Here is a 576,716-nt window from a genome sequence, read left to right as displayed (position 1 = left end):
CTGCTGTGCCTTTGTCCTTGCCCCAGGACTGTGGCTCCCCCTAGCGCCCCGTGAGCGCTTTTTTGTCCTAGCGCTGGGAGCGCTGTGCTCCTCAGCCTGGTGGACCCCTTTGCGAGGGAATCCCCTGGAGAGGGATTCCCCCATGACTCCTGCCCCACTTATTTAATTATTTTTTAGCAGGAGCCTACTCCGCTTTATGGGGGTCGCGTGGTCACCCCGATGTGGTCATTTGTTAGAGGGAGCCTACCCCTCGTGTGGCCCCCGAGAAAAGGAATCATCGCCGCATCCCGAGTTGTGAGCTGTAAACCGTTGCCGGGCCACTGCCTACCGCGACCCGGAAGTTGTGGAGGTGGGTGGGGCCTGGTGACCCCTTTGTTCTAGCAGGAGCCTACTCTGCTTCAGGCCCCGATATTTGGAGTGAGCCTACCCCTCATTGGTGCACTCTTGCCCCCTTATTTGCAAAACTCACCGAGGGTGCCCACCTGACTGTGGGCGGGGCCGGGAAGACGCTGTTTCCATTTCCCCCTTCCTGGGGGAAGCCATACCATGCTGCCAGGAGGACTGAAGGGAGCGCTGGGCTCCCCGAGGAAAAGGGAAGCCCCGTGCCAGAGAAAGCTGCAGCCGCCGCCTGCGAGGCTCTTGGGAGAGAGAGCCCCGCTCACTGCTTTGAGGACATCCGCCGGGGCTTCTATGATGAGCCGTGGACCGGAGAAACTGCCCAGATCGCCGTGACCGGAGGAGGCACGGCCGCAGCGGGACTCCGGTAAGGTGGGGGGCTCCATGTGATGTGTGCCCTTCGAGGTCTAAAGCCTTTCTGCATCCTTGAGCCGCCACGTCTGTCAGGGGCCAGCTCCAACGATGGGGCTGTAATCGTGCTAGCAAGCCCTGCGAAGGGCTAGTGAGGGCACCGTGCCTTTCCCCAAGCGGCCCCGACCTGCAGGGGGCCGCTCCAACGTGCCCAGATTGCCTAAAAGGTCCCGTGGGGACCCGTTAACATTCACAGAGCCAGCCCGCTCCAACGTGGGGGTGCCATTGTCCTCAGAGCCAGAGGGCTCCACCATTGGGGCCTTTATTTAGTTTAGGAGCCTGAGTGCTCCAGAAGGCCCAGGTATAGTTTTAAGAGCCTAGAGGGCTCCAAAAGTGCGCAATGGGTATTTCTGAAGCCGGTGGGCTCCAGCAAGTTGGCGCAGTTTTGCCAAAGGGCCAGTGAGGGCCCAGGGTCGCAGTTATGAGTCACAACTGCCCAGCAATTAGTGGGCCGCTGCACCATTTTAGGAGGGACATGTTCTGGACTTAGGAGTGAGTCGCACTCCTTCATCCCTACCCTGGCCTTCCCCAGCTGCGCAGCACTTAGTGCCAGCTGCAGGGTTTAGGCCCCCTGTTCTGTCCCTGAGCTGCCCAGCACTTCATGGGCAGCTGCTACGTTTAGGTCTTGGCGCAGTGGCGCAACCTGGACCATGGACTTTTGATGTAAGTTCTTTGTTAATGTGATTTATGCAAAGTGTTCTTTGCTGCACCTCTGAATGTGTTGTAGATGCATCATGTGCCTTGTTCCTTACACCTCTGAATGTGTGTTTATGCATCATGTGTTTCTCTTACACCTCTGAATGTTTTTAGGCATCATGTGCTCTCCTGTGCTGCACCTCTGAATGTGTTTTTATGCGTCATGTGCCTTGTCCTTACACCGCTGAATGTAGGTTCTGCATCATGTGTTTTCCTCCCCTACACCGCTGAATGTATAGTGATGCATCATGTGTAATGTGCCTATGCCCCTACTTGTATTGAGATACTTAGGTGGTTGTTCTTGCTAGTACAGGTGGTGCTAGTGAGGTCCTAGTTCCCTGCGTGACCTGTTCCTAAAGTGGTTAGGATTGCGTAGGTGGTACTTAACCTTTACCAGTAGTTACTGGTTGTGTGCTTTATGTTCTATTTTGTGCTACAGTGATTATTACTCTATGTTCTAAGTTCTAGGCCTACAAGTATTGTATTCTAAGTTCTGAAAGTGCTGACTCCTGACAGTGGTCCATGTGACCCTGTCTTGTACATATCCCTTGTAAATTCTGCCCGTGCCTGTTGGTACATTGTAAAGTGTGTGTTTTATCTAATGTGTTTTGGTGTAATACAAAGGCTATTTTTATATATAATCTTGTGTGGAGTTTCCTTTGTGGTGGGCTTTGGGTGTTGTTGCTGGGGTGCGTGCGCAAATACTTAACTCATATCGCCTCCAAGTTTAGCCTTGCTGCTCGCGCCACGTTACCTAGAGGGTGAGCAGGGGTTATCATGGCATGTAACTCCCTTGCCCTGACTTGGGAGTGGTGGTCTCTGACTGACTTTGGCACAAGCCCTGGCCAGCCAGGGATCCCATTTCTAACACACTATCTCTTCTTAGTGGCATCAGGAGTACAAAGAAGGACTAGACTTGAGTCTCTACTGTCTCTAACATTACGCAGTTATGCTCTCAAATGAGCAAAAAGTTGCAAACAAGTAAGCATAGTAGCAACGCAAATTATCAGGCGAGCAACTGCAATGACAGAAGCTATTTAAACATTAATTTACCTGCAATGTAATCGAATCAGCAACATTCGTACTCTAAAATAGATTAGCAATATAACACAGAGCAGAAGAAACCATAGTAGTTATTAAATAGCTACTCACCAAGGCCAGGGATCTCCACTGCTAGCAGGTGGAGCAGGTCCTGCTCCCGGTCGAGGATGTCCAACCACCGGTGCGTCGCTTGCTGGTAGGTGCGCGGGCCCTCGACTCCCTCCGCATGGCCGGGCACACCTTAGCCCACAGCTGGCGATGCTCCCGGAGGCCATACCCTGACACAACATGCCCCCTGCTGCCACGGTCTTGGGGAGGTGGTGCTGCACATAAAAGATCAGTGCAGCCACTTCCACTGGGCTGAAAATCTCTCTGGCTGTCACATTCTCCCCTCTTGAGCGCCCGCAAAGGAGCCGGCTACGGGGTACAGGACCCTTCCCCTTCAGATCTTTGCCGGCTCCCTTTGCTATGGTCCTGGACAGTAAAGTAAAATAAAAAAAGGTAACAAAAAGGGAAAAAGTAAAGAAATCAGATGCCTTTCCATGGGGTCAATGCCGCCACGGAAAGGCAGGGGGTCTTCACTTCGGGGGCCCCCTGCGGGCCCTCGAAGTGAAGGCGAGGTGGGGGGTGCACACGGGGGGTACCTGTGGTACCCCCCAGCATTTGCATACACAAAGTGGCAGGCACTGCGCGGTGCCTGCCGCTTTGTGTATGCAAATACATACATGCATTTTTAGAATTGTGGTGGGCGGTGCTGAGAGCACCACCCGCCACAATGTTAAAAATGCAGGATGCACCTGCCACTGTGGTGGGCGCATCCTAATACCCCCCACGGGACCCCCGCCCTTATGGCGGACGGTCCCAATCCCCGAGAGGATGGCGGGCGGGCAAAGTCCACCCGCCATCGTAATGAGGGCCTAAGTCTCTAAATAAAAATGTAATAAATGGAGAATTAGGCTGGTCTTGTTGTCCTTTAGTTAACTTTTACTAGCAGATCCATTGACAAATAGTGGTGGTGTGTTTAAATGTTTCTTAAATCAAACCTTGTTAATAGAAGTAAAACTGCAGATGTATATGATGCATAAAATTTAGTACTGATTTAGACACTTCGCTATAATCCAGCAGCTCTCCTTTGGTCTTCACCGAATCCTTACAGCAGGGTAAATGTGTATATGACTGACTCGCAGTGTTACGGGCCCCACTGATGAGTAATGTATGAGTAGCTCTCTGGGATACGGTGATGGTTTTACAGAGAATTTCTGGAGCTGCGCTGCATCAGTTAATTATGAGGTAGCAGAGCATAGGTTGCTATAGGTTAACTAGGATATATAATGTATAGTGTATAGGGTAAACTATATGGAATTTTGATGTACAGAATTTATGACTAACATCTGTTGAGTTTGTATTGTGTTATATGTAGTCTGGAAGATGCTTCCGGAAAGTGTGGGAAGCTGGTCACTCTGTCTGCAGGCAGAGGAAGTGTGGCATGTAAGTCGCACATCAAATAGTCTTTTTCAAAGTGGTGACATCGTCGTATGTTACAAGTTTAGGGACCTTTACATGTAAAAGTGGTAAATGTGTAGCATAGGCAACCTGTAAAATCTTGGGCTTGAGTACAGGGATCATTGCATATTCTGTCTTAAAACTTAACCCTGAGAGAGTAATAGAGTTTAACCTACGCTTGAAAGAATGGTAAGGTAGAGGGAAGTGCTATTTTATTGGCAAAACTAAAATTCTGTGGTAGAGAAGAGGTAAGCGCTGTCTACTGGAAATACAGAATACTTGTGTGATTGAGGAAACTATCACTTTGGTTTTATCGAAAGAGGCAAATGGAGTTGTTTTATGTGGTTACTAACTGATTTTAGTTGTATAGAAGTGTAAATACAGTGTGCCAATAAATTTTGTTAAGGAGGGGTCAGTCGAAGCTGCAGAAGCTGGAGCAGGGCTGAGGTTAAAGGTGTCGCGCTGGGATTGGTCCACGTGACCAAGACAGAGTAAGGGCTGTTTGGCGCATCTGTTAAAGCAGCGAAATAATTGGTTGAGCACAAACGAAACATACCTTGTCTAATTGGTGTGTTAGTGTGAACCGCGCTGTGATAGGCTGGTGTAACGAAGCAGTTTTCGCAAGAGTGTGCAATTGTTTTGAAAGTCAGGTAATTAACAGAAAAATTGAGTTTTATTATGGAATAGAGAAAGAAAAATCTACATGGTTCCAAAAATTGAAAAATGTGTTTAAAAAGGATAAGACCAATTGAGACAAGAGAGGGAAAATAGCTACCTCCGCCTAAAACGCCTGCATCATCCATGATGACAAAATACAGGTATCATACATGTATATGGTTATAAAATTGGGCTAGATATACCAGAAATGATGGTGCATTAGCTTTTCCAGAGTATGGTCTTTTAGTCTTGCAGGACTAAGAAATTTGAGAGTGTTGGACTTGGCCCTTTCCCCCCCGAAATTGTTCGCCGTTCACCCCCTAATTTAGGATGTCTCCCCCATGGTAAAGGTTACTGTATAGGACATGTGTGGTGTGAGAGGCCATGTTAATGTGTAATGTCATGCAATAGTGTGTGCACTGATTTAACCCCCATTGTAAACACGCACCCCAATGAAATGCTGTATCTGAAATGGCTGCCATGGCTGTGCGTTGTGCCACCTGATTGCAGTAGGTTAGCGGTCTAGATGATAGATATCCAGCCACCCCAGCATTTGGAGGGAAAGCCTGGCACCCAGGGTGCTCTATTCCTCCCCTTGAGCCACTTTAAACCAGTTCGCCAGAGAATTCGAGAATCTGCTGGCACTGTCTGGGAGGTGGGGTGAGGAGGGTATAAATAAGGGGGATGTGCCACCTTGTGCAGAGACAGGGCTGGGACAGGAATGTGAGGGGACCTGCTGCCAGGGGATACCGCCACTTGGGCCTGTGTGCTGGACCCTGCACCCATCCATCACCCCTCCACTGTCCCCAGGACTAGTGGAAGCCCCACTTCAGGAGCTCAGGCTGCTGTTCAGGAGGAGGGCCACGCTGCAGTGGGGATGATAAAAGCCTATCGTCCTGTTTTGATGACACCCCCACTGACTGTTGACCTGTCCCTGTAGTTCCGGCTGCTCTGTCCCCCGGGCCCTTGAAGAGGGAGGGCCCTCCTAGGTCCCTGAAGTGCCGGGACCCTGCGCCACACAAGCGCAGTGCCCAGAAGCGCCTAGAAGGGAATGAGCACCTTGGACCCGTCCCCAGGAGGTGGGGAGTGTTACCCTGGGGCTTGCTGCTGGGACTGTCTGCCCACCTTTCGCTGTGTGCCTGGAAGTGTTGGGCCTAGAGGAAGCGGTGTGTGCCAAAGCGCTATGATCTGGGAAGCGCTGTGCTGTTAAGGAACTGAATGCCTGGCCTGAAGGAACTGTGCCTGCGAAGCGCTGCCTGGCCCTGGATGAGTGCTGCCTCCTAAGCGCTGGGTGTGTTGAAGCGCTAATATTTCCCAGAGCGCCGTGCCCGGGACTGGCTTGCTGCCCTTTGAAGCGCTGCCTGATTGACTCACCACCGCAGCCCCGGTTCTTGCTGTGTGCCTTGGAACGCTGATTACTGCTGCTGTTCCCGAGGCCTCTGAGGTGCCCCGGGCCCTATCGCTACCGCCGTGGCCCCGGCGCTGGACTGGAGGGCTTCCACGCTGCTGGCGTCATCCTCGCGGCGGTCCCTGGTGTCAGGAGAGGTCCGCCGCCGTGCTGCAGTGGGCCGCTCTAGGCCCTGGAAGCCGTAACCACTCTCACGTGACGGGTGCGCCCGGCCACGTCATCGGCAGCGCCCCTGCCCTCGCTGCCCGGCCAGTGGAGAGAGAGGCTGACACACCCCTGCAGGGGTGGCCACGGGCACACCTCCTCTCCATCGCCCCTGATTGGTCCCCTGGCTCGGGAAGGCCGTAAGAGGCCCGGGACCCGTCCTGCTGCCAGAAAAGGGGGCTCTGTGGAGATCGTGAGCCCCCATCATCCCCAAGCACTGGAGCCCGCCGTCACCGACGCAAGTGGCCGCAGAAGGCCCAGAAACTTACGGTAAAGCCCTCAGGGGGAGGGCCACAGACTCGAGCGGGAGCAGGCCTCCTAGGAGCGAGAAGGAGGCCCCAGAAACCACCTGACTGTGATTGGGTCCAGTGGCCCCCCACTGTATTGAGACGACCTGAAGGAGTGCTAGGGGGAGGCTGAGAGCCCCTCTAACCCGGGCCAGAACACTATTTAGGCCCCTGGTGACTGCTAGTGAGTCAAGTTGACCCCTGACTAGGGGAATAGTTAATGCTGATGTGATACTGCTTTACTGGCCTCGCTTAGGCCCAGTCAGAGGTTAGGCCACAGAGGGTATTGTGGTACCTGTTATGGAGATCTGTTTACTAAAATATTGATTGAGTTCTACCTTAATGAATTCCTTGCCTGTGCTCTTGTGAAAAGGGAGTTACATGTGCTTATATTGAAATGTGCCTGGGGGTTGTGCTTAGGAAAGAGCCTCTGGGTCCATGAAAACCTGTGCAATGCCCCTGGGGTCCCTGTTGATGGTTTCCTGCCTAATGTTGACGCTTAAGGTTAATGCTGGGTGCTTAATGTTCCTGTTTGCAGGAGGTGCTAATACAAGTCAGGCTGGGTTTATGCCTAATGTTTTATTTTACGCTTACAGCCTACTACTAAGGTGATACCAAGGATTAATGCCTGTGTTTGCCCTGCAATACTGACCTTGTGTTACATGCCAATTGATAATGTTCTTTTTATTTCAGCTGGACACTAATGGACTTACTTACCTTTTTCTTACTTTTCCCATTTTCCTTGTAAATATTCCCCCAGGTATCCATTGCCCTGGCGCCAGTTGGCGCCCCATGGTGATTACTGTGCCGTACTGTGATTTCCCTTTGCAGGTTGGACCTAATACTAACTATATTCTTTTTCCAACCAGAACTGGCTTTGTGTCTCTTTTGTGATGTGCCTGGTGTGTCGTCTGTGGGTACTGTGTGGATGCTTCACACATGTCCTCAGGAGTTTGGCCTGCCCGCTCTGCTCCATGCTACCCCCGTAGAATTGGTAACCCCATTTCTAACAGAGAGACAAAATGATGAAGCTTGAACCAAGACCTAGACCGACTCAATTTGAAGCATTTGCTGAGTGGAAAGACGAGATGCATGATTTGGAGCTAGAGAGGTATGAGGATTATATAGGACCAAATAATAGATTTTGTGGATTTTGGAGAGAAACTCTTGAGAATAGAATGCTGAGATGGAGAAATGCTAATATGTGTGATGGGATGTATCCGGTTAGAATGGTTGATGAAGGGATGGGACGAAAGTGCATGGAGAAGAGAAATAATGTAGAGATAGAAAAGAAAGGTTATGAGGATTGTGAATCAGAGGATTCAGTGCTGGAGGAGATATTAAATAGAAGACCACTACCATATCAACCAAGTTCTATAAGTACATCCCCAAATGCTCCACCAATGGAGGATAGGTTTGCAGAAACCCCAAAGGGATTTTCACATTTCAAAGGTCTTCCAGAAAGAGTAGAGATGAGATTTGATTCTAATGCCTCATTAATAGAAACCAACTTACTGGTACACCTAAGCAAAGCGGTGAAACTAGGGGAAATGTGGTTAGAGTAGCGAGGCAAACTGAAGAACAACCAAATACTTCTGAATACATACGTTCAAAAAAATGAGTTAACTAAAAAGATACCAGAACTCACTAAAAATATAGAAGCTGTAACTGTTCCGGTAACAACAGGTCCTGTAATCCCAGTGTTTCAAAATCAGAAAATAAAAGAACCGTCTTTTAAAATTCCTTTGAATCAGAGTTTGCAAAAAGTGAGAGAAAAAGTGTATCCAGATTTGTCAGAAGTTAGGCGTACTAGCCATATGACACCGCCTGATTTAACTTTCAATCAAAGTTTTCTGTACAAGTTTCCAACTGGTGCCGAATCTGATTTTGTGACTCCTGAGAAAAGTATAGAGAAAATTGATTTGTCACAAACCCTAGCAGGACTAACAGAACAGGAATTAAGTGATTGGATTAAAACTTTGAAAGTAAAAGAAAACGAACCAAAAGTATTAGATATGGCTAGACTGAAAATCGACATGGAAGAATTGATAATTGGAACAATTGGAACGGATAGATTAAAAACATACCAAGATGATGAATTAATGTTTATGTGTAAAAGCATTAATTGGAAAACCAAAAATATGCATGATCGATTTGAAGGATTGGCAAGTGAGTTGGATGTAAATTTTACAAAGTACAAAGCGTTACAGAAACCCTACAGAGTACATTTTACAGAAAAGGACATTGAAAACATGAATACCGCAGGAAGAATAACTCGCATAAGAGAATTGATTGTATTGCTGGGAAAATGGGGAGACATTGACAAGTGGAAAGTGATATGGGCAAAGAAAAGAGAAGAAAGTAATGATAAATCAACATTAGCATTCCCAGTAAGAGAAAAGGAACCCGTAGTAAATGAATTACCTATGAGAGAAATACCAGGAGGAGGATATGTACATGTTACTTGGTCTAGACAGGATATATGATCATTTACGAATGATTGCCCCAGATTAGGAGAAAAACCAGTAGAGTGGTAGCGACAGATGGATCGATTTGTGAAAGTTTCAAAGGTATTATGGGAGGATTTAGATGGATTGCTTGACATAGTAGTACCAGCAGATCTATGGTCTGAATGCAAAATTACTGTAAATTGGCCTAAAACTGAATAGCCACGAGATAAAGTAACAGGTGCTCCTGGACCTGAAGTAATGTGAAAATATGAACAAGTAATAGTATTCCTGAAAAATAAAATCCCACCAAAAGAGACAGATTGGGTAAAGATTGACAGAACATTACAAGAACCAAAGAATCAGTACATGCATTTTATGAGAGACGGTTATTAGTGTTTAAACAGTACAGTGGATATGTGGAGTTAAATGAAAAAGATATGAGTCAATTTGTATACCGCTTTGTGTTTTGATTAAGACCTGTAATAGGGGCCATGATCAAGCATAATCTGATGGGATGGCAATCCTGTTCCGTCGATGAAGTCTTGAGACATGCAAAAATACTGTGGTGATGAAATTGAAGTAAATCAAAGCGTAAAGAGAAAGCAATGTGGGCACAAGTAAAAGTTGCTGAACATCAAGTAGCTTAATTAGAAAATAAAAATGCAGAAGGGAATCAGAGCGGAATGAAGGGAAATCTCAATAAAACAAACTAAAGAAGAAATATCCGTGTCATAATTGCGGCAGGATAGGGCATTGGAGGAAAGAGTGTAAGTATCCACCAAAGGTTAATCCCGAAACTACATCATTGAATTCGCAGGTGCAGAATGAGGTAATTCAATAGCGATCGCCACAGAAGCAGATAGTTACTCAACACAGATTCAGCGGAGGAGAATAGGTAATAAGAAATCCAAGAGTGAGTGTGAGTCCGCAGTATTGGTTGAAGGGAGACAGGAGTGAGTTGGATGACAGTTTCTGGCGGTGCCTGAGAGAGGGAGAAGAGTGTGTACTTGGCGCTACTCTAGAGGTAGATCAATCTGGCCCTTTTGTGAATGGAAAGGTGAATGATGTAAATATGACTTTCCTAGTGGACACAGGTGCTACCCGTTCTACTGTCAGATCAGTAGAGGTGCAGAATCTTCCTCTCTCTGGAGAACACATCCAAGTTTTAGGTATAGCAAACAGGCAGATCAAAACATCCCTAACAAAACCAGTTGAAGTAGACATTGGAAATTTCAAAGTCATGCACCAGTTTGTGGTGTGTGACAGTAGTCCTGTTAACCTTCTTAGTAGGGACATTCTGTGCAAAATTAACTGTGCAATTTACTGTTCACCAGATGGCATTGAGCTTCAAATACAAAAGATAAACGTAGGGAGGGTCAAATAGGGCTCTATTTAACGACCAAGACCACTCATGCCCTGAGAATGACTGTCAACAAACGAAAAAGTGGCCTGGTCAGGAAACTGTAAGTGTGCCGCAACTGAACTATAGCCCCAAGACCATTAGTAACACTAGATGTGATGACCCAGGTCTGATAAGAAAATTCCCATCAGCCCACCCATTTGGTGGAATGTCGTCATGTGGGAGATGTCACCAATCCAGATCTCAAACAGTGCACCTAGTCATGGTGCAGAGATGGATTGACATGGTGTGAATACAGACCACTGGGCTTCACTGGTGATGCTAATGGGGTGCAGTGCAAAAAATTAAAGTGAAAAACGTGAAAGTAAAATTGACTCCAAGGGCCAAAATTAATTTTAATCCGTATGGCGCTCGGGTCAAGATTAAAATTGCCAAAATAGTTTGAAATAATAACTATATGTGGGCAAAGTGAGTGAAGGTCGACATGTTTCAGCTGTATTGACTGTTGGTCTTAGCTTTCTTCAGGACCATTAGGAAACTGCGACTGCAAATCAAAAATAATGATGCACGCTAATGTACATTGGATAAGTCCTACCAGTTCCTCTGAGCCCAGATGAATACTGTAGGAGGTCCAGAACTTTATGTATCTCCTAAGGAAGAGACATAAGCGTGAATCAAAAACCATGTAGTGTACAACAGAATTAGGAAAACAAGAACAAGTTGCTAAGCACACGAACAGAGCGATGGAGACAGTCTCTCCCCGCTAATTATACTACTATATATTAATCTGTGTATAAAATCACGCATATGGGGATAGATGTGATAACTTACCCAGCATTATGTGGGAGTACGCCTCACCTCACCCGGAACCCACTCGGGAAAAAGGGAGGCCCCGCTCTAGTTAAGGAGGGAAATGGAAAAGAAAGAACCTCTGAAAAATAGCAAAGGGACTAAAAACAATAATTGCTATCATTTCCAAAACTTTTCTTAACAAAACCTAGCTTTAAACAGAAAAAAGACTCAACCAAGTATTAGGCAAATGGCTGAAGACTCTGCAAGAATTAATTAACCAAAGTTTGAGGGCAGAGCCACTCCTTAGGGGACTCTGGCTAGCGCTGAGATGACTTGAAAAGGCACTAGCACTACCAGCAACCAAGTATTAGGCGAATGGCTGAAGACTCTGCAAGCATTAGTTAACCAAAGTTTTAGGGCAGAGCCACTCCTTAGGGGACTCTAGCTAGCGCTGAGATGACTTAAAGAAGGAACTAGCACTATAGGAACAACAGAGAGTGGTGTGCTGCCCTACCTGTCCGTCGGTACCTCGATGCCGGCGTCCGAGAAGGAACGGAGGTACCGACACACAGCGCGCATGTCTATTTATACCCAGGTTAATTGGGTAATGGGCTGCAGCTGTGTCCGATATTCATCAAAAAAGCTTCGTTGAAGGGATGCCCGCCCTATTGTGCGCATGCGCTAGGCATCCCGGCAAGACTGCGCATGAGTAGGCTGTAAGCGTAAGTTGTAGCGCGCATGCGTTCAGTATCCCGGCTGGGATGCGCATGCGTGGACATCGAGTTTGTTTACATCGATCTGCGCATGCGCTAGAGTATACTACGCATGCGCCGATATTGGATCACATCCGATGCCGATCTCATTGCTAGTGTAAGTTGCGTACCACCATAATGATAAAGGAGCACTGCTGGCGTCATAGAAACACACAGCTGCATCAAGGGCATAAAAATGTGGTCAATTCTAAGGGCATGCGCTGAAAGGTGTGAAAAAAAGCAGCGTATGTGCTAATATTCGATCCCTATTGCCAATATAGGAAAAAGTAAATATTGTGTGCAGATTGAGCCAGAGTTGAGGCAACAATAAATATACTCCTAATGACTACAGGTAGTGACCGTAATTAGACTATATATGCTGAAATAAGCAAATATAAGTGTGGAGTACTGCATCAAGCGCAGAATGACTTGATTAGTCAGAGATGAAGTATCTTGGATGACCACAAGGATGATAACAAAATGAGTTAATGTAGTAAACAGATGACAAGAACTCAGGACTTGTTGATTACAGCGATGTCCATGGTATGTCATCATTTAAACCTTGAATGTGACTTTTCAGAAGAAAAATCCATTTCTGCTCCTTCATGAACAGAAATTTGGCCACGTCACTGATGTGAGACGGAATAAATGGCCGTTTTAGAATGACCCATTTCATTTCATCAGCAGTGTGTCCTTGATCTAGAAAGTGGTTTGTTAATTTGGTGGCCTGTTTGCGACACCTAATGGTGCTTTTATGCTCCCCTATTCTTGTTTTGATCTTGCGGGTGGTATAGCCAACATATCTAAGGGAACAAGGACACGTTATCATATAGATGACATTGTCGGTGTTACAATTAGTATGCTTTTTGAGCAACCATGTCCTCCCTGTCCCTATGTCGACTGTAGTGGTTTTCTCAGTCTGGGGGCAGACACTACATGACCCACAAGGGTAATGACCAGAAACCGGAGGAAGGTTCCATAGGGTTGTTGAGCTGTCAGTCCTGGTAGTCCTGGGTCTTGTATGGACAAGAGTGTCTCGAAGACTAGGTGCCCTTTTAAATGAAAACAATGGTAATGGAAGGTTTGCATCAGTACTGTTCAAAATCGTCCAGTGTTTGCGAACCAATTTCTGGACAGAGTTAGACATTGTACTGAATGTACTAACAAATGTCAGGCGCTCAATTGGTGGTTTGGATCGGCGTTTTTCAATTAGTGCCTCGCGGTTGTTATTCGAGGCACGCTTCCATGCTTTGTTCACAAGATGCTTAGGGTAATAGTGTTCCTCTAAGTGAGTGGCTAGTGTGGTTGCATGCTTATTGAATAGTTCTCTGGATGAACAATTTCTCCTGACCCGGAGGAACTGGCCCACCGGAAGGTTCTCCCTCAGGGAACGTGGGTGATGACTGTTAAATGACAGGAGTGAGTTTCTTGCCATGGGTTTGGTAAATAACTCACTACGGAGACTCCCATCCTCGGGAAAGATAGATAGATCAAGGAAGGGGAGTCTAACATGACTGTACTCAAGTGTGAATTTCAGATGAGGATTGCATCCATTGAGCCAAGTATGGAAAGCCTGTACTTCAGGGATAGAGCCTCGCCACACTACCAGGACGTCATCTATATACCTCTTCCATAGCACCAGGTGGTCAGAAAATGGGTTGCTATGGTTGAGGATATGAGTCTGTTCCATTTGGTGTACATAAAGATTTGCCAGGCTCGGGGCAAAGACACTCCCCATGGAGGTACCGGAGATCTGTAGAAACAGCTGTTCTTCAAATTTGAAATAGTTTTGCTTCATTGCCAGTTCTGCAAGAGATAGAATAAAATTAACTGGGGTTATGCTGTCAAGATCTTCCATTGACAGAAGACCTCTGATTGTATCCAACGTATCCTGTTGTGGAATACAGGTGTAGAGTGATTCTACATCAAAACTGACCATTAGGTCAGTATCCACGTGGGTGGGCTGATGGGAATTTTCTTATCAGACCTGGGTCATCACTTCTAGTGTTACTAATGGTCTTGGGGCTATAGTTCAGTTGCGGCACACTTACAGTTTCCTGACCAGGCCACTTTTTCGTTTGTTGACATTGAGCTTCAAATCCCAGATGAAGATAGCCTGTATAAAATGACCATGTCACTGATAGAATCAGAGAAGAATAGTATGTTTCTTGTGTTTGATCGTGAAAAGATTCCTGATGAATTGAAAGAGGTAGTCAAAGAACAAGAGTGGGCTTTCACAGGAGAAGAAATTGGATTATTGAAAAATGTGGCTCCTGTGAAAGTTTCTTTAAAAGAAGGAGTAAGTTACCCAAACATTCCTCAGTACAAAATGACAGCTGAAATAATTGAAGGAATAACCCCCGTTATAAATAAAATGATTGAACAAGAAATTTTGAGAAAAATAGAAAGTAGTCCTTGTAATTCGCCTATAATGGGTCTGAAAAAGCCAAATGGAACATTTAGAATAGTGCACGATTTGAAAAAAGGTTAATAACATTGTTTTTCCATGTTGTCCAATTGTGCCAAATCCAGAAGTAATTCTATATCAGATTCCACATGATGCAGAATGGTATATAGTCATTGACTTATGTAATGCGTTCTTTACTGTTCCATTACATCCTGAGGGCCAGCCAATATTTGCTTTTCGGTTTGGAGACCGTATTTGGCATGGTACCGATTTCCTCAGGAGTATACTGAGAGTCCATCTATCTTCAATCAATTGCTAACGAAATCATTAGAGAGTTTGAGCATGCCTGGAGAATCAGTTATTGTTCAATACATTGATGACCTGTTAGTGGCATCCAAAACAAAAGATGCATGTGTTTCAGACACAGTTGCATTGCTAAATCATTTGGCAGAAGAAGGACATAAGGTGTCCCCATCAAAATTACAGTTTTGTCAGAAAGAAGTACAATATTTAGGTCATTGGATTGCTTAAGGAATTAGACATGTCACCATAGAAAGAATTAAAATGATACAAGGAATGCAACCTCCAAAAACTCAGAGACAAGTGAGAATGTTTCTAGGAATGGTAGGATACTGTCGACAATGGATTAGTGGATTCTCACTAATAGCCAAGCCTTTACAGAGGTTGATAAAAGCAGAAGTAAAAGATCCCATAGTGCTGAATAAAGCTGAAATTGAAAATTTTGAGCATCTAAAAACCAGTCTATGTGAAGCACATGCATTCGGAATGCCTGACTATGAAAAAGAGTTTGAACTGTATTGCAGTGAGAGAGAAGGATGTGCATTGTGAGTTCTAATTCAAAGACATGGAAAACTAAGAAAGCCATTTGCATATTTCTCAGCTGTTTTAGATCCAGTTGCAAAGGCATTGCCTGGATGTTTGAAAGCAGTAGCTGCGACAAGTGTGAGTCTGGAACAAAGTGAAGGTATAGTGATGAGATTTCATTTGAGAGTATATGTACCTCATTCAGTGGAGATTCTCCTCACTGGGACAAAAACACAGTACCTCACCAATAACAGAATGACAAAATATGAGAAAATAATCCTAGATGCAGATAATGTAACAATTTCATGATGTGTGAAAGTGAATCCATCGACACTGCTACCTGATGTTATGGATCTGGAAGTTAGAAATTAAGTTGATCACAAATGTTTGGATGTTCTTGAATACTGTACCAAACCAAGGCCTGACATCAAGGATGAACCATTGCCTGAATCTGATTATGTAATGTTTGTTGATGGTTCATGCTTAAGAACAGATGAGGGTATTCTGAGTGCTGCATACGCTGTATATACAGTGGCAGATGTCCTAGAATCATCTTGTCGGAAAGGAATCCATTCTGCTCAAATAGCAGAGTTCATTGCTTTGATTCAAGCATGTGAACTGGGAAAAGAGATAAGGGTTACCATAGTGACTGACAGTCAGTATGGATTTGGGGTTGTCCATGATTATGGTCAACTGTGGTCCCAAAGAGGTTATATGACTTCTGCAGGATCCCCCATTAGAAATGCTGAATTTGTGAGAATGTTGATTTATGCAATTTAGTTACATGATAAAATTGCTGTTGTGAAATGTGCAGCTCACAAGAAGGGAGATGATTATGTCACTAGAGGCAGTAGGTATGTAGATTCAATTGCAAAAGATTGTGCTAAAAACATTGCATCTATAAATCGGGACAGACAAACTGAACAGGTTTAAAGTCCTTTCATGCTAACCACAGTAGTTGAGACATGGCAAGAAGTCAGACAAAGGCAGGCAGAAGCTAGTGAGGAAGAGAAGGACAACTGGTTAAAAGCAGGATGTAGGCAGAGAGAAGAGGATGAAATGTGGGTTTATAAAGATGAAAGACCAGTAATGCCTGATAACATGATTTCAAATATGGCCCGAATGTACCATGGTCAAGCTCACATTGGAAGGGACTCAATGATAAGGATGTTCAGACAGACATGGTATAATCCTAAGTTTAGGATGATTGCTGAAAGCCTGTGTCGGAGATGTCTTGTTTGTCAGCAATTGAATCCAAGAAGAAAAACAGTTGTGAGTTTGGGAACCATAGGACGGAAGGAATGTCCATTTACCCGAATGCAATTAGATGTCATAGAACTGCCACCCTGTAACAGACTTTGATATGAACTTGTGATTATTTGTCTGTTTTCACAATGGGTGGAGGCTTTTCCAACGAGGAGGAACAATGGAGTAACTGTTGCAAAACCATTGTTGTGTGAGATAATACCACGCTACGGTTTCCCAGTAACTATTGAGACAGATCATGGAACACATTTTCACAATGAATTAATGCAGATGATTGGTGAAGCACTGGACATTCGTCAGAAATCACACTGTGCTTACAGACCAGAGGCTTCTGGGGTAGTTGCACAAGTAAATGGAACGATACAAAACAGAATTGCAAAAATGTGTTTGGCCACTGGACTGAAATTACCTGATGCTTTGCCACTTGTTCTGATGGCCTTGAGGAGCATACCTGATAAAAAGAGAGTATTAGGTCTGCATGAGATTTTGATGGGAAGTGATGAGACAAGCATTTGTGCCATTTGATAAACTGATGTCTATTAATGATGATATCATACTGGATTTAGGCACAAATTTGTCTGGCGTGGTAACTTCTGAGTTCCATCAGGTGGGAACTGAGGCAAACACGAAAGAAAAACATCCAGCTCATGATCTAGTCCCTGGAGATGGGGTTTGAATAAAAGTTCACAGGAGAAGAAAGTGTTTAGTGCCTCGCTGGCAGAAGCCCAGACAAATTATTCTGCTTAGCACGACTGCAGTGAAACGTGCTGGTTTAAAAAGATGGGTACATGCCAGTCACACCATCCGTGTGCCTGAGCCTGAAAATCCACAAGACAAGAGTGAAAGCACAACTGACTCAGACTCTGAAGGTGAACCAGCAAAAGATCCAGATACTGAAGCTCGACCTGTTCGTCGACATCTGGAGATATCAGATACTAGTGCTGCATCTGAAGGAGAAAGTGAAACTGTTGAAATACCACATTTTGAAGATCGACCTGTAAGTCGGGATTTGGTAGAAACTGATACCAGTAAGGACACTGAGCTAAGCAAAAATAAAACTGGTAATCAAGAGAATACTGAAGGACAGTCTGAAAGCTATGAAAGCTGGAACCGAAATTTTAAAACTATGAAAAGGAAATAACTCACTATGAGGATGAGCTTCCAAGTACCAGCTATGGAGAAGTTCCTAACAGAGTGAAAGTACTGACCAAAGAAAAAACAAGTTCAGAAAAGAATAAGACATCATAAAGTTCACCATAAATAAAACTAAAGAGAGATTTAAGACTGAGACTGAAGACAGTGATGGTGAAACTTAATTAAGGAGAAGTTCAAGAAAAAGAGCTTGGAGAGTGGAACGAAATACTATTGAACCTGAAACAAAAAGAGTTCGAAAAGGAGATATTGGCCTAAAGGAACTGATGGACTGAAATTTAAATTGGTTAATAAAACAAAAGTACCATAAGATTAAGTAAACAAAATAACCAGTCAAAAGGAGTTGTTGGGAAAGAAAATAGAGATTATGCAAAGGCCAAAAAGAGTGAAGAGACCAAATCAAAAATATAAGTCACCTGATTAGACCTATATGATATTGCCTCCAATTGGTAAAGTAAATAGGAGCCAAGAAAATTTGAGTTGCCAAGGTGAAGAAAAAGAAAGTGAGTTAACTGTAAATCTATAGAAAGCAAATACATATTTGAAAATTTTTGGGAAACTGTGAAAAAGAAAAGCATATAAGAAAGCAAGATTTGAAATCTTGATGGAAAAGAACATTGTAAGTGTAAAATAAAGGCAGAAGGAGAGACAATATAAGGGTGGAAAGATTGTGAAAATCACAGTAAAAAAACAATGCCTACTAATGAAGTAACCCAATCAAAGTGTTCTATTTTTAGAAAATGGTGTAGAATGTGGTTATTATATACTGGGTTATTTATGTTGGTATGGTTGTTTCTAGCTATTATTATTCCTTTTAGACCAGACTTTGAAAAAATGAAAGCAAATGAGAGTATGAAAGAAAAGAATAATGATTTGAAAAATTGAAAATTGCATGTGTATAGGCCTGAAATTCATCACGATAACTCAATTAGTGACTTCTCACAAAATACGTTTTCAAGATTATTATATAAGTATATAAGGGCCATGGATGCCGGTGACTGTTATGTCTGTGTGAAATTGCCAGCATCTGTGTCAGAGGGTGTGACTTATCACCACCTTCCATTACCTTATGGAGTTACATGTAGTGTATTTCCAAGTTTATTTTATAGAATAGGGAAGTTAGAGTATTATTATTCAGATTCTGATGATGTATTTGCAAAATTGAAAATTGTAGCTGAATTGAATCAAATTAAGCCTGCCAAACTTTTGGGAGAATATTTTCTAGAAACACAAGAATTGACACATGATTATGCATTTAAACATAATTTGAATTGTAATAGGAGAAATGAAGAAAAAGTATTTTAAATATGGTAGAGGAAAGAAGATTACAATACAAGAGGAAAGAAAAAATGAAACAAACTAAATCTACAATGGGGACTCTTGAGGACGATAATATTGAGGGACATAATGTGAATGTGGCCATAAATATAGATACACCATTATTAGGGAAATTATTTATTCAGAGAGATAACACTGTGTATGACAATTATTTTGTGGGAGCGAGTCAATGTGAAGCTACCTATATCATAAAAGAGGGTTGGGGATTTAAAGGTGGTAATGACCCAGTTTTTCCTGGTATCTTTTTTCTGTGTGGGAACAAAGCATATCATAAATTACCAGACCACTGGTATGGGTCCTGTTACATAGGCCTGGTCTTTCCAAATTTATTTTCATGTAGATAGAGGTACTAATGGAATTCATGAAATAGGTAAACCTTTAAGTCGTAGAAGAAGAGAAAGTGTGGTAGAAATAATAGGTGATGTTTATGGAGCACTGACACCAGCAGTGGGTATATCCTTTATTGCAAACAGAATTCGGAATTTGTCAACGATAGTAGATCGTTTATCAACAGACACAGCTGGAGGATTTTTAATGATAAACACTGAAATGGTTGCTATGAGAAGTATGTTGATGCAAAATCGATTTGCTCTAGACATAATTTTGGCAAAGGAAGGAGGAGTTTGTGGAATTTTAAAGGTGCAACATTGTTGTACCTACAATCCAGACAAAAGTCAAAACATTGAGAGATATATTACAAATCTTACGGAGTTGCATAAGGAAGTTGAACCACTGGAGGTTAATGGTGTTCTTGAGAAATTAAGTTAAAGTTTTTCAGCAGTTTAAAATTGGTTTTATGAAATAGGTAGTCCTATTATAGCGAAAGTGCTAATTCCAGTGAGAATAATAATAATAGTGATTTTAATTTTAAGATTAAGTTGTCAATTTAGAAAAGAAGGAATGTCAAAAGATCTATAAAGAAAGTGATTGAAGAAAAACAAGACAGAGAACGGGAAAAAGGGTGATATTGAGATGGAAGAGTTCAAGGAAAAACTTTATAAAGATAGAAAGAAGGTAGAAGAAACTAGAGTGCAACTCATACTAATTAAAATAATTTGAAACATGTTGAGATGAAAATGTACAAAATGTTTGGAGTTATTTGGTGATAAATAACCAAAGGAGGGAGTTGATGGAGCGAGGTTAGAAGCCAAAAATGTTTTGTATACCCCTCGTGAAGTCGCTTCTCCATAACAGTAACATGAATTAATCTGTGGTTTTGAAATTACCCAACATAGAATAGAATGCACATACACAAACATACGTGGGGTACTAATTTGCATGTATTGCAAACCATAATCTACTAATTGTGTAATGTTGTCATGTTTAATCTGTGCGCATTTGTTATAATCTAATCAAAAACTGCATGAATGTGCTTTTTGTGTGTCTTATTGTGGCATAAATGATGAAGAATGGTGAGTAAAATATGCTTATTTTTGCTTAAAATGCTAGTTAATAACTAATTGGGATATCTTAGAATGGGGGGAGGTGAACAGAAGGGCTTTATTTCTAAAATAAAAGTTTATTTGCGTTTGTTTCTGTAATAGTTACCAATTGCGGCCTATGTGGCACACCAAAATGGAAGCTGACTGCGACTCCGAGTTTGGGATGATGTGCGCTTGTGTGACAGAACTCGAGGAGAGCGCGAGCAGCCTGTGCCTGTGCAGAATGGGTCAAGGACAGTGTGGCCTGGCTATTAGAATGAATGCCAACTTTTTTGAATGTCAGCATTGTGAACGTTGGAATCGGGCGTTGACTATCAAATTAAAGGACACAAGTGGAAGAGGAATGCTATGAACAATATAAACCTTATTTTCTAAATTATAACGATGACTCTACGGAAATTGAACAATAAGGTGATGAGGTTATGCTCATCCATCCCTCAAATCGACCAATCCGGACAGTCTATTACCCCAAAGTTACAACTTTTAGATAGATACATTAAGTGAAAAAGGGTATAAAAGAGGACGTTTGGAAGTATGAAAAAAGCTTGCTTTTTATTTTATCTTTGCACCCCGACATGCTGCTGGACTGCGAAACCTTTTTCTATGGCGCAAGGACTTTGAAATTTTTCTGAACTTTAACTTTTGAATGGGTGCGGAGTCCTATGGGAGGTAAACATCGAGAGAGATAGAGAGGTTTTCTTTGGGACTATTCTGTCCTTATGCTGATGTCCGTGTTCTGAAATCTTGGTAATATAACTTTTTGGTTATTTTCCAAACTAATATGCTACTAAATAGAAATGTTTTGAATTATAAAAACTTTTCTTTACTAGGTTATTGATGTTCAATTGATGTAAATTAAGGTTAATGAAATAGAGGTCATGCTAGGAGATCCCCGGGAGGATGGGGGGCGGGCAAAGTCCGCCCGCCATCCTAATGAGGGCCTAAGTCTCTAAATAAAAATTAAATAAATGGAGATTTAAGCTGGTCTTGTTGTTCCTTAGTTAACTTTTACAAGCAGATCCATTGACAAATAATGGTGGTGTGTTTAAATGTTTCTTAAATCAAACCAGGGAAATAGAAGTAAAACTGCAAATGTATATAAAGGATAAAATGTAATACTGATTTCTGCAAACCTCTATAATCCAGCAGCTCTCCTTTGGTCTTCACCGAATCCTTAGAGCAGGGTAAATGTGTGTATGAGTGACTCGCAGTGTTATGGGCCCCACTGATGAGTAATGTATGAGTAGCTCTCTGGGAGAAGGTGATGTTTTTACAGAGAATTTCTGGAGCCGCGCTGCATCAACAATAAACAAAAATAAAAATGTTGAATTCCTAGTTTCTAGGTTTGTTGGATCCTCTCCCACTCTTCCTCTCCTGCCCAAATACCAACAAGCAAATATTTAACCTATGACACCTTGAACTGCAATACTACGAGCTCCACCAGTAAAGGAATATTTAGATTTTGGCATTTGAAAAAAGAAGTATCAAAGATTTATGTTTTTAGGCCACGCTCCATTCAACTGAAATATGCAAGGTAAATGGATTTCCAAAAGCAATTCTCTTGGACCTTTTAGTATGCTCTGTTTATTATACCTGACTTTTCCGAAAATGTGCAAAACAGAAAAGCATTTTCTTCACATATCAAAGAAACTAAATTCTATTGCAAAAGAAAGCTTTTATTCATACAAAGTAAACAAACCCACATTACATTCATAAATGCTTCCTGACAGCATTGTTTAGTGTACTTGCTCATTGAAATAAGCCATCTTTATTAAACAAAATACTCTTTGATGCATCACCTTCGTTGCACTCGGCATTTTAAAACATTATAAAGAAAAACATAAAAACTAAAGAATGTGAAATCATGGGCACCAAAATAAAAGCATTTACATTCAAGGTGTTTGAAAAAATATATAAATGTTCCCAATGTTACGTTTGAATAGACGCTGGCTACAGCCTATACTGAGACATATGGATAAGGTTATTTTTGTAAAAACAGGTAATTAAGGCAGACAACTAAGTTGTGTTGCTAGCCTCCAATATTGTTCCAAAAGGATCCAGACTCACCAACTGAGATTTGACCTTCTTTAATTAGCTAACTGAGGGCCCATTTTAAAGTATGGCAGTCTGTATATTTGTTTTCTTCCACGGTGTGTGGTCATTTCCTTTTTTAGAGACCACCAAGATTTTCCTGGTGGTATGTAACAGGAATATAAATAATCAGACCTCTGCTCTAAAAAGGGCGGGTGGTGTGATGCTGTTACTCTGATAGTCTCTACTCCATTAGCCCAGCTTTAAATGAGCTTTCCGATGGCAGAGCCAGCAGGGCTACCGCCATTGCAAGAAAGACTGTCATTCCTACTCATACTAGAGGCTGGCTGAGGGATTGGTGTATGTTTGTGACAGAGTAGCCTATCTGCCAAAGTCTAAATAGGTGCATGTTTATTTGTGTGCTGTACTAAATAGTGAAACATTGCATCAACTATTCTTTTCCTCAAGTCCCAGACACATGAAGCGGAGTTGAAATGTGGCACCTCAAACTCATGTAACAAGAGTTTTTTTCCTAACTATGGTATTCTTAGTTAGGAAAACAGGTGATGAATTTCCTTAGGATCACTTTCATTCATATCGTTTCACAGAAGAACCCTAAAATATTCTTTGGGTAGGCTTCACGTTTTGTCAGTATTATTTCGTTCACATAAACACACAATCTTATTTGTCTTAGACCTTCGTTTTACAACAAGGAATGTTTAAATCAAGCTAGTTGCAAGAAACACTACCTCTGTTTATGTTCACTGCATTATGTTTTCTTTCGTCACCAAATGTTGTGGTCACTTATTGCCAGTTGCATTTCTCTCTGAACTGTTCTAGTGGCTGCCATTCTGAGATATGTCCGCCTTCTGACAAAGGCTTCCAGCTGCAGGTTTTGTTTCCATAGAAATTCCTTTACCTTTCTGGGAGGAATCATTAATAGGAGCCTTTCGAGAACTCCTCCTTTGTTGGCTAATCAAGTCTCACATGTTGACCACCAGAGTTAGGTAGATAATTAACTTCTTTTCCATTTCAGTTCACTTTGGAGGTCATGACTTTATTTAGTCTTCCACCTGAGCCACGACTCACACATCAAGCCAAGTTTCCCAGGTCCATGCATGTTGTGATGTTCTATTTCCCTTAGACTTCTAGGACTTGTATTCTTGTTTTATATTAGAATAAACAGACTACAAGTCTGAGAATTAAAAATAAATCTGGAACGTAGCAGCATATAATGTATAGTCCTGGGAAACTCTGTAGAGTTGCACCATATTTCTGAGAATGCAGCACACCCATGTAGCCCAAGCAATAATCACTTTTGATATATAGAAGAAATAACCTGTCTACCAAGTTCCAACTGTCTTGTATCTCCTACATCCAAACTGCAATGACAGATTGCAGTAGAGATAGCTGACCCTGTATGAGGTCCTTTGGTTGTCAAATAGGAGGGTTCCTTGTCCCCCTGCTCAAGATATAGACATACTTCTCATGAATAAAACGCCAGTGCTACTTGTCAGATCCTCCTTGAGTATGTACATGTCACACCAAATAACTTGCAAATTCACTCATCTCAGGTAGATTTAGAGGGTGCGAACCATTGCCGATCATGTCAACTATTTATCAATAAATAGTTGCCATTCCTATACAGAATGAAGCTATTTGCCCTCTAAGGATGAAGGCCCTGCTAAAATTCTGAGGCAGAGACTCCTCCTTCTTGTAAAAGTTTGAAAGGACTTTGAAGCCACCTCAGTGCTAAATCCTTGCCCATGTCTGAAGATACTCTGAATCAGGGTTCTTCAAAGGCGTTCCTGGAGGGCCAAATCCATGCCAGATTTTTAAGATATTTACATCTATCGAAATGGGGATATGCTAAAAATCTGGCATGGATTCGGCCTTCCAGGATGGACATTGGAGTCCCCTGCTCTGGGCAAAGAAAAGGAGAAGCTGTAAAAAGAGACTCTCTAAAGTCCAAGGCACTAGGCTGAAGCAGGGGCTACATGAAAACAGTGTTTCACCTTAATGACTCAAAGGGAAAATCCCAACATGAGCCAGTAATAACTGGATCCACTGCCCTTTGGCTTGGTTTGCACTTTTTAAATACCAAATACATACTTAAATAACTGAAAATCGAATGGTAAGGGTGATAGTGGGCATCCCTGTTTTGTCCCTCTTTGTAACGGGAATTGGTTAGACAAGGAGACCCCTGCCCTCGCTCTGGTGTGTAGGTCAGTGTACAAAAGTCTTGTCCACTTATGGGACTTGGGTTTGAAGTTCAGTTTGCAGAATAGGCAAAACAGGTAATCCCACCTTAGAGAATCAAATGTCTTATGGAAGTCTACCAGAAAATATGCATGGGCCCCTGGTAACCTATCCGCTAGCACCAGTGTGTTGCACAGGTGTTGAATAATATGCCACATGGGCCTGTGAGGCATAAAACCACATCTACATTGGAGCTGAGACAGGGCATCCCCCATTTCTTCACAAGTAATACCTTTGTCTAGTACGGCCAATTCTAGATCTGTCGGGTGCATGTGGGCAAGTCCTTCACAAAATTACAGAGGGCCTCGGGGTCCACATTAAGTGGCGGGGGGTACTTTCTGTGTAGTATGAGGTGAAGCTCCATGCCATTGTAACATCACCTGTGCTTTTAATGCCCCTGTCAGTTATGTTTGTATTGGGTGTGCGGTGTGCCATATTGCTACAGAGCCAGTGCAGTGTCTTGCTGATTTTATCCCCCCATTGATATATACAGCTCTGCATGGCTGGCCTCAGAGCCCGAACTTCATCCATGAGCAGCTGACGGAATACCATTTGTTGGTGCAAGGTGTCACATGGAATAAAGGGAAAACTGGATATTATGTGAGTGAGGATATGGAAGGCGAGCATCCAAGTCTGTCATTTCCTGTCTGCACCTCCTGCACATTCCCGAAATACGGCCAAGAATTTTCCCTCTAACCATGGATTTCAATGCTTCCCAGAGGACCTCCGGGGATGCAAAAGTGTCTTTATTTCTGTATAGATAATGTTCTAAGCCTGAACGGATATAGGCTTTGGTTGCGGTGTCCTGCTGCCACCAACCGTTATGACACCTGCCCAACCGGGTGTGACATGGGCATAGTTGCTGGTGGATTTTCCATGGGGGAGTGGTCGTGGAGACCCCAGGCATGTATTTAAGTGTTTTTAACCAGAAAGGATTCTGGGGCAAGTAGGAAAAAACTTTGTGGTCCCTGGAGTAGAAGGTATAACGTCAGTCCAGTGGGTGTAGGGCTCTCCAAGTATGTTCTAATCTCATTGCCTTGCATCATCACGTGGGAATTGCCTCTGTTCAGCGCTGCCCACTTTAGAGGTCCTGCCTAACCCCCACTTCGCCACACCATTGAAATGCCCTCCAAGTTTCCAGTGTCCCATTGTGAACTGTAGCACTATAGACCCCTGTATTTAAGGACATTGTTTGTAGGTGGTGGGGGGCTTAGACACTGGCTAATGCAATAGGTTGTAGAGGAAACTGGATATCACTGTGTATCAGTCGAGATTGTATTACCATGTTTTGTCAACTATCAATGGAAGACTGCGGTGTAGCATGATGGTCATCCCTCGTGACCTTCTGGCAAAACCTGAGTAAAAACACCTTGGTGTAGCCCAAGCTGGCAAGAACAGGGCACCTAGTACCAGCTCAGTGTGTTTCCTGTAGGAGGAGTGTGTCAGCAGTGTATCTTTTAGTCACTTTCAACTCTGTGCCTCTTTTGACCCAGGTCTAGGATACCATTAACTGTCCACGTCAAGAGATAGACTGTGCCATGTATGTCAGTGTTAGCATCTTCGGCATTGGGCCAAGCCTGTACAATGGTAGTGTTCTAATGGGACAGGTGTTCTGGGCTCAGGTTCAGTCAGGACTGTGCATAGTAGCGTCTGGTGATGATGCATATAAACCAAGATTGCAGAACAGTACCAGGTGCCTTCCTTCTCCATTCCTCAGAAACATGAAGGACCTGTCATGGAATAAACTAGGAATTGCTGTCAACTGGCTGACCAACCCCAAATCCATTCCTCTTCAAAATCCCCTAAAATAATCCTTGTAATGCAATATACAAGAGAAGATAAAAGAGGAGTCCAAGTGGTCAATGATTCACTGCTCCACTTGTTTAAAAAGGTAGTGAATTGAGATTAGGTCCAAGCCTAGAGGAGTGTTGGGGGTACATGACCTCTGTCGCTGTTTCAGAGGGTGACACACTTCGATTAGTCAGATCTGAGTCTAAAGACCTCAAACGGCTGGATCTTGGATCATCTGCTAGATCAGTGGTGGAGTGACACTGCTGCATTCATCAGGACCGATGCTGCAGCTGCCACCAGTCCTGGCTCATCCCTGGGTAGTTGCGACAAGTGGGCAAGGAAGGTACATGTTGTTGAAGGTGCAATCTATCCTCAAAGAATGCAGATGCCTCTTCTGGTGTGTCAAAAAAGAAGGTTTTATTCAGAAGGGTGACCTTCAGTCATGCAGGGAAATGCAGCATGTTTTGAATTTATGGCGATCTCAACATCTGTCTGTCTTTTTTGTTGACTTGAGTGCGTATTTGGGAAAGACCATCACCCGAGAGGAATCACATGTCAAAGTCTGCAGTCACCAAGAGGCCTTAAATATTGTGTCACGATTTGCATAGATGAAGATGTGGGCATTTATGGGACGAGGGAGAGCCCAGTGCAGAGGTCTCTGAGCAAGGATCTATGTACTCTCTCCACTGCAAAACAGAGAGACATTTCTTCTTTCGCAATCCAAGTGGTCATTAATTGGATAGGAGATGTCCCTTCCGCCCCCTCCATGACGCCAATGATTCTAATGTTTCTGCTGTGGGAGCGACCTTCTATATCCTCTGCTTGCAACTCGAAATGATGCACCAATTACTGTAATCCAGTAATTATGGCCTGTAAAGTATGGAGTGTGTTGTCTGTCTCGTAGGTGCATTCCCCAGTCTCTGTAACCCTTGCTGCTGTGTTATGCAAATCCTGCCTCAACAAGACACATTGACCTTTAGTTCTCCAATTTTCTTTTCCAGTGAGGATCTCAATTCCTGGATTGCCTGAAAAATGGGGGCCGAATGGTCAGGAAGGGGCAACGCAGCAGCTGATGAGGAGCCCTTGTATGGGGCCTCCCATTGGTAGTCTGTATTTGTCTATATGACCCTGTGAAATCTGGGCTTCAGGCTGCCCATATTTTCCCATGGTATTATCTGTGGGGCTCCCAAACCTCAGGAGCATGGAAGAGAGCTGAACTAAAGAAGGCGCCAATGTTCACCACTCCTTGTACTTCCGGTGTGCCCAGTACCAGGGACTCACAAGATTGCCATTCAATTGGGAGACAGATGGCCCTAGTCTAGTGCTAACCATCAGGTTGTAGTTGAGGAGGGGCCTCCTGCTTTTACACCAGTAGCCAAGAGTAAGTATGTTAGGAGGGGGCCTGGTGAAAGGCCCACTCTGTGTCACCAGATTGTCCTGTAGCCCAGGGCCAGGACCCTCATGGAACTATCTGTTGTGCTCAACCTCTGAGAAAGGAATCCAGATTTCCAAAATATGTGGGACCCCTGTCTATGTCTGTTCCTCTTGAATAGAGCCACCTCCCCAGGGCTCTACATTCAATGAATACGGAGGGCCATGCGTACTCACCTGCAGCCCTGGGGACTTCCACCTTCCCCGGGCTTTTCTTTAATTGAATGCAGGGTGCTGCATGGACCGCACAGCCCCAGGGACTGCCAACTTCCATGGGCACTCTAAAATATGGATGAGGGCCCCGGTAACCACCACCTTCCCAGGGCTAAATCCAAGAAAGGAGGAAGGCCAGGCAGCCCCCCTCCTAGAGCCACACATGACCCTGAGGATCGCTAACCCCCAGGGCTGGATCCTGCTATGTCCGGGGATGCCTACCCCTAGGTCATAAACATTTGCTGTGGCTTGGTGGGTGCTTTAACTGCTTCTGTCAAGCCACAGAAAACACTCTGTTTTTGGCAAACGAGAATAGTGAAAATAGTCTTACTGAAAGTGGAACATTCTTTTGTTTCTCTGCCTGCTGTCATGTGAGCAGGGAATCAGATAAATTGCTTAATGCTTTCACACACAAGGGACCATTGTTTAAAAGCTCCCTGTGTTTTAGAAGACTGCTGGCTCCCACAGAAGGCTAGAGGTGGCAGGAATAGGAATGTGGGGCCTTGAGGCTCTCCTCGTAGTCCCAGTGCAGACTGTGTGCCCTGGGTGGAACCAGGGCACCCAGAAACATATGACTGGGGGCTGGTGACTAGGGTCCCCAGGGCCAAAATCAGCCTGGTGATGGGGCTGTGCGGTCTCCCTCCCCTATTAAATGGAGCCCTGGCACAGAGGGAAGGGGTCCTCCGGACAGGAATCGGCCCTGGAGAGGGGGAATGCAGCCACCTTCCCCAGTAAAAAATATATATAATAGGCCAAGCTCTGGGACAGGGGGTCCCTGGGGCTTAAATTGGCCCGGTTGGAGGGGGGGGGCGTGTGGCCCCCTCACCCATTTGCCCAAAATACATAGCATCTCTCACATGCCTACTCACAGCTATACACAAGCACTCACAGGCCCACTCAAAGACCCACACAGGCATTCACACAATAAATACAGGTACTCACAGGTACTCACAGACTCACACAAAGAGACCTATGCATGCAGTTATAAACCCACTCAAGCACTGACACACCCAGTAACAGACTGGGTCAGATAACCCACCCACTCACAGACTTACTCAGACATCATTCAGCTGAAATTCATGTGAGGCATGGAGTAGGATGTTTGTGGGAGGTTGGTCGAAGGGCTATGCGTGGCACAAGGTTAGGGGCATGACGGGGGCTGGCCACAGGGCCTGTTCACAGGCCAACTTCATGCTGTGTTAAAAAAATAGAAATTCACTGAAAAAAAACAAAGGTTACAGTGACATTACAGTTAGGAAATAAAAACCCTTAGAAATTCACTGAAAAAAACAAAGGTTACAGTGACGTTATATAGCTACCTGAGCTAAATATAACTTACGCCCCAGCAATGCACCGATTACGACCTCACATATTACATCACTCATGACATGATCAGTGACATCACTCATGACATCTCAAATGACATCACTGATGACATCATCCAGAGAGGAAAATAATTACTTAAATGTTTCTGAGACTTAAAGATATATAGTAAGCCACTGGATAAGTTAAATTAATATTCCTTCTAAACTAGTAATGCGTGATACTGTTTCTAACATATGTCATCTTAGTGGTTGTGACATTATCAGTGTGGAAGTGGGTGTCTGAGTGCTTTATGTGTGTGAGTGGATGTTTAGATGAATAAGGGTATGTGGGAGTAGCTGTATGAGAATGACTGGATGAGTGACTTGCTGCCTAAGGGGCTTTATGAGTAGTGGTGTGTGTGAGTGGCTGTTTTGGTGAAAGAGTGGACTGGCTGTATGAGTGGCTCTATGGGTGGGTGAGTGGGTGTGTAGTGGTTTTATGGGTAAGTTAAGGGTTGTTTGAATGAATGTATGGGTAAGCAAGTATATGTTAGTGGCTGGTTTGTACCGTAAGTGTCTGTGGGACTGGCTGTACAGGTGAGTGAGTGGGTGTGTGACTACTTGTATGGATGTTTGAATGGGTATGTAAGTGGATACCTGGATTAGTGAATGGATGGGTGAGTAGCCGTGTGGGTGAGTGAGTGGCTATGTGAGTGGCTATATTAGTGAGTGAGTGGCTCTGAGGGGTTTTATGTGTGAGTGAATGCTAGTGTGAGTGGGTGAATGAGTGGGTATGTGGGTGGCTGTATGGGTGAGTGAGTGGGCGTGCATGTGGATGTATGGGTGGGTGATTTTACTGTGTTACTGGATGTATGAGTGATTGAGTGCATGTGTGTGAATGGTTAAATGGGTTTTGAATGGGTATGGGAGTGGGTATGTGAGTGGCTATATGAGGGGTTGTATGGGGGTGTGAGCTGGTGTTTGAGTGGGTCTGTGGATGATGTCATCAGTGGTGGTAATTATAGTTAGTTCATTATAGTTAGGATTGCTTTTCCATAGGCAAAGTGTTTTCTGTATTGCCAATAACTTTGGCACCGTTTGCCGAATCTGCATGAACGTTTCCAAAAAGGTTCTACTTGTTGACTAGTCTGTGCATCAACAGTTTTGGGGTGAGCTGTTAAGCTGGGGCTGAGAAAGAAGGAGACCCCAAACACAAAATCCCTATGCATTTCTGTTAGAACTGGCTATTTCTGGTAGGCTTAGGCTGACGCCAAAGCCAGGCAGAAACCACCATTCTGCTCACCCCCTTGGTAGCTTGGCACAAGCAGTAAGGCTAAACTCGGAGGCAATGTGTAAAGCATTTGCGCCAGCGCACAACAGCAACAACATACTAGGCACACCACAAAAGGAACTTCACACAAGGTTATTATAAAAATAACTTGTGTATTGTCAAAACATATCAGATAGAATCACACATGTACATTTTGCCAACCTGGCACGGGCAATATTCACAAGGGATTATTCACAAGACAGGGCCACATGGGCCACTGTCATAATCAGCACTTTTTAGAAAAAAGAATGTAGGATATAAATTAGAATAAAAGAATATAAAATCACTGTAGCACAAAGTAACAGTTATAAATCACATCCAGTAACTACTGGGAACAGGTAAGTACACACTACGCAACCATTAACACCTTAGGAGCATGTCACGCAGGGGACCAGGACCTCACTAGGACCACCTGTACTAAAAAGAACAACCACCTAAGTATCACACAGCCTTTAGGGGTCTAGGAAAGAACACATTACCCATGATGCATAAATATACATTTAGAGGAGTAGTAAAGAGAAACACATGATGCATAGCCCTACACATTCAGCGGTGTTAAGAACAGAGCACATGATGCAATAAAATACATTCAGAGGTGCAGCGCAAGAAGACACATGATGACTAAACATTCAGAGGTGCAGCGCAGGGAAAGAAAGACACATGATGACTAAAAACATTCAGAGGTGCCAGAACAACACAATAGCGCAAAAACACACAGTAGGCAGTTACCATCCTAGACATAGCAGATAACCACATTGCGCACAAACTCACATAAGCCACCACCTGTGGCAGTCCCTAGGCCAACTGGCCTTTTTGGGGCTCAGACGCCCGGTGTCCAAATGTCAGGGCGCGCTGCCTAGCAGCGCCAGTCAGGGTGCGCCACTGGCGCAATACCTAAACGTTGCAGGTGCCCACTACTTGCTGGGCACCTGAGGACAATCACAAAACTTAAACGGTGCAGCTGCCCACTAATTGCTGGGCAGCTGAGAGTCCAAACTGCGGCAGGGTCCTCACTGCCCCCTAGGCGCAAACTGCGCCACGCTGGAGCCACACAGGCTCTACCACCAGCTACTGTGGCGAAACGTTGGAGCCACACAGGCTCTTAAACTATCTATGGCCGTTGGAGCCCTCAGGCTCTGCAAACAATGGCCCCTCGAGCCTTCTCATGGCTCTGGACAACGTTGGGGCGACCTGCTGCCAACTGGGGCCGCCCTTGAAGCCCTCATGGCTTCATATTGCCAATTAGCGCGTGCTCGCGCTACTGGGGGGGGCGAACACCGACAATGTGTCCCGGCGCCCCTCCCTTCTCTTCTGCCCGGCCCAGCCCAGACTCACCGGCAGCCCATCGCGGGCGGGGCGACGGCAGGTCTCTGTTCCTGGGGGTAGCAGCGCAGCGCTGCCCTCGACTCCCTCAAGCAGCGCGGGGCTCTCCTCTTCCACCGGAGCCACGCTTGCACTTTCAGCCGCTCTTCTCGCTCCCAGCAATTCCGGTCTCCCTCAGTGAGGTCAGCTCACTCCTTCCCGGGCCTTGCGGTGATCACACGGCACTTCGGAGATTCCCTCGGCGAGGACGGGGTCGAACGGCTGACTCGGCTTCCGGCTCCTCGCTGGGGTGGCTTCAGGCAACACTCCTCGGCGGCTTCAGTGTTGCGGGCCCTGTGTCGAGCCTCCAGCAGCACCCGGGAGTCAGCCAATGGCAGTGCGGCTCCCGGGACAGGCCTTCCATGATGCTCCTCTCTTCGACCAATCACAGCGCGGCAACCAGGATGACGCCGCAGCGCATGGGCCAATCCCATTGCGGCGTTAGCAAGGGGGCACGGCTCCTTCAGCCAATGGGAGCGCAGCGGCTCCGATCTTCGCCGCTGCAGCTCCTGAACACCGAGGCAATTTACAGAGGGTGTTTCTGACCCCGGGCCGCGTCGGTGATTTGGCGGCAAGAGACCTTTGGGGCCGTAGATCACGGCAGAACATTCCTTTTACCAGCAGAGCGACAGGGGGGAATCCTAGTCACAGGAAAACATCACGGTCTCTCCTCACCCCCTGAATCTGCGCCGATGAGCACAGCGATCACTCCACACAGCTGGCAGTTAGGAAACACACGTTTGGACAATCCACCACCCTATCTCCTCAGCAGTTCTTGGCAAAGCTTTAGGAATAAAAGAGGGAGCAGCCTAGCCCCCAGCAGGAAAATCCTCCCGCATCCAGGGAAAAGTCCATCAGGCGTCCAGGGGCTGGGCAGGGCCCAGGGATTCCCCTAAGCACCAGCAGCAGCATGCCCCTTGCAGATTCAAGTTAGAAACAAGAACAAATTGGAAGGGGACACAGCCCCTTCTTATACAGAGAAAAGTCTTTGAAGTCTTTTGAAGTCCTTTGAAGCCTTTGTGTAGGCAGTGTGAGAACCAGCTAGAACTGGTTATAGGGAAGTCCTGTCAGTATCAGGGACAGAGGTGACAGTCGCCCAGCAGGGAGTGGAGCCAGCATTGTAGTGAGGCAGGCACAGCCCTTCACTATCAGGTGCCATCTCCTCCCACTTCCCTGGCAGCAGATGCTGCCTTTCATCCATGGGCTGACTCAGACAACCTCCTGGGCTCTCCAGCCCCTGTCACCCTCAAACCAGACAGTCAATCCACAAGCAGGCCCAGGCACTCCTGGACCAGGCTCACCAGCCAATCACCCTCCAGCAACAAATTACACAAATATGCCAACCTCTAAAAGTGGCACTTCTAGACTAGACACAGTCATGCCGCATATATCATTTCGCAGCATTCAATCTCACGAGTTCGTACATATCAAACTCGACCCTGCACTGCCCACACATTAGGAACTACCATGGGCATACATATTCCCCATTCATTCCTATGGGAGGGCAGGTCACTCACCACACATACACAGAGAGCTCAAGCACTTTACACTGTACCACAGTGAAAAAGTGTGCAGAGGCCTAAAATCACCACCACCAGGTTCCATAAACAGGCTAGGAAAAAGCAAAAAGTCTAGGGGTGAACCTGCCTAAAAGGCCGGGTCCAACAATTTCCCATTGACTTGTTTAGGCAGAATTATATCAAATTTTTCCGGAAGCTAGATCTTGATCTACAGATTGTGCTTTTTGTGGTTAGGTGTAAATCTATTCAAAGTCTTAAGGGTAAAAAATATGTTTGTATAATTTGGTAGTTGGGCTTGCGAGAGTCCTGTGGGCATCCCGCAAGTTTGGAAAATAAAAATGGAGCCCTGTGATTGGTCAAGTGGCCCGTTTTCCCCATGAGCTTTCATGTTCTCAGGGAAGCTAGAGGAGCCTGCAAGTCTCACAAGTACTCTGATTGACTGGCAGTTGGAATGTTAGATATGAAATTGACCACATTACTGTTTACTGTGAAAAATTGAAGGTATTTTGGAAATGAGCTATATAAGGAGGCATAAAAAAGTTATGCTGTCCCGGGAGGTGTTTAAAGGCATAACTACTGTGAAGAGTATAAATGTATATTATTTTTAACTAAGTTTTACAATCTAGCAGAACTCTAGCAGGATCATGAATAGTTAAAAGGAGTAGATGAGTTCTCAATATACTCTATTATTCAGAATGCATATTGTGGTCCTTGTTTTTGAGAGAAACTGTGTAAGAAATACGTACTGTGATTATTAGAAGGTTAATCACTTTTTTTTAAAGATGTTATGAGCTCCTGACATTCTTGCAGGATCATGAAAAATAGAAAGGGGTAGGTGATCTTTGAATAGACTGTAGTATGCACACATGCTATAGCAGGACAGACTATTACTGGAGATGGTGTTTATCAGTTATTTTCACACCGAATAGTTTAGTAAGAGTTGTTAGTACAGTCTCTTTACACACTCTACTATGCACACCTATTATCGGAGAGAAAGGTGTTAGCAGGCCAGAAAGTCCCTCTCCATTCACTATTACAAACCTGTCATCATCATCATTGACTTTATTCAGTCGTTAAGACCATCAAAGTGCATATGCGTACAAAAGTATGGTAAATAAAACAAAATTTACATGATAAAATTGTAATCCAGAGTAGATGATGTTATTCATACAACAACAAGCTTAATAAAACCCGAGCCATTAAGGAATATAAACAAATTAAAAGAACTGGCTTCCAAGGTATTAAAACCATACAAGCGAAAAATATATAGAAAATACAAAATGTGCACACCTGTCATCTGAGAGAGAGCTGTCAGTGGAGAAGCTGGTCCCTCTGAACACACCATACTATGCACACCCATCATCTGGCAGAGTGGTCTGAAAAGACTGGCTTGTCATTCTACACACACAACCGTGCACGCCCATCCTCTGAGACAGAGGTCTGAAAGGAAAGGCCAGCCTACCCACACACCCTACTATGCACGCCCATCATTCAAGAGAGTGGTCTCAGCTAAGACGTCAGTCTCCCTCCTCACACCCTACAATGCACATTTGTCATCTGAGAAAGAGGTCTAAAATGAGAGGTTAGTCCCTCCCCATACTCTACTGTGCAGATCCGTCATATGAGAGAAAGGTCTGACAGGAGAGGCCAGTTCCTCCCCATGCACTACTACACACATCTGCCATTTGAGAGAGAGGGGTGAAAGGCCATGCCTGTTATATTCCACACACTACTGTGCACACTGCTAATCTGAGACAGAGCTCTGAAAGGAAAGGCCAGTGAATCCAGAAACCCTACTATGCACACCCATCATCTGCTAGAGAGATTTCAGCAGAGAAGCAGGTCTCTCTCCAGATAGCATACCACACACCCATCATCTAAGAAAGATGTCTGGAAGGAGAGTGCTGTCCTTCTCCACTCACTACTATATACACCCGACATCTCAGAGAGAGGTCTGAGAGGAAAGAGCAATCCCTCCCCACTCAGTATTAGGCACACCCGCCCATCATCTGAGACAGAGGTCTCAATAGAGGGTTTATTCAATTCACACATCCTACTACACATGCCTGTGATACAAGAGGGAGGTCTGAAGCAAGAGGCCAGTCCCTCCCCACTGACTACTACGCACACCTGTTATCTGAGAGGGAGGTCTGAAAGGAGAGGCCAATCCCATGATACACCCTAGTATGTACACCTGGTATTCAAGAGAGGGGCCGTAGGAGAGAGACCAGTCGCTCCACATGCCTTACTATGCATAGGTGTTATTTGAGAAAGGAGTTTAAAAGCAGAAGGTAGTCCCTCTTCATACTCCAGTGTGTACAACTATTATCCAACTGTCATGAAATGCATTCATCTACGCTTGCATGTACATGCAAGCGTAGTTTTCCCACTCAAAAAACCCACCCCTGTCCCGTGCAACCAGCACGCCAATGTGAATGTTAATGTATACTTGTAAAGTGTTCAAGGGTATGTGATGTTGAAGTGCTTAAAGGTACAGTGTTTCGACCTTTTCATTGTGTCATGAATATTTGCATTTACCAAGAGTTGTTGGAGTATTTATAATTCTGTTGCCGATTCTAAAAAATACTTGTTTTAAGCTTTAGGAATGCTTCGCATGATCTAGCTTGCCTGGGAGCATGCCTGGGAGTGAGAGCGGGGAGAGAGGACAGCTCGGGGCAAAGTCGGGTTTTCATCTTCAACGCGCACGCTGAAAAAAGGTGCGCGCTGAAGAAAAACGGCACGCAGCATTTTGGCGCATGATGCGTCAACGTTCTCTGGGTGTGGCTGGGTGTGGCCTTCCTATAAATAGCCACACCCAATGTAGATCGGCGCTTTGCCTTCTGCCATCGCCCATCAAGGATCCACGCGCCTGCAGACGTTTGAAGACGACGATCAACACAGCAACGCTGAAGGTCATCTTTCTTCTGCAGTCATCTGAAAAAGAAGGAAAGACAATGATAAGCTAAGTTACTGGCTTTTCTCTTTTATTTGTTTTATTCTGGCGCCCAACGCAAGCAAGACATCGGTCTACCATAGACTTAAGACTTACCTGAACATTGTTAAGAATTTAAAGACTGTAGGAAACCTCGCAGAAAGAGCGTATTTACAAGAACTGTTGGAAAAGACTTTTAAAGACTTTGAGAAGTATCAGAGTTAAACTAATGTCATTATTGTTTGCAAAACTTGTTTTTATGTCATATTGTTCATAATAGGAAGTGAAGGAGAAGAACAACTTGGTGATCATTCAGAGTAAGTGAGAGGTGAAGTTTGGAAGGCTCAGTGTAATGCAAATATTATAGAAAAGAAACTCATACTCCCTTTTCACACATTTTCCTTTTAGAGAACTTTCACTGGTTAAAGTTACCTATTCCACTATCAAGATACCTCGCCAAGACTTCACCCTACACGACGACAACACGGACGCGACGCTACTTACTTATCGGTCGCAGGTAGGCTTTCTTTCAAGAACAGTGACAAATCTTTAGAAGCACACTAGGGGGGGAATTCATTAGAAATACAGGAGATAGTTTTTACAGAGGTTTTCTTATTGCTTCGCAGGTCGACAATCAAGGAACCAGGTAGCGTCCACGATCCGGCCTACCTCCCTGATTTCTATTTAATTACCTCAGTGTAATTTAACAATCACTAGGTGTTGCCTAGAATTTGGGGAAGTTGGTCCATAACGTCTCTGCGAAAACCCTCATCAAGCAACCTACAGGTAAGGGTGCTTGTAACCTTGTCACCAACAGGGTTTTTTGGTGGAGAGGATAGTGCTTCTCATATACTACTATTTGTCTGCAATTGAGTTGAGATCCCGCAAGAATAGAGTGCGAGCTTCAAGGTGTGAGGCTTGCCACACGAGGCTCATGCAGTCATGCCAGACAAACGCAAGACCTGCATGGAAAATTGCTGAGCCTGTCATGTGGTGGTTTAAGGTCCTGCGATCCTCTTGAAAGATTCACATGAAAAATGACTGTGCTTTCTATGACGTGTTTTACAATCCTGTGAGAGTCTTGCAAGATCTCTTTGGAGATACAAAAAAAGGGGAGAGGCTTAACCTATACTTACCATTATTATTACATGGTTGAAGAAAGGCTGTGATGTGATTTTGTGAGGAAACTGATGGCTCAGTTAGTCCTTGGTGCTTTGGATGAGAAGCAAGTTTGCTTGAGTTGTGCTCAGCAGAAGAAATAGCTCAGTTAGTCATTGGTGCTTTGGATGTGAAGCACGTTTGTTTGAGTTGTGCTCAGCAGAAGTAAATTTATATAGAGCTGAGAGAGACACGTGTCATCATCTGTGTAAAGAAAAAACTTCAAGTTCAGGTATTTATTAATACATTGTATAAACTTTGTTGTGAAATGTGCGTAAGCGTAGTAATGTTGGCAAACTTATTCTACACAATGTTGACAGAGTGAACAGCTGTTTGGGGAAGTGTAGATTTGTTAATATAGCTTTTGAAAGGTACACATAAATTATGCAAAGAGATGTGAGCAAGGGTTGCAGATTGTGTTGCAAATTAAAGTGTTCCAACTGTATGTACTTGTAAGTAAAGGAGCCAGTGTTTCTCATATTATAAAACAAAGAAATGTGATAATACAAGCCCTAGTGTTTTATGAACCTCACTGTGCATATACTTTAACCCTATGAGATTTTTGTTAAACACTCCTCATTTATGCAAAAGTCAACAGCAATTAACTACTACTCCTACTCCTCCTGGATTTGTATTTATCAGTCACAATTGTCGCTCACTGCCCAAACATAAACGCAACATTTTTGAAATGCTTACTGATGAGGCGCCGGATGCGCTATTCATCACTGAATCCTGGCTCCACGATAGCTCTGGCCCTGACATCGCCGAAGCGTTGCCTATTGATTATGCCATTGTCCGAAATGACCGTCCTAAAAGGACTGGAGGTGGTGTGGCGATCATTTTTAATAAAAAATACCAATGCCACTCAGACCCTATCACTTTGAGCGGATGTGATGCTCTTCACTTCAAGCTCACTCTAAATCCCAATAACACTCTTACTGGGCTTCTAATGTACTGTCCCCCTGGCACTGTAAATTCTTGGTATACCCAATTTTTGGATTATATTGCATCAGTGCTCGTTTCTTCCAGTAACTTCTTTGTCATTGGTGACTTAAACTTACATTTGGACAATCCCAATGATAAATCAGCAGGAAACTGCATTACTTATCTTGCCGCTATGAACTTAATCTTACATAACAAGGGTCCCACCCACAAAGGCGGGCATCTTTTAGATCCTATTTTTTCAAACTCTTCGCTAATAACAAGCTCTCCTGCTTTACCTGTTTCTTGGTCTGATCATTATCCAGTTAAATTTACTGTAGCTACAAACAAAATACAGACCATACCTAATTCCTCTCTCAATCTTAAGAAGAGAGTCTGGAAAAATTTGGACATTGCAGCTCTTAATAAAAAACTGTTCGATCTCTTGCCTAAATACCTACCTAACTTAGACAATATGAATGCAGCTGCTAACTCGGTGAACTCCTGGCTCTCCGATGCTATAAATACCTGCCTCCCTCTTACAAATAAGAAAAATATTGTCCATAAATCTCCCGCCCCTTGGTACAACGAAACCCTCCGTCTACATAAAGCCCAATGTAAGAGACTTGAACATACCTGGAGGAAGGACTATTCAACTGCTGCTGGGCTTACGTACAAAGTTGAATTGAAACTTTACCACAAGGCTTGTGCTCACACTAGAGCCACTTATGTTAATAACCTGATTACAGAAGCCATGAATAAATCTAATGTCTTATTTAAAGTAGTAAAAGACCTTGCTGGCTCACGGACAGTTGCTATACCCCCTCCTCTTTCCAGCAAGAAATGTGACGAACTCGCCCAGTACTTCACATCCAAAATTGACAAAATCTACAAAGACATAATAACCCTTGAGGAATCTAATGCCAGTCCTTGCTTATCCCCCACCACTTCTTGCCCTCCCTTGGCTTCTTTGAAGACTTGGCCTGACCTCGTACCTGCCACCCTTTTGGAAATTTTAAACAATATTAAATCTGGCTCACCCATGGACCCCCTACCCATTTCGGTTCTACGTAATCTTGAGTCTCCCCAACTCAATGTGATCTGTTCCTTACTTAATGCTTCTCTTGACTCAGCCACGGTCCCCCACAGCTGGAAGCATGCAATGGTTACCCCGCTCCTTAAGAAACCAACTGCAGATCCTAATGTTGCCGCCAATTTCCGGCCCATTTCATTGTTGCCGGCTTTCTCAAAAATTTTAGAAAGGCACATTCATTTACATCTTTCACGTTTTGTCTCTTCTAACAATCTCCTTCACCCCTCCCAATCTGGCTTTCGTCAAGGCTTCTCCACTGAAACCACTCTCTTAGGAGTAACTGAGAACATTCGCCTACTACTAGATCAAGGTGAAACGGCTGCACTGATATTGCTCGATCTCAGTGCAGCCTTCGATACTGTCTCTCACAGTATCCTTCTCAGTAGCCTTGCCTCCTTTGGCATTTGTGACAAAGCCTTGCACTGGTTCTCGTCTTTTCTCACTGATAGGACTTTTCAAATCTTTTCTAATACCTCCACTTCCAACACCTATCATTCCCCTCATGGTGTTCCCCAGGGTTCTATCCTTAGTCCTCTCCTCTTCAATCTCTATGTCGTTCCGCTAGCACATGTCGCACATCACTCTGGTCTCAATCTCTTTACTTATGCCGATGACTCTCAGATTGTGTTTTCTTTATCCCAAGCCGATCCTTCTTCACCTTCTTCTCTGCAATCTGGTCTCAGTGACATTTCCCGCTGGATGAGCCGTAATTTTCTTAAGCTCAACAGCGACAAGACGGACGTGCTCGTCTTTGGTAACAAGCCTGACCTTTGGAGTCCGAGACACTGGCCGTCAACCATGGGCGACCTACCCATTCCATCGGAACGAGCAAGAAACCTAGGGGTTCTTATCGATAGGGATCTATCGATGAAAGACCAGGTCAATAAAGTTACAGCCACCTGCTTCACTATCCTAAGATGGCTGAGAAAAATCTTCTGGATTCTGCCATCCGACACCCAAAGATCTGTCGTGACGGCCCTGGTGACCTCTAGATTAGACTACAGTAACGTGCTCTATCTGGGGGCTACCAGAGCGGTCATGCGCCGTCTCCAACTAGTCCAGAATGCCGCTGCTCGGCTTCTGTGTGGATGCCGGAAATATGATCCAATTACGGAACGCATCAAGCAACTCCACTGGCTTAATCTTGACAACCGGGTAAAATTTAAGGCACTATGCTTCATGCATAAGATTAAAATTGAAGCCGCTCCCACTTATCTTCAAGCACTCGTCAAACCTTATATACCCGCACGCTCTCTTCGCTCTTCTTCCCAACACCTGTTCTGCGTGCCTAAGTTCAGGCTTTCAAGAGTAGGTGGCCGTTCCTTTGCTGTACTGGGACCCAAAGTCTGGAATTCTCTTCCCCTGGACCTACGAATGGAGCAGTGCCATCTCCGCTTCCGAAAAGCCTTAAAGACCTGGGGGTAGATGTATCAAGAAATCGTTTTGCACTTCTCTAATAGCGATTGGTAAGGAATCGCTATTAGAGAAGTGCAAAATGGTATGTATGTAGGAATTCTCTATTTTTTAGCGATTCCTTAACATTCCTTAATTGCGATTAGCAAATTGCTAATCGCAATTAAGGAATAATTTTCCCATTCATTTCTATGGGCCAGGAGGCCCATAGGAATGAATGTGCAGTAATTCTCAAATTGCGAATTCGCATTTTGCTATTCGCAATTTGAGAATTATTTCAAGGGTGCAGGGGTGTCTTATGGACACCCTGCTGCACCCCTGAAACTTACATGTGTGTGCATATGGCACACATACATGCCCTATGGGCATGTATGTGTGCCACATGCCACCTTCAAAATAGTGTTATTTTGTTGTTTTAAAGGATTTCGCAAATTAACATGAACCTGAAGTTCATGTTAATTTGCGAGTCCTTAACCTAAATTCGCTAAAAAAAAAAGCTTCATACATGGCATTTAAGGAATCGCACATTTGCGATTCCTTAAATGCTGATGCAAAATAAGGAATCGCAATTTATTGCGATTCCTTATTTTGCTAATCACACATACATCTCAAAAAATGCAAAATGTCCGTTTGCGATTCCTTAAGGCCGAAATTCGCAGAATTTCGGCCTTAAGGAATCGCAAAAGGCTTGATACATCTAGGCCCTGGTTTTTTGCCCAATAATTTTTTCTTCAGGATCAATTATGCTGTTCACTGTCAATTAGCGCCGGGAAACCCTCACGGGTAGCTGTCGCGCTCTATAAGATTAATAATAAATAAAAATAAATAAATGAGATGTTTGAGTGGTGATATTGCTATTTCCAGAGTGGAACACTATGCTCAGTGTTAACAAAAGTGTCTCAAAAGGAATGGGTTATTTTCTAAACTTTTATGAAAACACGTTTGATGGCATGTTATAGTTTATTTGTTAGAACAAAATGCACTGGATGAGGGTGTGGACTTTATCTCAAGAAAGAAATAGCAAGTTAGTGGTACTCTAGATATAAGTATGTGATTGTGGGTGAAAGATGTAGAAAATATTAAAGATTATAGTGAAGAATGATTGTTATGATTTATGACTAGTATGTAACTTTTAAATTTGCGGGTTATTTTCTCTTTTTGTTGGAGGAAAATGAAAAACAGAAGCTGTGAACAAGAAATCTACCATGTGTGAAAATATACGGTGGAGAAAAAGAAGTCTTTTGAAAAAAACAGGAAATAAGTACTCTGTGGAAAGTGAGGAAAAACTGCTACCCTGAGAAGTGATAATGTTTGTATTGCATAGTGGACCATTTGTAATCTTGCACAAGCTTGTGCTGTGTAGGTCTCCGTGTCTCTAAGGAATATATTATCTGCTACATAAGCAGCAAAAAGAGCTTTGTTAAGATAAGCAGGATTATTGTCTTGTTCAGCAGTAAGTACTGGAGCAGGCACAGTGCATCCAGGTTGAAAACATGTGGAAGCATATGAAGAGTTCCGTAGTTCAGCAGTACAAGCTAATTCTGCAAGAGCTAGACTTTATTAACTCCTTTTAAAAAAGTATACGCATGAGGAACTTCACTGAGATTATCTTTGCTAGCTGGCTTAAAACAAAAACTAGCATACCTAAGAAATTTTTCCAGGCTGAGGTGGTGCAGTTACACCAGGCTGCTAATCACAATCTGCTGAAGACAATATTAATTAGTACGGTTTGTTGTTTTGTATGTTTTTTCATTGTTGATGTAGTTTGTTAATGTAGTTGTAGCTTTGTAATGTGGTAAATTGTTTTTTCAAAAGAAAAGTGTAAAGTTACTACTGATTTGTTGACAAACTGGCAATTCTATCTTCAGGGAGGGCTGAAGTGCTGCTGCAAGTATATATATATATATATTCACTGAAAAAACCATAGGTTTCACACCAGTTATAGTTAGCTGGAAATTTTACTGATATAACACCATTGAAATTCCCACGTTATAGTTAGTCGGACTCACTATAACTTGCGCGTGCAATGCACTGCTGATGACATCACATATTACATCACTCATGACATGGTCATGACATGGTTTTTTCAGTGAATTTAATAGGTTTTTTAAATGCTATTTCCTAACTATAACTGGTGTGAAATCTATGGTTTTTTCAGTGAATTTCATAGGTTTTTTAAATGCTAATTCCTTTCTATATCGAGTTTCTAACCATTTTTTTTTTTTACAATTTGCTGTTTTTTTGTAAGTATTCATTTTTTTTATATAATTTTTTTTTTTTGCGCTCTGGGTGCGCGCTCAGGGAAGCTTTCAGCTAAGCTCTCCGGTAAGCTCTCCTGAAAGCGCACCCAGAGCGCTACTGTCGTTCGTGAAAAAAAATATGAATGAAAAGTTAATAATAATGCAAAACATTTCGTACCATACAAATAAAATCAGTTTTTTTTTATAAGGAAAATGATTATGCATTTCTGTAAAAGTTTGATGACGTCACTTCGGCGCACAACGTAAGTGCCCTCGGAAGCGCCTACGTTCGCGCCGCGTAAAAGCACCCAGAAGCGCCTTCGATCGCGCCACGTTTGCGCCCCGGAAGCGCCTACGATCGCGCTGCGTAAACGCACCCGGAAGTGCTCCGGAGCGCGCAGCGTAAACGCGTCGGGTCAGGTGACCCTAAAATAACACTTTTCATTGGTTGCTAACAGTTTTTTTTACAATGAATGAGATCCCCACCCATTTCCTTCACTTCTTCTTTCACTTTTGTGACTGAAAGACCTGTTTTTTGCACCTGGATCTTTTGTGATTTACCATGGCTGCCAGAGAATCCAGCAGTGAGGATGAACCTGAGTTCATCAATGAAGAGCCTCCTACCCCAAAGGTGAAGGAACATTTCATATGGAAATTTTTTAAGATTCCAGCTGACCAGAAGAAGGTGAATGCACCAAAAGTGGAGTGCAGGATCTGCAAACAGGTCCTGTCACGGGGTGACCCCAAAAAAAAGTACTCTTTTGGGAACTTTACGATGATCCGACATGTGGAGAGGAGGCACCCCCAGAATTTTGCCCAGGAAAGTGTCAGGGCTCTGGCACAAGAGGTTCCCAGAGATGGGCCCTCTACATCAACCGGAGGAGCAACTTCTTCTGGGAGAGGGCAATCGCAGGAGCAGGTGCCAAACATACAACCTGCTTTTAACCATGGGGTCGTCAGATGCAGATACTGCAATCAACTCCTCACCTATGGGGAGCAAAGTGTCCAGCTCATGGTTCGAGCATTGGAGAACCATCGCTGCCCTTCCCACCCCTAATTTTTTTTGTTTTCTTTTTGCTCCTGTTGAGCAGTTTCCATTCCCTGTTTTTGTTCCTGTTCAGTTAAAAGAAGAAAACCAAAAGTTCTTTTCAGAACTACCTCCAATTCTCATCAAAGAGCTATATTCTTAAAAAAATGAAGAGTAAGTGAAATATAGTGCATTGATAATTGAAAGGAGAATGAGTAAGAAAGAACAGAAAGGTATGAGAGGAAAAAAGAAGTGAAGTAGGAGGAATGAAAGAAGGTGAGTGTTAGAAAAGAAAGTTATGAGAAGAAGAGTGAATTTGGGGAATGTTGATATTCAATGAAAATGTTGAAAAAGAACAGGAGTGTTGAAGGATAAGAAAAGATGCATTGCTGGAGTTGAAGGTAGAAGGCTTCATTTATGAAGCCATGCGTCACTTTAACGCCACCAAAGCATCACTTTTTGTGACACAACATTCAAATAAAAAATGCACATTATTTATTCATATTTACAAAGTGGCGTTTCTTGGTAAATACATCACTTTGTAAACCCCTTTTCCACATTATTCCTACCTCAGGTGTAATGTATGCAAAAGGGACGTATTGACGCAAGAAAGGGTCGTAGAGGTGACACAGTGAATAAACTGGAGGCCTCATTTCTGAAAAGTGACGCATCGCTACGTGAAAACAGCGATGCGTCACTTTTCTGGACGCACTCCTTATGACATTCCAGATATGTCATATTTAATATATGACTAATCAATTCGCAAGGAGTTACAGATATGTCAGTATTTCTGACGTATCTGTAAACACAAAAGTAACGCATTGCTGGAGTGCGTCACAAAAGTGACGCAACTCCAGTAATGTGTCCTTTAACATGGAAAAAGCACCATGTGAAAGGTCTGCTGTGAAGCAGGCGCAAGATTTGGACGCAATAGCATCCTAAAAGTGACGCACTGAAATCTCAAAGATTTCACTGCGTCGCTATTACAAAGCTTTTTGCGGGGGAACACCCCCTCTGCATGCATTATACCTGACGCAGATATAATGTGGCGCAGGATTTTAAAAAGTGACCCATCTACCTAGATGCGTCACTTTTTAAATATAGCGCAACGAGGTGCATTTTTTTACACCACTGGTACAATGCGTCACTTTTCTGTGCGCACTCCTTATGACATTCCAGATATGTCATATTTAATGTATGAGGAATCATGTCGCAAGGAGTTACAGATATGTCAGTATTTCTGACGTATCTGTAAACACTAAAGTAACGCATTGCTGGAGTGCGTCACAAAAGTGACGCAACTCCAGTAATGTGTCCTTTCACATGGAAAAAGCACCATGTGAAAGGTCTGCTGTGAAGCAGGCGCAAGATTTTGACGCAACAGCATCCTAAAAGTGACGCACTGAAATCTCAAAGATTTCACTGCGTCGCTATTACAAAGCTTTTTGCGGGGGAACACCCCCTCTGCATGCATTATACCTGACGCAGATATAATGTGGCGCTTGATTTTAAAAAGTGACCCATCTACCTAGATACGTCACTTTTTAAATATAGCGCAACGAGGCGCATTTTTTTACACCACTGGTGCGATGCGTCACTTTTCTGTGCGCACTCCTTATGACATTCCAAGTAACGCATTGCTGGAGTGCGTCACAAAAGTGACGCAACTCCAGTAATGTGTCCTTTCACATGGAAAAAGCACCATGTGAAAGGTCTGCTGTGAAGCAGGCGCAAGATTTTGACGCAACAGCATCCTAAAAGTGACGCAGTGAAATCTCAAAGATTTCACTGCGTCGTTATTACCAAGCTTTTTGCGGGGGAACAGCCCCTCTGAATGCATTATACCTGACGCTATTTTTAAAAAGTGACGCATCTAGGTACATGGGTCACTTTTTAAAACTCTGCGCCACATTATATCTGCGTCAGGTATAATGTATGCAGAGGGGGCAATCCCCCGCAAAAAGCTTGGTAATAACGACGTACTGAAATCTATGAGATTTCCCTGCGTCACTTTTAGGATGCTGTTGCGTCAAAATCTTGCGCCTGCCTCGCGTCACTTTCATGTTTACAGATATGTCAGAAATACTGACGTATCTGTAACTCCTTGCAACATGATTCGTCATACATTAAATATGACACATCTGGAATGTCATAAGGAGTGCGCACAGAAAAGTGACGCATCGCACCAGCAGTGTAAAAAAATGTGCCTCGTTGCACTATATTTAAAAAGTGAAGCATCTAGATAGATGCGTCACTTTTTAAATATAGCGTAACAATGCGCATTTTTTTACACCGCTGGTGCGTCACAAAAATTGACGCACAAGCGGCGCAAAACTGGCAGCGCAAGGCCTTCATAAATATGGTCCTGGATTTTCCCCGTGCTTCGCTTCCCGGTGCGCATACCATGCGCTTCCCCCGCGCAAAACGAAAAAAAAAATAAAAAATGTAATGCCCCGCAGGACCCTATTTTAGCCCCCACATCAAACCTAGAGGGTCAGAGGGGGTCTACTCTTCCCCCATATGGTCATTTGCCCCTTTTTTTTTCAAACCCCTTGTGTCTCGATTTTACCGAGACACAAGATGGCGGCCGCTCCAGACTGTTTAGAATGTTTACAGACACCCAAGAGCCAATCAGCTTTCTGCGCACAAGTCGCGTGTCGCGCCAGGAGCGCACTCCGGTGCGCGCACCGGAGAGCGCCTATAGATATATATATTTTTTTTAACCTAAATTACTCAAAATCCACTGCAGCACACATCTTGAGACATAGCAAAGGCACATCGGGCTACCAGTCCCTACAATTTTGCCAAGTTTGGTGGAAATCCATTCAGCCGTTCGGGCTAAAAGTGAAATCGACCGCCCTATGGAAATTAACATGGGGAAAACGCGTTTTGGGACCCCCCTTTTATCTCGGCCCCCGCTTGACGTATCCCCCCCAAACTTTCAAGGAAGGACCGGAGCTCGACGAGGCCATTTTCAGGAAATTTTCAGGCAGATTCGTCAACCGGTGCCAAAGTTATTCCAAATAGAATTTTGAGATTTAACATTGAAAAAAATCCTAACTATAACTACCTACTGGCGACCGCCAGTAGGTAATATATATATATATATATATATATATATATATATATATATATATATATATATATATATATATATATATATATATATATATATATATATATATATATATATATATATATATATATATATATATATATATATATATATATATATATATATATATATATATATATATATATATATATATATATATATATATATATATATATATATATATATATATATATATATATATATATATATATATATATATATATGCCACGAACTTCGCCGAGAAGAAAACACCGGTAAGGAGAGAGTGTGCGCTACTGTACGGCGGCTTGCATCTTGCAGTGATCGCCAAAAACAGCTGTGAGTGCGCATCACGCGCAATTATTACTAAGAGGAAGCGGCATGTCGGCAGACGCACTTAAAGCGAGGGAACAGGCAGCGCTTAATGCGTTTGATGACTCCCCGGCCGGGGGGTCAGCGGAACCATCCAGCTCAAGTGCACCAGCAGTCGAAGTTGTTAGCGTTCGTGAACATTTTAAAAAACTGGAGAAGTTGATGAAAAGGGAACTCTCCAAGTGGTGGGAGCACCGTTCACTGAGTCGCTACCTGGAAGTGAATAGAATATCCCGTGGCCTGCGGGTTATGTTGGCCCCAAGCTATGAGGATCCAGATCCGGAAATGCTCCGTGAATGGGCTGATTGCAACTTAGAATCATCACGCAAATTAGTCCAAATACTGGTCCGCTACGCGGAGAGTGACCGGTTAAAAACACAGGCAAAGATTGAGGAGCTTAACCTGGTCATTGAAGCAGCCAGTATTGACTGTCCTAATGAATGCAACAAACTCAGGGGTGACATGATGGCAAGGATTCAGAAGGAAGAAGAATCCATCAGCAAAAGGAAAGCCTGGAAATTCCAACGCGACAAGGCTGATTATGCTGAAGGTCGCATTTTCACCTTTGCGAAAAAGTATGATGCCATCAAAGCCTCACGGGGCCAAAAAATTGCAACTATCACGGATCAATCAAACAAGGCTCAGGGAACAGCACTGCAAGATGACTCATCGGAGTCCAACCTGAGTTCAAGCGTGAACAGCGACTCAGACTCCAACTCTGCTCAATCAGGAAGGCAATTGGGGTTTACAAAGCTCACGCCAGCAGAGGAGTTGGACTGTGTGAGGAAAGACTGGCGAGGGACTCTACGCCCGAGAACGCAGTCGCGCTCAGGAACAAAAAACTCAACGCAAAACGCTACCAACGTCGCAAGGCCAGATCCAGAGCAAGAGCCAAATCAGCAGAAGAGGAAGAAAAAAAGTGCAAAAAGATGGAACAGGAAGTGAACTTATTATCCGGAGCGAAGGACGTTGCCCCCTCCATTGTCAACTTGACTGACATGGTCCTGTCCGATTCTGAGATTAATATCCTGTCTAAAGGTCTTACATTTTGTCCTCCTTGCGATCTGAATTATGCGGACACAAGAATTGATCTTTATAGATTTGTCCGCAAAATAAAGCTACAGAAACATTTTGCTGGAGGAAAAACCCGCAGCAGCGTCACAAGGGTTGAAGCTGGAGAAGATGGATTGCAGGCCCGTGATTTGCCAGGCTTGGAAGCCCTTGAGTCTCTCAGATCGGAGCAGTCATCTTCACAAGCTACATCTGGAGGTGAGCCGAGTAGGGTGGGGGGACTCACGTCCTTTAAACTGCGCTCAACGTACACACCTGTTATGATCTATGATAATCTTGACATTTTTCACGATGCAGTGGTCAAAGACATTAAGTCACTACACTCCAAAGTGCTCAACTCTAAACGGAAAAGATTTTCACAAAATGATCAGTACATGCGTCTTATCCAAAAAATTCAGGCCAATGAAAATGTCATTGTCAGACAGGCTGACAAGGGAGGGAATATAGTTTTGTGGCCACGAAAACTATATCTTGAAGAAGCTCTCTCCCAATTGAATGATCTGAACTGTTATAGACATAGCGACATTTCATTGGTCAAAAAAGCTCAGGAAGACTTCCATTCCTTGCTCATGGGGTGGAGATCTTTTGGCCTACTGAGCATGGATGAGCTGAAATATCTTAAGAATAACCATCCAGTCATGCCAGTCCTATACCTGATCCCTAAGATCCACAAAAATCCAAACAAGCCCCCGGGAAGACCAATAATTGCAGCATGTGGGGGCTTGTTAGAGAAGACAACTATATATGTGGACTCTTTCTTGCAGGAATTTGTTCAGGAGTTACCATCGTATGTGCAAGATTCCAATGATTTTGCAAGAAAGATACAGGATATAGAATGGGGTATGGATCTGTGGCTCATCACACTAGACGTCACGTCTTTATATACGAGCATTAATCATCAGGACGGACTCAGAGCCATCGAATTCTACCTAGGACTGAGACTTATTATCATGGCTGACCACAACCGCATGTTACTGTCAATGATTTCATTTTGTTTACACCATAATTTTTTCATGTTCAACAATAGATATTACCAGCAGGTCAGGGGTGTGGCTATGGGGGCCTGTTTCTCTCCCAGTTACGCCTGTCTTCACATGGGCTACTGGGAGAGGCAGGTTCTCCATGGCACGCACGCTGACATTTCCAGACAATCTATTGTTAGGTGGTATCGTTATATAGACGATGTGTTCCTAGTCTGGAAGGGCACTCGCCAGGAGGCTGAACACTTTGTTGACCTCATCAACAAGAATGATTACAATCTGCACTTTACCTCTAACATCAGCAGGGATCAGGTGCACTTTCTAGACATGACAGTCACACCAGGAGCAACAAGTCTAGAAACGAGGCTATACCGCAAGGAGACGGCAGGAAACACGATCCTCCATGCCAGTAGCCATCATCCTGCTCACCTTATACGCAGCATTCCATATGGTGAAATGCTGCGTATAAGAAGATTAAGCAGCACAGAAGCCCAGTGCCAACTGGCTCAGCAAGCCAGTAGGTCCAGATTCTTGGCTAGGGGGTATCAGGCTGCAATAGTGGACAAAGCCATAGCCAAAGCTAATGCTATCCCACGCAGCCAGGCCCTTGAGCCTAAGGTCCACAAAAAGTCCACCACCACTAATGATCAACCAGTCAGATTGATTTGGGCCTTTAACAGGCAACAGGCCGCGCTGGGGAAAATAATTTCCAAACATTGGAATCTAGTGAAATGTGACCCAGTGATAGGGGATAGAATACCCAGTACCCCATCCATCACATACAGGAGAGCGTATTCTATGCAGAATGCCCTAGTTAAATCCAGCCCAGAAGTCCTGACCAGCAAAAATTGGTTAGGGAAAAGTAGGGGCTTTAGGAAGTGTTCATCCTGCAAGGCTTGCCAGCATGGATTGAATAAAACAGAGTATGCTATCCCATTCACTTCTGAGGCACGTAAGATAAAACAACAACTTACATGCAAGAGTGAATATGTGGTGTATGTGCTGGAGTGTCCGTGTGCCCTCCGTTATGTTGGTAGCACCAAATTGCAGGTGCACAAGAGGATACTCCAGCACATTAGGGCCATCAATACTAGTGATCCATCATACCCGGTGGCCCGTCACTTCAAGGAACACCATAACAATGACAGCTCCCTGTTGCGCTATTACGCGATCGACTGTGTTGGTCCCCTTAGGAGAGGAGGAGATAGGGACGGGGCCCTGAGAAAACTGGAAACCAGGTATATACTGGAAATGGACTGTCGAGCTCCGGGGGGATTGAATTCCACCGAAGATTTTTACACGTGTTTATGATAATTCTATACTGCCGTGTACTGTCATTAGCTTCCCCTGTTGAGCAGTCTGTTGCTTCTGAATAGATAATAGTGGTATTCTTGACTGTCTTCTAATTGAGATTAGTGTCGTCAACACTGTACAGATCAGAGGGTTGGATGGTTCTAAAGTGGGGTGCAGCCTAGGCTTAGGCTGCACTAAGATGTACTAAGAGCTTCTTTCACTTTTATAAGAACTAATCAGCATGCTCTACTGAGAAAGAGTAGGAGAAAACAATGTCACAGAGTCACTAAAAATCCTGAAAATTTTCACATAAAAAAGTGCACATGTTTATCCTCTTGTTACTCACTATTCACTAAGGTACATCCGGTTCTAGGTATTGGTCTGTTCAGGCTATTTATGAGCATAGGGGATGGTAGCGTGGCAGAGGCTGCGATGGTTTCCCCTCTCTTTTCTCCGGGGGGGGGTCAACATCTCCTCTGCCCGTGATCTTTCCAGCTCAGTGTATGTGTAAACGAATCTGTGCATTTATAATGGGATGCTGCGATCTGGGTATTAGAGCGAAAACATTTACGCTATAATATTATTCTCGCGTACTATAGATCTCATCTCGAGTGAACGGTGTTGTGCTCATCTGTATGTATATTTTTTACAATGCACTGTACAGTCATGGTTTTAACATATATATTTATATATTTATGATATAAGATTCATTAATTTATATATATTGTTTTGTATATACTAACTTATTAATTAGGTGTTGTACATGACTTGTTGTACAGAGTATATAGTGTATATAGTATATATGTGTTAAGTATGATCTTCATGAAGCACATTGCATTTTGCACATCGTTTTTAATTTGCACAATTGGATTTATCCAGTGATCTTTGTTTACACTGTCTATATATATGAAATAGCATTTGCACTTTATTGATACAGTATCCACCGTTACAACATGACGTCAATCCAGGGATTATCCCGTGAGGTGTTTAAAATTCACAGTCTGTTGTCTGTATCTATTAGTAGGTGCATCATGTGACTACAAACCTACCAATTGGAATGTATTTCCACTTAGCACTAGCACTTTAAAAATTGCCTTTTCCCAGCGTGCGTCATGTGATCAAGGCCTCTGTGTAGGCCGAAACGTCATGCTGTGTGCCGCTTCCTCGAAGGTACAATAAAGAAAAGATTGCTCACTGCACCTGAGGTCTCCTTCCTTCTTCCTGCGCAGCGGTCTCCAGCATTTGGGCTCCGGGCGAGAGGTAGCTGAGGATTGTTTTATATATATATATATATATATATATATATATATATATATATATATATATATATATATATATATATATATATATATATATATATATATATATATATATATATATATATATATATATATATATATATATATATATATATATATATATATATATATATATATATATATATATATATTATATATATATATATATATATATATATTATATATATATATATATATATATATATATATATATATATATATATATATATATATATATATATATATATATATATATATATATATATATATATATATATATATATATATATATATATATATATATATATATATATATATATATATATATATATATATATATATATATATATATATATATATTATATATATATATATATATATATTATATATATATATATATATATATATATATATATATATATATATAAGTTTTGTACAGTTACAAAAAAACTACATTCAGTTGACCCAAAACGGATTTTACATTTGACCATGCTTTTAAGATGGAAAACTAACAGATTTAAAAGAGAATATCACCCTTCTTTTGTTTGTTCAGCTCATTGTTCCCAATGACTCATCATGATTACTTCCCAATAACTAAATTGATTAAAATCTGCAATCAATTATGGAAAATAAACAGTTTGTATATACCACGTTAAAATCATGTACAAAAATATATATATATATACAATTTATATGTTCCGTGCAAATCCGCTATGTAATGTGCAAATTTCGCAAAAAGGGAAAACATCATTGGCTGAATGGGAACGCATGGTTTGGGTCGGGTTTTCAAAATTGTGCCCCAGTGGGCATTCACAGCTACATGTAACCACTGCATCCACACTGCTCTAGCAAGGGTACAAAAGCTGGCGCACTCTAAGAGAATATCAAAAACGTAATTGTGATAAATAAAAACCCTATAACCTAGTGATTAAAATTGTCGTTACTCCCTTCACCATAAGTTGAAGTTAAAAACAGGAGGCAGACTATTAACATGTTCGACTCTGATACACTATTGCCCCTCAAGAGATCTGCAGTTACTGACAATGTTTGGTCCAACCGGTTTAAATAATTAGATCCCTAATAAAGACAAGAATGTAAGTCTTCCGTTTGATTTAGACCGTTGGGGGCCTTAGAATTGAGTTCTAGAATATATCGTGTTTCCAAAACTCTCAATCGGGCCTCCCTATCGCCACCTCTGCGAAGTGGCGGGACCATGTCAATGGCATAATACTGCAAGCATCCTATATCCCCACCATGGCACATATTTACATGTCTGTCGACAGGGTATGCCTCGTCCTTGTTGTTCACTGCCCTGAGGTGCTGGAGAATGCGCTTGTGCACCTGCAGCTTCGTGCTGCCCACGTAGCGCAGGCCACAAGCACATTCCAACACATAGACCACGAAGTCTGATTTGCAGGTGATTTTCTTTTTAATCGTGATCACCTCGTTATTAAAGGCCGTCATGTAGGTAGTCCTGTTCTTTCCTATCCTGCATGCCTTGCAGACTGCACATTTTAGAAAGCCCTTGCTCTTGCCTAGCCAGTTGTCATCGGCTACTTCCGGGCTGCTCTTCACTATCATGTCGCTCATGGACCTAGCTCTGCTGTAAGTTATAGCTGGCCTATTGGCAAGGGTCCCACCAATAACCGGATCTCCCTTAACCACTTGCCAATTTTTGCGAATGATGTTAAATATTTCTTTGTGCTGTCTGCTATATGCTGTTATTAGTCTAGGTTGACCAGACTCCTTCTCTGCGGTCAGTGTAGGCCCAACATCTGTTGTTAGACTATGCCCTGATGTTAAGTTGGCACGTCTCATGGCACCCTCCACCATCTCTAATGAGTAGCCTCTTTCAATAAATCTCTTCCTGCTGGCTTTCTGTGATCTCTCACAACTCTCATTTGTGCTGCAGATCCTTTTGATCCTCAGCATCTCCCCGTAGGGGATGCTTCGAATCAAGTGCGCTGGGTGGTGGCTGGTGGCGTGCAACACCGTATTTCCTGCCGTTACCTTGCGATGTAGGTCAGTCACTATCCTGCCACTGCCAATGCTCACCTCCACATCTAAAAAGGTAACCTTCGCCTTGCTAATTTGACCAGTGAAATGTAGGTTCAAATCATTTCCATTGATGTTAGTTATGAACCTATTTGCCTGTTCCTCTGACCCCTTCCAAATGACGAATAGGTCATCAATGAATATATATATATATATATATATATATATATATATATATATATATATATATATATATATATATATATATATATATATATATATATATATATACATATATATTAGTAATGGAGAAATTAGTTATTTGCATACCCAAGTGTGGTGGCTTCTCATGCAGTAGTGAGGTCTCACTAGGAAGATCAGCCCTTGTGCTCACTGTATAATACAGGCCGCTCCTACAAGAGAGAGGTGCTGACACAGAGTCCATTGGATCTCATATTCAACTACATGCTGCTATCAGCTGGTGGAGATGTGATAGTGGAGAGGGCAGTGCTTTTGTACATGTTACTATATATGCTTGTAACTCTGGAGAGAAGTTTCACTTTAAAAGTCTGTCCCTGTGCACACCCTACTATGCCTAATTATCTCCATGCGGAGAGGCCTGAGGGAGAGATGAGTATGTCCCCACTTTCAACTATACCAATCGACCAAGACACAGTTTTGAGCAGAGAGGATACCCCAAAAATATACCCTACTACCTATAGCCTACTTTGCACATATTTTACTCTGGGGAGATGTCTCAGCTGACAAAGCAGTGTGTTTACACATTGTAATCTCCATACTAGTTATGCAAGACAAACTTTGCAGCATAGAGGTAATTTAATTTCCAAACCTACTTGTACATTTGTTCATCACTGGGATGAGTTGTGACCAGAGAGGTAAGCTTGTTTTCACAGTCTAATTTGCACACCCATCATCCAAGACACAGGCCACAGGCGAGAGCTCAGCACTAGGAAGACTTATCATGCAACAGAGAAGTGTCAGCAAACAGGGCACTTCCTCCCACAGTCCACTATGCATACCTGTCAGTGTGGGACGAGGAATAGCAGAGATATTTTTTCTCAAAACCTACTACAGACACCTCTTACCTTGGTAAGATATGTTAGTGGACAAGTCACTCCTTTCCCAGACACCACTGCATATCCCTGTTGGTCTAAGGAGAGGTGTCAGCATAGAGGCTACTGCTTATCAAATCCTTGCTGCATATCCATGTTGTTCTGGAAGTAGGTGTTAGTGGAGAGGAGAAGGTTTCCCTACACACTATTGTATTTGTTTCTCATCCTGGGCAGAACTGTGTTTGGAAAGGTAAATCAATTTGCACCTCCTGATATATATGGTTATTTTCCTGGGAGAGGTCTAAGTGGAGAGGCCAGTACTTGTTTTACTCACTATGGAATGCTAAGATCTTACATGTGCCACATGTACCTTCCCCAACCTACTATGCATTATGTTGAGCCTGGGGAAAGGTGTGAGTGGAGATTAAGTGTATCTTTATACCCTACTCTACACGCAGGTTACCTTCATGCATGATCTCACTGGAGAGGCCAATCTCTACCCATAGTCTACTATATATAGTTATTAGGCTGTGGAGAGGTGTCGGTGAGACCCCAGTGTCTCTTTACACCCTACTGTGCACTGTTGTTAAACCGTAAAAATGTCTCATTTGAGAGTCTACTCTTTCCCCACAACCTAATAATGGAGTCTATAAAGCATAAGTACTGTAGTAAAGGAAAGTGTCATGTTTTTTATGTTTTCTAATAACAATAAATGGACTTAACATAATTAAATGAGTATCAATGTGTGCTATGTACCAATGTTCTGCTCATGCGGATAAAACAAGTGTTTTTTTCATAAATCTAACTGATTTCTTTTTCCCCACATAATATAATGCAGTGGTTCCCAAACTGAGGTCTGCGGACACCAAGAGGTCCGGACACATTCCCAGGGGGTCCACATGCTGCAGTTTTAAAAGCACTGCAAAGTTCCTCGTATAATCCGCTGTTTTTGGGCAGGAATACAAGTGTCAGGATACCTATGGTGATTAATGTACCTGCTGGAGAGAGATAGGGGTTTTGCCCAGTGGCAGCTTTGACTCATCTAAGGAAGCGCAGATGGTGAATAGGCCTGCTGCAAGGAATGCCTACCATGCATTTTTTTTAAAAACAATATTTTGTTTTGCGCATAGCTCAGTGGGTTCCTGCTTTTACTACAGAGATCTTTTGTTTTTGTGCAGTTCACAAGTTCCAATCGTAATCTAGCACGGATGTATGATAGTAAAACTCAATCATTTTGATCGCGGTACTTTACATCGCGGATTTCACACAACACAAGTTGTTACAACGACTTGAGTTGGAGGGCGCGGATTGAGGATTATTATAATTTTCTTTTCTAACACCAGTCCACGTAACAGTGGATTAGAAAATTACAATATTCCTTAACCAACAGCGCCATCCAATGCAAGTCGTAGTAACGACTTGCGTTTTAATGGCAGCGTGGTAAAAGTCGTGCGGTGTAAACACCGCGTTGTAAACGACGTTTCCCATCTAGCACAGTGAGCTATGATCTGCCCTCAAAGAGCTGTATGCAAACTGCATGGTCCAAATTAGTAAGTTATACTTTCACCCAGTCTTTCATTCTCCAGATGCTGCTAAAAAGGTTTATTTGGGTAGAAAGAAATTCTTATTATTAAAGTAAAGGCAGACCCCTGTGTTATGGTTTGAATCCTGAATTTGTGCTTCTCCAGACCAAGCACTCTTACAAAATGCCTACCAGTATGAATAACATGTGAATCCTACACCTTGTAGTCTCCTTTGCCTCATTTAACATTTTCTATTCACTGATTTACACATGTATGATTCATTACCTCTGTATGTGTGTGATGTAAAGTGCTTTGACACCCTACAGTGGTATGAGAGGTGCTATTATTAAATGCATGTGACCGTGGGGCTATGGAGAGATGAGGGGCACTGTTGAAGGGTAGTAGGGAGGGAATCATTGAAGATTGTCAATCACTGAAGATTGACAAAATATTTTTGTAGCCTGGTGCATAGTAAGGTCGTTATTTACTATGTTTTAAAAGCTAATACATTCCAATATATAATATCAAATGTGTTGTAAAATGCACCATTTTTCCCCACATTTTCTTGTGGGAAGAGCCCCCCAAAGCCCCCTTTGTAATGGTCAGGTTCACTCGATGCACTTGGTGTGCACTGTACAGGGACTGGTCTTACAACATTTGCCAGAGCAGCTTTAGGTTGCAAGTCCAACCTTAGCAGGAGCATCGTTTAGTGAAATAAAACCAAACAATGAAAAGTTAGACGTGAGATGCAGCACTAACCTTCTCATTAGGATCTTTCGATTTTTGCAAATATTTCTAATATAAAAATACAAAAATCTTTAGTAATTTAAAAGTCTAGACTTTGTTTGATGTGCACACATGTGTGTTTACTTTTTTTAAATTACAGTTTTAATGTTTTACATTTAAATCATACAAATTGCTTGGAGGTCCCTGGCTTCCAGTAGTGACTCAATGGGGGTCCTAAGAAGTTAAACGTTTGGGAACCACTGATATAATGGAATGGGTGTTTTCCTTTTTAGCTGGAGTTATGCTGTGATCTTTTTAAACTGTCATAGATGCTCTGTTGTTTTATTAATTTATTATTTAAAATGGAGGTATGCTAGTGCTAATGACTCCCATGTTATGTATTTTATGCGTTTTTTATGTAGACTTTTGTGATTTTTGTAATAAATAGAATAAAGTTTTACTATTACTACTATACAGGAATGCATTTCATTAAACTAAACACACTGTTACTATTCTGGAGAATATAAATTATACATACTACATCAGGATATATCTAATGTAAATGCAAAGTTGATTACAAAATGTACAATCTCACGAGAGGCTCACAAGAGTAATCTACGAAGGACAGAATGCAAGGAATTGCATCTCTGGCTCTCGCAAGAGTCTTGCAAGAGCTTTGGAAACTAAAAAAAAAGAAACATAGTACATATAACATAGCTGAAGAAAAAATAGGGTAGCTCTAAAATGAGTTCTTTTTGCTAACAGTTTTCAACAACTATACATTTTTGGGATGTTTTCAAACATTTTTAACATTTAGTTTTATATTTTACGATTTTTTAAAAGGTAAGACAAAAACATACAAATTGAAGTGTTAAACGAACACCAACGGCATCTCCTTAAAATCAAAAAGGAGAAAAACTTAGAAGAAACTGTTGAAAGAAAAAAACCTACCACCTACGGGGATAGTTGTGCTCTTAGACAAGCTTCCCCTGGGCATGCCTGCTTGTCTCTGATGAAAAAATGATCTGCTTACACAAGCAGTAAAATAGTACTTGTCTGCTGGTGCACTTAGAGCCTACACAGGCACAGTATCTCCTGAATCAAAGGACGTGGAAGCCCCTTTAGAGATGTCTAGCTCTGCTGCACAAACCTACTCTGCTACTGCAACCCTTTGCAGATTTATTGACCTCAGATGTCTCCACATCCCTGTGGTACTCCTGACATATTAGTTTTTTCTGCTTACCGGGTGAACTCTTTGCTGCAAAGTTTACAGGTAATGTACTTCGCAGAACATTTCCTGGCTCCTTTTTTCATTTCAAAGAATTCCCAGTCCAATGACATCTTGGGTGGCTGACATGGCTTTGCTGGTGTGGAAGCCCCTAGCTGTTCATCTAAATTTGATAAAGGCATCTTTTTAAGAAAGGCCAACAGGAAAAGAGACAAGTCAAATATGTCTACTCTTACCAAAATCTAATAGTGAAATAAAGCAAAAAGGATGGATTTTTTTCTTCGAAATAAAGACATCCATATGAACCAAAACCATTCCTTTATTAGGGTGTGGTTCCTCTGTTGGACCTCTTGCTAGATACCAGTGAGTGTCTCTTGTGATCTTAAAAATAATATTACTTTATCAATTCATAGAGCAATTCTTAGTCAAGTTTTTCAATCTGATCAACATCTCTAATGTCTTAATTTGTTCAAAATTATAAGAAAACACTGTTATTGACTTACTTGCAAATCTACGATCTCAAGGATCAATCACGAGAGCCAGACAGGAAGTACAACCCATTCCCCCTTGATATACATTGCAGGCCCTGGGCACTATTTCATTTTTTTTAAATACTTCAATCTTGCGGGTGTCTCTTGGCATAATTTTTTTTCTAACTTTGGCCCCAGGAGGAGTCCCTCTAAGAGTCCCCCACAATGGCTAGGTGTTCAGGATATCCTTACCCTGCTCTTTATATGTATTTTTAATAAGACATTCAGGATAGGTGCCTAAGTCACCGAATACTGTAATGGCATCCTGCAACATTTGTGCTCATGTTGCAGGCAGCTAGTCAGAGCGATTGAGACCAGGGGAGCTTTATTCCTGTGAAAGTGAGTTGGCCCAAGGGGAAAAAACACAAGGCTAATCAGAATGCTCTATTTTTTAAACTGGGTTCATGAGAGCCTCTCAAACCCAACTGTCCAGATATACAAATATTGTTCAATCTTAATATCTCTAATGAACAGATTTACACAATACCACACAAACACACTTTTGGAACAAATATTTAGCTTCCTGTCAAATTTGGTGTAATTATGTTCAGCAGGTTTTGCAGAAGCACTGGTACAAAACTCCATAGAAAGTACATTGTGATTTTGCATTGTGGGACCCCCATTTTTTGGCCCTGCTTAATGGATCACCACAAAACTTTCCATGTACAAACTAAGTAAAAAAGAGCACCCTTTTTGATAGTTTTGTGAAGATTCATCAAACAGCACCAAACGTATTAGCAAATCCCCCTCAGTTTGGACCAAGCCGTAATCAAATTAGTCTTCACCCTTCTCCAATGGGAACAGTCCAGCCTGAACTACCAGGTCAGGTCATCCCTGAACCAGAAAACACACAACCAAGGGCTGGTGTAGCCCTCATCAGCCAGGTATAGCTTGGTCCTAGTGGTACAGTATGCATGGGACCCCTGTACGGGCATACCCAGCCCTGCTCCAATAGGAATAGTTCAGCCCAAACTGCCAGACCAGGTATTCTCTGAACTAAAAACAAAAGCAATGTACGACCAGTTCTGCCCATATTAGAATCAGCAGCCATGTATAGGCTGGCCCTAGCAGCACAGCGTGAATGGATGAGATTAACTCAATCAATCAGTCATTTGTAAAGTGCACTACATACCCGGGAGGGTCTCAAGACGCTGGGGGCGCTACTGAACGAACAGCCAGGTCATGAGCATCCTCCTGAAGGTCAGCAGGTCTTGGGTCTGTCGTAGGCTCAGTGGAAGGGTGTTTCATGTCTTGGCAGCGAGGTGGGAGAAGGATCTCCCACCGGTGGTTGTTCTTTGGATGCGTGGGAGGGTGGCTAGTGAGAGGTCCGCAGAGCGTAGCTGTCGGTTGGGGATGTAGAAGGAGAGCCGTCTGTTGAGGTAGGCTGGGCCGGTCTTGTGGAGTGCCTTGTGTGCGTGGATGAGGAGTTTTAAGGTTGTCCTCTTGCTGACGGGGAGCCAGTGCAGGTCCCTCAGGTGGAGGCTTATGTGGCCGTGGTGTGCCAAGTCGAGAATCAGTCGTGCCGAGGTGTTTTGGATGCGTTGTAGTCGTTTGATGAGCTTGATCAGGGCTCCCGCGTAGAGAGCATTTCCATAGCCGAGTCTGCTGCTGACGAGGGCCTGGGTGATTGTCTTTCTTGTGTCTGTCCGGATCCATCTGTAGATCTTGCGGAGCATGTAGAGGGTGTTGAAGCAGGAGGAGGAGACGGCGTTGACCTGTTTGGTCATTGAGAGCGTTGAGTGGAGGATGATTCCCAGGTTGTGTGCATGGTTGGTGGGCGTCCTGCCTGCTTCAGTGCCGTCGGCCACCAGGAGTCGTCCCAGGCTGAAGGGTTGGTGCCAAGGATGAGGACCTCCGTCTTGTCCGAGTTCAGCTTTAGAAGGCTGGTCTTCATCCAGTCAGCAACTGCCTTCATTCCTTCATGGAAGTTGGCTTTGGTGGTGGGGTCCTTGGTGAGGGAGAGGATCAGTTGAGTGTCATCGGCATAGGAGAATATGTTGAGGTCATGCTGTCGGACGACGTGTGCGAGCGGGGTTATGTAAATGTTGAACAGTGTCGGGCTGAGGGAGGATCCTTGGGGTACACCGCAGATGATCTCAGAGGCTTTGGACCAGAATGAGGGGAGGCGGATGCTCTGGGTTCTGCCGGAGAGGAAGGAGGTGGTCCATTCTAGAGCCTTGTCTCGGATCCCTGCGGCATGGAGGCGTGCGCATAGTGTGCGGTGGCAGACGGTGTCGAAGGCGGCAGAGAGGTCTAGAAAGATGAGTGCTGTGGTCTTGCCTTTGTCAAGCAGGGTCCTGATGTCGTTGGTGGCGGCGATATGGGCAGTCTTGGTTCTGTGGTTGCTGAGGAATCCTGACTGAGAAGGATCCAGGATTTTGTTTTCTTCTTTGTTAGCTGTCTGTTAACGATTTTATCAATGACCTGTCACGATGTCAATGGCCACATAAAAGGAACCACTAACCTCTGAGAGATGTCAGCAGGAACGATGGATAGAAGTAATCCCCCTTCTTCTCCAGGACGCATAACACACAGAGTGAAGTAAACACCGCTATGTATCTATGCCCCCCAGGGAAAAGGGAAGTGGATAAAATAATACACTTTGCCAAAGAGAGACTTCTCCTGTTGATGGGTTCTGTTGTCATTAGCATGGACCCTCACAGAATGCTAAGAGTCGTCTAACCCCAGGGGTTACTGCAGGTAGGAAATGACAAGAAGTCGATGGTTAGGACACCATTAAGCAAACACTGGTAGGATAAATAGACAATCATTCATTACATACTAACATTTTGGCAGTTTCATGAATGCAGGAAAATAACTCTCTTTATAGCTGACTCAGAATTAGAAGCAATCTTGCTCCTTAGTTTTCCCAAATCCAGTCAGGGAACCATGTCATCTATTAAGTGCAATCAGCGCGATTGTAAATAAGCAAAATCAGCAAGGTAAAACAAAGAAGGCAAAATCAGCAAGGTAAGGCAATGAATAAAGCAAAATCAGCAAGTAAAACAAAGAAGGCAAAATCAGCAAGGTAAGGCAACAAAGAAAGCAAAATCAGCAAGGGAACTCAGGAAAAGCAAAATCAGCAAGGTAAGCCACAAGGTAAAGAACACGTTCTATCGTGTTTGCTGAGCTCCGAGAAGTTCAAGGAAACCTTGCAAAGCGCACCGGGACTATTATTCCCAAGAAGAGTATCCGGTCTAAGTATAAAGTATAATGCAAAATAATACAGCCCCAAAAGACTCACGTGGCGGAGAACTGCAAACGCGTTCCTGCGTGGTTCTCACATGTCACGGAGTCTCGGAACCACCCGCCTTACAGCATTGCGGGTATGGTGATATAAACAAGGTGAGGTCTTCAAAACCTCTCAATGCGGCTCTTTGAACGCCGCCAGGGAAGTAGTTGCAGGGACGGAGAATCCTGCAGCGCGTCAGCGCGTTTCTCCGATCCCCGCCGAGGAAATACCTGGTAAAGTAGTTGGGAGTATACACAATGGCTTCTGCTTACAATAGCTCCAGGAATCCCGATTGACAAGCCCTGTTCCGTGGCCTCGGAAGGGCTTTGTAGGCATGGGACTTCCGGGTATTCGCCCACGAAGCCTCTGGGAAATGTAGTCCCACTTACGCCAGGCTCCCTCTGGTGGATGTTTGTGGCTATGACCCCGCTTTGATGTTATAAAGCAGGCTTTCTTTCCCCTGCCTTTCCAGGAACACATCGTGAGCGCTACATGACCTTTGCCGGGAAGGGGAGTAGAGAGATGGTCCGGAAGTTCTTGAGGTCTCTTGAGTCTGCCTTGGGTTTTTCAAGTAGGGCGTTGATCTCGGCGTGTTTACAGCTCTCTGGGAAGGTGGTGGTCTCGAGGGAGAGATTGATGCGCAGGTGGGGTGCGATGGAGCTGGTTGCTTTGTTGACGACGTAGTGAGGGAAGGGATCTGACGGGGAGCCGGAGTGGTTTGTGCTCATGATCTTGATGGTGTCATTGGTGCTCACGCTGGCCCAGGCTAGCAGGGGGTCGTGGTTGATGGTGTGCGGAGGGTCTGTTGTGTTGCTGTCTTTTGGGGCTGTTTGGGTGTTGAATCTGTAGTGTATGTCTGCTATCTTGCGGTAGCGAGGGAATCGCACAGGGCTTGGTGTTGGAGCTGGGGTTGGAGAGTTCCTTCATGATGTTGAAGAGCTCCTCGCTATTGTGTGCATTGTTGTCGAGGCTGTCTTTGAATGAGGTTCACTTGGCAGCCCTGATGAGGTGGTGGTGGTTGCGGATGGCGTCCTTGTGTGCTGCGCAGTTGTCCGGAGTTAGTTTGCTGTGCCATTTCTTCTCTAGTTTCCAGCAGGCTTGCTTGCAGGCTAGGAGTTCTGGGGTGAACCCGCTGGCCTTCTTGCTGGTGTCTCTGTGGGGGCGCTGTCCTTGATCCAGCGTTTGAGGCTGTGGTCTGCGTTGTCGGTGTTGGAGGGTTCGGTGGATGGGCTGAGGGCGAGGTTTGCATGGAGTTGGCCTTCGGTGATTTTGCTCCAGCAGTGGCGGGGGATCTGTTGCGTGCGGTGGTGTGTGGTGGGTTTCTGGAAGGTGAAATGGATGCAGCGGTTGTCGGTCTAGAGGAGTTCGGGGGTGTGGCTGACGAAGACATGCGGGCTTGAGGAGAAGACGAGGTTGTCCAGTTTCATGCCCAAGCGGGAGTCAACAGCTCCCAGAATTGGTTTATACTGGACTATGCACAGGGACACTAGATGTTCCCCTTATGCAGACTTTCAGGTGCTGGCAAGTGCACCCACCCAGCCCTAATACACTAAATCCTGTCTGAGAGGTGGTCACACCTCCCTGTGACAGGTTGCCTATTGTTCTGCCTTCCCCTGAATGAGCTTGGCTCAGCAGCAGGAGGGTAGAAATGTGTGTGTGGTCAGCAGCAACCTTTTTTGTGCTGCCAGGGCTTAGAAGGCTGGTATCGGTAACACCAGGGACCCAATGAAGCTCACTTCTGAGGGGTGGAATCATACCTCTCATACCAGTTACCGGTATGGGTGTATGATTCCACAATGTTTGACACCAAACACAATAGGGTTTGTTCCAGCCGTTTTAGAGTTGGTCATCACACGGTCGCATATTGCCACTCTATATGCCGTATATGGCTGCTTCACTATCTACCCAGTAAAATGGAATCCGTAGGGTGCCAGTGTGTCCGGCTCATGCAGTGGCACCCTCTCATTTAGAAATAAGCACCTTGCCTTCAGGATTGTTAAAGCCTGCTATAGGGGTTGTTTATAGTTTTTAATTGTAGTGACCCTTATATATAGTAAACCTATATCTTAAGTAAGTGGTGCATGCACCAACTTAAAAAGGCTGCAACAGCAGGCCTGTAGTTCCATTTTGCATGGCCTCTCATGGGTGGCATAATACAAGCTTCAGCCTATGGGAGGCCTCTGGGGTACATATGCCCTGGGTACATGGGTACCATAAACTAGGGACTGACAAGAGTACCTCAGTATCCAATCTGGAGTGTACCTAAGTACTTAACATAACAGTTTAGTGAAAAAGCAGATAGACTGGGGTCCCGATTAGCAGGATCCCAGTCAGACTAGTCAAAAACAGTATCACATTTAGCAAAAAGTGGAGGTAACCATAAGAAGCAGCTCCTACTTTCCTACAGGCCCTCATCATGACGGTGGTCAGATGAGTGTCCAACCACCATCGTATCGGGATGGAGACCGCCCGACATGTAATCAGTGGGTCCACCCACCTTATCATGATCCAACCACCTTGAACATGTCTTTTTTCAATTGCGGCTTGTGATGCGGCCCAGAAAAGGGGCTCAACATAAGATGCAAGTGTAAATGGCAGGTTTTTAAACATCCATGCACTGGTGCATGGATATTTGGGGGGCACCATATGTGCCCCCCTTGGCCGCTTAGCTGAGGCCCACGGGCACCCTGCTAAGGGCCCCCAAAGTCCCTTTCTGTCTGCCTTTACATATGTAAATGTAAATGTACATGTACATGGTGTAAGTGTACATGGTGGTTGGACCGCCATGTAAAGGCAGGGGGAAAAGTGACATGTTAATCCCTATGGCGGTGCCTTCACAGGCACCCCCGCCCCCTCATTGTATGGATTATGGTCGGACCGATGCTCCAACGGCTCCTGAAGCCTGTTGGAGGCATCAGTTGGTCCCCCCAACCACTGCAATCTGGCCAACAGCATCATAATGAGGCTGTCAGTACGCTGTCCTGACTGCTGGGCGGACCACCACCCATGGCCTGTCGCTGGCAGTCTTCTCGACAACCTCATTGGTCCTTTTGTCTCTTTTTCAGGGCTAAAAACACTCTAGTGGAGCCTTCAAGCTGTATACAAAAAGGAGTCCTCTCAAAGATATACACCTTTGCCCTGTGATCCAGCTGACATGCCTGAGGTCTTGGAAATCCAAAGATATTCTAGGTCCCATCTTTTTGAACTTCCAGGAGCAGCACCACTTGGTCACTGTTAAGACCCCTATGATGTCAAGATAGAGACCAGGACTCACTGCAGCAGAAGCCATCAGCAAGGTTTAGTCCAAGTCTGGCCAACTGGTCACTCCAAGAAAAGGTTGCTTGCAGCATGTTGTGTCCTGGTATCCTCATAGGAGATTAGCCAACTGAACTTTGGATTTCAGGTCTCAGTCCTGCTGGCAAGTAGGAGCATGCCTAGCCATTCAGGACACCACAAAGGTCACAGACAAAAGGTCAGATCCACTTCTCTTCTTCCACAGGTCCACATCTGATCTGATGAGCTGAGAGTGAGCTGCCAGTTTTGTAGAAGTCACTTGCCAGTGGGTCGGGGGGCTCCGTAACAGTTCAAAATTAATTAGCAACACATCCTGTTTGTCTTACATTGTACTGTTCTGAGTAAAACCCACCATGCAGCAAACTGTTGCCCTAGGAGGTTACTTGTGTCCCAGCCAGGGTGTGTTTAGGGAACTCAACAGTCTGCTTCTGCTCAACATTACCAAACTGGTTCTGAGAACAATTCTCCCTCCCACTGCGCTGGTGCCACGTTGGCTATATATGGCCAAGGAAACAAAGGCTTCTCGTCCTCAGGTCTGCATTTATACTAAGCTTTCAATGGACAGGCCTCATTCTGGTCCATTTTAAGTTAATTGAAATTCCTGTGGCCTTTACAAATGCCGTTCAGGAGCCGAGATGAATCGTATACCCCACCCAAGTCTTCAAGACGAAAGGCCTACCCCATTATTTCTGCTCTAGGAAGGGTTCCTCCAACCCATTAAAGTGAAATCACTGACAAAGGGCAGCAGATGAAAGGCTAAACCTATTTAGACTTCTGGGACTTCAGACAGGCAAACCTTTTAAAGGTTATTTTTCCCATATATGTATCAAAAATCCAGCTTCACCATGGAAATGGATTTTAATAAACATAAAAAATTGTGATTTGATAATTTCTGTAGCTTATCATAAACCAGAGCTATCAAAAAGAGTATTTTAATTGTACTTTAGCTTTCCTAATAGATTCAACTAATGCCATATTCAGTGATAAAAGCTTTTGTGGGCTGGTCACGGTAGCTACATTCCATCATTAAATTCTTGCATGTTCTGCATTTAAATACTAGGCACTCTTCTTTGTGGATTATAAGGTCTACTTAGGGGTGACTTATTTGGCATTTTAAAGTTGGGTTTTTTGTGTCAAAAAGGTTATTTTGACAGATTTGATTGCAGGTTTAAAAGTTGCAGCTGTCCGGTCACACATGTAGGCCCGAGGCCATGTTTTTCACTGTCAACATAGCGAGTGGCACAACCTCTGCTGTAGTCCACAGGTGATGTTTAACTTCCTATGCCATTGCCATCTTTCTTTTCCTGGCCCATATTCCATGGATTTACTGAAAGTTAGATTTTCGAATTGGAATTATCCAATTTGACCATTTTTGGAGGGTCGGAGCACATACACTGTGGACTGGATAGCAGTACCTGAGTGCAGAGTTGGAAAACAGAAATACTAGCCAGCAAAAAAATGAGTGTAATAATGAAATAAAAAATGGGATTTGCGTCAACTGTGATTACTGGATTACAATTTAAATGTGAAACATATGCATGGATGAGAAAATGTAATGGTAGATTATTTGTCCAGGAATGGGGCTCTGAAGAAAGCTGGAGGAATATGTGAGATAAATGGTGAATGAAGTGGCCCGATTTGGGTCACCCGAGTCACTCACCACCACCTCTCAGTCTTCCATAATAAACGAAGAGTAGGTCAGACAGTAGCGAATACAAATCAATTTCTGTTTATTCAGGTACACTCAGAGAGGAGCCCAGTCTACTCAGTCACGAGGAGTGCTGCAGAGGGACTGACATCATCAATCATAAAGATACATTATGTACATTTCAGAACCAATGACATGCCCATAATGGAATTTTCCAAGCAGATGCAGCAAAACAGTGAAATACAAAAAATACGTTTCGATTCTGAGGCTGGGCACACACTATCTGCTACTCAAGGTCGATCTGCGCGTGCCTGCCACTAGACAAGTGGGAGAAGGCCTCCATCTAGAAGGAAAGGTATGTGCTAATAAGAACAGTGTATTCATTAGCAAAGCCAAACCTGGCCTTAGAGAAACATAACCTAACAGAGCCTTTTCTCTGAAATAGTGGAGCATAAGTTTTGATTATAACACAAAATGGCGCTGTGAATGCTAACATACATGGAACAATGCGCAAACATGAATTTTTCTATTCTAAAAGACCCTACTTTTAGCATGAGCTAAACATTCTCATATCCTTTGTGGGTATATGAGGGCGGGGGTCGGGTGTCTAACAATTCTTCCCCAAAAGCATCAGTTTCCTCCTGAGCCAAATACGATTTATCAACATGCAAGAGAAATCTCCTATCCTCACATTCAACTCCCTTTTCCTGTTTTTCTCTATCATATGCTACAGCTTTCTGAGTCAGTGTCTGCAACTTCCCTTTCCGTGCATCTTTCTCCATCTTCAATCTTCTCTGCCTAGCTGCTTTCTGCCACATTCTGAGAGAATCAAACATAGACTGTATACTTTATCTATTGAACAACTGTTCCTGTAAATACCCTATCTTTTGTTCATCGAAAGTGCCCATTAACGGTCACTGCAACTCAGCATTGTCCCTTGTATATTTGTACCATAATGTACTAAACATAATAGGGACAAGACCATGCTTCGCATACATATCAAAATTAGGAGTGCCTTCGGGAGGCGCCGGCTGAGCTTTTTCCAATCGAGCATCTGCAGAACAGCAGCAACAGCACAACAAAAACAGTTTACTGATCCCAGGCATTCTCAAAAGAAAACAAGTTCACTATTTATGCCTGGCAAAGCATTGCAAATGCTTTTATCCCAAAGACGGTCCTCAGACCGTACCAAATGCATACCAAAATGGTACCATATCCACAACGAAGCAAAATAAACTCACCTGATATATGCAGGTCAAGCTAAGTAATTCTCCACTGCCGACCCTTTAGACCAAATGGTCAGATCCAAGGGTTTTGCCATGAAGGACTCCAGTCGGTATGACCTCTGGGGAAGGCACCGTTCAGCAGGGCTGAAGGGGCAGCTGCGAGCAATTAATGCCCCTCATACAGGGATCCCTGAACCATCAGTCTGACCCGACGATGGCCTTGACCTCCCCCCATCCGTGGAAGTGGATGGGTCACTCACCCAAAGGAGTCTCTGTTCAGGCGCTAACTGAAGGAAGTGGCTCAATTTAGGTCACCCGGATCACTCACAACCACCTCTCAGCCTTCCATACTAAATGAAGAGTCAGTCAAACAGTAGAGAATACAAACCAATATCTGTTTATTCAAGTACACTCAGAGTGGAGCCCAGTCTGCCCAGTCTCTTGAAGTGCTACAGAGGGCCTGACAGCAGCAAGCATAAAGATACATTATGTACATTTCAGAACCATTGAAGACACGCCCATAATGGGATTTTCCAAGCAGATGCAGCAAAACAGTGAAATACAAAAAATAAGTTTTGATTCTGAGGCCGGCCACACACTATCTGCGACTCAAGGTCGATCTGCCTGTGCCCGCCATGAGACAAGTGGGAGAAGGCCTCTATCTAGAAGGAAAGGCATGCGTTAATAAGAACAGTGTGTTTTGTTCATTAGCTAAGCAAAACCTGACCTTGGAGAAACATAACCTAATAGAGGCCTTTTCTCAGAAATAGCGCTTAAGTTTCGATTATAACACGAAATAGAACTGGGAATGCTACCATGCATAGAACAATGTGCAAAAGTGAATTTTTCTATTCTAACAATGCTGTTAAGGAATATGAAGTGTTTGAAAGTTTAGTGGGATGAACAGTTTCAAAAGAACAGTTGCAGAGTTGAAGAGTAAAATTATCAGAGTAGTCAAGAGTCATGTTATTGTTGATGGTAAATATGAAGACTAACTAAAAATGATCTGGTTAAGATCTGTGATGTGTGTGTGGGTATTTTCGGTTTCGGTGTATGCATCTGTGTTTGTTTCTCTTTGTGTATGAGAGATGTACTGCAGGCAGTTGTACGCATGTTTGTGAGTTTGTGCTGTTTCCCATAGTAAGGCTGGGATGAAGCACAGAATGTGGAATGTTAATTGAAGCTCTTTGGGAATGTACTGGGGAAACGCTTTGCTTGATTTTCTACTCCAGTGTGGGTGTTTCATCAAAGTTTAAGCCTTACTAACTTTGAATGCATTTGCCATTATACCTTGAGCTTGGAACAATAGGATCATCTTCAAATTAAGCTCAGTTTTTCATGGCCATTGTCAAAAGAATGTGAAAAAGTACATCTAGTCACAAACCCCACATTTATGTTTCCATATGAATACTCACACAGCTCTTACAATAGTCCGAATAGGGAGACCACTGACAAACTCCTACCAATAACCAGGTGATAATATACATACAACCTGTAATAACCACAAACTCTTTTACCCATGCTAGGCAACATCAGAAACACGTCTTTAGAAAAGCTTGTGTTCAATGGAATCAATTAAAAGAATGTTTCATGGTCCAAATGCTGCTACACGCCGCCTTGGTGCTCCTCTGCTCCCGCGGTCTCAATGCTTCTCTGCTCCCATCCCCACCCATTCAAAACACTGCTCTCACATGAGAGCAGCGTCATGATCAGCCTGAGAGTGCTGAAATGCTGCTAAGTTAGGGCCTGGGAGCCTGCTCTGGTTCTCCACCCGGCTGTGCGACACAGTCAGGTGAAGAAATGCTAAGTGCGTATGATGGTTTGGTCGGCCAAACTGTCATGCACACTTAAAGTGCACCTACCGCTTCTACTCTCTAGTTGATGATGCTGGGCTACAGACGATGGCCACACCCTGCCCTCGAGAAGGTGGAATGAATATTTTTAAAAAATGTTAATAAAATTGTTTTATTATCATTTTATTTTCAATCCGATGCCTTTCGGCAGTGGGGTGACGCTACGCCACCTTAGCGAAGGAGCCGTCCCTGGTCCAAAGTAGTTCACAAAACTGCAGTTATAATATGGAAAGATGGTCCATGTGTTGAAGCTCAACCAAATATTCTACAACACAGTAAAACACATTCCTTTCAGACCCCATTTTTGACACTCAGACCAGTTCATGAGTCAACACTTTTCAAGAGGAGTTTAGCAAAAACAGCACTAAATATATCTCAGCACCTCTAGGAAATGTTTTAAAATTTAGTTATAAGATTCGGTACAACTAATAAAAAATATTCTGAGCATTATCTATTCCCAGGCCAACAGTGTACATTAGAAATATCATGAATAAATATAGATTTTTTAATAGAATTAGAAACATTTCGTAGCATAAATTAAAATTAGTCATCATAAAACAAATGAGTAATACTGCAATAAGGATACAATATGTATTAAGTGAAACAAAGATCATGAGAGATCATCACTTTCCACAAGGCTCCTCTCCTGGTGCCAAGCACCTGATCCCCAGTCAACAGCCTAAGTAAAAAAAAAACAATATTAGCAAGGCCTGGTGCTAAGATTAACATTTATTTTTATTTTTAATTGCACGATATCATAAAAATAAAAAGAAGTAAACAAATAAAATATGTTGCTAAAAGGCAAGCAATAAAAAATAATTTAGACCAAATGAATGGATACCTACTGCAAATTATTTTCAAACAACAATAATATCCTTCCTTGTAGTCTTGGAAAATGTTTAGAAACCCGTTTTAGTTTTAATGTACAGTAAAAGGATTTATAATTCTTATTAGTGAAAACAAAATGTACTATTAAATTTAAATAATTGCTTTCCGAAGGCATTGTTCAAACAAAGTAAAGTAAAGAAAATAAGACAAAGAATGGAAGGATAAAAAGCATTGTCAAATTAAAGTATTGGCTTACCAGCCCAAGCACTGAAGTGCACGTCTTGTTAGGTGGGTAACGCATTTGATTAAGAAGTCCTCGGATGCTTGATTCCGTCCTGGGAAGGACATGGCTTTTGTAGTTCGGACTGGACTGTTCCCATGGGGCACAGGGTCAGAGCTGATTTGCATATCGCCATTGTCTAACCCAGGGTGGTGTGGAGTGCAAAAAAACGATGGATTTGGGCCCAGATCTTTGGACTGGGTTGAGTGTGTGACATTGATCCACATTCGGTCCATCACCTGTTGTGTTTGCATATTCCGCCCTATGTGCGCTGGGGATGCCCAGACGTGGGTCCCAGGCACTCCACACCACTGGAGTCAAGCTAGCCGGGCTGATGAGAGGTGTTACCTCGAAACCGGTCCGGTCCTCGGATGCTTGATTCCGTTCTGGGAAGGACATGGCTTTTGTAGTTCGGACTGGACTGTTCCCATGGGGCACAGGGTCAGAGCTGATTTGCATATCGCCATTGTCTAACCCAGGGTGGTGTGGAGTGCAAAAAAACGATGGATTTGGGCCCAGATCTTTGGACTGGGTTGAGTGTGTGACATTGATCCACATTCGGTCCATCACCTGTTGTGTTTGCATATCACATTGACTAACAGCAGGTTTACTCATTTCCTCATGCTGCATGCTTTGGTGTCTAAAGCAAAATGTGAACAACAGTTGAACAGACCTATGGACTACGAGAGATTACCCGCCCCTATATATGTGTATATGTACATGCATTATTCATGTCCGTAAACAAAAGGAGAAGAACCACTAATGAGAAGAAGACACATGTAACAACAAAAGCCTGAAAGCTAACATTGAGGGGGAAAAGCTGATATTGTCTAAAAACATTATTGGTACTCTTCCGTCTATCATTTGTTTGTGTAGCACAACTGGAGCTGGCACCATCACCAGCCATATTTACACACTGTAGTTTTCCTAACACAATTTACCCTTTTCACCCAACACTTTAATTTCTGTACATTTTGAGTACTTACAGTTAGATAATATCTAACTAAAAATGAGACTGCCGTTCTCCTCCCTTTATCTGCCAAACTCAGACAAAACAGCTCCCTTTCCATGGATCGGTCCTTCCTCCTTCATCTTCGTCAGTTTGGTTCTTCAAGTCACAGTGAAAATGGCATGATTAAGTTTCTTCTATTTTACAATACTCTACATTGACATGTTCTCCTAAGCTAGCTGTAGTTTCAGAATTTAGAAAATCTATTCCCGCTAGGGCCTAGACAGGGGTTCTTTACCTTTTATATTGTACAATTTTACCTCCCACTGTACTTTCGTTAATTTAATCTTTGAAAGCAAAATTGTATACTTGACATCATTAATATCTTTTACTTAACAATTTCAATGATAAATGTGTTTTTGTTTCATAGTTCTGTGTTTTAAATTGTGGAATGCACTTGTGGGTCATGATAGCATTCTATATTTAGGTTGTCATTTTTGTTTATTATACAAAAGCTCAGCTATTTAACAATCCTCTAGACCATCAGTCCAAAATCACCCAGAGCCGAACCACAAGATGGAATATGGATTACGTTTTAGCTCCATTTTCATTGCACTACTTCCTTGTTTAAAAAGATTTATCTTTCAACCAGACATTGAAAAATCCAATGTGTTGGGTGTTGGTCTTTGTCTATTGTAAGACAAGTAGGATCAAAGTGGAAAGACACCCTCCAAATACAAAATCTTATACTTAGACTAACTTTAAAACTGTTCCCACATTTGTGTGTGCTATACAGTACAATACACATGAGATGTTAGAAAAGTTAAGAGAAATGAAAAGATTTCCCCTTTTTTAACACCTGCCTCCAGGACGTGTTATTGTTTGTAGCTAAACACTGTTTACCATTGTTAGCAGACAGAGATTTGCTTCCAAACCCACTGATGGGAGCATATGAATGCCCATACACCCCACATGGAAAACCATCTTCTACATGCAAAGTAATGCAAAGCAGTGCAAAGTGCAATTGTCAACTCTCCAGTAAATATCTTATTAAGGCTTTACACTGGATTGTTTCCCTTTTGTGACTAATCACTGATGCACACCTTGAACAATCTGCCCGTAGGTCTTGGTGGAGCTTACAATCCATTATGGAGTAATACACAACTTTCCACCTTTAGGAAGTTACAAAGTCTGTAGAGTTTGCATTCAGGTAAGTTTCCCAGATGAACAATTGTGGGCAATGCTCTGTTTTAAAGTAGGCATAGGTGTTCTTTTTCAATGGCAACTTGTTTCTCTAGTGGATTTATTTCAACTTACAGTTATTTTGAAACTCTCCCAACTGTGTGAAGAAAATTAACTGGTTGTAGTTTTAAAATAATCTTCACAAAGGGAGCATAGGAAAAGGTGAACAACTTTCCCCCAAACTAGTTGCCAGGAATATTTTTCTAATGGGAGTATGGACCCGGTAATGACAACATGAAGTCAAATGGTCATCTATAGAAAGAAGAACGTTGGCTTTATCGAGGTTTCAGCAGTCTTAAGGGGTCTTAATAAATACCTGTTTTCAGAAAGGGTAATAAAGTATTGAGTCTGGCCGCATTATGGTGATGTAGCGGAAATTTCATTTTACTTGTAGGGGTGCATTATAATCACATGTTTGGGGCGCACCTGCATTTAATCCTTAGTTGTATTAACATGAAATGCTAGAATTATGAAATGTGTTGTGCTTAAGGTCATCAAAAAGGAACATGGAGAATTAACTTAGCAAGGGAATGTAACTAGTAGAAACTATTAACGTGAAGAACTCATGTTGTGAACTGACAATTATTCATGTAGTAAATGTGGCTATTAGTTGTGTCATTTTAAATGTAGGTATATGCATTAATTTAATGCACCTTATTTCCTATGCAATCCATAAAAGTTTCTGTGATGTTTTGTTATGTAAACTGAACTCTGAAGACCTGAAACGCTGTTCCCGGAAACTCTTGCTTTAGAATTAACAGCTGAATTTCATGTCTGCTGTAGAATTTGTTCTTTCTCAGGTTTATGTTGCAGTTGAAAGAAGTGTTCTTGTTAGCTAGAATAATGTCTTTGTTTAGCTAGTCAGACGAGGAGAAAAAAAGTTACAATCATTTTGCTTGAGTCGATAAAGGAACGTTGTTGTGCTTCACACAGGAGAAGGTCTGGGAACCGTGGGCAAAGTGTTGTGAGAGAAGGAAATTGTTGTCTCATGGAAAATTACCTTTAGGATCGTACCCAGAGCAGATGGTATGACCCAATACAGATCGTGGAAAAGATACCTGCAACAATGTGCTATTGGGAGTAGGGAAAGTGCCTGCTTCTTCTTCAGCCTTTGGAGAGGAACATCTTCCAGCAAGCTGTCTTGGTAACTTAATGCTATATGACCTATTGATGGTGGAGAGAACTTAAGTAGGGATGTCACTTTAGTTTTGGTGTAGAGATAGACTAAGGCTTTTATTAATTTCCCTTGATGAAGGGAAACTTGGACTCATGCTTTTGATCCTCTGCATCCTGTTCCTTGAACTAATTGTTTTGTTAATGTTACATCATCTAAATTGTATACGCAGATTTGGGTTTATGCTAATTCCAACATAGTTCTATACCCTTATATTGGAGTCTCTTTATATTAAGTTATTTATGGCTTTGTAATAAATCAAACTAACCTTACGTAGTTGTCTGTGGTTACTATGTGTCCGAAGAGTTTCCTGTTAAATTGACTGGCCACAATAATGAGTTATCTCCCCTCTATGCTTACACACTGCTGAATAGAAGCATTGGATTGTGTTTCTAGAACAATTCCAGAATTTATGGGCCAGACCCTTTCAATGCGATGGGCTGCTAACATAGTTTGAACAATTAAAAAGTACATGTACAGACTGTCTACCATTACGATGGCGTCCTCAGTGACATTGTTGAACCTGTGCAGTAAAACACAGATGAATCCTTACACAGAACTCATCTACTTGCAACATGGGAATTAGGGTATAGAAGATGAATTCCTGTCTTTCGGAATACCTTGAATCATAGTACCCATTCATGCTTAATTCAGATTCAATACCATACCCTCAGACCACATCTCAATGTGTGAAGTTTTCCATCAATGGCTCACAACCTTCAAAAACACAATGTTGAGGATAATGCTGAAGCATCACCCTGCTCTTAAAGTGCTGGTTTAAGAAAAAAAAACACTGACAATAGAAACTGACCAAAAAAGTAAACTGGATCAGTGCAGGAACAGGTCGAATATCTGGAACCGAAAGAAGAGAATCCTGCTGGTACAAGTGAGATGCCAGAAAAACCTTTGAATACCAATAATTGCCTGAAAATATAAGGAAGTCAAAAGTCTAGGAATATGCAATAAGGATATGAATTAGATGAAACCATTAGGCACTTACAAAAAAGAGCAATGATCATGTGAGTAGGGCTTTCTCTTTTATCTTTGTTTTTCAGTAATGTGTAAAGGGTGTCTCAATTCCAAAGAAAAGTCTCAAACAAAACCTCAACAATGCTGTATAGCAAGAAAAATAGTGATCCTGTCTTGTTTTTCATATCTCTGGTGGTAGGCCACAGGGAGCCAGGAATCACATCTACTAGGTGCCTTTTGAAGACAACCATCCCATTACATCATGAATGGCCAGGCCAAGGGGACACAAAAACCTATGGAGACAAGGCGAGAGACTGAGAGGCAGAGAGAGAAAGTGCAAGGTATGTGAACAAACAGGAAGAGAAGAGAAACTTTGGGAGCGAGGCTCTGAGAAACACCAGGAGGGATGGAAAAAGAGAGGGACAGAGAGAGGCGCAGCGAGTGCTGGTGAAAGAGAACAACAAGGATATAATGACAAGGAGAGACAGAAAGTTTAGGAGGAAATGAAAGACAGAGAGACCAAGCATGGACTGCCAAAGCAGGGAAAGATTATATGTTTGGAAGATACAGCAGGAGAGACACATAATTCAGATAGATACAAATATAAAAAGACAAAGAAAAGAAGAGACAGAGAAGGGCAGTGAGTGAGACAAAGGGTGAGGCAAAGAAGGACTACTGGACAGAGATAAATGTAAGAAGTGACAGAGAATGGTGGTGAGGGAGCAAGAGACAAGGCAGAGAGACAAATATGAGAAAGTCCTAAAAGTCAGAAAGACGGGGAGAGGTGTACAACAACGAACAACCAGAGAAAGGGAGGGCAAGAGTAAGAAACACAGAGACAGCGAATGAAAGTGAGAGAGATACAAACAGTTAGAGAAAGTCAGGAGAGGGAGAAAAGGACTGTGGACGACGGAAGAGAAATTCATTGACAGAGAAACAGAGATAGAAAGTGAGACATTGTCCATGGGGCTCTAGAGAGCGCAGAGCAAGATGGCCACACCTTAGTTCGGCTCTGCGGGCTAGACAGCATAACCCTTCAATTATCCTGTACATCTACCACTTCAGAACGGATACACTACAGAGGTAATACTTTGCAGCAAAGACAAGCTGCGCTAAGACCAGATTGTCCCTGGAAAGCAATGCAGCGAAGTGCCCTGAGAGCTCTCAGTGGGCTGTGCCTAGTGGAGGTGGAGGTGAAACTCCGAAACTGGTCCTAGGATGCTTGTTTCCAGTCCAGGGAGGACCTGACCTGGCAGTTCAGGCTGGACTGTTCCCATTGGGCTCAGAGGCAAGACTGATTGCAGATGACTGGGTTAAAACTGGACTGGCATGGGAAGCAAAACAACAATGGATTTAGGCCCAGATCTCTGAACTGGGCTGAATGTATGACATTGTTCTGCATTCTGTCTATCAATTGTTCTTTTTGCATTTGTTAACTCGAGTGGGACAGGTTTGCCCAGACGTGGGTCCCCTGCTCTCCATGCCACTGGAGTAAAGCTATCTTGGCTGATGAGGGGTGAAAGCCCAAAAACGGTCGAGGAGAACTGGTATTCCCCCTTTTGAGATCAACTCTGTTAAGTGCACCATAGTAGCTTGGTGGACTCTGAGAGTGTGGGCTTGTACAATTCCAATGCATGCCCCAGCCCTACCTCTTGTACACTGCCCAGACATCTAAGTTACGCAGGAGCTGAGGCTCTGGCAATGCAGGTGATTGCCGGCCTGTACACTGTGGTCGATATGTTTTCAGGTGGAACGTTCATTACATTGCAGGATCTTCCCTCTAATGAACCACAGACCCCTCTCCTGGTCTTTCTCTATCTGTGCCTGCGGAAGGCTGTACAGAGCTATATCCGTCATTTCCCCTTGAACCCCCACTCTTGGGTCACTGGAGACTTTGCCCCACCATGTGGGCATCTCATCACCAAATTATATAATGCAGCCTGAAGAGAGAAACACATTACTTCAAATCAGACTCTAGATAAATGGAATATAATACTTGACACACCCTTGTCGGTACACCAATGGAGTTTCCGCTGCATGCTCATAGGAATGCTAACTCTGAATTGTAATTTACGTATAATACATTTCAAGTTCTTGCAGCAAATATACTATAATTTATTTTATACGATTTTATATAGCGCAAACATTACCCGAAGGTGTCAGAGCGCTTTACTAAAGAACCAGTTGTGTTACATAAGGAATTTGAATGACATGAGTTACATAAAAGATAGAGAGGTTTAGGGAGGATGCACAGCTGTTCAGTTCAAGTTATTGAAATGATCCAACCACAGACGTCCACAATAGAAATTTACAATGGAACCAAACCATGCCACAACTGTGGACACTGCAACAACATCATCAGAGGAAATAAAATTAATCACCCGATGAAAGGTCATGAAATCAAACTAAGAGTTAATGCTACGTGTGATTCGACAAATGTTATTTATGCTCTCAAATGCCCGTGTGGCAAACTATACATCGGGAAGACGGAACGCCGCATCAAAACAAGAATCACAGAACACAAATCGAATATACGCCTAAAGAATGTGAAATCCACAGTTGCGATACACTTTATGGAATCCAAACACAGTATTGCTCAACTGAAATTCCTGATTCTAGAAAACATCAAAAGAATAGAAGGCAGAGACAACACGAAATACCTACTTCAAAGAGAGAATTCATGGATTTATAGACTGTGTACCCCAAAACCTTTTGGACTCAATGAAAGGATTGAATTTTCATGCTATTTATAAAGTATAAAATGTAAATTTGCTTCAGTGCTTCACCTTGGTACCCCTGTGTATTCTTATACTGCATAGAGACACACCATACACTCTAGCTCAGCCGTGACTTAGCTCACCTCACTCACCGCCGCCTAACCCTGTTGTTTTTTCACCTCACCACTGTTCGAGACCGTCAGAAGTAGATTTTTTTTATCTTTTATAAACATGATTAACAACACACAACTATTTAATTTTCTAATCCATACATTACTATCACCACATATTTCGATAAACTGAGTTGAATATTCCATACGACCAGTCGACTTATAGTCTTTTTACAGTTTCAATACACCATGTGACCGCAATCACGTTTGAAAACACAACCTTAACGGTCACAACGTTACAACGAGTAACGATAGAACAACACAGAAGCCGTGCCCGTGGCTGTTCCAAACCCTCGTTCTCTGAATAACAGGTTAGTCTTTACAACATAAATCTTGCCCTGCCATAACACATCGCACCATTGTGTCGAACTCTCTAAACTTATTTGGGGAACTTTCTTCTAAAGTTCAATTCAACAGTAGAACCCACTAAAGTGAAAGACAGGCATGTAAGTTACCATTCATTTTTTCTCAAATGATAATACAGATCTTCGAACTTTGTTGATATGATGTTGAAATGTACCAACAGTGTATGCCTTAATGCCTATTGCAGTATCAAGTTACACACATATGTTTTCTTTTTACAGTGTTATTCCCTGATGAAGGGCTCAATATGCAGCCCGAAATGCATTGGATGTTATGTACTCTAATGATGCCTCATTGATGAAAAAATGCGAAACCGTATGACATTGAATATGCTTTAACCAATATTCATTGAAAAAACGAACATTGTCAAATAAATGAAGTCATAAACTGAACTAACTGTGTGGAATCCTCTCTCTACAAGAGGAGTAAATAGTGTTCCCAAGGGGATGGTCCCAGTGACCCACTGGAATCACATTTCTCACTGTTACATAAGAGATACACACAGAAAAAAAAATGTACAAGGTGAAAAGTCACTCAAGGAAGAGATATAAACACAATATACAACAACAGCAATTTATTTGTTTTTTTACAACCATAAAATATAACACTTTTTAAAATTTGCTACAATATATGTTAAAAAACTATTTCACGATAAAATACATCATTAAGTCTTGATATATACAAAAGAAGAAAATTGTTCTACTCATTAAATAACCGTATTCACGATAAAGTGCATCATTATGTTCCAGCTCGGTATTAACCATATTCCCAGATTCAATGTCTGCTTTTTTTTAAGAGTGAGTCAATCATGGTTAAAAACTTTACCCCTCTACAGATTAAAATATTTGATGACCCCCCGCCCAGCAGGTAATAGTCTGCCTGCAGGTACTTATATTGAGCTCTTTTAAGATGGTTTTTAAAAGCATTTTTATCGCTTTGAATACTGCAGGACAGACACACATCACATGGCAAAGGGACTCCTTGTGATATCCACATAGTCTGCAAGTTGCATTATCATATTTCCCTTTCCAACTTGTTTGCAAATCCTTAGTTTCGTATACTTCAAACCGATACAGCATATACTTCTTTTTCAGAGACAATCTGAAGTGAGCTGCTAGATATGCTTACAGTTTTAATTTTTCATATGAATTTATCACTGTCCAGGAGTGTCGCCTTTTTACCATTGTATTTTTGTCTTCTAGGAATGATAATTGTTTTGCGGAGCCGTTGCACACTCTGTTGAACGCCACCCTCTCCATCTTGCTGTCCCATGCCTCTTGCATGTCCAGTTCTACCAGAGCTATTCTTAGGCATTCACCCCAAGAACAATGGGATTTTTGATCAAACTGGGCCCTTATTACTGTCTAGCATTGATTGTTCAGGGTGCCGGGTTCCGAAGAGCGAAGTTTCCAACATAATTTCACAAAAACAGATTGCCTCTGGAAGTTCTGATTTTGAAGTCCAAATTCCAGGCGAATCTGTGCGGGTGACGCTGCTCTTGGGAGATGAAAAACAGCTTTATACACTTTTGTATGTAAATCGTTTAAGATTCCGGACTTCCTACCATGCCATATTTCTTGTCCGTAAACCAATGCTGGAAGTCATTATGCTGCCATTGTTTTTAAAAGATGACTGTAATATGGGCAACTAAATTTTATTTGGAGCTGTTTATATGCAAAAATTAAAGTTTGTGCTTTTGCTCCTATTGCACTTTTTTCATCCTTAAAGGATATACATTGCCCTAAATTGATACCCAAATACTTATAGCTACCAACTTCCTCTATTTCTTTACCATTGGTGAACCACTTAAATTTTCTTTTGGGCCTACTAAACGCACGACCTTTGTTTTTTCCTGTTTATCTCCAGCCCCAGTTGATCAAATTAATTAGTCAAGTGGTTGATGACTCTTTGCAAGCCAATAGGGGTTTGGCTTCAGACCACTATGTCATCTGCGTATTGCAGGTACTGTATGTGGTCCTCTGCCAATTTCGGGGATGGCCATTTACTTTTGACAAATGGTTGTCTAGGTCTGCAAGGTACAAGTTAAAAAGGCTCGGGGCCAAGACACATCCCTGTTTCAGGCCGTTTATTATATTGATCTTAGATGATGCTATGCTACCATCTCCGAACTTCACCCGGGCCCAGGTTTCGCTATGGAGGGATATTATCAAGTTAATTAGTTGTTGTGGTACCCCCATCCTTTCAATTTTGTCCATAGTCGTTCACGTGAAACTCTGTCAAAAGCCGATTTTAAATCTATATAGCATACAAATAGAGCTGATTTCTTTAAAATTGCTTTTTTTCTGTGAGAAGTGCAATTGCTGCAAGGTTTGTGCTTGTACCCATTCCTTGCCTAAAACCAGTTTGATATTTGGGAATTATACCTTTCTCCTCCATCCAGTCCTGTAGATGTAATAATAGACAGGAGGCATAGAGTTTTGCTCATTGCGATTACCGTTTTTATATATAGGAAGAAATATGCTCCGTCTCCAGGAAATAAAATATACGTTCTTTAAAATATTTACGATTTAAAAAAAAGTAGTCCCTTGGAAGTAGCGCCGGCCGCGACGTGCGTGCTGACATCAGGACCGCGGGGAGGAGCAGCTTACAGGAGTGCAAGGAGGAGCGGCATACAGGCGGGGAGGAGCGGTGAGGAGCGGCGGACAGGTGGTGAGGAGCGGCGGACAGGCGGGGAGGAGCGGCGGACAGGGTCGGGCGGGGGCCCTGAAGCCTGAGACAACGCAGGGGCGGACGGAGGCCCAGAATCCTGATTGCTCCCGGACAACGTCGGGACGGGCTGCTAGTGAGTTATATAAAGCGATGTCTCTACCAGCAAATGGGAGACACTAATTGTAAAAGCATTGGCAAAGCCAATTGGTCTCACCTACGTGAAATTTATTGGCTTTGCTAATCATTTTTAGCTGCGTTGCAAATAGTTGAAAGTAATTTAGAAAAACTGTATGGCACAGCCACTGTTTTCCATGTTATAGCATTTTTTCCCCCGCTATGCTTCACTGAAGCTAGCACTGCTATATAATATGGCTAATAAACATTGCCAAAGACAATAAATCTCGCATAGGCAAGACCTATTGGCTTTGTCAAAGCTTGGTGTGGAATGTCAAATGGTAAGTTATGAGTATTGGTATAGTGTTGACAACGGCTGATGTACTAATGTTATAGATTGGGGAATGCCCTTGCCAAGGTGTTAGTGTGTCCAGATTTAGAAGCAATTTGGAATGTAGAAAAACTGTGAAAATTTTCCATATAAATGTGCTGCATGGAAAATAAGCTGTAGGTAGAAAAGTCCCACAGTTTACAACTTTTAGTACAGTAATGCTTTATTCTATGTGTTACTTTGTGTGCAATGGTTATAAAACAACCAAAAAAGCAGTCCTGGTTGCTTGTTTATCAGTAAAATATAGCAATAGTCATTTTTCAGTGGGTTTCCTAGACCTTTTGGCTCCTGAGCCACAGCCCCATCCAAATCATGAACCTAATTGCCTCCAAGGTTACTGCACTTGTGGAGAAGTGTGGCTCACTGGTTAGAGGAGGCAGACCTGGAAGCAGAGGTCAGCCTGGGACCAGGGTTCAATTCCCGGCTCGGCGGGGTCTAGAGTCCTAAAAATGTCCATGGACTCGACAATTCTCGCTCCAGTGCCTACTCGATTCACGGGTTCCGACTCTGGGTAATAGCTTGCTTAATCTCCACAATGGCCCCTCGCAGCGGGATGCCTGGCTTTGACCTTGCGGATACCCTGCCGGGGTTATCTCACAGGGGAATACCAGGACGGGTTCCCTAAGCAAGCGCTTAGAAACCGATTGGTGATTTGCACTATATAAATTCCTGCACATTTACATTTACATTTACTTGTGACTGCTTGATTAATCTATACTACTATTATAAAGAGAGAACTGTGTCCTTTGAGCCAGGTAAACTCGAAAAGTACACCACCAATCGCAACACCCAATACAGCGTTGGAAAGGGGGGGTCCTGTAGATGGACATAGGCTATAAAAAATATAAAAATAAACGTTATTTAAAAAATAACCAATAAAAAAAGTAGTCCCTAAAAAGTAGTGCCGGCCGTGTGCCCTAACAACGTGGACGTGCGTGCTGACATCATCTAGCGCGGGGAGGGGCGGTGGGCAGCAGCGGGGAAGTCGGGCTGAGATACAAGAAGCGCGGGGAGGAGCGGAACGTGTGCGGCTCAGAGAAGTGATGGGAGGAGGCGGACCAAGGAGCGGTGAAGTCGGGCTGATGGGAGGAGGCGGAACGAGGAGCGGTGAAGTCGGGCTGATGTGAGGAGGCGGAACGAGGAGCGGTGAAGTCGGGCTGAGGTAGGTGAAGCGCGGGACCGCTGAGAGGAGGCAGAACGTGTGCGGCTGAGTGAAGCGCGGGGAGCAGTGGAAATGTCGTGGCAGGCGGGGGCCGGGGCGTGAGTGCACGCAAGGCAGAACGTGTGCAGCTGAGTGAAGCGCGGGGAGGAGTGGAAATGTCGTGGCGGGAGTGCACGCAAGCCTGAAATGCTGCCCCAGTCTCCTTCTGCCCCAGGCAACGCTGGGGCAGGCTGCTAGTATTATTATATAGCAATAATCAGTGTTCAGTGGGTTTCGTTGACTTTTGGCACCTGCTGCACTTTTCAAATCATGACTCTAATGCCTACTAGTTGGTTGCACTTGTGACTGTTTGTTTGGTAATAACATATAGTAATAATGTTCCAAGAGCTTTTGGCCCCTGTGCCACTGCACCTGCAGCACCATTCAAATCATGGCTCTAGTACCTGCAAGACACTTGTACTTGTGACTGCTTGCGTAAAGTATAGCAATATTTATTGTTAAGTGGGTTTCATAGAGCTTTTGGCACCTGTACCACTGCACCTGTTGCACCCTTCAGATCATGGCCATAGTGTCAGAAAGGGAATTTCACTCCTGTTTGCTTGTTTAATAGTAAAATATAGCAATAACCAGTGTTCAGTGTGTTTCCTGCAATGTTTGGCCCCAGTGCCACTGCATGTGCTGCACCATTAAAATCATGACATTAACGTCTGCAAGGTTACTGCAATTGTGACTGCTGATTTATTTTCAAAATTTAGCAATAATGGATGTTTACTGGATTTCCTAGAACTTTTGGCCCCTGTGCCACTGCACAGCCTGCACCTTTAAATCACGACCCCAGTGCCTGCAAGGTATTTTCCCTTGTGGCTGCTTGTTTAGCAGTGAAATATAGCAATAATCAGTATTTGTTGGGTTTCCTAGACATATTTGTGCCTGTGCCACTGCACCTGCTGCGTCATTCAAATCATGACAAGGCCTTATCGCTAAGCGGAACTCCGTGAAGTAACAAGAAAACTCTGCCAAGCTACGCAGAGTTCCGCAAGCAGCAGAGTGCATTATTTTACACCTTTCGCCCTGAATCTTAGCACCGGCTGTTTGTCCCACGCTGTAAAGTCAGAGCGAACAGCATCATGCACAGCGTAAGAGGGCCTGCTTCTTTCTGCCACCCAAGTAAAAGTTCTACTTGAGGAGCAGCTCCACAACGCGAATGAAACGTTCCACAACGCGAGCGGTAGTGACCATCCGTGACCGCCTGCATTGAGATATCTCAGTGGGAAGCAGTTTCGTGCTGGATTTTCCTCACTCGTCAAGTTACATTTGGCGAACACGAACAAGGAAAAAACTCCGCTCCGTGGGAAATCATGAACCTAGTGCCTGCAAGGACAAATGAGGAAATCATTTATATCCAGTGATATGTGTTCCAAAAAAAGGCTCCTTTGTAGGCGGAATACACAATTATTGTGTAGCTACAAATAAATACAAAAGCTTTAACAAAAGGTGCCTTTAAACTTATCCAACTCTCCAAGACGTATTGCCACTGATGTCATAAATAAAGCATAAGCTTTACACATCAAAGTGAAAACCATGCATTCTTAAATTGTGTTACAATATGACTGTCTCTTTCCTATGAAAAGATCTTATCCTGTGCTTGACAGTGAATGGGCCATCAGCAGTGTAATTTGCGGAAGGTCACCATATTTTACACTGACACTGAGACTGAAATGTAGTTTTGAACTGTGTTCCTGAAAAGGTAGTTTCACAAATTAAATGGACTCACCAAAGTAGAAGAATTTTTCAAAAGAAAGTGCAAATGTTTTCTGCAGCTGAAGAAAGAGAAAACTTTTGAAATGGGTATGTATTTAATAAAACGTTTTTTAAAAAAGGCTACAAGCAGGCTTCATGGAGAAAATATGCTGCATTTCTCTTTAAACGATTTCGTAGAGGAATACTGTAAATATGGCTTTAGCATGGGGATGTACGAACTCAAGCTGAACAGACTGAAGCAAATAAAGCCAATAAATGAAAAGGCAGAAAATGTGAATTACAAACCACAAAGCCAGTGCAAGAAACTGGCGGAATGCATTCCCAGGTCAAATTTCTGAAAGTCCCCAATATGTCTTTCGCATAGCCAGACAGCAGCGACCTAAAGACCACAGGGAGGCATGCTGGTGGTGTATTGCCTTAGCTGCCAAGATGTTCAATTATGTGGGATAATTCTATGCTTTCAGTGTGTATATTAGTGACATACAGTGTCAAATGAGTGACACTTTTTCACAAGTAAGTCAAAGCAATGACTGCTATTGTAGTCTCTCTCTCTGAGTTTTATTATTACTGTAACAAGACATATCACCCAACAATGAACATACGCCTTAAACAAGCCAGACATATTGTTGTTGATAAAGCTTGTTAACAGTTTCGGATCAAAGTGCATCAACAAAAAATATATTGTGAATAATTTAAACAGAAAATGTTCCAATTCTGTTATCCCCTCCAACACAGATTCCACTGCAGTTTTTTTTTTACTATTAGCCGCTTACTCCAATTTTCTCCTCACATCTCTCAGAAATCCTTCCTCTGTTTATACCATGGCATCTCTTTCCTTTTCACTGTTATTTTGTTCACTATATCTTTCTGCTGGCAATTCTTGGACAGCTGTGTACCCTCTTCACACTCCTTCACATGCATTTACTCATGCAATGGTAATTGCAAATTGCACACGTGACCACCGCTGTAGAAAGGCTCAGGACTGGGTGAGCATGTCATCTAAACAACTTTATGACTCACCCACAGGCACTGTAAGAAACACACACTGATTTCCACCTCAACTCCAAAGTTCTCAATTGTGCCCCTTCATCTACATCCAACTCTGCTCACAGTTTGTGAACTATGCAAGAGTTGCATGTCGTGTAGTAAAAAACTACAGAAATTACAACTATGGTAAAAAAGGTGTTTTCGTAGAGATTGCAAGATGAAGAAAAACGGGACTGTGATGGACTCGTGGATTAACCCTCATGCACTCTCTCCAGCCCCCCCCCCCCCCCCCCCCCCCACGCCCAACACCCAAGCATGGCCCCTGGTAACAGTCTAGCAGTGGGCCCCAATTAAATTAAGGTTGCAATGAAAACAAACAATTAGGAAAAAACAGTATTTGGAGGGGGTGGGGGGGGGGGTGTCAGCATAAATATAGGAAGGTCCGGACGTGCTGGAGAGTAGACAGCAATACTTTTAGGATATCAGTTAATATATATTGTTTAAATGTATTTTATTCTGTTTAATTTGTCTTGAAAAAAACCTCATTCATGTTTGTCAAAGCTCATACTTGTAAAATGATATAGCATGTACTAAATGGGAATAATACAATCCCTGTTGAAGTGTTAGAAACTAAATGCACATCAAATGGTAATTGTTGTAGCCTAGCGACGAGCTAGTGGCCCTGTGACAGCCAAGCAGGCAAGTTACTGCTGAGAAAGCAGGTGACAGACGACTAGCCTGTGGAGTGCACCAACCGTCTACGGCCACAAACTGAAACACATGGCCATATTTAGGCCTGTCAGAAGGAATGTCGCTGATCTATGTCCAGCAGCTAAAGGCCAGTGATGAATGAATGCCATCACCCGCCATAATAGGTTTCCTGACTCTACGAAACTCCGAAATAGCCTGGGCCAGATTAATGGCAGCATTCGAAAAGCTGTCATGGGGGTCTTTCTTCCACGGCTCTCACGGAGCGTCCGAAAAAAGAGTTTACCTGAAAAGATTAGGAAAAATGCAATGCACGCACAATGCCGGTTTTGCAAATGGCTGCCATTTGTCCCTATCAAGATAGCAACAAACATGGTGTTTAGCTGCTGCGACATTACCACGTAGAGTTGTGTTTTTCACTTAACCTTGAATGCATTTGAGTGATTACAAATATGTAAGCTCGTAGCTTTATAATAAAGATGTTTTGAGTCTATGGCGTCACGTGGAAGAAGTCAAAGTAGATATGTCAGAGCAAGGGCTCTGTATAGGTTTTGAAAGGTCGACTACAACGTGTTTTGTTCTTGTTCCTCTATCGCTAAAGGACTCTTGCTTCTCACCACCAGCCATGTTGCAACCCTGCTGACGTCATCCTATTTCTCTTCTCTCACTTTCGGTCTCCCTTGTCTAGTGCAGGAAGTGGTCACCATCTTTGGCGAGGGAAAGTGTCCAGTCTGTGGAATTCCAGTGGGGTCTTCGGGCTGGTCAAGAGTTTGGCTGGGGCTATCAGTCTACTGGATCAGCAGTGACCTTTGCCTCCATCCTCAACAGAGGAATACCTGCCATCCTCAGAGACCATGCGCCAGTGCCACAGAGCCACTCTAACTAAACTGGTCCCTATGGGGCTAGCGTAGCCCTTGACTAACACTAACACTAACACGGCAATCATATTATTTTAGGGAAAGTGGAAAAAGACTCTCAAATGAGTTCGTTTCAGTTCTGCGATTTAGTGCATTTATTTATACATATCTTATTTATAAATATATTGATCAATTCACACAGTATGATATAATCTTTATACAAGGTGCTCCTAAAGTGTGACAGTGCAGTGAGAGTGATATATAGTGATTGAAAAGTGTATTCCAAATATGCACAACATATATACATGTGACTGATAGGGACAATAGATTGTTTTGAAGTCCACACCCATGAACCAAGTGTTGACATCCACATCAAGATTCTTAAAAACACGGGGGCATATTATCAAGGGGGTTTATCTCCGCTTTTTTGGCTTTAAAAGCCAAGAAAGCAGAGATAACATTATTTCCCTATTGCCTAGCTGTCGCTAACACCAGTTAGCGACAGCTAGTAGGAGATAGCGACCATCTTGGGCCCCACTTTGCATGTCAGTGATATTTATCACTAATAACATGCAAAGTGGGCGTGCCAAGATGTTAGCGACTGGAAACAGTCGCTAACATCGCTATCTCCTATTACCAACTTATGGAGATATTCGCGCTAAGCGAGAATATCTCCAAAAGCTAACACCTGCCCAGAGCAGTTCTTAGCCATGTTATCCAATGGGAGGTGGATAACATGGCTAAGAGCATTAGCTCGGTAATGCATGAATATCGCTGACTTTTCAGCAATATTCATGCATTGCAGCCGATTTTTATCGCATTTGCGATAAACCTTGATAATACCAAGGTTTATCAGCGATAAAAATCGCCGCAGCTCAGCGGTAGATTTTTGTCTCTAACCAAGCAATAGCGATAATTATCGCTATTGCTTGGTAATATACCCCACAGTCCACATACGTTATTTGTCGACATTTCGAACCCTCATCCTAGCCATTTAGGGCGGGGTCATCATCAAGAAGAGAATTATCTAAAACGGAGACATCAAAGTACTAGGCATCAGTTCCTTTAATCAAATAATTTTCAGACAGTTTGTCCTGGACCAACTTCAAAATAGATACTTAGCATGCTCTAAATTTCTTTGGACATTGGAAGTCCCATATATGTAGAAGTGTCACACAGTTTCTATGGACTTTGTAGGCAATGTCTGCTTCTTTCTTCTTCTGTATTCTACACTTTAGGCATCAAATGCATCACTATTTGTATACAAAATGCAGTGGCTCAATGAACATCTGAATTTGGGGATGTGGTAGAAGATAAATACATCCTATTTTGGGCAAACATGTGTGCAACTCCGGAGGCTATCAATACAGAGATCTATAAGTGGTCACCCAGGCCACCAGTAGACTATTGAGGCAGTTCTGGTATTTATTTAAAATTGCACTACCGCAAAGAGGGAAACCTTTTAGGAAAAAGCTTGAGCAATCTACAGGACTGGAGAAAGACCTGAGAAATAGGGGACATCTGCTGCACAGAGTGGAGTGATAAATCAGGGATGCTCTATACACAACGTGAGATTTATCTATTGCCAGATGCCTGGGATTTAACTTTCTGGCCTCCGTTCTGAGACAGTATTTAAGTCTTTTCAGTGCTCCACTAAAGTGATCGGAGGCGTTAAGGCCTACTATGTTGACTAAAATTGTGAAATCTGGGCATCAGCAAAATATAGAACATAATTGAATGTTACTGCCACCCGATGAGTCAAAGCAGGAGTCTGTTTTTGAAAAATTAAAACAAATTGCCACCACTGCATGGGCGTTTTTTCCTACGATATGAGGGGTCATTGTTCTTTTTTACTGTGCCTCACTGCCAAGAACAGTTGGCAATTATGGACAGTTAATAAAAGACATACAAGTGCCCATTCTAAACAGGGAAAATGGTTGGATGGCTTAGCTTTGATAGTTCCTACTCCATCAGACGGTCAGAGGAAGGTTTAGGCTGATAGAGTAAACTCTATTCTATCGACATAAATCTAATGGTCCACCCACCTCTAAATAGGGTGAGGGGATCAAGAGTTTTGCAGTTGCAAAAGAGTACCCTCTCTGCCAAACTCTAAATGGTATGGTGTAGTGAATCTATATAGTCACCCCACACTCAGCCCACGAGATTCTAAGAGAGATGTTTCCTTTTATTCCTTGGAATTTAGAAACTAGTGGTCACTGCCCTCATCCTCTCCAAATTGGGCTACTGCAACACTCTGTATATTAATTTGAAGAAGCTGCTACTCACTAAGTTAGAGATTCTGAAGAACAATGCAGCAGGATTGCTGGCAGGCATTCTAAAGCCTCAATCTGCCTCCCAGACCTTAGTCCAACTCCACTGGCTACCGGTGCTTAAGCGCATAGAGGCATATTTGCAAGCCCTTTGCGCCGCCGGTACGCTGCCTTTTATGCAGTGTGCTCTTCCATATTTACAAGGACACATAAAGCCACCCTGCATGGCTTTTCATGTCCTTGTAAATACTGCCCCTTTTCACGCAGCACTTTGTGTGATGCAGTTGCGGCTGTTGAGGTTTGTGAGTGATGAGGCTGGGCTGGTGGGGGGAGGGAGCAGGTGGGGCTGGGGGGAAGTCACCAGACAGGACACAGCTGGATTGTCGAACCATAGTCACATTCATAGTTTTCTAGTGGGCTGAAGACATTTTAGCCAGTTAGTAAATGTACAATTTGAACCAGATGATCTATAGGTGAGGTACCCAGTTCAGACTTTAATTTCTTGAAAAGTGGTAGCTCAAGCTCAACAATTCTGCTATTTTTAGCTTGTTTATTTCCTGGCGCACATTTTCTTGGCCTATTTTATCTTTTGTTTTCCTATCACTGTGGCATAGCTCCTGCTTCAGAAAGACCCTAAGGGGTCCATTATGATGTCGGGCGGATTTCCACCGCCAGGCTGGCAGTGGCTACCGCCAGCCTGGCGGAGGAAATCCGCCCGAAATCATCAGCCCAATTCCCCCCGCCATATTAGTATGGCGGGAGGGACCGCAGCGGTGACAAACACCGCCCGCATGTTTTCCGCCCCGGTCGCCTTGCGGCCGGGGCGGAAAACCAGTAACATGGTGGCGTGTCTGTTAGACACCGCCCGCCATATTACAATGGGCTGTGGACAATGCCTTTCCGTGGCGGCAATGCCGCCACGGAAAGGCATGCGGAGACTCCCTGCGGGGGCCCGTTGCGGGCCCCCTAGGAGTCCGTGGCTTGGGGGGTGCACATGGGGGGTACCTATGGTACCCCCCCGCATTTCAAAGTGCAACATGGCAGGCACCGCACGGTGCCTGTCATGTTGCCCTTTGAAAAGCACAACATGCACTTTTACCATTGCGGCGGGCGGAGAATTCTGCTCCGCCCGCTGCAATGGTAAACATACAGGATGCGCCCGCCTGCATGGCGGGCGCATCCTAATGCCTATGTCGGGACCCCCGCACTGTTAGCGGGCGGTCCACTTCTCCGTTAGGGTGGTGGGCGGTCAAAGCCCCCCCGCCATCCTAATGGACCCCTAAGCGTTTTGTAGACTAATTTTAAATTTTTGTAGGGCATCTCGCACACAACGTGTGAGTGGATTGCTTAAAACTAGATTAGTAAAACTAAGCAGTTCTTTATTTGTAGAATGTTTTGCTGTAGCTGAGCACCTGGAGACAATTTCGCGCCTTAAGAGTTAACTGCTTGCAGTGCAAGTGTGGCCTAATGTATGAATATTTGTACTGTGCATCGGAATGGACTTTTAATACACTGCCAGCAGAAGATTTGCACTGAATAAACATGGTCCATTAATAGAAAATGCTACAAAAGCGTGCCACATGCAGCAGGAGATTTGTGAATACATGTGATGTGAGGAATCTCACGGGCCTCCTCATTGTCCCCAAGTTGTCTCCTGTGGCCCAGCTGCCATTGGCTGTGCTGGCTACCGAGCGAGCCAATCAAGCACTGGCATTCCTGTGCAGAAATATGTGCACATGATGCAATACAGAATGCTAACTTAGACACCTTGTAGATCTCTCACCCTACGTTAATGGAGGCCAGTGCTCCTGTACTCCTGCTCACAAGTAAACATTACATCCACTGTAAGACTGTCAGCCCAGCAACGCAAGAACAAAGTAAAAGCGCTCTGAGTCACATGACGACTGTGCACTAGTCAGTGAGATTGTGTTATCGATCAGCTCAACAAGCAACAACATTGCAGTGATGCTGAGGGGTGCAGACACTGTCCCTTACAAGTTTGTATTATTTAAATTAAACAGAGTTAGCATTGCTGTAAATGTAAAGGGGGCGGAGACCCGACACCCTTTCACAGAAACCGCCCCTGACTGTGAGGGGTGTTGCTGTAGGTGTTCCCACGCAACACCCATGGATTCTGCAGCATGCCCAGATTTACAATGTTCCCTAAACTTGGGAATGAGTCCGAATCTTACGCCTCTCCAGGGGAGGCGTAAGGAGGCGCAATGAGGAGAAATACTTTTATTTCTTCTCGTTTTTTCCTCTTTCGATGCTTGATGCATTCTGTAGCACACATGGGAAGAGGAAAACACCTCTCCTGATTGTTTTTGTGCAGGAAGGTGCCCTTTCTGCACAAAACAATCATACCCTCAACACAGGCACCCTTGCACCATGGTGCAAGGATGTCTGTGTTGGCGCATAGCATTCAATTGCGTACCAGCTCAGGGGAGAGCTCAGGGACATGTCATTTTGTTGTAAATATGACATACCGCTTTTCTTTGGAAGTAACGCAGCAAGATGCATCCAAATGGCTTGCGGCACTACGCTGCGTTACTTCCTTGTAAATATGGCCCATAGATTTTAAGGCATTATGCATTGCTTTTAAAGCCCTGGTTTGGCAGTGGACCTGAACATCTAAAAAAGAAAGTCATCTGATGTGTTCCACCAAAAGCCTTGCATTCTGCATCAGCGCACAATCTCTTTATCCCTAAATTTAGGAGCGCCCATTCCTTTCAGTACTGCCAAACGTTGGAAGCCCTGACTTTACTTTTGCAGAAATGCAGTTTCCTGTCTTCTTTTAGGAAAAATATTAGGACTTGGCTTTTTAATTTCTTCACCTTCTGCCGTACTGCTTGCGCCAAGATGCCCTCGGGCCGACGTCATGCGTTACAATATTTATTTTCATTTTTATTTTTCATTTCACTTCGTTTTATTTAAATGATCCCCGTCATGTTCTACAGATTGGATCATCTTTTTGCTCCTATTAAAACCTGCTATGCACCTGCTTGCAACTGATAATTGTATTATAAAGTACATTTCTTTCATTTTTGGAGTAATATCCCTCTAATTGTTTACTACACATGGAGTGTAAATGTTATAGGAATAAATAGCATTTTGGTCCCCTTATTTTTTTTTGTGTGTGGGGAGGGGGGCATACACAAGGGAACCAAAATGGTTTGTGACAGTATTTTGTTTTGAATATACATGTAAACACGCTCCAGGTTCATATTGGAAAGCAACACAAACATTATCACAAGGATCTATGGTTAGAATTATTTCTTTTTACCACCTTTGGCTTCTTCATGAAGGAACACAACACACAGCACTGTGTGATCCGCCTTTATTGGTGAGCATGGTACAATGTTACACACTAAAACCCCTTCTGGTTCATGGTGCCACAGTGGAACGAACTAGAACAGCTGAGAAAAACTCCGAAATGTGCGCATGTTTTAAATAAAGTAGAGTAATAGATATCTGCCGTATGACATATGTATCTAAATGGACTTAAGATACTCATTCTTAACCTAAATTTAAAGCAATGGGGCACAGCACAATTTCCTGGAATAAAGAGGGAACGAAGCTAGCGTCGGGAGGCAGTGCAAGGTGACTGGTTGATTGCCCTGGGAGGGAATGGGGAGATCTCAGCAGTGCAGATATTGGGTTGCTGAGTATATTCTAAAACTACCTTCTATAGCAGGAAATAACTCCTTTAGAAAGACCTGAAAGCAAAGGACACAAAAAGGATCATGGTCAACTGGTTAGGGTCTTCTCTTCTTACTTTGATATGAAATCAGACTGAGAACTTGCCATACTGTAGAGACAATCCCAAACAATAGGGCAACCCAGTTAAACCCTCCGCCATCCGTGTTGTGAATACATGTGGGAAAAAATGCAGTGTCACCTAATTCATTCACTAAGTTAGGTGACGCTGCACTTCTCCGCATGTGTATTCACAACACGGAAGATGGATGTACTGTTTCATTCCTGTGTTGATTTTTTCTGATTTGATCAACATTTCTTGACTCCCTGCCTTTTGGATTATTGTAAATTCATTGTTATACTACTTTACAAGGGTCTACATACCTGTATAAAACCCAACACTTTGTCCTGAGGATGTTCTCATGTACTTGTTAGATGACTAGAGACCGAAACTTCGGCAGAGTGACCACCCCAATTACCAAACCTAAGGGATTCGCAAGCCTTTTCATCAAGGAAATATTTTCTAAATTACAAGTTGGACTATATAATTGGGTGGCCCCCAGTTTGCCTTGGATCACTATTGGGGCTTTAAAACTTTATTTGTCTAATCTTCTTTTGGCAGTGGGAAAGTGCGATTTCTTTATGACCCTTCTTTTAACTGTCTACTGTAGTTAATACATTGCATTTGGTGTTGAAATAAGTAGAAGACCACCTTATATTAGATACAATACATTGTTGATTTGCTATTCATTGCATACTTTGCCAAGGGGAGCAGATATATATGTTTTACTGTGTCTCTGAAAACAAGATACTAAGCAGGAATCTTTCTCCTTCAGGACAGCACAGAGATCAAAAATAACATTCTGCTGTAAAGACATATGCAGTTACCTACTAACTTTTGGCGGTTAACAATCATACTGTAACAAGCACTGGTGAAGCCAATAGTTCTATCCTTGTCAGGCTGGTGTAAGAATTATTATTTTGTTTTTTGGAAGAATAGGTCAAATAAATCCTAGAAAAAGAAAAACATGTCACAGCGAAAACAGGGCAGTCATCGTTTGCAATAAAAAATGTAAATAAACAATTGCATATTAATTTAATAGAGAACTACGGGTACTTCTTAGTATTCATGTGTACTTAGAACAATATAAAGAAAGCAATTTTAATATTACTGAACATTACAGGAAAAAGCAATTCTGGTTGGCCGTATTCTTTTTAAATTGTTTTAAACTGAAGACATCATTTAAACACACAAAGATGACTAAAGTATAAAACATGCATTGGCAAAGACAATGTGTCTATGCCATGAAACCTATTGCCTTTACCAATGCCTTTTTTGTCCTAGATCGCTGCTGCAAAATGGTGAAAAGCATTTTAAGATGCCATTTGCCAATAGTTCAGTGGGTGGCAAAAATTTAGCAAGGGGCATGAGTTACAACTGTGTATAAGTACTGGACCTCTGACAGCATGAATTTTATACACATCTGCATCTGTGAAGAAGGACTGCTGTGCTGCTGAAGGACTGCCACTTTGCTGGACAGCTACCTTACTGGACATCTGCTATGTTGTGATGCCCTTCTGTCAGCTTTTCCCTTGCCTGGGTGAGAAGGACTGAACCTGCATGACCTGAACCCAGAGTGACTCCAAGGGCTTGCGTATTTGCCTCCTGATCTGAAGTTTCAGGGGCATAATAGACTTCCAACCCTTCAGCAGGTGCACCTGGGCTCTGCCATCTGTGAGTCTGCTCTTCCGAGTGGTGGCACACAACCTCTCCAGAACCGGCACATCAGCGTCGTTGCGTGGGCCAGAACTGGCACATTGACACCACTGCATGGATTAAACTCGGCACATCATATTTCGAACTAGTGCATCACACTCAGAATCAACACATCTTCAGCTGCAGGAGCAGTAGCAGTGCATCACATTCGGAACCAGCACCTCTCACTTGCAACTGACGCATCACCGCTGATGCATTGAGAAAATCGATGCATCTGGTCCAGTGCATGGCTGGACCCCGAACCAACACTTCAGATGCACCCTGCATCTTCTTCAACGGCGACGCAACCTGTTTCAAGGTACTTTTGTTCAGTGGGCCTAACTGGGTCCCCGTATCCAGCCCGTGCTTCATCATGGTTGACCTGACCTTCTGACTTAGTCCCGGTGTGATCAGATAACCTCATAAGGGCTATTTTACAGTTTATACTTTAAATGTAATTTCTCAATTTCTACTTATTGGATTTTGTCATTTTGGTCTTCATTTATTTTTCACATGACGCTCTGTTCTTCTAATCTGGTCTGGAGTCTGTGTGGTGTTTACAATGTGTTACTGTTTGAAGTGTTGCAAAAATATTTCACAGATTGCCTCTTAACTTAAGCCTGACTGCACTGTTCCAAGCTACCGGAGAGTGAGCACAGGTTGATTTAGGGTGTGTCTGTGACTTACCTTGACTAGGTTTGTAGTTCCTGCTTGAAAAGCATGTGCAAACTCTACCAACCAGAAACACAATTTCGAGCATTGGTGATCAGTGGTGAGTATGGGACTTGTGTTTGTGCAGTGCCATACAGTTACTTGGTGTACACTACCCATCCACACCCAAGACCATTTGAAAGTTTATATTCTCCCTGATTGCCATTTAAAAAAAATGTTTACATTTTTCGTCGAAATTATTTTACTGGCTGCCAGTCTACAACCAGAACTATGGAATTTGAACTGGCCAACTTTGAAACCTACACACTGGCCCAGCTTAGATACTTTTGTAAAGAGATGGGGATTCATGCCAAGACTGCCACTAATAAGGTGGCATTGGAAAAGACGCTGAGAGTCTGGGCAGAAAACCACTCCAGGAAGAGTATCCCACTTTTGAGGGTTTGAGGTGCCAGACCTCAGTCCATGAGCTGGTCAAGCATCTGGTGATCTCCTCATCTGCTGGGTGAACAACCTCCTTTATAGTGAGCCTAATGCTCTTGGTGCTTAGGCAACCCCTGTGCTGTTGGACCCCCAGTGTTACAGGATCTCCCTACTGGGTTTGGCTAATGACATACCCCTGGCAGGACTTTTAGGGCAAGACAAGACCTTCGCCAAGCTTGTCCTCTACTTATTTAGGCCCAGAATGAAGACAGCCATGGATGCATTCTCCAAGTCCTGTCCCACCTTCCAGGTCATTCGGAAATCAGCGAAAAAGCACAATGCCCCCATAATCTCAATAATCGTCACCCCCCCCCCGCCCACATTGAAAAGGTGGAAATCAACATCATTGGACCTTTGGACCCTAAAACAGCCTTAGGCAACAAGTTTGCTCTGGTCTTGAAGGACAATGCCACCTGCTACCTGATGCCATCCCTCTGAGGTCTGTGACTGCACCTGTAGTGGCTAGAACTCGGATGGAGATCTTTACAAATGTTGGGTTCCACAAGGAGGTACCCTGCAGGGTAACACCGATCTCATCGGAAGAAGGACTACCTAGGGAACACAGGACCTTGGACACTTGAAAACCAATATATTTTGCCTAAAATGCGCAGCAGGGGAGGGCGGCTGAGATGGTCTTCTCTTGCTTTTTAGAGACCCGGGGGGCGGAGGGCGGGAACCGTTGCTGTCGCACGTTTACAGTACGTTGACAGGGGGGAGGGGGGCGGGGCGGCGGAGGGGGGGAGAGGGCCGGGGGGGAGGCCATGTAGCACGGACAATCTTAGCCTGGTGGAAGCACTCTTTTTCCTTTCTCTTCTTTCCTATATCCACACACAACCCCTCATCCCATCCCACACCCCAGGGGGGCACCAAGACTGGTGGCAGTTAGCTAGCAAGCAAAGAACAAAGAGAAGCAACATAGATCCCTCTCTAAGGTACAGCGACAGAACTATCACACCATGACGACACCTGACACTATGGGCCAAGCACAGATAGCCTCGGACATAAAAATAGTGTCACTTAACGTCAAGGGCCTCAACCACCCCGTCAAGCGACGGAAAACACTAGACTACCTAAATAGACTGGAGGCTGATATATACGTCCTCCAAGAAACTAGAGTGTCCTTAGAGGACGCTAACAGACTCAAAGCCAACTGGATAAGCGAGGTGCTATGCTCACCGGCAGTCAACAAAAAGGGAGGAGTCATCACCATAATCAGTAAGAAAGGGAAGTTCCTGGTTCACAACAATGTCGCAGACACCAAAGGGAGGAGGCTGATCACATCTATCAAAAGAGGTGACGAAACAATACACATAGCAAACATCTACGGGCCAAACGCGGTGGACAAAAAATTCTGGGAGGACCTAAAGAGTGAACTAAGTAGGATCCCACTGGGCGAACTACTAATCACGGCAGGAGACATGAACCAGGCGATGGATAATGCCACAGACAGACACCCACACAGACCCAGCCACACCTCACAAGAACAGAACACACTAAAAAACCTATGCACCAAACTCGCACTAGCCGACCCGTGGAGGCTACAAAACCCTAGTGCCAGAGAATACACCTTCTATTCGCACCCCCACAACTCATACAGCAGGATAGACTACATACTCATGTCCGACACACATACACACCGGACAGACACAACTGAAATAGGACCCATAACAGTCTCGGACCACGCACACATATCCCTCTCCTTAAGTGGCAAACATAACAAAACACCAAGCAGGAGGTGGCGCCTCAACAGTGATATACTCGAGAACCCCGCCAACATTACCGAAATAGAGGTAGCGATCAAAGAATATCTCCAGTATAACGACACAGCAGACACAGAGGCAGCAACACTATGGGACGCGCTTAAAGCAACAATAAGAGGGAAACTCATGAATATTAAAGCACGCATGAACAGGGGCAGGAACAAAAAAATTAAAGAACTGGAGGAGCAGATTAAGGAGTTAGAAAGGAATCACACGGCCAACTTAATGGACAGGAATACACTCACAACACTAACAAAAAAAAAATATGAGCTAAACAGAATCCTAAGCGAGAGAGCATCCACATGGATCAACAAATATAAATCCATAAACTTATGCTCGGCCAATAAAGCAGGGAAAGCCTTGGCTGGTTACCTGAAAGCCAAGCAAAGGCAGCACTCAGTCGCGGCAATCACAGACGCTGACAACAAGACACACACAGCGAATAAACAAATCCTCGAAACATTCAGGAAGTTCTACAAAGACCTATACACTGCCGATACATCGCTGGAGGCAGACGGCGGGGCAAGCCTGCTAGAGAAGCTCGACTTACCCAGAATAAGCGACGACCAGAGAGAGGCCCTAGATCAAAACATAACCAAAGCGGAAGTAGGGAGGGCCATAGACTCACTAAAACCAAACAAGGCCCCAGGTCCGGACGGCTTCACAGCTACCTTCTATAAACAATTCCAAACGTTACTCAAAGACACGCTAGTCAGAATATTCCAAGCGTGCGCGGAAAAAGGCAATATGACAGACTCAATGGCAGAGGCAAACATTATTGTTATCCCCAAGGAAGGGAAAGACCCCCAGTTCCCACACAACTACAGGCCAATTTCCTTAATTAACGTGGACTGCAAAATCTACGCTAAAATCATAGCAGCGAGACTAAACGCACATCTCCCCTCTCTCATACACAAAACTCAGGTGGGCTACCTGGAAAACAGACTCTCGCAGGACAACACCAGACTGCTATGCCATTTAATCAATCGCACGGCCAACAGTGCGGAAAAGGCTGTCATGATCGCATTGGATGCAGAAAAAGCCTTCGATAGAGTCTCATGGCCCTTCCTTAACCAATGCATGCTCAAGTTTGGACTTGGCGAGAAGTACAGGGGCATGGTCATGGCCCTCTACAAAAAACCCCGGGCTCGAGTGGTTGTTAACGCAGCTACATCGGACACACTCACACTAGGTAGAGAGACAAGGCAGGGCTGCCCCCTCTCACCGGGGCTATTCCTGCTGGCCCTAGAACCACTCCTCCACATGATCAGGTCAAACCCCCGGATCACGGGGGTGCAGATAGAAGGTCAAGCTTTCAAGCTAGCTGCATACGCGGATGACATTCTGATCACCACAAACAATCCACAAGAGTCAATTGAGGCACTCGTGCAAACAATAGAAGAGTATGCACATGTCTCAGGCTACAAACTCAATAGGGAGAAATCCGAATGCAAACCTATGAACTGCCACACCACCAAGGCTGTCCTGGGCACGTCCGGCCTGGCATGGCAAACGAAACCCCTAAAATACCTAGGCCTCCTCTTCGGAAGGGACTTAAGATCAACACTAGACCACAATGAGGAGGCGATGTTAAAAAAAATTAAGTCCAAGCTAGACACGTGGGGCCCCAAATTCATAAGCTGGTGGGGAAGAATTGAGACAATAAAGATGATGGTCACCCCCATGCTAAACTACCTGCTCTCCATGCTGCCTCTCACACTCACAACCGATTTCCACAAACACATAGACAAAAGCATCAACATGTTCCTCTGGGGAGGAAAAAAACCAAGAATCAGCTTAGCGAAACTCAGGCTTAAAAAAGAACAGGGCGGACTGAACCTCACAAACTGCAAGGCCTTCCAGACAACATGCCTTGCCAAACAGGGAATACATTGGATAGCCCCCACACCAGAATACATACCGGTATGGCTGGACCTGGAACGGAGTATTCTAGGTGGTGCAGACCCAATTATGGGCCTCACGGCGCACAAGCACCCAGAGGCCAAAAACGCAATAATCCACAACACAAAGACAGCGCTGCTGAGAGTAGACAGGGAAATGGCAGTAAGTATCAAAGGCACCAAATGGGAATCACTGTGGCATAACACCAAAGTCACTTACAAGGGAAAAACACTAGACAGCAAGGAATGGTATAGCAGAGGCATCACAACGCCGTCACAACTAGAAGCAGGGAACAACCCACTCACCTACAAGGCACTACAGCAGACAACCTCCCTACCAAACAAGGAGTTCTACGAATTCCTAAAAATCAAAGCAGCTATCACCAAAGCAAGCCTCTCGAAACAGATACCCACCATCATACAATACGCACATAACTTAAACAAGACAGGCCACCAAACAGCGCAAATTTACAAGCTAATCACACTACGCACCACAACTCTAAACAATAAGACACTGGCCTTTTGGGAGGAGACCATACAAAGACCGCTAAACGAGGAAGAAAGAGCCAGACTATGGACGGCAGCGTCCAAAAACAAAATCACGCCACAACTAGCCCAAACCAAATACTGGTTACTCCACAGGCTGCACTGGACACCAGCGAAACTAGGGAAAGTTGGAGCTAGCGAGAGCAACACATGCTGGAATTGCCAGAAGGCAACAGGAGATCTATCTCACATGATATACGAATGCCCCAGAGTCAAAACCTTCTGGAGCAAGGTCTATAACGTCATAGACACAGTCACGGGAAGTAAGACACAAAGAGGACTAGCGGGGATAGCCACTGCCTTCCTAGCAACAGAACTTCAGTCCAAAGAAGTACGAGACCTGGTCGATGTACTTCTGACGGCTGCGGTGAAAACGATCTTGGGTAACTGGAAGGACACCAGCAAATCTTGAGTATTTAACAAGGACCCCCTGAGGATTCGGATACGGAAAAGTTCCTAGGCCAGGGAAAAAGAACCAATTGACAAAAAACAACCTAGGCAACCTATACAATGTAATCACAGACAAATGGCTACAAAGGGTTAAGAAAATATATGTTGTTTTATTCTCAAGTTATATTTAAAAAGTGCATAACATATAATACAATTGACAATGGACATGAATTAAAATTTAATATCACATAAGTGAAAATTAAACAAGTTTATACATTGGTAACAAAATACACGAAGATTGGGTTAAAAGAGAGAACATAGAAAGTGGCCGATAGGATCTGAGATCCTATCGGCCACTTTCTATGTTCTCTCATATCACATAAGTGAAAATTAAACAAGTTTATACATTGGTAACAAAATACACGAAGATTGGGTTAAAAGAGAGAACATAGAAAGTGGCCGATAGGATCTGAGATCCTATCGGCCACTTTCTATGTTCTCTCTTTTAACCCAATCTTCGTGTATTTTGTTACCAATGTATAAACTTGTTTAATTTTCACTTATGTGATATTAAATTTTAATTCATGTCCATTGTCAATTGTATTATATGTTATGCACTTTTTAAATATAACTTGAGAATAAAACAACATATATTTTCTTAACCCTTTGTAGCCATTTGTCTGTGATTACATTGTATAGGTTGCCTAGGTTGTTTTTTGTCAATTAGGACACCAGCAAAGCCACCTTCAAACGCTGGTTCAATTGGGTAACCTTCCTCCGGGGGGCAGACAACATCACTGCCAAGCAAAAGACGTAGAATCATACTGCCAAAGATAACATGTGGGAAGCTCTTGACGCCTATCTGGAGCAGTGACCCCCCCCCTCCTTTTCTTTCTCTCTTCCTTTCTTCTCTCTCTCTAGGCCCCACCAGGCCGCAACATTGCAAGAACAGTACAAGTATTACGAATGTTTTGCTTTTGTATATGGAAAATTTACTTTCAATAAAAAATATTTTGAAATAAAAAAAAATGGTCTTATGGAGAGGTTCAACCAGACCTTGAAGGTCATTATTATGGGCATGCCTGAGCCCATGAGGTGTAAGTGGGATGTCCTCTTGCCATGCTTTCTCTTTGCCTACAGGGAGATGCCACAGAAAGAGTGAGGTTCAGCCCCCTTGAAATCCTCAATGGTCACCCTGTTAGGGAACCTCCGAACCTTGTGAATGAGAGGTGAGATCAAGCTCCCATGAAACCCTCCAGGATGTGGTCATCTACATGCTGGACCTCTGGAACCAGATGCAATGCTTCTGGAAAAAGGCAAAAACCAATCTAGAGAGCAGCCAAGATGTAATAAAACACTGATATGACCAGAAGGCCACTCTGATGGAGTTTAGCATGGCCAGAAAGTGTGGATCATTGAGCTGGTAGAGCCCAGCGCTATCCTGGACTTCTAGACCAGCTCATACAAAATCAAAGAGTGGGGGGGTGAGGAGGCCTACCTGGTGGACCTTCAGGCCCTTAGGAACCCCTTAAGGGTGCAACAGTAGACAGATATAGGCCTCACTTTGAGAGGCCCAAAGTGAGTATGCTCCCTGTTTACAGATGAGGGAGTGGAAGAGGAAAGTGAATCTCTCCCTGACCTCCTCTCTGCACAGAAAAACGATGGGTCAACAGAGGGTGTCATCCTCTTGTCCACCCTGACTCCTGAACAGCAAGGTGACTGGTACCAGATGCTGGGACAGTTTGTCTCACTGTTCTCACTCACCCCTGGACTCACACATCTGTGCTCCAATGATGTTGACACTGGAGCCAGTCCACCTGTAAAGAACAACAAATTTACAGTTTGTCAGACAGGGTGAGAGCCAGCATCAAGGAGGAAGTCTCCAAGATCTTGGCATTATGGCGGATTGAGCCCTTTAATAGTCTTTGGTTGCCCTTTGGTGTTGGTATCAAAGGCTGCCCCACCGGAGGCCACACCAGTAGTCCAGTTCTGCATGGACTATAAAGAACTCAGTTGTGCCACCATGAATGACGCACACCCCATCCCCAGAGCTGATGAGCTCACTGACAGGCTGGGCTCTGCCAAATTCATCAGTACCTTTGATTTGACATTAGTATACCAACATATCTCTCTGACTGAGGGGGCCAAAGAGAGGTCAGTATTTTCAACCCCAGAGGGCCACAACCAAATTCGAGTGATGCCCTTTGGCCTGAAAAATCTTCCTGCTACCTTCCAGTGGTTGGTTAGCAGGGTCCTGGCTGGTGAGGAGGCTTTTTGTGCCGCCTACTTAGACTATATTGCTGCCTACAGTTCCAGCTGGGAAGAACACTTGTATCACCTCAATGAGGTGCTTCAGGCCCTGCAACAGGCAAGCATGGCCATCAAGGCTACTAAGTGCCAGATTGGGCAGGGTTCTATGCTGTATCTGGGACACATCATAGGTGGAGGTAAGGTGCAGTCCCTCTAGGCCAAGATTGAAACCACCATGGCCTGGCAACAACTTAAAACCCAAACAGAAGTGAGTGCCTTCCTTGGCCTCACAGGCTACTACAGAATATTTATTATGGGCTATGGCATCATTGTTGTCCACTTAACTTAGCTGACTTCTAAGAAGCAGCCCAGATTGGTGACCTGGACAGAAGCTTGTCGGAAAGCCTTTGATTCCCACAAGGAAGCACCTGTACCGAGGGCCCTTGAATTCTCCAAGCAACTCATCCTGCAAAAGGATGTTTTAGAACATGGCATAGGGGAAGTCTTAGCACAGCTGAATGAGGAGGTTATAGACAAATCAGTGGCCTTCATTAGTAGGAGGTTACTTCAATGGGAACAGAGGTGGAGTGCCATTGAAAGAGAAACTTTTTCTTGTGGTCTGGGCAATGAAGATGTTGCGACCATACCTGTTTTGGAGTCACTTCCTGGTTCAGACAGACCATAGGCTCCTCTGAAGACTCATGCAGATGAGGGGTGAGAATCGTAACTGTTGGGGTGGTCCATCTGTAGGAAGGTGGATATCTGACTATGGTTACCCCCAAACTTTTTGCCTGGTGTTTAATTGGTTTTTGACATAGTTGGCCTGGGATCCTGTTATTCAGGGCCCCAGGCTAATTGCTCTCTCCTTAAAATGGACTCCATGTACCTTAGGTGCATACACAATTGGAACTGGTTCACCTTATTGGCCCCTGTAACAGTGTACCCTAGGTACCCAGGGCATAGGTGCATCCAAGGCCTACCAGGGGATGCAGCATGTATTGTGCCACCCCTGGCCTGGCCTCCATATTTGACACAACTGGCTGATCACTCAGCTGGGGTAAGTTGGTGTAATCACCTCTTACTTAGATATAGTATCCCTATATCTAACCTTAAACTGGACACATATGTTCCTATCAGCCACTCCTATGGAAGGCCTCTTCAATCCTGGAGGCAGAGTGCTTGGAAATATGTGAGATGGTGCTCTAGCATGAGCTGAGCCTGTCTGCAGCTGTCGGGAACCACTCCCTAAGCTGTTCCGGGATATTGCCATACCATATACTCTTAAGTGCATTATAAGGGTATACACCTGTTACAACGCATTTGTTACAACGCACTACCGTTACATCGCGACTTTTACAACGCATACCATTACAACGCATTGCGCTGGGGGGCGCTCTAGGATAGGGAATAAGTATAATTTACTATCCAACACCTTCCCTAGGGTCCACGGGGACTGGAGTTAGAATAGTAAATTATACTTACCACTATCCAGCACCTCAAAGCGCTATGTGTTGTAATGGTATGCGTTGTAATGGTCGCGTTGTAACGGTAGGTAGTTGTAATGGTATGCGTTGTAACATGGTACATCCATTAAAATCCTCGCGGTTATATGCTATCTTTGGTTTGGCTTTATCAAAACATGTCGAGTAAGGTGTCATACGAATTGGAATACTATCCCCTCGACAGTTCTGTCGACGGGGATAGCATTCCACCCTTCTAGAGGGACACAACATGTGTGTAGCCTTAACCCCGGTTAAAGTTAACCAGAGCCTCAGCATCACAAAATGGATGCTGCCACCACAGACACGAGTCTGACTTCCTGCTGCTGGGAGTCCTTCCAGCGAGGGAGGCTTGGACAAAGGGTTTCCTGCCTTGGGAGGTGCGAGCACCACCCCAGACAGGGTTTTGTGTATTGGGTAGGACAGGGCTGAATAGATTGAGACATGCCCGGGGCACACAAGGTGTCCCCGTGCATAAGCCAGTCCAAACCGGTCCTGGGACTTTCCAGACCCAGTCCTGGCGAGGAGCTGGACAAAGGAAAGGGGGTGTAACCGCCCCCCTTCCTGGTTCCTCCCAGAGGAGGGACCTAGTAGGTGATCCACCCCTCAGATTGGGAATAAGAGTGGGAGCAGTGCCATTGCACAGCAGATCATCCTGAATCAACTTGAAATAAAGAAGAAGACTGGACTTCGACATTCTGCTGCCCAGAAGACTGAAGAGAATCTCCCTTGTGGCCTAGGAGTGGCCACCCTGTGAAAGCAGGCACCAACCAGCAACTCGACATCTGCTTTGCTGCCGCCTTCCGCCGGAGCCCAAGCCCAGAGCCTGACAAGACCCAGACTCCCAGACTTCTCACAGCCCGATACACAGTCCCTGCAAAGAAGGGACCCGTGGAGGCACCGAGAGACGTGGGACCGGACCCCTTGGAAGACACTCGAAAAGCTAACTGCGCAGCAACCGAGGCATCCTCGATGTTGTGCTTTAAGGACTGAGAACCCCCACCACCGAGCAGCCCTTGCACCGAAGATCAGCCCCCCAGCATCTCCACAATCTGCGTGGGGCCCTTTTGCATTGTGCCACTTGACGCGCCATCCCGGCCACTAGCCACGTGGTCAGCGGCCATCTTGGCAACAAAACCGACAAACTACACTGCGGGTCTGGTTGCTCTCGACTAGCCCTAGCTTCTGCAGAAAGGAGCCCCCGCTCTGACCTTGCTGGTCCGAGTGGTAAGCATTTTTTGATTCCTGCGTGGCTTGCATTAGCCAAGGCCTGTTTGATCCGATCAAGTTGCTGACACTGCCAACAGCGAGAAGCCTGCGTGGGACAGCTCGTAACCGACTCCTGGACGTCCTCGACCCCCGGTGTCCACGTGGCTGCCGAGAGAAGCTACACCTCAACGCCTGTTTGCACCCGACATCGCCTGGTTCCAATCTGGTTCCACGGTAGTCACTGGCTAGTGACTTTGAACATTGTCCCCTCTGCTTTCAGGTCTTCACATCTTCAGATCCACCCTTGGATCCACCGGAACTCTTCACATCGAGCCGCCTGCAGCATCTTCAGCTCCAAGCACCATCGACCAGCGTGACGAAACCCGACACTACTTCGACCCTGTGCACCCGCTTCCTGTGGGTGAGGTAACTCAGCTCCGCCAGTGTTCCTACGCTGGTACACATCTCAAGGGCCTGTGTCTTAAGTTTCAGCGTTCTAGGTCACTCGGAAGGTTCCGAACTAACTAACTTTGTACTTTTTACGCACCATAGACTTGTGGTAAATATATTTTACCGTATACGAGTTTGCCATATAATTTCAGACAGGTAAAAGAATAGCTCAATCAAATGAGAGGCAGAGTCCGTGATGTCTGAGTCATACGGGCTTTAATCAAAAATGGCTCGAGCCATGGAAATCAATTCCATCAATACAAGGGTTCGGGGGTATGCAATGATGGCAGAAAGATGTCAACGATTTATTAACAGTACATGACATATATAGTAAAATGACACAATGGCAATGGATACAGTAGGCGTGACAAGTGAAATGTATATGATAAGAACACATGTGCGTAGCAAAAAGGCGTGTACAGGGGCGTGCACAGAGGCGTGTACCGGAAACGTCATAGAAAAGTGTCATATGTGGGTGGGTGCGTAGAGAATTCTGCAAAGTCAGCAGGAAGTGCGGATGCGCGCGCAACTAGCATGACGTGACATAGACGTGTAACTGGGGAGAACTTTGACACTAGTAAAGGAGACAGAAGTCTGGGATGTCAGTACGACCTGGACCTATAACATATCTGGTATCTTATGTTTGGAGGATGTTTTATCTGGAGTAAAAGGTCTCTCGGGGAGAGGCTATTCTATACTGAATGCTAGTGCGTGCATAGGTGTCTATGAGTCTACGTGCGGGGCCATGGGCCTACTATGGCAATGGGAACTGCAAATTACTTGCACGGAGACAGGAAGGCTTGCTCTTTGCTCTGCAGCCGGGGATATGTTTACCTAAATCACTAGACAGGAATGTGTTTTCAAGGAGGCTGAACAGATAACTTGAAGGCAAAATACGGTTTTGGCAGGCAGGCCAGGCCGAGCCAGGCACCGCTTCGCTTGGCAGGAAGTAAGGCAGAGGTCAGGGATGCATCTCCATGCTGCAGCTTCCAGAGGCAGAGACAGAAGTGGCTCGAAGGCAGAAATCAGGGCCTAGCTCGGCAGAGCCAGGAAAAAATGTGAAAGTGCACCATGTAAAGACGGTGGCACGGCGTACTTAGGAACTGAATTATCGATCCATTCATGGTGGATCTGATAGAGGACATGTTGACGTTGGACGCAAATGTGTTTGCGTCTTCAGATTCGGTTATGGAGGGAAATTACATGTACTTTAATCTCGTACATGGAGCCGTTGGGGTACACGTTAGGGGACATACTTGACCATAAAAATTTCAATTACCTCATTCCCTCCTTGTCCCCTACGGACCCTTCAAGATATATCTATTTTCATGAGACCATCAATCTGTTCATATAACATCATCTGTTCTTCTTTCTTTATTCAGGAATGGGAACGTGAACTTGGATGAGGAACACAAGCTGTGGCGCACAAGCCGCAAATCGCTGGCCCACATTGCAGACATAAACAACAACTGAATACTATGGCCAATATTATTCCTAGGAATGACAGTAACTTCCATTCCCAGGCTGTTATTACACTCCAGAGCCAACCGGACCAAGTCCAGGAGCCTGGGTTCTGATGTATCAAATGGGCAATTTCATGAAGTCTGGTAATGGCCTTATAGACTGATGGCGCGTTATTAGGAATAAGCACGCAACAACTGGATCCGATGACCCTACAAGCACCGCCCCTATCGGCCAGGATGACGTCAAGGACAAGGCGGTTCTGAAGAACAACAAGTCTCATAGCAGACTGCTCCTCGGTTAAGTTGCCTAAAGCAGAAGTAGTCTCATTCACTACTGCTTCGAGTTTTCTGGTTAATTTGCATATCAGTTTACTGTTGGAGACAGTGCCTAGATAGGGAAAGAATCCTTTATTGAAATCTGTATATTGTTCTCATGTAGTTTCAGTCTGATCGACTATTGGGAGACCTCTCTTGTGCCTAACGAGATCGAGGCGGGAATTCCTGTGATAGTCAGAGTGGGCTAGGAAAACTGGTGGCAATAGGAATGCAATGAAACAAGTACCATCCCAATCTAGAGGTAAGCGGACATAAGCTGTCTGACCACAAATGAAATAGGAATGTCGGGAAGCTTTGAATGTAGACTTGCCTTTATCACTGAATTCGACCACAGTAGTACAGTCACTGTGACCTAAATGTACTGAACCATTCTTTCTGACACATAATACACCTTTTGCTGGTAGAACTGATATGGATGGCAAGTCTGGACTAGTCTCGGTCTGGACATTTAGAATCATGAGGTTAAGTGTAAAATTGCCTAATCCATAAACTTCATTTTCTAGATCGTTCCCTGTCATTTGTGGAAGACCTTCTTCGTTTGGGAAACATGCTTTGTTCATGACTGTATTCAGATTTCCCCATATCCAATCGCCTTGGGAAACTCGGGAGTCAGTGTCTAAAGAGGATATTAAACTAAACCATGCACCACAGGAACCATTATGTGTAAACGGGTAAGGAAAGAGGGGCAGAGCTCCCTTGTAGTTCTGATAGGGAGGGAGTCGGCCACATATCCAACAATTAGTAGCATTGTTGATCTGGTGAGAATGGTGTAAGATACGGATGAATGTATTGTTGCGCAGCGCAAGTCGATAGGATAATTCGTGTGGAGGCAGGGCACTGAACGTGTGCTCGGCAGTGTCATTAGAAAAATGTGCAATAGGAAAATACATATATAACATCCAACTCATAACAATAATCGTAAGACTCAGAAAAAACATAATAAGTAATGTGCATATGCATCTGCTTCTGAGACTTTTACAATATTTCTGTTTCTTGGTCTCCTGTCTATCTCTCTCTCTATTGGGGTCTAACTTATACATGTCAAGAAACTGTCTAACCGCTTCACCCAGGGGGGGACTTAAACAATTAAACTGTCTGACTTTCTAGACCTCAATTTCATTCGAAACTCCTGCTGAGGAGTTTTCTCTAACAGGGGGAGTTTGGTATCAGTCTCTGGAATGCGAGGGTTCTGGGAATCAGTCTTTGGCGGAAGTCCATAAAATTGTTTAACGTGGCTGGAATGGACCCAGCCTTTCCTCCCCTCTAGTTTCACTGCAGTCCTGGTTGTTAACAAAACGATCTTCGGCTCCTTCCACCGGGGCTCCAGAGGGCTTGATCGATCGAAATTCCGGACTACGACGACATCTCCTGGAACCAGTTCATGTGGTTTCACCTCGGTGTTGTCTGGGAAGGCTGCCGCAACCTGTGAACGACATGATTGTAGTGCAGACATCAAGGAAGCAAGGTAATCTGTCAGCATATTACTGTCAACATCAGTTATTTTGCGTGGCATAGGCGTCCCCCACATATTAGGAGGTCTACCGAAGACCACCTCATACGGGGATAGCCCTGTCCTAGAATGGGCTACCATTCGCATATAAAAAAGGGCGACTGGCAAAGCTACTATCCAATCTACTCCTTTCTCTTTACACACTTTGGCAAGACGCGTTTTCAGAGTCTGATTGTGTCGCTCCACGAGACCTGCTGCCTCGGGATGTCGGACACAGTGAAACTTCCACTGGTAACCCAATAGAAGTGAAACCTGCTTCATAAGTTCAGATGAGAATGGCTGACCGTTATCTGAATACACGACACGGGGCAAACAGTATCGAGGGAAAAACTCGCGAACCAACTGCTTGGCAGTGGTCGGGGCAGTGTAATCTGGGACGGGATATGCTTCTGTCCATCTGGATAGGGCACATACGACTACGAGGACATATTTGAATCCTCGGCATCTTTCCATCTGGATATAATCCATCTGGAGGACTTCAAAAGGATGGTCGGGAGGATGAAATCCACCTTGTTCCACGGGAATGCCTTTGCCTGGATTGAACTGACAACAGATCATGCAGGTACGCACTTTCTGTTTTGCTGCTGCTCGTAAATGCTTGTTGAACCAGAGGTTCTGTATACTGTCTAACATGGCTTTTTCTCCTAAATGTGCTGGACTATGTGCTGTGTTAATGATAACTTGAACCATAGAGTCGGGGAGAAACCATGTGGTCTTTCCCCTCGTCATCCATCCCTGGTCTGTCTGGACCCCTCCTTGTTCAGTCCATTTCTTTATTTCATCTGGAGTAGCATGTGTCTGTATGTCGATGACATCTTGTGTAGGATCTCTGACTGTCATGCAATGTGTCAGTGAGGTTACGTCAGTCTTTGTCATATCAGTCGTTTGAGTATGAGTCAGTGCTGTATGTTTAGCCGCTCGATCTGCAAAATCGTTACCCTGGGAAATAGTGTCTGTGACTTTTGTATGTGCTTTACACTTCATGATAGCTATAGCTGTAGGCAAATGTATTGCTTCCAACAGAGCTTGAATGAGGGGGCCATGCTGGATCTTGGCTCCGTGAGAGGTCAAGAAACCTCTTTCTTGCCAAAGTACACCGAAGTCGTGTACGACTCCGAATGCATAACGTGAATCTGTGTATATGTTTACTTTACGGTTCTTGGCTCGTATACAGGCTTGGGTCAGAGCAATGAGCTCTGCTGCTTGAGCTGACAGGGTGTCAATGTGATGTGTTTCTATGACTTCAGTTTCAGTGGTCACTGCATATGCGGCCACTAATTCTCCTGTACTTGTTCTCATACGTGAACCATCTACATAAAGTGTCAGGTCTGGATTGGATAATGCAACATCTGTCAAGTCTTGTCTGGGCTTCGTAATTGTGTTAACGACATCCACGCAATCATGTGGAGTAGGATCTGTTGTGCTCGATGATAAAAGTGTAGCAGGATTCAGTGTATTGCAGCGTCTGATTTCTATGTGTGGTTGGAATAATGTTAATTCATAACCTGTCAGTCGTGCTATAGTCAAGTGTTGGGTCTGTGTTCTGTTTAGGAGAACTTCCACTGAGTGTGGAACCTGTACTGTCAATTGATGTCCTAATACAATGGAGTCACTTTGTCTGATTGCTAGAGCTGTTGCTGCAACTGATTTTAAGCACACAGGCAGGGCCTGGGCTACTGGATCTAATGTACTCGAGAAATAAGCACACGGTCTGTGTTTGTCTGCTTGAACCTGAGTGAGAACTGATAATGCTGTACCATCACGTTCTGTGACAAAAAGTGTAAAAGGTTTGCTGTAAAATGGTGTTGCTAAAACGGGTGCTTGACATAATGCTTTCTTTAATCCGTCAAAGGCTTGTGTATGTTCCTGAGTCCATGGGAGAACAGTCGAAGACGCTGCCTCCTGTGTTGTCAACTGTATAAGTGGTTTGGCTAGAAATGCATATTGTGGGATCCATTGTCTACAATAAGAAGTGAGTCCAATAAAGGCTCGTACTTCTTTCTGTGTCTTGGGTTGCGGAAGATGTGCAATTAACTGAATTCGATCAGGTGTCAACTGTCTACCCCACTTGGACAGCAAGTGCCCAAGGTACACCACTTGCTGGGCACAGAATTGTAGCTTCGAAGGAGACACCTTGTGTCCCTTGTAGGCCAGAAAATACAAAACTGTCAGTGATGCTTGTTCACATTCTGGTTCACTACGGGCGGTGATTAATAGATCATCGACATATTGGAGTAGGGCAGTGTTGGCGGGCATGTGAATACTGTCAAGTTGTCGTTTCAATGCTTGGCTGTAGATGCTGGGGCTTTCTGTGAATCCTTGAGGGGCGCGTGCAAATTTGAAGCTACGGCCATTTAAACAGAATCCGAAAAGGTATTGGCTTTCCGGATCAATGGGGACACTAAAGAAGGCGTTCTTGAGATCTATTACAGTAAAGAACGTCGCTTCAGAATCAATAGCTGTCAATAGTGACGAAATGTCTGGGACCACTGGATACTGTGGTACAATGCATTTATTTAACTCTCGTAAATCGATCACCAATCGATAAACTGGGGGTGCATTTGGATCAGTGCGTTTAAGAATCGGAATGATAGGGGAATTACAAACATTTGAGTCGGTTTCTACAACCACTCCTTGTGCAATGAGCTTGTCAATGATTTTCAGTAAAGCCACTACAGCATCAGGTGGTAACTTGTATTGTCGGATTCGTGGTAGTACAACTCCTGGCTTGAGTGTGACACGGTATGGTGTAATGTGCATACAACCTACATCAGTGGGGCCTTGTGCCCATAAATGTGCAGGAACATTCTGTAACCTCGGATCAAAATCTCTCAATACATAGTGTCCTTTAAAATCACGAAGGAACAGCCTTACTCCTTCCGGAGAACAACAAATTACAGCTCCTAGAGCTTTCAGTGTCTTTATACCAAGCAAGTTTTCTGGACATGATTTCGTGAGCAATAAATCTGTAGTACGGGATAACGGACCAACTGCAAGGGGAACTGGTTTCGATACTTCATTAACAATAGGCTTTCCTGAAAATCCAAGGGAAACATTCTGTGAGCCTGAGAGGGGTGCCCCTGGAACCTCGTCATGACTGATGGTAGTTCTGCTTGCCCCCGTGTCAATCAAAAATTTTCTATCCTTTCCTAATACCTGACTATGTACATAAGGACCCTCTTGATCTACAGGAACTTCAATAAGAGGCAAGCCAACCTCCCTCTCTAGGCTGTTTCATGTGTATTGCTGATAATCGGGGTAATCGGATTGTGCATACTGGTACATCTGCTGTGTAACATGTTGTGTTGCGGCAATGGGCTGGGGCTGTGGTATCGCTACGGTCTGTTGTGGAACTTGCATAGGCTGTACATTCTGCATCTGCGGAATTAGGCATGGGCGGAAAATCCGTTCCGCTCGCGGATTTTGCGGATTTTCGGGAAATCCGCAATCCGCGAGATTTGCGAATCTCCCGCAAAATCCGCAAATCCGCGAGCAGCGGATTTTGCTCGCACTGCTCGCACTGTTCGCGTGAGTTCGCGTGAGTTCGCGCCCCGCGAATAAGTTGCAAAATTGCAGAAATACGATTTTAGCAAAACTGAAAGTAACTACTTACCAGGTTCAAAAGTTCAGGCTCATCATTAGTAGCCATTTCCTGTAGTGCTTCCTGAGGGGCCCCTCCAGAGTTCAGTTGCCAGTTGAAACTATTATGTGACCCTGCTCTGAACCTCAGAATAGTTACACATATGCCACAAAGGTCCTGAATTACAGCTAAGGGAGACAAGCAGGAGCCAGGCTGGAAGTTAAAATCCATTAATCAGCCCCTAATTCATTATTGTCAGTTGGGGCAGGGCAGGTGTTGTAACTAATTTTGCAACAATGAAAGCACTTAGCAAGTGCAAAAGATCACTAATCAGGGCGCACTAAGGAAGCAGGTGCCAGCTAAAAAAATATTCTGTGACACATTAATCAGCCCCAAATTAATTCAGGTCACTTGAGGCAGGGAAGGTGTGCTTTGCTTTGCCGAAAATAATGTACACTGGACAACCAGAGGGTGTGGTGATGAAACAGAGGGTGGCATGGGTGGGCCAGAGGGTGGCATGAGTAGTCAGAGAGTGGCAGTGGTGACAGAGAGTGGCAGTGATGAAGAAGAGTGTCCCAAACAGGCTGGACACGTAGAAACAACAAGTTCGCGAAACTTGCGACCCGACAGGTAAGTTCGCAATTTGCGAAAGTGTACAAAACCCTCGCGAACTGGCAGAAACACGGGCGAACACAAAAAAAAAAAATCCGCAAATTCGCGGGAATTCGCGGATTTTGCGGATTGCGAATCCGCAAATCCGCAAAATTCGCGAACGCGAGATCCGCAAAATTCGCTCATGCCTATGCGGAATATGATGTTGGACCTGGTCCTGTCTAGGAGGACGCGGTCTCTCCTTAGTTTTACCTGTAGCTATATTATGTTTCAAGACTGCACAATCGTTTACATAGTGACCTGGCTGTTTACAATAGTTGCATGTCCCTTTAACAGGAGCTGTCGAATTATTGGACTGTGTCGCACCCCGTTTCTGACCATCAGCTGGAACTGACTGAGCAACTAGCACTTTCATTTTAGTGTCTTTCATGCGTCTCTGTTCGTGATCATGTTCCTCCCTGATTCTGTTCTGGTGGTACTGTAACATTTGTAACATTTGTGAAGGCGTATTTGCTTGCCATGTGCTCTCGACTTTCAGTACACGGTTCTTAACCTGGGGTAAGGAATTCTCGACTAATTTGGTCACAAAAAGATGTGGGTATGACTCGCTACTTGTTTTCAGGCCACTATTAATAATAAAACATTTCTCAAATCTGGAATAAAAGTCACTAGTGTCTTCATTGTGTTTCTGTTTGCAGGCTGAGATTGCATCCCAGTCCTCCTTTTTAGTTGTCAATAATCTTGGCAAAACCTGTACTAATAATCCTGGTAATGCTTTAGTTTTCTCCCCAAGACCTAAACCTGGGGTTCGACCAGTTTCTTCGTTTTCTAATTCAGCCCAATTGATCTTTTTATCTCCCACTGTAGTGTAGTTCCTAGTTTCCCACTAGGCCCTGCGCATTGGAATAACATAAACAGTAGTATCGACGTGGAACTGCGGATATTCCAGGCCTCCACTGACTATGCTAAACTTAATTGGGTTGTGTTACCAACTAGCTCAGAGGTCACTGGAAACTTTCTTCTCTGCATAGGAAGTGATCAGCTTCCTTGGCACAGACAAGAAGGGATTCAGCTTTCCAACAACCGTGCAACATGACAACTTTGCTCCTCAGATCAAGAGTCAATCTCTAGGGTCGTGTGAAACAATAGACATGTATTTCACTCAGTCAGTCTAGTGCAGTTTACTTTCACAAGATGTAGAGAATAGAGAGACGGGCGTTTGTCAATAAAGGGTTAACATTTATTGAACAGTCTTTCTTCTCGTACAAGAGAAATGAATTGCCACAATAGCAAGAATTGTTATTATAAAAAGTACGTACAGTAAGATAAGTATTGCGAAATAGAACTGTAAAAGCGTTGATATGGTTTCTTAGCCATACAATGGTTTAAAAGTAATAAAACATATATACAGTCATATATACATTAGGCTAACATACTCAACTGGTGCTTCTAACTAAGCCTACCCCAGTGTGCCTGACCTAAGCCTAACACGTGGAAGTGGAGTAAGTAAGTAGCTTTAAGTTAAGTTGGTTTTGCCAAGGTTTGTTTCAAGAATTCTCATCTAAGGGTTTAGTCAACACCATACCTCTGAATAGAATGATGGAGGATTGGTATCTCCTTCAGGGGTCACTCTCGATATCCCTGTCACCTGCGAGGGTAGACCGGAAACGCCGGAGCTGGATTTCTCTGCACGAGAAAGGCAGCGGGTCTCTTCAGCGCGTCGAGGAAGGAGGGGGGACAGCGTCCGCGGGCAGCTGGAATCTGCTGGATGTCTTTCGCAGAGGGACGGCTGTTCAGCTCCTAAGCGTACTGCACCATAGTTCGCGCTTTAGCAACGATAATGGTATCAGCAGCTTCACCACCACAGGGACAGCAGGCTGCAGCGACAGAGTGCTAGATTTACCAACATGGGGTCTTGCAGGCAGCTGGCATCAGCAACAGTTGCTCGCAGCTCACATTGCTTAAGGCAACGTTGGTAATATTTATACCTGACAGGTGCCGGGTTTGACGCAAGTTTGCTGGACATAAGACGTCAATTAAAGATGTCACTAGGAAGTGATAGTTATCAGTTGCTCATTAGAGTTCCATTACTAATCAAAACATAGCAAGCGGGGATTTCCAGGTTTGCTGAGTTTTTATCTTGTTGAAGAACTCGGAGTGTTATCTAGGAATATCAGATAGTGACTACTGCTCTGTCATTGCACTAATTGGTCGCAAAGGAAGTGGCAGAGGGAACTATGCTGGAATGTGGCTCTGTTCGTGTGAGGCCAGAGATGACTTTTCAGAAAATCGCACTTGAACGGTTATGCCAATATAGGGAATAAATGGATTTATAGCCGAATAGGGGCATAAGGTCACAGTATCGATCAGGAACCTAGATAAACACGCAACACCCACTCCACGGGTTAATGTCCATCAAAATTACTAAAACTAAAGCAATTAGATGTATGTGTAACATTGCCCACCCCAAAATACATAAATGCATTCGAAATAGGCGTACTTGTAATACATGAATTTAGGTACTGTACGTTTTTTAAAGCATAGTAATCATTCAAAAAATTATTACATATGAAATCAATGAACGATTATGCAAAAGGAATTACACATGAAGTATCTCTGACAGAAGAAAAGCGAGATAAATCATCACATAAAAATGCATTGTAATAACATGTGTGCTAGAGGCTGGTGTAATGTTGTTATATCTCTAGATGTGTTTAGAAATAGAAGTGTGAAGCTTCTGTTCTCTAAGAATAGTTTTTACGTTAAGCAAAGAATTGTTCGTGCCAAAAAAGGTCAATATTAGAAAAAATTGTCCAATTTAAAGAATTATTGCTTGAACGGGGAAAAATAGATTTCCAAAGCTCTTGGCAGTGTTTGTTGATCAAAACTGAAGGCCGAATTCAGAGTTCATGGGAACACTGTGTGTCGGAAAGCTTCTCAAAAAGTTATTGTTTCTCTATGGGTGAGAACATCGTATCAGACAGGCTCTCAAAGAATTGGTCTACAAATTCAGGTGATAGTTCAACCAAATTAGATAGCGCTGTAACTTGGCAGGTGTGAGAATGATTGCTGTCATCGAAGGCAGGACCAGCAATGCTCACAGAACGTTGTACCTGGATGATGTTGCTTCTGTCACTCGCTCCACTGTTACTACTTGGCTGTAGTACAGGAGTCTCCACGAATGCCGTCATCAGGATTGGTAGCCGCTGGGGACAACACAATGCATGAGCCGTTATTGGACTGAGCAAAGTATCGACGTCCATTGGTACTGCTGATGGAAGTGAAAGACAGATGTCCAACACGCATTCATCGCCGCAAAGCATACACCGTAGCACAGGTAAAATGCAATTTTGCCATATCGGTCTGAATGAAAGGAACAAGGTCGTGTTTAGATCTCTCAGCCTGGCCAATCCAAGGACGTTAGTTATCCTGTCCCGGTAGCGCATTGCTAGGATTGTCTCTTCCATTCCCATGGGAGCTATGTCTGAGCCGAGGCTTGCCATAACGTAGCAGGAGGGTCAAAAATAGAATCCCTGCGACGAGTCCCAAAAATAATGGTATGCCGCCAAAAAATGGAGTGCACAAAATTAGGAAAGATTCCCAAAATTGCCTGGAAGGGTGTTAGCAGTCACGTAAAGACTGTCTTAAATATGCCTGGGATGCTTGTTGCACTAGACATGTTAAGGAGTTGGCTGAACATTTCTACGAAATGCACGGGGCAATTTGTTGATAAAAGGTCATGAACTTCAGTAGCTGTCCTTGCAACTAGAAGATCATACGTCTCTTTAGATGACGTTATAGGCACTGTTGTCTGTAAAAGTACAGATTTCATTTTGCTTAATGTATCAATTCGTATAGGATAGAGATTCAGACGAGGCCAGATGGGAGTCACTATGTCTGGAGGCCCACTCGGAAACAATGCTTGCATACAGCATTTGACCATGGATGTTACTTCTACTAGATAACTTTTCCCTGGCACGAGGCCACAACATCTGTGATCCGTTCTAAGAATGTAACTCCCGTTCGCGAGTTGCATAAAGAAGGGCTCTATCTGAGTTGCAGGTGTGACGAGCTGGTGGCATGAAAGGTTGTTTGAATTTCCATCACATGCTCCGTGTAAATTAATACCCTGACACAAAAGTATACCGCTTAGTGAATGTTTACAGTTGTCACCACTAAGAAATACATTTTTGTCACTGTCACTATAGCAAGAATGAGTGTATGGTAATTTCCATTCGGATTTTACATATCCTTTACCCAATTGTTCATATTGGCCAGCAGGTATGTACTCAAGGCACTTTTTAAATCGGAAAGTTGTTATCGGAATTGTGATAATTCCGTGTATTATCCATTCAATGACAGGACTCTCTGACATTGTCAATGGTAATCTCTCGAGTTTTTCGATGCTCAGGATTGTATAGTCTGCTCCTTTCTGTGCCAAACTGATCTGTTTATCAGTAAGGTTAAAACTGGAAAATAATGACGTCGTGTTGATTAAACGCCAAGGCACATAGCCTGAACGAAGATTTTGCAGCGTCCAGCCTAATTCTATAATAGAGCGTAATTGAGATTGGCCATGTTGTAACATTAGCAAATCTCTGTCTATCACATCAAAGGCAGAGGATACAATATTGTCCAACGAATATATTCTGGAAGACAGAGTCGTTAACCCATTGTCTACTACAGAAAATGATTTCTCCAAATTAATACGATCAATTTCTTGTATTTTTTCAGCAGTTTCAATTTGCTTTACTTTCCAAGCCTCGTTGTACGCAGCATAGATACTGGTCGCTATGAAACGCTTTTGACGCTGTTTGCGTGGTCCAAGAATGAAATCGCGTAAATCAGCACCATCTTTTAGTAAAGACAAGTGTTGCTTAATTTCAGCCAGTGTGGACGAAGTTAGCCATTCAAGGCAGAGTTTCCCTACACTGTATGTTGTTATAATCCCTGGATGTTGTCTCTGGGAATATCTCAGGTCTAATCTGGTCATTTTTAACCCCTGTGTTTTATTCAGGAATCTATCTTGACAGCTATTTGTGTCTGTAGGCCAGATTAACCACTTTTTCCAATCAGGATGTGTTCTGTTGAAATGTAAAATTTGTGACACGTCTAACTCAATATCTGTGGTTGCATTCTCAGGTATTGGCTTTGGTATAGATGGTGTTTTAAGGTCTTTGATCTTAGCTAGGCCAAGACAAGATGTTTGGTGTATTGTGTCATTTAAAAATAACATTTGTTCAGGTATCATGCAGGTTCTAAATAGTGCTTCTATGCCTTGCACCTGCCAATCTTTTGTACCCCAAATCGTTTTCGTTTCAATATTATTTTTCCAATAATCAAAACCAAATGTCATCATTTTGTCATAAAATGCTTCTGAATATATCAATTTAGAATTTGTCAGCATTGTTTTCATACCTGTTTTATCTAACAGTTTATAATAAAACGTTTCTGCATCACTGGTGTTAAACCCTGAGAAGTATTTGAATTTCTCAAAAAATGCTTTAGAACTGCTTTTAGGTGGTGTAGAACAATGTTCCCATTGATTATACATAAAAACATTTCTAGGCTGTGCAGATTTATGCAAGTAATGATCCCCATAGTGGGTGTAACAGAATAACTGCTCATAACTAGATGAACCTTGTAAATAATCATTATCTGTGAATCTAGCTGACATTACTAAATCAGACATCATGTCATTAATACTGTTAAAGTCCCAATCATCAGAGAATGTACTAGGTGTCACAAAGTCACTTAAGGAAACCTTTAGTTGATGAGGATACTTCAGGATTTCGACCGGACCATATATCTCATAGTCTGTTTTCTGCCATACTACCCCACCAGGTATTGGAATTGCTGTGACATTTACTGTTGACAGTTCTCTTTTCTTCACGTGGGATGATCTGTGTGGTTTCAGGACTAGGTTGATGTTCTGACTTGCTGTGTCCATTGTAATATATTTTCCTTCAATGAATTTTCCCAAACACAGTACCATGATGAGCCAAAGCAGGAGGAAAAATACACCTAGACCGAACCAGAACTCTAGCCAAGGGGAAATAAGGTAGATTTCCTTCAGTTGATGAAAGAGTTCCGTTGCTTTTTCTTTAAAAGTCTTTTTAGTTTCTGGCATCACTTCGGGCTCGTTTAAATCTTCAGAGAAGTTGTCGAAGTTGATGAAATAACCAGAGGCAGTTCTGTCAATTGATGGGATGGTTCTTTCAATCTGTCTTTCGGTAGCACTTTCTGATGCCACATCATTGTAGACTGGTGTTGTTTCTTGACGAACTGTTTCAATCTGTGTTTCAAGAGGCACGAGTTCCATGGCATTATTGCATAGTCCTTCATTGTGCACTGCAGGCTGATCGAATGTGATTAGTCTTTCAGTTTGAACCTCTTGGATTGTTGCAAGTTTGGGTATTCTGTTGTTTCTTGGGAGTCCACTGGGCCTACTGTTGATTATAGGCCACATGCTTGTGGTTTTACCAGATCGATAGACACGACTCTGTTCTCCTTTTTACCAGCAAGGGGCGGTAGCACAACTGATCTTGTTCCGGTGACTGCCAAGACAGGTACTGCTTTTCTGTAAGAAGGCCCAAATTCCTTCTTCACCGCGATCTTTTCTCTGACTAGATCCCCAATCTTTGGAATCCAGACAGGCCTTGCTGGGGCTGTTGCGGGTGGTGCCTCGTCAGTGGTACTTGGCTGTTGCTTTAACTTTACGTTGCTTAAGGATTTTCTTGTTTCATTCAGTTCCTGTAAAACAGCCAAACGATCCTTTACATCAAAGTGCGTTGTTTCTTCTTGTACCACTGACATCTGACTATCGAGGTCCTGAACTCGCATTCTAATTCCGAACAATAGTTCGTATGGGCTGAAACCTTTTAGAGAATTTCTTGGCATGTTGTTAAGACTAGTCTGGACACTTATTAAATGTTTGACCCACCCAGCGCCTGAACCTAATACCTTCGCTGTTATAGATTGCTTTATGTCACGTTTTTTTCTTTCTACCACACTATTCCCTTCCGGGGTATGACGGACAAGAATACCGCAACCCAATTCCCATGCTGGCCATGGCCTCCTTATAAGCTCGAGAGCTGAAAGCAGGACCCTGGTCAGAATGGAACGTGGTAATTGCGTATGCGCCGATATTGACTCGCAAATCTTTTATAACCGTTCTAGCGTCAGCCGAGCGCTGGAGGCCTCATTTTTTAAGTGCTTTTCGTCTTAACTGTTAATAGGACGCAGGATGGGGTGTAGGCAGCGTTACGCTCTTTCTGACTGGTAGCCGGTAGCATGGTTCACTACTGCGATCCCTATTGCAGTTTTCACAGTTGTTTGCATATATTTGGTGTTCTACACTCAGTCCCGGCCACCAGAATACTGATTGTAATTCAGTCAGTGATTCCTTGATCTCTGTGCCTAAGACCCAAACCCATATGTGCGTCTGCTATTAAAAATATTCTCCTGTTCGTGTTTGGAATTACTCTGTCCCCCACTCCAGGGATTCGAGCAAAAGGAACGGAGTTTGCATCGATTATGTATGCATAATTGAGTGGATAGTTTACGGGTAGTGCTGCACAGTCGCCTTTTACGGTTGTTTTTACTGCCAGCATTGTTTCCCCGTCTATGTATTTATCTGTACGCTTTTTTGTGGCTACGGAAGCCGGTTTAGTTGCTTCCGCTTTGGCTGTATTAGCCAATGAATTCCCTGCAACGTGAACGCCATCACGCTGAAGACTCTGTGCGTGAATCACGTGAGTCTTTTGTAGTTCTTTGTATAAAAGAGCTACCTCGTTCCAGAGCAATTTATGCTTTATTGTGGCACCTGTGTAATCTTTGTAGTCGTTTTTGATCCAACTCTGCAGCTTATTGTTGTAAGAGTTGACGCAAAAATGAGAATCGCACACTATAAGTGTCGGGAATTCACATTCTGCATTTTCGAGCGCCATCTTTAAAGATCTGATTTCAGTTCTCTGAACCGAACAGTTTCTTACAGATTCAGTTTTTGTTACTTTCGGTCTGAATTTACCGCACAGCCAACAACCTTTAATGATCGCACATGCTGCATCGTAGGATTTTCTCTCTACGCTGAAATGCTGTACAAAGCTATCTGTATAGATTATACAGGCGTATTGTGGGAGAGGCAGAATTTCGATTGGCAGAGGATATTCTTCTTCATACTCTAAATCATTCAGTTCTTCAAATTGCGGGGCGAAATAGTATTTCACGTCTTCCGCTCCTAGAGAATCTATACACTGTATCCACTTCGGATCCAGTGACACTGTAGGCAGGTTTACTGGGCTGAATAGCGCCTCGAAGGCGGATTCCTCTGTAAGGATTTTAATCTGTTTGCCGTGTGCTAGTTCTCGTTCATTTGCTAATGCGATTTGCACTGCTTTCACAGTTCTTTCTGTGGGACTGAATGTTTTTTCTGCTTGTGTGTACAAGTGAGATTTAATTGAAATTGGTACCTTTTCTCCCTCATTAGAGGTTAGGTACGTGAATCCGCATCTTCCTGGGATGACTCGGATTACAAGATCACGTGTGTTGTCACGTGTATCTAATTTTGTTTTTGCTAACATGTCTGTTTGCAGTGATCTCAAAATTTCTGTGTGTTTTTGAGTCCAATTGATTTGTTTAAAATCAGGTTTAATTAGTTCGTAGAGAGGTTTAACCATCTCTGCGTAATTTAGAATGTAAGTTCTTCCGAAATTCAGAAAACCTAGTATGGATTGTAAATTCTTCAGCGTTTTTGGAGCTTGGAGTACAGCGCACTTCTCTAAGAAGTTGTCCGCTAGGCTTTTCCCTTCACTTGATAATTCGTACCCTAAAAATAGTACTGTCAGATGGGCAATTCGAGACTTTTTAAAGTTGAATTTGTAACCCTCTGCTGCGAACCCAAGTATAATGGTGTTCACTCTTTTCAAGTGAGTATCCAAGTCGTCGTCTGTGAGATAAATATCATCTACGTAAGACAATGCTTCATCATCATAGATTTGTAGTAACTCTGTTACCCTAGCTGAGAATAGTCCTGGGCTGTTCTTGAACCCCTGTGGGAGTCGACAGAATTTTTTCTGCGACCCAAATGCAGAGAAAGCGGTCAAATATCTGCTTTCTGGTGCAATGTTTTGACAAAAGAAACCATTAGAAATGTCTAATGTCGTTTTATATTTTTTCCTAACTATGTTATTCATTAGGGCTGCACTATGCGAGTTTTGTACTGCAAAAGTTTTGCAACATGTATTAAGATGTCTGTAGTCCAAAACTAGACGATATGAATTGTCTGGCTTGGAGACAGGAAACAAAGGATTGTTCATTTGAGAGGTGCATGTTTCAATCACCCCCTGGTACTCAAGTTGATCTAAGATCTCCCTGACTTGTTTTTTAGCTTCTTGCTTTATGGGATACTGCCGTTGGGCAGTTGGTTCACTTTTTAGTTGGATTTTGTGAGGAGGTGAATCCTCATCCCATCCTACATGATTTTTATATAATGCAGGTGCCTGTGCTACTACCCATTTCCTTGCATATGTATATTTTTTATGAATCGGTATGTGATTCGAGAAGGCAGGCATAATCACTTCTTCGTCACGAGGGCACTCCCTGACAAACTCTGGGGGCCAATCTTTTTCAGCTAACAGAATATCATAGCCTTTTGAGAGCTTATCCCAAAATAGACCCTTAATTTTCCTAGTCTTATCACCCTCTATACGCAATGTTATTTCGTATATTTTATGGGGCTCGCTAAGTCTGGCGTCAGCAGTTTCAACTTGAATGTATTCATTCGTGTCCACTGTCTCCAGATGACTCATCAAGATCTTGCGCGCTATACTGATTTCTGCTGCACTGTCCAACATTGTCAATGCCCACTCCCCGTTTTTCAACTGTGTCCTCAGTATTCTCGGCATGGTTGATTACTCTAATACTGGCTACCTTCTTTTTCTGAAATTGAGATTTCTTATTTTGAGCATGTTCCTTGTCTTTGGACTTGGTGTGCTCTCCTGGGTCTGACCGTCCTCTTCTTTCCGAATTCTGTGGAAGAGATCGAGAGGGACGTGTATCAATACTTTGATATCTATCAGGTTTTTTCAGATTATCCCTATTTCTAAGGTTATATCTTTTCTCAGAGGGCTCCCTCTGGGGAGACTGGCGTTCTCGAGTCGGAGTTCTTTCCCTCCGTCGAGGAGACCTTCCTCTGGACTGGAAAACTTTTTCCTTGGGAGTGGATTGTTTATTTCCATCCCAGCTCTTTTTAGGAGTGTTTAAATTATTTTTAATAAATAATTTTTCAGGATTTTCGAGCAGTTGGGGCGTAACTGGTTTTCCACCCAAGCTGTCTCTACCTAATTCTTCATAGCATTTTTCTATGATTTTTGCAAGCTCAACAGGATCTTTTATATCTGTTTCCTTCAACTTCTGGCGAATCACCACAGATGCTGCTTCTCCTCTTATATTGGCTAATATTATAGCCGAGACCTGCTTGAAGTCTTTCAGTAATTTCATACCTAGATTTAAAGCGGGCTCTGGACCGAATTCATTTTGAATCTGTTTTAGCACTTCTGGTATTACCGCCATAGACGGAACACCGTGTGTTTTTGTGTAAATGGAAGCAAAGACTGTACCCCAAGTGTCGCAGTCCTCCACGTGTGGTGCGATTCCCATAGGAAGGCAGATGGTCAAGATTCTGTGTTTCTCAATGGGGGTAGTATCAGGAAATACTGCCTCTATTTGAGTGATTTTCTGTGCTAACCAGAAAGGAATTTGTTCCCGTTTTACGGGTGTTTTACCAAGACATGACTGTATGTTCTGTGGTGTAATTTTATTTGTGTTCCCCGATGAGGGGTCAGCTGTGGTACATTAACAGCTGGCTGGACTGTTGCAGTCCGCATTACATATTGGACTAATTGCCTATGTATTTTTATTAATGTGTTCAGCTGTACTAACAGCTCTTCTCTAGACATTTTTACAATGTCAGGATGTGGTGTGTAGCTGGCTAGAACCGGCCACGTTGCTCCTGGTCTACCTAGTGGACCGAGCCTGGTAATGTGATCATTGTGTTTTAGGGCGCCATTAAACCAGAGCAGGTGCTCTTGAAATTTAAGTGGAATTTCAATCTCCTCGAAAGGAGCGTACTCTTCCGGAGGTTTCTCTATTTTGTAATAGTGAAACTCTTTTGTTATAGCGTTTACCGCTGGAAAATTTATCCATGAATAGAATACCTCTGTCTGCCGATACTCGTGAGCCTCTATCACGAAAATTACTGTACCACCTTGAGGTGTCAGTCCGTTTTCTATAAGTTTTAACGTTATAGATCTTCTTAAGTGGACCGGGATGATAATAGCATCCGGGTCTGTGTATTCAGGACCTTGCTGAGTCGCACCTGCTGCGGCCCCAGAGGTTCCGTTTTCTGGCATTGTAAAAAATGCGAGGTTTGCAGAGTAGGTCTCCAAGGAGACAAAGATTAGGTGCACAATATTTTGGAACACTGTATCCTTCAACGTTGAATAAACCAGAGCTTTACATAGGAATCTCTTCCTACTGAGTTCGGGCGGATTTTAACCTTTCACCCACTCCAGACGTCTATTGGAGTATTTACGGGAGAAAGGGGTGTGAAATATGCATGACTGAGTTACTCTAAAAGTCTTGCGTTAGTTTATCGCCTTACCAAACGTTGGGCGCCATGTAGTGTAGTTCCTAGTTTCCCACTAGGCCCTGCGCATTGGAATAACATAAACAGTAGTATCGACGTGGAACTGCGGATATTCCAGGCCTCCACTGACTATGCTAAACTTAATTGGGTTGTGTTACCAACTAGCTCAGAGGTCACTGGAAACTTTCTTCTCTGCATAGGAGGTGATCAGCTTCCTTGGCACAGACAAGAAGGGATTCAGCTTTCCAACAACCGTGCAACATGACAACTTTGCTCCTCAGATCAAGAGTCAATCTCTAGGGTCGTGTGAAACAATAGACATGTATTTCACTCAGTCAGTCTAGTGCAGTTTACTTTCACAAGATGTAGAGAATAGAGAGACGGGCGTTTGTCAATTAAGGGCTAACATTTATTGAACAGTCTTTCTTCTCGTACAAGAGAAATGAATTGCCACAATAGCAAGAATTGTTATTATAAAAAGTACGTACAGTAAGATAAGTATTGCGAAATAGAACTGTAAAAGCATTGATATGGTTTCTTAGCCATACAATGGTTTAAAAGTAATAAAACATATATACAGTCATATATACATTAGGCTAACATACTCAACTGGTGCTTCTAACTAAGCCTACCCCAGTGTGCCTGACCTAAGCCTAACACGTGGAAGTGGAGTAAGTAAGTAGCTTTAAGTTAAGTTGGTTTTGCCAAGGTTTGTTTCAAGAATTCTCATCTAAGGGTTTAGTCAACACCATACCTCTGAATAGAATGATGGAGGATTTGTATCTCCTTCAGGGGTCACTCTCGATATCCCAGTCACCTGCGAGGGTAGACCGGAAACGCCGGAGCTGGATTTCTCTGCACGAGAAAGGCAGCGGGTCTCTTCAGCGCGTCGAGGAAGGAGGGGGGACAGCGTCCGCGGGCAGCTGGAATCTGCTGGATGTCTTTCGCAGAGGGACGGCTGTTCAGCTCCTAAGCGTACTGCACCATAGTTCGCGCTTTAGCAGCGATAATGGTATCAGCAGCTTCACCACCACAGGGACAGCAGGCTGCAGCGACAGAGTGCTAGATTTACCAACACGGGGTCTTGCAGACAGCTGGCATCAGCAACAGTAGCTCGCAGCTCACATTGCTTAAGGCAACGTTGGTAATATTTATACCTGACAGGTGCCGGGTTTGACCCAAGTTTGCTGGACATAAGACGTCAATTAAAGATGTCACTAGGAAGTGATAGTTATCAGTTGCTCATTAGAGTTCCATTACTAATCAAAACATAGCAAGCGGGGATTTCCAGGTTTGCTGAGTTTTTATCTTGTTGAAGAACTCGGAGTGTTATCTAGGAATATTAGATAGTGACTACTGCTCTGTCATTGCACTAATTGGTCGCAAAGGAAGTGGCAGAGGGAACTATGCTGGAATGTGGCTCTGTTCGTGTGAGGCCAGAGATGACTTTTCAGAAAATCGCACTTGAACGGTTATGCCAATATAGGGAATAAATGGATTTATAGCCGAATAGGGGCATAAGGTCACAGTATCGATCAGGAACCTAGATAAACACGCAACACCACCTCCCACTCTTTTTCTTTGAGTTTCTCGTAAATACCTGCAGGCAATAACACTTTTAATATTTTCATAATGTCGGGATAGGTGTAATCTCCCATGAGTAACATGTCTTTTATTTCGCAGTGAAACCCTGCTGGATCTTTATCATGGCTCGGCACTATTTTCTTCATTTCCAATAATTCCATCTTAGTTATGGGCGTGTATACAAACATGTGTTCAAGTGTATCATCTGGTTTCCGGATTGGATGCACTTCTCGTAAAGGGTTCTGTTTATCTAGGTGATATGATTGTCTTACTGGGGGTGGAACAGAAACGAGATGTGGAGTCAGGAAAGTTCTGTATTTGTGACGTTGTTCTAAAATGATGTCAATTAAATCGGTACCTAGACCTCTCCATCTTCTCAGGAGTAAGTCCGGCAATAGATTATATAACGGACCTGGATCAGATGCTTGATTTTCATATTGTACAATAAGATGTTGGGTCATGTATATACCAGCTAGTCGCTGTTCTTCTGGAGTAAGACTTAAAAATGTTTGCACCACTAAATCATCTTTATATATACTGTCATCCCCGGCCCATTGGACTGCGGACCGGGCTAGTTCCTGATCACGTAAGGTAGTGAGTTCATGATAACCTACTCTTTCTTTCAGGATTTTATCAGTAACTTGGAAAATATGTTCTAGGGAACATCGCTCTGGTATCGGGTAAAGGTAGCGTTTCTTGTTTTCTAAACGAATGGGTCTGTCAAAGGGCCTATCAAGAGGATACTGTCTAGGGAGTTTTTCTCTACCTACGTACGCTATCAGGCCTTGAGTGTCTGCGGCATCCTCTGGTTCTTCCTCCTCGGAGGTATCTTTATCGTCCGACTCGAGATGCCTTTCAGCCTCCCGTCGGGTATGTATTGCTACTATTACTTTACGGATCTTTCTAGTCATAGCCTCTATACATTTCTCTTTGTCATGTTTACAATCTGCAATATTCTGACTCCACTGTGACAATCCCTCCATCTCTTGTTGCGGAAAGCCTGGCTGGTCTTGTTCCCTAATCAAACAATTAATCAAAAATCGTAATATTAAAGCTTGTGTCTCAACTTTCTGATTTGTCATGGCTTCACGAACACATTCTGGCCTCTCTCCTGTTCTAATAAAATGATATATGTTGTCTAGATAATCTGGCATTTCCGGTAATAACATCAAATAATCTGTAACACGGCGTAAACATAATGAGGCTAACATCATGGGTCCTGTCTTGCCAGGTACTGTATCATATCTGCAATCTGTAAGTAACTGTTTAAGTTTTTCGGCTGGGCTTGCTTTAGGTGTACGCTGCATAGCTAATTCTCTCATTGTCACTCGATGCAATTGTGGCGGGGTATGATGGGGACCTCCTGTAGCACCTCCTGAGGCGGAAGCGTGAGCATAACCTGATGTCAATGGATGCGGGAAAGGTACATTTATCGGGGACGACTGACTCTGAGTCACATTTGAACCAAAAGGGTTGTGAGGACCAAGAATAGGGGGGCCAGGAGGGGAAGTGACAACAGGTGCTGGAAAATGCTGACGTGGAGGGGTCGTGGCTTGGGCTTGATCAGCAGGAATAGGTGGTGGCAGATGATTATTAGCAGGTTGCACGGGTACATTGGTATATGCGGGAGCTACATCATCTAAATAGGAAGAAAGGAAAATATCTGCTGCGGTCTTTTTATGACGTAATTTAGTCGGAACCAATGGAGGTGGTAGATCGTCCGGTATTTCCGGGGTCGCCTTGGGCAGGCCCTCGGCCAGAACTGGATACAGTCCTGTTATAAGGGCATTGCTCCGTCTGTCGTGTTGTTCCATTCTGATTCGCTGTCCTTCTTCTAGTAGTTCTTTTTCTCTAGCTTTTTCGGAATCTTCTCTACTCTTCTCTACTTTTCTGAGTGCTTTCTCTGTCCGTCTATGTGATTCTTTACGCCATAATTCGATGGCATCTTTCTGTGATTGTCTGGCTTTCTTTTTCCATAATGCTTCTTCTACTCTCATGATGCACTCGGCATCCCATGTCCCTGTAACGGGCCATCTCTGATTCTCTTCCAAGTCTTTCGTATAATCCACCCACAAGTCTAAGTACAGTATGGCATCTAAGCTATGCTTGTGGTACATAAAATGTCCGGGAGTGTCCCTAGGTGGGATGGGAACTGCTTCTTCAAGTATCCCTTTCCTAGTTCCTATCTGTCGTAGTTTTGAAAACAAAGGCATTGCTACCTCGACGCAAACACGATAAACACAGTAAAGAAATGCAAACAATCACTCATACCACGACATTTAAACACATTGAAACATTTCAAACAAAACACTGACTTAACAATAATTAACTAAATCACTGTATAACTGGATTACTAGATGCACTGCTAAACAGTACAGAAACACTGCTAAAACAGTGCAGACCGGATCTGTGTACCCAAACCCGTCTTGACCGGATACAAATCAATGCACCCGTCTTGATGCGTCCCCAGCAACGGTACTCACCGGGAAGCACGGAACGGAAGGCCTCGGAAACTCGACTGGACTGGACCGCTACGACGTCACTGCTGCTGCTCACTACGCATGCGCCTCGACGCTTCGGACAGGTGGGCCTCTCGACACCTCGGACACTGCTCTCTCGGCTGGGCTCTGGTCGGGATCCTCCGCACTCCTCACCGCCTCGTCTGGATGTCGACCGCAGTCTCCGTCACCTCCGTAGGCCTGAGGGAGATACAGGAAAACCTGCAGATGCGCATGGGGTCCGTCACGGCTGTGGTAGGGGGCAAGGTCTGCGACGCATCGCCGGCGCGTGGGGTGGGGGAGGAGTCCCTGTTCGGGCGCCAAATTATGTGGTAAATATATTTTACCATATACGAGTTTGCCATATAATTTCAGACAGGTAAAAGAATAGCTCAATCAAATGAGAGGCAGAGTCCGTGATGTCTGAGTCATACGGGCTTTAATCAAAAATGGCTCGAGCCATGGAAATCAATTCCATCAATACAAGGGTTCGGGGGTATGCAATGATGGCAGAAAGATGTCAAAGATTTATTAACAGTACATGACATATATAGTAAAATGACACAATGGCAATGGATACAGTAGGCGTGACAAGTGAAATGTATATGATAAGAACACATGTGCGTAGCAAAAAGGCGTGTACAGGGGCGTGCACAGAGGCGTGTACTGGAAACGTCATAGAAAAGTGTCATATGTGGGTGGGTGCGTAGAGAATTCTGCAAAGTCAGCAGGAAGTGCGGATGCGCGCGCAACTAGCATGACGTGACATAGACGTGTAACTGGGGAGAACTTTGACACTAGTAAAGGAGACAGAAGTCTGTGATGTCAGTACGACCTGGACCTATAACATATCTGGTATCTTATGTTTGGAGGATGTTTTATCTGGAGTAAAAGGTCTCTCGGGCAGAGGCTATTCTATACTGAATGCTAGTGCGTGCATAGGTGTCTATGAGTCTACGTGCGGGGCCATGGGCCTACTATGGCAACGGGAACTGCAAATTACTTGCACGGAGACAGGAAGGCTTGCTCTTTGCTCTGCAGCCGGGGATATGTTTACCTAAATCACTAGACAGGAATGTGTTTTCAAGGAGACTGAACAGATAACTTGAAGGCAAAATACGGTTTTGGCAGGCAGGCAAGGCCGAGCCAGGCACCGCTTTGCTTGGCAGGAAGTAAGGCAGAGGTCAGGGATGCATCTCCATGCTGCAGCTTCCAGAGGCAGAGACAGAAGTGGCTCGAAGGCAGAAATCAGGGCCTAGCTCGGCAGAGCCAGGAAAAAACGTGAAAGTGCACCATGTAAAGACGGTGGCACGGCGTACTTAGGAACTGAATTATCGATCCATTCATGGTGGATCTGATAGAGGACATGTTGACGTTGGACGCAAATGTGTTTGCGTCTTCAGATTCGGTTATGGAGGGAAATTACATGTACTTTAATCTCGTACATGGAGCCGTTGGGGTACACGTTAGGGGACATACATGACCATAAAAATTTCAATTACCTCAGACTTTACATTGGTGAGTGCATGCACTTTAAACACTGCACCCGAGTCCCGCGGGCCTTTCCCGACTTAGTCACTGCTAGTCTTGAATAGCTCCAGCGATTCCCAAGGCCCTAGGCCTGTTCCCGTTCTGATTGGTATCTCTTATACCGCTTTCTTACTATATGGTTTAGGTGGCCCCTAGGGCTCATCCATATTGTGCAACTTTTGTGTATTTTAAACTGTCTTGTGATTTAACGCTTCTGCTTCTGTGCTCATAAAGAGTCCAGGGGATTTTGTAGTTAATAAATCTATATATATTTTCAATATATATATCTGTGTGGTGTCCTTTCATTTGGTATTCAAGGGGGTTGTGTATTGTAATACAGCTGGCTTCACATGCCTTTCAGAGTTTAGCCTAAGACTGCTTTGTCCACGTTACCACTAGGATAACTGGTCTATAAGGTTGACTTACAACCAATCATCATAAGGGTTGCTTGGCATGGTACAAAGTGATCACTAGAATTAGTGAGCATTATATACCAGGCCAACTTCTCACATTGGTGAGCAGCGGATTGGGATCTGAGCTTGCTGTTGTTTTACCGTTACAATCTTTGAGATTATCATTTGAAAGATCATACAGGTACCTGCTAGGTACATATAAAACAAGACTAGTATACTTAAGTTCTACTGAACTTAGTTGTTGTAGAGCAAAGGGAGTGGCACACCCTGACTACAACTACTAGATAGGTTTAGTAGGTAAACACCAGTGTAGGTAGATTGCAACAGATCCACCCACACTAGAGCAATGTCTGGAGCAGAGGGTTCCACTGGGAACATCCCTGTTGAGAGTGACCCTCCAAGGGCACCATCCAAATATGCTATTTTTTCCTTTAAGGAATTAAGACAGCTTTGTGTCTTAAGGGGTCTGAGGACAGGGCCTTCCCCTACCACAGACCACCTTAGAGAGATCTTGGACCAGTCTGAGACTCTAAAGACCTCTAAGGCCGACCCCACAGGGGATGCTGAAGGAGGCCATCCTTCAGAGGATGACACTGTAGACACCCCTGTCCCTATCATCCTGGTAGATGAGGGAGCCCCCATCACTGGAGCTCCTCAGGTAGACCCAGAGGAGGAAGAGGAAGAAGAGACAGAAGAGGGGAGGAGATGATGACAGAAATAGTCAGGTGCTGGTCAGTAGACTGAACCAGGCTAACTTAAGCCTATTTGGGACTGAATCAGGTAACAACCCATTCAGACCCCCAGGTGGACTTAACCAGAAGCCTAGGAGGAGAAGGACTCACTCAGGTGACTCTAACAACTCCCATGCTTCTAGAGGTTCTCACGGTCACTCCAGAAGGGAGATGACTAGCCCTCAGAGAAGGGAACATGAGGCCAAAATGAGAGAGGCCGAATTGAGGATCCAGAGACAAGAGTTAGAGGTTGCCCTGGCCCAAGAAAAACTTCCTAGAGCAAGACAGCCTAGAGCGAGTGGGGTATTAAAACCCACTGGTGGCAGCAATATCCACAAGGATAAAGACAGGTCTTTTGATAACAGAAACCTGAGTAAGATTGTGCCCCCCTACAAAGCTGGGGATGATATCCATAAATGGATAACTGCAATGGAGAGAGCCTGCAGAGTACAGCAGATCCCTCAGGAGCAGTGGGCAGCGATCTTGTGGCTCTCCTTTGAAGGTAGAGGCAGAGACAGACTCCTCACAGTTAGTGATGGGGATTCGAGAAACTACATGGTCCTGAAGAGTGCTCTGATTGATGGGTTAGGCTTAACCACTGAACAGTACAGGTTAATGTTCAGAGATACCCAGAAGACACAGACTCAGGACTGGTCTGAATTTGTTGAATGTGCCACTAAGGCTCTGGAAGGCTGGTTGCTGGGAAGTAAGGTTACTGACTATGCAGGATTGTATAATTTAATTATGAGGGAGCAAATCTTAAGTAATTGTCAAAATCAGCTTCTATATCAGCACCTGGTTGACTCTGATCGGACCTCCCCACAAGAATTGGGTAGGAGGGCAGACAAATGGGTCAGAACCAGGATCAGGCCTAAGAACCAGGGTGGTGACCAAAAGAAAGAGACTACCAAGCCTCAAGAGAAGGGTGGGGATAAAAGTAAGGAAAAGACTTCCCCAGGGCCCCAAAACTCCAAGAATGGGGGTGGGTCCCAAGACACTTCTACAACCCAGAAAAAGCCTTCTTGTCATTCCTGTAAACAGGTGGGGCATTACAAAACAGATAGCTGTTGTCCCAAGAATGGCAATAAAGAGAATATACCTCCAGGTAAGGCTCCAACACCTCCTGTCACTGTTAGCAGTGGTCCCCCAGGTGGTGGGAGCACCCCCAAGAATTTGGGTGGGTTTACTTTTTGAGGACAGGTGGACTCTGGCCTATCCAGGTCCCCTAACTCAGATACTCTTGTCTATGAGACTGGCATGGGGTTTGACAATTTCACTGCTTGCCCAAACACTTTGAGCAAGTATAGACAGGAGCCCCTCATCAATGGTTTGAAAGTTGAGGCCTTCAGAGACACAGGGGCTAGCATCACCATGGTGGCTGAATGTCTAGTCCCCTCAAGGCAACTTTTACCTGATGCCAAATATCAGGTGACAAACATTGATGGCATAGAAACCAATCATCCCATGGCAATAGTCAATCTTAGCTGGGGAGGTGTCACTGGCCCAAAGAGAGTGGCAGTGTCAGCAAACTTGCCTGTAGATTGCCTACTGGGTAATGATTTGGAAATCTCAGCCTGGGCTGAGGTTGAACAGCAAACCCATTCTAGAATGGTAAATCTCCATGGAAAGGTTAGTGGGGCTGTGATGGCTACAGCCCCAATCCAAGATGTCCTTCCTGAAAAGGCTGGGAGGGCTGAGCAAACCTCAACCCAATCTTTAGCTAATTTCCCTCCTGAAAAGCGTAGCAGGGCTGTGATGGTAACAGCCCATACCCAAACTGAGTCTCCTCCTGAAAAGGTTGGTGGGGCTGTGATGGCCACAGCCCAAACTCAAACTGATACATGGGTAGTGAAGCCTGAAATGATGGATCACTCAACCCAAACAGAGAGCATTGAGGAGGAAGAGAAATCTCCCTCCCACCAGACTTTAGGAAAAGATCAGCCTCCTCAGGGAACTGATCTTACCCCTGATGAAGGAACTGTCCCAGAGGTTGTTAGGCCTGGTCTGACAGAGCCTCTGATGGCAGTGGACCCTTCTCAGGTGGGACCCAGTCTGGAGCAGGTAACCTGCCCCTCTCTACCTTGCCTTACTCAGCCCAGGGCTGCAGAGGACAAGAAGGACAGTGAGACCAAAAGGGCCCCCTGTCAAATAAAGCGCCCCCATCAACAGATTTGGGGCACCGAAACTAGTAGCCCTAGTGAGGTGCAAACTTTAAAAACTCCTGAGGGATCCCCCTTAAAAGTAGTTGGGGACCTCCCCCAGATGGATATTGTTGGGCACAGCCAACCTGGGACTCTAAGGGCCCAAACCTGAACTGTCCCTCCAGTAAGCCAAACAGAGGGACTCAGCCTCCAGCTTTAGGTAGCCAGAGGTTGACCCTGAGAGCACAGTGCAACTCAGTCAAAGAAAGAAAGGCACACATGGTGGAGAGTGATTGGAGGAAGCTGAGTCCTACAGAGGAATCTCACTTCAGTACTCCATCCCAACACCAGCCTTTAACTTTGCAAAGACACACCACAGGTAGAGATTCCCTATGGTGGAGACCCTCATATACCCTTAGGGTGAGGGATTGCTTAGTGGACCATGAGACAGGGGGTAACCAAGCCAGAGCTGGTACTTCCTTATATGGCCACTTAGGCAATATAGGCTTACCTGGTCAAGGATAGCCTTATCTCCTTTCGTTTGGGGGGGTTATGTAGGAAGGTGGATATCTGACTATGGTTACCCCCAAACTTTTTGCCTGGTGTTTAGCTGGTTTTTGACATAGTTGGCCTGGGATCCTGCTATTCAGGGCCCCGGGCTAATTGCTCTCTCCTTAAAATGGACGCCATGTACCTTAGGTGCATACACAATTGGAACTGGTTCACCTTATTGGCCCCTATAACAGTGTACCCTAGGTACCCAGGGCATAGGTGCATCCAAGGCCTACCAGGGGCTGCAGCATGTATTGTGCCACCCCTGGCCTGGCCTCCATATTTGACACAACTGGCTGATCACTCAGCTGGGGTAAGTTGGTGTAATCACCTCTTACTTAGATATAGTATCCCTATATCTAACCTTAAACTGGACACATATGTTCCTATCAGCCACTCCTATGGAAGGCCTCTTCAATCCTGGAGGCAGAGTGCTTGGAAATATGTGAGATGGTGCTCTAGCATGAGCTGAGCCTGTCTGCAGCTGTCGGAAACAACTCCCTAAGCTGTTCCGGGATATTGCCATACCATATACTCTTAAGTGCATTATAATCCTCGCTGTTATATGCTATCTTTGGTTTGGCTTTATCAAAACATGTCGAGTAAGGTGTCATACGAATTGGAATACTATCCCCTCGACAGTTCTGTCCACGGGGATAGCATTCCACCCTTCTAGAGGGACACGACATGTGTGTAGCCTTAACCCCGGTTAAAGTTAACCAGAGCCTCAGCATCACAAAATGGATGCTGCCACCACAGACACGAGTCTGACCTCCTGCTGCTGGGAGTCCTTCCAGCGAGGGAGGCTTGGACAGAGGGTTTCCTGCCTTGGGAGGTGCGAGCACCACCCCAGACAGGGTTTTGTGTATTGGGTAGGACAGGGCTGAATAGATTGAGACATGCCCGGGGCACACAAGGTGTCCCCGTGCATAAGCCAGTCCAAACCGGTCCTGGGACTTTCCAGACCCAGGCCTGGCGAGGAGCTGGACAAAGGAAAGGGGGTGGTACCGCCCCCCTTCCTGGTTCCTCCCAGAGGAGGGACCTAGTAGGGGATCCACCCCTCAGATTGGGAATAAGAGTGGGAGCAGTGCCATTGCACAGCAGATCATCCTGAATCAACTTGAAATAAAGAAGAAGACTGGACTTCGACATTCTGCTGCTCAGAAGACTGAAGAGAATCTCCCTTGTGGCCTAGGAGTGGCCACCCTGTGAAAGCAGGCACCAACCAGCAACTCAACATCTGTTTTGCCGCCGCCTCCTGCCGGAGCCCGAGCCCAAAGCCTGACAAGACCCACACTCTCAGACTTCACACAGCCCGATCCACAGTCCCTGCAAAGAAGGGACCCGTGGAGGCACCGAGAGACGTGGGACCGGACCCCTTGGAAGACACTCAAAAAGCTGACTGCGCAGCAACAGAGGCATCCTTGACGTTGTGCTTTGGGGACTGAGAACCCCTACCACCGAGCAGCCCTTGCACCGAAGATCAGCCCCCCAGCATCTCCACGATCTGCGTGGGGCCCTTTTGCATTGTGCCACTCAACGCGCCATTCCGGCCACTAGCCACGTGGTCAGCGGCCATCTTGGCAACGAAACCGACAAACTACACTGCGAGTCTGGTTGCTCTAGACTTGCCCTAGCTCCTGCAGAAAGAAGCCCCCGCTCTGACCTTGCTGGTCTGAGTGGTAAGCATTTTTTGATTCCTGTATGGCTTGCATTAGCCAAGGCCTGTTTGCTCTGATCAAGTTGCCGACACTGCCAACAGTGAGAAGCCTGCCTGGGACAGCTCGTGACCGACTCCTGGACGTCCTCGACCCCCGGTGTCTACGTGGCTGCCGAGAGAAGCTACACCTCAACGCCTGTTTGCACCCAACATCGCCTGGTTCCAATCTGGTTCCACGGTAGTCACTGGCTAGTGACTTTGAACATTGTCCCCTCTGCTTTCAGGTCTTCACATCTTCAGATCCACCCTTGGATCCACCGGAACTCTTCACATCGAGCCACCTGCAGCATCTTCAGCTCCAAGCACCATCGACCAGCGTGACGAAACCCGACACTACTTCGACCCTGTGCACCCGCTTCCTCTGGGTGAGGTAACTCAGCTCTGCCAGTGTTCCTACGCTGGTACACATCTCAAGGGCCTGTGTCTTAAGTTTCAGCGTTCTAGGTCACTCGGAAGGTTCCGAACTAACTAACTTTGTACTTTTTACGCACCATAGACTTTACATTGGTGAGTGCGTGCACTTTAAACACTGCACCTGAGTCCCGCGGGCCTTTCCCGACTTAGTCACTGCTAGTCTCGAATAGCTCCAGCGATTCCCAAGGCCCTAGGCCTGTTCCCGTTCTGATTGGTATCTCTTATACCACTTTCTTAGTATATGGTTTAGGTGGCCCCTAGGGCTCATCCATATTGTGCAACTTTTGTGTATTTTAAACTGTCTTGTGATTTAACGCTTGTGCTTCTGTGCTCATAAAGAGTCCAGGGGATTTTGTAGTTAATAAATCTATATATATTTTCAATATATATATCGGTGTGGTGTCCTTTCATTTGGTATTCAAGGGGGTTGTGTATGGTAATACAGCTGGCTTCACATGCCTTTCAGAGTTTAGCCTAAGACTGCTTTGTCCACGTTACCACTAGGATAACTGGTCTATAAGGTTGACTTACAACCAATCATCATAAGGGTTGCTTGGCATGGTACAAAGTGATCACTAGAATTAGTGAGCATTATATACCAGGCCAACTTCTAACACCATCTCCCTACAGGGGATGGACTTTACAAAGGAGCACCACCTGGGGACATACCACACCAATGGTGACAGTCTCTCCAGGGTCTTCTGCCTTAGTGGAGGAAACACCCAAAGGGTTGGAAGGCTAAACCCCACTTTCAGCTTGGGGAGGGTACATGTTAGACCAGACAGACTTAGAATAGTCTCCCCCCAACCTTTTTCCTACATTCTTCACTTTTCTGACCTTGTTTTTGCTGGCTTTATGACTCTGTGCACTTTAACACTGCTAACAATGGCTAAACTGTTTCTGCTCTCTTCCCGAAACATGGCAATATTGGTTCATCCCCAATTGGCATATTTAACTTACTTATAAGCCCCTAGTAAAGTTGTAGCCCTTATACACAGCACCATTAAAGTAAATGCTACTAGTGGGCCTGCAGCCCTGATTAGACCAACCACTTGAGTAGTACCTTTAACCATGCCTCATGCCTGCCACTACAGAGTCTACATTTGCATTTTACACAGCCATGTCAACCTGGCAAAACAACCCTTTTGCCAGGCCCAAACCTTTCCTTTTTAAACATATAACCCACCCCTAGGCTAGGCCCAGTGTAACACACAGGGCAGGGTGCAATGTATTTAAAAGTCAAGACAGGTATTTTTAAGTTTTACATGTTTTGGTTGTGAAAAACTCCCAAAGTAATTTTTCACTATTTCAAGTCCTATCTCTTCTTTTGGATAACATTGGGATTACCTTATTATATTTTAAAAGTGTAAGTACCATTTGGGAAGAAAAAAGGCCCCCAAGTCTGAAGTCCCGTAAATCACAATTTAAAAACACAATTGATGGTGAAGTCGGATTTTAAAATACACTTCTGAAAATGCCACTTTTAGAAAGCTGGCATTTTCTTACTTTAGCCATTTGACATCTGCTGTCTGTCTCTGTTCATTCTGGATTGGATGAGAGCTTGACGATGTTTATTCCTTGTAGACAGCCACACACAAAGAAAGCTTAGGTGTGACTTGTTGAGTCATCCTGGGAGATGGAAAGGAGGAGCTGGAAACAGCCTTACACTTGCACCTGAAAGGCTGTGACCTGCCCACAAAACAAAGGGCTGCATACCCCCCTGTAGTGCGCCCGAAGCCAGGGCAGGAAGGGAGATCTCTGTGCACTTCAAATACCCATCTTTTAAGTCACCTGAAGGGCCCAACTGGGTATAAGTACTGGACCTCTTACCCAATGACTTCAGTACACTTCTGGACCTATTAAGACTCAGTCATGAAAAGTACTGCTGTGATGGCGAAGATTTGCCACCCCAGTGAACTGCTGCTTTTCTGGACTCCTGCTTTGCTGTGCTGCCCTCTGTTTCCCTGCCTGGGTTAGAAGAGCTGGACATGCATCACTTGAACCCAGCGGGACTCCAAGGGCTTGCTGACTTTCCTCCTGATTTTAAGTCTCTGTGACATAAAAGACCCTCAACCCTTCTGTTGCTGTACCTGAACTCTGTCATCTGTGAGTCTGCCCTGCCAAGTGGTCCCATCCCAGTCCAGTACCCTTGGAAGTGAGGTCTAAGGTGCTTGCTTCAAACAAATCCACACATCCTCTCTGGAACCAATGCATCAACGTCATTGCGTGGATCAGAACCGGTGCATCAACACTGTTGCATTGATCAAAAACAGCGCATCACATTCGGAAACACCGCATTGCATTCAGAATCAACGCATCCTCGGATGCAGGAGCAGCAGCAGTGCATTGCATTTGGAACCAGTGCATTGCACTTGGAACTGACACTCACTGCTGTTGCAAGGGGAGAAAATTGAATAATCTCTGCCACTGCGTGGCACAACCCAGACACATCGCTTCGTCTACAAACTGCATCTTGTTCGACGGCAACACAACCCAGATCAAGGTACTTTTGTTCAGCATTCCTAACTGGGTGACTGTATCCGGCCTTTGCTCCATCGTGGCCGCTCTGAACTTTTGACTTTGTCCCGGTCTGGTGAGATCAGATTACCCACATAAGCGCTTACTGCTTCGAAGTGCTATTTTACAGTTTATTCTTTAAAAACTAATATTTCAACTTTGGATTTTTGCTATGTTGGTCTTTTTTATATACATGAAAGTAAGCTCTATTGTTTTTAACTGGTAGCTCGTGTTGAGTCTTTATGAGCTGTTTCACTGTATTACTGTTTGACGTGTTGTACAAATACTTTGCACATTGCCTCTTAAGTTAAGCCTGACTGTTATGTGCCAAGGTACCAGAAGGGGAGCACAGGGTTTTTTAGAGTGTGTCTGTGACTTACCCTGACTAGGACTGTGGTTACTGCTTTGACAGGGTGCTTTCCTCTGATAACCAGAAACCCAATTTCTAACAAAAAGACACAATGAATTGTTGTTTAACAAATAATTACTGTAACATAAAACAGATGCAGAGACATTTGAACACTAGTTAAAGCAGATTTGTAAACTTTAAAACATTTAAAAATTGCACAGCAAAAGGTTAAGAGGAAAAAAGAACGTTCCAGTTTTAATAAAATGATTTCGAGAAAAAATATTACAGATGGGAGGAAGCTACACTACAAGTTGATTAACCACAGCTCTTAGAGCTATACTTATATTCTGCATTTCGATGGTGAGCATCATCATGTTGATATTATACATTCTTTAAATAAATGTTTCCATATATTTCAATTATATTTTAATTATTTTATATGACCAGTGGCGACATTTATATTGACTTTTGCTATTTCGTAACCTTGCCACATGAACAGAAAGAATCATTCCTTTATAGGACATGCTCATATAACAATAAGAACACCACAGAAAGGAAACAAAGTGGAACGCAGAATTACGATAATAATATAAAAATTAATCATTTAAAAGTCAATGAAACGCTTCATAATTCATTATACACAGGTCGCAAAAGGACTTGCATGCCTATATATTAATCCATTATATTTCAATTACCTTATCAATTTCCTATAATATAGTATGCTTTGTTTACAATTATGTTCTACATTATTTAATTTGATGAATAACAACATTTTCAAATAATGCAATTTCTCACCTCCAGCAAGAAATAGGAGAACCAACATATGAGTGGGAAAGGATTTTTCCAGGTGTTTGCAAGTGCATCAGTCTCTGGGCAGACTTAGGGAGGTCTAATGTCGATCAACTAACAAGCACTGTCAAAGCCTATAGGTTTGATTTTTTTTATAGTGCATGCACTCAATATTCATCTATGTAGATAATGATTTGCATTCCACTAGTCCCAATTTAATGATATACAAGTCACAATTCTGTAAAATGAATATGTCAGTAGTTGTTGCTTGGATTGGAATCTTTTACCTGCAGAGGTCAGTACTGAACATTTGACGAACTGTACCAGCCTGGCCGCATGACACATACGTGAAAATATGCAGATAGTGCAACATACCTACAGGCATGCATTCACACAAGGAGACTTTAACATCTTCAGCCACCCACATACACAGATCCCAGACAAGTAGGCAGCGATGCAAATGGCTCACCTGACATGCAGTCGTCCCTACACAGTGTGACATGTCATTAAACGTTGGCTGTTTTTTGTAGCTTATGGACTCCAATCATTTTGTCCCCCTGGATTTTTAGCATTTGACTACTTGGGTTTTGGACTTTCCTCCTCAGTGAGTATCAATACTTGAGTCTCACTCACTATAAATTCATGGTAATTGGACTGAGAATGTTAACCACCAGTGTTCACCTTTAAACATAAGGTTGCTGCTGTGCAGTAAGAGTAAGAGACTTTGGTCTGGGTACACATGAAGACCTGCACACACATGCGGGCTGTGCTTGTGAGACTACTGATATGGCAGCCTGGTATCTGCTCACAGGTAGACTGTCACAGAAGGGACTCTTCAGGGTTTGGTTCTAGCAAATTATATTACCTTAAGGTCATATAATGTGAGTGCATATTCATAGTGTAGGTCAGTAGTGCTTACTGAAGGTATGTGGTGCGTACACTGTTTTACATATTATAGGAGAAATCTTCAGAAAGTAATATTTCGCTCTACTTAGACCTACAGCATCCAGTTAGTTATAAACTTTGGATTAAAAATGCACGCAAGTGTAGATATACAATCCCTAACATTCTAGCTGCACTCTCTGTGACAATCTAAGATATGTCACATTTCCATGGCTAATGTCATAATCAAATTCCAGGCCTTTGTACCCTCATCAAGGCAAAGTTAATTACACTGCTCACCAGCAAGGAGATCAAAGGCCTCTCACAATAGAGCAATAATCAGTGCTTGACTGACTTCCTTGGAAAAGGAAGAGTTGAGAGTGGCATCTACATCTATTAATGAGCTTTCATAGTAAACCTGGTCTGGGACAGCCCAGACACACTAGAACAAAGAAGGGGGCCAGACTTCTGGAGGCAACACAGGAGTGCCCGCCTTTGAAGTTTTGATGGCAGGGTATCAGGCAGGTGTGTCAGCTAGGGCCAGAGCTGACGCCCTTTGGGGAGCTCGTTCCATAGAAAATTTGAAGTCGCCATATTGGATTATCCAGGAATGCTGTGCAAGAGGGTTGGGAGAGTAGTGGACTAATGATGTAGCACCCTAGGCTGGGCCAGGTAACCATGGCTTATAGAACTCTCCACTCCCATTTAAAAATCCCTGCACAAGGAGAGACAGATGAGAAGACCTGGGAGAGACAATTATCATAGAATGCCAGGCGGGAAGGAAAAGTCACGAGCACTGCAAGAATGGACTTTGGTATTTTGTCTCCAGCTGACCCTAAGGACAAAAAATATTCTCTGCAGGGTCGGTGATGCTGGCCCCCTTATACACCTGAGAACCAGTTAGGGAAAGAAAGCCCAGGGATCCCTAATTGTTCCCCTTGACCTTCTGCAGACTGGTCATTGACTCCCCTGATATACAGATGCCCTGTAAAGGAGCTATGAGCTTCAGGGACCTATGGAGGGTGGCAGGAAGTGAGTTTTGCTGTTAGGCTGCTGAGGGGGCTGCAAGATGCCCTCAGAAACAGAAGACAACCACCAAGAGAAAGGTAGAGAATAGGTCTAGTACAGGAAGCTGGAAAAACCAGCTCCCCATAAGAAATGCACCCTTAGAGGCCAGGAAGCCATAAGAGATGCACCTGTATCTAGAGCTCAGTAACAGGAGCAAACATACACCTACCTCATTGAAATTGGCCATTCCCAAGCGTGTGTCTAGGGTAACTGGTGCATTGCAACAGCCTCTCCTCTCCCTGCCCGCATTCTTCATGGGCAGGGGACTTAAACATTCTCACCCGAGGGCGGGAGCAGAAAAGTAACTGCTCCCACCTGATGGGAGCAAAACAGAACAGTGTGCCCAGCTACCATGCACAGCACACAGAGTGCAGCACATGTGGGAGCAGACAGAGGCTGTGGGGGTCTTGTCTTTTTTTCAAATACTCATAGAGCTGGAGCTTTTACTATTAGGCTCTGGAGTCTGGCCTCTCATAGTGGTTTATCCTATAACTGCAGTACAGTGAAAAAGGTCCCAGAGTCACATGTGAATTATACGTCTTTAATAATGATGTTTACATAGACAAGAGAAAGATTTACACTATAATCAATATTACTGATATTGTGTCTGTACTTTTAATGGCAAGTATGTTTGATGATACCATATGAATTCCTTTACTGATGTTATGACACCCTGACAAAGCCAGTAGGCATGCCTTATTGATAATGACATCACCTTATAGTGTGATGTTGTATCGTTCTTAGGTAGGAGTATTTTGATTATAGAAAGGCTATCCTGTTCTAAGGTTTAAACAAATATTAAATGACAAAACCCCTCATGAAAGAAACAACCCTCATGAGTGTAAACATAAACACTAATAAACACCTGCACAACCACAAACTAAAATGACATTCAAATAAAGAAAGTGAGAGAAAATAAGCTATTTTCTTTCTTTCTTAAGTGGCAACACACTATCACTCTGTTGTACAAGATTACCAGCACAAAGCCTGCTTTAAGGTTATTCTGTTTGGGTTTTGTTTGTTAGTGATGCCATTATAATATTGTTTCTTATTCCTTCTGTCTCCTCCAGAATTGTGTGCTTGGAATAAAGGTGCAGGGTCTGGTAACATGGTTTAGGTCTGAACTACTTATGTTATACACTGTAGAGAATATAGACATATTAAAATAATATTGGATCTTTTGGCATTGTTTATTTCTTTCATTGATTGATGAACTGACGGACTCATAAGAATTCTGGCTTAAGTTGCACTATCACATTGATCCACAGACACAGAATGGATAAAACCCTTTGATAAATCAGACCCGTTTAAACAAGTCCGTATTGATAGGAGGTCACATGACACACACCCCAGACATTAAACATTCAATGAAAAGATAGGTACCGGTGAAGAGAGTGCTGCCACCATAAACATGGGATAGTGATGAAAACATCACAAAATACTTTCCACATACCAACAACATTCTTAGCTGCAAGCTGCCCCACTTTTGTGTGTGATATTTCCACCTAAGTCGGCATTTTACCCAACTGAACTTTGATACTGGCTTTTTTTAGTTCATATTTACAATGATAACAGTAAATTATCAAGTCCCAGAATACAATGAGAGGTCTATTAAAATACCTAAAGTGAGTTATTTGCCATGGAGACATCTGGCATCTATAAATGCCTGCGCAAGAGCAACACCACCAACCTAACATAGCCAGGGTGCTGAATAGTAGTGGTGAGCATGTTTAAAGCATCAACTTGCAGGTACCTAAGAAAGCAGGGCTGCAAATTACTTTGGTGTAATTCAAAATGTAATGGTTTCACAAGACACTATTCTGTTGGCAGGGTTGGCCATCCTGACAATGTCATAATATTCATCAAGGAGTTGGTGAATGACCCCTAACTATGGGCCATATGCATGAACACATTTTCCTATAGACACAGTATGGGCAAAACCCTTTGATGCATCTGGCCCTATGTCTAGGATTTTTTAAATTAAAGTATTGGAATATTGTTCTCTTACTGGAATATTGTTCTCTTACTGTTTTAATACGTTAATAGCCAAGTAAATCAGACAGGGTCCTAACAGAGTGAATGTGACAGGTGATGAGATATAAGAGAAGGTGATGGGATGTGAGTGTGAGTCAGAGTGCAAATTACATACTGGTTATTGCTTAACACAGCCTTACATAAGTCCATTGGACAGGCGGCCATTGGGAAGACACTAGGGGCCATATGTAGGTAAACTACATTTACGGATTCTAAAATATCTAATTTTACCGATTCAGTATTTTAGAATCAGTAAATGCAATGTAGGTAAAAATGCTGTAAGTATTACTGAATCTGTACGATTCGGTATTTACCGAAGCAGTATTTATCGATTCTGTAATTCCCATTCATTCTTATGGGCCTGGAGGCCCATAGGAATGAAGGGGAATTACAGAATCGGTAAATACTGATTCAGTAAAAGGGGGAACCCATTGAAGGGTGGCAGGGTGTCACTTTGACACCCTGTTGCACCCCTCAATAGTGCATGGGTGCATATGTGGCACATATACATGCCCGAAGGGCATGTATGTCTGCCACATGTCACTGTTTTAAATTGCAAAAAATTGCTTCTTTTAGGGTTTTTATTATTTACCACCAACTTGTAGTTGGTGGTAAATAATGAATCCTAAAATGGGAAAAGCACTAATTTGAGTGCTCTCTACATTACGGATTCGATAATTTTCTGAATCGGTATGTTAAGAATTTGGTAATTTACCGATTCCTTAAGTTACCGATTTGGTAAAATACCAAATCCTACAATCATGTCACCTACATCTGAAAAGCCTAAAACCGGTCGGTAACGGCCAAAATTCAGTATTTTCGGTCGTTACCGACCGGTATTAGGCTACCTACATCTGGCCCTAAGTATCCTTTATTACTGCTCCCTAAAAACAATATCTGGTTTACAACAATGCTGCAGAAACAACACATTTGGTAATCACTGAAAAACACAGTTTTTGTCTATTTTAGGAGTTAGGCAGTTGAATAAACACTTATTAGCACTGATTTCTAAAGGTTTGGAAAATACAAAGAAAACAGCACTGAAATACACAAACAAATAAACACTGAAAACATGACAGCCTAATTATAGAGTTTAGGACCCTCAATGTGATATGACGTTATCACCCACAAATTTTTCCATCCAAATGAATGTATATTTTTATACTTTAATGCATATCATTCAGTAATGTATGAGTAAAAAATGTACTGTCCCTTTTTAAAAGAAAAATAATTGACTGGACAAATATGTATTGAGTGTTATAGTACCAGCACATTGGGGTTACTTCCCTAACCTGTGCAAGTCAGATGCTATATTAGGCTACTTGATTCCCAGTAAGAAAAGACATGGCCTTGTTGAGATACTCTTACACCTGTGTTATCAATGGATTTTTAGTACTATTATGTTAAATTCATAGTTTTGTCATATCACTCCATCAACGCCAAACAGTGCATCTAGTCCTGAGCTTTCCCTTTAAAAATGATTGTGGTGAGATGAGTTGGAAAATGTATATTAGTGAAGTATCACTTCTCCCAGAATGCACTGATCATTTAAATGTGATCCTAGAATTAAATAATTTGTCCCTGGTATAAGTGAAGCAAGTCAGCATAAAGTGTACTTATTTTCAATTTCCTGCTTTCAAATAAATGAAGGGACATATTTATGAAAAGATCACGCAGCGCAGCAAGTCACCTTTCTGTGCTGTCCAGCGTGATAATGAAGGATGGCACCATATTTAACATAATACAGTGCATTCCAGTCTTTTCGCTGCACTGATGTACAAGGTGCTACCACTCACGCTCCACCCATGGAATGCCTCTCTCAGACAGATTAACGTAACACCACGATCGCCCAGGCTCAGAGCGTTAGTCCAGCTTAGTTTGGACATTTGATCCATTCTTAAATTTAAGCTGTCTATCTTACCATCAATGAGCTGTAAGCTGGTCTGTACAGCTAGGAGTGTTTTTTTTGATTGCTGATAAACTGTTGGATGGGGCGTCCATTTCCAAATCAGACGTAGCCCGCTGCTGCGCTTTGCTGGATTTGCGGGGCTCAAATGTGAGGTGAGGTTGGCTGCATTCAGTTTTTCCTATTTTTAGCCCTGCGCCTTTGCTGAACGTGTGTAGACAAAAAGAGTGCTCGACCCAGGAAAGTACAAAATCTGTGCACTCATGGACCCTCCGCGAGCCACGATATCAGACAGTGTCACCGGCAAAGTAAGCAATAGTGAAGCTGCCTCAAAGACGATTCACCGCGTGGTAGAACCGTGCAGGAGAGAAAGTGCCATGCTTCCAGAGCAGCGAGTCCTCAATTAATGACAGGTTTAACAGGTTCTGCGACCAAGTGTTGTCCCTAGTGCAATATGGTAGGATCCAAATGAGGCATTGGGTCAGTGCGGCCATCTCACCTGCCTTGTTTTCGTGTCACCGGTCTAGGCCGTGGCAGTGGTCCACCACCAGGTGCATTGCAGGCATTTGTCACCCCAGGGAGCTGTGTGACCACTGCGCAGCTAGCAATATTTCTTGTTGCAGTGAATAAGTGGGATTGAGCCGGTGTAGTGATTCAAATTGTGGCCGCTTTATCTACAAGTCCTGATTTGTAAGGGGGAATGCCAGTTCACAGCTCCAGTGCAATTGTGCAGTGTGTGCCCCCCTTCCTGATCACACCTCAGTAACAGTAGTGATCGCGGTGTGGGGGCTCACCACCTCCGAGTATCCGGTCCACTCTGCACCGCAAACGATGGGTCCAGAGTGCAGTGATGATGTTTAAGGCCTGAGCGTGGGCGCCAGCGAGAATGATAGCCTCCGCTGTCCTACACCACGCCCGGGCTCACAGTCAGCGCTCCCCACAGCGGCTGCAGTACCTTGAGGGCGGAAGGTCCAACCCAGCTTCACTCATGCACTTTTGGCTGGGTCCCACACACTTCGGTTGACCTCTCCCGCGGGGCCACTTCGGTCGGAGGTATAAAAGCCACATCAGCATATCAGTGACGTCCACCAGGATTGTAATTTGTGTACCGGCACCCAATGCGGTAAAACTGCAAATTTCTCTTCAGTCAGGGGAGCTGGCAACAATATTCACATGTCTCCTGAAGCTGTGGATGTAGCACAATCGTATTCCGTAGTTTGAAGTGATATATGGGAGTGGGGAAAGCAGGGTTTTTAACCAATGAGGCTCTGGCCGATGGAGCTGCACTACAGCACAGCTATTTTGCTGTGTGCCCTCTAGCACCCCCAATAAGGCCTAAGACATTGAACCAACCAAACCCACACAACGTCTCCAGAACCAGCGCATCAACATTGTTGCATGGGTCAGAACTGGCACATTAATACCTCTGCATAGATAAAACTTGGCACATCACATTTAGAACAAGTGCATCACACTCGGAATCAACGCATTTTCTGCTGCCGGAGCAGTAACAGTGCATCACATTCAGAACCTGCACATCTCACTTAGAACTGACGCATCACCGCTGGTGTATGGAGAAAATCAATGCATCTCCTCCACTGCATGGATCGACCCCGACCCATCTCTTTGGCCGCACCGTGCATATTCTTCAACGGCAACGCAACCTGGATCAACTTTTGTTCAGTGTGCCTTACTGGGTACCTGTATCCAGCCTGTGCTCCATCTTGGTTGGCCTTAACTTCTGACTTAGTCCTGATACCACATAAGCACTATTTTATAGTTTATACTTTAAAATTCATATCTCGATGTCTACTGTTTGAAGTGTTGCACAAATACTTTACACATTGCCTCTTAACTTAAGCCTGACTGCTTTGTGCCAAGCTACCAGAGGGTGAGCGCAGGCTAATTTAGGGTGTCTTTGACTTACCCTGACTAGGATTGTGGTTCCTACTTGGAAAGGATGCATACCTCTACCAACCAGAAACACAATTTCTAACATTAGTGATCAGTGGTGAATATAGGACTTGTGTGTTGGCCAAAGCCATACAATTACTTGGTGTACACTACCCAGCCACACATAAGACCATTTCAAAGTTTAAATTCTCCCTGATCGGCATTAACAATTTTTTTTCTTTTACTCAAAATCCTTTTACTGGCTGCTGGTTCTACAACTGGAGCCATGGAATTTGAAGTGGCCAACTTGGAAACCTACAAACTGGCCCAGCTTAGAGACTTTTGCAAAGAAATGGGGCTTCACGCCAAGACTGCCACTAAGAAGGTGAAATTGCAAAAGACACTGAGGGTCTGGCAGAAGCCCACTCCAAGGAGAATGATGAATTGGGGGCCTGAGAATGTCTCTTCTGTGGAACCACCTACAGTGGCTCAGGGTGAAATCCCTGAATTTGAGCTCCCTGTGAGAGCAGGAAGCAGTGTCTCCTACCATAGCGTATCCACAGAGGAGCTGAGAGAGAGGAGGGAGGAGAGAGAATGCAAGCTGCTGGTGACCAAATTAAAGATAGAGGTTGAAGAGAAAAAGGCTGAAAGGGAGGCTAGAAAGAGTGAGGCAAAGAGAGCCTTAGCAGAGAAAAAACTTATCCTGACTCATGAACTGAGTCTGAAAGAGCTGGATATAAAGGCCAGGTAGGCAGATTTCAGCAGTGTGGTGGAAGCATACATGCATGGAGAAAAAAAGGGTTGTATACTCAAGGATTTGCTGGCCTTTTACATGGTCAGATATGACATTGATAAATGGTTTTCTGTTTATGAGGTTGCAATGAAGTTTCCCAGTGTTCTTGAGGAACACTGGAGGGGGGGAGGCTGTGGTCTGTGGAAATATATGCCAACACTGTGACGGTACACACTTCTGACATTAGAGGGTGGGGCCCAAACAAATCAAACTCCTCTCAAGGGTAAAGAGACAGGAGCCAACATGACTACTGTCAAGTGTCAGTTCGTGTCTGCAGAGCAGATCCTACTGAACACCTTCCACCAAGTTGTAGTTTCTGACAACCAAGATAGCCACCTATCGTTGCTCTGGTTCCATTTGAGTGTCATGTTCCTTGAAATTTGCTGTGAACCCTGCAATGCCTAGTGATTGTTTGCTATGCAATGGCCTGGAGCACTATGGAGGCAGGTAGAGCTCAGGTCTTATTCAGAGTTGATGGGATTGTCTGCGTGGGTCTGTATGACCACACGGTCCCTGGCTGCCTGTGAAGACAGTCAAGGGTGTCTGGAGCCTGGAACAATGGGCCAGACAGCTGCCAAGGACAGGGGCTTGGGAAACCAGCCCCCGAAGTTCTTAGAGAAGAGGTTGACGGGGTCCGAGAGGAGGGGGAAGTTGAGCCAACCGGGAAAGACATTGCTGTCCTGGGTGACCTACCTGAGCTTGCCAGCTGGAATGTTGAGGGTGGGCCCACCAGGGAAGAATTCTGCCAAGTGCAGAAAGTGGTCCCACTCTTGAAGGCTTCAGGTGCCAGGCTACCATTAGCAGGTGAAGTCTCTGGGTATCACCTAATCTGCTGGGAGTACAACCTCCTTTATAGCAAGCCTAACGTTCCTGGTGCTTAGCCAACCTTTGTGTTGGCGGTGCCCCAGCGTTACAGGACCTCCCTACTAGGTTTGGCTAAAGACAAACCCCTGGCAGGATGTTTAGGGCAAGAGAAGACCTTCGCCAAGCTTGTTTCCCACTACTATTGGCCCAGAATGAAGAAAGCCCCGGATGCATTTTGCAAGTCCAGTCCCATTTGCCAGGCCATTGGAAAATCAGGGAAAAGCACAATGCCCACATAATCTCAATACTCATCATTGCCCCCCCCCCCCCAAAAGGGTGAGCATCGACATCCTTGGACCTTTGAACCCCAAAACAGCCTTAGGCAACAGGTTTGCTCTGGTCTTGTTGGGTAATGTCACCTGCTACCCTATGCCATCCTTCTGAGGTCAGTGAGTGCACCTGTAGTGGCTAGAACTTGGATGGGGATCTTTATTAATGTTGGGTTCCGCAAGGAGGCAATGTCTGAAAGAGGTGCTAACTTCATTTCCCCGTACAGGGATTCTATATGTGATGAGTGTGGTGAAAACATGCAAGTTCACCACACCTCATCACCCCCAAACCAATGGTCTTGTGGAGAGATTCAACAAGACTTTGAAGGGCTGGATTATGGGCTTGCCTGAGCCCATGAGGTGTACGTGGGATGTCCTCTTGCCATGCCTTCTCTTTCCCTACAAGGAGATGCCACAGAGAGGTGTAGGGTTCAACCCCTTTAAACTCCTCCATGGCCACCCTGTTAGGGGACCTTTGACATTTGTTAAGGAGAGGTGAGAGCAAGCTCCCATGAAACCTTCCAGGAGGTGGTCAGCTACCTCTGCAACCAGATGCACCACGTCTGGAAAACGACGAAAATCAATCTAGAGGACAGCCAAGATTCATGAAACCCTAATATCACCAGAAGGCCACTCTGGAGGAGTTTCAGCTTGGCCAGAAAGTATGTGTCATGGAGCTGGGTTCTCCAGGACTGCTAGACTGGCTCATACAAAATCAAGGAGTGGGAGAGTGAGGATGCATACCTGGTAGACCTTCAGACCCCTAGGAACCCATCTAGGGTGCTCTATGTAGACAGACTTAGTCCTCACTTTGAGATGTCCGACGTGAGCATGCTTCTTGTGACAGATGAGGGAGTGGAAGAGGAAACTGAATCCCTCTCTGACGCCTCTGCACAGAAAAACAATGGGTCAATGGAGGATGTCATCCTTTCTTTCACCCTGACTCCCGATCAGCAAGGTGACTGGCACTAGTTGCTGGGACAGTTTGTCTCACTGATCTCACTCACCATTGAACTCACACATCTGTGCTTCCATGATGTTGATACTGGAGACAGAAATGTACATGTTGTCAGACAGGGTGAGAGTCAGCATCAAGGAGGAAGTCTCCAAGATCTTGGGGTTATGGGTGATTAAGCCCTTTAATAGTCCATGGTCCAGTCCTATGGTGTTAGTATCAAAGGCTGCCCCACTGGGGCCTGAACTCCAGGCCCCTGTGGACTATCGAGAACTCAACTCTGCCACCATGAATGACGCATATCCCATCCCTAGAGCTGACAAGCTAACTGAAAGGCTGGGCTCTGCCAAATTCATCAGTACCTTTGATTTGACATTAGGGTACTGGCAGATCTCTCTGACTGAGGGGGCCAAAGAGAGATTAGTATTTTTAACCCCTGAGGGTTACAACCAGTTTCGAGTGATACTCTTTGGCTTGGAAAACCCCCCTACTACCTTCCAGTGGTTGGTTAGCAGGGACCTGGCTGGTAAGGAGGCTTTTCGTGCTGCCTACTTAGATTTCATTGCTGTCTACAGTTCAAGTTGGGAGGAACACTTGTATCACATCCATGAGGTGCTTTAAGCCCTGCAAAAAGCAAGCCTGGCCATCGAGGCTAGTAAGTGTCAGAATGGGCAGGGTTCCATGGTGTATCTGGGACACCTGTTAGTTGGAGGCAAGGTGAAATCCCTCTAGGCCAATATTGAAACCACCATGGCCTGGCAAGCACCTAAAACAAACAAGCAGCCCAAATTTGTGACCTGGACAGAAGCTTGTCGGAAAGCCTTTGATTCCCTCAAAGAAGGCATGTTTACAGCACCTGTACTCAGGGCCTTTGATTTCTCCAAGCAACTCATCACGCAAATGGATTCTACAGAACATGGTATAGGGAAAATCTTAACACAGCTGAATGAGGAGGTTCTAGACCAATCAATATCCTGCATTAGTAGCTGGTTACTTCTACAGGAACAGAAGTGGATTACCATTGAAAGAGAAGCTTTTGTGTGTTCTGGGCACTGAAGAGGTTGAGACCATACCTATTTAGGTCTCACTTCCTGGTTCAGACAGACCACAGTCCCCTCAGATGACTCATGAAGATGAGGGGTGAAACTTGTTAGTAACTGTTGAGGTGGTCCATCTCCCTACAGGGGATGAACTTTACACTGGAGAACAAACCTAGGGAAGGACCACGCCAATGCTGATAGTTTCCCTAGGTTCTTATACCTTAGTGAAGAGAACGTCCAAGGGGTTTCAAAGCTCACTCTCACATGCGTTCTCTCCCAAGCTTTCTAGCTGGGGGGACGCATGTTTGACTTGACAGCATTAGGGTAGGCCCTCTCCCCAACCTTTTGCCTACATCCTCCACTTGTCTGACCTTGTCTTTGCTAGCTTTATGATTTTGTGCACTTTAACACTGCTAACAAGTGATAAAGTGCTTCTATTCTCTCTCTGAAACATGGCAATATTGGTTCATTCCCAATTGGTATACGTAACTTACTTATAAGCCCCTAGTAAAGTTGTACCCTTTGTACACAATCCATTACATTAAATGCTACTAGTGGGCCTGCAGCACTGATTAGGCCACCCACTTAAGTGGCCCCTTTAACCATGCCTCATGCCTGCCACTGCAGAGTCTGTGTGTACATTTTATACTGCCATGTCAACCCTTTTTCCAGGCTCCAACATTTCTTTTTTAAACATATATCTCACCCCTTAACTAGACCCAGTATAACAAGCGGGCAGGGTGCAATGTATTTAAAAGGCAGGACATGTATTTTTACTTTTTACATGTTTTGGTAGTGATAAACTCCCAAAGTAATTGTTCACTATTTCAAGCCCTATCTCTTCTTTTGGACAACATTGGGATTTCCTTATTACCTTTTATAAATGTAATTAACAATTGAAAAGAGAAAAGGCCCCCAAGTCTAATGTCCCTGGAATCACAATTTAAAAATACAATTCATGGTGAAGTCTGATTTTAAAATACATTTCTAAAAATGCCACTTTTAGAAAGCTGGCATTTTCTTACTTTAGCCACTTGACGTCTGCTGTCTGTCTTTGTTCAGTCTGGATTAGATGAGAGCCTGACGTTGTGTATTCCCTGTGGACAGCCACACACAAGGAAGCTTAGGTGTGACTTGATGGGTCATCCTGGGAAATGGGAAGGAGGAGCTCGACATAGCCTTACACTTACACCTGAATAGGATGTGTCCTAGCCACAAACAAAGGGCTGCATATCCCCTGTAGTGTGCCTGAAGCCAAGGCAGGAAGGTAGAATCTCAGTGCACTTCAAAGACCCTTCTTTAACCCTTTCGCTGCGGCGGCTTTTCCGCTGCAGCGCTAAAGGGGCGGGGCGGCCGCGCGGCCGCCGCATGCTGGTGACAGAACCGCTCCGTCACCAGCTACAGTTGAGCTGTGCTGGTGACGCAGCGGTTCCGTCATGACCCGCCCCGCTCATTAAGACTGCCGCGCAGGCGCGAAATCAGCGCCGCGCAGGCGCGGCGGCCGGGCCATGACGGAACCGCTCCGTCATCAGCACAGCTCAACTGTAGCTGATGACGGAGCGCTTCCGTCATCAGCAGGGGAGGGGTTAAAGTCACTTGAAGGGCCTAACTGAATATGAGTACTTGAACTCTTACACAATGACTTCAGTATACATCTGGACCTATGAAAACTCAGCCAGGACCAAGGACTGCTTTGCTGCCAAGGAACTACCACTCTGCTGAACTGCTGCTTTGCTGGACTCCTGCTTTGCCGTGCTGCCCTGCTGCCCTTTGGTCCCCTGCCTGGGTTAGAATGACTGGTTCTGCATCACTTGAACCCAGGGGGACTCCGAGGGCTTACTGAGTTTTCTCCTGATCTGAAGTCTCTGTGACATAAAAGACCCACAACCCTTCTGCTGCTGCACCTGGACGCTGTCATCTGTGAGTCTGCCCTGCCAAGTGGTGCAACCCCAGTCAAGTAATCTTGGAAGTAAGGTCTAATGTGCTTGCTTCACCTAAATCCATACATCCCCTCTGAAACCGGTGTATCAATGCCAATGCTTGGATCACAACTGGTGCATCAACACTGTTGCGTTGATCAAAGTCAGTGCATCGCATTCGGAAACAGCGCATTGCATTTGGAATCAACGCATCCTCTAATGCAGCAGCAGCGCATTGCATTAGGAACCAGTGCATTGCACTTGGTACTGACACTCACTGCCATTGCATGGAGAAAATCTAATCATCTCCTCCACTGCATAGTTCAACCCAGACACATCGCTCCTGGTGCAAACTGCATCTTGTTCGACGGCAACATAACCCGGATCAAGGTTGTTCAGCATGCCTAACTGGGTCACTGTATCTGGCCTAGGCTCCATCATGGTCAGTCTGAACTTTTGACTTTGTCCCGGTCCAGCGCAATCAGATTACCCCATAGGCCCTTACGGCTTCTCAGCGCTATTTTACAGTTTATTATTTAAAAATTCATATCTCGACTTCTACATATTGGATTTTTCCTACTATGGTCTTTTTTAATACATAAAATTTAGCTCTATTTTTCTTAACTAGTATCTTGCGTTGAGTCTTTTTGTGCTGCTTTCACTGTATTACTGTTTGACGTGTTGCACAAATACTTTGCACGTCGTCTCGTAAATTAAGCCTGACTGTTCTGTTCCAAGCTACCAGAAGGGGAGTAGGGATTAATTTAGAGTGCATCTGTGACTTATCCTGACTAGGATTGGGGTTACTGCTTGGACAGGGGGCATACCTCTGAAAACATTTAAAACATTTCAAAATGGCAAAGCAAAAGGGTATGAGGTAAAAAGAACGTTCCATTTAAAAAAAAATATTTCTAGAAACATGTTTGCAGATGGGAGGAAGCTACACTACAAGCTGATTGACCAAAGCTCTTAGAGCTATAATTATTATGTGCATTTCGATGGTGAGCATCATCATGCCGATATCATACATTCTTTAATTAAATGTTTCCACATATTTAAATTGTATTTTAATTATTTTATATGACCAGTGGCGACATTTATATTGACTTTTGCTATTTTGTAACCTTGCCACATGAACAGAAAGAAGCATTCCTTTATAGGACATGCTCATATAACAATAAGAATATTGTAGAAAGGAAACATAAAGTGGAAAGCAGGAATACGATAATTATATAAAAATGAATCATTTAAAAGTCAATGAAACGCTTCATAATACATTATACACAGGTCGCAACAGGACTTGCTTGCCTATATGTTAATCCATTATATTTCAATTACCTTATCAATTTCCTATAAAATAGTATGCGATGTTTACAATTGTATTCTACATTATTTAGTTCGATGAATAACAACATTTGCAAAAAATGCAATTTCTCACCTCCTGCAAGAAGCACAGTAATAGGAGAAACAGTAAATGAGTAGGAAAGGAATTTTCCAGGAGTTTGCAAGTACATCAGCCTCTGGGCAGACTTAAAACCCTTGCCTTAAAAGAGGTTTAGGGAGGTCTGATGTCGACCAACTAACAAGCACTGACAAAGCCTATAGGTTTAACTTTTTTTATAGTGCATGCACCCAATATTCATCTATGTAGATACTGATTTGCTTTCATATGTCACACTTATGCAATTTCAAATCGACATAAATGACCAATGCTACTATTCCCAATTTAACGATACACAAGTCACAATTCAGCAAAATGAATATGTCAGTAGTTGTTGCTTTGATTGGAATCTTTTACCTGCAGCGATCAGTACTGAACATTTGACGACCTGTACCAGCCTGGCCGCATGACACATACTTGAAAATGTGCAGATAGTGCAACATACCGACAGGCATGCATTCACACAAGGAGAATTTCACACCTACCACCACTCACATAAACAGATCACAGACAAGTAGGCAGCTATGCACATGGCACACCTGACATGCAGTCACCCGTACACAGTGAGACATGACATTCAATGTTGGCTGCTTTTTGTAGCAATGGACTCCATCCATTTAGTCCCCCTGGATTTTTTGCATTTGACTACTTGGTTTTTGGACTTTTATCCTCAGTGAGTCTCAATACTTGAGTCTCGTAAATTCATGGTAATTGGACTGAGAATGTTAACCACCAGTGTTCACCTTTAAACATGAGGTTGCTGCTGTGTAGTGAAGGTAAGGGACTTTGGTCTGAATACACATGACGACCTGCACACACATGTGTGTGGCAGTGTTTGTGAGACTACTGATATGGCAGCCTGGTATCTGCTCACAGGTAGACTGTCACAGAAGGGACTCTTCAGGGTTTTGTTCCGGGTTAGAGTAGATCTTATAATGTGAGTGCATATTCATAGTGTAGGTCAGTAGTGCTTACTGAAGGTCTGTGGTGCTTACACTGTATTACACATTATAGGAGAAATCTGCAGAAAGTAATATTTCACTCCACTTAGACCTACAGCATCCAGTGAGGTATCAACCTTGGATTAAAAATGCACTCAAGTGTAGATTTACAATCTATAACATTCTAGCTGCACTCTCTATGACACTCTAAGATTTGTCACATTTCCATGGCTAATGTCATAATCAAATTCCAGGCCTTTGCCCCCCCAAATAGGCAAAGTTAATTATACTGCTCACCAGCAGGGATATTAAAGGCATTCTCTCACAATAAAGCTATTAACAGTGTTTGACTGACTTTCTTGGATAGGAAGGGTTGAGAGTGGCATCTAGATCTATTAATTCGAGTCTCATGGGAAACTTGGTCTGGGACAGGCCAGAAACACCAGAATAAAGAAGGGTGCCAGACTTCAAGAGGCAACAGAAGAGTGCCCCCCTTTGAGGTTTTGGTGGGAGGGTATCCTGCAGCTGTGTCAGCTAGGGTCAGAGATGAGGCCTTCTGGGGAGCTCTTTCCTTAGAAAATGTGAGTTCGCCACATTGGATTGTCCAGGAATGCTGTGCAGGAGGGTTGGGAAAGCAGTGGACTGATGATGTGGCACCATAGGCTTGGCCAGGTAAACGTGGCTTATAGAACTCTCCACTCCCACTTAAAAACCCCTGCACAAAGGAGAGACAGATGAGAAGACCTGGGAGAGACAATTGTGAGAGAATGGCAGGCTGGAAGGAAAAGTCACCTTAGCACTGCAAGAATGGACTTTGATACTTTTACTCTAGCTGACCCTAGGGACAAAAATGATTTTCTCCAGGGCCAGTACCGCTGGCACCCTTATACCCTTGAGAATCAGTTAGGGAAAGGATGCAAAGGGGATGCTAGATTGTTCCCCTTGACCTTCTGCAGACTGGCCATTGACTGCCCTGGCATACAGATGCCCTGCAAAGGAGCTAGGAGGTTCTGGGACCTATGGAGGATGGCAGGAAGGGTGTTTTGCTGGCTGGCTGCTGAGGGGCTGTAAAATGCCCCCAGAAACAGAAGACGACCACCAAGAGCCAGGCAGAGAACAGGTCTAGCACAGGAAGCTGGAAAATCCAGCTCCTCGTGAGAAATGCCCCCTTAGAGGACAGGAAGCCATAAGAGATGTGCCTGAAGCTAGATCTTAGTAAGACGAGCAAACTGTCACCTACCTCACTGAAATTGGCCATTCCCATGCCTGTGCCTGGGGGGCTGATGCATTGCACTAGCCTCTACCCCCATCTGCTCGCATTCCACAAGGGCAGGGGACTGTAACATTCTCACCAGAGGACGGGAGCAGAACAGTAACTGTTCCCACCCGATGGGAGCAGAACAGAACAGTGTGCCCAGCTCCCATGCACCACTCACAGAGTGCAGCACATGTGGGGAGCAGACAGAGGCTGTGGGGGTCTTGTCTTTTTTTCAAAAACTCCTAGAGCTGGATATTTTACTCTTAGGCTCTGGAGTCTGGCCACTCATTGTGGTTTATCCTATAACTGCAGTGGCAGTCTTAGTACAGTGAAACAGGTCTCAGAGACACATGTGAATTCTAAGTTTTTATTAATGATGTTTATATAGACAAGAGCAATATTTACACTATAATGAATACTACTGATATTGTGCCTGTAATTTTAATGATAACTATGTTAAATGATAACATATGGATTCCTTTATTGATGTTGTGACACCCTGACAAAGCCAGTAGGCATGCCTTATTGATAATGACACCACCTTATAGTGTGATGTTGTATCGTGCTTAGGTAGGGGTGTTTTGATTATAGGTAGGCTATCCTGTTCTAAGGTTTAAACGAATATTAAATGACAAAACCCCTTGCAAGAGAAACAGCCCTCATGAGTGTAAACATATACACTGATAAACACCTGCACAACCACAAACTAAAATGACATTCAAATAAGGAAAGGAGAGAAAATTAGCTATTTTCTTTCTTTCTTAAGAGGCAACACAATATAAGTCTGCTGTACAAGGTAGCAGCAAAAAGACTGCTCTAAGGTTATTCCGTTTGGGTTTTGTTGGTTAGGGATGCCACTATAATATTGTTTCTCACTCCTTCCGTTTCCTCCAGAATGGTGTGCTTGGAATAAAGGTGCAGGGTCTGGTAACATGGCTTAGGTCTGAACTAATTATAGTTTACACTGTAGAGAACATAGACATATTAAAATAATATTGGATTTTTGGCATCGTTTAATTCTGTCATTTATTGGTGAAATGACTGACTCATAAGAATCCTGGATTAAGTTGCACTATCACATTGATCCACAGACACAGAATGGATAAAACCCTTTGATAAATCAGACCCTTAATCAGTATTGATAGTAGGTCATTTGCCACACACCCCAGACATTAATCATTCAATGCAAGGAAAGGTACCTGTGAAAAGAGTGCTGTCACCATAAACATGGGATAGTGATGATAACATCACACTATACTTTCCCCATACCAACAACAACATTATTAGCTGCGAGGTGTCCCACTTTTATGTGTGATACTTCCACCGAAGTCTGGCTTTTTACCCAACTGAACTTTGATGCTATTTTTTTAGTTCATTTTTACAGAGATAACAGCAAAATATCAAGCCCCAGAATACAATGAAAGGCATATTAAAAGACCTAAACTGAGTCATTTGCCATAGGGGCATTTGGCATCTGTGAATGCCTGCACAACAGCAACACCACCCTAATTTGGCCTGAGTGCAGAATAGTAGTGGTGAACATGTTTAAAGCAGGGCTGCAAATTACTTTGGTGTAATTCAAAATGTAATGGTTTCACAAGGCACAAGGCACTATGCTGTTGGCAGGGTTGGCCATCCTGACAATGTCATAATATTCATAAAGGAGTTAGTGAATGACCCCTAACTATGTCCAGGATTTCTTTAAATAAATTATTTGAATATTGTTCTTTTACTGTTTTAATACATTGATAGCCCGGTAAACCAGACAGGGTCCTAACAGAGTGAATGTGACAGGTGATGAGATATGAGAGAAGGTGATGGAATGTGAGTGTGAATTAGGCGTCGATTCCGATCCGGTAAAATGCGCTCCGAATCGTCGTACGGAGCAATTTTCCCCGTACGAATCGTACCCGTAAACGTCCCCGTACATACGACGAAGTACGATCCGTACCAGGAGCCAAAGACCGTACGAGTCGTACAGGACTCCATACGACTAAAATATCCGTACGAGTCTCACTCGGAACCCGCTGTACGTGACATTGCTACGGTTCGCGGCTGGTTTTTACGACCCAGCAAGTACGATTCGTGTCGGGTACGCACCGTATGACCCTTTTTTATACGGGAGCTGGAAACAGCCTTAAACGCATAGTTTGCACCGAAACAAGTACGGAACGCCCCCCCCGGGGACGCCGCGTACCCCCCATGATCGCCAGGGTATGCGCCGTACCCCTGCGATCATGGGGGGTACGCGCCGTACACCCAGCGTACATGGGGTACGCACCGTACCCCATGTACGGTGGGTGTACGGTGCACACCCCATGTACGCTGGGTTTACGGCGCATACCCCCCCATGATCGCAGGGGTATGGCGCGTACCCCGGCGATCATGGGGGGTACGCGGCGTATGGTGTGTATGTGATTGAGCGCTTTTCCGTTCGAATCGCCCTTACCTGACGCGGACCGTACGAATAGCGTCCTGATCACCCGGTCCGGATCGTACTCGCCGGGTCGTACAGTGTGTTTACGAGTCGTACAGAAACGGCTCAGGATACGAATCGTACGGACGGGGATTTTACCGGATCGGAATCGACGCCCTAGAGTGCAAATCGCCAGTTATTGCTTAAAACAGTCTAACATAAGTCCATTTGACAGGCTGCCATTGGGAAGACACTAAGTAACCTTTATTACATCTCCCTAAAAACAATATGTGGTTTACAATGATGCTGCAGAAACAGCACATTTTGTAAACACTGAAAAACAGTTATTGTCTATTTTAGGAGTTAGGCAGTTGAATAAACACTTATAAGCACAGTTCTCTCAAGGTTTTGAAAATACAAAGAAAACACCACTGAAATCCACAAACAAATAAACACTGAAAACATGACAGCCTAATTATAGAGTTCAGGACTCACAATGTGAAATGAGGTTATCACCAAAAATATTTCCATCTAGATGAATGTATATTTTTATAATATAATGCATATCATGCAATAATGTGTGAGTAAAAATGTACTTTCCCTTTTTAAAAGAAAAATTCCCTACCCTGTGCTAGTCAGATTCTATATTAGGTTACTTTTTTCCCAGTAAAAGAAGACATGGCCTTGTTAAGATACCCTTACATCTGTGTTACCGTTTCGATCTTTAGTACTATTATGTTAAATTTATAGTTTTGTCATATCACTCCATCTACACCAAACAGTGCATCTAGTCCTGAGCTTTCCCTTTAAAAACTACTGTGGTGAGATGAGTTGGAAAATTGATATGAGTGAAGATTACTACTCCCAGAATGCACTGATCATTTAAATGTGAACCCAGATTTAAATAACTTGTCCCCAGCATAAGTGATGCAACTCAGCATAAAGTTTACTTATTTTCAATTTCCTGCTTTCAAAGAAATGAAGGGACATATTTATGAAAAGGTCACGTAGCGCACCAAGTCACCTTGCTGTGCTGTCCAGCGTGATAGGGAAAGGGAAGGAATGAACCATATTTAACATAATATGGTGCATTCCCATCTTTTTGCTGCACTGACGTACAAGGTGCTACCACTCACGCTCCACCCGTGGAATGCCTCCCTGGGACAGAGTAACGTTACGCTGTGATTTGCGCTGCTATGAGTTACTCTAGATTTATTTAGCCATGCAAGACAACGCATGGTGGCCTCGCATGGATTGATAAATATAACTTAAGAGTAGTTGTGCTTGTGCCCTGTTGCATGGCACAAGGGTGACACAACTCTTTAATAAATATGCACCTAAATATGTCTTTGCATTTCACAAAAAGATTAAACAAATTCAAGAAAATGATTCGCACATTCTTTTCAAGTCTTTTACTTTTCCAAACATAGACTTAGGGGTCTATTTGTGAACAGAGTTGAATCGCCATTGCATCATGCAAAGTGGTGCAAGAGTGACGCAAGTCATAAATGATATTTATGAAGCCACTCAACGTTTCTTTGCATAGCCCTGAGTGGCTCGATAAATCTGGAGAAAAGCAACGCCGTGCAAATCTCTGCTTTGCCTTACTCTGACCTGGGCAGGCTTTCCAAGGGTGTGTGCGTGCTCCTAACAACTCCCATGGTTTTTGAAACATTCCAAGATTTAGCAAAACTGGCCAACCTGGGAATGCACCAAAAAGATACAACTTCCTATGGAAAGTGCCACAAGGAGAAATATTTGTATTTCCCTTTGTTACTTCCTCTTTCTGTGTGTGCTGCATAAGGTTCTCCTTCCTGCACTAAAACAATCATGCAAGCAACGGAGGATCCCTTAACCTCTCCCCTGCTGGTGACAGAACCACTCCGTCATCAGCCGCGGTCGCGCTGTGCTGAAGACGAAGCGGTTCCATCACGGCCTGCTCGGCACGCCTGCACGTCGCGGATTCTGCGGCTGCGCTGAGCGTTCCATTGAGCGGGCGGGGCCGTGACGGAACCGCTCAGTCATGAGCACAGGGCGACCGCGGCTGGTGACGGAGCGGTTCTGTCACCAGCATGGACGCGCCGCGTGGCCCCCCCCGCCCCCTTAGCACTGCGGCAGAATAGCCGCCGCAGTGAATGGGTTAAACCATGGTGCAAGTGTGCTTGCGTTGGCGCTAGACTGCCAAAAGGGCACAAGCTCAGGCAAAAAGGCAGGAATGTGTCATATTAACTTAAATACATGGCATAACTGCCCTTTCTCTCTCATGCAAGGTGAATTGCCGTGCTGTACTGCGTAACAAGCACGCAAATATGCCCCAATGTTTTCAGGAAACTTGCATACTCCTCTCTCACACTCATATACGCGCAAAGCAACACTGCATACAAGCATCAGTACCATTTTGCATGTACATAAGTAATATGTTTCCACTCCTGGCTCAGGTGCCACTATGTCAAACGCGCAGAGATTGAAAAGGAAGAAAAATGGGGCCTGGCTCTTGTTAGCACCTCAAATTAGCAGGAGATTGTGTGCTAAAACAGGAACTGATTGGAATTGATTTGGAAGCCATGCTGCCAGAGCCTTTACTCTTTTCAAGCTCTTTGTTCCTGCAAGCTTTGGTAATCACGTCAGGTGTGTTTCTGCTTTGAGGAAGTAGACCCAAGTCATAAAAGTGACAAACCACGTGAGATATCCCTTGATTTACATGTTTTCCATTCTGCCAAAGAGGACTTGCATTGTTGTGCATCACTGGAAGCGTGGCGCACTGATCATCATTTTGCAAATCGAGGGGATAGATAGACAATGTAATGCGCCATTCAATGTGTTCATCGCCTGCCCATGAAGAGGTTAGGAGAAAATCAGCTGCATTTTGAAGGAAGACCTGCACTGTGTATTTAAAAACATCACATAACGACTTAAGGATATGTGTTGATCGCAGAAGGCCTGCATGCAGGCATAGCTATTACCATGTATGCAGTGTAAAGGGGTATTGATTGCTCTGTCAGGAGTGCAGATGTTGCCTTGTGATAGTGGTTTATTTAGTGTTTCCCATGAATGAAGTGAACCACGTGTGCTGGGGTGCAGGAGCATTTGTTGTGGGGTTCCGGCGATGTTTGGCAGCACGTTTAGAAGTAGAAAAAAAGGACCAACAATGCATATTATTGAAAGCTGCCTTGCTTTGCTGACCATGATGTTGTTAACAATGGTTTAGTGCAATAATGTCATTGAAAAGTGGCATGGTCCTTATGATGCTGCTTTGGGGTTCTCAGTGTATAATTCAACCTTTATTGTTGTGGTGACTACTGGCAAAGCAAGTAGGTCTGACGTCATAATCACACCCCATTCTGCTGTATTCATTATATGTTGGTGGAAGTGGGTTTCAGCATTCAAGGCTTACTGGGGTGTACATTGTTAGAGGTTGTCACATAGGTAGCTATCTGGTGCATATGTTCACATTGATGAGAAGTACTGAGTAGTGTGTGTGTGTGTGTAATAAAGTACTTTTCCTTTTTGAAAAAAAAAGCAATGACTGGGCAATGATTTACTGAGTGTTATTTATTCCATGGCTGAGGACCACGTCAGTAGCCTACATCCCCTCTACTGACTAAGCCTTAGACTCTGTAACTCCAGACAGATAAGTGCTACAAAGAGGTACTTTGCTCCCAGCAGAGGGAAGCTTTAGGCCCTATTACGTGGGAAGGACTGACATCCTTCACAAATTAGAACCCACTTTATTATAGTGGTGGCCAGTACTGGGATCAATTGTGCCTAAATCTAAGGTACACTAATAACAATGAATAAGTCCAGTTTTAACGCACAGTACCTACGCATTAAGGTACAAATATCAGCGAAGAAGGCTTTGAGGGGGGATCAAAGGTTTGGTTGTGTGAACTCAAGGTGCGGGAGGGAATGACTTCTGAACCATATGTTCCAGTCAAAGGCATAGCTGAGTGGTTTCATCAATTTAGTTTTCATATTGGTATGATATAAGCTGGGGTGGGCTCTCAGATAACTGTTTCTGCTGACCGAAACCCATAGGTGGTAGCCCCATATATTTTTACCTTCACCCCTTCAGTTTTCTGAACCATTTTTGCCGGTGTTTAGGATTCTGTGGACTTTACCACTGGTGACCATTGCAGTTGTATGACAGAACCAATCATGCCTAAACCATGCATGCTTTAACAACGTAGTCTGAACAATGACTGAACAATGACTGCGTCATTACCACACATTCCTTTAGCATGCATTCAGTTACAACAACTCTCCTTAGGGAAGCCCTGGACTTTGGAATAGTGTAATTTACTATTCCAACTCCAGTCTGTCTATCAGTAGGGAAGGTGTTGTACTTAAAATCCAGCACCAGTCCAACACGGAATTTCCTAAAGCAAGTCATTATAATTTCTCTTATAAGGGACGCCCCCTTATTTTTCAATACAGCTAGCCAAAACAAGCGGAGACGAGCTCTGATGTAGTCTTCTTCATAAAATAAATTCAATTCACTATGACAAATATGTTGGGGCAAGGAAATGAGGACCCTCAAAAGCTTACGGCAGAACCTATTATCTTAATTCACTCAGAAAATATGCAGCACAATGCAACTCGATGCAGCACAATGCAAAATCTCGCATCACAGTACCTAGCAGCCATGGTTCGGTGGCCTCATCAGAACCAATGCAGTGCGTTGCAACTCAACGCAGGACACGCATCGCAGACCTTGCAGCTCCTCATTAGAACTGACACAGTGCAACATAACACAACTCAACGCAGGACTCTGCATTGAAGACCTCATAGCTCCTCATCGGACACAATGTAGCGTGATTCAACACTCCGCATCAAGGACATAAGGTAAATTCTAAGTAGACCTGATCTCTATATCCGGTTCATACACCACTGTTGTCGGCCTGAACTTATGACTCTGTCCCAGTCCGCTGCAACCAGTTAACCACAGTCTGTGCTTTGTGCTTTTAGGCCCTATACCTACTTTAAAACTTTTAAATTGCATATCTTCAGTGTTACTGATTGGAATTTGGTGTAAAATAATGTGTCTACATTTTACTCTATTTTTCTAAATTGGGGTGGGATGTTTCTTGTGTTGTTTTTTCACTTTATTACTGGTAAAGTACTATATAAATACTTTACACATTGCCTCTAAGTTAAGCCTGACTGCTTTTGATCCAGGCTACCAGAGGCATTAAGCTGAGTTTAATTTAGTGACTTTTGTGGTTCACCCTGGCAAGGATTGCGGCTTTTACTTGAGATGGGTTCACACCCTACTCAACCAACAACTCAATTTTTATTTATTTATTTTTATTTTTATTAGAGGGATCCGAGGACATAGCGTCCTTTGAACTCCAACACGACACACTATGCCTGCATGAAGAAGGTATTTCATGACAGGTTTAGAGACTGCAAGAAGTAACCACACCTCGGAGATTGGAAAGAGAGGGCACACCCTGCTTCATGGTTTGAGAGTCTTCAGTGGGTGACTCTGGGAAATTTTCATACTTGGCGCTTCAAGGACAATGCACATTTTAAGTGAAGGAGCTTACACTGAGTAATTCTTTTACTACGACTTTCCCATCACTGTTACAGAACAGAGCAACTTTCTCACTGGGGTCAGAAGAGTGTCAGGATGTCTGGTGATATGCCTAAGGTTCCATCCAGAAGGATGGGGTGGTCACTCATAAATTTTCCTAATATGAAGACACGATAAAAAGTTGCAGTTCCGAAGGTCTCCAAAAGTTATTTACTTGGGAGGGGAGCTGACCCACAAAATATAATGATAGTGGGAGGCCCAGTGAGGGGATGAGTCCAAAGGAATTACTTGTAGTGATAGCCCCTGTGGTGACAGAATAGAGAGTAGTGAGTTCCCTAGTTTTCAAGGTTGGCTAGTGACTCGGGTAGGTCTTGTGGGGTAAGGCTCCATAGACAAGGGGAGGAAGCCTCTAAGAAGGAGGAGGCATAGGAGACAGGGAGAGCCCTCAGTGGTACAACTAGGAGGCACGTGGGGCCTGCTCCAGAGAGAAGGGACCCTGATGATCACCCTGTGTGTGTGCTAGACATTCTGCACACATTGCTTTAGTTACTGTGCAGGGTTATCAGAACTTCAGTTTCAAACAACATGTACATATATAGTTTTAAATATAAAGGGCAGGGTTGGCGAGCTGCACAAGCCTGTGTGCTGTAGGTTGCAGGGGCTGCAACATAATGCTCTACTGAGGCCTATGCTGGACAAGTCAGGGCATTGCGATAAAGGCGTCCCTTTTGTAGTTAAGTGGCTTGCTCATGTTGGAACCGCTTGCCCAGTTTCACTCTCTGGTCTCAGAGGTTAATTACAGCAAGCCCAGGGACAAAATGATGCCTGCCCTCTAGCTTGAAGCCCACACAGAGAAGATAACTTCTATTAACCTTTCAGAGTCATGCACATGTATAAGCCTGGGTATTTTCAGAAAGGTGCTAGAGTTTAGTGATTGCTCATGGTGGAGGGCCTTCCAGACTAATAAGACATACAGACATGGCAGACAGAACTGTCCAGGAATTTAGCTTTGAATGCCCAACCTGTTGTTTGTGGTAAAGTCCCCACTCCGAAAGCATACCGGCTCCATGTAGTGGAGTGAAGAATGGCTGAGCCATTCAGTCAGCACTGCTACCACGGGTAGTGCAGGGAAGCAACAAACATGAAAATAATTCACCAACCTTGAAAAGATGACCCTGACGTGTCAGAATTCAAACTCATGCCCTCAGTTCATTGCATCAGTCAAAGGTGAGCATTCAACTAACAGGGCCATCCTGCTGAAATGGCTACTGCTATACTTATTACAACTATGTATTTTCAGCAAAACATTGCATATGCAACATTTGCTGCATGATTTGTAAAGCTGCTGCAGTGCAGCACTGTTTGGCCATCTTGTAATACAACTTAATTGCGAACCTGCAGAGATGTAATTACCTTTGAGGTGCCCATTATCAACTCCCCCCACTGTGCCAACATCCAGCCTAAGATGCTGGCCATTGAGCAATGATGGCAATTCTTGGTAAGTTGTGGACAGGCCCAGGCCGGCAATGATGCTCTTACCCACTTATGCTGGTGGTGATTCTTGGCAACCTTTGTGCATTCTTGGGATGACTCCCATTCCCACTCCTGCTGAAATGCTGGGCTTCACATAATGTAGGTAATACTTAACAACTTGCGGGCATTTGTGGGATGTCGCACATTGCCCTCCACTGATAACATGCTTGCTCTGGGTCAATGATAGTAATTTTTCACAAATTGTGGACATCCATGAGATTATGCCTGTTGCCCAGCCTTGCTTACCTTTGCATAATGCTGGTGATGCTTGCCAACTTGTGGACATCCATGGGAGGATGTCCATTGCCCCCTATAGTCAAATGCAGGATCTCACACAATGGTGGTGCTTCTTGGGAACATGTGTGCATTCATGGCATGTTGAATGCAGGAAAATTTTTTGCACAGGAATAATGCTGAGTTTTCCTGGCGCATTAGCGGCCTTCATGGCACAATTGTGCCTTTCGCTGAAATCATGCTATTCATGTTGAAATGGTGGCTATTCTTGATATATTAAGTACTTCCCTGGGAAAGTAGTATATAATTGAATAATGGTGATTCTGGCAGAGGAAACATCGGATACATCGCAGTGTTCACACCGCAATACCTTTACAACGCGGGCATTACTACGCAAGTCATTACAATGACTTGCGCTTGATGGCTCTCTAAGCTAAGGAACAGTATGATTTACTATTCCCACACCTTCCCTACTGTAACCTAGGCTGGAGTAGGAATAGTAAATCATACTATTCCTAAGTCCAGCACCCTCCAGCGCAAGTAGTTGTAATGACTTGCGATGTAATGCCTGAGTGGTAAAGGTATCAGGGTGTGAACACCATGATGTAACAACGTATATTCTGCTGGCAGTATTGTGATCATTTTGGACATATTGTGTTCATCTGTTGCCCTGTGGTCCCCAACCCTAGCATAGCATTCAACCTGGGCGTAAGGTTTTAATTCTTACCAAATTATGGCCATCCATTGATCAGTTTGGTAATTTCTGCAACACTGTCAGCATCTATGCCACCCACACCAGCTGTAATGTTGTCTGTTGCTTTTTAGAAGTAATTTGGAATACCACAACCATTCATGACACGAGGATGCCCACCTTAGCATAATGAAGGCACCAGCTCAATAGTGGTAATTAGCTGCATATTGTTGTCAGGGATGGAATGATAGTGTCAAGCAACACATGTAAATACATTTGAATAATTAACATTTCAAGCAGGCTAAAGAGAGAGGAACTTACGTAATGGGGTCACTAGAAAGGGATTTAGCCAACAATCTCTCTGAAACGCGGGAGTAGATATGAATTGGCCGATCCCCATGTTTTAGAGAGGCAGTTTGGCAAGGTAAAAGCTATTGCATTCACACGTGCCTGTTTAAAAGCAGTAGGAAAATGTGTGCCATTTATAAGGGGCACTGTGAAGCAGCAGGAAGCGGATACAACAGAAACAGCCAGCATTTCCCCTTACAGATCCATCTATGCCAATCGCCCCACTAGGCCGTGATTCCAGTGCCCCTGATGCACTAATAATGCATGCGTTAGCACATTAAAGACCAAGCAATGTCAATAGGTCTGGTTTATAATTGCAACCACCAGTTAGCCTTATTGGCTTTGCCAATGCTTCTGATATTGGTCGTTTAGCGCATAGCGATGCAAAATTACCAAAGGTCAGTGCGATTTATGTACTCCAAACCATCGCCTCCAGTACTTTTGAAACGAAAAAACTAATTTGCATGTAAACATATACATTCCAACTTCACAGCTCATTTCATTTGAGCCAGACATCCTCGGGGCATTAAGCAATATTCAAAACACCATATTTACATAAAGCTACCTAACGCATGTGGCACACTTGATAAACAGGTGGCTATGTGTGATTTTGCTATGAACTCTTACATTGACCTCTGCAATAAGTTCCAAGCAATTAAACATAACAATAAATTGATTTAAACGCTAGCGTTTTTTTTTATTTTATCAGCCCTTAATCTATTTGCTTCTTTTATTTGCTAGTAAAACATCAAAGCAAACGTAGAGTCAAACGGCAGCCTGATATCCGCTTTAGCAGCTGTTTTTCCTGTTCAATTTCTCTTGAAGAAGATGTTCCCATTGACAGCTGCTGAGCCAATCTGCCCGAAAATGCGCGTGCAACGAGCTGTTTTAAATGACTTTGGTTCAATTATTGATTTATTGTTCAAAGGTGCTTTTTTCTTTAATTGTATAAGAACAGGTGACTCATAAGATGCAATAGTTGAACGTCCTCAGCCAACACCGAGCAATATGGTGCACTAGTTTCTGAGATAGCCAAAAAATAACACATTGGTCATCAAGATAGCAACGTCCAACTCCCCCCCCCCCCCCACACACACAAACTACTTCTATTTCAGAATGAACCTGATTATTTCTTGAAACCTTAAGTGCTCAGATAAGAGATTCGACCACGATAAATTAATACAGTGCACTTTGTAATTAAGCTCAATAATCTCATTAAGGCTTTTAATGAAATTGATTAGTTTTAAAAGGGTTGGCTGCTCAGGACTTCTTTTTAATATAGGAGTCAATACTGGATTATGAATGAGGTTCTTTAACATAACGTATATTTCAGGGGCGCCGAGTGATTGAGTGATCGCCGGCTGCAATTACAAGAGGCAGTTTCTGTGAAGAGGCATCACCCAGAGGCGTTGCTGTCGGTATCTACTCTCTAAAATGACTCAGTCCAATAATGTATGCAGCATAAAGTGCAGTTGACAGATTAAGAAGGGTGGAGTCATGTTAAGCACTGGTGTGTGCCATTTGTTTTATTGTTTTTGTTTTATACACTTTTAAGAGTTCTACAAATGCCATAAATGAGGGGTGATGATATATATAGCTACAAATTAAAAAAGGAAAAGCTACGAGCATATGTGAAAAGCAGTTTTACTGTTACAAACACACCAATTCTGAGTTTCCGACCGTAAAAATGCATGTATTAATAATGTACCAATCCCATTTTATAATCGCGCCCCATACCGATTCTGTATTTGGAAGGGGCTTGTGGTGGGTGTCCCATCTGAATAACGAATCAGTATGCAATGCATCAATGTTTTGTAAGCATAATAGAGTCGCAAAACAATGGAAATGTAACGATTTGGATAGTAATACATTTGTAAAAGTGAATGGATCGTTTTGCGACCCTTCTCCTTTGTGAAAGTGGAAAAAAAGTTTATTGGAGAGTAGGCAGAGGTCCAGAAACCACTACCAATTCTAAAACAAACTTGACTGAAAGTACTTTTTTTTGTTTAAACGCAGCACTGTTTTCGTTAAGGAAAAAGAGTATTAAAACATTATTTTATTTAAAATAAATCACAGGCCTGTTGACTTTAGCAGAACACTATGAATGCCACCGATCGAACTGAGTCACAATTTGTGACCTGCTTTATTAATATTCCTGAGATGGATCAGATTGTGACCCACTCCGAATTGGAGTTATACAAATCAATCGATTTGTACATAGGTCGGTTTATAAAAGTCTGCACTATTCGGTACATGTGTAGATAGACAGGCACTCAGACTGACAGAAAGGGAGGTAAGATGCCACTTTTCAAGGTGAGCAAACCGTGAAAAGGCTGGTGGTGGGGAAACAAAGGCTTGGCCCCCACCGCCATGGGAAAGCATTCAGGGTTTGCATGCACCCAAAGTTACAGCACAGCCTGGACTTCACAGGCCATGCTTTGCTGGAACTGCTTGTGCGTTACCATTGCGGTGCCTGTTTTAAGGCCGCCGCCATGGGAACGGCAAAAGAAATGCCCACCAGACACAAGGTGAACTCAGAAGCCGGCAGGCGGGCCTTGCATGGTCTTGGAGGTGTTGTGCAAGTGCAAAGCTAGCGCAGCACTGCCAAAGTTGTAATCAGGTTATAAGGCTTTCCACCAGTGCAACTGGTTGCAAAGTCTCACATTGTTTACTACGTAGCATAAAAGGCGTTGTTTGTGATAAAGGTGCCCCTTTTGCAGCACAAAATGCACTTTACACAGCTTTGCTCTGCTTTGTGCAAGCAGGCATTACTGTGGCAGATAAGTGCAAACAGTCTTAGTTTTGACCCCAAGTCTGATCTACTAAGATAGGGAGACTGGGATTTGTGTGTTCATTTGTCCCCGAAACCAGCACTCTGCATGTATAAAGCCCAGGGCACAACAGAGATCGAGTGCAGCAGGTCCTTTTGAGTTTGTTTTGGAATGGGAATTTCTACTGGAAGGATGTGCTCCCAATGCAAATCATATGTTAGGCAGACAGACCACACTCCCTCTGTGCTAGGTTATGAGGTCCATTGACCAAGGCAGCATGTTAGTGCATCAGCACAGGGCTGACAGCAGCAGCAGGCCAGTCTTAGTAAATTTGTTTCATTAACACTTTTATTTCTACAGTGCAAATGTCAGATTCTGTCTAATAACATTGCATAGTTTAACTGACATGAGCAAACACTGCTTACTGTCTCACAGAATACGTGTTACGACTTCACAGAGGAAAACCATTCTGGTAATAGTCACTAGGTCTATTCCGTGGGCTGAGAGCTAAAACTCTAGAAGAGGCCATAGCCATTATTAGTCTCAGTATCCAACATGGCTCCCCATCTGATCTGAAGATGAAAGGAGGGAAACAAGGATGCTCCATCCCCCTGCAAAGAGTGTGCAGCATCAAACACCACTGGAGGTAATTCAGCGAGGAAGTCAAAACTGTGTTAGGCAGGCAGCAGTTCAGAGAATCCGGGTTTCAGCATGCTAGCACACATTAAGCCATGGTCTTCAGGTAGAATTTGGTCTAAGTAGGAAGTCCTGTCTAGTGCGACCAAGATAAAACATGGACATGAGCCACTTAGCTGTTGAGACATTCTTTCAAATAAGATCTCAATTTTGCTGCCATGTCAGTAGAGAGAAAACATTTTCGCTCTCCAATTATTCCCCTTTCCTGAAAAGGAGCAACTGTCAATTCAGGACATTCATCCTCCTTCTGAAGGAACATATGAATGAGCAGAACATAGTGGCATGCTAATCTGCAAGCAGAAGAGAAGGAGCATGAATCATCCAAACATGGCTAAACGTAAATTCCTCTGGAGTGGGGGGGCACTAAAGGAGCAAATACTTTCAAGGATATTTGTGGAACAATTTCAACCAAAAGAGAAGACAGAAGTGGAACTATAAAGAGGTAGCTGCAAATTGAAGACTGAGGAGACTGAATTGAAACATTTAAAATTGAACATAGAAGTCTTCAGCATCCAGTATAGGAAGAATCTCTTGTAGAGGTTCAGCAAAAAAGACTGGTCTTTAGAAACCTGTTCATTCTTTTCACATCTATGATGATGGGCACTGTTGAACTTTGCCCTTTTTGGCTAAAGTTCCCTAAACTTTTTTCTTTCCCCCAGACCATTTTTATGACATGGTGTTTCCAACTTAGATGCTTGGGACACTTTGCCACTGCTAATCAGTGTCAAAGTGCCAGTGCTCACTGTCTAAAGTGTAATGGTAATTGGTTGTCCATGATTAGTATGTTTGCCTTACTTGTAAAGTCCCTAGTAAAGTGCGCTATGTGTGCCAGGGCTGGTGATGCAAATGATACTAGTGGGCCTGCAGCACTAATTGTGCCACCCACACAAGTAGCCTTAAAAAAGGAACTCAGGCCTGCCACTGCAGTGCCTGTGCGCAGTTTGATAAACTGCCATGTTGTTCTGACAAGTGCACTCACTTCTCAGACCTTACCCTTCCATTTCTATGCACATCAGACACCCCTAGGGTAGGTCCAGGGTACCATCTGGGCAGGGTGCAGTGCATGGGAACGGTAGGGCATGTACTACGGTATGTACCATGACCTGAAAGTTAAATAATCTTCATTTTGTTTTTCACTGTTGAAAGGCCATCTTGCAATATGCTTTCCAGCCTATCTTCCCAAAGGCCTAAGATGGAGAGGTGAAGTTTCGTGTGTCTGAATTCAAAATGTAATAACACATCTTTTTATAAAGGTGGTTTTTGCATTGTGTGTTTAGAAGCCACTCTTTTAGAAGTGACTGGATTTTTGTGCTCTAACATTTCTGTGTGTCTCTGCCTGGTTGTGGATTCTCTGTCTGCATTTGAAAGTGAGAGGATCTGGGGAATTTCTTGACCCAGGGGAGCAGGTGAGACAGCAACAGGCTGACCTGCATCTGGAGTGTAGGGGGAGGAGTAGCCCCTAGAGGTGAAGAGGCCTGGGTTGCTGCTATAAAACAATTGTCCCATCTCATGCTGAGTGATTGAGAATCTAGACCCCTACTAAAAAAAGAAAGAAGGTGTCACTGGCAAGGAGGCACCAAGAACTGGTTTGAACAGGGGTCAGTGCCCCCTGAACACAAAGATTTCAAAGACATTTAGGGGTACAACTATGAAAGCTGAAGCCCCAGAACTTTGGAGAATGGATTGATCAAGATTGAACAATACTGAAGCTACTTCGTGGTCAAGAGGAACCTTTGCCAAGGAAGAAACAATTAAAGAGACTGACGGAAAGGACTCACCCTTTCTGTGTGTTCTGGGGCTGGCCTGCAGTTTGCTGTTTTAACTAAGGAGAAGCTAAAGGGCCTTTGCTGTGTGCTGTGTCCCCCTGCTTCAAAGGACTTTCCTGTGCTGTGTCCTGAAGTAACTTATCGCCAAGGGCCCGAGGTGAGCTGGTTCCCTGTTGCGGAAATAAAAGTTTATAGGAGAGTCTCAGTGATGCTGGGTGCGTGTGCTTCTTGCAGCCTGAGACCCTCATAAGAAGTGCCCTGTGATCATGGGCACCTGGCGTCCAAGCGAGGATCAGCGATGCTGTGTGCGTGTGCTTTCTGCAGCCTGAGCCCTTCATGAGGATTGTCCTGTTTTTGTGTGCACCGGAGCCCACGTGAGTTTCTGTGACGCTGTGTGCATGTGCTTTGTGCAGCCTGAGAACTTCGTGAGGATTGCCTTGTTATCGCGCACCCCCAGAATCCAAGTGAGTCTCTGTGACGCTGTGTATGTGTGCTTTGTGCAGCCTACGACCTTCGTGAGGATTGTCTTGTTATCATGCACCCGGAGTCCAAGTGAGTCTCAGCGACGCTGTTTGCGTGTGCTTTGTGCAGCATGAGACCTTTGTGAGGATTGCCTTGTTATCATGCACCCGAAGGTCAAGTGAGTCTCAGAAACACTGTGTGCGTGTGCCTTGTGCTGTGTCCTGAAGTAACTTATCCCCAAGGGCCCGAGCTGGGCAGGCTCCCTGTTGAGGAAACAAAAGTTTATAGGAGAGTCTCAGCGACGCTGGGTGCGTGTGCTTGTTGCAGCCTGAGACCCTCATAAGAAGTTCCCTGTGATCATGGGCACCTGGCATCCAAGCGAGGATCAGCTATGCTGTGTGCGTGTGCTTTCTGAAGCCTGAGCCCTTCATGAGGATTGTCCTGTTATTGTGTGCACCTGAGTCCAAGTGACTTTCAGTGATGCTGTGTGCATGTGCTTTGTGTAGTCTGAGACCTTCGTGAGGATTGCCTTGTTATCGTGAACACCCGAAATCCAAGTGAGTCTCAGTGACGCTGTGTGTGTGTGCTTTGTGCAGCCTAGGACCTTCGTGAGGATTGCCTTGTTATCATGCACCCGGAGTCCAAGTGAGTCTCAGCGACGCTGTGTGCGTGTGCTTTGTGCAGCATGAGACCTTCGTGAGAATTGCTTTGTTATCATGCACCCGAAGGTCAAGTGAGTCTCAGTGACGCTGTGTGCGTGTGCCCTGTGGCAGCCTGAGATCTTCATAGCAGTAGCGGCCCGGACCGGCAGACCCAGAGGAGCAGAGCCTCCAGTCCAAGGCCGCCATTGCCAGAGCGGGACCTCGAGCCAACCTCGTCGAGGGAGGATCTGAGTCCCGCTGCCCGTAATTCATAAAGATTGCATTGGAGGCCCAAGTCACTGGAAGAAGCGAGGAGAGCGAGGGCGCGTCCCCCAGGAAACGCGTGTCGACCCCTGGGGCGTGTTGTGGGATCAGAGGGAGATGCTTCAGGTCATATTGTGCCCCGCACTTGCCAAGGGAGTGGCAGTACAGGGGCTGGAGTGCAAAGCTGCACTTTTTGTTACACGATACCCGTGTTGGGGGCAACTGTTGACAGAGGTTGACAGAGGTTGACTGCTAGTCAGAAGGAGTAGCAGAGAGACCGCGTAAGGCACCGTGATCGGTGCTTGAGTGTATTTCTGTATAATGAAGTACCTGATTGTCCTTTTACACATTGCATCATTTCTGCTGAACAAACTACCTGATTAGTGTATTATGCATTGCATTATTCCTGCATATCGAAATACCTGATTAGTGTATTACACATGCAAAAAGAACAATTGATGGACAGAATGCAGAACAATGTCATATATTCACCCCAGTACAGGGATCTGGGCCTAAATCCACTGGTTTTTTTGCTCACCATGCCATTCCAGTTTGGACCCAGCCATATGTAAATCACTCTTGAACCTGCACCCAATAGGAACAGTCCAGCCTATACTACCAAACCAGGTCCTCCTTGGACTGGAAACAAGCATCCTAGGACCGGTTTCAGGCTTTCAGCCCTCATCAGCCAGGATAGCTTACCTCCAGTGGCATGGAGAGCACAGAACTCACCTCTGAGCATACCCATCCCACTCTGGGTGACAAATGCAAAAAGAACAAATGTGTGGACAGAATGCAGAACAATGTCATACATTCACCCCAGTACAGGGATCTGGGCCTAAATCCATTGTTTTTTTGCTCACCATGCCATTCCAGTTTGGATCTAGCAATATGCAAATCAGTCTTGACCCTGCGCCCAATGGGAACAGTCCAGCTCAAACTACCAAGCCAGGTCCTCCCTGGACTTGAAACAAGCATCCTAGGACCGGTTTCTGGCTTTCAGCCCTCATCAGCCAGGATAGCTTGACTCCAGTGGCATGGAGAGCATGGGACTCTCATCTGAGCATACCCATCCGACAGGGTCAGACTGATTTGCATATGGCCATGTCTGAACTGGGGTGGTGGAGTGAGCTAAGGAATGATGATGGATTAAACCCAGATCAGTTGACTGGGGGTGAGTGTTTGATTTGCTCAAGCCCTCCATCCATCATCCCCTTTCGTATCGCTTTGTTTGCCCTAAGTTGGCAGGGTATGTGTTGTAAATATTTAATTTACTATCATAATTTCTATGCAGGTAAGTACTTAATCAATAATAACTCAATCGGAAAGAAGGAGGCAGAGTCCGTGGTGTTAGAGTTCTTAGGGGTTTTATTCCTTAAAAAGGAATGGTCATGACTTGGCTATCATGTTCCCGCAACCACACAGGGTTCAGGAAGGGATAGAAGAATGCGCACTACATTTTATTGACAGTACATAGCTTATATACTTAATTCATTGTCATAGAAAAACGTATGGTAGGCGTAACAGCTGAGAGAAGACAAGATAACAGCATCCACGTGTTAGCAATGCGTAATCAGAAGGCGTGGACTAGGCGTGAATTAGAGGTGTGTGCTAGAAACGTCACCAGGTAGGTGTCACCGAAGGGGTGGCACTAACAGAAATGTTGCAATGTCAGCAGAAATCGGAAGCTTGGATGCGCGCGCAGCTGCATGACGTGGGATTGACGTGAAACTAGAGGGTGCAGGGAACTTGACATTTACACTGACGGAAAGAGACAGAAGTCTGGCATGTCAGATCAACTTGTACTTCTATCATATCTGATATCTGATGTTTGGGAACCATACTATCTGGAGGGAAAAGGTCTCTGGGGCAGAAGCTATTCTATACTGACTGTGAGTGCGTGTATAAGCGCCTGAGTGTCTGCATGAGAAGCGTAGGGGCATGGGCCTTCCATGGGAGCATGGTAACAGAGGCTATGAATTACTTGCACGGAAACAGATTGGCCCTTTGCTCTGCAGATGAGGGGGATGTTTACTGAAGCTAGTAGGCAGGAATGTATTTTCGAGGAGCGGAACAGATAACTCGAAGGTTATAGTCAGTCTTGGCAGGCAGCAGGCTGAGCTGAGCACGGTGGGCCGCGCTGGGAGTAAGTCAGAGTTCACGGGTACAGAGGCAGCCTGGGCTGAGGTTTCAGAGTCAGAAGCCAGAAAAATGGCTCAATGGCAGAAATTCAGGGCCTACTTTGCCAGAGCTGAAAAACGTGTAAAGTACACTACAAAAAGACGTTGGCATAGCATACTTAGGAACGGACTATTCAACCCATTCAGGGTGGGTCTGAGAGAGGACATGTTAACGTTGGACGCAAATGTATTTGCGTCTTCGTAGCTGGCACAGGAGGGAAGTTACATGCACTTTAAGCTGGTACATGGAGTCGGTGGGGTACACGCTAGGGAACACAATCTTGACCATAAAATTTATATTTCCTCATTCCCTCCTTGTTCCCTACGGACCCTTCATGATATATCGATCCTCATGAATCGATCAGTTTGTTCTTGTAACATCATTTGTTCTTCTTTCTTTCTTTCACGTTTTGAGAGGAAACTGGAATGTTCAATGCACGATGTGGCACACAGTCCACAAATCGCTGGCCCACACTGTAGGCACAGGCAGCAACTGAATACTAGGACTAGGCCAATGCCTAGGAAGGATAGGATCTTCCATCCCCAAGCAGTTAACGTTGTCCAGAACCAACCGGACCAAGTCCAGGTGCCTGGATTCTGATGTATCAGATTTGCAATTTTATGAAGACGTGTAATAGCTTGATATACAGATGGTGCGTTTTGTGGAATGAAAATACAGCAACTTGACCCGATGACCTTACAGGCTCCACCTCTGTCTGCCAAGATGACGTCAATAACAAGACGATTCTGAAGAACAACAACCCGCATGGCGGACTGCTCTTCTGTTAAGTTACCTAAGGCGGAGGCAGTTTCATTTACTACTGCTTCAAGTGTTCTAGTTAATCTGCGTATTAGTTTACTATTTTGGACGGGACCTAAAAAGAAAAAGAATCCTTTATTAAAATCGGTGTATTGTTCCCATGCTGTTTCTGTATAGTCGACAAGTGAGAGATCTCTTCGGAGCCTATTCTTTACTAGATTTGTATTTCTGTGATAGTCAGGAGGAGCTAGAAAAACAGGTGGCAGAAGGAATGCAATGTAACAGGTACCATCCCAATCTGGAGGTAAGCGTATGTATGCGGTATGACCACAAACAAAATAGGAATGACGGGTAGCTCTAAAAGAAGACTTGCCTTGATCACTGAATTCGACCACAATAGTACATTTACTATGGCCTAAGTGTACTGAACCTTTCTTGCTGACACATAATTCACCAGTGACTGGTAGTACTGACATAGCGGGCAGAACTGGAGCAGGTTCGGATTCAACAGTAAGGATCATAAGGTTAATTGTGTAATTACCTAATCCATAAACTTCGTTTTCTAGATCAGTTCCTATTCTAATGGGGAGTCCCTTCTTGTCAGGATAACAGGCATTAAGCAGAACTAAGTTCAAGTTTCCCCAAACCCAGCTCCCTTTGAAAACAGCAATATCAGGATCTACGGAATTTATTATTCTAAACCAGGCTCCACAGGAACCATTGTGAGTGAATGGGTACGGGAAGAGGGGCAGAGCTCCCTTGTATTTCTGGTAGGGAGGGAGTCGGCCACATATCCAGCAGTTTGTAGCATTGTTAGTCTGATGGGAATGAAGTAACTTGCTAATGAATGTGTTGTTGCGCAGCGCAAGTCTGTAAGAAAGTTCATGTGGAGGTAATTTACTAAAAGAATGTTCAGCAGAAACATTATAAGCAGATTGTTCACGCTTGAAAATAGGGTAATAGATGGGGAGCAGTATACTCGCAATAATTATCAGAACACTTAGAAAAAACATAATTAATAATGTCACCATACAGTGACTACGTAGTGATTTACAATATGTACGTTTCTTTAATTCTCTCTCTCTATCTCGATCTAGGGGATACATGTCAGAAACTATTTAACCGATTCACCTAGGGGAGGACTTAAACAATTAAACTGTCTGACTTGCTAGATCGAAGCTTCATACGGTACTCCTCTTGGGGAGTTTTCTCTCGTTCGGAAGTTTTAAAGTCACTAGGTTTGATACAGTCTTTGGTGGGGGTGGACGAGCCTGGATCTGGTTTCAGTTTGTTATATTTTTTGATATGGCTCGTGTGGACCCACCCCTTTCTGCCTTCCAGTTTCACTGCGGTCCTCGTTGTAAGAAGGACGGTCTTTGGCTCCTTCCAGCGGGGCTCCAGCGGACTCTTCCTGTCGAAGTTCCGAACTAAAACTGTGTCCCCAGGACGGACATCATGTGGCTTTACATCAGTGTTGTCGGGGAAAGCTGCGGCAACCTGTGAACGACATGATTGGAGTGCAGACATCAAGGAGGCAAGGTAATCTGTCAACATATTGCAATCAACATCAGTAATCTTTTTCGGAATGGGCGTCCCCCACATATTCGGTGGTCTACCAAAGACCACTTCGTACGGGGATAGTCCTGATCTCGAGTGGGCAACCATCCTCATGTAGAATAGTGCCACGGGCAGGGCGACTATCCAGTCGACCCCTTTCTCTTTACATATTTTTGCAAGGCGTGTCTTTAATGTCTGGTTATGCCTTTCTACAAGGCCTGCGGCTTCGGGATGTCGGACACAATGGAATCTCCACTGGTATCCTAGCAGTAGGGAAACCTGCTTCATTAATTCAGATGAGAATGGCTGACCGTTATCTGAGTACACGACACGAGGCAAGCCGTACCGTGGGAAGAATTCACGAACCAGCTGCTTGGCAGTGGTCGGAGCAGTATAATCTGGGACTGGGTATGCTTCGGTCCAACGGGACAGAGCACAAACAATTACGAGGACATATTTGAATCCTCGACAACGGTCCATCTGGATATAATCCATCTGGAGGACTTCAAAAGGGTGATCGGGAGGATGAAATCCACCTTGCTCTACAGGGACGCTTTTACCTGGATTGAACTGACAACAGATCATGCAAGTACGCACTTTCTGTTTTGCTGCTGCTCGTAAGTGTTTATTGCTCCAAAGATTTTGTAAACTGTCTAGCATTGCTTTCTCTCCTAGGTGTGCTGGACTATGTGCTGTATTAATCATGACTTGAACCATAGAATCAGGGAGAAACCATGTAGATTTTCCCTTCGTCATCCAACCTTGTTCTGTTTGAATCCCTCCTAGTTCAGTCCATTTCTTTATTTCATCTGGAGTAGCATGTGCCTGAATATCGATTACATCTAGTGTGGGATCCCTGACTGTCATACAATTTGTCGGTCCTATTGTCTTTGTCATGTCAGTTGTCTGAGTGTGAGTCAATGCTGTATGTTTTGCTGTCTGGTCTGCCAGGTCGTTACCCTGGGAAACAGAATCTGTAACTTTAGTATGTGCTTTACACTTCATGACGGATATGCCTGAAGGCAGATGTATTGCTTCTAACAGTGCTTGAATGAGGGGACCATGTTGGATCTTGGCACCATGAGAGGTCAGAAAACCTCGTTCTTGCCATAACATGCCGAAGTCGTGTACAACTCCGAACGCATAACGGGAATCAGTATATATGTTGACATTTCTGTTTTTGGCTAGAATACAGGCTCGGGTCAGAGCAATAAGCTCTGCTGCTTGAGCGGACAATGTGTCAATACGATGTGTTTCTTTTACTTCGGTTTCAGTGGTCACTGCATACGCGGCCACTAATTCTCCTGTACTTGTTCTCATACATGAACCATCCACATAAAGTGTCAGGTCTGGATTTGTCAGTGGAACATCTGTTAAGTCTCGTCGGGGCTTTGTAACTGCATTAATGATTTCTATACAATCATGCGGGGCTGGATCTGTCATAATTGTAGGTAACAGTGTTGCGGGGTTCAGAATGCTGCAACGTCTGATTTCTATGTGTGGCTGGAATAGCGTCAATTCATAACCTGTCAGTCGTGCTATAGTCAAGTGTTGAGTCTGGGTTCTGTTTAAAAGAACCTCTACAGAATGTGGAACTTGTACTGTTAACTGATGCCCTAGGACAATTGAATCACTCTGTCTAATTGCTAATGCTGTTGCTGCTACAGACTTTAAGCACGCAGGGAGTGCCTGGGCTACTGAATCCAATGTACTTGAAAAATAAGCGCAAGGCTTATATGAACCTGCTTGATCTTGGGTGAGGACAGACAACGCTGTACCATCACGTTCTGTAACAAAAAGTGTAAACGGCTTGCTGTAACATGGTGTTGCTAAAACTGGTGCTTGGCATAATGCTTTCTTTAGTTCCTCAAAGGCTTGTGTATGTTCTTGAGTCCAAGGAAGGACAGTCGAAGTCGCTGCCTCCTGTGTCGTTAACTGGATGAGTGGTTTAGCTAGAAATGCATATTGAGGAATCCATTGTCTGCAGTACGAGGTGAGGCCTATGAAGGCCCGCACTTCCTTTTGTGTCTGGGGTCGTGGCATATTTACAATTAACTGAATGCGATCGGGAGTGATCTGTCTCCCCACTTTGGACAGCAAGTGACCCAAGTATACAACTTGCTGACCACAGAATTGCAGCTTCGAAGGAGACACCTTGTGTCCCTTGTCTGCCAGAAAATGTAAAACTGTCAGTGATGCTTGTTCACATTCGGGTTCACTTCGTGCGGTGATCAGCAGATCATCGACGTATTGCAGTAAAGCAGTGTTAACTGGCATTTGAATACAATCTAGTTGTCTTTTCAGTGCTTGACTATAGATGCTGGGGCTTTCTGTGAATCCTTGAGGTGCGCGGGAAAATTTGAAACTTCGTCCATTTAAACTGAATCCGAAGAGATATTGGCTCTCTGGATCAATCGGTACACTAAAGAAGGCGTTCTTGAGATCAATTACAGTAAAGAACGTCGCTTCTGAATCAATAGCAGTCAATAGAGAAGAGATATCAGGGACCACAGGATACTGTGGTACAATGCATTTATTCAGCTCTCGAAGATCAATCACCAGCCGATATACTGGCGGTGCATTGGGATCAGTACGTTTAAGAATTGGAATAATGGGTGAATTACAGATATTGGAGTCGGTCTCCACGACCACTCCTTGGGCAATGAGCTCTTCAATGATTTTCAGTAAAGCGACTACAGCATCGGGTGGTAACTTGTATTGTCTGATTCGTGGTAGAACTACTCCTGTCTTGAGTGTAACACGGTATGGTGTGATATGCATACAACCTACATCAGTTGGGCCTGTTGCCCACAAGTGATCTGGTACATTTTTCAATCTGACATCGAATTCTCGCAAAACATAATGACCCTTGAAATCCCGCAGAAAAAGTCTAACTCCCTCCGGGGAACAGCATATTATAGCTCCTAGAGCTTTCAATGTTTTAATTCCTAACAGATTTTCTGGACATGATTTCGTAAGTAACAAGTCTGTAATACGTGATAATGGACCCACAGCCAGGGGAACTGGTTCTGATACTTCATTTATAATGGGCTGTCCTGAAAAACCAAGGGAAACATTCTGTGAGCCTGAGAGGGGTGCCCCTGGGACTTCGTCATGACTGATTGTGGTGCGGCTTGCCCCTGTGTCAATTAAAAACTTTCTATTTTTTCCCAATACTTGACTGTGTACATAAGGACCTTCTTGATCTACAGGAATTTCAATAAGAGGCAAGCCAAATTCCCTCTCTAGGCTGTTTCATGTGTATCGCTGGTACTCTGGATAAGCAGATTGGGCATACTGGTACATTTGTTGGGAAACTTGCTGAGTCGCGGCAAGAGGCTGTGCCTGAGATACCGCTACTGTCTGTGCTGTATGGGATGAAGCATGCATAGGCTGTGTGTTCTGTGAGGTCTGTACATTCTGTGGAGTCTGTTGCTGGACCTGATCTTGTCTTGGTGGATGCGGTCTCTCTTTAGTTTTACCTGTTGCTATATTATGTTTCAGAACTGGGCATTCATGTACGTAGTGACCTGGCTGCTTGCAATAATTGCACGTCCCTTTAACAGGACCTGCGGAATGATTGGTCTGATTCGTACCTTTCCTATTTCCGTCGGCATGTACCGACTGGGCTACTAACATTTTCATTTTTGTGTCTTTCATACGTTTCTGTTCCTGATCTTGTTCTTCTCTGATTCTATTCTGATGGTATTGTAACATTTGTAACATCTGTGATGGCGTATTTGCTTGCCATGTACTCTCGACCTTGTATACACGGTTTTTAACTGCTAACAGGGAATTCTCGACTAGCTTTGATACAAAAAGATGCGGGTACGATTCGCTACTTGGTTTAAGACCACTATTAATAATAAAACATTTCTCGAATCTTGAATAAAAATCACTAGTATCTTCGTCGGGTTTCTGTTTACATGCTGAGATTGCATCCCAGTCTTCTTTTCTAGTTGCTAGTAATCTTGGCAGAACCTGTACTATTAAACCTGGTAATGCTTTAGTTTTGTCCCCGAGGCCTACCCCTGGGACACGCTTGCTTTCTTCGTCTTCTATTTCTGCCCATACAATCTTTTTGTCTCCCACCTCCCATTCTTTTTCCTTTAGTTTCTCGTATATGCCCGTAGGCAGCAGTACCTTTAACATTTTCATGATATCTTCATATGTGTAATCCCCCATCAGTAACATGTCTTTAAGCTCTCTGTGGAAACCTGCTGGGTCTTTATCATGGCTCGGTACTAGTTTCTTCATTTCTAACAGTTCTAACTTAGTCAGTGGCGTGTGTACATACACGCGTTTCAAGAGATGATCCGCACCCATAACTGGGTGTACTTCTCGTAAGGGGTTCTGACTTTCAATGCCACTCAGGCATTCCATACGATACATTTTTCTTTCTGGGGGTGGAGCGGGAACATATTCAGAGCTTACAAAAGTGTCATATCTATGTCGTTGTTCTAGAATTATCTGTATTAACTTGGTACTTAGACCTCTCCATCTATCCATGAGTAGCGCTTCTAGAGTTTCGTGTAAGGGACCTGGATCGGAGTGTTTATTTCTGTATTTCGTGAGGAGGTGCTGCATCATGTATACACCTGCTAATTTCTGCTCGTCTGGGGAGAGGTTCAAGAATGTCTGTGCTACGGTGTCATCATTATACATGTCCGGATTTTCAGCCCATAATATGGCTGACCGGGCTAATTCCTGTTCATCCATTGAATTCAGTATGTGGTACCCCACTCGGTCTCGGAGTCTTTTATCAGTCTCCTGGAACTGGTGTTCAGAAGAATTCGGGTTGGTTAAGGCAGAAAGAAAAACTTTCTTGCTTTCCGGACGGGTACCTTTCCTAAGGTAAGTTCCCTTACCTACATACGCTATAGTATCTGTAGTTTTTTCTGATTCTTCAAGTTCTTCCTCCTCCTCGGAGGAGGCCCTTTCTTTCTCTTTTTCGTGCATTTCTATCACTGCTTTTCTTATTTTCTTGTACATACTGGCTATGCAAGCCCCCTTATCATGTTTTCCTTCAGATATATTTTGACCCCACTTGTTTAGTGCATCTAACTCGCTCTGATCTGTCCCAGGCCTATCTCTTTCTCTTATTAGGCAATTTATGAAAAAACGTAGTATCTGTGCTTGAATGTCAACTTTCTGATGCTCCATAGCATCCTTAACACTGTCAGGGTCTTTACCAGTCTGAATGAACTGATATATTCTATCTAGGCGCTCCTTCATCCCTGAAAATAACAGCAGGAAATCAGTAGCAGATCTTAACCGTAGTGAGGCCATCATCATTCTGTCGTTTTTGCCGGGTACTGGATCATATCTGCAAACTGAAAGTTTTTCTTTGAGTATGTCAAGACGGGGTGACTTGAACGTGAGAGGACTCTGCATATCCCTAAGGTTTACTCTGTGTGTCAATGGTGGGGTGTGAAGACCCCCAGTCGTACCTCCTGAAGCGGAAGCTTGGGCATTATCTCTCTGAGGAGTCTGTATCTGAACTTGAATTTGTCCTTTGGTAGCGTCAGGTAGACGTGGTTTCGGTAGATCTATTTTAGCTGCGGGAAGTGGTGGAGGTGGAGGAATCTGTTGTGGTACTGGCGGAATATGATCTTGGGGCGAGTTACCACCCCCATCCCTGTCGTTAGGCAGGGCGCGGACAGGCAGATTGGTGTAAGCGGGTGCTACATCTTCTAGATAGGAATTCAGGAATATGTCTTTAGTGGTCCTATGATTTACTTTAGTTGGCACTAATGGTGGCGGCAGATTTTTCGGTATTTCTGAGATGGCCTCAGGCGAACCCTCGGCCGCGAGATACATACCGTTTACGAGGTTATTTCGTGCACGGTCTACTTGCTCTGTTTTTACTCGGATCCCTTCAGTAACTAATTCGTTTTCTTGGGCTTTATCTGATTCTCTAAGTCTGTCTTCTCTACGTAGTGCTTTTTCAGCACGCTTATGTGATTCCTTACGCCAAAACTCTATGGCATCCTTCTGAGATTGTCTGGCTTTCTTTTTCCATAGTGCTTCCTCTACCTTCATGATGCACTCAGCATCCCATGTTCCAGTAACTGGCCATCTGTGTCTCTCGTCTAGATGTTTTGTGTAATCGGCCCATAAATCTAGATACAATATGGCATCTAAGCCATGCTTGTGGTACATGAAGTTTCCTGGAGTGTCCCTAGGGGGAATAGGAATTTCTTCCTCCAGTATCCCTTTCCTAGTTCCTATCTGCTTTAACTTGTTGAAAAACGGCATCTTGTTTCTACTTAGTACTGAAAACTCGATCTTACCTACTTAATACTGAATACAGCTATTTATACAAGAACGCACAATAATGCACATTAAAAACAGTCACACTCATACCACGACATTAATCACATGAAAAACATTTAGAACATATATCACTACCCCTTTATACGGATGTACTGCTAAACAGCACAGATACACTGTCTAAAAACAGTGCAGAAACTTGAAATAACGGATGTACTGCTAAACAGTACAGATACACTGTCTAAAACAGTGCAGACCGGACTTGTGTACCCAAACCCGTCTTGATACGACCCAGCAATGGTACTCACCGGGAAGCACGGAAATCGGAAGGCCTCGGAAAACTCGACTGGACTGGACTCGGCTCGACTTCGGAAAACTGGTGGGCCTCTTGACACCTCGGACCTTGCTTCTTTCGGCTAGGCTCTGGTCGGGATCCTCCGCACTCCTCACCGCCTCGTCTGGGTACTGATCGCAGTCTTCGTCACCTCCGTGGACCAGAGGGAGATGCAGGAAATCCTGCCGGTACGCGTAGTTTCCGTCTAGCTGATGGCAGGGTACAGAGCTTGCAATGCACCAACCGGCGCGTGAGGTGGGGGAGGTGTCCCTATTCGGGCGCCAAAATGTTGTAAATATTTAATTTACTATCATAATTTCTATGCAGGTAAGTACTTAATCAATAATAACTCAATCGGAAAGAAGGAGGCAGAGTCCGTGGTGTTAGAGTTCTTAGGGGTTTTATTCCTTAAAAAGGAATGGTCATGACTTGGCTATCATGTTCCCGCAACCACACAGGGTTCAGGAAGGGATAGAAGAATGCGCACTACATTTTATTGACAGTACATAGCTTATATACTTAATTCATTGTCATAGAAAAACGTATGGTAGGCGTAACAGCTGAGAGAAGACAAGATAACAGCATCCACGTGTTAGCAATGCGTAATCAGAAGGCGTGGACTAGGCGTGAATTAGAGGTGTGTGCTAGAAACGTCACCAGGTAGGTGTCACCGAAGGGGTGGCACTAACAGAAATGTTGCAATGTCAGCAGAAATCGGAAGCTTGGATGCGCGCGCAGCTGCATGATGTGGGATTGACGTGAAACTAGAGGGTGCAGGGAACTTGACATTTACACTGACGGAAAGAGACAGAAGTCTGGCATGTCAGATCAACTTGTACTTCTATCATATCTGATATCTGATGTTTGGGAACCATACTATCTGGAGGGAAAAGGTCTCTGGGGCAGAAGCTATTCTATACTGACTGTGAGTGCGTGTATAAGCGCCTGAGTGTCTGCATGAGAAGCGTAGGGGCATGGGCCTTCCATGGGAGCATGGTAACAGAGGCTATGAATTACTTGCACGGAAACAGATTGGCCCTTTGCTCTGCAGATGAGGGGGATGTTTACTGAAGCTAGTAGGCAGGAATGTATTTTCGAGGAGCGGAACAGATAACTCGAAGGTTATAGTCAGTCTTGGCAGGCAGCAGGCTGAGCTGAGCACGGTGGGCCGCGCTGGGAGTAAGTCAGAGTTCACGGGTACAGAGGCAGCCTGGGCTGAGGTTTCAGAGTCAGAAGCCAGAAAAATGGCTCAATGGCAGAAATTCAGGGCCTACTTTGCCAGAGCTGAAAAACGTGTAAAGTACACTACAAAAAGACGTTGGCATAGCATACTTAGGAACGGACTATTCAACCCATTCAGGGTGGGTCTGAGAGAGGACATGTTAACGTTGGACGCAAATGTATTTGCGTCTTCGTAGCTGGCACAGGAGGGAAGTTACATGCACTTTAAGCTGGTACATGGAGTCGGTGGGGTACACGCTAGGGAACACAATCTTGACCATAAAATTTATATTTCCTCATATGCCCAGACGTGGGTCCCTTGCTCACTTTGCCACTGGATTCAAGCTTACATGGCTTGGCAGTTCGGGCTGGACTGTTCCCATGAGGCACAGGGTCAGGCTGATTTGCATATGGCCATGTTTGAACTGGGGTGGTGGAGTGAGCTAAAGAATGATGATGGAATAAACCCAGATCAGTTGACTAGGGGTGAGTGTTTGATTTGCTCAAGCGATCCGCCCTTCATCCCCTTTGGTATCGTAGTGTATTACACTATAACGAACAACCTGATTGTTGTATGACGCATTGCATTGTTTATGCATAACAAACTACCTGATTAGCATATTACACATTGCAATATTCCTGCAAAACTAACTACCTAGTTAGTGTATTATGCATTGCATTATTTCTGCAGAACGAAGTACCTGATTGTTGCATTATGCATTGCATTAGTCTTGCATTTCACACTGCCTGATTGTAGCATTATGCATTGCATTATTTTTGCATTGCAAAGTGCCTGATTCTAGCATTACGAACTGCATAACATTGTATTAGGACTGCAGTGGAATGTTTAGAAGTGCTCATTATTATTGCCAGAACTTACAGGGACTGGCTGGCCTAACACCCGGCCAGGAGGAGTATCACAAACACGCATATGCTGGATTTATTGTGTGGTCTTATCGTATATCATTTTATATAAATGTATATTCGTTTTTATTAAACACTTGTGGAGGCCATTTGTGGTGTCATCATTGGGTTGCTGTGAGCATGGTGCAAATACTTTACATATTTGCCTTGAAGATAAGCCTGGCTGCTCGTGCCAAGCTACCAAGGGGGTGAGCGGGGGCTATCTGGGAAGGCATCCTTCCTTTCCCTGATGTGGAAACGAAGGTCCCTTTTTGGCCTAAGGTACCTACCTAAGCCAATGTGGAATCCCGGATATAGCACGCACAAATACCTGTCCGACTTCGGGAAGGAAAAGGAGTAAAAGAGACCTAAAGCCTGCTCCTCCCAATGCACTGGGAGGGACAACTTTTGCCTCAGTAGGTCCCCAATGCACGGTTGCCGCAAAATATGTTAGAACTTGCTAACATGTTACACATCCACCTGAATCTGGAGGACAATGGGAAACATGTGAATTTAACCAAGTAATACCACTCACAATACGCAATCATCAGAGAAAAGATCCTTTTAAACTTGGATCAAGGTCACAAAATGGTATCCCACAGGTAGACCATTGACCACTGACCTGGTTGGAGACAAACACTGCTGTAAAGGCCTTCTCTTGGGTGTGCCTGAGAAAAGGTCCATGTTGGATTGATAAGATCCTCAATTGTGTCTGTACTGACAATAGTAATATAGGAAATGAAGTGGACATGCAAGCCAATGGTTAAGTTTGAGGGCATGGGTGTCTCAATGCAGAAGACAAATGCTTTGGGTGAAAGGGCACTGCCACCTTCAAATCGTCAGTAGCTTGTTTAATCAATTCACCCAATCTCTGTTCAAAAAGCTCATGTCTCCTAAAAGAAGTCTCAGAATTAGTTTCTTCCAGAGTATATGTCTCTTCAAGGACATCAGCCAAAGCTTCTCAGCACATCAATAATAGAGAAGATCATGAGGGCTGCAGACCTCAGCCCATCAGATCATACATCAGATGCCACATCAGATAATACTTTTAATAGGCTTTCCATCATTTCATGTATAGGACAACAATTCACCCCCTCCAGAGTGTGAAGTAAAGATTAAATATTACAGAGCACAGATTGGATCATTTATGCAATGCATTGCTCGGACTTAGTAAAAGAAAAATTGCAGCAAAATGCACCTATTTTTTTAAACACATCTGTCCACTGCATCTAAGGAAAAAGCATCCTGAAACGCTGCATTCATGTGCCCAGCAAGACTATGGAACAAGTAGTCAATTTCGAGGGTATCATGAAAGCCCTCTTCATAATGAAGCAGAAAATAGAGTGTCTGCCTGACACAATGCCCCACCAACCTATTGTCTCAGCCAATTTTCTGAGAGTGAAGGAATGGATGTTATCCACCAACAGCAAACTGATTAAAAACAGGCTGATATTTGCTGAAGTTATCAGCCAGAGGTGAATCATTAGCTGAAGATGTTGATTATGTGGATCTTCCAGAAGCCCCAGTATTCCCTATAATGTTAGGCAGACCCTCCATCAAGATCTCAGATTGTATGCCCTTGCCCACCATATTCCAGTGAGCAACTTCTCCTGGAGAATCATCCACTGGAGATGGAAGATCATCTGTGTCAATTCGTGGTGCCTTAAGATTAAGCCCTGCTAAAAACACTGATCTTGTGTAGAATGCATAGTTGCTTTACTGAGGCACTGCAAATGTACTGGTGCCATAGACTCCAGGCTATTCTGCAGAAGCTTCAGAGCCTGGAGGAACAATAGCCATCACAGAAGGTGTATAAGATGATGCAGTCCTGATTAACATGGGACTAGTGAGAATTCAAACTGAAGGAATGTCCTTAATGAAATCTAACTCCATCACAGAGATGTGGGGTTTAACACTACAATTAAATAAATTAAGTTACGTGCAATGCTTGCATTAATATGTTGCTTAGCAGCATTTTTCTACTGTGAAAAAAGCAAGGAAAATAAGAGAGAGAGATAGAGAAGAACCGACAGTGAGGGGGAAAGAAAGAGTGAGTACTGTGTTTTTTTTTATCTTCACCAACATGTAGCAGTGTTATGTCATGAGACTGCAATAATGTGTCTCCCAACCAGGTATAAGAAACGGATAGCATCTAAATGAATCAGAATCCCATGTCTGTATAGCTCTAAAAGCTACATGAAGAAGTCAGGACCTGACCCCCTCACATTGGTGCTGCCACCTGCAACATAATACAGACAAGCTGGGACATGTCTAACAAATCCCTTCTTCTACTTTGCCCTGAATAAAGTATGAAATTGTACCCAAGATTCACTGTATATAGTACTATATGTATTAGAGTGACCTTGCATAAGAGTAGAAAAAGATAAAAGTATACGTTTAACAAATCTGCATACCCTATCATAATATGACTGCGATATTTGCGTAATCTTTCAGCAATTAGACCACACCCTATACCCTTCTGAAACAACAGACAAGAGAGACCTAAAACAAAGTATTGCTAAGGTGCAGTTTGATAGACTAGAAAGATCCTTCTCTTTTCAAAAGCCCTTGGCCTAGACAGGTACACCCCAACTTTCTATACAGCTTTCTTTTCAGAAATATTAGGACTCATAACAAAGAGCTATGAGACATGGGCAGGGAAAATGTGTCAAACTTTGACAGAAGCTAGCATCTCAATTCTCTTATAGAAAGACAAAGATTCTGAAGATTCCGATTCTTATTGGCCCATAACACCAACGAAAATTCAAAAACCCTACTGGCTTCAACAACCCATACTGAATATCATACATCCAGATCAAGCCTACTTCATGTGAATGATATCGCTAACAACAAAGGAAAAAGGTTCTACTACTCTTGCTCATTGCAGAGAAATCCTTTGACTGAGATGAATAGGTACTATTGAAAGAAGGGGGTGAGCAGAGGCATAAGTGGAAACTTCATACAAACAGCCCTAGTGGGATACTCCAACCCAAACACCAAGATTAAGTTAACATTAAAGAGCCCACTGTGATGTTAAGTGAGATGGAAATGATACAGGGTTGCCCCCTGACTCCACTATGATCTGCTTTATACCTTCAACCGCAGGCACAGAAGATATGCACTATGAGCCTAACATCAAGAGAACATGTATGGGCAAATAAATTCCAATATCAATTTTTAGGGGTGCATTCTAGTTGCACTGACCTAACTAACTAAGTAGCTGGCCACCACTAATGATAGAATCCTGCACTTCGCACAATTTCAGGACTCAAACGTACCATAAGCAAATCCAATCTCTGGGGCTAAATTTACCCGAAGAATTCCCATGTAAATGTAACAGGTTTTCGATAAAATACTTGGCAATACAGATAGGAGACACTATCAGAAATATACCCATTGCCTACTCCCTCCATCCTAGAAGAGATATATAAAGAGTTCCAGTTATGACATATGTAGGAATGGGTGGAGGGTGCTCTTCTTTTTTCAGGTGATACTCAATCATATTGACCCCGAATAATCACAGAACTACAAATGTCTTGCTTAAACTTTATAAGGAGCAACAAAAAAATGAAGAAACATTTACAGTCCATTGATACAAGGGTATACAGGGATCCCATACTTAATGATCCACTATCAGACGTTCAGTGGGGGATGCGGACGGCACCGGGTGACACCATCACATGGGGTGACACTGTGTCAAGCTGCGGGCAGAGGTGTCCATGCACTGGAGCTGCTTGGGATCCATTGTGTTAATGAGAGTAACAGGCAGATCTATAGAATGCCCGTTCACTTTGACAATATCACCCTAATGTGTTTTCATAGATCAAACCAAACCGGGCGCTTTAAATAGATATATATCAGCCGTTGAAGTGCATACAAGTTTGGGAACAGTGATCCTAAGTGCAGCGGGGAAAGGCTAGTAATTGTGGGAACGGGGTCGAAGACGGAGCTAAAATGGGCAAAATAATCTGTAGCTTCTTTAGTTGGTCTTTCACTTTCAGGAAACTGAACATAAAATAACCACTCACCTTCAGTGAAAAATAATTACAAATTAAAAGAACCTGTGGAAAATGCACTCTTATACATTAAAAAACCTCAAGTGGTGAATGCAATTGCTGCAGATGTCTGTATGTGTAACCAGTGAGTCACAGGCTCAGTGGCATCACTAGGGGGGTGCGGGGGTGCGGGGGTGCGGTGTTATCATTTTGTTTGTGGACAGATTTTCCATGCTTGCTTCCTCAATTAATATCGCCATCGGCCTCGATGATGTATGCAGCCTTAAGCCCCTCATGTAAAGATCACTCAGTGCAGTGGGAGGGGTGTGGTGCAGCGGCCAGAGCAGCTCTGATCTCATGCTCAACATCAACAGTGGGTGCACCCTTGATGCACAGCAGTCCATGCTCTCATGAAGCACATTGTAATGTGCATCAAACAGGGCTAATCTGAGGTTAAGTCCTAGTCCTTTCTATTTCTGCTGTACATCACCCTGTCCCCGTTCACATAACCTTGTGTCCCCTTCCACGCATATCACTATGACTCGTGCTGCATATTGTAAAGAAAAGCTTTTAGTCTCTGTTCAGCTGTATATTTGTTGACCTGCACATATGGATGATTTTATATCTGCTGCATTTAGTGAAATGTATGCCTGCCGGTGTGTGTTCGGGATAATTGTGTGCATGTTCGATGTGTGCAAGTAAGCATAAATGTTGAGTGCCTTCACAATTCGAAACTCAACCTTATGTGCTATGACAAGGCTCCGGGATGCCTCTATTTTACATCATCAGCTCTGGCTGGAATTATGACAACAGCGGCGTCACTAGGGTTAGTGTCACACCAGAATGGAGGGCAGGTGAAGGGAAGCGAGAGAGACTGAAGCAAAGCAGGGAGGGTAGTTATAGCAAGCTGGAGTGGACAGGAATGTGGCAACACTGCAGGGAAGACTGAAAGCAAGCAGGGAAATACTCTGAGTAGAACGCATGGCCTCCAAGGAGCAAGGGGAGTAGTTATGAAAGGATGGATTACACCTCTGCAGTGCTTTAGACTCCGGTGTAGAGGAGTGGGCTTGGAAAGGCCCCAGAAGAAGAAGGACCCCCCTCCGTGGGTGGTGCACAGATGAATACATCTCCTTGAGGAGGTCCATCATGGATTCATGGGGTAAGTCATTAGGGGGTAACACCATGAGTTACCCGCACTGGGTGACACCAACCCTAGTGATGCCACTGCAGGCGTCACACCTTTGCTCTTTATTAGAATGTTCCAATGAACAGACAGATCACCACTACTACTTCCTTAACCATTATCTAGCAGGGTGCTTTATATTGAAACACTGTAGCTTAAACTTAAACCTAAGAATTGTTATAAGAACTTCTCATGATTCCCAGTAACCAGGGCTACACTAAATAGCTTGGATACATAAGAAAAACAAAAGACCTAACTCAACTTCTCTCACCCCTCACACCTTTATTCGGAAATCCTGGGCACTGACAGGGAAGCAGTCAAAAAAGGTCAATTGGCAGATGCATAAAGATTGGAGACATTTAAAGGAAATGCAATCTATAATAATTTGAACAGAAACACGGTTTTGGTCTAGGAGAATCCGAAAGATACCAGAACTCACAAACTGGATATCTGACCATGCACAAAGCTATGATGGGGGAAACATGCCTGCTAACAGAGTAAAAAAAACATTAACAAAAGTAGCAAATGATTCCCACTTGGTATTCAAGATATATACATTAATAAGCAAATGGGAACGAGCACGTAAAAGTGCTGCCAAGCCAGTTTGGGAAGGTAATGCATTGGTTCTGCTGGGGGTTACATGCACAGCAGAGGAGATGCACCAGTTCCGCTAGAGCCACAGATGGGCTGGCAGAGCACCTTCAGGCCCATTTCCAAGGATCCAAGGCTAAGATGGCACCACTTGGCAGGGTAACACCACTTGGCAGGGTAAGAATCATAGTTGCACAGTCCACATGCAGGTTACAAGAGATTTGGCCCTTGGAGACACTCTGGTGGTTCTGAGTACAGGTTGCAGGTCCAGTCCTTCTCACCCAGTCAGCAGGGCAGCAGGGCAGCAGGTAAGCAAAGCAGGGCAGGCAGTCCTTTGGGGCAACAGTCCAGCAGAGTGGAAGTCCTTACAGCAGCACAGTAGTCCTTCTTACTGACAGAGTCTTCCACAGGCCCAAAAGTATACTGAAGAGTTGGTGTCTGAGGTTCAATATGTATATCTAGTGCTTCCTTTGAAGTGAGAGAGCTTCCTGAGGATTCCTTTTAAAGTGCACAGGCTACCTGCTTCCCCTGCCCTGGCTCTAGAGTAACTACAGGGGATATGCAATACTTTGAGTGGCAGCAGGCCACAGCCTATTTAGTTGTAAGTGGGTCTGTGCCTAACCCCACCCTCCCATCCTGTCAGTGATGGCTCATCTAGGCACACCTGAGCTCTCTGTTTTGTATTGTGTGTTGCTGTCCAGGAAGAATACACAAAGTCCAATTGCCAATTGCACCCAGTCATGCGACCAAGAGACAGGCAGCTAAGGCAGGAAAATGGCAAATTCCAAAACATTTTGAAACTCCAACTTCATCACAAAAGAGACATTTTCATTCCAATTCCAAAGACACCAAACATGAACTGTTTACATGTTCCTATTAAGAAGATACAGCGTATTGAAAGTAATAAGGTAACTCCAATGTTACCCCATGGTAGAGATAGGCCTTGCAATAGTGAATTTTAAAAAAAGTTGTTTCCCTATCAGGGCATGTAAAACCTAATCATACATGTCCTACCTTTCAAGTACATTGCACCCTGCCCTCTGGACTGTTAAGGGCCTATCCTAGGGGTGTATTATATGTATTAAAAAGAAAGGTTTGGGCCTGGCAAAAGGTTCAGTTTTGCAGGTCGAAGTGGCAGTTTAAACCTGCACCCATAGACTGCAATGGTAGGTGTGAGACAAGTTTCAAAGGCTACATAAATGGGTGGCACAATCCTTGCTGTAGGCCAACTAGTAGCATTTAATTTACAGGCCCTGGGTACATGTAGTATAACTTTACTAGTGCTTGACAATGGAGAAACCGCGGCCTCATCCTCCTGGACCTGTCAGCTGCCTTTGACACGGTCTGCCACCGCACACTAAGGATACGCCTCCACGACACCAGAATCCAAGAGAAGGCCCTGGACTAGATCACCTCCTTCCTCTCCAGCAGAACTCAGAGCGTCCGCCTCCCACCCTTCCTCTCCAAAGCCACCGAGATCATCTGTGGCGTACCCCAAGGCTCATCCCTCATCCCAACGTTGTTCAACGTTTACATGGCACCGCTCGCCCACGTCGCACGACGGCACGACCTCACATCATCTCCTACGCAGATGACACCCAGCTGATGCTCTCCTTCACCAAAGACCCCCACACTGCCAAAACCAACCTCCACGAAGGAATGAAGGCCATCACCAACTGGATGAAAAACAGCCGACTGAAGCTGAACTCGGACAAGACGGAGGTTCTCATCCTCGGATCCACCCTCTCGGCCTGGGACAACTCCTGGTGGCCGACTGCACAAGGAGCACCCCCTACACCCACCGACACGTGCGCAACCTAGGGGTCACCCTCGACTCCACCCTCTCCATGATGAAGCAGGTCAAAGCCGTCTCCTCCTTCAGCACCCTCCGCATGCTTTGCAGGATCTTCAAGTGGATCCCCACTGAAACTAGAAGGAAAGTCACCCAGGCCCTCGTCAGCAGTAGACTGGACTACAGCAAGGCAATCTACGCAGGAGCCCCAAACAAACTCCTGAAACGGCTGCAACGCATCCAGAACGCCTCCACACGCGTCATCCTTGACATCCCCCACCGCAGCCACATCACACCCCACCTGAGAGACCTGCACTGGCTCCCCATCAACAAGAGGATAACCTTCAAGCTCCTAACCCAGGCACACAAGGTGGTCCATGACACTGGATCAGCGTACCTCAACAGCATTCTCAGCCTCTACACCCCCACCCGCCAGCTCTGCTCTGCAGACCGCACCATTGCCAACGTCCCCCACATCCGAAGAGTGACAGACGGCAGCAGATCATTCTCTCACCTCGCCGCCAAGACTGGAACAGCCTCCCCATCCTCCTGCGGCAGACCAAAGACCTTTTAAACTTCAGGAGATTCCTCAAGAACTGGCTCTTTGAACAGTAGCAGCGTTCCCCCCCTAGCACCTTGAGACCCTCGCGGGTATGTAGTGCGCTTTATAAATACTATGATTGATTCATTGATTGATTGACTGAAAGTTACATTAAATATTCCAATAGGGGATAAGCCAATGATACCATATTTTAGGAGTGAGCACACACACTTTAGCATTTGTTAGCAGTGGTAAAGTGCACAGCGTCCTAAGGCCAGTAAAAGCAAGATCAGCAAAAGTGGAGGAGGAAGGCAAAAAAAGTTGAGAGAGGACCACCCTAAGACTGACAGATCTATCAGTTGTGAAAATATCCATAAACCTGTCCTGGACTAAATGGCTATGGACTACAGGGCTCTAACGTGCCCAAGATCATTTTGAGCTCTACAAATAGTATTGCATTAACTGCCAGTAACTACCATCTGAGAAAATAAAGGTCTTTTTCACAAGAGAAGAAAATACATATATTGCACTGTTTGGGGGCAGGGAAAGTTTGGGTGTTATATATTATATTTCAGCAAGTAAACAAACATGCGTTAAATCTTTATAAGTATACAAGACAACCAGATGATTTGATGTAAGCATAAAATCATTTCAAACACCTTATCAATAAACATTCTTTAACATGTTAATAATAGATATAGATGCTAATTAACCAAGTATTGGCCAAACCAATAGGTCTGAATTTAAAGGAATGTTGTATGGCAGTGTGAAGCATTACCAGGAAATAGCAGAGCAATGGATATATATTAGTGTGCAATCAAAAAACTGTAGAATAATATTGGTGTAGGTTAGAAGGTTAGGGGACACTTGCACTTTCAAGTGAGACCTAAATATCCACATAGGTTACTGACCACCAACCTCCATCCAATATGTGCTGCTGCCAGACAAAAACACCATAAATTATCTAGTTATACAAGACACTTTAATAGCATAACAAGGTGATGTGTGTGACCCTGAAAATGCAAGCACAAACAGCTGGATAAATATATACAATTATCACAAACCTTCTGCCCAATCAAAACATACACTCCTGGCTGTCAAGCAGTTGACAGAGCCAAAGTCCCTTTTTAGCAATGCTCACATAATTGTTTGGTGACAGCTGTGCTGTCAAGCCAGACCACAAAAAAGTGGCTCTCATAATCACCATTGTTTCTACTTAATACACATGATTACTACCAGACTGTGCTGCATACTGGATTAACCCTTGGTGTAGTTCACGTAGTAGTGCTACGCGTAACTATGCGAAGTGTACTTCACACTATGTGAGATACGCGTAGCTACACGAACTGCGTAGTGCACTGTGAAAAAATGCTGTTCGCACTGATTGCCCAGTGCTGGATGCTTGTCCGCACTGTGCAATCAGTGCAAACTGCATATTGCACAGTGCAAGCGGTCGTTTTCTGCCGCTCGAGTAGCTTTCTACTCAAGCGGCAGCTTTCTCAACACGGAATGGTAGTTTCCACTCGCAATGAGAAACTTGACCTCTACGCGTTGAGAATCTCACTGGGAGGTTTATTTTCCACGCTCGCGATCGGCAACTTGATGTTGCTGATCGCGAAAGAGGAAAAAGTCTCACCAGGATGTCATTTTGCTCGCCCGCAGTTGCCAACTTGACGCTGAGGACCGCGAGCAAGCAAAAAATGACCGCTACGCTACGCGTGTTTGCACTGTGCGACGTGTAAGTCGTGTAGTGCGAAGTAGCGCAAACTTCACAAACTACGCAAACGTAACATAGTACTTCGCCCAGGGTTAATACTGGTACCACATCTATGTTTACCTCAGTATTGTTCCAACCTTATTGTTTAATGCCCCCAGGGTACAGGTGTCTGTGCAAATTAGTGGAAATGTCCTAAAATGAAATTATAGTGAAATTATTTTAAAAGCATTGTAAATAGAGTCATTCATCTACATCTAAGCACTTCTGATCTATTTGCAGCAAAGCACATTGCCCCAGGTAGAATATAGGGAAACAGATTGGGCAGAGATACAGCAAAGGTGACACAGGCCCCAATGTTAAAAGGAAAATACCCAACATCCCATTGTTTGGCATGAAGACACAGCTATAATTGAGGTCAAAGGGGAACCTGTACACCCTTGGGCTGCGGTGCCACTGTCCCTGCTGCTCTATGGATAGCTACGCCTCTGATATTCAACATGCTTGAGGAGAGCTGTTGTGTTTCTCATAGCAAAGGGCCATGTGGTGCTACTGTTGTCTATGGGGACCTGGATGGAAGTGCAGTGATAGAAGCAGAACACTAACTTTTTAATCACCTGAGATGTCAGGGTAGGGAGCACTCATATAGGAACCCCAATACATTTCTTCAAGTTATTTATACATCTCTATGTGCATAAGGCAGAGTCACTGAAATTCTGCATCAAAGGAGGCCAAATTATCCAGCAGTGTTTAATAAATAATGTAGCAAGATAAGGCACACCATGTGCATAATGTGGCACCTTTTGTGATAGTATTGCTTATTTTTAGACAGATTAACATCGTCTGGGCAAAGGGGTTAACTCGTTAGTACTAGGCTAACCCCCAAATACAGCCACAAGCAAAAGGAAGGAAATCAGTCAATCTTTTCCAAGGGCCTTCCATTGTGAGGAAACATGTTACCACATATTAGTACCTTTTGATCTGTTTTGACTAGAAACAAAAAAAATTTGTGGAAGCTGCCATGACCACAAAATCACATAATTCCAGTAATCATGGCATAATGCAACCATGTAGTTTATCACTGATTTAAGCTTGTTTCCAAGGAGATCAGCAAAGGTGAATCACCACTGAAAGGATATCGGTTTTATGCGTTTTGAAGGGCTTGTGATTTAGGGTTTCATTTCCAATACAGACCAGGTTATTGTCAGGTCTTAGCCTCATGCTGACCAACTATACACATATGTATGATACTTATAGCCAGTGTAGGGAATGAAGACTATTAAAAGTATGATTTGCAATATTTATAACTTACATTCTAATAAACCATGACAGATGGTGTCTTTATCAATACAAATGGCACCAACTGTTATGTGCTATTATAGTTAGCCCAACTGCGACCTGTACATCCCACTGTGAAGCCCATGTTGCTGTGTTGCAAGTTCATAAATGTATTCATGTTGGGACAATTGCTCAGCAAAGTTATTCCAAGTTTCTAGAGGCTGTCTACTTCATTTCTCTCCATCTTTGTTGATATTCAAGAGCATCTTATTCTACTCTTGTTCTTTGAGATGCTCAGTTTACCCCATGTCACATCCACATAAGGCCAATGCATGGAATTGCTGTTAGGTACATCACATAACCTAAATTAAAATTGGAGACATATCTCTCCGCTGAAACAATACATTTTATACATGATTTATTACTGCATATTCTGCAACAATCACAAAGTGAGCGACTCCCAGCGCTGGTGGTGGATCCAAAGTATTTTTGGGCTGTCAGTACATAGTGCAACAGCTGATTTTGGGCACTCTAACTGGTCTCTTAGGATGCTTCCTGGATTTAATGCAAACATAGTCATCATAAGGGACTGATTCTTATATTCATAATCCACCATAGTTTATCTTTTTCAATTGATTGGTCACCATTGTATACGATTGTAAATCCACAATCGTAAACTCAATGTTTTCTTGGTTGATTTGGGTGTTATTGTCCAACAAAGCATCTCTTTTGTTTTTTCATACTCCTTTGCAGGTCTTCTTGAGGACCCATCCTCTGGAATGCAACTTTTCAGTCATTGAAGTTGCGTTCGGGGATACCGTGGCATAGCCACCACCCCGCCCCTGACGATACTTCAACTCAATGTCAGATCACTCTCTAAACACCATCTAGAGGTAAACTCGCTCATACTGGATGAAAACCCAGACATCCTCTTCCTCTGCGAAACATGGTTACGAGATGGCGCATCTACCATCCCCAACCTTACGCTCCCAGATGAGTACCACCTGGCCACCATAAACCACGAAACTCGAGGCGGTGGCATCGCAGTAATTTATAAGAAGCATCTCACCTGCTCTTTTACTAAAGAAACTCTCCCTGACTGTGAATGCGCCCAATTTAAAATTAGCACTAGCCCTCAATTCACAATGTCGGGTCTATATATCTACCGCCCACCTGGCCCTGCTTCCAGGTTCATTGACGCCCTCCTCGAGACGGCTACTGCGCTCATTACCAAATCCGCCAACTTCGCTATCCTGGGCGATCTCAACCTGCATTTTGATCTAACTAATGATCACACTATTGCTAATCTCCTCACCGATCTCTAGGCTTTGCAGCTTAACTCTCTCATTCACGCTCCCACCCATCTAGCCGGCCATACTCTAGACCCGGTTTTCACCAACATCCAAGAGGCAGTCACAGAAGTCCCCACCCCTATGGGATGGACGGACCACTACCTCATCAAGCTACCTGTCCCAGCTCCAGGACGGCAGTACAAAACTGAATCTAACCGTCGCCTTAAAAGACCATGGCACAAACTCTCCACCCCTATTCTTCAGGAAACCCTAGGAGGATTCCATCGGGAAGCCAATCAGGATATAGATACGACCTATACCTCCTTCACTACCTGGATCACAGGTGGGCTTGATACTCTCATTCCAGCTAAACTAACCAAAGGACAAGCCACACCTTCCAATCCCTGGTATGATGACACCCTTAAAGCCATGCGCAAGGACTGCAAAAGAGCTGAGCGTCAATGGAGAAAAAACTTCGACGGTCAGGATAAGGCTAACTACCTATCCAAGCTTAAAATTTATCACAAAGCCATCAGCACTGCCCACGCAGCTTTCTATGCTGACAAAATCAGTTCCAACCCGAACCCATCTAAAATGATTTTCAAACTTGTCAAAGAACTACAAAATCCCAGGTCACCTTCTCCCAAAATTGCTTCCAATGAACAATGCGAACAGCTGGCCGCATACTTTGTCGAGAAAGTCCAGAACATCTACAGAACTTTTCCACAGAACTCGCCTCACTCGGGGGAACCCAAGAACCCAACCTCCACCATCACCCCTCTTACCCAAATCCCTGTCATCACGGCCACTGACCTGATTAAACTTTGCAAGAAAGTGAAATCTGGCTCCCCGGCGGACCCTATGAGCCCTTCTCACTTCCTGGATTCGCTTGACTTCTTCCTACCCCCCATGATCGACATCCTCAATCTTTCTTTCACTTCTGCTACTGTACCCATAGCCTGGAAGCAAGCTTGGGTATCACCCATAATCAAAAAACCCACCCTGGACCCTTCGAAGCCAGAAAACTTCCGACCAATATCCCTCCTCCCCTGGATATCTAAAATCGCAGAAGCTCACGTCAACGGCATTCTCTCCAAACATGTGGACCTAAATGGAATTCTGGACCCGTCCCAAAACGGCTTCAGACCGGGCCACAGCACCGAATCTGCCCTATTGGCCACCACCGAATATCTCCGGACGATTTTAGACTCCGGTCAAAGTGCTGCGCTGATTCTTTTAGATCTCAGCGCAGCCTTTGATACGGTATCACATGACATTCTTCTGAAGCGTCTGGAGATGGCCGGTGTGTCTGGCCTCGCTCTAACCTGGTTCCACTCCTTTCTTAAGGACAGATCCTTCAGGGTATCACCCCCCCCTTTTCTCTCAAAACCTCATCCGATAGCTCAGGGAGTTCCCCAGGGTTCAGCGCTGAGCCCCTCTCTCTTCAACCTATATGTCCAGCCTCTTGCAGAAGTGGCCAAAGAGTGAGGGCTCACGCTGGTATCGTACGCCGACGACACCCAGCTGGTCGTCACCCTCACTGAAAGCCCTTCCAGCACGGCATCCAAGTTCAGAGAGGGCCTGGCAGCAGTGGCATAATGGATGACGGACAACTATCTCCAACTGAACGCCGGAAAAACCGAGGTGCTCCTCCTTGGCAGAAACACCAGCCAATGGAACGAGCACTGGTGGCCGTCATCCCTTGGTACCACCCCACTCCCTAAAACCAGCGTAAAAAACCTGGGAGTTTGGATGGATGCCAATGTCAGCTTCCAGACACACACCAAAAAGGTGGCAGCCACCTGTATAGGCCTTCTAAGAAATCTCAGGCCTATACTTGGCTTTTTTGACTCAAAGGTTCGCCAACTGATTGTCCAGGCAACCATCTTATCACGCCTGGACTATGCGAACGTCCTCCTCCTAGGCGCAAACAAAGCAGAAACTGCTAGGTTCCAACGAATCCAGAATGCGGCGGCTAGAACGCTGGTCGGTCTTCCCCGCAGATGCTCAGCCAGAGCCACCATCCGCAAACTCCACTGGCTGCCCGTGGAATAAAGAGTTAAATTTAAAGCTCTCATTACGATCTTTAAAATTGTCAAACAGGGAAACCCCCCTCTGCTACAAAACCTGGCCTGCCCCTATGTCCCTAGCCGTGAGCTACGCTCCTCCAACCAACTTCTTCTGAAAGTACCCAGAATAAAGCTCTGTCGTACTGGAGGCCGCTCTTTCAAGGTTCTTGGTCCCAAGCTATGGAACGATCTTCCTCTCCACATACGTTCCATAGAATGCCTCTCTGTCTTCCGTAAGGCAATCAAGACCCTCCTTTTCCCTGCCCCCTAGAGTATTTCTCTAATCCCCCTCTCTCCCCCGTCTGGTAGGGTGTGTGTTTGTCTCTCAGCGCCGGGACGCCCCATTGCTGGGGTAGCTGTTGCGCTTTACCAAACCCAGAATAGAATAGAATAGAATGGTCTTCATAAGTAATAACATTACAGCAATTTATTTTTATTCAAATGTATTGACTAAAGGTCAGCTTGTGCTGGAGATATTTTTAGAGATGGCTCCCATGCCTTAGAAGTGAAATATTTTCTGTTGGTTTTTAAAAGACTCTTATTTTTATGTCATCCTTCACTTGCATAGATCTTTAGGTCTTAGATCGAGAACTCTTTTTGGCTTGCGAACATGATATATCTCAGATGCCATACTCATTAAACCAGTTGAAAAACATAATTATTCATGCACTAGACCCTACTCAAATGACAAATGCATCATCAATATACCCCTTCCAACATACTGTCTGTTCTTTATATGGGTTAGAGGTTGTAGAGATGTGTTTTTGTTCAAATGCGTGTGTATATTATTTAGCTACCCTTAGTGTGAAAGTTATGTACATGGAGGTACCTCTAATTGGGATCTAGTTGATCATGAAATTAAAAGAAAATCTTTTGAGAATAAAATAAGCACATTCCTTTATGAAAGTGATGATTCTGGAACAGGTCTAGTCATAGTAGCGAAGCAAGTCTGACATCAACTTCTGAGTGGAATCCTGGGGCTTTCAGGTTCATAATGACTCTGTGTCAAATTTCATTGGAAGTGTTTGTATTAACTGTCCATTTAGAATGCTTACCATGTTTATTATATATTGCACATCTGTGGGCATGCTTTTTAACCATATGTCACTAGAACCAATTGCAATTTTGATGAAGGGATTTTAATATAAAAGTTTACCTGAAACAATACGACATTCAGAAAGGGAATTCTCCTGTTGTAGATTTTGAGTAATGTGTACAGCTCAACAATTTTCCTATTTTCTGATTATAGAAATTACCCATCTAACTTTCTTACCCACCCAGAAGTAAGGGCCAGATGTACGACCTGCAAAATAGTGCCTTGCAAATTGTGTCACATTTGCGACTCGCAATTTGTGATGTGCTATTTTGCATGGAGAACAGTGAGATTAACACAGTTTACGATTCCCAATGGGGTTGCAAATTGCAAGGCTCATGAATATTAATGAGCCTCTCGCAATTTGCGAGCTCATTGAGAATGAAAGCCCCTCCCAGGGAAGATGGCCTGCTGGGCTCAGCAGACCACCATGACTGGGACTGCTTATAAATAAAGAAGCTTTTTTTTTCAATGCAGTACATTTTTCTTAAAGGAAAACTGGATGCATAAAAAAAAAGAAAAAATGAAACGTTTTCATTTCATTTTTTAATGGCAGGAATTGGTCCCTGGGACCACTGCCTGCCCTCAAAAATGATATTTCATGCATTTGCAAAGGGGAAGGGTTCCCCTGGGGTCCCCTTCCCATTTGCGAATTCATTACCACCTACTTGAAGTAGGTGGTAATTTGCGAGTGTTTTACAAACGCAATTGCGGTCGCAAAACATTGGTACATAGCTTTGTGGTTGCTATTTGGAAGGGAACGCCCCTTCCTAATAGCAAGTCACAAAACAGTATTTTGTGTGTACCAATTTATTTGAGAGTCGCAAAATATTGTTGGTACCTATGCCCATGCTTTTTAGCATGCACAAACGGGTATAATACTTGTTTGCGCATGCTAAAAAGTGTCGTACATCTGGCCTTAAATCTTTAACTTAGCAATTATTATGCTGATATGGGGATAAATCTCATAATTTGGGTAATTTCATGTAATTTTTCCTATTGTAACGCTTTCTCTCTGGAAAATATACATTCAGTGATGGAAATGTATGCACCTGTCACATACGCAAGCTAGGCATCTCTCTCAATGGCATTAACCTCATCCGTGCGGTGCAGATTTACCGCAGGTGCTGGGCCCTAATGAAAGTGGGTTTGAAGGGGTTAAGTGTGTTTTTGAGTGCTTTCTCTTGTTGGAAGATATTTAAAAAAGCAGAATACTGGCAAGTCTGTCCACGAGAAATTTTTCCATGTAATGTTGACCTATTTGTAATCAGGTCTCATTGTAAATATGGGCATGTACAAGACACTTTACTTAGAAATACGGAATTCCTCTGCCAAAAGTAGGCGTGGAAAGAAGGTAAAGCAGTAAGGACACAGAATGGACAATGCTCATTCACTAACACATAAACACAAGAGTAAATCAGGCTGCAGGCAAGCCAGTTCACGAAAGATGCACTCAGCATTACACAAATAGTACTACAAACCAAGCATTCTCAAAGTTACACCTATGCAGCCTTGTAGTAACTCACACACCATATACAGACATTCATATGAATTGCAATATATCTCGCAAAAATGCAATGGCGGAGGGAATAACATTACCATAAAAAAGAACAGAAAGTAAATGCCAATGTAATGGGAAAGTAATGAACACACTTCAAGACTGACTTCTATACAACATATCTATAAAACAAAAGACATTTTTAAATTGTAAGCAAATAGCACAGTAATTGTAAGCATATGCCATCTATTCTAAATCACAATGAAAGATGTAGCAAAGCTGTAATAGTTCAGTTTCTTTATGTATATTCAGCGCCGTACTGGGAACCACAACTGGCCTTGGCAAAGTGCTCGGCCAGCCCCCCCCCCCACTCGGGGGGGAGGGGAGGTTGGAGGTGCTGCCAGGCTCTTTGCCTGGGATGGTGTTCAGCTGATTTTGGTACACGGCCGGAAATGGCCCTGTAATAAAAACGGCCCCCAGGGGCCCAAACCCGGCCCTCACCCGTGTGGTGCACCGGGGAATTGCCCAATGCCTGTTATGGCCAGTCCAGCCCTGTGTATATTAGATTGTTCTTACTGCCTTGTGTGCAGGTTCAGACTGTAAACCGAAACCTGCCCTGTCAAAGAGCTCAGAAAAGGGGGTGGTGATGAACCCTAAGCGTGGAAGGGTATACTCAGATGTGAGTCCCTTGCTCATTGCACCATCAGGATTCAAGCAAGCCGGGCCGACGACGGCTGAAATGCCAGAAACCGGTCCCCGGAAGCTTGTTTCCTTCCCAGTGTAAGAATTGGCTTGGTAGTTTGGTTTGCCCTGTTCCCATCATGCACTGGGACAGGAACAGACTAATTTGCATATAGCCAGGTTCCGAGCTGTCATGGTGCAGTGAGCTAAAAAACGGTGTTGGATCTAGCCCTGATCTCTTGACTGGGTGAGAGTATTCTGCTTAATTCAGAAACTCTGTCCATCACCACCCCTTGTTGTTAAATATTTTGTCCACCCTAAGCGTGGAAGGGTATACTCAGATGTGAGTCCCTTGCTCATTGCACCATCAGGATTCAAGCAAGCCGGGCCGACGATGGCTGAAATGCCAGAAACCGGTCCCCGGAAGCTTGTTTCCTTCCCAATGTAAGAATTGGCTTGGTAGTTTGGTTTGCCCTGTTCCCATCATGCACTGGGACAGGAACAGACTAATTTGCATATAGCCAGGTTCTGAGCTGGCATGGTGCAGTGAGCTAAAAAACGGTGTTGGATCTAGCCCTGATCTCTTGACTGGGTGAGAGTATTCTGCTTAATTCAGAAACTCTGTCCATCACCACCCCCTGTTGTTAAATATTCTGTCAAAGAGCTCAGTCGGCCCGGGGGTGGGGGTGTGTGCGTGCTAGAGGAAAGCTTTGCGCCGCTTTTGTTGCTGGGGGGCCAATATTGCAGCTACGCTGCTAAACCTGCTCCGGTAACAAAAACAGCCCCCCAGTGGTCTAAAACCTGCCCGCCCTGCCGGCCCACCGAGGAAATGCTTGCTACGGCCAGTCTGGCCCTGCTTGTGTGTGATTGTTGTCTGGTGTGGCTTTATACCTGTTCACTCCATTTAGAAGGTTGTGTAGGGCAAATGTGTGCTATGAGCCATTATCCCTATGCAATGTACACAAATTGTACACAATCGTAATTCATGTGTACCATGAATTATGATTTTAGGGCCCGGTTTATATGCTGGAGGGAAGGTAACTCTGTCGCCATGGCAATGGAGTTCCCTCCCTGCCGAAATAGTAATCTGCCTGCCCAATTTAATTTTCATCATTTTGACCATGGAGAAGACTACTCTGTTTTAGGCAAACATCTCTAATGGCCCTGGGGAGTAAGGTCTGTTGGAGAAATGGCTATATGACCGTTGCCCAATTTAGATGGGTGGACTTGCAGCCATATATTTTGCTGTTTCTCACAGTCAGGCGCGGATGGACAGTAAAATCGTAATAATGCTCCCCTTGCATGGGTGGAGACTCCCTTGGTGAGGGCAGCATTATTTTTTTTCATTGCAAAATGAAAATCCCATTTCAGGATTTTCTATTTGTAAAGAAAAAAGAATACTCTGTGAAACAGGGCTATATCCTGCTGATGCAGCGACGTAGCACAGAGTAAAATATATTGAAAGGAACCTATGCTGGAACAGCTGGCCAACCGCCCAGATATAAATCTAGGCCTTAGAGTTATGTGTAGTAAAGTTCCTTTTGTAATCTCAAGCTTACACCTGTTTCCCTCTGATTTTCATCTTAAGTACATCTATGCACAGGTACAATTCTGCACATGTTATTTAACAATATTTTTTCTAAGGATGCACACAGTAGTAGGCATACATCTATCTACATGCATTTCTGAATGCAGATTTTCCATTGCCAATTGGGCCCACGGTGCTATGCATACAACAGCAGCGTTTGTTGTGTCCAGTTGAAATGAAGAAGTGATAGAAAGGGTGTGTGAACATGAAATCAGGACAGTAGTAGACATCACATTTTCCATCATGCATTTACAGATATTTATTAGAGAGATACTATCGAGATAAAATAATTTGCTCAGAACCATCCGACTTTTGATCAAATTCCAATTCCAGGACAGGAACCCAGGTCGCAAAATGAAAGGTAGTTTCTTGGGACAAAATATCTTTCCCATCGAATGGCATTTTAATATTTAATTTCACGGTTTTTTAAATCTTCTTGCTAAGGGCCTGATAAGTATTGTGCTAATTATAGTAATTGTTAAATATAACCATACCGTGCGGTTCATTACTTATTGGGTACGATATTATTATATTACTTATTGCTTATTGCTTATTTATTTATGTATTTATTATTTATTTATTTATTTATTTATTATTTATTTATTTGTTATTTATTTATTATTATTTTATTATTATTATTTATTTATTTTTATTTATTTATTATTATTTATTTATTTATTTATTTATTATTTATTTATTTGTTATTTATTTATTTATTTATTGATATTACTTATTGGGTACTTATTGGGTACGATAATTAGCACCTATTACGAGTTATTGGGGAATAGCATCCAGATTTTGGATTTTAACACCAAAATTCTCATGGTATGGTAAATACTATACAAGTTTCTCCTGTTAAACTTCAGGAGATTTGACCTGCCGAAATGTTACGAACGTTGGGTTATTCAACGCATTATTATTTATTTATTATTATTTATTTATTATTATTTATTTATTATTATTTATTTATTTATTTATTTATTTATTTATTGATATTACTTATTGGGTACTTATTGGGTACGATAATTAGCACCTATTACGAGTTATTGGGGAAGAGCATCCAGATTTTGGATTTTAACACCAAAATTCTCATGGTATGGTAAATACTATACAAGTTTCTCCTGTTAAACTTCAGGAGATTTGACCTGCCGAAATGTTACGAACGTTGGGTTATTCAACGCATCCAATAATAAAAGGATGTATTACATAAAACCAAACTCATAATTCCATCCCATGTGTAAACAAGAGTTTACACACGGTATTGACCGCCTAACTTGTAATCAAAGTTTTAGCATAATTTTTTGGGATGAATTGCTTGTTTGTGCTTTTGGAAAGCGCATGTGTTTCTCTAGAAATATTTGGGATAGATGCCACATTGTAAAGTTGTTAAGAAAAGGTGATTTAATAGCACATTTGTATTATTAATGTAGGACATCTGCTCTCTTTTAATGTTTCATTTTAATTACATAAACATGGGCATGTAAATTAGTAATGCATCAAATGTCTTTAACATGTATAACCAGAATGATGCAACACGAGATGGGTTTTGGAAACGTTTTCTGTGACAAGTATTAGAATAATAGATCATACGTTGTGCAGCGTTTTCAGCAAAATCAATTACATCACAATGTAACCAATATACTTGTAAGAAGAGGGGTACTGTGTTTGTGATGCTGGTTAGGCTTCACCATTCGGTACTCTCTTACAAACCTCAAAGATGGTCCTTGGACTCACAATATTAAATCATTAACTTAGTCCTGGTAGAGTGGCAAAGAGCAGTCAGGCATTGCTAGAGGAGCATGTGTTAAGCATTTCAGAGTACCAATATAGACGATAAGTAATTTACATGACTCGGAAGAAATCCGACACTAATTCCCAAAAATAAAGTACATTTTATATGACCTTAAAGATCAAAACAAAGAAAATCAGATAAGTATAACCGGATGTATTGATTTAAGAAGCAATATTTAATCCGTGCAAAACAGAACTGCAAAACTTCATCATTGTTGTCAATGGGAAAAAGCACTACTACAATCAGTCACTTGCAGGTCGAGTTGCACGGAATGGAAGGAAGGTAAAGGTGATGAGGGTCCCAGGAACAAGCCACAACAGCAAGTTTGATCTTACCTGGCTTTAGAAGCCCGAGTGCAGAGATGTCCTGGCTGTCCTTGGTGCTGAAGCGGGAGACGCAAGGGAGCTAGTTTTACCGCTTACATGGTGTTGGTGGAGTGCAGGGTGCACAAAGTCAACAACTAAGCCACTGCTGATTTCGGATGAAGGTTTTGCAGTGTTCCCTCATGGGGCAGTGTTGGGGGTGGTTGCTGGACTGGGGACCAACAAGCTTTGGCAGCGGTAAGCACAGAAGAAAGTTAATTCAACGTATAGAGGTCTGGGGTAACACTGTAGCCATCTAAAACTTCATGAAGGTCAGAAATACATTGCCCACAATGCATTGGACCATCTATGGACATGATCATTTTGTACATGGCTGGTCTTCCTAGCAGGGTGAGGGGCAGTCCCCTCCTGCATTCCACATCTCTATGGATTTCAGCCAGTAATCTACAGATGTTGCTATTTAAATTATTGTCAATGTTTTGTGTTATAGATATGCCCAGGTACTAAAATACATTGTATGGCTGATGCAGACTTTGCAGGATCATGGGGCTCCCCAGTTGTTTCCTTTCACATATAGACAGGACTTGCCCAAGTTAATCGTATGTCCAGTGTGTGCCTCACATCCCTCAAAAATCCAGAAGTCTTCTGGCAGGGACTCCTTTGGAGGCATAAGATACAGTAGGATATCATCCGAGTATAATGAAATACGTTCATCTTCCGGTGACCAATGGAAGCCAGTCATACCAGGGTGGGCTCAGATTTTGCATGCCAATGATTCCAGCACTGGAGCCAATAAGAGTGGGGATAGTGGACAGCCCTGTCCCGTCCCTCTTTCTGTTGGGAAATTTAAACTCATTTCGTCATTTACTCTCAAGTTTGCTACAGGATCTTGCTAAAGTAACTTCGCCCACCCTATGAATCATGGCCTGAACCCAAACCTTTCCAGAACTTGAAACACATAAGGCCAATGTACCACGTTCAATGCATTCTCTGCATCAAGTGATAGGAAAATGTGTGGGTCTGTTTGCATCTTGGCTGTTTCAAACCAGTTGAGGAGCCTACAAAGGTTATGTCTTGTCGCTCTTTCAGGCATAAAGCCTGATTGATCTCTATGACTCAGGGCGGAAATAACGTATACCAATCTCATGGCCAAATTAGAAGCCAGAATCTTTATCTTCATGTTTAGGAGCGATACCAGGAGATATGAATTACATTTATTAGGAGGTTTCCTGGATTTGTGGATTACCACTATGGTGGCCCGCCTGAGATCTGGCAGAAGGGATCCTTCCTTTCTGGATGCTTCATTCATTTTCTGTAAATGAGGACCAAGAAGCCTTACATTTCTCTTGAATAACTCTGCTAGAAGACAGTTCGGTCCTCGGGTTTCCTCAGCCTTGAGGCTGTCTATGGCTCCCTGTACCTAGTCTACTGTGAGATTTCCTTCTAGTAGCGCCTTGTCTTCTACTGTCAGTGTGGAGACACTAATGTCTTCTAAGAATGCATATATTTGGACTGTGTCGTCCAGGGTGTAGGCTCTGTAAAGTTGTGTATAGTACTGGGCGAATTCTCCTGTTATTTCTTGAGCCTTATTGAAGGACTCATTCCGGCTGTTTACTATATCATGTACCCATTGTGTCTATCTTTCCTTCCTCCCCAGCCATGCCAGTAGGTGCCCTGCCTTATCCCCTACATCATACAGACGATGTTGCGTTGCTAGTATTTGCTTCTTGACTTCATTGTTGGTCAGAGCCTGATACCCTTTCTGAAGTATTGCCGCTTTACGTTGATCAACAAGGATTGTGGCTTCCCCAGGGGTGGCCTCTAGTGCCAGAAAGCAGTCTTCTAGGGATGTAACGTCTCGCATCATTTTTTTTATGGCCAAGTTCACCAAGCTTTCATTTTCTTTAAAGTATATCTCAGAGTCCACTCTGAGTTCTCGGGCCACTGTCTCATCTTTCAGGTCCTGAGCATTAAGCCCCCAGTTTTTCCCTCTCTCATGTCTCCATGCTTCCAACTTGACCAAGAGAGGTGAGTGGTCTAACAGTCCCCTGGTCAGATATTGGGCTGAGTGATCTGCTCCTATGGGGGCAAGTTATAATCTACTCTAGAGAATACTTTATGGGTACCCAATAAAATTCGGAGTATTCTCTCACTTCCGGGTGTGTGCAATGCCTGGGGTTGGCCAGCCCTAAAGTGTCCACAAATATAGCCAGTGGTGTCTTCTTCACTGCCACCCTGGTGGGACCACTACAGTCCAAGGAGGGGTCCAGGACATCTTCAAGATCTCCTCCCATAATATGTAGGGATGAGTTCACCTGTAGGAGTAGGCCTGCCACTTTATCCATGGTACTTTTTTGGAGTCTCGGAGGGGGGACTTATACTGTGATGAGGGTGATACATCTACATCCCTATTATCCCTGCACTCCGGTATATGTTCCATTCAGATCTAGCCATGTTTTTTTAATGAGGAAGAGTGTTGTTCATCTAGCCAGTACGCAACCCCCTAGCTCCTGAAGTAAAACCTGCAAGCACGAGTGTAGCATAGGCTCCCTTGGCTAGGAAGGAGCAGTTAGTTCCTCTTAAGTGTGTTTCCTGGAGGAACACCACATCCGATTTTAATCTCCTATTATATGCAGCCTCTAGTCCCCGTTTGATTTTGTGCCTAACCTATTGAGATTCCAGGTCGGATTGGAAGAGCCATCCTGATCTCCCGGCCAACCAATCTATATATCTGAACTTGGTTGGTAATTCAGTTCTCATCTCAAGCATGTCTGTGTCTGCATGTTTTGTGTGTGTCCACCTCACGTCTGTGCTGTGTACCCTTTGCATCAAACAGATAAACAGTATTGATAATCACCCCTCTCCCCACCCCTCCCCCAACACCACCCAACTCCCCCTACATCAACTGGACAACTGTGGTGCATGTCAGGCTTGAGGGGTCTCTAGTCTACCCTTTCATATTCTACTTACCCACCCTTGAAAACTATAAATGAACACCGGGGTAATTAACCCTTAGTTAGACCTCATTGAGCAATTTAGGAAATTCAAAAAGAAAATAAGGGTGAGAAAGACAAGAAAAAAGGGGGGAAGGGGAAGGGGAAGGAAGCAGAGAGAGGGGAGATAGGGGAGAGGGATTAGGAATGGGGGTAATGGAAAGCTGATAAGAACATGGACTGAGGGGGGAAAACAGGGAAGAGAGGAGGTAGGCTAGAGGGGAAAGTTGGACTAAAGGTGCGGATACACTATGTACGTTGTTAGTCCTTTTTTAGAAGGAAGAGAAGAAGTGAAAAAGGGGTGGACGAACCTGGGTGAAAGATGTCCATCACAATGTGGCATCCATCAGCCTGTATATCAGTCAGCGAGCAGCGACCCTTATGTGCTGCAGCTCTTGTCCGGTATAGGGCGTTCCTCTCACTGAGATGGGCCCTCGATGTCTTGGATTGCTGCCATTAACTGATGGCCATTGTCCGATTCTGTTCCGATCTCTCTCTCTGAAGGGTCTGGTGTGGTCAGGTCCCTGGCCGACCTTTGCCTTGTCTTATTTATTGTCTCTGACTGCTGGTTTCCTCCCTCTGTACTTTGGAGCAGCTTGACTGTGATCTCCTGCACTCTGTAGGGAGGGTGTCTTTCTGGGCCTTTCGTAGGACTTGTTAGGTCTGTGATTTTTCCCATGCTGTGGGTTCATCCAGGTTGTTACTCTCTCCTCCCGGCCATCTTGACTCACACCCGGTGCATTAGAGGCTTGTAATTGAAGTCTCTTCTCTATCCAGTTCCATTGAAGCTTATATTGTATATGTAGTTTCTGTCGTTTCGCCTTTACTGAGTCATAGGTGCATCTTTGCTACTGCTCCTGCCGAGAGTAGTCAGGGAATACCATTATTTTATAGTTCTCATAGCAGACTTCCCCCAGTCTTCACACCTCACGGAGTATCATGTCTCAGTCATGGTAGTTTAGGAAGTAGGCAATCACTGGCCTTGGTGGCGCACCTGTAGGAGGTCTCATCATTAGTGCACAATGGGCCCGTTCTATCACAAAACAGGTAGAGAAGTGTACTTCTGGCAAGGAGGTCTTCAGCCACTGTCCAGGAGGTGACACATATTTGAACCTTCTACGCCCTCTGGAAAGCCTACAAAGAGCAGGTTGTTCCTTTGTGCGTGATTTTAGGCATCATCCACCTTCCATGTCACCTCTTTCTTCCTTCCCTGCAGGTCTGAAACCTCTTTACGCATGGCCTGTGTTATGTCCTCCAGGTTAGAGATTCTGTTCTCTGTACTTGTGACCTGTTTCAACACGTCACGTAAGTCTTGTCGAAGCAATGTTACCTCAGAGCGTACCTCCCCAATACGACCCTCTAGTGCTTCACGTGAGGCACAGATTGATTGCAGAAGTTCGGCATTGATAGGCATGGCTTGGGCTCCATCCTCAGGCTCTGCAAGAGGGGTTATGATCTTTGTGAATTTATCAAGCTTCCCCTGTTGTGGGGGTCTGTGATCCTTGTCTTTTGCCATGATCTTCTTGTCTACCCCTTCAGGAGTCTGAGGGTGCGACTCTTCCCCAGCACTGTCTCACTTCAGCGGTAAAGTATTACATGTCTCTCGTGTCTCCTCATTGCACTTCGTGTGCCTCTCTCATATGCTTCTTCAATGCCTGAAGGCTCTTTTCTGTTGTGGAGGGATCTTTCTCCCAGACCAATTCTCTGTTAGCCTTCCCAAGGGCACCTCCTCTCTCCCGATGTTGGATATTCTCTGATCTTCCCCCTGTGTGAGCTCGTATGGGTGGGAAAACTTGGTTAGTCCCTTACTGTCTATGCCCTCACCTTTTCCAACGCTGTTCAGGGGATGGGAGCCACTCTTAGTATGTCACTATGTTAATGTGTCTGTAACACTACTTGCGTCAACCTGTGACCAGCCCCATAGCTTATCTCGGTGAAACCACCAGGAGGATGAGACCGCACTAAGCAGCTCATCACCTACGCCTCGATGCGGCTCAAGCAGTCGGGCCCGCTCCTGTGCACCACTTCACAGGCATGACCCTGTCTCTGGTGTCCTACACCTCCCGTCAACAATGTCGCAAGTCTCGGCGCAGTCCTGATACCGTCTTTCACTTTTCACTTTCGGCAGAGGCCTCAATGTGCGGACACCACGACCGCCCACCTCCTTCCTCACAACGTGGGTCTCCGGCCTCTCTCTTTAGCCACGCGTGACAGTCACACTCACCTGTAATTGTGGCTGCTACGACAGCAAATGGAGGTGATCGTCGACCGCTGCATTCCTGGTTCAGTCACCTCCCAGGCACGGTCTTTTATGGATTCTTGCCTCTGTACAAGACGTTTCAGTCTTTGCTGTGGCCAGGGTCTGTCCGTAGTACACCCCCATCGCAAGCACCATCTTATGACTCTGCTAAGTGCAGCTCGAGGTAGGAGGGAGGACAGGCTGCTTGGGTTCATGCTTTTCGGATTAGTGTCAGTGTGGTAATGGCAGTATCTTAATACTCTTGTTCACTGGAGACCAAACAAAATAGAGAAAACAGCACTCCTGTAAAGCAGTAATTGTAACAATTAGGGCAAGATAGATGGCCCCTGGTATGTAAGACTCTAGTATTTATAGAGTAAACACAAAAGCATTCAATAAGGTGACATTCAATGGCAATGATTCAGATATAGAGTTCTGAGATATAGTCCACTTGTTTTTTGTTATCTTCAATCTTTATTCTTATAATTCCAAAACACAGGTTTTCCCAGCAAGATTAAACATCACCAACACGTGTTTCGTCCTACACAAGGACTTTTTCAAGGCTGGAAAATTACAAAAAATACATAATGTAATAATTCATGTTAAAATGTATGAATACAAATGGTGATAACAATTAAAAACCATATATACATTAGTGTTATGTACAAGCTGACCTTGCCTTTTATATCCAACTTAATGTAACAAGACAGGCAGACCTGGATCTTATAAAACATAGCCTCTGGTATCAGCAAGTAAACACAATATCACCAACAAATACATAAAATGACATAGAACATTGACAGTCCCAAAGCGGGATATCTTTGATAATGAAAGGAATCCCTATGGGGCTGAGCATAATAAAACATAAGATTTAGAGCATTTGGTGCTCTTAGGACTAAATATATACATATACCCTATGGGGCTAGGCAAATAATGCATTAAGTACTATTAGAGCTATATATATGCAGATGCACCCACCTTGTAGAGGGTGAACTTGGATGTCCGATGGGTATCCAAAGTGGAATGGTAAACCAAAATTGTAGAAAAGAATAGTATGTCTGAGGAGAAAAAGGCACAATAAATGTCTAGATTAGGGAATTAAGATGACTGACGCTTGTGTCCAAAGCACTCGACTCGTACTGTAACTAAACAGAATAGGACGTCACTAACAAGGTTAAGTAAAGAATGTGGCTGGATAACTGTGGGGTAAGAGTCTGGGAGGTATAGACAACCGTATAGAGTCTAAAAACGGAGTAGCTGAGATGTACATAGCTACCACAAAACATGGTAAAGGAAATGCAACAGCACTATACTGGTGCAGTTATTACTAGAAATGGCTTTGCCCATATGTATAGGAGTCTAGACAATATAACTCACCCAGAATTCAAATAAACGGTGTGAAGTTAGGGTTCGTAAAGTAACATTTAGCAATCATCCGGTCCAAAAAATCAATCACAAAGGTCACATATGACCTGGCCAGTACGCTGTAGAAAAGAGAGAACGAGTAGGTCACACATGGTCCCGCAAACGTAAAAAGCAGCTGCGCATAGATACATGCAATTTTAAACGTGCTGGGCAATACATGGAAACCACACCGGGACCCACAAGAAATATAAATATTCGAGAAGAGTATCAAGTTGTCAACAACCTGAATAAATGGAGGAAAATGTGAAGTCTAATAGTGGATAATATTCAAGCAAAATAGTGTTGCTACATTATAGGGAGAAGATACTTATAAAATAATGTAGACGAAACTCACCTAGCTGCACAGTTAAGCAGAGTATTATGTAAATGTCAGGTTCTCATGGGCGAACATACGAACGTGGACCGGAGAGTATGCAATAGTAAAAAGCGACAACCATGATAAGTTGAGACGCTACAAGAGGAAAGTACCAAAAATTAATTAAAATACGGTAACCAGACTGTTAAGTATTACCCAAACATAGAAACGTTAACTGGCCACTGGGGTACACTTACCCTGAGTTAGGGCTGTTACATGACCTCAATCAGACGGTATCTGGAGCGCGGAACGCCAAGGTACAACAGGCGGCATTATATACAGTCGCCGGCTAAAGTGAAACCGCCGCCACACACGTGGACCGACGGGTCATAAACATAAGGGAAGGACTAGTGCGTATCAAAGCCGACTCACCAGAAGCAACGTGGCATCCATCTTGGAATATCCATAGGGATTAAAGACAAACCAAAGTACTGGCCAAGACTATATGGAATACGATAGTCAAAGAATTATTTGGACACAAGCGCAAGCCGTAATGAGCTCCCAAAAATTATATCAAGACATGAAAGATAAAAGTGCAGGAGTGTGTACGAGATATATGAGTAAAATAAGCTTCAGTGAGAGAAAGACTGATGCGTGAGGCTCATAGAGTGGTTATGCACATAAGGTTGAGAAATTGCCTGTATAGGTTGAACATCATGTATAACATCATGGCATAAATGTAGATATATAATTTTACAGAAACATGGGTACATTCAATCTAATCTTTGAGGAAAACGTGAAGCTCACGGTCAATATTAAGACCCATATCTACCGCTCGTAGTTTTATTAACCATTGGGATTCACATTTCCTCAATGTGTTTGTTCTGTCCCCTCCTCTAGGGTGAGCTTTTACCTCCATGATACCATGAAATTTAACCGCAATGATTTCAGAGCCAGCATGTACAGTATTGTAATGGACTGCTAGTGGATAGCTTCTGTTGTGATTGCGGATTGCTCGTATGTGTTCTTGTATTCTTTCTTTCAATGATCTTGTGGAGCTGCCAACATAGATTAGGCCACACTGGCATACTATACAGTAAACACAGAATTTGGTGTTGCAATTAATGAAGTCATTAATCTGGTACGTGTGGGGCGAGTTGTATTTGAAACTCTTCTTTTTGTCATCAGCAAATTGACATATGCAACATTGAGTGCATTTGTAGAAACCCTTAGGTTTATTGGGAAACCATGTATTGGGGTTATCGGTAGGTGCAGGTTCTTTAATTAGGGACGGACTTAGTCGATTCCTAAGAGTTTGTCCTCGTTTGTATACAATTCTGGGTTTACTTGTCAAATAGGAATCCAGATCTGGGTCCATTCTAAGAATGTTCCAGTGTTTGTTTATTTTCTTGTACACCTGGCTGCTGTGAGAATTGAACTGGGTAATAAAAGCTACCTTCTCTATGTCAGTTTTTTTATTTTTGTTCCTTTTCTTGGTTTTTTTGTTTCAAAGTCTCAGATCTAACCACCTTGTTAATGCGATTATGAGCCTTGTTCAATGTTGCCCTGTCATAGCCTCTCACTGCAAAGCGTTCTTTGAGATTATTTATTTCATGTTGAAAATCTGTGTCGCGACTGCAATTGCGACGTAATCTGGTCATCTCACCAAATGGTATAGCTGTGATTTGTGATATGGGGTGTGCACTACTTGCATGCAACACAGCGTTGCAAGCGGTACTCTTGCGGAACAGTTTACTTTCCAATTTGTTGTTGTTCACAAACAGGGTTATATCCAGAAAATCTACACTGCTCTTACTGTAGTGTGAGGTGAAGCCAAGATTGTATGTGTTGTCATTAATATATGTGACAAACTGATTAAGCGATGTTTCATCCCCTCCCCAAATTAAGAAAATATCATCTATGTATCGACACCAAAAAATGATGTGATTAGATAAATCTGGGGGACCATTTTTCCAGATATGGAATTCCTCAAAGAATCCCATATATATATTAGCAAATGAGGGCGAAAATTTTGCCCCCATAGCTACACCGGAGTGTTGGTGGAACCATTTTTTGTTGTGAACAAAATAGTTGTTGTTGAGAGCAAAGCGGGTGAATTCCAATATCATTTCAGTGTGGTAATATAGAGTAGCATCACGTTTAGCTAGAAAATATGTAAGAGCCTCCATGCCTTTAACCACTGGGATACTGGTGTATAAAGCACAAACGTCTAGTGTCACCAGTAGGGCATCATCCATCCATGACAAATCCTCTAGTTTGTTGAGGAGGTCCTTAGTATCCTCTATGTAAGAGGGTAAATTACGTACAATTGGTTGCAATGTAATATCTATGTACTCAGAGATATGTTCTGTGACACAGCCAATTCCCGATATTATGGGTCTGCCCGGCGGTTGAGTGGTGCTCTTATGTATTTTGGGAAGAATATAAATGTAAGCTGCCATGGGATTAGGGTTGTAGAGATACTTAAGTTCTGCATCAGACAACACTCCCATGCTATGCCAATATTTTAACATTTTCTCTAAGCAGTCATTGACTTTAGAAGTTGGATTAGCTGGAATACAGGTGTAGGATGTAGTGTCCATAAGTTGTCTGTCTATTTCGGAAAAATAATCGTTTTTATCCATGAGGACAATGTTCCCTCCTTTGTCAGCCTCTTTAAAAACCACATTGTCATAGCTGCATAGTTGTTTAAGGGCTCTCCTTTCCTGAGTATTAATGTTGTCACATAATGTGGTAGAAGACCATTTGAATTTATTCTCTAATTTATAGAGTTCTGTAGTTACCTCTCTGAAAAAACAATCAATCAGATTATCATGCGGTAGTTGTGGTACAAAGATAGATTTATTTTTTAGACCACTACTTGATGTAAGGTTGTCGTCAATACCCAAATCTGTCATGATGTCATGTCATGTATTTCTGGAGGGTTGTCAATACTATCATCCAGTTCTAATAACATTTGTACATTTTGCATGTCTTGAATAGATTGACCACTTTCCGCTACAGTATACACAGGAATGGTTGACAATTTTTTGTTTGCATCAAAAAACTTTTTTAATTTCAGTCTTCTGGTGAATTTAAACAAATCAACATGTAAAGAAACAAAATCTGGTTTAATCATTGGACAAAAATTTAGGCCCTTTTTCAGAACATTTTCTTCTGTACTGTTCAATATAATAGAAGACAGATTAATTATAGACACATCATTGGGTTCACAGGGACTTGCAATAGTTTGGCTGATGTTAATAACATCAGTGTTTGCATCTACTTTCTCTGTACACGCGAGGCTGATCTTGTCACCCTTTTGCTCTCGTCTGTTCCTGTTCTTTCTCCCACCTCTTCTGGTTCGTTTCCTGTGTTTTTTCGGCTGTATGTCAATTTAGTTCCCTTGCGGAACCGTTCTAGTTCTAATAAAAAAGCCGAACCAGTGTTACCCACATCAGGAGTTGTAGTATTAGGTGAGATCTCACTTCTGGTTTCACTGAAACCACTAGCACAACTGGAAAGATCAGAATTACTGGCTGACATGGTGGTGTCAGCTCTTTTCTCTGTCAGGGAAGCTGTACCTGTTCTTGGCTTCACTTCGTCAAATTTTTTTGCAAAAGTAAAGATTCTACCATTACGCTAATCATTTTCATCTCTTTTCAGTTTTCTGAATTTTTTGTTTCTGATGTAAATCTGGTGAGCATTGAGTATTCCTTTAAGAACATTGTAGTTCTTTTCTGTATTTTCGGGTAAATTAAGTGACTTTATCTCCTCTTCTATTGCCTCAATTTCAGTCAAAAGTTTGGCTCGTTTGCGTTCTGCATGTCGGATAAGGATGTCAATCATTTCGAATGAAGAGCCAGATATGAGTTTTTCCCACTCACTAAGGAGATCAGGATCAAGATCCTCAAAGGTCGGGAAAATTATCACACGTAAGCCCCCAGGGATTTGTTTTAATTCTATGTATTTCTTTAAGGTGGCCAGATCCCACCATCTAGATAGTTCCGCTTTCCGGAGCCTTTCTAGTTTGACAAATAACTGTTTCAAACCAACCGGTTTATCTTCTACACTAATAGTTGGTTTGGGTTGAGATCCCTTGTCATGGAAAATATCATTGAATAATTTGTCTCTATCATCTGAAAAATTTGCCATATCTGCTATTAAGCGTTTATCAGTGTTCTAGATCTGTGATCAATTTTACACAGTTCACGTGTACAGAGAAAGAGGTGGTGCAGGACTCACTTTTAGTATTAGCAAAAGAAAAGAAAGGGCGGTAGTGTTCCCAAGAGGGAAATGTCCGCACACACTCTACATAAACAATTATTATTTTTTTTTTCCTTTAAGTTAGGTACACATTGTATGAAAACAACGTAATCATTAGGGTGCTTTATAAACTCAAGGCACCTACCACCTGAAGATGCCGTTAGTACACACTAGAAAGTGCGTCACATGAGACCAAACAAAATAGAGAAAACAGCACTCCTGTAAAGCAGTAATTTAACAATTAGGGCAAGATAGATGGCCCCTGGTATGTAAGACTCTAGTATTTATAGAGTAAACACAAAAGCATTCAATAAGGTGACATTCAATGGCAATGATTCAGATATAGAGTTCTGAGATATAGTCCACTTGTTTTTTGTTATCTTCAATCTTTATTCTTATAATTCCAAAACACAGGTTTTCCCAGCAAGATTAAACATCACCAACACGTGTTTCATCCTACACAAGGACTTTTTCAAGGCTGGAAAATTACAAAAAATACTTAATGTAATAATTCATGTTAAAATGTATGAATACAAATGGTGATAACAATTAAAAACCATATATACATTAGTGTTATGTACAAGCTGACCTTGCCTTTTATATCCAACTTAATGTAACAAGACAGGCAGACCTGGATCTTATAAAACATAGCCTCTGGTATCAGCAAGTAAACACAATATCACCAACAAATACATAAAATGACATAGAACATTGACAGTCCCAAAGCGGGATATCTTTGATAATGAAAGGAATCCCTATGGGGCTGAGCATAATAAAACATAAGATTTAGAGCATTTGGTGCTCTTAGGACTAAATATATACATATACCCTATGGGGCTAGGCAAATAATGCATTAAGTACTATTAGAGCTATATATATGCAGATGCACCCACCTTGTAGAGGGTGAACTTGGATGTCCGATGGGTATCCAAAGTGGAATGGTAAACCAAAATTGTAGAAAAGAATAGTATGTCTGAGGAGAAAAAGGCACAATAAATGTCTAGATTAGGGAATTAAGATGACTGACGCTTGTGTCCAAAGCACTCGACTCGTACTGTAACTAAACAGAATAGGACGCCACTAACAAGGTTAAGTAAAGAATGTGGCTGGATAACTGTGGGGTAAGAGTCTGGGAGGTATAGACAACCGTATAGAGTCTAAAAACGGAGTAGCTGAGATGTACATAGCTACCACAAAACATGGTAAAGGAAATGCAACAGCACTATACTGGTGCAGTTATTACTAGAAATGGCTTTGCCCATATGTATAGGAGTCTAGACAATATAACTCACCCAGAATTCAAATAAACGGTGTGAAGTTAGGGTTCGTAAAGTAACATTTAGCAATCATCCGGTCCAAAAAATCAATCACAAAGGTCACATATGACCTGGCCAGTACGCTGTAGACAAGAGAGAACGAGTAGGTCACACATGGTCCCGCAAACGTAAAAAGCAGCTGCGCATAGATACATGCAATTTTAAACGTGCTGGGCAATACATGGTAACCACACCTGGACCCACAAGAAATATAAATATTCGAGAAGAGTATCAAGTTGTCAACAACCTGAATAAATGGAGGAAAATGTGAAGTCTAATAGTGGATAATATTCAAGCAAAATAGTGTTGCTACATTATAGGGAGAAGATACTTATAAAATAATGTAGACGAAACTCACCTAGCTGCACAGTTAAGCAGAGTATTATGTAAATGTCAGGTTCTCGTGGGCGAACATACGAACGTGGACCGGAGAGTATGCAATAGTAAAAAGCGACAACCATGATAAGTTGAGACGCTACAAGAGGAAAGTACCAAAAATTAATTAAAATACGGTAACCAGACTGTTAAGTATTACCCAAACATAGAAACATTAACTGGCCACTGGGGTACACTTACCCTGAGTTAGGGCTGTTACATGACCTCAATCAGACGGTATCTGGAGCGCGGAAGGCCAAGGTACAACAGGCGGCATTATATACAGTCGCCGGCTAAAGTGAAACCGCCGCCACACACGTGGACCGACGGGTCATAAACATAAGGGAAGGACTAGTGCGTATCAAAGCCGACTCACCAGAAGCAACGTGGCATCCATCTTGGAATATCCATAGGGATTAAAGACAAACCAAAGTACTGGCCAAGACTATATGGAATACGATAGTCAAAGAATTATTTGGACACAAGCGCAAGCCGTAATGAGCTCCCAAAAATTATATCAAGACATGAAAGATAAAAGTGCAGGAGTGTGTACGAGATATATGAGTAAAATAAGCTTCAGTGAGAGAAAGACTGATGCGTGAGGCTCATAGAGTGGTTATGCACATAAGGTTGAGAAATTGCCTGTATAGGTTGAACATCATGTATAACATCATGGCATAAATGTAGATATATAATTTTACAGAAACATGGGTACATTCAATCTAATCTTTGAGGAAAACGTGAAGCTCACGGTCAATATTAAGACCCATATCTACCGCTCGTAGTTTTATTAACCATTGGGATTCACATTTCCTCAATGTGTTTGTTCTGTCCCCTCCTCTAGGGTGAGCTTTTACCTCCATGACACCATGAAATTTAACCGCAATGATTCACTGGGTCAATGGACTCGCTGGACGGTGGATGTAGGCCAGATCTTGATTCAGGCCTGCGGAGCCGACACCAGTCACGTCTAGTCAGCCATCTTGCTGTCCATACCCCGGCATGCTGTTTATAACTGCGGATGCAGGGTATTGGTGCCACCAGTCCAAGGAAGTTTAAGGTTGCTTTCGGCTCTCCAAAGGGGTCTCTCTGTCTGGGGGAAGCAAGCTTTGGACTATGATGAGCCACGGTCGTACAGTTCCAGGAGCGTTGCCACAGAAGCAGAGTATGCATCTTTTGGTTTGTGCAAGTCCTCTTGTCACAGACACTGGTCTCTTCTTTGTTCTCTGTGATGCAAGTTAGATCATAACTGAGTTTCTGGTGTCAGGGGTAGCCCTTCAATACTAGATTATTGGGTGTTAGGGGTGTGGGTGCAAATGGCCAATGGGCTATTAGCCCTAGCTGCTAATCTGCCCTTGAGAAGACCACATTTGGTTATCTATGTTACCATTTCTAACCATAACCCTCTATTCTGTCACTTTTAAAAATGTAAGAGGTCTTCCTTAGCTGTACAGACCAGGTAGCCCACCCTAGAGGTGTGACTAGCCTTCTGGGTTGCTAAACTCCTGAATGCATAATTTGTCAGCATTTTTGTTGGCAGCACTTCACTTACTACTGAATTTGTAAAAGAATAACTGGCAGGCTCAAACGTTTTGATCAGAAGCCTGCAGTCAGTGTATTGTGTGTTGTGTGCCGAATACCAAGGCTGCAAAGTTTTGATTCCACCTCATGCCTTTTTAAACCACCAATAGGCTATATATGGGTCTTTATCTCACTCTTGCATGTTCAGGCTTTCTCCCACTGTCACAGCTTTTCTTTCTTTCTCCTCCTCCTTCATTTTGGTTCGGCATTTTTTAGTGTCTTATTCTGGGTAAAATCCTTACATGGAAAAATAAGTGTCAGTCACCATCAGCACAGATTAGGTACCACCCTAAATTATGTTAGAACATGTATTTACCTAATAAAAAGCATGCTTGACGCCAGCATATATGTTTATTTAATTAAGAGAAGCTTTGAATAAGAAATATTTTGGACTTGCCCCTTTCTGCAGGGTCACCTTCACCCCTCCTGTGTTCGGAAGCCAATTGTGTTAGCTTTAGGACTCCTTGCACTTTACCACTTCTAACCCATGCTAAAGTGCTTGTGCTCTCTCTTTTGCTTTCTAGTAAACGGGTAAGACATGTACCCAGGGCCTATAATTTAAATGCTACCAGTGGGCCAGCAGCACTTACTGTGCACACATTAAGTAACCTTTTTAAACATTTCTCAGGTGTGCCACTGCAGCTTAAACTGCTAATTCCACCTAACTAAATAAACCTTTTGCTAGGCTTAAACCTTCCTTTTTAATACATATAAGTCACCTCTAGTGTTGGTCCTCAATGGCCTCTAGGGCAGTGTGCATTACATTTAAAAAGTTGGACATGTACTTTTTAGATTTACATGTCTTGATCGCGAAAAACTCCTACATTTGTTTTTTACTACTGCTAGCCCTACCTCTTCCATAGGATAACATTGGGTTACCTTATTACATTTAATAAGCAGTAACATTTGTGTGAGAGTAGGTATGAATGTCATGTTTGATGTCTGAGGAATTCAAAACCCTCTTCAATGGTAGACTTCGATTTCAAAATTATACTTTTAGAAAGTTTGAATTTTCCTTTTCTAACCATTTGGTGCCTGAAACCTGTTCCTGGGTCACATGACTAGGTATAGTTGGTCTTTGTGTACTTCTCCCACAAAGCACCACAATAGAGGGTCTGGTTGTTGGCAGAATGGGCCGTCTTGACTTAATTAATAGGGTATGAGGGGGCAGCACTGTCACCTACCACACTTGCACTTCAAAGGCACAGATCGAACTCACACAAAGATTACACACTAGCCTATTATGTCCCAAATAGACTAAGGCCAGTCAGGAAGGCAGGAAATTCCAGTCACCTCTGTAAGGGGAAACTCAAGGAGATTATCTTACTTCAATGTGGGCACCAGGTATAAAAAAGGGAACTGTCAGACCCACTTTTCAGTATGCTCATGGAACCTTTGGATAAAACAGAAGAAGGACTCCCTGCTGTCCTGCTGTTTTAGGCCTACCCTGCTTTCTGAGAAGGAAGACTGGACTTGCACCCTTAATCTCTAGCTGAAGTGACTCTAAGGGTCACCTGACTGACCTCCTTATCTGAGCTTCAGGGACATGTGAATACTATAGAAGAAGGATGCCCCACTGCACAGCTGCTTGAGGCCTGCACTGCTTTCTGAGAAGGAAAACTGGACCTGCAACCTTCATCCCAGGCTGACATGAGAATAAAGGTCAGCTGACTGATATGTTCTGAGCTACAGGGACAAAATAAGCTCCACATGCCTCCCTGCAACTGCCCAGCTGGTGTTCTGAAAATAGATTTACATAGACCTACAACTGAACCTGCCTGAGCCCTACGGACCTCTGCTGGAGTGAGTTCCTGATCCCCAAGAGGTGCCCTTCAGGTCCTTGACCATTGATGTGGCATCGGTTGAGCTCCTCCTACAAGAAAAGGAGAAATCCTGAGGTTTTGGCCTCTTCACCATTTAGAATGGGCCAGTTTGCACCAAGATCTTGCCACCCATGCAGACCAACAAGGCAAACCTCTGGTGAACAGGACTCCTTGAGTTACAGCAAGCGCCAGTGAGGTCTGTCAATGGAAGATCTGCACTTTGTGCTACAGCATCCACAGCCCATAGTGACTGCCAATGCGAATCTCCTGCAACGGCAGAAAGGACCTTCACACTACAGTGACAACTGCCCACGACACCTGGCCTGCTCTTTGACCTACAGTAATGACTCTTCCCATGAACTGGTCCCTGTATCTGGCCCGTGCTCCATCGGAGTCCACCTGAACTGACTTTCACCCAGTCTTGAATGACCAGATAACTGTGAGTGGTGTTTTGTGCTTTTAGATGCTATACTTACCTTAAATCTTTAAAATTGCATATCACTTGTAATACTGATTGGATCTCTGTCATTTTGGTGGCAAATCATTTAATACATTTTACTCTTCTTTGCTAAAGTGTGTGGGATATTCTTGTGCCTTTAAGTTAAGCCTGACTGTTTTTGTGCCAAACTTCCATGGACTAATTACAGGTTAATTGATTAAATTATGGTAGCTTACCCTGTGGCTGTTGCTTGAGTAGGGATTAACCCCCCTCAACCAACAACCTAATTTCTCACAAAACCAAAACCGAAGACAGCCCCCACAAAAAAGCTCAATACTGCAAAGGCATGGATAATGACCTGCAGACAATTAGAACAATATCAGCCTTCTGCCATATAGCCCAAGAAACTAGAGCCCCCTCCATCAACATCAAGTAAAGTAGAACCCGATCAACATCAAGAAAAGTAAGAACCCAAGTGGTGGCCCTGATTTTAGAGTTATTCTTGATACCACATGTGAACATGGTAATTAAAAGAACCTTCTACATGATAAAACACTGAAATCTACCTTCTGTCATGAGTGCACTGACACAAACATGGTTGGAAACAAATTCATTGAAGGCTTCATAAACATCTTCATTGTTGGCAGAATATGGTCAGCTGTTTCCTTTGAAATTCACTGTGCCTTTATTAATATGAAGATCCTTTATTTGAAAATGCAGAGACTTCAAATTCCATAGTATATGCCTACAAGAAAACAAGAGGCTTGAGAACTGTTTGACTGCATTACCCTAGTTCCTTAGCAGGAGCCACCTTGGGAGGCTACTACTCTAAAACTGGGGTGGTGTGGAGTGCAAAAAAACGATGGATTTAAGCCCAGATCTCTGTACTGGGGTGAATGTATGACATTGTTCAGCATTCTGTCCATCAACTGTGGTTTTTGCACTACTCTAAAAGGGAGCCAAATGCTGACACACCTCCTCCTTATTAGAAGCTTCTTTACGGCTGAAGGAGTTTTCTCTTCTTCTATGTGTGAAACCTGCAACCTGAATAGAGAATAGTTTATCATCCTACAGACAAGAAGCAGCAGGTGCCAGCTTCAACCCTGACTCTTTTGTGACAAAATTGTGAACCTCTAATTGAGACCCAATACAAACCCACATCTGCAAAGACAAGTAAGGCTGTGAACGCAAAACTGTTTCAAAGATACAATTACCAAGGCAATTGACATTCCCAACCTGGACACATAGCATATTAAAGAAAAAATTAAGTAAACATTTAAAATACTCAGTCTGTATTCTGAATGCAATTTGCAAAACCAGAACAGATACTATGCATAACAATTGAAAAATAACTATAAAAACTACATTCAGGAACACTTACCTTAAAATCTGGAACTAAATTGAAATACTTTTTCTGAGGGCAAAGAAAACAAATGCTATTCAAGAAAACTACAGGGATCTGAAATTAAAGAATTTATTATATCTACCAACTGAATAATTTAAAGAGCATAATTCTTGGACATTTTTCTGGTAACCTAGAATGATGTTATAAACTGCGATTGACTTTTGTTTTAGACGCATTGTTTTGTTTGTTTGATTCTATTATGTTCCTTCGGTGGTAATTACTAGATACAATCTTTGAATGAAGAGAATAACTCCATTTCAAATGTAGATAAGGAGTCTCATTACAAAGATATATTTACCCATAATCACACAGAGACAACTGTATATTGTCCATGCAATCTATATGAACATTAGAATAGTCTACTGTGATCTTTTCTTTTCAGACATCTTTCCTTGCTATTCCATTTCCCAAACCTCCTACCCATACCTGGTGCTTTCAATGGCCTGTTTTTAGTTGAACTCATAGAGAATTGCCATTGCCTGGAAGCAAGACCCTTTAACCATCACGTTATCCTTAAGGATCTATGACTTATCCTGTGACATCTTCTTATACCTTGGATATCAACAAATCTACAAGCTATCCTCAAACACATGATCTCCAAGCTTCACTATACAAACATCCCATCACTTGACACATAGTTTCTTCTTGCGCAAAATACAACTAATCCAAAGTGCTTCCACAAAACCCCTTCTCTGCTGTCACCCAAGAGAATGCATGACTCCATCCTATAATCATACTACTGGCAACCTTCATGTAAACGGGCAGTGTTCAAGGGACTCTACATTTTACACAGAACTTTCCAAGGAAAAGGACTACAATACATACACCATAAATTGAAGGTATACAAACAAAACAGGACAATGGGATTCAGGATTGCACCACAGATCAGCATACGACCTTACCAAAAGAAATCCACAGGAGGCACTGCTCCTTCAGTACAAGCCAACAGGTTCTGAAACTCACTACCAGCCAGGATTCAAAGCATTGAGAAGCATGTACACTTCTGAAGACAGTTAACACAGCTATTTTCAAGATAACTAAATCATCCAACAACCCTAGGATAGAACCTGGATGATAATCACACCTTCAATTACAATTCAGAATTTACAGCCCACAGTTGTGGAACAACCCAACCACTACACTTCTTTTTATATCCAAGTAAGATAAGAAGGGCTGCCCTATGGTTAGCCTGGGTATTACACAACAACATCAATTCCTATATAACCCTTTTTGCCCACACTAATACTAATACCATAACACTCAGCAATCGGCAGCCAATTGTAGCTAAATCATACTACACTCAAATAAGAAATTGCTTTTAATGAATCTTGTCCATCACCCACTACTGGCATTCCTTAATCAAATAAGTGTGGAATTACTGACGAGATCTGTCATATATTACTGCCAGTTGGAGGACTCTAAACTAGTCCATCACTGCAGGTCCCAAAGAACTACACTGGGATTGCTTCTTTACATCTCACAATGGCATTCACACGATAGTAACATATCCCTCAACTATTTCCTTGTTCAACCAGGTTTGCTTAGGACAAACAAACCAGTGCTATAATCAGCTAAGTAGACTATGATCATAAAAAATGCCACAGAAGGACTTGCAGAGTTGCTTAAAGTTGCCCGTTTAGGGAAAGCCATAATCTGCACAGCTGTCTCTCAGACCTCTTCATCGCCACACTGCTAAGTGCTTCAGCCTATAACACGATAACCTAATTGCAGTGGCCATCATTCACAAAACAGCAACACTTCTCATGCAGTATCAAAATCAAAGACAACACAGTTCCAACCCCCAAACCCTACACAATATAGTTCCTGCACATGTAGGCAGGCTCCCTAGTGCCTCACATAGGGTTAATAAGTGCTATATAAATGCTGCTATGCAATGCAATACAACACTTTCCGAAAATGCAATTAATGAGGTGTTCCTCAGGCTTTATTGGAGACAAAGGAAACATTGAATATGCAAGGAAAGTTACAGAATATGCATGGGGAACTGAGATAGATGGGATACAATCTTTTAAAACATCTATAATGGTAACAGTGAGAGAAGAAACATTTTCAGACCTTTGAGAAAATCACTCTTTTGCACAGTTTTAGGAACTACAAATCACTTACGCGTAAGGGGGTAGAAAAGTAATGCTCAAAGTTGTTTAAAAGCAACTTGATTGAAGGGACTTTTACCGCGATGTCAATGTACTGAAGTTTGTTAGAACAAAAACCCATTGATTCATGATGAGTAAAATTAATAGCTACACCTCAAGGATGTGCAATTTGAAATCAGTACTTAGAAAATAATATGTTCAGTTGTCAAGGGAATTGAGAATCTCTGATATGCATCCATCATTCTGTCAGTTTTCAACAGATGTTTGTAACACCTCGCTTGAATGGTCTATTTCTCTTTCTGTAATGCACAGTAGGAAAATAGCAATTTTGGTCATTTGTCTGAGATTTGGTCTCACAAATAATCTCTAAATTAACCTATGCAAATCTACTCACTTGTCCAAAACATACGGAATTTATGGTTTAAAAGAAGCTATTAGTGCACCTGCACTGACTGTTCGGAAATGGCAAGTGATAGATGAGAGACTTCTTGGGAGCTGTTAGATGAGGAATGAATAGGACTGATGCAGGAGGGTAATAATTGCCATGTGGTTGTACAATAGAATGTGACATTACTTACCAACCTCCTTGGTTTCACTCGGTGCAGAAATGAGATTAAGCACGTATCCCGCCAAGAGTAAAGGACTGATCTGAGAGTCCCCGTATTGTAGGTCAGTCTGCAGGAGCCTGCGGGACAAGGATCTAACCTGGTGGGAAAATACTATTATAAAACAACTTTACTACATGTAACACAAAACTGGGCTACTCATTGTGCAAATGGAAGATCAGCAAACACTGGGCCAGACTATGAAAGGTTGCTATAAATTGAGTGGCAAACTATAAAGCATAAGGAATGAATACATTTAGCAACTCTAGTAAAGTAGTTCACAATGTTTTGCATGGGTAGGATAAGAGATCTGCTAAAAAGGGAGTCCTAACACACAAAGCCAATTCCACCAGCTCTCTCTCTATTACAGACTTAGGGCCAGATGCATCAAAGAGTTTTGCCCATTCTGTGTCTATGGGAAAATGGGTTCATGCATATGGCCCTTAATATCGTTTCTAAAAGGAGGGAGCAGGAACCAGACTGTGGTTAGCTGTGTCTCGTGCACCATGTTTCTGTCAACTATAAGAAATCCATTTGACTGTAATATTAAAGGTCAAATGGATATCACAAATGCTCAGCCTGTCTGTGGAGGCATCACAAGAAGATACTTGGGTCTCAAGTGAGCAGAGCTTTCAAGCAATAAATACCTGTGGTGGCCAAAAGTGTAACTTCTGAGTTGAAAGCAAGTATTTACAAACCCGTAGCAGACAGTAAAAGGAAGTAGCCAAACAGAAAACCAGTATACCATGTCTTCAGCATTTTGTTTAGCACAAGTGGTTTGCTTATAGCTTGACCGCACAACAGGTTAGACCATAAAGCCCAAGCCTGACTTCAAGACAGAAGGAGAGGGTAATAGCCAGGTGAACTCAAAGGGATTAGTTAGAGAAAAACGTGATTGAAGCATTGGGCTATTGAGTGACGACTGCCAAGTCTAAAAGGACAAGGAGCACAAGCAAACTTCAAAATGAATGTAAGAGAAGAAAATATATTGCAGAGGGAAACATGGAAAATAAAACATTAATTTGTAATGCCTGTGAAAGGCTATGAATGAAGCCTACTGGTCAATATAGACTCTTAGACCAGCAAGAGTATCAACCAAAGCAGATGAGAATGCTCACACCATCAATTTAAGTTGTGATTGCCAAAAAGGAGATCAATATGTGCCTTCTGTAAAACGTAGGAAGTGATTCCCTACTCTATAGGGATGTATGTCGTTACTACGCATGCTTTTACAATGCATGCCTTTACCACGCAGGTTTTACAACGCAAGTCGTTACAACGACTTGCGTTGGGGGGCGCTGGATAGTGAATAGTTTAATTTACTATTCCAACTCCAGTCCCCGTGGATAGTAGGGAAGGTTTTGGATAGTAAATTAAACTATTCCCTATCCTACAGCGCCCCCCAGCGCAAGTCGGTGTAAAGACTTGCGTTGTGAAAGTTGCGTGGTAAAGGTACTGCGTGGTAAAAGTTGCGTTGTAAGCGCTGTTCCCCACACTATAGGACCTGGACCGAGAGCACAGTCTCATTCACATCGACTTCAAGCCAGCGGCAAGATGGTGAAACATTTCATCCTTTCCCTTGTTGATCGCAGTCAGCTTTGAAGTGTGTGCCAAGGAGTTGGAGCATGCAGACCTTTTACATCAAGAGTTTGTAAACAGGTTAGTTATTGTTTTATCTTTTCAGGTAACAGCTGTAACCTAAATCCATGCATTAATTTTGGTTTTTTTTCCATTCATTGTTGGTTTCAGTTCTTTACAGGGTCAGTTCATTTGAATAAGTTACTGAAAGGTGGGTCCGTATTGTATGAGGTCTCTCCTGTCCTTATGGAAACATCCTTCTCCTGAGTTGCAAGACTGTAGTTCTGTTAAACATTTTTGCTGATGCAGGTGTGCAGATTAAATGCTTTATGAGCTGCAGCAGATCTCCCTGATTGAATTACAGCCTTTATTTGCTTCTTGCCTCCAACTGCTTGGAAACTGACTGCAAAATACAGATAAAAAGGAACATTCGGAAAATTAAGTCAATGTTCTGTGCGAAGTTTGCAAGTGTTTTCTGCAATAGAAAAAAAGCATCTTCAAATGAAGTGTATATTTAAAAGAAAATTACAATGAGTGGAGGTGCAGCAAGTTTTGCAATGCCACGCTCCTCCATCTCTAAAATAGGAGAATGTGCCGTATTTACAACAAAACAGTGCACCCTGTGTTTTCCCTAGCTCTGGTGCATAGAATCACTGCTTAGCACCAACACAGACACCCTTGCACCATAGTGCAAGGGTGCCTGCATTTATAGTTTATGTGCAGCAGGTGGCCCTTGATGATGGTAATTTCCTACTTCTATGTGAATGCAGCACACATAGAAAAGGCAAAAACGAGGAGAAAAAAAAGGTATTTCTCTTCGTTGCGCCATTCTAACACCTGCTATCGCATAGCGTTAGTATTTGGCGCTACCTCAGATTTAAACCTTATAGTAAATCTGGGCCAGTGGCAAAAAGCAATGGATGTTGCAGTGGAATGCCCATAGGAACACCCATTGTACACCTCATTCATGCAGATATCTGTGTGAAAGGGAACCATATTTACAAAGCTGCAGTAAGCCACAAATAGTGGTTCAAAGCCACTTTGTAAATATGATGCAGGGAGTTGTGCCACTGTTCCGGTGGCGCAATCCCTTTGTAAATATGACCCATAATGTGCTGAAAACACTAAAAGGATGGGTAAGTAGTAATGCAAATGTAAACCCTTGAGTTGGGCTTAATTCAAAAGTACTATGAAAATATGATTTGATGGAATATCAAATCTGGAGCAGAAAATGTTGACTGAAACTTTCTTTTTTAAATTTGCTCTGGTAGTCTTGAGCAGGGATTAGCACTGACAGGGATTAGCACTGACAGTTCCTGTTCAGTTTTGTTAAAGACTTTTTGGCCTTCTTTAAAGTTGGTTTTGATTTAGAAAAACATCCTTTATTCTCATGGAGTTTACTCCCAGAGGATATTGCACTTTTTTTTCCTGCCTAGTATCATCATGCTTTGCATAGCTGACTTCGGTGATAAGAATTTGGGGCCTCATTTACAAAAATTTGGCATAGGGCATCGCTACAAGTCTTTTTTTCAGCCCTGCCCTTTGCCAATTTGTAAGGGCAGATATTAACAATATTTACAAGATAAGATGCATTCCTGTCCTTTTATTCAGCACACAATTTGGTGCCTAGTGCTGATGCAGGCACCCTTGCATAAAGGTAGAAGGGTGTCTGCATTATTGACAGGATTATTTTTGTGCAGGAACAGGCAAATTCCTGCACAGAACAATCCTAAGAAACATTTCTCCTCATTACACCGGCTCTCGGGAGGCGTAAGGTTTTGGTACTGCCCCATGTTTACATGATTTTGAAAATCTGGGGCAGCATAAAAATCCATGTGTGTTGTGTGGGAACAACCACCACAATGTCCATGGATCGCCTCCTTGATGAAGAGTAATGCAACACAGTGCTTTGCCCTGCCTTGCCTTACTCCACATCTATGAGGCCATGCAAAGCCACGCAGGGCTGCTTTGCGTTGTCTCATAGATATGGTTGAAAGGCCTGCTCCACAGGAGCTTCAAAAAAAGTGATTCTCCCGTAGTGCAAGCCTCTTGTAAATAAGCCCCTTAGTCAACAAGGAGCGACAACTCACTCTAAATAAAGTGGTTCCTATGCACCATCTGAGTAGGTGCATGTGAAATTGCAAAGCTTTCTCTTCCTGTAATTTTTAAAAATACTAAGAATTATGCGTGAAGGTTTTCATGTAAATATTGCATCGAGTATGTCCCTTTTCATTTGTTTTAAGAAAATAACCAGCATCCATCCGATTTCAAAGTTTCAAGGAATGCAACTCGTCAAAAAATAACACATCCATACCTAGATTTACTATTTTAAACTGTCCTTGCATTTGCAAAAGGCAATGCAAGGCAACACAAAGACTTAAGTATGATTTACAAAGCCACCGAAGGGACGATTTGTGTCTTCTTGAGTTACTTTGTAATAAAATGTAACGCAATGCAGTTGTTTGTGGTGTATTGCGTTACATTTCGTAGTGGTAGGCTCTCAAGTGCATCAATCTGTTGAGTTTGATGCAATCACAGATTTATTAAAATCAATTAACCTGTGATTAAGCCAAAATGACACATCACCTCGACTATGGCGTAATAAAGAAAATATGTTTATTTTTTCTCCTTACTTCCTCTTTCTATGCGTGATGCATTCGTCATCGCACATGCAAGGAGGAGATTGCCAAATAGGATTGTTTTTGTGATGGAAGGTATACCTTCCTGCACAAAAACAATCCCTCCTGGAATGCAGGCCTCCTTGCACCATGGTGCAAGACAGCCTTTGTTGGCGCTATTCAGCCCCAAGTTCTCCAGCACAGTTAGAGAGCTGAAGAGCATCATATCTTAGTAGACATAGTGCTGTTCAGTGCTTTCTTGTTCATGCATTGCAGTGAAGCAACTTTGCTTGCAGCCCTTTGTTCCATTAACGTTTAGTAAATATGCCAGCCCAATGTCTTCACCAGCTGACAGTCTAGAGGAAAAATTGCCAGCAGGCAAAGAAACATTTGCCTAGGATACATGAGCAGGCAAAGCACAATTTTCCATATGTATGCCTTTAATAGGCATCTAAGCAAGACACTGTGTAATAAAGCAACACATTGTGTAATAAAATGTTTACACACTCATGCACGTTAGTTGGTGATTCCTGTGCAGACATGATGTTTCTAACAGCAGAGTCAGCTCCATTACTGGAACACAGTAGACCCCACACCACTAAATGTGTCAGGGAAGGTGAAAGTTGGGTGGGTGCAGAATTCTCAGATTTTTGGTGGATGCCTGTTACCACCAAGTACAAGTAATGCCAATAGATATTAAATACTATTATTCCATTTATCTTTCTAGCAAACTAACTTAGGATGAGTTTCGGTATTAGGACCTGAGTTGAGTAGACTAAAAAATCATCTAGTTGTGTGTATGTATAAAGGTTGTTGTTACTTACAGTTAATTTACATCCCTGCTTAATAACGGTAGCCGCTGAAAATTGAATTCAAGTTTAGGCTTCAAGTACTCTGATCCCTATATTTACGAGCAACCCTGGTAGCACTAACTCTGGTGTCAAGATGTCATCAGTGATGTCATCAATGAAGTCTTTTAAATTGTCATGAGTGATGTGCTATGTAGTTCTATGTAAGGTCATGAACAGTTTATGGTGGGTGCACATATAATAGTAAACAACAGCATGAATTTCAGTTTTTTTTTTATTTTAACACTTAACTATAACATGTATTTACTCTGTGCTTGCTAAGTGACTTTTTATTTTTTTTAAAGATATTTGTACAAAATATTGAGTTGGTAATATTGAGATATAGAAATATCAGCCCCAAAAAATTGTGATACAAAAATATTGTGATGCAGAAATGTTGTTGTCAATATCGCTTTCAAGAGTATATTTGTAAAAAATATAATTATTTGATTATCTTAATGTGTTTTAGATCACATAATAATTGTCTGTGTTATTATTGGTTGTATAAGTGTTAATAATATTTTTAGATATAGTTTGTAATTTTAAGTGATTTATATTTTTTTATTTAATTGCTAATTGTATTTTATAGTGTCATAGTGAGTTTTTAGGTGTGTAGTGGTATAGGGTGGGAAATTAAGTAATTTTCAACAATTAGTTATTAATAACTTAATAAATATGTAATTGAATATTAATTAAGTAAATTGTGCAATAATTATATTTTTTTAGTTCTTTGCTAGGTGCGGGCTGCTGGGTTTGTAGAGGTATAGGGTAGGAAGTTGATTAAGTAATCATTAATTAACAATTAACTATTAAGTTATCATAAATATAATTGATTGTCAGTTATGGAAATTGTAAAATAACTTTATTAGTTATGTTTTAGGTTTGAAATGTTGGGTTCGTAGGAATTTAGGTGGGAAGTAATAATTGATGATAAATTATGTATTACTTATTCATTATTTAATTGATCATTAATTATTCATGGTATCTAATATTGATATATTTTAGTTACATTTTAGTTGCTTTAGTTGATGGTTGCTAGGTTTTTAGGGTTGAAGGTTGAGACATTAAATAAGTATTCATTAATTAACAAGTAATTTTTAACTTTTAATAAATTTGTTAGTCAGTCAAATGATCTTTATTCGAATTCATTAGTCAGAAAGCACACAATGAAAACAGTTCATAATTACAAAACAACCTTTATCTAATTGTCAATGCACATTCAACAAAGTTTGCCACTGCAACACTAAGATCTATTTTACAAATTTTTTGCAAAAAGATAAGTGCCTCCCCATCAGATGTTATCTTAGAAAATGTAAGTCAGGTGTCAAAAACGCTCTACATAGGATGAAAATATAAATGCAAAATGCTTTGTTTTGGAACAATTGTCACAGTGACAACGTGGCATGGTTGTACTCCAGTCAGGATCCTTAGGAAATGCCACCAAAAAGTGCAGTCTGTTAAAGTGAAACCTTGAAAGATAAAACCTATTATTTATGTTAAAAATCGATAACAAATAAAACTCACAGCCCAATGATGTTTTTATTAGATTGTAGTTAGCGCTAGAGTAGAGTGTATCAAAACTTTCCTGATGAAGGTTTCCTTGTCTTTGCCTGAAGGCCTCTTTCACCTCGGACACAATATTTTTCCATATGATCTCTGCTTTAAAGGAGAGCTCTGGGAAACCTAAATCTGTAAAGCCTTTTTTGATATATTTAATTGAGGGGATCGCCAAAGCATTATCCTGGGAGGGGCAGTCTTCAAGCTCATCTGTTGAAAGATGTGTTCTCACAGTTCAACCACATTCTAAGCCAAGGTAATAGGGGTTTCAGCTTTATCCTGTCCTCTGTAAGAGTCAAGCCCACCTCCAATTGACACAATAATGAGTAAGTAGATTGGGGAACTGTCAGGATTCTTTGCAAGAATGTATTCTCAACTCTCTGTAATGGGCCAGCACTCTTTTACCCTCAGACACCTGCTCCATATGTTGCTAAAGCAAAACACCTGCTTTTATAAATATTGGTCTTTTCTCGTAATGGCTTATGCCAGAGCAGACACACAAAGTTGAAAACTGGCTCAATAGCTCTTTGACACCGAGTCACCCTGTTGGTGTAAAGGCTGTGGCAATTTAAATTATGGTCAAGAAGATTGGCAAGATAATTAAAAGTCTTAACCTTACAAATCTTGGACCCATCCAGAATAAATGTTCTGGTTTTAACATTCTTGGGTCAAATAATCATTGCAAAGGATTTACTGCAATTCGTTTTGAGACCTAACCCTCTACTGAAACTGTAAAAGGCATCTAGGTGCAGTGCAATCCATTTGCAGTGCTTGAAATGAAGACTGCATCGTCTACATACAGTAGAACCTGCAGCACACTAGATTTAATTTTAGGCATATCTTTCCCTCCCATACATAAATGAGACTCAAAGGTGCTGATTATGATTTTGACTGTCCAACCGCCTGAACACTGCGTCCGTGTCCTCTATGAGACAGCTGTGCAGATGATCTACTACCCATCGTATTACGAGTTGTGCTGTCTGAAATGTCGGTCAGGGCACTCTGCCCGCCGGGACCACAGCAGTCTGCAATGTTGGCATTGCATCCACCGATGCCATCAGGTTGCGGTCCACCTGCTGAGCATATTACAACTACCCAGTCCTACTGGCAGTCTTCCAGGGACAGTTAACAAATGGCAGTTACCCAACGGTGGTAAACTGCAGCAGATGCGCAAAAAAACCTTGACAACAGTGACCATTCGATGGATTTAAAAACTACACAGCTGATGTGTTTTTGCAAGTGGACACGTCTGCAACACACACTTTAAAACACACCCCATGCCTGACCAGCATCCTTTGCTTCCCAACTGCAGTCCACAAGACAGGTAGCCCTCTTCGCAGCTACCCATTTTCAATTTCCCATTTAGCACTATCCACCACCTGAAACTTTTGTTTTGCACCTTTTTCCCTTCATCACTTGCTTGGTTTTATTTTCATATTCTCACTCAAATTTGTTTTTTCTCATCACGCCTGTCAAAAAAACACACTTCCCTGAGAAAGAGTTGATGGTCATGGTGGATGAACTCATTAGAGTAGATCCCAAATATTTGGTTCCCAAGTCCAGCATACTTCTCTCTGTAGGAAAATGGAAGTCTGGGACAGGATATTCAACTGTTGGTACCACCCTGTGCACACAGGCCGACATTAGGAAGACGTGGAATGATCTCAGGTTGAGGGTGCATACCCTGTACAACAACCACCACCTGGAAGCTCAGAGGACTGGTGGTGGCCTTCCCAGCACACCATTATAATTCTGTCCCTGGGAGGCGAAGGTCCTGGCCATCCTGTATACTAAGGTCTTGACAGGAATAGCTGGAGTTGTGGACTCTGGGAAGTTACACTTCAACAACTGTCAGAATATCTGAAAAGTTACACTTCAATAACTGTCAGAATATCACAATGGCATGTTTGCTCTCGTCTCTGATTTTGCTACTGTTTTCTCTATCTACTTTCCCAACATGCAATACTCAAAGTATCTGAGATGTTGGTTTTTCTGTGTCAATGTGTATTGCTGTATATAAGAGCACACTGTGGAATCTACTTATTCATTGCTCTGCTAATTCCCTCTGTGTCCTACCATCTAATTGTGGAATATCCTGCATATGGAGCTCTAGAATGTAAAGCTCTCCTTGCTGCCTAGTTACCATATCTTAGAGTTAGTTGTTGCTGGGTGTCCTGTGGGTAGGACGCAGTTACATCTCTAGCTTACTTACAAATAAAGAAGATCCTAAAGTTGTTATCCTGGTTCCTGTACTTCTTCACACTGTCGACGAGCGAAGAAGATTGACCCCTGCTACTCTACAACATTTACTCTGCTAGAGCTTCCTGTCTTTTCTGACAACAGTCTTCGACTGCGACCTAACACAGCTAAGTTCTTTGGACACAAGAACTTGAAAGTACTGTGCTCACTTGTTATAAAGCGCCCCTGACGTCCTTCCCTTTCATCGCCATCAAGACTGCTCTGCTTTCTGCCTTAAGCACCCGCACTTCTGCCTCACTGTGTGTGTATTCCCTGCGATTTTCCACTAAGTAAACTGTGAGCCGTTTTGAGTGACCCTGCTTCGATCACATTCTTGGTTTGCGAGAATTATTTCCACCATGGCTCCTCGACACTTCGTTTTTGGGGCCTTTTGCTGAACTTGTGACACTTGGATACTTCCACCCAACGTCACATTTGTCAAGCGCATCTTTCAAATACCTGCTGGTGCCTGTGACTGCCTCGCTCCACACTTTGAACACTTTAATTCTTCCTGATCGTGCAACCCGACCTCACACGCAGCATTCTACGCTTCCAAAGTTGACCTCACTGTCGTTCCCTAACAACAAGAATTGCCTACAATCATTGGTTTCCCAGACTATGCACTAACTCGCACAGCCATTTTCTTTTCTATCCGCTCACACCACAACTTCGTACTTGTAATACGCTGATACTCACAGTTTCCTACTCTAACGTTATTTACGTATTAGCAGATTTTCATCTCGCTGATACGCACTGCTGATTAATCATTTCCTTGAATCTTTAATACTGACTTTCTACGTGCGCTATTTACGGTGGTACACACAGCTTAAAATACACCAGACTGCACTGCAATGCACAGAAAAATACGTTCAACTTTAAAATGTGTGTTTACTTTTACAATTTCTCTGAAACGCAAAGCTGACAATGTTCAGTTTTATGACATAATTTCTTCACAACGCTGATGCGCACAGCATTTACATGCTCATCAGTGCACTTACATACACAGTTCAATTACTGCATTCATACTCAGCTGAACTTATCTGCTCTATTATTTCTGTGTTTTGGTGTTTGACACTATCTACTACCTATTGCGCACCACTTTAAGGTACTATTCCCGCTGATGCACACAGTTGTACATCTACTTCTTGAATACTTCCATGGTTATTGTACTTATTGTGTACTGACTGAGCTGTTTACAGTTTACTGTCAAAATAGCTGTTTACTTACAGTTTGCTAGCTTTAAGCTCCTGTAATATCATAAATATTTTATGCAAAAGATGCAAAATGTAACACCACCACCTTTTTTCCTCTCCAATACTGGTGATCCGATCTCGCGCTGCTCAAAATGGAAAAAGGTATTTCTTAATTATGCAAGGGTTTGTGGTGTATCCTTGAGTTCTGAAAGAAAATCAGTTCTACTTTTACATTGTCTAAGCTCAGAAGGCCAAGATGTGTTTGAACACCTTCCTGACCTGACCGATGCTGAATCCGACAATCTCAACAAATTTGAAATTTGCCTCAAAAAATTAGATAAACAATACCTTCCAAAACTTTGCACTATTCTAGAACGCTACCACTTTGGGAAGCATGTGCAAAAATCAGATGTGTCTGTGGAAACTTACATCATGGCTTTACACAAACTTGGCGCAACTTGCAAGTTTGATAGATCCTTAGAGGGGCGCATCCGCGACCTGTTCATGCTTGGTTGGAACGTCGAGAAAATCAAAGATGAACTGTGGCAAAAAGATGATCCTAAACTTGACAAGGTCATTGTTCTTGCCAAAAGAATTGAATATTCCTTATTTTGTGTGGAGGTCAAAAAAGAGAACAGGGTTTCAAAGGAAAAGGGCCATGCTGTTTCTAAAAAACCTACAAGACCTGTTTGGAAGCAGCGGAAACCTGTCTGGAACCACGTGAAGCTAACAAAACCTCTTCTGACACTAGGTCAAAAGAGAAGACTGGGATTTGGTGTTACGATGTGATCTCTTCGGTCATCTTGCCAATGACAAGTCATGCCCAGCTCTCGCTTCCAAGTGTTGCAAACTGTGGGAAAGTTGGAAACATAGCTAAAGCCTGCAGAGCTAAGATAGCCAGGTCTAAGTGTATCAAAAAAGTGGTCTTGGAAAGCAAAAGCGATTCTGAATATGACTACGATGATTTGGATTGTGGCGAGATAGTCGCACCTATTGAAAAAAATAAATGTAAAGGTCCGGTTGCTGCCGTTTTAGTTAACGATTGCAAAATTAGGATGCTCTTTGACTCTGGTGCAAAGATCTCTCTTATTCCCAAAGAGTTCCTTGATTTGAAACTTAACGGGAAAGTAAAAATATATAAACCCGAAATCGAGCCATTAGCCTATGGCGGTCAGCCCATAAAGCTATTTGGTTATTTCTTTGGCAACATTGAATATAAAGGGAGGTTGACAGTTGGTAAAATGTACATGTCATGCAGAGGTGACAGCATAATCATCTGGTTTCACCAGGCTGATTTGGGAGTGTCTTTGATTCCTGGTGCTGACCCCTGCATTTTCCTGAGAGACACTTCACCACATCCTTATCCTTCGAATTCTACTCTGAGTAAGAGAGATCCCAATGTTGTCTCCTGTGTGCCTGATTCTACTTCTGCACTACAATCTGAGTTCAAAAAGATTTTAATGACCGGTTGGGTTGCCTTTCAGATTATATCCACAAAATTACCTTGAAACCTGATGTGGCCCCTGTCACTTGTAAAGTACGTAATGTGTCCTTGGCCATGAAAGAGTCTATGCGTGCAGAACTCGAGAAACTAAAGCGTGAGGGTATCATCATTGAGACTGAGGCCGGTCAGTTGTTGGCTTCAGTTGTTCTTGCATGCAAGGCCTCTGGTGAGGTACTCTTATGTGTGAACTTGCGTTCCCTCAACAGTGCTGTTGTTGCAGACAGGTACCCTCTCCCTAACATCACAGAAATGCTTGCACAGTTGAAAGACGCACGTATTAATTCCACTCTTGGGCTACGTGCAGCGTACCACCAGGTCAAGATAGATGATAACTCCATGGATCTGACTGCTTTCATCACCCCCTTTGGAACTTACAAGTTCACACATCTTCCATTCGGCTTGATCTCGACAGCCTCTGTCTTTCAGAGGGTGATGGAAGATGTATTAGGGGGGTGGAAATAGTCAAAATCTATCAAGATGATGTGTTGATTCATGCCGCTTCATAAGCTAAACTCGATGCAAGACTGAGGTGTGTGCTTGAACGCTTCCATACTAGGGGTCTGACACTCCGTGTAAATAAATGCAGGTTTAATCTTTCTGAAATAGATTACCTGGGTCATCACTTGACTTGTGATGGTGTTAGACCTAAAGAACGCCTTGTAAAGACGATAGATGAACTTCCAGTGCCTCAATCCAGAGACAAGCTTGTAACTTTCTTGGGCATAGTGAAATATTACAATAAGTTTATACCATGCTTTGCCTCATCCACTCATAACCTCAGGTCCCTCCTAAGGAAGGGTGTGAAGTTTTCCTGGTCGCCTCAGTGTCAGTTGGAGTGTGAGGGAGTCAGGAAAGCTCTTCGTGCTGCTCCCTCTTTACAGAGTTTCGACACCGTCTTGAACTCCACACTTGTCACTGACTCAAGTTCAAAAGGTTTGTGGGCAGTTCTCAAACAAATGGAAAAGAAGAAACTATCAAGGTTCTGTTAAGAGCTCTTGATGTTCCAGAGCTGCAATACTCGGTAATTGAAATAGAGGTGCAATGCATTTTCTGGGCTATCAAGATGCATGAGAAATTCCTCTTGGGAAGTTTGTTTGTCGTCCATTTGGATCACAAACCCCTTAAAGAACTATTTTGCAAAAAGTGGCTAGATGATGTCTCTTCTAGAATTTGCAAGTGGATTATAGCACTTCAGGATTTTGATTTAATTGTAAAGTACATCCCGGGGGTAGACAACAAAGTCGCAGATTTTCTCTCCCGTTTAATATCCAAACAGTTGGATGATCTTGACCCTGTAGACACATGGGAAATTGACGATTTCAAAGTGTGCAAGGTTGTTGAAGGTGTTGTATCTAAAGCAGAATGGAGGGATTTTTTGAAAAGTGATCCTCTCTTGCTTGATGTCTGCAAATTTGTTTCCCATGTGTGGATGGGCATCAAAACTCTATCTGAAGTGGCACGGAAATTCAGGAATGTAAGGAATGAACACATATTGTTCCCCCTCTCTCTCTGAGGGAGAAAATTGTCCAGTTAGCACATGATGGTCACCAGGGCCTCTCCAAAACAAGGAGAGAGTCCATTTACATTTTTGGTGGCCTGGGGTTGATATTTTTGTTGAGCGATTGGTTAGGGACTGTACTGAATGTAGAGCATTTGACAAAGTTTGTAAAACTGATAATACGTGAGTCCCCCACTAGGTGTTGGCAACATGTTGCCCTAGATCTCCTGGGGCCGGTCTTCTCCAAAGTAGGACAATCTTACATCTTAGTTTTAATAGATATGTACTCTAGGTGGCCAGAGGTGAAGGACGCTCAGACTGTTGAAACCACAGATGCCGTACATTTTTGGGAGGATATCTTCTGCGTATCCCTAAATCTCTCTTGACAGACAATGGTGTACAACTTGTGTCGTGAGAGATGGAGGAGTGTCTAGCTGAGAAGGGAATTGTACATAAACGATGCTCCCTTTACCACCCAGAATGCAACGGAATGGTTGAGAGATTCAACTGTGTTCTGAAAGAATCTATTCAGTTAGCCAAAGAACAAGGTTGTGACTGGAGAGCTACAATACTTGAGAGGGTGAAAGCTTACCGTTTGACTCCCCACTCTACCACTGAGAAGGTTCCGTTTGAGCTATTTAGAGGACGCACACCGAACACGCTTTAGTTTCAATCGTGGATGAGAGGGAAAGGAGCTTTTTTTTTTTTTTTTTTTTTTGTCAGTCAAAATATCTTTATTCGGCTTATTTAAAAACCATACAAAGAGAAGAATAATAGAATGCATTTCATACAGCATTTTCCAAGGTACACATAATATTATATACTAACAACAAAATTTTAAACTTGTGACAAATGGTTAAAAAGGTTAAAAAGGTTATTTGGCATAAATAGCTAATTCTGACAGAGGGCTTTCGCCCTTGAGGCCGCTACCAGAAATTTAGCAACGCAAAAAGTAATGTGGGGATTAGGTAGTAATTGTAAAAAGAGCAGGGCCGGTCTCACCTGTGTGAAGCCAGCCTCTTTAAGGATTGGCAACAAGAATTTTTTCCTTGGCTCTAGATACAGCCCACAAAACATAACAAAATGCATTGTATCTTGTACAGAAAACTGGTCACAGCTACAGGGCGGCGCTAATTCAGGCTTCTGCCAGTTATTAAAAGAACCTAGGTAAAAATGCAACAAATTAAATCTAAATTTAATTAAAAGGAACCTATGGAAGGGGATTGTGACGAAACCAAGGTAAGGTGCTAGTGATGGCGAGCTGGTCAACAAACAATAATCTCTTACTGCCGGTTTTGATAATTCACGTTCTTCACGGCATGCTTCTTTCCTTCCCATAAAAGCCTTTTTTACAAAGTCAAGATCTTGGAGCCTAATATTCTCCTGGATGGTAAAGAGCTCCGGACGGCCTAGGTCTAAAAAAGCCCTGGCCAAATAGGCCAGCCAAGGAATCTTATTGGATTTGTCAAGGGACATAACATCAGACATGATCTTATGATTTAGTGGGAGTTCTTCATTCATCCACATTTTTAGCCAAAGAATCAAAGGGGCCATACTCAGCTTATCAGAAAGAAACTGTAAACCAACTTCTTTATGAATAGAATACGTTGGGGTCGACTGGGGAACAGAAAGTAGGGTTCTGATAAATCTGTTCTCAGCTCTCTGGATTGGTTCCACATTTGCATATCCCCACAATGCGGAGCCATATAACGCGATAGCCACAGGTTTACTGTTGTTGATTTTTAGTATGGCTTCCATAGGCCTGGCCCCAAGCCTACCAGCAAAGCTCAGAAGTGCTGATGATGATCGGATAACGGCCAACCTCTTAGCTCTAACCTGTGGACCCCAAGTCCCTTTCTGGTCAAACAGAATACCTAGATATGGAAATGTGGATACCCTAGAGACCATGTCCCCCCTGCATGTAAATGTTTTGTTTCTCTTCCTGCGGCACTCTAGTCCTACCACCATTGTGTGTGACTTGGCTACATTTATTTTGAGATCTAACTGTTCCATAAACGAACCAAAGGCGTTCAATAGCCGCTGTAGACCAACTCCCGTTCGGGCGATCAGCACAGCGTCATCCGCGTATAGGAGCGCCGGGATTTTTGTAGCTCCTACACGCGGGACATCGGCATCCTGCCCCCCTAGGTGCGCGCCCAGGCCGTTGATATAAATGGAAAAAAGCAAGGGAGCTAAAATGCAGCCCTGCCGCACACCCCTTAATGATCTGAAGCGGTCAGTACTCCTACCCTCATTAGTCACTCGTATACTTGAGAAGAGTTCTTGATGCAGGGAAGCCATAAAAGTGACCAATGCCTCATCGATACCCATATCCTGCAGAATGGACCATAGCTTTGTCCTATTGACTAGGTCGAACGCCGAGGAGAGATCCATGAATGCAAGATACATGGACCCCTCCTTGGCTACAGTGTATTTGGAGATGAGCAGATGTAAATTGACACACTGTTCGATAGTCCCCTTTCTTTCCCTAAATCCATATTGGATTTCAGACAATCCGCCACAGCCCTCAACGTTTTCCCTCAACCTGGATAAAAGGACTCTACCTAAAATTTTTACTGACGAATCCAGGAGGGATATAGGCCTATAACAACCTGGATCATCCCGCTGACCTTTTTTAAAAATAGGAACTATGATGGAAGTATTCCAGGATGCAGGTACAGGGTTCCCATTAACTGCGTTGAACACATTCGACAAAACCTTGGCCCACAGTTTTGGGGAATACATAAAAAAGTCAGCAGGCACACCGTCAGGGCCAGGTGCCTTGTGCTTTGTAGTAGACATAATGGCTTTTTCCACCTCATCTCGGTTAAAAATGATAGGGCGGATAACTGGGCCTGTCAACAGGACATCTCTAGTTGCATCAACAGTGTCCCCATAGACAATTTTAAAATGAGCTAGCCATTTCTCATCAGGAATAACACAGTCCATGGGATCATTCTTATCATCTGAGAAAAAGGGCTGTTTAATAATGTCCCAGAATTTTTTACTGTCCTTCAGGACTGCCGCTGAAAGGAGGCCCTCCCATGCTTCTTGTTTAATGGTATCCTTTCGCTTTTTGATTGCTAATTTATAAGTTTTCCTGAGTCCAGTGATCTCATCTTTTACCCTAGGAGTGTTTTTTAGGGCTTCCAGTAATAATCTATGTGCCTTTGAGCAAGCTGAGTCGAACCAGTGCTTGTTTCCTATGGTTCCTTTTTTTGTCTTTACTAAAAGGTCCTGTGACACCTGCCCGCATATTGCCTCAAACGCCTCTACAATTTCTTGGTCCTGTGCGCAAGGATTATTGCAAACCTCGACTTGCCCCTTAATCTTAGAAAAATTTTCGGCATAAAATTTTTCCGGAACCACCTTTGCCCATTTCAAGCGTCTACCTTGGTCAGTAGTCCTCAAAGGGTGGGCAGTTACATTCGATGGTCGTGGACCCATATTACCTCCCCAGGCCACTTCTAATTGTACCGGATTATGGTCACTAAAATGTGATTGTGTGGTGTGATAAGCAATAACCCGATTAAGGATGCCTGGGGATACGAATATATAGTCTATAATTGTACCATGAGGGATGCCAGTGAAGGTCGGCAATCTAGTGCCACCGTCTGGTTCATATAAGTCAAAGTTGGCAAGAAAGTCCTCCAGCTCCTCTCCCTCAGTAGAATGTTCAAAATGGGATCCATCAGGTCCATCATCCCCTTCAATACTACTTCTCCTGCAATTTAGGTTGCACGGATGAATATTAAAATCACCTAATAAAATATAATCTGTAGCAAACGTATTATTCTGACTGACCAAATTTAAATTTAAAATTCTATCTAGATCAGTGATGTTGCGGCCTCTGTAGTCACTATTCCCTGAGTTATAGAAATTTATATAAATAGTCCTACTAGTGTTTTTAATCACTCTTTCGACCATCAAAATATTGGGAGAGTCGGTGCTAATCTGCCTACAACTACCCTTTAAATCTAAAGAAAACAGAAATAAGAGGCCTCCCTTGGCCCTCCCCATGCGACTGTGAACAGCTGCTTTGGTAAAACTAATGAACCCATCCCACCACTGATTATCAGAAGTGTCCCACGTTTCCTGAAGTGCAATAATGTGATGGCCTAGAACAAAACTTGACCAGGTTTTATCCTGACGTTTACAATTTAGCCCTGCTATATTCCAGCTTATTAGTCTGCAGGAGTCTATAGATGTCTTGGTTTCTAGGTGCCGCGCCACTTCAGGCTCTCGCGGAGTTTGGGTTACTTCATTAGGTCCCGCGTTCAGTAAATTATATTGATTAGCACTGCCCTGGCCCTGGGTCAGGCTATGGTCAGACAAAGGTGGCAAGGTTGTTGGGAGATCGTGCCCAAATGAAAATCTTACTTCATGCACTGACTGAGGAGTGGGCTCGTTGACTACTAAGCCATTGGTACGTGGGCTGATCTGGGCCAGTTGTTGTTGGACTGTGGCCTCTTCCCCCTGGTTTATAACCTCTATATGTCAGTCGCAGTCATTTAGGCCAGACAAAACTCCATATCTGTTCCCGTTTCCCAGTCCCCAATCAAAGGGAGTAGGCACCTGACCCCATCCATTTGTTGCTGAATTCCACATAGGCTGAGGAGTATTGGGTCGCATCAAGAGGTGATCGTTACCCTGCCTGGTCATAAACCCAATTCCCTGGCCTCTATTATCAAAGCCCGGGGTATTTGCACCCCACCTATTTATATTGGGCCAAAGTAACCCTGGCGTTCTGGCCATTGGCCCGTTCGGAAAGTTATGATGCCCTAGCCCATAACTAGTCATGGGATAAAAACAATCATTGTTAGGTCTAGGTCTAAGTTCCCCACCCCAGTGAGCAACTCTAGCATTCCTTCTAGACCTGAGAATGTTAGAAGAGGTCGCCGTCTGTGTCTCATTATAAAAAAATTTTAGAGTGAGGGGGATTATGGATCCGGTTCTGCGTTGAGGTGGGAGGATATTGGCGAGAATGTTAGGGAGTACTTCTGCGCTAGCAAAATTTAGTATTACGCAGTCCCCTTTAAACTTCTTAGTCTTGTTCCCAATCCATGATACCCTCCTTGTCCTAACAATTTCCCCTGCGAGCTGGTCAACTCCCTGATCTGCCATGCGCATATTATTGGTAAGCCAATATAAATCTTTATCTTTTAACCCTTGCGCAGATTCTTTTTGGTTCTGGGATAAGACAGGGACATTCGCCAATACCAAGACTAATGGTGAAGCTTCCATAATAAAATGGGAAGAATCGTCCCCTAAATGCAATGGGGCTGGCGCCGCAGATTGCAAAGTAGGGGGCTTTCTTGGTACATCCTGGGTGGGCACCGGTGGTGGTAGTTGGCTTTCCGGGGTGGGCTGTTGTTGAGCTTCCATAGATTCTGTTTCAGCACCCGGATCCTCTTCCACAATAACTACTGGTTTAATGACTTGGGTAGCTAAATTCTCCAAGTCATTGACCAACTTACTTTGCAGCCCACCCATTTTTTTTACTTCTGATGTTAATTTATCTATCTTCCCAATAAGTGGCTTGATGAGGTCTTAATTTTAATATCTATCATGTCCGAGATCCTATTAAATAGGTCATCGTCGATGATTTGTCTGAACTCATCGGCATCTTCACACTCCACTTTTTTCCCTTTATGTCTCGGGGGTGAGGCGATCTTATTCCTTCCTAGGTGTTTCCCCCCCCCGTTTTACTTGAGCTTTCCTACAATTTCTCATAGGTCGGGTGATAGACACTAAGGGTGAAGGATTTTCCGCAACAGTGTTTTGCTGTTGCTCAGAGTCAGACACTACATTTGCCGACTGATCAGCTGACAGATCGGGATTTCCATCATCTAACCCAATGTCTTGTGAATTAGTGTCTGATATATGGATTGTAGGGTCATGTAATGATGTACTAAGCGTATGTACGTTAGGATCAGGACTCGGTGGGAGCAAAATTGGGGATTGACTCAGACCTAACGATTCCCTTCTTTCATTATTTATTTTTTTAACTACTTGGACTAAGAAAGAATCTAAGGTTTTAAGTGGTGCTGGGGTGATAGGGGCCATTTTTTTAGACATATTTACCAAAAATAAGATGGCGTCAAAAGGTCAAAAACTATACAATTAAATGGAAGGGTAATGAAAACAGGCCGGAGATATAACAAGACAACAAGTTAAACAATACTAAACCACATAAACAATTTCGTACTTCAGTAAAGACAAGGTCCTAAACAAAACAGATATATACTGGAAATCGAATATGGGATAGTGTCAAGTGTAGCCTACGCTCTTTCCGTATTAGTCTCAATTGGATCACTTACAAGACAGAATCGTTCAACAAAAATCTACTAAGAACCGTGTAGAAAAGATCTGGTCCTAAACTCTAGCGTTAACCCCTCCTACTAATCCGTGTTCCTGGGCGATTCAGTGAGGGCTCAAAAATAGACCCTCTTCACACTGACCCCCGTCTGGTAACCAGGAGGAGAGTGAAGGGTACAAAAAGCTAAAAGACTAGGCTGCACAGTTCAATAACAGATGTTTTCAATGGCCACGCAGTTTTGCGTTTAACACAGTACCTTAGGCAGTCCGTAATGAAGATGTCAGAGCGTGGGCCCAGCCCAGCCTCCTTCGGCCCCTGACGGCCACAGACGGTCCCGCCCTTGTCCCGGGCTTCTCCCGCGCGCTCCCGCGCTGCGGTAGAACAAGCGTTGATATATAGAAAGTGTGATTGGTGAAGGGGCGGGGCTTGCAGGGAGAGCGGCCCAGGTGTTCGCTGCCGGGCTATCAGGGACTCCTGGGATATGGAGTCCCTGACCACACTGCTCGCAGCCCTGCAAGCCTTTTCAGCGCCCTTGGATGCTGCACAAGTTCCCCCGCAGTTCTTCTGGGGCCAAAACAGCGATGCGGGACCCGCGGAGCGGGTCCGGCGAGAAGTGGAACGGTCCACGAAGATAAAGCTGCAACACAGCAAACACAGCAAACGGACAGCAGGTGCTTGGTCAGAGGGTCCCAAGAAGACGATGGAAGCAAGGGCTTTTGAGTCCGTAGGTAAGGGGGCGGGGCTTGCAGGGAGAGCGGCCCAGGTGTTCGCTGCCGGGCTATCAGGGACTCCTGGGATATGGAGTCCCTGACCACACTGCTCGCAGCCCTGCAAGCCTTTCCAGCGCCCTTGGATGCTGCACAAGTTCCCCCGCAGTTCTTCTGGGGCCAAAACAGCGATGCGGGACCCGCGGAGCGGGTCCGGCGATAAGTGGAACGGTCCACGAAGATAAAGCTGCAACACAGCAAACACAGCAAACACAGCAAACGGACAGCAGGTGCTTGGTCAGAGGGTCCCAAGAAGACGATGGAAGCAAGGGCTTTTGAGTCCGTAGGTAAGGGGGCGGGGCTTGCAGGGAGAGCGGCCCAGGTGTTCGCTGCCGGGCTATCAGGGACTCCTGGGATATGGAGTCCCTGACCACACTGCTCGCAGCCCTGCAAGCCTTTCCAGCGCCCTTGGATGCTGCACAAGTTCCCCCGCATTTCTTCTGGGGCCAAAACAGCGATGCGGGACCCGCGGAGCGGGTCCGGCAAGAAGTGGAACGGTCCACGAAGATAAAGCTGCAACACAGCAAACACAGCAAACGGACAGCAGGTGCTTGGTCAGAGGGTCCCAAGAAGACGATGGAAGCAAGGGCTTTTGAGTCCGTAGGTAAGGGGGCGGGGCTTGCAGGGAGAGCGGCCCAGGTGTTCGCTGCCGGGCTATCAGGGACTCCTGGGATATGGAGTCCCTGACCACACTGCTCGCAGCCCTGCAAGCCTTTCCAGCGCCCTTGGATGCTGCACAAGTTCCCCCGCAGTTCTTCTGGGGCCAAAACAGCGATGCGGGACCCGCGGAGCGGGTCCGGCGAGAAGTGGAACGGTCCACGAAGATAAAGCTGCAACACAGCAAACACAGCAAACGGACAGCAGGTGCTTGGTCAGAGGGAAAGGAGCTGACATTGAGGTTCCTAAAGACCTTCAATGGAGAGCGCTTCAAAATCTCAAGTCAGCAAAAATGAAAGCTAACTTTGATGTGAGGCACGCCGTTGCTCACACCTCAGTTAACATAGGTGATTGTGTGAGAGTACAATTTCCACAGAAGTCCGGAGGTACATAGTTCTCTACCCCTCATAAAGTAGTTAAGCTGCTCCTTAATGCTGTAAAACTTGATGACGGACGCATTAGGAACTTGAATAGAATAGCTTGTATATGTCCCTCTGCTTCTTCCAATTGCCATACTAGCTGTTTGCCTTCCAAATTTGTTTCTCCTCTGTGTAGGGGTACTCACACATATAAAGCTCCACTGAGACTGCATGATTATACTTTGAATTGAACATTTAGCTCCTGTAACTTCCACCTTTGTATAGGAGGAAGGTGTGAGGTATCTACCTATTCAGTGCTATGCTAATTCCCTTTGTGTCCTACCATCTGATTGTGGAATATCCTGCACGTGGAGCTCTAGAGTGTAAAGCTCTCCATGCTGCCTAGTTACCATGTCTTAGAGTCATTGCTGCTGGGTGTCCTGTGGGCAGGATGCTGTTACATCTCTAGCTTACTTACAAATAAAGAAGATCCTAAAGTTGTTATCCTGGTTACGTACTTCTTCACACACACAAATCCAATTTCCTCACATGACAAATGTTGCATTGCTGTCTGAAAGTGGATTACCATAAAAATATCAACCCAGAATGATATATGCGAATATTTAAAAGTATGGTCCATCCCAAATGCATATTGACAACAGGTATGGTACACTAACCGTTTGTCAAGTGTTGATAAAGTGCAAAGTGTCTGTGTGGGTCGGTGAGGGAGTATTTGACTGCCTGTATGGATGCATGAGTGGGGGAGTCGGTTGCAATATGGAATAGTGAGTGTGTGTGAGGGGCTGTATGGGAGAATGAGTGTGTGTATGGCTGTGTGGGTTTGTGAGTGGATGTGTCAGTAGTATATGGGTGAGTAATTGGGTATGTGAAAGGCATTATAGGTGAATGATGGGGTATGTGAGCACCTGTATGGGTGATTAAGAGAATGTGAGAGCAGCTGAATGTGCGAGTGTGTGCCTGTGGCAGTGACTGTATAGGTGAGTGAGTACATGTTAGTATATGTATGAGTAAGTAAGTGGGTTTATGTAACTATATAGGTAAGTAAGTGGCTGTGAGATTTACTGTATATGAGTGATAGGTTTTGTGAGTAGCTTTATGAGTGACTGACTCAGTGTGTGAATGGGTGTATGAATGTATAAGTAGATATGTCAGTGCCTGTATTAGTGAGTGAGTGGGTATATGAGTGGCTGTATAAGCGAGTGAGTAGATTTATGTATAGATCTATGAATCATTGAGTGAGTGTGTAAGTACTGGTATTGGTCTGTGAATGGGTTTGTGAATGGCTGTGTGGGATTATATATACTAAAGGTTCTATGGGGGTGTGAGTGGGTGTGTTAGTGATTTTGTAGATGATGTAATCAGTGATGTCATCAGTGATGTCATTTGAGATGCCATCAGTGATGTCACTGACCATGTCATGAGTGATGTAATATGTGAGGTTATAAGCAGTGCATTGCAGGGGCATGAGTTATAGTTAGCTCAGATAACTATAACTGCTGAATTTTTGTTTTAATACAAGTGAAACCTGACTCTAACTATAATGTCCTGTAACTTTTGTTTTTTTCAGTGAATGTGGTCCCTGCAGGCTCTCCTCCTCCTGTGGGAGCCGGCATTGCTTTTACACACAGGAGCTGCTAACATGCAGCTCCTGTGTGTGTAAAAGCAAAGTGTGCTCCACTTTGAGCAAGCGAGACAAACACAATCATAAAGCGCAAGTCCACACACACCTTTAACCAAGTGCAAGTCCACACACACTGCCAGCAAAATGCCAGCCAAAGGTGAGTATTTGTAGACCATCAGGCAAACTCCAGTTCAAACACAAACACACACATTCGCCCTGGTTTCTAGTGGTTTTCTGTTCCAACTTGGGGGCAGATGAGACTGAAAATAAAAACTGCAAAATGTGTGCCTAAAAAAAGAGGAGTGGCCCTTGCCTGTGGGGGTTCTCCCTGACATGTCCGTAAACATATCCCTGATGCCTAGTGGGCTTTGAGCCTCGCCGGGGGCACAGATAAAAGGTCATTGCCTCGATCTGCCTTCCGGGGGGCCAAAAATATTTTTTTGGGGGTGGGGGCATAAGCATGCCCATTCTGGGCAGCCTTCACCCTTATATATAAAAAAAAAACATAATCCCTGGTGCCTTGTGGGCTTTTTGCCCCCTGTGGGGCATGTCAGGGGCTATTATCCACATCTGCCTCCTGGGGAAGACAGAAACACTGTGGCAATTTTTTGGGAGGGCTGGGGGCATTGGCATGCCTTTTCAAGGCAGCTCCCACACCTACATATAATTAAAAAAACATAATCCCTGGTGCCTTTTGGGCTTTCGGCTCCCCTTGGGGGCAGATAAGGCCCAATTGGCCCATCTGCCTCCCAGGGGGGTAGAAAGACTGTGGCAATTTTTTCTGGTAGTGGGGGAATTGTCATGCCCATTCTGAGCAGCCCCCCACCACACGTACAATAAAAAGTCTAATCTCTGGTGGCTAGTGGGATTTCTGCCCCCCCCGGGTGGCATATCAGGGGCTATTGCCCCATCTACCTCCTGGGGACATAAAAGACTGTGGAATTTATTTTGGGGTGGGGGCTGCCCATAATGGGCCTGCCAATGCATATACATTAAACTAAAAATCCCAGCTGCCTAGTGTGCTTTCTGCCCCCTGGGGGGGGGGCAGATTGGAGGCTATTGCCCCATCTGCCTCCTGTGGGGGACGGAAAGGCTGAATTTTGGGGGAAATATTAGGGGGGAGCAAACTCCTGTGCCCAAGGGGCTGCTCCCCCCTCCCTGGTGCCTAGTGGGTAGGTCCATGCTGGGGGATCGCCCTCCTGTGGCAATCCCCAAGCTGGGATCTACTAGGGAGATTCTCCCATTTCCAATGATAACTCTCCCTTCTGCCTCAGAGCTCAGGTGGCTGAGACAGCCCCCTGAGCACCGAGGCAGTGAAACTGAAACAAGCTGATTGACTCATTTCAGTTTTGGTTTCTCTGAAATGACATCAGCGCCACATGTGTGCTGATCGTCATTTCAGAGAAACAATCAGAACAGCCTCTGGAGCTGGGGAAGCTCTGCCTGCACCAGAAGGATTTTCTGTGCCATGTGCGCGGATGGCCGTATGCCGTCTGACATACATGAGCACTGTGGCATCGGATGGCCCCGGCCGTCAAATGCACAGAAAGGGTTAGTAAGCCCTTCACACCCATGGGCCCTGCTGCCACTGCACCACTTATGATACCTCCAGCGCTGCGAAGCAAGTATTGTCTGCCCTCACCACTGAACCATCATTCCCAGGCCTGAGACCCAAATCAGGCCGTAAGTCCCTTTCTATTAAAAATGACGGACAAATACCTATTTTAACCCTAATGCTAGCAAGGAGAATTGCTTCATCACTAGTAAAACAGCCTTAATCTTGGTGTGGTGGCCCTTCACAACCCTGGCCCTAGTGCCACTGTACCCGCTGCACTAATGGCCCTTTTAAATAAGAGCCACCAATATTTACCCACCTTCCTCATTTTTCTGGGGAAGCTGCCTCTGTCATTTATAAACTAAACAACTACCCCCCATGAAGAAGGAGCAATCCTATACCCCAAAAACCCAGCATCCCTAAAGAATCACAACTAAATACCTGTAACTCCCCCTCACTTACCTCTTCCTCCGCTCGGTGTGCTGCTCCGACGGACCACTTCCTGCAACAAAGAGACAGAAAGGGTTAATCTGGACGTTGAAGAATTGCAGCCAAAAGAGAAAGGTGGATCCATAGAGGGGAAAGACCAATCATCAATGCTGAAAGACCAGGAAGCAGAAATGGTTGGGTCAGAGGTGAAAGAAAGAGGGTGTCACCGGGGGGATGCCAGAAAAGGGGGAGGAGAAAAGGACCACTGGAACAGAGAGGAGAAAAAGAGAGACGCCAACTCAGAAATCAGAGAAAGAGGTCCAGTTAACTTAACTGGAGGACTTAAGCGAGAAGACGACGAGGCTCCAGACACTTTGAGCGAAGAGTGGTGGTCGCCTTGGGAGGCTTAACTTCCCTGCCACATTCCAGGAGAGTTGCAGCTTGGAAAAAGGAGTTTGTGAGAATGGGGAGGGAACATAAAACAATAGATAGAATTCATTTGAAGGAGGAAATACGTAGAGTAGATGGGGAAAATACGGGAAGGGTCTAACTCCCTGCGCAAGTACAAAAGAAAGAATAAGTAGAGAAGGGAGTCTGCCTAAGATATTTTGTAAGGTGTGATTGTTGCTAGATGAGCATTGAAGGTGGAGTGTTCATAAAAGGCTCTCTAATGAAAACCCCTAGAAAAAGAGGCTCCTGATGAACATATGAGGTAAAATCTCAAGACAAAGCACAGAGAAGTGAGAAGTGCCAGGTCAGATCAATAAAGCACAAAAGCATACTGCATATTGAGTTGTCTTTCTCTTTCACATCCTTCCCCTTTTTTGTTTCCCTAAAGGCCCCTGAAGTGATGACCAGTAAACTAAAGAGGTCTTTAAATCCGTACAAACCTGGATGTGATGAAAGTCCCTATCCTTATAATTCCACCATTTAGACCATGTTTTCACCTTGCTCTCCTTATCTTCTTTTCTAAAATACCCGGGGACAGCACACCACTGGAGTCCGAACCTGGAATCAAGGAAAAGGAGACAGAAGAGAAGATCACCTGTAAAAGAATATGACGTAAAGAATTACAAACAACAACCCAGGCACAAGACAAATATTTTTTTTATTATCATTCTTTTGTCACGTAGTATGCCCACAATAAACTGCCAATATTGCGAAACACATTAGTTCTCCCAAGTTTATTTACCGCCCATCCCTCACAAACCTGCATAATGTCTATACTCTGTCAATGCTTCTACTATGTCTAACAGGCAAAAGCGAAACATTAGAAGTGTTAATGCAGGGAATTTGAAAACCACTAATAATACAGAATACATTGAAATCCGTCAAAAACCTATACCTCTAAGGATATTCAATTGAAAAGGACTTTAAATAATTCTTGTAAACCTAGCATCTGTCTGACGAACTCCTATATCTACTCAATGACACTATTAATTTAGCTATTTTTTATAAATGCATTAGATAAGCTCTTTTTAAACACATGTTTTTATATCACATGTTTGGGACTAAGGACCGACAAAAGCTGATTAGATGCAATAGACACTCAGTCGGAGGAAGGCACAAGCTTGTTGAAAAAGAAATGCTGGGCTAGACAAAACTGTCCCATAGCCCCCTCTTTTATTGTTTGCATAAATTATGAAATTGTAGTGTATTTCTTTCATGAATTTTCATCTTGAATGATATCCTTTTGTAAAGGTTTGGTATTAACTTATACAATAAATTACTTACTATATTTACTCAAGAGATGTAGAGCCAATTGGTCAAAAGACACTATAGGATTAGCTACTATACATTTTTTTACATTTTTTTTATAGTCAGTAATTTATTAGCTAGAGATTTATCATTTCATCGGTGCATATCCGATTTGTGTATACTGGTCGGAACGAAGAGAGAATTTGGAACTCGATTTTGGTGAAAGTTAACGGCATCCATACTTTGGGTCCCATGGATGAGTTATATTACGGAGTTGAGGTAATAAAATGCTCATAGGTATGTTACACAGCAGGGGTGAGTGATGCTTCACAAATTCATTTAGACCATTTTGAACAGAGTTGAATTTGACAATAAGAAATCCCTCTCCTGGCTCAATTTGCGATCCAAATCCCCTCCCTTGTCGCTCGGTTCAATGGACGAAATAACTGTCCATTTTAAATCAATTTCTGTATGATTGCTTTCAACCAATCTGTTATGAAAGGTGCTGGAATTATGCGTTTCCGAATCCGCGATTTATGTTGTCAAATGCGCTGACATATTTCTTGATTAGTTTTCCCAATGTAGAGTTTGTTACATGGGCAGATTATTCCATACACAAAGTTTTTTGTTTTACAATTTGTAAATGTATTGTGTATCCATTTGTGCGACTCATGAGAGAACAAGTTGCCTTCAATTGTCTGGCTGCTGCAAACACATATCCCACATTTGTGATGTCCTTGGATTGGAGGTAAATTCAAGTAATGATGAATGTCCAACTTGGGTGATGGTTTAGGTAGGGAAGCAAGCACTAGTTGGTTTGAAGGCTTTTCTGTTTTTTGAAAGCAAACAATGGTTTCTTACAAGAGCTATCCCAGTTGGAAATTGAATGCCAGTTTTGATTGATGATTTTTTTTAAATTTATTTGATTTTGTACAGAATGTGGATACACAAACTAATTGGCCCAATTGTGATTTAGTTTTTTTTGTTAGTAATTTATCCCGTGGAGTCCACCAAGGTCTTTTCATTGGTCTTTTTAGAAGGCGTTTGGGGTAGCCACAATCTTTAAGTTTGGAAATCAAATTATTGGCATGGAGTTTAAACTCCTCTTTCTCTGTACAATTTCTATGAATTCTTAAAACCTGGACATACGGCAGATTATCTCTTAAGCTCTGCTGAAGATGGCTATTGTAGTGTAAAGCCTTATTTCTATCCGTTGGCTTTGTGTAGAGTGTTGTTTTAAGATGTCCTACTGATGCAAATACCTCAAAATCCAAGAATGTGATGTGGTTATCACTATGGTGGATACACAAATCGGATATGCACAAATGAAATGATAGATCTCTAGCTATTAAATTGCTGACAATAAAAAAATATATATATAGTATCAATTCCGACAGTGTCTTTTGACCAATTGGCTCTACATCTATTGAGTAAATATAGAAGTTCCTCAGACAGATGCTAGGTTTACAAGAATTATTCAAAGTCCTTTACAATTGAATATCCTTTGAGGTATTGGTTTTTGACAGATTTCAATTTATTCTGTGTTATTTAGTGTTTTTCAAATTCCTGGATTAACACTTCACATTTTTTGCTTTTATCTATTAGACATAGTAGAAGCATTGACTGTGTATAGACATTAAGCAAAACGTAGGTGATACTTAAACATGGACTGTTTCATTTGACTGGGATGGCCCCCTCCACTTTGATGAATGGCATTATTTCAGTGCTAAGCAATTTTTCAATAGCATCATATGTGCTACACATGATTGCGTCAAATGAACAATGTAATCAGGTACTTGAAATCAGTCCTGTTCACAGTATACAATAAAGTATTCCTCACTTGGGACATCAACAAGGTTGTTCTATTTTTGAAAAAAGAGAAAACTATTTAACCCAGAAGTGACTTTATAGAAGCTGCTGATGAACCACCCGTTACTCGCGATCTGGAATTGTTTGGAGCAACACCGCTGTGCGCAAATACAGTTGATAGAAGTAAGTTACTCTGTTGCAATGCATACCCTGCCGTTGTCCTTTCCTGTGCGTTGCATCGGGAATGGCACCCGATTGTTATTTTCCATGTAACTCTTTGAAATCAGTCTTTTTTTAGGCTTCCTTTCTAGAGATTGAGCAACAAAGCCTTTACAATTTTGAAAGGGCAAGCCCATACACGGAGCAACATAAAGCAGTGATAAGGCTATGTAAATGCAAGTCTGAGCATATGAGCTCAATTGAAAATGTCTGTTCCACACTCATGCTGCTGTTAAAGATTTAAGGTATCCCATATAGAGAAGATCCAGTCTGTAATTTTTCAAAACCATTCCTGTTCCTTTTGAACAGATTTGTATTTCTACACAAGCTTTTTGCTTAAATGTAGCAAAATGTATAAAATAATTGGTCTGACCCTCTGGCCTTTTGGCATTTTTCAACAGAGAAAAAAAGTGGTGAAAAATGTGAACAAGATAAGGCGAGCCTGAGGTCGCCATTATCATTGCACAAGTAAGCATTTATTCAGTTAACACTAATTTATGTTTTTTTGTTTGTTTCTTTTGTTGACATGACTTGGCATTTTTAAATAGTGTATTTTGAACAGTGTTTTATTTTGTTGCCCTTGGTGGCAAGCATCACTGGATGGTGAATAAGGAGATTGAAGCCTGACTTAAAGAGACTAAGGTACATGGTTTAGGACAAATGGGGTCCGAGTGGACAACTTTTGAATGTGATTTTCATCTTTTGAAACTATAGTCATTTTTTCATTTTGTTTTTAGCTCTTTTTTGTTTAGTGTCCTGAGGAGAACCCGACAACTAATTTCAGTGGGTTTGAAACGCGTTGACTGGTTTACTGTTGACTAAATAGGTGCTGATGCGGATGAGATACCACTCGTGCTCACCATATACTTTCTTTTCTAATAGTTATAAACACGATGTTAGTAGAGTAGGGTCACCATTTTGCTTTTGCCACTAAAATAAATTGTTGTTTTATGAATCAGAGTGGTAAATGTACCTTATTTGTTTGTAACGTGTTGTGATTTTTTTGTATAATGATAATATTTTTGTGTTACATAATGTCCTATGTTGTTGTATTCTTAGTGTATGTTAAAGTCTTATACATTTTCATGTTAGAAAAATAAAAAATATTTTTTTTTTTCTAAACAAACAAGGTGAATAGACCATAAAGTAATTAAAAGAAATCAAAATAAAAATGTTTTTTCAAATCCGACTGATTAGGTCTCCTTGATCTTGGTACGAAAGGATGAATGAATGATCATCAGTATTGGCATTCTTTGTGGTTTTTCTTGGTCAGGTCAATAAAGCACAAAAGCATACTGCACATTGGGTTGTCTTTCTCTTTCACGTCCCCCCACCCTTTTTTCCTCTCAAGGCCCATGTAGTGATGACTAGAAAACTAAAGATGTCTTTAAATCCCTACCCACCTGGGTGTGGTGAAGATCCCTATCCTTATAATTCCACCATTTAGACCATCTTACTCACCTTGCTCTCCTTATCTTCTTTTCTAAAATACCCGGGGACAGCACATCACTTGTGTCCGAACCTGGAATTAAGGAAAAGGAGACAGAAGAGAAGATCACCTGTGAAAGAAGGAGATGTAAAGGATTACAAACAACCCAGACCCAAGACAATTTTATTTTTATTATCATTCTTTTGTCATGTAGTATGCCCACAATAAACTGCCAAAATTGAGAAACACATTCGTTCTCCGAAGTTTATTTACCGACCATCGCTCACACTCCCATATTGCAGCCTTTCCACTGGTCTATCTCTTTGACATTATCCAGCGATCTCACTACTTTCCTCTTTCTCCTAAGAAATAACCCTGAGTCCCAAGGGGTTCAGAGGATCAGAACCCTGCCTCGTAAGGGGGCCATGCTGGCTTCCTCCCGGTTACCCCCTCAACTCACCTAAAAGCACATCTGCATGTAAAGAGAGGTTGAAGTGGACAGAATCTATGTGGACCACACACCCAAACTTTTTACATTTCACAAAATGAGTTCCCATACAATACATTTAGTTAAAAAAAACATTCCTCGAATAGTTAATGTGGCCCTTGAGGCACCTTGCGTGAAAGTGAAAAGAGGGTAGGGTTTTGGTGGGGAGGGGATTTCCTGTGATGTGAAACCCAGCAAGAGGCAGAGAAGTGAGGAAGAAACATACCTTCTCACAAGGGTGACTATTAGCTGAAAGAAAGTAAATGTGTGCAGGTCGTTAATCACCAATTGAAAGTCTGTTTGGGATCCAGTATAGGCTTCAATTGAAGGAGTCACATGAAGCTTCATGGTTCAAATGAGTTATACTTTTTGACATGTAATTTCAGTGCTTTATACGGTAAGTTCTAGAAAGAATTCTTTTGATAGACACATAACAATGCTTTCTCTAGGTATGGTTAACCTATTAGTAAAAGATATACTTTGATATCACTTGTTTTATCTTAAAACACTAAGGGCCAGATGTAGGTAATCCGATTTTACCAATTCTAAAATACCGAATTTTACCGATTCGGTATTTTAGAATCAGTAAATGGTATGTAGATAAAAAATCGGTAAAAAAGTACCGATTCGGTAAAATTCGGAATCGGACATTCGGAAATTACCGATTCGGTATTTACCGAATCGGTATTTACCTAATCGGTATTCCCCATTTACTCGTATGGGCCTTTTGGCCTATAGGAATGAATGGGAAATACGGAATCGGTAAATACCGAATCGTAATTTCCGAATCGGAAAGCAAACAAAAGTGAAACATAAGTAGGCAGCCAATCAGGTGCTACCACCCTCCCCCTCCCTAACAGGAAGCGATTCTACAACCTCAGGAGCCAAACTAAGAAAAAATTGTCTGGACACCACAAGCAGGCAAAAAAAACTGGCGGAGGCAAGAACCCAGCACCCCCCCCCCTTACTGACCTTAAGGAGATGGTGGCCTCAACCATTGAACCAGACAGCTTCTGCGGACTGGGAGAAGTTGACAGCTCTGCCAGAGCTGCAAGCAGAAAAGGGAAGACACATGCACAACATACCTCCCTACCATGATCCTTACCTGTACCCTTTTTGGCCAAGTGAACCCCAGTCCAGTACTGCTAGCACTATACAGGAGCAATGCATCATGGTACATGTAGTCAGGAAATGTAAGAACATGTCATACAGCACAGCAACCACCAAGTTAGGGAAATGATTGCACAGAGAATAAAGCTAAAGTGTGAAATATTTAATTGTAGTGACTGTGAGACAGTAGTACTTAGCTAATGTACGCTCATATGTCCACAGGTGAAACGTCTCACAGGCGTTCGCAGGAGACTGAAGGCACACCACCAGAGAGGGAGGAGAGTCAGGAGCCAGGTCAAACTACCCAGAACGTACCACAGGACACAGGTGCACCAAGTAGCCATCCTCCTGCACAAGACTCAGAAATGGCTCCAGAGTTGCAGGCGTCCCCTCTAAGATCTCAATCCCCGCTGTTGCTTCAGCCCCAGAAATGCCAGCATCACAGCATTACACAACACCTGCATCACAACCAAGCAGGAGGAATGTTGTGGCCCCACTTCTAGAAATGGAGTCAGCAGCAGCTGACATGGCGGGGGAAGAAACGCACAACTTGCCTGTGGATGATAGTCCTGGCACACTGCACTCCAGTGCACAGGTGGGCCATACTGGTGGAAGACGCCGCAGAGTCCTAGAAAGGCATGTAGATGCAACTGTGGAGGGTCAAAGTGTGTTCCGTGGCCTGGAGGGGTCCATGGTGAGAATCCAGAGGATGCAGGGAAGAGCCATCCAGTCATGCCAATGCCAAATGAGGTCCCTGAAAAATGACATAGGAGACATAGGAAAGGGCATTAGGGAGCTTGTAGAAGTCAACAAAGAGATGGCAGCAGGGATGCGCGAAATGAGCCAATCGGTGAAGTTGCTATGCACCAAACTAGACACTGATTTTGAGTCTAGGCGCAAGGAAAGGCAGCATGCTCATGGCCAAAATAAAGCAATCAACCGCCTGGCCACTGCTATGCAGGAGAAGCAGTAACATGCAGTAGGCAATGACCCAAAACAGCAATGAGGTCACTAGGGGCATGGGCAGGATGACCAGTGCTCTTGAGGGGCTGTTAAATGCCCAAACTGCACAAACAGCCGCTCTGGATGTGCCTGTGAGTAAGGAGAGCACAAGCAGGAGCAGCATGGCAAGCTCCCTTGTCCTAGAGACAAGGAGGAGCAGCAGGCGCCACGCTGAGGCCACAGGCCAGCAAGAAAGTGAGCACAGTGAGCATCATACAAGTGGCCCTGGGAAGCGAGGACAAAAATGACTATGACAGTTCATGGTGAAGTGAACCAGGAATGACATCATTTAAGTTAAAAAATGTTTGTTGCACATTTGTGCTTTAGTAACCTACGTCATGACACAATTAAACTACATTGGGTGCATACTCCACCTGTCTGTGTCTCTTTACTTACTTAAAAGAAGTTGCGTGTAATCACTTCCCGTCTGTGTCTGCCATCAGTTGGTTTTGCAACTCCAGATATGTGTGGTTCAGGCAGTGCTTGCTCGTCATCATGGTCCTCATAATCAGAGATATCCACTTCGGTGCCCTTCTTAACCGCAAGGTTGTGCAGCATTGCACAGGCTGCAATCATCTTGCAGCAGGTGATCGGTGTGTACTGGCGGGCCCCTCCACTCTTATGGAGGCAGCGAAACCTGCCCTTCCACATACCAAAGGTGCGCTCCACAATGTTTCGGGTTGTTTTGAGTGCCCTGTTTTATCTTCTCTGGCTTGGTGTTGTAGGGTTGAGGTAGGGTGTGAGGATTAAGGACCGTAGGGCATATGCACTGTCCCATAATTGCAAGAAGAAAAAACATTACTGCACACACACATACATCGGCTATTTGTATCACAGGAGTTTCACACAGTGTGTTACCTAGCAAGTATCCTTCGCCAAATTCCCCCGCTGTCAGGCGTGCGTAGATCCCACTGTTTTGGAAGATGTAAGAGTTGTGGGTACTCCCGGGAAATTTGGCTACTATGTCAGTGATCATGTACTTGGAATCACAGATCACCTGTACATTTATGGTGTGGGTGGACTTCCTGTTCCGATAAATGTACTCTGTGGCAGCAGGTGGGTATATTGGTATGTGGGTACCATCAATACAGCCAATGATGTTTGGGAAATGCGCTATCTGATAAAAGTCTGTCTTTGTCCTGAGCAGTTCTGTATGCGTTGCAGGGAAGCTGATGTAGTGATGCATTCTCTGCAACATGGCGTCAAGGAATTTTTTGAAGAAACGGGACAGACAGTTCTGGGACACCCCACCTACCGCAGCAACCGCACTCTGGTAACTCCCAGATGCAAGCAGGTGTAGGCTGCACAACACCTGCACATGGGGTGGGATGGCGTACGCCCTTGGGGTTGGATGGTCCAACAGTGGGTGGAGGTCCCTGATAAGGTCCAGGATAGTTTGGGGGGCCGGCCTGTACCTTTGGAGGATCTCAGGCTCAGTTAGCTGGAATAGAGTGATACTCTGCCTGTACACCTGCTCCTCCCTCCTCCAGACCCTCTCTCCTTCTGCCTGTAGCTGTAGCTGCCTCGCAATGACATAGAATGCCGCCATTCTGGTGAAACTGATGCATTTTGGGGTCTTTTTTATAGCCTGCATGTGGTTACCACCTGATTTTAATCCATGGCAAATACAGACTCTTAAATACCGAATTTCATGCAAATTCGGCATTTCAAAGGGCACCTACATCTCGAAATTCATTTTTTCCATTTCTTAATTTCTGAATCGGTAAATTTACCGAATCGTAAAGTTTCCGATTCGTAAACTTTACCGATTCGGTAAATTTACCGATTCGGTAAAGTTTCCGATTTGGAAAATTTACAGAATCGGAAAAATTACCGATTCGGTAAAGTTTCCGATTTGGTAACTTTACCGATTCGGTAAAGTTTCTGATTCGGTAACTTTACCGATTCGGTAAATTTACTGATTCTGATGTTTTTGGGTCCCCTACATCCCAAATGCCCAATACCGGTCGGTAACGGCCGAAATTCGGTAATTTCAGCGGTTACCGACCGGTATTGGGCCACCTAAATCTGGCCCTAAATCACTTTGCAGCAGCCTACCTTATAGTGTGTATAGTACAATTTGTAAATAATAACTTGCATATTCACACTGCTTTCTGTTCCAAGCTGGATCTTTGTAGCACTATAAATACCCAAGTCACTGTTCCCCACATCTGCAGAGATCACATTAACCAAATGAAATTTCATGAGTAAAAGAACATATTTGCAACTTTTTAACTTACCTTGCATTTCTTTTTCCTGCAGTTAACTGAAAGTGAAGACAAAAACACTTGAAGAATAATATGTTCTTTTTAGCCACTTTTTTTTACCTTGAGTGCGGTGGTATCAGGGTCAAAAACAAGGCTGAAAAGAACAAAAAATTCTGCAACTTTTTTGCTTTTGCTTTCAGTTAACTCCATATAAAATAATGCAGAAACCTTAAATGTAAAAAATAAATGCAAGTTAAGTTAATCGGTTTGACATTCTTTTATGTTATTACATTACCCATTTATATATATTTTTAACACTTCAAGGGCTGCATGTAAATAAAGGTAGCTTGGAAATGCTTCCCGGACATTTTCATTTGCAAGTACTTGTTGAGGCATCTGCGCCCCGCTGGGAATGCAACTACAGACCACTAGGATGGCATGCCCCACATTTTGAAGTTCTCTGATTTAGATGTATCTGCTCTTTATATTAGTATAATTCATGAGGATGGTTTAAGAGCGGTCAAGTATTTTCTTTGCACTAGAACCATTAGATTGTTTAACCATATTTTGATGTTGGTAAACATCACTGAATGGGGCTTAACTAGAAGCATATTTCTTTAAAAAAAAGAGCCTTTTGAGCAGCAAATGGCAATGGGCAACTGCTTCGCCCCAGTTTTGCTCATTTGCATATGTGCTGGTGGGAGAAGCAGTTGATCAATGGTTAGGAAATGGAGGACTGGGTTGACCATATTGGTCCATGGGTGAGTTATACTGGTGTCCTTTATTTTGATATGGAAAATAGAGAAGAGTGAAGCTGAAACATTGGTGAAGTCAATCAACGATAACAGCTTAAATCCCACCTTTACGAGCTCTATAGAAGCAGTGCAGATGGAATTCTTAGATGTGAAATTGAGGGTAGTAGATGGTAAGATAACAACTACCATGTTTAGACAGCTCACAGCAGGAAGTAGTACATTGCATGCATGCAGTAGCCACCCAGAACACTTATTCTCATACGTTAAACTCTTATGAGCTAAGAGATTGTGTAACACATAGGTACTATATGAGGAAAGAGAGAGAAGGAGTTCATAAGGCGCTCTAAAGACAGGGCATATTTGCCGTACTCGATGCAGAGCACTATAGAATCAACTAATGCAAACATGAAGGTGTCATATTTAAGAAGGGTGTCGATAGATGAAGATCAGAAAAGAGAAAAGGAAAGTGCAGGTTCATTACCCAATAAAAACATATGTAGGTAAGATCTGTATATAAAATAGACACTGGCACCTCATTAGAAGTGACCCTACAATTGTGACATAGTATCTAGGAAACCTCAGATAACCTACAGAAAAGCAATATAATTTAGAGATCACTATGCTAAAAGGGATATAAAGGAAGAGATGAGGAGTTAGTTATAACCAAAGGATGGTTTTAAAAAAGTATATTAAATGCAAGACATGTAAAAAGGATGAGAATTTAAAAGTGCTTCATACTCCCTTCAAAAGATCAATTACTATTAAGGGCAACTTGACAGTCAAAAGGGAGCATGTTGCATACATACTAAAGCACCCATGCCCCAAAGTAGTACCATCCTTTTAGCACTCAAGCGAATACTCCAGCATTCAAGGGCTCCAACAAAATCGTGATACTAACTACACTACAGTTAGAAATTGTGAGAGGATGCATGATACAAATCCTAGCCTTTTGACATAGTGTTATAGACAGCGTGTCCAAAAAAATAGGGAATTGTGAAAAAAATATTACACAGACTTTAATCATGCTGATTCACAAATCAGTGGAACCTAGGGTTCATAACATGGAGTAGCAGATGTATGTGAACTTGTACGTCTGCTTCTAAAGCTTGTACAAATGAGTAGGAGAAATGGGAGTTGGTTAAGATTTTGGAGTTTATTATGACTTTGGTGGTCTCAGAGTGAGGGCAGCTTCAAGACCAACAAAGCCATAAACTAAAGACCGCCAAATTACGACTTTTAAAATTTCTGTCAAGCAGTTCTTTCATGGTCCCACAGTGGTGCAATGGTAGCGTCGAAGGCAGGTTTTGCAGGGGATGGACTGTCCACCCCCACACTTTTTAGGGAGTGGAGTTAAGGAAATTAGTAGTATGCTTGGGTAGGCTGCAGCTGAAGTGCCAAGCATATTGCAGCTTAAGATCGCTGCACCACCACCAGGGATCTCTGATCCCTTGCGGTGGTCCCAGGGGTCCCGACCACCCTGGTCGTAATTGGGCAGTGGGAATACTGCCACTGCAAGAGCCCCCATGAGTCTGGCGGTCCGTGGACCAAGAGACTTGTAATGAGGTCCTAAATGTTTTCTTCAGAAGTTTTTTAGATTTTATCTGCCTTTATTTCAGTTAAGGGTAATGTTTTATCAACAAGGCCTGGAAAAGAGAATACATTTGAGTGTGGGTGGAGATATTGAAATTTATGACTCAAGTGTGATAGAGCTATATATTACAGGGCCTACTGGGACTGCATAAGTTTAGTTTATATTACAGTTTGAGCCTTTTGTTTAAATATTAATCTTGTTTGAGACATTTTGTGTGAATTATTTTAGGGTACCTGATTAGCGTAATTATGTCAAAAGAATTGACATGATGCAAGTTAAACATCAGGACTAATATTCATGTAGGAATCATTCAAGAGTGACAATTTCAAGAAGGCTTCCGTTTATACAAAAGACAGCGTTAAAGGAGACACATAAATTGTGTAAAGAGAAATAATAGATTATCGATGGCCATCCATGACTAAACATTTTTGCTTATGTGATTACCAATTTTCTAAATGGATTTATATATGTGTCATTGTTGATGTGGTGGCAGCGAATCAGATCCCCTTTTGAGCTCTGTCAGGTTCACGGACCTTCCGCAGTGTGAAATATACAATGTTTTTGAGCCTCACTTATTCAAAACCTGCTGAACAGATTAACACCAAATTACAAAAAATACCCCTTCTGGATCAAGATCTTTCCTTTTGCCAAATGTGGGACACTTCTGTTCATCTGTTTTTGTGGCAGCGCTGTTAAAAAAGTCTATAACAAATGCAAGAGGATTTTGTGTTTTGGTAACCCCCTTTTTGTGTGCTTTTTGTGATTTGGTGTAAATCTGTTTAGTATTTTTTAGGAAATTAAGGTACAAATACATTTATATATCTGGAAAGTTATGTTTGTGGGACTCCAATTTAAAAAAACAGCATTCTGATTGGTCTAGGAGGCTTTTTTTCCCTTTAGCCTCCTTTCTTCTGCGTTAGTGCACTACCATGGGGGTGCACTATTATGAAGGGCTAGCTGCTACATAGGAAACACTTTTAAAGGCAGCCATTAAAGGATTTGGGGTCAAAGACTAGTTTGCTTATAAAAAAAGTTATAAGGGGCAGGGTAGGCACACTCTGCTCCCCTAGGAAAGAGCGACCGTCCTGGGCATCAACGTTCTATTTATATTGTGGCTAGCCAATCAGATTGTGTTTTTCGACGTAGTGGTACCATGGTACTATGATGAAGTACAATACCAGACAATCAGATCATATATTTTAAGCTTGTGGTACTCCACGGAAGTACTGCAAATGTACCTCTTTGCTATATTTATATAAAATGTTAACCTTTACTTCTCAATATCTACAGAACAGATTGACACCAAATCTGAAACCAGATCTGGAGTTCTTCCAAATGTGGTATAGTTTCTTTCAGCAATTTCTTCTGCATCGCTGTTAAATTTTGTTATGGAAAAGTGCATGTGGAAAACTGTTTTGTGATACCCCCACCCTTCCCCTTTTTTGCAGCCCTTACAAAAAAATCAATTTCCTATGGGAACCAAGTCCTAACTGTAAATACACAGTAGCGACCGCCATAGTGTTATCTATCTATCTATCTATCTATCTATCTATCTATCTATCTATCTATCTATCTATCTATCTATCTATCTATCTATCTATCTAGCTATCTATCTATATACAGTTACATTTTCTGAATCTCTGTCTTTGTGACTGTGGTTGTGAGAGATTATGTAATTTTTAACACACACGTACATATAAATTTATGTTAGCAAATTTACTCTCTTATACTACTATTCTGACTTGATTTTGTTCCTCTGTGAACTCTTCAATGTCATTGGCACTTGCACTTTAGAACTATTTAGGCCTAAATATTCCTCATGCTGCTATCGAATTTGTGAGTTTCACAGCACCATTTGCACCTTTTTAACACACTTTGTACTTTAATATTGACAGTCTTTAGTACAGACTAGAGCCTATACAGATGCACTATAGGACTATTCGTGGGTTGTAATTTTCGGGATTTGAATGATTATTGGGCAGCTTTCTTTGGTGATTATGTTTTGAGAAAGTTTAGACCGTATTTGCACTAGCATTTTATACTACAAATGATTGGATTGTGGCTATTCCTCATGCAAACAGGTCATCTGTTACATCTAAGTTACTAATAATTTATGCCATGTTAAATTCCGGAAGTCTCTTAAAACATTTCTTTTTCCCAGTGACCCCTAAGTAACGGTACCCTTTTCAGTTTGCTCTTTGTTCTTTTCGGTTAGCGCTGGGACGCTTTCGGGCAGCCATGCGCTTTATAAATTAAATTTCATTTCATTTCATATGTACCTTGTCACCTTATTTTATTTTTATTTTTATCAGATGTGACTTTTACGCACTGTGTGGTTATCAGCTTGTTATACAAAAGTGACATTAATTAATTTGACTAGAAACTAATTGCGCTATCCAATGAATATATGAAACCACTAAGGTTTTTATCATTCTTCCATAAGATATTTTATAAGCTTTTTAGCCAATGTTTAAGTCTGCCTATTTGCACATACAATAAGATATTTATTGTTATCGTTACAACAAGCTGCTATTATTAAGCTTCTTTTCCTTTGTTTCTGCATTGTATATTTGTATTTTACAGATGTGATTTACATTATATTAAGTCATATGTATTCATAAATATATTGTTGCACAATATACTGTTCATATTTGCACATTGAAAATACTGTTACAAAGGTTAACGCATATTTAGTATGAAGTCTCTGTACCAATATCTATTTGAGATTTTATCATATTTATTTATTTTATTTATTTATTTGCAAACTTATACCGCGCTGGGAATTGACTCCCTGGGGAGTATCTCCGCGCCTTTGGCAACATCAGAAAGCAAATGGCCCTGTCATATGTTATTAATATCAACAGAATCAATAATTAAACAAGAAAGTTTTTTACTTTTTCCTGAAGGGAAAATGTTCCCTGCATGCTCTGATTTCTAATGGAAGTTCATTCCAAAGTTTCGGGCCTGCCACTGACAGAGCTCTTCCACCTTGTCGTGTCTTCCAGAATCTGGGGACACATAATAGTTCATGGTCTCCAGATCTCAGGGTTCTTGCGGGAATGTATGGGATGAATTTCTTATTTAAATCCTCCGGGCCTCTACCAGAAAGGCACTTGTGAATAATACAACAAGTTTTAAACAGCACTCTTTGTTTAATGGTGAGCCAGTGGAGTTTTTTGAGAAGCGGCTTTGAAGGAGTCCTGGCCGGGGCATTGAGAACAAGGCGGGCAGCCGTGTTCTGCACGACTTGAAGTCTAGCGATGACCCCTTCATTGGCAGCTAGCAGCAGACTGTTACAGTAGTCCAGTCTACTCAGTACGAGCGACTGAACTAAAGTTTTCCTGGTGGAATCCGGTAGCAAGGGGAACACCCTTCGGAGAAGTCCAATGACATGGAAACAGGAGCTTACTACATGAGTAGCGTGATGTTTTAGGGTGAGCTCCTGATCCAGTTTGACTCCCAGGTCTTTCACTACCATTTTTGGCTCAGGGACTGGGCCAAGATCACAAGGCCACCAGTCCGGAGTCCACAGTCGTTTGGCTTCCCCAAAGAGCATCACCTTCGTCTTGGAGACGTTGCACTGAAGGAGGTTTGCTGCCATCCAATGTGCTACTTCTTTCATCCCTTGGGCAAAGGAGTGACGCACTTCAGGAGTCATGATTTTAAACGGAAAGAGGAGTTGTGTATCGTCTGCATACGATACAGGGATAAACCCGTGGGATCTCATGATGTTAGCTAGGGGTGCCACATAGATGTTGAATAACGTTGGGCTCAAGCAGGAGCCCTGTGGCACCCCCTTTGAGATCTCCACCTCCTCTGACTGGTAAGGGCCCAGTATTACTCTCTGAGTGCGTTTGCTGAAAAAGCTCCTTAGCCATGCCAGCGCCTTGCCACCCAGACCGATGTTAACTAGTCTGGAGGTCATGATCTCATGTGACACAGTGTCAAACGCCGCTGACAAATCTAATAACACCAGGATAACGGAGTACCCCTTATCCTGAAGCATATGAAGATTGTCAGCGACGGACAGCAAGGCGGTCTCGGTGCTATGCCTAGGTCTGAAACCCGATTGAGAGGGATCTAGTCCCCCTGCACTCTCGATGTAAGTAGATAAGTGCCGGTTAACAAACTTCTCAGCAAGCTTCCCTAAGAAAGGGAGAAGAGAGATGGGTCTCAGGTTAGTGAGGTCAGTCCACGGAATGGAGTTGTTCTTCCGTAGAGGCCTCACCAAGGCACGCTTCCAATCAAGAGGAACTTCACCTGATCCTAGAGATAGATTAAGCACCCGTTGAATCCCCTCTCCTAGATCCTCCCTTAAGAAAGACATGATTCGAGCAGGAACAATATCCGATGGGCATCCACTCTTGGTTTGATTAATTAGAGTGCCAATGTCCTCGAGTGTCATAGGGGGGAATTCAACAAGCTTGTTAGCATTGTCTTCTGTGGTACAGAAGTGTGGGGGAGCCATATTATCAACAGTTCTCAAGGTGTTAGAGGAGGATTTCGAGGATAGGATCTTGGCATAAATGCCTTCTATTTTCCTTACAAAAAACTGCGAGATGTTATTACAGAGTTCTTGGGACTCAATCCCCTCTGTTTCGCAAGCTGCAGGTTTGACAAAGGTCTGTAGGATCTGATAAAGGACTTTTGCATTTTTACCCGCAGATGTTATTTGGTCTGCTATATGATGTTTCCGGGCAGAGCGAATGGCTTTGTGATAATTCTTCTGGGAGGTCCTATAAAAGTCTTTATCCTCAGCCTTATGTGTGACTCTCCATCGTTTTTCCGATTTCCGTGCCGTGATTTTTAGTTGCCTGAGATCATCTGTGTACCAGACTTCTTGTCTCGGGGCAGGTCGGGGTTTGTATGTTCTAAAAGGAACAACATGATTAATGGAGATAGTTACCGCTTCATTGAGAGCGGCTAGTGCCACAGTGACATTTTCGCCACATTCAGCCCAGTTAGGTTCAGCAAAATTCTCCCTAAAACTCTCAGGCGTTAATTTATTCCAGGGTCTTCTGACATCGGCCAAGGTTTTCTGTACTCCCTTGGGCACCATTCTCATTGACCTGCTATCTAGTCTGTCTATTATGTTTACTATCCTGGTGAGGCTGTTTCTACAGTAATTTGTGCACGTTTTGGCTTTTTATTGGGTTCTCCGGATACGTGGCATATCATGTGATCAAGCTCGCAAAGTCGAGCGAAATGCGTCATGGCAGGCATTATGCCTGCCATGACGCCATGATTCTGTGGTTTACTTTGGAATAAACTGCACTGCTTTCTATATCTGGCATCACGTTGTTTCAAGTCTTTCGTTTCTGAATTTCAAATTGAGGTCGCTCTGCCAAGGATTGGCATGCAGGAAGTTTGAGCGTGAATATATATATATATATATATATATATATATATATATATATATATATATATATATATATATATATATATATATATATATATATATATATATTCAATGAAAAAACCATTGGTTTTAGGCCATATATAGTTAGGGATTTGCATTTACAAAACCTTATTTTACTCGCATAAAACCATTGAAATTCCATATATAGTTAGATGCGCTAACTATATATCGCGCACCCGCAATCCACTGCTGATGATGTCACATATTACATCATTCATGACATGGTCAGTGACATCACTGATGACATCACTGATGACAACTCAAATGACATCACTGATGACAACATCCAGTGACTGTATGTTTCTGTAAAGTTAAAATATGTCTTACATATTGAAGAATGAGTGGATGTATAAGTGTCTGGATGAAGGATTTAGTAGGTGCATGACTGATTGTATGAGGGAGTGATTAAATGTGTCTCACTGAGTGCATGGGTTAGTGATTAAACTGTATTAATTTGTGCATCATTATATCTGTTGTTCTGTAAACTGCTGCATGTGTTGATCAGTAGCTATATGAATAACTATATGGGTTATTGATTGGTTGCTCAAGTATTTGTATGGGAGACTGAGTATGTGTGTGGGTGGCTGGGAGGTGTGTGACTCTGTGCATAGATGTGTAAGCAGTTGATTCACTAGGTGTATGAGTTCAAGAGTGCATGTGGAAACAGCTATATGGGCGGTTGACTGTGTGCATGAGTGTATTGGTGAGTGAATGGATATCTCAGTGCTACATGTCAAAGTAAGTACATATGTAAAACACAGTACATGTGAGAGTTAACATATATAAATAACTGTGCATAAGAGCCAGTGAATGTGTGAGTGGCTGTATGGATCATTGTGAACATGTATCAAGGATTGTATAAGAGAGTAAATATGTGTTAGAATATGTTTCAATAAGTAAGGTGTGTATAACTGTATAGTTGAGGAATTGGAGGTGTGTTTGATTCTTTGCATGACTGTCTAGGTGTATGAGTAACTCCATGGATGAGTGACAGTCTGTGAGTGTCTGTTTTCACTGAGTGTATCTAAGGATATATCAGAGTCTGTAGAGGTTCGTCGTATTAACACATGAATGATGTCATCTGTGATGTTGTCAGTGATGTCATTTGAGTTGTCATCAGTGATATCATCAGTGATGTCATTTGAGATGTCATCAGTGATGTCATTTGAGTTGTCATCAGTGATGTCATCAGTGATGTCACTGACCATGTCATGAATGATGTAATATGTGACATCATCAGCAGTGGATTGCGGGTGCGCGATATATAGTTAGCGCATCTAACTATGTATGGAATTTCAATGGTTTTATGCGAGTAAAATAAGGTTTTGTAAATGCAAATCCCTAACTATATATGGCCTAAAACCAATGGTTTTTTCATTGAATTTTCAAGGTTTTGTAAATGCAAATTCCTAACTATATATCGACTATAACCTATGGTTTTTTCAGTGAATTTCAATGGTTTTTTAATAGCAAATATGAAAAGCTTTAAAATGTCAAGTACGTGATAGATAAAAACATTTTTGTATTTATGCACGCTGATGTGCTTTGAACGCTGCACCCCCCCCTCCCCTCTTTTCTCTTAGTAGTACTCTCTCTTTGCAGATAGTGAACGGTAGTTAACGCAGGCCTTTGCCCCCGTTGTAATCCGTCGTGCCTGCTTGTCTCTCCATTTGATTGATTGTTATCCAAGCATTTACTGTTTTAGAATTGGTTCTCTTTGGATCATTCTCTATTTACAAACAAGCACAAAGTCGCAATACTCTGTTTAGTCTTTGCAGATAGTGAAAAATCGTGTAAAAAAATAAAAGTAATCGAGCAAAATCAGTAGGCCACTAATTGGATCTCTTTTTGACCTAGCTAAAATAGAAATATTAGGAACAACCCTTCATGAGAAATACGAAAATAGTGAGATGAACTGAGCTCCACACCATGAGGGCTGCAAGACAGCTCGACTCCGTCACCCACCCCGCCCAAAATAACGACAAACCCTATGCAAATATTAAAAATATAGACAACACACCAGCAAAGAAACAGGGTAAAACATTTTATTAAATAACTATTTACATAACTATTTTATACTTTTTATTGCCCGATCCGGCTAGCTCAATCGATCGAGCATGAAACTCATGCACTCTGATAGCAAGCGTTGCTACTGATGCTATGCAGACCAAAACTGGTTTTCAGTTTGTACATTTTTCTAGATTTTTCAATCCAAGGTTGGTTGACTTTGTAGAACGATGGCTTCAGATTTTCAACATATGGTGTGGTGGCGCGGACTAGGAGGGGGCGCTTCGCTCCTGCCCCCTCCCCAAGTAAGATTTTCATACGTGAAAGTACGTTAATGGTTTTGGTCCCTGAGTTGCTTCAATGTCACTGCCATTCTCAAATGGCATAAGTTCTGGATGTTGGGTGCCATAGTTTAGAGTTCTGAGCAGCGCTTGTAACACTGTCTGAAGCTTATTTCCACCTACTGCAGCTTCACTATTCTCAAAGTAAGTGAGTGTCGTTTGTGGACCTGACTGCATTTGAAAACAATGTGATATGTTACCTTCCTAAACAGCTTGACGGAGGCCCCCGAGGGGCGGTGTGATGGCCATGGACTCGGAGAAGACGCTTGGCTCCGACCCCCTCCCCAAGTCTTATAGCACTGGTGTAGCCTGAGATCGCCCCCGACATAGGCGGCCGGCTCCCGGGGTCCGGCGGAACTTTTTGCCTTTTGATGACTCTTCTATTCTGGACCTTGTCCCACAATCCGTTTGACCTGAAGACACGCTGTAGTGGGGCGCCCCTTTACCGTTTCAGTTGCCATTCCGCCCGCTTTTGCTACACTGTGCCTCTTCCGCCATTCAGCTGTTTACCGCCCGCTCTTGCGACTACAGCGTCTCGCTCACCATGTAGTTGAGTTGCTCCCGCTCTTGCGGTGCAGCGATAGGCGGCTGCCACAGGACTCTCAAAATGGCGGCCGGCTCTTCGGTTTTGGGCATGGTCCACTAAAATGGCCCTGGGTCACCTTGGAACTCGGACGCTTCCCTGATAGGGCTTGGGTCCCATTCTCGAAAGCGTCCCCTCAGCCGTGAAGATTCTACAAAAGTCTTGGGGGCCCCCGACTCCCGCAGGCTTCTGGTGGGGAGCGGCTGCCATGTCTGCTCGTGGAATGGCCACGACGGAGCTACGAGATGGTAGTGCTCTCATGCTGACGCCAGCTTTAGTCTGAAACATCCAGAAACACTGTAGACTACCAATTCGATCAGTTCCGGTAGCGCCCCAACATGACCCGGAAGAGAAGAACTTGCCCTCCCCTCTTTGACTGATGGTTCTTGTTGCCTGTCCCCTCTGTTGTCATTTAACAGAACTTTTTGGACTGCTGAAAGGGGTTGTGTTCCGAACGCTGGTTGGTGGAGACATTTTGACTATATTCTTGACCTACGTTGTCGCGTAATGCGTTATATGACACGCCGCGTTAGCGCACCCGGAAGTGATCCGAGGCGCGGCGTGCAGCGCGTAACGTAAGCATAACAGGTCATGTGACTTGTTAATAAAACTTTTCATTGGTTCATTTTACTTTTGTTATTTTAATGATCTAAAGCTTGGTCATATGACCTAAAAATTACGCTTTTTATTGTTTTCGAACATTATTTTTTTTTAAACATATTGTTATAATATTCCAGGCTAATGTACTTTCCCGGAAAATTTACAACTGTCCTGCAAGTAAAATATATTCCTTTTTCGAGAAAAAGGGCGTTTCTTCGTTCCATGACGGAGCCGTTGAGTAAAAGAGACTCGGCCTGCTGTCTTAGTCGCCGATACGCCTGATTATCAGATTCTTATCGATCACTTTATGTTGCAGAAATGAAAAACACAACTGCCCTTGACCATTTATCTTTACTGCGTTCCTACATATTATACCTTTTATCCGTCATGTAATTGGACTACTTTATTTCACTTGCCTTTTACTGATTCGAAAACAGTGACTAAAAGTAAAAACTTTACCAATGTAAATACTACTACCATGTTTTGTTTTAAAAACCTTTATTGTGAAAATGTCAGTATACAAATACGGGCCTATAACCACGTGGGCCGGCCACGGAGCAAACTGGAATCGTATATGATGAGGAGACATTTACATTATGGAGGAACGTAACGAACGAGCCATTAGGTTGCAAGAACTAAGGTGTCTAACAGTTGCGGAATCGGTGGACGTACATTTTGTAATTAAAATACGACAGGGCCACTTACAAAAAAGTTATCTAGATATACATTTGCGTGCAAGTACCATGGGTGACGTTAATTCGAACTTTCAATAGTACAGTAATCAATAACACATCAGAACTTAATATCAATAGGGATGTCGAAATATTCAATCAATTCTCGTCCCCGCCCGCCATGAGCATCAAAACTTAATTCATATCTCGTGATATCAAGGTTGTTCAACTAGTACACAACAATGAGTTACGAGTCCCATTTATACCGGCGCCATTTTGGGCGAGGCCGGGCAGGTCCAAGATATAGTCAAAATGTCTCCACCAACCATCGGCCAGACCAGAACCCCTTTCGGCCCTTTATGCTACAAGATGGTGTCTTCCATTCAGAAAATATTATTGGCAGCATTTTGAAAGGAAACATAAACAGCCGTTCTCCTAGTGAGTTTCACATTGTTACATTTAGGAAGAATGTTGAAGAGTAGTATGTGGAAAATCTGAAGCCATTTTTCTACAAACTCTCAATCAGCCTTGGATGGAAAAAAAATCCTGAAGAATGTACAAACTGAAAACCAATTTTTGTCTGTATAGCATCAACAGCAACGCTTGAGTCAACTTTGTGTCAAGCCGCCATTTTCATTCACTCAATAGCGTCCCCCTGCACACATTCAGGGACCTGGTCGTGTTTTCAGATGAAACGGATTGTAGGACAAGAAGCAGAAAAGAAAAGGAAAAAAGTTCCGCCGGACCTCGGGAGCCGGCCGCCTATGTCATGTGCGACCTTTGGCCACACCAGGGCAATAGTGAAGCTGCAGCAGGTGCAAATAAGCTTCAGACAGTCTTACAAGCACTGCTCAGAACTCTCAACTATGGCACTCAACATCCAGGACTTGCCATTCGGATCTTGGCGCCTTGTGCTGGTTCCGACCTATTCACACATCGGTCCACTACTGACATCACCTCATAAGCCAACGGGACACCCCACGCCGACTTTCGGCGCAGCATTGTAGGATGGCCACACCAGTGCGGCAACTTGCTGGACACCACCTCGGTGCCATCCGGATCTCGGCGCGTTCGAGTCACTGTACCGCAAGAGTGACCGCAACTCAGCTGGACACGCCGTCTTTCGGCGCAGCATTGTAGGATGGCCACACCAGTGCGGCAATTTGCTGGACACCACCTCGGTGCCATCCGGATCTCGGTGCGTTGTGCTGCCTTCGGCCTACTGTAGCCGCAAGTGCGGACGCAACTCAGTTGGACGGCGAGTGAAACGCTAAGGGGCGCCGCACTGCAGCTGAGGAGCCTCCATCTTGGGGGAGACGCACAGCCCCCACTGACTGACGCGACCTCACAGGCCAACGGGGCGCCCCACGCCGACTTTCGGCGCAGCATTGTAGGATGGCCACACCAGTGCGGCAATTTGCTGGACACCACCTCGGTGCCATCCGGATCTCAGCGCGTTGTGCTGCCTTCGGCCTATTCGCACATCGGTCCGCTACTGACGCCGCCTCACGTGCCAACGGATTTTCTACGCTTTTTGTAGCCCTATGCCGCATAACAGGTCATGTGACTTGTTTATAAAACTTTTCATTGGTTCATTTTACTTTTGGTTTCCTAAAGATGGAAGGCTTGGTCATATGACCTAAAAATAACACTTTTCATTGGTTTAGAACATTTTTTTTTCCCAAACGATGAAAGCCCCACCTTGTTTCTGGATGTTTCAGACTAAAGCTGGCGTCAGCATGAGAGCACCACCATCTCGTAGCTCCGTCGTGGTCATTCCGCGAGCAATCATGGCAGCCGCTCCCCACCGGAAGCCTGCGAGAGTCGGGGGCCCCCAAGACTTTTGTAGAATCTTCACGGCTGAGGGGACGCTTTTCGAGAATGGAGCCCAAGCCCTAGCCGGCAAGCGTCCGAGTTCCAAGGTGTCCCAGGGCCATTTCAGTGGACCAGGCCCAAAACCGAAGAGCCGTCCGCCATTTTAAGAGTCATGTGGCAGCCGCCTATCGCTGCACTGCAAGAGTGGGAGCAACTCAACAACATGGTGAGCGAGACGCTGTAGCCGCAAGAGCGGGCGCAACTCAGCTGGATGGCCGCCACCTGGGGAGGCCCGTTCACGCCGCCTCCCCCACGCCCCCCCCCCCCTGGGCCGCCCCACGCCAATTTTCGGAGCAGCATTGTAGGATACCAAAACCAGTGCGGCAGTTTACTGGACATCACCTGGGTGCCATCAACATCTCAGCGCGTTCTGCTGCCTTGGGACTATTCGCACAACAGACCGCTACTGACGAGGCCTCCCCCCGCACCACCCGGGACGCCCCACGCCAATTTTCGGAGCAGCATTGTAGGATACCAAAACCAGTGCGGCACCCAGGCGACATCACCTGGGTGCCGTCCAGAACTCAGCACGTTGTGCTGCCTTGGGACTATTCGCACAAAAGACAGCTTCTGACAATTGTTGCTTTTTTTGGTGAAAAATGTTTAAATGTTTTTACAGTTTTTGTTCCGTTCATTATATTTAAAAGTTAATAAAGTTTTATAATCTTACTGTGTTGGAGTGTTATAATTTTTTTTTAAAACGGGTGAATGGGGCCTTGAATCGGATTATTGTCATGTGTGGGCTTTGCAAGTGTACTGCTACAGGATCGGACATTTCAAACTCAAATGCACGTTCTTTTTCTTACCTTTCCGAAGCATGGAGCGCAATAGCAGGCAGAGAAAGGGTGATGCAAGTGTTGAACACTGCCTAGCCTGGAAGTTGCTGGCATTCTCCCCCCCCCCCCGCCCGCTCCTGAAAGAGGACACACACACACCGCCGCCCCGAGTACTTCACAGATCTTTAAAAGACCATGCGCTTGTTTATAAGGCTTAAATGGTTTATCACCCTGTGATCCCGCTCCTCGGGACACACGACCCCGAGCCGACCCCTCACCTCTGTTACCATCTCACCCCGCATCATGCCCGCGTAGACGAAAAGGGTCCCCAACAACAGCGTCCATGACGACCGAAATCCCGCCCCTCTCTCCCCTGCAGGATCCAATCCAGTGGAACGAGGAACCGGAAGGACAATCCTACGACCCCGGAAGTCCCGCCTCCCTACAGCCAGCCGGAGATAGAAAAGACGGAAGGAGAGAGACTGGCGTCGTCGAAGGATCGTGGCAGGAGCTTTCGGCTGGAGCGGTGACGGACGGAGAAGACGGGAACGGCGACAGCGAGGAGTGGACCGAAGAGTGGTGGAGTCCCACGGAGGTGGCTGAAGAGCGGCCGTAACTCGGACGAGAGTTACGGCGGAGCGCGTGAGTACCAGTTCTACTTAAGAGCACATTAGGTGCACTGTATATATAGTAGACCTCCCCTCCCGCTGTAAATTGTTCCCCGCTATCCTAGGCACGTCACCATTAGGCACTAGGCAGTTTGTATATAGATATCCACCTAGCACTGTATAAAGAGCACCCCTCTCCCCACCACCCTGTGCACTTCTTTTACTCCCCCATCCTCGACTCTCGCCCGTACCTCCCTCCATCCGTACCTCCCTCACTCCCCTTTCGTTTCCCCACACGACCCGGGTATCGGTGACGGGATCGGACCACGAGTCCAGTTTACTAACGGCTCCCATTTCTTCTCTTATTGCCCTCCGAGGTACTCTCCGACCACCCAGAGACGGCTACACGAAAGACCAGGACGCCCATCTACCCCTCGGGAACCTTCGGAAGAAGAGAGAAGAAGACACGCCGCCGGCCCCAACATTGGACCCGACCCCTTCATTGGTCACCGCAGCCCACTGTGTACAGACTTAATAAAACACTATCGCTCACTATATCCGGCCTCCTCGCCTGATTTTCCAGTCCGCTGTCCACCCACGATCACATCTGGTGTCAGAAGTGGGATTAACTGGAGGTATGGAGGCCGTGATGAAAAGGATGGCGTAGTCCCAGGAGCAGCTGGGCAAACTCATGGAGCAGTTCCTAAAAACAGCGGAGGATGACCGTGGACAACTCCATGATGTCTTAAAGGGACAGGGTACCACCCATGTAGAAGCCATGGGGAAATTGACCGACGTCTTAGGACAACCGAGACCAATGTCCTCCCTCCCGTCGGTGGTTCTTCAGAAATATGTGCCGGGGGAAGACCCTGACTTCTTTTTTACCAACTTTGAAAGGTTAGCACAGGCGGCCACCTGGCCTGCCGATCGATGGGCTCATTATCTCGGACCTCTGCTAACAGGGGATCTACAGGCCGCCTACCAACAAGCGAACATTCAGGGCAACACGCCATATGCAGATGTTAAGAAGTGCATCCTTGAACGGCTGGGTATTGACGAGGAAACGTACCGAGTACGACTACGACAGGTAAAGGAAGGTCCCCAAGAGACTCCTCGAGCCCTCTCCTTTCGTATAAAAGACTTAGCCAATCGCTGGCTAAAACCCGACACCTCCACTAAAGAGAACATTCTCGAAAAGATATACTTGGAACAATTTCTATCATCCCTGCTCCCGAACACCCAAAGATGGGTACGCCAGCATGCCCATCTGACCTTGGACACGGCAATTGAAATTGCAAGCGCCTACAGCCGGGCCCAGGAAGTTCAGAGGGGAAGAGAAGATCACTCCCACCGATCACACCCTCCTACCGGTCCTCGACCTCCTCGTCTCTCTGTTCCCAGAAGGCCTGACCCACCACTTGTGTTCCCCGTTCCAATGGCACCCCGTCCTGTCAATCCTGGACCACAATGCTACAGCTGTGGAGGATTTGGCCACATCGCCAGAGTTTGTCCGCACAAAGAAGAGCCGATGGAAGTTGGTCTGGCACGTAACTATGTGTGTTCCGTACCGGGGACCACCCCTCCTCCATTCCGATGTCCAGTGAATTTTGATGGACAAACCCTCATGGCCCTAACCGACACCGGGTGTCGACAGAGCGTCCTAAGGCCCCAGGCCTTATCACACCCCGTTCAACCTACTTCCAAAACGGTAGCCATTCAGTGTGTTCACGGGGATACCAAGACGTATCCGACCACCCAGGTAAAGGTCCGACATGACAAGGATCCCGGTACCACTCTCACTGTGGGATTGATCCCTACCCTACCGGAACAGGCGATTCTGGGGAGCGATTATCCAGGATTACCTGCACTGTTGCGAGACACCACCGAATCCTTGACCCATTGGTGGGAAGAAGCACCCTTTCCTAATGGACTGTCCTCCCCTGTACAGACACGCAAACCGATTAAAACCAAAGCCCAGAAAAGAAAGGAAAGAAGAGAATATACAGGCGCCTATCCAGTGATCCCGGATGACCATCCTTGGCACACGGACCGGGAATTCAGGGCAGCCCAACAGGAAGACCCTCTATTACAGGAAGCCTGGGGAAGGGCTGTGGAACAAGAGGATCCCCTTATCGTAGGTCCCTACTTTTTCAAGAAAAACGGGCTGTTATATCGCAAGGGTGGGAACCAACAGAACCCCCAACTCCTGGTCCCCGGCCCCTTTCAGGAGAAGGTACTCTTCCTGGCCCATAGTCACCTTCTGGGAGGCCACTTCGGAGAGGAAAAGACTAGTCAGACAATCTTGGATAAATTCTACTGGCCTGGGATTTTCCAACACATCAAAAGGTTTTGTAAAGAATGTCCAGTATGCCAGAGACATAGCAGATACAAACCCCCTAGGGCACCGCTACAACCCCTTCCCGTGATTGATATCCCCTTCAGTAGAGTAGGGATGGACATAATTGGACCCCTGTTACCCTCCCGCAGCGGATGTCGCTATGCCCTGGTCATTGTGGACTATGCAACCCGATTCCCTGAAGCTCTCCCCTTGCGACAGCCCACCACCCAGAACATTGCAAAGGCCCTCATTTCAGTCTTTACTCGGGTAGGGTTTCCCAGAGAAATCCTAACCGATCAGGGTACCCCTTTTGTCTCTGCCTTGATGAAACAGGTCTGCTCCCACCTAGGAATCAAACAAATCCGTACTTCTGCATACCACCCCCAGACCGACGGACTCGTCGAGAGGTACAATGCCACCCTGAAACAGACCCTTAAGAAACTGCTGGGGTTGGAAGCCAAACGGTGGGAGGATATGCTACCCCTGGCCCTGTTTGCCATCCGTTGCGCTACCCAGAGTAGCACCGGATACTCGCCCTACGAGTTGTTATATGGGCGACCCCCTCGTACCCTGCTAGATATGGCTCAAGAAACTTGGGAAGCCGAACCAGACCGTACTCGGCCTCTGCCAGAGTACATGGAGAATCTAAAAACCCACCTATCAGTCATCAGAGACATAGTACGCCAGAACCTTGAGAACGCCCAGAACAAACAAAAGGGACAATATGACAAAGGCACCAAACCCAGAACTTTCGTAGCAGGCGATCTAGTATTATTAATGCTACCCTCATCTGATCAAAAACTCCTGGGACAGTGGCAGGGCCCTTACCCCATCCTGCGTCAGGTGACCCCGGTCACCTACGAGATAGACATTGATCATGTCCGTGGGGTGACACAAATATATCATGTCAATCTTCTAAAAAAATGGGAAGGCCCACGTCCGGTTTTATCAGGAGCACACTACCCAGTCCCCCTTTCCTTCAACCCCTGTATTGACCGAGATATCACGTCACAACAGAGACAGGAACTAGAGACAGTCCTTTTTCCGTTGCGACATGTGTTTTCCTCTTCCCCGGGACACACGACCATCACCGAACACAGTATACAAACAATACCCGGGAAGGTAATCAGGCAAAGGCCGTATAGAATCCCTGAGGCACGCAGAGAGGTGATACGAAAAGAGACCGAACAGATGGTAAAGATGGGAATCATCGAACCATCCACCAGCGAGTGGAACTCCCCGATAGTTCTGGTACCCAAACCGGACGGATCTGTCCGTTTCTGTATAGACTTCAGGGAGGTCAACAAAATATCCACTTTCGATACATATCCATTGCCCCGTGTCGACGAAATGGTCGAACGTATAGGGAAGGCACAATATATCTCCACGCTAGACCTCTGTAAGGGGTATTGGCAGATCCCCCTTAGAGAAGAGGACAGAAAAAAGACGGCCTTCTCCACCCCTGATGGCCTGTATCAATTTCTAGTCCTCCCTTTCGGTCTTCATGGCGCCCCAGCCACGTTCCAACGGGCCATGAATACCATCCTACGGCCTCATTCCCTATACGCAGGCGCGTATCTTGATGATATTGTCATTTATAGTGACCACTGGTCCCAACATCTAGAGCACCTTCAACAGGTCATCACCTCCCTGGGAAGTTACGGTTTCACCATAAACCCTGCGAAAACCACTCTAGCCGCACAGACCGTTAAATATCTGGGCTTTCTCCTGGGTGAAGGGTTAATAAGACCACAGGAGAGTAAAATTGATGCCATTCAATCCCTCCCTTTTCCTCAGACCAAAAGAGACCTCCGTGCTTTCCTGGGGCTATTGGGGTACTACCGATGCTTCGTCCCCAACTTTTCCCAAAGAGCAGCGCCCCTCACGGACCTTTTAAAGAAATCAGTAAAAACAGATGCCCTTCTTAAAACGCCCACAGCGGTCTTGCTACATGCGTTTTCCGATCTGAAAAACGCTCTGACCTCCCATCCTGTGTTAGTAAGCCCGGACTACACCCTACCCTTCATACTACAAACGGACGCCTCCGAACAAGGACTCGGGGCGGTCCTTTCACAGAAAAACCCTCAGGGAGACGAGAAACCTATTCTCTTCCTGAGTAGGAAACTGTTCCCACGAGAAAAAAACTATGCCGTGGTAGAGAAGGAAGCACTCGCCATCAAGTGGGCCGTGGAAAGCCTTCGCTATTACTTAGAAGGGAGACAGTTCACCATCTACACCGATCATGCTCCCCTCGAATGGATGGCTCGGAACAAAGGGCACAATGATCGAGTCCTTCGCTGGTTCTTGTCCCTCCAACCTTACCACTTCACAACAATACATAGGAAGGGTTTAGAACAAGGTAACGCTGATTATCTGTCTCGATACCCTGTTTCCTCACCGGGTACAAGAAAGACAGCTAGGGGAAGGGAATGTGATCCCGCTCCTCGGGACACACGACCCCGAGCCGACCCCTCACCTCTGTTACCATCTCACCCCGCATCATGCCCGCGTAGACGAAAAGGGTCCCCAACAACAGCGTCCATGACGACCGAAATCCCGCCCCTCTCTCCCCTGCAGGATCCAATCCAGTGGAACGAGGAACCGGAAGGACAATCCTACGACCCCGGAAGTCCCGCCTCCCTACAGCCAGCCGGAGATAGAAAAGACGGAAGGAGAGAGACTGGCGTCGTCGAAGGATCGTGGCAGGAGCTTTCGGCTGGAGCGGTGACGGACGGAGAAGACGGGAACGGCGACAGCGAGGAGTGGACCGAAGAGTGGTGGAGTCCCACGGAGGTGGCTGAAGAGCGGCCGTAACTCGGACGAGAGTTACGGCGGAGCGCGTGAGTACCAGTTCTACTTAAGAGCACATTAGGTGCACTGTATATATAGTAGACCTCCCCTCCCGCTGTAAATTGTTCCCCGCTATCCTAGGCACGTCACCATTAGGCACTAGGCAGTTTGTATATAGATATCCACCTAGCACTGTATAAAGAGCACCCCTCTCCCCACCACCCTGTGCACTTCTTTTACTCCCCCATCCTCAACTCTCGCCCGTACCTCCCTCCATCCGTACCTCCCTCACTCCCCTTTCGTTTCCCCACACGACCCGGGTATCGGTGACGGGATCGGACCACGAGTCCAGTTTACTAACGGCTCCCATTTCTTCTCTTATTGCCCTCCGAGGTACTCTCCGACCACCCAGAGACGGCTACACGAAAGACCAGGACGCCCATCTACCCCTCGGGAACCTTCGGAAGAAGAGAGAAGAAGACACGCCGCCGGCCCCAACATTGGACCCGACCCCTTCATTGGTCACCGCAGCCCACTGTGTACAGACTTAATAAAACACTATCGCTCACTATATCCGGCCTCCTCGCCTGATTTTCCAGTCCGCTGTCCACCCACGATCACACACCCCTTCTAGAACCCCTGCATCAACCCTCTGACGTTTCCTGGAAGAATTACCACGTAACACAATACCAAGCCCTGTCAGCTGAAACCCCCGAGGAATCATGGGGCATATTATCAAGGGGGTTTATCTCCGCTTTTTTGGCTTTAAAAGCCAAGAAAGCGGAGATAAAATTATCTCCCTATTACCAAGCTGTCGCTAACACCAGTTAGTGACAGCTAAAAGGAGATAGCGACCATCGTGGGCCCCGCTTTGCATGTCAGTGATAGTGCCCTGAGCAGTTCTTAGCCATGTTATCCAATGGGAGGTGGATAACATGGCTAAGAGCATTTGCTCGATAATACATGAATATCGCTGACTTTTCTGCGATATTCATGCATTGCGGCCGTTTTTTATCGCATTTGCGATAAACCTTGCTAATAGCAAGGTTTATCTGCGATAAAAATCGCCGATGTGCGGCGATAATTTTTGTCTCTAAACAAGTTAGAGACAAAAATTATCGCTAGTTGTTGGTAATATGCCCCCGGGTTTTTGCTTGCAGAAATCGGGAGGCGGGAGACTAGCACTGAAATCAGTAGTCTCACGCCTGAATCGGGAGGGTTGGCATGTCTGGATTCTCTACAGCTGGGGCCATAAACTACATCCGCAGGGGTAGGTGATAGCCTGGGACCAGCCTGGCATCTAAAATGGCTGCCGTGCACGACAAAATTGTGGCATTGGAAAAAAGGCAAGATGGCGCAGAAAATGTTTATCAATAAGGATTCATTTATAACAAAATATTTTATCGCAGTGACAAATTGGCGGTCAACACTTCCTGATTTCCATCGAATCGAACGTTAACAGACGTCACGCAGCAAAAAAAATAAAAAGCTCACGCACAGCCGCTGGAAGAGATGTATCAACATATATGAGCCTCCTCAGCCACCCTCATGAAACATAGGGGATTAGGATACGTCTCCCGCACCCCCTTATACCTAGTAATTTAATTAAAACGAAGCACAAAATGGCGAATTCCCGTTTCGCTACCAGTTTGCGGCCCAGTTCGCGGCCCGTGAAGCGCTTCTACCGTGAAAAATCATTTTTTTTTTATTTTCCCCACGGGACCCTTTAATAACCCCAACAACATTCCTAGGGGGGTCAAGAGGGGTATACCTTGCCCCCTTTCATTAAATTCCCCCTTCGTTTTTCACCTCTTCTTCTCTCTCGATCCTACCGAGAGATAAGATGGCGGCCGCTCCGGACTGTTTAGAATGTTGACAGACACGGGGGAGCCAATCAGCTTCGCATCGCAAAGTTCCGTTTCGCGAAAAGTAAGTGAACCGGAGCGTAGCCTGGAGCGCTGTTACAGATATATATCTTGTTTTAAACGTTAATTTCTCAAAAACTACTGGAGCACATATATTGAGACCTAGCAAAGGCACATCGGGCTAACAGTCCCTACAATTTTGCCAAGTTTCGTGCAAATCCATTCAGCCGTTCGAGCTAAAAGTGAGTCCAACCGCCCTATGGAAATTAACATGGGAAAAACGCGTTTTGGGACCCCCCTTTTTTCTCGGCCCCCCCTCGACAAAACCCCCCCAAATTTTCAAGGGCTGCTCAGAAACAAAATGTGCCATTTTCCTGAAAATTTCAGCCGATTCCGTCCACAAACGCCAAAGTTATTAGACATAGAATTTTCAAAAATCCCATAGGGAATAAATCCTAACTATATATACCTACTGGCGATAGCCAGTAGGTAATATATATATATATATATATATATATATATATATATATATCTATATATATCTATATATATCTATATATATCTATATCGTTACACGTTCCCAAGAATTGGTTCCAGGAAAAAACGGCCAGCACTCCAATGTCGTGGTCTCTTAAGTTATTTTATTTCCAAACCCCCCAGCACCCCCGACAGACGCGTTTCGCACAAGGCTTCGTCAGTGTCCAAACATTTTCGCCATTTTAAACAGTCCGCCATTTTAGGAGTCATAGACATCAACGATGGTACAAAATCAATTTAGTGGCGGCCATCTTGTAGTGTGTATATACAAGGTTCTTACCACTGTTTAAATTAGGCGATAGATAAAAGTGCTCAGTGCAAAAAAAATATGAAACAAAGTTTGACATTTGACAGAATACGTTATGTGACTGACACATATTTACAGTAATTACAATTTCGATACCAGGAAGTGTACTTTACATATTTACCGGCGTCTCGGGTGTTATAAGGGGGTGTATCCCCTAATGTGTTTAGGGCATTATATTATGCAAGTTACATGTATGCATATGGTAAGTTGTTCAACCCAATGCACCTAACCTTTAGACGTCTCTGAGGTTGTGTGGGGGTGTATCCCCTAGTATGTACATGGCCCTATTGTGTGCAAATCATATATATATACAAGTTGCTGATTGTACAACCCTATGCCCGCTATATACAAATCTACATGATGCATTTACATATCATCGGAACAATTCTCAGCTGGGCTGATGGATTGACATTAGGCCCAGTATGGGCTTATGATTGTGCCACAATTAGCCAACATGGTTTACTGGTATCATTGTTGCTCTTTACAATCTTGTCACCATTGGATATGTGAAGGGAATACGTATTTCGTAGGCCTTTAATCAGTTACTATTTACAATTGGACAGGGAGTAATACCATGTTGTTATCGCAGATTGATTATTTCCTTGTAGATCATGAATTTGTTATAGATGCACCCACATTTCAGCATCGTTGTTAAGACCCCATGGTGTCATCGTTTTAAGGTCTAGAATGTAACGTGATTCCAATATACGCAGGGATCTTTCTCTATTCCCCCCTCGTTCTGTCTTTGGAACCTGGTCAATACAATAGTACATGAGTAAATCCCTATTGCTTTGATGTTGTTCAGCAAAATGACGGGCTATCGGATAGGTTTTATCCTTGTTCACGATAGCCCTCATATGTTCTAAGATCCTCATTTTCGCTGGTTTTATGGTGCTTCCTATATAACGTTTGTTACAAGGGCAGACCAAACAGTAGACTGTAAAATCTGAGTTGCAGTTTAGATGTTTTGTAATCTTTCTACTGGGTCTGTCTTCACCTGTTCTGCATGGATACTCCTTGACCTTCTTACTGAATTTACAAGCCTTGCAACGTAAGCAAGGAAAAAAGCCAACTATCTTGTTTGTCATCTGATTGGCTTTGGTGGGGGAATAATGGCTGTGAACAAGATGGTCCGAAAGAGACTGGCATCTCCTATATGTTACCATAGGTCTATCTGGTAACAATTTCTTCAAGGTAGTATCAGTCTGTAATATATGCCAGTTTCTTTTAAATGATTGGACCAGTTCTCCAGATTTGTTATTGAATGTCGTAATCATTCTGACCTGATCACTCTCTTTCCTTGACTCTTTCACTAACAGAAGATCCCTTCTGTCAACAGTGCCTGCCTTGGTATTGGCTTGTTCTAAGATGTTCCGGGAATAGCCCCTCGCTTGGAACCTGTCGCTAGTTTCTTCCTGAGCTTTCTTAAAATCCTCAGTTCCAGAGCAGTTTCTTTTGAGTCTAAGGTATTCACCATACGGTACATTCCTTATCAGACTTCTAGGATGGTGGCTGGCGGCGTGTAATACGGCGTTGCCAGCCGTTGGCTTTCTATAAAGTCTGGTGTGGAGATGGTCATTATCCACAAAGACCTCTAGGTCAAGGTAACATACACTCTGATCGCTTATGGTGCTGGTGAACTTGAGATTCAGTTCGTTATCATTTAGAGCTGAGACATACTCCTCAGCCGAGGCCCTGTCTCCCCTCCAAATGATGAACAGGTCATCAATATACCTGGTCCACATCAATATTCTTTCGTTCCACCTTTCATTCCTGCCTCCCCATGCCTCGTGCTTCTCCCACCAGCCCACGAAGAGATTCACGTAGCTGGGGGAGAAGCACGAACCCATTGAGGTCCCTCTAATCTGCTTGTAAAGTTGTCCTGCAAAAAGGAAGTAATTATTAAACAGACAAAATCTCATCATGCTTAGAATCATTTTGCTGTGTGTTCGGTATTTCGGCTGTTTTTGCTCCAAAAACCATTTCGTGGCACACAGTCCCTGCTCATGATCTATGCATGTGTATAGATTAACGACATCCATAGTTATTAATAGCATGTCTTTGTCCCAGGACATATTGTCCATGATGCGAAGAAAGTCCTGTGTATCTCTTACATAAGAGGGCAGTTCCTTAACAATAGGTGCTAAAAAAATGTCTATGAAGCGTGATGTATTTTCCAGGAGACTTCCGATTGCCGAGACAATCGGCCTCCCTGGTGGTCGTTTGGCATTCTTGTGGATTTTAGGCAAATGATAGAAGGTGGGGAGCATGGGGGAATCACATTGTAAGAAGACAAATTCATCTTGGCTAATCATGCCCTCTTCTTTCCATTGTTTTAGTAGATTCTCATATACAATGGTGCTCCTAACATATTCTTCTCTTTTAACTGTGATGTAGCATTCTTTATCACTCAACTGTCTGAGTGCCTCCTGTTCGTACAGTTCCTTGGAAAAGATGACGATGTTCCCGCCCTTATCTGAGGGCTTAATCTCAATTGTCTTGTCATCTCTCAAGGATTTTATTGCAGCCCATTCCTTCCTAGAGATATTAGAGGACTTCATATCCATTTTTTTATTTGCCATTTTCTCCAAGTCTGCTGTCACTGCTTCATTAAATACGTCAATCGCATCATGGGGTGTGTTTGGTAGTTTTCTTGATTTAAGTTTTAGATTGCTCGGATCTCTGGCTTGTTCTAAAGGAAGTTCAGTCTCTTGGTCTGAGTTTTGTAAATCTAGTGTTGGTGTGATCAAGATTTCCAAGAGATCATCTTCAACTGTCGCAGCATCATTTTCTGAGTTATTCCAAGCTGCTTTTTCTGGGATCTGCATGAAGATTTTTTTGAACTTCAACTTTCTGATGTATTTGAACAAGTCGATTTTGGCATCCACAAGGTTAAACTCACTGGTCGGGCAAAAACGTAGACCTTTTTTCAAGACGTTGATCTCATCAGTAGTTAAAATCCTTTTTGAGAGATTAATGACATTGTTGTCTTCTCTGGTGATTACTTTCTTCTGCGATTGGAGGCACTGCGTGTCACCATTGGGGTGGTATTGTTCTGTGAACCTCCCCTTGTTTCTCTTCCCCCGCCTCGTCCTCCTCTTTGATTTTGTTGAGGGGGATGGTTTCTTAGTTGTGGTCTCTGGCGGGTTTCCTTCATCACCTGATACTCATCGAAAAAAGGTTTCTTTTTCCTTTATTCCCGGGGCTGAGTTTTGTTCTCCATCTGAGGTTTCTACTTCTGACTCCTCAGTGTCCAGACCTGTTGTCTGTGCGGTACCCTGTGCCAGTCTTTTGCGTGTGGCGTCAAATTTCCGTGCAAAAGTAAGAATTCTACCAGATGAGTAGTCTTGCTCATCCCTCTGGAATTTAGTTTGCTTCCTTTTACGTATTCCCATTTCAAAAAAAAAAAACCAACAAAAAAAAAAAAATAGATATACATATGCAAGTTACCAAAGAGAATGACTCGCACTCGCGGGAGGGTTTCAAATCCAAGTCGGATTTATTTCGCAAAAGATCAAGAAAACAGACACGTTTCGGCGGTACACCTTCGTCAGTATCAGGCGGCCGCCATGACGCTACAGTTTATAAACATAATTGCAATGACGGTTGCTGCACAAGTCTCACGGGATCTGTCCCAAACGAGCACCATTTTGAAATCAGGCAAAACACACATAACTAACGAATCGATGAAATAAAGTTACACACTAAATAAAGTATGTACATTTACAAACAATTGAGCCGTCAAATGGACTTAAGTTAAAGTTTAAAGTGCTGCTGCGGTGGAAAAATTCATTCATTCGTTCAAAATCACAAAGACCGCACAGATGTTAAATACACAGGTTAAACTGTGCTTAATCAACAAGAAAATAATAACCATGATTAATTAAAGCAAAGGCACCCTAAAAAACAGATCATATAACATCGATTCATGCCTGAAGTGTCATAGTGCAGCAAAAGAAATTGTGAATGAAGACAAAAATTATTTACAGTATTTACAGTTGTACTTTCAGTTCCTCCCCCATGTTAAGTCCCAAAGGTGTTTTAGTTTATAAATCAATAATATATCCGGACTCAAGTCTCCTTAAGCATTTAGCTCTATATCCCCCTCTGGGATCTCGAGGCACATGGTCAAGGCAGAAGTAACTCAAGAGTTTACGGTCACTGTTGTGGTGAATGTTGAAATCACGGGCTACTGGATAATTACTGTCGTTGTTTTGAATTGCCCTCTGATGTTCAAAAATGTGGCTTTTGGCAGGGTGTATGGTGCTCCCTATATATTTAAGTCGGCACGGGCAAGTAAGACAGTAGACCACAAAGGGTGTGAGACAATTCATAAATTTCTTGATGGCAACTGGATCGTGTTTCCCAGGTACGGAATAGCTGACAACTTTCCTGCTACCCGCACAGGCCTTGTACTTATTACGAGGATGGAACCCACCTATACCTTGTATGCCTCTGGCAACAGGGGGCAAATGGCGCTGTACCAAGTGATCTTTAAGTGACTTGGTTTTACGGAATGTTACAGAAGGTTGGGCAGGGATGTCACGTCCAATGACAGGATCCCATTTCAAAATACTCCAATTGAAGTACATAATCTTTTTAAGGCTCTTAGCTGCGTTGGAAAAATTTGTAACGAGCCTCAGATTATTGGTACCTTTGTTTTTATCTATTTTTGGAGTCTCTTTAATCAAGTCAGTTCTACTTTTGACCTCAGCTTTCTTCCAAGCTTCGCTCATCACCCTATCTTTATAGCCTCGTGCCCTGAATCTATCGAGGCTGGCCAGCCCTGCTTCATTGTAATCTTCAGGACGGGAGCTGTTGCGTTTGATGCGTAAAAAAGTTCCCATATATATATATATATATATATATATATATATATATATATATATATATATATATATATATATATATATATATGAACAAAAATCCTCTTGACGAAGAAAAGGTAAGAGGCCACATTGGGGAAACCAAGGAAACCCTTTATTGGCATACAGCAATGGCATGATGCATTTCGGCCTTTTCACGTTCTTCTGACGCCGCTGTTTAACTGAATAGACCTCAGGCCCGCCTTTATGTGTCCTGCTTGACCCTTGTAGGAGGGAGAATACCGCCCCCAAGTCAAGTGACCGCACTGCCACTGCGGTCACAAAACAACATGTCCCAGAAAACAGTGTTCCTAGTGACGGGTTGCAAGGGGAAGGCTGCAGGGAGAAAGGCGCGTTGTTTCAGGACTGATAATTAAAGCAGAAATAACGTCCACAGGATCCCTTGGGTCCCCTTGACGCACAAACCCCCGACATATGAGTCCAGCAGGACGCGAGTCACAGTGACAGTGCACCCGGCTCCTCGTGTAGTCACGAGCCATTTCTGGCAATATCCATAGCGTTGTCCATAGCGGAGGTGTACACAGTCATATATATCACAGTGGGGACCTAATATTCAAGAGTGAAGTGAAATTATTTTTCTTCATTTCAGAATGGTCAGGCCAAGCCCGGTGGGAAAACCCAAGCTATGTATGGCCAAAGGTAGAGTGCGGCATGTACTGACTTTACGTACATTAATAAAATATTTCTTTACATGACAAAAATCCCAGAAATTCAATTGAAAAAACAAAGGTTAAAGTGACTTTATAGTGACTAATGGTAATAATATCTTACTTTACTTTAAAAAAAAGTCAGAAATTCACTGAAAAACTATAAGTTAAAGGGACATTATACTTAAATGAAATTGTCTGTTATAGCATACCATTTTAAAATCACAAAATCGTTGAAATTCACCAGTTATAGTTATCTCAAAAAGCAATAACTTGTGCCCCAAAGTAACTATGTATTGCACCGTCACCATGCACCAATTACCCCACATGTTATTTCACTCATGACATGATTTATGACATAATAAACACTGGGGTGTAGCAGTTACTAAGGTCGCACAAGAGCAACAACCAAATTGTGATTGAGAGAGAGGAATATGAGAGTGGTCAATCTCAATGAGGTTGGGTTATAAAGAGTGATAAGAGAATCCTTCCTCTTGGATATAGGTTCCTCACACACACTTGCAAGTGTCATGTTTCATCATCGGGCGTTGCTCCTCGTGGGGGTGGCGCTGCTGTCCCACACGGGCCCGCAAGAGGGCTCTTTATCAGAGATCTTTTACGGAGATGCTGCAGTTGTGCATGTGGGTGTGAGGGCCTAAGGAGGTAAGTGCGTGAGTGAATTAAAATTACCAGATGGTACCTGGAACCAATATTTATTTGGCGGTCCGAATAATAGGAACGGCTACCCCGCCCCCGGTGTTTATTAGGTTGTTCTTTGGGAGCACAGGTACTGGACATACTCTTTTTCCCTCTTTAATGTATCATGATTTATGAAATCACTGATAAAGTAACTGTACATCTGAAATGACATCATTGTCGACAAGACTGTGCATGGCATAGCTGAATTGCGGTCTTTCTCAATTTCAATGCTGCCCAATCTGAGTGCAAAAAGGTCACCAAAATTGGGTGACCATTCCACTGCCATTTTCAGTGGCTCTATTACATAGCTATTGCAGAACCTACCATTAGACCATCAGCCTTAAGCCAGCCTGATGATAGGGCAATTCTGGGTACAGGAGGCGTGTGTAACTTCTACACATATTTGTGCCGTTACCCCCTCCTCTAAATGAAAGCCTTACTCATAAATACAATAGAAAACACATTATTTCATGAGCAATACTTTTCCCTTGTGTCGACCTTATGTCCAATTTCATTTCAGTCAATCAAATCAAATCGCTACACTATATACAAAGTTTATATCATGGTAGTCAGTTTTCCTATTTAGATAACATACAAGAACAATGTGCAAAGGGTTCCACCAGGATGTGCATAAACCACCTATATTTGGATTATATGTCTGTGGGATGCCAAATTAACTAAAATGGTTTCAGTGTATTCATATCCAATTGTAAAAAAGTAAAGCATTAAACACTGAAAGTGAATCTTGAGGCAAAAGTCAATTAATACATCATATTGAATGGTACTAGGACATTTGCAGAATTCTATTAAATATAATGGGTTTTCTGGTATTATGCATTATCATCTTCTCTTTTAAACGAAACATCGCCTGGAATACAGATGTTGCATGCAGTTTCACATGTGGCACACTACATGTGCGCCAGGGGGCCATTTCATATGGATTTTATGTTCTCTGCAGTGTTATGAATAATTTACATGCTTAGCGTTCACAGTACTTAATCAGCGGCATTGGGGTTTTGATGGCAGTTTTATGGAAATCCAATCCCTCTCGTCAGAGCGCAGAAAATCCATATGCAACAGCCCAGTGGGACTTACAGTATTTAGTTCATCACTAAAATTATTTTCAATTGGCCATGGCAGGAATTAAAAAAAAAATGTTCTCCTGTGTTTCTTCGAAAATGCGGTATTTGCAGTTATCAGATGGCACATTCCCAGCCAATGTCCATCTTGCTTTCGAAATGTAGCTTAAAATAGATACGACAATCCTCTTGTGCCAAACATTTTAATGCAGAAAAAAGATATATATTAAAGTGTAGTTTTCTGGTTAGAAACATAACCTATACAAAGTGTTCCCTGGATTTCGCGTTAAAATGAGTCCACTTCAAAGCCATTGGTTACTATTATCACCTAAATTAATGCTATTCAAACTATCCATTTCAGAAGAATGAAAGGCCAATCGCCCTTGCATGGATTCAAGCATGTAACCTGTCGGTTAACTAGTAGCAATTATTAGCAAACTCCCTGATAATTATTTTATCTATTACTCGAAAAGGAATAGAAGACTCTAATCAGATTAAAATCCGTGGGGCATAGTACCAAGCAATAGCGATAATTATCGCTATTGCTTGGTTAGAGACAAAAAATCATCGCCGACCTGCGGCGATTTTTATCGCAGATAAACCTTGGTATTACCAAGGCTTATTGCAAATGCGATAAAAATCGGCCGCAATGCATGAATATCGCTGAAAAGTCAGCGATATTCATGCATTACCGAGCTAATGCTCTTAGCCATATTATCCACTGGATAACATGGCTAAGAACTGCTCAGGGCAGGTGTTAGCTTTTGGAGATATTCGCGCTTAGCGCAAATATCTCCAAAAGTTGGTAATAGGAGATAGCGATGTTAGCGACTGTTTCCAGTCGCTAACATCTTGGCACGCCCACTTTGCATGTCATTAGTGATAAATTTCTCTGACATGCAAAGTGGGGCCCAAGATGGTCGCTATCTCCTACGAGCTGTCGCTAACTGGTGTTAGCGACAGCTAGGTAATAGGGAGATAATTTTATCTCCGCTTTCTGGGCTTTTAAAGCCAAAAAAGCGGAGATAAACCCCCTTGATAATATGCCCCCGTGTTTTATCGGTTAATGGTGTTAATAAATGTAACAATACCCTTATCACTGCAGGGGCCTTAAACATTGAACTTGTATTACCTTGAAATCCATTTTGCCGGACGCATCAGTTTAAAAAAAAAAAAAACACTTGTAGAACTTTTAACTAAGCTCGGACAAAATTTAAATTCTGCCACCTTACCTAATTATGCCGCTGTTCCTGCAAAACATTAGCATAACATCAAGCCCCTTGCAATACTATTGGGGCACCACTGCGTCACTTTTGTGACACAGCGGCGGCGTAAAAAATGCACCACTTTGCGACACATTTACAACGTGATGCATCAAGGGAGGTGCTCCACATTGTAAAGGTCTGCACCACATTATACCTGCATCCGGTATAATGTATGCAGGGTGGGCGCTCCGACGCAAAAAAAACTCACAAAAGTGACGCAGTGAAATCTACAAGATTTTACTGCACCACTTCTAAGATGCAACTTGTTCAAAACTTTATGCCTGCTTGAAGCATGAGGCATAAGGAGTGACGCAGCACAATAGGTATAGGCCTTCCTTAGGGACACAACTCCAGCAATGCGTGATGTTTGCGGCAACAGATGAGTGACGCATCTGTCAATCCATGCGCCATGGTGCGCTGCATTGTAAATGCAACACATCCATGGTGGTGCAAGGGTTTTTACATGGCGCAAGGAAACTGACTCATCTATGCTATAATGCAGAGATGCGTCAGTTCTTGCAATTCTGCCCCAACGTGAGCAACCACAATGGGAAAGCCTGTAGTTCAGGGTAATTGTGTTTTTTTGCTTTTTTTGCATTTCACTCTAAAATACATGATTAATTGGTGGATTTGCATTTTGTGCAAATATGGGTACTTTTGCATAATTTTCCCAAATTTTGAGTAAATACGCAAAAGAAAATTACACGCCTTTTTTTTAAACCCAAACAAATATATATTTCTGAAAACTAACAGTTGTTTTTATGTTCTAGAAAGCAGTGCCATTGTTTTACACAAAAGTGTCTGAAATCGACGTTCATTTTCCGGAGCCTTAACTCACAAATTTGATTTTCCACCGAATCTTTCTTTTTCTTTTTTAATTAACCAAATTCCTACTTTATCAGTGGCTTTGATACTTGCAACCCAGCAGGATCTCTGCGGGCACCTTTCATTCAAGGTCTGGTGGTCTTATTTCACCAAGACACCCACTGACACCTCTCCTTTCCCCCCAAATTAAGCAAAACGTGTGGGGAATGTGCATTACCATAATCCTTCAGCCTCATGGCAGTCCTCACACTTAAGGGGATTCTCATCATAAATACAGGCATCTAGCAAGCTTAGAAATGCAATTTATTGTAATACCGACTCCTCATATAGGAGAGAGTGCCTGCTGTAGCGACGTCCTGCCCTTGACCTTCTCTTTTCCCATCAAAACAGGTGTGAGGTTAAAGTACCTTCAGGTATTTGCTAACATTTCTCATGTTATTCAGTTTTTTCCCCGCAGTTTAACATAACACATGCATGTTTTATGTAGGGACATCCTGGTGCTGAATAACAAATAACAGTATATGAACCAATGGCCATGAGGTCCCAAAATAAATTCTGGCGTGGATACTTAAGTCCACTAAGCCACCAGACCTAGCTTGACTACGAATTTCTTGCCATGTCCCCCCCATTGTGTGCTAAGATGTGAATCCGCAATGACACCCCATTGGAAAACACTAGACTCCTCTTCCTCATGCTTTGTTATTTTTTTGACCTTCAGCACAGGTGTTCAGCCCTCACATCACTTCTTGTTTTGGGTATACTGATTTTGGGTGGCTTGGCTGTGTTGACTTTAGTGAGGGAGCCTGCATTACATCAGCAGAGTCCCTGCACGGCCGGAGGGAGTTGCTGCTGGTTATTCCTCAAAGTTATATTATTTACTCTAGTTTGCTTCCATGGATGGTAGGAATTACTCTACCCAGTATGATCATGTATCTCGTTAAACATAAAAAACGAGACAAGCTTAACTAAATGTTTAATGTAGGAATTTAGGAGATGTCATCATAAACCAATACAGCTTGTAGTATAGGGGCAAATAAAATCAATAAGGCATGCTATTGCTGCTCAAAGAATGACTCAGTAGCAGATTAAAGTGTAAGAAAATCAACAAAAATATTATGGAGAAAATGTTATAAAGCTGGAATTTCTTCTCAGAGCTGGACATTTTCCAGTGCTAATAGTAATGATGAGAAAGGAAGTCTGACTACTTGCATATCTTTGCTGCACTTCTTGGGGTATCCTACTCCTTTGGACCATCAACTAACCAGGGAACTCAGTCTACCATCCCGCATCATGCCAGGAGTTGCGAGTGCTGCCTGCTGCCTGCTGCCTGCAGGGGCGGGATCTTCTTCTCTCGCTTTCAAAAGCGCTTCTGCCTTCCTGAAGTGGGGTATGCATGCAAGCCGTGCCCGGGCCGAGCCCAAGCGAAGGATGGGCTCATTCGCACCCGTCAGTGACAGGAAGAGGTAGGGCAGGGCCACCCCCTTGCCCCTTCATGACCTTCCGTGTCCTGTGCCTGGTAAGAGTTATCCACCAGTACCGAAATTGACTACCAAATGGACGTGAGCTTATTGTTTGCAGACGGGAAGTGCACACCAACTTCATTTTAACTAAGTACTTAGACTTGGGAAAGGATAAATATTTAACCTTTAACTCTCTGAATAATCTTCTGCCTGCTACTGATCAGTCGGTGTGTGTGTGTTCATCGCTTTATCTCCCTTGGATCTTATAACCTCGGACTAATTTTGTTCAAGGATGTTTCCTCCATGAGAGATAGTGTATAACAATTTGTTTGCATTGGCTCAACTTGCAGAAACAGGATCAGAGTTTTCTGACTGTTTAGTGCTGGCTAATGCTTTATTAGAGTCTCTGAGCTGTAACTGAGGTCAACCATTTGCCTCCTGACTTTTTGGGGGAGCTGCATGGTTAGCAATTGTGAGCCGGTGTTGTGCTAACAAGGAATAAAAGTGTAACTTATCGAAGAGGATGGTTAAGAAAAATATGAATAACAAGCTGTCAGGGCTGGGGGGAGGGGGGCAGGAAATTACCCAGGCACTCGGCCAAGAACTGCACTATGGACCACATTGACAAATTGATTGAGGAGGTAGAGTATTTGCTTACCCCCAGAGATAAGGGTAACTTGTGGGGGAGGGGGAGAGAAGAACAACAGCAAAAGGCAGCAAGTCTTATTTTAAAAAGCACAGAAAGGAGTAATGTTATATCTAATTCACCCAGGGGAAACCAGTCTAATACCCATGTGGTCATAGAGGCTGTAACAGAGGTACCCCGGATAACACCTCTAAACAAGCAGGAGAGCACCCCTCCTTCCATAATAGTTGGCATTGAGTGCTCAAACCATTTTTCAGTGTTGTGGTCATCTGAAGATAAGCGTCACATAGATACTAGCATTCACAGGATTGTGCCTGATGGTGCTAAGGAGGAAGAACTTACGATCAATTTAAAGGTGAACCATCTAAGGGGTAAAATCATAATCATACATGAATTTATGAGCAGGCAAGACAAAGTTTTGAACAACAATGTTGATAGCCTTGCAACACTAGCAGCTAATATAAATATCATAGCAAAAGGTTCTACCAAGCCCCTGGCTCCAGTAGGACACCTTCCGCACCAAGGTATCAGTCTCGGGAAGGCCAAATATGTGTACAAGGAGCTAATGCCCCTGGTGAAACATCCCAGCTTGCCCGTAAGTTGGCTGAAGAAGAGAAAGAGTCAACTCTCTGTACGAACCCTTACAGGACGAGAGAGGAAATACCAAAAACCTCACAGAGGAATAGTGCTGTAGAAGAGGGGAGCATACACAAAAGATCCGAGTTCCCAAACGTCAAACAACATGATATATTCTTAATTAACGTCCCAAAATTGGCACAGGGAAGTAGTGCACCACTATACTAGCTTATCAACAAGGCCATACACTGGATCAGAATACCATAGGGTGCAGATCTTTAACAAGGGAGGACATAAGACATGCTACCCGTATTAGCAGCTCTGACTTCCATCCGGATTGCATAGAGCCGAAGTTAGCTAACTGTGACCTTGTGGAGAGACTCATATCTTTTGATGTAGGCCCTAATAGCTTCATTAATCAGAGTCAAGCTAAATATTCCTGACATGTTCACAGGAAACCTGTGCAATATCACACAACACATAATAACTCCACCAGAACAAAATATGAATCCACAGATATTGTTTCAGAGGCTGGTTGTCCGGAAAGGCCGCTGGTAAACCTACGGGGGAGGAAGGCATAGTTTGCTGATACGCCATTAAACTCCCCTTATGCATCTCCACTTGGGAGGGAGGAGGAGGTGGAACTACGTACTGATCAAGGGGGCTTGCAGGGAAACCTGGTAACAGAAGTGGCCCAGTTAAGTAGTTCCCCCGAGTATGCGATGAGGAGTGGAGCTTCAGAAGGAGTCACCATTACGTTTCTATCGTGGAATGTGGCAGGTATTAGAAGAAAACGTACTGATCTGGAATGGTGTCATTTTATAGATCAGCATCATTTAATTCTAATACAAGAAACCTGGGCTACTGAATCCGAATTCAGAGATGGGTTCCTGACATTCAGCATATCTACAATTCCATCACCTATTGGGAGAATTCCCGGTGGACTGGTAATCTGTTTGAAACAGGACTTATTTCCATCCATGAGGGTTGGTCCAACAAAGAGCAGGGATATTCTGGTTATTGAGCTTAAAAAAGCACGTCACTCAGGGACAAGGTACCTAGCCATTGTGGACATGTACTTAAGATCAGTCCGTATGCATACTCAATCAGCAACAGTAGAGCACGTAGCAGATGTACTGACTCATTTAAATAAGGGTGCTCAAGAAATTATGGCTCGGGACTGTACTACTCATGTTTCATATGACCTGAGTGATGTACTGATGCATCACCTTCCAATGGGGGTCCATGGCAAGGTCTGATATGCAGAAAATTACAAGGGTGGCAGCTTAATTAGAGGAGTTGGCAGTGAGCTGGGGCCTAAGATAAGTGAATGGGAACACTAGTTTTGACATCCCGCCTCAATCTACTTTAAAAGAGGAACATATACCAGTCACCTAGATTGTATGTTTTTGGATGAAGCTCTTTGGCCTTTTCTACAGTACATGACAGTGAGAGCTGATAGGGATCATTTCTCTGCTACAATATTATTAGTCAATGTTCTTGGAGCCAAAGTATTGCATTTAAATGCAATACTTTGGCTCCAAGAACATTGACTAATAATATTGTGGCAGAGAAAGGCTAAATGCACTGTGGTGGCAAATGATAACAATGTCCACGACCAAATGTATAACTTGTTTGTGGAGGGAATGGTCCCTGTGTTGATGAGGAGGTGTGAAACTCCTGAGACAATTTTTGTGGCACTGCATTGTAATTTGCTGGAGCAACTGAGCCTTCTTTTAAAGGAAGAAAGGCGGAGGTCTGTGGACTAAAAAACATAGCTGGATTTTAAAATGCTGTCGATTGCTAAAGATATCCTCTTAACTGCAATAAAGAATGGGATAAGCACAGAGATAGGAGGAGCAAGGGTGACCTAAAAAAAACTTTATGGGAAGTAAAAAAGGACTGGTGGGAGTCTTTAACTGAAGCCTTGTAGGAGAAAAAACATCAAGCTTTCCTGGAAGCTGGTGGCTGATTGCACACTATCCACAGAGTTCTCTAGACCCAGCAATCCAACCAGCGAGATTGGTAAACTATTTTGAGGAGTTTTACAAAAGAATGGGCTGGTGATCAATTGCATCAACCAATGTGTACAGATGTGAAAATGTTCTCTCCCCTCGAAGATAAGGCCGAGGGAGACCTAAGAAGAGAGCTTTTAACATTTTGCCTCGCGGAAGCAGCGCTGGCGTAGGCGTGCTGGCGTAGAAACTATTGAAAAAAGAAAAGGTCCCCAGCTTGGATGGTATCCCAATGGATCTGTATCTATTGCACCCCAAGGTTTGGGTGCCATGTCTTAATATCCTAAGTAGCACTGTCATAAGGGGGGACGGCATCCTCTCAATATGACGCAGCCCTGTGATAGTGCCGATCTACAATAAGCGGAGGAGAGATTCTCCAGCTAACTACAGGCCAATAAGTCTAATTGACATCAGCCAAAAGATATTTAGTAGACAAATCTTGATTAGGTTTCAATTATGGATATCGAAACGCCCCATCCTTGACGATTTCCAAGCAGGGTTCAAGAAAGGGGTCAGCACTCTTGATCAAGTCTTTTGTTTTCAAATATTGTGCTGGAAATATATTAACCCGAGGTGGGATCATCTCTATGTCACCTTCATTCCTTTAAGAGTGGCATTTTATCTGGTCCAGAGGGAAGAGCTGTGGAGGGTATTAGAGGCTTTTGATATTCCAATTGACCTGCTTCAGATGTTGGGACTCATACATACTGACACATATGCCAGAGTGAGGTAGAACCAGAGGGGGATCTCACAACCCTATTCCCCAAAATATTGGCATTAGAGAGGGATATGTGCTGGCTCCCACTCTGTTTAGACTCTACATCAATGGAGAAGTAGACTATTTAGTAAGCATGGGCGAATTTTGCGAATTCGCAATTTGCGAATTTGCGAATTCGCGATCCGCAAAATCCACAAATTTGCGGATTCGCAGATTTTGCGGATTGTGTGGGTAAAGGGCAGGCCGGGCGGGAAAATGGTGCACATTGCTAGTGTGAGGGGCAGGGCCAAACGGGCGAGGCTTATATGCGAGTTCACATGCCTCTTGTGTGCATAAAAGGAGAGGCACGGATCAGAGAAGCTCGTGGTCACAGGAACTGCACAGGGATTGAGCTCGTGAAAGTCAATAATGCAAAGGCCTCCATCAAGCATCATAGGTAATTTTCGACGATAGATATGGGGAGAACGCACACCTGCCCAGCCTCGACAAAACTCACATTTTTGGGGGGGCTGATTAACTTTCCCATCACACCGAAGAGCACCGGGGTCCCTCGAGTTCACATGCCTCTTGTGTGCATAAAAGGACAGGCACGGATCAGAGAAGCTTGTGGTCACAGAGACTGCACAGGGATTGAGCTCGTGAAAGTCAATAATATAAAGGCCTCCATCAAGCATCATAGGTAATTTTCGACGATAGATATGGGGAGAACGCACACCTGCCCAACCTCGACAAAACTCACATTTATGGGCTGCTGTAACTATTTTAGAAAGGCGCCGGCAAGCTGCCAGCGCCTTCCTAAAATAGTTACTAAATTAGCTTCATCAGGAAGCACTAATAGATAAAATAAAGCAGGTGCTCGAGCACCTGCTTTATTTTATCTACTAGCAGCCCGCCCCAGCGTTGCCCGGGGCAGAAGGGGGCTGGGGGCAGCATTTTCAGCTTTTGTGCAGTCCCGTCCGGGGCCCCGCCCACATTGCCTAGACCGCCTCCCGCCTGCCTCCCGCCTGCCTCCCGCCTCCCGCCCGCCTGCCTGCCTCCCGCCTCTGTCTTACCTGAGCCGCGCTCCGGACTTCACCGCCACTCCCGGGCCCCCGACCGCCCCGACATTGCCCAGACCGCCTCCCGCCTTACCAGAGCCGCCGCTCCTTCCCGAGCTCCGGACTTCACCGCCACTCCTTGCCGCTCGTCACCGCTCCTCTCTGCCTGTCGTCACCACGCACGTCTAGGTTGCGGTCAGCACTACGTCGCGGCCGGCGCTAGTTTTAGGGGACTACTTTGTTTGTAAATTTTAATTTTTTAATTTACGTTTTATTTTTATTTTATGTCACCTATGTCCATCTACACACCCTGAGGATTCCAACAATGTATTGGGTGTGTGGATTGGTGCTGTGGTTCCCGAGTTTACCTTGCCAAAAGGTTTCTGTACTCTCTTTATACTATTAGTATAGATATAGATTAGTGCTTCCTGTTGAAGCTAACTTAGTAACTATTTTAGGATGGCGCTGGCAGCTTGCTGGCGCCCTCCTAACATAGTTAAAAGTTCAACAGGCTTGAAATTTTGCCCCCCAAATCCGCCGCTCGCGGATTTAGCGGATTTTCAGTAAATTCGCGGGAGTTCGCGGATCGCGGATTTACCGAAAATCCGCGAAATCCGTGAGCGGAACGGATTTCCCGCACATGCTTACTATTTAGCACAAGGCAATCGCAATTCACCCAAATTAAGTGGCAGTCCTGTCCCAGTTTTAATTTTTGCAGATGACACCCTTCTCACATCAAGAACCCCGATGGGTCTGAAACTAGAGCTTGGCTCCTTTGTCAGGACACAAGCGTAGCAGCGCCTGCCTCATCATCTCCTGAACTACATTTCCCATAATGCTCTAACGGGAGGGGATAAAGTCGCTGCACACGCACAGGCAAACACGCGTAATTCTGTTTTGGACTTAAGTCTCTTCCTCGGCTGATGGAGAGACGGTTGGAGGAGGTAGTCGTCTTTTGTCTGCAGCCATAGGAATTCTGCTGTTTTGCCAACGGCATCCAGGAAGGCAGAATCGTGAGTACGCCTTTTGGACATTGTTCGCCGAGCCGGGAGAGGCTACTCGTGTTTGGTTCATTGGGCGCTGGATTGTGTGGTCAGAGCGGATTACGGCATGTGGAAGCCGTGTATTGCCATATATGGAGTACTATCGGAAAGGGAAGGTACATATCGGAAACATATCGGAATACTGCAGTGAGGAAACTGCGTATTCCTGTGTATGTTGATTTCTTTTTGCCTATTTTGGGGAATACTGAACGAGATTCAACTTGCGGTTGAATATGGCGGTGAGGAAACCGCGTATTGCAGTGCTGGGGACCTTTGTGATTTTACTTTACCTAACCTTTTATTCACATTATTTCACATAGCATAATACGGCGGTGAGGAAACTGCATATTACCATGTATGTCTTGGATCACAGTTGCAGTGTATACTTGGGAAAACGCTCCTATGTCCTGGTGACATTGGATTATCAGATGGCTCATAAAAGAGCTAACTGTTGGAAAGATGCTTCATTAACTAACGCCTTTCTTTCCTGCATTTGTCATTGAACCTCTGGGTCTGTATGAGGAATGTGTCTGCGCATATGTGATGGATAGCATACATGAACCTATAAGTCCTAATGGCTATTAGATCTTCTGTTTCAGGTCTGATGCTTTATCTGAATGACGCTTGGAGGTTTCCCTTAGAAAAATATAGACTGCTTTATTTTGTACCAGGTTCTCTTCTAACCCTGGGCAAAGCTCTGCGCTACGCTTGCGTAGTTTGCGAAGTTTGCGCAACTTCACCCTACACGAACTGCACGTAGCACAGTGCGAACATGCGTAGCGTAGCGTAGTGCAGCGGTCATTTTTTGCTTGCTCGTGGTCCTCAACGCCAAGTTGGCGACTGCGAGCCAGCAAAATGACATCCTTGCGAGACTTTTTCCTTGTTCGTGATCAGCATCATCAAGTTGCTGATCGCGAGCATGGAAAATAAACCTCCTGGCGAGATTCTCAACGCGGGAGGTCAGGTTTCTCATTGCGAGTGGTCGCGCATGCTCGCAACCGCTCGTGATGAGAAACTACCAGTCCGCGTTGAGAAAGCTGCAGCTCGAGTAAAAATTTACTTGAGCGGCAGTAAAGTACAGCTCGCACTGTGCAAGATGCCGTTTTCATTGATTGCACAGTGCCGGATGCTTGTCCGCACTGTGCAATCATTGAAAACGACATCTTGCACAGTGTGAACATGCTACTACGCAGTTCACATAGTGCTACACGTAGCTCGCGTAGTGTGAAGTGCACTTCGCGTAGCTACGCGTAACGCTACATCGCGAACTATGCCCACCCCTATTCCCTTGCTGACCCTTCCCTATCCCTTTCCATCGCCTGATCCCTCGAACACCCTGTATACCTATAGGGGTGTTGGTGATATCAGGAGGAGGACCCTTTCTTGCTGCGACTGGATACTGCAGAGTGTAACCTGACATCCTTTGCAGCCTTCTGTGTGAGTAGGGAACTGGAAATAAATCCCTCAAAATCTAAATAGATGGAGCTATATCTGCATAAATTATTTTTGGGTAAATTGCATACTTTGATTACCTTGGTGGAAGAATGATGAACAGTCTAGTCTGTCTTGGGCCATCAAATAAAAAAAAGTAGAACTATCCCCATTAAAGGGTGTCAGCGTTTGCTAGAATGTACATGGCCTCTCTGTGGGGATCTATTTCACCCGCTCTTATTGAGTACAAAGCCACAACAGTAGTAGCATCATCTTATGGTGCTGAGCTATGGGGGAACACTAATTGCCAAGAGCTCAAGTTGTCTGAAAATACATTTATCAGGCCTAAATTTGCCCTCAAGTACCCACTTACACTGCTTAGATTTGATATGCTGTTAAGCATATTCATCATGCGATATCCTTACAACCTTTACTTTACTGGGTAAACCTGTGGACCTCGGAGGATCTGAAGCCCTATAGGGATACTTTGATAGAACTGATCTCCCAGGATTCTCATGCACGCACCCCATGGCTCAGATATGTTAAAATTGTGTGTAAGAAGATCAAAATGGAGGAGATTTGGGACTCTCCACTGAGGATCATGATGGGTGTTACCCATGAAGTCAAACTTGCTTATTGAGATTCTATGTTGATGCAGATTTGGAATGTGCAGGCTGTGGATAGTTTATTGGGCCAATTCCTTAATCATAAGTGCTCACCTAATCATGAACAGTATCTGGACAGAATAAATCTATCCATCCCAGGCAAAACAACTGTATATAAAATTTAGAATTGGTATTCTAGCTCTGAATTCTGTCGCACAGGCCAGGAAACCAATGAATACCCACATTGCACATCGTAAAATGAAACAGAAGCACATTTCCTTTTCTTCTGCATTAAATATAGAAGTCCTTGTACAGAGTGGATTGTTCCGTTATGTAAACTGCTTGTGGTCAGAAACCACCAGTATACACATAGAATTCTGGCAAGTGACACAAGTGAACTGACTGTGTTTGCTGTATCTCAATTTTTGCTGAGGGCATCAAACTGAGAACGAAGGACATCCTTAATTAGGTTCATGGCAGAATTACTTTGAATAAAAATGAACTAGCCTTATCCAGCAAACTAGCTCTTCATAAAATGGCTTTCGAACAGGCTTAGATGTTGAGTATAATTGATCATGGATTGATTTGATTTGTATAGTTATAGATCCTGGGAGAAGATTACCCTTCTGTCTTTGCTGCTTTTTACCTACTTGAAGGTATTTTATCGCTATTTTATACTGGACTTTATTCTTGTATCTTTAACCTGCTGAGGAGCATGTTAGTGGTCATTTTTACATCTAGCCTATAGCGTCATCGTGCATGCACTGCTCAGTCTGCGAGGCATGCAGTAATGGAGTATAGAGTGGAAGCTCCACCCACTCCCCGCCCATCTTTTTCATTGGCTTGTGTCTTTGTCCTTTCTAAATCCTGCCTTCCAAATGGTTTATAGACTGTTAGTCCCTACTTATGACATCCATTGCGTCATTTGTATCCGTCCATGGCTACTGGCCCTTTTCCTTCGAGTGTTGCATAGTATGTGTTATTTAGACTGTGAGCACTATTTTCTTCCCATCACTCCCCACCCCCCACTCGCCCGCACTCCCATTGTTCATTCCTTCTCACCCTCCTAACCCCTGCCCCCTGCACTCCCGTTTGCAATGTAATGGGTCTCACGTAAATGCGAGTCCTATTGCATTGCAAATGCTTGTTATGTATTTATTGCTACTTGTGATGTTTGCTTTCATTGCATTTTAGTACAAATAAAGACATATACCACTACTACTACTACTACTTGCACTCTGCTCTAAAACAAGTACAATTTAGGGGCAACAAAATTAATAGACCATTTTTTTAGGACAAGGTTGTGGACAAAGCGGAGGCAGAAACAGATTCAAAAATAAGGTCCAGAAGTTTTGGACCCAAGACTCACCCAGAATCACATGAATCAGACGGGCAGTAGAAGAAGTCAATCTTGAAGTCTCCTCTTAGACTACAGTTGAAGACGAGATTAAGTGGGTGTTTTGAATAGGGGTCTAAACTTTGCTTTAATGATCACCACCCATCACTGTTGGGTTGTGGGGGAGAGTTATCTCACAGTTATCTGATCTCTGAACAAAATAATAGATTACATATTATTTTGATGACAAAGAACATGAGTCCTTTAAAAACATCATAGGCCTCAGGAAGACATATACTTTCCATTCCTCAATGAATACCATTTTGGCTGCATTACTTGCTTTTGACAAAAACTGTTATAAAATAATTGGACAGGATTGAGCAGTACACGGCATAAGGCATGCTAATTCAGCACGTTTGTTCATAGGATTTTGTGAATCACTATTATGTGCTATTTGCATTGCATACAGCGTGCCATCCCACATTGTTGTTACAAAACAGTTTCTGAATAGGGCCCTTTGTGTGTGAGATTTACCTATGTCATAAACATATTTTTTGTGTAAAGTGCGCCTTGGAGTTACTTTTTACTATGTCAGATACCTAAAATAAATGGCGGAATGTCATGCAGCGCAATAAATACTGCAGGCTTTGGACATGCATCCTAACCCAATAAAAAGACTGTTTTCATTGTCATCATGCATTTTGATTGTAGCAAAGTTGTTACTTTTGCTACTCCAGTGAGCTCGGATTCTGGTGAAAAGTCATCAATTTTTTAACACTAACATGGTTGTAAAATACAGATGTTCACAATAAAGTAGCTCGATCGGTAGCTTTGCACTTCATTGAAGGACTCGATTTTAATGGAGGCAATGTATTTTAACTGATGCCTTTTGCAGCGTAAAGTCATAAAATAGATACAATTTTATTAAAACAAGGGATCAAAAGGGATCAACGGTGTGGTACATGGCACAGCGAGCAGGCTTATTAATAGGATTTGTCGTCCATACCAACCATGCTAGACACAGTCAGACAAAGTTATGAGCCCCTTTGCATCATTATTGAAGCCAGCAATGTGGTGCAAGAGTGACACATATGAAAAAAGGCCACATTGCATGGCCCCGCGTGGCTTCATAAATCTTGAGTAATGTATCTCAGCCTAAATCGCTGCTTTGCATTACTCTGCGCCAGGGGGCATTTCCATCGGAGTTGTGTGGGTGTTCCCACGCAACATCCATAGATTTTGAAGCATTCTCAGATTTACAAGAACAGGTAAACTTGGGAATGCATTGAAAAAACATGGCTCCCCAGGAGAGGAGTAACAAGGAGAAATATCTTTCTTTATGCTCGTTTTTCCTATTCCTTTGTGTGCTGCATTGATATGGCCATGAGTGTTTAGTAAATTACTATTGCAAATATTTGTGTGGTTGAACTGGATCCACAACTGCAATGCACATGAGGAGCAAAAAGAATATGACCTTGATATGTCTTGTGCTTGACAGAAATGTAATGCAATAGATGCCTTCAGCCAATTGCCTGTAGGGAATACCAAATTGAAGAAGGACTTAAGGTGCTTAAAAAATTGTTGCAGTAGAACATGCCTTCACACCTTCATAGTCCCAACAGCATATTTTTCAGCTTTCCAATTCAACACCAATTTCAACAAACATTGGCAAAACCAATATTTCTTAGCTCAGAGACCCATTGTCTGTGCCATTTCTTTTCTTTATGCAGTAGAGCACCAAAGTCCACAGAAGCTATTGATTAAGCAGCAAGCAAATGAGTCAGAATATAGCTAGCCAATGGGTGGGCTATTATCCCACTGTTATCAAACAAAATGTTTTGCAACAAACAGCTCATACGCCACTTTAGGCAAAACGTAAAAAAGGGATGGGAGGGAGTTCCCAATTCAAAAAAATATATCCGTGTGACTCTTCCCTTAACTCACTCATACAAAACTAGTGAAATTCAGCAGTTATAGCTACCTGAGCAAACTATAACTTAAGCCCCCGCTATGCACTGCTCATGACTTCTCATGTTACATCACTCATGACATGGTCAATGACATCACTAATGACAGCTCAAATGACATAGATGACATCATATAGGGAGTGTAAGTATTTTCTGACAGTTTATGATTGTTAATCGTATATACTAAGGTACTACAAAAATTAAATTGGTATACTAGGTATAGTACTAATGATTGATACTACTTCTAACAGTGGCTGTGTGAACCCATATGTGAGTTGGTGTGTGAGAGAGTGACTCAGTGTCTGAGTGGGTGTGTGAGTGGCTGTATGGGCAAATACATGAGTGGGTGTGTGTTACTGTCTGGGTGGATCAGTGGCTGTATTTGTGAGTGAGTGGGTGTGTTAGCGGCTCTATGGGGGTATGAGTGGCTATATGGGTGGGTGAATGGATATGTGGGTGACTGTATGGGTGAGCGAGTGGGTATCTGAATGGCTGCATGAGTGAGTGACTGGGTGTGTATGTGGCTGCATGGGTGAGTGAGTGGTTGTTTGAGTGTGTGTTTGGTTAAGTGAATTTGTGTGTAAATGGCTATATTATAGAGTGATTGTCTTTGTGAATGGCTGTATGGGTAAGTGAGTAGATGTAGGAGGGCTTTCATAGATATGTGAATGGGTATGTGAGTGGTTGTGTAAGTGTGTGGGTAAGTGTGTGAGTGCTTGTATGGGTGAGGGAGTGGCTTTGTTGAGAGGCTGTATGGATGAGTGGCTATGTGAGTGGCTGTATGGGTAAATAGGTGAGTGTGTGACTAGCTGTATTAGTGAGTGTGTGGTTGTGTGTGTGGCTGCATGGGGGAGTGACTGTGTATATGAGTAGCTGTTTGGATGAGTGAGTGACTGGATGAGGGAGTGGGTGAGTTAAAGATGTATGGATAACTGTGTATGAGAGAGTGTCTGCATGGGTGAGTGGCTGCATGTGTGAGTTGCTGTATGGGTGCATGAGTGAGTGTTTGAGTAACTGTATGGGTGAGTGAGTGGGTGCATGAGTGGGAGTAAGGATGAGTGATTGGTTGTATGAGCAGCTGTATGACTGAGTGGTTTAGTGAGTACTTGTATTAGTCTATGAATGGATATGTGAGAGGTTGTGTGTGTGTGTGAGTGGGTGTATGTGAGTATGTATAAGTGCACGAGTGGTTCTGGGAATATGCCATCAGTGTAATGCCATTTGAGATGTATTAAATGATGTCTTGAGGGATGTCACTGAGGATTTCATGAGTGATGTAATATCTGAGGTCATAAGCAGTGCATGAGTCTCTGACTGTGTCTCTGACTGGGTGTGTGAGTATCTGAGTGGATGTTTGAGAATTGCTCTGGGTATGTGAGTGGTTGCATAAATCTCTGAGTAGGTCTGTAAGTGGATGCATGAGTCTCTGAGTGGGTCTTGGAGTGAGTGGATACATTCCTGTGTGCATCTTTGAGTGGGTGCATAAGTGCAACAATGGACCTATGAGTGGATGCATGAGTCTGTTAGCGGGTCAGTGATAGCCTGCATGAATCTCTGAGAGATCCTGTCAGTGGGTGTATAGGTCTGTGAGTGGGTCTGTGAGTGGGTGCATTACTCCCTGAGTAGATTTGTGAGTGGGTGAATGAGTTTTTTACTGAGATTTTGAGTAGGTGCATAAGTCTGTGAGTGGGTCTGTGAGGGAGTGCATGAGTCTCTGAGTAGGACTGTCAGTGGGTCTGTGAGCCCTGTGTGGGTCACAGACCCACTCAGGTAAGTGCATCTGTAAGTGGATGCATGAGTTTCTCAGTACATCTGTGAGTGGGTTCTCATATCAAAATAGGAGGGAAGAGGATTAGAAGTCCATTCATTTCCCCTGGACAAATGTTCAATAATCAAAAATAGAATGAACACTTGGTTCTACAAAACCATTGGTTTGTATTAGAAAACCCTCATAGACATCCTGGTATCGTCGTTGCGGTATATCTTTTTTCCGCCCCCTGAGGAGTCATGGCGTATTCATCGGGTGTTCGATTGACGTGCTGGATGCCTGCCTCACCCGAGGCTACCTCTGGTTCAAGTAGAAGTGTCCAGAGATCAAAAAATATATATGAAAAAATAGAAAAAATAGTGTCTAATCAAAAATGATTATTTATTGTAGATAGCTAGGCACTATAGTTAAAAGGGAGTTGCGATATGCAGGTGGTCAAGTTACTGGACTACCATATCTCTTAAAAGACGTGTCGACATGTTTCAGCTCACTGGGCCCTGTCGGGTCTATGAAGCTTTCGTCAGGACAATAAAACGTATAAACAAACAAAACGTACAAAAGATAATTAAAGAATGTGACTCACACAATTTGTGTGGGATTCAATGTTGAGTATAGGGAAATTCCCATGCTGTGGAAACAAAAACCAACACAAACTTTTATGTAGGTTGGTGCTGTTATCAGGTGGGAAGACACACATGCAAGATTCCATGTGAAGCACAGTTGTGCACTCCATGTATAAAATGCGCGCCATCATTGTGGCCTTAGCACAGTAAATAGAGAGGAAAGGAAAACACTCTAGGTCTGAGGGAGGGAAAATGAGGTAGCAGCGGTTCAGAGGAAGTTTTAACAATTATCGTTATAGCCAAGGCGGCCTATATTTGTAAAGAATACACAGTTATTTCACATGCACAGTAGACGGTAAAGGTATTGTGTCTAGACGGTGTTCTTTTGTTAGACCGGGAAATAGAATGGTGACATCTATATGCTCCGCAATCATCTGTTAGTGTGAAATGGTGCGCAACAGATAAAAAGTAGTGGCTACTTGATGAGACACTTTTGTTTTAAAGGAGAATCAAGTGGTGACTTATGTGCCCCGTATTGGTGAATAAAATTGCAGTTACCTGTTTTGCGCAAAGTGAGCACTTCAACAGGGGACCCAGAGTCGCATATGGTTTTTTACTGTCAAAGTAAAGATGGGCCCACTGATTAATAATGCAGTTGTTCGTCTTACCCGTTTTGCTGGAAAGCGGTGTGCTGCCATTCTTACCCATGCTGTACAGTGTAGCGTCCCTTGTGCTGACTCTTCCCCTGGCTTCATCAAAGACATCAAAGACGTCCTTGTACATACCAGGCCAAAGAGTAAACCATTGAAGTCCACTATCAGAGATACAAACATGACCCCAATTACTGGCTACTACCCTTGTGGCACGTGCGGAGTTTGTAAATTTACCAACACCACCAAGACCCTACAATTAACTGACAACATATTGTGGACCCAAAGAAGTCATACAAACTGTAACTCGACCCATGTAATCTACCTAATCACCTGCCCTTGCCAACGTCAATGCGTAGGCATGACCTGTCGCAAAATCAAACTCCGCATAGGAGAACATCGGAGCAACATCAGACTTAAGAAAAACACCAGGAGGCTATGTACACATTTTGTGGAGGCAGGTCACACCTGTGACGATCTCAGATGGACAGTTCTTGAAATGCTTCAATTCAAAAATCAAAATGCAGAGCAAATTTTATTCAAAAAAGAACAAAGATGGGTAGACCGCCTCAAAACAGATACACTGGGGATGAACGATCATATTCCATGACACCAGTTCTACTGAATTGACTATATCAAACGAGGGAACACACTATAAACTGATCCCTGGGATACTGTCACCATCTTTTGACAACCCAATTATAAGTTCTTACCTTATACATGGTACATACATATTGCTGAAGTATATTGCCCCCAGATAAGTAAACTTCTAATTCTATGACGTAATGGGTAGGTCCTAAAAAAAATATATGTTTAAAAAAAATTGTTAAATTTGAGTGACGCCTATACTCCTGGAATGAGTCTTTAATAAGACCGATATTTTCAGATACTTACTAAGATGTACATTATCACCCCCGATAATTAATTACCTAGACATTTTGGGGTACAAATAAGAACTCGTATTTACCCGGGTGGCCTCCATCTTACTAGTATCTAAACTCACATAGAGTTGTCCCTCTTTGATGTTGAGGCCCCATACAAAAGACGGGGATGTAGAGTCCCGCCCATAGCCAGGGGAAGAGTCAGCACAAGGGACGCTACACTGTACTGCATGGGTAAGAATGGCAGCACACCGCTTTCCAGCAAAACGGGTAAGACGAACAACTGCATTATTAATCAGTGGGCCCATCTTTACTTTGACAGTAAAAAACCATATGCGACTCTGGGTCCCCTGTTGAAGTGCTCACTTTGCGCAAAACAGGTAACTGCAATTTTATTCATCAATACGGGGCACATAAGTCACCACTTGATTCTCCTTTAAAACAAAAGTGTCTCATCAAGTAGCCACTACTTTTTATCTGTTGCGCACCATTTCACACTAACAGATGATTGCGGAGTATATAGATGTCACCATTCTATTTCCCGGTCTAACAAAAGAACACCGTCTAGACACAATACTTTTACCGTCTACTGTGCATGTGAAATAACTGTGTATTTTTTACAAATATAGGCCGCCTTGGCTATAACAATAATTGTTAAAACTTCCTCTGAACCGCTGCTACCTCATTTTCCCTCCCTCAGATCAAGAGTGTTTTCCTTTCCTCTCTATTTACTGTGTTAAGGCCACAATGATGGCGCGCATTCTATACATGGAGTGCACAACTGTGCTTCACATGGAATCTTGCATGTTTGTCTTCTCACCTGATAACAGCACCAACCTACATAAAAGTTTGTGTTGGTTTTTGTTTCCACAGCATGGGAATTTCCCTATACTCAACATTGAATCCAAAACAAATTGTGTGAGTCACATTCTTTAATTATCTTTTGTACGTTTTGTTTGTTTATACGTTTTATTGTCCTGACGAAAGCTCCATAGACCCGAGAGGGCCCAGTGAGCTGAAACATGTCGACACGTCTTTTAAGAGATATGGTAGTCCAGTAACTTGACCACCTGCATATCGCAACTCCCTTTTAACTATAGTGCCTAGCTATCTACAATAAATAATCGTTTTTGATTAGACACTATTTTTTCTATTTTTTCATATATATTTTTTGATCTCTGGACACTTCTACTTGAACCAGAGGTAGCCTCGGTGAGGCAGGCATCCAGCATGTCAATCGAACACCCGATGAATACGCCATGACTCCTCAGGGGGCGGAAAAAAGATATACCGCAACGACGATACCAGGACGTCTATGAGGGTTTTCGAATACAAACCAATGGTTTTGTAGAAACAAGTGTCCATTCTATTTTTGATTATTGAACATTTGTCCATGGGAAATGAATGGACTTCTAATCCTCTTCCCTCCTATTTTGATATGAGTCTTTAAGCAGCGTACAGCTGCTGGAATCATTCACACCCTTGCAGAATCAACTATTTTGCTCAATAGGGTGTTCTTTTGCTCACAATCTTTTGGAACACAGAGAGAGGAACCATGGAGAACAACACCGGTCTGAGTTTTTCAGGAAGTGACATAGATGAAATCTTAGCAGGACAATCGCTACTACAAAACCCAGACCTAATACAGGCTATTGCACAAACAGATGACTGGGACACTTTGACCAATAAAAAAAGAGAACAGATCCGAACTTCTATACATGGCATAATTATGACTGAATATCTCTGATCCAAATCAGCTCCTATAGGCCTTTGGGTTACCAATGCACCCAGAATTTTCTTACATGATCTTGTATTCCGACGCGATTGGTCGTCCATCTCATGGAAATGCACCTTAGACTACCTAGTTCTTATAGTGAAGACAGCTAAAAGATTATCGGATGCATTATTGGTGGAGATACAAGAATGTGAAAATGAACTCAAGAAAAACATCAATCCCCAGGTGTACAAAAAACGCCTAGATGAAATAACAAAAGAGATGGATGAAATGCAGGAATATCTAACGCAAAATAAACTCCAGAAACTAATCAAAGATCTGAAGAAATTCAGCCAAGAAAAAATGCATCCATACTCGAAGGATGATTTCACAGTAATCAGTAATGGGTCAGATGGAGACTCCACAGGGGGGACTTCGTCTGAGGGTTCAGAAGGCAGTTCCGAAGAGTCTACACCAAGAAGGGGTCGAAATAACTTTAGATTTCAACGCCCACGATGAGGAAATAGGTGGCAACGACCATCGTTTTTTCATGGAAACTCAATGCCATATTACCCACCCTACATGCCTCCTTATGCGGAATGGATGAATCATTACCATCCTAATGTAAACCAACAACACCCAATGGATAACCATCAAATGACGAGCACTGTAAATCAACATCAAGCTCAGCCTTTTTTAGGAAGAGGCCAAAACCAATCTCGGGGCAGAAAGAAAAACCTCAGATGGCAAGATCAACAGCCCAGTGTACAGACGAGGAGCATGGCCTCAGCCCAACCGGGAACGAGCAAGAAGACTCACTAATAGTGAACCTAACCACCATCGTTCTGTCCGAGGATCAGACGAGTGTCCTGAATAAAGGGCTTGGCTTCATACCGACACCATCAACAGACCGCTTCAAACTTAAATGCGAAGTGTCGGAATTCTGCAGAACTCTCAAACTTAAAGCATTTTTTAATGAATCCACCAACCAAACTATGGAGGGTGATAGCACTCTAAGAAGGAAATCAAAATTCTGCCCACCGACCACTGCAGTGCCCATTGAAATTCAAGCCTTTGAACAGGCAGTTATGAAAGGGATTGACAAAATGGACAACAAGAAGAAGATCTATCAAAATATGAGTAACAAAGAAAAACGAGCTCTAACTGAATTGAGAGATAACGAGAATATAATAATAAAACCCACAGACAAGGGGGGTGAGGGGGTGATCCTGACAAAAGAAGGATATAATCAACAATGTCTGTCTTTACTGTCAGATGAAACCTTCTATAAGAGACTGGACACTGATCCTACCGAGAGGTTAACCAACACTGTTGCTATTATGGTACATGAGGCAGAGACCAATGGATGGATCTCCAAAAAAGAGGCTGACTTTCTAACACCAAAAGGACCAAAGGTACCATTTTTCTATTCACTGCCTAAAACACATAAAAGCAAGTCCCCTCCCCCCGGACGCCCGATAGTATCGGGTATTGGATCTTTGTTAGAACCTTTATCCAAGTTCGCGGATGAATATTTGAAACCATTAGTTCAAAGTACCCCTACCTACTTAAAAGACACTAGAGATCTCTTGATTCAGATTGCAGATCGAGAATTCAACCCAGATACGATGTTACTAGTGGGACTGGATGTAGAGTCCCTCTACACTAGTTTACCCCAAGAGGATACCTTAAAGATGCTGGAAGATCTTCTCTTTATGCAAGATTGGACGCATAAGACCCCCCGACACTTCATTCTCGAATGTTACAGACTGGCCCTACAAGAAAATTATTTTGAATATAATGGCCAACTTTTCTTGCAATGCCATGGTACCTCCATGGGCAGCGCATTTGCGCCTTCGGTAGCGGGACTCTAAGTGAGTCGTCTTGAACAAGAATGTGTCCTCCACAACACCAACCCATACGTTTCCAGTATAATATACTGGAAACGTTATATCGATGATGTTTTACTAATTTGGGATACCAAACTCGATCTCATTACCTTCATGGAATGGCTAAATGGTAGGGACCAGTGGTTAAAATTTACCTTCACTGCGAACAATCAAAAAATTGATTTCTTGGATTTAACTATTTTTGCTGAGAATGGGAGATTGGAGACCAAAACGTTTACCAAACCTACAGCTAAAAATAGCCTGCTTTCCTATTATAGCTACCACCCTCGCCCTCTGCGAGATAACCTTCCTTACAGTCAATTTTTGAGGCACAAACGCAACTGTAGTAAAAAAGACGTCTATAAACAACAAGCACAGGAACTGAGTCGTAAGCTACAAAAAAGAGATTATACTCCAGCAGTAATCTCTAAGTGCAGGAAACGTGCAAAACATCAGCCCCGAGAATGTCTCCTACAGAACACCAACAGAGAACCAATAAAAGATCTTGTCACTTGTGTTACCACCTTTTGCCCTGCAACCTATGATGTCCAAAAACTTATAAGAAAAAATTGGCAGATACTGACTTCAGGCAAATTCAACTGGCCCAAACCCAGATTTGCGAACAGAAGGACGAAAAACATCAAAGACGTCCTTGTACATACCAGGCCAAAGAGTAAACCATTGAAGTCCACTATCAGAGATACAAACATGACCCCAATTACTGGCCACTACCCTTTTGGCATGTGCGGAGTTTGTAAATTTACCAACACCACCAAGACCCTACAATTAACTGACAACATATTGTGGACCCAAAGAAGTCATACAAACTGTAACTCGACCCATGTAGTCTACCTAATCACCTGCCCTTGCCAACGTCAATACGTAGGCATGACCTGTCGCAAAGTCAAACTCCGCATAGGAGAACATCGGAGCAACATCAGACTTAAGAAAAACACCACAAGGCTATGTACACATTTTGTGGAGGCAGGTCACACCTGTGACGATCTCAGATGGACAGTTCTTGAAATGCTTCAATTCAAAAATCAAAATGCAGAGCAAATTTTATTCGAAAAAGAACAAAGATGGGTAGACCGCCTCAAAACAGATACACTGGGGATGAACGATCATATTCCATGGCACCAGTTCTACTGAATTGACTATATCAAACGAGGGAACACACTATAAACTGATCCCTGGGAAACTGTCTCCATCTTTTGACAACCCAATTATAAGTTCTTACCTTATACATGGTACATACATATTGCTGAAGTATATTGCCCCCAGATAAGTGAACTTCTAATTCTATGACGTAATGGGTAGGTCCTAAAGGCAATATATGTTTAAAAAAAATTGTTAAATTTGAGTGACGCCTATACTCCTGGAATGAGTCTTTAATAAGACCGATATTTTCAGATACTTACTAAGATGTACATTATCACCCCCGATAATTAATTACCTAGACATTTTGGGGTACAAATAAGAACTTGTATTTACCCGGGTGGCCTCCATCTTACTAGTATCTAAACTCACATAGAGTTGTCCCTCTTTGATGTTGAGGCCCCATACAAAAGACGGGGATGTAGAGTCCCGCCCATAGCCAGGGGAAGAGTCAGCACAAGGGATGCTACACTGTACCGCATGGGTAAGAAGGGCAGCACACCGCTTTCCAGCAAAACGGGTAAGACGAACAACTGCATTATTAATTAGTGGGCCCATCTTTACTTTGACAGGAAAAAACCATATGCGACTCTGGGTCCCCTGTTGAAGTGCTCACTTTGCGCAAAACAGGTAACTGCAATTTTATTCACCAATACGGGGCACATAAGTCACCACTTGATTCTCCTTTAAAACAAAAGTGTCTCATCAAGTAGCCACTACTTTTTATCTGTTGCGCACCATTTCACACTAACAGATGATTGCGGAGCATATAGATGTCACCATTCTATTTCCCGGTCTAACAAAAGAACACCGTCTAGACACAATACCTTTACCGTCTACTGTGCATGTGAAATAACTGTGTATTTTTTACAAATATAGGCCGCCTTGGCTATTACAATAATTGTTAAAACTTCCTCTGAACCGCTGCTACCTCATTTTCCCTCCCTCAGATCAAGAGTGTTTTCCTTTCCTCTCTATTTACTGTGTTAAGGCCACAATGATGGCGCCCATTCTATACATGGAGTGCACAACTGTGCTTCACATGGAATCTTGCATGTTTGTCTTCTCACCTGATAACAGCACTAACCTACATAAAAGTTTGTGTTGGCTTTTGTTTCCACAGCATGGGAATTTCCCTATACTCAACATTGAATCCCACACAAATTGTGTGAGTCACATTCTTTAATTATCTTTTGTACGTTTTGTTTGTTTATACGTTTTATTGTCCTGACGAAAGCTTCATAGACCCGACAGGGCCCAGTGAGCTGAAACATGTCGACACGTCTTTTAAGAGATATGGTAGTCCAGTAACTTGACCACCTGCATATCGCAACTCCCTTTTAACTATAGTGCCTAGCTATCTACAATAAATAATCGTTTTTGATTAGACACTATTTTTTCTATTTTTTCATATATATTTTTTGATCTCTGAACATTTCTTCTTGAACCAGAGGTAGCCTCGGGTGAGGCAGGCATCCAGCACGTCAATCGAACACCCGATGAATACGCCATGACTCCTCATCTGTGAGTGGGTGCATGAGTTTCTGAGTCTATCTGTGATTGTGTGTGCGAGTATCTAGTTGTCTCTCCGAGTGGGTGCATGAGTTTCTCTGTAGGTCGGTGAGTAAGGGTTTGAGTCTCTGGGAGAGTTTGTGACTTAGTGGATGAATTCCTGAGTGGGTCTGTGAGTGTGTTTGTAAGTGTATCACTATCAGTGGATCTGTGAGTGGGTGCATGAGTCTGTGAGTGTGTCTGTGACTGAGTACATTACTCTGAGTGCATCTGTGACTGGGTACATTATTGTGAGAGTACGTCTGTGAATACTGTATTTTTCCTGATGTTCACACATTTATTGTGATGTTACACGGGGGCCGCAATGGCGGTCATGATAAATGCCTGAATATTGTGTGTGAAAAAAGCCTGTTCAGTGACATATTGTATATATGTGGCTTTCCTGAAAGATGCTTAAATGCCACCAATGGGGTCAGAAAACATCCAACCTGACTCCTTATACCAAGAACTGCCATTTGATTTCAGCCCCAGGAACTGTCTTGATAAACTAAAACAGTGGCCACAACTCTCTGCTTCGACTGCAGCTAGCTAATCAAAGCATTCCTATTGGCACACACATTCATGATTCATCACTACTTAGTTGTGAAGTATGCGAGACTGCAGATATACAAATTTGGATTTCCTTAAATTTCTCAAAAACTATTGAACTGATTTACATCAAATATCAAAAAGCATAATCTGCACCACAAGAACTAGCAATCTTCCAAATTTGGTGTAATTCTGTTTGGCGGTTCAGGCTGGAGGCATGTTTAAAGAGTCTATAGGAATTAACATGGGAAACACACTTTTTTTGATCCCCTGTTTTTCTCAGCTCCAACTTGACGGATAACTCCAAAAGTTTCCTTGCGCGGGGGGGGTGGCTAGCAGCCGATCATGGCGGCAGCATAAGGGACGAGCTCCGCAGCTGAAGCGGCCTCTTCGTCTATCCGACACATAATCCGTCACAAATTTCAAGCCCTGCAGGAGGGTACCGGAGCCCAGGACCGGGCGGTGTAAGCAGCGAGAAGCGGCGTTCAAATCCGACGTCTGGAGACCGAGTTACGTCGCTGCTGCGATTTGGCCTACTTTAACCTCCAGAGCCGGGGTCTTTCCCTGGCCGAGTGGCCCGGCAGGAAGTGCGGACGGTCCCGGGGTCCTGGACCGGAAGTGCCCGTAGGCCGCACAGGACGGCGAAATACGCAACTTTCGAGTAGCCAGACTTGGCGCTACCTACGGACCAAGGGAGTGTGACAGATTATAGCACTATCGCCGGTGCCCCGGCCCTCCTTGATGTCAAATAAGCGGCCGTAAGCGTGAGGGATCCTGAGAAGGTGGAGGGTAGCCGCCATTTTCTAGGCTGAAGAAGTTACTGCGCACTTGGTGACTACTGGCACTCTTCGCCCTACGGAACACTCCACCAGGGCCTGAGCACAGTACACAACTACATCTGGTTTGGGAAGTGAGAATACGTCACCCCGGACAACCTGGAGCGGAGAGGCACGAGAAGCACGAAACCCAACAGCATGGCGGGGAAAGGTCCCAATGGTGGCGCCACACAGACCCGCATTGAACGGTATACCTCCGACAAGCCAACTGCCTCCCCAGTAACGGGAAAAGATGCGGGGGCAAAACTGCTGATACCCCGGGAGGAAAGAAGGCGACGTTGGACGATGTGATGCATGCTTTGGCTCAACTACAGACGGCAGTGGGTTCGATCTCCACGGATGTCACTTTGCTTAGAGCCGATCTCCACAAAATGTCGGAGAAGGTTAAAGACATGGAGGTGGTTACAAAATCCCTAGTGGAGGATGTCTCCGAACTTCAACAAGCAATGGGGAAGATGGCGCAGGACAATAAAATGCTGCGTGAGAAGCTTGACGAGCAGGAAGGGCGTTCTAGGAGGAACAACAACCGTATTATTGGGGTGCCGGAGTCGGAAGGACTTAGAGCCATGGACTTGTTTGTGGAGAGCTTAATCACGGATGAACTTAAACCGAAGGGCTGGTCCACCTTTTTCTCCGTGGAAAAAGCCCACCGCGTGCTGGGAGGCCAGCTGAAACCAGGGGCGACTCCGCGGCCCATAGTAGCCCATTTGTTCAACTTCTGCGACCCGGATGCCATCTTGCAGGCGGCCAGGACATCTCCCCCTATTAAACTTCAGAACTCTACCATCGCCATCTTTCCCGATTATACGGCGGATGTCACACGTAGGCGACAAACCTTCTTCGAGGTTAAAAAGGAGATGAGGACACGAGAACTACCGTACTCCATGCTCTTCCCTGCGAGGCTTAGGTTAGTAGCGGAAAACAGAACTTGGTTCTTTGACAACCCAGAGGCAGTACAGGAATGGCTGGAGGGATGGAGGCCGGGACAACACCCGCGGCGAACCAACCGACCCAAGAAGGGCCGAAATACAGGTCAACATCCGGACTCCCAGGCTTCGGGAGAAGGCCCAGAGAGTAGGGAATCCTTGGGAGCAGACGGTGGCCAAGAAGAGAATGAGGAACAGTAATCTTCAGACTTTTGTGCTTTATTAGACATATAGTGCTGTACACGCACTTCCCGCCATTGGACACTGGGTGATGGACCTCCGAGGGTGTGAATGAGAGACTGCCGGCAGCGGAGAGTCCCTCACCCCAACATGCAAGTACACTGTTTTGGGGATGGGATATGCACTCTGCTCAGTTGGGGGGGCGGGCAGTTTTGAGTCCGTGCAGCAGGGGGGCATGGAGGGGGGTGGGTAGGGGTTCTGGACTGTTTACAATTCAGGACCACTTGGTCCTGCGAGTTTTTGTTTTGTGCACACACATGTTCATTAGTATGTTTCAGTATTTTGGATGCATCATGTATCATGGGGACAGCCAGGTACCGGAAGGCTGGAAGGAGTCGCATCTGCCCTGCACTCGTCTCCGTACACCACCTCACTCATGGCAAGAAGGCCTCATGGCTACCCACCACTATTTCCTATGGCCAGGATAGATAACCACACCACACCGGCCCCGTTGCACGTCATGTCGTGGAACGTTAGGGGCCTAGGGGACAAGATCAAGAGGGGCCTGGTGTTGCAGGGTATTAAGAGACAGGGACCCGCCCTAGTTCTTTTGCAGGAGACACACTTGATGGGGGCGGCCACACGGGCTCTGGATAGGAGAGGATATCGTATGATAGCACACGCGGAGTTCACCTCAGGGTCACGTGGCACAGGTATTTTGCTCGGGAAATCCTCCAAATTCATAGTGAAATCAACGATAGTAGATGATCAAGGCCGCTTCGCGGCAGTACATGGCCAGTGGGAGGGTAAATTGTTAAATGTGGTCTCCGTATATATTCCGCCGGCATTGCACTCGGTAGCTCTGCCGGACCTCGGACAATTCCTGTTGGATCTCCCTGAAGGGGATTTGCTTGTAGGTGGGGACTTCAACATGACACTCACAGACACCCTCGACCGATTCCCCGCACAAACACATACAGATGGCCCCAGCAGGCTGCAGACCTTTTTGGACGCACAGGGTTTAGTAGATGTATGGCGTACACTGCACCCAGGTCAGCAACAATACTCCTATTACTCAGCCACCCACAAATTCTTTCAAGAATAGATTACTTTCTCACACTGAGTAACGGTCTCCTTAACATTGGCGAGGCAAACATACAGCCGAGAGGCGTCTCGGATCACTCACCGGTCACTCTGACCGTCACTAGCACAGGTACCAAACGCAAAAGGATATATCCGATTTTTCCAGGGTATCTTAAAGCCCCACAGATAAGTAAGGATCTGAAGAAAGTGACCCGGCTTTACTTTGAGGAGAACCGGTCCTCGGTGGACTCCCCTTCCATATTGTGGGAAGCCTACAAAACGGTGTTCAGGGGTCAGGCCATCGCCATAATAACAAACCATAAGAAAGCACACAGGAAGGAAGCATTGGATTTGGAGTGGGGCCTCGAGAGGGCCAACACTGCCCATATGGCAAACCCATCGGAGGACACACTTCATGACCTACAGATACACCAGCGCCGCCTCACCGCCCACTTGAGACGTGTGACGTTGGCGGACATCGCCGCGACTAAACACAGGGTCTATGATATAGGGGACAAAGCTAGCAAACTCCTGGCGTGGCTGGATAAGAAGCAAGGGGGAGGAAGGAACATATTACAGCTCACAGACTCATGTGGCATTGTCCACACCCAACCGGGTGACATAGTGGAAGTCCTGGCTGATCACTTTAATGACGTGTACACTCCAACTATAGTGGTAACAGAAGATGAGGCCCGGAACGCCCTCGACTGTGTGCCTCTGCCAAAACTGACGGACGAGGCATCGAAGGATATCGATGCCCCCTTGACTATCAACGAAATTCAATTAGCCATTAACTCCCTTCATTCGGGTAAGGCTCTGGGCCCCAATGGGGTGCCCATTGAGTGGTTTAAAATTATGTCTGAATCTCTGAGTACGCCCCTTCTTCAGATGTATGAAGAGAGTAGGTTGAAGGGAACATTGCCGCCGGATCAAAGGATGGCGACTATTGTTGCTATCCCGAAACCGGGTAAACCGCCCAGCGACTGTAAATCGTATAGGCCTATCTCCCTCCTGAACCCGGAGGCCAAAATAATAGCTAAAGTGCTGGCAAACAGACTCCTGCCGTGCTTAAGTCAACTGATTCATCCGGATCAATCCGGTTTCATGCCGCATCGAAGCACAGCCTTAAACCTTCGCAGGGTACACGGAGTAGTGGCGAGACTCTCAATGTTGCGGGAACCGGCAGCGATCCTATCATTAGACGCCAAGATGGCGTTCGACTTGGTGGAGTGGAACTACCTCTTCGCGGTGCTCACACGTATGGGCTTTGGTCCAGTGTTTATTTCCTGGATACGTATGCTTTATAAAGACCCCATGGCCAGAGTAGTAGCTAATGGTCACATTTCTCGAACCATACATGTAGGACGTGGCACACGACAGGGCTGCCCACTCTCGCCCCTCGTCTTTGCTCCGGTTCTGGAACCGCTGGCGGTCACTATCCGTACCACGCAGCTCCTGAAGGGGATCCAATGGGACCCGCAGTGGGAAGACAGAGTGTCCCTTTACGCGGACGACATGTTAATATACCTTACTGACCTAGAAAACAGCCTTCCCAACCTCCTAGCTCTCTGTAATTCGCATGGGCGAGTATCAGGATATACTATCAATTGGGCAAAATCGATAATTTTTTAGCTTAAGGGGCCACTCCCGCCACTTCCAGATTCCTGTCCGCTGGAGATAGCTCCCTCTTCCTTTAAATATTTGGGAATCCATATTACTTGCGATGAGGCGGAGTTTGCGCGGCTCAACTTGCAGCCTCCCTTGCTCCGACTCCGTAACGATGTGCAACACTGGAAAGAACTCCCACTGACATTGCTGGGCAGGGCAGCATTATTTAAAATGATGGCCCTGCCACGCTTTTTATACGTCCTTGAGAACGCCCCACGCTTGATACCGGACAGCTTCCTACAAAAAATAACGGCACATATCACGAGTTTGCTCTGGGGGAACCGGCCAGCTCGGATCTCACACACAAAGCTGAATAGGAGCTGGTACGATGGAGGCATTGCACTGCCCAATGTACGATTGTACTATTGGGCGGCCCAACTCAAGATCCCTAATCAGTGGGTGCACGCCCCGCAAGACGATCCAGCATTCAAAGCGGACAGAGCACAACTGGGCACGAATAGTTTGCTGGCACCACTATATCATCGAGGCATTGCGGCAAAACTCATGGGACCCACTAAACACACCGTTCACCTGTGGTACAAGGCACAAGCAAAGTTACATTGGGATGGGACCATCACAAAACTTACACCTTTGTGGGACACCAAGGCACTGGGTCATCTGCGACGCACTAAGGGCTTTACCCAATGGGACAACATCGGGATATCAACTGTGGGAGGCATGTGGACTAGAGAGGGAGTGGTTTCATTCGCTACCCTTCAGGAACAGTATGAATTGGGGGATAACGAATTTTACAGATACATACAGATCAGACATGCCCTACAGGCGGCAATCCCACCAGACACATCCCCACAGGAATCCTCCCCGCTGGAGGACCGTCTGCTCACAGATTTCCTACAGGAAGGCGCAACCTCACTGACATATCGCAAATTAATCAATAATTTACCTGACCCACTGGAGAAGCTAAAAGACAAATGGATGACTGATGTCGGAGACTTAGACGAATCCGACTGGAACGCATCCATGGCGTCTCCACGTGAGGCAGGTATATCGTCCAAATTCCATCTGGTGCAGTTAAAAATTTTACATAGGATTTATTACACCCGAACGACACTGCACAAACTGCAAAGAGCGGACCACCCATATTGTCTCAGGGGCTGCGGGGCAGAGGGCACGTTTATACACACGCTGTGGGAATGCCCATGTGTTGTTAGTTATTGGCAGCGGGTTCTACGTACCATTGCACAGACACTCCACACCTCACTCACACTGGACCCGCGGGTGTGTTTACTGAATGTGTGGGGGCCTACTGACCTTACCTTCTATGAAAGGGTGTGGACCACGATAGGGCTTGTCACAGCCAAACGAGATATCGCAGAGAAATGGGGGTCGACGGACCTCCCCACACTGGCACAGTGGATCAGGAACATGGACATGCTAATGTTGACAGAAAGAGCAGTCTACAAATTAAGGGATAACCCGCGCAAGTGGAATGGGGTCTGGCAACCGTGGAATTCCTATAGTTGGGATATCTGTGAGCCGTTAGCGGAAGAGGATCTTGAGGGTTCTGATGATGAAGAAGAACACTGAATGGGAGCCGAGCCAAATGGTAGGCTACTTATATAGAGGACACGGGGCTGGTCATGTAGCGGGTGGATTTGGCGGGGGGAGTTGCGGGCGGGTTTAGGTCTTGGATTATTTGTACGGATAGTCCCTCACATGAAAACTATGATGCTAGATATCACACTAAGTCTAACTTAATGTCATGCTGATTCATGTGTGCTGTTTCTTTTAGTTTACTTTCAATATAACAACAAAAAACACAAAAAGCAAATTGTATTTTTACTGTAAACTTATTCGCTCTGTATTTTTGATCATTTTGATAACTGATGCTACCTCTACAACAGGATGAGGCTCAGAAACCTCCGCACTGTTTGTATTTAATTCATACTACAGGCCGGCCCCAGGGTTGTAGGCATTTATGTGAGAGATGACGATGATGCTATTTGATTTTGCAACAAAAATAAAAAACAATTTAAAAAAAGTTTCCTTGCGCAACAATAATCACTGGCACTCTATCTTTCGGAATATTTAGTAAAGATTTGTCAAATGGCCCCAAAGATATAGGCAAGTCATAAAACTCTTTTCCTGTGGAAACATGGTCCTAACTATAACTACCTACATATATATATGTTAAAAAAATAATGCACATATATATATCTCACCATTCACCTTTGTCAAAAGGATGACGACGCCCTGTGAAGATGATCAAACTTTTTTATATGCCAGCCACCATTGAATGCGTTTCGGCGCACAGCAGCCTTGCTCACCAATGCCAAGGCAGGGTTTTCAACCAACCTATAAACATTTTTTAGCATGTTTCACATGAGAACTACTGTGTGATCACTACTGAAGACAGACTGGTAGTTTTCATTGCATTTTTCCTTAGCTTGTTTTGCAAATCAAATTTATTCTCAAATTCATCTTTGTACTGATGATTCAATAGTAATATAATGCTTACACCAATTAAATGTGTTTAACGAAAATTCATAAGCTAATATTTTTTGCTTAGATTTTCAAATTGAGTATAACGTGTTCAATCGATTGATTCATTTAACACTGTTTTGTTAATAGGGAAAAACTGTCAGTGATGTTAAAGTCAACAATCTGTTTTATCATTACTGGCATTGGATTTACTGCATTGTTTTCTCTTCTAATTCAACCCAAGTGGGCAAATTTGATGTCCAGTACATGAATTACATTAAAGCAATGTCCGTCTCAAAAGTGCAAATGTGAATAAAAATGTACAAAATAAAATTATAAATTAACATATTTACTATATACATAATTTATGCGGTTCGAGGAAGATGATATCACAGCAATTACTTCTTATTTACAAATGAGTATGGCAATCCTCTTCCATATTTATCCCCCTGGAATTTTAGTATCCACCTCAATAATATAGCGGGACTCTATCTTCCTTAGCGCCTTCTCTCGCCTGCCACCCCTTATGTCAGATGCTACTGCATCTATTTCAAAGTATGTTAAACCATTTACGTCTTTGTTGTGGAAAATTTCAAAATGGTGTGCTACAGGATATGTTCTTTTTTTAATTTTTTTAATTTTTTATTTATTTTTTAGTCCTCATACGCCTTAAGACATTCTCAGAGTGCCAAGTCCATGCCATCCGCTACTCAGCGGATGGACCCCTCCTTAGATAATCATAGACTCTGAAGATCTTAATGGATGCACTTTCTGCAGGTACCCACATAATACTACATAATACCAAGAGGTAGTCAGTTCAGTTCATCTGTCTTTCCAGTCCCCGGAACTGATCGTAGGGTAATTCACTCTGCAAAAAGGCATAATCATTGGACCATAACAGTTACATCCTATCCAGCCAATTGATACAAGGAATCCAAAAATGATTTCTTCTCTTCCAGTCTGCCCTGCCTAAATTCAGTGTATATTTGATAGCATTTATCCAATCTAGGTATGAAGGTGCAATGTCTTTAACCCAAAGTTTACATATTTCTCTGCGAGCCAAAATAATCAAATATAAAGACAACTTATTAATATCTTGTGGAAGTACCTCATAATTACAAAAAATACTCAAAAAAACAAGTGATATACTAACCTGTATATCAAAGTTAAACAGTTTCTTCATACCTTCCGCTACGGCAGACCAAAAATTGCTTCGAACAGGACAGGTTAAAAACATGTGGAGATCACCAGCTTTTTCCTGCTTACACTTTGGGCAACAAGGAATCGAAGCTTTAGAAAATTTGGCTAGCCTAGCAGGAGACCAATATACTCTGTAAAGAGAAAAAAGATGGTTGCGTTTTAAATTGACGGGATAGACTGTGGTATGTAGTAAGTTAAAGGATACTTGCCATAACTCCTCCAACTCCACGTCTAGAACATGCTCTCCCCATAGTTGAGCTGGGAGGATGAAATCACCATCACCAATTTCCAGAATGGTCCAATACAGCTTTGATGTCTTGATCTTCCTATTCTTCCCCCGCATAAGGAGTTCCTCCAGCTCAGCCGTAGCTTCAATTTCCGAGCCTATCGCCTAGCTCCAGCTCTTGATTTGCAAATATTTAAACTTAGATAACTTATCCTCAGTCAATATGCAGATCTCATTCCATCTTAGCAACGTTCCTTCAGGGAAGAGCTGACCCCAGCATTTTAAATTAGTGTGCGCAAGAGGTGTAACCAAAGAGTCCTTGGTCCACTCTGGAGAGCCCGGCGATTCCCAGATAGGAGCCATAGCAGAGTAATATGGAATATTCAACGATCTCCTTATTTTAGCCCAGATATAGGCCATATCTCTCAGCATCTTCAGACGCACTTCCTTAATAAAACGCGAATCTCCAAACTTCAATAAAAAGCCACAAGTTCCCCCTTGAATTCCTGATAGCATTGTCTCAAACATAATTCCTGTTTCCGTGCTGTCTGGCTTATCAAATAACATTATCCCTGCTTTTAATAAGAGAGTCCAAGCATAACATTTCCAATCTGGAGCACACAGGCCTCCTTTACTTTTCTTTCTTCACAGCTTTTTCCAAGCGATCCTTATACCTTTTGAGGCCCATATAAAAGAGTTCCATTTAGCTTGGATTTTACTTAACTTAGCTTCTTTAAAAGCTAACGGGATATTCTGGAACAAGAATATTAGTTTAGGAAGCAGCATCATCTTAATAATAAAGACTTGCCCAATTAAAGTATGAGGAAGAAGAGACCAGCTTTTCAAAGATTCAGCAGACTCTCTCTCGATTTTAGCCACATTTCTGTCTGTTAATTGTTCTATGTCCTGCGTATTTGGACCCCCAAGTATCTTATCTTGTGTTTCAAGATCGAAGTTGAAATTGTTAAGTTCCAGGCCATACATTCAGACTTAGACTGATTAATCTGATATCCTGATATTTTACCAAACTGGGCTGCAGCACTGCAGATTACGGGAATTGCTTGTATTGGATCTGAAGTAAATATCATCATATCATCTGCATAGAGAGACACTTTTTTCTCCCAGCTCCTATATTTAAAGGGTAGTATATTCTGATCCTGCCTGATTTTCTCGGCCAGCAACTCTATGTATACATCAAAAAGTAAGGGTGAGAGGGGGCACCCCTGTCTTGTGCCTCTATTGATTTTTATGGGTGTTGAGAGACCACCATTCATCAGAACTCTTGCCGTAGGACAGTGATAAAGAGAGGATAAAGCTCTACAAAAATTCCTACCCAAATTACCTCTTTTTAAGAATCTAGCCAGGTACACCCAGTTTACGCGATCAAATGCCTTGGTTGCATCAAGTGTTATAATCGCCATAGGAAGTTTATATAGTGTTGCAACATCAATTGCCCCACCAGTGCTTGCGTCAAATCTTGCATAGACCGCCCCCTCACAAAACCTTTTTGATCCGGATGTAATAATCTACCTGCAACTCCATTTAATCTCTCTGATAATATTTTGGCGAAAGCCTTATAGTCCAAGTTCAGCAATGAAATCGGCCTATAAGAGTCACACTGTGTTGCAGGTTTCAAGGGTTTAAGAATAAGAACCACTGTGGTCTCATTCCAGGAGGGTGGTATTTCCCCTCTGTCTTCAAAAATAAAAAGCATCTGAAGAATGGGGGAGATAACTGGAGCTAGTACTTTATACAATTCAGCCGGTAGCCCATCCGGACCGGGGGCCTTACTCCTTTGTGCCGAATCTATTACATCCACCGCTTCTTTTAAATTAATACCTCTATTTAAATTATTAGATGCCTCATCGTCAATTTGGCGTAAAGCATATTTTTCCAGCCATGATTGAATTAAGCTATCCTGCGGAGCTAAGTCTTCCCTATATACCTGATCAAAGGATCAAAAAAGGCTTTCTCTATGTCTGAGATATTTTCTGAAATCACCCCCGTATTACCCAATTGAACTCCTTTGATAGTGTTCCTACATTGATCTTTCCGCGGAAAGTGCAAGGCCTGTGCCTTTAGCAGAAGAGTTCTCTCATATAACATCAAAGGGTTATCAACAGAGAGAAAGATACCCAAATTCATGACCTGTCTAACCACCCATGCTGTGTATTATTTGATCTGCCCCTGTGGCCTCCGGTACATAGGGAGCACTATCCACAGCGTCAAAATCAGAGTGCTGGAGCATATGCGGGCCATCGGTAAAAGGGACTTGAACTATCCAGTAGCCCGCCACTTTGCCATTAAACATGGGGGTAACAGGGATCTGTTACGATACTTTAGCTTGGATTGTATACCCAGTGATGCCAGAGGAGGTGACAGAGTGTTGAGACTCAGGAGATTGGAGTCTCGTTACATAATAGATTTACAAACCAAATCCCCGAATGGTTTGAACTCAGGGGAAGAATTAATGGTCCATTTGGGTAAATGAACTCTATTGTCACTGTAAATTGTTAAAACATCGTGTAGAGCTACTGATTTATGAATTGTATTGTATTTTGTTGTTTATCTGGTATAGATTTGGAAATATAGATAACTTAATGGCTGCCGATACACGGCTCGATTTAGGAAATGTGGAAATTTTCAAGCATCCGGCAAATAGGTTGCCTATGCCGATCCACGGCAAGATTGTCTAAGGTTGGGTACATGCCATTTTAAGAGTCTGTTTTTGCAAGTATATTGTTTTGCATTATGTGTCCCTTAAATGAGCTTTGTTTACACTCACTGTTAACACAAGCAGGCATGCTTCGTTTGTCGAAATTAAGACCATTCTAAGATGGCGCGTGTCTTTGACTGACACTGGGGCGCCAGTCCTTCTTTCATTTCCTAATTATGTTGTTCTAAATAAATGGCGTTTTGGGATACTACCACTGTAAACACACTGACGAAGGTAATCCACCGAAACGCGTCTGTGGAATAAAGCCGCTGCTGCTGCAACCAACCCCGCGACTGCTGCATTTTCTTTCTGAACTGAGGGAATATCGAGCGTTAATATATATATATATATATATGTATATATATATATATATCTACTAGCAGCCCGCCCCGGCGTTGACCGGGGCAGAAGGGGGCTAGGGGCAGCATCGCAGCAGGAGAGGCGCAGCAGAGCGGCCGGGAGCAGCAGAGCATACTTACAGTGTTTCCTTGCTCCGGTTTTGTTGCTCCTGGCCGCTTCTGCCCACGCTCGTGTCCGCTGTTTCCCCCGCGTCCCGACTTTGAGGAAAAGGCTTCGGAGCACTTATGGCCCCCACACATCCCTTAGCCCGTCCCTCGGTGCGCACCCGCGGCTGCTTCACTTACCTCAGCCGCCGCTCCCCCCCTCGCTGCTGAGTTTACCGCTCCACTGCTCCTCTGCTTCTCGCCGCTCCTCACCGCTTGTCCGCTGCTCGCCGCTCCTCCCCGCCTGTCCGCAGCTCCTCCCCGCGCTCATGTTCGCCGCTCTTCCTCTTGCTCCTGAACGCCGCTCCTCCCCACGCTCCCGATATCATCACGCATGTCGCGGCCGGCGCTACTTGCAAGAGACTACTTTTTTTTATTCCTAAATTTTTTAAAGAACGTATATTTTTTATTTTTATATAGCCTATGTCCTTCTGCTTGCCCTGAGGTTTTCAAAGATGTCTTGGGTGTTTGGATTGGTGGTGTACTTTTCGAGTTTACCTGGCTCAAAGGACACAATTCTCTCTCTATAATAGTAGTGTATATATATATATATATATATACATTTTTGTAACATGGGACACACATGGGGAACACTGTATCATGTGCTTCAACCACTTAAAAACAGTAAATAAAGGTCATCCAATCAGCCTGCCAGTGACTGTGTTTAGAGCACCATGCTTCATGGGCGGGATAGGGTACAAGGTTGATGTGTAACTTACATATTGTTAACATTGGAAACAAAACTGTCAGAGAAGTGCATTTTGAAGCCTGGGGCCATAGGATTCAAATGTAACATATTTTTTTATTTCACTTTTTTTTTAAAGACTTTTATATAGCGCAAACTTGACACAGTATCGGTTATCAGAGCACTCTACATAGCATCAGTTGCGTTACATGAGGACACATTTATTTTTGTTAGGCACTAGGGGGCATATTAACATGTTCTGGCGCATCTTTGCAAATCAGCAGGGCCAGGGATGCGCCAGAACAGATGCGTCATGCAATCCCCTCCTTCCACCACCACAGATGCCCCGCATTTACAATGCGGCGCACCATGGTGCAAGGAAGGGAAGATGCCTGACGCATCTTGTGGCGTATGGGCGGTGCATTGCATTGCGACGCAACTCCTGCAATGCACAGGGGCCACCCAAACTCAACGTGGTGCGTCACTCCTTACGCCTGCTTCAAGCAGACTTAAGGATTTGACGCAGCAGCGTCGTGAAACTGACTCAGTGAAATCTTGTAGATTTCACTGCGTCAGTTTGACAGGGCTTTCCTGCGAGGGAACGCCCACCCTGCGACAGAACACCCAGATGAAACCTGACGCAGGTTTCATGTGGCGCAGGGCTTTACAACGTGAGGCATCTGCCTAGATGCATTACGTTGTAAATAAGTCGCAACGTGGCGCATTGTTTACGCCGCCGCTGCGTCACAAAAGTGACGTAACGCGGCATAAAAGTGTTGCAACGGGCTTGTAAATCTGCCCCTCGGAGATTAAGTGATTTGCCCAGAATCACAGGATGTTCAACGTCATTGCCGAGACTCGAACCCGGTTCCCCAGATTCAAGGTCGATCGCCCTAGCTGGTAGGCTAACTCCCCACTTGGACAAGTAGTCACTCTTTCTTGTTCAGCTTCACAACTGATTCCAATACACTAACTGGAGTCACACAAGCTTAGTATACCAACTGTTACAAGCATGCAACATTCATCAATAAACATCTTGTGAAGGTTAGCCATTTTCTTGTGGTGTAGAGGCTCAGAACATCTATACAAAATCCATTGGAGGTTCCAAAATCAATATTATGGCCTCAGCGTTACATTCTGAATTCCTGTTGTTTGAATGCTAGTTATTAAGAATTCATAGTAATAAACACAAACATAACTGATTTATTGAACACTTTGCGAAAACATTAATCTTGCACCCACAGCTCCCCTCCCCACCCCCACCACCGCTGCATTGATCATCGTTTTTACATGCCTAGTGTCTTTATTCTGCTAAAAACAATCAATTCTGCCTATAGGACACAGGCATCGAAAAAATAACTGATTATCACTTTCACTAACAATTGTTTGATTTACAAAACACGGCTGTTTGATGAAAATCAAGTTTAATCCATTGGCCTAGTATAAATACAAGTATAATTTGCATTATCCACTGCAAAAAAATCAAACATTTTTAAGTAAAAACAAAATGTAACATCATTTCAATAATAATCAAATAAAAAACGTTTTGTTTCGTGACAAAGTGTGAAGAAACTGTAAAACTTGTGTATAAAATATTTTAGACAACAAACTAGTAGCATGCCTATTGTCTTACAATAATCATACGTTTTTCTTTTTTTAAGTCACTATCGAATGAGAAATGATAAAGGGTTAAACTGTGTGTCTATTGTTATTTGGCATTTCTTGTTTACTTCTCAACTTTCCACCTCGCCAATAACTGTGCATCATAAAAAAAGCAGCCGCCCTAATAAATTGTGCACATTTTTAACAGTGCTAACTAAGCGGCTTATTTCTGAAAATAGTGGCACAGGGCAGTGCAGCAAGTCACCTTGTTAGGTTGCCCCGCATCACAGCGAAAGGGCAGGAATGCCACGTATTTGAGCAAAATGGCGTAATCTTGTCCATTCCCCCTGTGCTGGCGCCTGTTCGGCAGCCTAACGCCAATGCAGGCACCCTTGCACCATGGTGCTAGGATGCCTGCGTTGTAGGCAGGATTGTTTTGTTTGTGAACGAAGGGACACCTTCCTGCACAAAAACAATCCATAGAGGCATTTTCCCCTTTCAATGTGTGCTGCAGAATGCAGCACACATAGGAAGAAGAAAATCAAGGAGAAATAAAAATATTTCTGCTTGTCATGACTCACCTGGGGGGTGGTATCTTTTTGGTGCTTTCCCAGGTTTACCAGGTTTGTTAAGTTTGAAAGAAGTTTATTTGAAAGAATAATGCAACAAAGCATATATACTTAATAAAAATGACAGTAAGATTATACAATCCAAAATAAGTTGATAATTTAATAATCAATCAGCAAAATAAAACAGTTGCATATGTAATAAGGATATAGGGATCTGTAAAAGGTCGGAAAAGAGCAAGAGGGGTAAAGGTGCAATAACACTGAACTAACTATAATGTAAAGAAAAACAAAAGTAGGAGAGCTTAATATGATAAAATAGTAAAATAAGCTATTATTAAATAGTGAGTGTTAAATGGAAATAACCCATTATAAAGTAACTATAAGCAACTAGGACAACAAATATACAATGTAACATTGGAGTGGACAATTCATAGCGGTTTGGGGACTTCTTCTAGCATTGGGCAATGATTGTTAGAACATTGATCAGAAGCCTCTAAGAAAATAGTGATAGGCGACCATAAATGTTTTCTTGTGATAAGAAGGGCTAGAAGGGAGATATAAGCATGATCCAATCGGTGGTTATAGCAAACACTATACCACCAAGCCTGGAAAGATAACTGTGTAGAATGTTTCCGATATTTAGTAATCTGTTGGAATTCAATTGCAATTAACAAATCAACGATGTTCACATTATCTGTGTTGGATTGCCAATGTTCAGAAAATGAGGCTAGAAACATAGCTAAAGGGGAAAGTGAAATTGGGTGTGAAAAATAGTATTGATTTGAGACCATACTTCCAGCCGGAATTGAAGGGTAAAGGGACAAGAGAAATACATATGTAATAAGTCTGCGTTAGAAGCATTACACAACCAACAAGTAGAATGCGTATTAGGGGTAAATTTATGTAAAAATACAGGACTGAGCATGGGCCTAATATATAAGAAGAAAAGTGTTTGTGTTGTACTAGCCGATCTTGAAGTCTTATGAATTTTAGTCTATAATTCATCCCAAAAGGAAGTGGACCATGAATTAAGAAATTCCTGTTCCCACTGTAATTCCACCTTGGTTTAGTTTCTGTGCTCTATGACTTAATTAAGAAATGTATAAATCAAGAAGCACTAAGAAGGCTACTTAATATAGGAAAAATATTACCATAAAATGATGATGAGGAAGGAGTCAAGGACTGAGAGGATAAAAATAAGACAATAGAGTGAATCAGTGTTTCAAATGAATTATAAAATGAATCTGAAAGACCAAAGAGCGTCTGTGCTTCCGAAAAAATGAAAAAAGTATTATAGGAATAAAGCAGATGGACCCAAAGCTACCCTTTGTCTTGCCAAGTTTTCCAGAAAATAGGTTTATTGTTAAGTGTTATAAAGCGATTATGGCAAATAGAAGAATAGAGAAACCGATCAACCTCTGAAAGATGAGAGTTAATAATTGAATGAAATAAATTAAGAGAAGTTTTATGTATAGGCGAGGATAAAAATTGAGTTATATGAGTAAAAGTAAGAAATTATTGTATTGAGAAAGGATCAAGAGAGGCTAATTCAACATTTTGCCATATTGGGAGAACACCTAAGGATAAATGATTTAATCACTTAGAAAGTTGTTTAAGAAGAAGAACTTTATGGTATATTTGAAAATCGGGGAAATTAACACCTCCAAGACTTTTGTTATGTTTAAGCAAGTGGAGTGACATGTGAGGTTTCTTGATAATCCATAAAAAAGCTGATTAGATAGAGCAAATTTATTGAATTTTGAAGAAATATGTAGGAATAGAAAACGGGATACCTGACATGGTATATAGAACAACTGGAAAATAATTTTAATAGTATCTAGCCTGGCCCGCCAGTTTAAATAAAGTGGATGCCATTTTGAAATAGAGTCGGATAAAGTAGTGAATATTCAAGTCATATTCAGTGATAAAGTAAGTTTAATAGTAGGGGCAAACCATAAACCTAAGTCTTTAATTTTTTGAGAATTCCGTGTAAAATTATTTGAAAGAAAATCATGTCTGAAACATTAAACATTGAGAGGAAGGATTTCAAATTTATCGGGATTTAATTTGTAACCACAAAGTAGGGAAAAGTTATTGACTTCCGACAAAAAGGGTAAGAGGGAAATTTCTGGCTTGAATAAATAAAGTAATATATCATCTGCATAGACACTCATTTTAATGTAGGTTTTACCGTTTTGAAAACCGTGGATATTAGGATTTTTGTTTAATTTTAATTAGAAAAACTTTTAACGCGATAATTAAAAGAAGTGGTGAAAGAGGGCATCCTTGACGAACACCTGTGTAAGGTAAAAGTATTGGAAATAGAGTCATTAACACAAGTGGAGGCTCTAGGGGAGGAGTATACCAAAGAAATGTACAAAATAAATTAAGGACCAAACCTGAACCATTAAAGAGCATGGAATATAAAAGATTAATCCATATGATCGAAAGCTTTTTCTAATCTGATAGTGAGTGAGGATACTTATTGGAGTTATGTAATATATTAAAGACAGTACTAGTGTAATCAGAGACAGATTTGCCCTTAATGAAACCAGATTGTTCTGAGCAAATGATAGATGGAAGGAAGGATTCTAATGGAAGAGCAAGAAGATTGCATATAATTTATAATCAGAGTTACCTAAAATATTGTCTATAATTTTTACAAAGATGAGTGTCTCTCCCTTCTTTAGGAATTAAACAAATTAGGGCATGTAGAAACGTACCTGCAGAAGCATTAGAAGAAATAAAAGATGAAAATAAAGAGTGAATATGTGAGAAGCAGATTGGAAAAATGAGAGTAAAATTCCACAGGATCCCATCTTTGCCCGTTGCTTTCCCAATTTTATTGAGACGTAATGCATGAGAGATATCCTTAATTGAAATATCTTTTTCTAGAGATGGAAAATCATTATCAGTGTTTTGGGATTGACTCAAGGTAAAGCTGTACTTGAATAGGATCTGGAGTAGTTTCAGGAGTATAAAGTGAAGAATAATATTTCTTAAATTCCTCTAGGCAATCCAAATTCTTGGTTACGCTAGAGGAGTCAGAGTTAAGAATGTATTCAATGTTTTGAATGGTCCTGCCTAATTTAAAGATAAGAGGAAAGGAGTTTGCCGGCATTGTTTTGGCCTCCATAATAATGCTGCTCTTAAGGAGATAAGTGCCCGTAGACAATTTGTTGTAACTAAACTTTTCCAAAATAAGGTTGTTATGGTCAACTTTAGAATTAGAGGTATTATAGAGAGTTTTTATTAACTTAATACGTTTAAGAAGTTCAAAAGCCTTTTGGGAGTTTTTCTTTTTCCTTTTAGCGACATAAGAAATAATAAAGTACCTGTCTGAAGCATTAAAAGCATACCACACTGGAGCGAAGGAAAGAACAAAGGATATATTTTGATCAAGGAAATCAGTGATAAAGGATTCAAAAGAGGCGATAAAGGTCTGATCAATCAGTAAAGAAGTATTGAAACGCCATCTTCTGCTGGACTCATTAACAGGGAGTAATTCCAAATCCAGGATTCTGGTCTGAAATCAATATTGAACTAATTTCTGTATGTATTATTTGTTGTTTGAGGGATTTAGATACAAATTCATAATCTATGCTAGATTGTGAGAGGTGTGCTGGGGAGAAAAAGGTGTATTTACGGAGTTGAGGGTTACAGAATCTCCAAGAGTCCACAAGAGATCTATGGAAAATTAATGTATTGAAATGTTGATGCATTGGAGAAGGGATAAAAGCTGCCTTGGAGGAACTATCTATGTATGGGTCAACAACTAGGTTACAATCCCCACCAAAGATACATATGGTATAGGGATAGACATCAGAAGGTAAGAAATATTAAGCCAAAAATGGTTATCCAGTTTTGTGGGAGCATAAAAATTAAACGAGGAAATAGTAACATTATTAACTTTAAGCTGCACAATTAACCAACGACCCTCATCATCTGAGTCCTCAGATAGAAGGGGAATTTTTCAAGACAAAGATTCATAGTTCAATTTTTTTCGCTTGTACCTGGAGAGGAAGACACAGTTCCAACCTATTGACGCTTAAGTTTAAAAAATTCTGAAGTAAGAAGATGAGATTCTTGTAAGAAAACAATGTCTGCTTTTAAATTAGCTACATGGGCAACAACTCTCTGCCTTTTGATAGGCGTACCCAAACCCTTAACATTCCTTGTAATAAAACATAACATCATTTATTCACAAATATAAGAAAAGAAGGATACTTAGAAAATTTTGCAGCACACATATATACAATAAAATATCCTGAATAATCAAAATAATCATTAGTGAAGCACTCAAAGGAAATAGCAATAGACTTATAATGAGAAAAAAGTAGGAAAATAGAGTGGGAATAGAAAAGCAAAAAGAAAAAGAGAAAAGAAAAGAGAAAGAAAAAGAAGGAAGGGAGAACAAGAAGAAAGAAAAGGAGAAAGAAATAAATAAATAGAAGGAAAGAAGATATAACATGTAATTAAAAGAAGAACAATGAAACATACCACAAACTCAAACATGAATGAAGGGTGTTGAGACGACACACATGAAGATGTAATACTGGCAATACAACTCCGGGAGGAATCACGAGGAAGAACGGTCCAAACGACAAAATACAATGGAAGGTGGAAACAAAAGGAACCGACATTTGAAAAAAGAAGACATAAGAAAAAGGAGGTCATTAACCGGTTCCATGTTCAGGACGGCTCCCAGCCGTTATGAGTAACGGTAGTCATGTGCTTATGACGGCTGGGAGCCGTCTGAACGTTGCCACTCCGGTCACGAGCGATTAGTTCTGCGCATGTGCGGACGAATGAATCAGTGGGCAGAGTTCGGATGACTCCCGGCCGTCATGAGCACATGACTACCTTGACTCATGACGGCTGGGAGCCATCCTGAGCACTGCGTCACTGTGCAAACACCCCCCTCTCACCGTGAAAAAATTAACCCCGCATCCAAGGGGTTTATAAAATACGGCAATGAAGAAGAAAAAACAATATAAGATTACAAGTGATATAGTAACTACAAAATAATTTTTCATGTAGCGGATACATTCTTCTCTGCAGTTATCAAGAAAGTATTGAAGTGCAGCTGGATCTTCGTAGGTGGTGGTTTTATTCTTATATGTCACTTTAAAACTGAAAGGATGAATTAAACCAAATCTGGAATTTAGATCAGCCAACGCTGGTCTCATTGCAAGGAAGCTTTTTCTTTTATCTGCAGTGACTTTGGCGTAATCTTGAGAGAAGAAGAGTTGAGTGCCTTGCCAAGAAATATGTCGCTTAAGTGTGGCTGCCTGTAGAACCTTCAACAAGTAAGTATATTCTAAGAAGTAAAGGGTTACACCTCATGGTTTAAGCGGAGATGAGGAAGTAGATGGAGGAGGACCAAGTCTGTGAGCACGTTGTATGTTCAACATAGGAGATTCTGGAATTTCCAATACCTGCGGAAGAAAAGGCTGAAAGAAGGCTATTGGGTTGGATCCCTCCAGTCTCTCAGCCAAACCATAAATGTGTAGGTTGTTGCGTCTGCTACGGTTTTCAAGATTTTCCACCTGTTTGTGAAGTTGGAGGATCTCTGCTTTCATCTGTGGATATTGTTGTGAACAAATTTGTAGAGATCCGATTTGAGATTCCATAGAAGCAAGTTTATGTTGAAGCGAAGAACAATTATCTTCCAAGGCCTAGAGACAGAAATTTGTCTCCTCCATGTAGGGTTTGAGGGATTGAATTTCATCTAGAAGCAACTACAGTGAAGCTGGTAGAGGAGATGTGACAGGTGAAGGAGGATCTTTTTTAACTCGCTTAGTGGAAGATAATAAAGACGAAGTAGCAGACTTAGACGCATTTTTGCCGCTGGCTTGAGGTGAAAGAGAGTCAAGATGAGAGCGCACACATAGAAGGACTGGAAGAAGGTTCAGTAAAATGAGGCAAAGTAATCTCCATGTCATTCTGCAGCACTGAAAAAGGATTAGAGACAGTTATCGCAGAGGCGTAGGATGAGCCGGTGCCCCGACAAGGTTTTGTCCTTCCTCCAGACATGGATGGTCAATCAGGATATACAAGTTTTAATTAACAATAACCCCATATAAAAGTGGATATGTCATCGGTAAACGATTTAAGAAGAACGCGCAGTCAGAAGAGAGGGCAGCATTCCAGCATGAAGAAGAAATCATCACAACAAGAGACAAAATGTAGTTGAGGTGCAGGAAGTTCACAATATTAGACAAGACCACATTGAATAAATCATCAGGGAGACCTGCAATCTATATTTGACAACAGTGGAAACATGTAGAGAGAAAACGCTGCAGAGACAAAATGCCGGCTGCGTTCCTGACACGAAGCGCGCCATAAGATACCTCCGAAATCGAGATGTTCAGTCAGGAAAACACAGGATTGCGCTGACAGCATGCCAGAAAACCAAAGCTTATGGCAACAACAATAGGAAAGTGCATTACTAGACCTGGAGAAAAGTAGTTAGGATGCTTATAAATAATACAGGAACAGCATCTAGATCACTTCAACATGAAGAGGCAGCCTTCACAGCATGATGTAAATTGCAGCAGAAGTGTTGAAGCATTTCCCAAACTCAGCACTAACAGCGAAATCAAACCACCAGGAAGTCCCGCAGCTTGTGCCTGAAGTCAGCTGCAATGCGTGAGGAAGAGCGCTAAAGAGCTAAAGTGGCGGTTGCGGTCCTGTCATGGAGCGCGCTGCAGGATTACAGTCAATACCGGTCCATTATAGGGATATCTTCTCTAATTAAAAGCATTCTTAGAGGCAGCAAGCGGTCCGCCAGCGGGTTCCGTAGGTGAAAATGACTTCAGAGGGTTTCCGCCGTATGAGGGAATCACTTTCCTCGAATTCCAGTGCAGAGCAGTGTCAACCAGTTGCCATCTTCAGCGGTGCTCAGGCCACGCCACCCTATCAGGTTTGTTAAATCTGGGAATGTGTCAAGATCCCCGGGACTCGCGTGGGAACACTCACTGCAGCGCCCATGAAATGCTTCCCTTGCACAGAGTAAGGCAGCACATTAATTAATGTTGTAGTGTCTTACTCCAGGTTTATGAAGCCATTCAAAGCCATGAAATGTGGCTTTGAGTGGCTTCATAAATCTGACTTCGAGGATTGCGCCAACCATGTACCACTTAGCGTGGTGCAAAGGTGATGCAAGACTCTCAAAAATATGCCCCTAATGTTACAGGTTAAAAGATGCAGTTTGAAGTCAGTGCGCCACTGCAGACAATAAATTGCAGACTAGATGATTGCTTGGTTGCATCACTCCCTACCCCGCCTGGCTCCATCGCTGTTCATCTGTGTGGAGCAGTTAAAAAACATAACTGTTCTTTAAGGTTGTGTCAACTCAAATAAAAGAACCACAGATATTGTTTACATTCTCACATTTTATTGTTAGGAAAATGGGCATGCTGGTTATCGAACACTTTAGTGGAGAAAGGATGTAATGTTCTGGCTAAAACGGCTGACTTTGTAATTAGTAACCCAGGTTCAAGTCTGGCATCAGCTCAACATCCTGCGATCGTGGGCAAATCCCTTATTCTCTCTGTACCCACAAAAAATAAATATGTCCCTGTGTAATGTAACTGGTGCTCATGTAAAGCACTCCAATACCTTGTTGTCAAGTTCACTCTATATAAAACTGCATTAAAAATATAAGATGAAGAGTTTGATATTTTTTATGCCACGCTCTCTGTGGCACAAACAGGTATCAGACGCTGGCCTGAGAGCTAACATGGCTCGGATAGGTAAGGAACAAACATACATTTCTGACTTGTGATAATGCTCCCATTCCTACAGCTAGCTGTGTGCCAGGTGAATGCCTGTGGATGATGCATGATAGTAAATAAAATAAACACAATTCGTTTTCTTGTCCGTTTTTGCCTTACTTGTTCCCCAGACACTGGAAACATTAGGAGAAAGATAACTTTTCAAAATAAGCTTTAACTCTCAATGTTTATTTTGAACGTCCGTGGAGATTCCAAAGCAATCAAGAGCAAGCAATGGAGGGTAGGGGTGAGTGCAAGCAGTAAACAAAAGTGTCTCATCAAGTAGCCACTACTTTTTATCTGTTGCGCACCATTTCACACTAACAGATGATTGTGGAGTATATAGATGTCACCATTCTATTTCCCGGTCTAACAAAAGAACACCGTCTAGACACAATACCTTTACCGTCTACTGTGCATGTGAAATAACTGTGTATTTTTTACAAATATAGGCCGCCTTGGCTATTACAATAATTGTTAAAACTTCCTCTGAACCGCTGCTACCTCATTTTCCCTCCCTCAGATCAAGAGTGTTTTCCTTTCCTCTCTATTTACTGTGTTAAGGCCACAATGATGGCGCGCATTCTATACATGGAGTGCACAACTGTGCTTCACATGGAATCTTGCATGTTTGTCTTCTCACCTGATAACAGCACCAACCTACATAAAAGTTTGTGTTGGTTTTTGTTTCCACAGCATGGGAATTTCCCTATACTCAACATTGAATCCAAAACAAATTGTGTGAGTCACATTCTTTAATTATCTTTTGTACGTTTTGTTTGTTTATACGTTTTATTGTCCTGACGAAAGCTCCATAGACCCGAGAGGGCCCAGTGAGCTGAAACATGTCGACACGTCTTTTAAGAGATATGGTAGTCCAGTAACTTGACCACCTGCATATCGCAACTCCCTTTTAACTATAGTGCCTAGCTATCTACAATAAATAATCGTTTTTGATTAGACACTATTTTTTCTATTTTTTCATATATATTTTTTGATCTCTGGACACTTTTACTTGAACCAGAGGTAGCCTCGGGTGAGGCAGGCATCCAGCATGTCAATCGAACACCCGATGAATACGCCAGGACTCCTCAGGGGGCGGAAAAAAGATATACCGCAACGACGATACCAGGACGTCTATGAGGGTTTTCGAATACAAACCAATGGTTTTGTAGAAACAAGTGTCCATTCTATTTTTGATTATTGAACATTTGTCCATGGGAAATGAATGGACTTCTAATCCTCTTCCCTCCTATTTTGATATGAGTCTTTAAGCAGCGTACAGCTGCTGGAATCATTCACACCCTTGCAGAATCAACTATTTTGCTCAATAGGGTGTTCTTTTGCTCACAATCTTTTGGAACACAGAGAGAGGAACCATGGAGAACAACACCGGTCTGAGTTTTTCAGGAAGTGACATAGATGAAATCTTAGCAGGACAATCGCTACTACAAAACCCAGACCTAATACAGGCTATTGCACAAACAGATGACTGGGACACTTTGACCAATAAAAAAAGAGAACAGATCCGAACTTCTATACATGGCATAATTATGACTGAATATCTCTGATCCAAATCAGCTCCTATAGGCCTTTGGGTTACCAATGCACCCAGAATTTTCTTACATGATCTTGTATTCCGACGCGATTGGTCGTCCATCTCATGGAAATGCACCTTAGACTACCTAGTTCTTATAGTGAAGACAGCTAAAAGATTATCGGATGCATTATTGGTGGAGATACAAGAATGTGAAAATGAACTCAAGAAAAACATCAATCCCCAGGTGTACAAAAAACGCCTAGATGAAATAACAAAAGAGATGGATGAAATGCAGGAATATCTAACGCAAAATAAACTCCAGAAACTAATCAAAGATCTGAAGAAATTCAGCCAAGAAAAAATGCATCCATACTCGAAGGATGATTTCACAGTAATCAGTAATGGGTCAGATGGAGACTCCACAGGGGGGACTGAGGGTTCAGAAGGCAGTTCCGAAGAGTCTACACCAAGAAGGGGTCGAAATAACTTTAGATTTCAACGCCCACGATGAGGAAATAGGTGGCAACGACCATCGTTTTTTCATGGAAACTCAATGCCATATTACCCACCCTACATGCCTCCTTATGCGGGATGGATGAATCATTACCATCCTAATGTAAACCAACAACACCCAATGGATAACCATCAAATGACGAGCACTGTAAATCAACATCAAGCTCAGCCTTTTTTAGGAAGAGGCCAAAACCAATCTCGGGGCAGAAAGAAAAACCTCAGATGGCAAGATCAACAGCCCAGTGTACAGACGAGGAGCATGGCCTCAGCCCAACCGGGAACGAACAAGAAGACTCACTAATAGTGAACCTAACCACCATCATTCTGTCCGAGGATCAGACGAGTGTCCTGAATAAAGGGCTTGGCTTCATACCAACACCATCAACAGACCGCTTCAAACTTAAATGCGAAGTGTCGGAATTCTGCAGAACTCTCAAACTTAAAGCATTTTTTAATGAATCCACCAACCAAACTATGGAGGGTGATAGCACTCTAAGAAGGAAATCAAAATTCTGCCCACCGACCACTGCAGTGCCCATTGAAATTCAAGCCTTTGAACAGGCAGTTATGAAAGGGATTGACAAAATGGACAACAAGAAGAAGATCTATCAAAATATGAGTAACAAAGAAAAACGAGCTCTAACTGAATTGAGAGATAACGAGAATATAATAATAAAACCCACAGACAAGGGGGGTGGGGGGGGGGGGTGATCCTGACAAAAGAAGGATATAATCAACAATGTCTGTCTTTACTGTCAGATGAAACCTTCTATAAGAGACTGGACACTGATCCTACCGAGAGGTTAACCAACACTGTTGCTATTATGGTACATGAGGCAGAGACCAATAGATGGATCTCCAAACAAGAGGCTGACTTTCTAACACCAAAAGGACCAAAGGTACCATTTTTCTATTCACTGCCTAAAACACATAAAAGCAAGTCCCCTCCCCCCGGACGCCCGATAGTATCGGGTATTGGATCTTTGTTAGAACCTTTATCCAAGTTCGCGGATGAATATTTGAAACCATTAGTTCAAAGTACCCCTACCTACTTAAAAGACACTAGAGATCTCTTGATTCAGATTGCAGATCGAGAATTCAACCCAGATACGATGTTACTAGTGGGACTGGATGTAGAGTCCCTCTACACTAGTTTACCCCAAGAGGATACCTTAAAGATGCTGGAAGATCTTCTCTTTATGCAAGATTGGACGCATAAGACCCCCCGACACTTCATTCTCGAATGTTACAGACTGGCCCTACAAGAAAATTATTTTGAATATAATGGCCAACTTTTCTTGCAATGCCATGGTACCTCCATGGGCAGCGCATTTGCGCCCTCGGTAGCGGGACTCTATGTGAGTCGTCTTGAACAAGAATGTGTCCTCCACAACACCAACCCATACGTTTCCAGTATAATATACTGGAAACGTTATATCGATGATGTTTTACTAATTTGGGATACCAAACTCGATCTCAATACCTTCATGGAATGGCTAAATGGTAGGGACCAGTGGTTAAAATTTACCTTCACTGCGAACAATCAAAAAATTGATTTCTTGGATTTAACTATTTTTGCTGAGAATGGGAGATTGGAGACCAAAACTTTTACCAAACCTACAGCTAAAAATAGCCTGCTTTCCTATTATAGCTGCCACCCTCGCCCTCTGCGAGATAACCTTCCTTACAGTCAATTTTTGAGGCACAAACGCAACTGTAGTAAAAAAGACGTCTATAAACAACAAGCACAGGAACTGAGTCGTAAGCTACAAAAAAGAGATTATACTCCAGCAGTAATCTCTAAGTGCAGGAAACGTGCAAAACATCAGCCCCGAGAATGTCTCCTACAGAACACCAACAGAGAACCAATAAAAGACCTTGTCACTTGTGTTACCACCTTTTGCCCTGCAACCTATGATGTCCAAAAACTTATAAGACAAAATTGGCAGATACTGACTTCAGGCAAATTCAACTGGCCCAAACCCAGATTTGCGAACAGAAGGACGAAAAACATCAAAGACGTCCTTGTACATACCAGGCCAAAGAGTAAACCATTGAAGTCCACTATCAGAGATACAAACATGACCCCAATTACTGGCCACTACCCTTTTGGCACGTGCGGAGTTTGTAAATTTACCAACACCACCAAGACCCTACAATTAACTGACAACATATTGTGGACCCAAAGAAGTCATACAAACTGTAACTCGACCCATGTAGTCTACCTAATCACCTGCCCTTGCCAACGTCAATACGTAGGCATGACCTGTCGCAAAATCAAACTCCGCATAGGAGAACATCGGAGCAACATCAGACTTAAGAAAAACACCACAAGGCTATGTACACATTTTGTGGAGGCAGGTCACACCTGTGACGATCTCAGATGGACAGTTCTTGAAATGCTTCAATTCAAAAATCAAAATGCAGAGCAAATTTTATTCGAAAAAGAACAAAGATGGGTAGACCGCCTCAAAACAGATACACTGGGGATGAACGATCATATTCCATGGCACCAGTTCTACTGAATTGACTATATCAAACGAGGGAACACACTATAAACTGATCCCTGGGATACTGTCACCATCTTTTGACAACCCAATTATAAGTTCTTACCTTATACATGGTACATACATATTGCTGAAGTATATTGCCCCCAGATAAGTGAACTTCTAATTCTATGACGTAATGGGTAGGTCCTAAAAGCAATATATGTTTAAAAGAAATTGTTAAATTTGAGTGACGCCTATACTCCTGGAATGAGTCTTTAATAAGACCGATATTTTCAGATACTTACTAAGATGTACATTATCACCCCCGATAATTAATTACCTAGACATTTTGGGGTACAAATAAGAACTCGTATTTACCCGGGTGGCCTCCATCTTACTAGTATCTAAACTCACATAGAGTTGTCCCTCTTTGATGTTGAGGCCCCATACAAAAGACGGGGATGTAGAGTCCCGCCCATAGCCAGGGGAAGAGTCAGCACAAGGGATGCTACACTGTACCGCATGGGTAAGAAGGGCAGCACACCGCTTTCCAGCAAAACGGGTAAGACGAACAACTGCATTATTAATCAGTGGGCCCATCTTTACTTTGACAGTAAAAAACCATATGCGACTCTGGGTCCCCTGTTGAAGTGCTCACTTTGCGCAAAACAGGTAACTGCAATTTTATTCACCAATACGGGGCACATAAGTCACCACTTGATTCTCCTTTAAAACAAAAGTGTCTCATCAAGTAGCCACTACTTTTTATCTGTTGCGCACCATTTCACACTAACAGATGATTGCGGAGTATATAGATGTCACCATTCTATTTCCCGGTCTAACAAAAGAACACCGTCTAGACACAATACTTTTACCGTCTACTGTGCATGTGAAATAACTGTGTATTTTTTACAAATATAGGCCACCTTGGCTATAACAATAATTGTTAAAACTTCCTCTGAACCGCTGCTACCTCATTTTCCTTCCCTCAGATCAAGAGTGTTTTCCTTTCCTCTCTATTTACTGTGTTAAGGCCACAATGATGGCGCGCATTCTATACATGGAGTGCACAACTGTGCTTCACATGGAATCTTGCATGTTTGTCTTCTCACCTGATAACAGCACCAACCTACATAAAAGTTTGTGTTGGCTTTTGTTTCCACAGCATGGGAATTTCCCTATACTCAACATTGAATCCCACACAAATTGTGTGAGTCACATTCTTTAATTATCTTTTGTACGTTTTGTTTGTTTATACGTTTTATTGTCCTGACGAAAGCTTCATAGACCCGACAGGGCCCAGTGAGCTGAAACATGTCGACACGTCTTTTAAGAGATATGGTAGTCCAGTAACTTGACCACCTGCATATCGCAACTCCCTTTTAACTATAGTGCCTAGCTATCTACAATAAATAATCGTTTTTGATTAGACACTATTTTTTCTATTTTTTCATATATATTTTTTGATCTCTGAACATTTCTTCTTGAACCAGAGGTAGCCTCGGGTGAGGCAGGCATCCAGCACGTCAATCGAACACCCGATGAATACGCCATGACTCCTCATCTGTGAGTGGGTGCATGAGTTTCTGAGTCTATCTGTGATTGTGTGTGCGAGTATCTAGTTGTCTCTCCGAGTGGGTGCATGAGTTTCTCTGTAGGTCGGTGAGTAAGGGTTTGAGTCTCTGGGAGAGTTTGTGACTTAGTGGATGAATTCCTGAGTGGGTCTGTGAGTGTGTTTGTAAGTGTATCACTATCAGTGGATCTGTGAGTGGGTGCATGAGTCTGTGAGTGTGTCTGTGACTGAGTACATTACTCTGAGTGCATCTGTGACTGGGTACATTATTGTGAGAGTACGTCTGTGAATACTGTATTTTTCCTGATGTTCACAAATTTATTGTGATGTTACACGGGGGCCGCAATGGCGGTCATGATAAATGCCTGAATATTGTGTGTGAAAAAAGCCTGTTCAGTGACATATTGTATATATGTGGCTTTCCTGAAAGATGCTTAAATGCCACCAATGGGGTCAGAACACATCCAACCTGACTCCTTATACCAAGAACTGCCATTTGATTTCAGCCCCAGGAACTGTCTTGATAAACTAAAACAGTGGCCACAACTCTCTGCTTCGACTGCAGCTAGCTAATCAAAGCATTCCTATTGGCACACATATTCATGATTCATCACTACTTAGTTGTGAAGTATGCGAGACTGCAGATATACAAATTTGGATTTCCTTAAATTTCTCAAAAACTATTGAACTGATTTACATCAAATATCAAAAAGCATAATCCGCACCACAAGAACTAGCAATCTGCCAAATTTGGTGTAATTCTGTTTGCCGGTTCAGGCTGGAGGCATGTTTAAAGAGTCTGTAGGAATTAACATGGGAAACACACTTTTTTTGATCCCCTGTTTTTCTCAGCTCCAACTTGACGGATAACTCCAAAAGTTTCCTTGCGCGGGGGGGCGTGGCTAGCAGCCGATCATGGCGGCAGCATAAGGGACGAGCTCCGCAGCTGAAGCGGCCTCTTCGTCTATCCGACACATAATCCGTCACAAATTTCAAGCCCTGCAGGAGGGTACCGGAGCCCAGGACCGGGCGGTGTAAGCAGCGAGAAGCGGCATTCAAATCCGACGTCTGGAGACCGAGTTACGTCGCGGCTGCGATTTGGCCTACTTTAACGTCCAGAGCCGGGGTCTTTCCCTGGCCGAGTGGCCCGGCAGGAAGTGCGGACGGTCCCGGGGTCCTGGACCGGAAGTGCCCGTAGGCCGCACAGGACGGCGAAACTCGCAACTTTCGAGTAGCCAGACTTGGCGCTACCTACGGACCAAGGGAGTGTGACAGATTATAGCACTATCGCCGGTGCCCCGGCCCTCCTTGATGTCGAATAAGCGGCCGTAAGCGTGAGGGATCCTGAGAAGGTGGAGGGTAGCCGCCATTTTCTAGGCTGAAGAAGTTACTGCGCACTTGGTGACTACTGGCACTCTTCGCCCTACGGAACACTCCACCAGGGCCTGAGCACAGTACACAACTACATCTGGTTTGGGAAGTGAGAATACGTCACCCCGGACAACCTGGAGCGGAGAGGCACGAGAAGCACGAAACCCAACAGCATGGCGGGGAAAGGTCCCAATGGTGGCGCCACACAGACCCGCATTGAACGGTATACCTCCGACAAGCCAACTGCCTCCCCAGTAACGGGAAAAGATGCGGGGCCAAAACTGCTGATACCCCGGGAGGAAAGAAGGCGACGTTGGACGATGTGATGCATGCTTTGGCTCAACTACAGACGGCAGTGGGTTCGATCTCCACGGATGTCACTTTGCTTAGAGCCGATCTCCACAAAATGTCGGAGAAGGTTAAAGACATGGAGGTGGTTACAAAATCCCTAGTGGAGGATGTCTCCGAACTTCAACAGGCAATGGGGAAGATGGCGCAGGACAATAAAATGCTGCGTGAGAAGCTTGACGAGCAGGAAGGGCGTTCTAGGCGGAACAACAACCGTATTATTGGGGTGCCGGAGTCGGAAGGACTTAGAGCCATGGACTTGTTTGTGGAGAGCTTAATCACGGATGAACTTAAACCGAAGGGCTTGTCCACCTTTTTCTCCGTGGAAAAAGCCCACCGCGTGCTGGGAGGCCAGCTGAAACCAGGGGCGACTCCGCGGCCCATAGTAGCCCATTTGTTCAACTTCTGCGACCCGGATGCCATCTTGCAGGCGGCCAGGACATCTCCCCCTATTAAACTTCAGAACTCTACCATCGCCATCTTTCCCGATTATACGGCGGATGTCGCACGTAGGCGACGAACCTTCTTCGAGGTTAAAAAGGAGCTGAGGACACGAGAACTACCGTACTCCATGCTCTTCCCTGCGAGGCTTAGGTTAGTAGCGGAAAACAGAACTTTGTTCTTTGACAACCCAGAGGCAGTACAGGAATGGCTGGAGGGATGGAGGCCGGGACAACACCCGCGGCGAACCAACCGACCCAAGAAGGGCCGAAATACAGGTCAACATCCGGACTCCCAGGCTTCGGGAGAAGGCCCAGAGAGTAGCGAATCCTTGGGAGCAGACAGCGGCCAAGAAGAGAATGAGGAACAGTAATCTTCAGTCTTTTGTGCTTTATTAGACATATAGTGCTGTACACGCACTTCCCGCCATTGGACACTGGGTGATGGACCTCCGAGGGTGTGAATGAGAGACTGCCGGCAGCGGAGAGTCCCTCACCCCAACGCGCAAGTACACTGTTTTGGGGATGGGATATGCAATCTGCTCAGTTGGGGGGGCGGGCAGTTTTGAGTCCGTGCAGCAGGGGGGCATGGAGGGGGGTGGGTAGGGGTTCTGGACTGTTTACAATTCAGGACCACTTGGTCCTGCGAGTTTTTGTTTTGTGCACACACATGTTCATTAGTATGTTTCAGTATTTTGGATGCATCATGTATCATGGGGACAGCCAGGTACCGGAAGGCTGGAAGGAGTCGCATCTGCCCTGCACTCGTCTCCGTACACCACCTCACTCATGGCAAGAAGGCCTCATGGCTACCCACCACTATTTCCTATGGCCAGGATAGATAACCACACCACACCGGCCCCGTTGCACGTCATGTCGTGGAACGTTAGGGGCCTAGGGGACAAGATCAAGAGGGGCCTGGTGTTGCAGGGTATTAAGAGACAGGGACCCGCCCTAGTTCTTTTGCAGGAGACACACTTGATGGGGGCGGCCACACGGGCTCTGGATAGGAGAGGATATCGTATGATAGCACACGCGGAGTTCACCTCAGGGTCACGTGGCACAGGTATTTTGCTAGGGAAATCCTCCAAATTCATAGTGAAATCAACAATAGTAGATGATCAAGGCCGCTTCGCGGCAGTACATGGCCAGTGGGAGGGTAAATTGTTAAATGTGGTCTCCGTATATATTCCGCCGGCATTGCACTCGGTAGCTCTGCCGGACCTCGGACAATTCCTGTTGGATCTCCCTGAAGGGGATTTGCTTGTAGGTGGGGACTTCAACATGACACTCACAGACACCCTCGACCGATTCCCCGCACGAACACACACAGATGGCCCCAGCAGGCTGCAGACCTTTTTGGACGCACAGGGTTTAGTAGATGTATGGCGTACACTGCACCCAGGTCAGCAACAATACTCCTATTACTCAGCCACCCACAAATTCTTTCAAGAATAGATTACTTTCTCACACTGAGTAACGGTCTCCTTAACATTGGCGAGGCAAACATACAGCCGAGAGGCGTCTCGGATCACTCACCGGTCACTCTGACCGTCACTAGCACAGGTACCAAACGCAAAAGGATATATCCGATTTTTCCAGGGTATCTTAAAGCCCCACAGATAAGTAAGGATCTGAAGAAAGTGACCCGGCTTTACTTTGAGGAGAACCGGTCCTCGATGGACTCCCCTTCCATATTGTGGGAAGCCTACACAACGGTGTTCAGGGGTCAGGCCATCGCCATAATAACAAACCATAAGAAAGCACACAGGAAGGAAGCATTGGATTTGGAGTTGGGCCTCGAGAGGGCCAACACTGCCCATATGGCAAATCCATCGGAGGACACACTTCATGACCTACAGATACACCAGCGCCGCCTCACCGACCACTTGAGACGTGTGACGTTGGCGGACATCGCCGCGACTAAACACAGGGTCTATGATATAGGGGACAAAGCTAGCAAACTCCTGGCGTGGCTGGATAAGAAGCAAGGGGGAGGAAGGAACATATTACAGCTCACAGACTCATGTGGCATTGTCCACACCCAACCGGGTGACATAGTGGAAGTCCTGGCTGATCACTTTAATGACGTGTACACTCCAACTATAGTGGTAACAGAAGATGAGGCCCGGAACGCCCTCGACTGTGTGCCTCTGCCAAAACTGACGGATGAGGCATCGAAGGATATCGATGCCCCCTTGACTATCGACGAAATTCAATTAGCCATTAACTCCCTTCATTCGGGTAAGGCTCTGGGCCCCAATGGGGTGCCCATTGAGTGGTTTAAAATTATGTCTGAATCTTCCTGCTTTAACATTCTTCGCATGCTCAGAAAAACATTTCGCTGGATACCCTCTGAAACAAGGAAAACAGTCACCCACGCTCTAGTCACGAGCCGACTGGACTACGGAAACACCCTCTACGCAGGTACCACCGCTAAACTCCAGAAGAAACTACAACGAATCCAAAATGCCTCAGCCAGGCTCATATTAGACATCCCACGCAACGAACACATCTCCGGTTACCTTAGAGACCTCCACTGGCTACCCGTCAATAAGAGGATCACTTTCCGACTGCTTACCCACGCACACAAATCACTCTACGACATCGGACCAGATTGCCTCAACTCTCGTCTATCCTTCTACACCCCCTCCCGCCAACTTCGCTCTTCCAGCCAAGCCTTCGCCACTGTACCTCGCATCAACAAGACCACCATGGGAGGCAGATCCTTCTCATACCTGGCTGCCAAAACATGGAACTCACTCCCCGCTTACCTTCGCCTCACCCAGAATCACCTAGCGTTCAGAAAGCAGCTTAAAACGTGGATATTTGACAAATAATCCACCTCCCCTTCCTAAGCGCCTTGAAACCCTCTGGGTATGTAGTGCGCTATATAAATGTTATGACTTGACTTGACTTGAGTACGCCCCTTCTTCAGATGTACGAAGAGAGTAGGTTGAAGGGAACATTGCCGCCGGATCAAAGGATGGCGACTATTGTTGCTATCCCGAAACCGGGTAAACCGCCCAGCGACTGTAAATCGTATAGGCCTATCTCCCTCCTGAACCTGGAGGCCAAAATAATAGCTAAAGTGCTGGCAAACAGACTCCTGCCGTGCTTAAGTCAACTGATTCATCCGGATCAATCCGGTTTCATGCCGCATCGAAGCACGGCCTTAAACCTTCGCAGGGTACACGGAGTAGTGGCGAGACTCTCAATGTTGTGGGAACCGGCAGCGATCCTATCATTAGACGCCAAGATGGCGTTCGACTTGGTGGAGTGGAACTACCTCTTCGCGGTGCTCACACGTATGGGCTTTGGTCCAGTGTTTATTTCCTGGATACGTATGCTTTATAAAGACCCCATGGCCAGAGTAGTAGCTAATGGTCACATTTCTCGAACCATACATTTAGGACGTGGCACACGACAGGGCTGCCCACTCTCGCCCCTCGTCTTTGCTCCGGTTCTGGAACCGCTGGCGGTCACTATCCGTACCACGCAGCTCCTGAAGGGGATCCAATGGGACCCGCAGTGGGAAGACAGAGTGTCCCTTTACGCGGACGACATGTTAATATACCTTACTGACCTAGAAAACAGCCTTCCCAACCTCCTAGCTCTCTGTAATTCGCATGGGCGAGTATCAGGATATACTATCAATTGGGCAAAATCGATAATTTTTTAGCTTAAGGGGCCACTCCCGCCACTTCCAGATTCCTGTCCGCTGGAGATAGCTCCCTCTTCCTTTAAATATTTGGGAATCCATATTACTTGCGATGAGGCGGAGTTTGCGCGGCTCAACTTGCAGCCTCCCTTGCTCCGACTCCGTAACGATGTGCAACACTGGAAAGAACTCCCACTGACATTGCTGGGCAGGGCAGCATTATTTCAAATGATGGCCCTGCCACGCTTTTTATACGTCCTTGAGAACGCCCCACGCTTGATACCGGACAGCTTCCTACAAAAAATAACGGCACAGATCACGAGTTTGCTCTGGGGGAACCGGCCAGCTCGGATCTCACACACAAAGCTGAATAGGAGCTGGTACGATGGAGGCATTGCACTGCCCAATGTACGATTGTACTATTGGGCGGCCCAACTCAAGATCCCTAATCAGTGGGTGCACGCCCGCAAGACGATCCAGCATTCAAAGCGGACAGAGCACAACTGGGCACGAATAGTTTGCTGGCACCACTATATCATCGAGGCATTGCGGAAAAACTCATGGGACCCACTAAACACACCGTTCACCTGTGGTACAAGGCACAAGCGAAGTTACGTTGGGATGGGACCATCACAAAACTTACACCTTTGTGGGACACCAAGGCACTGGGTCATCTGCGACGCACTAAGGGCTTTACCCAATGGGACAACATCGGGATATCAACTGTGGGAGGCATGTGGACTAGAGAGGGAGTGGTTTCATTCGCTACCCTTCAGGAACAGTATGAATTGGGGGATAACGAATTGTACAGATACATACAGATCAGACATGCCCTACAGGCGGCAATCCCACCAGACACATCCCCACAGGAATCCTCCCCGCTGGAGGACCGTCTGCTCACAGATTTCCTACAGGAAGGCGCAACCTCACTGACATATCGCAAATTAATCAATAATTTACCTGACCCACTGGAGAAGCTAAAAGACAAATGGATGACTGATGTCGGAGACTTAGACGAATCCGACTGGAACGCATCCATGGCGTCTCCACGTGAGGCAGGTATATCGTCCAAATTCCATCTGGTGCAGTTAAAAATTTTACATAGGATTTATTACACCCGAACGACACTACACAAACTGCAAAGAGCGGACCACCCATATTGTCTCAGGGGCTGCGGGGCAGAGGGCACGTTTATACACACGCTGTGGGAATGCCCATGTGTTGTTAGTTATTGGCAGCGGGTTCTACGTACCATTGCACAGACACTCCACACCTCACTCACACTGGACCCGCGGGTGTGTTTACTGAATGTGTGGGGGCCTACTGACCTTACCTTCTATGAAAGGGTGTGGACCACGATAGGGCTTGTCACAGCCAAACGAGATATCGCACAGAAATGGGGGTCGACGGACCTCCCCACACTGGCACAGTGGATCAGGAACATGGACATGCTAATGTTGACAGAAAGAGCAGTCTACAAATTAAGGGATAACCCGCGCAAGTGGAATGGGGTCTGGCAACCGTGGAATTCCTATAGTTGGGATATCTGTGAGCCGTTGGCGGAAGAGGATCTTGAGGGTTCTGATGATGAAGAAGAACACTGAATGGGAGCCGAGCCAAATGGTAGGCTACTTATATAGAGGACACGGGGCTGGTCATGTAGCGGGTGGATTTGGCGGGGGGAGTTGCGGGTGGGTTTAGGTCTTGGATTATTTGTACGGATAGTCCCTCACATGAAAACTATGATGCTAGATATCACACTAAGTCTAACTTAATGTCATGCTGATTCATGTGTGCTGTTTCTTTTAGTTTACTTTCAATATAACAACAAAAAACACAAAAAGCAAATTGTATTTTTACTGTAAACTTATTCGCTCCGTATTTTTGATCATTTTGATAACTGATGCTACCTCTACAACAGGATGAGGCTCAGAAACCTCCGCACTGTTTGTATTTAATTCATACTACAGGCCGGCCCCAGGGTTGTAGGCATTTATGTGAGAGATGACGATGATGCTATTTGATTTTGCAACAAAAATAAAAAACAATTTAAAAAAAGTTTCCTTGCGCAACAATAATCACTGGCACTCTATCTTTCGGAATATTTAGTAAAGATTTGTCAAATGGCCCCAAAGATATAGGCAAGTCATAAAACTCTTTTCCTGTGGAAACATGGTCCTAACTATAACTACCTACATATATATATGTTAAAAAAATAATGCACATATATATATCTCACCATTCACCTTTGTCAAAAGGATGACGACGCCCTGTGAAGATGATCAAACTTTTTTATATGCCAGCCACCATTGAATGCGTTTCGGCGCACAGCAGCCTTGCTCACCAATGCCAAGGCAGGGTTTTCAACCAACCTATAAACATTTTTTAGCATGTTTCACATGAGAACTACTGTGTGATCACTACTGAAGACAGACTGGTAGTTTTCATTGCATTATCCTTAGCGTGTTTTGCAAATCAAATTTATTCTCAAATTCATCTTTGTACTGATGATTCAATAGTAATATAATGCTTACACCAATTAAATGTGTTTGACGAAAATTCATAAGCTAATATTTTTTGCTTAGATTTTCAAATTGAGTATAATGTGTTCAATCGATTGATTCATTTAACACTGTTTTGTTAATAGGGAAAAACTGTCAGTGATGTTAAAGTCAACAATCTGTTTTATCATTACTAGCATTGGATTTACTGCATTGTTTTCTCTTCTAATTCAACCCAAGTGGGCAAATTTGATGTCCAGTACATGAATTACATTAAAGCAATGTCCGTCTCAAAAGTGCAAATGTGAATAAAAATGTACAAAATAAAATTATAAATTAACATATTTACTATGTACATAATTTATGCGGTTCGAGGAAGATGATATCACAGCAATTACTTCTTATTTACAAATGAGTATGGCAATCCTCTTCCATATTTATCCCCCTGGAACTTTAGTATCCACCTCAATAATATAGCGGGACTCTATCTTCCTTAGCGCCTTCTCTCGCCTGCCACCCCTTATGTCAGATGCTACTGCATCTATTTCAAAGTATGTTAAACCATTTACGTCTTTGTTGTGGAAAATTTCAAAATGGTGTGCTACAGGATATGTTCTTTTTTTAATTTTTTTTATTTTTTATTTATTTTTTAGTCCTCATACGCCTTAAGACATTCTCAGAGTGCCAAGTCCATGCCATCCGCTACTCAGCGGATGGACCCCTCCTTAGATAATCATAGACTCTGAAGATCTTAATGGATGCACTTTCTGCAGGTACCCACATAATACTACATAATACCAAGAGGTAGTCAGTTCAGTTCATCTGTCTTTCCAGTCCCCGGAACTGATCGTAGGGTAATTCACTCTGCAAAAAGGCATAATCATTGGACCATAACAGTTACATCCTATCCAGCCAATTGATACAAGGAATCCAAAAATGATTTCTTCTCTTCCAGTCTGCCCTGCCTAAATTCAGTGTATATTTGATAGCATTTATCCAATCTAGGTATGAAGGTGCAATGTCTTTAACCCAAAGTTTACATATTTCTCTGCGAGCCAAAATAATCAAATATAAAGACAACTTATTAATATCTTGTGGAAGTACCTCATAATTACAAAAAATACTCAAAAAAACAAGTGATACACTAACCTGTATATCAAAGTTAAACAGTTTCTTCATACCTTCCGCTACGGCAGACCAAAAATTGCTTAGAACAGGACAGGTTAAAAACATGTGGAGATCACCAGCTTTTTCCTGCTTACACTTTGGGCAACAAGGAATCGAAGCTTTAGAAAATTTGGCTAGCCTAGCAGGAGACCAATATACTCTGTAAAGAGAAAAAAGATGGTTGCGTTTTAAATTGACGGGATAGACTGTGGTATGTAGTAAGTTAAAGGATACTTGCCATAACTCCTCCAACTCCACGTCTAGAACATGCTCTCCCCATAGTTGAGCTGGGAGGATGAAATCACCATCACCAATTTCCAGAATGGTCCAATACAGCTTTGATGTCTTGATCTTCCTATTCTTCCCCCGCATAAGGAGTTCCTCCAGCTCAGCCGTAGCTTCAATTTCCGAGCCTATCGCCTAGCTCCAGCTCTTGATTTGCAAATATTTAAACTTAGATAACTTATCCTCAGTCAATATGCAGATCTCATTCCATCTTAGCAACGTTCCTTCAGGGAAGAGCTGACCCCAGCATTTTAAATTAGTGTGCGCAAGAGGTGTAACCAAAGAGTCCTTGGTCCACTCTGGAGAGCCCGGCGATTCCCAGATAGGAGCCATAGCAGAGTAATATGGAATATTCAACGATCTCCTTATTTTAGCCCAGATATAGGCCATATCTCTCAGCATCTTCAGACGCACTTCCTTAATAAAACGCGAATCTCCAAACTTCAATAAAAAGCCACAAGTTCCCCCTTGACTTCCTGATAGCATTGTCTCAAACATAATTCCTGTTTCCGTGCTGTCTGGCTTATCAAATAACATTATCCCTGCTTTTAATAAGAGAGTCCAAGCATAACATTTCCAATCTGGAGCACACAGGCCTCCTTTACTTTTCTTTCTTCACAGCTTTTTCCAAGCGATCCTTATACCTTTTGAGGCCCATATAAAAGAGTTCCATTTAGCTTGGATTTTACTTAACTTAGCTTCTTTAAAAGCTAACGGGATATTCTGGAACAAGAATATTAGTTTAGGAAGCAGCATCATCTTAATAATAAAGACTTGCCCAATTAAAGTATGAGGAAGAAGAGACCAGCTTTTCAAAGATTCAGCAGACTCTCTCTCGATTTTAGCCACATTTCTGTCTGTTAATTGTTCTATGTCCTGCGTATTTGGACCCCCAAGTATCTTATCTTGTGTTTCAAGATCGAAGTTGAAATTGTTAAGTTCCAGGCCATACATTCAGACTTAGACTGATTAATCTGATATCCTGATATTTTACCAAACTGGGCTGCAGCACTGCAGATTACGGGAATTGCTTGTATTGGATCTGAAGTAAATATCATCATATCATCTGCATAGAGAGACACTTTTTTCTCCCAGCTCCTATATTTAAAGGGTAGTATATTCTGATCCTGCCTGATTTTCTCGGCCAGCAACTCTATGTATACATCAAAAAGTAAGGGTGAGAGGGGGCACCCCTGTCTTGTGCCTCTATTGATTTTTATGGGTGTTGAGAGACCACCATTCATCAGAACTCTTGCCGTAGGACAGTGATAAAGAGAGGATAAAGCTCTACAAAAATTCCTTCCCAAATTACCTCTTTTTAAGAATCTAGCCAGGTACACCCAGTTTACGCGATCAAATGCCTTGGTTGCATCAAGTGTTATAATCGCCATAGGAAGTTTATATAGTGTTGCAACATCAATTGCCCCACCAGTGCTTGCGTCAAATCTTGCATAGACCGCCCCCTCACAAAACCTTTTTGATCCGGATGTAATAATCTACCTGCAACTCCATTTAATCTCTCTGATAATATTTTGGCGAAAGCCTTATAGTCCAAGTTCAGCAATGAAATCGGCCTATAAGAGTCACACTGTGTTGCAGGTTTCAAGGGTTTAAGAATAAGAACCACTGTGGTCTCATTCCAGGAGGGTGGTATTTCCCCTCTGTCTTCAAAAATAAATATAAAAAGCATCTGAAGAATGGGGGAGATAACTGGAGCTAGTACTTTATACAATTCAGCCGGTAGCCCATCCGGACCGGGGGCCTTACTCCTTTTTGCCGAATCTATTACATCCACCGCTTCTTTTAAATTAATACCTCTATTTAAATTATTAGATGCCTCATCGTCAATTTGGCGTAAAGCATATTTTTCCAGCCATGATTGAATTAAGCTATCCTGCGGAGCTAAGTCTTCCCTATATACCTGATCAAAGGATCAAAAAAGGCTTTCTCTATGTCTGAGATATTTTCTGAAATCACCCCCGTATTACCCAATTGAACTCCTTTGATAGTGTTCCTACATTGATCTTTCCGCGGAAAGTGCAAGGCCTGTGCCTTTAGCAGAAGAGTTCTCTCATATAACATCAAAGGGTTATCAACAGAGAGAAAGATACCCAAATTCATGACCTGTCTAACCACCCATGCTGTGTATTATTTGATCTGCCCCTGTGGCCTCCGGTACATAGGGAGCACTATCCACAGCGTCAAAATCAGAGTGCTGGAGCATATGCGGGCCATCGGTAAAAGGGACTTGAACTATCCAGTAGCCCGCCACTTTGCCATTAAACATGGGGGTAACAGGGATCTGTTACGATACTTTAGCTTGGATTGTATACCCAGTGATGCCAGAGGAGGTGACAGAGTGTTGAGACTCAGGAGATTGGAGTCTTGTTACATAATAGATTTACAAACCAAATCCCCGAATGGTTTGAACTCAGGGGAAAAATTAATGGTTCATTTGGGTAAATGAACTCTATTGTCACTGTAAATTGTTAAAACATTGTGTAGTGCTACTGATTTATGAATTGTATTGTATTTTGTTGTTTATCTGGTATAGATTTGGAAATATATATAACTTAATGGCTGCCGATACACGGCTCGATTTAGGAAATGTGGAAATTTTCAAGCATCCGGCAAATAGGTTGCCTATGCCGATCCACGGCAAGATTGTCTAAGGTTGGGTACATGCCATTTTAAGAGTCTGTTTTTGCAAGTATATTGTTTTGCATTATGTGTCCCTTAAATGAGCTTTGTTTACACTCACTGTTAACACAAGCAGGCATGCTTCGTTTGTCGAAATTAAGACCATTCTAAGATGGCGCGTGTCTTTGACTGACACTGGGGCGCCAGTCCTTCTTTCATTTCCTAATTATGTTGTTCTAAATAAATGGCGTTTTGGGATACTACCACTGTAAACACACTGACGAAGGTAATCCACCGAAACGCGTCTGTGGAATAAAGCCGCTGCTGCTGCAACCAACCCCGCGACTGCTGCATTTTCTTTCTGAACTGAGGGAATATCGAGCGTTAATATATATATATATATATATATATATATATATATATATCTACTAGCAGCCCGCCCCGGCGTTGACCGGGGCAGAAGGGGGCTAGGGGCAGCATCGCAGCAGGAGAGGCGCAGCAGAGCGGCCGGGAGCAGCAGAGCATACTTACAGTGTTTCCTTGCTCCGGTTTTGTTGCTCCTGGCCGCTTCTGCCCACGCTCGTGTCCGCTGTTTCCCCCGCGTCCCGACTTTGAGGAAAAGGCTTCGGAGCACTTATGGCCCCCACACATCCCTTAGCCCGTCCCTCGGTGCGCACCCGCTGCTGCTTCACTTACCTCAGCCGCCGCTCCCCCCCTCGCTGCTGAGTTTACCGCTCCACTGCTCCTCTGCTTCTCGCCGCTCCTCACCGCTTGTCCGCTGCTTGCCGCTCCTCCCCGCCTGTCCGCAGCTCCTCCCCGCGCTCATGTTCGCCGCTCTTCCTCTTGCTCCTGAACGCCGCTCCTCCCCGCGCTCCCGATATCATCACGCATGTCGCGGCCGGCGCTACTTGCAAGAGACTACTTTTTTTTATTCCTAAATTTTTTAAAGAACGTATATTTTTTATTTTTATATAGCCTATGTCCTTCTGCTTGCCCTGAGGTTTTCAAAGATGTCTTGGGTGTTTGGATTGGTGGTGTACTTTTCGAGTTTACCTGGCTCAAAGGACACAGTTCTCTCTCTATAATAGTAGTGTATATATTTATATATATATATATATATATATATATATATATATATATATATATATATATATATATATATATATATATATATATACATTTTTGTAACATGGGACACACATGGGGAACACTGTATCATGTGCTTCAACCACTTAAAAACAGTAAATAAAGGTCATCCAATCAGCCTGCCAGTGACTGTGTTTAGAGCACCATGCTTCATGGGCGGGATAGGGTACAAGGTTGATGTGTAACTTACATATTGTTAACATTGGAAACAAAACTGTCAGAGAAGTGCATTTTGAAGCCTGGGGCCATAGGATTCAAATGTAACATATTTTTTTATTTCACTTTTTTTTTAAAGACTTTTATATAGCGCAAACTTGACCCAGTATCGGTTATCAGAGCACTCTACATAGCATCAGTTGCGTTACATGAGGACACATTTATTTTTGTTAGGCACTAGGGGGCATATTAACATGTTCTGGCGCATCTTTGCAAATCAGCAGGGATGCGCCAGAACAGATGCGTCATGCAATCCCCTCCTTCCGCCACCACAGATGCCCCGCATTTACAATGCGGCGCACCATGGTGCAAGGAAGGGAAGATGCCTGACGCATCTTGTGGCGTATGGGCGGTGCATTGCATTGCGACGCAACTCCTGCAATGCACAGGGGCCACCCAAACTCAACGTGGTGCGTCACTCCTTACGCCTGCTTCAAGCAGACTTAAGGATTTGACGCAGCAGCGTCGTGAAACTGACTCAGTGAAATCTTGTAGATTTCACTGCGTCAGTTTGACAGGGCTTTCCTGCGAGGGAACGCCCACCCTGCGACAGAACACCCAGATGAAACCTGACGCAGGTTTCATGTGGCGCAGGGCTTTACAACGTGACGCATCTGCCTAGATGCATTACGTTGTAAATAAGTCGCAACGTGGCGCATTGTTTACGCCGCCGCTGCGTCACAAAAGTGACGTAACGCGGCATAAAAGTGTCGCAACGGGCTTGTAAATCTGCCCCTCGGAGATTAAGTGATTTGCCCAGAATCACAGGATGTTCAACGTCATTGCCGAGACTCGAACCCGGTTCCCCCGATTCAAGGTCGATCGCCCTAGCTGGTAGGCTAACTCCCCACTTGGACAAGTAGTCACTCTTTCTTGTTCAGCTTCACAACTGATTCCAATATACTAACTGGAGTCACACAAGCTTAGTATACCAACTGTTACAAGCATGCAACATTCATCAATAAACATCTTGTGAAGGTTAGCCATTTTCTTGTGGTGTAGAGGCTCAGAACATCTATACAAAATCCATTGGAGGTTCCAAAATCAATATTATGGCCTCAGCGTTACATTCTGAATTCCTGTTGTTTGAATGCTAGTTATTAAGAATTCATAGTAATAAACACAAACATAACTGATTTATTGAACACTTTGCGAAAACATTAATCTTGCACCCACAGCTCCCCTCCCCACCCCCACCACCGCTGCATTGATCATCGTTTTTACATGCCTAGTGTCTTTATTCTGCTAAAAACAATCAATTCTGCCTATAGGACACAGGCATCGAAAAAATAACTGATTATCACTTTCACTAACAATTGTTTGATTTACAAAACACGGCTGTTTGATGAAAATCAAGTTTAATCCATTGGCCTAGTATAAATACAAGTATAATTTGCATTATCCACTGCAAAAAAATCAAACATTTTTAAGTAAAAACAAAATGTAACATCATTTCAATAATAATCAAATAAAAAAAGTTTTGTTTCGTGACAAAGTGTGAAGAAACTGTAAAACTTGTGTATAAAATATTTTAGACAACAAACTAGTATCATGCCTATTGTCTTACAATATTCATACGTTTTTCTTTTTTTAAGTCACTATCGAATGAGAAATGATAAAGGGTTAAACTGTGTGTCTATTGTTATTTGGCATTTCTTGTTTACTTCTCAACTTTCCACCTCGCCAATAACTGTGCATCATAAAAAAAGCAGCCGCCCTAATAAATTGTGCACATTTTTAACAGTGCTAACTAAGCGGCTTATTTCTGAAAATAGTGGCACAGGGCAGTGCAGCAAGTCACCTTGTTAGGTTGCCCCGCATCACAGCGAAAGGGCAGGAATGCCACGTATTTGAGCAAAATGGCGTAATCTTGTCCATTCCCCCTGTGCTGGCGCCTGTTCGGCAGCCTAACGCCAATGCAGGCACTAGGCGTGGGCGGAAAATCCGTTCCGCTCGCGGATTTTGCGGATTTTCGGGAAATCCGCAATCTGCGAGATTTGCGAATTTCCCGCAAAATCCGCAAATCCGCGAGCAGCGGATTTTGCTCGCACTGCTCGCACTGTTCGCGTGAGTTCGTGCCCCGCGAATAAGTGCCAAATTGCAGAAATACGATCTTAGCAAAACTGAAAGTAACTACTTACCAGGTTCAAAAGTTCAGGCTCATCATTAGTAGCCATTTCCTGGAGTGCTTCCTGAGGGGCCCCTCCAGAGTTCAGTTGCCAGTTGAAACTATTATGTGACCCTGCTCTGAACCTCAGAATAGTTACACATATGCCACAAAGGTCCTGAATTACAGCTAAGGGAGACAAGCAGGAGCCAGGCTGGAAGTTAAAATCCATTAATCAGCCCCTAATTCATTATTGTCAGTTGGGGCAGGGCAGGTGTTGTAACTAATTTTGCAACAATGAAAGCACTTAGCAAGTGCAAAAGATCACTAATCAGGGCGCACTAAGGAAGCAGGTGCCAGCTAAAAAAATATTCTGTGACACATGAATCAGCCCCAAATTAATTCAGGTCACTTGAGGCAGGGAAGGTGTGCTTTGCTTTGCCGAAAATAATGTACACTGGACAACCAGAGGGTGTGGTGATGAAACAGAGGGTGGCATGGGTGGGCCAGAGGGTGGCATGAGTAGTCAGAGAGTGGCAGTGGTGACAGAGAGTGGCAGTGATGAAGAAGAGTGTCCCAAACAGGCTGGACACGTAGAAACAACAAGTTCGCGAAACTTGCGACCCGACAGGTAAGTTCGCAATTTGCGAAAGTGTACAAAACCCTCGCGAACTGGCAGAAACACGGGCGAACACAAAAAAAAAAAAATCCGCAAATTCGCGGGAATTCGCGGATTTTGCGGATTGCGAATCCGCAAATCCGCAAAATTCGCGAACGCGAGATCCGCAAAATTCGCTCATGCTTGGCAGGCACCCTTGCACCATGGTGCTAGGATGCCTGCATTGTAGGCAGGATTGTTTTGTTTGTGAACGAAGGGACACCTTCCTGCACAAAAACAATCCATAGAGGCATTTTCCCCTTTCAATGTGTGCTGCAGAATGCAGCACACATAGGAAGAAGAAAATCAAGGAGAAATAAAAATATTTCTGCTTGTCATGACTCACCTGGGGGGTGGTATCTTTTTGGTGCTTTCCCAGGTTTACCACGTTTGTTAAGTTTGAAAGAAGTTTATTTGAAAGAATAATGCAACAAAACATATATACTTAATAAAAATGACAGTAAGATTATACAATCCAAAATAAGTTGATAATTTAATAATCAATCAGCAAAATAAAACAGTTGCATATGTAATAAGGATATAGGGATCTGTAAAAGGTCAGAAAAGAGCAAGAGGGGTAAAGGTGCAATAACACTGAACTAACTATAATGTAAAGAAAAACAAAAGTAGGAGAGCTTAATATGATAAAATAGTAAAATAAGCTATTATTAAATAGTGAGTGTTAAATGGAAATAACCCATTATAAAGTAACTATAAGCAACTAGGACAACAAATATACAATGTAACATTGGAGTGGACAATTCATAGCGGTTTGGGGACTTCTTCTAGCATTGGGCAATGATTGTTAGAACATTGATCAGAAGCCTCTAAGAAAATAGTGATAGGCGACCATAAATGTTTTCTTGTGATAAGAAGGGCTAGAAGGGAGATATAAGCATGATCCAATCGGTGGTTATAGCAAACACTATACCACCAAGCCTGGAAAGATAACTGTGTAGAATGTTTCCGATATTTAGTAATCTGTTGGAATTCAATTGCAATTAACAAATCAACGATGTTCACATTATCTGTGTTGGATTGCCAATGTTCAGAAAATGAGGCTAGAAACATAGCTAAAGGGGAAAGTGAAATTGGGTGTGAAAAATAGTATTGATTTGAGACCATACTTCCAGCCGGAATTGAAGGGTAAAGGGACAAGAGAAATACATATGTAATAAGTCTGCGTTAGAAGCATTACACAACCAACAAGTAGAATGCGTATTAGGGGTAAATTTATGTAAAAATACAGGACTGAACATGGGCCTAATATATAAGAAGAAAAGTGTTTGTGTTGTACTAGCCGATCTTGAAGTCTTATGAATTTTAGTCTATAATTTATCCCAAAAGGAAGTGGACCATGAATTAAGAAATTCCTGTTCCCACTGTAATTCCACCTTGGTTTAGTTTCGGTGCTCTATGACTTAATTAAGAAATGTATAAATCAAGAAGCACTAAGAAGGCTACTTAATATAGGAAAAATATTACCATAAAATGATGATGAGGAAGGAGTCAAGGACTGAGAGGATAAAAATAAGACAATAGAGTGAATCAGTGTTTCAAATGTATTATAAAATGAATCTGAAAGACCAAAGAGCGTCTGTGCTTCCGAAAAAATGAAAAAAGTATTATAGGAATAAAGCAGATGGACCCAAAGCTACCCTTTGTCTTGCCAAGTTTTCCAGAAAATAGGTTTATGGAAAGGGGCGACCATTCGGTCCCCCCGAACGTATGGCGGAGTACCACGATCCCCCCGGGAAGCCAAATTGGGCGGGAGGCGAGTCTCGGCTGGTATGCCCGAAGCGGCGTAGCCGGGGCGCGCTTTTTCCCGCACTGGAGGGGGCTGGGCTAGACACTGACGCGGCCGGCCACGCCCTTTGGGGCAGGCAGGGGCGGGTTTACGCCCGCCCTGAAGACGGATAAAAGGAGCAACAAGCCAAGAAAGCATCCTCTTGTTCCTGTGCTCTGAAGCTGCACCTCCTCGCTGCACGTGAGCTCGAGACGGAACGAAGAGCCAATTTTGAACGTGGTAATCTTTCTTTTTGTCTTACAGATACTCTGTCTGAGAATGCCTAAGAAAGTTGGAAAGCGAGTCACTACCGACCAGATGCTCCGTATGCTCATGAAGGAGGTAACCGACCTAAAGAAGAAGGTGGCGGCTAGAGACGGGGAAGGGGGGCCGAAACGACCATCGGCAGGAGCCGCTCCAGGAGGGAAGGGCAAGAGGCCCAGACGGGGGGCAGCGGGGGGAGACACACCGGTTCCCGATACCCCACTCGATGGGCCAACTCTGGTGCCGACAGAGGGGAACCCGATTCCCGTGGTGGTCACCCCCGTGTCCGGGGACGATATGCCGCCCGAGTTGGCAGCACAATTGGCAGCGTGGTTGGGGAAAAATGGCGAGGGCGCCACGGCTGACGACGCACGGGTGTTGATGAAGCAACTGCGTGAAAATAGGGAGGCGGTGAAGGCACCATCGCCAGTTATCACGCCGTCTCCGGCGGCGGAAAAATCGACAGGAGCAGGTTCAGCGGCAGCCGCAGCTTCCGGTTCAGGTAAGCGGCCATTGCCGATTGCGAGGGATGAGTCTGCACCCTCACGAAGGGAAAAATTGGGTCAGCATGTACCTCTGGCTATTAAGGAAAAGATGTGGGCAGATGAGTATGTAAACATGTTCTCGTTGCTTACAGATCATTATGAGATGGAGCATGTTAAGAGCCAAAAGGAGCTCATGCATCCGAGTGTTTGGCGCGCAAAGATGGCCGCCTTTAAGGTTGACGAAAACATTGGCAATTGGGGCAGGGCATGGGGAATTTTTACCGCTATCATGGGTGAACGTAGGCCCGAGTTGTTGTCCGAATTGCCTATTTATCAGTCACAAATCATGGAATATTCTGTATCATATGGGGGCAATCAGTGGTTCTGTTACGATAATATTTTTAGAAAAGCGAAAGAACACGACAAGAACTTGACTTGGGATTGTTACGATTCTGTTTCCTGGTCAAAAATGGAGAGTACTGGTATGTTGAAGTTACCATTGGTAGGGAGTAGCGGGGGTGAATCCTCCCGCCAATATGCTGGGACACCCTTTCGAGCGAGTACAGTTAATGACTACCACTCGAAGCCGAACGGCAACGCAGGTAAAAGGGGGATTTGTTGGAACTTTAACAGGGGTAAATGTACGAGGCCCCAGGGGTCATGCAAGTTTAGACATGAGTGTGGAGGGTGTGGGCAGCCATCCCATCCTGAGTCCATGTGCAGAGCCAAAACGGGTGATAACGGTGGTAGGGGAGGTGCCAAACAGGTCTGAAATAGTCCGAGGGGCGCCTTTACCTACTCCGATTGATACCATGGCAATGATTCCTTGGCTCAGCGAGTACCCGGATCATGTTTCCGCTGGGGTGTTGCGGAACGGGTTTTCATATGGTTTCCGCATCCCAGTGGGGGATTTTCAGGGTGTAGCAAAATGTAAAAATCAACTGTCGGTCTTGCAACATACAACCGTAGTACAGGAGAAGATTGGGAAGGAGGTTACTCGAGGTCGAGTCGCCGGTCCATTTGATGAGCCACCATGTGCTAACTTTGTTTGTTCCCCTTTAGGGGTGGTCCCTAAGAAGGACCCGGGTGAGTTCCGACTGATACATAATTTATCAGCCCCACGTGGTCTTTCCGTGAATGATGCGATTGACCCGGAAGTGTGTTCGGTACGGTACGCATCTTTCGATGAGGCCGTCGCCATGTTGAATCGCCTAGGGCCCGGTGCGCTGATGGCAAAATCAGATATTGAGTCAGCGTTCCGGTTGCTCCCGGTACACCCAGACGATCAGCGTCTCCTTGGTTTCATGTTTCAGGGTCACTATTACATGGATAGATGTATGCCGATGGGATGCTCTATATCTTGTGCCTATTTTGAAAAGTTCAGTTGTTTTCTGCAATGGGTCTTCACAAAGAGGACGGGTTTTCAACATGTCATGCATTATCTCGATGACTTTTTGTTTCTGGGGGCGGCCGGGGATCCAGAATGTGGACAGGCTTTGAATGAATTTTGTGTCTTAATGAAGCATTTTGGTGTGCCACTGGCACCAGGTAAGACTGTGGGTCCCTCGACTTGCCTCGAGTTCCTGGGGATCGAGCTCGATTCAGAGGAAGGTTGTTTTCGATTACCAAGAGAAAAGGTGTTAAGATTCAGGGCTTCCCTGGAAAAGTGTATTAGTAAGTCTAAAGTCAGACTGCATCAATTACAACAATTGGTGGGCCAGCTGAATTTTGCCCTGAGAGTAATGCCGATGGCCCGCCCCTTTTCCCGCTCGATCGCTCAGGCCATGGTCGGCCTGAAAGAGGGTCATCATCGCACGAGACTATCGGCAGAAGTTCGCCAGGACATGCACATTTGGTTGGCATTTCTGGCGGAGTTCAATGGTCGAATTGTCTGGAATAAACCGGCGGTGTCCTCCGAAGAGCTGGGGCTGTGGACAGATTCGGCTGGGAGCGTTGGTTTTGGTGCCATATTCGGCACACAATGGTCGGCTCAAAAATGGCCGTTATGGTGGCATGAGAGTGGGCTGACGAGTAACATTGCCTTTCTTGAACTTTTTCCCATTCTGGTGGCCCTGAAAACTTGGCCTGAGGGATTCAGGGATCACTCTGTGGTATTTTGGTCTGATAACATGACCGTGGTTGAGTGTATCAATAGCCAGGCAGCACGATGCAAATGGATTCTGAGATTGCTCAAAGAAATTGTGTTATTGTGTATGCAATTGAACGTGCTATTTAGGGCAAGACATGTGCCGGGGGTAATGAATCAAGCGGCTGATGCGCTTTCTCGTTTTCGTATGCAGGCCTTCTGGGGTTTTCTGCCCACAGCGGACTCGGTGGCGGCACCCTTTCCCGAAGCTCTCTGGTCTCTCGGTGCCCCGAACTACAGAACCTCGTGGGAGAGAGTTTAGCACCCAGGACGAGGAAGGCATATGAAGGGGCGTTCCGATCCTATTGGGCCTTTCTGGGGACTGCTAGGGGAGAGTTTTGGGGTCAGGAAGAGTTAGTGGTAAAATTTCTGCTGTCCTTACATCAGGCAGGCAAATCAGTGGCTACGGCCCAGAGGCATCGGGCCGCCATCTCCTTTGTGGCAAGGGCTCATGGGATCCAAGACCCGACTGCGTCTTTCGTGGTGCAAAAAGCGCTACGTGGGTGGCAACGCCTTGAGGGTCGCAGAGTAGATGAAAGGCGCCCGATAGGTTTGGATAGGTTGGCTCTGTTGTTATCGGTACTTCCTGCAACGTGTTCATCCCAGTATGAATCAGTGTTATTCCGAGCCGCTTTTGTGCTAGCATTCCATGGGGCTATGCGGGTAAGCGAACTGGTGGCAAAGAACAAGCAGGATGCCATGGGGGGACTGTGCCGAGAGCACGTTCAGATCAGGGGGGAGACGATGACTGTCTCGTTTGTCAGGTCCAAGACCGATCAAAGTGCGATCGGGGACAGCATAATCATACACAGGATTCCCGGGTCTTCCATGTGCTCTGTGGTGTGCGTGGAGGAATATTTAACGCATAGGGTGGCATCATGGGGGGGGACCTTGTTGAGACACGCTGACGCCACCCCACTGACGAGGTTTCAGTTTCAGCGGGTGCTTGCGATGTCAATTTCGGCCGCGGGCCTGAACCCCGGCGAGTTTGGGACCCATTCCTTTAGGATAGGGGCTGCTACAGAGGCTACAGCCAGGGGTCTGAATGTTGAACAAGTAAAACGTGTGGGGCGTTGGTCCTCAAACTGTTATAAGAGATATGTGCGGTTGCACATGTTGTGAAGCTGTAATGTTGTACTCACGCTTCTTGTTTTTGTTTGGTTTTCAGTTGCGCAAGCCTACGAGGCGGGGCGGACTGTGCAGTCGACCCGACACCGGGGGGCCAGCGGTCAGACATCACCGGCTGTGAAAAAGGAGGTGTGGGTCGTGGGCCACTCATACGTGAGGCGTGCCGCGGACGTATTCAAAGCAGGTGACATGATTCACGTGGCTAGGGAATACGGGTACAGTGTGTCCTTCTACGGAAAGGGCGGGCTCTGTATTGACCAGTTTCAATCATTTTTCGAGGGTTTGTTAGGGCGGACGAGGTCACCGCCGTCTGTAGTCATAGTACATCTTGGAGGCAACGATTTGGTGACCACTGGTAGACGACTTCTTCTCGAGGGGATGCTTTCCACTGTAAGTTGGTTAGCGAGAAGAGTTCCAGGGTGCACAATTGCATGGTCCCATATGATTCCACGGAAAGTGTGGCGGGGGGCTATTTCGGTTTCTGCTCTGAATCATTCAGTAAGAAAAATTAATAATAAAATGAGTAGATTGTTCCGTTCAAGTACATTGCATTCTATTCCGCATGGTTGTATTAAAGGGGATAGTATGTATTTGGGGGATGGTGTTCATTTGTCCCGGATGGGGAACGAGTTACTCATAGGAGACCTGATAGCTTGGCTGAAGACTTTGTGACATGACCTTTAGGCAGGAGTGTTGTGGGGGGTCCGGATAGCCGGTCAACTATCCGGCCTGTGGCGGTAAGATCATGATCGGTGAGCAGTAATTGGAAGATCCCTAGGGGTGGGCGTCACCCATTACGGATGGGAGCGCTCGAGGGAGGTGGCCATTGGCCCCTCAACGGGGAGGCGGTCCCTTCTAAGGATGGGCCGCCGAAAGGAAAGGAAAGGCGGTCAAGGCCCCTTCCTCGGTAGGAGGGGTTACAGCCCCCTCCTGGGGAATTTCCCGGGGCCGGGACATCTGCGACGGCAGATGTGGTAAGTTGTGTGGGGTTTGGGAGGGGGTCTACGCTACCTTCTAGATACCTCACACGAGTCCTCGGACGACCTTTAAATGGCGTCGAGTTTATTGGGGCCCCCGTCAAGTCAAGGGAAATTGGTAAATGCACTTGAGGTACGCCTCTGTGCGGTCGCCCCTCACAAGTGAGGGGGATATGTCTGGTTTAGGGATCTTGACACCGGTTACGACCTTGCCGTTGGCCCTTAAACGTTAGGATGTACAATTTCAAGTTAAACGTTTTGTAGGATGTTAGTTCGGCTAGGAGAACCTTTGTATTAGAGAATATGTTAAGGTTAGCCAAACATCGCAATGTGGAAATGAAATTGTACATTAATATGAAACTGTTATTTTAATGTTTTAATTTTTGTTTCATATTTTAATAAATCCGGCCGGGAGGGTCACTCCCTCCCGTCTTCCAAAAGTTCAGAACCGTTTCCGGTTTCCCATTCTTGGGGAATGTGTTGAGAGGGGGTGGCGGGTATCTCAGCCATATTGTTAAGTGTTATAAAGCGATTATGGCAAATAGAAGAATAGAGAAACCGATCAACCTCTGAAAGATGAGAGTTAATAATTGAATGAAATAAATTAAGAGAAGTTTTATGTATAGGCGAGGATAAAAATTGAGTTATATGAGTAAAAGTAAGAAATTATTGTATTGAGAAAGGATCAAGAGAGGCTAATTCAACATTTTGCCATATTGGGAGAACACCTAAGGATAAATGATTTAATCACTTAGAAAGTTGTTTAAGAAGAAGAACTTTATGGTATATTTGAAAATCGGGGAAATTAACACCTCCAAGACTTTTGTTATGTTTAAGCAAGTGGAGTGACATGTGAGGTTTCTTGATAATCCATAAAAAAGCTGATTAGATAGAGCAAATTTATTGAATTTTGAAGAAATATGTAGGAATAGAAAACGGATACCTGACATGGTATATAGAACAACTGGAAAATCATTTTAATAGTATCTAGCCTGCCCTGCCAGTTTAAATGAAGTGGATGCCATTTTGAAATAGAGTCGGATAAAGTAGTGAATATTCAAGTCATATTCAGTGATAAAGTAAGTTTAATAGTAGGGGCAAACCATAAACCTAAGTCTTTAATTTTTTGAGAATTCCGTGTAAAATTATTTGAAAGAAAATCATGTCTGAAACATTAAACATTGAGAGGAAGGATTTCAAATTTATCGGGATTTAATTTGTAACCACAAAGTAGGGAAAAGTTATTGACTTCCGACAAAAAGGGTAAGAGGGAAATTTCTGGCTTGAATAAATAAAGTAATATATCATCTGCATAGACAGTCATTTTAATGTAGGTTTTACCGTTTTGAAAACCGTGGATATTAGGATTTTTGTTTAATTTTAATTAGAAAAAATTTTAACGCGATAATTAAAAGAAGTGGTGAAAGAGGGCATCCTTGACGAACACCTCTGTGTAAGGTAAAAGGATTGGAAATAGAGTCATTAACAAAAGTGGAGGCTCTAGGGGAGGAGTATACCAAAGAAATGTACGAAATAAATTAAGGACCAAACCTGAACCATTAAAGAGCATGGAATATAAAAGATTAATCCATATGATCGAAAGCTTTTTCTAATCTGATAGTGAGTGAGGATACTTATTGGAGTTATGTAATATATTAAAGACAGTACTAGTGTTATCAGAGACAGATTTGCCCTTAATGAAACCAGATTGTTCTGAGCAAATGATAGATGGAAGGAAGGATTCTAATGGAAGAGCAAGAAGATTGCATATAATTTATAATCAGAGTTACCTACAGTATTGTCTATAATTTTTACAAAGATGAGTGTCTCTCCCTTCTTTAGGAATTAAACAAATTAGGGCATGTAGAAACGTACCTGCAGAAGCATTAGAAGAAATAAAAGATGAAAATAAAGAGTGAATATGTGAGAAGCAGATTGGAAAAATGAGAGTAAAATTCCACAGGATCCCATCTTTGCCCGTTGCTTTCCCAATTTTATTGAGACGTAATGCATGAGAGATATCCTTAATTGAAATATCTTTTTTTAGAGATGGAAAATCATTATCAGTGTTTTGGGATTGACTCAAGGTAAAGCTGTACTTGAATAGGATCTGGAGTAGTTTCAGGAGTATAAAGTGAAGAATAATATTTCTTAAATTCCTCTAGGCAATCCAAATTCTTGGTTACCCTAGAGGAGTCAGAGTTAAGAATGTATTCAATGTTTTGAATGGTCCTGCCTAATTTTAAGATAAGAGGAAAGGAGTTTGCCGGCATTGTTTTGGCCTCCATAATAACGCTGCTCTTAAGGAGATAAGTGCCCGTAGACAATTTGTTGTAACTAAACTTTTCCAAAATAAGGTTGTTATGGTCAACTTTAGAATTAGAGGTATTATAGAGAGTTTTTATTAACTTAATACGTTTAAGAAGTTCAAAAGCCTTTTGGGAGTTTTTCTTTTTCCTTTTAGCGACATAAGAAATAATAAAGTACCTGTCTGAAGCATTAAAAGCATACCACACTGGAGCGATGGAAAGAACAAAGGATATATTTTGATCAAGGAAATCAGTGATAAAGGATTCAAAAGAGGCGATAAAGGTCTGATCAATCAGTAAAGAAGTATTGAAACGCCATCTTCTGCTGGACTCATTAACAGGGAGTAATTCCAAATCCAGGATTCTGGTCTGAAATCAATATTGAACTAATTTCTGTATGTATTATTTGTTGTTTGAGGGATTTAGATACAAATTCATAATCTATGCTAGATTGTGAGAGGTGTGCTGGGGAGAAAAAGGTGTATTTACGGAGTTGAGGGTTACAGAATCTCCAAGAGTCCACAAGAGATCTATGGAAAATTAATGTATTGAAATGTTGATGCATTGGAGAAGGGATAAAAGCTGCCTTGGAGGAACTATCTATGTACGGGTCAACAACTAGGTTACAATCCCCACCAAAGATACATATGGTATAGGGATAGACATCAGAAGGTAAGAAATATTAAGCCAAAAATGGTTATCCAGTTTTGTGGGAGCATAAAAATTAAACGAGGAAATAGTAACATTATTAACTTTAAGCTGCACAATTAACCAACGACCCTCATCATCTGAGTCCTCAGATAGAAGGGGAATTTTTCAAGACAAAGATTCATAGTTCAATTTTTTTCGCTTGTACCTGGAGAGGAAGACACAGTTCCAACCTATTGACGCTTAAGTTTAAAAAATTCTGAAGTAAGAAGATGAGATTCTTGTAAGAAAACAATGTCTGCTTTTAAATTAGCTACATGGGCAACAACTCTCTGCCTTTTGATAGGCGTACCCAAACCCTTAACATTCCTTGTAATAAAACATAACATCATTTATTCACAAATATAAGAAAAGAAGGATACTTAGAAAATTTTGCAGCACACATATATACAATAAAATATCCTGAATAATCAAAATAATCATTAGTGAAGCACTCAAAGGAAATAGCAATATACTTATAATGAGAAAAAAGTAGGAAAATAGAGTGGGAATAGAAAAGCAAAAAGAAAAAGAGAAAAGAAAAGAGAAAGAAAAAGAAGGAAGGGAGAACAAGAAGAAAGAAAAGGAGAAAGAAAGAAATAAATAGAAGGAAAGAAGATATAACATGTAATTAAAAGAAGAACATTGAAACATACCACAAACTCAAACATGAATGAAGGGTGTTGAGACGACACACATGAAGATGTAATACTGGCAATACAACTCCGGGAGGAATCACGAGGAAGAACGGTCCAAACGACAAAATTCAATGGAAGGTGGAAACAAAAGGAACCGACATTTGAAAAAAGAAGACATAAGAAAAAGGAGGTCATTAACCGGTTCCATGTTCAGGACGGCTCCCAGCCGTTATGAGTAACGGTAGTCATGTGCTCATGACGGCTGGGAGCCGTCTGAACGTTGCCGCTCCGGTCACGAGCGATTAGTTCTGCGCATGTGCGGACGAATGAATCAGTGGGCAGAGTTCGGATGACTCCCGGCCGTCATGAGCACATGACTACCTTGACTCATGACGGCCGGGAGCAATCCTGAGCACTGCGTCACTGTGCCAACACCCCCCTCTCACCGTGAAAAAATTAACCCCGCATCCAAGGGGTTTATAAAATACGGCAATGAAGAAGAAAAAAACAATATAAGATTACAAGTGATATAGTAACTACAAAATAATTTTTCATGTAGCGGATACATTCTTCTCTGCAGTTATCAAGAAAGTATTGAAGTGCAGCTGGATCTTCGTAGGTGGTGGTTTTATTCTTATATGTCACTTTAAAACTGAAAGGATGAATTAAACCAAATCTGGAATTTAGATCAGCCAACGCTGGTCTCATTGCAAGGAAGCTTTTTCTTTTATCTGCAGTGACTTTGGCGTAATCTTGAGAAAAGAAGAGTTGAGTGCCTTGCCAAGAAATATGTCGCTTAAGTGTGGCTGCCTGTAGAACCTTCAACAAGTAAGTATATTCTAAGAAGTAAAGGGTTACACCTCATGGTTTAAGCGGAGATGAGGAAGTAGATGGAGGAGGACCAAGTCTGTGAGCACGTTGTATGTTCAACATAGGAGATTCTGGAATTTCCAATACCTGTGGAAGAAAAGGCTGAAAGAAGGCTATTGGGTTGGATCCCTCCAGTCTCTCAGCCAAACCATAAATGCGTAGGTTGTTGCGTCTGCTACGGTTTTCAAGATTTTCCACCTGTTTGTGAAGTTGGAGGATCTCTGCTTTCATCTGTGGATATTGTTGTGAACAAATTTGTAGAGATCCGATTTGAGATTTCATAGAAGCAAGTTTATGTTGAAGCGAAGAACAATTATCTTCCAAGGCCTAGAGACAGAAATTTGTCTCCTCCATGTAGGGTTTGAGGGATTGAATTTCACCTAGAAGCAACTACAGTGAAGCTGGTAGAGGAGATGTGACAGGTCAAGGAGGATCTTTTTTAACTCGCTTAGTGGAAGATAATAAAGACGAAGTAGCAGACTTAGACGCATTTTTGCCGCTGGCTTGAGGTGAAAGAGAGTCAAGATGAGAGCGCACACATAGAAGGACTGGAAGAAGGTTCAGTAAAATGAGGCAAAGTAATCTCCATGTCATTCTGCAGCACTGAAAAAGGATTAGAGACAGTTATCGCAGAGGCGTAGGATGAGCCGGTGCCCCGACAAGGTTTTGTCCTTCCTCCAGACATGGATGGTCAATCAGGATATACAAGTTTTAATTAACAATAACCCCATATAAAAGTGGATATGTCATCGGTAAACGATTTAAGAAGAACGTGCAGTCAGAAGAGAGGGCAGCATTCCAGCATGAAGAAGAAATCATCACAACAAGAGACAAAATGTAGTTGAGGTGCAGGAAGTTCACAATATTAGACAAGACCACATTGAATAAATCATCAGGGAGACCTGCAATCTATATTTGACAACAGTGGTAACATGTAGAGAGAAAACGCTGCAGAGACAAAATGCCGGCTGCGTTCCTGACACGAAGCGCGCCATAAGATACCTCCGAAATCGAGATGTTCAGTCAGGAAAACACAGGATTGCGCTGACAGCATGCCAGAAAACCAAAGCTTATGGCAACAACAATAGGAAAGTGCATTACTAGACCTGGAGAAAAGTAGTTAGGATGCTTATAAATAATACAGGAACAGCATCTAGATCACTTCAACATGAAGAGGCAGCCTTCACAGCATGATGTAAATTGCAGCAGAAGTGTTGAAGCATTTCCCAAACTCAGCACTAACAGCGAAATCAAACCACCAGGAAGTCCCGCAGCTTGTGCCTGAAGTCAGCTGCAATGCGTGAGGAAGAGCGCTAAAGAGCTAAAGTGGCGGTTGCGGTCCTGTCATGGAGCGCGCTGCAGGATTACAGTCAATACCGGTCCATTATAGGGATATCTTCTCTAATTAAAAGCATTCTTAGAGGCAGCAAGCGGTCCGCCAGCGGGTTCCGTAGGTGAAAATGACTTCAGAGGGTTTCCGCCGTATGAGGGAATCACTTTCCTCGAATTCCAGTGCGGAGCAGTGTCAACCAGTTGCCATCTTCAGCGGTGCTCAGGCCACGCCACCCTATCAGGTTTGTTAAATCTGGGAATGTGTCAAGATCCCCGGGACTCGCGTGGGAACACTCACTGCAGCGCCCATGGAATGCTTCCCTTGCACAGAGTAAGGCAGCACATTAATTAATGTTGTAGTGTCTTACTCCAGGTTTATGAAGCCATTCAAAGCCATGAAATGTGGCTTTGAGTGGCTTCATAAATCTGACTTAGAGGATTGCGCCAACCATGTACCACTTAGCGTGGTGCAAAGGTGATGCAAGACTCTCAAAAATATGCCCCTAATGTTACAGGTTAAAAGATGCAGTTTGAAGCCAGTGCGCCACTGCAGACAATAAATTGCAGACTAGATGATTGCTTGGTTGCATCACTCCCTACCCCGCCTGGCTCCATCGCTGTTCATCTGTGTGGAGCAGCTAAAAAACATAACTGTTCTTTAAGGTTGTGTCAACTCAAATAAAAGAACCACAGATATTGTTTACATTCTCACATTTTATTGTTAGGAAAATGGGCATGCTGGTTATCGAACACATTAGTGGAGAAAGGATGTAATGTTCTGGCTAAAACGGCTGACTTTGTAATTAGTAACCCAGGTTCAAGTCTGGCATCAGCTCAACATCCTGCGATCGTGGGCAAATCCCTTATTCTCTCTGTACCCACAAAAAATAAATATGTCCCTGTGTAATGTAACTGGTGCTCATGTAAAGCACTCCAATACCTTGGTGTCAAGTTCACTCTATATAAAACTGCATTAAAAGTATAGGATGAAGAATTTGATATTTTTTATGCCACGCTCTCTGTGGCACAAACAGGTATCAGACGCTGGCCGGAGAGCCAACATGGCTCGAATAGGTAGGGAGCAAACATACATTTCTGACTTGTGATAATGCTCCCATTCCTACAGCTAGTTGTGTGCCAGGTGAATGCCTGTGGATGGTGCATGATAGTAAATACACATAAACACAATTCGCTTTCTTGTCCGTTTTTGCCTTACTTGTCCCCAGGCACTGGAAACATTAGGAGAAAGATAACTTTTCAAAAGTTAGCCTTAACTCTCACTGTTTATTTTGAACGTCCATGGTGATTCCATAGCAATCAAGAGCAAGCAATGGAGGGAAGGGGTGACTGCAAGCAGTAAACGGCACAAGAGCAAGCAACCATGAAGAGGAACTGATGATGAGGAAAACAAACAAAAAAAAACACTGTTAACACCAGCGAGCGGCACCTGAGAATCATCAAAAATGGATCGGAACATAAATTGCTGTAGTATGAAAGAAAAAAATACACACCTTGGCAAAGAGGACAGGGAGAATGGGAGGGGGTAGAAGGTATAATACCTGCATTGCAGCGCTTGGGCACTAATGAAGTGGAATTAATCTGGGCTAAGTCATTGCTCCTCAGCTAGGACCGGAAGTAATGTATCAGCTGCATGACCCAATAAGGAGGCAGAAAAGAAGAGCAACACTGGACTCAACGTGTGGTAAGCAGTGGGTGGGCTCAAACTCCTTTATTGAAAACAGTAATGTCACAAGCGAGAGTTTGCGCTAGCGTATCTCACGCAGGCTTGAACCTAAAAAGTAGAACATATATTTTCACAGATTTTCAAACTGTTTTTAAGTTAATTATTTACTTGGTAATCACATATGTCCAATGATTTACAAAACAGTATATTCTCAGTTCATGAGATAACATACTGATTCAGATTTGTGTTGTTCTAAGCTTTAGATGCTGCCAAAGCTTTGGCCAATTTAATATACAGTGTACAATAGAGGGACTTATGTCAGACGCCCTCAACAATTGACTCGTTTGGGTGAGTTTCTCCACAGGGCCAGATTGTGCTATAGGTCCATCAGGCAATGCCCTAGAGACTGGTCTGACAGGTCAGGGTGAGGGTGCTAGTTTTTTGCTGTTTGTGGGCCTGTTTTATGTTCTGTTGGGCGGGCTTTCACTGTTGAATTCTCTGATAATAAAACAAACATTGCCTGCAGCAAGCTTAAATCCATGTGGCCTTTCATATCTTGCAAAAAACATATGCCGCGTGTCTTTACAAGTTCGAAACTGCCCTAGTTTGCAAACGTGGCCCCTTATTCATCTGTCTGTTTCACTAATGGTGTCCACTTTTATTTTGTTGCCCGTGCCTGTTTTCTGTCCCAGTTCGACCCTGCACGCACTGGGATAATGCAGTGTTTCTCACCTTTTGGAATCAGCCCATGACGTTTCACAGCTGTTGATATTTCCTGCTTTTAGTTTGTCTTGGTGAAGGTCCAAAAAGCAGTTCGCCTTCATGATATGAAGTTAGCAGTTCCTTCAATTGTGCAGGCACACACACTAATATTGGGGTATGGTACCATCAATACACTTTATTTCGGTCAACAGACCTTAAAAGGGAAAAATGCATTTACATAAATTATTGCTGATAATGTATACACAATTCATTAATTTCATTAAACAATACATAAAAACGTGTTCATGAGTTACAGATAAAATACAATAAATAAAATCTTTACCAATTAAAATCATCATTTAAATAAAAGAAGCGAATTATTATAAAACAGTGCAAACAATGACCCCCCAACCTTCTAGTATCTAAAAGCTATACATTGTCTGCTTTACAAGGAAACTTTAGATTGAGATTCACTGGCCAAAGTTAGGGGAATCACATCAGGACAAATCGATGGAATAGCAGATTCCGATTGTACTTTCCTTCTGATTCCCCACATATGGCCCAAGAATTTAGCAACTGCATAAGCAAACAGAGGTCTTGCATCAGATCTTGAAATGGTATGGTAAGATATAAGTATCATATTTTACAGCTTTTGGAGGAGCAGTGAGCCACTGTGACAAAATTAACAAAAATTGTGCATACTGTAAAACTAAGAATGGTCCAGTTATACATTAATTATTGGCAACATGCCATATGGTGGCATGCCTCTTGCACTAGATAAAATCAACCCCATTGTCCGGAAAATCACAACTTTCACAGCACAGGAGCCAACACTCCAGGTTTGTGTAGTGATAAAGCATGTTGTGCTGTGTGGTGTGAGCTAACACTGGTCGCTCCCCACATGGTGGTTTAAAACATCCCAGTATTTTTCTGGTCAATCATGGACTGGGGTTCACTTCATTGAAGGTTTACACATCTGCTAGGACCCTTAGGGATCCACCGCTCTTACAGCCCTAGGCAATCACCTCATATGAAAATGATGTCTTGGAGCTCATATGAACTGGCAATGCTCACTCCCAGGCAAGGGAAAGAGTAGCATGCTTTCTTTTAAAGGGAGAACATGCGTGGAGAAGGCACACCACCTCTCTATAGATCCCAATGTGCACACCCAGGGGAAGATTTACTAAGGTCTCAAGCAATGTATGGCAGCAAGCAAAGTTGCTTTGCAATGTTGTGTGAAATGGAGAGAACAGAAATACTCCATATCTAAAATATGGTGCACTTCTTCTCCTTCCTAGCGCTGATGCACTGTGTGCCACCCAGTGAACGCAGGCAGCCTTGCGCCATGCCTCAAGAGTGACTGTGTCAGGAGCAGGATTGTTTTTGTGGGGGAAGGGACACCTTACTGCATAAGAACAATTCATAAAAAGTTGGAGTGGTGTGGCTCACTGGTTAGAGGCGGCAGACCTGTAAGCAGAGAACAGCCCGGGACCAGGGTTCAATCCCCGAAGCGGCAGGGTCTTGGACCAGGGTCAACGGACTCCATAATTCTTGCCTCAGTGCCTACCCTAACCAGGGAACACACTCTGGGCATTAAGCTTACCTCATCTCCACAACGGCACCCCACAGACGCCGGGGATGCCTGGTTTCACCCTGGAGATACCCAGTAAGGGACCATCTCACAGGGAAAATCAGGACGGGTTCCCCAGTGGTCTATAGCGCCAGGACACTCGGGTAGAGTAACAGTGAGCTTTACAAGTATCCCACATTTACATTTACATTTATAAAAACATTCTCCTTTTTTATGTGTGATGCAGAATGCACATAGAAAAAAGGAAGTAACAGGGAGCAAAAAAGATCTTCTCCGTCTTATGCCTGGGTCTGGGAGGGGCACCATTATGGTGCAATCCCAGTTTAACAGACCTTTGTAAAGCTTGGATTACAACAAATCCACTAAATCTTGGATTACATCAAAATACATAGGTGAATGCATAGAAAACCCAATGCTCCACTCATGGACGCCGCCTCCATGGTGCAAGGAACACAAGGTAGTACTATGCGCTGCTTTGTATTAATTATTTTTCCCTAAGCCACACACGGCACGACATGACAAATCGGCCCATGAGTGGCTTTTTCATTCTCTAGTGACATTTTGTGCTGTGACTGCAGCAAAAAAGTGGGGCAGTCATGACACAAAATGTTAGTAAATCTGACCTCCGGTGACTGAAATCTGTGATGCTGTAGTGTGAAGCTTCCTTATCGAGAGGTTGAATTGGGCTCAGTGTACCTCAGCTGACTGCAGTCAAATCAACAAACTAACAATCATCCCAATATATATATTTTTTAATTATCAAAGATATGGTTCAAAATTTCAGCTAAGAAACCAGACCAAGCTTTAACTATGGAAGGATTTTGTTGTTGTTGACCTTTCAGTTAATATCGTATGTACTGCGCTACATACAATAGACAGTTTATAACTGTACCATGCGCTAGAAACCCATGGAAATCCCACAATTACAACACAAAATCCTGGCAGTTCCAAGCAGTACATCTTCTCATATATGCCACTCTGAGCTAGGGATGCCGCATATATCTGACCTTATAAAAAAAGAACCGGTTTAACTGTGGCACAGGATTTGGACCTGCATAAAAAACACTTTTAACCACAATATTTAAAATGATAGTCTTAAGGTAAAGGCAAAAATTCGTAAAAAATGTATGAATTACCTTGGGCATCCTGAATATTACAATGACCCCAGTACCATGATTGCTGTCTCTAGAAAAGATCTTTACAAAGTTGTTTGATGCTTTTGGGCACAATCAGACTTTCCACAGAAATAGTGAGGCCAACAGGACTGGCAAACCAAATTATACAAATCAGCTATAGTATCCAGCCGTATTTAACAAACACTCATAGTGGATATGATAGATTCCTACTGACCCACTTTAGATTATGGATCATTCATAGATTAACAAATTTCCCTATTTTGAATGATTGGTGTAGAGATATGAGCAGGTGCCCATGTGATGATGTGTCTCAATAATCAGCATTGCATGGTCTTTTATTTTGTACATTTTATTTCATACAAAGAAAGAGGTAGATTTTACCAATCTTAAAGTCACTAGGCATTAGACAATGTCACCCCACATTTTTTAGCATTACAATCTCTAGATTACAAACATTTTACAAGGCCACTATCTGTATTTTTAAAAAATGTAATCAAATGTAAAAAAAACTATTTTATTATGATTTTTTATATGTTATTTCTTGATCATGTTTATAGGAAGCTACAAAAGGGCATTTTGAAATCACATTTTAGATTACATTTTTAAATGTTCTTAAAGCTCTACAGATAATAATGAGGTGTGATATTATGTGATTTTATGATTTTCTTGAAATAAATCGACTACAGTGTTATTGAATGGAATTGAATAGACAGTGTCATTTACCTGCTAAATGGCACCTTAGATGCAGAGATTTGAAACATGTCCTTCAGGTGACCTTCGGAGCACCCATCAGTGCAATAAAGCATAGAAAGGACTAGGTTTTATAGACTAGGGACCCCATTACGAGTGGCGCGTTTTACTGAGATAGGTGTGGCAAGTTCTGTTCTCCACTACTCCAGAGGATTTACTTATTTAGAAAATTTGACTGACATCTTGATTCATGAGGCAATGTGCATCTTAGAGAGCACATTATCCGGCTTGATTGAATCTTAACGGAAAAATACAAAACCCAATAGAAACTGGGCAATCTGATCAACAAATGTACACCAGTTTATGTACCAGCAATAGCACCCTAATAGTGATGACTGCATTAAAGTAAGTAATGTCTCCTCTTCACCACACACAGTGAAACATCCACCAGAATCCAAACATGTTCATCGTACAACCAATGTACCTACTGGCAATGGCAGCCTAATAGTGATGACTTCATTCAAGTAATCAATGTCTCCTCCTCCCCACACAGTTAAACATCCACTCAGAATTGAAATGTAGTCATCCTACAACCGCAGTTCATCTAGTCATCCACTAATGGACACAAGTCTTCAAAGGTTTAGTCATCAAAGTATTTACTCAACCTCTACCTATTCATGCACTCAGTCATTTATTGATCCATGCACTCATCCATCCATTTAAACATGTGTTCACATCTCATTCACCCATTTTTCCATACAAATAACAATGCACACAAACTTGCCAGGCAATGAGGACACATGTATAAAGTAGCCAGACCTTTTGGCTTTGCTAATTCCTGTTTGTACTTGCTCCTGTACCTAAAGAGCAAAATCTATTTAGGGCCATATGTATCAACACATTTCCCCATAGACACAGAATGGGCAAAACCCTTTCATACATCTGGCTTTAGTCTTTTAATTCTGGGTAAAGAGTATACTGAATCTAACTCAAAGGGTAAGAGCAGGGCCTTACTGTTATACCTGTTCACACGCATAAGCCCCCATCAGACAGGGAATTCCCTCTGGTGAATACTCTCAAGCAAGTGGGAGTTTCTTAAATGATTCTACAAGAATCCTTCCAGTCAGAAATTAAGATAGAAGCAAATAACAGGTTTCTGCTCAGAACAAGGGCCCATTAATAGGATTAGAAACAAATCCCTCACACCAAGAAGTAGTCATCACTAAAAATCAAAGATCTTGTAAGTTCAATTCCATAAAGGGGAAATAGCTTAAATTACAGAATCCTTTTAATGGGGCTGCAAGCAACATGAGTTAAGGCACGACTCCACAACAATGAAACGGAATTGAACCAATTGCCACAAAGTATTGCTTTTTTCAAGAACACAGCAGAGTAAGCAGACCTGCTGCACATAACAGTTTGAAAGGATTGAGTAGACTTCGGCTGAGAGGGAATTACCACCAGAGGATCTCCCATCCAGCCATAAAATTCTATAAATGTAGAAAATGTAAATGGAAATGCAGTGCTATGACCGAGGAGTGTGGTAGAGGTACCTCCTACTATGTGAGTGGGTTAGAGATCTCTGCTTTTTATTAGTTGACGAATTAACTTTGATAACCATGGATTTGATGGAGAACTCCGCCCTTACAGAGCCTCCTCTCCCGCTCCTTGTAAATTAGCTGTTTTAGTAATTACTGTTCAAAAAGGGAAGGAGAGAAACCTCTCACCATTGAGAAGAGATGGTGAACTTTGCCTATTGAATGAGAAGAGTGACCTTTAATCACAGAAGTTGGCGAAGCACCTCTGTCTAGGATGAGTGTGAGTTAGGCCTTTGGCCAAGAACCCTCGGAAAGCAAAGAAAACTCTTCTCAGCATAGTAGGATTATTTGTCTCTTGCCCTGGAGGATGATGAGGCATCCCTGCCATAAGTATATCAAAGATATACTACAAAGATCTCGACTGAAGATGTTGGTGCTAAGATATCTGTTTAGGAGAGTGGTATAGTGAGGAACCACTACAGAGAGTGGTTATAGGATGGACTTGTGCTCAGGGTCAGTTAAAAGATACACCTATTCTCAAGGTGGGTGACTGAAGGTTCTCAACTCATGTTGGGTGAGAGCGCTATGGAGCGATAATGGGTTAAGAAACAAATTATTGGGAAGGTGGAATAATGGCTTCTGTACAGGGTACACAATGGAGAGACTTCTCTCCATTACTGGTGAGCGGAATTCTTTCAAGGATTTTCTGTTGGGGAAATCTTCCAGGATATGTGAGTGAGAAGTCTATGTCCTAGAATGGAAGGAGAATGATCTCTGCTCAGGGGAGTGGATGGACCACTGATTAGGATGTGTGCTGGAGAGATCTCACTTTAGGTAGTACAAGTTAGGGATATGTGGTCAAGTCAGATGGGGGGTTCACTTTGTGAATAGTTGTGGGTGATTGGTATCTGACTTGGGAGGCTGTTTCAGGGATGTTTCCTCCCAATGGTTGCCAAGTGTGTGTGGCAGTGGGATATCTGCCTAGTTAGAATGAAAGAAAAGGTTATGCCTAGTAAGGGTAATAGAAGCATTTTAGCTCAGGAAGGGGGTGAGTGGAACTTGTTCTTGGGAATGGTGCACAAGGGAAAATCCTGTACTGACTAGCTAGAGTAGGAGAGGGACTTCGGCCTATGGTTGTTAAGAGGCGTATGTGGGATTGGCAATATATGAAGGAGAAGCTTCTTCCTGACCTAATAGATATTTTTAGTGTGATTCTGAATTCTCAACCTCAGGTTCTTGTTGATTTTTGGGAGGTTATGAATTATCTACTCTATCTTGCCTCAAAGCAGCATGCATATATTGCTCACACATCGAATCAGGAGCAGATCAACAAAACACTACTTTCATCATCATAGCAGACTTGCTGCTATTCTAGAACTTCTGGCAAAGACCCATCACAGAGACCAGTCACTCAGTACCTCTTGCATATGTCACCATCTTCTATTTATTGGTCATTAATAACCAAAGACCATTTTTATGACCCGGTTTGCGTTACTCTTTCACCACGCTATGTGGTGCATGACCAATGCTAACCGTAAGTCAGATTTTGAAGCCACGCAAAGCATTTTTGCATGTCTTTGAGTGGCCCCTAAAATGTGGAGTACCACAATGCAGTGCAGATTGCTGTATTGCATTACTCTGCCAGGGTAAGTGTTCCATGGGCATTGTGTGGATGTTCCCGCACAACCCTAATGGTTTTAAATACATTTCCAAATTTACAAGACCTTGTAAACCTGGAAATGTGACAAAAAGATATGCATTCCCAGATGAGGCATAAAGAGGAGAAATATCTTTATTTATTTTTGTTACTTCCTCTTTCTATGTGTGATGCATTCTACAGCATGCATAGAAAGAGGGATTTGGTCCTCAGGACTGTTTTTTTTACAGGAATGTGCCCATTCCTGCACAAAAACAATCCTGCCTACAACACATGTACCCTTGCAACATAATGCAAGGGTGCCCACGTTGGGGCTAAGCTGCCAAATAAGCATCAGCACAAGCGAAAAGAACAGAAATGTGCCATATTGGATAAATACAGCACATTCCTTCTCTTTCCCTGTGATGCAGAGCAGTGCAGTAAGGTTACTTGCTGCGATACTCAGCATCACAAAAGTTGTAAATACGCCCCAAGTATTTACAGCTAGTGTAACAGTGAAAGGCAATCAGTCCCGAATGGCGGTTGCTGTAGGATTAGGATGCTTTTTATTAGTCACTTATGGATCATCATTTTTCTTTTGTTTTGTGAAATTTTTATTTAGTTAAATATAACATGGCCATTTACATGCAATTGTCCACACATGTGCGATCGACAATAATACACTGCCAAAGTGCTGCAATACATTAACACAGTACAGCTAAATTATCTCAATAAATGCATTCTCCGGCCTGACTTATGCGCCTCCCAGTTTCCCTCCATCGTCCGCATTCCCAAGAATGTTTCCCCAAAGATTGGCCATCAGCATGTTATCATACTCAGTTAACAATGTTGTAATGAGGGTCTGTAGTCTACACCTGTTCTGCGCCAGGGAATGATATATCTATAGGTGTTACAGAAGGTCCATTATCACGGCATCAAAGATAAGTAATAAATGGTTCCCGTATATCTCGAGGGCGGGTGCCTTGTGACTGCAGTTCCCAATATGCAGATAAACGTTCTTGGCAATATACAATGTCTGTTGGCCAATCTTGAGACTCGGGAGCACGCTATCTCCCCAATGCATAGCCACCTACCGTTTTTCTAGAAGAAGCAATATCGCTACCAACATCTGAACTTCCCGGGTGACATCACCCACATACCCCAGCAGCTCCACTAGTGGTGAAAAACCAGCAGGCACCCCCGTGATGGCAGGACAGTGCCATGTAAGGTGGATGAATTCTGCATGTGATGTATGACAGCGTTGACAATGGGAGTCGGGGATTAGCCCCATTCAAAATAACTGCGCAGGTGTATGGTATATCCTGTGGAAAACTGAATCAAGCGCAATAAGTAATTGGAAGATAGCATCTCCAGCTGACTACAGCAGAAGGACCATTGTGCGTCTGTCAAGGTAATTGCTAGATCTACATTCCAGGCCTCGAGAGTCATCTGGGGGTTACTTGTAAGGTCTGTTGCATGTGTCTGTATAGGGATGTTATTATCTTATGTTCTTATGATTTGAGGAGGTAGTGTACGTGTGATACACGGATTGTAAAGTCTCCGGGGGGAGGGGGGCTGGCAAACTGTCATGTAGCACACAACATGTAGGTCTTAACTGGTAGTAGAGCAGGGCATCCAGCGGTGCCAGCTCTTTCCCAGTTAGGTCTAGGAAGCAATCCCTGGATAGAAATCTGCGAAGGTGCTTATGCCTAATCATTGTGTGTGGCTAATTGTGCCCTTGTCCAGCAAGGGGGGTAGAACTGGGTGGTTGGCCACACAAACCGATATGGCACAGAGCTATGTAACATCTGCGTGCATCCTAAGTTCTCCCCATGCCCAGCGCATGCATTGTATAGTGTTGATGTCTGGAGCAGGTGATTTACATTGGAAGAACAGCACTATGGTCAGAAGCCAAGGGGAGACTCTGTCCATCTCAATCGCGACATGTGGCTGGAATGGTGTGGGGTGTCTAGTAATACAGAAAGTGTACCTGGGAGTATAGTGCATAGTGCATAAAGATAAAAATGCTGGGCGCCTAATCCGCCTTGCAACTGTGTAGCGTTACTAGTTCAAATTTCACCCGTGGCTGCTTGCCAGCCCATAGTAGCATAATTAGGTTAGAACGGAGGTGCTTGAAAAACTAATGGTGAGTTGGAGTGGAACGTTCAAGAATAAATAGAGGAATTTAGGTAACACTACCATTTTTTCAATGGCAATGCATACCGCCATAGTTAAGGGGAGTTTAGACCAAACAGGAATTTGCTCCTGCAGCCTATTCATAACTTTACCAAAGTTGCACTTCTAGAGCTCCTCGATGTTCCTGCTTATCATTACACCTAGGTATTTAACTGGGCCCAAGGCCCACTGTAATGGGTAGAGCATGGCAAAGGGGGTTGTCAAGTCTGTGAGTGGGACCATTTTAGATTTGGACCAGTTCTCCAGGATTCCAGAGAGGCAGCCAAAGTGGACCACTTCTCGGATCAGAGGGCTCAAATTGTTCTCTGGGTCTTTAATGTATAGTGCGGCATCATCAGCATAGAGAGATATGAGGAGCCCCTGTGATGTAAAACCCAGCCCCCTTTTGGTATGGTGCTGCTGTACCTCTCTCCACTGGGAGGTGGTCTGATATCAGGCCATTGAGGCATACCCGGGCAGTAGGTAGTGTGCATAATAAACATATTTAAGCTATGAAGCTGGGGCTTAGTCAAAGCCTCAGCAATAAGGGGAATAGATAAGTCCACTCTAGCGAATCAAAGGCTTTCGTCGCATGTAGGAACGCAACATCTGCAGATGTGTCTACTCATGAGTCATCATTAATGAGCACTGTGGTCCTAATCTGCTGACTGGTGGTCTGTTGTTGAGGGTTGCTAAGCTCGAACATTTTCCTCATCTCCTCTTTTTCTCTACATAACGTACTTTTTTTTCACCAGACTAAAGAGGAGAAATGTGGAACCATATGCTGAACTTTTGTTTTCTAACTCAGAAATAAATTACATTCTTGTGCTACTTCTTGCTCATATCACCTGTCTGGATTTTAGCTGCAGTACATGTGGCAATATCCTTGTTGCAGTGACATTATATCTGTCAGAGACATTTACTTCCTTGATATAGTCCAATGTGAATCCCTCAATTTAGTGAAATCACTCCAGTGGCTGCACCTACTACAATTATCTTGTATGTATGTATGTATGTATTGCATACTTTTATAGCGCAAGCTGTCACCCAGAGGGTATCCTGGCGCTTTGACTCTACCTGGCTATCTGCGGTCATAGAATTTACACCGCCCTTGGGAAGAGATAAGACTTCAACCCTTTCTTGAAGGAGCTAAGTTCATTCAAACTCCTCAGGAACAGGCGAAGAGAGTTCCAGAGTTTTGCAGCAGTAAAACCAAAGGAGCGGCCACCCATCCATATCCTCTGAATTCCAGGGACTGCCACCAGGCATGCAGAGGAAGACCATAAAGGTCTAGCTGCCGAGTACCAGGAAAAGAGCTCTTGCAGTAAGACAGGCCCCTGTCAGTGAAGAGCCCTAAACACAATACAGGACGCCTTAAAACAGATACGCTGGTGAATTGGTAGCCAATGCAGATCTTTTAGCGCTAGAGAGGAGGAGGCCGAGCGCATCTGAGAGAGGGCAAGCTTAGCTGCCATATTCTGCAAGCGCTGCAACTTCCTGATCAAAGTGCTTGGGGCACCCAGAAGTAGGGCGTTGCAGTAATCAAGCCTGCTAAGAATGATACTGCGCACCACCTCCGGTCTAGCCAGTGCAGGAAGCAGGGGAAGGATCTTACGCAATGTACATAGTAACATCATACATGTAGCAATCGTTTTATTTACAAAGGCGTCAAGCTGAAGATTTGGGCCAAACATAATGCCCAGATTGCGAGCAGCATCCGCTGCCACAACTGTGCCCAAGAAGGAAACTGGCCAGAAACCCGTCGGCAAGGGGCGAGGGGTACGGTCCGTGGAGCAATACAACACCTCCGTTTTGGATCCATTGAACTGGAGGGAGTTGTGTTTCAACGAGTCTGCAGTGGCCGTCATGCAGCTATGGAATGTTTCCTTAGAGATGGCATCTCTGCCTTCAAAGGAAAAATGTAGCTGCGTGTCGTCGGCATAATTGATGACCGAGATGTCAAAGGATTTGATCAGCCTAATCAAAGGATGGAGATATAGATTAAATATTATGGGGCTGATTGCAGATCCTTGGAGCACCCCTTGTCCTACCCTTCTAGTACCAGATCAAAAAAGGCGGCAAGGCCACCACCTGATGCCTGTTATGAAGATAGGAAGTTAGCCAGTCCCGGGCCCGGCCAGCTACCCCAATCTCTTCCAGTCTACTGATTAATGTGGCATGGTTGACCGTGTTGAACGCGGCCGACATGTGGAGCAGCACTAAGAAGGCTGCCCGACCAGTGTCGAACCGCGAACAAAGATTGTCCAGGACAACCACCAGCGCGGATTCCGTGCCATGGGCTGGCCGGAAGCCGAACTGAGCCACATCCAGGCAGGTGTTATCCTCTATAAAACTGGACAGAGATTTGGTGACAAATTTCTCCATGATCCTAACGGGGAATGGGAGCAGCGAAATTTGCCTATAATTCGCTGGGCAGGTGGGGTCCAATGTGGCCTTCTTCAAGAGGGTGGAGACCACAGCGAGTTTCCAGCTTTCAGGGACAGTGGCAGTGCTGAATGACTGGCAAAAGATGGAATACAAAGGGGGAAAGAGTTCCTCGCGGAACACTTTCCAGAACCTATGGGGCAGCGGGTCCATCGGAGAGCCTGAGGACACCCATTTGTCCAGAGTTCAAAAGTCCTCATAAGAGGGAAAGATAAAGCTGTCCAATGGCGAATACTCTCTAGCTTCCCCAGGAGCACCCGAAGTAGACAGAGACGCTGACTCTATCAGGGACTGGGGACCGGGAGTACAGGAAGCCAACTGGGAACAGGGAGTCCCTGCCTCGGACAGGCCACTCAGAATGGTGGCGATCTTGTCCTCAAATGCTAAAGCCAAGGAATCGCACAAAATCTGGGAGGCCAGGATGTTATTGGTCGCACACACCGGATGGGAAAGATCATTGACGATTTTGAACAAAGTCTGTGATTTATTAGCTGCTTGAGCCAGCATATCCTCAAGATACTTGGCTTTAGCACACTTAATCTGAGCTTTATAGCCTAAAAGTGACGTTTTGAACCGGGCTCTATCTAGCTCAGAGTAATGCTTCCTCCATGTTCTTTCCGCCTGTCTGCACTGCAGTTTCAACCGGAGAAGGTGTTTGGAATACCAAGGAGTAGCGTTCCTAGGCCTATCTTTCGCTTTCCGCAGGGGGACTATCTTATCCAGAGATTCTGTAATTAGTTGACAGAGGATCCGGTAGCTCTCCTCTACCCCTTCCCCCAATGTAAACCCACCTGGTAGTAACGCTGGGAGGGTAGAGTTTTTCAGGAGCCTAGACCACTGCCTACTAAATTTAGTAGTACCTAAACCACTATCTTTAGAGGAGACAGCTGGAAGAAGTAGGTAGAAAAGCACGAGGGAGTGATCGGTCCAACCCTAGGTAATTATATTCCTGATCTTAACCTGGGTATCATTCGCAAAGACCAAGTCTAAGGTATGTCCCTTCAGATGAGTTTGGGAGAGCACCAGTTGCTTGAGATGTATATTGCTGCAGGCCTGACGGAGATAATTATAGGCTGTGTCTGCGGGCCCGTTGGGCCAAAGATTGAAATCACCCAGAACTATAAGCCTGGCATGGGTATTTGAAAGATCATAAATAAGGTCTATCAAATCAAGAGAGGCTATCACAGCACCACTCGGTGGACTATAGCATAGCAGACCCGAGTATAAGGCTCCCTTCTGATTTTTTAAAGAGAAACCCATGAGTTCAAACCCCTGGACCTCTTTAACCTCAAGCTGGGATATATCCAGTGTTTCCCTACAGATGAAACACACACCCCCACCTCTGCCCCTCACTCGAGGGCTATGCCTGATCTTGAAGCCCGGAGGACAAGCCAGTCCCAGTTCTACCTCTCTGTCGACTCTAGTCCAAGTCTCTGTGAGAAATAACACATCCAGGCCATGGAGTTCCATTAGGAGTGTGATTTCCACACAGTGTGATTTCAGCCCGGTTGCTCCTCCACGCTCCTGATCTCAGTAACGCTGGTATTGTTGGTGATCTCCTGCTCTGCTGCTCTCTACCCGCCCAGCGCTTAACGCTTCCATTGATTTAAATATAGCGCTGCACTGTCACCCTATTGCCTGATTTACTAGCGCTGCACTGTGGCTTAATTTATTTATTTAAATCGTAGCGCGACCTGTTACTGTGTTTTTACCGCTATTCAGATGCAGACTTGTGCACTTTAGGCTCCTCAGATCACACGCTGTGCTGTTACTGCCCCTGGCTGTGCTCGCCTTTGACCCTCCATTTTGTGTGTTTGTTTTCCCCTGTTACGACCCTCCTCCCGACACCGCCTCCCAGCTGCTGCCCCTCCCACCCACGATTAATATCGGCCCTCGCTCCCGAGCTCGCTGTGACCTCCTGGACCCTCCTTCAGCCCGGTTGCTCCTCCACGCTCCTGATCTCAGTAACGCTGGTATTGTTGGTGATCTCCTGCTCTGCTGCTCTCTACCCGCCCAGCGCTTAACGCTTCCATTGATTTAAATATAGCGCTGCACTGTCACCCTATTGCCTGATTTACTAGCGCTGCACTGTGGCTTAATTTATTTATTTAAATCGTAGCGCGACCTGTTACTGTGTTTTTACCGCTATTCAGATGCAGACTTGTGCACTTTAGGCTCCTCAGATCACACGCTGTGCTGTTACTGCCCCTGGCTGTGCTCGCCTTTGACCCTCCATTTTGTGTGTTTGTTTTCCCCTGTTACGACCCTCCTCCCGACACCGCCTCCCAGCTGCTGCCCCTCCCACCCACGATTAATATCGGCCCTCGCTCCCGAGCTCGCTGTGACCGCCTGGACCCTCCTTCAGCCCGGTTGCTCCTCCACGCTCCTGATCTCAGTAACGCTGGTATTGTTGGTGATCTCCTGCTCTGCTGCTCTCTACCCGCCCAGCGCTTAACGCTTCCATTGATTTAAATATAGCGCTGCACTGTCACCCTATTGCCTGATTTACTAGCGCTGCACTGTGGCTTAATTTATTTATTTAAATCGTAGCGCGACCTGTTACTGTGTTTTTACCGCTATTCAGATGCAGACTTGTGCACTTTAGGCTCCTCAGATCACACGCTGTGCTGTTACTGCCCCTGGCTGTGCTCGCCTTTGACCCTCCATTTTGTGTGTTTGTTTTCCCCTGTTACGACCCTCCTCCCGACACCGCCTCCCAGCTGCTGCCCCTCCCACGCTCCGCCCCCTCCACTATCCTTATATGACAGTAGTTCCCGCGCGCAGCGTTCACGCGCAGCGACCGCGCCCAGTTCGCGCCGAAGGTGCGCCAAAGGTAAGCCCGTCTACGCCCGTCCGCGCCTGGCCCGCGCCCAGCGCCATACCCCCTGTCCCTCGCGCTCCCCAGCCCTCCCGCATTACCTATGATGCCGCCACCCTCCTAGCCCTCAACCCCGGTCGCACCCCCACCTGCGTCCAAGCCGCTCCTGGACACACCCATGGACCTTTCTCCTGCTACTCCTGCAAATTCAGCGGCACCGACAACATCTCCGCTACGACCACACCACAGATTCCCGACCCCAACCACCTACAATGCATCCTTCTCAACACCCGATCGGTGCACAGGCACGCCATTGACCTATGGAACCTACTAGACACCTTCTCTCCAGACGTCGCCTTCCTTACGGAAACATGGATGAATGCTTCCTCCGCACCAGACATCACCATTGCCATCCCTGAAGACTATAAGATTACCCGCAAAGACCGTACCAGCCACACAGGAGGAGGAATCGCTATCGTCCATAAGAAATCTATCCGCATCTCAACCAGCTCTGACGCCAACCTCGCCAACTCCGAACACCTTCACTTCCAGATCCACATCGACCCCAAAACAACACTTAGAGGCACTCTCCTCTACAGACCACCAGGACCCCGCGCAAAATTCAGTGAAGACATCACGGACTTCATCTCTCCACACGCGCTCCCCTCCAAAGACTATATTCTTCTGGGAGACCTCAACTTTCACCTTGAAAAGTTAAACGACCACAACACCACCACCCTCGTGGACAACCTCGCCAACCTCGGACTTAAACAACTAGTCACTTCCCCCACCCACATCGCAGGTCACACACTCGACCCCATCTTCACTTCCAGCAATCATGTCTCCTTCAGCCACACTACGGATCTCCTATGGACCGACCACAGCTGCGTTCACTTCACCTACAACAAGCCGAAACCCATCAACCACTCCCAACCTACCCTGCAAAGAAACTGGAACAAAATCACCACGGACCAAATCTCCGCATCGCTCCTTCGAAACTCCCCAGCCCTCTCTTCTAACGCCAACGAAGCCGCCGCCAACCTCACCATATGGTTATCCAACACCGCCGACACCTTAGCACCACTGAAAAAACGTCAAAGCAAACCTGGCAGCAAGAAAGCCTCATGGTTCAACGATGATCTCAAGAAGTCCAAGAAACTCTGCCGCTCCCTTGAAAAGGCCTGGAAAAAAGACCCAACCACCAACACCAAGGACGCCTTCAAAAGCGCCACCCGCACTCACCACCAACTGATCCGAAAAGCCAAGAAAACAGCATTCAAGGATCGACTTGACAACAACGCCCACAACAGCAAGGAACTTTTCAACATCGTCAAGGAATTTTCCAATCCCTCTGCCAACTCCAACGACATCACCCCCTCTCAAACCCTCTGCGACTCCCTAGCCTCTTTTTTCCACAACAAGATTGCAGACATCCACAACAGCTTCGACAACCAACCCGGAAACCAACCCACCCTACCATCTGCTGACCATCTTCCCCCGTGAACACCCTTAACGCCTGGAATCCAATCTCCACTGAGGACACAATCCGCCTGATGAATTCCATCCACTCAGGATCCCCCACAGACCCATGCCCTCACCACATCTTCAACAAAGCAGACTCCGTCATAGCACCGCACCTCCGAGACGTCATCAACTGCTCCTTCAACTCCGCTACCTTCCCAGAAGACTGGAAACACGCTGAACTCACCGCCCTTCTGAAAAAACCAACAGCGGACCCCACCGAACTCAAAAATTACCGCCCCATCTCGCTTCTTCCATTCCCGGCCAAAGTCATCGAGAAAGCCGTCAACAACCAGCTCGCCGCCTTCCTCGAAGCCAACAAATCCCTCGACCCCTCACAATCTGGCTTCCGAGCAAAACACAGCACTGAGACCGCCCTCATCGCAGCAACAGACGACATTCGAACTCTACTGGACAATGGAGACACAGTCGCCCTCATCCTCCTCGACCTCTCTGCAGCATTCGATACAGTCTGCCACAGCACCCTTCTACAGCGCCTCAGAAACATCGGAATACAAGGAAAAGCACTTGAATGGATCACCTCCTTCCTCTCCGGAAGAACACAGAGAGTCCGCCTCCCACCATTCAAGTCCGAGGCCACCGAAGTCATCTGTGGCGTACCACAAGGATCCTCACTCAGTCCCACCCTCTTCAACGTATACATGAGCCCCCTCGCGGCCATCGCACGCCAACACAACCTCAACATCATCTCCTACGCGGATGACACCCAACTAATCCTATCACTCACCAAAGACCCCAACACCGCCAAAACTAACCTACACGAAGGAATGAAAGAAGTTGCCGAATGGATGAAACTAAGCCGCCTGAAACTGAACTCAGACAAAACAGAAGTCCTCATCTTAGGTACATCCCCCTCTGCTTGGGACGACTCCTGGTGGCCGGAAGCCCTCGGAAAAGCACCCATCCCGACAGACCACGCACGGAACCTTGGCGTCATCCTAGATTCTTCACTTTCAATGAACAGACAAGTCAGCGCCGTATCCTCTTCCTGCTTCAACATTCTTCGCGTGCTCAGAAAAACATTTCGCTGGATCCCCTCCGAAACAAGGAAAACAGTCACCCACGCCCTGGTCACGAGCCGACTGGACTACGGAAACACCCTCTACGCAGGTACCACCGCTAAACTCCAGAAGAAACTCCAACGAATCCAAAACGCCTCAGCCAGGCTCATACTAGACATCCCACGCAACGAACACATCTCTGGTCACCTTAAAGACCTCCACTGGCTACCCGTCAATAAGAGGATCACTTTCCGACTGCTTACCCACGCACACAAATCACTCTACGACATCGGACCAGATTGCCTCAACTCTCGACTGTCCTTCTACACCCCCTCCCGCCAACTACGTTCTTCCAGCCTAGCCCTCGCCACTGTACCTCGCATCAACAAGACCACGATGGGAGGCAGATCCTTTTCATACCTGGCTGCTAAAACATGGAACTCACTCCCCGCTTACCTTCGCCTCACCCAGAACCACCTAGCGTTCAGAAAGCAGCTTAAAACGTGGATATTTGACAAATAATCCTCCTCCCCTTCCTAAGCGCCTTGAAACCCTCTGGGTATGTAGTGCGCTATACAAATTTTATGACTTGACTTGACTAAGCATGCCGCAAGACAGCATCCCCGGACAGCTAGTAATAGCTGCAGACCAGCTGCCTTTGCTAGAGCGCTGGTCTACCTGAATGAGCTCATCTCTAGAGTAGACTTGTCGAGATGGGGCTGGAGAGACAGCGTGGCTGGCGCTGGGCGCGACATGTGCGTGAACGGGCGCAAACGGGCTTACATCTAGCGCACCTCCGACGTGCCATCGGCGCACCCGATGCGCGCGTGCGCGCTTGGCTGGTGTGCATCTTAAATGCCGTTAAGTCCGGGAGTCCTGCGAGGCAAACCTCTGGCCCCTCAATCAAGATGGCAACTGTAATTTGGCACCTCCTGGCTCCCCCACCCAAGATGGCGGCCAAAACGACGCGATGCTGTCACAACGAGCCCTGGATCGGCCTGAGTCCCTTGTACAAGGGGCAGGCCGTATTGAAGTACCCTTGCAGCAAGAACTGCCATCACTACATTAAAAACAAAATGTTGGATTATTTTACTGTAATAAGTTTATGGTATTATACTTGTAATGCCCACAATATGCCACAAGTGGCTCCATTGTGCTGGATCTAAAAGAAGTGCCCATTAATTTATAAGAATATTGAATTGAACGCAGCTAGGTTCTCAACTTCTTCCTGAAGTACATATGACTTCCATGTTGCGGTAGGTTTTAGGTTTCCGAAACTTTGCTTCAAGCTGGTAGGTGGCTGTTCTTGAAATGGAAAAATCCATTGTTTTTTAAAGAAATAAAACGTGCTCTGTAAATCTACACAGTGAACAACTTAGACAGTAGTGAGTGAATTTATACATGTGTAGCTAAGGTTCTATTCTGAAGACGGATTTTTGCACTACGGAGAGAGATTAGTACATAACTTTTAATACAATAATTTTTTTCATGTAACAGGACACACACAGTCCTCAGTGAAGATGCTGGTTATTGAAGCTGACCTAGGTTTCAATTCGAAATGATCAATTTAGAGACTTAGGACCATATGTACAAAGCAGTCGCAGAGTGAGGCATTAGCCGTCATGGCTTAACGCCTCACTCCCCCACTTCAGAAACGCAAGGCCGCACCGTATTTACAAGAATGTGGTGCAGCCTTGCATTTCCCCTTGCACCGGTGCTAAGATTACCAGCCTAGCACCAACGCAGGCACCCTTGCACCATAGTGCAAGAGTGTCTGCATGCAGAGGAAGATTGTTTATGTGTAAGAAAGTGTCCATTCCTGCATAGAAACAATCTTGAAATGCTGTTTTGTCACTTCAATGTGTGTTACTTAATGCAGCACACATGGAAGTTACAAAATGGCATTCTTTTAAAGATTGTTTATGTACAAGAAGGGATATCTTACTACACATAAACAATCCAAGGCAATTAGCTTGTTCCATGTGTGCTGCACATGGCAACACACATGCTAAAAGCAAAAAGAGGGGAAATAAAGCATTTCTCCTTGTTTCGCCAAGTTAAGACCAGATTTTCCCTGGTCTTAATTTTGGCGCTGCCGCCTATTTACACCAACCTTGTAAATAGGGGCAGCGTCAAAATCAATGGGTTTTGCCGTGGAACGCCCACTGCAACTCCCACTGCCCACCCTTTTCACGCTAAGCATAGTGTGACAGGGAGCCTTATTTACAAAGCAGCGCACGTTAAGTGGCTTAACGCTCCCTTGTAAATAAGACGATGCCCCTATCGCCACAGGAACTTCAGGGAAAATGAACTTCCTGTGGCGATAGGGCTTGTACATATGCCACTTATTTTACTATCTATGATCGGATCCGCAGTCTTGTCACTAATGAGCTTTAAGAAACCGACTTACACCCAAAGATTCCATGCAGAGAAAAAGGTTGTAATATGGTCACTGAGTGATTTTTATTGTTCATTCAAAAAACGAAGCTATGCCATCCACATAAATAAAAATAGAAAGTGAAAAAGTGTAAAGGGATTGCTAAATGCTAACCATATTGTTTCAAACGCAGATGACACCACAGAACTCTCTAATATGAAGAATATCAAAAGACTGAGTAAAGGAACAGAGGAGTGCAAGGCCATACAGGTAGTTTTCTCACTGACAAAAGATTTACACCATTCGATGGCCATACTTTGTGCCTTGCTTCGTGACAAGCAAGCGATTCGTACATTTATGGCAAACAGAATCTGTTCCAAAGAGTTCTAATAGTGAAATTGCATATATAATTCTGACCTCCTGAGGTTAGCCAAACGAGGAGGCCATGTTATCATTTGTGTTCTTGCTTGTCTGCTTTAGTGTTTTAAATACCAGTGCCTTGTCACTTTACCGATGAATTCAAAAGGACCAGAAAAATTAATATTATTGCAAAAATTCAGACGATCACTGTAAACAAAGTGAAACTTGTATCAAAGTTTGAAGGTAGGCCACTGCCTTAAGGCCCTTAATCTGGATTTTACCAGAAATGTACGCTGTTTTAAAAAACTAATTTCATGCTAATTCCAGGTGCTTGGGGTTGGTGCTAATAAATCACTTTGGGATTTGACCTTATGGCCAGGGAAGCTGGGACCCATTTTGCGCCCTGCAATCCTTTTCATCTCTGATCATACGTTTACACTCACAAGTCAAATCAATGCTGTGCTCTTTGCATGTTTTCCCAGCTGCACCAATGAAAAATATCAACAATTATTCTCGCCAATTTGCACGTTGTACTAGCCAATGGATTTCATTCTTCCAGGCTTACCAGTGGAAGTGCCTTATATTTGGGCATCCCAGGATTTTTTCTACCAAATGTACAATGGATCCAAGAAATGTACAGTCCTCGACCTCTAGGTACAATGTCTTCCAGTATCACAGACAACCAAGTTTAAGTTTTTCTGCTGAGCCCACTGTGACTTTCATGCTGTTGGCCCTCACTTTATGGACCTGTTGTATGGGAAGGCTGGTCGTAAAAAGTGATTGGAAACTGCAAACCGACTTTTTACTACCTTCTTTTAATTTTGTGATGCAGAATCTTCATTGTTGGTCCCCAAAATGTCTAGCCAAAGGGGGTAGCTGAATGACATGGCTAATTCATTAGGCGGGCAGCTATTTGTAATCCCCTGTGATTGGCTACAAACACAGAGAATGTGGCCACCAAGCAAATCCCATTTAGGAACACATCAGGGAGGGAGCAGGGAGCTTCCCCCTGGACCACTGCCTTCTCCCCCTGAAGTCGCCTGACACAATCTCCACAGGGCAAGCTGTTCAATGGGGCCAGCTTCACTTTTGAGAATCTGCTACCATTTTCTTTGAGGAGCTCTTCATTAGGTCTCGGACTAGCGTCCCACGCAGTTGGCGGAGTCCGAGATTTTATGTTTTGGCAGTATGGGGGCTTGAACACGCCCCTCTTCTCCATTGGCTGGCCTCGTAAATGCTGCCAGCTATTGGAGGAGAAGGACGTCACTCGGTTCAAGCCCCGTCTTTTTGCGACTCGGGGCGTGTTTTTTGCAGTTTTAAAGCCGTGACGTCATCTGTTACTCAACTGCTAAAAACACGCCCCCTATCGCGAAAAGGTCAGAGCTTTTCGGCAGCCATTTCAGGCCGACCGCCTCCGGAAGAAGTCATCCTCAGGTGAGTGCTTGTTTTAAATTTGGGATTGGCAAAGGCAGCCGCATGTTTATTTTTGCATCGCGCTAAAGTGAAAGCGCGATGCAAATATAAACAAGCAGCTGCCTTTTTTGATAGTATTAAGCAGTGTGAGGGTTTCCGCGTGTGTAGCTGGGCAAGCATCCATGGCCTAGAAGCTGTTCTTCGTTGTGCAGCACCGAGTAGATTTTGCATAGCGCTGTGTGGCGTGCTCGTGTGCAGCTATCCATGTGTCGTCCTTGATGCTGCTGATTCTCTGTTCACGGATTGCTGCATATAAAGGTGGGAGCCAAACAATCACTATGTAACCAGATCTGCTCCAAGCCTGGCAGGGAGGTGGCTCTGTCTGTCCCTCTGTCGCAGCTACGCTTCCCAGCTTCGGGTGCTGTGTTTAGCGCTCACTCTTCCACAGCCCTGCGTCTTTGCCGTCCCTGCCACCCACACCATGCTACTTTTTTACAGTACTTAGAGATGGCGGAAAACAAAGGCTATGAAAACAGCCAGGATTCCTTCAATCGCCCCACTAAAGGTTTCCACACAATCCTTACGTGGAGTGAATATATTGTGTGTACGTTGCATGTAGAAATTCTTTCACTTTTAAATGAAAACACAGAGATATAGTTTGTACTCATTTTGTCAAAAAACTAGATGTACCATTCTAGTCAGTCGCATGTTACTCGGTTCTCTTTGCTCATGCAGCTGTTTCTCGCCCTCATTTCTTCCCTGATTCTCGCCTTTAGTTCTTTCCCAGGTTCTCACCCTTATTTGTGGAGAAGTGTGGCTCAGGGGTTAGAGGCGGCAGACCAGGAAGCTGAGATCGCCCTGGACCAGGGTTCAATTCCCTGCCTCGGCGGGTCTTGGGCTCAAAAAATTCCACAGACTCGATAATTCTCGCTCCGGTGCCTTCTCAACTCACGGGTTCACACTCTGCGACTCTGGGCAATAGCTTGCTTAATCTCCACAACGGCCCCTCGTGGCGGGATGCCTGGCTTTCACCTTGTGGATACCCTGCCGGGATTATCTCACAGGGGAATACCAGGACGGGTTCCCTAAGCAAGCGCCGGGAAACCCTTTGTGGGTAGCTGTGCGCTATATAAGCTCAAATACATTTACATTTACATTTCGTTCCCTCGTTCTCACCTTCTTCCTTCTCTCCCTCCTGCTTCCCTCCTGTGCTGCTCACACAATAGCCTGTCACTCAGTGTCGAAATAGAATCCTGCCGGTGGGTTTGAGCTCTCACTGGGCTGGTTGGGCGCTGCACAAGGTCTCCCCTTGGCTACGGGTGGGTGTCGCCTGTCTCTCCCCCCCTCCCCGTGGTACATAGCACTGCCGGTGCTATTGAGTTGCCTGCGAAATAGAGAGCGGGTGCCTGACATGGGAGTCCTGCCTGCAGCTCCCGCCTGTACCCCGGTGCTGGATGTCGCCACTGGCAGATAGTGGGTGCTTTGGGGGGAGGGGCGGGGGCTGTTAGGGGGCGGGGGTGCTCGCTTCTCCTGTTTTCTCGAGAGCTCACAGCCCATAATTACAGGTAAGCAGGTACCGAGCACTCGAAGGATGGGCTCAGCTGTCGGCCAGGTAGGCGCTTCAAGAGGCCTCCTAGCAACCGAGGCGCCTAATGAGCCCCAGCTCAGCGCGGCGCCCTCCTCCACAGCGCAAACAGATCCGGCCCAAATCAATGGAATTCCTCTTCTCCCATCCATTAGGAACACTTCTGAGGAAGAGGAACTTGAAAAACTCACTTTGAGAAAAGTTCTTCAGGCAGGGGCATGGCGTCACCCCACACCTCCAGGCATACACCCATACACACTTTGCAGAGCACCCTATTCACACCAAGGCCTGTGGATATGGTGACCCCTCACCGTAGTCTGCATTGGAGTAGAGGAATCCTTTTGCGTTAGTTACGCCAGTGGAGTGGCATACGGCCTAGGCACGAGGCCTGTTCCCCAGGACCACCTATGTTTGTGCTTCAGTCGCTCCCATGCCTCATCGAGGCATCTGATGCGCATGGATGTACCCTGCCAGTGTTACGCCGCCTTCTTTTATCTTTTGCTTTCATGTACACCCTCCTGTGCTCCTTCCCCCTCACTTTATTCACATGCACTTTGTCTTTAGAAGTTTGTTTTCCAATGTCTTCAATCTCTCTGTAGTGCACTCCTCATGCCTGCTTTTACCTTCTTTGGGTTCATCCGTTCACTTATCTTCCTTTCGTCTCCAGGCCACTTCTTACATTTCTACCCTTCCCTATCTCCTTTTGTTCGCTCTGTCATACACTTAAAATGAATCCTTCCCTCAATTGGTTCAGCCTGGGGTGGGGGTTACGTGTGGCTCTGTCTGTGTGTGTGTGTGGCTCTGTCTGTGTGTGTGCGTGGCTCTGTCTGTGTGTGTGTGTGGCTCTGTCTGTGTGCGGCTCTGTCTGTGTGTGTGTGTGTGGCTCTGTCTGTGTGTGTGTGCGTGGCTCTGTCTGTGTGTGTGGCTCCGTGTGTGTGTGTGTGTGGCTCTGTCTGTGTCTGTGTGTGGCTCTGTCTTTGTGTGTGTGGCTCTGTCTTTGTGTGTGTGCGGCTCTGTCTTTGTGTGTGTGTGGCTCTGTCTGTGTGTGGCTCTGTGTGTGTGCCCTTGTCTGTGTGTGTGGCTCTGTTTGTGTCTGTGGCTCTGTCTGTGTGTGTGGCTCTGTGTGTGTGTGTGTGTGTGTGACTCTGTGTGTGTGGATCTGTGTGTGTGTGTGGCTCTGTGTGTGTGTGTGTGGCTCTGTGTGTGTGTGTGGCTCTGTGTGTGTGTGTGGCTCTGGGTGTGTATGCGTGTGTGTGTGTGGCTCTGTGTGTGTGTGTGTGGGGGCTCTCTGTGTGTGGCTCTGTGGGTGCGTGTGGCTCTGTGTGTCTGGCTCTGTGTGTGTGTGGGTGCAAATGCAATAGGTCTCGCGTTTGCGAGAGATTAAGCTATTGGCATTGTAAATGACAATGCCATTTATTTATATGTTTTAAAAACAAAAATAATTCCATGAGCGATGCCAATAGCTCTAACTTTAACAAGGATGAGACCATTGCATTGTAAATGCTTGTTTTTCAATGTTTCATAATGGCAAGTACAGTTGAAAGTGACTGATACATACCATTCTGAATCATAATTGGGAGAAGCTGTCTTTCACACGCCTTCCTTATTGCCAGGCAGAATGGGTCAGTAAACTCATATATTGCGCCAGAAATGCTTTTTAGACTTGCCAAATGGATTTATCACAAAACAGTTTTGTGGTCATAAACCCAGTGATTTTGAGAATTACAATGCTACAATCTCAAAAGGGCATTATGCCTTAAGATCTATACACCTGTCAGACTTTACCTATTTGAGTAAACTGGTCTTCCCCCTTTCTTATCTTGGTCCCACAACTAAGATGCCAAGAAGAAAAAAAATCACTAGTAAAATAAAAGAACAGAGGAAATTATGGTATAACAAGATTCTTATAAATCAAAGCAGAGCACATTATAGGAGCATCACTGAGAATTAGTGCTAACGTTATTCCAGTGGTTGGCTATGGGGGCCAATGGCACCCATTTTTGGAGACCAGCACTTATTTTTCTGCATCAGACATTTTCCGAGCAAAAAAAACAGAAATGGGGAAGAAGGAGGAATAGAAAGACAGAAAAAGTCACCAATTATGAAAGCAGGGACCTATAACAGTTAGATAAAGGGCGGGAGTGTCTGACAATGCACTAAAGAAGCTTGTGGTAGACTCATGATTACACATGGTGGATGGGATGTCACTTTCCACCAGCCTTGCCATGTCAGAAAGGCCGACATGGAAAGGCTGTCGGACACTGACGAACACTGACATTGTAATCCCTACGGCGGAGTCGAGGCTGGCTACGCCGTCGTTCATGCAATTGCAATTCTGCTCCTCTTCCGACAAGCTCTGTGAGCCTGTTGGATGAGGAGCGGAATCCCCCATGGGATTCCCTTAGATCACCGTCATAATAATACAGCAGTTGGAGGGAAACCTTCGATATCGGGCAGAAACCCTCTGACAGACTGTTGGAGGTGTTCCACCCAACATTGAACTCAGGCCTACAGTGATTTGCCATCATTTATGGTAGTATTAGTCAAACCTAATCCTCAATTCCTCTTAAATACTTGTCAAAAACTGAAATATGTTTGTTCTGATCCAGTCATTCTGCTGCAAAGATGGTGTGAATCAGTCCTAATTTGTAAAACTATAAGTGCCAGGTCTCTCGTCAGACTGCCATTGGAGCTTGCACCACTCATTGTCCCTATCAGTGCTGCCAGTGACAGAACCAATACAACTACTAAGCAAAGCACCCCTACAATTGTGACAATTCTGGTGATTCCAACCCACAAAGCTATAAAAATGGCCTGGGTGACAGGTATTAGTACTTTTTAGTATAGGTTGGATTAATACATAACTGTTGATGTGTCCAACGAACAGCGGTTGTCATAAGTGCCAGTGCTGGTGCCAAGCACCAGCTTAAAATAAGCACTGGTGTGAAACTACCATCTTGTGGCACAACAATAGAATACATGGGTCCCCACGGCCAGGATTTGAAATTAAGTCTATTGTGAATCTTCTATTGACTGAGTCATTAGAGAAACCCAGACAGGGCTAAAGAGCTTGGTATATCCAGCTGGGTTTGTTTCCTAGTTTTCTCTCCAACTGCCCTTTTCAGTGCCCTAAATCTAACCTCTTTCTACATGCTATGGAATTTTCACTGACCTCTGCTCAAAAGGATGATGGCAGTAGCTTAATGCAGTTCCAGACATACACCACGACAAAAGGTAACGCAGTCCCTGAACTTAGAGAGCAATGAAAGCCAACACGGCCTGAACGGCTTACTTATCCATTAGGCATTTCACCGTGGGCTGGTGCCCTGGTCGGCTGCTTTTGAAAGCCCAGGGCCACTAGTGGTGCCTCTGCCACTTTCCCCAGCTCCCCAAAGTTATTTAGAGCAGTCACAGGGAGGCTGCCAGAGAGAGTGAAAGCGAAGGAGGGAGAGGTAATGTAGGGAGAAAGAGACAAAAAAGAGAGATGGAGATAGAGAGATTGGATGGGCAGGGCCGGACTGGGAACCACAACCGGCCCTGGCAAGGTGCTCGGCTGGCCCCCCTCCCCACTCGGGGGGAGGGGGTTGGAGGTGCCGCCGAGCTCTTTGCTAGGGCCGGTTTTCGGCCGATTTAGGTACAGGACCGATTTTGCAGTTATGTTGCAAAAACAGCCTGTAACAAAAACGGCCCCCAGGGGCCCAAAACTGGCCCCACCCGTGCGGCGCACCGGGAGATTGCCCGGTGCCCGCTATGGCCAGTCCAGGCCTGTGGATGAATAGAAAGAGAAATTGCACAATGAGTCGATCTGGTTAGAGCATTTTTTTCAAGGCTGCCTTTATGTCCTCGGTCTGGTCCTAAAAGCCAAACTAAAACAATCATCGTATGGTAGTCGTGTACTGGCATCTCTGCTCATTGCAGCTAAATATACACACAAAGGCATCATCACTGTTTTTCATGTTCAGGGGACCAGATGCCTGTTTGGTGTTAAATTGTGGAGGAGGCGTATACTCGTGGTTAAGCTGTCACCTGAGAACATGGGTTCAAATCCTGCCTCTGGTTCTTCATTGTACATCGTGTGATTCTGGAAAAATCACTTAGGGGTTATTTAGAGTTTGGTGGATGTAGGACATGTGCTAAATATGATTGGGATGTCCTGTTAACCCGACTTGACCGGCGGACAGGACATCCCCCAATTTTTAGGAGATGGCCCGCATTCACCAAACTGTAAATTAATTTTCTAGGGCCTAAAATTGTGAAGTGTGAATATGTAAGGAAAGTAATGCCAATATAGATATGTGAAATGTACATTTTCTGTCTCGCTAACGTCCTTTACATGGCAAATAAACGAGCATTTTAAAAGTCGCAAAAAACTCTAAAAATGAATACTACACCACTATAAATGTGCCATTCACCATAATAATTACATCTCTCAATGCACATTAGAAAAGAGAAAGGAATCTAATCGCTTACTACCTGAATGAGGTAAGTTAAACAACTCATTGAAAGTTTGTAGCAAACTTTGTAGTTTATGTTCCAATCCCAAAATGATTCTTTGCCTTTTGTTGACAAAACATTGCTTCAAAATCCCTGAACGTTTTATATAATTAAAATGTAGAGCTGTTACACTTGAATATTTGCTTGACGCCTTCAAAGAGTGGCTGAACTCTGGGTGAACCGGCCTGCGGTGCTGGATTTACAAGCAGGCGCGCTGCAGTGTGATGTGTTTTCTGGAGTCATTGTGACAAGGATAACCGTTCACTTGAGAAGGGCCTCTTCCTCCTCCCTTGATAAACACAGCATGGCACAGGAGTAACATGGATGAGCATGTTATGGCTGCAAATCCCATAATGTACTTGCCAAGGAGTGCCTGAAGCTATCACGTGATTTGGAGATGCATTGAAACCCGGAAGAGATTCACACAGGGTGAAAGGCTGAGCTGGTCAGAAATCAGTATACATGAAAAAGATCTACAAAACAAGGGTTCAGGGTCACGTTATTGTTACTTATTTATTAGGAAAGAAAAGAAGAACCACAGTAAGACCATTCGTCAATTTAATGACTAGTGATAAAAAAGGCATTTTATGTATAGATTAAATTTGAAGCACTAGAGAAATTTGCAGCACAGAAGACACGAATGAAACTTGACGAAACGTGTTCATTTCTAGATTCTCAACAGGATCTGAAGTGGTGAGAGTGAAAGCTGTCAGATATATTAAACAGCCCCCAGTTTACAGTTTATACCTACCTGGTTTAATCACAAACTCTGTCAAATCCCAGAGTCTGGATTGACATGCAAAAGTGTGGGATCACATTTACTTGGCATGTGTATATGGACTGCAAAACTGATACCTAGGACCAGATTTATCAATGGATTGTGCTGTTGTTGCATCAAGTCAAAGCAATCCTTAACCCCTTCAGTGCTGATGACAAAGCCAGCTCGTCATGGGCGTTACCTGCGCTATGCGCATGACGAGCTGGCTTTGTCACGTAACGCGCGATTTTTGAATCTTCAGCGCGCAGCGGGAAAATCCGCTAGCGCGCATGCTGTTAAGTCAAACTTAGCACGCAACGGAAGGCCACCTTGCTTGGCAAATCTGGAGTGCCTTGTGTTGCTCTTCCCTGGGAAGGCGTTACATGGGAGCAGCATGGGTATTCTCACATATCTACCCATGGATTTTGGAGCATTCTCATATATACCAAGACTGGTAAACCTGGAATTGTGTCAACATGCTACACCTTCCACAATGAGGAGAAATATCTTCATTCTGTAGCACTTAGAAAGAGGAAAAAGCCTCTACGGATTGTTTTTGTGCACCAAGGTGTTCAATCCTGCCTGCACCATAGGCATCCTTGCTCCATGACACAAGGGTGCCAGTGTTGGTGCACTGGGATTGCCTGCACAAGGGCATAGCAGGAGTGTGTCTATCTTGATAGATATGGTTAATTCCTGCCCTCTCCATTACACGCAGCACAGAAAGCTGCCTTGCTGCGTTGCACTTCATCAAAGTTTTATAAATCTAAGCTTTAGTTTCAATTAGGTCCCTGAAGTGGCAGCCCCATACAGTTGTTGTAGGTACCGTTTACTTACACCGAACAGTGCCGTTAGAACGAACAACATACAGTCATATTCACATGGAATGTAACCCTGATTGCCTTCAAAAGGCATGATAGTGTAGTCACCAGAATTTACTAGAGTCAAGCATGAATAGGAGGCACATCATGGGTGCCATTGCCCCTAATTCAAGCATGGAAATCATGTCCCCACCTTCTGGTTTTGTAGCAAAAAACAGACATGAATGGGGGCAAAGTGAGTCCCTCACTCCCGGAGCCCCAATCCACTGCACCTTCTGCACTATTTTTAGATATTCCCTGGCATAAATGTGATCGTGAATACAGAGAAATCAGTGGAAAAGAAAAAGTAGAAATATTAATGGGATCATAAGAGATTTAGGAAGCATATTTAATAAGATTTTGTGCTGGTTTTGCATTACAAGGGATGCAAACTGGTGGAAAATGTTTCAGACTCTCTTTTCAGTGCTAAACCTAATTTAGACTGGGAAGTAGCCCTAAAGTAATTCAAAGTAGCACAAGGACAGCATTGCATTGCTGTGCAACACTGTGGTGTACCAGGGCTAGGGTGTGGATACCCTCATGTATCAACCCATGGATTTTGACGCATAGTCCTATATACCAAAATGTATACAGTGTTCTGCTCCAAAAATTAGTGCCTCTGTGCGACTGACACTTAAAAGGAGAAGTATTTTTATTTCCCCACACCTTTCTTACTTACCATCAGGCACGGCCCGTGCCGGGCGTTATACTGGGGCGGTGACGTCAGGCAGGGGATGGTCAGGGTGGGGGGTTGTAAAATGGGGGATACGGACCATTAGAGGTAAGTATCGATAAAAATAAATAAAACGAATTTTGTTGCCCACGCTGCATCACATTTGGTGATGCAGCGTGGGTAACGAAATTCATTTTTTTTTCAGTACTTACCTCTAATGGTCCGTATCCCGCATTTTACAACCCCCCACCCTGACCCTCCCCTGCCGGACGTCACCGCCCCAGTATAACGCCCGGCACGGGCCGTGCCTGCTTACCATATGCATGTAGCACACCCGCAAAATGGGAACAGTTCTAAAGTTTGTATGAGCATAGTAGTTCGCACTGGAAGAGTATCCTTCTAGTACAAAACATATGATAGACTCATGCAGACACCGTGGTTATATGGTGCAAAATTGTGTGTTTAGCATTAGGCAGTCTGATGGTGCAGCACTGCTTGGGAATGGAAGTACCATATCTTAGTAAACATGGCGTTGTCCCTAAGTCTTTTACTGCATGTGTCTCTTTTAAGGCATTTTAAGTGGGTACACAATTGTCTCCCAATAAAAGAAGCAGACCGCTTGGTTGAAGCCAAGGTTTAGAGTGATTGAGTTGATTCTCCTGCCATGTTTGGAGAAAGGGACGGGTGAAACCACACTTACCGATGGAGTAAGCGCCCAAGACAGAGTCGTACTGACTTCTTACGTTTTACCACCTCTGTTGAAAGAAACAAGGGAATTATGCACATAAAAAAAACATAGAGCACATTTATCAAAATTACTAAACCTGAGAGACCAGATGGCAAATTGCAAACAATCACATGGAGTTAATGAAGCAAAATGCAAACTCGCATGACATCGATGATGATTTTAAAAAGAAGTTCAGCAGAACGAAAGGACGTATGATTGGGAAATTCACATATGATAACATAGAAAAGGAAAAGGAAAACAGGAACTGAATTGTTAATGGACTTATGAGTGAGCGAGTCATTCTTGTTGAGCTCTTTTGAGGCACTTTAGAGCTGGCAAGAAAATCAGAAAATAATAGAAGCGGTTGAATTAGAGAGCGGCAAGAGTGTGCTTGGGAGAGGCTAAAGGGGAACATTTGGAGCTTCTTTAGGCATGGTATAATAGTCCCATGAAAACACTGAAATACCTAAGCACATTTTGCATCTTTCATTCTTCCTCTAGTTTAGTAAGTAACTGTAATTATTCGAAGCTTTGAAAAAACGTACAAAATTAAAAGTAACTTTTCATTATGAATGCAACCAGACCTTCAGTACAAATATTAACAAGCATTGACAAAGCCAATAGATTTGGATTCATGTGCTAACGCTTGTAGTGTTAGCAAATTTGAGTGAGACACACATGACAGATCTAGATGGTGAGGACAGAAAGTGCTATAGTCATATAGTAGTCCCTCATGAACGACTAGGCAAGCTCTCCAGTGAAGGCGGAAGAGTACACCCAAACAGCCAATAGCATTAGGTGAGAGATGGATGTTCCACTTGGCTGACCCAAAACATGATTGACAACAGATAAAAATGTATGGTTCAAGAAAGCCAATTGGTGAAAAGTGCGGACATAGAGGACACTCTGTGTATATTGAAAGCTAAAGGTCTGCTGTGAAGATGAAGCTGTTCTTTCGAAACCCGAACCTAAAAATCAATCAGTACCAGAGCTTCAGATTTACACTCATTTAAACAATAAAATCATATGACATTTTTGAAACGCATGTGTGGAAAAATGCTTCAACCTGAATTATAAAGAGTTTAGCAAATTCATTGGCTCCATCCATGGGCAAATTTTGACAGTTTTGAAAAAAAGAACATGACAAATGATACCACCCTAAAACATATCAAGATGAGATCCTCCTTATAGCAGAACCCTAGTGTGCATTTGCCAAAACACAGGATGGACAGATCGGTAGCATATGTAAAATGGTTTCTTCTGTGTGGTGACACCGTCTGCATGGTCATAAGCTGCTGTGCTTATATTCAAGCTAGCCCCCGGTGCATTGTATGGCCAGTGCATAAACCTAAACCAAAGAGATTGAATCTATTGCAGAGTCCAATATTTGATCCAAGTAACTCCGGTGTGCAAAATACTCTACTACGTATACATCTGGAATGGTTGTCAAAAGGGTAATATTTTAAAATTGTTCATTGGCACATCAACATGTAAATCACCTGATCCTAGGGTTGAATTAGGTCATATGAAGTTCCCAATACCTTAGTGTTGGATGAAATGGAAGCCAGATTTGCAGCCAAGCTCCTTTGTTGTGAAATCGGGCTACGAAGAATAATGCCCACATCATTTACAAACATCAGATACCCAAGTGCGGACTCACACATTAAAGGTGGGAATAATCTGGCTCTGTTTAATGCGCCTTGAAGAGCAGAAGTCTAAAGATGAATAAGAAAAGATTTATGCTTATTTTTATGGTTTGAAATTAGTCCCACCACTTCATGTTAATGCCTTTTTCCTCTCCCCTTTTATTTTTGTTTAACTTTTAGGTTTGGTTTGCATCACATTACCAGTAGGAGCACCACTCTATGAGTTGGTGTGTGTAGGAAAGTGCCCTTTTTGACATAGTCAGCCCCACTTTATGGCTGGTATTTGATGCAATTTTGACAGTGTGCTGGGTTCCTGCTAACCAGGTCCTCAGTGACAGATCTCTATCCCAAAACCATGCAGTTGGTTTCATCAATTGACAATACATTTACTGCCCTCTATAAGACCCTAGTAAACAGTACTCCCAGTACCTAGCCCCTGGGCTACTAAAGAGGGTCCCCAAGATGGCAGCACAAATTGTCCCCTTCTAAGGGACCCCTCACCATACTCATTCAAATTGCTACTACAGGTTGTGTGTCTTAGTGCAGATAAAAGTGTAAACATGACTTGGCACACAGCCTGTGTGCCATGCCTGTAGACACTGCATGCAGTATAGGTAAGTCACCTCCACAGCATGCCTTACTGTCCTAAAGTCATGGTGAACTATACTACATCTAAGGGCATAACCTCAGGACCAGATATGCCCCTGTGCTGGTTAGTTCCATTGCTGCCAGTGTAAGTGATCAGGGAAGCCATTTCACTAGTGAAAACGAGTTCCCCAACTAAATGATAGCTTTACTAAAAATAGGGATGTCTGGTATCAAACATCTTGTATTAATAAACCCACCCTGATGCCAATGTCAGATTTAGTACTACATTCACCCAGAGGGCACCTTAGAGGTGCTCCCTGAAAACCTACCAGTTACTGATGTGCTGACTGACTGGTTTTGCCAGCCTGCCACCAGAGATGGGTTTCTAATCCAAAGGGTGAGGGCGTCTCCTCTCAGGGGACCATAAAACAAGCCTGCTCGGGCGAGGGTGCTTTGTGCACGCGCATCCCACCCACAGGATGACCTGAGGATTAGTATTCCAGGGTCACGGAGCTTCAAAGAGGCCCACCACCTTTGGTATTCAAATCTGGCATCTCTCACAAGAGAGAAAACCAACCCTCTTTGTCCGGAGTCCTTTGGCAGCTGGACAGGAGGGAAAAGTAGCTGGTCAAGACAGGCATGTCCACCCTCAGGCAAGGGCTACCCCTGAACTGGGCTACCAAAGTGGATGCAACTTTGCAGAAGTGACCATCCTGGTGATGGCAAATTTAGATTTTCTGGGACAGGGTTATGCCCACTTCCTCCAGGAAGTGGTCAAATAGGAGGCGTGGTGACCCCAGGGGTAAGTAGCCCATTGGCTACTATCCTATACTCCCCTAACAATCCTAAATGCAGTATTTAGGGGAGCCCTGGCACCAGGAAACGAGATTTGGCTGACCCAAAGAAGAATGGGCAAATAACCACATAAGGAAGAAATTCAAAAGAAGCAACTGACGACACCAGCCCTGCCGGCCTGTTTGCCTATTTTCATCAATTGCACCAAAGTCATCTTTCCCTGCAAGCTGCAGACCCTCTAAAGCCTGGGTTGACTGCAGTGCCAACACTTCTTCAAAGACTCAGGAACTCCGGCGGAGCAGGTAGCTGCTTTTCTACATACTGCAGGGAACCTTAGAAGACTGTGAGACTCCGGAACCGCAAAACCCTAGCACCGCAACGGACCACTGCACCCGCAATTTCTAGTTTGAGCTGAAGTGGGCCAACAGTGCCTGTTTGGTCCCCCGGCCCTCCAGAGACAACACCCACATTGGACGTGGCTACTGTGGACTTCCCATCACACCATTAGCCTTTCTGTGCAGGCCCCCTCTATGGCAATTGCTTCCGGTGATGAAAATCTGATGCCTAAGCATACCTCTGCACCCCTCGCACCTGGTCCATGGAGAAGAGGACTGAAGGTGTCCCCACATCCCCAAGCATCATGAGGCCTGAGCCCCCTTGTTGGTTTCAGCCCAATAAGTCCCCAGACCTAACCTGCAGCCTCTTTTCTGACACCATAGACTTGAATGGGGCACCCAACACTGTAAGGCAACTCCACACTTCTGTGCTCCAGTGCTGCCTAAAGTGAACTGTTGGTGCTGCCACTGACCTTTTTTTTTTTCTTGCAGAGTTTTATATAGCACAAACTAGACCCGAACCGAATCGCGTATCAGAGCGCTTTACATAGCACCAGTTACGTTACATTAGGACACACATTAATTTTTGTTAGGCACGGGGAGATTAAGTGATTTGCCCAGAATCAGAGGAAGTTTAGCGTCGTTACCGAGACTCGAACCCAGTTCCTCCAGGTCCGAGGTTGAGCGCCCTAACCGTTAGGCCAACTCCTCTCCCTTGCCCCCATACTCACCTTTAGATCACGAAGATTGGTCTTGTAAGTCCCTATTGAGTGCCCAAATGTAATACAGGCTTTTCCTTCAGAGGTTAACATTAATACTAATTGCGTCAATTATGATTTAAAATATCAAAATTATCAGACACTGAAAAACACAGCTCTACACCCGGATGCCCCAGTGCCTCTCGAGGTGACCTGTTGGTGATGCCGGGAACCTTGTCCCATACTCACCTTAAGACTGAGGGAAAGATCGCGTGAGTTGCTGTTAAGTGACCTTAATATATACAACAACGGGGCTTGCCCTAATTCTTTTAATTGTTCTCTTATTCTTTCCAACTAATGAAATACATAAAGACAGCAACCAAAAAAGGACTGAAACCAATTGCACAAATGTTAAGAAAAAGCAATTAAATACATTTAATTATACATGATCAGACATATGATTATACATTTCTTCCTATCCCAAACTTAAAATCTTGTGGCTGCTACATAATTATAAGCAATCCGACTACGAGTTAATCCAATACACACTTGAGGTAAACACTTCGACCTCTGAGTAAATCAGTGTGTGTATCAAATTTCATAACAGGAAACAGTAATCCATTGGACTCCTCTATTCAATGCAGCTGACACGTTTCGGCCCCATCATTTGGGCCCATCAGGTCAAGGGTGCAAGGGAACAACCTATAAAATAATAATAATAATAATAATATGCACTGTAAAGTATGTCAGTTGCCTAAGTCTATATACATAGATGTACTGATGAAATTAAAAGATTTTAAAGAAAGACTTCCAGGTGTGTGTGTGTGTGCAATCCAGGCGAACTGAAAAAACTACAGCCCAAATCACACACCAATAGTGAGCCACATGCCTCAAAGCTGAAAATATGAAAATATTTCATCCAAAAAGTACCAACAAATAAATCGATGTGCACAAACTAAAAATACGAGATGAATTAAAATATGATAACAATAATAAAATGAAGTAAAAAGGTGTCCACATCAGATCACAAGTGACGATGCAAAAGAAAATCAGTTATCCACTACTACCCATATCATAGTGAAGATGGAGAATTAACTTACATCGCACAATTTGTGTCAGGGCTGGACCTCGAAATCCAGTCAACACTTATGGAGCACTCTCCACTCGGGTTCAGTGACCATATGCACCGTATTTTTTCCTACTGAGTTAACTTTGCAAAAAAGTGCTTCAATTGTAAAACCTGTTTTTTTCAAACCTGCTATTTAAAAAAGTACTTACCTGATTTTGATGATCCTGGTGCCTAAAGTGATATAAAGATAAGTGTTATTTTTTATAATTTGATGTAAATCTCCTTATTGAATTGTGTGTATCATTTATAGGTTGTGGGTTTTTCAGCGGATGTCTAACACTCCTCTCTGATAAGCCTGCGCTGCTTGACCAGAAGAGCACCTTGGAATTGCTAAAGCAGAACCCTGTCCACTAGTGAAGGGAATACCTGGACTCTTTGCATGGTATACCTCATTTTGGTATACCATCTAAAGAGCTGTCTTCCTACAGTGTGCAAATCCAATAAAATAATTTACTGCTGTAGAAACTTATGGAATAAATAGAATCAGCGATCTGAGGTTACCTTTGTAATGTTTAAAGTTCATTCTTACTTAATATCTGCTGGCATTGATGTAGTCATTGATGGGTGTCGATTCACAAACATGCCAGGGTAGCAGAAGTGACATCACATACCGTTAGACCTTAATGACATCAGTGATGTCATATCACACTTGACCAAGATTTTTTCAAGAAAGGCATGTCACATGATCATAATGTCACAGCAATGCACATTGCTGAATATCCATAATAATTGCATAATTAGTATTACAGCTGAGATGATCTTTGAAAGTTCTGGGCATAGTACTTGCTTTGAATTGTAGTGAGTATGCAAAGGGAGTAAATCAGAACTCTTTTAGGGGGTTCTTTCTATGAGAAAAAGGTGTAAACAATGGAGTAAAATAGTGCATTTTAAGCACAATTGCCAAATACATTTGTTAAAATACCATTGGCACTGAGAGGGCACCTATTGAATAGTCAAATGCTGTCATGCTGTGCCAAGCCAGTGCAACCCGACGTTCCAAAGGAGTTCACCCCATTTTTTACAAAATGTGCTATAAGTGCCACCTATGTCAATAGTTACCTCCATTGTGCCTGTCTAAGAATTTTGTCATGGGCACCTCCATATACTGTGGGTGCCCCCTTACATCAAAAATGACATTAAATATACCAGTTTCAGAATTTGTAATTTATGCCATCCATATACAGTTGGTGAACCTTATGACAAACAATTACTTCAGTATGTCAGGGCTAACATTTTGTCATGGTTTCCACCCTCCTATATGTCAGGTTGTTGACACTTAATTGTGCTAGTACCACTATTCTGCCACTGATCTCCCCGGGCCAATAATATTTTCATGTATTTTTACAAAGGTACTCTATATGCCACAAATTCCATATAGGTTGCCAGTACCATTATATTACAATTAATTCCCTTCATGCTAAGAATTACCCCATGGCTCCACTACCAGTATTTTGTTACAGGTGTCTGCCATGCTTAGAACTGCTGTATGTCAGCCTCAGTATTTTACCCTGGATATCTCTGTGAGGCAATGATTACCTGTAGTATGCGAGGGCAAATTACAAGAATCTCATCACATTCTTGCTCATACTCACATTCACATACTCACATACTTTCTCACTCACTCACACTCACACTCACTGTCACTCATTCATTCACATCCTCTTACACTCATCATTCTTATTTATTCTCACCCACTCTCTTGCATTTATTCCTAATCTCACTCATTCTCACTCAAACATAATTCTAACACTTAGGTTTGCTAATGCTTTGTGATATAAAGATAAGTACTATTTTTATAATTTGATGTAAATCTCCTTATTGAATTGTGTGTATCATTTATAGGTTGTGGGTGTGCAGCGGATGTCTAACACTCCTCTCTGATAAGCCTGCGCTGCTTGACCAGAAGAGCACCTTGGAATTGCTAAAGCAGAACCCTGTCCACTAGTGAAGGGAATACCTGGACTCTTTGCATGGTATACCTCATTTTGGTATACCATATAAAGAGCTGTCTTCCTACAGTGTGCAAATCCAATAAAATAATTTACTTTGTGATTCAAAGCTTGTGCACATTTTAGGTTGAGAGTTACTATCCAAAGCAAATCAGAATTTGCATTTGGGGTATCCCAAAGTATGCAAAGAAACCTATGCTCTGATTTGCATTATTTTATGCAAAGGGTGCATTCTATTGGTGGTGCATGTACGTTTCCATGCACCCACCCATGGGTCTTGATGCAAATCTCAACCTTCATACATTAGTAAACAAGAATTTGTGCCAAAATCCTTCACCTTTTAAGGCAGGCGTAACAATGAGAACATTTTCATTTTTCCTAATTTTTCTATCTTTTCATGTGTGCTGCATGGTACAGCACACATACAAATTGGGAAGACCCTTAAAGCATAGTTTTTTTACTGAAAATAATCCCTTCCAGAACAAAACCCATGCTTCAGAGAATGCACATATCCTTGCATTATGGCAAAAGGGCGTGGGCGTTGAGAGATGGCTGCCTAAAGTGCACCAGAACATGAGGAAAGAAAAAGTGTGCCATATCTTTTTTAGATATGGTGCATTTTACTCTCCACCTTTGATACAAGGTAACACAACTTTGTTGCAGCATTATCTTCCATCAAAGAACAGTAAATCTGGGCCACAAACGCATTACGTGTCACTGACTCTCACTCACTATCACTGAAACATACACATGCAACATATATAGACACACTTGATCACACACACCCTTTCTTTTGCTCACTTAAACACACTCTCACCTGCAAGCACACACACACAACATACATTTAAAACTATTTTTACTCACAATAGCTGCTGCCAAACACCCTTTTCCAGCTAAGTGGCTCCATTTTTAATTACACTAATGGTGAACAACAGACTAGAAATCACTATTAGTGTACTGAAAAGAGGCAGAAAATATGGAATGCTGAGCTGCATCTGCGTTCTTGTCACTGATTTTGGGCTGTGTGACGGAACCATGCATGGCATTACAACGCATGCCCTACCAACGAGGTCATTACAATGACCACAGGCATTACAACGGCTGCTTCTTTACCATGTATGCCTTTACAATGAAAAAGTAAGTATTTAGCAGGTAGGTATAAAGCCTTTTAATTTATTAGTATTGTATATATATATATATATATATATATATAACTTTAAAAATTATGTAATGATTCATATCTTCCCCCAAAAAATTTATATCTTTTTTTTGGGGGAGAAAACTGCAGTCCCATACCGGTAGTGTACCAAGCTCCATCACCATACGAATCCTATCGGCTATCTTGCTAAACTCGTAAATGATGAGCATTTCGTATCCAACGAGTTTGTGGCACTGAATCCTGTGTAACATCATATACCTACGAGGTCGTGCCAGCTGCTACTTTGGTATCCGGCGGGTATGCAGTACCAAGCCACGCGTTACATCATGTGCGTATGGGGTCGTGCCTGCTGCGCGTTGCGTATGCGACAAGTGCATGCTGCCAGGCCCTGTGTTACGTCAAAGACGTATGGTGTCGCGCCGGGTATGACATTTTCTCCTTTTCTTTTTATGTCTTAAAACTATATCTAAATAACTTCAAAGTGTATAAGAGAGCAAGCAATATTCTAAAATATGTTAAACATTTATATATTTCTAACTGTAATAAAACTTATATTATGATAAATATATTTTCTCAAAATTGCTTTGGGTGCGGCCTCCTTACGTGCTTGATGCGCGATTGCCATGTGACCTTAAAAAAAGTTTTTGATTAGTTCATAGAATTTCCCGTTGTAACAGTTGGAGGACCCCACCCATTTTAGTAATTCTCTCTACAGCGTTTGATGAGACACACCCCTTCGGCTTAGAGAGCTTTTTTGAAATTTTTTTTTGGCTGTGTACACATATCGTACTACACACAACATGCAACAATCATCTTGATCAGTATTCATGATCTGTACATTAGCCTTCCACGTGTGATGGCAATGCATTGGAAACGTTACATCAAAAAACAAATGTGTTTTACACCATGCTCCTGGTGTGTGTGTGTGTGTATTATTGTGCTGCATTTCGGCATGAGTATTGGTGGCTCGAAGGTGGTATCATCAGCCACAGGCAGAGTGCACATCCTAGATCACATGTGACAAACAGTAAAGAGTAATGTTTAGATTTGTGTTGCAGTATGCTCTGTTGTCAGGCTTTACCAGTATAGTAGTGTGTCATATGTTTGACTTTCAGATTCACGCTTGGCATGTTTTGCTTGACTGTAATGAGCGTTATCACTATGTAAGACATAGCTTCACTACTGATCCTCCCTCCAACGAGTACATTCACATGTGCTCGCTTCGCGATAGCAACAGTTTCAATAATCCAGCACACCATTGACATGCGTGTCTGCACATATCCACAACCTTGACAACGACATGTGATGTTGTCCATTCAATGTTTTCGAACAGCATCTCATTAGCGATAGTTGCCGCCCTCCCGGTACAAGCTACATTAATGTAAATTGCGCATTCTGCGATGTCAAAACTGCAACAGAAACACACATTAGTACACTTCCTGGACAGGCAGGAACTGAAAAACGCCCAGGTCCCCAGGATAATTATTCACAACCCTACGCTGGCCTAGCGTATGCAAGCTCAGCCCACTTTGCGTACCTGTAAATAGGATAACAACGACGCCACATGTCCCAGTTATTCCACACTGCCTCAGGTGATATGGCCGCATCCACCTCGCATATCACAATGCGCAATAAAAAAAAGTGATCCATGAGGTGTACACCATCCTGGCAATCAACACTGGATATGAGTTGTGAACCCTACTGGCCATCGTGTTTGGAAAGGCATCCATGAGGTGTACACCATCCTAGCAATCAACACTGCATATGAATTGTGAACACTGCTGCCCGTCATGTTTGGACACACAACAATAACAGCAGGTGAGCAGTGGGGCATGGCTGCACAGGGGCTGCAATTGAGCGTGGTGCTGCAGGAGTGGGTGCATCAGCCTGGGTGCACAGGTGTGAACAAGCGATGTTGCCATGCGTAATGATGTGATCTCTGACCTCATTCAGTCACATATCTGTCTAATTTTAAGGACTTGCTGGACCGTACTGTAGGCCTGAACCAGTGGGCGCTGCTGCCCTACAGACACGTAACGTTGGCTTTTGGAACACTGTAGTGAGCTAATTACTAAGTGTACATGCACACATGCTTGCGCCACTGCATTACACACTCATTATGCTTCTAGCATGCGCTCTGTTCCTTTGTATGTAAACGTTGGCATAACATTTTATGTTTAACCTTGTCTATTCTCGTGCACTCCAACTCCTCTTTGAACCACGATTACCACTAACAGTTGGTAGATCATACATCAATAAGGAAGGATGCACTCAACTGGTGTTCTCTAGTAAGCTTGAAACAAACCTTCATTTACCTCAAGATGTTTCCAGCATTATAATATTTCTCCCCTTTTCAGACCCTGAGTTGCTTGTGCCAAAATAGGCAGAGCTGGTGCTCACCCCTTGACGATGCCCTGGGCATTCTAGCTCCTTCCATCATGGTATCAAGACACCGTCCCCGACGGGAGACCTGCTGTGCCACCCTGAGCGAGGCACCCTGGAGTCGAAGCTTGCACCGGCACGTCGTTGGACACACCGGTGGTGGCAGGTGAGCAGTGAAGCATCGGTGTGCAGGAGCTGCAATTAAGCCCAGTGCGAGGGAAGGGGCTCGGGTGCAGCAGCCTGGGTGCACAGGTGCAGGCAAGCAATGTTGCCGTAGATGATAATGTAATTCAGGCCTCATTCATATCTGTTTCATTTTAAGAATTTGCTGGACCTCACTCTTTCTCGCGGACCCCAGCGTCCTACACACAAGGGTGACAAGAGGTAAACAGTGAGGGCTGGATGCAGTAGGCCGACGATCTGTCTCATCCTCCCTCTGTTCTTTTGACTCCCCTTCTCCCTTCCACCCACTCCCTCTCTGTCCCATTCTCACTATCTTCCTTTCAATCTGACTACCTTTCTTTTTCTCTTGAACATGGCACACATACTTTTTTTTGTTGAAAATGTGTTTATTGAAATTTCAGCAACATACATTCAAAGAGCACATTAAGAGCATATGCAGGACTTCCAGATATCAGTAATCAAGTGGTGTGGGCTGTACAATAAAACATTGCAATACAACTCTCCAACCACCCGCACGTTACAACAAAGGCAGTCTAAGTGCACTTCCTCGCCTCTATCGTCCCCTGCTGTAATAAAGTCCTATTCGGTATGCCTCCTCCATGCCCAGTGCAGAGTGTGTCTCCCCCTGTTCGTCCTCATCTTGTGTAAGTCTGTTTTCTAGGTACAACGCCCAGTAGTTTTTAGGTCTGTTTCGTGGTGATAGTAATTCACTATAGTGTTCAGATTGTGTGCAGCAATATAACATATCGTTAGACCAACGAGCAAGTGTAGGAGGTGGGCCTCGCAGCCAAGTAAGTTCTACGCATCTTTTTGCCACTATGAAGGCCATATCCACCAGACGGCGGGCATCCGGGGGGACATCCCTGGAATATCCCAACAAGGCCAGCAGTGGGGATGGGGACAACGATAAACTAGTTACCGTATTGACTTCGTTATATACCGCACCGCAAAAGTCCGCCACCTTCGGACACAGCCAAGCTAGGTGAAGAAAATCAGCCATCGGAGCTCAGCATCTTTCACATCCTGGGCTGTCGCGCAAGCCGTATCTGAATAGGCGCTCCGGCGTGTAATAAACCCTATTTAAAAAATTTAAATGCAACAATCGATGTCTGCCATTAAGGGAAATCCTACGGACACTAGCGCAGCAGTATTTCCATGTAGCCTCAGGTAATTCAATATCTAAATCTGCCTGCCAATCCAGACGTGGCTTAGTGTAATTGGCCGTTCTCTCGGCTAGAGTGATACGGTACAGGTTAGTGATCAGTTTGGCTGAAGTCTTGGCAGTAACTATATATTCATACGCCGACACCATTTGGGGTCCTGCCATGTCCTCACCCAGCAGATCTCTCAGGGCATGACAAACTCTGTGGAATTGAAAGCGCGGGAGCAACTGAGTCCCGGCGCCGTCCTTCGGGTTAAGATCATCCCATGTGCAAGCTCTCTCAGACACAAAGAGGTCACCCATGGTATCTACATTCAATGTTGATAAGGCCTCCAGCACAGCTCTTTCTCTACAGGGGGTTAGCCACGAGCACCCCACCAGTTTCGCCTCCGCGGCATACAGCAATAAGCAAGACTGAGCCTCCATAAGATGATACCACACGTGCGTTACCACATTCATTCAGTCCAGAAAACCCGTACGTCCTTCTCTGGGCCGGGACAGTAAGGCCGGTAGCAGTGCTGGAGCAGCCACCAGTGCCTCGCGTCTCAGATGCGGTGCGTCTGCAAGACCATGCATCCAGCCGTACGCGTGCACCCCCTGCGCTGCCCGGTAATATAATTCAAAGTCCGGTGCATTAAGCCCTCCATCCTCATACCGTCGAATAAGTATGTTCCAGGCAACTCTGGGCTGTTTCCCAGCCCATACCAGGCGGAGCACTAAAGCATGAAGCTGACGAAAATATGCTCCCAATAAAACCATAGGGATGTTACTAAAAATGAATAAAAAGCGAGGCAGCACAATCATTTCCAGCAATGATATTCTCCCTATGAGAGACAAGGGCAGTGCGATCCACTCCAGTCTAGAGACGGGCACTGCATAGTTTTCCCGTAAGACTATATCCGGGTCCGTGTGCAGCCGAATGCCCAGGTAACGGACCGAGTCGGTAGTCCACTGTATTGGGAAGTCCGAATCTACTCTTTTTGTCGCAGGGGTAAGGGGGGAACATAATGGTCTTGCCTCAGTTCACGTGAATCCCTGAGAGTGAGCTGAATAGAACCACTTCCCTTAATACTGTAGAAAGGGTGTCTCACATACAACAAAGTATTGTCCGCATAAGTGGACACTATCAATCTGTACGTAGAGAAACCCAGTCTGCGATGTCCATGATTCTCTCGTAATGCACACGCAAATGGTTCCGCCACTAATATAAAAATGGCGACAATGGGCAACCCTGGCGGGTGCCTCGTTCCACTGAGAAAGGCTCAGTCGTAAGGGAACCTATTCGCACCCTAGCCACTGGAGAGTTATATAGCGTGTCTAAACGTTGTCTAAAGAGGTCACCCACGCCCATGCACCGGAACACCAGCCTCAAAGAAGGGCCACTCCACTGAATCAAAAGCCTTTTCCATGTCTAGGAAAACGGCTTCCGCCGGGACATCCTGTCTCGTATGTTGAAAGGCCGCAAATACGGTTCGAATATTGTAAGTCAAATTACGATTGGGCACAAAGCCTGCCTGTTTGGGGGCAACTAGTGTTGGAATCAGCAGACTGAGTCGATTAGCAATAACCTTAGCAAATATCTTTGCATCCACATTAATCAGCGATAGCGGCCGATAGGAAGCGCAGTCATCAGGGGATTTTCCCGGCTTAAGGATAGCTACGATCATGGCTTCCCTCATTGACGGTGGAATCTCCGCCGCCTCAGCCATCTCCTCTATTAGCGTCAGCAATTTGGGGATCAGAAGCTCAGAGAGCGTTTTATAAAAGGAAGCAGGGAATCTATCACTGCCAGGGGCACTCTGGCTTTTATGGAAGAGAGTGCCAAGACTACCTCTTCCATCTCAAACGGACTTATCAGAAATTCCCGATGCATGTTCGTCAGTCCTGGCAGTTTTATTTGCATCAAGTAATCCAAAATGCGGTCCTCCGAGGCTGGACCCCTGGATTCATACAGCTCTGCATAAAAGTCTCTGAATCTCGTCGCCATCTGGTCCTCGGACAGTACCTCCCCCGTGTGCTCATCCCTCATCAAAAGTACCGTGACTCCCCGCCTGCGCTGCTTTGCCATTCGCGCCAGTACTGCACCCGGGCGGTCTCCCTCCCCGTATGATCTAGCTATGCCATATTTCCCCAAGTGTTTCACTTCAGCATCGGCTTCCTCATGATATTCGCGAAGCGTCTGAGCCAATTCGCTAGCAAACTCTACACCAGGGTCTCGCAATCGTCTCGCTTCAATGTCTTTCAGCTTGGTTTCCAATAAAGAGAGTCGAGGCCTGATCGACTTCAGTACTCCTGCATGCTTGGCGATCCCCAGCCCTCGCATGTAAGCCTTAAAGGCCTCCCATACCGTGAGGAAGGAGTCCACTGAACCAACCTTATGTTCAAAGAATTCCTCAGCAGCAGTCACCATTTCTTCGCGGAATGCAGTGTCCAGTAATGCATACGGGGGCAGACGCCAACTGAAAGGGAGTGGCCGCTTCGTCAAAGCTCTGTTCCTAACCAATACAAGGGAGTGATCAGAATACGTGCGGGGTAGCGTCAAGCACGACAACACCGCAGAGAGGAGAGAAGTGGGTAATAGCCAATAATCTATCCGAGTGTGGATATCATGCTGCGCAGAGTAGTGTGTGTATCCTCCCTTTGATGGGTACCTAGTCCTCCACACATCCTGCAGCCCCAACCTGATCATCTCAGCATCCAATGCACGAGCAGAGCTCGTCGGCCGTCTTAGCGGGCCATCTGATCTATCCAACTCTGGTTGGCGCACCATATTAAAATCTCTGCCCCAGAGGACCTGACCCCCGCAGTTTTCCCTGACAGTAGTTGCCAAATTCAGATAGAAGGAAGGGCAATCATAGTTTGGACCATACGAGTTGACCACATGGAAAGTCATACCCTTACCTACACACTTTGAGATGACAAACCTCCCCTCCAGATCCGTGATCACAGGAATCAACGTCACATTTGCCTTCGGGTTAACTCATGTGAGAACTCCCTGAGCGTGCAACTTAAACCCTGCAGCATGTATGTGTCTGTTCAGCCCTCTATAGGACAATGTTGGGCTTTCAGGACGTAATTGCGTCTCTTGAAGGAGTGCAATGTCGATAGAGTGTCCCCTTAAATACTGCAAAACTTGTCGGACTTTTCTATAGTCATTTAGACCACGTACATTCCATGTCAACAGCATGATTGTATCCTTATTGTGTGTCATCTGTGTAATTTCAGGTGTCATCATATACGTGAAAAACAAATAGTACCTCCCACATCATGTATACCCTTGTCCAGTGCTCTGCGCTCAAACTACCAACACCAAAACATTTTCTGACCTTCAAATTCAGCAATATAAGAACATCCAAATTCGCAACCCCGCCCTCTCCCAGGCTTGCCCAACCCAAACATGACCGCGTCCCTTCCCTCCCAAATCCCAAACCCCCTCCTCCCTCTGCAATGAGGCTAGTAACACAACCCCCTCCCTCCTCCGCCTCTACCCATCCCCAATTCCAATCGTGAAATACAATACAACACATAACATAAAATGATCACCCAGAAATGAGGGCTATTCGGAAGAACATGGGGCACACACAGGGGCGTAGGTAGCTCGCTCATTATGAGTCTATATCAATGTCAGTGCATCATTTTCGCCTCCGTGTCCTGCTCCCCCACCTCTGTAAAGAAAAGAAAAATAGGAAGGTAAGCAGTACCCCCGGAAACAACAAAACTGCGCCCGTCGCAGTAAGGGGCTTAAACTCTCAGTAATAAGAGAACCCTACCTCTCCGCAACACCCCCATCAATCACTGCAATCACTATACAGCCAGCTTTACCGGTATATACAGCATACAACATCTGTCCACCATAAATTGAGCAGAAATGACACAGTACGGTCTCTGTGCAGCAGACCTCTTGCAGTGTTAATATCATAGGGTGAAGTACAACCAAAATGTCCCTGTAAAAACCACCACATTGCAGAATGACTTTCGCTCCACCCATCTTCCTGTTTACCAGGCCCACTCCAACATTTCACATAACGTTGTTATGGTACAGTTCTCGAACAGTTCTACGCCCAGTGCAGCACCATCCTCCGCCTTGTCTTGCAAGTCTTGGATAACCCTGCCCAGTTGTTTATGTTCCGAGTCCAGAGTCGTCTGCGCTTCTTACATCTCGACTATTCTGCGTTCTGACATATCTATTCGTTCAGCGTGTTTATCAAGCCTCTCCGCCATCCGATCCATACGATACGTGAGCGCGTCCATCTTGGTACCCAGAGAAGCAATGCCGCCCTGTAAGTTCTTCTCCATTGCTAGTAAGATGCCATGAATATCAGGCTCAGTCATCTCTCCATCTCCCGCTTTGCCTGCTCCATCGATCGTCTCATTTGGTGGAGGGTCCGGGGCTTTAGTTTTCTTGGTACTGTCGAAAGTCAGTTTTGGCTGTGTACGATCTGGGCCACCCATGGCTCCTCTGTCCAAACCCCTCTCAGTAGAGTCAGCACTCAGAGGCCTCTCGCTCTGCCCACGTCGCAACGCACAGGTATACAGTACAGTGGTATCCAACTCAGGATCTCCCTCTGGGCAGAAAAGGGCACCTCACTTAAGAGGACGCGCTCTGCACCGTGCGTATACTACACGACGGTGGTCAAAGCGCTATTGAGGGAACAAGATCAAGCAATGCCCTCAGCTGCCTTCTCACCCTCTGTGTGATAGTGTACCCAGGGCCAGCTTGCCTGCGTTGGCACAGCAGCTATATCCACCTGCGCAGTAACCCGCAGGGAAGGGCCACAGTTTAAGTGCCGCACAAATTATGCCGCTCCAGCTCTAGGTTAGCGACCGTGCGTACGTTATGGTGTTCTCCTCAGGGGGCAGGCCTCAGGTCACGTCCACTTATCTGCGCCTCAGGGACTGCCCTACAGCACCTCCCCTCTGCACGTGCTCGGCAGGATGAGTGTGGAGAAAGAAGCCCTCACCTTCCAGGTTCCCTCCCCTCCCGGAGACAAATTCTCATTCCCAGTCCTCTAGCATGTGCAGTGGACTCCCAGGCAGAGCCCTTCACATAGGCGCCTGGTCCGCCGCGCCGAATTATGAAGGCAGGTATTAGACCTCCTCACCACGTGGTACCCCACACAGGGCGGCCCAAGAATATAGCAGCTCCTAGTGCCAGCACCATTTCAGGCACTCTCGCAGGTTTTCACCATTGACTCAGCCCCTCATGTCCCGTCAATGCCACAGCCGCTGGGTCGTGCAGTCTACTCCTCCTCCGCCCCAGCCCAAAGCTGGCCGTCTCATTCACCCCTGCCGTCTCCTACTGTGTGCAAGGCCTTCGATTAGGCTTCATGAGCATTCGGGTTGACAGCGCAGCGGCTCAGTCACCGCTTCGCCCCTCCGACGACCCCACTATGGACACGAGGCCCAGAGGCACTGCAGAAGCTGGGGCCTCGAGTGATTGTGCATCGCCGCCTTAGGCCCCTAAGTCCATGCAATGTGCCCGACTCGGCACCGCAGTTCCCCGCTGCCCCTCCGGCCGTCGAATCGCTCTCCTCTCTGCCCTCTGATCCGAGTGCCGTCCTCGCCGATGCTCCAGACATCCCCAGACAGGAGGCTATCGCAGGGCATGCGACGCTCACTACGCATTGCGAGGCAGGCCACTCTCCTCCGGGTCGTCACGGCAGCTCAGGTCGATCCCGTAGCAGCACTTCCCGGTAGTCGTCTCCTCCAAATATGTCACAATATGAGTCCCCACTGCTCCGGTGTCACTTTCAGGCAGTTCTTGTTCCGAAGAGCACCGCCACCCGCAGTATATTTGTTAGGATAGTGCATTCGGCGGAGGAGCCGGCGGACTAGGCGGCCATCTCTGTTGCTGGCTAGCTCCGCCCCCCAACATGGCACACATACTTATGTTTCTTTTTTGTCTTGCAGGTTTTGTACGCTGCTTCCAGAGGAGTCACACCAATTTTTTTCATGTTACACTGTTGTTTGTTAGAATTAAGTTGTGTTTCCATTTATTTGTGTTGTTTTAATAAAGGTTATTTTTTTACCAATAAATAAGTGAGTGTATGGGTCTTCTTTTTCTGACAACACTTGTCTGTAGTTTATTGTGAAAATCGGCTGTTTATAGGAGGTTATGAGGGAAAAGATTTGTAATTTTGCAGTGCACCTACCACATATAAACTAACAGACTATTACATAAATGAAGCCTGCGTAATTCTACAACTGCAAGTGTTTTATGAGTATATCACTATATAAGACCAGGAGTACTGACCGTGTGATTACAGAACCAATAAGGCACTGCCTAGGGCCACCGAGGCTTCAGGGACTGGCGAGGCCCACCCTGCATATTTAAGTAAAGCACAGGAGGGTGGCGATCCCCGGATTTGAGTTGGCCTCGAAGTCCCCTGAACAATTAGTAAACAATAACCGGAGACGTGGCGATTCCCTAGGCTGCAAAACGTCTCTGTGCCCTCCTGCGCCTAATTTACATTTGAAATTAAGGTTCCCAGTGCTGTAGAGACCCTGCAATATACTCAAAGGATTAGCCCTAGAACATTACCCTCCAGGGGGCTCATTTAAATGAATGGGTGAGACCCTGCTTAATTTTTTTTCCATTTTACCCATCCGGATCTGCTCTATTAAAGCGATACAAGGTTTTCCTCCTCTCGCTTCAACGAGGCAAACAAGGATTTGCTATCACAGGGTGGAAACCATGCACGCGCAATGTAATAGCAAACATAAATATTCCGCAGATGCACACCCCGGGACATTGTATGAGCTGTGCCTGGGAGGTGTCGCTCCCTAAGACCATGATGCATTGGTTACTGTATAACTACAGATTTAGTATAAACGCATACTTACACTACTTGCACATGTATAGTACAACAACCAGAGTGCAGTGAAGAGGCAGAGGAAGCCCAAAATCTAAAAATATAAATCCTATCTGAGAGTTCGGATGACATAGTTCAATGAGCCGACGACCCTGGGAGGAGTAAAGACAGATTCACGAAGAAAACGGGTCTTCAGCACAACGCAAGCAAGTTCAAAATATTGGTGAGTGCTACCTTCTTTTTACCTTCTTCCGCTCGCCCCCCAAATTTATGTAGTGAAGAGGCAGACAGCAGTGGATCAGATAAGTAGATTTATTTCAGGAAAACTGCAGTGTAGTTGCTATTTTCCCAATAGGCTCTGCGCATTGGAATAACATAAACAGCAGTGTAGACGTAGGACTGAGGTCATCTAGGTCTCTACTGACAATGTTAAACTTAATTTAGGTTTGCCAGCTAGCTTAGAGGTCACTAGAAACTTTCTTGAATGAACAGGTAGGAGTGAATTTCCCTGATTAGACAAGAAGGGATTCAGTTTCTGACAACCGCATAAACATGACAACTTTGCTCCCTCAGAATAAAGAGTGTATCTCTAGAGTCATGTGAAAACAATAGGCAGCTATTTCACTTTGTGAATAGTGCATGCTTAGTTTCACCAGAGTGCAGAGAAATAGAGAGATGGGCGTTTTCAATTAAAAGGTGTTATTTTATTGAGCAGTTCTCTTTCTCATGCAAGAGAAATGAATTGCCATAATTGCAATACTCATCATAAAGTAAAGTGCGTACAGTAAAAGTAGTATTATGAAATAATACTGTAAAAGCATTGAAATGGTTTCTTAGCCATATGATACTTTAAAACGGATAAAATATATACATACATAAAAACTTGACTAACAAACTCAACTGGTGCTTCTAAGATACGCCTACCCCAGTGTACCTGACCTAAGCCTAATACGTGGGAAGGAGTAAGTAAGTTGCAGTTTTTAAGTTAAGTTGGGTTTTTTGCCAAGTATAGGAATAAAGAATTCTCTCTTAGGCTCTAATCAGTTCCGTACCTTGGTTCTAGAATGAAGGAGGTCTTGTATCTCGTACTTCAGGACTCGATCTCCCAGCAACCCGCGAGGGCAACTTGGGAACCCCAGAGCTGGATTTTCTCGGCGTGAGAAAAGGCAGCTTCTCCAGCGCGTCAAAAGGGGAAGGGCGGTTTCCTTCGGCTCTCGCATCAGCTGGGCTCCGGATAAGTAGATAACCGCTCTGCTCCACACCACCGTGTGTTTGCTTAAGGCAACGTTGGTATATTTATACCTGAAAGGTGCCGGTTACAACACCCACTCCACGGATTAATGTCCATCATTACTAAAAAATAAGCAATAGTAAACATTCGATGCATGTGTGTTTTCCAACCCACCCCAAAATACATAATTGCATTTGAAATGGTGTATGGATTATACACGAAAAATGAATATTGGTACTGTACGTCTTTTCAAGCAAGGATATCATTTAGTTAAATGCATATATGTCAGCTAAATGAATTGCGAAACTTTAGAAATTAAATTACACATGAAATGGCTCTGTATACAGAAAAAAAGGTCGAGACCACTTCATCACATATTATTATACGATAATATACATTTGCTAGAGGCTGAGGTAAAATATTGTCTCTAGTGTCTCTAAAAATAGAAGCTCTGTTCTTTAGGAATAGTTCTACTTTAAGCAAAGTACCATGTGCCGGAAAAATTCGTAAAAATTTTAGATTTAAAAAGAAAAATATTTTGCTTTTAGGGGAGAAAAAATTTAGTTCCAAATATTTTCAGTTGCTTTGTTTAACAGAATTGAAGACCAATTTCAGAGTTCAGGGAACGCTGTGTGCTTGTTAAAAAATGCCATTCTCGTTGCTCAGGGGAGAACATCATTTCAGACAGACTCGCAAAAAATTGGTCTACAACATCAGGTGAAATTTAGTTCCAAATATTTTCAGTTGCTTTGTTTAACAGAATTGAAGACCAATTTCAGAGTTCAGGGAACGCTGTGTGCTTGTTAAAAAATGCCATTCTCGTTGCTCAGGGGAGAACATCATTTCAGACAGACTCGCAAAAAATTGGTCTACAACATCAGGTGAAAGTTCGACCAAGTTTGAAAATACTGCAACTGTACAGTTCTCTGCGTGATTGCTATCATCGATGTTAGGATCAGCAATGCTCACAGAAGGTTGTACCTGTTTGGTGCTGCTTTCCTCTCGTACTTCACCGCCACCTATTCGTAATGGTGAAGTCTCAACGAATGCCGGATCATAATGGGGACAACAAGTTGCATGAGTCGTTACCGGACCTAGCAAAGTATCGATATCCATTGGTACTGCTGATGGTAGTGTAAGACAAACGTCCAACACGCATTCTTCTCCGCATAGCAGACATCGAAGCACAGGTAAGATGCAATCCTGCCAGATTGGTCTAAATGAAAGAAACCAAGTTGTATTCAGATCTCTTAGCCGGGCCAATCCGAGGACCTTAGTGATACGGTCTCGGTATCGTATTACTAGGATCGTTTCTTCCATCATTGCTGGAGTCTTGTCTGTGGCTTGGCTTGCCATATCGGAGCAGAAGGAACAAAAATAAAATTCCTGCTACGAGTCCCAAAATTAAAGGTAGGCCGCCAAAGACAGAATGGACAAAATTCGGGAAGATGCCCAGAACTGTTTTAAACGGTGTTAACAGTCCAGAAAAAAGTGTCTTAAATACATGTGTGATGCCGCTGGTATCAGACATGTTTAAAATTTGGCTTAACATTTCTGCGAAATGCACAGGGCAATTTGTCGATAAAAGGGTATGTATCTCTGCAGCAGTCCTTGCAACTTGCAGGTCATACGTTTCTTTGGATGAGGTCAATGGCACAGTCGTCTGTAAAAGAATAGACTTCATTCTGCTTAAAGTATCAATTTGAATAGAAGAGATATTCACATGAGGCCATATTGCCGCCTCCATGTCTGGATTGCTGTTTGGATACAATACTTGCATACAGCAAACAACCCTGGAAGTAACAGTTACGAGACAGCATTCTCCTGGCACCAATCCACAACAGCTGTGGTCAGTTATTATAACGTAGCTACCATTGGGGAGTTGTCTGAAGAATGGTTCTATCTGTGTTGCAGGAGTGCCTTGCAGGTGACATGAAAGGTTATTTGAAGACCCTTTGCAGGCTTCATGCAAGTTAATACCTTGACACAGAAGTGTGCCGCTCAGTGATTTTTTACAATTATTACCACTAAGGAATACCTCCTTTTCCTTTCATTATAACATTTGTGTGTGTAAGGTAAATCCCAGGTTGATTTGATGTATCCTTTACCCAACCTTTCATACTGGCCTGCTGGCATATATTCTTGGAAATATTTGAACTGGAAAGTTGTTATCAGAATTGTAATCGTTCCATGTATTATCCATTCAATGACAGGTCTTTCTGACATTGTCAATGGTAATCTCTCAAGTTTTTCAATGCTCAGAATTGTATAGTCTGCTCCTTTTTGTGCCAAACTGATTTGTTTATCAGTAAGGTTATAGATAGAGAATAATGACGTTACATTAATTAGACGCCATGGCACGTAGCCTGAACGTAGGTTTTGCAACGTCCAGCCAAGATGTAAAATAGAACTTAATTGGGACTGACCATGTTGTAACATTAGCAAGTCTTGCTCTATTATATCAAAGGCAGAAGATACAATACTGTCCAGTGAATATATTCTGGAAGACAGAGTCGTTAACCCATTGTCCACAACAGAAAGTGATTTTTCCAAATTTATACAATCAATTTTTCGTATTTTTTCTGCTGTTTCAATTTGCATTACTTTCCATGCTTCGTTGTATGCAGCATATATACCGGCGGCTATGAAACGTTTTTGACGCTGTTTGCGAGGTCCCGTTATGAAATCTCGCAAGTCAGCACCTTCTTTAAGTAAAGTCAAGTGTTGCTTAATTTCAGCCAGTGTGGATTTCTGTAGCCACTCAAGGCATAAGTTCCCTACATTGTATGTTGTAACTATCCCTGGATGTTGTCTCTTGGAATATCTTGGGTCTGGCCTGGTCATTTTGAACCCCTGTTTTTTGTTCAGGAATCTATCTTGACAGTTGTTTGCGTCAGTGGGCCAGATCAACCATTTTTTCCAATCAGGATTCTTTCTGTTTTGGTGAAAAATGTGGGATACGTCTATTTCCACATCTGTAGTGCTTTTGTAATCAGGTATTGGCTTCGGAATAGATGGTTTGTTTAAGTCTTTTATCTTAGCTAAACCAAGACAAGTAGTTTGTTGAATGGTATCATTCAGGAATATTATTTGTTCTGGGATCGTGCATGCTCTAAATAATGACTCTAGACCTGGTACCTGCCACTCTTTTGTTCCCCAGATGGTTTTTGTTTCAATGTTATTTTTCCAAAATTCAGAACCAAATGTAGACATTTTGTCATAAAACTTTTCAGAATAAATCAGTTTAGTATTTGTCATCATGTTTTTCATTCCGGTCTTATTTAACAATTTAAAATAAAACGTTTCTGCATCACTGATGTTAAACCCTGAGAAGTATGGAAATTTCTCGAAAAATGTTTTAGAACTTCCTTTAGGTGGGGTAGGGCAGTGTTCCTATTGATTGTAAGTAAGAACATTTCTAGGTTGTGCAGATTTATGCAAATAGTGATGACCATAGTGGTTGTAACAGTATAATTCTTCATAATTTGATGAACCCTGTAAATAATCATGTTCTGTAAATTTAGCTGACATTACTAAATCTGACATCATATTATTAATATTTTCAAAGTCCCAATCATCAGAAAAGGAACTTGGTATCACAAAGTCACTTAAGGAAATCTTGAACTGGTGTGGATACTTCAAGAGCTCAATCGGGCCATAAATATCAGAGTCAGTTCTGTCCCAAGCAATACCCCCAGGTATTGAGTTAACTGTGATGTTCACTGATGATAGTTCTCTTTTCCTGATATGAGAGGATCTGTGAGACTTTAGGACCAAGTTGATGTTCTGACTTGCTGTGTCCATTGTGCTATATTTTCCATCAATGAATCTACCCATGTTGAGCCAAAGCAGGAGGAAAAGTACACCTAAAGCAATCCAAAATTCAATCCATGGTGAGATCAGATATGTCTCTCTTAGATGGTGAAACAGCTCGGTCATTTTCTCTTTGAAAGTTTTTGTTGCTGGCTTGTCTCCATGTTCACTTGGATCATTGGGAAAGTCATCAAAGTTGATAAAATAGCCAGATGTAGTTCTGTCAATTGGTCGGATCGCTTCCGGATTTCCATTGATCTTTGCATTCTCTTTTGTTACATTTGTACAATCTGAAGCTACATCGTTGTAGATTGGTGTACCTTCATGAATTGTTGCAATTTGGGTTTCAAGAGGCACACGTTCCATTGCTTTGTTGCATAGTCCTTTTGTATTTACTGTTGGTTTATGGAATGTGATTAGTCTTTCAGTTTGAACCTCTTGGATTGTAGCAAAGTTTGGTCTTCTGCTATTTCTTGGGAGTCCACTTGGCCTACTACTTACTATCGGCCACATGATTGTGGTTTCACCAGATCGATGGAAACAATTCTGTTTCCCTTTTTACCAGAAAGTGGCAGTAGTACTACTGATCTTGTTCTGCTGACAGCTAAGACAGGTACTGCTTTTCTGTAAGAAGGCCCAAATTCCTTCTTCACCGTAATCTTTTCTCTGACCAGATCCCCAATCTTTTGAATCCAGACAGGTCTTGCTGGGACAGGTGGTTCTTCAGTGGTCGTTGGCCTAAACTTTATGTTACTTAGACTTTTTCTTGTTTCATTCAAGTCCTGTAAAACGGCCAAACGATCTTTGATGTCAAAGGTTTTTTTTTCTACCACTGAAGTATGACAATCCAAATCCTGAATTCTCATTCTAGTTCCAAACAAAAGTTCATACGGACTGAAACCTTTTAGAGAATTTCTTGGCATGTTGTTAAGACTACGTTGGAAACTTATTAAATGTTTGACCCACCCATCCCCCGAACCTAATACCCTCGCCATTATAGATTGCTTTATGTCACGTTTTTTTCTTTCCACTACCGCATTTCCCTCAGTATCGAAGGGAGAAGAGTACCACAATGCAATGCCCATGCTGGCCATGGCCTCTTTGTAAGCTCGAGAGCTAAACGCAGGACCCTGATCAGAATGTAGCATGACAATTGCGTATGTGCCGATAAAGACTCGCAAATCTTTTATAACAGTTCTGGCGTCAGCCGAGCGCTGGGGTCCATATTTTTAAGTGCATTCAGTCCTAATAATTATGGGGACGCATTTCTCTGGCTGGATTTCTGCGTTATAGATCGCCTGATGATCTCTAATAGTGGTATCTGGGCTGCTGTCTGGTCCGGTTCACAACTGCAATCTCTGTTGCAGTCCTCACAATTTCTTGCAAAATTGTAGATATCTACGCTCATTCCCGGCCACCAGTAATTTGATTGTAATTCTATCAGAGATTTCAGGATCTCTTGGTGCCTCAGACCCAATCCCATGTGTGCGTCTTCAATCAAGAAAACTCTCCGGTTCGTGTTTGGAATTACTCTATCCCCCACTCCAGGGATTCGAGCAAAAGGAACGGAGTTTGCATCAATTATGTATGTATTATTGAGTGGATAGTTGAGAGGTAATGCTGCATAATCGCCTTTTATTGACCCTTTCACCGCCAGGATGGTTTCTCCATCTATTTGTTTTTCTGAACGCTTTTTAGTGGCTACAGAAGCCGGTTGAATCGCTCCCGCTGTGGCTCTGTTAGCCAATGAATTCCCTGCAACGTGAACGCCATCACGTTGATGACTCAGTGCGTGTATCACGTGAGTCTTTTGTAGTTCTTTCTGCAAAAGAACTACTTGTTCCCAAACTTTTTGTGCTTTATTGTGGCACCTGTGTCATCTTTGTAACCGTTTTTGCTCCATGTCTGCATGTCACTGTTATATGAATTGATTCAGAAAAGGGGGTGGTGATGAACAGAGTGTCTGAATTAAGCAGACCACTCTTACCCAGTCCAAAGATCAGGGCTTGATCCATCACCGTTTTTTAGCTCACTGCACCATCCCAGCTCGGAACTTGGCTATATGCAAATTAGTCCGACCCTGGCCCAGTGCATCATGGGGACAGGGCAGACCAAACTACCGAGCCAATTCTTATACTGGGAAGGAAACAAGCTACCGGGGACCGGTTTCTGGCATTTCAGCCGTCTTCGGCCCGGCTTGCTTGAATCCTGATGGTGCAATGAGCTAGGGACTCACATCTGAGTATACCCTTCCACGCTTATGGTGGACAAAAATGATTCAGAAAAGGGGGTGGTGATGAACAGAGTGTCTGAATTAAGCAGACCACTCTTACCCAGTCCAAAGATCAGGGCTTGATCCATCACCGTTTTTTAGCTCACTGCACCATCCCAGCTCAGAACTTGGCTATATGCAAATTAGTCTGACCCTGGCCCAGTGCATCATGGGAACAGGGCAGACCAAACTACCAAGCCAATTCTTATACTGGGAAGGAAACAAGCTACCGGGGACCGGTTTCTGGCATTTCAGCCGTCTTCGGCCCGGCTTGCTTGAATCCTGATGGTGCAATGAGCTAGGGACTCACATCTGAGTATACCCTTCCACGCTTATGGTGGACAAAAATGATTCAGAAAAGGGGGAGGTGACGAACAGAGTGTCTGAATTAAGCAGACCACTCTTACCCTGTCCAAAGATCAGGGCTTGATCCATCACCGTTTTTTAGCTCACTGCACCATCCCAGCTCAGAACTTGGCTATATGCAAATTAGTTTGACCCTGGCCCAGTGCATCATGGGAACAGGGCAGACCAAACTACCAAGCCAATTCTTATACTGGGAAGGAAACAAGCTACCGGGGACCGGTTTCTGGCATTTCAGCCGTCTTCGGCCCGGCTTGCTTGAATCCTGATGGTGCAATGAGCTAGGGACTCACATCCGAGTATACCCTTCCACGCTTATGGTGGACAAAAATGATTCAGAAAAGAGGGTGGTGATGAACAGAGTGTCTGAATTAAGCAGACCACTCTTACCCAGTCCAAAGATCAGGGCTTGATCCATCACCGTTTTTTAGCTCACTGCACCATCCCAGCTCAGAACTTGGCTATATGCAAATTAGTCTGACCCTGGCCCAGTGCATCATGGGAACAGGGCAGACCAAACTACCAAGCCAATTCTTATACTGGGAAGGAAACAAGCTACCGGGGACCGGTTTCTGGCATTTCAGCCGTCTTTGGCCCGGCTTGCTTGAATCCTGATGGTGCAATGAGCTAGGGACTCACATCTGAGTATACCCTTCCACGCTTATGGTGGACAAAAATGATTGCATATAGCCAGGTTCTGAGCTGGGATGGTGCAGTGAGATAAATAACGGTGATGGATCAAGCCCTGATCTTTGGACTGGGTAAGAGTGGTCTGTTTAATTCAGACACTCTGTTCATCACCACCCCCTTTTCTGAATCGTTTTTGGCCACTATAGTTGTGGCAGGGTATACTCAGACATGAGTCCCTTTCTCACTGCACCATCAGGATTCAAGCAAGCCGGGCCGAAGACGGCTGAAATGCCAGAAACCGGTCCCCGGTAGCTTGTCTCCTTTCTGGTGAAGAATTGGCTTGGTAGTTTAGTCTGCCCTGTTCCCATGATGCACTGGGCCAGGGACAGACTGATTTGCATATAGCCAGGTTCTGAGCTGGGATGGTGCAGTGAGATAAATAACGGTGATGGATCAAGCCCTGATCTTTGGACTGGGTAAGAGTGGTCTGTTTAATTCAGACACTCTGTTCATCACCACCCCCTTTTCTGAATCGTTTTTGGCCACTATAGGTGTGGCAGGGTATACTCAGACAGGAGTCCCTTTCTCACTGCACCATCAGGATTCAAGCAAGCCGGGCCGAAGACGGCTGAAATGCCAGAAACCGGTCCCCGGTAGCTTGTCTCCTTTCTGGTGAAGAATTGGCTTGGTAGTTTAGTCTGCCCAGTTCCCATGATGCACTGGGCCAGGGACAGACGGATTTGCATATAGCCAGGTTCTGAGCTGGGATGGTGCAGTGAGATAAATAACGGTGATGGATCAAGCCCTGATCTTTGGACTGGGTAAGAGTGGTCTGTTTAATTCAGACACTCTGTTCATCACCACCCCCTTTTCTGAACAGTTATATGACTTGACGCAGTAATGCGAATCGCACACTATTAGTGTGGGGAATTCGCGATCAGCATTTTCAAGCGCCATCTTTAAAGATCTTATTTCAGCTCGCTGAGCTGAACAGTTTCTGAGTGATTCAGTTTTGGTAATCATTGGTTTGAATTTACCAGAGCGCCAGCAACCATTAACAATCCCACACGCTGCATTGTAGGATTTTTTCTCTACATTGTAATGGTGTGCAAATCTGTCCATATAGATCACACAGGTATATTGTTCAAGAGGCAGAATTCGGATTGGCAGAGGGTATTCTTGTTCATATCCTAGAGCATCTGGTTTTTCAAGTTTCGGGTCAAAATAGTATTTCACGTCTTCTGTAGCAAGAGACTTTTCCCATTGTATCCATTTTGGATGTAATGCTACTGTTTTCAGGTTCGGTGGACTTGTTAATGCCTCAAGGGCTGTATAAACAGTTATTCTTTTGCCTTGAGCTAGGGCTCTTTCTTTTGCTACAGTAGTATGAACTGCTGTCGGAATTTTTTCTGTAGAACTGTATTTCATTTCAGCCTGTGTGTACAAATGTGATTTGTAAGCTATTGGTACCGTTTCTCCCTCATTAGAGGTCAGGTACGGGATTCAGCATCTTCTTGGAATTACTCTGATTACCAGATTGCGTTTGATTTCACGAGTTTGCAGTTTTGTTTTAACTAACATGTCTGTCTGTAAGGATCTCAAAATTTCTGTGTGTTTTTGAGTCTAATGTATGGGTTTGAAATCAGGTTTTATTAATTCATAGAGAGGTTTAACCCTCTCTGCAAAATTTAGAATGTATGTTCTTCCGAAATTCAGGAAGCCTAGTATTGATTGTAAATTTCTCAGCATTTTTGGTGCTTGGAGTACTGCACACTTCTCTAAGAAGTTGTCTGCCAGGCTTTTGCCTTCACTTGGTAATTCATAGCCTAAAAATAGGACTGTCAGATGGGCAATTCTGGACTTTTTAAAGTTGAATTTGTAACCCTCTGATGCGAACCCAAGAATTATGGTGTTCACTCTTTCAAGTGAGTCTCCAGGTCATCATCTGTAAGATAGATGTCATCGACATATGATAATGCTTCATCATCATATATTTGTAATAATTCTGTTACTCTGGCTGAGAATAATCCTGGGCTGTTCTTGAATCCCTGTGGGAGTCGGCAAAATTGTTTTTGCGACCCCATTATTGAGAAAGCAGTCAAATACCTGCTTTCAGGTACAATGTTTTGACAGAAGAATCCATTAGAGATATCTAATGTTGTTTTATATTTCTTGTGCACGATGTTGTTCATTAGTGCTGCACTGTGTGAATTTTGTACTGCAAAAGTATTGCAACAGGAGTTTAAATGTCTGTAGTCCATAACTAGACGATATGAATCGTCTGGCTTGGAGACAGGAAACAAAAGGAATGTTCAATTGTGACATGCATGTTTCAATCACCCCCTGATATTCAAGTTGATCTAAGATCTCCCTGACTTTCTTTTTAGCTTCTTGTTTAACTGGGTACTGTCTTTGTGCAGTAGGTTGATTTTTTAACTGGATTTTGTGGTGAGAAGAATCCTCATCCCATCCTACATGACTTTTATATAAGGCAGGGGTTTGGGCCACTGCCCATTTTCTTGCTAATGTATATTTTTTAAGAATTGGGGTATGAATTGAGAAGGCAGGCATAATCATTTCTTCGCCACAAGGGCACTCCCTGACAAACTCTGGTGGCCAGTCTTTTTCAGCTAACAGTATGTCATAGCCTTTAGAAAGATTCTCCCAAAAGAGACCTTTTATTTTCCTAGTTTTATCTCCCTCTATACGAAATGTTATTTCATATAGTTTATGGGGCACACTGACTCGTGTGTCTGCAGTTTCCACCTGAATGTATTCATTCGTGTCCACTGTTTCCAGAAGATTCATCAGGATCTTGCGAGCTATGGTCACTTCTGCTGCGCTGTCTAGCATTGTCTGGGCCCACTCTCTGTTTTTCAGTTGTGTCCTCAGAATCCTCGGCATGTTTTATTTTTATACTTGCTACCTTCTTTCTGGGAAATTGTGATTTTTTACTTGGATGAGCAGGTTCTTTGCCTTTGGACTTGACGTGCTCTTCCTTGTGTTCTGACCGTCCTCTTCTTTCTGATTTCTGTGAAGAAGATCGAGAAGGATTGAGTGAGAAGGATCGAGAGGGACGTGTATCAATGTCTTGATATCTGTCAGGTTTCCTTATTTTATCCCTATCTCTAAGATTATATCTTAGAGGGTTCCCTTTGGGGAGATTTGTCTCTTCCAACCGGTGATTTATTCCTCCGTTGGTGAGACCTTCCTCTGGACTGGAATTGTTTTTCCCTGGGAGTGGATTGTTTATTCCCATCCCAGCTCTTTTTTGGAGTATTTAGATTATTTTTAATATAGGTCTTTTCAGGATTTTCAATTAGTTGGGATTTTACCGGTTTCCCACCCAAACTATCTCTTCCTAATTCTTCATAGGATTTTTCTATGATTTTAGCAAGCTCAAATGGTTGGTCTGTTATATCTGTCTCCTTCAATTTCGGGAGGTACTTTATATCGTCCCTTGCCAATTGAACTAATTCTCTGTATGCTTTTGTTAGTTCTTTTAGTTTAACTAGCAGTTCTTCGCTTGACATTGTTTCAATGTCTGGGTGTGTCGTGTAGCTGGCTAGAACTGGCCACGTGGCTCCTGGTTTACCTAGTGGACCGAGCCTGGTGATGTGATTTTGATGTTTTAGGGTGCCTTTAAATAAGAGCAGGTGCTCTTGATATGTTAGTGGAATTTCAACTTCCTCGAAGGGAGAGTATTCCTCTGGAGCTTCCGCTCTTTTTGTAGTAGTGGAACTCATGTGTTACAGGATGTGCTACTGGAAAGTTTATCCAGGTATAGAATACTTCTGTCTGCCGAAACTCATGTGCCTCTACCACAAATACGACTGTACCACCTCTTGCTGTTAATCCATTTTCTATAAGTTTTATAGCTATGGTTTTCCTTATATTGACCGGGATGAGTATTGCATCCGGGTCGTTTCCTTGGACGAGTGTGTCATCCACTATGAGTTGAGCTGCTATTCTAGCTTGCTCCCTTTCGTCTTCACTTTCTCCCATTTTAGTGACAGAAAGTTTTGTTGCAGATCAAGTTTCAAGAAAACAAAGATTAGGTGCACAATATTTTGGAACACTGTATCCTTCAACGTTGACTAAACCAAAAACTAAAACATAGGATTCTCATCCTACTAAGTTCCGGCGGATATCAACCTTTCACCCACTCCAGACGTCTATTGGAGTTTTTACAGGAAAAAGGGGTCTGTGTGAAAAGCACGACTGAGTTACTCTAGTGTCTTGCGTTAGTTTATCGCTTTACCAAACGTTGGGCGCCATGTAGTGTAGTTCATATTTTCCCAATAGGCTCTGCGCATTGGAATAACATACACAGCAGTGTAGACGTAGGACTGAGGTCATCTAGGTCTCTACTGACTATGTTAAACTTATTTTAGGTTTGCCAGCTAGCTCAGAGGTCACTAGAAACTTTCTTGAATGAACAGGGAGGAGTGAAATTCCCTGATTAGACAAGAAGGGATTAAGTTTCTGGCAACCGCATAAACATGACAACTTTGCTCCCTCAGAATAAAGAGTGTATCTCTAGAGTTGTGTGAAAACAATAGGCAGCTATTTCACTCAGTCAATAGTGCATGCTTAGTTTCACCAGAGTGCAGAGAAATAGAGAGACAGGCGTTTTCAATAAAAAGGTGTTATTTTATTGAGCAGTCTTCTTTCTCATGCAAGAGAAATGAATTGCCATAATTGCAATACTCATCATAAAGTAAAGTGCATACAGTAAAAGTAGTATTATGAAATAATACTGTAAAAGCATTGATATGGTTTCTTAGCCATATGATACTTTAAAACGGATAAACTATATACATACATAAAAACATTGACTAACAAACTCAACTGGTGCTTCTAAGATACGCCTACCCCAGTGTACCTGACCTAAGCCTAATACGTGGGAAGGAGTAAGTAAGTTGCAGTTTTTAAGTTAAGTTGGGTTTTTTGCCAAGTATAGGAATCAAGAATTCTCTCTAAGGCTCTAATCAGTTCCGTACCTTGGTTCTAGAATGAAGGAGGTTGTGTATCTCGCGTTTCAGGACTCGATCTCCCAGCAACCCCCGAGGGCAACTTGGGAACCCCGGAGCTGGATTTTCTCGGCGTGAGAAAAGTCAGCTTCTCCAGCGCATCAAAAGGGGAGAGGCAGTTTCCTTCGGCTCTCGCATCAGCTGGGCTCCAGATAAGTAGATAACCGCTCTGCTCCACACCACCGTGTGTTTGCTTAAGGCAACGTTGGTATATTTATACCTGAAAGGTGCCGGGTTTGACGTAAGGTTGGACATAAGACGTCACTAAGAACTAACAGTTCTTTCTGGACTCCAGGAGTTCTTGTGTAAATCAAAACAGAAGCAGAACGGGATTTCTCCGGCTGCCGGAGGCTTGGTTTGTTTAAAGAACGCGTTGTGCTTTCTAGGAGTCTATGGGAGTAGCCTTGTCGTGCTTTGGACTGCATGGGCTATTTACTACATATGGATCTGATTCTGATGCCTTTATGAGGATACTATTTATTATAACCACATGAGGGCATGAATCGGGAATATCGAATTAGGGTCCTAGATAGAAATACAAAAAGAAGACAGCCTAAACAGCCACCAACAGGAGCAGACAGCAAGGCAACCGTCTTCTCCAGCACCATGTACAAACTCCCCAAGGTTCCCCTCATGACAGCCCTACATTCTAACATTACATACTTACATTCTACTAGCATTACATACTAACATTCTACTAAGACTTACATTAGAATACTACAGAGAGCACATGACTTTACAGCAATAAGCTCAAGGTTTCATCCACGAGTCTTGAGACCGGTAGGGGTGAGTAGTTCACTTCCGATTACCTGTATTATATGAACGCAAACAAACACCACACCACTTCCACAGGTATGCTACACCGCCCAGAGCACATAACTTTACAGCAATGGGCTCACAATTTAGTCTCACGGTTTAATCCTAAGTCTTCAGACCATTAGAGTTGAGAATTTCGCTTCCCACTCCCTGTATAGAATAAACGCATACTAACACTACTTACACAGTTATACTATAGTGGCCAGTATGCTATAGCACCCAGAACCCATCACTTTACAGCAATTAGCTTGTTTTGACCCCCGAGTCTTCACACCGGTAGGTGTGAGTACTTTACTTCCGGTATAGTATAAATGCACGGTAGGGGTCAGTGGTTTGCTTCCTACTTACTGTATGGTATAAACACCTACTAAAACTACTTACACACGTATGCTACAAAGACTAGAGCACATCACTTTACAGCAATGAGCTGAAGGTTTAGGCTCTCGGTTTCATACACAAGTGTAGCAGCACCTCATCTCAGCACCAAGTCAGTCTGAGCAACAATGCACTTTCAGACTGGTAGGAGTGAATACTTCACTTCGCACTCCCACACAGAGGTTACAGTGCTCCTACCCTCCTCTTTCCTACTTTTTTCGCCCTTTTTCCCCCTTATGCATTTCAACGGAATCACAAAATGGCTGCCAACACTTCCTAGTTGCAACCACTCGCAGCCAATAGGCAGCAAGCTTGTGCTCATAACGACTCAGTCAACCAGATAGCAGAATTCCCAAATATCAATATCTGTAAATTTTGATATTTTTCCAAAACTACTGAACGGATTTACACCAAATAAACAAAAGCGTGCTTTATAGACCAAGACCCTTCTCCCTGCCAAATTTGGGTTCATTCAGTTCACTCATTCGACCTGTAGCCTTGTCTAAAGTTTCCTATGGAAATTGCATGGAGAAAACATGTTTTGGGACCCCCTTTTTCTCAACCCCTTGACGAATCACCCAAACATTCAACATAGAACCTGCTATGAACAAAAAATTAGTTTGGAAAATTTCATTAAGATTCATCAAACGACGCCAAAGTTATAAGCAAAACAAAAAATGTTCTTCCTATGAAAAATTGGTCCTAACTATAACTACCTACTGGCGACCGTCAGTAGGTAATATATATAACCAGTAGGAAGTTATAGTTAAGAACAAAGCTTCCATAGGACCTTCATTTTTTTGCTTTGCCATTAACTTTGTTGCCGCTGAATATATCTCCACAAAATTTTCATAAAACGTCTTCTTTTTGGTTCAGCTGCTGTGTTGAAATTTCTGGGGTGATTCACCTATCGGGGGGGCAAAAAAAAGGGGGGCAAAAGGCATTTTCCCATGTTATGTCTATGGGGATTCTCCATTTTTTTTAAATGACTACAGCCCAACCTGCTGAATGGAATTACACCAAATTTGGCAGAAAGCTTGTTGTGGGTTCAGAAAGTGTGCTTTTTGAGATTTGGTTTAAATCCATTCAGTAGTTTCAGAGAAATTAAAGTTGAATATTTTCATCTGGGGATGCAAGTCCTTGCAGTAGACTTACAGATCATACACAAATTTTATTGGTTGCCAATACTTCAACCAGGATGTGTTGACAGCCATCTCAGGACTTGGCTTGAAGCCGAGTCCCAGGAAAAAAGTTTTTATAAAAAGGGGCAGGGAAGGAATCCCTGACCCTACCAGGGTTTAAAGGCTTTTTTATAACAAATTGCCACAGACTCGTTGGTGACAACGTGAATCCGTGGTAAAAGGTTTTTAAAAAATGAGGCGCGGTCTCCTGTGCTTCGTTAAATATGGACCCCGTGGTGGGCCAGGTCCCGGGGGTAAGTCTATAAATTAATGCACTGGGAGCCAACGTGGCACTTGCCGTGCCCCATTGACCGCCACCTCCCAAAGCCAAACATAGTGAAAGAGATGTGGGGGCCCACATGGCCCCCCCACTGCCCTGGGGATCACCACCTAGGTGGGGCTAATTATTACTTAAGTGTGGAGGAGGTCCTATGGCCTCCCCTGCCGACCTGGGGACCACCATCTCCCCTGGGCTAATTGAGACAAATGTGGGGGCCCCACATGGCCCCCTGCAGCCCCTGGGATCACCACTTACCAGTGCTAAATTAAATATAGTTCACGTTTGGCCCCCTCAAGCAGCTCAGGGGACCAGCCACTTCCCTGGAGCGCGATTTTTAAATTAAATATGGGATCACCACCTACCCAGGGCTCAATTAACAAAGTTGGTGGGCCACATGGCTCCCCTTGTGTAGCACTACATAGACCTGGGGAACCCCACCCCCCACGGCCGGCTCCAGCAATGTCCCTAGTTGCGCACCCCAGAACATTGGAGTTTGCTTTGCTTTCAGCAAGCGAGTGCACTGCTGGTAGTGGGGATGAGATTACCTGACCTCCTGAGGGCCTCAGAACTAAAGTGGATTTCATCACCCAAGCAACAGTTCCCCAGGAGGCGCATTTGCAGAGTGGTGGAGAAGTGGGCATGTCCTCTGATGACCTCTCAGCAAGCCAGCTGTGTGGATCTTACTGGAAGTAACAGGAGGGGTAGTTGGCCCCCAAGGACCCTCAAGAGCTATGTGAGTGGCTGTGTAAGTACTGATATGGGAATGTGAGCCGGTTTGAGAATAGTAGTATGGAAGTTGGCACTGGTATATGAAAGGTTATATGGCAGTGTGAGTGGGTGCATCAGAGATTCTGTGGATGATGTCATCAGTGATGTAATTTGAGATGTCATCAACAATGTCATGAGTGATGTCACTGACCATGTCATGAGTGATGTAATATGTGAGATTGTAAGCAGTGCATTGTGGGGGCACACGTTATAGTTAGCTCACTAACTATAACTGCTGAATTTGTAAAAGTGAAACGTTGGCCTAACTATAAAATCTCTGTAACCTTTGCTTTTTTCAGTGAATTTCTGATGTTTTTTTATTCCATTTACTAATATAATGTTCCTTTAAACTTTGTTTTTTTACGTGAATATATGTATACATATATAAATATTTGTTTCTCCTTCCCCACCCAACTTCGCTGCTGCTCCTCTTATCAAGGCGGGTAGTGCAACCCATGGGGGCTTATAACCACACTATATCTGTGTCTTTGTCAAAAATGATTGCACACTCACAGACATTTTGTTAAATGCTTTTAATCCATTACCATAACTCCAACAAATGCATTTTGGCTTTCGGTATTTGTTATTATCCTGCATTCTACAGTATAGTTGGCTGCAACAATCATGGAATCAGTGAAAGGATCTAGAACAAATATAATTTGTCAAACCGGCAGCCATCTTTGATGATGTGGAAATATTTACAAATTCATTCTTCCCCCCCATTACATTGGGTTTCAGATCATGCTGTAGGCATTAAAACAATTGTATCTCATAGTACATCTTATACTTATCAAATTTGCTTATAACCACAATTACTGACAATTGATAAGACGTATCTATTACTCATCCATTATACTGCACTTCTCTATTGTGATGCATTTTTATGAGTTATTAGGCCATAAATTAAGGCAATTTTGATTTCAATTCTATCTTCCCATGTTCGCTTCTTTCTTTTTATTATGCCCTGAATGGGCAATTCCCCAGTTTCTAACAGGGACATCAATTAACCTTTATTTCTCTTTTTTATTTACTCCCACTGCGATATTGTTTCTTACTATCACACCCTGAATATATTTAGTTATAGTTAGGATGTTGTTTCAATGGGGAGAGTGCTTTTTTTGTTTTCCAATACCTTTGGCATAGTTTGACAAATCCTTGTTAAATTTTCAAAACTAGTTCAACATTCACTTCAACTGCTGTTTTGAACATTTCAGGGTGATCTGTCAGGCGGGAGCCAAGAGAAGGGGGGTTTTTAAAAACGCGTTTTCCCCATTCTAGTTTCCATTGAAAATTCAGACAATGCTACAGCCCAAACTGCTGAACGGAATTACACTAAATGTGGCAGAAACGTAGCTGTTAGTCTAGAAAGCAACCTTTGTGTAAATTGGGTAACTCAATTCAGGAGTTGCAGAGTTATTTAAATGTTTTTCAGATATGCAACTGGGGAAGCAAAGGGTTCACAACCATCTCAATCTGGTGTTGAGATCTGATTGGCTGTCACCACTTAAAACCAGGAAGTTATGGAAATCATCTTGTGACTTGGCTTGATCTGAGTCACAGATAAAATATTTAAAACGAAGAAAAGGGGCAGGGTATAAAAACCCTAGGCCTCTTAGTGGTCCCCAGAGGGACCCGCAGATTCAGCTGAATTCCTTAAAAAAAATGAAGCACAGTTAGTTAATGGCCCCGGGTGGCCGGGTCCTGGGGGCATTGTGATATTATGTAAGGTGGGTATGTGGCCACCACCCTCCTGGGGTTGCTTATTGCCCCAGGGACACCTACTCCCTGGGGCTTATTTCTTAATAAATGGGGGGATTCCTTGACCCAGCCCCAGGACTCGGGGGCTACCACTTTCCCAGGACAAAATCTGTATTTAATGTGGGGGACCCGTGGGGCAACCTCGCAGCCTTAGAGTTCACCACCTCCATGGGGCTGTGTAGTGCAAAGAAGGGGGGGGGCATACAGCCCCCTCTTGGACCCATACATTCCCCTGGGATCCACCACCCCCCAGGGCCAGTACCTGCTATGTCCCAGGGTGCCCACATCCCGGGACACAGCTGTTTGAATGGAATTACTCCAAATTTGTCAGAAAGGTAGAGCTTTGTTCAGAAAACAACCTTTTTTTAAATGGTGTAAATCCATTTAGTAGTTTTTGAGAAATGTAAAACATAAGAGTGAAAAAATAATTTTCCCATATGAAAATTTGTTCAAGGCTACAGCCAAAACTACTGAACGGAATTACTCCAAATTTGGCAGAAAGGTAGTGTGTGGGTAAGAAAGCGACCTTTTAAAAATGGTGTAAATCCGTTCAGTAGTTGCTGAGAAATTAGAAAAATAAAAGTTTTGATATCTGGGCGGAGCCTAAGTCACATGCGTGAGCTTCACTGTGATTGGCTGGTAGCATTCCAAAGCAGGAAGTGTTGGCAGCCATCTTGTGGCTCTGAAGAAGCGAGTCACCCCAAAACGGAGATACACAGGTATAGAACAAGAGAAGGGGGCAGAGTAGAAAAACCCTGACCCACTGGATCAGCTCAGGGCCCAAAAAATCATTAAAAATATATATAAAATCGGCAAAAATGTGCGCTGGGGTCGCGTGTTTTCGTCTTTTATTTTAATGAGTCCCTTAGGTGGGCTAGGTTCCGGGGTATTTCTTAAAAAATAATAGCAGGGGTTCACAGGTGTTGCGGGGTTCCACTGGGGTCCGCCCATCCCCGGGGCTTCACTCAAGTTGGGAGGGGGGATGCGATAGACTCCTCCTGGAGTCTTCGATGTGCTTGTAACTTTGGCGTTGTTTGACGAATCTTCATGAAATTATCCAAAAAGTTTCTCTTTTTTGATTAGCTCCTATATTGAAACTTTGGGGGGGAATGGTGTAGGAGGGGTGAGAAAAAAAGAGGGTCCTAAAACGTGTTTTCTCCATGCAATTTCCATACAAAACTTTTCATAAGACTCCAGGTGAAACGTCTGAACAGAATTACGCCAAATTTAACAGGGAGAAATGTGATGGTGCAGAAAGCATGCTTTTGTTTAAATGGTGAAAATCCATTCAGTAGTTTTTGAGAAATATCGAATTTTACAGATAATGATATTTGAGAATTCTGACATGTGATTGGCTGAGGGGTTACAAGCACCATCTTGCGGCTTATAGGCTGTGAATGGTTGAAACTGAGAAGTGTTGGCATCCATTTTGTGATTTACTTCATCAGCTCGCATCTCTCCGTGTAGAAACCATCAGGTCCGCAGTTTTACGTGTGTGAGGCAACACTGGCATCTGTGTTTGTGTGAGATATGAGTTTCATGCTGCCTCTCCTCACATCACCAGGGCGCGGGTATACCTTTAGTAGCCCGTCCGTCGGCTCGGAGCTCTGTGAGTCAGTCTGTTGGTACGATCCCTACACTACCCAAAAACTACTGAAATACCACTACATTGTTGTAAACTCTAAAGCAGTACCCTCAGTAGGACCCCCTACACTACACAAATAACACTGCACTACCCTAAACCCTAAAATACTACTGCCAGCAGAACCTCCTACACTACCCAAACACAACTGCAGTAACCTAAATCCTAAAACACTACTCTCAGCACGACCCCCTACACTACACAAATATCACTGCACTACCTTAAACCTAAAACTCTACTCTAAGCAGAATCCCCTACACTACACAAACATTACTGCACTGCCGTAAAACCTAAAAACAGTACTCCCAGCATAACCTATCCAAAGTCCACTGCACTGCTGTAAACTCTAAAACACTACCCCCAACATGACCCCCTATACTACACAAACACCACTGCACTACTCTAAACCCCAGAACAGTAGTCGCAGCATCACCCCTCACACTACCCAAACATTAGTGCATTGTTGTAAACTCTAAAACACTACCTCCAGCATGATTCTTACACTACTCAAACACCACTGCACTACCTTAAACCCTAAAACTCTACCTCCAGCACAAACCTTCTACGGTACAGAAACACTACTGTACTACCCTAAAGCATAAAGCAGTACCAGTCCGTTGGCTTGCAGCTGTGTGTCTGCGAGCCGTCATGTCCCTGGCTGTACATGTGCGAGTCAGTCCATTAGGTGATAGGTGTGTCTCTGCTAGCAGGGCCGTTGGCGAGTTGGTGTCCCTCTGTAAGTTAGACCTGAGCTCTCCCTCTGCGAGCCAGTACGCTGGTGTGCATTTGCGAGCCGACGGCCCGTAGCTGACACTGTGCGAGACGAGACGACAAACCGCAGTTCGCCCTCTGCCAGCCGGATCACAGCTGTCACTCTGCGAACCTATATTGGGAATATAAGGCGGCTCTAAAAAGAGCCCTTGTGTTTATTAGTTGGAGCTACATATAAGTGCAGATGCACAGCTTTAGGTTATTCAGAAAAACTCAATTTCCCTGATCCTTGAAGTGTACTCAATCACTTCTGTAGATATCCGCCATATCAAAACGTATGTTGTTGTAGATCAACCACATTCTGTGGTCTCTGATGCAGACACAGCTTTGTTGACATTCTTCCTATATTTTTCAATCTGAGGGCAAAATTGATTTGACCATTTCCACTTCTGTCTTTGGCATATATTGGAATATACAAAGACAGTTTGAAGCAAAAGCAACATCAATTGTCTAAAGGTGTCCTTCATTAGCATTTCCAAACCTACCCCAGTCAATGTGCCTAGGTCGGTTCCACCACAGTGCACAATCATGAGGTCAGGGTGTTGGAGATACAAACAGGTTTTAACCAAAGGGAGCAATTGGTGCCACTTTAACCTTCTTTGTCCAAACCATTTAATATCCACATTTTTTGAACCTAGGTCTAAGTCAATCCATCTCTGTTCAGCATACCTCTTCAACCAGAAAACATAGCTATGTCCTACGATCCACATTAGCATTTTGAAGGTATAGCGGGATGATATGGATAGATGTCTGTAGCTCAAGCATTCCGCTCGTAGAATAAGAGATATGTTTAAAGACGGGGAACTACTTTTTTCCCCATACAAAACAATAACTAATTGGGTGATGAAAAGCATTGTTTACTAAAAAGTAAGGTGCATATTACTTTGTCGAAAAGCATCTTTGTCATTGGTTAATAAAAAGCTGTTTGAATGTGGACTCATATGAGAGGATAACATTGGCTCACTTCAACCACACTTGCTATTTGCATTTGGAAGGCACTGTTCGAACTTAAAACAGTGGTGATCTTTTAACCTGCAGGTGCGTTAAGTGTTGGAGAAAAAGTTGCAATAAAATATCGGCAGGTTTGAAAAAATGATGAACTTTTAACCTGCAGGTGTTGTAGAATGTTCTAGAAAGTGTGTTGATAGAATATGTTCAATGTCTCATCTGTATGTGTTCTTAAATGTTTTTTAAACTGTTTATATGGAAAGTTAAAAAAATAACCAATGGAGAGAAATGTTGCAATTTGAAAAAAATCAAGGAACTATTCTTATGTGTGGAGCAACAGGGAAATTGTGCCATTACTGGTTACATATTTGACGAGAGCGGTGCTGTGTGACAAAGAAAGAATTGCATACGTTTGTGACATTGGAATGTGTATACCAACTACAAACGTAAGTTAGAAATGAAGGTGTGTTATGTGTTGTGTAGTAGCGCTTAATATTTGAGGCGTTATTTTTAACTTTGAAAGTATTTTTTATTTCTAACTAATAGGGTTAGTGAAGTGTGGTGTTTGTCATTTGGTTCTAAAATATGTATTATGTGTGACCAATTGTTATAGAATTACTTTATATATATGTTTAGGAGTTTTTCAGGTAAAAAAATGTAACTTGTCTTCCGTAAAATACTGTATGGTTTTGAAAATTATATGTAGCATTTATTTGGATTTGTATATGTATTGCGCTGAGATAAACAGAATGTCACACGTTTGCTAATTATTCTTAGTCGGAAAATAGTGGTGTAGTGGTTATAGTACAAAATGTATATGTTATTAACTTAACAGAGATGGAACAAAAACCAGAAGTGTTATGACAACAATTTGTGGTGTTATTTTTTACATAAAGAGGTAGATTTCAATATAAGTTGATGATATTTAAGATATAAAGAGTGTGTGTGATTTACACTTGGGTATACTGCACTGTGTTAGTAGTTAGTGACTAGATGCTCCTAAATGGATTATTTATTGCTCATTGTTACGAAATAAAGGTGGAAAGGGGTGTTTCTTTAGAAAAGATATTTTATAAATGTGTGAAAGATAAAAAAGAAAAAAACAAGTTTTAATACATTTTCCATATTGTTTGTTCACACTAGTAAAGTAACTGTGATTATAAGAGATGTACATTTTTAGGTTGTGTGTCTGTGCTGAATATACGCAGGCATCCAAGTGGGCCGGGTCTTAGCTGTGCTGTACACTGGTGTGCTTTCCAGATATCCACAATTTTTTTATCCCACTCAAAGTCCTTAATATACGTATATTAAATGAATCATAGAATAAAAGTTAGGAATTACACCTGTGTTTACTTTCGTCATCTCAAATTCTCCATTTTGTGCACCCAACAGTAGTGTTTATAAAAATTATAAAAATCAAATAATAGAGCTTTATCCAGTATAAAATAGCACTTATACTTTTATTGGCAAGTTCCTGGGATCTGTAGTGTACAGAGAAGGTTATAATCAGTTTGAATGGTACAAAAGGGATGTGACATATGATGAGAAGATTCCATGGTTTTAGGAATAAGCTCTCACTCTGCGAGTCCTCGGGCCCGCAGTTGTACCTCTGCAAGGCAACACTGGAAATATATTGCAGCTCTCACTCTCTGCAAGATATCCCCTTTAAGTTCCCTCGCTCCACATCAGCATCCCGCACCTATCCCTTTACAAGTGCACCGCCCACACGTCTCTCTATACTAGTCGGCCCCCGGCTGTTCCTGTGTGAGCCGACCCGCAGCTGTCTGTCTATGAGCTAGGCAGTGGGCTTGTAGGTCTTCTTCTGCGAGCTAGCCCGGCGGCTTGTAATTGTGCCTGTGCAAACTACCGGTCGGCTCACAGTTGTTGGTCTGTGAGCCAGGTCAGTGTTGTATCCAGTGCTTTAAATGGGCCGGTACTCACCAGTACTGAGTACTGGCACTTTTGAATTTTCTGGCCCTCAGTATTGGCACTTCTCATTAGGCAGGGAGAGTACCGGTACCCTAATGGATGTCAATGCAGGCTCCGGTTATTTATCTCCTCTAGCACAAGACTAGGTGCCGCTCTGCTTCTTAGGAGCTTGTAAGCTTGCCAAGCATCATGCAGAGTCCTTGTTGGAGATTCCAGCAGTGCTCATGTGAATGGCCTGAGACTGCAGCAGTCTTAGAGGGCTTGCCTTGCATCACGCTGTGATTAATAGGACAGGGTCTAGACAGACCCTTCACTGTCGATTAGGTGCTCGAAAACTATTCGGCTGAAAGTGCTTTAGCCTCAGCCCCGCCCTTGTCCGTCAGGTTGTTTTTTTTTTTTAATGAACTGTGTTATATGTAAATCCATACGTGACTAAGATTCTTATTTGTCGAACCTCATAAGCATATCCTTTATTAAAACTGCAACACAGTCGATTTGTTAGGCTCCAGATTTAAAAATGTTCCTGTCACATTTGTTTGTGGGGGTGAGAGGGTATGATGGACAAGGAGCTGCTGCTGGGGGATGTCGGAGTAGTGTTGGGTGTCCGACCTGCATTACCATTGCCTCCATTGCATCTCTTCTCAGAGACCTGCAAGCCGCTTGTAAAAATGTGGGTCCGAGAAGTCGCACCAGAAGAGCTGCGAGCCTACCAGTGGTTCGCAGAGGGAGACTTGCGTGCCCAAGAAGGTTGTTCCCCTGTGACTCGGCCCGCAGCTCACTCTGTATGAGCCAGCTTGTGGGTTCTCAGGTGTTCCTGTACTAGTCCGCTTGCTGGCTCGTAGGTGTCCCTCTGTGAAGCACTGTGGGCTTGTAGCTCATTCTCTGCGAGCCAGCTCGCAGTTGTATGTCTGAAGCAAATACTGGAAACATTGCGCAGCTGTTTCTCTAGGAGATACTCCCTTTATGTTTCCTCTCTCCACATCACTGTCCCACACCTATGCCTTTGCAAGCCCACGTCCCACACCTTTCCCTATAGTAGTCGGCTCGCAGGTGATCCAATGCAAGCCGGCCCGCAGGTGTTCCTGTGCAAGTCGGCCCAGTCAGTCAGCCCACAGGTCTTCATCTAGGAGCCAGCCCCCCGTCTCGCAGGTCTTCCTCTACGAGCCAGCCCGCCGGCCCACAACTGTTCACCTGTGAACCGGCCCGTAGCTTTCTCTATAGGAGCCAGCTCACTGGTTTTGAGCTCTCTGTTCATTGGAAACATTGGTGGGTTCTCAACTATTATTTTTTAAGAAACGTAGCCAACACAAGGACCTCATTAAATTAAAATGTGTGACCTCAGACTACTAGAAATATGCAGGTAGTACTGTTCCATTGTGGAAATCATTTATGTAGTTTATTTGTATGAATGTTTGTAATTATATATGTGAATATTGTTATAGTTATACATTTGAATATTTATATATAATTATTTAATTATATTAACCTGTTTTCAAAACTGTTTATTTTTTACAAATATTTTGCATAATTAATAAGAAAGAGATACAATGACAAGGAAAGAGCAAATAAATGGAAAAGAAAGTAAGGAGGTGTATTTGAAAACAAAAGGAAAAGAGATATTAGATCCAGTACAACATGGATGTTCAAAGAAAAAGTGTTCTGGTAAGAAAAATAAAGTTTTAAATAAAAACTGTTATTAATATTAAAAATATAGAACAGATAGACAGAACAAGAACAGTAAAACAAAAGCAAAATAATGATGATCAGAAGAGTGGAAAATGTGATTATCGGAAAAAGAATTATGTTGGAATAAGTAACAAACAATTTACAGAAATTCGAAACTAGAGTACTGCAGAATTTACTGAAAACAAATCAAAATATAAAAGATCAGCATTTTACAGACAAAAAAAGGAAATTCTAAGTGTTATTGAAGAAGCTTTTGAATTAAAAAGAAGATTGTTTATCTTAACTTTAGAAAGGTTGAAGACTTTAAATACAATAATAAAGCATATGAAGGACAAATGTAAGAGAAAAAGAGTCATAAATAGAACAAATGTTTATAAAATATTTTCAGGGGAAGGAAAGTACGGAAACTTTTTTTAATGAAGAATGTTATTTTCAACAAAATAGTTCAGTGCATGCAGTTGATACCTGTGGTCGTTCTTATGAGGTGCAAGATGGTTGTCCAATTCAGAAAGAAAAGCTAGTTTCTAGAAATATTGAAGTTTTAATAGCTGAGGAAGTTCAAGAGAGACGTACCCAGGCTCCAGAGTTTACATGGGACTGTAGTAGTGCTTGTGGTATATGTCAATAATCTATTGATATTTTAATAACTTTCCTAGGAGAATATGGAAGAAAAACTGTGAAACAGAAGATTAAGATATTACAAGGACTGGATCCTTGCAAAGTGAGAAAAAATACAGGGTTGCAAAGTCATTCTCTAGCTTATCTTTCTAGGAAAGCGTGTCAAAGTCGTTTTCATTATATTAGAATGTTAGCAGTACAGCATTCAGAAATGCGGAAGTTAGTTAGAGGATTATACTAAGTGAAAAGTCCTGCATTATGTCTAAATGAAATTAATACAGCTCTTTTGTATGGTTCAGTGTTGGATGTAAAAAAAAGTATGTGATGATATAGAGTTATGTTTCTTTGCTGCTCAAGAGAAGTGTAGAGAAAGTGAGACTTTGATAAGTGTAGGCGTTGAATAAGAGGAGGAAGATACTACTGATGTCAAGGTTGGAAAAGAAATAACAAAGTTTAAAGTAGTTTTTGGTGAAAATTCCAACTATGTTTGTATTTGTTGCCGATGTACTCATTATAAAATTCAAACTAGGAATGTGGATGTGTTTTTAAAAAGTAAAAAGGAAAATAATGATAAATGAAGAGAATTTGCTGCTTATCATTTTGAGTAAGGTACTGTACAATGCGTTTGAAAATATTGTTATTATAAATTAGAAGAAAACAACATGCCAGCTAGAGCTGTCCATAACAACTTAGAATTAGTACCTATACCTCTAGAACTTAAAGATTTAAATACATATGGGGCCATCCATATTCAATCTGTGCACCCTTTCAAGCTATCATTTGTATGGAGCCTAAAACAGGTAAGCTGCCTCCAACAGATCTACAAAGAGGTTTAAAAGGAAGAGTTGTGTATTTACCTTTAGATTTTAAGAAAAATGATGAAACTGTTGGTGTAGAAAGAGAGGATACAAACCTGTAGTCATTCTTGTTAATGGTGTACCCACAAAGAGTCAGAAAATATGGTACGAGTTAGTAGATGTGATGAAAGTGCAAAAGGCTACAGTATATCTGGTGCAAAGCAATATTTACTATGAAAATGTAAATGTAAAAGAAAAAGAAAGGAGATGAAACACACATTTAGAGTGGACAAATAGAAAAAGTGGAGAGCTCAAAAAAAGAAGACATTTATGAACATTATACTTTACACCCTCTAGATTAAAAAGAACTGACAGGAGATACTATTGAATTGTTCCAGATGAAAAAAGCGAGAGAAACTATGATGAGTGTGTGGGAAAATAGTTTGGAAGCTCGTTGTTTTCCACAGCTGTGCCATACTGGAAAAGGTGGACAATATGATGAACGACCAGTTCAGATTCCAGCTGCAGAATATCATACTTTACGACTGTACTCAGAAGATCCAAGATTTCGTCAATGTATTCCATATTTGTTTAATCTTTTATTTGAGAGTGATCTGTCCGCACTTTCATATGCAGTCAACCATATATTGAAAACGGGAACGCATCTCTTACATATTTCTGCAAAGTAATTTATGGAGAAATTTGAAGGAAGAGACAAACATTTAGAATCACAGTTAATGATTTTGATGGCATGTCAATGTGGTACTAATGAATATTGGTATCAACGTCATGGGGAATTAAAATGAATGTTAAGAAACTTAGGAACCCCTACTTGGTTTGTTAAACTTAGTTGTGCTTAGTACGAATGGAATGATTCACTGGACTTTCTACGAGAAGCAAATTCAAATATTGAAAATATTGAATTGAAGACACCTGGAGAACTGTGTTCCCTAGAACCTGTCAATGTTTGCAAATATTTTAATCATAGTTTTGAAGCTATGATGTCTTTCATCTGTAATAAAAAAAATACCAATTGCCGAAGTTATTGATTTTTTGGGGAGAAAGAATACCAAGCTAGAGGTGCTCCTCATATACATATGCTTTTATGGATCAAGGATGCACCCAAATGTGGAACTGATTCAGATGAGACTGTTTTATCTTTTATTGAAGAGTAAGCCAAAGGATACATTTTACACAAAATGTCGATTTGGCTTTCCACGTCCAGTAATTTCCAAAGGAAGAGTGAACAGTTTTATGTCAGCAGTGAGACATACCATCACTCAAAAATCATCCAAAAATACTTATAATTTTAAAAGAACAGAAGAATCGAAGTACATCAATGATTACAATCCGGTGATTTTGAAGATGTGGAATGCAAATATGGACATACAATATGTTGCAGATAATTCAATTGCTGTTGCTCGATATGTCACGTCATATATTGCCAAGTCTAAGAAGACAGATTTGAAAGAAATGTCGGAGGAAATTTCACAAGAGACGACACTTAGCAAAAAATTGTACAGGTTCAGCTTGAAGATGCTTTCACATAGAGAAATTGGATCCTACGAATGTTTAGATCGATTGACATCTGCAAGTTTATATTCAAAGTCAAGAAAGATCATCTAGATAAGTCTTGGTCTTTCTGCAGCACAAAATCAAGTTTTGAAATCTGTACAAGAAATTGAATACTTGGCACTGAATGAACTGGAAAGTACAGATATTCTGAAAACAAATATATTAGAGACGTACTATTCAAATAGAAGTCCATATGTCGAAAACATATGTCTATATCAAATACTGCAACATTATAGTTTTAATAAAAATGTCACAGAAAATATAAATGAAGGAAAATATGGTGTAATTGGATCTGAAGGATGTTTGGTAAAGCATGACAAAGGAAAACTGATTAATCACAGGAAATTAAGTTGTGATACTCTTTTGCACTGTTCAAACCTTGACGCACTGAAATGGAATCACTTGGACATTTTGACTGCTATGAGGATTCTTTCAATACATGTAAAGGTAGCCTTAAATGTACAATTTTTCTAAATTATCTACAAATGTTGAACGAAGAGATTAATCAAGAAAGAACTATTGCAGTTGAAATAGCTAGAGATAGTTCTCAAGATAGTCAGAGTTCTGCTCCACAAAGTCAAGATCCACTAGGAGAAGCCATACTTAAAAATGAAGCGGCAATAGCAATGAGTGAAGTGGAAACAGTGATGTAGCAAGCAGAACATGACAATATTACAGACATTACTACTAAAGTTTAAAACACTTTAAATATGCATTGAAAAAAAGAAGTGAACAAGTGAGGAGCAGCTAGACAGCAAGAAAGAGAAAAAACATGAGAAGAAAAAAGAGGGCGGGCAGCTGACAGTGGCAGAGCAGGAGAAGCGGAATGGCTAGCGGTCTTCCGAGTGGCTTAATTTGCCAGCAGGTTTATTAAGCCCTGAGGAAGTCAGTGGGGAATATTAACCACTATGAAAATGTTGGCTACTTCAACGAATGGCTACTTCCATGTTTGTATCTGTCAAGAATTAATAAAAATAAAAGGTAAAATACTGCATATTGCAGACTAAAAAAAAAAAAAAAAAAAAAAAAAAAAGAAGTGAAATTATATTACTATTAATTTCATATCTACTTGAAAACAGGTAAGATTAATCCACCCAGGTACTACCCTTGCAGTCTATCAAAGACACTGTGACTCCCCATGCCCATCTCCAGTCACCCAGCCAATACTATACACTAATGCAATCTCTCTACTAATACCCAGGTACTTATAAATTCAGCATACACTTTCCTTGCAGTACTGTAATCATCCAGTCACTGTTGATGTACTCATACAATGGCACAAGCACTAACACAAGCAGTGCTCCAATTGTCTGTGCACTATCCATACAGACCTCTAAGCAGCCACTTACTATGAAATGAAATGAAATGAAAACAGATTTATATAGAGCAACTAAGCCCAATGGGCGTCAAGGCGCCTAACCAAATGAGAACTGGCTATTTACCGATATACTCTTCACTGTGGGTAGGCCTTGATAAAAACCAGGTTTTCAGCGCTTTTTTAAACAGGGACAGAGAAGGTTAGGACTTAATCTCTGGGGGAAGAGAATTCCACAATCCGGGGGCCACAATGGAGAATGCTCTGCTTCCCCAACGTACCCTTCTGGCCCGAGGGACCACCAACAGATTCATCTCCGATGATCTGAGGGATCTACTAGGCCTGTAGCGGGTCAGAAGGGCACCAAGGGGGTCCAATGGTCCATCTGCGAGGGCTCTATATGCTAAACATAGGATCTTAAAAGAGATCCTCAGATGTATAGAGAGCCAATGCAGGCTCCTTCTGGCCATTGTTGCGGAGGATGCCTTAGGAAGCGCCAGAACAAATCGAGCAGCCGCATTCTGTACAACCTGAAGGCGTTGAATGAGTCCCTTGTTGGAGTCTGCATAAAGTGCATTACAGTAATCCAACCTGGAACCCACCAACGCCACCACAGTCTGTTGGCGAGCTGAAGGAGAGAGATAGTGAAGGATTCTCTTGAGGATTTTAATGACCCCCCAACAGGTGGCCACTGTTCGATTGACCTGTAGAGTCATGGACAATGAGGTGTCAAAAATTACGCCGAGATTTCTAGCTGACTGGGAAGGAGATGGACAAGTTCCCAGAGCTGACGGCCACCACTCACTAGACCAAACATCCTGGTGTTTACCAAAGACCAGAATCTCAGTTTTATCGCCATTCAACTTTAGAGAATTCTGGATCATTCAGTCCGAGACTGTCTGCATGCAGATCCTAAAGTTGGTGGCGGAGTTGGAAGCAGAGTGGGCCAGCGACACCATGATTTGGGTGTCATCAGCGTATGACACAACCTCCATCCCCTGCGATTTTACTAACCTCGCAAGGGGGCCACATAAATGCTAAATAGGGTCGGACTCAAGGCCGACCCTTGTGGCACCTCATACTTCAGGGATTTAGCAGGGGAGAAGAATTCGCCTAGCATGACTCTCTGCTCTCTAAGATGTAAAAAAGAGTGCAGAAGGTTCAGAGCCGTACCTGCAATCCCTGCCTCCCTCAGGCGAGATGTTAGCATAGAGGGAGATAGGGTATCAAATGCTGCTGTGAGGTCCAATAGGACCAACACCGTAGTTTGTCCAGAATCCACTTTCAGGCAGATGTTATTACCCACCATAGTCAAAGCTGATTCCGTACTATGGGCCTTTCTGAATCCATGCTGGGAGCTATCAAGGAACCCAGACGAATCCAGAAAGGTAGAGAGATGTAGATTCAGGTGAGATTCAAGCATTTTTGCAGGAGCGGGTAGCAGTGAAATGGGTCTAAAATTCTTCAGCTGTTCCGGGTCTAGAGTGGGCTTCTTAAGAAGAGGCCTCACTATCGCCCTCTTCCAAGCTGAAGGAAAGATACCCTGAGTTAAGGCCCCGTTCATCACTTCCAGGAGAGGCGGAAGGAGCGTAAGCCTACATTCCTTCAGGGTCTTCAGAGGACATGGATCAAGAGGCGAAGACAATTTGGTCCGATCCAACAGAAGCTCAAGCCCTTCAAGGGTAAGTGGCGGGAAACAAGTAAGACTCTTGGTGGGATCTTTTGGCCAAGATTCAAACTTGACCAAAGTTTGGAGAGCGAGATCCCCTAAGGTATTCCTCTGAGTTTCCAGAGCAAGATATATATCTTCAATTTTCTTGTGGAAAAACTCAGAGATGTTATCACATAGCTCCTGCGAGCCTACAACTGGATCAGGTACCTGAAGGGAGCAGAGAGAGTCCACAATCTTAAAGAGCTCCCTGGAAGAAGTAAGGGAGGTAGTGAGATCAGAGAAAAACTCCTGCTTTCCTCTGATGACACTGGCTTTATAATCTCTTAGCAGACACTTATGAGCTTCCCTATCAGTAAGGTCCCAGGTCTTCCTCCATTTTCTTTCCTGTCTTCTACAGCTTTGTCTCAGAAGTCTTAATGATTCTGTAAACCATGGAGCAGAGGGTTTACGACGAGCCGAATATCGATAAGATAGAGGGGCCAGTTCCTCCACAGCTTTAGTGATGGAATTAACCAGCCCATCAGTTGCCTCGTCCACATCTCTCAGAGGAGAGTACTTACTCGTCTCTATATATGGAGCAAGAGCTTCATTGGTAATGTTCCTAAAACTCCTTTTCGGACCTCTAGTACTGGTGGTTAGGGCAGGTGGTTCTGTCGGGGCATAAGCAAGCAAAAGAGGAACAGCCATATGATATGTCCAAACTAGAGGCAACGGAGTGCCCACTGAAAGTCTACCATCATTAGTAAAGACGCCGTCTAAAATGTGTCCCGCCCGATGGGTCGGGCTGTTCACCAATTGAGAACACTCACAGGCTCCAAGTGAGTCCACCAACCTAGCAGTGTCTGTTGCCCTTATGTTTTCCAAATGAAAATTAAAATCCCCTAGTATTGTCAGATGGGGTTTACCAAAATAAGGTTCCAGTATCCTTAAAAGGTCCCCACTGAAAGCAGCTCTAGGACCGGGAGGTCTGTACATAAGGATTCCAGCAAAGGAGACCGAGGGGGCACACAAAATAGAGAAATACAGTGCTTCAAAAGAGTCCGAGGCCACTGACAAGGAATTTATCATACAGGGCAAGGAGGATTTACATAGGACGGCAAGTCCCCCCCCCTCTACGTTTAGGTCTATCCTGTCAGAGCAATTTGTAGCCTTCGGGGATAGCCAGCAGTAAATCGTGACCCGACGACTCAGAGGCCCATGTTTCCGTCACAAACATCCATTCCGGTTGTCTGTCTGCCACAAACTCATGGAACGCAATATTATTTTTGATGAGAGACCTAGCATTAACAAGGAATCCCATTTTTGTCGTCGAGACCCCAGATGACATAGAGGCAGACATAGAGCTTCTTTTAGGAGAAGCAGAAGGTAGAAGAACCGATTTACATGTATGACTACTTACTCACTCCTCTAAATACCCTGGTAGTACCCATGCACTCTATTACTCATCCTATCAGTCCCCATGCACTTTTCCAATCACCCATCTAGCACGGTGTACTTATCTATTCACTTGGCTAATACCAAAGCCCTTATAAATACACCATGCACTCTCTTTACAGCACTATAATTATCCAGTTACTAGGCATGTACTTATGGAATGGCCTAAGTGCTAACACAATTACCTGCTATTATTATTAATGGTAGGTTTTAGGGAAAATACAGTTAGAAAGTAGCATTTAAAAACCTTTGAAATTCACTGAAAAAACCATAGGTTTCAGGTATATTATAGTTAGAAATTAGCATTTAAAAAACCTTTGAAATTCACTGAAAAAACCATAGGTTTCAGGGACGTTATAGTTAGAAATTAGCATTTAAAAAAAGCTTAGCAATTCACTGAAAAAACATAGGTTTCAGGGATGTTATAGTTAGTTCAGCTAACTATAACTCGCGCCCCCACAATGCACTGCTGATGACGTCACATATTACATCAGTCATGCCATGGTCAGTGACATCACTGATGACATCTGTGAGTGGGTGTGTGAGTGTCTGAGTGCTCTTTGTTTTGCCATCCTATGAGCATCCTCTGCTCGTTTTCTACATTTTCTCTGCTCACTTCTGACCTTTATCTTTCCTCCTTCTGCTCATTGCTATCCTTATTCTGCCTCTTTTTGCTCGTTTTTCACCTTTATTATAATTTATTTTGCCTCTTTCTGCTTGTCCCTGACCTTTATTTTGCCTTTTTCTGATCATTTCTCAACTTTATCAGATCTATGTCAGACCGTGATCAGAACTTTTTTCCCTCTTACTGCTCATCATTGCTGACCTTTATTTTTCCTTTTTCTGATTGTTTCTTGCCTTTATTTTGCCACGTTCTGCTTGTTTTTAATCTCTTTTTGGCCTCCTTTTGCTAATTGCTGACCTCTATTTTGCCTCTTTCTGTTAGTTTCTGATCGCTATTTTGCCTCAGGACCGAAGCAACACCTCTCTGATGAAGCCCAATGAGGACAAAATGTGTCTGTGACATATAGGGCAAATAAATTATGGGCTTGAAGGTGGAACAGATAATGCATTTAAAACCCAGGTCCGTCTTGATGAGAGGATCAATATCTATGATGTGCAAGCATCCCCCCTCCTCCATTTTTGGAACTCATGTAGCTAAAAGATAAAAAAACAAAACATGAGATCTTTCCTGCAGGAACCTGATAGCTTAGAATATGCGTCAAAACACGTTTAGCACAATTAATCAAATCATTGAATTCATAGTTTTTTTCTATCAGTGTCTCTTTTTGCTCACTTGTTTGTTAAATTGAGTTATTTTATTGAGTGTTGGGTTTGTTTTCTCATTGTAATATCCATAACAGACTTTTCATATTTTTTGGTCAGCATTGTGGGGTAATGGAAAGTTTGTTGGCGCTATGTAGGTAGAGGTTGAGAATTTATAAGAATTACAAGTTGTTGGAGTTCAATATTACTCTCTAGTTAAACCATATCCCTGAGCACACACTGTTAGTAAAGAAACACAGTTTAATAGGTTATTCGAATAAAAATGCAACCAATATTTGACTTTATTTTCTATCTTCATTTAGCCAACAAGTGTTTCGTTGTGTCAGGATTAACCCACGAGTTCTTTAGAGCCCATAAGAAGTTGTGGGTTAATCCTGACACGACATTACTCAGAGGCTGCCCTCCCTTAGGGTGGAGGAGCGCCGCCCGCTGCCACCACCCGCAAATTAAATGATAATAAAACAGGTTTATATCCCATTTTATTACCATTTTTGAATCCCCTGGTCCTGCCCCAGGACTCTGATGAGTCTTGGTGGGGGGGCAGGGGATAACACTGTGGTGGGGGAGTGCACTGTCCATGGGGTGTTTGGTCAGGCCAGCAAAACACCTTATGCACAGTGAAGCTTTCTCCTGCCTCAGCTGTATTGCTGCGGCTGGAGAGAGCAGGGACAGGCTCCCAGTCTGCAAAGGAGTGCACACTTGTAGTGGTCAGACCAATAATGAAGTCAGTTACTTCCGGGACCGCCAGGATATTCACTATCTCTGACCCGGACCTGGATGTCACTTCGGATTCCACACCACACGGTCTGGATTCCTTCGCCTCTCCGGACACAAGCAGGTAAGCTTTCTGCCCGGTCTTTGCTGACCCCAGTGCATTGATCCCCGCCATCGGCTCTGAGCACTGTCTACGACCCAGTCCTGATGAAGATCCTTTACTAACGTGGATCGAAACGCCGTCGACTTTCCAGCGCAAATACAGGCGCGAGATACGAAGCAGTTGACCATATTGAATAATTGCAAAAATGAACTTTTAATCCACTTGGAACCGCCGTATGTTAAATTCACTGTATATATTTTTCACCAGTCACTTGACGCCACCCACGCTGTCTCACATTGTCACTTGCGTCGCTTGTTTGGTTTTCACCACTACACCTAAAGCACCACGTACAATTTGGGTTGTTTCGCAGTTGTTGTGATTTATTTATATATTGCAGTGCTGCTATAACTGTAATTTATATCCTTGCCTCGACTTTGAATACATAAATGATGCTTCTAGCACATACCAAAATTGCATAGAGTCTCCTTGCTTCTTTCTGGATAATGTTTTTACATATCTTTACTAACTGTCTCTAATCAATACCAGTTGGGATACTGTTGTTCTTATATAGCTTTGCTGCAGAGTCATCATTGGCCGCAGTGCAGTCTGGGAGCCTGTCCCAGAATCAGGTAGAGCAGGATGGAATGGACTGCAGGGGTGGCAGCAATCAGGAAAGTTTTCTTCTTTTTTTTTTTTTTCTTCTTTTGTTCCCTCCGTAGTCCCTCCCTCCCCCACCCCTCAGCTCCCTCCTCCAGCCCGCCCACGCCACTTTGGCAGGAGACGGGTTGCGACTGACATTTCTTTGGAAAATTCCTTTGCTTGGTTTGATAAAAAATATATTCAGTATAACAATTGTTTCAATCTGAGCATGAAGAGGTTAAATCATAAAGATATCTGGACTGCTAATCAAGGGAGGTCCACAAATCACAAAGGGTTCTAAGACCTTTAGTGAAAGCACAGTAAAATATTATTTAAACAAGTAAGCTTTTTCCCCTGACAGCCACTTCAATCCATGAATTCAAAGACAGGTACATGGACACAAAGCTCTCTGATTAGCGGAGTCCTGGCAAACAAATTACAAGGAGCCAAAAGGGAGCAGGAGTAGCATTCCTTGACTTCTGGTGAAGGGGAGGGGAGGGGGAAGGGGCAGGTTGAACCCCGAAGAAAAAGAAAAAAATACATTTTGAAAAATGCAAAAGTGTTTATGAACCCTGAAATAAGTCTAAAAGTCTACTTCTTGTGGGAGTTTCAACAAGGGACTAGGACCCTGCCAGGGTTTGAGAACTATTGGTCAGGGTCAGCCACCTTAATTTTAAAAAATGCAAATATAAAAAAAGGGCCAAAGACCATGAGCAGCAAAGATTGGCCTCTAGCCAAAGGTTTGCAAACAGTCCATGGCCATCAGCCAGGCCCCACAGCCAACCCACACGGAGCACATGTGCATCTTGTTGGGCATATTGTATGGCCAAAGGCCATCCCCTGTAGCACATCTCCACTGCACATGGTTAAATGACATATATAGGGTGGGTTAGCTGCCTGTGGGGAGTTGAGCACAGGGTCTGGCTCTAGGCATAGTGCTACAGACAACCTCTGCTTCACAAGGCTGAAGACCACCTTCAGAGATCTTGAGCAGAAGGGCTGGCCAAAGACTATGCCCTGTGGCCAACCCTGATGTGAATGCCGAACGTTCGTGCATAGTGTGCAATTGGGTTCAAGCAGAAGGACAACTGCAAGGGTCAATATGAAGTGGTTAAAGACCCCAGAAATTCCCTGAAGAAACCTAAGGTTAAAGTGAAGTCATATTTATCTTTGGTTATAAAATGTTAGAAATTCAAAGAATTTTCTTTTTTAAATGCTGCCCGACGTAATTTTTGTCACACTGGCATAAATTGGCATATTCTCTAGAATTATATGTTACGAAAATTATGTGTAACACCAAGATTACGACATTATGCCACCTCATGTACATGAGATTTCCAATCAGGGAAACAACTCCAATTGTGTGTGCACAGAAACAACGCGTTTCTGCGTCAACATGTGCCCGACCCTATGTGAGCAGCATTTTTTTAATATGTGTACCAATAAAATACCTCAAAAAGTAATTTCGCAAACATTGGGGCAGATTTACAAGCCCCTTGCGTCCCTTTTGCGCCACTTTTCCCATGTTAAAAATAACGCAAAAGTTGCGCAAGGGCTTTGTAAATGAGCTCCATTGTTTTTAGCCAAACAGGCCCTTCAGACACCTTTTCAGCGCAAATCCCCCCCCCCCTATCTTCTTTCATTTACACAGAGGAAGGCTCATAGAGAACAAAGGTATCAACCACTCATACTTTTTAGGCAATGAGTGTACCTGCTGCACTCTCCTGAGGCAAGAAGAGGGTAGGAGGACAATCAATAGTGGATCAACAACAGCACCACCAAAACCAAAGCAAATGTCTCTTAGAACTGCAATGCCTGCAATTAAGAACAGTGAATCAGAAATCGAATTGTCCCAGTGGTAACCAAATCTCCATCACTAGAAATTCAACAGCCACAACAGTCAGCTACACCAGATATTCTGGAGGTGGGAGCAGAGCAAAACTTTGTCCTTGTTGACCAAGATGTAGTTGTGACTATTCTTCAACTGCACTGGACACATCAACCTAATGACCTACTGTAAGAGAAGAAATCACTTCCTCATTTTGCCTAAACCCCCTTCTGATAATGTTGACATGTAGAGAACCTCAACCAAGGCCTACCAAGGGAGACTAAGGAAAAGGAAAGTTCCTGAAAGTCTTTAATGTGAGGAAGATGATGAGTCGGAATATTGGCACGGAGCAAGTGTAGGTCACCTTTTTTCAACCAGCTCTGAATCATATAGAACTATCATTTTCAACCCTGGAGAAAGGTTAATCCAACTGCCTAGCTCCACCTCCAGTCCTTTAGTGATGGCTTGATAAGAAAGTTGTAATCTCCAGTTGCACTTAGACCACATGAAACGCAAATCAAGAAAACAATCACAACAACCAACTAGCAAGTATATTTTCCAAAAGAAGTACTGTACAACTGAAACCATGAAAATGTCTATTGTTTCGATGAAAAGCTGGCCAACAGTGCTGAACCGCCTATTTTCTGTCAGTGGAAGGCTAGGATGCTTGCATGGCATAAATTGGAGATGTCGGTCCAGGTGTTGAGAGGGAGTAGAAGGCGTTTGACAGAGCATCCTTTGCCCTGAAACATATTAACATCTGATACTCTGATCTCTGTCCGCAGCGCCTTGATGCCCCTGGGCTAAGTTTGTGCTCTATAAGACTTATATTCATTAAGTAATTCATTCATTCATTCATCCTTCAGGCTGTTATGTTTCCTGCATTTCATCTAACTAATATTCGTGAATTAGAGGGTCTGTTGGACTTTAGGAAAGCTATCAAAACATACCTCTTTCCTTTAAAATAGTTTTCTGGCCTCTGTTTTGTTAGAGCTTCTCGTTGTAGTAACCAGGTTCATTTCTCTGATGTTGGAAGCGCCGGGACACCCCTTTGCTGGGGCAGCTGTGCGCTATATAAGCTCGGATAACATAACATACCGTAACATTCAGCGTGCTAATAACAGCTATCATACAGGAGGTGTCTAACATTACAAGCACTCGCTCGTCAGGATGGCGAGTGATCTACAAGATTAACAATTTCAAATTTGCTGCCACGCAGAACTCAAATAGTGCCAGAAACAATCTTGAGAGCACAATGTTGGTCCAGAATCGACAAACTTGCCTTAAAAATGCAAACACAAGGAGATGATGTCCGGAATGCTGAAACTTTTCAGACACTCACCCCCAGTCACATATCTGGGTTGAATCCATCATCATTCTTTAGCTCACTTCACCACCTCAGTTCAGACCCAGCTATATCTAAATCAGTCTTGACCCTCTGGCTCATGGGAACAGTTCAGCCCGAACTGCCAAGCCAGGACTTCCCTGAAGCGGATATAAGCATCCTGGGACCGGTTTCTGGTTACACCCTTAATTAGTATATAACAATGGAGAGAGTAAGGGAAATGGCACAGGCTATGTGTGGTGGGAACTCCTGGTCCCCAAAGGAAAGTATAACAACAATGGAGGAGTCCCCCCTGAAAACGACAATACAAGGAAGGATTACTTCTGTATCAGGAGCTTCAGGCTCAGGTAAGCATTAAGTGCCCCAGCCCTATACCGGACAGTGCATGTCCTTTAAGAAGACCCCTCACTCACCAACCTGGTTGATGACATGCTTCATCATCGGGGTCCCACCCCATAGGCTGAGTGCCCATAGGGTGTGCTGCGACACCTGATTACAGTGGAGCGGGTTTCTTGTTTTATTTATATGTGCAGAAAAAATTACTGTGGTAAGTGTATTAAAAAGGGCCAAGACTACTGACTCCAAGACTTTATTCTTGAGTGCTTAGACCCTCTTAAAAACAATGTGGCACCTGTAAGAGAAAAATGTATAGGGTTGGGGTTACATACTGGGGAAGACAAAACGAGGGTACACAATTAACAGATAATGTGCTTGGTAAATTCACCAACCGTCAGGTGACTTAAGAACACCTTATATATCAGGTCGTACCCGTGGTCTATCGCTATTGATAGACGGTGGTGCTCAGGCGGTAATTATTGGAGCATAAATGTGCTTGAATGAAGCAACAACAACGCTATTTGTAAATACGCTGTTTTGCCGGGAAGAAGTGAGGAGGAGGTGTGGGAGAGCGATCGCCACTGGAACGCGGTGTCAAAGCACGCCCAGGCACTACTAGCAGTGATCGGTAACTAAGGAATTGTGCCACAATTGAGCGTATTACTCTCTTTAGTAAAAATGAGAACAAATAAGTATCTTGTTCTGCTTATACATTTTTCTCTTACCGATTTTTTCCTGAATCAGGAGAATACACTCTTTTACATCAGACCATTATTTGTGGTCTCTATTTGAACGAGGGCTGGACGCGCCTTAGCGTGTGCGGACCACCCCGTTCATAACCCACGGTCCTGACGAAAACCTTAAAATCTTTTAAAAGGTTGAAACATGTAGACCTACTTTTAACTATATCACATAGCACACTACGCTATTTTTAACTTATCACACTTCTCGAGACACCAAAGCCTTCCTAAATAGGCACAGGTGCCACATTGTTTTTAAGAGGGTCTAAGCACTCAAGAATAAAGTCTTGGAGTGAGTAGTCTTGGCCCTTTTTAAAAAACTTACCACAGTAATTTTTTCTGCACATATAAATAAAACAAGAAACCCGCTCCACTGTAATCAGGTGTCGCAGCACACCCTATGGGCACTCGGCCTATGGGGTGGGACCCTGATGATGAAGCATGTCACCAACCAGGTTGGTGAGTGAGGGGTCTTCTTAAAGGACATGCAATGCCCGGTATAGGGCTGGGGCACTTAATGCTTACCTGAGCCTAAAGCTCCTGATACAGAAGTAATCCTTCCTTGTATTGTCGTTTTCAGGGGGTACTCCTCCATTGTTGTAACACCCTTAATTAGCCAAGCTCGCTTCAATCCAGTGGCAAAGTGAGCAAGGGACCCACATCTGGGTATACCATGCCAACTTAGGGCGAACAAAGCAAACACAAGGAGATGATGGACGGAGCGCTGAAACTTTTCAGACAATCACCCCCAGTCACAGGACTGGGTTAAATCCATCATCATTCTTTAGCTCACTTCACCACCTTAGTTGCAGCAGCAGCACCCACTATTGGTAACACTATTGCCTGCTACTAAACCTGCAGTACCAGCAGCGTGACTTCCAATGATGTGTAATGGACTGGTTAATGGATATAGCAAAACTTGAATCAAGTGATCAGGTGTAAGCAATGCAGAAACATGTGTCAACTGCAATGACACTTTAGACGATGGGACAGGACTATTTGGATGAGCCAGCAGAGGTCTACCTGGACCAATTCCCATGGGTCTATTGGCGTGGGAAGATGAGGCAGTGGCTAGAACTAAGCAGGCTGGCAATATAATATCTGTCATGTACAGTAGCCATTTTATCTTCAGGGAGCATGGTAGGCACCACTATCGCAAATGTCAAGGCCAGTAAGACCAGTCTCCCTCCTCAAATCATGGCGAGACTAATGATGATTAAAATGAATAAACATGTCTTATCCAGAAATTATAAAGTTTCTTAAGACACAACAGTGATTGAGGAAAGTTTCTCGACATCGCACTTGTAGTGAGAGATCTTCCTCCAGGCTACCTCCCTAAATTTGAGGATGAACTCTACTTTTAAGAATAAAGAAAACTAATCAAATGAAAAAAATAAAGAATGGAAATGTCTGCTATGAAACAAAGCAGAAAAAAGTTTTATTTTTAGATTTGGGTGTGGCTAACATAAATATACTGAAATGATTAGCTAGATTGGTGCATTTGCAACAAGTAAACTGCATCAATAAATGCCAAATTATGATTCAAGTGATGGATGTGACCAGTGTAGCTCAAGTAAACTTCATATTTCGTGTATGGGTGATAACGTCATTCAGGATGGACTATGTGAGTGTTATTTTATGAGCATTTTCATAGTCTGTGTTCTAGAATCCCTTTGTTTTTATGAAACGTCTCATTTTACTAGACTAGACCAAGACTAATTGATTTTCATTTTTTTGTTCAATAGCTCTGTCTCTTTTTGGCTGAAGATATACAATCTGCAAGTCAATCTAAAAGTCTTGAAATCAACATGTAAAAGAAAGACCCATGCCTATCTACTTGTGCAGTAAATAAGAGGACTCAAAGGAGCCTACCAATGTGGATTAAAAATGGAATGGGGTGATTTGTTTATAATAATGCAGACTAGTGTCTCAAATGGCAAATCCCAAGTACTTGTCAGCTTGATGTGGACATGATGGGCACAATTAAACAGTTGTATTGTTTGGGTGATCAATCATTCAGGATACTTGCAGCTAGTTGTCTCAGATTGGTAGTGGTAGGTAGGCCATGTTTACCTTAACACAAATATTGCCATTTTCTTTTCTAATTCTACAGATCTTCTCTTCTGTAAAGAAGTGGAACCTCTGCAGCACACTTGCTCAGAGGTTCACCCCTGTTCCCAAAGTAGACAAAGCTGGAAGAAAGCAGCAGCACCATCTTTATTGAGTATAATTTGTCTTCCCTTTTATTAGAAATGATTTTCTGCTGTGCATCGCTTTGCTATTTTGGACATACCCCTAGATAATTATAATTAACTTGGAAGTCTTTTGCTTGTTGGAGGCTGAGTAGTGTAACTTAACTGTCATCTTTCATGAGAGTGTAAAGCTTTATCTAATTTCCCACACCCATGCAAGAATTGAGGCCCCAACGCTCCTCACTGAATTGTCAGATCTATTGTGCTGTTATCAATTTCCACTATCAACACATCTCAAACATGAAGGCATGGATCTGGTGCACACTTTGTTAAATTATTTTGGGGGAGGTCACAAACAATTGAAGATTTGCTCACAAGATCTCCTTTATCTATGCAAGAAAAGGACATCATAGCACAGAGAAGACATTAGAAAATGGTAGGATAAGAATAGGCAGTATGCCCTATCTCTTACACAGTTTACGTCCCATGGAGAATCAATCTATCTATAAATTCTAATAAAGCTAACCTGCAACCTCCTTGCATGACTTTAATGTTCATTATTGCTTACTTTATTAAATGACTCCCCCTTTACACTGTTTTGATTTATGCTGGTCGTTGCCGTTGATTTTTAACTAACTCTGTTATTTTTTCCTTGCTGTTTGATGTTGCAGAATGAGATTCTTTCTTTACTGTTCACATGCTTCGTTCTGAATAAGAAGAACCTTAATCTTGCTATGACATCTACCCTGTTAGGGCCTGTTAGGGTCTCCAACAGTTAATCCCTTTGGAAATAATCGAAACCCCTTCATCAACAGTCCTGGGGACTTGGCAATCAATAAAGTTTAGCACACAAAAGAACTGTCAAGAGGGAGGGGCCAATTAGCAAAGGACCTCCACACTTGTGGCAGAGGCCCTGCAGCCATGGCGGGGGATACACGCTTATTGTGGGACCTTTGCAATGGGTAACTGGAGTACGGAGGTTCCGCTACAAGTGTGGGACCCCCAACATGACTGCAGGGCCTCCACCATGAGTGCGTAGGCTCTTTGTGAATCAGCCCCGGAGTGTTTTGGTTTGGAGTTGGATAGGATTTTACAGCATGACTAATAAATGTAGACACATTTACTGTATCTGATTGGTTTATGTATTATTGAGTGGTGTAGTGGTGAGTGGTTTGATTAGGTATTGAGAGAAAGACAACACACAGATATTACAACTACTGACTAGTGGGATGGTGGGCACTCTCCAGTGACACTAGGTCATGATGGGAAAAATCTAAGTTATTGTACCATAAGTCTTCCAACACTGGTTGTAGGAGGGTGGAGTGGAAACATACACTGTGGCTAGTCTGAGTTTAAGGGAGCTCAGGTTAGGTAGAGACTACAGAGTAGATTAAAGATAGGATGCTGAGGAGGGACAACTGAAAAATGTCTTTGTGATAGGCCAGGTTTGAGATTTAGCAGTAGGTAGGTAGAGCACTCTCGTTTGCACTTGTTATAGTAAAAGGTACAACAAACAGAACAACTAAGCATAATTATGATAACTACCATAATAATTAATAAAAACCCATTAGTATGAAATAATATATTTTTTAAAGAAATAGACCCACCCTCACCTCCTACAACAAGCCCATCCCCTCCCTAAAACCTAATTAGAAAATGGTTCTTTTTTTTTCTCTAGATTGTCCTCATACCACCGTAAGCGTCTGCAATCGTAACATTAGACCCCCTTGATCCTGAGCGCCCTTGGTCCATGTTCCTGCATACATTACAGGCCGCCAGGCCTGCTTCTTTGCACGAGGCTTGGTGTAATCCTTGGAGGATCTTAAACCATCCTTAGTGTCTTCCCCTAGCACACTAAGGACGCCCAAACGTTACCTTCTGTACGGTCAAGCCTTGCCATTGCAAGTGCGGCCCGAAGCCACTTCTCATAGAGTGGAGCAGCTGGGTCTTTCCATAGTATGCATAATTCCCTACGGGCCAACAGAATCAGGTTTAAAAAAAGGACAATCTGTGCTCTAGATATGGAGTTTTCAAGTGAAGAATTTAAACCAAAAATAACTAGTGCTGGGTCTAAATTAACCTTATATCCAAATATACCTGTTAGTGCCTGCTCTACGTTCTGCCAGTACCCTTTGAGTTGGGAACATTCATAAAACATATGCAGATCATCTGCCTTAAGCATACCACATTTAGGGCACCTAGGGGTTGGTTTGTCGACAAACTTAGCAACTCTGTATGGGGTATAATAAATCCTATTAGGAGTAAAAAAATGTTTTTTCTTCAAGGAGGCAGATTTTACTAACTTGTAAAGGTTTGTGATAGATGGAAGATAGTACTCTGCAGCTCTATTTTCTAATATTTATGTTCTCCATACCAGGTGGGGTGGAGGTAGTTCGATATCTTCTCTATCTAATAGGCTCCTGTACCATATCCCAACTTCCTTTGTAAGGGGGGTGGGTTTTGCAGTTTAAACTCTATTTCCAAGTTTCCGCCAATATTATTCTTTTCTGCTATAAACCATGAGCGTAATTGTAGAAATTTGAACCGTGAAAAAGATTCCACAATCCTTGCTTTCAGAACCTCCCATGGATAAACCCCATCTGCAGATATTAGTTCTGACCATGTGCTTATATCTGCAAGTTCAATTGGTACCTCCAAACCATCCTTCAGACATTCAGGAAGCCCAGGAGAACTCCAGATTGGGGCGAGGTCTAAGTAATATTTTATACCCCACCTATTTTTCAGATTCTGCCATAAGTTAAGTGCTGCCCGTATCACCTTTAGTCGGACTTTCTTGAAGAACCTTATAGCTCCAAATTTATACAAGAACCCATCTCCGCCCCCCTCATGTGTTGCCATTGCCTTCAAGATCATCCCCCAGTTGTTATTGCAAGGACTGGTCAGAAGACTTTGGATGTTTTTCAACTGAAAAGAAAGACAATAACAGAAAATATCCGGCAGTGCGAGTCCTCCCTTAAGTAGTCTCCTCTTCAGCTTTTTCCAGGACAATCTGGAGCTTTTGTTGGCCCATACAAAACTACCGATCTAACTCTGAATTTTCCCAATAAGCTTAGAGGAGAATTTGAGGGGGATAGTGCTAAAGAGATATGTTAGCTTGGGTAAAATTACCATCTTGACTATATTTACACGGCCGTAAATTATAAGTTGGAGGTTTCTCCACCTAAGGAAAAGATGGTCGATTTCCTTTATTACTCTATTTAAATTGGTCAAGGGTATGTTCATCAGGTCTTGCTCTATACCAATTCCCAAATATTTAAATCCTGGTCCCGCTCGTCTTTCCCAACCTTCAACCCCCCAGCACATTATCTCGGTCTTGAGAGTATTAACTGCATAACCGGAGAATCTTCCAAACTCGCTTAGGGGGTGCTCGACCTTTGGGAAGACCTCAATAGGGTTGCTAGTATATACTAACAAATCATCTGTGTATAGAGCGAGTTTAATATTAAGGTCTTGAACCCGAAAAGGAGTTATTTGAGGATCTAGCCTAAGCATTTGCTCCAATGGCTAATATAAATGTTAAATAATAAGGGTGAGATCGGGCACCCTTGTCGGGTGCCTCTCCTTATTTCAAATCGAGATGTTAATTTGCCATTTAGAAGAATATTAGCTGATGCACCGTCAAAGCGTTTGACTAATGATCGTATAAGGAGTGGGCCAAATCCCATAACCCTAAGAGTTTCCCGGAGGAAGATCCAACTAACGTGGTCAAACGCCTTGGCGGCGTCATACGCTGCCACTGCAAGCGGTTCTGACTTTGATATCGCTAAGTCTATACAGCCGATTAGTTGTAGTGTCTGTTCCTGTATAAATCTGCCCGGAGTAGACCCCTTCTGCTCCTCTCCTATTACCTGTGGTATCACCTTGACCAATCTCCCTGCCAAAACGCTTGTGAAGATCTTATCATCTGCATTAAGCAGGGAGATTGGCCTATAGGAGTCTGCCTTCAGTGGGCTCTTACCGGGTTTTAATATAAGAATGATAGTTGCTTCCTTCCAAGACGGAGGTATTCCCCCCCCCCCCCCCTATGCAGATGTGATTAAATAGCTCTAGAAGTCTGGATGTTATTGCCTCGTCAAGGATTTTATAGACTTCCCCTTGGAGTGCATCCGTCCCCGCTGCCTTGTTGTTTTTGATTTTAGCAATGTGTAATTTTATCTCTTCCTTCGTTATGGGTCTTTCGAGTGACTCTTTGCTGTCAGTGGTCAATCTCGGCAGATCTTTATTATTGAGCCACTCTTGAATGCAGTCAATGTCAGGGACTGCCTCCTCGTTATATAGTTCCGAAAACAAGTTGACCAGGCATCGCTCCATATCTTCATGCTTGCCAGATGTAGTGCCTAGTTCATCTATTACTAGTTGATTAATGTTGTTTTTAACCCTGTCTGTTTTCAACTTCCAGGCTAATATGGCACTAGCTCTCTCCCCGTATTCGTAATGCTCCATTTTATGAACATTCTATTTGGCTTTTTTTTTTTTTTAAAATTTTTAAAACCTTTATTTAAAAAAACAGTGCACACAGCTATTCAGCCTTACATCCCGGAGGCGAGGCAGCAAATTGGAACCAATGAAACAAAGTGCAAAGATCAGTACATCAGGACAGATGAAGGTTGATTTTCAAGTTTTATATAACTATTACAGAAGAAAAGGAAAGAGAAGAAGAAAGCGCCGAAACAGGCGCAAAGTAGGAGGCAATAGGGTGTAAGGTACAGTGAGGCGTATTGAGGGAGTCGAGAGGGTACAGTAAACACTGATGCGTCCAGCGGAGTATAATACTGGGAATGGGGAGGGAGGGAAATACAGGATAACAACACAAAATTCAACAGTTGGAGCCAGAGGCTAAGGTGATAAATGCTCCTCTTGCGGTGCGGGTTCCGGTGGCACGCATACGTCCCCTCTGTATGCATTCCAAGCTCCCCACATTTTCTGCCACTTTGTAGGTTTACCCCTGGCAACATACACGGTCTTTTCCCTGAACATGCACCAATCCATATTAGCCTTCCACTGTACAACCTTCGGAGTCGCTATGGCCCCCCACTTCTGTGCAATGTCCCGTTTAGCCACCATGTTACCAAGGGTCACCCATTGGGTCTGGGCTACGTTATGATCTGTCGGACCCCAGAAGTTTAGAAGGCATCTCCTGGCTTCCGCATGCACTACCACCCCAGTCACCTCGCTCATAATCGAGTGCACACGCCACCAGTAGGAAGCTATCACAGGACACTCCCATAAAATGTGCATGAAGGTAGCGAGGGCCCCACAGCCGCGCCTACATAGGCCATCAACGGAGTAGCCCATATGCACAAGTCTGGGACCAGTGACATAAACTCTGTGCAGGATTTTGAGCTGCACCAGCCGAAGGCGGGAGGAGATAGCAACCTCCTTAGGGGAGGACACCGCACTTTGCCAATCTTCGTCATCAATCTCAATCCCATCTCGCACCCACTGGTCCCTCACACCCAGGAGGAGATCTGTACGAACGTTGATGAGTTTCTTGTACAACAAAGAAATGGCACTGTCCGGCATATGGCCGCCCAGCACCCTATCTTCCAAGGGAGAACTGTCAGGAATCGCCTCCCCCTCCGGCCTGGCAGAGAGCAATGCGTGTCTCAGCTGAGCATACCGGAAGGATTCCGTTTCACCCAGCTGAAACTCCGCTTGTAGTTGTGCGAAGGTTTTAACCTCGCCACGTAGTAACATGTCCTCCACCCTGGAGATGCCAATTAGGTCCCATTTATCAAACCCCTTGGTATGCCATAATTTGCCCAGGATGTCCGAGTCGTACAGTGGGGTCGCCTTTGTCAGTCTATCTTTCCATCCCTGCGCCTTAGTGATCGCCCTCCAAATATGGACCGCGGTTTTTGTTGGACCAGACATCCGCCTGTCGAGTGACCTCGAGTAGAGAGCCCTGTGATACCTCCCACCGCCCAATAGCCATCGATCCATAGCGTACCCCGGGTTGTCCACCGGACCGTATAAGCCATGATTAATGACCGCCAACTGGGAGGCCCAGTAATACCTCCGCACATCGGGCAATGCTATCCCCCCATCGGACCACGGTAGCGTGAGCTTCGTGATAGCGATACGAGGGCGGCCATCCCAAAGCAGGGCGCGTTGTAGACTCTCGATCTCGCCGAAGTATCGAGCTGGAACCGGGTCTTGAGTATTTTGCAGGGCATAGAGAAACCTGGGCAAGGACATCATTTTAAACAGCGCCGCGCGCCCAAGCAGGGAAAGCTGGAGTTTACGCCACCCCTCCACATCACGCCGAAGGCGGAGAAGAGGGGGAAGCAAGTTGTGTTCATAGCGCGCCTTGGGATTAGTGGAGATATAAATCCCCAAATACTTGAAGCCCTGGTTCGCCACCTGTATGCTACAACCCCTCGGAAGGCGAGGCGTCCCCCCTTTCAGGACGTACAAGTATGACTTGGACCAGTTAATAACTAGGCCGGAGTACCGACCGAAATGTCTCAACACGTCACAAGCCACAATCAGGGATTTACAGGGGGAAGTGAGGTACAGCAGGATATCATCTGCGTACAGCAACACTCGGTCCTCGAAGTCGGGGGCCCATCTGATACCATGTAAGTCGGGGTGGCTGCGCAGCCAGGCCGCCAGCGGCTCAAGCGCAAGTGCAAACAGGAGGGGTGACAAAGGGCAACACTGTCTGGTGCCCCTCTGAAGAACAAAGGGTGCGGAAACCCGGCCATTGACAGCTACGTTAGCCAACGGTCCAGCCTACAGAAGCTTGACCCACCCCACAATTTCCGGGCCAAAACCGAGCTTCGCCAACACTGCCCACAGGTAACTCCACTCGAGGGAGTCGAAAGCCATTGTGGCGTCCAACGACGCCAAGGCAGCTGGCTCCTCGAGCGTATGGGCCCTGGCCAGGGCACCGTGGAGTCGACGCAAGTTAAGAGCAGTGTTGCGGGGTGGAATAAAGCCCGACTGGTCCGGATGCACTAAGTCACCGATGACGCCAATCAAACGGTTGGCGAGCATTTTGGCTAGAATCTTAGGTTCCGCGTTCAGAAAAGAGATGGGGCGATACGATCGGCACAAATCTCTTGGCTTCCCTTCCTTATGAATAACCACAATGGTGGCCAACCTCTGGTCGGGGGGAAGCATGCCAGCCTCACGCGCCTCAAGGAACATATTTCGCAGGTGCGGGGAAACCACATCCGGCTTGATCTTATATAACTCCACCGGAATACCATTAGGGCCAGGCGCCTTGCCAGATCTCAAGGAATGATTTGCGAGCGCCACCTCATCCACAGATATAGCCCTGTCCACGTCGTCTCGATCCACATCTGACAGGCACGGAAGATCGATATTCGACAGGAAAGCACCCGAGTCGGCCTCAGACCGATCCGAGACGGAGGCATAAACACCCTGAAAATAATCCGAAAAGGACTCAGCAATGGCGCTCGGGTCAGTGACTAGCAACCCATCCTCCCCCAGTATCCCTGGAACAACACGGCTGGCCCTCTCTTTCTTATCGAGCCAGGCCAGCAACTTTCCCGCCTTGTCACCGACGTCGTAGATCCGACCCTGCTGTTCTCTACCCAGGACAAGGGCAGCATCCGTGGCGAGGTCACGATACTCCGACTGCTTGAGGGAGAGAGTATGCAGCAGGTCGGGCTCAGGGCCCGCCTCCAACCGGGAGTCCAACTCCATGATCTCCGCCTCAATACGCACCATGTCGGCGTCTCTATTCCTACGGGCTTCCACTATGAGAGTGAATGCCTCACCCCGCAAGACCGTTTTAAAAGCCTCCCATAAAGTGGCGGTCGATGTTACCGACCCCACGTTCTCGGTGAAGTAGCGTTCAATATCCTTGGCCAGGAGACCACGAGTCTTGGGGTTTCGGAAGTACCACGGATTGACCACCACCGGTCGATCCGATACTACAACATTAAAGTCAAAGGAGACCCACAGCGGGGAGTGGTCCGAGATGCCCCTAGCCAAAAACCGGGCCTCAGAGACCGCCGGCGCGTGAGCTGCTAAGGCAAGGACGTAGTCTATCCTGGAAAGACTACCATGAGCGCCAGAATGAAAGGAATATTGACTCTGGGTGGGATGTAAAAGTCTCCAGCAGTCGACCAACCCCATAGTGTCAAGGAAAGTGGGCAACCACATTTGCGAGCTTCGGAGGTCTCTAGGCGGATGTCTGTCCAAGGAGCCGGAGCAAACAGAATTGAAGTCACCCCCCACAATGAGCAACCCCGCCGGCAGATTCAAAATGGCGCTACCAAGGTCTTGGAAGGTGTTGTTTTGCAGACCCGGAGGAACATAAACCGAAACTAATGTCAGGGCACGCCCCTCCCATCGCCCCGCAACGGCCGCGTACCGCCCCCTCTCATCAACCACAGTGGAGTCAATCTCAAAGGGGAGGGACGTACGCACCAAGACACCCGCCCCCCGGGACCCCGAAGAGAACCCCGAATGAGCTACCATTTTGAAGCCCTTCCTATTAAGTGCTCTACATGTATTCCCAACCAAATGAGTCTCCTGCAAAAAAACAATATCAGGCATATGTCTTTTAAGCAATTGTAATACCACCCCTCTCTTAATACGATCACCCAAGCCATTGACGTTCCAACAAAGAACTTGCAGTTTCCTACCCCCCATCATCGTATCCCAGCTCCCACCCAACCCCAAAAAGCCTCAACAACAAGTGAAACAGGGCAGAACATATGACCCATTGCCTAAGGGAAAGAAAAAGAGAGAAACAGAGATAACACCCACAACCATCCCCAACACCACCCACCACCCTGCACCCCTGCAGCAGACTAAAAAGCCCCCCCAACCAGCAGTGTGCCTGTCGCCCCATAAACTAAACTACAAAAGAGACCCTAGAGGAGGAAGGAACCCCCGCAATTCCCCCCGCCACCCTCCACGGAAGAGTAGAATATTCCAGGTTAAAGTGCAACAGCTTGGCCTTAGCAGTCACAGCCAATGGGCTCACCATCCACTTAAAGCAGTGCGGAAAGGATTAGTCCTGATGATCAAGGCCAGCAGAGGCGCCTTCGGAGCGTTCCTCCTGGTCCTCTCGTCGGTGCGGCAAAGTTTCCAGCCAGTCACTCGCAGTCTCAGGCATATCAAAAAACATGGCTCGGCCATCACGTTCAAGCGGGGAAGAGCATAGAATACTTAAGCCCCAGATCCCTGAGGCGCCGTTTCACCCCCGCAAAGCTCTGGCGCTGTCTCTGAACAGCCCTGGTGAAGTCCGGGTAGAGGTTCACCTCAGCGTTCTGGAACTTGAGAGGCCCATGTCGCCTCGAGGTCTGGAGAATCACATCCCGATCTCGAAAGTTAAATAAACGGGCGATGATGGGTCTCGGTGCGACGCCCGTCTTCGGAGGGCCGCCAGGAATTCTGTGGGCCCGCTCCACCGAGAAAAAATGGCTGAGCCCCACTGGTGCGAGATGGGTCTTTACCAAGTCCTCAACAAAGAGGTCGACCGCCGCTTCCTCTGCACCCTCTGGCACTCCAATGATGCGCACGTTCTGCCGCCTAACACGTCCTTCAAAGTCCTCCAGCCGCCTCGAGAACAGGTCATTAACCGATCGCAAGGTACGGACCTCAGCTTGCAGGTCCGACACATCAGTCGTGAGGCTGGAGGTCTTAATATCAAGAGATTTTACTCGGTCATTAGTCTTGCCCAGGTCGGCCCTGATCAAGTTGATGTCGATAGCCTGGGTGTCCACTTTGTGTGCCAGGACCTCGTGCTGCTTATGCATCTCAGTCCTGATGCTTGTGATAGCCCCCATGATGTCGCACAAAGTGGGGTCCGACCCCTCTGGTGAGGCTGAGCGTAGGGGGTCTTTAGACTGAGCAACCACAGAAGGCGAGGTCCTTTGTTGGGTGTACCGATCGATCTTATTCATTTGGGGCTGGATCGGCTTCCTGCTAGCCCGGTTCGCCGTCCTGTCGGGATCACCCCTGCCAGCCATATTGGGTCCGGAGAGAACAAAGGGCGATACGCCGAAGACACTGTGGGCACTCGGGCAGACACGAAGCTTAGCTACCACGGGGCCAAAGCAGCCGCAGGCAACTCCGCAGCTACGTGCACTCCGCCAGCAGGAACCAAAGACGCCCACTCCGCATATCAATCATGTACCGCGTCGTCTCTTCCATCGGACACCTCCGGGACAATAGCACATCCCTGGCACAAAGTTCAACACAACATAACTTTGCCAAGAAATGTCGGATTTAAAAACGGAAAGCGGGTCCCGTGTCTGCGACCATTCGCCAATTGAAATCCACCGTCGTGGATCAGGATTTCGTCCAGGATATGTGCGGAGGGTCGGAGGGTCTGCGGAGCTCCGAGCTTACGTGGCCATCTTGCTTGCCCGCGAAGCTCCTCCTTCCCTCCATTTGGCTTTTACTTTTTCCTTCAACTTGCCTCGATAGTCTGAGCGAATTTGTTCTAACTCTTTTAGTGTAGAAGGGAGGGTCTCCGGTCGACAGTGCAGCCTAACGTTCTCCAACATAGATATCTCAAGTTCCATTTTTTGCAATTCTATCCTATTCTTATTGTTTTTAAAAGATGTGAAGCTGTGAAATACTTCCCGGATATAGGCCTTAAAGGCCTCCCATACCACATCAGGGGTCGTTGACCCTACATTGCCTAAAAAGAATTTGATTGTAGATTCCTTAATGTTAGTAATCAGCTCTGGATCTACCAGTATGCCTCTATTTAGCGTCCAACGGGGAGGTGATTTAGCTATGATACCTACATAAGTGAACGTTATAGGTGCATGGTCTGAGAGGATAGATGGCTGAACAAGGATATCCTCCATATTTTCTACTCCTACTGCGTCTGTTAAGATGTAATCTATTCTAGAGGAATGGCCGTGTTTTTTACTGAAATAGGTAAACCTTAATCCTATTCCCCCTTGGCTTCCCACACATCCACCAGACCCAAATCGTGGATCATATTATTCATTGTTCTCCGAATGCGCGGTGCAGCTATGTGTTTGCTATAATTAGACCTATCCCTGGCAGGGTCTAAGAGAACATTGAGATCCCCCCTAATATTTTTGGGATTGTGACTTCTGTTAGTATAGCCTGAACTTTAAGGAGGCAACCAGGGTCATCTATATTTGGCCCATAATAGGACACTATAGCAATCTCAGCCCCCCCCCCAACTGAGCCTGCACCAAAATCCACCTACCAGAGACGTCAGTTGTTACCTTTTTAATAGCGTTGGTGACTCCCTTCCTTATCAGTACTGCCCCCCCCCCCTTGTTGTGTGTCATATTTTGGGAACAGATGGAATGCTCTATCCATTTATATCTACGGAAGACTTCTTTGGTTTCTACATGGCTTAAGTGGGTTTCCTGAATAAGGAATATCTGGGCGGTAGACTGCTCAAGATATTTCATAACTAGGCGCTGTCTTCTACTGCACCGCAATCCGTTAACGTTCCGCGATAGGAACTTTAACCTATCTCCAGCCATTTATGTCTATGGTACTCTACTTCCATTCTAGAATCAATGCTCCAGGCTAACTTACTTCTCCTTAGCAATACTAGGTTTGAGGAAAAAGACTTGTTTTCATTTTTTCCCAATGCAACCCCACCCGTGCCACACCCACCCCAACCCCCATCCCCATGTGACCCCACTAACCCTCTACACCCCTGCGGAACCCTCCCTTTCTTCTTGGGCAAACGCCCTTTGATGGAGCCCCCCTCAATGTGTGTTTATATAAAAAAGAGACAGTGATTCTTAACAATAAACAACATGATGTCGGCATCTAGTTTTAGTGTTAGCCCCTTAATCTGAATCATAAGGTTTCTTATTGGATCATGTACAGCATCTTAGTAGTGTATAGTTCACTCTTTATTAGCTACCTCACCTCCCCCTCTGTCCTGGTTTTCTCCTCCTCCTCCTCCTGCTGCCCCTGCTCCTGCTCCTCCCCCTCCCCTCTTTGGAACTTGGCAAACAGATGGAAATATTGAATCAGTTGGGGGCCAAAACCCAACTCAGATTCCCTGCCTCCCTTCGCATTATGTGGGATAACCACATGTACAACCTGCGCCACCTAGAAGAGGTGGACTCCCTAATAGATAAGGTCCAAAAAAAATTAAAAAATGGTTCTAATAACCTTTCTAAACCCACAAAATAAATCCTAATAAATCTGCACCTTCTCAACTATCTCACCTTCACCGCCAACCACAGACCCACTCCCTCCTTATAAAGGTCCCCATTCATTTTGTCCAGTCTTTTATAAAACATTTCCTTATTGGCTTTATCATCCTGAATAACTATCTTATGGAGAAGAACATCTGTGGAGTGGGAAAGGAGGTGGGCTGCTCTGATGGGTGTGCTAAACGTGAATGCAATCCTCTTACGCATACGTTGGCTGAGGTGGTGGTGTTGGCACCTATCTATCTGCTGAACACTGAAGGCAGCAGCCAGCATTGCCTTCTCTTACTCAAGGACAACTAGTCTACAAAAGGCCACCTCTATGACCTTCATCTGTTGGAGAAGCAGACAAGCTGCCATTTCCTGCTAGTGATGGTACGTGAGCTTACCCTTGGAGGACATCAACAGGCGCAGTTGGCTGGTTTAAGGAAAAAAGAAAAGAACATGAATTGTACTGCATACTGCAAGCACATATTTGTACAGTTAGATAACCACATAGCCTTGCTGTCACTCTAGGGCCACTGGATGTGGTTCTTTGTCCCTATGCTTGATGTTTTTTTTTACTCATAATTCACATACTACTACTTGCAATGCAGTACATAGCCTTAATTAATACACACGCATATTTAAAAAAATGTTTAAATAGAATTGATAAACAGTGCAAATTAAATTAAGGTGAATTCATGGGGTGATTCTCTGATCAGGCACTTAGCATGGGTATCAAAAGAATGACTAAAGAAAAAAGTTATATTTGCAGAACCACAACACACTTTTAAACTGTGGTTTTATTTAGTTAATTTAATTTTGTATGATTTAATACATTTTCAACATCCACTGCACATAGCCTTTGGCCCTGTGCACCAGGGCCTGTAGACGAGCCCTGCTTTTAATGTATCCTCACCAACCACACTCCTCATGATATTTGGCTGTGTGCTGCAGGAGTTTGCTGCAGGGCCAAACCCCTTGCCCAGTTCTCATTGTTGAGATTCCACGAAAAGTGCTGAGAGTCCCCCAGTGACTGCTGGGCCTCCGCCACAAGTGCGAAGCTCCTTTGAGAATCAGGTCCTGAGTGCTGGGTTTGTGCTACATTTTTAATGCAGACTTGATGCAAAATGTTAGGGTAGTATTTACAATCCAACACAAATCACAATTTGCATTTGATTGAAACTCAAAGAAAGACAACATGATGCGATGCCTTGTGTTACTTTTCATCACGGAGGCATTCAATTAGGGGTTCATATATGTTCCTGTTCATTCACCCATGTATTTTGATCAAATTCTATATTTTCCAAGACTTATAGGCATTGATTGGCTCCAAGCCCTGTGCTTCTTGAGTCTGGCATTACAGGGAAAAATGTGTTTGTTTATCTTTGATCTTCCTCTTTGAATGTGTATTGCATTCTGCAGCACTCGTACAGAGAGGAAATTTACTTTCACCATAGTTTTTGTGCAGAAACGGACTATGCTGACCACAACACAGACACATTTGCATTATGGTGCAAGGGTGTCTTTGTTGGTAAATGACAGCACAAAGTGTGCCAGCACAGGAAGAGAGCAGAACAGTGGCACATCTTTGCAGGTATGGCACTGTTCTGCTCTCTCTTATTCACCAGCGCATCACATCACCTTCAATGGCAGCACTGTGTTGCATGATTATTTGTAAATATGGGCTTAAGTGTCAGGCATATTGGTCAAAAGGTGTTAAAGTTATAGGCAAATTAAGAAATGGATTTTCGACTGGCAAGATATACAAAAACGTGCTGTCAACACTTTAGATCCCGCCTGGCACCTTGTATGAAAGCAAACATCTCAAAAACTACTGAATGGATTTACAACATATCAAAAAAGCACACTTCTTGGTTAAAGTTCTGCTTTCACGCTCTGGGGCATATTATGAAGGGCTGGCGATAAATATCGCAAGGCGCGCTTAGGGCTTACATATTTATCTCCGGCTATCTCTGGAATGTATAGCCCCGTTAGCGTGTTATTAACACAGTGCATTGCTGAGGCGATAAAAATTCCAGAGATAGTGGGGATATCGCCGTTTTCCATGGTGGAAAACAGCGATATCCTTGATTATCGGGCCTGTGGTCTTAGCCAAACAATCCACCCCCCATGTTAGGTTTGCCTTAGTGAGGAATTTAACAGACGTTAAATTCCTGCGTTAAGGCATACTTAACTTGATTTTAAATATTGCTAACCCTCCTAGATAATATCACAAAGCTACCTTCGCGATATTATCCCATTTTGTTTTCACAGCCACGCCTCCTTTGCATCTCATTATCGATGCGAGGCGTGTGAAAAACGGTTGATAAGTCAAGGAGTCACACGCTAGCGTGTCCTCGATGATAATGCGATAATATTATTGCTGCTTTTCGCCTGAAAACGGGATCTAAAGTGGCGATAATATTATCGTAAATCCCTTGATGATATGCCCCTAAGTTTGGTGTAAATCCATTCAGTGGTATTTGCTCTATTTTTGGCAACATTTCCCATGGGAGCTGAAATGGGAATTGATGCACTTTTTCACCCCACCCCTTTTTTTCAACATATGTTACCGCAACTTGGTATGTCACAATGTAGTAGATTGTCAAGTTTCGTACAAATACATCCATGGGGTCAAAAGTTATAAGCAAAATAAAAAAAATGTATTTTCAAAGGAAAGTACAGCTGAATCAAACCTACACAGTGCTGACTGCCACTGTTTAATTTATAGAAGAATTTCCTTACATCAATATGTGTCCACATTTTCTTATGTGCTTTTCTGATTTTTCATATAGTTTTCTATGGATTATACTTCTCAGCATGTATATAAAATACATTAAATAAATTAATTGAAGAAATCATAACTATGGAAAAAGAATAGGAAAATAGCAAATCTAGTATAATGGTATTCATCTGAAACTTGTCTTTAAGAAAAATGTATGCATCTTGCCAATCTTAGCATCCATAAAATAAAGCCTAAATATGATAAAAGGGATAATAGTACTTGGATGTTTCTGGCATCATATCTAATAGTTTGAAAAACCAAATATCCAAACATGACGGGGTCAGTAATCCCTTTTCGGGTACAAAGTCTTTTTGGAACCAAAACTGGAATATAATGTCGGCCCAACCATTGGTGTTTGCTGCCACACTTTGGGGCCAGTGCATCCTGCTGCAGCTCACAGGAGTAAATAGCACACAGACACATAATTTGCACACCTTTAAATTGGGATTAACAAACACTATTGGTGAACAATTCCCATTCAAATGTGTTGGTGATGGAATTGGATGCTACCAGCATACCAGTTAGTCTGCTCACACAGTGCTAAGGCAAAATAGGGAGGTTCACAATTTGAATCTGTATTTTGCAGTTCGATTATGATCAGTGTAAAAGTTTCAAGCTGCTGCATCTTGATGAAGGGCGAAGTGTTGCAAGGATGAATGGAGTACAGGTGAGTTTTGATGATATTTTAATGATTTAATTTCATCAACTTCATCAGGAGTATATACTTTAACTATTGATCATGTAGTGTCTCCTTCCAAAGTCTAGTATGGATACACATTGTCCTTGCCAAACCTTTTAAAGTGAATGGGACTGAGAGTGTCTTGAAGATATTAGAATTATTATAAAGTTTTTTTTAAGGGTTTGAAGGTTTCTTGCTTCGAAAACTGCTTATACTCAATGCAATCTTGACTGAAAATCAAGTTCAGATTTGTATTTAATTCATTTTCATGAGTGATAAGGCTGACAGCTTGTCAAAAAAATGGCATCATATTTCCTTGTGCAATTTTCATTTTGAAACGTTTGCTAAAGCTCTTACAAGCCATATATAAGTACACCTTACTCGTTTCGTAAAACGTGATCATTTGGCTAAGTTTAATCATCATGAGACTGCCATCAGATTTGATGGTCATTGCATGTACAAGGAGTAAGCCAGGGATTAAAATGAGCATCATCGATAAAGTTGGATCATGTGGACTGATCTTGAATTTGGAAGGCCTTATAAAAGCATGGCTATAAAGAACACGTCACAACAGCAGAAACAAATCATACGATCCCTCGCCATATTTCTGTATCAGAAGTACATGATTTTCATCGTTGGCGCGCAGCAATGTACACAGCAAAAGTGTCACTTTCTACAATGCTTCCTGTCGGGTTACCGGAGTGTCCAATGGAGTTGTTCTCAGATATGACAAACTGGTACACTATTTTTGCTGGAAAATGTGATCACTTTTCAGCCTCTCTTCAAGAGGTGCTAGGAATTAGCGGAATCATCACCAGTAAAGCTAACCTGATGAAAATAACTGGATGCAATAATGATGCAACTACTTCCCTATGTGTTGTACCATTTGTTTATGTATTCATATCAATTCACAGAAATTGTTTATGATTATTAATTATGCTCTGTCTTCAATTGTCTGGGCTGGTAAACCAGTATCAAAATAAAGTGTTGGTGTCAGCTTCCTTATTTTGTAATAGTATCATGGTGTTTTCAGGTCTAGCCTGAGCCAGCGCGCAAACGCTGCTCTGGCGATCTGTTGTAGAAAATGTACGGAGGATAAACCCTGCCCACATTTTTTCATTGGCTTCTGTCTTTGCCCTTCATAAATGCTGGCGTCTGATTTGTTAACAGGCCTGTTAGTCCCTCCTTAGTATGGCCATGTCCTCATTTGTATCCTCCCATGGCTACTGGCCCCTTTACTTGATTGTTACACCCTATGTGTACTATTTCTTTTAGGTTCCTGTTGTGCTTTACTTTGTTCCCACCCCCCTCCTGTGGTCCGTACTATCCCTCCTCCTGCCCGCTGCAGCTCTCTCTCCCTTCAGCGCAAAGCACACGCGGTACGTCACAATGCTCCCGGCACATGGGGCTGAGGCAGCACAACCTACATTGGTTGCAAGCGCAGCAGGTTCAGAGTTTGTGTAGAAGTCAATAAAGTGAAAAGAAACCAGCTCTGTACTTGAAGCGGCCATGCTCCGGAATTGGGATGCACAGCCCGGTGCCCTCTTGACGGTAGACGGATCCTGCAGGCAGATGATTAAAGTTCATAAAAAAATAAAAGAAAGAGCGCGGTGGCCCTTAAGTGAGAGCCACGCTCACCACTACTGTAAAAACATAACAAAAATAAGATGGCAGCTGCTAGTGCCGCCGACCTAAGCCTCAGCTGATTGAGCGATCCCACAGGATGTGCAAAGACCACGGACATCTCACAATGGAGCTCTTCTCTTCTTCCTCCACCTTCCCACAGAGCAGCCCGGAAACTGTGCACGTCCGGTGTATTTGAGATGTTACCTAGTTTAGGTTCTCTAGTGCTCACCCGGCACAATGATTGAAGGGTACTCGGTGACCAAATGCAGACCTCGTAAGCATTTCATTTGATTAAGATTTTTATTTGGAAGATTTAATGGCAATATTTTATATGATCTAGCGGTATGGGATGCTGATATTATTTTCTTGGTTGTAAGCCCCAATTAGAGAAATGGATAAAGTGTATTATAAAACTATCCAAACTGTGGTGCTCTTGATGGGCGGCTACAACTGGGCCAGATCTGGCATATGGGCATGTACACCCCCACATTAAATGACCACACAACACACTTGGTGGTGGAGTCAGAAGTACCACCCGAGCGAGTGCTTCCTTTTATTTTACCCCGCAGGCCACGCCTGGCTTGCGGCAGACGTGCAGGTGTGTTTTGATTGGGGCTCCTGAAACACAGGAGCGCTGACCATTACATCCCTTCCCAACTCATTTTTTGAAAACAGAGTTCAAACAGTCTTTGTGACCTGCTTACAGTTCAGTGTACCTGTACACAGTCCTATAGCTCCAGCTCCAGTATCATCAGCAGGCGAAGTCTTGCAGCTGTTAGTTCGGGTGAGCATTGGGTTATAGGTTATATCTCTGAGGATAGTTTCTTTGGTGTGCATCCTCGGGCGGTCTTCCGCTTGGAGGCAGACAGGAAAGTGGCGAGATGTTGACTTCCGGTTCCCCTGTGTTGATTCCGCTCCCTGTCTCTCTGCCTGAGGCTTCCTGAGCTGGGCTGGTCGGGTTGCTTGGGCGATATTCAATTAGTCCTGTTGTGTGCTCAGTGGGGACTTCTTTGAACCACAAGATGTTTCTGGATACTTCCTTGCTTCCTTTCTTTGCGGACACTATGGTCCCATTGCTGGCAATGACTGTCCAGGTGCCACGTTCATAGTTTGTTCTGAATTTTCCTCCTGGACGGCGATCTTTAATGATGGAAGTTGCACCTGGCCGGAGAGTTATGGTGCTGCACGGCATTGAGTACTTGCTCGCATGCATGTTTTGTTGTTCTCGCCGGTTTTGTGTATCCTCGACTTCCAGAGCTGTGGACGTCCACCCTGGGCAGGTGGGGATAAGGTCTCTCCTTGGGCCTTGTAACATTGGCTACCAGGGTCTTCTCTGCATGGTGCAGTGTGGGGTGCTCCTGTATTCTCTCAGGAATTTTTGCGAAGTCACTTCTCTGGGTCGGCTTGTTCTGGCACTGCAATGCGGAACATTTTATTCAATGTGCACTTAAACCTTTCGACGTCGCCGTTCGCCTGTGGCCACTGAGACGTGACATGGCGGTGATATATTCCTCGCTGTCTTAGGAATGCGGCGAATTTCGAAACTTGAAATGGTGGCCTGTTGTCACTTCGGAGTTCGTGGGGGAATCCAAACATGGTGAACAACCTTTCCAGGGCTGGCCTACATGGGTGAATGCGGTTGATGTTATAGGCTCTACCAGGGGTATTTCGAGAATGCATCCACAATCACTAGCGTATGTTTTCCTCCTGAGGAGCTTCCAAAGTCTACATTCACTTTGGACCATGGGACGGTGCATGCTTCCTCTGTAATCAAATGGGTCGGCCTCTCCGGGGCGCTTGTCAGTTGGCACAGTGGACAGCGACGGATGAAATCTTTGACCATTTTCTCCAGCTCAGGGAACCAAACCTTTTCCCTCATTTGTGCTTTCATTTTTGTCACCCCTTGATGGCCTCTGTGAGCCAGTAGAGTTGCTCGGTGCTTCAATGCTCGAGGTATCACTAGTCTTGACCCTCTGAACAGTATTCCGTCCCTTGTGGCGCTGAGTTCATTTCTTATCTGCCATATTTTTGTAAGGATTTCTCTGTCTTTTGGAGACAAGGAGTTTACTTGTCGTAGGTAGTCTGTCCACGATCCTTCCTGTACGGCTCGGGGGTTCAGGTGTACACTGCGTCAGCAGAGGCTGCTTCTTTGATGTCGTTGAGGGTCATCATTTGGAGACATGCGGCCACGGACACCATATGGACGTACTGTTCAGCACCTTTCATGTCCCCCTGTAGCTCTGGCGGTATTGGGTGTCTAGACAGGAAGTCAGCAGGATTTTTAGCTCCGGGCCGGTACACCACTTCCATTTCATAAGACTGCAGCTGAACTGCCCATCGCTTAATCCGGGGGGCGGATGAGGAGCTGTCCCTTTGAAGAGGGGAACTAGGGGTTAATGGTCGGTGACCACTGTGAAGGGTTGTCCGGTCAGGTATAGATGAAAATGGCTATAGGCCCACTTTATGGCAAGCCTACCGATCTGAGCATATCTTGTCTCGGTGGGGGTGAGTGACTTGCTGGTGAACGACAGGGCTGCCCATCTGCCTGGGCTAGCACTGCCCCTAGACCCTCTGGGCTGGCGTCAACAAGCACTTCGGTTTTCTTGGTCAGATCAAAGTATGCAAGTGTGGCTTCTTCCCGGAGTGCATCTTTTATCCCTTGGAATGTCTCCTCTTCCTTCTGGCTCCATTGCCATTTGGTGTCCGTCCGGGTGAGGGTCTGAGTGGTTCAGCATGGGTTGCCAGGCCTGAGATGAACCTCCCACAGTAGGTAGCCATCCCTAGAAAATGTCTTACTTCGGTAGGTGTCGTTGGAGCGGGGGCGTTCTTGATGGTGTGTGATTTACTCGGGCCACCTGGATGCCTTCTTGGTTGAAGACCTACCCTATAAACTTGACGGATGGTTGGAAGAACTGACACTTCTCTCTATAGAGCGTCGCCCTGTGCTCGCTCAGGCGCTTCAGGGTACTGCAGAGATGGTTGTGGTGATCAGCTGCGGTTGCTGAGTGAATCAGGATAACGTCGCTGACGTTTAATACCCCTGGTAGGCCTGATAGCATCTCGTGTTTCGTGTTCCAGTACACCTCTGCCACTGAGGATATTCCGAAATGTAACCATTTGTACCTTCTCAGTCCTAGGTGAGTGCTGAAGGTGGTGATGACATGAGTCCCTTTCTCACTGCTCCATCAGGATTCAAGCAAGCCGGGCCGAAGACGGCTGAAATGCCAGAAACCGGTCCCCGGTAGCTTGTTTCCTTCCCAGTATAAGAATTGGCTTGGTAGTTTGGTCTGCCCTGTTCCCATGATGCACTGGGCCAGGGACAGACTGATTTGCATATAGCCAGGTTCTGAGCTGGGATGGGGCAGTGAGATAAATAACGGTGATGGATCAAGCCCTGATCTTTGGACTGGGTAAGAGTGGTCTGCTTAATTCAGACACTCTGTTCATCACCACCCCCTTTTCTGAATCGTTTTTGGCCACTATAGGTGTGGCAGGGTATACTCAGACATGAGTCCCTTTCTCACTGCTCCATCAGGATTCAAGCAAGCCGGGCCGAAGATGGCTGAAATGCCAGAAACCGGTCCCCGGTAGCTTGTTTCCTCCCAAGTATAAGAATTGGCTTGGTAGTTTGGTCTGCCCTGTTCCCATGATGCACTGGGCCAGGGACAGACTGATTTGCATATAGCCAGGTTCTCAGCTGGGATGGGGCAGTGAGATAAATAACGGTGATGGATCAAGCCCTGATCTTTGGACTGGGTAAGAGTGGTCTGCTTAATTCAGACACTCTGTTCATCACCACCCCCTTTTCTGAATCGAAGGTGGTGATGTAGCTGCTTTCTTCTGACAATGGCAGCTGGTGGTATCCCGCGTTCAGGTCAATTTTTGAGTACCACCTCGACACGTTGACATCTGTGATGATGTCGTCCATCGTTGGTGTGATGTGGCATTCACTCTTAATGTCTTTGTTGGGTAGCCTCATGTCAATGTAGAAGTGTATCGCCCCCGGATGCTTTGGCTTTTCCGCGATGACCACCGGGGATATCCAGGGTGTCCGCCCAGAGACTTTTTCGATGACACCTTGCTCTTCCAGGGTCTCCAGTTCTTTCTCCACCAGTGGCCTTAGATGGAACGGCACTCTTCTGTGGTGTAAAGCAATTGGGGTGACCGTCTTGTCGATGTGTAATTTGATGGGGTCACACTTGATGCACCTGAGACCTCTGAATAGTTTGGGGAATTGGTCTTGTAGTTCCTCCACCTGATGGGTTTTGGACTCGCCTGGCAAAAGAGACTAGGAGCAGGTCCTCTGTCGTATGACTGCACAGTAGGGTGTCGGCCTCTCTGTTAATTATTTGGATTGTCAGCGTGACTTCTAGGTCATCTGCTTTGATTGGGACTGATATCTTCCCTTTCAGCAGTAGAGGGGTATCGGCCTGTATGCATATACTCTTTTCTTTGACGGGGTGACTGGTGGGAATGGCTGTAAGCGTCGATACTGTTGGAGTCTCATTACATTTAACGATGCTCCAGTGTCAGTGACTGCCTTTATTTCTGTGCCGGCTACAGTTCCTATATATAACTATCAAGATAACTAATCAAGCGGACAGCAAAATTGAATACTTTTGAAAAACAACCTAACGGATTGCCACTGACCAGGGAGTTGACTGGAGAATCCCTGCAACGCTCCTACTGCTTGCTTCACCGCCTCCGCTGCACCTCGCGGTACCCGCTGCGCGGGTCCCGCATCGCCCGTGTTGCAGGGCTGCCATTGTGTGGAGGAGAAGGACCTTTGCCAGCGTGACCCACAGGGCGGGAGGAAACATTCACACAGGGCTGCGAGCGTCAGGTAGGGAACAGGGACTCCAATTCCCAGGAGTCCCTGTGTAGCCATCCCCTGCACCTGGACGCTCTCCCTGTTGCCCCGCCCCCGACCGCCGGGCTAAAGCTGCTGTTACCTGAGGAAGTTTGGGAGACACCTAACTGATTGACACTGACCAGGGAGTTGACTGGAGAATCCCTGCAATGCTCCTACTGCTTGCTTCACCGCCTCCGCTGCACCTCGCGGTACCCGCTGCGCGGGTCCCGCATCGCCCGTGTTGCAGGGCTGCCATTGTGTGGAGGAGAAGGACCTTTGCCAGCTTGACCCACAGGGCGGGAGGAAACATTCACACAGGGCTGCGAGCGTCAGGTAGGGAACAGGGACTCCAATTCCCAGGAGTCCCTGTGTAGCCATCCCCTGCACCTGGACGCTCTCCCTGTTGCCCCGCCCCCGACCGCCGGGCTAAAGCTGCTGTTACCTGAGGAAGTTTGGGAGACACCTAACGGATTGCCACTGACCAGGGAGTTGACTGGAGAATCCCTGCAACGCTCCTACTGCTTGCTTCACCGCCTCCGCTGCACCTCGCGGTACCCGCTGCGCGGGTCCCGCATCGCCCGTGTTGCAGGGCTGCCATTGTGTGGAGGAGAAGGACCTTTGCCAGCGTGACCCACAGGGCGGGAGGAAACATTCACACAGGGCTGCGAGCGTCAGGTAGGGAACAGGGACTCCAATTCCCAGGAGTCCCTGTGTAGCCATCCCCTGCACCTGGACGCTCTCCCTGTTGCCCCGCCCCGACCGCCGGGCTAAAGCTGCTGTTACCTGAGGAAGTTTGGGAGACACCTAACGGATTGCCACTGACTAGGGAGTTGACTGGAGAATCCCTGCAACGCTCCTACTGCTTGCTTCACCGCCTCCGCTGCACCTCGCGGTACCCGCTGCGCGGGTCCCGCATCGCCCATGTTGCAGGGCTGCCATTGTGTGGAGGAGAAGGACCTTTGCCAGCGTGACCCACAGGGCGGGAGGAAACATTCACACAGGGCTGCGAGCGTCAGGTAGGGAACAGGGACTCCAATTCCCAGGAGTCCCTGTGTAGCCATCCCCTGCACCTGGACGCTCTCCCTGTTGCCCCGCCCCCGACCGCCGGGCTAAAGCTGCTGTTACCTGAGGAAGTTTGGGAGACACCTAATGGATTGCCACTGCCCCGGGAGTTGACTGGAGAATCCCTGCAACGCTCCTACTGCTTGCTTCACCGCCTCCGCTGCACCTCGCGGTACCCGCTGCGCGGGTCCCGCATCGCCCGTGTTGCAGGGCTGCCATTGTGTGGAGGAGAAGGACCTTTGCCAGCGTGACCCACAGGGTGGGAGGAAACATTCACACAGGGCTGCGAGCGTCAGGTAGGGAACAGGGACTCCAATTCCCAGGAGTCCCTGTGTAGCCATCCCCTGCACCTGGACGCTCTCCCTGTTGCCCCGCCCCCGACCGCCGGGCTAAAGCTGCTGTTACCTGAGGAAGTTTGGGAGACACCTAACGGATTGCCACTGACCAGGGAGTTGACTGGAGAATCCCTGCAACACTCCTACTGCTTGCTTCACCGCCTCCGCTGCACCTCGCGGTACCCGCTGCGCGGGTCCCGCATCGCCCGTGTTGCAGGGCTGCCATTGTGTGGAGGAGAAGGACCTTTGCCAGCGTGACCCACAGGGCGGGAGGAAACATTCACACAGGGCTGCGAGCGTCAGGTAGGGAACAGGGACTCCAATTCCCAGGAGTCCCTGTGTAGCCATCCCCTGAACCTGGACGCTCTCCCTGTTGCCCCGCCTCCTCCCTTTATTAGGAATAGACGATCCCGCTATGCGGGGCGCGTGCGGGACGCCCGGGGCTAAGCCCGGGCAAAGGACGGGCCCTCTAAGGCCCTCGTAGGCCAGAGGAGGCCGGGCTGGGCCAACCCTTTAACATCTGTAATTCAGTGTTCTTAGTCCCGCCACTCGCTGGACATGACGACAGAGGAGGAAACCCCAGGAAAAAAAGGAAGATTACGCAATGGGTCATTGGAGAACTATTTTCCTAAGAAGAGTGAGGGTGAAAAGGATTCTATTCTAGCAGAACGTAGGGCAGAGCGCCGCCGCTCAGTTGAGAGTATGAAGCATAGACCCCTCACGGATAGTTCCCTGCTCGTATTGACCCGGGAGGGAGGCTCTGTTGACTTGAGTGAGGATAACGCTAGCCAAGAAGGCGTTCCCCTACTGTTCCGGGACTTTGTATCCACACCCTGCCTACCTTTGGATAACATCACAATAGTCTCTCCTACCCCTAATCCAAGTTGCATTATGGTTAAATCTCCGCACCAGCAGTAATACCACCATTGGTTTATAGTTCATCTGAAGTAGCTATAAAGCCGGTGGCTCCTGATAGCAATAGTAGAGATATAGCAGCCGATACTTCAGCTCCCCCCACATTGATAGGGAACTTGGAGTTTTTGCGGAGATCTCTCCTTGTACCAATCAATGAGTCCATTAAAAAGGTAGAAATCAGACTGACCATATTGGAAGCCGCCATAACCAGTATGGCCACCCTGACCAAAACCCAGGGGAGTGGGGTGGCGCACCCTACACCCACGAGAAGGCCCCCTCCCACCTCAATTCACAAGAACCCATCTGCCCCAGCTCAGCCGGCCAAGCAAACTTTACAGACCCAGGGTAGAGCTGACCTTCCCTCCCAAAATTCATTACCTCCACAACATGTAAAGCCACCAGTAACCGAATCAGGGGACGCCCCAAATAAATCAACCTTAAAGGCCCCGGCAAGTAACAACCAGGATGCCCTAGGGGAAGGTAAAAATAATAGAATACCACATAAAAAGGTGCCACAAGTAGATATTCCTCCTGAAGCAGTGCCCTTTGTGGTGGTCTTGACTGGGGTCCCTCAGTTAGCAGAAAATAAGAAGGAGGGATATGCTGACCTCAAGAATAAAATTATTCATTGGTTGAGGACGCATAGGCCGATAGCGCCCAACATTGATGGAGACATAGTCCATGTCAGACGGATTAACTGGCTGGGGAGCAGAACAAAAAATATGGAGGGGGATCTAGTGGTGATCAACTTTAGAGACCCTCGGGCTGTTGATTATATCTTAAACTGGCCACCAGGAAACGGGGGAACTTGCATCAGCCCACGGGCCCTAACATACTTCTATCCCAGGTCAGAGGATAATCCATTTAAATATCCAAACATATCTCAATCCTATAGACCACCTCTTACCTTGCCCTACAATAACAATTATTTCCATTCTGGGCAACACTTTACCTTGATGCCTGACCAACGTTCTGCTTGGTCTACGGTGCCCTATAGACACACAATGAACCATGGCACCAGGATGAATCACCTGAGACCTTTTACCCCACTGGACACTTACAATCGGTTTTCTCAGCTTTCTGGGTTGGAAGATTGCGATTGAAATTTAGTGCCAGGGGGGGAGGTAAGGGAATTCCAAGGGGAGGAGGCCCCAAGACGACTCTGTGGGAATACAGATACAGGGGAAGGTAGTTCTAAGCCAGCTCAACTTGTTGTTACTAACAACATTACTGAGGTTTCTATCTTAGTCGAGCCTATGACTAGCATGGTTGATTGCCCTGTAACCCGTACTCCCCTGGTACAGGAGGGGGGGAGCTGCAAGCCCTTGGCAGATAATGAGGGTGGGAAAGGGGGGGGGGTTATACCATAGTGCCTAAAGGACGGCAGGTAGTAAACCTCCTTTCTTGGAACATTGCGGGGTTAAAAAGGAAGCTAGAAATTCCAGAGTGGCACACGTTCATTGAGAGGTTTGATGTTTGCCTGTTTCAGGAAACTTGGAGTCTATTACCATTATACAAATCGGGGTATGCCACCCACTTTTTGCCAGCAGTAAGCAAGGGAAAGGGAAGACCAGCGGGTGGCCTCCTGGTCTGGATTAAAATAGAACTGGATTGGGTGGTTACACGCCACAACCTGGAGTGTAATGATACACTCCACCTCTCCACTAGAGGAAAGGCGGAGGGTAGTAGGGTTGACCTTTTTAATGTTTATGCTAGAGGGTCACCTGGGGACTCAGCCTCTCTGACTTTAACAGCTCTGGACTCCGCCCTAGCTAGTTGCCCTTTATCAGCAAAAATCATTGTGGGGGGTGATTTTAATTGCACGTTTGAACCCCTCCTCGGAGATGACCCTCTGGGTATTGAAGAGGAGGATTCAAAATGGTTCATCCCATCCTTATCCTTGCCCCCCATTAGGAAATGGTCAGCTAGGGCAATCCAAATGAATGCACTGACTAGGGACCACAAGTTAAGAGCCCTTAATGGCAGAACTATATCCGATCAGGCAGGGGCACTGACCTTCAACAGACTTACTTGGCCGTCCCGAATTGACTACATCCTTATGGATGTTAGTTTCTGGGCAGACCTTATTGATATGGAAGTCCTCCCAAGTCAGGACAGTGATCACAACCCCCTGTGTTGCAAGTTTAATTGGGGTACCACCAAAGACAGGAGGGTGAATGTCATCTTAAAAACATCTAAAGAGATTATCCCATATAACAACAACCGTACATTGAAATGGGATAAGGCTGATCTAAAGGAGGAAGATCTAGGGGCCATAAAATTATTGGTTGAGGGCTTATCTTCTGATTTGGAGATCTGGGATGGTGAAAGTCAGATTAGCGGGTCCCCACACCCCTCCCTTGACTTAGCTTATAAAACCACAATAGATCTTGTCGGTCAATTCTTTACCTCGAAAGGGAAAAGCAATAGGGATACTGTTAAACCCCCCTCTTCCAATAAACCCTGGTATACAGCCCAGTGTAAGGGCAAAAGAAAAAACCTGACAAAAGCCCTGATTTTTGGGGATCCTTTACTGGTTAGAGCGGCCAGGAAGGAATACCTAAAAGCATTATCACTGGCCAAACGTGAGTGGGAGGAACAGCATTGGCAGGACCTATCCAATGCTGTGAGCAGTAGAAACCCGAACCTTTTTTGGGATCTGATCAATAGAACTAGGCAGCGGAAATCGCAACCATTGGCTGCACATATAACCAGTCAGCAATGGTTTGATCATTTCTCATCCCTATATGGAGGTAATGAGGAACCAGCCAGCCCTGGAGTAGATAGTTTGGGTGATGGAGATTTCTTAGGGGTCGTCGATCTCCCATTTACAACCGTAGAAGTAGTGACGGCGATCAGACATCTAACCCCAAAGAAAGCAGCTGGGCAAGATGGGATCCCTGGAGACCTGTTGATAGCGGAGCCGCAGGCTTGGGCAAAATTAATTGCTGCCATAATGAACTTGATTACCAGAGGTCACCAGGTGCCAGACTCTTGGAAGGGGGCAGAGGTAGTAACCGTGTTCAAGAAGGGTGCAAGAGATGACCCTGCGAACTACAGACCTACGAGTTTGATAGACATAATTCAGAAAGTGGTCGGCAGGGTCATCATCTCAAGAGTAGGAGACTGGATGGAGGATGCCAGTATTCTTTCACACCTACAAGCGGGGTTCAGAAGAAAGGTAGGCACGATGGACCAGGTCTTTCGCTTTTTTGCTATCTATTGGAAGGCAGTTACCATCATGAAAGGCAGCCTATATATGGCCTTTATAGATCTCAAAACGGCGTTCGACCTGGTCCCCCGCGCAAAACTATGGGAGATCCTAGGAGAGATGGGATTCCCCGGTGGCCTCCTGAACCTAATCGTAAAGCTCCATGAGGGGAATTACGCGAGGGTCAGATGGGGAACCCAGGGACAGTTAACAGACAGGGTCCCTGTGAGGAGAGGTGTACGCCAGGGCCTGTGTTATGGCTCCGACCCTTTTCTCCCTATTCGTGAATGGAGTGGTGGACCATCTGAAGGGAGAGGAGACGGATGCCCCATCCCTGGCGGGGGAAAGAATCCCCACTCTACTCTTTGCCGATGACACCATATTAATCTCCAAATCCCCAGTGGGTGAATCATGTAGTAAACCTGTCTCCCCGGCTATGGCCATCTACGAGGGTCAGATTCTTCCAGCGGCATTATACGGCTCCGAACTCTGGGGGTTCGAAAATGTTTCAGACCTTTCGACAGCGGAAAACAAATTTCTAAGGAAGGTGGTGGCTCTTCCTGCTTCCACCCCACTAACTCCCCTGAGATTAGATTTGGGCAGAAGAGCACTAAAGGACCTGGTAAGGCTACGCCCGTTGCTCTTTTGGACTCGTTTAAGAAGGACTGAGGAGCTTGCAAAGTATGGCGAGGGGTTGGATGAGCTTCTTCAACTGGACACGGGTAAAAAAATAGGATGGTTGAATAAATTGAAAGATCTGGTTCTTAAGTTAGGACTAAGGGATGCTTGGGAGTCACAATTGCCGCCACCCAAGGAGGTGATCAAAAAGTTATATTGGGACTGGGTCCAGAGTAATGCACTGAGGGTTACGGATGGGGGCTCACTCACGGACCAATTTTTGTTAGTTAAATGTGTGAGAAAATTGGAGCCCTTCCTTGACCTGATAACCAAACCCTTAGATCGAGCACTATATCTAAAACTGCGATATGGGACGCTTCCGGTGCATGACTTCACGGTGAGGTGGTCAAACTCTGGTGCCCCCATGCGTTCATGCCCTGGCTGTGTAGCACCAACAGAGTCTGTGGCCCACATATTTTTTGCCTGTCCAGCTTACAAAGGGGCGCGGAAATTTTGGCTGAAACCTGTTTGCAGAGAACTGGGGTTGAGGTGCCATAGCCAGGCACTCCATGTACTCTCTACGGACTCTTCATCTCCCTTCATGGTATGTGGGGTGGCAAAGTTCTTGGGTAGTGCATGGACAACGCGCTCCCGTTTATTGAAATTGCACTTGGGGGGGCCAACGGTTTGAGGATACAACCGCTGGTAGCAACCTAGTGACTGTGGGGTACCTCCTTACTTTTATTCGTATTTTAATAATTTAATAATTTTATGGGAATATGCAAATGTATTTTATATGTATTCTTTTATGGTGATCAAATTGCCGAATAAAGATATTTCAAGATTCAAGAAAAACAAGTGCCTATACTCGTCATATCGTCCCAACCGGGCTAGATGACCTACAATATTTCGCCCGTCTATACATGAGGCCCTGAAGATTCGCAGTGTGTTCCCTGCGATGAAACACGTGTTGGCCTGTATAAAGGAACAATAAATTGATGTACCACACCAAGAACAGAACGTCTTGTTGAACTTTTTATATGCCTATCTGACGACTTATTATTCTCGAAGTGTCACACTGAAAGTTTTGATGTGCAGAACCATTCTCGTCAATTGACTTTATCATTACCAAAAATTGATTTATGGTATAAGAGCAGGGGCTTTGTTGTGTTTTTTCTCATGCAAAGGATATCAGATACACTTCTTCATTGTCCTCCTCCGATGATGCATCAATTGGCCCCTAGTACCTTCGGCTACTCCTCAGAGCCTCTTCGGAGGGTGCTGCTTCTGCCACAGATAGTTGTCGTATTGCCCGTGATGGTGGTCTCTGGCTTCTGGAGTCTGAGCCCCTGTTCTTTCTTCGGCAAGCTGTTGCAAAGTGATTGGGTATTCCGCAATTGGTACAGATCTTACCCTTCGCTGGGCAGTCTTTTGTGTCATGTGGCTCATGGCTGCAATATCTACATCGTGGTTTGGAGGCTTCAGGCTGCAGTTTTTGAGATGAATCCATCCTAGGCTTGGTTCTGAGGGCATCCGCCCACTCTGCTTGGACCGTGTTGGTCCACCCTTGGGCTTTGGTGAGCGCGTGATCCATCTTGTTTGCTCTGGCCATGGACAGGTCGTGGGACCTTGACAGTATCAGGATGTCTTCCATTCGATCTTCGGTTGTCATAAAATGAGACCTCTCATGGTCTTGTCTCGACATCCCTGGATGAGCTGCGCCTTGATTTCCTTCGGCTGACCCTCTTCAGTGCATGTCCTGGTGAGTTTGTGTAACCTGTCGTGAAAGGTGTCCATCGACTCCCCTTCCCTCTGACGGGCTTGACATAGCTTAAAGCATTCAAAGTCTGGGTTGAGCTGGGGGTGGAAATGGGCATCTAGAGTGGTGACTGCTGCACCATAATATGCCCCCCCCCAGTGTTTGGTAAGTGTTTGAAGAGTTTAAATATTTCATCTCCAGCATAATGTAACAGCAAGGACCTTTTTACAGCTTTGTCAGTTTCTCAGGTTGCGACGACGTAGTTATTGAGGCATTTGATCCAAATGTTCCACCTGGTGGAAGCCGTCGCCGGGTCCTCCATTTCGCTGAAAGGCGGCAATACCTTCTGAGGCCGCATGCTGGAAAGGGAAATGGGCCGGTGCTGGGGCTTGCTCATTGTCCCCCATGTCAGTAGTGGGTATGTGGAGCAGGTAGGTGTGGGCCAGGTAGGTGTGGGCCGTGCGCTAGACCTCAGGCCACTGTAGGCAAATGATAAGTGGCAGCAAAATGGGGAAACAATACAGCAGAGCGGTACTGGGTTTGGCAGCCCCCTTGTGTGTAGCGCTCACCGCGTGGCTCCTTGCGGGGAGTGGTCTCTGCACACTGCTTGCGTGGTAAAACTGGGAGGCTGGTGAGCACATAGCAGCTCGATGTCCATTTCATTGAATCCGCGATTGGCAGGGCAGTAGGGTTCACTCACCCGCAGGAGGTAGCATGCAGGTTTGCGTGGCGTCTGGCGGCTTGCAGAGTCGTGGTTCCAGACGAGGAGTGTGTCGCCCGGCAGTGGCCACCAGAGTGGACGGCCCGGGAGAGCAAGTGTCACGCACTTCTCGTCACCAGTGTGGTGCTCTTGAGTGGGTGGCTACAACTGGGCTTATTTGGCATATGGGCATTTACACCCCCGCTTTAAATGTCCACGCGACACACTCGGTGGTTAAGTCGGAGGTACGGCCCCCGGGTGAGCACTTTCTTTTATTTTATCCTGCAGGCCATACCTGGCCTGCGGATGGCATGCAGGTGTGTTCCAGTTGGGGCTCCTGAAACACAGGAGCGCTGACCATTACACAAGCCACAATGTATGCTAAATAAAAGGTTTATTGCTTCTGTAAAGCCCAGCGTCAGGAACCATACTGAAGGGAAGGCAGAAGTGTTGCTTCATGTTGTGTTATCTGCAGATGCTTGTAAAGAAATGCTTTGCTTCTCATGACGTAGTGCTATATTGACGATGTTGTGGCCTTAATTGAGAAACGGCACTGCTTGCAAGCAAGAGCTCGCTGCTGCGAGGGTTGGCCTTGGTTTGCAGAGAAGATATTGTAGATTATTGTTGATACTTTGTGGGGGCTGTCCCATTTGTTGAGGCTCACAGAGCCGTTTGGTTTTTTCTTCACCACCCAGGTGGTCAGTTAGCTGCAAATCCCCACCTTCTCAAGGTGTGACCTTAGATGCACAAGACTCTGTAACAACATGTACCACAACTGTATGTGATGGCTGTGTCTTTTCTTCAGAGGCTATGTTTCCATAAAGGAGTGGAAAAAGAAAGAACATTTGCGGACATCACAAGAGACTCGGGAAGTTAATTGTGACGTAGTACCAACAGCATTGAAGGTATAGGCGTGTGGCTTACTGGAGCCAATAGTTTCATATGCATTCAGGCCTGCCCCTCAGTCAAGTTGTGATCATCTTCCATGGGGGGGGGGGGGGGGGGGTACTTTTCTCTTCTGAATGACAAAGGATCATAGTCAGTCATAAGAAGGTGGTCGAGTACCTTAGAGTTCAGTTTGCATTACTATGCATGCTTGCTAATCCTACCAGTTTAGGCGTTAGGTTAGTGTTTTTAGATTTAGCCTGGGCAGCGCAGGTGCTGATCTGCAAGGCATGCTGTATTTAGGTAGGCACTTGAAGCTCCGACCACACCCCGCCCATTGGCTTGTGTCATTGTCCACTGTAAACTGTGGCTGTTTATTGGTCAAAAAGCTTAGTATTCTCTCCATAGTACCGCCTTGTCTCATTTTGTTACCTACCATGGCAACACCCCCTGTTATGTATGTTGCTACGTGGAGAAGTGTGGCTCACTGGTTAGAGGAGGCAGACCTGGAAGAAGAGGTCAGTCTGGGACCAGGGTTCAATTCCCAGCTCGGCGGGGTCTTGAGTACTAAAATGTCCATGGGCTGGACAATTCTCGCTCCGGTGCCTACTCGATTCACGGGTTCACACTCTGCGACTCTGGGCAATAGCTTGCTTAATCTCCACAACGGCCCTTCGCAGCGGGATGCCTGGCTTTCACCTTACGGATATCCTGCCGGGGCTCGGTGATTTGCGCTATATAAATTCCAGTACATTTACATTTACATTTAGTAGGTTTTAATTACAGCCTCAGCGCTATTTTCTCAAATAACTTTGTCCTGCCTGCTGTTGCAGGCAGGACACACTTTTTAAAAATGTTATAGCACGCATTTGCAATGTAATGGGCCTCGCATTTGCGAGAGTTTAAGCTATTGGCATTGTAAATGACAATGCCCTTTATCTGTTTTAAAAACAACAGATAAATGAAAGGCAGTGTCATTTATAATGCCAATTGCTCAAACTCTCGTAAATGCAAGATCTATTGCTTGTTTTTATACCTCATCAAACTAGAAGCTGTTTTGGCTAAATATGTACTTTTTGAGACTTTTCTTGAAACACAAAAGGCCCAATGTATAATCGATCATCTTTGAATGCTGGGTTATCAGGGAAAGATTGAAGCAAGGATATCTCACTGTGGGGCAGATTACAAGAAACTGACGCCTCTGTAGAGAAGCATCAGTTTCTCTGCGCCAGCCAGCGAAACCCTTGTGCCACCAAGAATGCGCTGCATTTACAACTGACAGATGTGTCAGAAATTCTGACGCATCTGTTGGTGCAAAAGTCACGCATTGCTGGAGTCGTGTGTTGAGGCCCATTCTCACTACACTCAGTCACTCCTTTTGCGCAGTGGCGTCCTGGAAGTGGCGCAGTGAAATCTTGTCTATTTCACTGCGTCACATTTACGATGTTTTTCTGCGTGGGAACGCCCACCGGGCATACATTATACCTGATGCAGGTATAATGTGACGCTGGGCTTTACAACACGATGCATCTCCCTAAGATGCGTCACGTTGTAAATTGCCCGCATTTTTTAAGCCGCAGATGCGTCACAAAATTGATGCAACGGTGGAGTAAAGGGGTTGCAAGGGGCTTGTAAATCTGCCCCTGTATTCTTTGAGGACTGCATACATTGCTGATTATCATATTAGCAGATGCCTGGAGCTGTGTAACCAGCCTTGGATTCAGCTCTCCTGGTATAGAGTTCAATATGGTAGGCATAAACTGGCTTTAAAGCTTCTAAAATCAATAGGACGGGCCAAAAGAAATAATATTAGGGTTATATCCAGTGCCTCAACAAACATATACTTTCTTGCCTCTAAATAGGAAGGTATACATAATTTAGACCAGATTGATTCAATTGGCTTACTTAGATCCCTTAAAGATATACAAATACAATTGCAGTTACTCACTCAGCAAGCAGAAGTAACGACTTTCCTGGGTAAAGATATGAGAGAGGTTACTTGTTTAGGTCTCGCCTAGCGAAGGCATCGCATGCGCTGCCCCACCTTGGCGAGACTATTGTTGTCAGTTTGGTGCGTGACAGGAGACACCATGTGTGCGCACGGACAGGTGATGTGCACATGCATGGCGTCTCCTGCCTCTGAGACTATTATATGCTTATCACTCAGGCTCGCTCTCCCCTCCCTCTCTCCTCGTGGCCGGTACCGGCAGGAACGGTTTCTGTAGATGCAGAATGTATTGTGCAGTGTTGTAATTGCATTTTTGTAGCGCCTACTACCCCAGAAGCGCTTCATGGAGGGCAGTGCGCTCGTTTGGTGGTTGCATCATCTTTACATGTGTTCCCTGTTCACATTTCATGGGGGGAATGGCTTCCTCGCTGGCACGAAGCGCTGAGAGACGGCAGTGCCTGGATAGGGCCTTGTTTAATCCTCTGCAGCCAGCTGCACACAAAATCGTGGGGGGGGGCTGTGTCTAAAAGCTAATTGCATTCTGTCTAATCTGTCAGTGCAGAGGGCACACTGCACGAGGCCCCCTGGTGGGCTGCTACAGCACCTCATCCTTCCCACTGCACCCGTCTGGCGCTGGATGCAACCATAGTGTGCATCACGGCAAAGAGTTTTGTGTAGCACAGCGGTGTAGCGCTCTGTGGTTCACCAATGTATGCGACACTGGCGTATCTCCAGCACTGTTGTATGTGTCGATGTTTAGTGTTTGTGTGCAGCATCGCTGAGTGTCAATGTGTGGTCAACACTGTGTGCCACTGGTAGCCCCTGACGTTTGTTTTGTGTGTCACACTGTGTGAGAAGTGTGTGTGTGCGTGTGGCAGCACTGTGTGCCACTATTAACCTCAGACGTTTGTTTTGAGTGCCACACTGTGTGGGAAGTGTGTGTGTGGGTGTGCGTGTGACAACACTGTGTGCCACTGGTAGCCTCTGACATTTGTTTCAAGTGCCACACTGTTTGCAAAGTGTGTGCGTGTGACAACACTGTGTGCCACCGGTAGCCTCTGACATTTGTTTTGTGTGTCACGCTGTGTGCGAAGTGTGTCTGTGTGTGTGTGAGTGTGTGTGTGTGCGTGTTACAACACTGTGTGCCACTGGTAGCCTCTGACATTTGTTTTGTGTGTCACGCTGTGTGCGAAGTGTGTGTGTGTGTGTGTGTGTGTGTGTGTGCGTGTGACAACACTGTGTGCCACTGGTAGCCACTGTCATTTGTTTCTTGTGTCACACTATGTGCGAAGTGTGTGGGTGTGTGACAACACTGTGTGCTATTTCTAGCCACTGATGTTTATTGCGTGTCGACGAGGTTTTGCTGACAGTGGTGTCCAAGACAAGGAAGACATAATGGGGAGTTCTAACTTTTCTGCTGTGGCCCCCTGAGGCTGTAGCTCCTTGCCCTGGTCGCCCAGATCCATTGCGGGCCCGTAGTCTTAGACGTCAGCTGAAGACTTGGGTTTAATAAAGTGATCTACTCACCCCCTTGGTAGCCCCTTGCGTCGCACCAATCTGCTAGCACCTGGACACTCCATCGAGCAGTCTGCTCACTATACATACCTTTTGATTTGATTTGTGGTGTGTGTGACAACACAACACCGTGTGCCTTTGATATCCACTGATGTTTGTTGAGTGCTTTATCGCTTTGTGCCGACTGTGTGTGTGTTGTGTGTCAGCACTGTGTGCCACTGATGTTTGTTGTGTGCTAGGTGTGTGTGTGTGCAAGCTAGAGAGAGGGAGGGAGAAAGAGGGACAGCACTGTGTACCTTCTATAGCCACTGCTGTTTGTTGAGTGCATCTCCACTGTGTGTGTTTGTGGGACCACACTGAATGCCATTTGTAGTCACTTATGGTTGAGTGCGCCGTTGATCTGCATGTCATTTGTAGTCATTGATGTGTTTCGTGTATCACACCGTGTGCAATGTGTGTGTGTGAGACAACACTGTGTGCCTATGGTTAGCGCTATATGCTCACACCAAGGCACTTTCATTGCTATCTTCTTACTCTGTGGAGTAAAAACGCTGTCTACTCTCACAGTGTTTATACCCATGCCAGTTTGTGTGAATCACTTCGGATAAACATGCAATAGAATGAAACGGTTTCATTAATTTCACATGCTGTCAATTACTTTCGTCTGCATTCCAGTCTATCACATTTTTGTTCACGTTTCCACTTTAAACAATGACAACTGACTTTCAAATGAGTCTTGGCCCCACCCTGATGCGACTGTCAGAGGTCAAGCAGTGAGGCCAGATCCTCTCTGAATGAAACCATCTGAAGTACCCGTCATGCTTCAGCCTGGTTGGGCCTTGTCACTGAGGTGCTGAGTGACTCCTGTTACACTGGCCAATCACTGCGATGTATTGCAATTCAGGGCTTATTACTGCTGTCGGGCAGCAGTTGTCACTTCTGTCAGTCCACAGATGTCACAGTCACCTGCAGACAGAGTCTGCCACTGCTGTGCTGTCTGTCCACAAGTGTCTCCTCTGTCTGTCCAGAGGTGTCACGGCTGTCTGCAAACAGAGACTGTAACTGCTGTCTGTTCTCAGGTGTCCCTTCTATCATTCCACAGATGTCACAGCCATCCAAAGATAAAGGCACTTACTGGTGTCTGTCCTTAGGTGTCACAGCCATCTGCAGATAGAGGCAGTCACTGCTGTCTGTCCTTGGGTGTCACAGCCATCTGCAGATAGAGGCAGTCACTGCTGTCTGTCCTCAGGACCCACACCCTTCTGCAGACAGAGGGTGTCATTGCTGTCTGTCCTCGGGTGTGACGGCCGTCTGCAAGCAGAGACTGTCACATCTGTCTGTTCTCAGGTGTCACTTCTGTCATTCCACAGATGTCACAGCCATCCAGAGATAGAGGCAGTCACTGCTCTCTGTCCTGGGGTGTCATAGCAAATTCCCCTGTGGCACTCAGCCACGAGGGTGCCCCATCTTTCCGCCCAGGGGTGGGGTATGCTAGCCTTGGGTTTAATAAAGTGATCTACTCACCCCCTTGGTAGCCCCTTGCGTCGCACCAATCTGCTAGCACCTGGACACTCCATGGAGCAGTCTGCTCACTATACATACCTTTTGATTTGATTTGTGGTGTGTGTGACAACACAACACCGTGTGCCTTTGATATCCACTGATGTTTGTTGAGTGCTTTATCGCTTTGTGCCGACTGTGTGTGTGTTGTGTGTCAGCACTGTGTGCCACTGATGTTTGTTGTGTGCTAGGTGTGTGTGTGTGCAAGCTAGAGAGAGGGAGGGAGAAAGAGGGACAGCACTGTGTACCTTCTATAGCCACTGCTGTTTGTTGAGTGCATCCCCACTGTGTGTGTTTGTGGGACCACACTGAATGCCATTTGTAGTCACTTATGGTTGAGTGCGCCGTTGATCTGCATGTCATTTGTAGTCATTGATGTGTTTCGTGTATCACACCGTGTGCAATGTGTGTGTGTGAGACAACACTGTGTGCCTATGGTTAGCGCTATATGCTCACACCAAGGCGCTTTCATTGCTATCTTCTTACTCTGTGGAGTAAAACCGCTGTCTACTCTCACAGTGTTTATACCCATGCCAGTTTGTGTGAATCACTTCGGATAAACATGCAATAGAATGAAACGGTTTCATTAATTTCACATGCTGTCAATTACTTTCATCTGCATTCCAGTCTATCACATTTTTGTTCACGTTTCCACTTTAAACAATGACAACTGACTTTCAAATGAGTCTTGGCCCCACCCTGATGCGACTGTCAGAGGTCAAGCAGTGAGGCCAGATTCTCTCTGAATGAAACCATCTGAAGTACCCGTCATGCTTCAGCCTGGTTGGGCCTTGTCACTGAGGTGCCGAGTGACTCCTGTTACACTGGCCAATCACTGCGATGTATTGCAATTCAGGGCTTATCACTGCTGTCGGTCAGCAGTTGTCACTTCTGTCAGTCCACAGATGTCACAGTCACCTGCAGACAGAGTCTGCCACTGCTGTGCTGTCTGTCCACAAGTGTCTCCTCTGTCTGTCCAGAGGTGTCACGGCTGTCTGCAAACAGAGACTGTAACTGCTGTCTGTTCTCAGGTGTCCCTTCTATCATTCCACAGATGTCACAGCCATCCAAAGATAAAGGCACTTACTGGTGTCTGTCCTTAGGTGTCACAGCCATCTGCAGATAGAGGCAGTCACTGCTGTCTGTCCTTGGGTGTCACAGCCATCTGCAGATAGAGGCAGTCACTGCTGTCTGTCCTCAGGACCCACACCCTTCTGCAGACAGAGGGTGTCATTGCTGTCTGTCCTCGGGTGTGACGGCCGTCTGCAAGCAGAGACTGTCACAGCTGTCTATTCTCAGGTGTCACTTCTGTCATTCCACAGATGTCAGAGCCATCCAGAGATAGAGGCAGTCACTGCTCTCTGTCCTGGGTTGTCATAGCAAATTCCACTGTGGCACTCAGCCACGAGGGTGCCCCATATTTCCGCCCAGGGGTGGGGTATGCTAGCCAGACACTCAGAGTGAAGGCACTCAGCCATGGACAAGAAGCAGAGACCTCGTCGGCTCCTTCATATAGGATGAGTTAAACAGGGCGTATCACAACTCTGTTCACTCCCACACTGCTCTCAAGATCCCGCCACTGCTGTTTTGCACTTTTTTTAAATTTCCGTACTTTATGCTGTAACGTTCTAGTGTTTCACGGGTCCTCGAGGAAACCCGGAAACACACACACACATTGTTGCACCTTCTGGCCAGGCGTGGCCAGAAGGCTATAAATAAAAGGACGGAGGTCGCTCGGGGCTTCCGGTCCAAGTTACTAACCAAAGAGTGCGTGTGTATTATTGTACCCCCAGTGTGCCCTTACGTGCTGTAGTCTCTCACTCCCTTACACTGGTGACGAGGGTGGGATTCGTTTGTCGTACGAACTCGAAGAGTGAGAGGAAAGGAGTCCTACCGGTGCCGCTGTGAAGCGTGGCCGCCGGTCTGCACGTGGGCCAGGAACGGGAGGAAATCGTTGCCCGAAGACATCGCAAGGCCAGCCATCTAGGTAAGCAGCGTGTGAAGAGCTGCGTGAAGGACCGGTGAGCGGAGCCTGGACGGAGGGAGAAGCAGCGAGGAGCGGGCCGAGTGTAACAGAGGCCCAGCCGGGAAAGCCACGTGGTACGCGCATGCGCAGTGAGCGCAAGGCCAGCCCCAGCGTCGGAGACGCGTGCGGAGGCCTCCGCGTGCATCGACAACTCCCGCGAAGGAGTAAGGAGGTGCCAACAGGACAGAGAACAGGTAGCAAGCCGCGAAAGACAAAAGGGGCACAGTAATAAACAAGCGTTGGCACCAGCAAATGGACAATCTGTAATTAACTCTACCACAAGCAAAGAAATGGAAGAAGATGATAAACAGTGACACATGTGATCAATAATGAGCGCCAGCATAGAGACACAGTGAGAAAAGACGTCGAGGGTAGAAGCAACATACCTGAATGGAGAGCGCAGAGATCAGCCAGAGGTAGCGTAGGCAAGTGAGGTGTGGAAGAAAGGCATATAAACGCGGCAGCAAAGATGGTGGACAATGCAGCACCAGGAGGGGCACAGCAGGTAGTAGCCCCGGCAGCAGTGGCACCAGCGCAGGTGGCAGGGCCAGCAGGACAGCAGGCAGGGGGACCAGCAGTCCAGCAGTCACCACACTCACAGATTCACCTTATACCGCCGTTTAGTGCGTTGATTGACCCTGGAACCGCAGCACCAAGTTGGACGGTGCGGCTGAGTCGATTGAACAACTATTTCACGGCAACTAGGGAGAAGGACAATGAGGTAAAAAGGTCTCTTCTTCTACATTTTGGAGGGGATGAGTTGTACAAATCGTTCACACATCTACCAAACACTGGAGTAGCGACGGACTACGATGCCGCTGTACAAGCACTAAATGCTCACTTCGACCCACAATTGAATCCACATTATGAACGCTTCAAGTTCAGACAGTCAAGACATCGCGAAGGAGAAACAATGGACGCCGTCCATGCGTGATTGAGAGAACTAATAAGCACATGTCCAGATGATGACCAAAAGAAGGAGGTGACAGCGCAGCTAATTCAAGGGTGCAGGAACAAGCATCTCAGGACACTGATACTGAGACAACCCCGAATAACACTGGATGAAATATTGATGTTGGCCAGGTCGCATGAACTTTCCGATGCACGAGCCACAGCGATGGAGGCTGCGATAAACCCCACAGCGAGCACAGAGGTAACTGTGAAAACAGAGAGGGTAGACGCCGTGAGGAACAGCGGCCGAGGAGGACGAGGAAGATGGCCGACCAGAACGCAGAGTCGCACGCCATGTGGTTCCTGCGGGTACGAGGAACACAACCAAGATGGCTGCCCAGCACGTGGGAAGGCGTGGGCCAAGTGCGGGGGACTAAACCATTTTGCCAGTGTCTGCAGGGGTGGTGCGAGAGGGAGTTTCCGAGGACACGGAAACCCTGGAAAGAAGACACCAACCAAAGCTATCAGACAACTTGCCCTGGAAGAGGCACAACACTCGAAAGGAACCAGGACACAACCCCAAAAAACCTGCAGCGGCTGGATGACTCATCTACAGAGGAAGAAGAGGAGTGCTACTACGTCTCATTTGTGAATGAGCTCAAGAGAAGGAGAAGGCCACAGCCGAAGTGCCAGATTCAAATCGACGGATCGACCGTCACTGGAGTCATAGACACGGGAGCCACGATTAATGTGATGGGTATCCAGCACTATAAGGCGCTGAAACTAAGACCGCAACTGGTACCATCAAAGGCTAGGATTCTGACATATGGCAGTTAGACACCGCTACCGGTGAGCCCGTTTCATCCCTCAGTTAGCCACCATAATGGAGCCACTGAGGAATCTAACAAAGAAGGAGAATCCGTGGCGATGGTCGAAGGTGGAGGCAGACGCATTTGACAAGGTAAAAGCAGCGCTACTGGATAGTACAACGATGGCGCACTTTGATACAGCTAGACAGACAGAAATACTAGTGGATGCCAGCCCGGTGGGTTTGGGCTCGCTCCTGACATAGGAAGCAGAACCAGGAGTGTGGGTTCTGCTAGCATTCGCAAGTAAGGCTCTAACAGCAACGGAGGCCAGATATTCACAATTTGAGAGAGAGGCGCTGGCAGTGAAATGGGCCTGCAATCATTTCCACTTGTACATAACAGGACATCCATTCAGAATGATCACCGATTATCAACCGTTGGTGCCTTTGTTCAAAGGGATTTACAAAAAGGGGGGTGGTGATGAACAGAGTGTCTGAGTTAAACAGACCACTCTTACCCAGTCCAAAGATCAGGGCTTGATCCATCACCGTTATTTATCTCACTGCCCCATCCCAGCTCAGAACCTGGCTATATGCAAATCAGTCTGTCCCTGGCCCAGTGCATCATGGGAACAGGGCAGACTAAACTACCAAGCCAATTCTTCACCAGAAAGGAGACAAGCTACCGGGGACCGGTTTCTGGCATTTCAGCCTTCTTCGGCCCGGCTTGCTTGAATCCTGATGGAGCAGTGAGAAAGGGACTCATGTCTGAGTATACCCTGCCACACCTATAGTGGCCAAAAACGATTTACAAAAAGGGGGGTGGTGATGAACAGAGTGTCTGAGTTAAACAGACCACTCTTACCCAGTCCAAAGATCAGGGCTTGATCCATCACCGTTATTTATCTCACTGCCCCATCCCAGCTCAGAACCTGGCTATATGCAAATCAGTCTGTCCCTGGCCCAGTGCATCATGGGAACAGGGCAGACTAAACTACCAAGCCAATTCTTCACCAGAAAGGAGACAAGCTACCGGGGACCGGTTTCTGGCATTTCAGCCTTCTTCGGCCCGGCTTGCTTGAATCCTGATGGAGCAGTGAGAAAGGGACTCATGTCTGAGTATACCCTGCCACACCTATAGTGGCCAAAAACGATTTACAAAAAGGGGGGTGGTGATGAACAGAGTGTCTGAGTTAAACAGACCACTCTTACCCAGTCCAAAGATCAGGGCTTGATCCATCACCGTTATTTATCTCACTGCCCCATCCCAGCTCAGAACCTGGCTATATGCAAATCAGTCTGTCCCTGGCCCAGTGCATCATGGGAACAGGGCAGACTAAACTACCAAGCCAATTCTTCACCAGAAAGGAGACAAGCTACCGGGGACCGGTTTCTGGCATTTCAGCCTTCTTCGGCCCGGCTTGCTTGAATCCTGATGGAGCAGTGAGAAAGGGACTCATGTCTGAGTATACCCTGCCACACCTATAGTGGCCAAAAACGATTTACAAAAAGGGGGGTGGTGATGAACAGAGTGTCTGAGTTAAACAGACCACTCTTACCCAGTCCAAAGATCAGGGCTTGATCCATCACCGTTATTTATCTCACTGCCCCATCCCAGCTCAGAACCTGGCTATATGCAAATCAGTCTGTCCCTGGTCCCCGGTAGCTTGTTTCCTTCCCAGTGTAAGAATTGGCTTTTGTAGTTTGGTTTGCCCTGTTCCCATCATGCACTGGGACAGGAACAGACTAATTTGCATACAGCCAGGTTCTGAAACTGGGATGGTGCAGTGAGCTAAAAAACGGTGTTGGATCTAGCCCTGATCTCTTGACTGGGTGAGAGTATTCTGTTTAATTCAGAGACTCTGTCCCTCACCACCCCTTGTTGTAAATATTTTTGTCCACCCTAAGCGTGGAAGGGTATACTCAGATGTGAGTCCCTTGCTCATTGCACCATCAGGATTCAAGCAAGCCGGGCCGAAGAGGCTGAAATGCCAGAAACCGGTCCCCGGTAGCTTGTTTCCTTCCCAGTGTAAGAATTGGCTTTTGTAGTTTGGTTTGCCCTGTTCCCATCATGCACTGGGACAGGAACAGACTAATTTGCATACAGCCAGGTTCTGAAACTGGGATGGTGCAGTGAGCTAAAAAACGGTGTTGGATCTAGCCCTGATCTCTTGACTGGGTGAGAGTATTCTGTTTAATTCAGAGACTCTGTCCCTCACCACCCCTTGTTGTAAATATTTTTGTTCAAAGGGACAGCCCCACATCCACCACCTCGGATTGAGAGATGGGCCATCCAGGTCCAACACTATCAAATGGACTTAGTCTATAGACCGGGGTCAAAGAATGCTGCAGATTTCCTGTCGAGGCACCCCTCCGTGGATACCAATATGGCAATAGACCAGGAAATGCTCACTGAAGAATTTGTGGACATGGTGTCTCAACTATCGTGCCCTCAGGCCCTAGCGGCCGAGGTAATCGTGGCCCAGTATGACAGCGACACAGTACTAACAAGAGTCAAGGAAGCCATAGAAGCGAGCTCATGGGAGAACTTTTTGTGCAATGTTAGTGGTTGGAATGAGACAGATCGCACACGTCTATCACAGTTTTGGGAAGTGCGCTACGAACTCAGTAGAGCAAGTAATGGCCTCATACTTCGAGGATCGCGAGTAGTGATCCCACCACCCTACAAGACCAGGCGACTGTGCTAGCCCATGAGGGTCATCAAGGGACACGAAGGATGAATGCCCGAATGAGGGAGAAAGTGTGGTTTCCCAACATGGAGGACGAAGTTGAAAGTGTCGTACGCAATTGACGAGCATGCCAGCTCACTAGCTCCCCGGATGCGCCGGCACCCGTTGTCACCGAAGAACCGGCTCCGGCATCATGAGCCTGGCTTAGCATGGGCTTCAGCAGTTTTTTCAGATGGCAGAGTGACAGTAGTAGTGATAGACAGCTACACGAAGTATCCAGTGGTCGAGGGGGCACAGTCTACCAGCTTTGCCAAGGTGCAGCCGATACTCAGCAAGATGTTTGCACTGTTTGGAATTCCCCAAGTGGTCAAAACAGATAATGGACCGCCTTTTCAAGGTAGTGAATTTAAGGACTTTATGCAGAGCCTTGGGGTAAAGCACCATCGAAAGCCGAAAGATTCATGAGAACTGTTAACAAGACATTGAGAATAGCTGTTGTCGAAGGGACAGACCCGGAGACAGCACTCCAGCACTTCCTGAGGGAATACCAGAGCACCCCACATAGCACCACGCAAAGGTCCCCGTGGTCGCTGATGTTCGCAGGACCTAGACGAGACTTACTGCCTATGGCTGACGGCTGGGTGCCTGAACCGTATGTGCCGGCGGCCACTCAAGAGCGACGGAGGAAGACCAATGAAAGAGCCAGCCGAAGAAGGCGGGCAAGAGAAGGAGAATTAGTCCCGGGAGATGCTATATTAATACGAATGAGGAGGCCTGGTGGGAAATTCCATACCCCGTATGAAGCAGAACCATGGACCATTAACACAACGAAAGGCACAGCAGTGACGGCACAAAGAGACGGGGAAGAGGTAACCAGAAATGTGTCATGGTTCAAACGCATACCGTCTATGCCTGAAACTGTGGTGTCTGAGGACAGGTTAAGCCCTGAAATAGTTAGCCAGCCGGAGGATGCCGGTATTCACAATACAACTGGAGGCGCTATTACCATCCCACAATCTCCAGGGATTGGACCGCAGACCCCCTCAACAAACCGGGGTCAAGGTTATCACAACCTTCGGCCGAATCCCAAGCCAAGCCAAAGACTGGCTGATTTTGCGTGTTGACTGCAGCAATTGTTCAGGACAAAATACCATGTTGGGAAAGGGTGTAACGTTCTAGTGTTTCACGGGTCCTCGAGGAAACCCGGAAACACACACACACATTGTTGCACCTTCTGGTCAGGCGTGGCCAGAAGGCTATAAATAAAAGGACGGAGGTCGCTCGAGGCTTCCGGTCCAAGTTACTAACCAAAGAGTGCGTGTGTATTATTGTACCCCCAGTGTGCCCTTACGTGCTGTAGTCTCTCACTCCCTTACATATGCATTTACTAAAAGTTCTGCAAGCGGAAGAAAATGCAGCTCAACGAAACAAAATTGCAATTGCATTTGACCTATTGGTATTTTGAATGACAATGCCTTTCATCATTGCAAGTTTTTTAAAGACATAATTTAAAGGCATTGTCATTTACACTGCCAATTGCTCAAAATCTCGCAAATGTGAGACCTATTACATTGGAAATGCTTGTTTTTTTAAAAGCACAAGTTTGGAAGTTGAGATGGCAGTGCGGGGAATGAGATTTTGATATCAATTTATGCTAACTTATCTCATTGGGTAGTGTGATGACATAACACGCCTGAATTCTTCACTCATTTGATTTGGAGTATAAATGGTGAAACATGAAATTTGAACTGGAATAAATACTGGAAATCTGATTTAGTTCGGATATGAACAGAATTTTGTGAATCTTTGTCTACATCATTAGACCGGCTGGTCTCATTGAACAGTTGTGCGCAGGGAGGTTCTCTTCCTAGGCGGGAGAGCCTTTCTACAGTTTGCATACCATACACTGCCTGGCATGACAGTGTCTTCTCCCCGCTGCACACTACAACCTATCACAACTCCCACTTTGGTTTATCTCAGCTGTGCGAGCTCCACCATCTTTTTTCATTTAACTTATCTCATTCGTCAATTTTGGACCGTTGGTATCTGTCATTGAGTAAAAGACAAACCCCGCATAGGTTAGATAAACCCCATAAACTGACGCCACTCTGAAGAACCACTTACAACTGATAAAGTTTGAAAGTTTTATATAAAAGTCAAATTTAAATGCGAATACAATCCTCTCAGGATAAACCTCAAAGTATACAAAAGAATACAAAATCAATTCCAGAATCAGCAATTTAAAGCATCGATGTGAAGTGGTTCCTTTGCGTCATCTACAGAAAGAGAAAAGTATCAAGTTAAATCTGTCCCTACTCTATACTAAGTGACATCCCTATTTCGCAAGTTCCTAACCTAAAAAGGTGTCAGCAGTTTGACTCCCAAAGAAGTTCAAACTCTCTTAGCCTCTAAAGGTAACTTAAGTTTAAGAAGCAGTACCCTCTCTGCCTACCCATCCGCTCTCTAAGGGTCCTCGGCCTACTGCTCTCTTGCCCTCTGATCTCTCTCAGCGCATCTGCTCAAGTCATCTACGCTCTTGCTTGCCCTGAGCTCTTCGCTGTTCTCGCTCTTCCCCCTTCGCTCCGAGCTGTTCGCTATCTTATCCCCGGGGTGCTGTCCCTAAAATACACAATCACAGTGTGGGTGAAACGCCCCTTGACGCCCACCACGGACTTTCCCCGATGATGTCAGCTTCTGGCTTCTTCCATTGCTTCATCTCTTTGCGTCGTCCGTTAAGTTGACCCTTCTCCTTAGATGTCACCTTCGTCTTCTTGTTGGCGACTTCTACTGACACTTTCAGATCAAAAGTCATATGAACTTAAACAAGACTTTAACTTACAACTGCGATTCTTGACCCTTCTAGGTCCTGTGAATGGTCATTCAAAACAAGTCTCAAATTCCAAGCGTCTCTCCTCACGTTTAGGCAATAAGCCCCGTCCGGCATTGTCACCTTAAATCTAACAAGTGCTAGACTTCTTGGCTCTCACGTCCACGTCAAGCTATTCACGACTCCTGTGAGTCCACTAAATTACACTCATTGGACTGCGCTCCTACGAACCCTTGGTCAGTCAGGTTAAAATCACAAATGACCTAACCCTTCTAACATTCTTACAAAAAGCCTTCTACACAGTATAACCTTTAACATATATGTATATATTCGTACTTAGCAAAAGTCCTTTACGTATATGTGAATACATTGTACATAGAATATAGACTACGTAGAGTATAACTTTATATTCTCATTCGCTATATCGTGTTATACATGTTCTACACATTTCTTCACGTTTCATTTCTCGCCGCTTCTCCGGTTTAAGGTTACACGCGTACATGAATTCTACTTTGCACGTTCTACATTTCGTAAGCATTTCTACACCTTCTCTACATCAGCCCATTACGTATACGGGCCTTCTAAATCTAATACATGTCCTAAAGTGAATACAGTTACATTTCCTATATTACTTTGGATTATATCGGTTATCTATATGCTATAAGTGTCAACTTCACATTACGATATACATTTCATTCCTACGTTATACGATGTGCTTGTAAATATGGCCTATACATAATTTTTATTCAAATTTGCGCTCTCTCAGTCCCCCCTTTGATGACTTCTAGGAGTCATCACTAAATGCAATTTGAATAACATCTCTAAACAGGACTAGTTACAATATTCCCTCTTTTCATCGTTTCGAGAGCTCTTAAGCTTTTGTACTGTTGATCTTGTAAAGCAGCCAATCTCCTTTCTTGCTCTCTCATGGATCGTTGTAACCGGTTCGACCTATACCATTTATACAATTTTACTAAACCTAACAATGTGATTATACAAATTAATACTATTAATACAGGTTTTAATATATACCATACTATGCTTTTACCAAGGTTGGCAAACCAACTTCCAACCTTTCCTACTCCATGACCGACTTTTTCCCAAACGTTTATTTTTGATAAATCTTCGATTTCTTTGTGAATCTGTGTAATGTTCTGTATGACTTTCTCAAGTGGTTTTGAATTATCAGGAATATAAGTACAACATTCCTGAACCTTCAAAGCCTTACAAACTCCGCCTTCTTTTGCTAGCAGTACATCTAAAGCAAGTCGGTTCTGAAGAACCATTGCTCTAATCGACTGCATCTCCCCTTCTACTAACATTAATGACCTTGCAGTACTTGCAGACAATCTATCTACAACTGTAGCTAGTCTCCTGATCTTAACATCGTTAAGTATTAAACCTAACATAGGAAACATTGCTCCAAATACATCTCCTACTACTTCTGCATCTCCTACTTCCCTTTTCGCTCTCTTCGAAGCCTTTCCTTCTATTATCGCTACATCCTTTGCATGATATATTTTGGGGAAGACAATTGCCAAGTAACACGAACCATACCAATTGTCAGGTAGTTTCACATAGGCATTTCTTCCACATACAAAATACACATTCGGAATAGCTTGCATTCCTTTCATAAAATCTTTCGTATAGTACTCCAATCTAAAAGCATGTTCACAATTTACTTCACCTACAAATACACTCTCATAATACGTTTTGCTTCGAGTTAAACATAACTTTCCTTTCTGCGTTCTATCCAAAGCTATTGGACCATTGCTACCTTTCTTTTTATGTGCTTTCTCTTCTTCGGTCCAATCCATTTTCCATTGTCCTGACATTTTTAGAATCTTCTGCCTTCTGTATCTATCATCTACTTGTCCTATGAACTTTTTCTCAACCTCTGACATCTTGCAAGTTAGATTATTTCTGCGTGCGTATGATGTATCCAATGTATCCCAAGGAAGAAAGAATTTGGCTAGTCTATCCTCCTTTTTGTAATAGTCCCACTTATTCATTTGTTTATAATTCGGAACTTCAGGCAGTACCGAATCATAATTTGAAAAGTAGTACTCGAATCCTTCCCTACCATAAAATATACTAAGCAGTAAACTACATGTTATCCCATAAGTCAGTGGGAGATGATGATATCTAATGCCTTCGTCTACAGAAGCCGGCAATTGCATACAAACATAGCAATCTTTGGCCTCCATGGCATCGATATACTCATATAACAGTTTAGCATAAGCGTTTGACCTAAAGTTTCCCTGTGACTCGTCTACATGTAATCTACGAGCTTCATCTGCCAATAACGCCTTTTCACGTATAACATTGCTCTCCTCCTTTTTCCCCACGAGAGCAGGTCTCAAAGTCGTTACAGGCTGTACATTTGCTGTTTCTTTATCACTTTCATGTCCTATTATGTATGATATTGTCACTACTGTAATTATGAGAAAAAGTACTACTGCTATTAGTGTACCTATTATACATCTAGCTTTTCGGTTTGGGTTGCCGTTCTCCATGTCATCAAACAGCTTAGCTCCTTCTTTTGCGAAAAAGTTTTTTCTTTTCCAGTCCTTATTTGCTTTATTTGCTTTCCCAGTCTGTAAAGTGCTCTTTATCAACAAAAGTCTCTTTTTCGCAGCCAATGTCTTTTTCTCTTTAGCAACAGACAACCCTAACCCTTCTCCGTCCTCTAAATGTAATCCCTAATTTTATTCTTCTTTCCACTCGGCGCTAGGTTATCTTCTTCTTTTTAGCTTATATACAAAAGTCTTTTATGCATCAACAATTATTCTCGCACCTGCAGCTTTCACAACAATTTCGAATAACTCAAAACGAATGACTTTTTCTTCTTCTTCTGGAATTTGCTGACCAAAAGTTGGAAATTGTAATCTATTTAGCACTAGATCTTGAATTTGACTCAAGTATGGGGGTATGGGAAGTGTGAAAGTCAGTAACCCCTCAGTCTCGAGTCCAGGCGTCAACATCCATATCTCCACTGCCACAAATGGATCGTGATCGATTACTTTCACTTTCTTCACTCTCCCAGATTTCTGTCCCCAAGACATCTGCTAGATAAGTCCACTCTGGGGTGGCGTACCTTCTGCAGGGCACACGTACCCTTCTCGATCTTCTTGGACTTTCAGTTCCTGAGTCTGTAGTTTCCTCCTCCTGATCCGATTCTTCAGCGATCGGGACAAGAGCTCTTTCTTGATCTGCTTTCAAGCTTGGCCTTCTCCTTCTCTCCGGCCAACTAGCTTCATCACTCCTTGTCCTCCCGCTCCTTGTTCTTGGACTTGTCTCTTGGTCACTCTCTGCTTGTTCAATATCTGACTCGATCTCCCAATTACTCTCTTCTCCTGAGGCGACTTCGGTCCCACTGGTGTCCTGACCTTCGTCGACCTGTTCCGTCTCAGTCTCAGCCTCTTCGATCACCTCCACAGCTTGGCTTTCCCCCTCTATGGCTTCTCCGCTTTCCGCTGGATTCTCATCCGAGAGAGGAGCTGTTTCTTCTAGAGGTGTTGGCACTCTTCGGGTGTGTGAGGCGTGTATCCAATTTGGCAGGCCTCCACACTTTACTGCGGTATTCGTCACAAGTATGACTTGAAACGGTCCTCTCCAGCGCACGTCTAAGCAGTTCTTCCTGACGTGTTTTTTTACCAGGACCCAGTCCCCCGGACTCAGGTCATGGCACAAATCTTGTGCTGATGGAACCTCTGCAGCCTGGACCTGGAGGGACACAGAATTAACGGCATCAGATAGTCCCTTACAGTAGTCCAAGATCAAATCGTCTGTGATGTTCACTAGAGCTGCAGTCGGAACCGATGGCAATCTCATGGCTCTCCCCATTAGCACTTCATGTGGAGAGAGACCTGTTTTTCTATCTGGTGTGCTACGTATGCTCATAAGAACCACTGGAAGTGCGTCTGGCCAACTCAGGGATGTTGCTGAACAAACTTTGGCAAGTCTGGACTTTATCGTGCTGTTGATTTGCTCTACAATCCCTGAAGCTTCTGGTCGATAGCTGCAATGAAGTTTCTGATCGATACTCAAAGCTGAACATAGCATCTTCACTATTTCGCTGTTAAAATGAGTTCCTCTGTCCGATTCCAAAGAGGATGGCACCCCAAACCTCGGTATCAATTCTCTAAGTAACAATTTTGCTACTGTAAGTGTATCGCACCTACGTGTAGGGTAAGCCTCAACCCATCTAGAAAATATGCAAACAATCACTAAAACGTATCTGAGTCTATTGCATTTAGGCATTTCTATAAAATCAAGCTGCATTCTATTGAAAGGCCCCCCAGACCTTCCAATGTGACTCAATGTAACTGGTGTTCTCTTGCCCACATTTAGTTGCTGACAGATCGTGCATCTCTGACACACTGCTTCTGCCGCTACTCTAAACTTTGGGTTAAACCACGTTTGTCTGAATACTCTCACCATAGCATCTCTACCTATGTGCGCTGATCCATGCAATTTCCTTGCCATTGGACTAACAAGTTCATTTGGCAAAACTGCTCTCCCATCGGCAGATATCCAAAAATTCATCTCACTTTTAACACAACCCGCTGTTTCCCAACTCTTTTTCTCATCATCTGGTGCATTTTCCTGAACACTTCTTAGCTCATCCCACGTATCTACTGTATCCAACAACATTGTCAATTCAGTTCTTTCCTGGATTCCCCCCACTTTTACATCAGTGTGAGAATATCCCTGTTCTGCGCAGTAACGCGCTACTTCATCCGCATAGCGGTTACCTAGTGATACAAAATCGACATTTTTTGTATGCGCTGCGCATTTGACCACTGCAATAGCTGTTGGGCCTTGCAATGCCTCTAACAAAAGTCTCACGAATTCTCCATTCCTAATGGGAGAACCCGAGGAGGTCATGTAACCTCTTTGAGACCATAACTGCCCGTAATCATGAACTACCCCGAAACCATACTGGCTATCGGTGTATATGGTGACTCGAAGTTTGTCGCCTGCTAGACAAGCACGCGTCAAAGCAACAATTTCAGCTACCTGAGCGGAGTGTACTCCTTCCAGGCAAGCGGCTTCTATTACTCTCGTAATTGTGCAAACTGCATAAGCTGCTCTCAGCTGACCGATATTGTCTCTTACACATGAACCATCAACAAAGAAAATTTCATCGGGGTCAGTCAATGGCTCATCTACGATATCGGGTCTCGGTTTGGTGCATAGTTCAGTCACATCAAGGCAGTCATGATCTGTACAAACTTCGTCATCGATCTCGTTCGGAAGTGGCATCAAAGTTGCAGGATTCAAGACGGAGCATCTTTTTAGGGTCACATTCTCGGCAGCCAGTATGACTTGCTCGTAGCGTGTGAGCCTGCTATTTGTCAGATGCTGAGTCTTAGTCCTGGTCATTAATAATTCTACAGAGTGCGGTACGTACACCACTAACTGATGACCCATTACCACACTTTCAGAACGTTCAATGCTGACACCCGTTGCAGCTACAGATTTGAGACATCCGGGCAACGCTGCGGCTACTGGATCTAATGTAGCCGAAAAATACGCTACCGGTCTACGCGCATCTCCATGTATCTGGGCCAAAACTGCTAACGCGCATCCCTCTCTTTCGCAGCAGTAAAGCAAAAATGGTTTTGTGTAATCAGGCATTCCTAAAGCCGGGGCACAACACAAGTCCTCCCTCAGCTGCAAAAACGCCATCAAACAATCTTTGTCCCATGGTACCGGATCACTTACTCCCTTGTGCGTCAGTTGTAATAAAGGTTTTGCCTTCAGTGAGAAGTTGGCTATCCACTGCCGACAATAACCGACCATACCTAGAAACATCCTGACTTCTCTTTGTGTTGTAGGCGCGTTCATTTTCATGATCGCCTCTATTCTGTCTGGAGACACCTTCCGCTTTCCCTTTTCAATCCTATGGCCCAAGTATTGCACCTCAGTCATACAATATTGCAATTTACTTGGAGACACCTTGTGTCCGTTCTCGGCCAAGTGATTTAACAAGGTTATGGTGTCTTCTCTGCAAGCTTCCTCCGTTTCTGACGCAACTAGGAGGTCGTCTATGTACTGGACTAGAACCGAATTCTTGGGCAGTACTAGACTTTCAAGATTTCTCTTCAGTAGCTGGTTAAAGATCGATGGGCTTTCTGTATACCCCTGAGGGATACGACACCATGTTAAAACGCGATCTTCCAGCTTGAAAGCGAAAAGATACTGACTCTCTTCATCTAAAGGAATCGAAAAGAAAGCCTGGCACAAATCTATCACGGTAAACCATTCAGCTTGGAACGGTATCTGAAATAATATCACTGATGGATTCGGTACCACTGGACAACATGAGACAACAATATTATTAATCTTTCGAAGATCTTGCACTATTCTGTATTTTCCACTAGGCTTCTGCAAACCCATAATCGGGGAGTTACATGGACTTCCCACGATCTCCTTCAGTATTCCCTGTTTAATCATGTATTCGATCACAGGCTTTATTCCTGCAATCGTCTCCGGAGTCAACTTGTATTGTGGAGTTCTTGGATACTCAGCATTGGGTCTTACCAAGATTTTTATTGGTTCTACTCCTTTGATCAGTCCTATTTCTTCTCCAGTAAAATCCCACACCTCAGCTGACACTTTCTCCCTCAAATCCTGTGGAAGCTCCTCCACTGTTAAGGTAGGATATAGTTCCACGCACTCTTGCGAGTTTACAACCTTAAAATCGGCATCCTCATCATTGGTCTGCACTTCTACTCCTTCAGGTGTGCAATGTATTGTGCAATTCAATTTACACAACAAATCTCTTCCTAGCAAACACACAGGGCTAGAATCACAGATCACAAACTGATGTTCGTCACTGTAATTCCCTATCTTTACTGACACTGGTTCGGTCAGAGGATTAGTCATCCTCTTGTTTGCGACTCCTACCACCTGAATCGTCTCTCCCGATATTGGCAAACCTGGGACTACCGCTGATCTCAACGTAGATCGAGTGGCCCCTGTATCCACCAAAAAGGTTGTAGGACATCCAGCTACTTCAGCCTCTACGTATGGTCCTCTCTGATCTACTTCCAGGGCTGCTCCTAGAGTACAGTCTTCCTCCCTATTTACTCGTTGCCCTGTAAGGGGATCAACGTAGTAGCATTCTTCTCCTCCTACAAACAATGGCATTTGTCTATAGGTTTTCCCTCCATTTGTAATGCGAGGTGGTTGAGGAAACGGGGCTCGAGGAGTCTGAGTCCCCCCTTTGATAAACTTTCCCTTCGGGGCTGCGGCTCCCTTAACCACGTTATTCTGTACCTCTTCCTCCTCTTGTTCTAATTCTCCTGTCTCAACATTGTAAGGACACTCGCGTCTCCAATGTCCCACTTCGTTACACTGATGACACCTTGTTGTCTTTTTCAGTGTCGCAATATCCATTCTCGGTCTTGGTCTTTCCTCCTCATCTCTGCTCTGATTATTCTGTTTCTTTGCTTGCGTTCCTGTTCCCTGTTGCCGCTGTCCACCCTTTCCAGCTGCTTGCATTTGTACCAGCATTAACTTTTCCTTGAGTTTCTTTGCCTTCGAATCTATTTCATCGCTACAGTACCTTGCATACCTCAAAATTTCGTCTAAAGGTTTGTTCTGCCAACAGATCAGATGCTGTTGTATCATCAGGCTTATGTCTGGTCTTAATCCTAAAACAAACTTCGACACAAACTGTCCTTTGTCCTTAGGATCCATTACGTCTAACCCACTGTATTGTTTAAATGCTTTCAATAGCCTCTCATAGAACTCGTGAACTGTCTCTTTGGGCTCCTGAGTTGTTCGATCTATCTTAACCCAGTCTATGTCCTGCACTGGCACTTTCTCTTTCAGCCATGTTATTACTCTTTCGTATTTTTCCATGACTCTATCTGATGGACCATTTGTCCGGTTATCTCTCGGAGGCTCACAAGTAGGCCATTCAATACTAAGTTTGCATGCCGTCCACAAATCTCCGGGTACTACGATATCGAACAATGTGTTCAAATCGATCCACAGCACCTTAGAGATCTTCACGAACCTCTCTACCTGCTTGTACCACTCAACGGGATTTTCTCTAAGCTTTGGGAAGGAATTGGTAAATGCCGCCAAATCCCCCCTACTCCATGGTACGTGAACGTAGTTTCCGTTTGCGATTTCTCGCAAAGGGAAAGCTTCCATTCGCATTAGGTCTGTGTCCTGGGACTTCACAATTGTACTTCTTCTGACAGATCCCTTCTTAGACCATTTTTCCTCCCATCTATCCAGATCTCTCCATATTCTGATACACATGACTAGTTCCCGTATGTGTACTCTTAGTCCAATCGTTCTACGTTCATCCAAATCTAGGTCTGTGCAATTTAGCCTATGATTGGGCTGTAAAGCTTTGGTTCGTGACAGGTCTATCATATACCTATTTGCCAAATTAGATAAATTTTCATGAGCTGACCTCGCTCTCCGAGTAACATCCTTGGATAAAAACAGTATTTCATCTGGTGCGTACAATTCTAATCTCTCTATTGCCACTGTGCCATCAATTATTTCATCTAAGTCTGACTTCAAACTCATTACATCAATCCGTCTTGCTTTTATTTCAGCTCTCAGTATGTCAGTCCTAGGTGGTTCGCTCATACCCCTCTCACCTCCACTATGCGCCCTACGCCTGAACACAGGTGAGTTATGAGGAGTTTTCTTTCCATCCCTTTGTTCCCACCTCTCTAGATCCCAAGCCTTTCCATCTTCCCGTGGGGTGTGGTGGAACATTGCTCCATCCCCCATCCCTACATTGCGCCTTTTCGGCTCGGTTTCTCCAGATACGAGATAGGATCCACCGTTCTGTTCTAAATCACTGTAACTCGCTTGCTGTCTGGTGTCGCTCAATAACCAATAAGGTCCTTCATGGCCCTCCATGCTCCCGCGATCTCGTTCTTGATCACCAGAAGTATGGCGGGACGTTTCGCGACTCCCTATATTCTCATGACTTCGCCCGCGATCACCGGATGCATGGCGAGACCCTTCACGACTCTCCATGTTCCCGTGATTCCAATGTTGCACCGTTTCACTCGGGGTATGGTGAGTGCATCTGAGAGTATTTCGGTACTCCTGCGTCCTTCGTTCCCCTTCGCTAAAGGTGACGCGAGGCACTTCGCCACACCCTGTACTCCTGTCGTCGCACATTTGCCTATTGCCGCTGATAGTAGGACAATTAATTCCTCTGCTTTCCTGACTCCCTCTCTCCCACTCCGGGCTGCTTTCGCCAGCTCCACAATGAGAGAGGATCCGGTTATCCTGACCTCTCCACTCTGCTCCTGTTTCTAAACTTTTACTCCGAACCTCTTCAGCAGTATCCCATTCTTTCAGGTATTCCCTTAATTCCTTATGGGTTTTCGGTTTTGGTCCCCTTAAGTCCATTGGCCCTCTTTGACCCCCTTGTTCTACCCAGGGACCTATTGCGGCATCTAATGGGGTACTCCGACTCATCGGTGCTAGTATCTGTCTCTGAGGATTCATCATGGTATTCCTATTCTCCATCTCTGCCCTTTCCCTGTCCCATCGTGCCTGTTCCTCCTGCCGGACCCCTTCTGGGTTGTAGATTGACACAATAGGGCCTATGGTAACAGGTACCTGTAAAGCGTCTGGCATTTGGTAGGACCTTGCATATTGTGTCTCTGGCACCTTCTGAACCACTACTCTTCCCACCACTCTCTGTTCGGAACTAGATTGAGGTACTTCCTCCTCTTTCTTGGCATCCCACTCTGTTACTGGGATCGATTTATATTCCCCCCATCTAGCTCCGTCCTCTTGTGGTAATATGGGACTTGCGGCCCCTCCGCTGTACGGAGGTGGTCTATCGGTCAGTAGCCTCTCTATCAGATCCTCTTCTGTCTCGCTTTCCTCATCTTCCTCTAGAGGTTTCCTTTCTCCCGTAACTTCTAGCATCGGGTACAGTTTGTCTGCCTCTATCTTTTGTACTCTCCACTTTTTCGCTTCCTCGTCCCATTTAGCATCCTGCACTGCCTTTACTGATCTTCTCACTCTTTCTTGGCGCCTCTTTACGCTCTTTTCGTGTGCTGTTCTAAACCATACACTAAGTGCTTCGAACTGTGTTGGCCTCGGTAGAGGTCTTGTTGCAAGCATTACCGCTTTTAGTTCGTTCAACACATCTAGCTTAAACGTTCCGAATCTCGGAAACGTCAGTTCCTTACTCCCTTCAGTTAGCTTATTCCACTCGGAGATCCATAGTATCGAGTGCAAGCCTACATTTACTGCCAAATGATAAGCTGGTGTGCCTTCTGGTGGAGCTTCCTCTCCGGCATATAAGTTTCTCCTATTCCTCCTAAAGAGTGCTCTTAAACTCTTAAAACACTTCATTTTCGATAATCTACAATTTTCCCTTTACTCTTCCTTGTTTACGTCCTGATGACAACCACCAACCAATCCCTACGCGGCTCTCGCTAATCGGCCAATCTCAGCGCGACTCTACGCTGACCGACCAATCTCAGCGCGACTCTTCGTTGACGTATGACAAACTAACCAATCTCAGCGCGGTTCTATGCTGACGTCACTCGTTCCCTCTACAGCAATTCTCCTTCTTTCTCAATTCGTTTCACGATTTCGCATGCGTTTTCATTCATACACCGAAAAATGACTACTTCCGTCCAAGCGATCACTTTTCTCTGACTGTACGGCCACAGTCTAACTGTAATTGCTACCTCAACTGACGAAACGTCTTCCCTCTTACGGTCAGACGATCGCCTCAACTGATAGGTTACTTACACACAGTAAGCGTACGACCAGCGTCCGTTACTCATTCACTCACTCATACGCTCCCCCTATCATCGGTCTGTCGGGCGATCAATGGTACCTCATGACCCCCTTTCAATGGTAGACAAATTACTCTGGGTGTTCGATACACCCGAACCACTTAAGTCCTTCCCTGGAGCTTAAGATTTCATCCGGTTGCGCGCGCTCACAACCTTCCCTCAATCACACTACAGGCATTCAACTCCGCTTGACATTACAACACAGGAACAACATAAAACACCGCAATCTTACAACGCATGACCCTTATACTCACTCTCGACCGACTCTGCTGCTTTTCTCTCGTCGCACCGTCAGCACCGTCTTCGGCTGCAATTCTTCTTCTGGTCGTCGATGACTAGGGACCTTGGGGTAATCTAGACCTGACCTAGGTCGTCTTCCTCAAGAAGATAACCATCTTTACTCTGCTACCAACTGCGGGGAATGAGATTTTGATATCAATTTATGCTAACTTATCTCATTCGTCAATTTTGGACCGTTGGTATCTGTCATTGAGTAAAAGACAAACCCCGCATAGGTTAGATAAACCCCATAAACTGACGCCACTCTGAAGAACCACTTACAACTGATAAAGTTTGAAAGTTTTATATAAAAGTCAAATTTAAATGCGAATACAATCCTCTCAGGATAAACCTCAAAGTATACAAAAGAATACAAAATCAATTCCAGAATCAGCAATTTAAAGCATCGATGTGAAGTGGTTCCTTTGCGTCATCTACAGAAAGAGAAAAGTATCAAGTTAAATCTGTCCCTACTCTATACTAAGTGACATCCCTATTTCGCAAGTTCCTAACCTAAAAAGGTGTCAGCAGTTTGACTCCCAAAGAAGTTCAAACTCTCTTAGCCTCTAAAGGTAACTTAAGTTTAAGAAGCAGTACCCTCTCTGCCTACCCATCCGCTCTCTAAGGGTCCTCGGCCTACTGCTCTCTTGCCCTCTGATCTCTCTCAGCGCATCTGCTCAAGTCATCTACGCTCTTGCTTGCCCTGAGCTCTTCGCTGTTCTCGCTCTTCCCCCTTCGCTCCGAGCTGTTCGCTATCTTATCCCCGGGGTGCTGTCCCTAAAATACACAATCACAGTGTGGGTTAAACGCCCCTTGACGCCCACCACGGACTTTCCCCGATGATGTCAGCTTCTGGCTTCTTCCATTGCTTCATCTCTTTGCGTCGTCCGTTAAGTTGACCCTTCTCCTTAGATGTCACCTTCGTCTTCTTGTTGGCGACTTCTACTGACACTTTCAGATCAAAAGTCATATGAACTTAAACAAGACTAACTTACAACTGCGATTCTTGACCCTTCTAGGTCCTGTGAATGGTCATTCAAAACAAGTCTCAAATTCCAAGCGTCTCTCCTCACGTTTAGGCAATAAGCCCCGTCCGGCATTGTCACCTTAAATCTAACAAGTGCTAGACTTCTTGGCTCTCACGTCCACGTCAAGCTATTCACGACTCCTGTGAGTCCACTAAATTACACACATTGGACTGCGCTCCTACGAACCCTTGGTCAGTCAGGTTAAAATCACAAATGACCTAACCCTTCTAACATTCTTACAAAAAGCCTTCTACACAGTATAACCTTTAACATATATGTATATATTCGTACTTAGCAAAAGTCCTTTACGTATATGTGAATACATTGTACATAGAATATAGACTACGTAGAGTATAACTTTATATTCTCATTCGCTATATCGTGTTATACATGTTCTACACATTTCTTCACGTTTCATTTCTCGCCGCTTCTCCGGTTTAAAGTTACACGCGTACATGAATTCTACTTTGCACGTTCTACATTTCGTAATCATTTCTACACCTTCTCTACATCAGCCCATTACGTATACGGGCCTTCTAAATCTAATACATGTCCTAAAGTGAATACAGTTACATTTCCTATATTACTTTGGATTATATCGGTTATCTATATGCTATAAGTGTCAACTTCACATTACGATATACATTTCATTCCTACGTTATACGATGTGCTTGTAAATATGGCCTATACATAATTTTTATTCAAATTTGCGCTCTCTCAGCAGTGATTTCTAAGCATTTACAAGTGACCAGGAAGTGAAAGCAGGCAGAGCATGAAAAAAGGATTGCGTCAAGAGACAATCGGATTTAAGCAGTTTGTTGCAGTGTTTCGGGGCACATTACTTGCACAGAAATAACTTCAATATATACCACCATGAATACAGCTACATGAAAGCCGAAGCTAATGTTTAAAGCTAGTCTGTAAAAGCACTGTTGGTCATATGGAACTGTGCTCTAAATTACAATTCTTATAAATGTATTTTTGATTGCTGTCAGGTCAATTGGTTTTGGCACAGAAGTTGAAGAAACATGTAGAAGCCACCAGGGTATCCTTACCGTTAACTTGAAAACAGATGTTTGTGGTAACTGGGAGATTTCAGGGTTTTCAGAACAGTCCAACCTTCAGAGTGCTTTTGTTATTCAGGAGGCATATGGCAGAGTGACCTTTGATAAGAGTGACAGCCGTGGAGGTGTTGACAGCAAAGCTGAACTCCCCGAGAATCTTGAACTGGCAAAAAATGGTGCAAAGGTCCTGGTGCTGACCAACAGAGGCTTACTTTGCAAATAGGCAACAGAGCAGGCTAACGCTGCAATGTCACCGACATTTTGTCAGCAAAGTCATACTCCCAAAACGGCCTCTATGCTTCAGGAGCTGGTTCTCTTAAAACAGAAGAAGAAACTTTATAACAATATTATTAAACTTTGAAATGAGGTTCATGCGAATTTCTATTACACTGATATCTAATGTTATGCTTGTTATGTAAAATGTTTTGAAATTACACTAATATGCGACGTCGCATAATTATGCGCCATTCTTAGCAAAAAGTTAATGCAATCGTATGGTAACAACATTGAAAATTGGCATGAGACTTGACCTCATGCTAAAATGTAGTTCTAAATGAGGGTTTGCATTTCATGTCATTATTAAGAAATTTAGCATAAATACGCAAAAGCAAATTCCACATATATTCCAAACCCCTATATAAAATCATGTAAACAAAATAAATATCATCTATCCATATGCTGCCTATTCAAACATGTTTCTCTTAAAGCTGACTATGACATTTCTTTTGATATTTCAATATTTTTCAGACTTGTACAGAGAGTTGACTTTTATAAGACCATGAGAATGGACAAAATACTCAGAAATCGGATGTTTTTGTGTCCTGAGGATGCACAGGAAATGAAGGGTTCTGTTGTGGAAGACAGTGAGTAAGAAAGCAATTTAATGGCAATGGCTGTGCGAATGCCTCCAGCACATGTGCTGGTCCTGTAAATCCTGCAAGCATGCATGCCTGTGTCCATGAGAGAGCAATTCTGTTTCAACTGCAAAAAGGTATAAAAATGCACAATAATTACGTTTTCACCCTAAAGCCAATATGTTACTTTTGCAAGCTAAGTGTTTTTGACCTTCTCTGAGTGCAGTCGATGCACTTAAGTCATGAATTTGAAATATTTACAGCTCAGCATGTGCGAGTGCCATGTGAAATGCGGTCATTGAAGCAGCTTCCAGCTCAGGTTGATAAAATAGCAGGGCTATAGCAAGAGAATCTACTTTTTTCGTTAATGTGTATTAAAACCATGTTGACAAAACTTGGGCATCGCTGCTATTCGTACATTTTTCATTTCTCCCGCCATTTACTATTAATTGATTTAGCCGGGTTCCAGGCCTCGGGTCTATCCCTTAGACAAAGAAAGCAGAATGAAAGAATAGGGGCAGATTTACGTTAACTGGCGCATCCCCAGGGATGCACCAGTTAATGTGCGCCACAGTGCGCCACAGCTCCGCCACCCATGGTGCGCCGCATTTACAATGCGGGGCACCATGGTGCAAGGCAGGGAAGATGCGTGACGCATCTTTTGGCGTACGGGCGGCGCATTGCTGGAGTCATGTCGCAAGTGCGACATGACTCCTGCAATGCACAGGGGCACCCCCTACTTTGCATGGTGCATCACGCTTACGCCTGCTTCAAGCAGGCGTAAGGAATTGACGTAGAAAGTGACTCAGTGAAATCTTGTAGATTTCACTGAGTCACTTTCCAGGGGCGTTCCTTCGATGGAACGCCCCCCCCCTGCACCGGAACGCCTACATGAAACCTGACGCAGGTTTCATGTGGCGCAGGGCCTTACACCGTGACGCATCTTCATAGATGCGTCATGTTGTAAATGCCTCGTAGGGATGCGCCACGTTTACGCCGCCTTGCGTGACGCAGCAGCGTCGTAAACGTGGCGCAAGGGCCTCATAAATCTGCCCCTTCGTGTTTTCGTAAAGTCATGGCCGAAGTCAACAGAACATCGGACACACATGGTTCGAGCCCATCTTGCATCCTTCAGGGGTCCTAGAAGTTCTGAGGTCAGAAATATTAATTTTGACTCGAAATTCCTTCACTGCATCGTCGAATTAAACTTGTAAACACTCAGAATGCAGGTTCACCGTACAGACTCATGATTACCGGATTCCACAATTCGAGGGACTTTTCTGCTCTGATTTACCATAAATGGGAGCAGAGCCACTGTGGGTCGTGCGGGTCGTGTGGCAGAGAAGGGTGTGGGCGTGCAGGCAGGATCACCAGGGGCTCAGCTGACAGTTCTAGGTTTCCTTGTTGATGCAGAAAGGGACTGGGTGGTGGCCTGTCGTACTTGTGCCCGTAGCTCTTTCTCTGGGGGGGAAGTGAATTTAATGTATGCTGAAATGCACCAGGGAAAATTGGGCATGGTGTTCAATCACATAGTATTTTGAGGTGTGGAACGGAAGGGTCCATGGATTCAGCAGAGGCGGAAACACATCAGGGGATACCATCCTCACCAACTCATATCTAGAACAACAGACATCAATTTAGGATAGCTTGGGGGAGAAATTGTTAATTGGGTTTACCCTTTTATGGCCCTAATATTGTAATGTAACGTAAGGTAGATTTGTAAAGCGCTGCTGGTCACCCAGGAGGGTATCCAGGTGCTTAGTAGATGAGTTTAGCTGTGTGGTGAGGCTGGGCCTGAATTCAGGCAATGTCAATGGTCCCTCAAGAAGGCTATTTCAACAGCCTGGACTTCAGCTACTTGTGGAATTCAAGAAATGAGGAGGAGGCCCTGATGTGTTGGGGGAGGCCGTTCCTTGTGACCTATGATCTGGAATTCAAGAAAGGAGAGACATGTACATAAAGTAAGTAGCTAAGTAAATAGCCATAACTGGAGAAACTGACCAGCCAAGCTAGAATTGCATATAACGCAACATAGTAAAACTTCACTACCAAAGCTTTTCCTCCAGGCGTTGCAAATTTACAGATGGGAAATGGCACAGAATTGAGACATTATTTGAGTGTGCAAATAACAACTCTTGTGGATATTCTAATTTCCCTGGGGATTATCCATATTGCTTTGGTAATCCCACAACCAGTGACTCCCTGTGGAATGGGAAATTCTGAGTTTGGGATTGCCAATGTGGTTCCCCCATTCCTTGAAGAAAGAGGGCCTAAGGACCTTGTTTGCTTTATGCTGTTTCCACTTCTTGCGCTTCCCATAGCACCTACAAGCACAGGAGGCCTTTGAAGACCGTAGAGTGAGATGTGAGGTTAACCTATTATTATATATAGTAGCTATTTGTTGAAACTACTATATCTTCGCACTGATTTTATTCATTTGGAAGCTAAGAGGTACTTATTAAATTAATTTTCCTCTAATTCAGCCTTATTTGCACCCTTTTTCACCTTCACTTTGAATCACGCACTGCCTCTCAGTTATCACTACACGCCAACATACCTATAGCCAACTGCGGTACCCACATTCTGACCAAACTCACAAGTGGCTGCAGTGTCTACCCTTCCCAGTGTGAAGGGTCCCAGATTATGATAAGGGCGGTATTGGTCGATAACTGATGGGTATTTTTTCACATCTGGTAAGTATCCTGTTGACCTTCTATCACATCCTTAGATACATCTTTTACTTTTCTTCTCCCTGTTTAGACGCATAGTTTGTTGACAGATGGTTTTTCTGACCCAAAGTTACTTTTTGTTTGCTTAAATTGTCTTTTTTGGGGCCTGTAGCTGTGCGAGGTCGTTAAATATCCCCTTGGACCCTCCTTTCACTGTCATGTTCAGGTTAACCCTCATGCCATTGAATGTGAAATGGTGTATGATGTTTTTTTTCAACCAGCCTTGGTCCATATTATCAAGGAACAGCGTTAAAATTATCACTGCTTTAGCAGCAGGAAACTGCCGCTAAAACGACGATAATGGGCTTGATAATATGCCCTTGAGAATTCCAATAGAAGACCATGTTCTGGTGTTAACATGGGCTTCTATTGGAATTCTCGACGGCATATTATCAAGCCCATTATGGCCGTTTTAGCTGCAGTTTCCTGCCGCTAAAGCGGCAATAATTTTAACGCTGTTCCTTGATAATATGCCCCCTTATTTTTTGGATGAATTATAATTAAGACAAGAATAGATTTTAGTATTATGCAGCACCAAGCCATTGCACATAACAGAAAGAAATGAGCATCACTTTTACCTTACATTTAATAAATGTACACTAATCTTGGTAATCTCTTGTCATGAGTTGAGGATGGGGAAAGGGGAGATACATCAGTTAAGTCCTGTTATATGCATGTTTCGCTGTTCCTTATTTACAGTTGTTAGAATCGTGCTGATATAGTACAGCAGACTCTTTTACTTCCTTTTTAGTGTGACAAATGAGCCTTATTTCTCACAAATTAAGGTATGTATCACCTACAAGTGAGGGGAAAAAAGGTTTTGTGATTAGCACAAGACGTCAGCAGATGTAAACTTAGAGAGCAGAGTTGTTGACAAAAACCGTGATCGTCGATGTTTCTACTTGATATGGTTTCTTGCTACTTCAGTTTGTAATGAAATCCATAGATGAACATGGAAATCTAGTCATTTCTAAAAAGTAGACAAAATTCCAAATTCAGCTAGAGATAATTTATGTAGATTGTGTATGGCATTTAAAATTAAACTAATAATTGAAAACAAAATGTAAATAGGTAGGAAAAATACAACAGATGGCAACGTTTTCATCTGTATTTTATGCCTCAATGACGATTAACAAAAGTAATGCACAGTTACGTCCATCAGACCCACCTGGTCGCAGAAATATATAGTGTTTGTTGATTGTTCAAAAACAGGTGATACCCAGAGCCTACAACTCAGCCACAACTTATAATGATGTTCCATAATGTACCTATAAAGTGTCAATTCATAAGGTTGAATGTAATGAATAAAAATGGGTATGAAGGAAACTTAAGCATTTTTAAATGTTCCCTAGATGCTGATTTTAGGAATATAGTGTATTTGCACAACTCTGAATTTAGGCTTACCTTAATCAATCAATATCTTTATTTGTATGAATAATAAATACCATTACAAAATTCTCTAATTCTGCATACTAAGAGGTGGGCCCCCAAAGTACATGAAAATATTGAGGTGCTGAGAAGTGTTACTATGGCGTGAGGCAGAGTGGTATTTCAGATTACTGTGTTTTCCAGCCACTGTTGCTGTTGGATGTTGCTGCGGCTTAAGAGGGGTATTTTTGGCTACTGCATTTTTCAGCCACTTCTTGTCTCAATTCAATAAAAATAAAATAAAAAAAACAGGCATGTAAGTAGTTCGGGGGCCTTAGGACTCGCTGGATCGTTTCTTGAGTCCCAGAAGGATCATAAAGTGTGTAAAGTGCTGTTTTGACTGATTCCTCTCAAATCAAAGGCACATTTCAAGGACCTCACTGAATAGCTATACTGTGAATTACTGGCACTTCTCACAATACATTCAGTTGAAGTTAAAATATGCCAGTAAGAGTGCATGAGACTAAATTTGAAGCAAACCAAAGCCCAATCCATGTGGAGCATGTTCAACCTAGTACATACTTGAGGTGTGCTGCCTTAAGATGTCTGATAGATGCGTTTGTCAAAGTGGACTAAGTTTGTTCAATGTTCTCTCAAGCGCCTGCATACATTTCATGAATCTCCCTGTCAAAAGAGGATGTCCAGTGGAGAGAGGCAGGCGATTAACGTAGGTCTGCAGGAGCAAATGCCGAAAGCCAGATACTGTGGTTTTAAAAGAGGCTATCTTTGGCGTGGCGCCCAAAGGATATGGCGGCAGGTGAGTGAGGCTCCGCAGCTTGCCTCGAAGACGTACCTCTGCTCGAAACTCTTTCCCTGTGCCAAAGACACGAATGGGCGTCGGATGATGCCAGGAACACTCCGAGACGTCTGAAAATCCTTTTGGTGCGTGTTTGAGCACCTTACATTAAAGCAGTGAGTGTAACGCGGTCTCGATTAGATTGCGGCCGCCATTTTGTCCCTGCTGCGCGATTATGCTTTTCTTCAGGAACGACTTTCTTTGCTATTTTCTGGTCATGGAATGATTCTAACTTTATCAACAGGTTACTGTTTTACAGTGAGCAGCTCCTTTGGCGATATACTTTGGCACTAGATACCAGCTTTATTTATTAAGTGTCTTTTTTCAGCGTTATTACTGGCAATAGGCGGCAGCCATCTTAGGAGCACCATGATACTCCTCAAACACCCGTCTATGAGCTAGTGTCCCTATGCCTTTCTAACAGCGCTGCACCTCACCTAGAATGCGCCATGGACTAGTTTGGTTTCTTCATATTTCAATTGCTGCTTACTTACTGTTTTGCGCTATATTCTGTCACTTCAATCTTGTCTGGATGTTACTGAGGTGAGCTGTGACATGGCCTTCTTGCATTCCACTCTACAGTACTGGTATTGTGCGTTTTCATTGGTTTCTACGTGTCAGGATCCCTACTAGATTAAAGTCCAAACCTAGACCAGTCTGTCCTAAAATGAGCTTTTACTGGCCTAAATGGAGGAAAGGCATGATTGGAGACTCTTCCTGGTCTCATTCATGGCATTTGACGATTCACAAGATGGCCGTCGGGGAACTGGGGTTGGCAGTCTAGTTGATCTTCTTACAAAAACAGGAGCCAAGGGGGAAACAGAGACAGGCCGCCCCCCACTCAAAAGTCTCTATTACAAAAGTGGCCTGCTCCTAAGTTGCTCAGAGGCTGAACAAGTTTAAGAAATTTATGTGATAGAGCAAAACTTTAGCTTCTATCCATAGGGCTACACTCCGTTGTGATATTCAATCTGGCAATGTTGCCAGTTTGTGTGTGTGTATGTCAGTGTCACCACTATGCTACAGGTATGCCCTCCCTTCCATGTATGTAAAAAAAGGGGGAGGGGAGGTTGACAGTGTCTCACGGAAGCAACACCAAGGGGAGGATTGTATCAGACTGGTACTCGCCTGATTCCTCACTTCTCATCATCGACTACTGTCAACCTTTTAAAGAAAAATGGGAGAAAAACCAACATAAAGAAAGTGCATATAGGTCCAACAACCCTGTGGTGTTGTGAGTGCTAGAAACCCAATGTGATATTATTGTGCCCCATTACGTGAAAAAACAACAAAATACCACGCTAAAAAGAGTGCAAACTAGCTGGCAACTCACAATTTTATTCTGTGCTGCTAGTTCACTCTGATTAAAAGTCAACCGACATGTTTCATCACTTTACTTTTAGTGATTTCTTCAGGGTTTAGTTGATGGGTCAGCGTTTTGCATGCACCTTTCACACGTCTTCCCTTATTGTACCAGGTGGCCTGTCGAGATGAGCCTACCCGGCCCCCGTGGAAGACTGCGTCACGATTGTGGTCCCTGTCTACGTACTGGGATATTCTGAACCGCCAGGTGGTCGGTATCGCGTTGGTGTGCAGATCTCGTCTCTGACTCACCCTCGTGTGTGACAGGCCACCTGGTACAATAAGGGAAGACGTGTGAAAGGTGCATGCAAAACGCTGACCCATCAACTAAACCCTGAAGAAATCACTAAAAGTAAAGTGATGAAACATGTCGGTTGACTTTTCCCAGTATCCTCGCCTTTATTTTTTGTGCCCAAGAAGGAAGAAGGCGAATTAAGGACATGTATTGATTATCGTGCAATCAACAGAATTACCAAGAAGAATCGGTACCCACTTCCGCTTATCTCAGTCTTGTTGGATCAGGTGAAAGGGGCGCAAATACTTACGTAATTGGATTTAAGGGGAGCTTACCACCTCATTCGAGTAAGAGAAGGAGATGAGTGGAAGACAGCCTTTAGAACTCTGTTTGGATTATTTGAATATCAGGTGATGCCCTATGGGTTGTGCAACGCGCCAGCGGCATTCCAACACTTTATTAATGATGTTCTTAGTGAGTTCATAGACCAATGTGTAATTGTGTATACTGACGATATTTTGATATACTCAGTCAATACCCTGGAGCATCTGAAACAAGTGCGAAGAGTTCTGCAGAAGCTTCGAGAGAACAAATTGTTTGTCAAGTTGGAAAAATGCACCTTTGATGTCACTCAAGTAGAATTTTTGGGGTTCGTGATCTCACCATCAGGAATTCATATGGACAAACGGAAAATTCAGGCTGTGCTGGAGTGGAAGTCTCTGACCAGTGTCAAAGAGGTGCAAGCCTTCATTGGATTCGCAAATTTCTACCGGAGGTTCATCAGCGAATTTTCCCGGCGCATTCTACCTCTTACTCAATTACTCAAGAAAGGAGCATGTTTTGAATGGTCCGAGGAAGCAGAGTCAGCCTTCAAGACCTTGAAAAGTGAATTCACCTCGGCACCCATCCTTCTTCATGCGGATCCATTGGAGCCTTTTTATGTTGAAACAGATGCTTCGGATTTTGCGGTGGGAGGTGCACTCTCTCAAAGGAACAAGGAGACAGGCCAGTTGCATCCAGTGGCCTACAGGTCGAGAAAATTGACGCCGGCTGAAATCAATTACACGATTACGGAAAAGGAATTGTTGGCGATTAAGGATGCCTTCAAGGAATGGCGGCATTACTTAATGGGAGCCCATCATGTGGTTACAGTCTATACAGGCCATCGTAACTTAAAATTTTTGAAGTCAGCCAAGACTTTAACTCCTCGACAACTTCGTTGGTCGTTGTATTTTGCCGACTATGATTTCGTAGTCACCTATAGGCTGGGAACTCAAAATGGAAAGGCAGATGCCTTGTCTCGAATGGGAACTGGAGAAGAAAAGAATCAAACAAAACCACAGGCAATCATTCCCAGCTCTAAGATCATCGGCACCATCGACACCTTGAATGTTAAGTAACAAATTGTTCAAGTCTTATCTCCAGAGGAAATGCAGGAATGGGTTCAGCAAGAGGATGGAAGAGAACTTCCTGATGGTTTACCCTACAAAGCGGGGGCATTGTACTTGCCAATTCCAATATTGCAAAAGCAAGCCATGCATGAATGTCATGATCATCTGTTGGCGGGACACAAGGGAGAGTTCAAAACGGCAGATTTTGTCAAAAGAAGATATTGGTGGCCACAAATGAATAAGGACATTGAGCAATATATAAAAACATGTGAGATATGCGCGCAGGGAAAATCAGAACGGCAGGCATCCAAGGGATTGTTACAGCCCTTGCCCATTCCCCCCTTTCCTTGGCACACAATCACTTTAGATTTGATAACTGATTTACCATCCTGCCAAGGGTTCAATACCATCCTAGTGGTAGTAGATGCATATACCAAGATGACACATTTTGCGGCTTTAAAGAGAATCCCAACTGCAAAACAGTTAGCTAGTCATTTTAGTACACAAGTGGTGAAGCTGCATGGAATTCCTAATGTCATAATATCTGATCGAGGAAATCAGTTTGTGTCCCATTTCTGGAGAGCTTTCATGAAGGGACTTGGAGTTGAGACACATTATTCCACTAGTTTCCACCCGGAGACTGATGGACAGACGGAAAGAGTGAACCAGGAATTAGAGCAGTATTTATGATTGTTTTCTTTAAAGCAGAGCGGGGAATGGCCAGACTATTTATGGACAACAGAATTCTCTCATAACAATGCGAAGAATGTGTCCACTGGGTACTCTCCATTCTACTTGAACTACGGAAGACACCCTGACTCCACAGTACAAGATTTTCAGATTTCTGTTCCAGCGGTTAAGGATTTAGTAACTCACCTAGGTCAGGTACATGAATCTGCATCTAAGAACCTAGAGCAGGCCAAGAACAAGTATAAGATGTATGCAGACAAAAAGAGAAAAGAACCTCCTAAATTAGAGATAGGGAATGAGGTCTGGTAGAACACAAAGAATCTTAGATTGAAAGGGAATCGAAAATTTCAGCCCAGATTCATTGGCCCCTACCCTATTGAAGAACAGATAAATCCTGTAACGTACAAATTGACATTACCACCTAAACTCAAGATTCATCCTGTGTTTCATGTCTCATTATTGAAAAAATCAGCTCCAGGTTTGAGGAGAGAATTAGTTCCAAAACCCATCCAGTTGGAAACTGGATTGGAGTTTGAGGTTAAAGAAATTCTGGACTCAAAGGTAGTGAGAGGGAAACTGTACTATCTGGTGGATTGGAGAGGCTATGGCCCGGAGGAGCGGTCTTGGGAGTTGGATTCAGACGTTCATGCCCCTAAACTAGTTAAGCTTTTTCATCAACGATATCCCACTAAACCAAGACTGGGAGGACCTTCCTTGGTAGGGGGTACTGTCAGGATCCCTACTAGATTAAAGTTCAAACCTAGACCAGTTTGTCCTAAAATGAGCTTTTACTGGCTTAAATGGAGGAAAGGCACGATTGGAGACTCTTCCTGGTCTCATTCATGGCATTTGAGGAGTCACAAGATGGCCGTCGGGGAGCTGGGGTTGGCAGTCTAGTTGATCTGCCAGCATCTGTGGAGATTCCTGGTGACGCGCGTGCTAATGCAGAAGTGCGCACTTCACTGAGGAAATCAGCTGAGGAGGTCGGAGAATTCATTGCACTCATAGTTTTAGGCCAAATAAAGAAACCCTTATGGTTTTAGAGAATTACTCTTCGTTGGAATCTTAGGGGCAGAACTCAAGAGTTGCGGTCGGAGGTCCGGAATGGAGTTCTTTGACAAACTGCATTCCTGTCAACCGGCAACAGCTTCATGCGGATTGAGAGCTGAGACGACAGGAAGCGGAGAATGCGAGAGAGAGCACAATCGTCAGAAATGAGCTAAGTCTTGCATGAATAACTTAAAAACTAAGACTGTAATTCCTGATAATTCAGTTGAGTGAACGTGAGCAAGTAAATAGATATTTAAGGCTTACCAGAGTTTTTCTGATGACAGCGTTTATTCCTAGAAGGGAAAGACAAGGAAAAAGATATAAGGAAGGACAGAAATAATACAGGATTAAACACTTTATTAAGAAAGATAAAAGCAACTTACCTGGACTTTTCAGAGTGAAAATAAATCACTTAGATACAGGAAGATGAAATACTGAAAAAGAAGAAAATTAAGACACTTGAAGAAGAAATATAAATAAGGTGAAACAGTTAGAAAGAAAGACACTGCGCACAACCTGGTAGGTCACAAGAGAGAGAGTTTATTAATAACTAAATGTAGGAGAAGTTGATTAGAAAATAACCCTGTTTAATATCTTGCAGAAGTAAAGACTTACGCAGCAATATTGTTATTAACAAGAAGGTGAAATATAAGGCATAATCCAGTATACATCTGGTAGGTCTAGTGAATCTACAAAAAATTAATTAGGTGCAGGTTGACCAACTAAAGTTAATAAGGATCTGATATTTTGCAGGTTAAAACGAACAACAAGCCTTACCACAAAAGAAGTTACTTCAGGTGAAAGAAGAGAGGCAGGTCTACATAGGACCTTGGGTAGGTTACCTAGTGGAGTCTAGGGTTAAGGAAAAACCTAGAGCAGTGTAGAGAGGAGAAACTCATTATGTTTGAATGGGCTTAGTTTTCTTAGGAATCTCCGATAGGCTGAGCGATAGCAGATTGAAGAAACAGACAGAATCCCCAAGGGTCCCGGACCAGTCTCTTCTACTTCTCTTTGTTATTTTATCCAATTTCCCACTTCCCCCTTTCTGATTAGTTAGAGTTAAGATGTCATTCTGGCTCTGAGTGATTGGAAGTGGGAGCCGGGAAGCAAGCATCTTCTGTTCCTGTGCAAGTCTTTTGGAAAATGCAATTGGTAAGCAAGTGGTCTCTGTCACTACGCCAGGCTTTTTCTGGTGGTATCTCGCTCATTTTATGGATGGCCTCTTTCAAACATATTGTTTTTAGTCCATACGCTCACTCACAACATTTGCAATGAGTGTCTTCTCATAAGCCCTCCTCCTCCAGCAAGATTTTTGCTGTATGCTGCCCCTTTTTGCTAAAACAGAGAAAACAGAGGGTGTCTTGTGAGTCTTATGGGCAGATTAAGGTCTCCATTTCCTTTGCCTACCAAACCAAAGCGCACTTGTGTTAAAAATTCAAAGATCTTTTCCAAACGTCATCTCCACAAAGCTCAGATATAATAATGGAATCCTCCCAAGATGCTTCTGGGAAATCCAATACTGAACGTCTGAAAAAGGACCCTCCCTCACCTCCTAAGTCATCATCGCTGGTATCTATGGAACTATTGCTCGAAGAAATCAGGGCCCTTCGACCTTTTATGGAAGAGACTAACACAAAATTACAAGTCTTAACGGACAACTGGTCCCAACTTGAAGCACAGGTCGCTTCAGTTGAGCAAAATGTTACCTCCTTCAAAGAAACTTGTGCCCATGTTTCTAATCTTCGTTCTCAAGTTACTGTTCTCTAAAAGCAGGTTGAGGATTTGGAAAACCGCAACAGGCAGAACAACTTGCGTATCTACGGACTGGCAGAGGGACTGGAGGGATCTGACTCTATTTGCTTTCTTCAAATCATTTCTTCCTAATATTCTTCATATGCCAGAAGGCACGATGCTCAACATCCAGCGAGCCCATCGGCTTGATCGTTTGTCATCTCAAGCATCATCCTCACAAGGGCCAAGAGGAGTCATCTTGTATTTCTTAGAATACACAGACTTACTGAAGGTAGTGGCAGCAGTTAAATCTTCTCCAAAGATCACATGGTAAGGTACATATTTGTTCTTTGCTCAAGACTATGCTAAAGCTACGGCCAACCGTCGCAAAGCCTTTCTTAATATGAGGGCCGATCTACGCTCGTTGGGAGCCAGATACGGTCTCTTTCATCCCTGTTTATTCAAAGTCACCTACAATAACAAGACAACCACATATACGGATCCGCTTAGTTTGCAAAGTTTCATTAACTCATGCAAAGCACCCACCATGGACCCCTCTGGACCTTCGTCTTCGTTTCATGTTTGTATTTTAGATATTACTTTTGCTTAAAATGCTGTTTGACTTTTTATTCTCCTCATTAAAATTGTCTGAGAATTGAGCTCTTCTGTTTGCATTATCTTCAGTGTGCTATGCTTACAGTTTTTGATGTCATATAATTGTTAATTGTCATTACTGGTTCTTATTATATTGTTGACTTTGTTTGTTCTAGTTTAATATCCTAAAATGTTATCACTCCCTTCGTCTTCACAGGTTCCCCATCCTGGTCCTATGCTGTCTTCCTGGTCTCCGTTCAGCTGGCCTGGGGTGTCTCGTCTATCCTATGTGATTCCACCCCACCCTCGTCTCTTCATGTTTCCTCCCCCCATGTTGGTATGCACCTCTTCCGTACTTCTGTTTCTCCTTTGTCCCTAATCCTCATTTTGTTTTTTTTTAAATACTCTACTTTTGTTCATTTTAGGTGTCATTGTTCTCCTTTTTCTCTGTACTATTTTTACTCACACAATTTTTGAATTCTTTGCTTATTTCTATTGATCTCGCTGCTACTTTCCAGCTTTCACTACTAATTCCTTTTCTCACTTTGCAGCTCTCTCTTCGTTTCTTACTTCCAAATCACTTCTTGAGTCTTATGTTCTTTCACCCCATGGATCTTACTTATCAAATATATCTTTCTTTCTTACTCTTCTCTAAACATCCTTCCTTGCTTTTTCCAACCATGATCAATGCATATATAGTATCTTTCATTCTTTATATCTTTTTTACCAGTTTGATTACTTTGGTTTATCACAGTTCATTCTTTCCTCTAACTTTTTGTACTCCCTGACCCATTATGCTGTTAAGATTAATATCATGGAATGTTAGAGGGTTAAATTCTCCCATCAAAAGACAAAGAGTTCTTTCCCATTTAGCTAAATTAAATTAAGAAACCCATCTTACAGAAGATGAATCTTTAAAACTAAAAAAAGGTTGGGTGGGAGAAATATTTTATTCCAGCCGTGATGGTAAACGGAATGGAGTTATGATGTTATGTCATAAGTCTCTTCATTTTCAATTAATTTCTCAACAATCAGATACAGAAGGACGCTGGCTTAATGTTAAGTTGATGTTGAAGGAGGTTCCAGTCTTTTTTTTTTTTATGTTTATGCCCCTACTGGTGGCGATTCTTCTTTTTGGCTTTCAATTGCTCAGTAGCTTACCCTTCACATGGAGGATAATTTTATGTTGGCAAGTGACAGCAACCATGTTTTTGACCCCTTTATAGGTCGGAACTCTAAAGTTTCATTTGTCCCTAATAAAACACATAAGTCTTTCACCCAAACGATTACGCAGCACAAACTTCTTGATGCATGGAGGTTGTGTAATCCAACTACTAGAGAATATTTTTTCTATTCCCCAGTGCATCATTCCCAATCACGGATCAATTATTTCTTTATTTCACATAACATTTCACAGTCGCTTATGAATGCTAAAATAGGGCCCATATTATTATCAGATCATGCTCCTATTTCAATTGATATGGATATTTTACCCAAAACTAATGCCCCGAGAAGATGGCGATTTAACAACTCCCTTCTTCTTGATCTGGAATTTTCCTCTTCATTTAAGAACTTTTGTACCGAATATTTCCTCATTAATCAAACTGACTCGCTACCATTCTCCATTATTTGGGATGCATTTAAAGCTTCAGCAAGGGATTTTATTATAACATATGTGGCAAAAAAACGTAATATTGCTCGCAATCATACGCGTTTGTTATTCCAAGATATTTAGAGACTGGAGCATTCTTTTTACACATCCAATTCAAAGGACGTTCTTAACACTCTTATAAAGGCAAAATTGCAATTCAATAAGGAGTCTACTGACAATGCCTCGTTATATCTTTTGAAATCTATCGCAAAATTTTATGGTGGTAGAAATAGAGCAGGTAAACTTTTAGCCATCTACTTAAAAACTAAGCATAACAAATTGAACATTGACTGTATCTATGATGATAATTCGGTTTTTAAGTTCAAGGATACAGGAAATTTTGAAAGAATTTGCTTTATTTTACAAAACAATATCCTCCTCTGGAACAACGCCCACAGATGACACGCTTTCCCGTTTTTTTCAACTCTACAAAAACCTCAACAGCTCCCTGCTGAACTAAGATCACACAACAAGAACTGCTGAATGCACTCAAGCACCTCAAAAAAGACAAAGCACCTGGGCCTGATGGCTTCACTGTTGAATTCTTTCTCCACTTTTCTGCTTTATTAATGCCCAAAATACACCTTCTAATTGTTTCCTTTTATTCTTTAGGAAAATCCGGAGGCTCTTTCTCAGATGCTCATATTTGCTTAATCCCTAAGGAAGGAAAGGATCTGAAATACTGCAAAAATGTTAGACCTATATCGCTTGTTAATATAGATTATAACATTTTCTCTAAAGCATTAGCTCTTCGCTTAGACCCTGGCCTTCCACAAATCTTAGGCAAAGAACAATCCAGCTTTGTGAAAGGACGAGTCATACAAGACAATACCAAACTCTTTTTCAACATTCTATCTAAAGCTCCGTATTTTAATCACTCTTTAGCAGCTATTGCATTAGATGCAGAAAAAGCATTTGATAGAGTAGAATGGCATTATCTATTTTATACCCTCAAATGGTTTAGGTTTGGCTCAAATTTCATTTCCTTAGTCTCTCTATTATATTCTAATTCTCCTGCTGCTGTATGTGCCAATGGCCTAATATCACCTCTCTTTGACCTCAGCAGGGCAGTGCATCAGGGATGTCCCCTTTCCCCTTTTCTTTTCAATTTGTCCATTGAACCCTTCCTCTCAAAAATCCGGCAAAATTCACAAATTAAAGGATTTCATACCCCTACTACTAATGTTAAACTTGCGGCATACGTTGATGATATCTTACTTTTCATTTACAACCTGACTGAGTCGATACCTACCTTCCTTGAGGAAGTCGCCGCTTTCTCATTAATCTCAGGTTACAAACTAAATAACGATAAATGTGAAATTCTACCATTGACTAAATACACCTTTAAAGATTCATTCACTCCCAATAACTTTACTTGGAAATCCTCTTCTATTAAATATTTTGGTTTAAACTTCACGTCAACCATCAAAGGGACATTCACATTATGTATCAACAATTGTATTAAAAAAAATTCAGATCTCACAACTAATTGGCATCCGCTTTATCTGTCCTGTTGGGGTCATCTGGATACTATCAAAATTATGCTCCCCCCCATTGTTTTATACACCATCTCCAATATTCCAGTCCTATATCTACTAAACTCTTTAAAGCTGTCAATTCAATACTATCTTCCTTTTTATGGAACAAACAGAAACCGAGTATGTCCATCTCTAAATTAGCACGTCCCAAAGAGGAAGGAGGGGTCAACTTTCCTAATTTCTCTGTTTATCATAAGGCTTTTTCATTGAGACAAGCAGCACACTAGCTGCTTCATTCTACAGATACTTCTCCGTTATGGGCGTCAATTAAACTCTCATTTATCTCTCCCTTTTCATTCCAAGAATATCTCTCTTTCTCTCGTAAACCCCAACTCATATCCACTCCTTTATTTAAGTTTACCTTCAAATTACTAAGCCCCATAAATCCCTTAATCCACGATACTCTTGATTCTTTTTTAGCCTCACCCATCTGGCAGAATAGGACTTTCTTGATACGTAATAAGCACTTTTATTGGAAAACTTGGAGACAACGTGGCTTAATATGGGTTAATCAATTGTTCTCAAGGGGGGAATTTCTCTCTGTCTCTTCACTTAGACAGTTATATGCTTTAACCACTTCATTCCTCACCAAGTATCATACTCTTCGTAAAACCATACTGGATATATATACGCTCCTCTCAACCAGTGCTCAATCACTTCAACCCGCACATTCACAGACTGATCTGTCCAACCTTTTACGCACTCAACCCAGGGCATCAACCTTATATGCTTTTCTCCAATCCACTCCTACACTGAGACACAAATCAAATATTGAAGAAGCGTGGGAAAAAGATGTTGATGTCGATTGGTCCCTAACATTATGGAATGCTATATGGACTAAAATACGCAAATCTTCGAGAGCAGCCAGTCGAAGGCAAACTTTGTTTTATATTTATATATAACAGGCTCTTATTGTCTCCCCACATCTTGAAAAAACGTTTTCCCAATACACAGACCACCTGTTGGTCTTGTGCATCTCCTGATGCTGATTTATTTCACATGCTATTTTTATGTCCACCAGTACATAACTTCTGGAAACATGTCTGGTCTCAAATCTATCTAATTTTCGACACACATATCCCGTTCTCTGTAACTAACGTCTTTTTAGGCAGTCTCTCACCAATTTGGGACAGTAGCATGTCCAATTTCAAAGTCATTGATTTATTAATAGCAGTTGCTTTTCAACAAATCACAAGAAATTGGAAAGACTTTACTAAAATGTCATTTAAGGCTTGGTGGTATGATATATGTCATAACCATAGATTAGATACATTCTCCAATTTACCTACACCTATGGTCACAAAGAGAATTCAACTTTGGCTACCTGTTACAACATTCTTTGACAATTGTGCCAAACAACATTCCTTATTGCAGCCCTCCCAGCAAGAAGTACTCAAACCTCCATAGTTCATTTAATTTCCTCCTCGTTATTTATAAATATGCTCATTTTATTCATTGTTCATTCCTGACGTTGTTGATAGCTTTTGTTTTTCTTTCATCAATTTGTGCTGGAATACTTTAATGATATGTTAGTTGTTGACTCTAATACTGTATTGTATATTGACACCTAATTTTCTTTAAATAAAGTTCTCTTTCAAACCTAAAAAAAGAGCCTATCTTTACTTCAATAGGGCAGGGCAGATGCAGGTAATGTGCACCAGTGTTTTCATGCAGGATAGGCAGAGCCTGCTTAGATTGTTTTGACTTACTCTTTTTTCGTGCAGGTAGACAGTCCAAAGTTGGGGCCTCCCAAGCATATATCGAATGAGTTGTTTGATATGCATTGACATACATATGTTTGTGACTGGATGAGGTTCCAGTTTGATAGAGCTTCCTAGAACCCACCAGGCGTGTAAGCATGAAGCATGTTTTGGTTTTTCAGGAGGCCATGATATCTGGTAGGCTATTTTGGTTATTATGCTTTTGAATTTAGCAGCAGAGGTAGGGTTGCCCATAGTCAGGCCGCTTATAGGTTCTTGACTGATTGATCCAGATAGCCCGAGGCACCATAGGGGCTAGCCATTTTGGATATTTCTGTCCAGACTTGGATCTCTAACATGTCAGTGCCTGCTATGCAAAACCTAAAACAAATTTTCAGGAAGGCGTCTTGTATTTCAAGGACTTAACTATACAGGATGAATTCAAGCCGGGCTTGCACTGAAGAGGCACGTTTTGGTAGGTAGAAGTGCTCTGTAATTGCTTGTCCAGCAGGATGGAATCACCTCCACACATGACCTCTGAACCATGAACTAAGGTGGGCCCTGGCTTGGCACAGATCACTTTCAATAGAGGCTCAAGGGAGGGTCCATGGAGCTTTTTAGAGAGCTTGAGGAATGCATGTAACAGCGTGGCTGATTTCAACTTTATGGCCTCTTTGTTTGGTAGAACACAAGATGATGGACAGAGTGCTGAAATTTTTCAAACACTCACCCACAGTCACAGATCTGGGTTAAATCTATTGTTCTTTTGCCCACCATGCCACCCCAGTTTTGACCCAGTCAAATGCAAATCAGTTGTGACCTTGCTCCCCACGGGAACAGTCGAGCCCAAATTGGTAGGCCAAGTCCTCCCTTGACCGCAAATAAGTTTCCTGGGACCGGTTTCGGGGTATCACTCCTCTTCCGCCAGTCTAGCTTCAATCCAGTGGCACAGTGGACTCGTTAGGTTCTGCAGTTGCAGGTTCAAGCCAGGTCTAGAGGCTTAGTTGACTAATGCATCTACTGTAGTGACCTTTGTTTGACCTTATGCTCAAAGGTCAAATCTCAGTGTGTCTACTCAGCCTTTCATCCTTCTGAGGTTGATTAAATGAGTACAATTGAGTTGGGTAACAATACACATCTGTTTATCAGTGCCAAGATACCCAAGGGTCAACGTGCGCTTTACGAATGACCATTTTATGCTTGCTCACAATAATGCCCTGGTACTTGTATTGTGCAGTGGTGCTGATGGCCTGAACATTTATATGTCACCGGCCTGTTTTTGATTTTTCTTTTCATGATCATTACCCTTGTTTTTTCAAAGTTGATGGTGGGTTTGGCACATTTTGCTATGTGTAGGAATGGAGTATGTCCAAAAGCTGCTGTAGCCCCACTCTAGTCCTGGATAGTAGGAGGGCTTCAGCTGTATAAAGAAGTCAACAGACTTGCTTGTCTACCAATTTGAGGTCATGCACATTAATTTCTTCCAGGGCTATGGAGAGATCCACCAGGAAAATGTTACAAAGAAGTAGAGTGAGGTCACAGCCTTGTTTAAGCCCTGTTGTTGCTTGTATTTTTCACAACACCTGCCATCACCCAGTTTAACTTGAAGCTAGGTGTTTGAGTACCGGTTGGTGTTGCTTTTTACGTAGGGCAGGATTTTCCATGCAGCAAGTTTCTGCCATATTAAGTTGCATGGATCTGAATCAGAAGCCTTTTTGAAGTTCACAAATCAAGAGAACAACAAGGATTTATTTTTGATTGTTTTATCTACTAGTGATGACAATGCAAGAAGATTTGCGGTGATTCTCAACCCCTTTCCAAACCTTGCTTGGAGCGGGGCAATTTTTTTTCATCTGCCCCTGTCTCCAATTTCCCTGGTAGGGGACCAGCATGGTATTTGGCGTCATTGTCCAACAGGGATATTTTTTGATATTTTCCAATTCAGAGGGCTTCCCTTATTTGTATACAAGGTGAATTATTGCCCGCTCTAAGACTCAGGCTTACCTATATTATCATATGTTTCAGGGGGCTTTTAGCAAAATGTGTCCTTTCTTACACACTGGCTTACATTTGAAATTCAAAAATGAGGAGAAATGCTCTTGATAATAACAAATCTACTGTTTTGTATTCCTACATATCTCCCAATAGAAATGCCTCCCCACTTCTGTGGCTCTTCCAATCAATCCTGGCACTTACAGGTGTCCAAACTTAAAGTGAAAACCACAAGTTTTTGCCATGAAAATAGACCCATTTTGGTAATGTGAGTAACTGTGATATTTGGAACCAGACATGGTTGCCACTAATGTAAACCTACTAAACCCAGACTTTTCTGAAAACTAGACAGCTGGGGGAGTCCAGGGTGAGATACATTTAGTTAATTTTGTTATGCTTCCTTGTGTTTAAATGCCCTACAAACCTCAGATTTTGGTTAGAATCACACATTTTCTTCACATTTTGGTTGAAAAAAAAACTTACCTTTACTAATGCTTTCCCTGCTTAGGCTCAGAAAGACTTGCATCACATGTACCTTTAACACACTCAGTGGGCTATGTCCAACTACTTCCAGTGTGTAGTAGTATGCTGGGGGTGCAGAACAATAGGATAGCAGCCCCACATGACCAAGGGGACAGATTCAATGTGAAAGACACAAACAAATGTTTTTTTTCTGTACAAAAATTCTACATGCTATACTGAGCATGTGCTCATACAACAAAAATATTTGTTTTAAAAGCAACATTTATTTATTTATTCAAAATCAATCGACAATAAACCATTTTATAAATATATAAAACCACACCAAAAGACAAATGTATGCATATATTCTTTAAAAATGATGAATAGAAGAATTCAAGACATTTCGACCTCATACCAACCTTGCGAAATATGTTGTTATGCAAATATCGATATATATCTGTTGTTGGACTTGTATAATAAATGTAAGTCTGATGATGGACTGTTAAATTATCATCACTGGGTTTAAGTGGGTCAATCATATATTGCCACTTTCATCAGAACTTCTTCTGTTACAAGTTTTTACATATGACTTATATGAAGCCAGATTCCATATCTATTAAATTCGCTATCGACAAAACATACAAATATTGAAAAACAAATGTAATATCATGCACCACGTCAGTATATGTATAATCTCCTACATTCTCCCAAGACAGAGAAAAACATGCATATGCTCCACCTTCCTAATAGCCAACAGATGCAATCAGAGTCATGATGATTTGCTCTGCTATGTCACACCATCCTAACTCCAGGTTGGACCTTGGGCACCCCATTCAAAAACAATTACTTTATTTAAACAAAATGAGGCATCCTATCACATTCGATATACAGCCCTGTTCTGGGCATATCACCTTCTTCAGGACTTACAGAGTTTTAGGGATTTTTGATCCATTCAATAACACATGGATGCTATAATGCAACAGTTGAAGAGCACAGAACTGGTTGCTATGGGCTCTAGGGATAGTAATGATCACTCTCCTGCCTGTTTTCTTGCCAACCACAAAGTCTGCATTGGTGAGATGGATCCCCCATTTTTCTCTGTTGCTCAAATGTGGTTGGCAAAGTGCGGATCCTGCAGTCTTGGAAAGACTTACACAACAGTTGAGACTACTGCTTCTACAGCTCGAAGACAACAATAACAGCTAGTTGAAAGTCAGGGAAAGACATGAGTTTTCAAGCGGCTTTCTGACAATGAGCAACATACATTTGCCAATTTAACAACTTGCATACTCTGACTGAAGTAACCATTAATCTGTATACACTCTGCCAATATACTTGTTGAAACCAAGTATACACTTGGGCTTGCATACATTCGCCAACTGACTACAGAGTGTGACAGAAGAGTTGGCCCATTATGAATTGTAGTGAACATATAGACTTGCCACCTATAACAGAATTTGATAGCTAGCGATCTATAGCCAAACAAATTTCTGCTCTAGCCTTTTTGGAGCTTCTTAAAAACAAGCTCCTAAAGAATGGGTACTCACAAACATTTCCCTGTGGGCCTCAAAGTAGTGTCTGTGGCATGACTGATAGCCGCACCAATGATATCAATGAGAGGGTCAGGGTGATGAAAAGTGGGCACAAGGGGGTGCGAAGCAAATACATTGTGTGGACAACAAACCAAGCCTTCACGTGACTTCTGTCTTCCACCAACGCTCTACTCTCTTGCACTAAGAATTAAAGTCAAAGCATTATCTTCTAATGTTAAACGTGAGAGTGAAAGATATTCTCATCTGGTGGCTGAATTTAAAAAAAATTAAACGAGAAAACCTGGGCTCAGGATTGACTTCCACACTTGACAACATTGTTTGATCCTAGCAATTGGTTAGTTTAACTCTGCCTCCTATTTCTTCATTACCACCATTGAGTCCCATATAAAATATACAAGTTCAGGATGTGTGTTTCATAAAACCTTCTTTTGTTTTTTATTTAATAAACTGTAATGTTGTTCCAATGATATAACAAACAAAGCTACACACAAGGTGCACCTGACAAATTACTTGCCTCTTGGTTCACAAATGGCATTATTTAAGAATGGAGGTGGCATGAATGTTTCCACGGTAATGTTTGAAAACTATCACTGCTAATAAATGTCTGTTAATGCAGTGATATAATCTGATCTACAAAGGTGAAACATTCATGCATGTTAACAAAACGTGCTTTTTGTAGTTTACAGAGAGTTTATAATGTTTTCACATGTTTAGTGCAAGTTCCTAAAGGTAAGTTGTTTAAGACACATCTTGTCTTCTTTACCAATACTTTAATTAACTAAAATAGGCCAGTTTATTTCACAACTTTCTGAATGTGCCTGCTCTGTCTGTTCACCAGGGGGCCTCAATTACAGGTCAGGAGGGCCCCATGTACCCCCAGGATGTACCTTGAGTACGTCCTAAAGGAACAATTTGTGGAGACTTTGAATTCTATCACAAATCAAAATGCTAGCCTTGAACATCTTGCTGAACAGCTGGATAAATGTCTAGATGTAGTCCATTTAAAGGTTATAGACTTTCTGAAGAAGTGGTTGAACATGCTCCAATACAATTGCCATGCTAATTCCTAACATGGAAGAGCAACCTGCAGGATTTTAGCTGGTGTACTTCCCTTCCTGGTATGTACTCTCAGACTCTATACACAACCATTGGAGCTCTAAAACACCATGTACAGCTAACAACCTAATTTGCTTGTTATGTACTGCTTGAACTGCAGTCACTTTTTATGTAAGATCAACAGCCCATCAGCTGCTATATTCCTCCTAGGAGAACACATCTCTGGAAACTTGACAGACAAATGCTCCACGACAGGCAACATTTTTATGAACCTGTCAAGGTCTGGATGGTCCTGGGGTAGTGAGAAAGAGTTATCACTGAAATGCACAATGTGCTGCAAAATCACAAAACAATGACTAAGGAAAAGCTTGGTGTTGGTCAACAACATATAAGTGGGCTAGTAAAACTATAAATAGTTTGTGCACTATACCCCTCAGGAGCCTAAGGCCTATTATTATTTTTAATCCCCCAAATGAAGCTGGAGTCCACTGATGTGCCTTTGTATATGGCATCAGAGGCCCTCCATGCTCCCCGAGAAACTGTTCAGCATACAAATGTATTAAGCGCACACTTTCTAAAATGAATACATCATCCACAAAAAGATGCAATTAGTCAATGGGTCCAAAAATAGCTGCACTTGACTTTACTTTCAGCATCTGCAATAAATACGGGGGATATGTGGCTAAAATCTATTAAGGGGCTCTTGAGTGAGCACTCTGCCTGTGCCCCCATTGTACCTGCCTGCACTCTAGATTGGGCTGCACTGTCACTGTCCTTCAGCTGCACATATTATACTTGCAAAGAGCATCATGACTGACAAGGATATGTTCTTCAGAATCAATGGAAGATGAGTCATCATTGGATGGGACTCTACCAACTGAAATATTACTTTCAAATTCTGATCCATGATTTTTCACTAATATGCAATCTTAGTTTCAGAACCTTACTCAGAGCTCAGCTCCTTTTTTGAGTTAGGACGTAGGCAGGTAACATCAAATAATATTCCATCTCTGTTACCTATATAAAACCTTTTTCATCAAATACTGTGTCACAGATAGAAAGTTCATATGCAAATGTTAATGCTTTGAGAGTGCCTTGATTGTGATATGATCAGAAAGCGCTGGGCAAAATAATGAAATCAAGAAAGGAATCGAATATCTTAGCTGTCTAAAGGCTTCAGTCACAAACAATTAGCCGGAAAACTACAAGAGAAAAAGAAAGAAAATATTCAACTTTCAACATGCATAATAAGCCAAACTAAAACACAAACAATATTTTCCATTTACACTTTTCTGGGGGTGAGTAGTGGTTTGGCCATCCCCCCAACACCCTGGAAGGGAAAATGTTCATAGTTAATGATGCCCTTCTGGTGTGCCAAACCCCACATTCATGGGTTTAGCTAATCTTTCTTGCTAGGGTAGCTGCCAGGCCCTCCTCAGTTTAAAAATAATATTGGCTATAATCAAAAATATTTGATGATCTCAAAAAGCACATATTGTTGTAGTGATCCTTGGCACAGATGGAAATTGCTTTGTGTGAGTATGTGCTCCTTCTGAAAGGGAAGAAGATCCTCACTTACCGTAATGGCTGAAGTGGGCTGACCCATTGCTTAATGTTATATATTATAATGGGGTGAATAAATATATGGTAAAGTGAAATGGGTAGAAGGGTATAAGTTGCGCTGAGTTGTGTAAAGTAGTGGTGATTGTGTTGGAATGCTCTTAAGGATATAGATAGCCATTACCAACTGTATAGACAAGGGGCTCACACGTATAATGAAACAAAACATTAATGTCCTGAGCAAGGAAAGTCCATAATAATCAGCATAGTCCACTCAAATTTATCTCCACAGAATTCTTCCATTGTTCTTTATTTTTATGTACAAGTATCCAACAGGAAATTTTACTCCTAGCCAACATGTGTTTTATCTACATGGAGTGATCCACAGACTTCTTTATGGCTAGAAACATTAAACATGAGAGCCCATATTATAAATCTAAACAGTACTAAAATTATATTATTTTATTCAAATTTTAAGCAAGTGAGCAACATCGAAAGTCAGAGACCCATTGTTGGCATTACAAACATGGTATAGAAAACAGAAAACAGAAAATATTATTGATAAAAGTGGGCACACGACTGCGCTGGCAATCAGTCCGCATGTAGACCCGTAGGAGAAAAAGGCACCATAGCGCACCCAGTGTCCAAAAGGATGAAGAAAGTGGTGAATGATTTTTTTTGTTTGTTTTTTTTGTTTTTTTTTATTTCGAGCAAAAATCAGATAATACAAAATTACATATTTCATAGTGATAACATACAAAAGTATCTTTTAAAAGCCACAGTTCCAAATAATAAAGTACGAAATACAGCATTACCTATTTTATACATTTCTTATATCATGATACCAGGTGGTAATTGGAGACCAAATTTGGGCACCTCGTAATCTAGATTTTTTACCCCTGGCTTCATAAATAGCTATCTCTTGCTTATATATTGCTAGAAAGCGAGTTAGCCACATTTGGAAGGTTGGAGGATCAACATCTTTCCACCTAGTTGCCAAGATAATCCGAAATACCGAAGTCCCCAAAAATAAAGATGATTCTTCCTCTTTACTATGCCCAAGAGTGCTATTATGGCCTAGTAGATAGAGTGTTGATGAATCTTTGACTTTCTTTCCAAAGACCCTTTCCCAATAGTCGGAGATCATTTTTTTGCATAAATCTAATTTCGGACATTCTGCAAACATGTGTACTAGGTCAGCAGGAGCCTGCCCACATCTTGGGCAATTGCTATTTGTTCTTTTGCCCCAAGCATATAATTTTGCTGGTGTAAAATATAGGTTATATATGGTTTTATAAAGTTGGGCTTTAAGATTAGATGCTAAAAATAATCCAGACGAGAGTGCCAGGGACAAATCAATATCAACATTGGGATTTCCTAATTTACTAGATCAGCCTCTTTCGATATGCTCTAGATCATGGGTACTCACAAACTTTCTCTTGGGGGCCAAATTTACAGTGTGGTTTGTGTCTGAGGGCCGCACCAGTGGGGGCGGGGCCAGTGGGGGAGGGGGCGGGGCTAGACCAACCAAAAAAAACTGACCATGAGGTTGATCACTGGTCCCTGCAGCGGACACCTTCGTCCACTGAGCCACCAGACCCGGCATACCCACCTCTCTCTCTAGCTCTCTTTCTCTCTCTCCCTCCCTCTCCCTCCCTCTCTCACTCTCCCTTACTCTGTCCCCTCCCTCTGTCCCCCTCCCTCTGTCTCCCTCCCTCTGTCTCCCTTACCCTCTCTCACTCCCTCACTCTGTCTCCCTTTCCCTCTCTCACTCATTCACTCTGTCTCCCTTTCCCTTTGTCACTCCCTTTCCCTCCCTCCCTTTCCCTCTCTCCCTCCCTCACTCTGTCTCCCTTTCCCTCTCTCACTCTCTCACCCCCTTTCCCTCCCTTTCCCTCTCTCACTCCCTCACTCTGTCTCCCTTTCCCTCTCTCACTCCCTCACTCTGTCTCCCTTTCCCTCTCTCACTCCCTCACTCTGTCACTCCCTTTCCCTCCCTCTCCCTCTCTCACTCCCTCACTCTGTCTCCCTTTCCCTCTCTCACTCCCTCACTCTGTCTCCCTTTCCCTCTTTCACTCCCTCACCCCCTTTCCCTCCCTCCCTTTCCCTCTCTCACTCCCTCACTCTGTCTCCCTTTCCCTCTCTCACTCCCTCACTCTGTCACTCCCTTTCCTTCCCTCCCTCACTCTCTTTCCCTCCCTAACCCTCCCTTTCCCTTCCTCCCTTTCCCTTTCCCTTTCCCTCCTTCCCTCTCACTCCCTCACCCAGTCTCCCTTTCCCTCCCTCACTTTGTCTCAACTTCAGGGATTCCGCACTCCTTGATTTGTTCCATAATTTGCCTGCAGTAAGAAGAATTCACATTTATTACCAGTGTATTAGTATTAGGCAGAAACTATTCTTGAATCAAAGCTAATAGGGTCTTGAATGCAGTAGACTCAAGTGCAAGGGACTCTGCAGTAAAGCACATGGCACCCTCCTAAACTTCACATGGTTAAATATGAGTAAAGATAAGCATTTTAAAATTTGTAATGCTCCATGATAACTTTATACGCCTACTCGAACAGGGGCCACCCACATTTAACCAACAACCCAGTTTCTCATAATCCATCATTCCATCTTTAGCCATTCCATTCATTCATCCACTCTGCCACTAATCCATCTACCTACTCATCCATCCTTCTGTCTGTCCATCTATCCATCCATCCACTCTGCCATCCATCTTTCATTCATTCATCTATCCACTCTTCCATCTACCCATCCATCCATCTACTTTTCTATCCACCCATCCCTCCACTCTGCCATCTAGTCACTCATCCTTTCACCAACTCATCCACCACCTTGCTATGCCATCCCATCTCATGTCCATCCACATATTAATCCCTTCATTCTCTCATCTTTCACCTGTCCATCCATCTATTCATCCACCCCTTTACTCTGCCATCCTTCCACCTGTTCATTCACTTATCCATTAACTCACCTATACATTCACCCATCCAACCCTTTACTCTCCCCTCCTTTCACCTGTCCGTCCACCTATCCATTTACCTATCTAGTCACTCATTCATCCATCCATCTGCCATTCTTTCACATATCCATCCACCTATCAATTCACTCAACCTTTCACCCATACATCTACCCAGTCATTCATCCATTTATTCATCCACCTTTCAATATTCCTTCCTTCTTGCATTTACTCATCTTTCTTGTTTCCTTACTCCTGCTTGCGTTATTTATGAGCATTTGTCTGCTGAGTTTCAGGCAGAAGAAACCCCCCAAAAATCCCACTCCCAGTGTAACTGCAAAAGCGGGGGTTCACAACGCTCCTGCAGGTGATATGTTTAAATGTTTGTCGGGCGCATGGTAGCATTAGATGTCTTGGGGCATCTATACAACTGATGATTAATATCATTAAGAGATCTCCTGCTCATTAAAGGCAAACAAAGGTAGGACGCAAGGCAATAGCACACATAATATTCAGACAACATTTGAAGGAAGTATAAGGCAGTGCGACATGGTGTGAATTTATATTTCTGCATACGCGGGAGGATGTACTTTTTGTGATACACCGTATAAGATTTACAAAAAAAGATGAGGTGCAAATTAGATTGTGGTGAAGTTCCATCGCCCGGGTGGAGACAGCTTCGGAGCACACACACACACAGCCGCACCGAGCGCATTAACAGGTCTTTAAAAGACCATTAATATGTTAATGAGGCTGTGTTGTTCACCTCTTAGGCCCCTGCAGCTCCACTCTAAGTATGGCAGGAATCGCCCGGCCAGCCCCCACAGAGCAGCAGTCTCCAAGTCGCGCTGCTGCAACTTCTGTTGGCAGACACTCTTAAAAAAAAAAAAAAAAATTAAAAGCCGTACGATATGTGCAAGGTCCGCGCGCCACCAGGGAAGGCTTGCCGGGCCGCTGTTGGCCCGCGGGCCGTACTATGAGTACCCGTGCTCTAGATCATCTCTTTGGGTTTATATCAACAATTCATAGATAGTACCTATCCTGGTAGATCGTTTCCCTATGATATCCAACAGAGAAATGTTATCCAACGTAATTTTTGGGGATTTTTGGCTAAGAGCAGTAGATATTTGAATATATCTAAAGAAATCATTTCTAGGAACAGCAAATTTTAATTGTAGATTTTGAAACCCCATGTTAGGATCATGGCAAAGAAAATCCCCAACTGTATTAATCCCCAAGCTCTCCCATTTTCTAGCAAGCCCATCATTAAGTTGGTGTGGTAAGATTGAGCTCCGCCACAGGGGGGTATATTTAGTATATTTCGAAATTGATAGATGTTTAGAAACTCTTTTCCAAATATTCCATGCACTATGTATAATCTTAAATTTAGTTTTTTTTAAAATAAGATGGTTCTAACTGCCTTAGTAATAGTCCTCTGGCTTTATTACCAATTGCCAATTCATAAATTGATGGTATATCCTGCGCTGATATAGTTCCTAATAGTGCTTTAGGGATAAATAAAGGTGTCATTTCCTGAAGAAGGGCTGCCCACAGATATAACATAATATTCGGGACAGCTAGTCCTCCCTTATCCAGGGGCAAAGACAAGTATGCAAGAGCCCTCCTAATTTTCCCATATCTTCAAAGAAATTTAGATAGAGAGGAGTCTTTAGTTTTAATGATATTATCATCCGCCATCAACGGTATTGCACGAAATAGATATAATATCTTTGGAAAGATGTTCATTTTGATAAAGTTCCCCCTGCCGATAATAGAGAGATGGAGATTGTTTACCCTTGAGAGATCTTTTTTGATAGTTCTGATAAGGGGCTCATAATTAAGTTGATTAATTATCTCAACCTTAGGAGATATACAAACTTCAAGGTAGATGGCATTGTCAACCTTATATGGACTTTCGTATGAGATGTTATTTGTACACAGAACCATTGTTTTATCTCTATTCAGTGAGTAGCCTGAATACAGGCCAAAGGTATTAGTCACTTGCTCAATCTCCTGAATCGCCTCAGCAGGGTTTGGTGTTAATACCGCCACATCATCAGCATATGCTAATATTTTAGTTTGATATGTATCTACCCTAACTGGTTTGATGCAAGCAGTTTTAGAATTAGTGGATTGATATATAGAGCAAATAGAATTGGCGAGCATGGACAGCCCTGTCTTATGCCCCTTTGAATGCTGATAAACTCCGACTCCACCCCCCGTACAGAAAGTCTGGCTCTGGGGGTAACATATAATGCCTTAATGGCTTTGGTAAACTCTGGACCGAAGTTGTTTAATTCCAGGATACCCCATAAAAAACTCCAAGACACTCGATCGAATGCCTTCTCGGCATCAAGCAGGATCATCGACATCCGGCCCCCCGCTACCCCCATGATGTCAAAAAGAGAGATGGCCCTACGGGTATGATCCGTGGTGCCTTTTCCAGGTATAAAGCCGTGTTGCCACGGGGAGACCAGATGTTCGACGACCCTGCGGAGCCTGTTGGCGAGAATCTTAGAATAGAGTTTGGAGTCGGAGTTTATCAGCGAAATTGGGCGATATGAAGATAGATATTGCAGGGGTTTTCCTTTTTTAGGAAAAATAGCTATGTTTGTTTGCTGCCAAGATTCTGGTGAAGTGCCATTCCATTGTACCCCCAAGAATAAATCTAACAAATACGGCGTTATTTGTTTTTCAAGTACTTTGTAGAAGTCCAATGGAATTTTATCTGGCCCAACAGCCTTCCCGTTGGCCAGCTCTGATATCGCAATTTGCACTTCGGTAATCGAGATTTCTCGTTCTAAGTCTTCTCTAGTTGTTTCATCAAGAATCCGAACTGGACTAGTTTCATTTAGCCATTCAGCTAAGAATTCTTTGATCTCATTTGCATCGACTTGATCTTCGTTTTTATATAATTTTTATAGTATTGTCGAAACACTTCTGAGATACCTAGAGGTGTGGTATGTTTTTGACCTTCAAGCTCAATGGAATCTATCAGATTATATGAGGCTTTCTGCCTAGTACGAAGTGCCAGCTGCTTCCCTACCCTCTCCCCATTCTCATATATTTTAGATTGGTGTGTTTGAAAAGTTTCCGCTGCCCTTTGAGTAAGATTGTTATTATGCTCAGTTTTAAGAGTTATTATCTTACGCAGGGTATTTCTCCCATCCTCCCCTCGGGATATCTGGGTGACATGATGTTCTTCTAACTTAGCTAGCTCATTGATATATTGATTATTGAGTCTTTCCTGAGCTTTTTTATGTATGCTTGGCCACAAACGCAATAGCTTCCCCCCTTAGTGCTGCTTTAAAACAGTCCCATACTATCATTCTTAGTGCACTATATTGATTATGGTCAAATAATTCCTGAGCCCAAAGAGTTATATGCTCTATATATTCTCTATTGGCCAGTAGTTTTCTGTCAAATGACCATTGAGAGTGGGGCCTGTTATACGAAGGGAGACTAAATATAAGTACCATCGAATTATGGTCTGATATTGTTTTCGGAGACTTACTTATCTCCATAGCTCTGGAGTATTCCTTTGATGCCATTACATAATCAATGCGAACATATTTGCTATGGGGATATGAATAGTATGTGTATCCTGGGTTATTTCGATATTTAAGGTCCCAAACATCAATCAAATTATGACTACCCAAAAGTTGTTTTACTGCCCTAAAAACTTTTGGCTTGCGACCCACGTAAGTCCGCTGAATTTGACTACCGCCCATCGAACCCAAAGATACATTAAAATTTCCACAAACAATTAGCGGACTACCCCAAGAAGCTAATTCTAATTCCAGGTCTTGAAAGATCTGAGGATCGTCCTGGTTAGAACCATATACTGAGCAGATAGTGATACCTGCCTCTAGTTCCACTATAACCCATCTACCTAGCTGATCGGCTAACGTTAGTTTAGCCTGCCCCAAAAAAGTTTTTGCTAGAACTGCCACTCCACGTATTTTGGAGGTTTGGGTTGTTACTGCAAGCACGTTATATCCAGGAATATTTAAAAGATTTTTCTCAGCTACAGGAAGATGAGTCTCCTGGATACAGAGGACATCATAAGAGTTCTGACGAACTATTTCAAAGAAGCGAGTTCTTTTCCCTCTATCATTCAGCCCAGCAATATTCCATGAGCATAATTTTAGCTTCCCCATTGTAAATGTTTTCTCCTTTCATCCAGCCAACTACCAAAAATGCTGAGCCAGCTCCTTTTATTATCCTTTTTACATTCAACATCTGACCCTAACAACTAAATTTTGACATTAATGTATTTCCTCACACAAATTCTTATTCCCTTGCTTATTGCTTTTCTTGTTACACAACTCATATATCTGCAATTGCTCTTTTTTCCCCCCACCACCCCCCTCCCCTCAACCCCCCTCCCAGCCTGAACCTCCCCCCTCACTCCCAAAAAAGGGCCAATAGACTCCATCAGAGTCTATAGTGATGGAATCATGCAGCCTGACCAGAGTTCACTTCAATCAAGACACATTTTTCTTCACATATTATTATTATTATTATTATTATTATTATTTTTTCCCTTGGAGGGACTAACTAAGAGAACTACTTTTTTTTCCCATCTAAGGTAAAAAAAAAAGTATATCCAGCTGCTCCAACACTTTATTTCAGCTCTAACCACTCACCCCATTTCCCATTGCCTTCCGGATCCCGCTTCTCTCCCTCGACAGCTAGCAGAGACGGAAAAGAGCAAAGAAAAGCCTAAAGAAGAGAGAGAGAAAATAGAGAAGAGGTAGTAATGATATCATTTCTCATCTATCCTCATCATATCTATTTCAAACTATCTAGATATTCTTTTGCCTTGATCTCAGAGTAGAAAAATCTAGTTTGGCCACCATAGATTATCTTAAGTTTAGCAGGATTGTTAAGATATCCCTGTGCCTTTTTTTCCTGAAATGGTTTAATCATTTGGCGGGGCGCCATCTCCTCTCAACTGTCACATGACAGAAGTCCGAGCGGACAAAATCGGAGATCGAGTGTCTGGTGCGACGTGCTTCTGGTCTGGCCTTCTCAAAGATTGCCTGCCTCAAAAGAAAATTACCAAAGTAGACCAGTATGGCACGGGGTAGTCTCCTGATCTTGCTGCAGGTTTCAAGGTCAATGGAACACGGTGTGCCAGTTGGATTTCCATGTCCCAGTTCCACTTGGCTAGTTCAGGTAGGGTATCCTTGAAAAGCTGGACCATATAAGAACGTACATCGTCCCCCTCCGCTGCCTCCGGGACACCTAATATGCGCAAGTTATTTCTGCGTTGGCGATTTTCGCAATCCTCCAACTTCCATCTGACATCGGCCAGCTCTGCTTCATGGGACTCAACTCGATCTTGGGTCACTGCAGCCTCTGCTTCATTGGAAACTATACGAGTTTCCATCTCCGTTATTCGATCATTGAAGGTACCGACAGTTCTAGTCAATTTCCGTACCACCCCCTGTACCTTACGTATGGCCGCCTGTGCCTTGCGACCATCATGGGACGTCTCTTCTGGGTGCGATGCAATTGCCTGCAGCACTGTAGCCATGACAGAATCCAATGTGGTTATAGGTACATCTGAGTGGCCAGCTTGAGAGGGATGAGGTGTGTGGGGAGGCTGAAAAGAGTTTTCAGCTGATGGAACAGTCCCAGCATTTACTATGGTCGCTGGGTTTCGACGGATTTACTAAGAGCATAGAGGGTGAGTAATCCCAAGATAATTCTACTGCCCCACAATGCCTCTTTTTCTTCCTACAGACAGTTTTCTGAGCATCACTAGGTGTGTATTTTGCCACATAGTCGGTCACACTTTCTGTAGAAAGATCAGTCCCATCGCACGTCCCACCCCCAGTTTCATCTGACAATTCTCCCTCATCTGAAAAAGAGTAGAAATCACTTGGGTCCTTGTCTTTGTCCAGCTCAGATATGACTCCCATAACCCCTATCTCAGCTCCCATAGCATCTAAGATAGACAGGTCAATAATTTTCTCAGCTCTCTCTGGATTGTCAACATGTGTTACTTGGGGGGGTACAAAGTTACTCTGCCCCTGTAAGGCTAATTCCACCCTATCACTATCTACCAGTTCAAGAATGTTTGCTATATTGCCTGGTTCTGCAGGTAGTGAGGCAGATTCCACCTTTTCGAGGTTGTCACCATCTATCAGCTGGGGAGTATTCACTATATTGCCTGATTCTGCAGATAGCAAGACAGGCAATTCTAAATTATTTAGTGCGGCTGTATTTTGTGTTTTCATACCTTCATTTTGTTGTTCCACCAAGGTTATGGCTAGACAGTCATTAGTTTTAGCCACAGTGCAGCTGCTGAGCGCCAGGTCATCATTCTCCTCTAACGCCAGGTCTTCATTCTCCTCTAATGCCAGAGGGAGGGTTAGCTCTGTGCCCTGGGGAGTCTTGGTGCTACTACCAGAGCTACCATTGACGCTCGGACAATACTCCACTTCAGGCAGGGTTTGACTCTGGGTTTGTTTTTCCTGCTCACGTTGCTTAAGCTGCTGACTCTCCCCCTTATCACCCGGAAGCAGTTTTGGGACACTTGGAGCTCTACGGAGCAACTCGACCACAGAGGGGCCGGCATTCTCTTTTGCGGCGGTGCCTCCCGGTTTCGGCGCCCTAGGTGTCCTGTGAGTCGGGGTCTCGGTACTCTTCGCGGCCAAAGCACTGACATCTCCTCGCTTCGAGGCAAGCTCATGATCCCGCTAAGCCTGCTTCGCTGCTCTAGTCTTGGCGGCAGCAGCTGCCAGAGCCGCTGCATTCTTCGGGGCCATAACGCAGCGCTCTTCAATCGGAGCCAGACAAACACTCTCCGCTCTCCCCACTGCTGAGTCCGTGCTGCTGCCTAGGTCTCCGAGAGGGCCACGCCGTGCAGCGGACTGGAAAGCCGAATCTCTACGTCTCAGGCCACAAAGCAATCGCGAGACGGCAATCCCGAAAAGCGAGGTAAGGATTACTAATTGCTCTTGAACAACGACAAACTTCAGAGTCACCAATGCACCAGGCATCCTTATATTTCCCGTCTGTTATAGCTTATCCATTGGATTTTCTTCATTAGATAGAAGAGGGTAGGGCAGAGCGGTATAACGCTGTGATTAGCATATCTCTGGAACAGTCTCTGCCCGCCGTTTTGCTCTATGAAAACTCCGGTCAGGGACGCACTGCTCAGCGGCCTCTCACACCACCGCCATCTTTCCCCCCAGGGTGAAATATTTTTAAACAATAATACTTGCAAATAAGTATTTAGAGTGGAAAGACAAACTGTACGTTCCCTAGAACGTACAACAAAATTTACGTCAGCTTACAAGTCTTATTATGTAGCTCCAGAGCTACTCGTGTTGTATTACAGAAATATTGACATATTACTCAGTGCACCTATATGTTTACTTACTTACTGTAGGCTGCCATGACCCGACTTAAGAATTAATACTATAATAATCATGTTGTGTGATTTTAGAATTGGTTTAATTTATATTTATTTATTGCTGCATTCAATATTAGGACTGCTTATGGAATTTTGACTGAATATTGACAAATAAGCAAGGAGTTCCTATGCATATTATTTTGAGGACTGATCATTCATGAGTGAGTATGGTTCTTGTTCTTTGACTACAGAAGATTCAATTAGTGTTATTTCCTGCAGTATTGCTTAGGTTATATTACCATTTTTTGGGTACCACTATGGTGATTGTGCTTTCCTCATTACTTTGTCATAGATTACTTTCTGGGCTGTGGCACTAAGTACTGTAATTGGTTTGGGTTACATACCCTTCGTAAATACAATGCTCTGCATTACTTACTTAGTCAAACTTCCTGATGGATACTTGTACATGAAAATAAAGAACAAAAGAAGAATTCTGTGGAGATACATTTGAGTGGACTATGCTGATTATTATGGACTTTCTTTGCTCAGGATATTAATGTTTTGTTTGAATAAATATGTGGTGACGAACCATAAGATGGTGAGGGATGACTGAAAGACCTTGTAATATTCAGATATTGTTGTCAATATTTGAAGTTAGATAATGACTGAAGTGGTCTGACCAAGTTCCCTATGCTGTACGTTGTAGTGGGCCAAGACAAAGAAGTTATGCCCCTTAGGTAGGTGACACTGTTGGATTTTAATGCAGCACGGAAATACAAGTCAAAGCAGAGCAGTGGCAAGGGTTCCACCGACTAAAACAACACTGTGCTTAGCCTAACTAACTCCACTGGAATGTAGAACCTATTTAAGTAATAACATGTCTCATGCCATGGCTCACGCAGGAGCTCATGCAGGTGCATGTGACAGGTTTGGTACTTAAAGAAAAACACACATAAATAAATGAGAATGTAACACATCTCCCTTTTAACAAAATAAAACAAATAGGATGAAAAGAAACATAGATATACAATATATACAGATAAACATAAATACAATGTTATGCATGAACTCAAACAGGTGTAAGTTACATATCATCTGTAAACCTTGTAGGAGCTGTAATAATTCTTTTACAGACTTTAACTCTATGCGCAATGGAATCAGTCAGTCAGTCAGTCAGTCAAACATCTTTATTTCGGTTAATTAAAACCATAAAAGCAATATAAAAACCATACAACATACAAGAATAAAATTGCGATTAAACAAATATACGCCTGATTACAGTCCCTATATACAAAAAGTTTAAAAAACAATTAAAAAAATTAGATACAGAGGATGGATACTAGATAACCTAGAATCAAGATAGCCTAGAATCAATGAGGCAGCAATTCCCAATATACTTGACCCATGCCCCCAAGACATTTTTAACAAGATATCAGTTTTGGGGATTATTTGTATGGGAAAGTTTTGTTTTATTTAGACGAGCTGCAGCAACCAAAAAACTAGCTACCGCATATGTGACCTGCACAGAGTTAAGCATTTGTAGGTGTAAAAGTGCAGGCCGTACCTGAATAAAATTTAGTTCTTTCAAAATTGGAAACAAGAATTTTTTACGGGCCACCAAATAGTGTTCGCAAAACATCACTAAGTGAAGCGTGTCCTCTGTAGAAAAGCTATCACAGGTACAGGGTGGGATATTTTCTGGAGTCCCCCACTTTGTATAGGTTCCAAGCACGAGATGAATGAGGTTAAACCTAAACCTTAATAAAAGAAAACAATGGTATGGTTTGGTTACAAACTTCAAATACGGTTCCATAGCTGAGGTGGTAGAAAGCCGGTATATTGACTCACCAATGGTTTACCCAGTTCAACCTCTTCCCTCTCTAACTCCAAAATATTTCGAAAATGCGACTTGACCCCCCCTACATTCTCTTTCGTGAGGCCCTGTGGTGCAGAATACATGTCCGGGCGCCCTAGCCTCGCGCATGCCGCTCTAACATGCGCCAGCCAGGGTATACTGTCCGCTTTATGCAGGGCCATACAGTCTTTGAGTATGTGGTGATTCAAAGTGATCTCCTCGTTTGTCCAAGTTTTAATCCAGCATACCAGCGGGGACATTTTTAGGAGATCCGTGATGTAGCCCAAGCCCACTTCACTATGAATTGAAAATGTGGGAGATGACTTTGGGAGTGACAACAGAGCTCTTAAAAAATTGTTCACTATGATTTGGATGCCTGGGGATGAGACATAACCCCAAATATCTGCCCCGTAGGATGCAATTGCTACACATTTGGATTTGTAAATACGGATCATGGCTTCCATGGGTCTCGAGCCAAGTTTTTTGGAAAAGTTCATGAGAGCTGTAGTAGATCTGGTAACTCCATTTGCCTTCAGTATTCAACTGGGGACCCCAGGTTCCTCTTTCGTCGAAGGTGACACCTAAATAACAAAAGAAAGGTACCCTTGAAATAGGTGTTTCGTTGCAACTAAAGGTTTTGAGCTTCATGTTTTTCTTACCATGACATGGGATTTTGCTGTGTTAATCTTTAAATCCAAGGCTTCCATAAAAGATCCGAAATGATCTAACAACCTTTGTAGGCCTGTGCCAGTGCGAGCTATGAGGACGGCATCGTCCGCATAAAGGAGGACCGGTATAGGTGACCCTCCCATGCGGGGCACGTCCAAAGTAGCTAGATTCAGGGATTTACCAAGGGCGTTGATGTATAGTGTAAATAGGAGAGGGGCCAGGATACAACCTTGTCTGACCCCTCTCCCTGATCCAAATTTCTCAGTACACCTACCTTCCCTTGTTACCCTTACAGAGGCGGACAGATTCTGGTGGAGATCGTGCAAAAAATTAACCAAAGTAGTGTCCAAACCCAAGTCCCGCAAAATAATCCAAAGTTTTGAGCGATTAACCAAGTCGAAAGCGGAGGATAAATCCATGAAACCTAAATATAAAAGCCCCTCCTTCACCACGGTGTATTTACTGATAATAAGGTGCAGGTTTAGGCATTGGTCCATGGTCCCCCTATGTGCTCGAAAACCATACTGCAGGTCAGAGAGAACCCCACTCTCCTCAAGCCAGTCCCAAAGTCTTGCTAAAATGACTCTGCCCAAGATCTTAACAGCAGAGTCCAGCAAGGAGATTGGCCTGTAGCAGGCAGGATCCCCCCTGTTTCCCTTCTTGAAGATGGGGACAATGATGGAGGTGGACCAGGAGGATGGAAAGCCGGCCGAGGGTATCGCATTAAAGACATTTGTTAAAATTTTTGACCAAAATTGCGGATACTGAATATAAAGATCGGCAGGGACCCCATCAGGTCCAGGGGCCTTATGTTTACTAGTGTTTTTAATCGGCCTTTCCACCTCAGGGATGTTAAATTCCATCTTCATGTTATTTGAGGAAGGGGCACTAATTGGAGAAATAGAAGCCGTGGTTTCATAGATTTGTTTGAAATGGAGCAACCATTTGTCGTCTTCGATCACACAATCCATATCTGTTTTCCCATCCTCTTTAAAGAAAGGCTGATTAACTATGGCCCAAAATTTTTTACTGTCTCTCAATACGTCTGTGGCTAATAAACTGTCCCAAGCTTCCTCCTTGATTTGCGTCTTACGTTTGGCTAGTGCAAGTTTGTATTCCTTTCGGAGGTTTGCCACTAGTGTCCTGTCTCTGGGACTCTGTTTGAGTGCTTTCAACAGGGCACTATGCATTTGAGAGCAATCCTTGTTGAACCATTTATGAATGTTCTTAATGCCTTGCGCACCAATCCTAGACTCCAGGTTCTTAGAGATCCTTGCGCATATCTCATCATAGGCAGCCAAGACATCGGTACCCAGGGAAGTAGGATCTAAGCAGATTGCCATGCTTGCCTCTGTTTCCTGTGCTAGTGTTTGGAAGAAGTGTTCGGGGACAATCTTCTCCCACTTAATCCGCCTTCCCTGGTCCTTGGTAGACAGATCTCTAGAAGCTACCGCACCTGTCTCTCTACCATTCATAAAACAATCTAGGTCTAGAGTTAATAGGACGGGGTTATGGTCGCTAAAGGTGGCAGTCACAACCCTATATTCCCGTGCCTTTACTAATACCTCCGCTGATACAAAGATGTAGTCGATGATGGTGTTTGCATCGCTCCCAATAAAAGTGGGGGCTCTAAACTCGTTGTTTCCATGACCTGGTTCAAATAAATTTAGGTTGGCAAGGAAGGCCTCGAGCCCCTCACCCTCCTTGGTATGTTCAAAGTGGTGAATGCCCTCGACCGGTGATCCCCCGTATCTATCATTATAACAATCCCCCTCACAGGGGTGAATGTTAAAATCACCCAGGATAACCATCTCTGGGACGGAAGTGCGATCGTGTGTATAGACTGACAGAAAATCTAACAGGGAAGTCAAGTGTTCATTCACAGAAGAGCACTCCCTGGAATTATAAAAATTAATAAACAAAAAAGTATGGGAGTCCGAGATAACCCACTCAATTATTAGTGTATTCATGGGTGCGGGTTCTATTTTTTTGAAAACCCCCGCCAAATTCAATGAAAACAGTATGAGTAGGCCACCCTTAGCTCTCCCTCTTACACCCGGAACTGCTGGGATAGAAAAACTATGAAATCCATCCAATGAGAAACTAGTTGATGTGTCCCAAGTTTCTTGGAACGCCAAGATGTCATGTTGTTTGACAAAGCCCTGCCAGATGGGGTCAGAAGCCTTAGCAGTTAAACCCGCCACGTTCCACGTGAGGATTTTACAAATTAGCTTGTTGGAGTTAGGCGGGTAGTGTGAGTTCTGAGTCCCCCTGCTCTCAGCAACTACAGAGACTTTATCAGGGATTAGAATTGGATTTAACTTTTGGGAATCCAGAATATTGGATTCCTTTGGCAGTTTGATGAAGGGGATACAGTGCCTCTGTCCATTTGGAGAATCCTGTGTTTGTCAGTCAACCCAGTCCGTAGATGACAGATATTCGTAGCGATTGGCAGTTGGAAAGTTGTAAAAATTATCTTGCCCGTTTATAAACTGGTGATGATAGTGGGGTTGAGTATTTTGTGGCCCTATAGGGAAACCTCCTTGGCGCGGTCTACCTCTTCTTCTCCTGACCAGGTTCCATTCCGAGTCCCCCCCCCTCCTCCCAACCAGAGGGTTGCATTTCCCATGGGGGATTAAATCTCTGTCTTGGTTTTGGGTCTTGTGGCCCCTTTAGCCAGCTCCATCTGTTGTCTACTTGGTTTCCTGGTTGGTAGAAATAGGAGAGAGGCCTAGCAGTCACAGAACTTGCCCAATAGCTAGGTGCTCTACTGCTGCATATGTAGCCTACAACTTCGGTGTTTTCAAAAGTAACCACCACACAGTCCCCTTGTAGATTTTTTCTATTTCCCCCTACCCAGGGTGTTCTCTCCACCATTAAGATATTGCTTGGTATGTTAGGTGGTAAGGGGTAATTTTTGGACAGCCAATGGCATACTTTGTTTTTTAAAGCCTAGTAAGATTCTACTTCCGGTGGTGAAATTTCGGTAACTCCGGTGAGGATGACTACATAAGGGCAGGCGTCAGGAGGAAGATGAATATTTCTGCGAGCCACTGCCTTGGCTCTTGGAGCTGCGTCGAGATTAGAAGTCGATGGAGTGGGTTCTTTAGATGTAACTTGAGAGGTTGGTTTAATTTGGTTTGTGTGTCCCAACTTGTCCTAATTCGTTGGGCTTAGCTTGGGTACCACCCTGAGTTGGAGTATTAGTGGGTTTCTTGGGTGCATTATTTTTTGCCACAGTAGCACTTTTACCAGCCATAGATGGATTATTGGCTGTGTTAACTGATTTAGTGACATGAGGTGTCTTGGTGTTCAAATTGAAACTAGGGGCACTTATGTCCTTATGTATGTTTTTTAGGATCGTTTCCAAGCAACGTAGTCTAACTTCAATGGGTTCGAGCAAGGCTTTTAGCATATTAAAAATATTGGTGTTATCCGTGCTAAATCCGTTCCCCTCCTGAGGTTGTATAGCTAAATTAGCGACGTCCCCACTCAGCTCCAAAATTTCTTCCAGACTATGATCAATGATTGTATCATCTGGGAGACACAAAGGTAAGCCAATTGTAGTCGGGTGCGACCCCCTTATGTCATTAGAGGAAACTACCAGGTCATTATTCGCAATAACTGGGTCAGGATTCACAATAACTGGGTCAGGAATAAGATTTTGTTGGTTACGGGCAGTTTGAGCTTTCTTCCCTTTAAGAGTAGCTGATCTATTAGCCTTTTGTTTTTGTTTTTGTTTTGGGATTGCCCCTTCTTTCAAACCCCTTTCATTTAAGGTTGTAGCCATGACAGAATGATTTGGCTCATTTCTGTGTACTCCACTGTCTGTCAGAAGGTTAAGATTAGGAGAAGCCTCCAAGTCCAATTGAGAATTAGGAACATCAACATCCCCGGTAACCCCGATATTATGTACTATGGCATGAGTATTGGGCCGAGAGTCGATATTGGGTGTCTGTGCCTGGGCAATGAGGCCCAAAGAAGATCTCTTAGCCATTGCTAGGTCTTGGGATACTCTCCTATCCATTAAAATTAGTCCCTCATCGATTAGTGCATGTGTGCGGACGATAAAATCGTCCAGAGTCCCAGTAAGTTTTTTGGCTCCTGCTACAGCCATGCTTCTAGTCTCCCGACAGTTCATAGCGAGCCTGCGCTACGTGAGAGAGCTAGTGACTATAGATATGAGGTATCGGGCGAAGAGCTGCAGAGAATTGACCAGGGGTTATGGCCCAGGCCAGGCTCCTCAGGCCTCTGAGGGCCACAGAGGGCCAGCCCTTTGCCCGGGCTTCGCTCGGCGTCCCACTCGCGTCCCGCTGAGTGGTAGACCGTTAAAGATAAGGGGGCGTAGCAGTCGGGGGGCGTGTCTTCCTGGGGGCGCGGCCGTGCACACCTGTGCAGCGCAGGGACTCCTGGTCTTACGAGTCCCTGCGGCGCGCCCCCTCGATGGTCTCGCGGTGCTCCCTCCTCCAACCTCGGGCCAGCAGCACAAGCACTCCACCAGCCTCAACCCCACGCCACTCATCGTGCAGCGGCACCCGCGAAGCGGGTGCTGCAAGTTGTTAAAGTGCGGCAGGGCGGTCAATCCCTCCAGGGATACAGGGAGGCCGAGTGGAGACGGAATTGGCGTTCTGACAGCAACAACAGCACTCAGGTTAGTTTCCGTGGGTAAAAGGGTCCCGCTGCAAGCTGGAAAGTTTCCCGCTTTTGTGGCCTGGACAGTCGGGGGGCGTGTCTTCCTGGGGGCGTGGCTGTGCACACCTGTGCAGCGCAGGGACTCCTGGTCTTACGAGTCCCTGCGGCGCGCTCACTCGATGGTCTCGCGGTGCTCCCTCCTCCAACCTTGGGCCAGCAGCACAAGCACTCCACCAGCCTCAACCCCACGCCACTCACCGCGCAGCGGCACCCGCGAAGCGGGTGCTGCAAGTTGTTAAAGTGCGGCAGGGCGGTCAATCCCTCCAGGGATACAGGGAGGCCGGGTGGAGACGGAATTGGCGTTCTGACAGCAACAACAGCACTCAGGTTAGTTTCCGTGGGTAAAAGGGTCGCAATGGAATCATTTGGACCATTTTGTACAAATCTTCCTACCACCTTCCTGTCCACATCATGAGGTCGATAGCATTTTGCCAATCTACAAAAATTCCATATTCTACCATCTTGTGTCATGGCACTGTTATCAAACACTTTTTTTAATTTTATAGGCTCACTGTATTTATCAAAACCTTTTCTCATTAAACCAGGTTTTAGAACTCTAACCCAATCTCCTATATGGAATGTTTGTGTCTTGACCTTCCATTTAGCATCAATATTGAGTTGTTTGTTCTCCACACATTTAGCAACATCATCAACACAATCTCTATCACCTGTAAAGTGAGAAGACGTTACTTTTAACCACCATGGTAACACTTTAGACGCAGGATTCCTTACCTTAAACAACTTAAAAGGACTTACTTGGGTAGTTGAATGTGGCGTAATACGATAATTCCATAACCGTTCTCTCAAAGTACTTACCCAACTCACACCGTACTTAACTGAGTCCACAATGAAGTTTTTCAGCACTCGATTGAACCTCTCCACCTGTCCATTTTCGTGAGGTTCATACACAGATGTAAGCCTGTGAACAATATTGCATTCTTTAAGAAAATCTTTCATCTCTAATGAAGTCAACTGCACTCCATTATCAGTTACTAGATACAATGGACATCCTTCTCTTGAAAATATATCTTTGAAAAAGTTTATAACAACCTCAGTGGTAGCTTTAGAAACAAACTTAACTTCAGGCCACTTAGAGTGGTAATCGATGATAACTAGGGCATAGCGTGATGCCTCAGGCAGCATGTGAAAGGGACCTGATATGTCAAACGCAATCTTCTCCCAAGGTTGAGATGGCCATTTCACTACTTTCAAAGGTGGAGTGTGAACTTTAAGCATTCTCTCACTCGAACAACACTCTGTACATTCTCTAACAGTTTTATCGATGAACCCATCCGCACCTGGCCACCAAAAATAGTCTCTTACCAATCTTTTCATTGAAGAAATACCAGGATGGGTTTTATGTGCAATGTTCAAGATAACCTCATACATGCCCTCAGGAGGGATACATTTCCCAGACTTGAAGATAAAACCACTATCCAACTCTAAAACTTCTTGCACATTGTAAAATGGTAGCATTTCAGGACTTATTCTATCCTTTCTAGGCCAACCTTTTCCAACTAATTCTCTCACCTCTTTCCAACAATCATCTTTCTGTACACATTCTTCCCAAAATGATTCAGAAATCTCTTGAAATTTTTCACTGACAACATCTCCCATACTTAAAACAAATTCCAAATCACACACTGCGCTGACTTCATCTTGTTTACAAGGTAACCGCGATAAACAATCCGCTGTGACATTTTTCTTCCCAGGCACGTACATTGCAACACAATTGTACTCTTGTAATTTAGATGTTAACCTTGCAATTCTAGCTGTAGAATTCCATCCTCCACCTACTGACAAATTGTTTACCAAAGGTTTATGGTCGGTCCTAAGCGTAAACTTGGCACCCCACACATACAACCTAAAATGCGCTATTGCCCAAACACAAGCAAGAAGTTCTCTTTCGATGACAGCGTATTTGCGTTCACATTCAACTGTTATTATACATTCTTTGTTCATGCGAAATGGCTTAAGTGTGGGAGAATTTACAATGTCATGTTTGATCTCTTCAAATGCACGTTGTTGCGCATCTAACCACTCATACTTTTCACCTTGTCTAAGTAATTTTCTTAACGGCTCCATCTTAGTAGAAAAATTGGTAACAAATTTACTATAATATTCACATAGACCTGCGAACGATAGTAACTGGTCTTTGTTTTCAGGTGCTGGGGCCTTAATGATAGCTTCAACATTCGGTTTCTTAGGAACCACACCTTCACCAGAAAGGGTATGTCCTAGATATTCCACTGATTCTTTAAAGAGGTTACACTTGTGTTCTTTTAGAGTTAATCCACTTTGTTCTAACCTAGTACACACAATGTGTAAGTGTTGCTCATGCTCAGCTATATTTTTTGAGAACACTAAAATGTCATCCTGGAAACATTTTACAAAATTATCAACATCTCTGAAAATTTGGATCATAATTCTCTGAAATACAGAGGCAGCGGAAGCGAGTCCAAATGGCATGCGTTTATGTTGAAATAAACCCTGTGGCGTTATAAACGCCGTGAGTTTCTTGGAATCTTCTGTCAACCGGATCTGATGGTATGCAGACCGAAGATCCAGAGTTGAGAAAATGTGTGCACCA

The sequence above is a fragment of the Lissotriton vulgaris genome, chromosome 12, assembly GCF_964263255.1.
Source record: "Lissotriton vulgaris chromosome 12, aLisVul1.2, whole genome shotgun sequence".
Classification (NCBI taxonomy): domain Eukaryota; kingdom Metazoa; phylum Chordata; class Amphibia; order Caudata; family Salamandridae; genus Lissotriton; species Lissotriton vulgaris.
This window is presented reverse-complemented; position numbering follows the sequence as displayed.